General features: G+C 40.8%; 23 protein-coding genes, 1 long non-coding RNA gene, 1 other non-coding gene and 1 pseudogene across 36 annotated transcripts; 16 read left to right on the top strand and 10 right to left on the bottom strand.

Annotated features, from left to right (window-relative positions):
- Nucleotides 1–1542: 1542 nt before the first annotated feature.
- LOC134541331 (synaptogyrin) lies at nt 1543–21195 on the bottom strand. Its single transcript, XM_063384742.1, has 5 exons — nt 21087–21195; nt 15647–15878; nt 12006–12145; nt 10530–10710; nt 1543–10062 (listed from the first exon to the last, which is right to left on the bottom strand). Exons 1-5 carry the CDS (start codon nt 21186–21188, stop codon nt 10025–10027), a joined length of 693 nt encoding a protein of 230 aa, XP_063240812.1. The 5' UTR covers nt 21189–21195; the 3' UTR covers nt 1543–10024.
- Nucleotides 21196–24511: 3316 nt separating this feature from the next.
- Nucleotides 24512–36018, bottom strand: LOC134541149 (nudC domain-containing protein 3). Of its 2 annotated transcripts, XM_063384362.1 has the most exons (8): nt 35775–36018; nt 33996–34124; nt 32956–33033; nt 30003–30107; nt 29137–29224; nt 27586–27765; nt 26461–26649; nt 24512–26065 (listed from the first exon to the last, which is right to left on the bottom strand). In XM_063384362.1, the coding sequence occupies exons 1-8, from the start codon at nt 35873–35875 to the stop codon at nt 25964–25966; spliced, it is 972 nt and encodes a 323-aa protein (XP_063240432.1). In that variant the 5' UTR covers nt 35876–36018; the 3' UTR covers nt 24512–25963. The 2 variants fall into 2 exon arrangements, with proteins under 2 accessions (XP_063240432.1, XP_063240433.1); XM_063384363.1 differs by lacking the exons at nt 33996–34124; nt 35775–36018 and adding an exon at nt 31635–31942 and having other exon boundaries at nt 30003–30205.
- Nucleotides 36019–37398: 1380 nt separating this feature from the next.
- LOC134541281 (phosphoribosyl pyrophosphate synthase-associated protein 2) lies at nt 37399–48136 on the top strand. The gene is made up of 8 exons (XM_063384586.1): nt 37399–37533; nt 37748–37845; nt 38987–39106; nt 39282–39391; nt 40275–40453; nt 41568–41843; nt 43551–43697; nt 45795–48136. The coding sequence occupies exons 2-8, from the start codon at nt 37769–37771 to the stop codon at nt 45951–45953; spliced, it is 1068 nt and encodes a 355-aa protein (XP_063240656.1). The 5' UTR covers nt 37399–37533; nt 37748–37768; the 3' UTR covers nt 45954–48136.
- A 4601-nt stretch (nt 48137–52737) lies between these two features.
- Nucleotides 52738–69926, bottom strand: LOC134541280 (6-phosphogluconate dehydrogenase, decarboxylating). The gene is made up of 9 exons (XM_063384585.1): nt 69750–69926; nt 65782–66002; nt 63714–63958; nt 61639–61815; nt 60149–60233; nt 59266–59501; nt 58079–58212; nt 56745–56967; nt 52738–55576 (listed from the first exon to the last, which is right to left on the bottom strand). The coding sequence occupies exons 1-9, from the start codon at nt 69758–69760 to the stop codon at nt 55457–55459; spliced, it is 1452 nt and encodes a 483-aa protein (XP_063240655.1). The 5' UTR covers nt 69761–69926; the 3' UTR covers nt 52738–55456.
- A 695-nt stretch (nt 69927–70621) lies between these two features.
- On the top strand, nt 70622–76007 carry LOC134541037 (baculoviral IAP repeat-containing protein 5.2-A). The gene is made up of 5 exons (XM_063384174.1): nt 70622–70856; nt 71471–71572; nt 73154–73266; nt 74088–74205; nt 75528–76007. Exons 1-5 carry the CDS (start codon nt 70839–70841, stop codon nt 75603–75605), a joined length of 429 nt encoding a protein of 142 aa, XP_063240244.1. The 5' UTR covers nt 70622–70838; the 3' UTR covers nt 75606–76007.
- A 1172-nt stretch (nt 76008–77179) lies between these two features.
- On the bottom strand, nt 77180–82484 carry LOC134541038 (uncharacterized). 2 transcript variants are annotated; one of them, XM_063384175.1, is made up of 2 exons: nt 82286–82484; nt 77180–78341 (listed from the first exon to the last, which is right to left on the bottom strand). In XM_063384175.1, the coding sequence occupies exons 1-2, from the start codon at nt 82286–82288 to the stop codon at nt 77976–77978; spliced, it is 369 nt and encodes a 122-aa protein (XP_063240245.1). In that variant the 5' UTR covers nt 82289–82484; the 3' UTR covers nt 77180–77975. The 2 variants fall into 2 exon arrangements, with proteins under 2 accessions (XP_063240245.1, XP_063240246.1); XM_063384176.1 differs by having other exon boundaries at nt 82221–82312.
- Nucleotides 82485–95067: 12583 nt separating this feature from the next.
- On the bottom strand, nt 95068–128078 carry LOC134541098 (kinesin-like protein KIF19). Of its 3 annotated transcripts, none has more exons than XM_063384260.1 (18): nt 127703–128078; nt 122860–122928; nt 114905–115012; nt 113648–113851; nt 111411–111560; nt 110246–110452; nt 109436–109693; nt 108344–108543; nt 107609–107745; nt 106887–107041; nt 104868–105081; nt 102980–103080; nt 102243–102307; nt 101426–101518; nt 99519–99668; nt 97815–97886; nt 96945–97005; nt 95068–95207 (listed from the first exon to the last, which is right to left on the bottom strand). In XM_063384260.1, exons 1-18 carry the CDS (start codon nt 127814–127816, stop codon nt 95178–95180), a joined length of 2388 nt encoding a protein of 795 aa, XP_063240330.1. In that variant the 5' UTR covers nt 127817–128078; the 3' UTR covers nt 95068–95177. The 3 variants fall into 3 exon arrangements, with proteins under 3 accessions (XP_063240330.1, XP_063240331.1, XP_063240332.1); XM_063384261.1 differs by lacking the exon at nt 127703–128078 and adding an exon at nt 124896–125170; XM_063384262.1 differs by lacking the exons at nt 97815–97886; nt 127703–128078 and adding an exon at nt 124896–125009.
- A 2837-nt stretch (nt 128079–130915) lies between these two features.
- LOC134541085 (elongator complex protein 6) lies at nt 130916–135488 on the bottom strand. 2 transcript variants are annotated; one of them, XM_063384239.1, is made up of 2 exons: nt 135380–135488; nt 130916–134045 (listed from the first exon to the last, which is right to left on the bottom strand). In XM_063384239.1, exon 2 carries the CDS (start codon nt 133976–133978, stop codon nt 133184–133186), a length of 795 nt encoding a protein of 264 aa, XP_063240309.1. In that variant the 5' UTR covers nt 133979–134045; nt 135380–135488; the 3' UTR covers nt 130916–133183. The 2 variants fall into 2 exon arrangements, with proteins under 2 accessions (XP_063240309.1, XP_063240308.1); XM_063384238.1 differs by having other exon boundaries at nt 130916–133982.
- A 421-nt stretch (nt 135489–135909) lies between these two features.
- Nucleotides 135910–166419, top strand: LOC134541398 (uncharacterized). Its single transcript, XM_063384820.1, has 16 exons — nt 135910–136010; nt 138588–138727; nt 141707–141862; nt 142701–142867; nt 144617–144932; nt 145282–145362; nt 146352–146408; nt 148947–149043; nt 150129–150158; nt 156795–156907; nt 157323–157478; nt 158888–159054; nt 160571–160775; nt 162414–162494; nt 163969–164025; nt 164854–166419. The coding sequence occupies exons 2-16, from the start codon at nt 138632–138634 to the stop codon at nt 164956–164958; spliced, it is 1884 nt and encodes a 627-aa protein (XP_063240890.1). The 5' UTR covers nt 135910–136010; nt 138588–138631; the 3' UTR covers nt 164959–166419.
- An 11054-nt stretch (nt 166420–177473) lies between these two features.
- On the bottom strand, nt 177474–184072 carry LOC134541221 (uncharacterized). 2 transcript variants are annotated; one of them, XM_063384473.1, is made up of 3 exons: nt 183937–184072; nt 181489–181719; nt 177474–179485 (listed from the first exon to the last, which is right to left on the bottom strand). In XM_063384473.1, the coding sequence occupies exons 2-3, from the start codon at nt 181698–181700 to the stop codon at nt 179260–179262; spliced, it is 438 nt and encodes a 145-aa protein (XP_063240543.1). In that variant the 5' UTR covers nt 181701–181719; nt 183937–184072; the 3' UTR covers nt 177474–179259. The 2 variants fall into 2 exon arrangements, with proteins under 2 accessions (XP_063240543.1, XP_063240544.1); XM_063384474.1 differs by having other exon boundaries at nt 183933–184065.
- Nucleotides 184073–194878: 10806 nt separating this feature from the next.
- Nucleotides 194879–200579, top strand: LOC134541150 (ankyrin repeat domain-containing protein 27). Its single transcript, XM_063384364.1, has 2 exons — nt 194879–197894; nt 199083–200579. The coding sequence occupies exon 1, from the start codon at nt 195146–195148 to the stop codon at nt 197879–197881; it is 2736 nt and encodes a 911-aa protein (XP_063240434.1). The 5' UTR covers nt 194879–195145; the 3' UTR covers nt 197882–197894; nt 199083–200579.
- Nucleotides 200580–202191: 1612 nt separating this feature from the next.
- On the bottom strand, nt 202192–255941 carry LOC134541217 (nuclear protein localization protein 4 homolog). Its single transcript, XM_063384464.1, is given in 14 exon segments — nt 202192–205963; nt 208617–208773; nt 211244–211382; nt 211955–211974; nt 211976–212107; nt 235696–235853; nt 237097–237244; nt 239709–239846; nt 241707–241886; nt 243501–243624; nt 246852–246989; nt 249289–249599; nt 255268–255348; nt 255798–255941. Coding segments are annotated over 14 exon segments (1872 nt in total). The 5' UTR covers nt 255819–255941; the 3' UTR covers nt 202192–205838.
- On the top strand, nt 213874–229054 carry LOC134541219 (uncharacterized). The gene is made up of 4 exons (XM_063384470.1): nt 213874–214390; nt 223360–223686; nt 224178–224333; nt 225415–229054. Exons 2-4 carry the CDS (start codon nt 223360–223362, stop codon nt 226612–226614), a joined length of 1683 nt encoding a protein of 560 aa, XP_063240540.1. The 5' UTR covers nt 213874–214390; the 3' UTR covers nt 226615–229054.
- LOC134541218 (uncharacterized) lies at nt 255941–299659 on the top strand. 4 transcript variants are annotated; one of them, XM_063384465.1, is made up of 12 exons: nt 255941–256030; nt 265535–265655; nt 265734–265825; nt 276528–276637; nt 277341–277463; nt 280116–280247; nt 281220–281571; nt 283819–283963; nt 285449–285639; nt 289158–289346; nt 291020–291076; nt 296301–299659. In XM_063384465.1, exons 1-12 carry the CDS (start codon nt 256028–256030, stop codon nt 296532–296534), a joined length of 1749 nt encoding a protein of 582 aa, XP_063240535.1. In that variant the 5' UTR covers nt 255941–256027; the 3' UTR covers nt 296535–299659. The 4 variants fall into 4 exon arrangements, with proteins under 4 accessions (XP_063240535.1, XP_063240538.1, XP_063240537.1 ...); XM_063384466.1 differs by lacking the exon at nt 255941–256030 and adding an exon at nt 262263–262331; XM_063384468.1 differs by lacking the exon at nt 291020–291076.
- Nucleotides 299660–300468: 809 nt separating this feature from the next.
- LOC134541220 (lysosomal acid glucosylceramidase-like) lies at nt 300469–315836 on the top strand. Of its 2 annotated transcripts, none has more exons than XM_063384472.1 (10): nt 300469–300696; nt 302012–302215; nt 303869–304001; nt 304673–304829; nt 305590–305750; nt 307453–307684; nt 308562–308706; nt 309326–309402; nt 311514–311800; nt 314924–315836. In XM_063384472.1, exons 1-10 carry the CDS (start codon nt 300651–300653, stop codon nt 315036–315038), a joined length of 1557 nt encoding a protein of 518 aa, XP_063240542.1. In that variant the 5' UTR covers nt 300469–300650; the 3' UTR covers nt 315039–315836. The 2 variants fall into 2 exon arrangements, with proteins under 2 accessions (XP_063240542.1, XP_063240541.1); XM_063384471.1 differs by having other exon boundaries at nt 300503–300696; nt 303866–304001.
- Nucleotides 315837–324065: 8229 nt separating this feature from the next.
- LOC134541102 (sodium-independent sulfate anion transporter-like) lies at nt 324066–340959 on the top strand. 2 transcript variants are annotated; one of them, XM_063384269.1, is made up of 12 exons: nt 324066–324105; nt 325273–325475; nt 327177–327372; nt 328378–328601; nt 330059–330236; nt 331408–331572; nt 335151–335312; nt 335650–335790; nt 335967–336112; nt 337444–337617; nt 338558–338711; nt 339669–340959. In XM_063384269.1, coding segments are annotated over exons 1-12 (1854 nt in total). In that variant the 5' UTR covers nt 324066–324104; the 3' UTR covers nt 339779–340959. The 2 variants fall into 2 exon arrangements, with proteins under 2 accessions (XP_063240339.1, XP_063240338.1); XM_063384268.1 differs by lacking the exon at nt 324066–324105 and adding an exon at nt 324191–324542.
- Nucleotides 340960–342066: 1107 nt separating this feature from the next.
- LOC134541101 (sodium-independent sulfate anion transporter-like) lies at nt 342067–359344 on the top strand. Its single transcript, XM_063384267.1, has 12 exons — nt 342067–342175; nt 346516–346715; nt 348173–348368; nt 349757–349980; nt 350618–350795; nt 352197–352364; nt 353152–353313; nt 353566–353706; nt 354638–354783; nt 355563–355736; nt 356432–356585; nt 357960–359344. Coding segments are annotated over exons 1-12 (1908 nt in total). The 5' UTR covers nt 342067–342174; the 3' UTR covers nt 358124–359344.
- Nucleotides 359345–364480: 5136 nt separating this feature from the next.
- LOC134541250 (sodium-independent sulfate anion transporter-like) lies at nt 364481–384392 on the top strand. Its single transcript, XM_063384524.1, has 12 exons — nt 364481–364834; nt 366990–367177; nt 367861–368056; nt 368295–368518; nt 374354–374531; nt 375079–375243; nt 376511–376672; nt 377745–377885; nt 378612–378757; nt 379776–379949; nt 382102–382258; nt 383750–384392. Coding segments are annotated over exons 1-12 (1857 nt in total). The 5' UTR covers nt 364481–364833; the 3' UTR covers nt 383875–384392.
- A 4784-nt stretch (nt 384393–389176) lies between these two features.
- Nucleotides 389177–393359, bottom strand: LOC134541249 (probable ATP-dependent RNA helicase DDX23). Its single transcript, XM_063384523.1, has one exon. It carries the CDS (start codon nt 393191–393193, stop codon nt 390812–390814), a length of 2382 nt encoding a protein of 793 aa, XP_063240593.1. The 5' UTR covers nt 393194–393359; the 3' UTR covers nt 389177–390811.
- Nucleotides 393360–393603: 244 nt separating this feature from the next.
- LOC134541248 (regulatory-associated protein of mTOR) lies at nt 393604–450071 on the top strand. The gene is given in 26 exon segments (XM_063384522.1): nt 393604–394040; nt 395407–395509; nt 397968–398053; nt 398055–398210; nt 399528–399674; nt 400464–400642; nt 403250–403309; nt 403807–403907; nt 405427–405560; nt 406086–406274; nt 408984–409178; nt 409861–409935; nt 412178–412435; nt 412943–413086; nt 415318–415423; nt 417083–417253; nt 421659–421804; nt 425147–425262; nt 425852–425957; nt 427327–427481; nt 429065–429235; nt 432314–432540; nt 434429–434596; nt 436105–436258; nt 437448–437564; nt 438165–450071. Coding segments are annotated over 26 exon segments (3828 nt in total). The 5' UTR covers nt 393604–393869; the 3' UTR covers nt 438358–450071.
- On the bottom strand, nt 449814–450564 carry LOC134541251 (EKC/KEOPS complex subunit Tprkb-like). The gene has a single exon (XM_063384525.1). The coding sequence runs from the start codon at nt 450460–450462 to the stop codon at nt 449935–449937; it is 528 nt and encodes a 175-aa protein (XP_063240595.1). The 5' UTR covers nt 450463–450564; the 3' UTR covers nt 449814–449934.
- Nucleotides 450565–469746: 19182 nt separating this feature from the next.
- Nucleotides 469747–493657, top strand: LOC134541396 (clumping factor A-like). Its single transcript, XM_063384819.1, has 7 exons — nt 469747–470092; nt 471153–471713; nt 483985–484237; nt 485265–485445; nt 491440–491598; nt 492595–492729; nt 493424–493657. Exons 1-7 carry the CDS (start codon nt 469747–469749, stop codon nt 493586–493588), a joined length of 1800 nt encoding a protein of 599 aa, XP_063240889.1. The 3' UTR covers nt 493589–493657.
- A 1285-nt stretch (nt 493658–494942) lies between these two features.
- On the top strand, nt 494943–495083 carry LOC134541472 (U4 spliceosomal RNA). Its single transcript, XR_010076639.1, has one exon. It is a non-coding gene; the product is annotated as a U4 spliceosomal RNA (small nuclear RNA).
- A 4376-nt stretch (nt 495084–499459) lies between these two features.
- On the top strand, nt 499460–507086 carry LOC134541183 (uncharacterized). The gene is made up of 3 exons (XR_010076565.1): nt 499460–499839; nt 503683–504045; nt 505737–507086. It is a non-coding gene; the product is annotated as an uncharacterized LOC134541183 (long non-coding RNA).
- On the top strand, nt 504902–505060 carry LOC134541473 (U4 spliceosomal RNA; annotated as a pseudogene).
- Nucleotides 507087–518420: 11334 nt separating the features above from the next.
- Nucleotides 518421–536402, top strand: LOC134541043 (evolutionarily conserved signaling intermediate in Toll pathway, mitochondrial-like). Its single transcript, XM_063384180.1, has 4 exons — nt 518421–519206; nt 520243–520469; nt 524399–524606; nt 527721–536402. The coding sequence occupies exons 1-4, from the start codon at nt 518699–518701 to the stop codon at nt 527978–527980; spliced, it is 1203 nt and encodes a 400-aa protein (XP_063240250.1). The 5' UTR covers nt 518421–518698; the 3' UTR covers nt 527981–536402.
- The last annotated feature ends 23340 nt before the right edge of the window (nt 536403–559742 follow it).

Genomic DNA, 559742 nt, shown 5'->3' with positions numbered 1-559742 from the left:
TCGAGTGGTACCATGAAATGTGTGTTGCAAATCTGCCTATATCGGGGCCTATGATGAAGCAAAAAGCCGATTACATCGCTCCACGATTAGGAATAGACGACTTCAAGCGTAGTTCTGGTTTGTTGCAACGCTTCAAAGACTGCAATGACCTAGTCTCCAAACGTGTGTGTGGTGAGTCTGCAGCAGTTGACAAGAAACATGCAGGAGGTTGGTTGGAATCTGTGAAGCCATTACTTGATCAATACAGCCCTGAGGACATTTATAATAGTGATGAGACTGGAGTTTTTTATAACCTTTTGCCCAACAGAACATTGGCTTACAGAGGAGAGAAATATCACGTGGTGGGGGGAAACAGCAAAGAACGTGTAACGGTACTTTTGTGCTGTAACCAAGATGGAACCAAGAAACTTAGCCCACTTGTGGGTAAATTTCTCAAACCCAGATACTTCAAAAAACTTGCCATGTGACTATGAAGCAAACTCGTCTGCTTGGGAAACAATAAAAATTTTTCAAGCATGGCTAATCAAACTGGATCGAAAGATGGCCTGTGCAAACAAAAAGATTTTGCTTATGCTTGACAGGTGTGCTGCACATTCTGCTGAAGGGACGGAGTTGAAGAACGTAACACTGATGTTCCTACCACCAAACACAACAAGTTTTCTTCAGCCTCTGGATCAGGGCATCATTCAGAGTTTTAAACAAAAGTTGTTAGACATTGACATTTGGTTCAACAGCTTGAACTGCAAAGAAATGTCAACATGAAATGGAATGTGCTGGATGCAGTTCGCAATATCTCCATGGTATGGGATGAGACGAGCACCACAATCATTTCCAATTGCTTCAAGAGAGCTGGATTTGGTGGAAAAGACGGTGATGTAGTTGGAGAAGACGATGAGGCTAGTATTGAAGGATGGGATCATCTTCAAGGACACTTTCAGCTCCAGGAGACGTTCAATGACTTCCTCCGTGTGTACGACAATGTTGCAACATTTGCCTCGCCATCAAATGAAGATTTAACGTGTGCTGGTTCTTCTCAATCTGTCGCAGAAAATAGGTATAGAGAATGAAGAAGAGGAGGAAGAAGAAGAAGAACATGAGTGTGTATTGCCCACAAAACAAGATGCCAGCAATGCATTAACTAGACTTGGAAATGTGTTATCAAACATTGACGCAAACTCTGGCAGCATTTGACAAATTAAGCTCTGTTGTAATAAGTGCTTGTAAGTCAAATATTGTTCAGACAAAAATTGACAGCTTTTTTAAACCCTCCGTATAATTATTGCAGCATTTATCCCATTTGTTTCTGTTGTAAGAGCATTACGTAATTCATGTATGTATATTGTGAAGACTAAAAATCAATAGCATTTTCTAAATCACAGTACATAGTAATTAGGCCTGTACATAATTGCATCATTAACTTGTTTTGGTAATGTAACATATGACCAAATATGTACTAACTTAACAGAGCAATGTAAGTTTGCAGAAACCATCATCAAAAGCCATCACAGACACACACACTCAAAATAAGTTGATAATTTCACATCACGTTAATGAACACTTTATTAGCACTGTACAGAAACAAAATGTTTACATTGTATTCCTAAAATGTCGTTACAAATCTCGAAGACTTGACACGTGCCACTGCCACCTACTGTACAATGTGCGACAACAACGCAGTGTACGGGACCAGGGTACAAAACATCTCAAAAATTCAACATGGGGGGGGGGGGGGGGGGGGGGACTACAACACACAGGCATTAAACAAACGTTAAATTAAGATATTTAAATAAAAAAATTGAGAGGGGAGACTGCAAACACAACTGCAGTGCTGCACCTCCTGTGCAGTGACTACGCACACTTACGTGGGAGAACACATTACGACGACACCACACACACACGTAACGAGGGTACAGGAATGGCACCTACAACTCGTGAGGTATAGTAACACAACGCTTCTAGTCGCGACTACGCACTACTTGCACACTCAAGGTACACGTCGCACTAGGCTTGCATGACACAGCAGCGTCTCTAGAACACGCGCGGAACTAAAAATGTGTCGGGCTAAACAGTTGGACCAAGTTCATGCGCACTGAAGGTGACTCAATGTGGCATCACCTCATATGTGTTTACGTACGCGCGACAAGGCTACTTCACCGACCGGTAAAAACTGGTTTCACGATCTGTAGAGAAACCAGTCTTCGACACATTCCTGCATGCAAGCCTTCATGAAAAAACAATGAAGGTTCACTTTATGCATAAACTTAAATGAAGCTGAATGAAAACAGAGCAAAATGAATATTCATAATAGTTAAAATAAAGTTTAGATAGACCTTGAGAAACTTAGAAAATGCATAAAAAACATTTTAAAAAAAAAAGTGCATCTGGACTAGTATTATACACTCGAGCTTATCTGAACACTTTATAGTTCTCGCTGCGGCCAGAATTGCAACAGCCCATCGCCTCCGCCTGATGTCTGTCCATCCGCCGACGCCACGTCGGTAGCCAAGCGATTTACTGCATGAACATCTGCCGAAGTCAGATGCGGTCTGGAGTAGATCAACATAAGTACATTTTTTTTTTGGCCTCCCAAATGTTCTGAGCCAAATTTTCAGACCAGCACAATGCCTTCACCCACACCCCAGTCAAACATTAAACAATTAATGGCAGCAGTTTCTCACCTACAGAGTTAGATCTTTCCAGCGAGTTTCTTGGGGGCTGCATTCCACGCTCCAGCGCTCCGAGCGAGGCTCAGCCACCAGTGTTGCCACATCACCAAACCAGCAGAATCCATGCACGGGCAATTACTTTACTTTCACGTGTTTTTGTACAGCTGAACTAAGAAAACACATAGGTATCTTGCTTCTGTATTCAGTTGTGCTGCTATTTTTTTTTTTCAAGACTAAATTCCTTCCATCGAAATTCTTGTGCTGTCTGATACTAAGTTTTAATGAGTTTGCCTGTGCTGTCGCCTTGTCCACAATACCTGTTTAGGTTCATCGCTGGGTTCATCTGTTTGACATAGCTGATTTAGGCTTGTTCTCTGTGGGTTTATGTTTACATATTTAATTTCTTAACTTGCATTTTTTAACTTTTTTTCCATGAGAAGCAATGCAAAAACTTCAATGGCGTACGTCCAAGAAATTGAATTCAGCCTACATGTTCTTCCCTTCCAGTGGGACAACTAACAAATGTCCGATTACAACGAAAATATTCGCAATACGATAAAAAAATTTCACATTACAAAGTTATCTATAGTAAATGTGTAGATGCTGTACAAAAAAACACAAACCAAGACTTTTCTTGAAACAGTCTCAGAACCAGAGCACTCCAAATTCAAAATTCATTTAGAAACCAGCACATTGCATTAAACAAAAAATAGTGAAATGGCACTACTGTTACCACTACAACAGACTTAAAAGTATTGCACGAAACAATAATCACCATAACATTACGTACAATCTAACACGAAATGGCACAAAACTTAATTACACACAAAACACTAGTTATGTTTTCCTTCTGCTAAGCCGACTTCACAAGACATCCCCAAAAAAAAACCTCATCCAAAGAGGATTCTACCCAACTTGTACGGTTCACATTCAAATAGTGTAGAAGTTCTTCAGGTCTCTTCTGAAAGCAACGAGATGAAGCCTGTACCCCGTAAAACAAGGCGTGCCCAGGTTACAAGAGTGGTGAGTGCGTGACCTGGTCACCTTGAGGGAGACAGCGCTTCGACACGGCACACGGCACTCGGCGGTACCTGCACGGCGCCTGGCTTTGCCCAGGCCTGCATTAAAGCCCTTCTGGGAGTCTGCATCTGTGGCTTTACACCGTTATACTGCAGTCTCATGTGGCCCTGAGCGGGACTTCCACTCAGCCTACGAGTCGAAGCTCTTTCCGAGTTCTCGATATTCTATCTGACTTCGCCGGCAAGTTTGCTGCTCGCTTCACTTGAAAGCTTCTGGCAAAGCTTTAAAGCATTGAAAGCATAAGATATACTGTACTCAACTACAAAAATAATTTTTTTTTCTTTTTGCATTTTCTATGTTTTGCTTGAAGGAAGTTGGTCATTTTGTAAATAAAAAAAAAAGAGGAAGGTACTATGTTTGCTTTTACGAGTACTCAATATTAATACATATTATGCATTATTTTATAATTTTATTAAATAATGTTATATATAGGGCCCAACTGGTAAACAAATTAAAATCAGTTCAAACATTACAAACGTTATACAATATTAAATGTTTTACTTCAATTCTGTATTTTATAAAATTAAGTGCAATACAGTTCTACCGTGAACAATATTCGCAATTCGATTTAGCTTCACTGATATTTTAAGCATTCTATTTGAAATTCCCTCAGCTTCAAAAAACTAGTATGCCGTATGCCTTACAACAATAACGACAAATTCTTAAAAGAATTTACAGAATAATCTGTAATAAAATTTCTTTAACTTATTCCTGACCAAAATTTCAAATTTTACGGACATTTTTTTAAAAATAACTTACATAGCAATTTTCTGACGATAAAATCTAAAAAAAAATTCATCCTCCACCATTGCTGTAGCTGGCTCCGTCCTATAACTACACGTTATTTCAAACAGACCTTTGCATATGCAATTATATAATGTTTATGACAATGCATTAAAAATATATATATTTAAAATTAAATAAAAAATTCCGTCAGTTTGGGTGATGGTAGATTGAAGCATGACATGCATGACATTTTCCCCTCAAATATCATCACTATGGAATTTACATGCCTTTTTCCAGGATTTCACGTAAATTCCCTGTTTTTCCAGTGTGCGCACACCCTGTAGTGGTACGTTAAGCTAAAATTACGTCCTAAGCGACTGCACAAACGCCAACATGTTCAAGACAACATTTATTACAACAGATTACACAAAACACATGCCGTTTACAAATCTGGAATGCTATCACAAAGAGAAGACTTATTGCTAGTATGTATTATTTATTACGTGACAAGATATTCAAATGTTTTATGGAAAACCAAGAAAAGTAAATCCACTACAGTTGAAATCAGAGAAAAGTCTTTAATCCCTCCTTTGAGGCCATGGCCAAGTAGAATCAGTGATTTTGCCACATTACTGAACGTCCAGACGGCATTGAAGGGACACCAACTATGAAAATGTTAACAGTAACTAGTTATTAGGACCATGCATACACTACTTTAGTGATGCGAAGCGAATAGCTAATCAAATGCTTTTAATATTCGCAAAGTCGAATCAAACAGCAAATAGTGTTCCCGGAGAAGTTGTATCAAATTTATTTTATAAAATACAGGATTGAAGTAAAAAAAACAAATAATCATTTAACGTTTGTAATGTTTGAATTGATTCAAGTGACTAACCAATTGTGCCCTATACATAACATCATTCAATAAATATTATAAAATAGCCAATCAATATTAATATTGAGAATTCATAAAAAGTAAACGTAGTGCTACCTTTTAATTTTATGAGTAACCAACTTTATTCAAGCAAAACATACACAAAAGAAAAAGAAAAAAAACATTATTTTCATGAGCGAATGTTTTAAAGCTTTGCAACAAATGCGAAGCTTCACATCAGATGGGAAGCTTTGCGTTACAACCAAAGTTTTTAAATAATACCGATACAAAATTTCCTGGTTAAGTCAAACGGAATATTATTAATAGGCTTGACTGATTCGTGCAGTCGAAGCTTCGAACCAGCCTACACGCTATCTAACAGGAAACACTGAACTGAAATGAAAACAGACGGTAACTGAGAAGGCAGGCAAAGCAGTGAAGTGACTCTGCAGCCAAGGCCGGCAGCGAGAATCATACAAGTGGCTAGTGGCCCGGATAATGGTCACAGACCACTGGCTGAATTAAAGACTTTTCCCTGTATTCAAGTGATTATCTGGGACAGGTTACAGCGTTGCCTGGGGCAAGAGCCCTCCATGGGAACAGACAAGATTTTGTGGTTTTATTCTCAAGGACAATTTCGTTTTTAAAACAGGATATTATAGTGTTGTTTTAATTTTTAAAAGGATATTATTCCAAAAATATGTAGTTAAAATATATCTTAACAAGTATATATATTTCACCAAAATAGTCTCATTTTGATTGACACCTGATGTACTTATACAGCAAAATTAGTGATGATAATAATAATAATAATAATAATCAGGTCTAGAACAGAATTACTCAGGGAAAAAAATAAATCCAAACATTTGTGTTCTTTGAAACTTATGCCGTCATTATACGCTAAATTTCCAAAAGGTTGGCCTTAACCCATGAAACCCAGGAATTTGTACTATTAATGCAAAAACGTTTTACTAATATAAGACATACAAGATCAAACAAAATAATTTTTTTTCCAATCCATTTAGGTCATACATTTTAGTACAAATTCCAGCCAAATAAATTGCATTCAATTTTTTTTACCATGACAATTATATTTGTTAATTTAAGTTAATTTTTGTCAAATTAATTTTTTTTGTCTCTTTAGTTTATGTTACATATCGTACTGATATGCTTTGCGGTGTTATTTTGGTTTTATCGCAAATCACCACATAATCTTGTCCCCAGGGATAGGCAGTGCCCCAGCCTCCACAGAACTAGTCAACGCCATCCGCTCATCGACTTGATTTGCAAGACATCCGACAGTTGATAGTTGGTCGGAGCAGCTGCCAGCCAATGGCAAAGGCAGCAACGACGCACAAGTATTCCAACTTCAGCCAATAAGGAATTCTACCACGTCATCGTCACACACGAAGATTCAATAACTACATGGACACCATCACACAGTCTGGCTAGTGTAAACTCTTTTGAATCTACGTTGCATTTTGTTTCCATCTGGAATGAATCAAAGTTACTAATAACGTCAGTTGGAAAATATGTTGGAGAGAGAGGAATTAAATTAAATTTTGTGCAGTTGACATGGATGTCCGCCAGAGTTGATTCAAAAATATTCGTCAGCTGGAATGCTTTTGTGAACTACAAAACTATAAAATCACCAAACAAATGAAATTTATAATAAGTTAATTCTCAATTATTCGGGCACAAATTACCCGGTTTCTGGGTTATCCTTGCTTGGATTTAGTTCGGTTAAGAGTTGTTGTATTCTGAGGCTGTCGAAAAAAATCTATGCCCTTGTTCCCGCTCAGTTCTCCGCTTGGCCGTTCTACAATTTTCAAAACCCTGTCACTGTCGGAAAGATGTCTGGTCCGACCCTTCCCTCCGTATCTCCCGCCACTCCACGTGCCTCGCTCGAAACCCTGACTGCCGCGTTGCGTCTCCATCTTGTTTGTTTGACACCGCCACGCTACGTCTACCGCCCGCCCGTCTTCGGATATAGGAAGGAACACAGGAACAATCTAAAAATAAATTAGCAAATATTTGTGTAAGCACGTTTTGTAAGCACACGCATACTTCTCCTGAGCAGTGGCGAGTTAACTTTCCCTTTTCTGCCGTTGTAAATACCCGCCAACCAGCAGCGTACGTGAAGGCAAACTTCTTACGTCTATCACCACAGGTTTTCATGACGCAACTGCTCCGCAATGACATTGTTTTCCCATTGCTATTGAATTCCCACGCTTCCAACTGCCACATTTCACGACGAACGATTCAGCCAAAGCTCCGCAAGATGGGCATGCTTTATGGAAACTCCTGTGGTAGGTCTGTGCAGAGGACACCTCGAAGAACTGGCGTGTCGAAGAGAGACTTGTATTCCTCCTTCCTGCCACAAGTTACTGACCGTAATGTAAGAGCGACTTGTATTCCTCCTTCCTGCCACAAGTTACTGACCGTAATGTGCGCGCTGGTTTCAAGAAGGAATACCTTGCAGCCAGGGAGGGGTGGGGGGCCTGGTGACCAGTCACCAAGACGCTTCTCGCCCAGCGAGGGCTGAGCTCTGGAGGGGATGGCCCCCGTACGGCAACGAAGCAGGACAGAGGCGGAGACGGGAGGACCCCTTGGCGACAGTGCAGTATTGCTAACGTTCCAATGAGCTGAGACACAGTCCACAAGGACTTTCCTTGGGCCCGTAGAGTTTTAGCGAAGACAAATTAACAGTGCGGTCCTCGCCCGGAATCGGATTAACTTTCTTTTCAGGAGATGCCGATTATCCAGGCATCGAAAGGTTGCAATTAACATGGATAATCGAGAGTTTACTGTACTTTCCAAAACATCTATATCTGGTTACATAGAATATTTTTTTTAAAACTGTCTGTACACTACCCTCTCGGCGTCCTGCAGCTACGACACATCACTTCACACTCACGCAAGGTACTTCATGGTCCGCTTGTGCCACTGCCAACTGTTCAAACATAACTTTTCCCAGTAACACACACTCAAATATACTTTGCAAACATTTTTATAATAATATACTATGTCTTGGTTTTTTTTACATTAGATATAAAAAAAAACCTTTAAACCAAGGAGCAGGCATTTTTCGCGAAAACAACATGCCTGCACCAGCGGTTTCGTCATGCTAAACTCTAAATCATTTCATGACAAATACAAGCATCTATTACTTATACTTCAAATTATTACAGAATTAAAAGAAAACTTTAATCCACTACAAGTTTCAGCAAGAAAAACTGCAGTACATAAAAACGATCTTATAGCTGACATGAAACATAGCAAGTTCCGAGATGTTACTGCATAACTGGCAGAATCACTGTGTAATAAAAAATCTAAAACAAAAAAAATATATATGCTTGTACCTCATAATAATAAGTGAAAATACAAAGAAAAAAAAAAAAAAAAAGATGGGATTTACTTTACGCGTAAGTTGATATCGACAATGACCTAGCCTGTAGCAGTATCTACATAGCGAAGGTTAGCTGCTTGCCGACATTTCGTCGAGAAGCCTAACAAGTCCCCACCGAGGACTTGGGAAGGACTCGTCACTACAAATACACTGAACACGAAAACACCCAAGACTGACTTCACATCTCGAAACAGCATCTACTCACCACTAACACCACACCGAAACACTCGCAGATCTGCACACAAATGTTAAGGCAACAGAACCGAAGCAGCCAAAAATGCTTTTTTCACGGGACAACCGATTCAAAAAACATTACGAGATCATTCTGGGCGAATTCTAACGCAGGCACCACACAATGTTCCTGACTGCACAAATGTTTCCAACACCAAATATTTCACGATCTTTACAAGTCTCATTTTTGCCGCTACAATACTTTTTTTATTTATCTGAAACCACTCTTTATGTTAGAGAACATTGCTTTTTTTACTCACATATTCCAAAAATAAAAACTTGCTGACAAGACTAACTACGTCAAAATTTAACAAAGCCACCAACAAGGATAATCCACAAATTTTTATGAAACGTTTAAAATAAAACATATCAAATATGAAAAAAAAAATGTTTGTACATGGATTACAAATACAACAGACAACATCATCTTCCTAGAACCTACAGCAAAGCTTCAATGTGGTGGGGTACTTATTTACATACATACACACACTTGCATTATGTACATATTTAGATACATACGAATATACAATAACTTTGTGTAATTTTTTTTTATAATACAGGTTGCTAGGCGAATCTCCAACTACGATGGTTAAGTACGTGTTTTTAACTAACATAAAAAAAATTTAAAAAAAAAAATTTACTAACACGTTACAAACCACTTCAAAAAATAACAGAAACACAGTTTTACGATTACAGTAAACATTACACGTAACAACCACTACTAGTGTGCAAACATCACTAACAAAGAAATTTTTTTTTCAACTCTTAACAATAAATAATAACAATGAACATAGGAACTGAACGCCGTGTCAGGGCGTTCACGATGCAAAAGACTGAGTGTGGTTGGCGCCAAACAAACAAAGACGTGCGGTCGCGCGGCCTCCCTGCGCAGACGGACAGACACAAGGGGGGGGGAGCAGGCGCGAGACGAGGTGACTCAAGGTGGGGGGTGGGGGGGGTGAGGGGGGGCCGTTCCCGCCGGCCAGACGGTCCTCGCGCCGGACGCACGCACGGGCCTGGTCTCTGGCCGCCGCGCCGTTAGTAGGCGGGGGCCTGGAACTCCGTCCCCACCGGGCCTGCAACACGCCACCGTGCCGGCACCAACGCGCCCCGGGGTGCCCCGACACAGACATGGCCGACTGCCTCCGACCGAAGACTAGCGGGCAGAGCTCCAGGGGATTCAGTCTACTTAAGAATGCTCAAGATTTGTTCACTAAGTCTGCAAACTGCTCAGATTTCCATAATTTAATTCAGAAAGAAAATAATACTTGGAAACGGAAAGAAATTAGGAATCCAGGGAAATTGTGGAGCCAGAATCGAAGAAATGTGGAACTGACCGATTCCTAACCATGTTAATATTTCTCACAAAAAAAAAAAAAACATAAATACTAGTAATGACGAGAAAATGAAAATGTAAAGCCAGAGCCTAAAACCAACAGTGCAGAGTGATAAATTCATTAAATAAAATTGTGATATTGTGTGTTACAGAGTAAAGCTTAAGGAATTAATCAACTAAATGAATGTTTTCGCACGTGAGACTCACCGCGGGTCTGGGCCCCGGAGAACGGGGGCTCCTGGTAGCCGGCGTCGCCGTCCATGCCCACGGGGTACGAGGAGTAGGGGCCGCCCCCCGGGATGGAGCCGGGGTCGGCCTCGTAGCTCGGGGCGAATGCCGACTCGGAGCCCTGGGTGAACCGCCGGTAGGCGAACCAGGCACAGCCAGCCTGCCAGCAGAGAGCGCAGCTCAGTTAGCACGGTCAGCACCGGCCAGCACGGCCCCACAGCAGCAGCTGTGGTCTCCTGGGACGACACCTTTCCAAAAACTACTTTGCCAATCTCCCAGACCATGTCCGTGGCTTAACGTGCACAAGACAGACCTTTGCAAATATTCAAATCTTCTGATGCGAATACGACACACTAACACTTCAAAAAAACCAATGATCGTTCGCTTGCAAATTTTTGACGTAGCATACCTCATGAATCAACATACTCGACTTTCACTGCCGAGGCTAGGTCATCGGTGTGATGTAAATATTCATTTTTGATGTTTCAACTGGACTTCATAATTCAAAAACATTAACAATAATCAAAGTTTTAAACATGCAAAAAGTATTCTAAGTTTTATCACTAATGTCTCGCTAAAAGTGGCGTAAAATCTGAGTGAACGATTCAAAACAAGTAAATGAAATCAAAAGGTTAGGTTAACTGCATTAAAACATTTTTTTTGTTATAAAATTTAAATAATTTAACAACAATTTACGTATTATTATTGTAGATGACTTAAACTTAATCAACCTTTTACTTAAGTATTATTTGTATAATTTTCCAAAAGCTACTAAATTTCAAATTAATTTTGAATTTCACTATGAATTTGTTACAAAATGTTAAAAAACGTTAGTGGGATTCTGTCGTTCTTACTATTCGAAACCAATATTTATATTCAATTTGAACTAAAAAAAATTGATTCGCACAGGCTTGTAGCCAGTCTCATCCTTAAGATTACAGAGTGCATTTAAACGGGCTTTTACTGTCTCTTTCCAATTCACGACATCTGCAATTAGCACTGTCCTTGTTGCCATGTGCAATGTTGACAGATGTAGCCCATTCAAATTTATAAAAACAACACTTCAATTTTCAAGGTTCACCAACATCCAGGTGAATTCCAGCCAGCCCACACTTTCAGTGATCCGGACAATGGTCCGGACCCACCTAGTCCGGATCAGTGGGAATCGTCTGTACTCTATAGCGAGGGCACAGTAGTCTCGATAACAGAGGTTCCGTTTAATCAGGGCCGATCAGAAGCGCCATTCATTGCCGTTGAAACATTCTCTTGAGAAAGCCTAAAAATTAACCTCAAAATTGTCATTAGCTGGTTAAGAGAAACGTGGAGTTGTGGGAAAGAATCTACACCGAAGAACAGCTGGGGAAACATTCGGAAATGAAGCCAATGGGCCAAACTGCAAACCAAGACGGTGTTGCCAGAGTGTTTGCTCCTCCGAGGCCGACGCGACGGACTCACCCAAGTGAAGATGGAGAAGAAGGAGAAGGCGATGGCCGCTTGCAGGTTGTTGACTCCGTAGCCCTCGTCCGGGTCGGCCGACTTGGACCACTGGTTGGTGAGGTAGCAGAACCCCACGAAGTACAGGAAGGCCCAGAAGCCTGCCGACACGACACGCACCGTCAGGGACAGCGTCTCCCGCGACAACACTCCAGCAGCGGAACTGCCGAGCGGAACGGTCACGCTCCCTGGGGCGGACGGGCGGGAGGGGAAGTCTCTACCGCGTGCGACCGCTGCACGGTCTCCGCACGACGGTCTGACCCAGTCGCCTCTCGGACTGCGGGAGTCACGTTTTCACTGGGCCACGCCTAGCATCTAGTGATTCCTGCACGCCATTGTCTCGGGATATCTCTCCGTGCCGCACGAGTCTTCCATTGCACTCGTGGCACCCCTACCACAGATGTGCCTACTGGCTGGCTTCGACGATGCTTTCTATTCTGCGACAGTATGGCCCTTTGTCAGCGATGTTGCTTCCAAGACAACTGATGTTCAAGCCGTCCTGGTGCCATCTCTCATCGCTTGTTACCACACGTAGAAAAATGGACTAACTACCTCATATTTCACAACTATACATCGAGTACAATGTTGAAATACATAAAGAGGCGTTTCGGGCCACAACAAGGTGATTCGCGTTATCTACAGCTCGTCCAGTCCTTGGTTTACAGTAGTGATGTAACGGATGTCTATTCCTCAGGCATTTGCGAATACTTACATCCGTCGCCGATATTCATGAATGCGAATTAAGTTTTCAAATCCTGGGTTGGTATGAACCGTTGTCACGACTGACGCTCGCCCTAGGGTGACGCTGGGTAGCACTGGAGAAGCCACCAAACATTTATAACGTAAGAATGTTTAAGTATTGGCATGAAAGTATGAGAAGAATAACAATATTGTTTGAGATACTATTTTTTTTTAGTTTCTTAAAAGAATTGATTATTTAAAACGCTAAAATTCAGAATAACATACAAGTAAAGACTGATAAAAGTTAATTATTTTATTTTATTTTTTATTTATTTAAATTTGTTACATGCCCACCGACAGTCTTGGGACTTTAGAGGTGGGCACGACACAAAACAAGTAAAAACAATAAATAGAGACAGCACAGGATAAACACAAAACATGAAAACAGAAATGATATAAATACCAAAAGGACAAGATAACATGACACATTACTTAGTGAAATGTTAATTACATAATTATTAATCTATACACAAAATATACAAAAAAAATGGATAATACAAAATATAACATGTGAGTAGAGGACAAGTTAAGAGGATAAATTTTTAAGTTAAGACAATTGATTATTATTGTGATTCCTAACTAATCTGTATATTATGTCATTAAAGTTATGTAGAGTACAATATGTTTGATATAAACGAGAATTAAATTGTGGTATTTTTAATCCAGTGGTTTCCAGGAGATAAGTACAGTTAATTTTAGCGTTAAAACAATTTTCAACAAACAGAGAATCTAAATATACTCTATGTGCACCAAGAGGAGTTAATGCAGGTGAAGGAAGGTTTTTTAAGTTTATTAAATTAATTAATTTTGTTTGTATACTTTCTAGTTTATTTGCATCGGCCGACTTGATGTCATTCCAGATTACTGAACAATATTCTAATTTGGACCTTATTAAGGCAAAATACAGGGAGAGAATTGAGTCTGAATTGGTAGCATAAAAAGTAATAAATTTGATCATAGCAAGGGTTTTGCGGGAAGACATGTATAAATAGTTTACATGATTATGGAAAAATAATTTAGAATCTAAAATAACACCAAGATCCTTAATTGTTGAACATTTCGTGATTACAGAGTTTTCTAAAATTTAATCAAAATTAAGTGGTTGATATTTCCTTGTAAAGGATATAACAAATGTTTTGTGTTTATTTAGTGTAACCAGATTAAATTTACACCAATTATTTACTTGGGAAATGTCATTTTGTAATAAAATACAGTCATTCTGTGTTATTATATTCCTAAATATTTTTAGATCATCGGCAAAAAGTACTCCTGTAGAATGGTTGAGAATTTGAGGCAGGTCGTTTATATATAAATTAAAAAGAAGAGGCGATAATGTGCCTCCTTGAGGGACACCAGAAGAGATACTAAACAGGGAAGAATTGTGGTTATTAATTGTAACATGAAAACTTCTATTAGTTAAGGGGCCCGCCTACCTGGGCACACATACGGTGTGCAGAGCTTCAGGAAAAACAACGCGATTTCAAAACTACTCAAGATATCCGAGTGGGGCCTATTTACGAATAGCATTTAAAAGTTCGCCGAGGACCGAAAAGTACTTTTAATTTCGGATTAAGTTTTTAAACTGTATTTTTAGAAGCGTTAAAATGCCTAAAACGCGTGTTTTCAGAGTAATTTTTAGGCATAAAACAATCAGTACAGATTCTTGAAAGCACTTAAGGGGCTTGCATAACACCTTTATCTTCATTTCTCCGCCATATAATGTTACGGTCACCGTTCAAATTTCACAGTTATCTTGTGACGACGAGACGAATGCGCGCCAGTTCAGAGCCTTGCGCTTAGAGGCTATACCGCGCTGGAAGCACCAGCGAGCGTCGCGCTTATCACCCCGCCTCACTAACACACACACACCCCTGACGAGGCGGGCCCCTTAAGTAATTAGAAAACCAGTTTGTAAAATTTTGAGTTAAACCAAAGTTAAATAATGTTTTAAGAAGTATAGAATGGTTCACAGTGTCAAAGGCCTTGGCTAAATCAAAATAACAGGCATCCACTTGCCCTCTGTTGGTAACCTTTCCTAAAACCATGCTGACTGCTCGATAAACTGTTCTTAAGCTGAAAATTTAAAAATCTAAAAATTATTTTTTCAAATATTTATGTTAGTTTAAATGTAACATAGATTTTAGCATTAACCACTCGCATATGCAGCCTTCGCCTTAAAACTATTTTTAGTACGTACGTCACTCGTAAAAACAATAAACTCAGGTTTTTAGGGTTTTACGAAAAAAACTTAATTTCATTTATTCATGAATGATACACTGAAAATAAATTTTCAACACTACGGCTACATTCGAGCAGTTACTCCAGAACTGTAAGCCGCATGAAAAAGCATCAAAAGAACCCATTTATAACGAAATAAATGTACTTAAATAGAAACTAATTTCAATGATTAAATGCATGAATTGTAAAGAAATAAATTAAAGGAAAGGACTGCTAATGTTTCCTAACTGTACATTTTAATGTGAAAAAACTGAAATAATCTTAAACGATACGAACGGAAATAAAATAAATCCACATATACGGAAATGAGTCCGAAACCTAATACATCAAACAAAATCACTCAATACAATAGAAATAAAACAATTGGTACCCAAATGTAATTAAATAAATAAAATTATCTATTATTACATGGAAAAGTATCAAAAGAACCCATTTATAACAAAATAAGTGTACTTAAATAGAATTGAATTTCATATGCAATTATATAATGTTTATGACAACGCATTAAAAAAATATTTATTTTTTAGAGAAGAAGCTCAGGACTATAAACCAGTGAACATGGTTATGTTATTCGTGTGCGAGAACGTGCGACACCAGAAGCGAAGCGGGTCGACGAGACGCACCAGAGAAGCCCAGGTCGGCCAGCACGTAGTGCTTGCGCGTCTTCACCGACGACATCTGCTCAAACATGAACTCGCCCGCCAGGAAGCCGACGGAGGCGAGGAACGCGATGACGCCGATGCCCACGCCGTAGTTGCAGGCGTTGGCGTCCCTGTTGTACTGGCACACCTGCTTGCCGTCCTCCGTCACCCAGCCCTGCGACGAGATGCAGCCGAACACGATGATGGCGAACAGCTGCAAGCAGGCCCCGCCCCCCGCGTCAGCTCCCCGCCCCCAACTCCGGGCCGGTCTCACCGAGGGCACACACACTTCATAGATGGGTGAAGGGCAAGTGGAGGAGAATGGACAGAGAAGGGAAGGGGGAGTGCAGTACCACAGAGATGATGATAGGAATGAGATGGGAGAGCCTAAAGGACAGAGGACAGAAGGAGAGACTGGTCAAGATGTACCAGGTGCTGAGTGGAGTGGGAGGATGGGGAGAGCTGGGGGGGTCGAGTCATAATGGGAATGCCTAGAAGTAGGACGGAAAATACTAGGAAGGTCTTCAAAGAGAGGAGGAGAACAGAAAGGGGAAAGAACGCGATGGTCGTGAGGACGGTAGGGGAATGGAATAGGCAGGAGGAGGAGTGTGTGGCGGCTGGGAGTGTGGATCAGTTCAGAAGAGAGCGGGGAAAGTAGGGAGAATGCTTGCCACCGGACACTTCTGTACCCAATTGCAGCTATAATAATAATAATATATAATATGTTTTCATAGTGAATATTATTAATTTGGGTTATATTTTGTATAGAGCTAAATGTAATGTTTCATTATTGTCTACCTTATCAATTACAGTTAACAGGTGTATTAATTACATTTTATTGAAATTCAAAGACATAGTTTGGGTAGAAAGACTGTATGGAACATTCAAGAACATTCTAGAAGGTTTTGAAAGAAAGGAAGATGACACATTTGTCGCTAGCAGGTTAATTTTTCATGCCTGAAGTTAGTGTGTCGTCGGAAAAAACACAGATGTGTTACTGGACAGCAATGAACTGGGACTTTCGCTGGGCGCGATCTCGCCAGCCAATCAGGGCGAGTCTTGAGTTGGTGTGTTGTGTCTCCAGACTTTTAGAGAGACACATTCTGAATTGTGATTGGTCAGTTGGCCCACGGGGTTGCCTCCCTTTATTTTGTCTTTGTAAAGGGTGAGGTAGCTGCGTGGTGCAGTCAGTTGTCTGTCGTCAGTGGTTGTCGTCGAATTGTCGCGCAATCGTCGCGACGTGCGGCCGTGTCAGCTAGCTCAAAAACAAAATAAAAGATGTAACTTATAATTTCTTTAAGTGTGTTAGTTGTAATTTGTTACTACTCTGGGTTGTAACCAGGAATGTAACTAGCACTATAAATAACTTTGAAAATGTGTGAAAATACAAAAACAATTTTCGAGTTATTCAAAATATTTTATTTAAAGATACCATAGTTAATAAAAGAGTAGTTTCAGGATTACCACCATGAGAAGGCTATAGCTAATGACATGGCTCAACCTACACTTTTTACTGAACATTTGTTTAAGTTACGTACAAATCACACCTGGGACTCAAGTTAACACTTGCAAAATTATGACTTTGAAGTAAAGGAAAGTATTTATTGCCTGTATTGAATAAAGAAAATCACAATCCATAGAGACTGTTATGCAGAAACATTATTAATGTGTCTGAGTTAACACAAACATGCAAGCGGTGTTACCTCTAAACAGTAATCTGAGAATTCAAGAGCATTAAAGAAATTAAAGAAAAAAACATCAAAACTGTGTTTCTAAATTCCGTTTTTGGTAAATTATAAAGAAAAATGCTTCTTAAAAATCCACTATGTTCCTCCAATTATAACGACCACCTCGGTCACTCAGCAGCCCATAGAAACAAGTGTCCAGTGGCAGCGTTTCAGCTAACTGCCTCAGAAAGGGTAAATATGTAGAGTCGCGGTAGATGCCAAAAAAAATGCTAAAAATCTGAAAATACTTTTATTCTGTGCTCTTTCACTTCCTCTTTTCAAATCAACCGGCGGAGGTAAGAAATTCCGGTAAATATTTACTTGGGCGGTATTTCCGAAAAAAAATGTTAAAAATTCCGAAAATACCTTTATCTTATGCTCTTCAACTTCCTCTTTTCATTAAAATCGGCGGAGATTAGAAATTCCAAATACTTTAGGAGATATCGAATTTTTAAATTTCTTCATATGTAGTTGAGCGGTATTTGCGAAAAAAAATGTTAAAAATCCGAAAATACCTTTATCATATGCTCTTCAAATTCCTCTTTTCATTAAAAGCGGCGGAGATTAGAAATTCCAAATACTTTAGGAGATATCGAATTTTTAAATTTCAGCACAAAACCAGCGCATTCCTGTGGCGTGCGTGCACCATTGTTTCTTGTTTACGTACGAGTATCTATTTTTTTTTATTGGATAATGATGTCACGTGATTGTTCGTGATAGGCCAGAATTCAAATGAACTAATACGTGATTATTTAGTTCAATTATTGTTTAAAACAGTGTTTAATTACCGCCTCCAACTTAGGTGAGTTTTTAACATTTCTAATTTTAAAGTCTTATTTGTTATTTTGATATTGTTGCGCAAGTAATAAGTAACAAAAAAATTTACGTGAGTTGTTACTGTACATCCTTTGTTACGGGTTTGTTAGGTAAGGTCAGTTACATTATAAAGAATTTAAAACTAAAGAATAATTAAAATTAATTCACATTATTTTTAATATCACCTTAGTTTGAAAGTATTTATAATGTAACTGACCTGACCTAATCGACCATTTTAGTTTACTGTTCACCGTCTGTCCGGGTTTGTTTGGTCAGGTCAGTTACATTATAAATATTTTAAAACTAAACAGCCATTAAAATTAATTCACAAAATAATTTTTAATGTCGGCTTAGTTTGAAAGTATTAATAATGTAACTGACCTGACATAATCAACCATTTTATTAATTACGCATTCACGATTCACGTATTCACGAACACACGGCAAAATAACAAAAATGGCGCCGCTCGAATGGTTCCACAGGTCTTGTATTGCAAAATTAAAAAATTCGATATCTCCTAAAGTATTTGGAATTTCTTATCTCCGCCGCTTTTAATGAAAAGAGGAAGTTGAAGAGCATATGATAAAGGTATTTTCGGATTTTTAACATTTATTTTCGCAAATACCGCTCAACTACATATGATGAAATTTAAAAATTCAATATCTTCTAAAGTATTTGGAATTTCTTACCTCCGCCACTTTTAATGAAAAGAGGAAGTTGAAGAGCATAAAATAAAGGTATTTTCGGATTTTTAACATTTTTTTTCAGAAATACCGCCCAAGTAAATATTTACCGAAATTCCAAATACTTTAGGAGATATCGAATTTTTTAATTTTCATCACAATACCTGCGTAGTATGCGGCGATCACCATTGTTTCTTGTCATAGATAATGTTTCTTGTTTACGAGTATCATGTTTCTTATTGGACAATTTTGTCACGTGACTGTTCCGTGATTGGCCAGTATTCAAATGAACCAATATGTGATTATTTATTCTGTGATTGGTCAGTATTCAAATGAACCAATACATGATTATTTATTCATTTATTGTTCAATACGATGTTTAATTAATCGGTCAACTTCTGCCGTGAACGACTACATCATTTCCTTATAGTGACAAAGGAAATGTTCATCATTTGTCCGGGTTTTGTTAGGTCAGGTCAGTTACATTATAAATAATTTAAAACTAAAGAACAATTAAATTAAATTCACATTATTTTTAATGTTCGCTTAGTTTGAAAGTATTTATAATGTAACTGACCTGACCTAATCGACCATTTTATTTATTACGCATTCACTAACACACGTCAAAATAAAAAATGGCGACGTTCGAAGGGTCAAACGGGCGTTGTATTGCTAAATTAAAAAATTTGATATCTCATAAAGTATTTGGAATTTCTTATCTCCGCCGGTTGATTTGAAAAGAGGAAGTGAAAGAGCATAGAATAACAGTATTTTCGGATCGTTAGAATTTTTTTCCGAATGAATACGCAGGTATTGTGATGAAAATTAAATTCGATATCTCCGAAAGTAGTTGGAATTTCTTATCTCCGCCGGCTGATTTGAAAAGAGGAAGTGAAAGAGCACAGAATAAAAGTGTTTTCGGATTTTTAGCATTTATTTGGCATCTACCGCGACTGTACATATTTACCTCAGAAAGCCAAGCAATAGGTTTTTGATTGAAATAATAAAATGTCAGCATTTTATATCGTGATATTGCAGTTTAGTTAAAAAAAAAAAACATAAACCACCAAAAACCTGATTTTCAGATTTTAAATGAGACTATAAAAATAACCCTCAAAAAACCAACCTACTTTATTAATAAATTTTTTAGAGCATTTTATCGAAATACAAATACCTAACAATTATTTTCATGCCTCTAAGTATTATTATCCATATGATCACGAATGGTCAGCGCTGCTATGGGATAACTAATTACACATGAAAAGTGAACGAATTAGAAATCTCTTGCGCAACATGCAGGTGTTTCGATGCCCCGAAAATTAAAGACAAGTGGTCCATCTACGAAAAACGTTACTGAATTACCCTAAGACAAACATGAGGTGGCAGCAAGAAACGGTACTGACGAGCTTGTGGCCTGGCAAAGACACACAAAATCTGTTGCACAGCACAAATTGCTGCAGATTAATCAACAGAGTCTAGATTATCGTTCTCTCCGTGGAAAAGCAGGCAAGCTGCAACACGAGTTCTTGAGACAACTTCGCCTTACACACATGATCATGTCAGCTAGAACAAAATTCTCATTCTCGATTATAACATTGTAACGCTGTCCCAATGGGACATAACTTTATTTCTTCAACTGATATTACTGTCTTAATTGCATTACATGCAGTCTGATAGATGTTTGAACAAAAGTGTAAAGAAAAAAAACTAACCGACCCCTAGCAATAAAGCAAAACAAAACTTTTAAAATTGATGAGCCAACATAACAATTAAAATTCAGGATAACCCAATGTAAAACACAACAATTTGAAATAATAATTTTTTTTACTTGCTAAAAATTTAATTATTCAAAATTCATGGAAGCAGTTAATCAGGGAAACAAAAAAAAATTATAGATACAAGTATACCAATTTGGAAAGGGTGTTACAAATAAAAATATGAAATTGTTGTCGAGTAAAACACATGATCGCATGAGTGTTTCACTACAACTTTCCCAAGTGAAACTATGACCCACATCTAAGAGATGCTAAAAAATCAATATCAAACCTCAAATTGGCAACACCCCCTTCAACCCTCTCGGAGAGACGGGTTTGGAATAATGGCCGCAGAAATGTCAAAACACTTACGTAAGCCCTGAACTGACTCCTGGCGAGAACACCGCGACAAAACGTGCATCGTCTACTAACAAAGCCTTACCAAACATACTGCTCGCAAAATAACTGGCGGTCGTTGAATGAAATTCAATGGATCTATCGGAGCTCCGGCTTTACCAGCTCCGTACGCCCCAGCGACGTCCATTTTTGTTTCTGGTAACTACCCAGGTCAAATTATATACACAACTTCGTTTTTTTTTTTTTACTTTATACAGTTTGATATTGTATCAAATTAAATAAATAATATATTCATTTATAATTATTTAAAATTAAAATTATTTTTATCATATAAAATTAACTTATTAAATTTGATTGTATTCATTTATTGTGATCGTTTCACAACCTAGAGCAGATGCGTGTTTATAAATAGTGATAAAGAATCAAAAAATATTATTCATGCTCTAGAATGACAAACAATTACATTGCCGTTGTTATTTTATTCACCTGAAAAAGGGGAAATAAAATATAAAAGTATGAAAAGATATTTTTTAAGAATTTTTAACTACTGATGGGAATTAATAAATAGTAACTAAGACATGTTATGGAACGTTTTTTAAAAATAAAAACAAACAATCTTTTAGATAAATGTCAGTGTCTTAAATCATTATTTCTAAAAGTGTTTACGGTTACCAATTTAAATTTCTGGTTTACTGGGTATCATGTACCTGTGTGTTGAAACTGGGAGGAAAATCACAAAGGCACAAACTGAGAAGTCCATACAAAAAGTACAAAATTCCCAAACTTTTGAATGATATATATAAAATGACCCTCATAATTTTTCAACTAGACGAATGTATTTTTCCTGTTTGCTTATTGCAAGCTGACGTCGTACCTCCTGCGAAGTAAAGACCTGTCCCTACAACCACCAGTACCACACCCCGCTGGCGGAAGCCACCCCTCATTAAATGAGTGATGAAAGGGTTCATTGAAACCAGTACAATATAAAAGAGAGAGGAAGGAGTTAGTGGGAATCGAGACCATTTAATTAGAAGTGAAAGGGTTCTTTGGAACCAGGACAATATAAATGAGTGAGAAAGGTGTTTTTTGGAAACATGACTAATTTAAAGAGAGGTAAAGGGGTTCTTTGGAACCAGTTCAGTATATAAGTTTGAGGAAGGGGTTAGCGGGAATCAAGACCATTATAAAGAGAAATGAAGGGATTAGCGGGAATCAAGACCATTTTAAATAATGATGAAGGGGGATCGTTGGAACCAGGACAATATAAGTGTGGAAGGGGTTAGCGGGAATCGAGACCATTAAATGAGAGGTGAAGGGGTTCTTTGGAACCAAGACAATATAAAAAAGTGTGAAAGGGTTTTTTTGGAAACATGACTATATTAAAGAGAGGTGTAGGGGTTTTTGGAAACAGGGCCAATTCAAAGAGAAGTGAAGGGGTTCTTTGGAAACAGGACCACTTTAAAGAGAGTAGAAGGGGTTCATTGGAACCAATTTAATATATAAGAGAGAGGAAGGGTTTCATTTAACCAGTACATTTTATAAAATTCATTATCATATTAAAGAGAGTTGAAGGGGCTCACTGGAATCAGGATAATATTAATGAGTGATGAAGGGGAAAGTGGGAAACAGTACCATTTTAAAGTGAGATGAATGCTCCAGCTCTTGGTAAAACAAAACTGTTTGGTTAGGTTGGTTTGCATTTGTAGGTTATATATACAACCAATTACCTGAAAGCTGCCTGTTGCGTAAAAACGTAACGTGATTAACAACTTCATAAGCACAGGAACTGGCAGGCCTCTGCGGTCTGGTTTTTCCCTTATTTTGGACATACGGGTACAAAACACCACTTACATCTTTCGAAAAGCGATACCACTTCTGAAATTCTGTCTCTCTGTACAAATCAAATGGATCTGCCATGTCCCGAATGTACCTTTTCGGTAGCCGCACACGTCTACGCTCTTCCAGTCCATCATAAAATTCAATCATTTCGTCAATATGCCACCTAAATTCATCAATATCTCTCGCCATTTTCACAAACTTGAGGGCGGAGGACCGCTGGCAAGCCGCCAGACCTCATCCAGCGTATGGGTGGAGATCGCTTTTCCGCCTGCAGTCAACCGACGTCCGGAAGAGCTCTATAATCAGGAAAAACATCGATTTCGCTGGAGGAAGGTTGGTTGTCTTTCGAATGTCCTTTATAATTTCAGCCCATACTCTTGGCAGGTAATACATAATTAGAGGTCGACAGTGGGCAGCATGGTCCATTCGACACTTTGAACTTTTTTCATCGCAATGCATGCACGGACGTGTTCGTTGCGTCGTTGAAATGTAGCAGCCTATACGATCAGAGAGATTTGGTTTCAACACAAGAGTCTAGGAATGTGACTCACTGCGCACGAGTGCACGAGAATGTTTATTTTGAGCGACCACATCTGGAATTGGTCCTGTAGGGATGGCCACAGAGTTTAAAAAGATTAATAAGGCTTGTATTCCAAGAAACAAAAATAAGGGTTTAGGTGTGAAAGAACTACACCTGTACCCTAACCATATTCCCAGTGCACTACGGGACACAGCCAGTCCCTTATTTTTAAGGACCGTGTTTTGGTGTCCTGTCTGTTGCCCAAATTACTCATGTGTGCAGAGCTCACTTTTTCGTTGATTCCTTCCAGATGACTAAACCGCATCTGCATCTAGTGCCATTAACTCGTATTAGTCATTTTTGTCATCATAAGGGGATGTACTAAGCCAAGCGTATGCCAAACAAAACTTTATATTAGTAATCTCTCTTGGTATACATTTTCTAAATTTTAAAGGTCAGAAAAACCAATAATTGCACTTTAACGTACTCGAGAAAATTAAAATTACCACATTTTATTTCGTGCGATAATGCTGCTATCTGCGGTATTTTTGGCATAGCAAATGCATCATGGTTGCCAAACTTATTCTCGAATGCATTGAAATGAATTTCTAGCCTCGTGCTAGCCTATTGCAAGTCCCTCGAGTGCCTTCAAGCATCTGTGTCGGATGTTACCTGCCTCAAAATAATTCTGAAGAGACTCATTTCAGCCATTTTCACTCTTCTAAAAATGCAATTTAGAAACGAAACACCGATTTCAACTACTCATGAGCATATTCTTAAATGCTTTTCGTAAACAGATCCCACTTGGGTATTTTGAGTGTTTTTTTTAATTGTGGTTTTTCAATCGAGCTCAGCTCACCGGGTGTAGCCAGGAGCATCAATGCGGACAGGGGGGATGGAGGTGGTACAGGCCCCACGGGCGGGCATCAGCGTAGGGAAAGCATCAGGGAAGTGTTCCAAATGCCCCCACATTTTCTTACATACTTCCTACCCCTAATAAACTCAAAACCAGAGCATCATTATTACTCTGTACATTTTTTTTAATTCTCAGTGTCAGTGGCTGTTCCATTCTCCTACCTGCTCTGAATAAATTCCTCTAACTAAAATTGAATCTGTAGTGTGAAGAAGAAGGAAAAAAAATGACATACAGCTGACGTTTGAAATTAGTTTAATTTTTTTTTAAATATTTTATTACTAGGTACTGTAGGGCATGTAAAAATTTTCAAACTTAAGCATGTACTTAAAAAATATCAGATAAAACAATAGTTCAATTATTACTTAAGATGTCAAAAAACAAAAATTTAAGCTAGAATAGCTTAATGTTGTAGACTAAATAATTACCACTGAAAATTAAAAACAATTACTACATAATAAATTGAGTAAATTTGCTTTTCTACACTTTAAAAATTATGATTTGCTTACACAATTTTTTGATGTGTAACATCTTAGCTCTCAGATACAGCATTTGGTAGAAGTGATTTCGAGAATGGAACGTACATCGCAGGGAACAGAAATGTCTAACAGCAATGCTGCCATTCTGTGGCAGATGGCAAAAGCTTTGTAGTACTGTTTAATGAATTTTAACAAGTTGTTCAGTATATTGATAAAATTCCCTGTCAAAAAATCATGTCCAAAGCTGGATTTGGTAATTTTTTCCAAGTCTTTTTCGCTTTTATCAAAGAAGTTTCATTATAAAATTTCACCTTTCGCTCTGCAAATAGAAGGGTTTGATAGTTGAGTGCAGAAACTACGTGCGATTCGCAACAAGAAAGCGAGTTGAAAAGTTGAAAACACAATATGTGTGTATGTGTGTGTACAGACACACATTTATCACGCTTGGCATTGATTTAAAGAATTCTACGTTAAATTTCGTGTCTGAGTTCTGTATTATATGTTTAGTATTTGGAAAGTGAGAATACGTGAATTTGCTTGTTACGGATGTCAGATGTCACACATCTCTGGCTAGTACTGCACTTCACTTGCCTGCTGTTTGCAGCTGGGCGTACACAGGTGGGGAGCTGGGGAGATGTGTCTTCCCCCCTAGCAATCATAACAAACCCTAAACAATCCAACTCCCACACCAACAAACGGGAAGAAATGGAAAGCAAACCACGGGCCAAATGGTTCTAAAAGACATCCCCGCTCTCTTAACCCTAGTTCCTTCATCATCAAACGGAAAAAAAAAAAAATTCTGTGTCGCTCGTGATTTTCAGGATATTTTCTTGGTCCCTTAGTGAATAATTTTAAATGCTTGGGTGTTTGCGAGACCTACAAGGTACAATTAAAGTTTTCAATCCCACATTCAAAAAGGCATAAAATTATTAACACAATAAAAAAAAACATTTTTACAGTTCATAAAACAAGATTGCCAACATAATTTACTCTGTACTGTACATCAGTATCACGCATCACGCAATGTAGATCTGCTTTTTTTTTAAATATTTACAATATAATGTTTAACAATAAATAAAAACACAAAACAAAAGCAGTGATTTTACTTTGTCCTTTTTTCCTTTACAAAAAAATTTGAAGAAACGTCACTTCAATAAATAAGGTTAAAAGACGCTGCCTCAACATTCGGTCCGGCGGCGTGCAGCGCACGGCTACTTGCCGGGCCCGCATGACAGCACGGACGGGTCGTAGGGCGTGCCCGCGAAGGGAGACCCCTCCTTGTCCCAGGCCTCCTTCAGGATCCTGGCGTGGGCCTGCGCAACACAGACAAGTCCGATCATTCCGGGGCGCCCGCCTCGACAAGCAAGTTGTAGCGGGATGGATCGAGCTTGAGGGGCCCGCCTCGTCAGGGGTGTATGTGTGTCGGCGAGGCGGGACTGGCCGGTGCTTCTAGCGCGGTGTCTCCTCTGGACTGGCGCGCAGTCTTCTCGCCATCACAGAATTACTGTGAAATTTCAGGGGTGACCTTAATATTATATTACGGAGAAATGAAGATAAAGGTGTAAAGCAAGTCCCTTAAGTACTTTCAAGAATCTGTACCGGTTGTTTTACGCCTTAAAATTACTCTGAAAACATGCGTTTTTGCCAGGCGGGTAGCGAGGCGGGCAGCGAGGCGGGCAGCAAGGCGGGTAGCAAGGCGGGAAGGTACCAGCTGGTCCGAGGTGGGCAGCCCCTCCTGCCGGCGCCGCTGGTTCCACACGGCCTCCTGCAGCTTCATCTCCACGTCCTGGCCCAGGTCCTCGACGGGGCGCGACGCGTCGATGGCCGCCATGTCGATGCGGGGCTCCGAGGCCAGCAGCGCGTCCCACCAGCGCTCCTCCAGCTTCTCCAGGTGCACCTGCGCAGGTGGGCCCCGCTGCGATACCGCCCCCTGGCCCTGGCCCCCCTCGCTCCTGCACGAGCACTGGAGGCGGGCCAGGTGTGCTATACCCCCCGTGTCGCCAACGTCTCAGGATCTTGAAATTCCCTCACATTTCCAGGTTATCCCTGACAATTTTGTTGGTTAGTTTCAGTTCCCTTTCTTTAAGATAAACTTCTACTGTTCAAAATTATCTCTGTAAATCTCAGAAATTTTGCCTTCAATCTGATCACTACATAATTACATTTACTTCGTAAGTTCAAAGTAAGGCAGTATAAATGCTCATTTTAATTTTAAAGGCGCTATCATAAAACACGCAAAATAATTCAAAACATTTTTTTTTTATGTGTAACTTCTAATCATGCGGCCCGAGATTCTATAATTGTACTGATTATGCTTCCAAGTTGGAAACAAAAGAACATGACAATCCCAGTGTTTATCCGTTCCTGGAACGCCATCAGTCCATATTAAGGTGTTTCCGAGGATTCTCTCTGTGAAATCTAAGGACTTTCCAGGACTTTCAGGAGACGTTACGGAGGCGCTGTGTTCCCCTGCACCATCAACGCGTGTCCTCGCATCTCGCACGTCCGTGCCCAGGGGTTTCCCCCGGGTGGCCGTGCAGGTGTCACCTGGGCCCAACTTGACGTATTTTTGTTCTAAATCTAAGTTAAGAGGCGCACTCGACACAAATTTCCCCCGACTGATTTTCCATCAAATAATTGACCTTTCATACAACTCTCTGAAAGAATGTCGACCATCCCTACAGCTTACAGTCTGCGCACACGTCCGGAGCCCAGGACCGCCCGGGGACCGTCCGCGGGGGGCCGGCTCTCCGGAATGCGGGAGGGAGTGTGTCTCGCCGGAGGAGGCGGGAGCGAGGACTCGACGGGGGGGAGCGGCGGTCTCGTCTCTCACCTGCACCTGGGCGCCCGGCTCGAGGCTCCAGAGCGTCTGCGCAGGGCGCACCTTCCAGCGCAGTTCCCCGGCCGCCAGAGCGCGCCACTCGCCGCCGTGCAGCGCGCACACCTCGAGGCTGGCGGCCGTCGCCGTCACGCGCACCTGCCGGCCCTTGGTGACGCCGCGCGGCACCGGGACCTGCCCCCACGTTGCCCGCGGTGAAGCGACATCCGCCCCGGGCACACACACGGGGCGGCCACGAGGGAAAAAAAAATAACTTCCCACCAACTTAGGCGGAGGAAAAAAAGTACTAGATTTCGAGGGCATCATACCGAAAGGGCGTACCAACGAAAATTGCAAAAGTTTACAGGGGAGTCATTCATTTAAAGTTTGGCTGTTTTTCCCCCTCCCTTTGTCCACATAACATGGTGTATTATCATTCGATTCATGGTCATGTTTTTTTTTTTTCAGAAGCTCTGAATAAGTGTTTATGAACCTAATCGGGTTATATTACATTTATCTCGATATTGCAAAAAAAGTGTTGATCAAATTTTGAAAGAAAAAAAAAGTACTAAATTATAATTTTTTATTGTTTTTAACAATTCAGGAAGTAATTATGACATTGCAATGTTCTAGCTTAAATATCACACCACACACACACATTACATAGTTTTTTAAAAATAATTACGCTTGATAATGAAACCTATTGGATTTACTGTAATGTTATTATATTAAAGAAAAAATAGTACTAGATCTGAGCGCAAATGTACTAGACTACTAAAAAAACTTATAAAAGTACTAGATCTAGTGGGAAAGTACTAACTGTGGACACCCTGGCTACACACACTTCCCTAACTAGCTCACATTTACATGTTCAATCACCCGTTATTCACGAGTTTAATTTTTTTTTAAATTCATAACTCAATAAAAATTATACGAGGGCTATCATGATGTTGCTGCTTTAATATAGAAGTAAGAACTGGAAAATGATATAACCATGATGGTGTGTGAGACAAAAGTTTTCAGTACTGAAGCAAGGTACAGTAAACTCCCTATTATCCGCGCATGCTACAAAAAAATACAGAACATATGTAAATCTGTATTTCATTACAAGTGAGCAAATCTGAACTCTACTGATGAGTGTATTGTGTGCAGTGTACAGTGAAACGCCACAGGCCTTCTCGGAACTCGCGCAGTGTTTAATGAAGTCTCTAAGTACGTACAGTACTGTATCCTTGTTACGAAGCAAGTACCGAGCACTTTTATGTTTACATTACTGAAACGTATTGTATGTTAATTTAAAATTTTTTTACTGTTAGTTGTAACTTTTACTATACATAAATTTTTTAAATTTTTAAGTTGAAATTTATGTTTTCTTTTTTTGTTTCCCATTTTCGGCTCTTTTGCGGATCATCCGCGATTTCCACTATCCGCGGTGGCCCTGCCACTTAATTTTGCGGATAATCGGGAGTGTACTGCATGTGCGGTTAATTGAGCCGCTCGTACCCGAGGAAACAAAGGTCATCGGCACGCACGTTCAGAGGGCACGAGGCGACACGGCAGTCTTACCACGATGTCCACGTCCGTGATGCTCTGCGCCCAGCTGTACGTGTCCCTCACCGCGCCGTTGTAGCACTTGCTGTCCGCCGCATAGTACCTGCACCGGGGAACACCCCCCCCCGTAAGTCCGCTATGTGCCTGGCGACGGCAGCAGGCGGCAGGAGGCCTGCTGTGGTGTCATCTCTGCCGTCGTCGTCGTGTTACTGCATGTGCTGTGTCGTCCAGGTTTTACTGTCTGTCCGCATTCACCGTCATTGTTCGAACCGTCTAGTCGCTAGCCACCGTATTCGTACGTGCTGCTGTTATTTTTTTTTTTCCACGAGTAAATTCCTTCCACGGAATTCTTGTGCCGTCCGATAGCTGTCGTCACCATATTGTCCAAAAATACTTGTTACGTGCATCGTTGGGTTTAACTGTTCAGCATCAGCTGACTTACGGTTGTGTTCTGTGGGTTTATGTTTTCAATTTTTTTTTTCTTATTTGGAATTTATAAATTTTTGCCATGAAAAAAAAAATAGTACAAAACTGCGACTGTGCCTGTCCAAGAAACTGTATTAAAACTAAAATGATTGATGACGTAGTTGCATAACATAAAATGTTTGGAAATAAATTATTACCTACATAAGACTTAAAAAAAAAACATGAAAATTGTTTTTACTTAATAGTCACTCTAGCGTGAAGTATCGCATTAATATACAGTACAATCAAGCACTTTTGAACACACCTTGTTAATTTTACGCTGTTTTAAGGGTTCTTGAATTATTTAACAGTTTTCAAAAAGTTTTAAAGGAAGCCTGTGGTATAAGTTCCAAAAAAATTTGCGTGAAAATTGTAGTGCAAAAAGACCATGCAGACTTCAGAGCAGGAGACAGAACCTGCGATCATCCTCGCCGGGTGGGGACGGGGCGACGGGGGCAGCGCTGGGCGTCTCCGGGGGACAGCTGGCCGGGGGCGACGCCTTGGGCCCCTCCGCCCGGCTCCTGCGACAGAGCCACACGCAGCGACGGCTGCTCACCCCTCGCGACGGCACGTCGCAGCGGACTCGGGCTCGCTCACATTTCGTTGTTCCGTCAGTTTCCTTTCCGACAGAGGTTGCATCAGTGTCGTCGGTACCATTTTACGTCTGTACATGGTCACTTAAGAAACAACACCGCCTGTGCAACAAAAAGTAAATTTTCCAGGAGAGCTTAACATCTTCAAGCATTGTGCTGGAGCTGAATGAATAGCCGATGTTAGAAAACAAGACCATAGCAGCGCATTACGTTGGGTTTTTGCCAAATTCACTTCGTGAGAAGTTTCCATGGAGAAACAAAAATAAAATTAAAAAAAAAAAAAAATATATATATATATATATACACACACTATTTAGGCGGTGTTGTTTCTTAAGTGACAATATATAGGATGTTTAAGAATAAGAAGGAAAATTTTTTGAAAGTTTGTAAGGATTGCTAGAAATACAGTATTTTCATTGAAGTAAATACAAAGTTAATAAACGCTATCATCCTCTCTTGTGTTATATTAGTAAAATTAATTGTATTTATTTTATACAGATTAGTAAATAATTTTAACAAAATTTATAGTATTTTTTACATATTTGAAAACAAAGTCAATGTTTGTTCATTATGTACCTACTAACAATAATATACTTTAGATATTAATTAATAAACAAAATTTTAAATTTTACACAAAACTTCATGCTAACTTTTCGTTATTACTTGTGTACTGTCCAGCAATTATCTTCATAGTTGTTAGATTTGTAAAAGTAAAAAGAAAGTATTATACTGTAATGAAGTATATTTCATATTTTCTTAATCATCTGCTTGATTTAATTTATTATTTCTTGTTTTATTTGTTATAAATTTTTCTCTATTTTTTTGGTTTTATGTAATCCATATCTATAAATTAAAAAAAAAAATTTGAGATAGTGTGTCTTTATGTATATTGTCTACCACTTTGGCATTACACTATGGGTAGACATGTCACAATTTATAAATAAATAAATAAAATGTATAGCTAAACAAATATTAAGACAAAATAATTCTTGATAAAATAATCAATCACAGTAGTGTGATTTTGACTGAGCTATATAAATAAAATGATTTTCAATAAGCAACCATTAAAAGCAAGTCGATATGTTTGTAAAATGTACCAACATCATAGATGAAAAATAAATAAAGAAAAAATTAGAATTAGTGACACAATGCATTTCAGTAACACCTCCATGACAATTCATGGAAATTGGTGCACTGAAGGATTTGTTACTATTTTATTGAATTGCAATTCATCAGAATTTTTATTAGGTTTACCATGACTTCATTTTCTAATCATTAATTTAGTTATTTAAAACATCATAATTTCACTAAAGTAACGATTTTCTAATTGTGTGTAGTACTATTAATTTTAACTTTATATTTTGTTGATTCGACAGTCATTAGAGAGGCAAATAAGTATTAATTTAAGTGGTAGTACACGGTATCCAAATGTATCTGTAATAAAATTACCCTTACTTTCCTTTGACTTCTCGTGACAATCCAGCCTCCACCATCCCTATAACTGGCCCAGTTCAAACACAAACCAGCATATGTCATTACGTAGTGTGTGTGACTAACGCACTAAAACCATCTGGGTGACGGTAGAATGCAGCATGTCATTTTCCCTTCAAGTTACTGCCACTGGGGAAGTTCCGTGACTTTTCCAGGATCGCCAATAAATTCTCAAACTTTCACTGGCCAGTTCCAACTTCCCTGACTTCCCAGAATGTGGACACCCAGTAACACTCGAGAAAGATGTCGAGCAAGATCCGCAGGAACAGCTCCTGATCAACAGAAACGAACACCGCGGTGAGTGAGATCGAGCTGTAGATGCGGGCGTGGTATTCCAAGACTTCGGGCAGCGACGCCCCGTCTGGACACAACCGCAATTCCACAACGTGTTCAAACCGAATCCCAGTAAAGCAAAAAATCGGCTGCTGTTTTAATAAACGATGCCCTGCACAAGGCTACAAACTGGTTTCAACGCGTTCCAGCAGGAGTTTCGCAACCATCCCTACACTCTCACGGCCAAAAATACTAGAGATCGCAGCCAAAAACAAAACCACCTTTCTAGCATTCTAAAATACTTTCAAAATTGCAAATACTTTCTTGTTATGGCCATTAAAGCGTTCAAAAAAAAATACTGCAGGATAGTTTCGAATGTCATAAAGTTTCATTCGGCACGCCAACACATTTGGTACGTTTACCCGATGATCACAAAAATGACTACATACCAGAGTCAACGGCGCCAGAAACGGGTTTGCCACAGGAATGAAATAAATGAAAAAGACACACCGAGAATAATAGGGCCACAACTCAAAAAAAAAATTTTCTACATTTTTGTATATTTGTAATGTCTATGGCTATATCTATTCGGTATAACAAGGCCATATATGTAGTACAATAAATATTCACCTGAAATGAGATATGTCCTTATTACATTTTAAATTTGTAAAACAGAAATCAGAATAATACAGCCACATGTTGACATGCGGCCTTATTATTCGTACAGCTGAGGGTGGGTTGGAATACACCATGGCCATATTTTGACTTGCGCCATAGAAACAGTGCCGACATTATGCACTTCCTGATTGCTGAGGCTAAGAATAAACTTTCAATTATTCACTCTCCTGTAAAATTTAGAGTTTTTTTGAGATGTGGCCCTATTATTCTCGGTGTGCGAGTGAGCTCTGCGCATGCGCAGGATTTGGGCAACGGAAAACGAGGGACGGGCCGTGTGCCGCCGTGCACCGGGAACACGGCCAGGGTGCAGGTGTGGGCCCAGGAACACACTCACCTCGCCTCGCCGGCTGCCTCGTCGGACGGCACCTCGACCTCGCTCGCGGCCGCCGGCGCCACGCCGTCGCTCTGCAACCTGGGGGAGAAGGCCTGCCATCACGGAGCTGTTTCCAGCGACATCCCACCGCCGGCTACAGTCTGTCTCACGCACATGGCGAGTAATACTCCCCGGCTTGCTAACATTACAAGCCTTACATCCCGATAATTCTAGAAAATTTTCCTTTTTTTTCCCCTATTACCAACGTGGATTTATATACTAATTTAAGTTAGGTTGACATAAGTACATCATGCAATTATATATTTTCTGCAGATTAGTAGACACTGTTCAAATAAGATTTTATTTTTGGTAAAGATTAGGTAGCCAACTCTCAAATGTTAAGCGAGTCAATTAAGCGGTAAGGAAATACAAAAAGTACCTAAGTTTCGTTTGGTTCTGTCGATAATATTTGCGTGTTTCCGTGAAAGTACAACTCGGAACATTATTCTTCAGTTCTGCAGGAAGTTTTCCTGCAAATACTTTTCCAGGAAAATCAACATCTCTAGTTTTGGGATCGAACCCTCAACCCTCGCTACATGAACGTGAAGCCGTAGCAATGAGGAGCTTCCTACTGCCTATTTGCTTCAGCTTTGTAATTTTGTTTCATTTTGTCAAATTTTTAATTTTAAATTTTTACATTTAATTTTTTTATATTAAGTTATGACTACTGCGCAAATTTTTGTTTATTCTCGTTTACATGACATTGGTAGATACCTGTAAAATTAGCGATTTCAAATCCGTAAAGGATAGACTCGTGCAAATTACATCTGCTGATTGGTTACCGACTCGTAACACCTGTTGACTGGGATGATCGTGATTTTGCTAATTCTTCTGTTAAAGATTTTTCATTGGCCCCAGAGTCCTTCAGATGTACTGTGGCCCAATCACTAAAGCAAAACAATGTCGAGAGTATTCGGACTCGATCCTATCGCGTAATGAATCCGCGAATTTTACAGGTCTCTAGCAATTGGGCGTATTTATTTGCGTACTCAGCGCCTCACCTCTCACGAAGTTCTTCCTCGTGTTTGTCGCGCTCCCTGGCGAGCTGCTGCCACTTCTCCAGTGCCTTCAGCGTCACTTCCCTCGCCTCGCCCGCGCCTACGGCCTCGCTGACGCTGAAGAAGTCCGTGCTGCAACAGTCGCACGGCACGTGCCACTACTGCACCTCGATCTAGCACAGGCGGGACGAGAGGCAGACACCGACACGAACCAATGGTCGTTCTTGGGGGGTGCTCCCTATTCATTTTGCCAACACTCCATCCATAGGCGTCGCAACCTTGGAGGGGGGGGGGGACATGTCCCCCCCCCCCCAATAATAAGTCTTCAATTTCGTCCCCTCCAATAATATATTTAGTTTCGTAGTTATATTAAAAATATGATTTCTGCGATATAACCCATATGTTGCGCATGGTGCATTTAGTCCAATCGTGGTAATGTGAGCACTTTTTTAATTCGATCTTCGAGTAAATTCAAAATCAGGTCCGATACCGAAGCGCGCCGATAGCAGAAAGCCGAGACGAGTCGAGCCGATCCGATCCGATCAAGTGCGCGGCCATCCATTGCAACCAACTATAATTAGAATATTTAGGAAAGAAAAATGCCTAAAAACCACCTTTTTTTTTCAGGTGATGGATATTCCTCAGCAACTAAATCAATTTAAGTCCTCCCCAAAAAATATATCCTTGTGACGCCCATGCTCCATCTGCAAAACTGCTTACAGGAGCGCAAGCGTTGCATTTACCTGCTGTCCTCGTTAATTATTTGAAATAAGATAAAATAGCACTCATTTGAAATCAGTGACTGTACTGTAACACCTATCCCTTCATCCTGATGGTATGATCCTGCAATACATGATGCTTGCAGCTTTAATTTAGTACGTCAAAAGATCCTGGACACAACAAAAACAACAAAGTACAAAACAAAGTTAGGCAATTAAAAAAAAATGCATTTTCAGATTTTTATTTGATATCATAATACAATATCACAATTCTTTGTTAAATCACAATTTTGATTATGTCCAGAATTTTTAAAATTACGAAATTAAAACCAAATGATCATGTAATTAACATAGCATGCCATCAGGATCAACGTATAAACATTAATATGTGATATGAAACTTTTTCCTTTAAATCAATTAGGCAGTAGTAAATATATTGAAAAATTAAAAATGGTACTTATCATGAGATAAGTAAAACAAATTTCTTAAACTCACACTAAAAAAAAAAAAAAAAATGTTGGTGTGGAGTCCATGCGTGACAGAAGCGAAACTTCTTGCTTATTACATTATTAGGTATCGGAAACATAATTCTCTTTGGCTGAGGTTTCAGATTAAACAAATATAAGCAAATATGAAAGTGTGCAAACGTGCAAGTATGCCATATCATTTATAACGTTCCCCCACCACTTACCTAACTAATCCCCTCATGCGATAAGAATTTCCTAACGCTCAAAAATTGTACCCCAGCCCTTCAGCAAAGAAATTTCTCTTAAGAGTGGAAAGGTTAGTCCGACTGTATAAGCCTGTATAAGACTAGGATCAACAGGGGTGGGTTTAAAGGAGGTGAACAGAAAGGGGTAGGAAAGCTTTTCTTGATAAGACAGGAGTGAAATGGATTGGATGAAGAGATGGTAAGGGTGAAAGATGCAAAGGATCTGAGGAGAATTTAAAAAAGGGAGGGGGGAAGTGAGTGAAAATAGGGGGACTCCTTGCCACCGGGTAAAAGCCCAATTGCATGCGTAACAATCAATTCTATTAACAATAAAAATATATTTACACCTACCGTCTGCATAAGTATCCGAAAACAGCGTCAAGGAATGTTTCTATACACACAACTTCTTTACAAATGTTATTAAGAATTTCATCAAACTTATCCAACGCCATCAGTGTTCTATTTTGAAATTTACTTATTTGTTGATATTTCGAAGACTTGTTGTTTGTTTACATTACTTCTTTCAACCGGCCTAGAATCTCTATGACGTTCAAAGTTGATGATTTCAAATTACGCAGTGTTCGAAAAGCTGTATTCCGTTATACAATGGTCAAATAAACAAATTTTTTAAAAGAAAACAATTATTGTATTCAAATTCGAAGGCTCCGTTATGATTAAAATTATTATTGGTTAGTTGCTGCTATTCCTTTTTTGATGAAATATATTTTTAAAGTAGTCTGAAAATAATTTGAAATAGATTCCTTTGATCAATATTATTATTACTAAACGGAACACACCCAGTTTGTGGGCGGGTGGGAGAACAGAGTATCAACTAATAAGTATCGATAACTTAGTCTATCGATTGTAACGGAAGAAAAGTATCGTGGTATGAAGATATCAAAAGAAAAGTATCGATACTCTCTCTCTCTCTCTCTCTCTCTCTCTCTCTCTATATATATATATATATATATATATATATATATATATATATATATATATATATATATATACACATATTATTCCATAGATTTAAAAAAAAAAATTAATCTAATCAAGCATTAAATTAACCAAAGTTATAGTTTTATTTCAATTATCTAGAAATCTGTCTTAGCAAATGCTCTGTCATCTTGAAATAATGTTTTTGAATATTGGGTCTAGGAAGCAGGATATCGCAATAAAATGATTACCTTCAGTGGATTCAAATCTATGTTGTATGTGTTATTATTTTTACCTCTTTCTTACATTTCGTACTCTCCCCCGAAAATTCGGTTTCACATCTTTGACACTGTATTGCATTGCCTGCCTTCGAAAATAAACGTTCGGAGGAAACTGATGTCGCTGTCACTGTTAGGTATTCAAGCTTATAGAACTGAGTAAATACCTTAGACCATAGATAGTAAAGGAAATACAGATTTGTCCAAAATATCCGTCGACAGTGGTGAAAATGGTGTTGCCAAATATAAGCTTATTTCATCTTTTTCATCACCAAAGTAGACTGCAAAGAGGAGGCTACTCCAAAGTGTTTTTTTTTTGTACCTGCGGAACATCCTACAAACGCAAGGTCTAATGACCTTGCTACAAACGTATTGAAAGGATTGTTAATCTTCTAACATTAACAATGTAAAAAAAAACTATGCTACCAACATACAAAATTAAAGGGGTATTACAAAATTTCAGCGATAAGAATGCTAACATTATATCAATTTTAATCATAATTTCATCGTTTAAAATAATCGATAGGAAACAAAATGGGTTCCACAAAAGTGTTTATTTATTACCAAAACTTAAGAAATATGAAAGTAAAACTATTATATGAATTAATAATTTTATATTGGTAATTTAATTTAAAACTATAATAGGTGTCTATTAAATTAATAATACAAACTGTGTATCGATATCTGCCAAAAGTACTCTTCAATCTATCGAATACAATTGAATCGATATCAAAATACTTCTCGATAGAAAAGGTATCGATATGTTTTCGATGTCCCTATCAGTATGTTTATTTTCTAATATTGGTTTGCAAGTTCCAGTTTCAACGGATAACAGAACATAAAGAAAACTTGCATTTTGCTTGTTATAGTAAAAGTATAGTGGATTTTGAATAGAGGTATGTAACATGCAGAAAACAATTTTCATCTGATTCAGGATAAAATACATTACTTAAAAATAACAAACTCGCCATTTAAAAACGTTTGGTCTTGCTAAAGTAAACATCATTTCCTATTTGTCTGTAGACTATATTCTTTGGCTACGAATGTTATTTTTGGTGTAAAATATTGGTGTTTTATGCCGTTATTATTTTTTATATTTGATTTGTGTAGGTGCCATTATTTTCTGAAGAAATGGATTTTCCGGGTTCTTCAGATATTATGATAATTGGTGGGAACTCGCATCCAGAACTACTTAACCTCATTACTAGGTAAGTTTTTGAATTTTATTCGAAATCCTGCTTCACTTAGGCACAAGCCTGGTGTCAAAGCAATGGGTCATGTTCACTGCACAATACCCTATTTATTATTTGTTGTAAAGAACGTAGGTGAAATGTAAGACGTCGTGGTATTTGTTCAACGATAGCGAACTTTAATGAAAGAAGGAAAGAAAATATAGTATGTAATATTAGTAACAATATTTTTAATGGAGTTATATTAACCTAACTAACCATCTACAATATTTAAAAGTACGTTTAATGGAACTAATCTAATCTAAACGACCATTCTCACAATGTATCCGATTTGGTAATACTCGGATATTGCAGATTTTGAGAACGCAAAAAAAAATTAAGTCCCAGTCAGGTGTGCAGATTTGCGGGACTACAGTTCTTTGATGTTATAACTCTTCTAGTTCAACATGTGTGGCAGAAAGCGGGATGTTGTATGGCTGACATTTAAACCAAATAAAACAATGTTTAAACACTTTTTTTTGAATCTGGTATTTTGCCAACCTTTTTCCTGTGCATCCCACTTAGGTGCAGACTTGTTTGGAAGATGACACGCACTGTCGACTCTGAAATGATGTGAACGCGAGTGAATGCTCCTGTTCCGTGGAAACCCTTCCCTGTGTTACGTTATCAGGGTCCCCACATTACGCAGTAGTCAGAGAAAATTCAGGGAAGGGGAAATCAGGCAAAGCCAGGGAAGATACTTTGAAACCTGGAGAAGTCACGGAAATTCCTCAGCGATAGTAATTTCAGTAATTTGAGGGGGAAATGTCATGCTCCGGTATGCCATGTGCCATCATCCGGACAGACTGTGAGCACATTTTAATTTTTTTCCATTGAAATAATGTTTAACTGCATACTATTGTAAACAGTATAAAATAGTACAGTCGAGGTTCCGTCTTTACTTGTTGGAGGCTGGGGTGCCTTTATTTCTTTTGGAAAATTACAAAAAAAAAAATGCTAATTATTTTTAAAAACAATAGTCTGGAAATGTTGGAGTTTTGGTCAAGTGAAGTCGGGGAAATGTATGTGGCGTACTGTGCCAAGTACTCCCGGGGACTGCCGTGAGTGTCTGGGGAGGAGGGCGTGGAGTGGGCCCCACGAGGGACGTGTGTGTTGGCAGCCGGCTGGGCGTCAAGACGGGCGGCTGCGCGGTGTACCACAAGACCAACCGGGAGACCATGGTCGAGATCGGGGACTCCGTCAGGGGCAAGGACATCTACATTATCCAGACCGGAACCAAGTAAGCCAACATTTTTATGAATAATGAAGTCTTACATAAAGCGTGATGTAATCAAACGATACAATTGTGTAGGTACATTCTGAAACAGCTTTTAAAAAAATGACCTCTCCTCTGTTCACCAGCGCCTGGGAACTCTGCCTGCGGTAATGTTGGACGTGTGTGGTGGTCGTTGCAGGGACGTCAACAACAACATAATGGAGCTGCTGATAATGGCGTACGCCTGCAAGACGTCCTCGGCCCGGAGCATCGTGGGAGTCATCCCGTACCTGCCCTACAGCAAGCAGTGTGAGCCACTTGCTGCTTCTCGCTCGCCGCGACTTTCCGTTTGAAATTTCACTGGAAAAACCCACGTGTTGTGGGTGTTTTGGCAGTCGAGTTGAAACAAAACTTATGTGTTTCACGGTGTGTCCATATCCTGGAAAGTGGAAACTTGATATCCTGGAAAGCCATGGGAATTCCCCGTTGATAATTCGAGGGGGTATTTCGGAATGGAGGATGTGTTTCGATTGTTATAAAATTATTTATTTGTTAATTTCTAAAATGCCCATCTACAGTTGAATAAAACTTTTTATTGATGGACGCAACGTACATAATAAACACCAAGTACTAACAAAACCGTAGCTGCGTCACTTGAGCCACTTCAGTCCGCTCTTGTTGTGCGCCTCTGAGCGGGGGCGTGACACAAGAGGCAAGACGACACTGGCGCTGCTGGCCAAGACACCCCTCCTCTCTTTTCCCCTCCCAGGCTACCTCCGTGCATAGCAGCATTCTCTGCTTACACACAAATGGCTTAAAAACAACACCTATAAAAGTATATATATTTTTTTTCTAATTTATTGCTTCTTGTTTCGAAAATGGCCAATTAAATCACTCCACCGACGAAAGTGACTCCAGAAAAGCTGTAGTAAATATGGTGTGAATATACAATTTGAAATAATTTTTTTTTTAAATTTTTGTGTGATTTAAATTGCTGTCTTTTGCCCCGTAAAGTATTTTCTGTGAACTCGTAATCAGAATTTTCGGGGTCACATTATGTCGGGGCGGATACGGCGATTGTGGTAATGTGTAGCTCGTCAGTGTGTGTGAACACGTGTCTTATTGCTGGATATTGCTCGTCACACGTCGTGCGTGTCGGGAGGCATGAACGTCGGGACCGCGTGTGCCGCAGGTAAGATGCGCAAGCGCGGCTGCATCGTCAGCAAGCTGCTGGCCAAGATGATGTGCAGGTCCGGCCTGAGCCACGTCATCACCATGGACCTGCACCAGAAGGAGATCCAGGGCTTCTTCGACTGCCCCGTGGACAACCTGCGGGCCTCCCCCTTCCTGCTGCAGTACATCCAGGAGTGTGTGAGTCGAAGCTCCCCTTGCATTGCCGTCCTCCCCTCTTTTATCAGTTCCGCCCGGGGACATGCCAGTGTCTGATCTTCACTAATGGTTGGATAAGAGTAGCCCAGGGCCTGGTCGATAAGCCGGAAGAATTTCCCTGCCTCGCATTCCTAGGCGCTTCTCACTTAGCTTTATAAGTTAATCTTTAGCAGATCGCCGTCAAAAAACACACCCGTGCTGTATTGACAAAAACACATTCATTCTAAAGACACTACATTTTTTGTGCGAGAAACCGGTGAATTTTTGAAACCCATCGGCTGTCTGTGCTCGACCAACTTAGTTCGAGAAAGTCCATTCTTTGCCATGTTGCCTCTGTTACTTTCGTTACTCTGTGATGTATCCATAGCTCATGTTTCATTACCGGCTGTAAAGACATTTCACGTCAATAAACTTATGACATCTGTAAAAAAAAGTAATTGTTTGGTTGAGCAACTGTTTAGTTAGAGAATTATTGTGTTCCTGAGAAGATGCCATTGTAGCTCAAGCTTACTTTGAATTATGTTGTACATGCATGTGTTGTCCCTAGAGACAAGATTTGATGGTTTTATTTCTTATGAGGCCACTCCAGTGTTTCAGGGACACTACGCAACCCGCGTCAACCTCACAAGATTCAATGCTATTATCATTTTGCTTATAACTTATTAACTAATATAGATTTCGAAATGATGCTTGCTTTGATATGTAAGACAACGAATGCTCTTATCAAAGCCCCTTTCTTCAAAAACGTGCATAAATTACGGTTTTATACTAATCTTTACTAATATGCATAAGTGTATTGTCTAGGTTGGAACCATAATTTTTTGTACGTTTTTTTGGAGAAAGGGGATTTGATAAGAGCATAGTTGTCTTGCATATCAAAGCAAGCATCGTTTCAAAATCTATATCAGTTGATAACTGATAAGTCATAAGCAAAATGAAAATAGCATTGAATCTTGTGAGGTTGACGCAGGTTGCGTAGTGCCCCTGAAACACTGGAGCGACCTCTTTTAAGTCCGGTTGGTTTCCCGAACGGAAGAAGTCGTCGTTGCAGTTGTTGTTGCGAGAGGTGTTTGGGGACACGTGGGGGCGTGCCCAGATCCCGGACTACCGCAACGCGGTGATCGTGGCGCGCAATCCGGGCTCGGCCAAGAAGGCGACCTCGTACGCGGAGCGCCTGCGCCTGGGCATCGCGGTCATCCACGGCGAGCAGAAGGAGGCGGAGTCGGACATGGTGGACGGGCGCTACTCCCCGCCCACGCTGCCGCGCTCGCGCACCATGGACGTGAGCGTGGGCGTGCCCGCGCACCCCGCCAAGGAGAAGCCGCCCATCAACGTGGTGGGCGACGTGGGCGGCCGCATCGCCATCATGGTGGTGAGAGTCCCCCCCCCCCCCCCCCCCCCCCCGTGCGTCCGTGACGCTCTGCTGGACGTCAGTCCGGACTTTATAGCAGTCGCATTTCGGATCTGTTGCCTCGTTTCCATTCTCTAATTTGGATGTAGTCGTGCAAGAAAGGAACCAACCCACATGAAACCTATTCTGAGTATTTTGAAGTTTTAGTTAATTATCAAATTGTAATTCTCGTATCGATAACATAATGTGGGTATAATTTTAATGGTCTAGTATAGATACTGATGTAATAATAGCAACGTCGGTACGATCAACCTTGTGCTATTTTAATTTATTTTCAAATAAAATATGTAACAAAATTGTGGGTTGGTTCCTTTTTGCATAACTACGTCCAATTATGCTTCTGTTATGTTTTCGCAGTATTAGTAAGTTGAAAATCTCCTGGAGAAACTTAATTTTTGTGCCAATTTTGGGTTGTAAGAGAATTGATGGAGCAATGAAAAAATAAAAAATTTTGTTGAATAAATGCGTTAAAAATGTATAATTATTTTCATGTTTTTTGGTATGTAGAATTTTTAAAATTTTGTGAGCTTCTAGAGCTGTGCCGCTTGGAATTGGCAGAAGCAGATTTTTGCCGATTTCTAAAATTGAATAATAAATAATGATGATAACCAAATAATATTGGACTTCACATGGCATAAATTACTTTTCCCGTTTTCCCGTGCAAAGCGCCGCACAAAATGCATTACCGTACAATTGTTTGGTACCCATAAATATTCACAGCCGCACGTTTCATGATGGTGTTGGAATTCCCGTTCTTGAATCGTAAACATGTTCGAAGTCTCGCAATGTTGCACTTTCTGAATTTATTTATTTTTTTTAAACTGCATATTTTTGGGAATCAATATATATTTCACAGTTAACCTATAGTTATATATTAAGTAATTCAATTTCTCAGCCGCCATTAGTAAATTCATATTTCAATAAGCAACCAATGGGTCGTCAACAAACGAATAATACATAACAAGCTGAAAATACGAGTGAAAAAAAAAAGTTATGTTCCGTTTATAAACTAAAATACATGTGTGTTTTGCATTGCATTGTTTTTCTTGGAATGAGTTTTTTTTTTTGGTAGTTTAGTAAATTTATATTAAAAAAATATATTTGAGCGGAAATGTGTTTTCTCCTGTATCGGTTCGGAATTGGTGAATCGGCAGCAGTTGTATGGGTGTATCGGCGACAGTTGCATGGGTGTATCGGCGACAGTTGTATGGGTGTATCGGCGACAGTTGTATGGGTGTATCGGCGACACTTGTATGGGTGTATCGGCGACAGTTGTATGGGTGTATCGGCGACACTTGTATGGGTGTATCGGCGACAGTTGTATGGGTGTATCGGCGACAGTTGTATGGGTGTATCGGCGACAGTTGTATGGGTGTATCGGCGACAGTTGTATGGGTGTATCGGCGACAGTTGTATGGGTGTATCGGCGACAGTTGTATGGGTGTATCGGCAGCAGTTGTATGGGTGTATCGGCGACAGTTGTATGGGTGTATCGGCGACAGTTGTATGAGTGTATCGGTGACAGTTGTATGGGTGTATCGGCGACAGTTGTACGGGTGTATCGGCGACAGTTGTACGGGTGTATCGGCAACAGTTGTACGGGTGTATCGGCAACAGTTGTACGGGTGTATCGGCAATAGCTCAGTCGGCGGAGTGGCGTGCTCGCAGGACGACATGGTGGACGACGTGCAGTCGTTCGTGGCGGCCGCCGAGGTGCTGAAGGAGCGGGGGGCCTACAAGATCTACGTGCTGGCCACGCACGGCCTGCTGTCCTCGGACGCCCCGCGCCTCATCGAGGACTCCCCCATCGACGAGGTACGTCCGCCCACTCCCGTCCACACAGCACCAGTACTTGTAACTCAATACACCAATAACGCAACGAAACACAACTACCGGGAAATTAAATCAGCATTTTTAATTTGAAAAAAAAAATTAGACTGGAAATCACGATACATCGAATTCGATGAATCCAATGTATTCGACGCAAAGTTTTTAACTAAAATTGTGTGTAGATTGGAAATATTTGGTTCACTCTATTTTTGGTCTTGCAGCTGTCATTCAGTAGCTCGTTCTTACTGCGACGTTGGAATGTTTCCAGACAGGTACTCGCAGGTGTGTTGTTACTGCTCCGAAGTGCCTCTGTTTGTTTATAAAGATAGCATATTATTGAACAAATATGACACCCAAATGTTTCATGGCTACTTATTTCACCGAAACAGTGTCATCTTGACTGGTAGATGACGCACCCGGAACAATCTGCGAGTACGTGTTTGAAAATGTACCAACATCATAATGTAAAAAAATGAGTTACTAATAACAGTTGTAAGATCAGAAAAGTAGTAAAATAAATTTTTGTAATCTACTTAGTACGTATGTACATTTTTCGTGATTTAAGCTGGTATTAAATGGTAATAGTTGCATTTCAGTGCTTATCATGATGTATTAACTAGAATTTCGGTGGCATGTAGTTTATAAACACGCTTTTCTGTGTTATTTTTGTTTTATCGTAACTCACCAAATAACCTTGTCCCTCGGACATGTCACCTCAACTCACCTCGGGGAAAGCCTGTCACGTTCCCGACAAAGTCAGCCCTGATGTTTGCAAGTGGACACTCGGCGGATGTCCGGAGGCAGGCTGGTGGGGTTCATTTCCTTTCGCCCATTCATTTCTGTCCATTCTTCATTTGCAACTCGTGTCGCCTCGTCGTCTGACCTCAGTACGTTAATTCGTCATTTCTCCGCACTCCCGTGTTGTCAGCCAACGAGCATATAGGTAAGATCATGGTGCGGTCACGATAAAGAAGCGACTCGCGTAGCCAGTTTCTGCAGTTGTGGACGGTGACAGTCGGTGATGCAAAATGCTAACCTCTGAGCTTGGAGTGTGTTGACCACTGTACAACTGAGACGTCACCGCCCTGCCGTAGCTCAGCTTTGATTTTGCACAGTCATTCCGAACATTAATGGGTTCTATTTTATAATTGCACCCAATGATGCTGCGATTGAAGTACTGTACATACACTCAACAGCATGTCCTCATTCTGAAAAGTCAGGGAAGTTGAAAATTTGTCAGGGAAAGTCAGGGTATTTACAGGGGGAAATGTAATGCTCCGGTATGCCATCACCCAGACTAAACACATTAAACACTGTAGAAGGGCGTAGAGGCTGGATTGTCATTTCTGTTAGAAAATTGAAAAATTAATTTGTTTTGCAAGTGTGTCCACCCTGCTGATGTATTTTTGTTTATTTTGAAGTATATCTTAATTTGCTGATTTGATTTTTATCGCTGAAGGCCCGTTAAATGTCCTTAAATTCCACAATCGAACCTATATAACTTCTAACTAAACATGTTATTCAAGTTGCACAGAAATTATAAACACATTGCATTGTGTGTGTGTTTTTTCTTATCATTTTGTTTTGGCCTCTGGCAGAAAAGCTGTACATTTTTTTCTCTCGGGTGTTTCATGATGGTGTTTAGCTTCTCAAATACACTTTGTGCCTGCTTTTCATTTGCCAATCCTGAATAGTAACAAGAGTTTACTTATGGAAAACTTGTCATTTTAAAAAAGTAAATCTTATTATATTCATGTGTACTTGAAGGTAAATGGATCTTTGACGACTACTTAATTTTCACTATTGTAAAAAAAGTTAAAAAAACAATAAGTATTTGAAATTAAATACTGTAGTACAAACATTAAATTATTTTATAATTTTTAGTGTTAACAAGCACTAACTGGTGATGCAGAAATGCACTCCACAGTAGTGGATGGTCTGGCCTCTTGTCTTCCGCGGAGACACTTCGCGTCCCACGCGGTGGACACGAGCTCCGACCTCGAATGCCACGGCACGGAGAGTGTGCCGTGGTGTTCCGGGAGCTTGCACGGCCGTGACTCGTGTGCCGCTGTGTCCCGGCAGGTGGTAGTGACCAACACGATCCCGCACGAGCTCCAGAAGATGCAGTGCCACAAGATCAAGACGGTGGACATCAGCGTCATGCTGTCGGAGGCCATCCGCCGCATCCACAACAAGGAGTCCATGTCCTACCTCTTCAAGAACGTCACGCTCGAGGACTGAGCGCACCGCACGCCGCGCGTGCGTCCGTCCGCGTTCCCGCCGGCGTCCAGCGTCGCGATGGAGACCCCGGAGCTTCGCGGAGTCGTTTGGTGTCGGGCCGAGAATTTCCCCCGTCGGCCGGTGTCTCCGAGCACGGCCACAGAGGACCGCTGCCCGAACGTGAACTCCATGCAGTCCTGCTTTGCGATCAAATGAGTCCGCAGAGTTTCAGGGTGTCGACTTGCAACCTGGCATCAGTTGTCCCTGTTTTGTTGAACTGGACGCAGTGTCTACCAAAATGAGGAAAAGGACTGGGAAAATAGTACTTGTGCATTTCGAATTTTGTGGGCTAGGCTGAGTGTTCCTTGTGTTCTCGATTCTATGTTTGTCCGTTTTGTTTCTGTGCGTTATTTGGCCGTTTTCTTCTATCAAAAGCTCATCTGTGGCTCTGATGGTGCTAGAAAAAAAAAGTGAATGGGGGATATAACTTTTGAAGTCTAACCTGTAACATCTCCAGTTAGGCTTCGAAAACATGTTATCTTCATTAATAGCTTGAATGTTTACTCCAGAGGAAGACAGGTGTGCGATGTTCTGTTTGCTGTACCACCTTCGTCGGGCAGTCAGCGTGTTTCAGGCAGATTGGCGTCCCGTTGTGGTTTCAGCATCTACCTCGTAGTTAGCTATGCAGCCACTTGGTTCTCTTCCAGCAAGACACTGCCCATGAGGGATAGAGTGTGACAGTATCGCGACGGCCCAGCGAAGGTTGTACGGCTGGTCAGACATCACGATTACAAGAGTCTCTTTCAGTGCAAGCTTTTGTAATCATCCATGACTGCATATGTTTATTTTGTATATGTTTTAGTGCACTTTGAACCTGAATGTGGCTTTAACTTTCCTTTATGGAGGTGGTGAGCTTTGTCGTGGTCGGTGCAGCGAAATATAAATTCAGCTTATAACATGTGCACACAGGCAGTATTTTTTTTTTTTTATAAGACTGGTTGGTTTTTACAAAGTGTGGCTGTCAGCGAACCAAAATGTTTCCTTGCCGAGCTTCGTAGATTAGTTGGCCCGTGGGATCATGTCACTTTGATTTGTATATTGTAATTAATTATGGTAGTTCTACGTTTAGGGAAATAACTGTGTATGTGAAATGTATCTTCCGATTGGTTAAGTGACTTTGGCTAGGAAATAGTGATGCTGTACATTAAGGCTTTTGAAAATTTTGTTGTTTTTTTTTTTTAAATATATTTTCAAATTGAATATCAAAATACTCATAAAAACCAATATTTTTTAAATCAAATTTATTCATTGAATTTAATTTTTTAATAGCGCACGCAGTCCAACAAAAATTAATGCAAAATACACAAAAAAAATGAAAGATATATATTAAACCATAAGAAAGTTGTGTAAATGCAAGAAAGAAAAAAACGTAGCAACACTAAGTTGGAAAAGTTTTAGCGGTCAATCTTTTAAATTATTTTTAATCAGTCCAAGCTTAAATCTTCCGTGTAGCAAAAAATAAATCCAAATTTCGTAATATTTGAAATATCAAATTTAATTAAAGTAATTTATTTAGCTTGGCATTTATACAATTGGTAAAAGTTTACTTTTTTTTTTAAATCTTGTAACTGTTATTACTTTTTTTTTTTACATTATGAACTTGGAACATTTTTCAAACACAGAAATATGTGAAATGTATTTTATTTGTGCATCAATGTATCTGTTGTTCAGTAAAATGACATCGGCCAGAAAATAAAACCCTAAATCTTGTCTTTAATAAAACGTATCACAATATGTGTGCAAGTACATGCAAGTCACATTACAGTGGACTTATTACGAGCTCCAGTGTGACGTACAGTTGGAGCAGCTTATGAAAAATTAAAATCACTGTGGTTTGGTTGAGTCAAGGAAATTAAGATTTACCTTTTACTTTGTAGTGTCGAGCCTTGTAACCATGTAGCTAGCTCGTAGGTGTGTAGTGGTAACAAGAGAATAGCCACTTTCGAATGTATCATGCGTGTTTTGTACATGTTCAGTATGTTTAAGGTTCACATAGCATGAGGTTATTTTGTAAATAAGAAAATATTCTTAAATGAAAAAAAAAAGTAATACATGTATCATTTAAATGTTGTGTATTGTAATGTTGGCTTTATAAACATTGTAAATGAGATAAGGAAAAATAAATTCCATTGAATTTTCAGCCAGCAAGCAGCCTTTTGTTCTGCACCACAGGAAATGTTTTAGGTATACATAATTAGAATTTCATGTGATGCCTAGTATCCTATTATTAAGGATGGAAGGAGAAGAGACGAAGGACAGAGGATCCACACCAGTGCTGTATTTCTCAATACTGCCATAAGTTGAAACACGGGACACTGAAGACAATATGCTGCGACCCTTGTTGTAAAAAATAATAGACTTTTATGACCTAAATTATGAATGACGCATACTAGTGATTCCAAATACTGTTTTGCAGGCAAGCTGTTTAGTACTGTTTGAAAATGTTGTCGTGGAATCTCTTGCAAAAATCTGTGGGTAGAGTCAATGTTTGTTCACCAACAATATGGTGTGCATTATTCCAAACAAACCTCCAATGATTTCACAATTTTAATCGGATTGAACTGCAACGACATGACACGATTTTCCTACCATTAGGTAACAACAACAACAAAAAAAACTGACTGCAGAAACACGTCACTTCCGGGTGCCAGGTGGACCACCTGTTAAACCGAAAATTTCTCAACTTTCAGGCAGGCTGGTCAACGTGACAGTTTTGTTCTTCTCTCAGCTGATGATGCACCAGTGACCGCATCATCAACATACACATCAGTCAGCAGAATGTTGGCTGCGACAGGAAAACGATCCCTTTCATCCTCGGCTAACTGTCGCAGAGTGCGAATGGCTAGGTAGGGGGACGATGAAACCCCGTAGGTGACCGTTTTCAACCGATACTCCTCCATTGGATGACTTTCATCAAAACGCTAAACAATGCGCTGCAAATCCTGATGGTGACGACAAACCCCAATCCGACGATACATCTGTTTCACATCCACTGTGAATACTACCTCATGCAACCTAACCTTCAGAAGCACTTCAGCTACATCCTGTTGCAATTTGGGTCCAACAAGCAGTGCATCATTCAGAGAAAGACCAGAAGCATTGAATACAACGCGTAATTTTGTGGTTGAGCTGTCTGCTTTAACCACCCCATGGTGAGGAAGGTGGTAAGACGGCAAGGAAGACAACTGGGATTCCGGTACCTTTTCCATGTGACATGTGCATAGATAATCCTGCATAAATTCATTGTACATGTGCCTCAGGTCTACATCTCCCTTTAACCTCTTTTCCAAGTGAAGAAGTCGATGTACAGCTTGTGGTCTCGTTGATCGAAATTCTAGTTCAGTGTCACGAAAAGGCAACGACACCACATATCTACCATCCTGGCTCCGGCGATGAGTTTCAACAAATAACTCTTCATATTTCACCTCATCCACAGACTTGTATTTTATGGGAGTGAACTCTGCAACTTCCCAAAATCGCCTCACTATGTCCTCCAGTGGGGACAAAGTCAAAAGTGATAAGCAACACGAAGAAAAAGGCACGGAAGGCGAGGTCACTTGTCCCATCAAAATCCACCCTAGTACGGAAACCAATGCCGTAGGGTAGCCATCAATCCTGTTTCCAGTTAAGAGTCTGGGAATCACATGAGCACCTATCAACAAATCAATGGGCCCAGGAGTATCAAACGTAGGGTCAGCCAGTTTTTAGGTGAGCAACAGAGCGACGTACTTCCTTTCACAATTTGACATTCGGTAAGGCGTTAGTGATACGAGGTAGCACAAACGCATCCGGAGCAAACTGGAAGCCAGGGTTGTCCCGTGGAGAAAGGACCAAATGGGTAACTGATTTTGCAACACTGGCTGGAGTATTGGAAAGCCCGTGTATCGGAAGATAGGCCCGACGACGAGCTAAACCAAGTCTCTGGAGGCCATGCTCTGTGATAAAACTCACTTGACTGGCCGTATCTAGTAGTACGCGAGCTACCTGAGGTGTTCCAGAGACATCAAGAATGTGAACCTGGGCCGTAGACAGCAATACCATAGGTGCCATGGCCCAGGTATCAGGTGTAACAGCTGACAGTATGGTGGGGAGCTGCTTTCCATCACCTGGTCTCGGACCGTTCTGATGACTTGTGCTGAGTACTCTTCGGTTCGAAGTGCAACAAGGCATGGTGTCGTGTACCGCACTGCCGACAAGACGATGCCTTGCAATTTGCAAAGCGATAAAAAACAATTCAAACACATGTTCTTCTTAACAGAATGTCTTTCGTTGGGGTTTAGTTTGAGAAAGTCAGGGCAGGCATGCAGCTTGTGAACACCGGAACAGATAGGGCACGATCCCGGGACTGAACTGGTTAGACATTTTGAAGGTGCTTGGCCCCGCGGCTGTCTCCAATTGGAGTCTACAGGCTTGACTTCTTAGACCTGGCATTGTTGGAACTAACTGCCTCGTAGGCCCGACAGTTATTGTCAAGGAATGCTATGAAGTCTTTTGAGAGTCTGCAACTCAGGACCCAAACTCATTTCACCACTGTGTCTGAAGAGACGTATCCAACCGTTTGCAAACAAGAGGTAGAAGAATGAGATCCCATTTGTCCACCGGAAAATCAAGATTGCAAAGCGCAGATAGGTTTTCATAGAGGACTGTTAACAACTGACAAGGAGATGTGAGAATCAACAGATGCCGACGGTGCTTGTAATAGTGCATCAACATGCACACTGACAAGAAGCCGTTTGTTCTCGTACCGATCCACCAGTAATTTCCAAGCAAAGTCGAAATTTCCCTCGGACATCTGCAACGAAGAATCATCATGAGTGGCTCACCGTGGAGGGCAGATTTCAAATATGGCAATTTCGCAACCGGACTCAATTCGTCGTTGCCTTGGACAAGCGTAGCAAACAGAGTAGAAAAATTAGGCCAATCACGTGGATCTCCTTCAAAAGTCGGAAGATTGATCTTCGGCAACATCAAGCGAGACTTCAATTTAGAATGAGTACAAGCTGTTATCGCTTCCTTATGTTCCTCATTTCGGGCATCTAATGTAGCCATTACAAAAAAATATCACTCCTTAAACTCCGTCAAACAAGCAGCATGAGCATCTAGGTCCATTTCAGTACCTGATGAATCGGTTGCTGCCAATTCTACTGTTACGTAGTCTGCATCAAAATGTTCGCGCACCTTAGGAAGATCACGGCTAGTAACGACAAACAAGTTTTTCTTTGTAGGATCTGTGCCAATAGCTTGCGCGAGATTGTAAGCGTGCTTGAGGCGGCCTTCAGCGATACGAAGACGTAGAAGGGCCGATTGTAATTCCGACATGACAAATACGGGGATGAGAACAAAGACAAACCACAACCACAGCGCACTTTGAGGTTATGCAGCAACAAAGAAAACAAAAACGTGTCCACACAAACTACCACGGTAAAACACTCCGGAACGAATATCCGGCCCGGAGGACCAAAAAATGTTTGTTCACCAACAATATGGCGTGCATTATTCCAAACAAACCACCAATGATTTCACAATTTTAATCGGATTGCACTATAACGACATGACACGTTTTTCGAACCATTAGGTAACAACAATAAAACATGACTGTAGAAACACGTCACTTCCGGGCACCAGGTGGACTTCCTGTTAAACCGAAAATTCCTCAATTTTCAGGCAGGCTGGCCAATGTGAAAGTTTTGTTCTTCTCTTCAAGCACTGCACTATTTACAATAAACAGTCAAGTCGCAAAAACCTGTTGAGTTGACGTGGTGATTGAGTACGGTACCAGTTCACGGACATTTACGATTTAAGAGCCAGTACAGTCTAGGTTACACTCCCGTAAATCTCAACTGGCAAATCAACTCAATAAAGTCAAGGTTTGTTTGTAGGAAGTATTTACATATACTTGGTGTTATAATTGTGTGTTTTAAAATGTTTCAGATTGATTTTATTTTAACTTATCTATTGGACTGAAACTTATAGCACGGAAAAATACTTAAATGATAAGCGCTGCCTTCATAATGCTTTAGAGAACCAACGAAAATGTTAAAAATTTCTTTGATGCCATGATTGTTCCAACACCCCATACATACAGGTCATGTGATCCCACTGTTTGCCTGTGTAAACAGCGTGTGTTAGGTTGTAGTTCTAGTGTTGGTTTTGAACTTCCTTTGTTGCTTGCCCCAGCAGCCCCCAGTTTTCAAGCTGGCTGCCTGCCAAGGTGGCAGCCCTGCAACGTCCGGCAATCACAGCGGTACGTGTTGCTCTCATGCACACAGCTAACCATAGGTACCGTTTACAAGTGAATTCCTATTAACTGAGGGGTTTCGTATGGATTTAGTCTTTTACAGTTACAGACAGAACTCTCACATTTTTTTAAATAATTTCAAATTAAAAAAAAATTAGTGGGTTTGTCTGTAAAGTCAGTTTACGGACTATAATTTTATGTGATAACGTCATAATAAAACATTGATGAAAACTTGCATATTTTTCAATCTTTAAATATTATTTACAGTTTTTGCAAATTTAATTTAAATAATTTGTTTGAATAAAATCACGGACAATTACCTAGTTAAAAAGCTTGCCTTAACCTGTTTGATATTATGTATAGATATTTTCTCGCACGGTGGTTGGCCGGTTCTCGGACGCTCGGCTCAGGCGGAACGTGACAATTTTTCGTGCGTGCAGCTGGTGTTCATCAATTTATAAGATATCACGTCAAAAAAAATCATAGTAAAGTTAATCACTATAACTGTACAGTCCTCAGGATTCTTTTAATGCAACATTAGCATACAATCCAAACATACAGTAATGAAATCTGCATAGTTTAACAAAAAACATTTTCCATAAAATTATCAAATATTTAATCCCACTTTTGACTTTTACAGCCATCAGAATGAGCTACGTATGTTCTTATAAAAGAGACACATTGTCAGCATGACCACACCCAAGCCATTCAGTGTATGTAAATAAAATATTTTCGTGCTGCAAAATTAGTAAGCAATGTAAATTTTAGTAAATTTGTTTCCTGATCCTACGCTGTTTCATCCTTGGAAATAATTCCACACACACACACACACACACCCTTATTTAGTACTTATTAAAATACAGAAAATATATGTATATTTTAAGAATCATCACTACTTATATTTTGCAAAGTAATTTTCACTAACACCTTTAACAAACTGCTTTAACAACACACATGTACCAGACACTTTTCAAGGACAAAATGCATATCAACATTTTAACAGCACGTCACCAATAACAAACATGGAAAAAAAACACAGCACTGTACTACTTTTAACGTAAACAAACATTGAAAGCAAGCTGTTGCTAAAGATTATAGCATGTTCCACATATCCCAACACAAAAGGCAATTATGGTTAATGTCCTAGTCTTAAAACAAAAGCATTATTTGTACTACACTCCCATGTTTTAAAATAGGATGGAGGGGGAAATAATTGACGGTTCAACGTAACATCAATGGCAGGATATGTTCTACGTCAATATTTGCACCAGTTTACATGCTACAACTAAAGTACATGAAAAATATGCTAATTTTCATTTCCACTCCAGGGCACACACACACTAGTTACACCACGTGCTCACAAATGTTACAGTTTATTGGCAGTCTCAAAAAACCTTCAAGAGCAAGCGTGCTTTCACTGTTCCAGGACACCAACGTTTGGAATGATTTTTTACTACAGGAACAAGTGTTAGTGTTACCTGTTTCCCGAGAATGCTCTACATAAACGTGTAAAGTGTATATTCAAGCAATAAAGGCAAAACCTTGTTGAGTCAACTTTTGACGATTTTACAATTAATGTACAAAAATATGCTGCCAATTGTGTCATACATATGAGGTTTAGCATTTTCAGAGACTGACATACATAATTTAAAACACAACATTTATAATGACTTTGGTGAAAGAAAATTAACTGCACCACTGACAATCAGTGATACAAATGTGGAAACATATATATCAGAATTTAAATTTTATAACTTATAAAAATTTGGAATCGTCAGTTAAAATTAAAATCTTGTTTTTAAAGAACATAACATAGTGTGAGAAATGAAACCTACTATGGCCACAACTAGGAACCACTCACTATTCTCATTTAAAAGTAACTCTGTGAATTAGTGACATCATACAAAGAACATACATGAAAGACTTTTGGAGACTAAAAGGCTTAGTTAGTTTAGAAAGACCACCTATTGTGTAGCAAATGCGTCAATTTTCTGGAAAATATACCGGTCAGATTCCAAAGTGAATTACTATTCCCACTAATTTGCCCCGTGATAAAGTAAAGAAATAAGTACAAGACATTTCACAAACTCAACTGAGGAAATCTGCTTAAAGACAACTCACTCCCTTTCAGCTGTTAAAATATTTTGCTAAAAATGGAGACTTTAATAAATAAATTGAGGAACCAAATATATATATATATGTTTACTATAAACATAAACCACGCCCCGCGAAATAAGACCGCTGTGACGAACCACGCTCGCTAGAGTTCACCTAGCCAGTCGCCACACGGCCGGACTACTCAAGCCTACGTCACTAGCCAAGCGTGCTACCGGGCGTACCAGCGTCCGAACCTGCCCTAGCGGCTTAAATATCCTATAAAACACCAGCTTCCCCATGATATAACTGTAGCAGGAGCAACCCATACCTGCATTCCCGACACGCGTGCAGAATCGTGAACAATTGCGACAGACAAGGGTAATACTTTTAAATCAGAGCTTGTCCCACATTTCCTTCAATAACACAGGTACTTCCCAAATAAAAAAATTATTATATTTGTCTATTTTTTTTTATAACCAAAACACAAGTTGTGTTCATTTACGAACTGTTTTTATAAGGTTTACTGGACACACTAAAAAAAATACTCCAGTTTTAAAAATGCTAGAAGACCAGAAAATAAAAAAGTTACAAGCTACAAGAAAGTATGTAGTAAAAAATGTAAATTGTAATAGTATTTCGTAAAACCCACAGACATATAGTTAAAAAAATCAAGGCGTGTAAACAAAAAGAATCTACAGTACCCAATTATTATTTTTTTATAGCACAATTGGACGTAGTTAAGCAAAAAGTAACCAACCCACAATTTTGTTATATATTTTTATTTGAAAATTAAATTAAAATAGTACAAGGTTGATCGTACCGTCGTTGCTATTATTACATCAGTACTTATACTAGACCATTAAAATTACACCCACATTATGTTATCGATACGAGAATTACAATTTATAATTAACTTTTAACTTCAAAATGCTCAGAATATGTTTCATGGGGGTTGGTTCCTTTTCGCATAACTGCGTCCAATTGATTTTCTTTTCTTTCCGATGAGCCAGGGTATCTTCACAGATGTCCAAGATGTTTCACGGAACGTGAGCGTGTCGTGAAGCGGCCGGACGACGGGCCTCCCCCCCGAGCGCTGGGTCCCAGGGGACACGGCAGGCGGGGGGAGCCGCTACGCCTGGTACGTGCTGGCGGACACGTTGCCCCCCCGGCCGGTCCAGTTGGTGTGCTGGAACCTGCCCGGGCTGGACACCAGCTCGTACGTGTGGGCCCCGAAGTAGTCCCGCTGGGCCTGCGCAACACGGCGCGACCGCGCGGGTCTCACGGCGCGAGCCACCGCGGCATTCCCGAGCTCTCGCAGTCGGGCAACGCGAGGTCCTCAATTCACAACCCAGGAACACTCGACACACACAAACTACACGAATCAAGTCGTAGCAATCAATGACGAACCTTGTAAATGTTACATAAGTTAAGATTCTTAAAAAAACTATTAAAAAAAAATTATTTTCACAACACTTTATAAAAGTAACAATAAAGTGACCATGACTTATTACGTGAAAGTAAAACCAAGGAAGCACGCTTTCTGCGTGAAAGCATACCAGCCACCAGTTTAACCTTCGAAGCTGAGACGCTGGGCCACACGATTCAATTATCCGTGTGATGCGTAGTCCTGTGCTCAGATGCGACAGTCTCTCTGCGTGAACAGCTGACAAGAGGAAATGTACAAGCACTAGAGCCAGAGAACAAGGTCGCTGGGAGTCCTCTTTTCCTGGGTCACGTCCCCTTGTCGTGACCAATTTGCAAGTCCGGACTAAATTTTCACATAGTGCAATGTTAATTTTTTTTAAAATCCAAAACGAAAAATCAAAAAAACTAGAATACGGATTGCAGTACGTTTTTTTAAACATAATAACGTGCGATCCATACGCGGATAAATACGGTACAAGGTAGAAAGGCTGAAAATAGTTCCTCCTGTAAAATAATTAGTGTTCAGCATCAAATTATATTTTTCTGGTCAGAATAACTACGACCTCAAAATTACTATCAAAAGACAGCAAAATATGGCCTTAAAAAGAATCAACACACAGTAAAATTAAAAAAAAAACACATGCATTAAAACTAAATATAATGGATATCGGCAGGGGCGCAACAACAGGAGTGGGGGGGAGGGTAAATCGCCCCCCCCCCCCTCTGAAACCTTGAAGTGGGGGGCAAACGGGGGCAAAGAAAGTGCTGTGTATTCAATTTTTTAGATAATAAAACTGCTTGAATAGCACCATTTTCCACCTTGAAATACAGTTTTTCCCAGGGGAGGACCACCGGATCCCCCCCCCCCCCCGCCGCTTCAATAGCGAGGGGGATCGATGATTCTTTATAATAAGGTAAATTGCTGCCCCCTTTGGAAATTTAGTTGTTGCGCCCCTGGATATCGGTGCATGAACGGTGAGAGACGGGCCCACCTGGATGAGGTTGGCGGGCAGCGAGTGCGAGCGGTAGCCATCGTAGAAGGCGAGCGCCGTGCTGAAGCAGGGCGTGGGGATTCCGAGCCGCGCTGCCGTGGCCACCACCGTGCGCCACGACTCCTGGCAGCGGTGCACGGCGGCGCGGAAGAAGTCGTCCAGCAGCAGGTTGGACAGCCCCGGGTTGCGCTCAAACGCAGACTTGATGTTGCCCAGGAACGCGCTGCGCAGGCACGCACGCACGCATACCCTCCGGCTCTCTCTTCCCCTTCCCTGCCCGCGCTTCGCCAGGGTGATCTCTCTCGCGGTCAAAACAAGTTACAAGTTCCTCCCAGCGATTTTTTAACAATTTTTTTTTCTCCCTAAGAATTTTCATGAAATGCTACTACGTTAATAAAAATATAGCTAAAAATTCTAGTTACCAGGGTGACCACTCTTTCCGTTAAACCAAGTCCCTTCTTTCTCCCAAGGATATTTAATAATTAAATTTTTTTATAAAAATTTTAATGAAATGTTACTACTACATTAATAAAAATATAGCTCAAAATTTTAGTTACCAGGGTGACCACTCTTTCTGTCAAACAAAGTCCCTTGTTTCTTCCAGAATTTTTAATAATAATAATTAATTTTTTATAAGAATTTTTATGAAATGTTACTACGTTAATAAAAATATAGCTAAAAATTTTTAGTTACATTAAGTGTCAATAAAACGGAAAACGCCATTCAATATCAAATAACCGTTAAAATATTGTATAAATTAATGATGAAATTAAAATAAAAAAGTAATACTACGGAAAAAAAATGAGCTTCATATTCATTTTCATAATTTTACTACAATAATATATAGTATAATAAAACGGGTCATCGACAAATCATGAGTTTTTTCCCCCTAAATAAATGGACATAGTGGTGACGTCTGGTTTAGAAGTTTGTGCATTTGCTGTTTCCAGTGCGAAAACAACTCAACAGAAAATGAGAACACTATAACCAGCTCTTTGGACTTGTAAATATTGTGTGTAATTTAGTGTATAGTGTTTGAAACACTTGAATTTTGAACTTCCCGCGCTGCTTGCTAGCAGCGCCAAGTTTTTCAAGATGTCTGCCTGCCGCGGCGGGTAGCCCTGCAGCTTCCGGCAACGAAGCAACAGTTGTTGTTGAACCACCACGGCGGTGAGTTGTGCTATCGTGCACGCTCGCTGCCAATCGAGTTGTTTGCAAGTGCATCGTCACTAATTGTGTCGTTTTTATCTCTCTAGACAAAACACCAGTGTTGACACGACGTGCGCCCACGCCGCGGGATCGAACATATGAGGCACGGACGACGCGACACGCACCTCCGGATGATGCAGCCGCCGCGCCACATCAGCGCGATTCCCCCGTAGTTGAGCTTCCAGCCGAACTCCTTGGCCGCCTCGCGGAGCAGCATGAAGCCCTGCGCGTACGAGACGATCTTGGAGGCGTACAGAGCCTGGGGGAGACGGAAACACCCGCTCGCTTCTCCAGCACTCGCACCCGAAACCACCTCATTTACCAAATTACCACTACGAACATGTGTCACGTCAAGCCCCTACACACATCTACATCCAGGGGTGTAGCCAGGGGGGTGGGGGGGGGTTAAGGGGTTCAAACCCCCCCCCCCCCCGCTCCAAATCTTTAATTTCTTATTCATCACTCAAACAAATTTCATATTAAAATTAATAAAAATTTTACCATTACAATATTTAAATTTAAGTACCGAAAACTGCTAAAATAGCACTATTTTACACCTTAAAATCCAGATTTTCCCGGGGGGACGACCCCCGGACCCCACGCTTTAATAGGGGGGGTGAGGGGGCCATGCTTCTTAACACCCCCCATACACAAATCCTGGCTACGCCACTGTCTACATCGACCTGACCACTTCTAGACCAAAAAGTAATTAAAAAGTTACTCAATTAGATGTGCACTAGCAGTATATTTAGATGCTGAGTTCAGCAAAATGAAAAAATTAAGAGAATTTTTAAGCCAAGACTTATTTTTTTTTTTTTTTTGGTTAATATTTATCCTTCAATCATGTTGAATCAAATACTCACTCACGACTAGACTTTGCGTATGCAACTTTAAAACATCTACTTTTGGCCGCTGAGGAAAATAATCCCAAACAATACTATCACAAAAAAACACTTCCAATTTACAACTAGTCATAGACCTCCCCCCCCCCCCCCCCCCCCCAACACAAAAAAAAAAAAAACTCAAAACACTAACTCTTATTTTCAATGTCTACTTCCAGCAAACGATTGCGTCAACTTTTCCAAACGTGTCGGAACGTCAACACTCCTTTATAGGCTTCAAACGTGAACCTCCCAACATAAAGTGCTTCTTGACAACTTGGACATTGACTACTACTTAAAAAAATCACGAGAGAGAGAGAGAGAGAGGTGAAGACATGAGCGGGGGGGAAATGAGAAGGGGTCCGTCAGCCTTGCCGCCCCACCAGCAACCGGGCTCACAGGTCAGGACCCAGAGGAGAGCCTCGGCCCACCTGTCTGATGTGCTCCAGGAACTGGTCCTTGTCGCCGTCGTAGACGCTGCTGGCCGGGCCCTTGAGCACCGTCGAGGCGTGCACGCGCTCCTCCTTGAGCGACGACAGGCAGCGCGCGAACACGGACTCCCCTATGAGCGTGACGGGCACCCCGTAGTCCAGCGCCGCGATGGCCGTCCACTTGCCCGTGCCCTTCTGCCCCGCCGAGTCCCGGATCTTCTCCACCAGCGGCTTCCCTGCAGGCGGGCGTGTAGCGCTCTCAGAACATTACATCTGGTACCAACACACACACGTTCACATACACACACACGTTCACATACACACACACATGCACATTCACATACGTGCACATTCACATACATACATTCACATACATACATTCACATACATACATTCACATACACACGTTCACATACACACATTCACATACACACATTCACATACACACACACACACACAGAAACAAGCCGAAACGTCTTAAAATCCATTCTATTTTTATTTACACTCCACTTTTCAAACTGGCATCATGATTTACAAGACGTATTCACGTCAAAAAAAAAAGCCTGTAAACTTGGCTTTAAGAGTTTCCACTACCCATACTCATCTCAGTGAGCTGGCAAAAAAGACGTGAAAAGTATTATTTTCAAGCTTTGTTCCTCATAAATTAAAAATAATATACAGCTAACTAATTATGAATTTATGTTCCGAAAAATGCCACAGTTTCACATAACACACACTGGCACCCAGAAACAAGATATTATATAGAATAAGCACAGTTTAGTTTTAAAGGTCTCGGAACTTGTAATGAATCTAGTCCGAGACGAACGGCCAACATTCCGGCGCGAACGACGCGACGTCTCGGCTGCAACGCAGGTGCACTGACCATCGGCGTCCTTGAACTTGAGTATGTCCTTGGTGATCTCGATGAGGAAGGAGTCCAGCTCGCCCTTGTTCCAGTCCTCAAACACCTGCGGGACGACCAGGGCTGTTACAACTCGACAACGCCCTGCCCCCTCCGTCCGGGTCACGCACGCTACTGTCGACACAGACTGAGCCCTGCTGACTACTCGCACGTTAGTGTTCGTGAAATATCTACCAATCAATCCTACACAACACACCTATTCCAAAAACCTCACTTTTTAAAAGACTTGGGAATCATTTTAGACTCAAAATTATTCTACCATTTCTATGATGTTTCTATAATCTCCAACTCCCGAACCAATGCTTGCCCTCATCATATACATACATTACTTTTCCTGCAACGACTACTGATTCCATCCTAACACTCTACATGTCCTTAATTAGATCGAAACTTGAATATAACCTGAATGATTTGGAACAGTATTAACATAGCTGATAATATACTTATCAATATGATTACTTACAAAAACTTTCCTCAACCCGAATTAAACCTTTTTCGTTGACCGGCGAATATACATAGATTCACTTTTTGTAAAACTATTCTTATAATTCTAAAATTTATTTGGATTTACAAACTAATGGTGTCTAACCTTTCTTCATTATGGTCTTCTTTAGGCAAAGGGAAGAAATTATTTTCATTTCAAAGCGAAATGATGAGTGTACATTTTGTGAACGAATGACAATTAAGAGTGTAACGTCTCATCAAGATTGATGTCATAAGGACTCTGGCCTCAACCACTCAATTCTCAACATTCAGTTTTACTATGTTTGTTGTTTGTTAAAAACAATTTACAGTAACTTATCTTACGAAGTAGTGTACATAACAATAATACTAGAAAAACACACTCAATTGATTTTAATCATAATTGCTTATCTAAAAAAACAGATGAATTTTTAACGTAAACTTACCTTTAAGTGCTAGAGTGTCTTTCAATAAGTTAAGTTATCTCTAGAACTATGGTTTAAATCCAAACCTAGGTATACAACTGACGAACGGAACGATTTGAATTTAAGCTAGTGTAAGCTTATATATGTATATATATGTAATTTTTGTAGTTTTATTGTTAATGTCTATTGCACTGTGTGTTAATGACAGTAGAGGATAGTGACAACGAGTAGAGACCGGAAAAATTCGCGGATTCATTTCGCGATAGGCTAAAATTCAAACACACACGTACCTTTAAGCTGCTCTCGCCATCGGCTCACTGTCCATCCGGACGCCCTCTGGGCCAATGGGAAACACTCAACCAAGGAAGTATCGTATCACAGGCAAACCGGTTGAGACGACTCGCAAATCAGCAGCCAATGAACAGCTGTTATTTTCCCAGAGTATACCGAGGACTGTGTGGTCTATCCTGAAGGTCATCGAAAACGCGAATCTTTCCGGTCCCTGACAATGAGTCGTGAAGCGGCGAGGTGAACCAGGGGCAGACGGCGGGGGGGCAGCGTCACCTGGCTCATGCGGTCGTGGGACAGCGAGAGGGCCGTCCTCATGAGGTGGTAGGCCTCGCAGATCAGCTGCATGTCGCCGTACTCGATGCCGTTGTGCACCATCTTGACGAAGTGGCCCGCGCCGTCCTCCCCGACCCAGTCGCAGCACGGCTCCCCATCCACCTTGGCGCTCACCGCCTGCACAGGCCAGGTCCACGCTCTCACCAGCCCGCCTCGCGCCTGCTGGCGTCTCCCGAGCTGGGCGACTAGCTCGCGACATCGGAGTCACGCATCCCGTGATGATTCCGACCATCATGATATTCTACTGCCTCTCAAGACCATCTGAACTTAAAAAAAAAGAAACGGGTTCGTGAAGTAAATCTAAAAAGATAAGATTTTTTTTTTAAGAACTACACCATTTGACGAAGCAGTTGTTTGCGAGGACAAAAAAGCCAAATTTTACGGATCATTTCGGAATAAATACAACTCAAGTTTTTATAGCGTCCCTTTGAAATCGATTTCCCGAGCATATCCTGCCTTCTATTTTTTTAATCCTTCGGCGAGCTTTTGCAGTCTGCTCGACTATTTTAAAGCACAATACTGAGAAAAATTAAAGATCATAAAAAAAGCAAACGCATAAGAGTACAGCACGATTCCGCGCGAAAACAGACATCTTCGCTTATCTGCGCATACGTCAAGTCAGCGACTTTTAGAAAAAAACAGCCGAAAACCAAACGCCTGGCGACGTCGCCAACGTAGCGAACAGGGCTCTCTGTGGCCAGTGACACCGGAGATGCAGCGGGCTGTGGTTCGCTCGCTTATCGAACATCGCGGACACAGCGCTCGTGTGCGGCCATAGCTTTACCCAACTTCGTAAACACAAAGCACACTAATACCACCAAGTTACGAATTACCAAAGACATTTCAGGTACGGCTGACGGTACAGCAAAAAGATTTTACAACAACAGTGGAAGGAAACAGAAAATCAACCTTACATATGTGAGGATGAGACAGTAGCGATAACCATTGGATGAAAAACAAGATGGCAGCTGAAAACTATGTTATCAAGAACATGGCACTAGCCACAACATAAGAATGGGCTGCTCGCTAATGATATAATCATTAACGAAAAGTGCTGCATTAATGAGTGGGACACTTAATTCCAATATGGCCACCAGAAATTATGTCATCCAAGATGGGCACAAAAAATGGTGTGATCCCAGATGGCCAGTGGAAATATAACCACATTTCCTGCTTGGTAATATTAAACAATTTTGAATTTGTTTTATCAACATAAAATAACTACCCCTTTAAAAAATAAATGTTGCTAGTTAATAAAATAAGTTTTTAATGTCTCACGCTAAACTAAAGTTTTTGATTTTATAATTTTTTTTTCATATGATTCACAATTATTGTCTGAACCACAAGTTTTTACATTTCTCAACATATTTTCAGGTTATCTCTATCAATCTCTTAATATTTTAAGGTAGTCATGCTACTAGGGCATGGGGTACAACAAAGGTAACTCACTGTACATCACAACTAAGTTACTTATTCGGGTTACCATTTTGTTTTTTTCCCCAGCAGCATGACACACCATTGAGACATTACTGCACCGCTCCGCCATGTGCGGTCATAAGGCTTAAACTCTTGTTTATGATTTTTTTTTTTCCACATGCCTTCAGTTTACCAGAGGATATGCTGCTAGAATGAACGAATCATCGTTCGGCGTTCTCTCAACTCAGGGACCATAGACCGGTATTCCGAGAGACAAAAAAATAAGGGTTTAGGTGTCAAATATGCTTGATCCTCAAACATTACTCACGATGGAATGCTATATACGCTACGATGCAATGGCACGGTGTCCCACTGTAATTTAATTTCTTGCTTGGGTAGTTAAGTTATTTTGTATTTTTCCGAAACGAACTAAAGAGTCTACAAATCGCCGAACTGGTATACGCCAGTTTTCAGCATGTAAGACTATGCACCATGACCATTTTCCTCCTCTGATTGTTATACCACTAGAGAACTTCCACGACTTTACTACGGTCCCGAGTGAAACGCTGACACCCGGAACATCTCTCGAGGAACGGCACCTGCAGGATGGGCTTGAGGTGCGGCCAGGCGTCCTTGTTGCCGCCCGGCATGAGCGAGGGCCCGTAGCGAGCCCCCTCCTCCCCTCCGGACACCCCACAGCCCACGAACAGCAGGCCCTTGTCGCGCAGCTCCTTGGTGCGGCGCTGCGTGTCGTGGTACTCCGAGTTGCCCCCGTCGATCACTATGTCCCCCTTCTCCAGCAGGGGCACCAGCTTGGCGATGAAGTCGTCCACCGCCTGGCCCGCTGCGACAGCCGGAGCCCCACCGCGTCAGCACTCCAGTCCCAGCATCACGCACAGACAACTAACCTCTGCAGTCTCTGGTAGGTAGTCTCAGTCTAGTAGGCAACTACCTGAATGTCATAAGTTAACAAGAGAGGACAGGATTATATACCATGGCATGTAAGATAGAATTATATACCATGTCACATAAGATGATGTTAGGATTATATACCATGGCATGTAAGATAGAATTATATACCATGTCACATAAGAGGACGATAGAATTATATACCATGGAATGTAAGATACAATTATAAACCATGTCACATAAGAGGATGATAGGATTATATACCATGGCATGTAAGAGGATACAATTATATACCATACATAAGAGGATGATAGGATTATATACCATGGCATGTAAGCAGGGCCGCAACTAGGGGGGCGCAAGCGGGGCATACGCCCCGGGCGCAAAGCTGTGGGGGCGCCGAAATCGCCGGCTTGCATTGTAATTCCTACTACAACTGGTAGTGGGTTCATTCATGGAAGTTACAGTAGCACTGTTACATGTAGGTATGGAAAATGCTTAAATAACACCATTTTTCCGTGGGAGGGCCCCCCGTTTTATTGGTGTGGTATGTGCAAAATAAGAGGAGGGCGCATGAATCCATTCATGCCCCGGGTGCCAGAGACTCTAGTTGCGGCCCTGCATGTAAGTTAGAATTATATACCATGTCACATAAAAGGATGATAGTATTACATACCATGGCATGTAAGATAGTAGTATATACCATGTCACATAAGAGGATGATAGGATTATACATCATGACATGTAAGAGGATACAATTTATTGTATACCATGGCATGTAAGAGGATAAGAATTATATACCACGCAGAGTTTTCATTGTGTAAAACAGATTGTGGCAGTACACGCCTGCCACACGACATGAGTAACATTGGCAGTCTTTGTGTTTAATTGATTATTCTTGTAATAAGAGGGTTCTAAAATAAAAATAAAAGTAATTACTATTACAAATTAAATTTACGTGACTTACGTCTCGTCGACTGTTAAGTCATTACAGACGAAACTTAGGGGAACTTGTCTTTCCTGCCGGGGAAGATCATCCCAGCTCTAGTTTACCGCGATTTTTCAAGAAAACGCAGAAAAACCTAAATCGTCCATTAATGATGCATAGCCAGATGTCCAAAATGAGCATATATTTCGGTAAGGTCGAAGAAAATGTTTATTTTTCTTTAAACAAAAAAAAAGTAGTTAATATTTGCATCTACAACGTATATGTGCAACCTGCCAAAAATTTCATTATATATATATATATATATTCCTTTTTTTCTATCTTCTGAAAGGAAATTACCATCATCATACTTAATTTAAAATTGCAACTAAATAAAAAAATAAAAAATCCAAACAGAACCGTGCATGACCCGTGGACGGATCCAGAGGTTCACCTCTGAGCGGGGGACGGCACTCTAGGATTTCAGAATAGCCAGAGAAACAAAAATGTCTTAAAATGTACTAAATGTTGTATTTAATCTACTCACACTACACGTTTACATCCAAACCACCAGATTTCATAATTCTACAAGAAAATTCATTAATTATATTAAAAATGTTTTATTGGTTCCCAGAAACAATCTTTCTTTTTCCGGCAATATTAATGTGTAGCAGACAACTGGTTTTCCGGGGTGGGGGTGGGGGGGGGGGTGTGGGGGGTTGCGCACTTGCCCCTGGTGGCCCCCCCCTTGGATCCGCCACCGACAGGGTGTTGACTACGCCCTGAGACACCCGCCTGTGCGAAGCCGGGCTCCCGGGACGAGGGGCACTCACCCTTGACGAGCATCATGACGCGCCGCGGCTTCTTGAGCATGGACACCATCTCCTGCAGGCTGTGGGCCCCCACCACCTTCGTGCCCTTGGCCTCCTTCGCCAGGAACTGGTCCACCTTCTCCGTGGTGCGGTTGTACGCGCACACCACGAAGCCGTGGTCGTCCATGTTGAGGATCAGGTTCTGGCCCATCACGGCCAGGCCGATCAGCGCGATGTCCGCCCTGCGGCGCGAACACGTCTTACCAAGGGCAGGCTCCAGGAACCACAACAACAATTACAAACAACCAATTCATAAAAAATTATTTCTCTATAGGTTGCTTGTCGGGCATCTCATCACAGTAGAAGAGTCCCGCGAATCTGAACCAACTTCTCCGGGCACTTATAAAAGTACTACATCCGGTACTTTTTTTCTTTAATATAATAATATTACCGCAACTCCAATATGTTTCATTATTAAGCGTACTTATTTTTTAAAAAAACTATGGAATGTATGTGTGTGTGTGGTGTGTGATATTTAAGTGCGAAAGTACTACCTGTGGACACCCGTCGGTAGTTTTTAATGAGTAAAACCACTGTTTTTTTTTTACAGACAAAATTAGGCTTTTTTTAAATGACATGGCGCATGGCAGCGTGTCCACAGTTAGTACTTTCCCAACTAGATCTAGTACTGTTAGTGGTCTAGTACATCTACGCTCAGATGTAGTACTATTTTTTTCTTTAATATAATAATATTACAGTAACTCCAATATGTTTTATTATCAAGCGTAATAATTTTTTTAAAAAACTATGGAATGTACGTGTGTGTGGTGTGATATTTAAGTTTGAGCGTTTCAATGTCATAATAACTTCCTGAATTGTTAAAACCGTAACAAATTATAATTTTGTACTTCTTGTTTCTTTAAATCTAGTACTATTTTCTCACCTAAGTTAGTACGAAACATTTTTCCTTGTGGCCACCCTGCTCCCCAAGGACTCGAAGCAGGGGGGCGAGCGCTCCAGGAACCACAACAAAATACAAACGACAAATTCATAAAAAAAAATTTTCTCTATAGGTTGGTTGTCGGGTATCTCATCACAGTAGAGTCCCGCGAATCTGAACCAACTTCTCCGGGCACCCATTAATCCGGACAGGATTAAAAAAAAAAAAAAACTAAAGACAAGTTTTTTTTGTTTTGTTATTTCTACATCTAGTCTACATGTACACATGGTTTGCACCCACTGTGCGAACTGTGAACTGGACGAAGGAGTGATTAATTTGTGTACGGACATTCAGAGCGTATTAATTCGTAACCAACAGCATAAAAAAATTGGTAATAAGCAATTTAATTGGTCGGGCTGTCATCTCTGAACCAGTTTTCCCACTCTTTTAGTCTGAATCACAGTGAAAAACACACGGAGGGACTCGCCAATGCGTAGTTACAAAGTGTTAACAGTCTTGTTGAAATCAGAGACGTGTGAGGGTGGAGCAATGCAATAAGGAGCACGGAAGGAACGCACTCGGCGGACGGAAACAGGACAACTCTGAGGAAACCCACCAGCTCGCTGCAATGTTACTCCACTTGTGAAAAAACTCAGTTTTGACCGCGCCGGAGCACGACTCGTTTATTTGAGTAAAGTATTCAGACCGCCTGCCGCACGAAAAAAAAAACCAGACGCTACAGTACAACAACGAGCTATGAACCATTTGAGCACACTTTGACAAAGTTTGGGAACAACATGGTTTTTTTTTTTTTATCAAATTATGAATTTTATCGAAACAGCCAGGTCATTTCAGATGTACGTATGCAAGGCAGGGAAATCGGGAAAGAAATGGACAACGGACAACAATAACCTTTTTTTTTTAATCTATATAAATAAAAATGTAAATGTTTGTTTGTTCAAAATCTTAAATCTCCGACAGTTCTTCACAGATTTCGTTCAAATTTTGACACAATGTTGCACTGGAAGAGACACATGTTTTTATATACTACCTATGTCACACCTCTGACAAGTAAACCGATAGATAAAAATGATATAGGTATATAAATGAATGTGTGTTCATCTTCTGTTTTTAAATATAAAGATATAGACAGTAATATATAGACATAGAGATATATAGACATAGAGATATATATATGTCTGATCAGCCAGCACTTTTGAGCTTTAACAGTCAAGTCTGCTCATTAACACGATCAGATAAAACAGCTGTGATTTTGATGTACTTCATTCTACACCCGGGACATCAAGAACAAGCAAAAACGTGATAGCCGATTTAGATAATTATAAAGCCATACCAATGAAATAATATAATTTAATCAATTAGCCTACAGAAAGTGAGATTGTCTTTCTAGATAACTCACTATCAGCAACCACAACTAGACTGATTCTTATCAACTTGCAGATGACCACATGATCTATTATTAAATCCTAGAACTGAAAATGACTGAGAAAATATCTTTGAGTTAACAGGATGTCACCAAATATGATATAAATAGATAGAGGGAGATATACAGATACACACACATACACATATATATAGAGGGATGTTTATATATATATAGGGGTGTGTGTGGTGTGTGTGTGTGTGTGTGTGTGATCAGCCGGCACTTAAGCTTAGGAATTAAAAAAAAGTTTTTTAAATAACTTTTCGAAAATTAATAACTCAAAAACCAAAGTTGATAAACATAATTCAACCTTTTTATTTTTAGTCTGCTAAGCTAATACTATCTCATGTAAAAACAAAGTTGTTAAGATCTGAAGACTACATGTTTTGGCCATTGGTTGATTTGGTGTGGAATTACCAGGTAAATCTGTTTACCCTTGGTCACGCTGATAACTTCCCAAAAACTGGTGCTGCTGCCAGCTAGAGAATCTATTAGTTCACCGACAGTAAATTTTAATACTGTTGAAATGTAAAGGCAATTTAATATCAAGTATCGAGGACCACAGCAACGAAATGTTAAAAAAAAAACTGGATGCACAGTTTGTCTGTGACAGCTGCAGGCCTTGGGTGGGCAGGTCGCATCAGCATCGTCCCAGTTATCATTGTAAACTTGAGGATGATTTATTTTATCACGACGTTTCGATTGTTTTCGCCTCAGGGTTCCAACACAGTCTTAGATTTTACCAGGTTTAGATTTCACCTGGTGAGGCTAAATCAGGTAAATCAAGAGGAAAGGAGGATGGGGTGTCTGGGTAACAAACAGCGGAAGAGGATTTATGGGGAAGAAAACCACAGCCGGTAGCTCCTAAGGTTTTTAACCACAGACAGACGGAGTTACTCTTTCTTTGTAAAGTCTGATAGGTACAAGAGGGGGGCAATCTTGAAAGGCGAAATGGGTGCAGGAGTTTAGGAGGAAACTTAAGGAAGTCTTACTGAGAACCGTTGGCCAATTGCGAGAATTTTATAATTAAATTCAAAGCAATTGCACCTTCGGTTGGCACACAGACAGGACTTGTACAATACATTGACCTGCCGGCGATGTGGAGATAACGACAGAGCAGTCACGAAATATTGCCCAACTGCATGTGTTGGCGTCGCCTTTCACTCCGCTCGCTATTAGCCCAGTTTCATCACACGTCTAGAGTTCGGCCTCCTACACACCGCACCTTAGAGTTCCGTAAAACCAGAATTCTTTCCGCACTAAAAGAATTACTACGTCATTCACATTAGCTTGGAATTAAACTCAAAACGCACCTTTGCCACGCACTGTCCCGTCGAATTTAAAAAAAAAAAAAAAAGGCTTGACGCGCTCGAAAAATAACTTCAAAACATCCCATTTTCGATTATAAATTCAAAGGGGAAATATTATAAATAGTACATACGATACGTATAACTCATGTACATGCGTTTAAAGAAGAAACACTGTCTCATCAAAAATTAACATGCTCATCACCTACAGAATGACACAGCACATGTCAAATACGTACTTTACGAATATTGTGCAGCAGTGCTTACAAATTTGAAACAGAAACCAGACGTTACTTACTTTTCGCTCATTTCGAGTTCAGAAGGGTCAGACACACTTCCAGCAGAGCAACAAGTGATCGTCAACGCCAAAACACCTCGCCCTTCTCGCCCTCGCTCGCGTGATCACAGGCTGAGCGCTCGTGATAGAGTCGTGCTTATGATCACGTTTCACGATCACGGACGAAGAACGATTTCTCACCCTCGACCAAAGAGTCAGAAACACGTATCAGCGATACAAACTCCATTCCGAAAGTTGCCAAGTGAAGTTCCTAACGCATGGGCTAAAATATATAGATTAATTTATTTTATTTTTATTTATTTATTTCATATCCTTTGACCCCATTTCTGGGGTATGATACATGTCAAATACATATAGAAAATATATATAAGGTTTTACAAAAACAAAACACAAAATATACAATTTCACAAAACAAAAAAAACACACAAAATATACAATTACATTTTTACTTATAAGTTATTAATTACAGCATATGAAACTACTGAAAATACTGTATGTAAAACAGTGTTACACCTATGCACCTTCAGAGAATAAATAAAATATAAATGCAATATTTTCAACGTCAATCAAACTTCTAACTGTACCATGACACTTGTACACTTGTTATTGAGTGGTTTTTCAAATATCTGGTTATTGTGATTATTTTGTTAATATTCAAAAATTTGCATAGTACACTTTCGTGCATACACTACTCCATGGAATAAACTCCACGGTCAGTATTATTTTATAACACCAATGCTCTTTAAATGTGGTAGTAAAATATTGAAATAAGAGTATTTTCAGATGTACTTCAAACACTATTGTTTAAAATTAGAAGCCAATATATAGAACGTTTTTTGTACACAAAGAAAAATATTTTTCGTTGAGGAAAGGTTGGTATCAAGACGTAAACAATGGCAAAAGGCGGGATCATGGGCGGGAGTTAGAAATACTGGTGAAGGTCAAGATTTGTGGAAGGTTATGAATTGCGATATATTTGTGGGCAAACTATTTCTTTAAATGCGTACTGTGTATAAATTCGTGTTTTTAATATTATATTGAAATTTGTATTGTTACGGTTTGACAGAAAACAAAATCAACTCAATTGAAATGAAGCAGAATAATACGGTACATAACGTCATTTGTTTTTGTTAATGATATATATATTTTTTTTAACTTTTATATCAATTTATTAACGATTTCATCGATATTGAGTCATTTTTCTTAGCGTAGAACATTTTTTTTTAACTCTGAATAAAATTATGTCGCTTTTGAAGACAGCTCAACCAGCAACCCTAACTATTCGAGCCAGTTTCCTCCATTACTGTTTGATTATATAAGGCTAACATAAGAGTTTGACAATATTTTTCTCTTAAAGAGTCTTTTAATAATTGAATGATTGTGAGGCAAAGCAAGTGTGTGTTTTATGCCTTATTGTAAATAGTTGGTAAACTAAAAATAATAATATGCTGCAGGTAGACGAGTGTGTCCTTAGTGCTCAGTCATTCATGAATAAACATTAATAGCATCTTAAAAAAACAGTTCTTGGAATTGTTTTTAATTTTACAGTAAAATGTTATAGGTACCTAGTCTAATTCATGTGCAGTGTCTGTGCAGAGTTAAATTTAGCGCACAGACTGCAACACAATCATACATGTTCAAGTATGCATAACAGCAGCACTGGAAAATGAAAATCAATTATCTCTGTATGTAAGTAATGCAGACAATTTTTTTTCTCCCAGATGGCGTTGAAGTTGATGGACATGACGACAGAGCGCGACAGGGTGGAGTCGTTCTCGGGCGGTAAATGGCCGTTCCGCACCGGCTTGCTGGCGCCACAGAAGGTGAGTCGCAGTTACATCAGGTCTCGAACTTTACAGCCACCGAGGATGGAACGCGGACGGGTGCTGCTCCTAGTGTACCAGAAAAATTATTTAATTTGCGTTAGTTTCGTGTAATCGTGATGTCGACACATCGACGTGTGTGTGTGGTTTTGGGGAGGGGGGGCGGCAATTCAGGGCCTTCAAGAGAAACTAACAATCCCGGGGGCAAATAATTTTGTTGGGACCCCTCCCCATTACACAATGTACAATTTTTCAAACGCCACAGTTAAGAATAGAGTGATAGAAGTGACAATTCTTTGGTAATTCAAACCCAGACTCGTAAGTATATTGTAAGGGGTAAAACTGCAGCGAGAGAGAACGAGAGAAAGAAGACTATTTTTTTAAAGAACATGAATAAACAAAATTAAAGTAGTTAACAATCCTAACTTTTTTTGTAATTATTAATTTGCTTCGAAAGGAATAAATAAATAAGCATGAATTAATAAAATTATTACTCACTTCATAATAACAGGTCAGGCTATCAATTATTGATCAATCAAAATCATGTTTTATTGCAGATGTCGAAACTCTGGAAAGTCAGGGAATTTTCTTGAAATATTGGAAAAAGTCACGGAAAATCCAGAACAGTAGTAATTTGAGTGGAGAATATCATACTTAAGTCTGCCATATAAATTTTTTATTTCTCCAGAATGTGTTTAAGTGCACTATGAAATGGCGTATGCAAGTTTCATGTTTGTACTAGGCCAGCTATGGGATGATGGTGGTGGCTAGGTTTTCTTTAATTCTTTTGGGAGTTTTTTTTAAAAATGATAAATTATTTAAAAAATAATTAGTCAGTGGAAATCTGAAATTTTGGTTAATGGAAAGTCAAGGAAAAATTAGAAATTTTGTTACAGATTTATGTTGGCACCTTTATCTGAAGTATCAAGGCGGCTGACTCCCAGTCCTAACACGAAGTAACTTAAGGGGCCCGCCTAGTCAGGGGTGTATGTGTGTTAGTGAGGCGGGATGATAAGCGCGACGCTCGCTGTTGCTTCCAGCGCGGTATCGTCTCTAAGCATAAGTCTCTGAACTGGCGCGCATTCGTCTCGTCGGCACAGGATAACTGTGAAATTTGAGCGGTGACCGTAACATTATATGGCGGAGAAATGAAGATAACGGTGTTATGCAAGCCTTTTAAGTGCTTTCAAGAATCTGTACTGATTGTTTTATGCCTAAAAATTACTCTGAAAACACGTGTTTTAGGCATTTTAACGCTTCTAAAAATACAGTTTAAAAACTTAATCCGAAATTAAAAGTACTTTTCGGTCCTCAGCGAACTCTTAAATGCTTTTCGTAAATAGGCCCCACTCGGATATCTTGAGTAGTTTTGAAATCGCGTTGTTTTTCCTGAAGCTCTGCACACCGTATGTGTGCCCAGGTAGGCGGGCCTCTTAAGGTTAAGTTATTACGATTATGGATGTGATATTTCTGAATAAAGGTTCCTAACTAGGGGATTGTGGAGTGTTCAGGTACGGTATGTCGTGCACGTGTCGCGCTGTGTGAAGGAAGAGAGAGACGGGGAAACTTGGTTATGTGCAGATGGCGGAAGCTGGCTTCTTCTACTGCGGCTCGGAGCTGAACGGCTGGGACTGTGTGAGGTGCTTCGTGTGCCTGAAGGAGCTCGGGGGCTGGGAGCCGTGCGACGACCCGTGGTGAGAGCGGCCGTGCCTGTCGCCAGTCACGCGGCTCTTCAAACAACTTCATTGGAACTTGACGTGGAATTTAAGAATCTTTCTGTCCACACATTTGATAGCTAGCCAAGTTATTACTCGTAAATTAACATTGAGTAATTAAATTATTTCAATTTCTCGTACTAATTCTCTTATTGTGTACTGTCTACTGTATCATGTAATGCAAACTCACTGTTCCAGTATTTTTGAATTTTATTATTACCTAAATTTTTACTTATTCTTTGTCTGTCCTTATATGTACTAATTTGTCATTATATTAAAATAATAGGTTAGTTTATGTATATATAAATAGAGATATATATATATATATATATATATATATATATATATATATATATATATATATATATATATATAAGGCAATTTATGCAATACAAACAGTATACATTTACAGTTATGGCTGTGTTAAGTTTAAGCTTTAATTTTTTTTTTTTAATTGTGGGATTTGAAAAATTTTCCATACAGTGTTTGTCTACACAAATCTGGAAAAACAAAAAAAAAAATCCCTGCCTTCCTTCCAAGTCTTTCAATGACCAGAATCACAAAATGCCCGGAGAAATTTTTAAAAAATAATTTACAGCCTTCGCAATTTTCTAAAAGAAGAAAATTAAATGACACCCGGTCTCCGTCGTCGCCACAGCCGGCCTGGCATCTCAGACGGAAGCTCGCACGGCCGGGTGGAGGCGGAACGGAGCACCGCCGAGGTCCCAGCGGTGCAGTCGAGGGGGAGGGGCGTGTGGCGTGGGGAGGGCAGAGCCCTGGACGCAGGGAGCGTGTTGCAGGGAGGAGCACAGGGGCCACAGCCCCGGCTGCCTGTTGGCGCGGCTCGCCAGGAAGCAGGCGCTGCTCACCGTGTACGAGACGTACGACGTCATGGCCGCCCACTGCATGGCCATCCAGGTATCGTCCCTGCACGCTGGATCCCACCACCCTGCTCGTCAGCATTCATTTTCTTAGTTTTACTCTTGTGTTTAATTTTTTTTTTTTTTTTTTTAGGAGCGTTAAATATTGACCGGGAAATTTTGTAGATTCACTTGGTATCAGGCTAAAGTTCTTAGACCTACGTATACCTAGAGACTGGAAAAATTCGCGAGTTCAATGACCTCCAGGATAGACTCCACGATCCTCCGCCTACTTGGGCAAACGGCGCCTGTTCATTGGGTGCTGAATTTTGAGGCGTCTCAAGTGGGTAACTTGTGATTGGATACTTCATTGATTGATGGTCTCTGATTGGCCAAAAGTCGTACATGTTAACAGTGGAACAAATAGCAGAAGCAGCACAACGGTATAATTATTTGAATTTTAGCATATCACGAAATGAACCCGCAAATTTTTCCGTTCTCTACATATACCACGTTGACTTTCCTATTGGTTGATTTCCTTGCTGCAGAACGTGGAGGGGAGTGTCCAAGCAAGTGTTGTACAATCATAAAAGCAAGGCAAGGGTATACTATGTGCATCTTTGCAGTCTACCTTGTAACCAAATGAACTTGCAAAATTTTCTGGTCTTAAAATTATTGTTCATTTACTCAGGGAAAACATTAATGATGAGGTCACTGAAAAGTAAAATTTATAGCAGAGACTTCTTTTGACTTCCAATCAGTATCTAATGCTGCATCAGGGAGCAGTACTGAGTAGTACCTACAGTAGGTAACTGCTCCCTGATGATGGCGACTGCAATGTCGACCGAAACGTCGGTGAATTATTCGCCGAGGACGCGGCTACCACCTAGAAGCCAAGCTACTTTAACCCTCTCCTGCCTGGCGGTACTTGAGTGTCCCACAATGTTCGAAGCCCCATAGCAATAGTTGTGTGCATGTTTGAAACCACGTGCTGCCTGTCGGGACCTCTGGGTCCCTGTACAGCTCCGCTCTGCCAGTTGTCGAAGAAGTTTGATTGACAGCCGAGAGGTTGCAGCACTGCACCAGTCTGGAGCGTCCTTTTTTTTGTTCATTGAGCTGGACGTATGATAAATGCCTGTCAGGACTTAAAAGTCCCATCATTAAAAAATATATTAAATATAAATAAAAAAAATTGGAAAAAATTATGGTCTCCTTTTATGCCTACTTAAATATAAAAATGAAATAAAAATTACAAAATTCAATTATTTTTTTTTTACATTTCTAGGCAGGACAGGGTTAAGTTAAAGATTTCGTGACATATTTTGACTTGTGCAGTTGGTGGAGCAAGCGTAACGCCGTGCGTGTTGTGCGTGCCCGCAGAAGGACTTGCTTCACCGGCGCAAGGCGCAGCTGGAAGAGTTGCACAAGCAGGTGGAGAACATGATCCGCGCCGCGTGAGTGGTCCGTGCCGCGTCTCTCCCGGGCCCCCGCTCCCGTGCACGTGCCGCTGCTGCCAGTGAGCTTGGCTGAGACTCTAGCGCACCTTCCGAGTTGGGAGCTGGCGAGGCGTCAGTTGTTCTCAAGTGTTCCGTGCGTCGAAACCACCATCATCATCAAGATTAACGTGTTTATCTCTATTTGTATCAAGTATTTGGCTTAGATAGTTTCAAACGATATTTGTTTCCCTTTTTTGGTCTTCTACAGTAGAATAAACCCTGTTACAACGTTATACTAATAGAAGAGTGAGAGAGAGAAGGAAAAAACCTGTTATTGCTGGAACTAAATGTTCAAGACCAATGTTCTAGTTTATCTTTATTTTATATTTATTTTACAATTAACTCATAAAGAACTTTAACATTATTATTACTGTTGGTCATTTGAGTTCCCCCCCCCCCCCCCCTCCAAACCATTAAGACACTTTGTCATTTTCCACAAACCGTTGTGTAAGAAACGTCATTAAATTAAGTGCTGCTTGAAGATATCTTTAATTGCTTGAATATCAAAGTTTTTTTATTACAATTTTTTGGCTCTTCTGTAGCGAAACAGTAGCTATCTACTTAGTTTTATGGTCAATCACTGTGAAAAAATAAATCGTTTTAAAACTATAAAACTTATTTTATGATGTTAAACATGGGAAATTTGTGTCCTGAAGAAAAAGCTAGAGATTGTAAAACTTGACTACATGGTTCTGCAGTTACGTGTTGAAACTTAGCTATGTATCCATATGGTTGGAAATACAAGGCATGAGTCAAATATCCCCAAACCTTTATACCTTTTTGCAGTCTGGTGTTTAGCGACGGCTGTGATAACAGAGGAAACCACTACAACTGACACATCTGCCTATTACCACAGTTCACAGACCTCCACTTCGATAACGAGGAGCATCTTGCAATAGATGCTAATTTTGTGTTAGGTTAAATTTCAGATGTTAATTTCCAACTTAAATGCTATCTTGTCAATTTTTTTTTTTTCAAATAAACACTACTTTTTCAGATGTATTAGTTTGAAATGTGATGCAATTGTTTTATATATGTATTTTTTTAACCCAAAATAAAAACATGTCATCAGTGAAGTATCTGAGGACATAACAAATACCTAGCGTAAATTACAATTGAATCACAGTCAAAAAGTGATTGTATTTTGTGTGTGTGTGTGTGTGTGCATTTTGTGTCTTCCTTGTGCTACGTAGATGTTAGCTGTCTCCTAAATGATGATAAAATTGTGTTACTGCACACATTCAGTAAGTACTATTAAAAAGGTTTTTAAAAATGTACAATTTTCTTGTATAGTGAAAATGCAATGTTTGGTATGCCAAATAATGTCCCAAAACATTTCCCTGCAAAACGTGTCATGTGAAAAGTTTGGTCATTTGGTTAACAAATTGTTTTGTACCATACATTTTATCTGTGTGACTTCTTACGTACTTAAAGTGGTGTAGGTAGTTTGGCTTCTGTAACAGGTGACAATTACAAGTGGAGGAGGGGGAAGGGGGAAGGGGGAAGGTAGTTGCTGTACCCTGCTGAATAAACCTATTTCATTGCATTGATAACATTTATTGCAAAAAAAAATACATATTTTATTTAGTAAGAGGTATAAAATTATACAATACTTTGGCATAAAATGTGGTACCTTTAAGGGTATAGGTAGTAACCTTCACTGCCTATTACGTTCTCAGTACCTAGTATAACATTGTCATAGACAAACAGATCACATTTGCCCATGTAAATACTGAATTTTTTTCCTGAACTTGAGTCTCCATGTAAGCAATGCTACATACCTACCATATAAACTGGATTCTTTTTGTAACACACAGGTTTATGATGCGTTTCAATGTAAAGGTCGCAACTGAAGTGCATCTTAGAATCGATAAATTCGGCAAATGAAGGTTATCATTGATTATATGATGCGTCCTATTTCCAGAGTACAAAAAGTCACATATTTGTGCTTCTTAAATCCATGAACCATGATTTATGTTTGTTGTGAAGGTATTTTTTTTTTCTTAACTAGCTATCTAGGCAAACCATCTTCTACTTGTGTAAATGCTATGTGAACATACATAAATATTACAAAAGAACTCGAGTGTTCGGTGATGACCAAAACACGTCGCTGGCCGGCAAGAGGGGGCCCGGGTGTATCAGATGTTCGCGGTGGATTCGCTTCCCTTCGTCTGCGGCCTGCGACGTCCGGCGGTGTGGCCGACCGGCCGGCAGTTTGGTTCGAGACGGGCGACGACGTGCGGTCCACGAGACTGAGGAGCCGGTGGAGCCGTTGGTCTCGGGAACACGGGGTCGGCCGGGACGTGTCTGCGGCGGTAAGGGGGCAGGGGCCTCAGTTGTTGCGGTTGGCGGCGAAGGGGGAGCGGGGCGGCGGCGGGGGCAGAGCGTTGACGCTCTGCTGCTGGCTGTTGCGGATGGCCTGGGCGTTGTGGTACCAGAAGGGGCGGCGCTCCTCGGGCCACTCGGACACCCGGGACGCCAGCACGGGGTCCACGTTGGCGCCCGACAGCGCCGGGGGCAGGGGCGGTGGTGACGTGCTGCTCGTCTCGTCGCCGAAGCGGTTGGGCAGGTCGTCGCCCGTGTCCTGGAAGCGCGGCAGCACATTCACCACGCCCACGGGGCGCGGCGCGTACGGAGACCTCATCTGCGCGTGGCTCATGGCTGCCCCCAGCACCAGCAAACACGCGACCACGGCTTTCTGGGGAACCAAGACAACCACACGTTGACACGTCTGCATTGTGATGTTTCTGCAACAGTACTACATATTTATAAAACTTCTGTGCTATACCTACTGTTTGTGTACTGTCTGTGCTGGTGTCACAGTCAGTGGCGGATCCAGGATTTTGGTTTGGGAGGGGCTTGACCCAGCTGAGGCTAGGCTTTATCAAGGCAAACACTAAAACAATAGTGGACCCAGATGCTTTTGGAGGGGGCTTGAGCCCCTTAGCCCCCCCCTCTGGATCCGCTACTGGTCACAGTTATGTAACATTCAGCATTTATAAATTTTAAAATACTTACTCTACGTATTTTTTTTTTCATTTGGGACTTGGAACAGGGGATTTTCCTGTTGATTTCATGTTAATTGTTGTAGAAATGAAATGTACTGCTCCGAGAGTTGAGCAGATACCTGCCACGTGCAGTGGAAAAATAGTAAGTAAGGGTTCTAACAGGCTATGCGTGTTCAAGTTGAACTTTGTGGAACAGACGGGCTCAGGAAGTCAGGGTCACGTAGATTGAGTCGGTTCTTTCGCCTCCTGTCAAGACTATTCAGATTTTACAGAAGTTTGACTTTGCAGTGAGCCTATGCATTTTCTTGGGGTGCTCCTATCAGTAACGGACTCAGCCACAAATTTTTGGAAGGGCAGATGACCAGAGGGTTTTTGGTGGGGTGTGTAATATATGCTACCTAGATCAAGCTTCGTAAGCTGCCTTACTATCCTTAAAAAGGCCTTTATTTGTCTTTAATTGAATAAGGGCCTTTAAAGCTCCTTAATCTGATTTCATAAGAAGGTGCAAACCATGTAGATAAATGGCAGGTCCGACATTTTTAACCTCTTGGAAGACATTTTTAATGTCTTGAAAAGTCAACAAAACAATGGTTTTATCTTATTAGAAAAAAATTACATACAGTACAATAGCACAATAAATGGTTAGATTGTAAATGTTTACAAAAAAATCGAACCAGTTTCAAATGTGTGGGTGTGGTCTGAACTACATTATTTTTTTATCCTTTTATTTTTATTTAGCCCATTCAATAAGATCGCCAACTCCTATTGTCCCTTTATCAATGATCCTGCCTATGCATTTCGTACCTGTTTCGTGTCAACATTTCACCCCTCCTCATCCCACCATACCAGAATAAGAATGATATGTTAAATTTAAATTAATTTGTTTTCTGTTGTTTCTTAAAAACAGAACAACTGCCACGCGTATCACGCTGTCCCGCAGCGGGAAGCCTTTTCACAGACGAGAGAGCCAAACGTCCGCTCGTGCATCTTCGGTTTTTTTTTGTTTTTTTTTTTTTTGTTCATTGTAAATAAATATGGCGGTGTTGATAAAAGGATACTAATGGTCAATTAGGTTAGGTTAGCTACATCATAAATACTTTAAAACATTGTGGACGGTTGATTTGGTTAGGATAGCCACATTAAAGATACTGGGAGAGAAAAAAAGCGAGCGGGAACTTCGGGTTTGGCTCTCTCGTCTGTGAAATGAAGGCAGCCGACAGAGAAGGGAGCTTAGAGCGAGGCCAGTCGGCCTTCGGCACTGCACTGGCCTTAGGCACCCGCCCGCGTCATTGTTACATCACTGGCCACAGTCGCTGCGACTCGGAGACCGGGTTCTGCAACTACGCAAGCAACGAGGGAAAGTTTAGTGATGACGTTTGCAAATGTACGTTCATAACCTACGTAAGGTGCAAAAAAAAAAACGCAAGCATCTTCAAACTTTCAACTTCTCGCGTTTCCGCCTTACGCATTGTAGCCGTTATGTGCATCGATGTCTTTATCAAGGGCGTAGCCAGGGGGGGGGGGGGTTAGGGGTTCAAACCCCCCCCCCCCCCCCTTAGCACCAAATATTTAATTAATTTCCTATTCATCACTCAACAAATTTCATATTAAAATTAATAAAAATTTTACCATTACAATATTTAAATTTAAGAACCGAAAACTGCTAAAATAGCACTATTTTACACCTTAAAATCCAAATTTTCCCGTGGGAGGACTACCCGGACCACGCTTTAATACGGAAGGGGGGGGGGAGGCCATGCTTCTTATCACCCCCCATATACAAATCCTGGCTACGCCACTGGTCTTTATATATATATATATATATAAATCACGTTTTCACTTAAACTTTCGCACAGTTAAATAAAATAACTTTAATTTATAATATTTACATACAATCTCATGATTAAAATGATTATTTTTTTTAAGTAGGCTGGTACATAAATTTGTTTTCTACAAGTTTAAAATTTCACGTTGTAGGGTTCGTGACATTGCGACTTTCGTGGATTACAAACGACCGGGATTCTATTGCGTTGTTTGTAAACCCGCCCCGACCTTGAGCTGAGCTTCATTCGCGACAGCTTGCACAGAAACAAGACAGCAACTGCCACACTGGAAGCTAGCACTCTCGCAGCAAAACGGCACGTACATGGCGCACAGAAAGTTGTCGAACGTGTTGTGTGTCGGTTTTGTCCGCGACCAATCAGCGTACACTACGTCAACGACCGTTTTCACACGTGAAAAGTTAAATTTATTTTATTGTGGCAATGCTTTGTAGTAACAAATAAAATAATAATCACGAACTTCCCACACGTAGCATTCTGGCGTTGAAAGGAACTACTAAACGGAGTGCGTCTGATTTTCGAAAGCACGCCCCGTCTGGCACAAACTGAAATTCCAAGAACTCGCATGCGATCGAGTGGCTTTTGCGTTTAGAAAGCAGGTTATATGTCACAGAAAGTTTGCCAATAGTAAATTCAAACTAAAATTTGCCAATATAATAGGTAAAACAGCTGTGGATAAATTGAAGTCAATGCTCATAGAAACATATTTTGCAAGGTGAAACGTAAGTACTTATTACTGGCAGTTTCATTAAGTCGTTCGTCAAGAAACAGACGCGATCAGACCACCTCCGTCATATCAGTTATGACATGACTAAAGACTGGAAAAATTCGCACTTTCAGTGACCTCTATGATAGACTTCGCAATCCCCTACATAAGCAGGCAAATTACACCTGCTGGTTGGCTATTGACTCGTGAGACATGTCAACTGAGATGCTTGTGATTCGATACTTTTGGTTGAAGGTTTTTCATTGGCTCAATGTCCTTCAGATAAACTGTGAGCCAATCACAGAAGCAATTTAAAGGGTATGGTTGTTTGGATTCTAGTATATCACGAAATGAATTCGCGAATTTTTCCGGTCTCTAGTTATGACTAGACCGGAAAAATTCGTGACATGCTCAAATTCCAATAACTATACCGTTGCGCTGCTTCTGCTATTGGTTCAATGTTAATAAGGACGACTGTGGGCTGATTGGAGGACTCTCGATCAAAGGAGTAGGTACCGAATCACGCGTCACCCAGTTGAGACGCCTCACGAGTAAACAGCCAATGAACGGTTGAAGTTCGTCCGAGAATGCAGAGGATCGTGCAGTCTATCCTGAAGTTCATCTTAACACGCTAATTTTTTTTTTTCCAGTCACAAGCTGTGACTAGAGACCGGAAAAATTCGTGGGTTCATTTCGTGATATGCTAAAATTCAAATAATTATACCGTTGTGCTGCTTCTGCTATTGCTTCACTGTTAATATGCAGGACTCTTGGCCAATTAGAGACAATCAATCAAAGAAGTATCCAATTCACAAGTTACCCACTTGAGACGCCTCAAAATTCAGAGTCCAGTGAACGGGCGCCGTTTGCCCAAGTAGGCAGAGGATCGTGGAGTCTATCCTGAAGGTCATTGAACTGGCGAATTTTTCCAGTCTCTAGTAGTGACCAAGGTCGTGGTAATGACTGAATAAGAATTTTAGATGTTAAAAAAAAAAGAGCCAGGATGGGTTGAAGGTACTCACTGTGGAGGGTAATTAGCGACCAGAAAGAAGAACAGTGTAGCACGTGGCGAAGAGCAGACACTTACCATGTCACTGCTGGAGTGTTGAGACTTGAGCTGGCTGCGCTGTGCGGCTGGATCCAAGGAGCAGTGAGTGCAGTGGAGCGCGACAGGAGCATAAGTACTGCTCGATGCGGGCGACCCCTCCCCTCCTCCCCTCCTCTAAGGACGGGGCCTGCGCGTCACTGGGTTTCCTGCGCCGCCGCTCGACGCGCCGTCGTGCTTCCCGGAAGATTCGACGATTCCTTTTTTGAACTCTCGCTTGTGGCCCGCTGGAAGGTGGGGCGTCGAGGAGAAAGCTGAGGGGATGCCCCGGCAACGCTCCCACCAACCTGATAGTATTTTCCCTCCTGTCTCCGCGTGTTCGGAAACTCGTCGACGTAGATCCTTCCTGTCACTGCTAATTTTTTTTTTTTGAGGTTATATTACAAATGGCCGCCCGCCTGATCGCAGCGGAGTCGTTTTATTGCAATTATCGCGAAATTAAAGTTACATTAATAATTTCTTTCTATTGTTAATTTTTTACTCCAGATATATTCAATACTATATCTGCTATATGTAAAAAAAAATATTTTTCAATTAAAATATTTCCTGTTAAAGTGTGTCATAAATATGTACATACTCACGTTATTTTTCTTGTGTTTCTAACGCTCGGTAATGCACACACCTTTTAAGGATGGCAGCTTACTTGATATTATAAGCACTTTTTTTATAGAGATATTTTGAAAGAATAATTTAAAAAACAATAAAATAAAAACAAATTCATACAACCCCAGTTGCATTATATTTCTCTTTTCTTGCAAAAACAGGAGTAGGAGATGCCAAGTACATTTTTGAGTTATTCGCGAAAATTCAATAGGTGTGAAGCCAGTGAACTGGTTCTATTCTTTCAGCTGTGCAAATAGTCCTATATGTCACCGATCACGTGTACGCAAGGAAAAAAAAATCTTTATTTTCCGTGTTTGTAATCGTAAACTCTGGTTTTATGTAAATTAACATATAAACTAAGTGTGTACCTGGCTTTGACAGTTGTTTATATTTACAACACCCACCAAAGAGCTTAGACACCTACTATAAGTTCATTTTCACTAGACTTATTTAAATAATAGAAAATCCGCGTATTTCAACAGTCGCTTTGTACGTCGCTTTTATTTTCTGGAAAATTAAAGTGAATTTACTACTACGTGAAACATTAAAATTTACCTGCACATTACTATAAGTAATCATTAACAAAACAATGTTTTACAGTGAGTGTAAAACTGTGGAAGTGAACTTGCGAAGGGGGTGTTCAGGATTGGCTGATACTGTGCGATTCCAGCGAGGAGAGACCGTTGCATTGTTGAAAGCGCAAAACGAGAGGCATTTTTCGGAATCCGATCTCTTTCAAAGGGAAAGCGGGTCAATAGGGCCATACGATAATATAAAATAACAAAACGTATAATAAATGGACGAGCGTCATTTATTTTAAAAAAAATGAAAAATAGATTCTGAGGATTTGAAACAATTTTTTTTTTTTAATTACCCCCCCCCCCCCCCCCCCCCCCCGTAGCAAGCTTCCACACAGGACACGCCCACTGGTGGAAGAACGGTCATGTCGCTATCACGCTGAATATTGTTGTTTATTATTAAAAGTTCAAGTTATTCTTTATGCCTTAGTAGTCCACATATGTTGAGATAAACAATTTGTAGACATTCATTGGGTATGTCTTCAGATGGTTTTAGTTTATGCTCTAATTCAATCTCAACATTTATCTGACAACTGTTTTCATCAGAACCTGATTCGGGTTGCTATAAAGTATACTGTTCATGTTTTCTGTACAGCTCAACTTTGTATTGGTACACGGTTAACACGGTGCAGATGGGATCATCTGCGGCATGATTCACATTAAGTCCTTTCTGTAATTTTTCATTCACTTTGCTACAGTTGATACATCTTTTTTCAGCACTTTTTTGCATTCATCACTCTTGTGGCCACCAGTGCTACCACATGTCTTGCAAGCTTGCATGTCCTCGTTACGTGAATGAAATATATAAATGTTTAGCAACCAAAATACATAAATGTTCAGTTTTCTTTTCTCAAGTAAAATCATAACTTAAACTTCTATGTGTAAACGTTGGACTTTCTAAAAGTTCCCTGATATTTTAGATGGAAGAATTTTTTTTTTAAACTCAATAATGAATTAAACTTGCACATAGTGGATACAGTGGACCCCCGTTCACGAGATCCTGGCTACGCCACTGGTCTAGGTGTTGCAACCGTGGAGTGCTGGGAGGCGGGTATGTGTCGACCTTGGCGGGCTGGGGGCGTGCCTTGCTGGGGAAGTCATTGTTGTGGTCAGGAAACCCAGACGCTCTCCCTTCACTCTCCCAGTTCCCCTCGGGCCCACCTGCAATCAGCGGGATGTTGCTCTTCCTTGTCGCTCAAACATTACCGGCGACTAGTGCGCGACCTTTTACAGCTTGATAAATGATACTCGGTAAATATCTGTTCGTGACCAAACCACAAAATTCAAATGATCCATCGGAATAAATTTACAGGCCACTCTAAGAGAGCGAGCCTCAACTCAAAACGGGTGGGATAAGCCCCGACCCCTTCCCCCTGTATTCCTTGATTATGTAAGTATTCCATAGCTAGATTTAAAACAAACCAAAAAAAAAAAAACTTATTCAGACATGAACTCATCTCTAAGTGTACTGTTCTTTTTTACGTAGATAAATTTTTTTCTTCAATCAGTGTAATCAATTGCCTGAGGTACAGTTCTTTAAAACTGGAATGGAAAAAAAAAATTCTATGTAAACTTCTTATTTAAACGTAAGAAACGACTGGAAAAAAAAATAACAGTTCGGTTTATGCCCCACAGTCACATGCTAATTTAGGGATTCTTAGCCTCGAAATTTAGGGTTTTTACGAAGAATTTTCTTAGAAAAGTATCATCATCATCATCATCAACAACAACAACAACAACAACTGTTTCCAGCCTGCGGCCGAGTCAAAGTAAATTGCCTCCATCTTCCTCTGTCGCTCAACAATTCTTCTCTCTCCTGCATTCTCCCCCCCCCCCCCTCCTTAAAACTCCTTGCACCGTGGTCTCTCTTGGGGCCTTCTTCCTGTTTACTCCAACTCCTTCATTTTCCTCGGCAGTCTCTCTTTCCCCATCTTCTGTAATGGCCGTACTTTCCTCGTGACCTCATTCAGGGTCCTGTTCCGCGCTCTCTTGCGCCACCCCACTCCTGGTCACGTGGCCCATGCACGACCCGAGGAAACATTTCCAGCACAAACATTGTAGCATGGGTTTATGTCGGGCCCGCGTCCACTGTCGGCGCACCAATCACAGCCAGCCACAGGATGGCTTCTCTCTCAGACGACCGCCAATCACAAGGAAGAAACCGCGGACTAATAAGCGATCACAATTTTTTTCGCCAAAAAGATTCGTGCCTCCATTGGTCCTGCACGCTGAAATGTGACCGCCGAAGTTAAATCATATCCATATCCGTTGGCCAGCTGTGTCAACACTGAAATGGTGCTCCCAGAGTGACCACGCCGTGATGAATAATAACATTGTTGTAATAAGTACTTGCCTGGTGACAATAATGATCAAGTAGGGAAACTTCCATAGGCAACGACCGTAAACAAAATAAACAACATGAACATGCAGTCCTCGTCAGTTAAACTTGGTTAAAAAGTTAATTCGAAATTATTAAACCCGTGTTCAAAATTTAAAATCGAGCTGTTTTATTTTTATTTGAAGCTGGTAAAGTTAGTAGAGGCGACGATCATTTAGAGCGTGACGTAAAATGCAACGTTTAGGAGTGGGGCATTCGACGGTGGTGTTGAGAAGAATCAGAGGGAATAACAAATAAAGTATAGAGGGTCCGACAACAGTCAAGACTCTACAGATTTTTCGTCGTGATGTTTGTTACAAGTGCGACTTTCCGCCGTGTACTGTATGTATTTAGTGTTATCGTCTAAGCGAACTACTCAAGTGTGAAGTTTCACTTCTAACGCACGCGGCAAACACCGCCACCATTTTTTTTACTTCTATAAAAAAATAACAGGACATTTGCCAGTTTTAATTAAATCATTACTTTGGATATACGACATTGCTGCAAGCAAACAAACGGAATGGCAACGGGTTTTTCATTTTCTCCTTTCAAGGCCAATATTTCCACAGAGAGTTTCGAGCAGGAAGCATTGAACACACACAAACAACCCGGCTAATATCTGGCTCCTTATATTGATGACACTTTAAGTTCCTGGCATAATGGACCTGCAAAGTTAGGAATTTTCATATTTTCTCAATAGATTCATAGTAGACTATGACCAAAATGATGATTTACATCAGTCTTACCCGTTACAATAATCGTTCAAAAAACGTATTTAATAGTTTGTTAAAAAAAAAAAAAAAAAAAAAAAAAAGCTGGCTGGACTGTTGAGGATACAGCAGTGTCGCCAATAAATCGCTTGAAAAATACCTTACTTACACAAAACTTTCTATGTCAAACAAAAAAAAAACACGTGAAAAATGATAGGTACTTAAACGCAAATAACATACTTGAGAATGCTTGGAAATGAGAGAACCAGTAAGATTTATAAATTTTTAGAAGCACAGCTAATCAAAAACGTAAGATAATTGGTTACAAACAAATATTATGCCAACAGCACTAACTGAATAAGGGCCCGGTCACACGGGACACAGAACTGCTTCAGGTAAACATTTATAACATGCGTGCGGTTACACACAGCCTGAACATGTTTCGTTCGAGGTCATTTCTCAGAACGACATCTCTTCTACATAAGCCTCTAGTTGTTGAGTTCTGAGAGTATAATCTGCGAAAACCGCAAGATGAAGAACGTGGCGCAATTGTGGGTAATATTTTACCGACTGCAACGAAAGACGATTATTAGGTAAATATTTTATTGTTCTGTTGGTAATTCTCTAACAGAGATAACTACAATCGCTCAAATAAATAGGGTACACAACGCATTCATTCGATGACAGTTGACAATCGATATGATTGGAACACATTTATTTGTTTTTTTTTTTTACCAACTGCCGTGTAACCGTACACTTTCGCGTTTTGTAAACACGTAGTTTTTGCGTTCCGTAAAATCGCGCCTTAACACTTATTGCTTTCATTAAAGTATGTACAGAAGTGTGATGAAAACTCACCCAATGGTTAGTTAGAAGTGGGGAAAAAAAACTTACAACATAAAACTCATGGTGATAAATATATCCAGAACAATTCATCTATTTCCATCCACAGTAAAAAAAAATTCCCTACATTCAGAGTACGGACCGTACATAAATATTCCGTTCGGTTGGCTATGCTGACCTAAAGAGGATACAGGCCTACCAAGGTTGGTGAAGCGAACTTAAGGAATTATCATGATTTCAAGAAACGAAAATATTAGAAAAAATATTGCACGAAATATATATCTATTAAACAGAGGTGCCCCCCCCCCCCCCAAACACTATGACTCACCCCCCCCCCCCCCCTGAAATTTTTTATGCAATCTTCTCAATGATTTACTCAACTATTTTATAATATTATACTTTTTTAGTATTATATTTTATCACATTTTGCATTAATTAAAACTGATTTTCTAATAATAATTTTGGTCATATCAGGTGATATTTCCATCCTGAACCGACGGATGCCAAACTGCTTTTGTTGAGGAAAGTGCGGGGTTTGCCAATTTGATTTACAATATCCCTTTCAATTATCAAAGCACCAGAAACGTATTTTCACATTAGAAGCTATAATTATGTAAATAATAGATATTTTTTTCTCGTCTTTTAACCACCCCCCCCCCCCCCCCCCCTGAAATTATAATGACGCAGTCTGCGTCGTTACCCCCCCCCCCCCCCCCCCCTTGTTCTCACCCCTGTATTAAACATTTATAACTGGGACATCCTGTTATGGACTTACTGTATTACGTAACCTCATGTTCATCGAAGTACGGGTTAGGCTGGGTTCACAATTAAAAAAAATTAAGCGAGTGCATAGCAAGCCATGCACACGACCTGTGCACACGACTTGTGCGAACTGCGAAATCGTTTCACAATTGAATTCTTACTGTTAATTTCAGCCAATGAAATTTCGCGATCGATGCGACATCTGTTAATAGTGTTAGTAAATAAACATTAACTTTCAAAATAACGATAATACTTTTATTATCTCGACATTTTCTTACCACAATATGGTTAATAAATATAAACATATTTATAGTCCTACCAAAAAAAAACACTGCTCTTCTCTCATTGGCTGTTGTGCCATGCGTACGCGACCGAAATAAAATATATTCATTTCACTCCTATGCGCACGACCAACTTTCTGCTGTTGTGAATCGTTAGGTTAGGAAACATGGCGTTCATATCCTATGCACACGACCTACTGTTACTGTTACTGTTATTTTTTCAATTGTGAACCCAGCCTTAGGTTTCCAATTGTCAAGTTTTCCGGCCGTGTCCGCGATAAGCGGCATTGTTGACATGACTCGCGACTTGTGGGCGAGGGAGGCGCCTCGTGAGTCAGCGACCCCTGACCTCACCCCGCGCTGGGGCAGCCCGTGACTCACAGCTGGCGGGCGTGACTCGCCAGTCTGTCGCCTCGTGGCTTCCCGCGGGCATGACCAGCAGAACTGTCGCGTGCATCCTCACAGAGGCCTGCCACAGTCGCGTCTGCCCCGTGCCCGACCCTGCTGTCTGACCAGTTTCCACATTCAACTGGTCAGCATTATCCGTCACAGGGGGCAGCTCCGTAGATTCAGGGGCGTAGCCAGGAAGGGGGGGGGGGTTAGGGGTTCAACACCCCCCCCCCCCCCCGTTAGCACGAAATCTTTAATTAATTTCTTATTCATCACTCAAACAAATTTCATATTAAAATTAATAAAATTTTTACCATTACAATATTTAAATTTAAGAATCGAAAACTGCTAAAATAGCACTATTTTACACCTTAAAATCCAAATTTTCCCGGAGGAGCAGCCCCGGACCCCCCCCCCCCCGCTTTAATACGGTGGGGGGAGGGGGGGGGCGCTTGCTTCTTAACACCCCCCCATACACAAATCCTGGCTACGCCACTGCGTAGATTGCTTGGCTTTACTCAAGAGATTTATGCACAAAGGACATGACATTTTATGTGTTTTAATCGAATTTCTATGCATTTCCTGAAAGTTTAATAAGAAATTAACATTTCATGCCCACAAAATTTTAAATTTTTGATTTTTACATTTTCGGGTAGGTACTTATTCTTCAAATTAACGGAAAAAACAGATACACAATTGAACAGAAAGCTGAAGTTTTATTAATATTTATTGATATAAGCAATATTCTGTAGTGTACAAACCAGTGGTAATACTGAGTTAAGAACCTTGTGTTCGAGCTAGTTGAAATATTTGTTTATCTTTGAAAATAACTATTGACGATTTGATGCACACACATAATAAATTAGACCGGGTATTTAATTATATTTCTTTGCTTTTACATTTTCATTGGAATGTATTGAATGCATTGATAGATTATACTGATAAATTGTGAACATTCAGATATGCACTAAAATAATATACATACAATATTTGGTTTATACATGAGTACATACATGTGTATACACCATACAGTGTGTGTGCTTAAGACCGCACGGCAGAATTGAAAACTTCATTGGCAATCGCAACAATGTTTATGATGGTTTTTTTTTCAATATATAATTGTTAAAATAATTAGTATTACGTAGCAATAATAACTATTAAATTAATAATGACAATTTGGAATTTCTCCCCCGTGCGAGGACGTCCGGAGAGCGGACGGCGACACGCATACTCGGGAGTGAAGCGAGAACCTGTTGTTTGTCTGCGAGGGAAAAGGTGCTGACACGACGAGACAGCAGGACCACAACTTCCTGTGGCCACCACTTCCTGCACGGCCACCGACCACACCAGCCCGCCGCGGCCGTGAGGCCTTCCATTCCCCTTCCATTCCCTTCCATTCCCTTCCGTTCCATTCCATGTCCTTCTGTCCCCGTCCATCGAAGCACAAAACTACGTCGTAGGCTTGATGTAGGCCTAAACATTTGGACATACGCCATTCCTAAGAACATGTATGTCTGTAGAAGAAAACTACAAAAAAAACACAAAAGACAAAAACACAAATTAAGCAAAAAATTTGCTGTTGTCAACAGGATATAAACACCACATAATATTCCATAACAGGAATATGGTCAACAAACAAAGGAAAAACAAAGAAAAATTGACTAACAGAACGAAAAAGCCCCCCACAAATGATGACAGCACAAAAATATTGAAGCCAAAAAAATTCAGCACAACAGTTGAAACGAGACAAAAAAAAACGACAAAACGAAAACACAAAACAAACACAATAGTTTTCCAAAAAAAAAAACAACCACAAGCGACGTTTCGGGAACTGCTATCTGCTTAGCAATGGCGTATGTCCAAAAGCTTACATCAAGTCATGCACTCCCATTGCACAAATCTTTCAAAGATAATACGTCGTAGGCCTTGTCAGCAACAACCAATAATTCTTGTGGAAAAACAATATCCACCAGATTACTCAGTTAAAACTTTTCCCCGTAATTTTTCCAAGAGCGCTGTTTACAAATTGCTCATTGTCCACGTAAATTTGCAGGTCCTGAGTACACTCATTTTGAAAACGAACGATGCGATATTCCAACCCTTCCGGACCTGCTTTGAATGACAATTTTCTCAACCGACCAGCTTCACAGCTTCTAAATTATTTTACTTCAATAAATAAAAATATGTTCAAACCATAATTGAAAGGATTTTTTTTCTTTACCGTGCATGACTTTAAAAAAAAAACTTTCGCTGAAAGATATCTATCCCCTTGATCACCACTTAAAAAAACACCATATTTATCATTTTAATTTAATAAATAATGCCAAATCCCACCGATGTTTTTATAAGACTATAACTTTCTTACAAAAATATTAAACAACTCTAAGATAAAAAAAATATCTAGGAAAAAACTTTGAAACTCCCTAGCTGCAACCTTAAACGACAACTTATTTTACTTTAATGAACAAAACGAAGTTGAATTGAAATATGCACGGGAGAATTTTTTATCACAGAAATATTGAACAAAACTAAAAACTGAATACAGTCAGTATTGCGAATTATTTTAAACCCGAGACCACATTCTAAAAGACCACAAACAAAGCAACCAAAACCAATTTTTTTAAATAAAAAAAAATATGTTCCAACGAAGTGTTCAGAAGATTATAATTTTATTTTAGAAAAAAATTAAAGCTTATCTGAAAAACAAAATAATTTCAGCGAAACTAATCTCTCAACCTCCCCTGACGATCTCACACGACCGCTTACCGAATAAGTGCAGCTCTTTTTGAACCAGGATGTCTTCAGCTATTTCCAACTCATCATTTCCTTTAACTTTTCAAAAAGGATAATTTTACAGCGATTAATTTAAAGTATATATTTGTTTTTAAAAAAGATGGAACAGCTCAGAAACAATAACTAGCGACAAAAAAGAGGATGATATTATTCATGCTAAAAATATAATTGAAACTTATAATGATACATAATAAGAGCAATGAGAAACATATAATACACCTATTCAATATTCACAAACACAATACAATCCAGAAAGTTGGGGAAAAAATAAATGGATTAAGGTTTAATAGAGAGGAGGATATCTATACCTAATATTAAAATAAAATGGCAACAGTTCAGAAAACATAATCACCCTTGCAATTGTATAAATTCGCACCCCATTGCTCCTTGAATAAACTAAGACCATTTACAAACGATGAGATCAGATGATAATGTATGTAAAGGATATATTTCTCAAACAGTTCAGGAAACATTCATAAATCCATCGGATGGAACCCTAACCCTCACCGCTGCAATACCCATTTGAAAATATTACCATAAATTTAGAGGAATATTGTTTCTAAAAAAATAATACTGCAACAGAGAACAGAATAATTATAGTTGTGAATAACTTGAGTCTATCCCCATTTAAAAAAACCATATAAGACCATTAACAAAATTTTAAAATAACAAATATACATATGTTTTTAAGAAATATACGTAACGAGAGAACATATCTAGAATCAGAATAAACCCACCCATGTGGATTCAACACCCACCTCCCCAGAAAATAATTTCATAAAACAGAACGTACATCTGTCTTTAAAATATTGACACAGTCAAGGCGCTAGGATTTCAGCAACAAAATTCACAGGAGTACCACATACATATATATGACTTGGAAAACAAAAGTTTGAAATATGTTGCGAAACTTCCGTCACCTTAAGAAAACCAATCCCGTAGCAACGATGGTTTCAGCAGGTGGCACTATTGTACAACTATATTTAGAATAGTTACGAAAACAAACGTTTTTTGTAATATCGAAACCAACCCAAACTGCTTTTCTTTTGGCAAACCAGTTAGTAAATCATAATTATTGAAGTTAGAACTATCTTCAACAAACTTGTAGTTGTAACAGTTAAGGAAACACAAACATTCCAGCAAAAAAAGTTTTTTTCCCTGTTCACTTTCAGAGTCCACGTGACCTTCAAACGGCGCCAGGTAAAAAAAGTGAAGCGATGGACAGGGGTCCGTTCTATCGCGGATATGCTGGTTAGTGTCGCATTTCAACAGAAAGTATATTTCACAAAATTTCATGGATATATCTCTTATTCGTCCAGTCTGAAGCCTGGTTCATCATTCATTCGTTTATTAGGGCTGTGTTACAAGACGGACGTGTTTGCCTTATAAAATCTAAGTGTGTTTCGTAATGGCAATAGTCTATGTCTTGGGTGTTTGTGTGCCGAATTTAACTTTCTTTCGCCATTGCTATTTGAGGCACTTTCTGCCAGCGTGCCTTTATAGTCATAGCTTTTTTTTTGTATAGCTTTGGCACTCGTAGTTTTTGACGATCATGATTTTCTGTAATTTGCGAATTTGCTGTCGTCTGCGACACGCCTGTGCTTCGGGAGGTAATGTCAAATCTTATTAATAACTTTAATTTATTTCTCTGTAGCTTGCGCATCTTAAAGTTTGGTACGCGCTTTTTTCAGAATGGCTGCGTGTAGCTCGACAAGTTCGCCTGTCAGTTATTATTATTATTTAATTTTTTGATATTTAGTAAGGCTGCTGCTAGTGTAGGATATCCTAATGTATGTGCTGTCGAACTAGACATCAGACGTAACAGTGAATTCTGTGGAAGGAATTTAGTCATGGAAAAAATAACAGCACAGCAGAACACAGTGCGCTAACAACGATGAGACAGCAGACAGACAACAACAATGTACAACACAACGAACAGAAAAACACAACAACGAAGGTAAACAGGTAGTGTGAACAACACAACGACGACAGCAAAGACGAACACAGCAGGGTTTGCTATGACAAAACAGTTACGAACGAGATCACACGGAGTCAAAGACAAATGGGCTTGAAAATAAAAACGTAATTGAAACGCCGGAATAACAGGCAGAACAGGATAACAGGCAGCACCACAAATGCCTCAGAAGCGAGAGAAGACAGCTTAAGATAACCAGGCACGCGACGAAGACGAGATACGGAACAGCTCTTGACGCGCAGAGATATGTCAACTTCATGAGATCCATTCATTTTCCGCTGAAAATTCATTTTCGACTACAAAAATTCTTGGTTCCGCAAATTCTATTTTCTTCCTAACAAACTATTTGTTTATTTCCACAGAGAAAGAAGTTTTGTGATTCATAAAGCCAAACTATCAAGCTAAGAGGATGTCAAAACATATCATGCATTAATTTTTACGCACTCTTGCTGCAAGGTTAATGAACGCCGGTATAATGTGTATATTGTTACATGCATATATTTTATGCGTATTTTAGTGTAATTTGTAAATTCTTTGCTCAAAAGAAGGCCTTATTTGACATGACAGCCATGATTGGAACGGAAGTATCAGTAAGCTAAATTTATATATATATATATATATATATATATATATATATATATATATATATATATATATATATATATATATATATATATATATATATATATATATATATATGGTAAATTTCAGGTATCTTTTTTATTATTAATCCTCATTTCATACTCTTTAACATGAATGAGAACTCTGCTACTATTTTTTTTGATAGTTTTGGATTTATTTTATTTATATAGCAGAGGCATGGCAGAGTGGTTATTGAGAGCAGAGGTGAGTGGCATTTTGGTAACAGAAGGGGATATTTTATTTACTTAGCAATTAGTTTTCCATGAAATGGTTTATATAGGGAGCTAAGGCTTAGACAGGAAACGAAGGACGCCATATTGGTTTCAAAAATTTTCAAGCCATTACAATTTTCTACATTAATATTTAAATGTTGTCTTCATCAAGGTAAAGATAACACATTAAGACTTTAACATAGTGTTTTTTAGTAGCATGATTGCAGTTCTACGCATCCCCAATAAGAAATTCAACACAAATAGTCAATGGTTTCAAAGGGCAATATATATGTCAAAGCTAGACACTATTTACTTCAGGAATTTCACTCAAATATGTTATGTTTAGGCATCTCGTAAAGGTAGTCATCGACATTTTGGTTGTTATACGCCCTGCTGAGCACACCTTCACATTATTTTGCAAATGCACACTCAGAATTTTGCAGAGAAGGCCAGCTTGAGTATTAATGACACATAACACTGAAACCAAGATGGTGTACTTCGTTTTCAAATTCTTTCCTTTAGAGAGGAACCTGATTCTCAGGCATGATGCAATTTTTTTTTTTTTAATTGTACAGAAATGAAATAAACAAAGACAAGATTTAGAAAAATACATTTATAAGACACGAGTTTAAGACGGCACTAATTTAGACAACAATGGCGACAACACAGCTTCATACGACATATCCGGCCGAGGAATCACGCCTTTCCTCACTGGCGCCATCTGCTTCTGGTTCTTGCCTGCGAACAAGCCGAGCACAGTCATCAAGTTAATAATTCAAAATGTACTTTACCTTTTTTTTTAAATTAATAGTTCTGTACGAACAACAGCTACCACCACATTAGTGGGATATAACACAACTACTATTCATCGTGTAGTAAGAATGACAAAAATCCTACAGATGTAAGTCTCTTGGACAGCGAAGTCATTAAATACGATGAGGGGCTAAGGTCATAAAGAGGAATTAAGGGCCTGGGGGCATTATCAAGTTTCATTCCCATTTCTTCATGTAAAATTAAAAAAAAAAAAAAAAAACACATTTTTAGACAAGACTGCAAGCTTTACCATAAGTGTGACTGTGCATACTGGGTAACTTAATTTAATTTCCTATGAATTATAATCTTAATATACTTGAAATTTTGTCCAACTGTCAGGGTACACTCATGCCTTAAATAATATCTCTAAATATCGCCCTTCCCCCAAATCAGTGTGCTCAGGCCCCAGGTATTTAACACCCTCTGTCCCTTTCATCAAATAGCCGCGTGAGGAGGTGATTAAGCCACAATGTTGTTCAACATGCTAGGTTTGGGGCATCTGCCCCGTTATGGGCTAGAATTGTCACCGATAGGTAAGAGCTCCCAGGTGCCACTGGGAAATGGATACACAACTTCATCTGGACCTGGAGGCTGAAGCTACCTATCCCAGCACTGTTGCCACCAATCACCTCTTAACTCATTCGGCTGACCTGTGGCTGACTCAGAGGAGTCCCCATCTTAAGAGTATCACACAGTGCTTATCCAAGTCCCCCACGTCTCTGGGACTCCTCAGGCAACCCGGGAGAGCCCGTGATTGGCCGAGGTGCATCCAGCTTCCACCAGCTTACCAGGTTAGTACAGTGGCGGATCCAGAGTTTCATCTCGGAGGGGGCACTCCAGGATTTCAGAATAGCCAGAGAAAAAAATGTCTTAAAATTACTAAATTTTGTATTTAATCTACTCACACTACACATAACATCCAACCACCAGATTTTATTATTCTACAAGAAATTCATTAATTATATTAAAATATTTTATTGGTTTCAGAAACAATCATTTTTGTGGGCAATATTAATGTAGCAGACAACTGGTTAGGGAGGGGGGGGGCAATTGCCCCTGGGGCCCCCCCTTGGAACCGCCAATGGGTTAGTAGCAGAGCTGTGTACGAGGGAGTAATGTTGGTGAAGCTCTGGCAGGTTGGATGGGTCGTGGGGGAACGGGAGGTCACTCCGAGGAAACCCAAACTCCTGGCTACGTGCACCACATTAACCATGCCGGGAATCGAACCCTGAACAGTCTCTGGTTCCTACAAACATTATTTTTATCCAGTTCAGCACTATGACATCAACACAGGCAAACCATGGGCTTGGGGTGACACTAGAATAATATTTTTAACATAAATAATGGAATATTAAATCATTTAGCTAAAAAAAATTTTTCACTTATATTAAAAATTTAAAGCAATGAGGGTTTATTTTTAGAAGAAAAAAAAATTGTATAGCTATCAAAAAATGTTTTGCCAAAGGCCCTGTCACACTGTAAAATTCTCGTATCAAACTACATTTGATAGTAAGTTTGGAGGATACCTAAATAAAGTTTTAACTGATAACCTCGAATATGATTTAAAACTTTTACGCTATCAAAGTCCATTTTTGGAAAGAGCTAGCGCGAACGTTATGTCCCGTGTCGTGGCACAGCACATAGGTTATGTTGTGAGCTCACCTTCCGTCCTTCTGCCTTCAGAGACAAGTTGTCGTCGCTAGAGGTCCTCTCCAGCTGCATGCTGTGGCAAAGCAAGGCAACTCCGTCACTCGAGGCAACACATCATCTGCCCCAATTGCAAACAAACAGCAGCGCACTTGGACTCGGCCCCAGCAGGGCCGTAGCCAGGATTTTGTGGAGTAAGCCCTCTGTATTACGAATTTTAAAAGAAAATTGACTGTCGTGCTAAAATCTCAGGGCACAGTAGATTTTTACAACTCCAACATTTACACACAGAAATTTGCACAATCAATATGCTTGAGAAAAGAAAATAAAAATAAAAAATAATGTTGGTTGATTATTGTTTTTAATATTTTCTTTTAAAGTCAATTGTTTTAAAATTTCGTTTCGAAACACACAGCAGTGTTCACATGAAATACATACTTACAGTAAGACGTGTATGAAACAGCATTAGATATTGAATACTTGGAAATACAATTCCGGCCACCCCTGTGTATAAGGTGTGTCGGGCTATAATGTGAGGAAATACATTATTATAAACTACTTAGGTTACCCAACCCCTAAGTTTCTATCATTTATTTATTCTCTTACAATATTGTGGCCTTGTATGCACATGATGTATGCGTCTTTCAAAGGTTCCGAAACACTTCCCTTCAAAAATGGAAGGTGGTAACATAAGAAGTTCGAAAGCTGGGCGATACTTGCGTTGCCTGCTGCGTAGTCTATAAATTGGGATTTGAAAATGTCGTTATTGAACATTCGGGTCTTGCGTTTCTCGTGTGTATTGTAATCCCAGTGTTAACCTCTGAGCCAACAGTGCAGGCACCCGACATACACCCTCGTGAGTTACTGCGGTGCAGTGGTACCAACCTGCTCCTGGGCTCCGGCCGCGGCAGCCTGGTCACGTGGTCTCCCCTCTGGAAGCTCGATACGCTACCACGGCTGCCAACCGGGGAATAGCAGAACACACGGGTAAGGGTTTCTCTACCACATGGTTGTGCACACAGGCTTAAGGTTCGTCCTCACATGCTAGGTCGGTTATATATGGAGACCGGAAAAATTCGCGAGTTCAATGACCTGTAGGATACACTCCATGATCCTCTATGCACGCGGGAAAATTACACCTTCTCATTGGCTACTGACTCGTGACACCTGTTAACTGGGACGCTAGTGATTCGATACTTCTTTTGTTTAAGGTTCTTAATTGGCCAAGTGTCATTCAGGTAAACTGTGGCCCAATCACTGATGCAGTAAAAAGGCAAAAATTTTTGGATTCTAGTCTATCACAAACTGAATCCACGAATTTTTCCGGTCTCTTGTTATATATCTTATGGGTTTTTTAAAATTCAAGAGAAATATCATGACGTAATATTTCCAGAAATAGCTCTTGAATATTAGTAATGGCAATAAAATGAAATAACCTAAACGATGCGTGAGGTGAAGCTCACATGTTGCCTTTTGGGACGGGGGAGGACTCCAAAATTACAGCGAGCTTCACTGGGAGAGACTGCACACCCTCACTTCCTCTTTGGCAACCATCTTGGTCGTCATAGCAGTAACAAACTTTGGGTTTATGAGGTACACATTTTTGGGAAATTACATTATAAATAAAAATTACCTAAGATAATTTATGTGATTTCCCAAAAATGTGTACCTTGTAAACTCAGACTTTGTTACCGCTATGACGACCAAGAAAGCCAGAGTGAGATTGCAGAGTTTGATAAGGACATGTTTGCGACATGGCCTTAGAACCTTCAGAACTGACCAGCTTGACGTAGGTTTAGAACTCATTTTAGTTTTGTACCTTTTATGAATGTTCCACCGGTAACCTGGGTTGAATTTCATCACACCATTTATTTTTTTTGTGTGAATAAAAGGCCTGTTGAGTTGGTCACAGCTACCAGCAAAAAAACAAACCCTAGAGCAAGAGGATCAAATCCAAAGTTTGTTAGCTTAAAATGATAATTTAAATACTTGATGTCTATTTGCTTAGCAAGTAGAGATTTAAGCCATGAAAAAATTAACTACATGATTTTGTGATAAAAAAAATTCCATGTACTATACAAATAAGTAGGAGATGCAGTATTTCTAGAACACCACGCCACAAAATATGCGGCTTCCAAAATAAAGTGACTTCATTTCACTGGTTTGTTTGCCTGGTAATAGCTCAAGCATTAGGTACTTCTTACAATCAATTTAGCTATGTAGCTATGTTAGTAATATATTATGAAAGCTGCTATCTAGCGGGTGGGCCCAGAACTACTACAGTCTCGGCGATCAGAGTGTCTCCCCCACGTGTCTAACCTCTGCGCTCGAGAAGCCTACGATGTACATTCTGTATTGCACAGACCCGAACAAGCCCGAGTATCTACCTTCGGCCAGCTACGGGATATTTTTTTTTTATTACTTTACAAAATTGTGGATGGGTGGTTGTGTTAGGTTGGTATAGCTACATTAAAAATACTGTCAAAATCATTTTAATGGTCGTTTAGGAATTGGCCGAAGGTAGATACTCGGGCTTGTTCGGGTCTGTGCAATACGGAACGTACGTCGTGGGCTTCCCCCGGCGCTCACCTGTCGGGGGCGAGACGCAGCGAGTGCCGCCTGGCGGCCAGAGCGGGGAACTCCACGGCCGCTGGCGTCAGCGCGGGGCCGCGCCCGTGCTGCGCTCTGTCCGCCACCACCGGGGGCAGAGGTGACCAGCTCCGCTCAGAGTCCCCGGGGCTGCAACACGCCAGGGGCTAGGGTGTGTACTACATGTACCAACATACCAGCATGTATCAGCTGTGCAATTATGGAAGGTTAAATTGGAGAAATATGTCAACTCGTATCGTTACATTTGCATTATGAAGTTTCGTTTTAGTTCTTTTAATACATATATCGTGGGCTTAGTGGAAAAAGTCGGTATGTCAAATTTCTGGAAAAAAGACTGTTAGCAAGTTTTGCTTGCCTAGAATAGCGTTATAATGGACTTGCCGAAATAAAGCTAGAAGAAAACGTCCACAATCATTCATTATTTGGACTTCCAAACGTTTTCTTGGCAAAGATATTGCCCTTACAACTTCATCTGTGAAGTTAACTCATTTTCACAAAAAAAAAGTGAACTTACCAACTTTTTCCACTAAGCCAACGATATATAAACATATAGACCAGTGATAACACGATCTAATTTTCTTCCGAACAGCTTAACTCCAGTCGTTAATAAGAGCAGGCTGGAACAGCTGATACAAATACAAACATCCGCCATACTGGTTTATGAAAATCATAAAAAAAAAGGTCTGAGGGGTGGGGGAGGATTGACGTCTGATTGCTAATTAATCAATTTGTATCCTTTCCTAATCTCTGGCTGGCACTTACACCCACCATCTTGGATTTTTTGAAGCTGAACTTCCTTACATCCAGCAGATCAAGACGAGTTGGTTGCTCATTGAAGGTAACGGAAAGTAAATGCTCCGGAGTAGGGCGATCAATGGTTTTGGTTCGCCATGTTTGTCACGATCGAGAACCTCCAAGTGTTAACCTCCAAAGTAGGTTTCTGAAGTTTTAAAGCTTCACTCCTAATATCTATTGCTGGCTTGCACCCAAGAGTTTTTTTTTTAAATCTTCTGCAGCTTGTGCAAAAATGTATTATCTATTTCATAGTATGACTTGAATAAACACAGGACCCAACTTTAAGATTCCAGTTGAAGTAAACATTCGTAGCCCAGTGATGGTACGTGGTGGCAAAGTGAAAATTCGAGAAGAGCACGTCAAAATTTATAAAAAAATTGGTTGTCTGTAAAGTCGGTTTACGGACGATAGTTTAACGTGACAACGTCATAACAAAACATTGCTGAAATGATTGCATACTATTATGAATAAAATTGAATCATTTTTATTGAATTATCACTATTTTGTATGGATACAAAGAAGGAGTTAAATGAAATCTACAATTTAATTGATAAATTTACTTTTATTTGCACTCATTAATTCAAATATGTTTATTACTTTAACGAAGAGATCATTTCAACTATAACTTTTATACATGTTTGCTGTTTAACTTCTTCCAATCTGTGTTATTCCGTTAAGGATAGGACGATGATAGGAAAAGTAGGAAACGAATGGGAGTGTTTCAAGTTTAATGTGCCTCGAAAAAGTCAAATCGATGGTTGTTCCAATTGAGTGGAAGAGAGATAGATGCGGCGCAAGCGTACAAAGAGTGTAACGGGAAACAGCGTAACGGGACAATGTGCACAAAGGGACACTTTTTTGTGCGTGCAGCCGACGTTCATCGATTTATTAGACGTCACGTCAAAAATACCAATTTTCAAAACTCCCGGACCACTTTCCAGGTTAAACCCCCTTATGAGCACCAGATGACTGGACTACCACCACCACTGCAGCAGACGTGCGGTGGGAACACTCGGTGGTGTGTGGTGAGTAGCGGGGTGTGAACCACAGGTGCCACACATGCTGCTGGGTGTGGCTGAGGGGCCCCTCACCTGCTAGGCGTGCTGAGGCTGACGTCACTGTCGGTGCGGTTGAGGCGACCCCCTCCGGTCAGCCGGAGCGACCGCTGGAACATCTGCTCCTCTCTGCAACACTAGCACTGATTAGGGCAGATTTAAATAAAATTACTCCTCAAACGAACCCTGGTTTGACAATTTCTCATAACAAATTACCTACATATCGATAATTACAATTTTCAGCTTATACGTCTGTGAAGTACTGCAGCACTGCTTCTTCACGTTCAACAACATATATTTTCCCCTTTCCCCATCCAAAAATATCATTACACAGTACTCAGGCATCTCAAGCCCTTCCACGACTATCTTGAGCATTTAAAGTCAATTCCATATTAGAAGAAAAATATTCAAAGATTTTATTACAATGTATAGTGACGCGATCCTAACTGAAAATTTGATTGCAGAACTGACCTGAGAATAATTTATCAGGAAAGAATATCCAAAAATCGTAGAATAAATACGCAATACAATTGTCGAAATTTAAAATACATTTTGGGCTGATAATGTTGTTAGAGAGATTAAATTTTTCGTATTTTTGGGGGGAGGGCCTCCACAAAAGTGAACAGCCGGGCGTCTCGATGTCCAGCGCCGTTGCTAGTTGAGATGTTACAACCACGTCACTTCATTTAGCTTGATTTCTGATTTTTTTGCACCATTTTTGTCCAATATTTTTTTGTACTGCAGTGTTTGTAATTGCACATGGTTGGAAAATATTATTGAGGATTTTTAACATAAGTATCTTTTACGTACATCTGTTAAAAAAAAAATGTTTTTACGTTATCTTGATACTCACTGATGGCTTATGGGTGGCAGTTTGTCTTTGTTGCTTTCAGCGGTGTTACTGCTGTACGGGGACAACTGCAACAGTGAACACAAATATATGTTAGCCAACAAGGTCCAGAGTGTCTGCAAATATCAGATCAACCAATTCCAAGACTTTTTTATAATGACTGATAAGATTGTCACATCACAGGGACATTTTACACATAACAAGCAAAATTAAACATGGCAAAATATATATGTACGATTTAAGGCCCACACAAACGATCAGTCCGAACTGTCTGTTTGGACTCATGAGTCGGAACTAAACAGTCGGAACTGCAGTGTGTGGGAACTGCGTCTTGCCAGTCCAAACTACCAGTCCAAACTGCCAGTACAAACAAGCCGATTATGTTAAAAAGATAAAGCCTTTTCACAGATGATTTAAGTAAATAGTCTCAAAATATTTACATTTAATGTTTGACATTAATTTGATGTAAGGCATTTAAAAAAAAACGCAAGTTAATGTAAGACTGGTGGAAATGTTTCATGACTTACAGCACAGTCACAATTTCGTTAGGTACTATTTTGTGATATTTGCGACCTGTAGGCACCCTGATACAAATTATTATCGCATTTATTTTTAATAAGAGCAGGATGGTCATTGAATGACGTTCCTTTCTTTTGGTAGCCGATTTCAGGTTTACACGGCAGCAAGGTAGGGCACACGGATGTAAAAAAGGGAAGTTCAGGGTTGTTGTTCTCGCCTACCTGCGCGGTGGGAGAGAGGCCTGTGTAGGCGGTGGCTTGCAGCTCCGTCTGGTACAGCCTGTACAGCTGCTGGAGGTCCGGCGTCACTGCGACCGAGCCTTCTGCGGCAACAACACATGTCCACTCCACGTCAGCTACCAACACCAGCCGTCGGCTGTGACCTACAGCAAACGGGAAGCCTTCAGTTAACAGACGAGAGAGCCACACCCGAAGTTCCCCGAAGTTCAAGCTCGCTTTTTCCCCCCCCGTTCTATCTCATTGTATAAACCGGTGTGGCATGAAATTTTGCGGTCGATTAGGATAGGTTAGCTACATTATAAATACTTAAAACATTGTGGATGGTTGGTTATATTAGGTGTAAGTATAGCTACATTAAAAATACTGTAAAATCATTTACGGGTTGCTTAGCAAATAACTTTTTAATATGTAGCTATCCAGCGCTAGGAAACCATTTACATGATTTCACAGTATCTTTAATGTAGCTATCCTAACCAAATCAACCGTCCACAATGTTTTAAAGTATTTATAATGTAGCTAACCTAACCTTTTACAATGAACAAAAAAAAAAAAAACCGAAGATGCACGATCGGGCATTTGGCTCTCTCGTCTGTGAAAAGAAGGCTTCCCATCGGCTGTGACCTATAACAAATTCACTAGAGACTGATACCGGACAGCTCTACACTAACAACTCAGGCAAGGGTGTCGAAAATTCCCTAGCGGCAAGTGCTCGAAACAACTGTCTCAGGATTTTTCATTATTTGGCTAAGTCGCGCTTGGCTTGGACTGCATCTATTCATGTTGACAGCTTCTGGCCCACGGTCAGCCGGGGTGTGCTACGAGAACTGTAGCCCAGTGTGTGTCAGGTGTTGTCTGGAGTACATTAATTTTTATATCACTCCATTATTGTTTTAGTTATAGTTTTTTTTTTTGCGAAAAAGTAAGGGGGGAGGGATGCGTCCATTGCCCCTCCCCCAGGACCGCCAAAGTTCGCAACTAGAGCTTTGCTACGGAATGAACTAGCAAACACTGACCTTAACGAAGCAACAGCCACAGCAGGAGGTACAGGTAAAGTTAAGTTTACATGTCTATACATCACATTGGCTTCGCCACAGGGTCAGGGGAATGAATTGGCCATGGCTTGTGGCATTGTAGCACGGGATCATCCCATATCTGCTTGGAAATCAGGTTAGATTTTTAAAGATTTTATTTTGTGATCCAAGTTAACATCTTCCGAAATTCATAAAATGGAAACTGGAACGGTGAAACAAAATTAGGTGGATTTCAAAGTGGTGGCTATCAAAATTCAAAAGTGACGTATTTCAAAAGCGATGAATTTCAAAAGCACTGATTTAAAAAAGCTATTTATTTCAAAAACTACGTATTTCAAAAGCAGAGTACCTATTTCAAAGGTGGAAAATTTTAAAGGTGGAAAATTAAAAAAAGAGTAGCGAATTTCAAAACTCGAAAATTTCAAATGTGGCGACTTTCAAAAGTGGAGAATGTCAAAAATGGTAAATCTCAAAAGTTGCGAAATTGATAAACGGCGAATTAAAAAAAATGGCAAACCTTAAAAGTGGTGAACCTCAAAAATGGCAAACCTCTAAAGATTCACTCCTTCGCCCCGCTGGTCCCCCTGAGATACGCAACGACCTACCATTCACCGTGAATTCTTCGGAACCGTAAGACTTTCAGACTCAAAATTTTGGGAACGTACACGCCTTAAACTACGCAGGCATCCGCTGAGAACAGATATATTACGAAATTCGTCTTCCAAAGACGATTATGAGGGCGATAAAGATCAAAATTCCGGTTTTCTAAGTACCGATATGTTGTACGGACTCGGTACTCGGTAGAGATGTGAGAACGAGGCACTCGGCCCGGCACGCACCCTCCATGAGCCGGCGCTGGCGGGTGATGATCTCCTCGCAGATCTGGCGCTGGCGGTCGAAGCGCAGCAGCGCGCGGTCCCGCCGCCTGAGCTCGTGCTGCCTGCTGAGCCGCTCGCTCTGCAGCGCCAGCTTGTCGGCTTCCAGCTCGTGCACGCGGCACACCAGCCCCAGCAGCTCGCGCTCCTCCTCCGAGCTGGTCTGCCGCGGCAGCTCCTGTCCGGGCACGCGACCGGGACATTCGCACGACCGCCGTCACGTCTCAAACCAGCTCAGCGGCCTCCCGCCCAGAACCCTGGACCGGCTACTATGGCCTATACATTACAAAGTGGTGGCTACCCAAATGTTGCATTTCAAAAAATATGTATTTTCCAGAATGGCGAATTAAAAAAATGGTGTATTTCAAAATGGCGAATTTCAAAATGGCAGATTTCAAAATGGCAGATTTCAAAATGGCGAATTTCAAAATGGCGAATCTAATAACATAGCAACCATCATTATATGTGGTCAAGCACCATTTCCACAATTGTTTTGGGTGGAACAATACGATGAAGGCGACGTGAAAAGAAATTTTTGGCTTCACCTACATCACAACATGTCTTCATCTGACAAATTCCTAAATGTTGGGTTTTATGACTGGAGCGCTTAAGAACTATAAACCTAACCTGTAAACCGACGAGCACATGATTATAACTAATACCCAGTTTATGATTGAATTAGTGGCCATTAATTCCAGCCGATTAAAACGGGCGAGAAAGAATGCATGTTATTTAAGTCGAATTTTTTTTTTATTCGTAGGTGTTGTCTGCATTTTTAAATGGTTATTTCTGTTTATAATCGTTGTGAATTCATAATTTAAGGTAACATTTTTATCCATGGTGGAATTGTTTATGTACCTTATTGAAAAACCGGACATATGGCTGCGATTGAACTTAAAAATTACATTTCAGATCATAACCTAGAATCTATACACAATTCCCAATCGAGGCAATTTAAATTTAATATATAAATACTAGGTCATTTAATGCTAACCCATCCATCCATTCCAAGCCACAAAAATGGATTTACAATAAGAAAATATATTTAAATTAACCATAAACACATCCAATTAATCAATTTCTGAAATTTTAAAACAAATTAAATATTTCAATTAGAGTTTTTTCTTTAATTTTCGTGCAATATTTTTAAGTATTTTATTATTTGTTGACATGATACTTGTAATTTAGGTATTTCCTACTTTTTTTTATACCACATCATAACCTGCTTTCTCAACGTAACATTATTTCGCACCGACAACACATTCGACTGTGTCTGATTGGCACACAACTTGAGTCTTAAGGAAAAAGATAAAATATAACCATCTCTGTTAAGTCTTAAGTCATCATATGGTTCGCACACGACCCGTCAAAACTCTAACTAGACAATCATAAACCATTCCATTAGTATACAAGAATCATATGTTAAGTACACAACTAATTCTTAATTCTTCATTTCCAATTGTAAACCCACCTAAACTCCTTTCATGTAAGGCATCCCATGTCAAGTCTAAACCAAAAACAGCAGTGGCAGAATTCAGATATTTCATTGCCACAACATACTGTTTGTTGAGAAATACTTTTCGCGTTAGAAAAAATATTGATTAGGTACTTAAGTTGTAGCTGACAATGCATACACGAAAACATAACCTAAAATCAATTCCTTCGAATAATTTTGGTTTCTTCTCATAAAAGTATGGTGTGGTTTTTAAGTACAGTTTTGTATGTAGTGATCTAGTTCCTCGTATTAAATTTAACTGGCATGTGCTATTACACCGCAAGAAACACACCTAGACTTCGTTATCGTTGCTCTGACACAACACGGCAGTGATTAATTAAATGTATGCGCTCAGGTATGCATACTGAGCGGTTCCTATATAAGTAAGTAAATAATATTTCTTCCCATAGGTATCACTTTATTGATGCACGAACTGGGTCCACTAGGTTGTTGTGTGCGAGTGGTGGCGTGTCGCGAGAGAGACTCACGTCTTCCAGCTTCACCGCCTGCTGCCGGACCTTCTCCAGCTCCCGCTCCGTCCGCTCCCTCATCGCCATGCAGCGCTCCGTCTCCTTCTCGATGTACGCCAGCTCGTCCCAGGCCTGCTGCTCCGCCTTGTCCTGGGGGTCCTCGCCGGCCGCCGCTGGGGCAAGCACGCGGGCGTCAGCACATGTCCGGCAGCAATGCCACGACATTCACCCATGTTTCCCAATATAATCTACCCCTAGGCTCACCTCCAAGAAATTGTTAACTTCGTCTTTGTAAGTTTGATACACCGTAGAAAACCTCCATACATAAATACATGTAGCTCTGGAGCATGCATCTTTGGAGTTAACCTTTCGATTAATGATTTTCCCAAATCTGTACAATGGATTCATGGTTTTCCTAGAAACTTGTCCTGTGAAATTTCTCTGCTAGATGATTACACGAAAGTTACTGTTATTTGATCACAAATAGTTATCGACAGGCTGTACATTGGGTCTACTGATACCCATAGTTACTATCATTAGTGCACAATATTTAATGATCAATAAATTTAATGATTAATGATTGTTATTTTCTAAATTATATTATGACGCTCGGAGTGAGGGGTAGCCTCACATCGTTCCCTGCGAGATGTTAAAAACTCAATCCAACAGTTAATTTTTTTCACTGAGTCCGTGAAGAGAACGTCATGATGTGCCGGCAGTGCTTCGAGCCACGCGCTCACCTGCGTGGGGCGGCCCCGGAGTCCTCCTGCGGTACAGCTTGTTGTGGCGGGACTCCCACATGGAGATGTTGAGCATCTGGTTCTCCGACTCGGCTGCCAGGTTCAGCAGCTGCGCGTCCAGGTCCATCAGCTTCCTCCTGGAGCGCGCGCCCGTGAACAACGCACACCATCTCCGACAGTGAGGCGATCTCTTTTCCTTTCCCAAACACTTTCAAGTGCGAGGTCTTGCTTTCATTCATTGCCGTGTCCGACAAGAGTTTGGATGTTGAAACAGCATGATCTAGGGGTACTGAAAACTCCAAAAATTTCTAACAGTCATTCATGAAGGAGTTAAATGATAACCCCATGTTACAAACTAATAATGATTATGAGGATTACATAACATTATTGTAACCTCCGAAAACAAGAGGCACGAAGTACATCTGGCAGCTACACACTATCGCCTGCTACATTGTTTCGATTCCAGGCGAAGTGAAATTTGGGTTTCCACATCACAATAAGGATACTGGACACTTTAATTAAGACAGTGGTATTTTTTTGAGGCGTTCCTGTTTCCACCACTCCACCACACCATTGCTCCGATCGTGCAGAGAGGAAGAGGTTTAAATGGTTGGCCGTGCTGAGAGGAAAGCGGTGGTCATGCTGGGAGAGAAGGGTTGTCAGGCTGGAAGGGTATGGAGTGCGGGTGGTGTTGAGCGGAGAGAGATGGGAGAGAGAGGGTGGTCGCCAGCTCACCGCAGCCTCATCTGCTCGCCGAAGGTGGTGACGACGCGCTGCTTGAGCCTCGCCAGGTTCTCGGCGGAGCGGTGCTTGTCGGCGAAGCGCGGGTTGGCGCCCATCCTGGCGCGCAGACGCGAGACCTCCTCGCGCAGGTCGCTGATGATGGCGCGGTATTGCGACACGTGGAAGCTCACGCTCAGCACGTTGCGCTCCACCTGCGGGCACACGCTCACGCTCATTCTCACTCTCGGGGCAACTCCCCAGCAACCCTCCCCTCGTGGGGTCAGCTTCAGGTCAACCAGGAATCTCACCTCAGTCCTGTGGGTGCAAGAGAGGGAGGGTTAGGAAGGTATTTAGTTTTACTTATTGTCGACAGCGAGGTCATCCAGGCCTTGCTGCCAGGAACAATACCGTCACTTGCCGAAGTGATTATGGTAAACCATGGAAAACAGAAGTCTGGTTTGATTGATCCGGCATTCAAAATAAAAAAATAGTGTTCAAGGTTTATTGTTATAACTTGGTTCACAGCAACACAAAATTAAATGCAAACCTAGTGTTTCTATGAATTCTCCATGTATCAAGTCAAGCAGTTTATATACATTTTAACCTATAACTGATTGAAAGAAAACTCTTTAAAGGAGCATTAAAGAGAATAAAACCCAAACATTTTAGTTTTTAGAAAGTGTTGCCACAATTGGCAATACTTCTTATAAAATTAGTTTGGCTTGATATACCATAGTACTTAGTTTTTGGCATTTGATGTCGACAAATGTGGACTAATTTAATATTTACAATAGTTGTAGTCACCCATTGGAAGCAAAAATTAATTATTTGGTACCGATAGTTACAGACTAGAGCCTGTTAATAAAAACCAGACCATAACAATTTATAATCCTCCTTGCTGGTTGAGAAGTCAGAACTTCTTCAGAAGCTGTACACTCCGCATGTGTGACCAGATAGTAAGGCCCCTTAAAGTGTTTTGACTAAATGAACAACAGCAGGGATGTCAAGACGGCCCTGACTTTTGTTGGGTGTATCCTGCCGATGGAGAGCGCGACACCAAAGTAACTAGACAACTATGATGTGTATTCGAGCAAGGAACAGGACCTTCTTGGAGATGTTGCTGGCCCGCTCGGCGTACAGGAGCGTGGTGCGGCTCTCCTCCCGGTGCAGCGTGTACGGGCTCACATGAGCCACCATGACGGTGCGGCAGTTGCCGCTCAGCGCGTCCTTCAGCAGCCGCGTCAACTTCGAGTCGCGGTAGTTGACGAAGCGCGCCCCGCCGTACAGAGCGTTGATGCAGTTGCCGAGCGCCAGCAACGAGCGGTTGATGTGCGCGCCCTCCTGCAGCCGCTTGCCGCTGTTCTGTGGGCATGCGCACGCCCATGGGCACATGAGACCACTGTGGGCCTTGCCCCGAGCCACCATCTACCATGTACACAGAGCTAAACGAAGAATCAGACACGAATCGCAATATATGAGTTGATCCAAGAACCATTCGATGTATACTTTATTATATTTGGCATGTTTGTTACCCAAGGGCGAAGATCCCCTGGGGGTATTTTGGGCCCGGGCCTCCTCTGGAATTAAGAAGCCCCTCGCTGTGGGGGCTCCCGTTCATAAAAATCTGACTGTAAAATGGGGTTGATAAATGTAAATGTCAAAACGGAGTTTTATGGAAAACATGCTGTATATGTTAAAGTGTTCTGCTTTTAGCATTCTTATAGGACAACATATTGGCAGCATACTACATACAGTCACCCTTTTCAAAGATGACTCTTGGGCTTCACCCGAATTTTCGCAGGCCACCCTTGGTAATGCTACAGATTGGTGCCCAGGGTGTTAACATAGACATGAACCATTGTGGGTGAAAGCTCACAGTATAACTGAAGCCCTAGGGCAGGTGGGGAGGTGTACCAGGGTGTGCGAGGCGCGCTCCGAGCCCGCCAGGTCGATCATGAACAGCTTGCCCTGGCGCACTGCCTCCTTGTGGTCGCCGTCCCCACGGGGAGCCGTGTGCCGCACCGTGACGCTCAGCAGCGCGTGGGACCGCGACGAGGTCTGGTTGGCTGCGGTCGGCTCCATCGTCCGGCTGCGGTTGCCCTTCTGCAGCAGCGACATCACCTGCGCCCACGGTACTCGCTGCAACCGACCACCCCGTGCCGTCCCCCCGGGACGCTGCTCCCGCCACAGCCGAGCCATCCGGTCTTCTTGCAGGATAATGCAGTATGCCTTCTATCGAAACAGTTATAAATTTGTTAATATCAACAAAGCCCTTTTCAATGTCTTGAAAAAGGCTGTTGTCACATTGCTGTATCACCAAATTTTACAACTGAATTCCTACGAATCCACTCCTTTGCAGGGCACTCGATAAAAGAATCTTTTTTTTTATTGTGGGGTGTACAAATTGATTAAATTTTCTTTTATAGGACGAAAATTACATTTATATTATTAGTTAAATTCATAGGAAACCTAACCTTACAAGTAATGCGATATTGAAAGATCACATTTAGAGTAATAACCATTTTAATTTTAACAGTCTTAAGATTTATATTGAATTGGGTTGTTTCAAAAGTTGTGCCTTAAATGAAGGTAAAGGTGCGAAAAAGAAAATATTTGTTTAGAAACATTCACTACATGATGGCATTTTTTCTATTATTTATAGATTCGTCCGCCCCTTTTTAATATGGCAATGTGAGATCTCGCAGTGGCTAAAGCACGATCTCGCGATATTTCCGCCATGCAGTTACCATGTTGGTACCTCTCGAATTGTGTCTTTGCATGTTGCAGTCTCTAATGTCTTGTTTGTTGAGGGCACATAGACCTCGTAAATTAATTAGCAGAGACATGCAAAATTTGCATTATTTTCTGACAACTGCTGCCACATTCACTTTCTGTTTCTTCAAGCTATTAAACAAATGTATAGAATCTTAGCTTATATAGTTTGTTTTGCTATCCAATTGCTAACCAGTTAACTTCAGCTTCAGACTCAGAATATACACCCAGCCCATGGAGTAATACCTCCACGGTTGCTTGCTGTAGGTTGTACCGTGCCGTGTGTTCCCGACAGGCGCTGTCTCACCTGGTCGGTGGAGGTGGTGGAGACCTCCGTGAGCTTCGCCACCTGGACGCCGCGGCCCCGGGAGTCCTCGCGCAGCTCCAGGAAGCCCGAGCTGGGGTTCAGCAGGTCTCGGATGCTCTCGTTGTAGATCTCCATGTAGGACATCGTCACCTGCATCAGCCGTCCGAGGACGCTGCCCTTTCGCCATTCACACGCGCCTCCGCGTAAACCGATCTAGGCTCTGTTCCCCCACCCAGGGAAGATATAACAACCGGAATAAATACCATCTTGTTTTTGACAAATTTCATGTTATAACCATTTCCCCCCATTTGATTTCATTTTCAATGGCACTTAATAAATTCCCCGAAGATAATAGAGACTGACTGCTACAAATAGTTACTATAATGCAGTCATTGGCTTTCAGTATATTAAATTCATTTTCGGGAACATAAACAAATATAATAAATTATGAGGGCTGATGAAATCTAGTGGGAGGTGGTATTGCTGCTGTGCCATACAGTAGTTTTTGTCAAAAAGAGGGCTACAGTAACTATTAAGACTGCCATTTTGAAAGAGCAACTGTCGGGAATACGCCTGTTAGTTTTTATGTTCCATCTTCATGTTATATATAATTTTGTATTAATTACTAAAAAAAATGTTATATTCATTTATTTAGTTATTTACTAACTCCTAAATTCAAGTATTATAAGACCCTTACCTCATTTGGGTAATAATTACGATTACGAATGATTTCATAAACATAGACTTCTTATAATTTTTTTTACAAAAAAAGGAGAAATAGTAAAATATATACATAATCTTGGTTTCAATAGTGTTTATGCCATCAATTTTGTTAAATTTTTATTTAAAAAAAATTGTTGTTAAAAAATTAATCAATTTAATGGATTGCTTGAAACTCACAATAATTGACTGTTTAAAATAGTGAAATCATTCATGTTGAAATTTTATTTATTTTAGGAATGGCTAAAATTGTAATAATAATATTATTAAAAGACTATATATTATTTTATTTGAAAAATTTTAACATTTTATCTATTCTTTAAAGAAACATAATTTTCAATCTTAAATAAAAAAAACATTGTTAATGGCATAAAAACTAGAAACAATTATTATAGTACTTTTATGTTCATATCGTTCCTCATGAAGAACAGGGCGGTATTCCAAGACATTGGGTTTAGATAGTGAATAATCACTGCCTTGTTGGGATACAACTGTAACCTAACTCCCAGGACATATTCCAAAACATGTCCATACCAAATCCTAGGAAAGGAACAGGAAAGAAACTGTTTTAATAATCGGTGGCCTTGCACGAGGCTTGAACTGTTTCCAGCGCATTCTACCGGTCGTTTGCCAACCATCGACACACTTATTACTACTTATTATTACGGCAAAATTCCTGGCTATAGCAGCAAAAAGGACGAATTTAATTGTGTTAATTTTATTTTCTGAAGTACATTTTATGTTGGAATCATTTATTGTTCTGAGCATTAAAGTGTACAAAATGTATTCCAGATTAGTTCATTATCATGAATTTTCATTTGGCATTACCCGATTTTTACGGAATTGAATATATAAGACTTAATGGCGCCAGCTGCGGGTCTGCCATCTGGACGTAACCAAAGAAAAAGTGAGCTCTGCGCTTGTGCGGAATTTGGGAAACAGATCGTCAATGAAAGGACACCAGAATCCGTGCCCTAAAAACAAGGGACTGGCCGTGTCCTATTGTGCACTTGGAATACTGTTAGGGTACAGATGTGGCATAATCAACACGCCATGTCTTGGAACGCTGTTGCACACGAACGCATGGAGGTGGCTGGTTCAGGGCCGGTGCAAGGTAAATTGGCGCCCTAGGCGAAAAACCTTGATGCCCCCCCTTCCCCCCTGCGGGACACCCCAAAAAAAATTTCCTTGCCTCAAAATACATCACATAAGCCTAAGATTTTGTCAACAATCAAATGTAAGCAGGTTTGTGTTTTTTTTTTTTTAATGTTTTTACTTATTACAAATCATAAACAGGTCACCGTGGACTTTAAATAATTACTAATATCAATATAAACATTCCAAACTGTTACAAAAATCCATTTTCATCTAGTTTCAATAATCGTTAAACATGTTATATGAGCTGTTATGTGTCGTGCTGCGCAACCCCCCAGCTACTTGGCGCCCTAGGCGGTTGCCTAGTTCGCCTATATGGATGCGCTGGCCCTGGGCTGGTTGCAGAGGCAGAGCCATGTTACCTTGAACTGGTCCGGGTGCTCGCTGCCGCCCAGGGACAGGAACAGGTCGTTGAGCGCACGCACCATCACCCCGGGGCTGGACGGCTCGCCCACCATGGTGTGCGTCTTGCCGGAGCCGGTGGCGCCGTACGCGAACACCGTGGCGTTGTATCCGTCCAGCACGTCGCTCACCAGGGGCCGCGTCGTGGCAGAGTACACCTCCTCCTGCCGAGATGGATAGCCTACAGTTCACAGGGACGAACTCCGCAACCACAACCCAAACAGTTCCGAAGTTTACCGAAGTTTACCGAAGTTAAAAGTTAGTTTAGGTTATGTTCGGTCAATTTAATGAATAATAATTCTTACATTCTCCAAGGAGAATATATTATACAAGGTTATCGTTACTAAAATATAAGGTTCGTTAGGTTAGATCAGAATTATTTAAAATACTCTATGACCGTAAAACTATATAAATCCGTACAATATATTTTTTCCATGAGCGGTTGCAAACTTAGGAGAACTTCGGAACTGTTCGGGTCTGGCTCTTATTTACTGTGTACTGTGGGCTTCTCCTGCTGAGAACATATAGACTGTACTCGTGCCAGGCAATTATCGTGCCATAGAGGTGTGAGCATGTAGACTGTACTGCTGTTCAGATACATCATGCCATGGAGCAGTGAGCACATAAACTGTTCTTCTGCCTGTGATACAAAATGCCATAGCGCAGTGATTATGTAGGCAGTTCCAAAAATGTTCGTGTAAGAGTGAACCAACTGCAGTTTTCACAATTCCATCTTAAGCGAGATAAAGAAAACAAATGATTGAACATTGAACTCAATATATTTTAGGTCGTAACTATTTGTTCCCATTGGTGATTGAAAATTGTTGTTGTTTAAGCAGAGATCACACTTTAATAGATTGTTTGTGATTGTACATGCAGTACTAATATATTTGAAGTATTATTAAAAAATTAATTAAATATGAGCCGTAATATTCAATAAGCCATGCCATTAAATTAAGTACCAAGTACCTATTAATTAAGATAAATATCACAGTTTTAACTATAACAAATTGGTTTCGGCATAAAAACTGTTGAAACGTAGATGGTGTCTTTCCATTTCAATTCCTCCTCCTTAAATGAAGGATTATGCTTTATAAGTAGACCACATTTTTCATGAATAAACTATGTTGAATCATTTTGACCAAAAACCAAATGACTCCAAGATGGCGTCCTTCTCTCCCACCCAGGAGTGCTCGCCCCCGTGGAAGGACTCTCACTTGCGAAGACTCCTCCTTGAAGACGAAGTCGAACACGTACTGGCGATCACCGGGTCTCTTCTGCCGCAACACACCGAGCTTCGCGCTGTCGTCCTCCATCACCAGCATCTGCGTCACAACCGTGCTGCGGTCACCGCTCCGGTGTGGTGCCAACCATGCACCAGATACAGAGTCATACACTGCATGGCTTCGTTGCCAGTCACCTGCTCTGTACAAAGACCTCGCTATTCCCACTACTTGCCCGGGTGAATGTGCCTCAACTTTGCTACTCCCACTACTTGCCCAGGTGACTGTGTCAGGAACTCGCTACGCCCACTACTTGCCCAGGCGACTGTGTCAGGAACTCGCTACTCCCACTACTTGCCCAGGTGACTGTGCCAGAACCTCACAATTCCCACTACTTGTCAGGGCGAATGTACTAGGACCACACTGCTCCCACTGCTTGCCCGGGCGTATGTACCTCGACTTTGCTACTCCCACTTCTTGCCCAGGTGACTGTGTCAGGAACTCGCTACTCCCACTACTTGCCCAGGTGACTGTGCCAGAACCTCACAATTCCCACTACTTGTCAGGGCGAATGTACTAGGACCACACTGCTCCCACTGCTTGCCCGGGCGTATGTACCTCGACTTTGCTACTCCCACTTCTTGCCCAGGTGACTGTGTCAGGAACTCGCTACTCCCACTACTTGCCCAGGTGACTGTGCCAGAACCTCACAATTCCCACTACTTGTCAGGGCGAATGTACTAGGACCACACTGCTCCCACTGCTTGCCCGGGCGTATGTACCTCGACTTTGCTACTCCCACTTCTTGCCCAGGTGACTCTGTCAGGACCTCGCTACTTTCACTACTTGCCCGGGCGAATGTACCAGGACCACACTGCTCCCACTACTTGCCCAGGTGACTGTGTCAGGAACTCGCTACTCCCACTACTTGCCTAGGTGACTGTGCCAGGACCACGCTAGTCTCACTACTCGCCCGGGCGAATGTGCTAGAACCAAGCTACTTCCACTACTTTCCCGTGATGACTGTTCCAGGACCTAGTTATTCCCACTACTTGCCGGGCCGAGTGGCGAACCAGTCCCTGCTCACTGCTGTTTCAAGTTATCGACCATAACCCGCGGTCACGAAGTTCGGACATTAGCATAACGACCTTGAAATATTCCTCGGCTTATCGAGAGCCGGGCACGCTCGCTTGCGGCGAGACATGCGCCAGGTCGCGACCTCGCAGCGACCTCTGAGACCCGCCAAACCACCGCAGTCGTTACTTCAAGGCTGCCGGGCGATAAACTCGGAACAGGAATATGACCGGTAGACTTCCCCGTCACTTAAACGTGGGCCTCCAACAATATAAAGGTTCGGTCACACAGTCGAATATTCTTGCCTCCAATATACTTGACAATACAGTTGAAGGATTAGGCCTAGTATTGTTCGGAGAATGTCTTCCAATTTAAATAAATTTTGGACAGATAACCTCAAATATGTTTTAAATTATGTCACACAATCAAAGTTTTTTTACCCCTGACCAATCTCAAACTTTTATTTTTTCATTTTGAAATTAATTATCGTAACACAGTGCAGGACTAAAATTTTGATTTGTTATTACGTATGTGAATTTTTAAATTTTTTTCATCATGAATAAATTTAAATCTCAATACTGTTCGTTACATAATGAAATAAATTTTCAGATAATTTTTTTAAGTTATAGAAAAATAATTTATTTTTCGTGCATAAAATGTTTTCGCATACCACATTCATATTAACATTTTTTTTTTAGTTATTTAACTTTTATAACTTCTTTTGGCCGGCATACTGCTCTTCGCCATTTTAAAGAATCGCTGTGACGGAAACGGATGCCATTTCCGTTTACGCAAGGCACGATTTTGATTGGACGATCGCATCCAACTTACTTCGAACCCGTCCTACATGCAAAACAGGGGCGAATATAATGTATAAGCATTGTAATCAGTGCTTACAACTTAAGCATATCACACCTGCTGCGTTCTGAAGGGGCTAGTTTCAGTGGTGGCGAGGACATAGAATATTTCCACGTAGTTTAAGAAATGGCGTGTGCAGCTCGATTTTTGTATTTGTAGTAGTTTGTTTCCGTTGTAAATGTTTAAAGTATCAAGTTTGTAATTTTTAGTAATTTAAGTAAGGATGGATTGATTATTTTCCTAATGCACTCTATCCACGCCTCACCGCTGATGCAAAATATTTGATTGACACTCAAGTCACCCAAAAAATATTGCTGCACTAGTGACGTTTTCGGTGACGTCATAACCCTCCAACTTTATTTGCAACAACATATCGAAGAAGGTGTTGGACCGTGTGACAGGGCCTTTTGGGTCCGCTCCACAATGATGTGGAAACGTCATAACTAGAGACCGGAAAAATTCGCGGGTTCAATGACTTTTAGGATAGACTCCAATATCCTCTACACACTCGGGCAAATGCCAACTGTTCATTGGCTGCCGACTTGTGAGTCGTCTCGACTGGGTGGCCTGTGATTAGACACTTCTACGAGTGAGGGTCTCTAATTGGCCCCTCAGTCCTCCAGATCAACAGTGAACCAATGACAGAAGCAGCATTAAGGTATAATTATTTGAATTTTTAGCATAACACGAAACGAACCCGCGAATTTTTCAGGTCTCTAGTCATGACGGAAGCTGTTTCGGACCCCACAACGTATTGCTAGAAACGCGGGAGACCAGACAGCGATGCCAGGTTTGGAGCTGGCTGGCGGCCCCGCACGGCCACTGACGTCACACGCCGTATCACGTGCCGTCCACTGACGTAAGGCGTGGCCGGATTACAAGGGTTGTCGCTACCCCCCTACTCCTTCTTCCCCCTCCGCTCCCCGCGCAACATTCTGCCTCGGGCACTGTTATCTATCGCTGAGCGGCCTTGGGAATTCGCGCGGGCCGCCGCGCGGAGTGGCGTGAATGGACGTCGCCTTTCTGGACTGTTCGGGCGTCGGGTTTGGCCCGGGATGACGCGACTAGTCACTGCCGCTCTCGTCGGTTCTGTTAAGACGAGACCCACCAGTACTTACAAGAAGTGACGTCTGCCTCAGTGCGGAGTGCCGTGTGACGATAAGTACGTATCAGCTTCAATTTGTAAAAAATATATATACGTGCACACGGTAGCCATGCTTATTTCATTGCTACCAATATAATTCAGCATTGTCAAAAAATTTCCAAATATAATCACTCCTTTAATACATCATTCAATAAATTTTGAATTAAGAATGTTTGTAAATATTCTTTTAATTTATGTTATTAAATTTAAAAATTTTTTATTGTTCAAAACTTAATTTTCATTGTTGGCAAATTCTCGACCGCATAGTTCTTTAGTGGCCTATATTCCGCCTTAGCCAAGATAGCCAAAACACGACAATTCAAGAAAATATACATTCGAGAATCAGTAGAAACATTAAATCAAATTAAGCAGAATATGGAACCCACTCTTCAGAAAACCTCAAAACCTACTGGCCAATCAGAAAGGAAGAGGCCACTGATTTGCCAGCACTCCCCGCCAATCACAGTGGCCCAGCTACGGTTGACCAAAACCAACAGGCCAACCAGACGAAAAGAAGGCTGTGTTCGGTTCTCAGCTACAGCCAATTAGGGCGAGGGAACTAAAGGCAGAAGAACTTGTAGTAGGTAACTCAAGCCTGATGATGGCGACTGCAATGTCGACCGAAACATCGGTGATATATTCGCCGTTGGTCGCGGCTGCAACCCAGAAGCCGAGCTACTTCCGCGAGGGCGCTTTCCGTATCAGATAGGGGAGTACTGCGGGCAAACAAACCCGTGTGGAGCCCAGCGCGGCGCTGCGGCTGCGGCGAGAACTACTAGCGGCGACCTCGCGTGACTCGTGGAGTGCCCCCCCCCCCCCCCCCCCTCTTCCACTATCAGCGAACACGAGGGCTCGTACTGTTGACACGAACCTCGCTGGATGTTGCCGCGGAGATTGTAGTTGTGTGTGTGTGTTTGTTTGTACGCATGCACGTGATACGTCGCAGGCAGGCCCCTCCAACTCGAATATGGCAACGAATTCCTTACCGAATAATTCCGAGGATTCGGTCTGACATGCTGTAAACGTTGTAATATAAAAAAATGACCATTATTTTAATAAAAATGTACTACAGAAAGTAAGAAAATTGTGTAATATTAATTAAAACGTGTACAACTTGTTTAACTATTATATTTTAATATAATCTAATAAATAATTTTATCATGATGGTGGCAGCGATGACAAATCAAATTTTATTTACTTAGTGTGTTTAGCAGTTGGCACAATTGGTGTCCGTACTTCGGGTATGTTCGGCAAACAAATGAGCTCGATAAGGTTCGCTCGTAATAACATTGAGTTAAAACTCTTATCCTTTATATACTCTTTGGTCGCAGGCCGGTATTCAAAGACACAGACACAAGTGTTCAGATACATATGGACGCCCAAATCCCGCGCATGCGCAGAGATCGCTTTTTAGTTGACTTCGTCTGGATGGCGGGCCCGTGTCTGGCGCCGTTAACCCGTACGTATTCACTTTCGTGAACATGGAAGTGTTAAAAGGTGGGGGGGGGGGGGGGAGAGAAAGAGAGAGAGAAAGAGATAGAGAGAGATAGAGAGAGAGAAACAAACGTATTGGTGTGCCAAACGAAATTTGATTTGTTGTTTTTTTTTTTTTGCGTCATGCGTAGGTTCTTCACAAACGAGTATTTGAAAACATGTCGTTGAACATTTTGAGCGATTGCGTTATTGAATTTCTTACGTAGTTTATAAACCCGGCCTTAGCGCGTATTGCTGCTGCTTCAGACAGTGGGAGAGTTGTTCGTTTCGCGTTTCGTAGCTAATGCTTACTGTGTTGTACAACACGGCATTTGAAAACGTTCCAAAATACCCTTTTTTGGCAATTAGAATATAGTTTTAACGCCAATTTAGCAAAAAAAAAAAAAAGAATTATGTCTCTTTTTTTATGAGAAAACGCGGGCGAGTTTTTTTTTTTAGGAAACTTTATTTTAGTCGCGAAAATGTTAAATGTGATTCCATGGTCTTCCGATAAATCATCCAACTGGAGAATATTTGTAAAATTTTGTAAATGTATTAACATGTTACATATATACATGTTCTTAATTATTCGAATCTAAAGTTATTTGTTATTTAAGTACGCCAGAGTACAAAGATGGCAAGACTGTTCAGAAACCAAGTATCGATTGTGACGCAGCCTTAGCGAGCTAAGAACTGCGGTGTGAAACGGAACGTGTTGTAGCTGCATAATGAAGCAGCGGTCATGGCAGCTAATGGCTGGTTCGTGTCATAGAGTAAGTAGTGGGTAGAGCCGGCAGCGCGGAGGTCAATGGAAGGTCACTATACTGCACAAAGGCGGGTTTTCCATTGAACAACTTAAGACTATTTAACTTAACCTGCACGCCAATGAGCACACAGTTAATTAATATTGTCAATTTCCAGTTTATGATTCGATCAGTGGTGGTTAATTCCAGCCAATGAAAATAGGAGTGGAATTTTTGTATTTGTAGATATCGACTGCATTTTGAAGTGCATTTCGGTTACGAATCGTTGCAGATTGATTATTTATTCAATGTAGCACATTCATCCATGGTGATATTGGCTATGCACCTACTTGAAGTACCTACCAGATTAATGGCTACAACAACCTAAAAATTGCAACATTTCAGTTTGTCAGCTATAATTCGTACACAAATTTAAAATCATGAATGTTTATCTTTAATATATAAATAATATAACATATAATGCTATTAATATCTCTTCCAAACCAACATAAAATATATGTACAGTTATAAAATATATTTAATTATATTTTCATTTGTATAGACTCCTATTATAGCAAAAATTCAAATGTGTTATCTTACGAATGAAATGTTGAGATTGTACAATATATGGTGTATTTTTACAGCCCAGTGAGTTGTATTGGAATTTTTTTTTTGCGCCGGTAACAATTTTTGGCCACAATATAACAAATAAATAATAAGAATTTAAATTTTTTTTCTCTATGCTGTTGTATTCCCGAACCAAACACGCTACACAGCACAACAGATACAAAGACTAAGTTTTTGTTGGTCAGAGTATCGATTCAGAACGTGTTGGTGTAGTCCCGACTATGATCATTTGTTCTCTCTCGCATCTGGCACTTTTCACATCAGACTCGACCTTCGCCATTTGTCACAGTCCGCAGAGAAAACATAGAGAGAGAGAGAAAGAGAGAGAGATTTCATTCCCTTGTTGGCGATAGTTCCTTATTGGATAGTCTCTTTTGGTCAGAAAAGGAGGGGTGGGGGGAAGATAGTAGGTCACTGTATACGTACCAACCTCAGGCAACAAAGACAGCAAACGAAACCATCAATAACATGTAAGTAAAGAAGCATTTTTAACATACATACTATTGCCAATTTATAATATATTCGTGTTGAATGTTTTCCTTTCGTCAAAATACAATTCATGTCTACGTGCTAAACAGAATATATTTTTACGGCAATGCAGGAAAGTATTTTCGTTGATATTTTTATTTCCTTACGTAGGTTAGTTCTTTACTCAATAGCCTTTCGTTTCTGGAATGTTTTTATCTATAACTCGTGCCCAACTTTTTTTTCCGGCCCATTTTCGATATTCGAAACAAATCCAATTATTATTTTCAAGTTATCTAGCAACAAAGCATATATACGTGCGCAATATTTTGAACATCTGCCACATAAACAAAACCCAAGTGCAACAGTGTGACCACCCTTTAGAACAGTTCTATATAATGTGTCTACAGTAAATGTGATAATTTTGATACACTAAAATTGTGAAACCATAAAACATTTGAAAAAAAATATTTTAATAAATCAGAACACAATTATTTTATCTCGAATACAAAGCAAAAGGAGGTGCTTTATTGCGAGGTTGGCAACAGCACAGGGACTACCTCCAGGTAAGAGAGACTCGTAGCTCCTGTCAAGCCGCAACCCGCACAGCTGAAAGGGAAGAAGCCCCTGGTGACTAAGATACCCGCCACACAGAGCAGTCGTGCGGGTTTTCTATCTCACAGCAGCCAGGCGGCAGAGCGGGAGAACTATCGCCATTGATGTAAAACGGAATGTTCTTGGTTAAACTTGTGCATATTGTCTGCGGTCATTGTTACACCCTGCGAGTCTACTCAGAGCGAGTATTGGTAAATACATTGTTGAAAAATGTATATTGAAACCACACAGAACACTAAATACACGCACTAGGCAAGCTAGGCATAGAGAAAGAACACAGTACCAAAGGATGCTCACAGGAATAGAAGATGTACACAGCACAACACTGCTAAGAAACTTTTATTTAAATTTTCTACAAACGCTGGTTACAAATTATCGAGAAATTTTCGTAAAATTATTAAATCTTCGAAAATTTACGGTACTGGGTTAACGTATTTTCAACATGAATCAACAAATAATAATTATTATTTAAACGAAAACATTCAGAAAAAATGTTGAATACACAGCAAAAAAGTCTTATTATCTTTCCTCCGACGCTTTCGGTCACCCTGTTCACGACGCAACTCTTAACTCGAAGTCCCTATCAGGCGTAGTGTCTACGAAATTTCCCGTTATTAAAATTACGAAGAAAGCTTAGATTATTTCAGGTTAGTTTTTTGTTCGAAAGAAACAGTAAATCTACTGTAATTTCGAACAGTGCAGAGGCATCCCCAGTACTAAATGATTTACACGGCACTAGAGGCAGTACACGGCACTAGAGGCGGTACACAGCACTAGGTGATGCACACAGCACTAGGTGATGCACACGGCACTAGAGGCAGTACACGGCACTAGGTGTTGTACACGGCACTAGAGGCAGTACACAGCACTAGGTGTTGCACACAGCACTAGGTGTTGCACACGGCACTAGAGGCAGTACACAGTATACAGGGTGTCGCAATGTGACCTACCTTGTCGTCCACCACGTGCAGGGCTCGGCGGTTCTCGTTGTTCCTCAGAGGCCGGACACGGACTGCCACCTGCCACAGAACACACCGTCAGTAGTACCACCCTCACACCGTCCACGCACCAGCTCGCGCGAAGCCAAGCTCTCTGCACTGGGGACGCACCACAACGCCGAAATTCCACAACGCCGAACGTGCAATAACGCCGAAAACCATAACGCCGAAATGCCAATTTGACTACAACGCCGACAGCTAGAAAACTGCTGTGTACCACAACGCCAAGTTACCACAACGCCGAAATACATTAACCCCGAAAAATGTCATTTCAGGACTGCCACAAAGGTTAGGTTAGGTAAGGTTAGCACACAAATTCATTCAGTTGTTTTTTCATTTTGCTCCTGTGGCCCACCCTCTCCCCGCAGCAACATTTTTCGGCGTTACTGTATTTCGGCGTTGTGGTACACAGCAGTTTTCTAGCTGTCGGTGTTGCGGTCAATTTGGCATTCGGCGTTGTGGTTTTCGGTGTTATTGCACGTTCGGCGTTGTGGTAACGACCCCTCTGCACTTCCGTGTTCCTGGTGTTCACATAGGCACGACAGACATGAGCAGCTCCCTGACATAACACTACATTACACACCGGCTGAAGTAGCCGGCGTTCCCCGGACTGAACACATCACAACAATGTAAGGAACATCGCTACCGAGTTTCGAGTCTGCAGGACACACACTTGAAAAACGGGACATTTTTGAATTTTTAAAGTCCCCATCGAGTGCACAATCTCGGTGCATCAGCAAAACAGGGACACAAATCTTTCAGCTTCATTTTGTGTGGAAGGCAGGTAACCCCTGGGCAAGACGTGACTGACGCACCAGACGATAGCGCGTTACAAATTCAAAACGCCATCTATTGACGAAGTTCTAAACTAAACTGTTATTAGTGAGCTTCAGTTCCCGGGCTTCACCAAGCGGATGGGTTCCGCCTAGGAGAAGGATAGGATGGGAAGTTTCCAGACCTTACTATATGACCGTGTGGCGGACACGACGCGCTTCGTGAAGTAGAAAAAAAAAAATCATTGAATTTTGTGAATATGGCGATATTAGAGACTTTATTCCCCCTTAGCATTATGTGCTATAGACAGCATCAACATTAATTTCTCAAATGCTCTTACAACCATGATAAACAAAGAAATGGGGTTATGTTTATGTTCGTTGCAGCGAGGCTGAGATGGCTAGTTTTGTGTTGTGGTATTAAGTGCTAATCGCTATACCTTCCTATGTGTTGCTACTGTCTATTGTGACCGTGCTTTATTTGAAAGGCCAGCGCACTCTGCCGTGTTCCGCCATTTTGATTCTGAATTTCGATCCCGGACGCTTCGAAATGCTTCACGGTATGTTCTGTCATCAACATTTAATCTGTGACATTTCTTCTGCTATCTCTGGAAGTGAAGCTGTTCTCATACACCCACACACTTACTGCCCAGCTGATAGAAAACAGTAACAGTAACAGTAAGTCGACCGCCATGTTTTCAAACCTACTGATACGTTACCACTACACCTCATTGTTGCGCATGCAGTTACTGATTTAAATATCATAATTTGTTTTAAAAAAATCTCGTTAGTTTTGATGGTTTGAATAGTTGTATGTTGTATGTTACAATCAAACAAACACACAGGTAGAAATGCGGTTAATATCGCGAATTCGTCTGACGTCAGGCTGAAGTACAAACATCGTGTTCGCTCTACCCACTCTGCTTTCCCATTGGCTGGTTTCTTAGCGAGAACCGTTTTGTCCTTGTTGGTTGGCACTACCTGATTCGCTCACTTCTCTCCTGGCTGGGCTTCGTTGGCTCGCGGTCTCAGAGGGGCGTGTTCAGACAATTGGAGGTCCAATCAGGAACACGGTGCATGAGTGTGGAGGTTTGCATTCTAGCTTGCGGCCAAATTAATCCGCAAATTTTCCGTGCCTCTACACACGGGTTTACGATTTTTGAACTGGTACGAAATGCGCAGTAAAAACTAAAAATACTTGCTTGTGAAACTTACTTTGATGTTGTCAATTTTTGCAATTTTTTTAGTGTCACGTAATGATTTTGTCGTGTTCTTCATGATAAACCAAGCGTAAAAAAGTCCAAAAAAATGGTCGCCAAATACTTGCTTGTAAACATTAAATTTCTTCAAAGATATCGCATACCTGAATGTCACACTCTTGCACCAAAGCAGTTTGCGTATAATTTTAAATTGAAGTAACATTGAGGATAATAAATTAAACCTAATTCTGCTTACAAAGTTAATAAGTCTTCAGTATTTTTTATGTATACAGAATGTCTCAGTTTATTAACTTTGGAGCTCCGTGTTTACATTTCAAAAACAACAATAGTAGAACCTAACTTTTTTTTTTTTGCAAAATCCTTTGTTCAGGAGTTATTTAACATTTTGTATTTTTTCAACTTTTCACTGCCTCACCGTATAATAGCGCTAATAATTAAATATATACTTTGGATGTAACGAAATGACTACACTATTTAAAACAGCGTTAGATATCCCGTCAGACAATCTTATTCTTAGTTTTGATGGCCACTTGGAAGGTTGGCCAACATCAGTTCAAATACGTTCTTCGAATGCTTCAGCAGTTAGGAAGCTTGATTCAACTGATTTCATGAACGTACACCAACAATTTGTTAAGCTGTGTACGATGACTTGGTCCAAGGTAATGACATGTATGAGGTTTTGTGTGTGTTCATATATGTATACATTATGATTTCATTATTGTTTGTGAGCTATCTGAAGTCTATACATAACAATTATTTTTTGTCTGATATTGCTGCAACTATATCACTACGTAGTTCAAATAACAATTGTTATTGATATCTACTGCAACGTTACATGTAATTCAAAACTAGCATTTATGATTCTGACAGCAAACATGTCAAAATTATCTGAAAAATGCTACATGGATATACTAATGCGTAACGTTCGTCGTAAAGATAGAGTTTTTCACTTATTTCAATCATTTATACATCACTGAAAGACGTATAAAAATGATAATTATGAGTCTGAATCATTATTATAGCCTATGAAAATAACACACACGTTCTGGCCAACAGTGTGTTAAAATCAACTAAACGATACCATTCACAAATCTTAATTTCAAATTATGTTTTTTTTTTTTTTTTCATGTTTTAAAATTCGCATCAATTACAATCCGTTTTAGTAACGGTTGATGGTAATCTCTTCACCTAAAGGTCGGTTCGAATATTCCACTCCAACTAGCGCAGGCGAATATAGTTAGCTCAGTTCTGAAAATAGGACTTAAACCTTCGCTTTTCACTTCATTTTTAATTATTTTTTGACGTGACGTCTAATAAATCGATAAACGCCGGCTGCACGCACGGAAAAGGATGACTCATTGACCCGTTGCGCACATTGTCCCGTTACACACATTGTCCCGTTACACACATTGTCCCGTTACGCACATTGTCCCGTTACGCACATTGTCCCGTTACGCTCATTGTACGCGTGCGCCGCATCTATCTCTCTTCCTCTCGGTTGGAACAACCATCGATTTGACTTTTTCGAGGCACATTAAACTTGAAACACTCCCATTCGTTTCCTACTTTTCCTATCATCGTCCTATCCTTAACAGAATAACACAGATTGGAAGAAGTTAAATAGCAAACATGTATAAACGTTATAGTTAAAATAATCTCTTCGTTAAAGTAATAAACATATTTGAATTAATGACTGCAAATAAATGTAAATTTATCAATTAAATTGTAGATTTCATTTCACTCCTTCTTTGTATCCATACAAAATAGTGATAATTCAATAAAAATTATTCAATTTTATTCATAAAAGTGTGCAATCATTTCATAAATGTTTTGTTATGACGTTGTCACTTTAAACTATCGTCCGTAAACCAACTTTACAGACAACCAATTTTTTTTTTTTTTTTTAATTTTGCACCATCGGAGTTTTCTGAAATAATCTTTACTGAGTGAGTTCCAGAACCTGCGGCAGCACCCGTGGCACGCCCCCACCTGTCCCCTTCCTCCTCAACGCACTGCAGTTCTTTTGTCAATTGAACAAAATATTCGTGTGAATTTACAGATATTTGTAAATTTGTACTTTTAAGTGGAAAGTGCTCGCAGCGATACTGGGTTCTAATTCTTACCCAGGCGTTTTATGCCTCGTGTTGTCCGGGTACCTACATTAGTTAGCTAAAGATGTTTGTAAACCGTTCCTTGAATAGTTTTCCACTATTAAGTGCACACATTAATAAGCTTGATAGAACCAAATAAAGTCAAATTTTCGAATTTTCGTTTATCTTTCCCATGGTTTGAAAAAATTATGCTTGATCGAATCATCAATGAAAAAATAAAAATTTGCGACAATTTTCGTGAGAAACGCTCAATATTATCTTGAAAAAGTATTTCATTTATGCAATAATAACCATAGCTATGTGTTCTACAAAATTACAATATCTTTCTTCTTGTATTATAAACTATTTCTTAGCAAACTGGTTTCCAAATTAAATTTTTTTTTAACATTCAGAAAAGTTTTGTTTTCTGTGCAAGATCAAAACAACTGTAATACCACAGAATTTGGCCAGAGCGTGATACGCCTCTTACTCATTCACCCGAGCGGCAGCCAATCGCAGAGTGCTACAAGGGCTAGTCGGCGAGACAACCTAGGGTCTGGAAACACACGTCCGGGAGGCGGCCACTCACCGGGAACTTGGCCAGAGCGTGATACACCTCCTTCCTCGATCGCCCGAGCCGCAGCCAATCGCAGTGTGATACAAGGGCCAGTCGGCGAGTCGATCTAGGGTTTGGAAATTCACATCTACTCACCAGGAATTTCTCCTGAGCGGCGGCGGCGGCGGCGGCCGGGGGAAGCGAGCCGTCCGAGCCGGGCGACCACTGGGGCGGCGTCATGACGCCGACTGGCGGCGCCCCGACACACATCGACCCGACCGCTTCACACCTCCCTCCCCTCTTCTCTCCTCACCACCTCCAGACACTACCTTGTTTCTTGCTTGGCTATTTTTGTGTGAATAATACTGACAATAATGGGTAAACAAATAATTAATTTGTTATTAACGCATTATTAAAGAGCTGTTCAATGCCCTTTAGAATTCAAATGGTTTTTCATTATTTATTATTTAAAAAAAAAAACTCAAAGCTTTGAGTGCCTTATATAATGACGCGATTTCACTGAAATTTTATTGTTTTGAATTTTTAAAACAAACCCAAGGATAATTTACTAGGAAAGAATATAAATATTTCTCAAGAACAACTAGCAAAACCATTGTCGGAATTTAAGGTCAAAATTGACTTAATAAAACATCGATTTGAAAGGTTATTTTTCAAATTATCTGGGGAGGGACTGAGTGCGGGTAATTTCTTGCCAACACTCACTCCCCAATTCTTTTTCGCTGAAATTCAATTATTAAAACATGTTAAAAAAAACACACACACATATAATTCCAAGTGTTATTTTCTGGTATATTTACTTAACATTGAAATCATAGTGCATTAACACTAAAAAAAATTTCTTTTAAATTAGTTTTCTGCGAATTGGGAAAAATCAAATCATCAAAATCAATTCATTTCGCTACTTCTTCCAATCTGTGTTATTCTGTTAAGGATAGGACGATGATAGGAAAAGTAGGAAACGAATGGGAGTGTTTCAAGTTTAATGTGCCTCGAAAAAGTCAAATCGATGGTTGTTCCAATCGAGTGGAAGAGAGATAGATGTGGCGCAAGCGTACAATGAGCGTAACGGGACAATGTGCGTAACGGGACACTTTTTCGTGGGTCCATCGATTTATTAGACGTTGTCACGTCAAAAATGCAAGTTGAGCGATGTGTTCGGACCATCATCCACGCCACGTGAGGATATTAGTGACCCGTGTTCTTCGGACTCAGTTCAGAACAGTGCAGTTGCTGACAGAGGCGCTAACACGACACACAAGGCCGAAAGCTGAGGGCTGCTGACAGCTCTTGCGACGCTGTGTGCTGTGTGGGAATCAATAATGTAGAAAACACCAGTTCCCCTCCCTCATGTGGCGGGCACTTTACACAGAGGTCGTTATTATCCATCGTAGCACATTGCACACCCGTGTTCATTGCGTGCTGCTACATGTACAATTACGTACGTGACTCTTTGTTCCGAGTCGTATACAAACTGGCAATCATGTTGGACACAATGGCGTACAAACGATTCTTTGAAGAAAAAAAAGGAGGGGGGGGGGGGGTGTCTGTACGTCGTATAGAGACCTGCAAAATTCGCGGATTCGTTCACCTCTAGGATAGACTCCACAGTCCTTTAAATACTCGCGGAAATGACACCCGTTCATTGGTTACTGACGCGTGAGACGTCTCAACTAGGCTGTCCGTAATTCGGCACTTTCTTGGTTTAGTGTTTCCCATTGGCTCACGCAGTTCCCCGGATAAAATGTGGGCCAATCGCAGAAGAGGTACGAAGGTATAGTTGTTTTGATTCTAGCCTATCGCGAAATGATCCGCTAATTTTGCATAAAAGAAAACATTGATGAAAAATTGTGTACAAACCACATTAACTTTTCACTTCACTTTATGAACAGTTGACAAAACAGTTCGCGTGTAGGTTGTGTGCTGCCGCTGTCTCTCTTCTACTCGGACGCATGGGCCGATGGAGTGGAAGAGAGATAGATGCGTCACAAGCCGATCGTGCCTCTCTATCGCTTGTTCCGCGCTCTCGCTTGCACGCTCGGCTCAGGCGGAACGTGACAATGAATCATGCTTTTTCGTGCGTGCAGCCGGCGTTCATCGATTTATAAGACGTTATCACGTCAAAAACGTCAGCATTAAAATAATAATAGCAGTCACTCGAGCATAGTTTGAGTTACAAAATATATATAGGTACTACTTTAATTAATACAACGCCTTCATCATCATTTTTTGAAGTTATGGGTACTTCTTTAAGCGCGTTATGAAAAAAAAAAGTGACTATTTACGATGCTCACGCAAAATATAAAATTGACGGGATGAAAAAAAAAAGTTACGTACAAATTAAATTTATATATGTGCTTTTAATCATATACTTTAGTGATTGATGTTGAATATTTGTCCATACAAATTAAAAACATTTATTTAGTGTGAATATTAGTGATGGAAATTGTGGTCATAAACATTTTCAAGAGTATTTATATACTAATAATGATTAAATTCATTAATATATAATTAAATCTAATTAATTAAAATAAACTAACTTTCAGCATATTTATTGATTTTAATTTTAATATAAAATTTCTCTAGATTATTTTACTAAATTTAAAAAAAAATTAATTTTCACAGGCTTTATATTAATATTTTCCAGCCGTATTTATATCACTCCCAGTCCTTTTATTATTTTACTTCTGTTAATTATTTGCATGCAAAATTCAAGTTGTTTATATAATGCCAATTAAGTATAATGTCTATCGCGCGTACGTACACGCAGCCAATAATTTATTTCTTTAATATTTCACCAAACACGTTTAAGTCTCCGGACATCGGGCTGGGTTTGTTGCCACACTGTGTGCTCAGAGTAGTCTAGTACTTAACATTTCAATCAACCATATGTGTATTTATCCTAAAACTATTCCTAAAAAAAGTTATTAGTTCCTTTGGGACATATTCTACTTTTTTTAGGTGTTACACAAATAGCAAATGCAAGAATGTTTTTTTGAATTTATTTTCAGAAATCATATAAAATTGTGATTTGAATTTGTAATGGTTTGGTGATATTGAACTCATTATTTCTAAGTAACAAAATGATGGTCCCTTCATTTTTTTTTGTTACTGAAGTTTAACTTCATCTCCTTAAGGGGCCGACCTTGTCAGGGCTGATAAGTACGACCCTCACTGGTTCTTCCAGCGCGGTGTCGCTCGGGCCGGTGCAAGGTAAATTGGCGCCCCAGGCGGAAAATCTAAATTGCCCCCCCGCCGGACACCCCAAAAAAATTTTTTCCTTGCCTCAAATTACATCACGTAAGCCTAAGATTTGGAGATTTGGTCAACAATCAAATGTAAGCAGGCTTGTTTTTTTTTTTACTTTTTTACTTATTACAAATCATAAACAGGTCACCGTGGACTTTAAATAATGACTTATATCAATATAAACATTCCAAACTGTTACAAAAATCCATTTTCATCTAGTTTCAATAATCGTTAAGCATGTTATATGAGCTGTTATGTGTCCTGCTGCGCCGCCCCCAGCTACTTGGCGCCCTAGGTGGTTGCCTGGTTCGCCTGTGTGGACGCGCCGGCTCTGGGTGTCGCGTCTAAGCGCAAGGCTCTGAACTGAAACACAGTCTTCTCACCATCCATAGGGCACCTGTGATATCCGAGCAGTAACCATAACATTTTGTGGCGGAGAAATGAAGATATAGGCGTAACGCTAGTTCCTTGGGTGCAGTCAATAATCCCTCCCGGATGTTTCATGCCTAAAAACTATTCTGAAAACATGCATTTAAGCCATTTTCACTAACGATAAAGTTCAAAAACAAAAAATGCAACAACGGAACTACTCATCCGCCCACAGTGAATTCTTAAATGCTTTTCGTAAACAGACACCACTTGGATAACTCGATCAGTTTTTAAACAGTGTGTTTTTTTCTGAAGCTGTGTGCGTGTCTGGGCAGGCTGGGCTTCAAGCTCTCGATGTATGTTTCCCCGAAGAAATAACTCCAGGCAAACTCTCGGAGGTTCCTTTCAACAGGCCCTGGCAAGTTCCCTTCCTGGTTCCCCGCCCGCAATGTCACGCTCGTCCGTCTCTACTGGCGACAGAAGACATCAAGAAGAAAATAACAGAAATGAAAGAAGTTCCGCGTAGCCCTGTTACTTGATGTAAGTTTTTGGACATACGCCATTGCTAAGCACTTTTTCTGTAGAAGAAAACTAAAAACTAAAAATAAATAAATAAATAAAAAAAAAACCAAAAGACAAAAAAAAAAAACAATTTAAGCAAAAAATTGCTGTTGTCAATAGGATATAAACACCACAAAATATTCCGTAACAGGAATATGGTCAACAAACAAAGAAAAACAAAGAAAATGTACTAAGAGAACGAAAAAAAAAACCACAAATGATGATGACACAAAAATATTGAACCCAAAAAAATTCAGCACAATGGATGAACCGAGACAAAAAAACTACAAAACGAAAAGACGAAACAAACACAACAGTTTTCCAAAACAGAATAGAACGATAAAAAACCCCCACAAATGCTGACAACACAAAAATATGGAACCCAAAAAATTCAGCACAACAGTTGAAACGAGACAAAAACACGACAAAACGAAAAGACGAAACAAACACAATAGTTTTTTTCCAAATGGCGTATGTCCAAAAACTTACATCAAGTCATGCACTCCCATTGCACAAATCTTTCAAAGATAGTAGCCCTGTTACTCGTGAAATAAACTTCAAAGAAAACAGCTGGTGGTGGCGTCAGCTAATGAAATCAGGGTTTAGACTAGATCGGCTCACATTTGTGGACGGAAGCGTACACAGAATTTCATTTCGATAAGGGGGCACAAGGGGTAGAACCACTTTGCCTGCTGTTTGATTTCGAATTCTTTCCTTTTTTTCCAGAGGCAACGATAGTGGGTGATATCTCCCATCTCGTTCCCCCTGTTTAAGTAGTACAGCTTAGCCCGCTAAACAAACATAATTTTGCAAATCTCTAATAATGAGGTATTACAAAGGATGTGTAAATTGTTAAATAAAAAAAAAACACATGTTTTTAGCACTCTGAAGATAGGACCATATAATCGAATCTTAATATTTTATCAGCAAATTTCTTTGTACAAGTAAGCCATCAGAAATATAATTAAGGATAAGTCACACAAACATAACTACAACACAAGGCTTCAGAGAGCCGTCAAACACTCTCATTGCGTGGCACATGCACTTGGATTGTTATTCCGTGCAACGCGAACATTCAGGAACACCAGCTGTTTCAGTACCAAACAATTTCCTTAGCTTAATTTACAATTTCTTTCCATTATCAATTTATAAAGAGCTGAGTTAATGTGCACTATATTATAAAAAAACAAAATTATTTCAAAACTAAGCAAAAGTTTTTAAAAATAATAAAGATAATTTTATATTTATCACTTGTCTGTACAATTTCATAATTGCAGAAAAATTAACAGCACATTATTTCAGACACTTACACATATTAGAAAATATAATCTTTAAGGGTGTTTGCATTTAATATACCATTAAAGAATGTGTATTTTTGTTATCAAACACAAAACGTTACTGAAACATTGACAAAAGCCGCGAGAGTGCGCGAACGAGCTGCTACGTCACTTCCCCCGGCGCGAACAATCTGACATGCCTGTCTTGCAGCCGGAAGTGGTAGAGGCTCTGCCGGTTCCAGCGCGGCGCGTCCGCGCACCTCTTGTGCCGCACCGCCAGCGTGCCGGAGACCTGCGCGCTCCGCCCCGTCCCCAGGCCCGCCACGGTCGCGCACACGTCCGCGCCGTGCGCCAGCGCCGCCGCCAGCACGCGCTGTTCCTCGTCGTCGTCGTCCGCGTGCGCGCGTGCCGTCAGGCCGCACGGCAGCGCGCGGCAGTACCGCAGGAACGACAGCGCGCCCGCGACGGGCACGCCCAGCGACAGCAGGTCCGAGAGGTCGTCGACGACCAGTAGCGCGGGGCCCTCTGTCCGCGCCAGCCGCTGCACGGAGCTCCTGACGTCGAGGAACAGCGCCCTCGCCAGCCCTTCCTTGTCGCCGGAGAAGACGTCCGTCGAGGCGGACAGACCCGGGGCCCACGCGTCTACCTGGGCTCCCGGGGGCTCGCCCCCCGACGGGGCCAGGCCCCCCTCCACCAGCTTCCCCGCCTCAAGCACCTCGACGCGTCCCTGGGCCCGCAGCTGACGCAGGTTGTAGCCCAGCTTGACGCCCACGTTGTGGTGGTGGCCGAACGAGCTGTGCAGCAGCAGCAGACAGGCGCCCCGTCCCTCCCGGAGCGCCTGCCCCAGCAGGCTGCACACCACGAAGGTGGCGTCGCCGCCGCCGCGCTCCACGACGGCCACCTGCCGGCCCGACGCGCCCGCGCCGTCCAGGCCCAGCGCGCCGATCACCGGGTCCATGCGGCTGCACAGACATCACCGGTCACTGTACCTGCTGTGGTCGGGTAACTTTGCAGAGTAGCGGCTTCTGGGGAATACGTAATATTCTTACAGCGCGGCTTTTCCAGGGTAAATACCGGAACATCTGTAGTTTACAAAAAAAAAGTATTTTCAAAATTTTATTTTTTTCACGGAAAAGCCGCTTAGTAAGACTATAATCAGAAAGAATGGTGAAAGGTTATGAAAGTTAGTTCTGCTACATTTTAGTAAGATGTATCAGCCTACTTATTAATATATTAAAAGCCACAACTTTAAAGAACTAGCAATTTTTAATTTGATTTTCATCCTTTGACCACACAAGTGTCAATTTAAGTTGTAATATTTTTCTGCAAAATTTAAACTGCTCTATAGTAATTATGTAAGAGAGGTGTGCAAAAAAATAAATTTTTTTGTAAGTATTTTTATTCCTGGGTAGGTAATTTTTCTAATTGTTCTCAATGGCAACATTAATTATCCTTTGTAATTCATAGTATTATTGATACAATTTGTGTTTCCAAATGAAAAAAAAAAAAAAATTATGACGGACATACAGTGTGCTGTGAAGCTGGACTTACAAAAGCCCATCAAATCCTTCTATCACCTGTCCGTCCGTCAGCTTCCAAGCGATTTACAACACTCCATTCATCCATCATAATATTTTCCCTTATACATGCTGCCTACTGTTGAGAAAACGTAAATTTTGGAGAAAATTAATTTTTTTTATAAAAATATTAGTTTGAAAATAATGTAAGGTATACAGTTAAAACTCATTAAAATCACTCTGGTTTTTATTTCAACATTTTCAGAGTTACCACACATATTTAATTACATGTCTGTAAATCAGATTTTTTTGATGTGTTCAAACATAATTTAAAAAATGATTATGTAAGCATCTAAAGAATTAAAGCAACATCAAAAAAAAACTTTTAATATAATAAAATTTGACACGTAAAACTGTTGCAGGCATTTAGAGGTTATAATTTTGCCCGTCCGTCCGTCAAAAGTATTAAGTTACAAAGCTTTTGACGAACTGACGGATGGTATTTTTCGGGCAAAATATTAGCTGGGGGTCACTTGATTGTCGTTTGAATGACATCTTAAGTGACTAATGGATGTTACGCTCGCAATTGGGCTTTCACCCGGTGGCAAGGACGGACGGGCTGACAAAGGCTTCGGATTATTGCAATCTCGGCTTCATGTCAGCTAAATTAATCAAACGCATTGTGAATTCGTAATGTAGCAGACCTAACCTAAACAAATAGTTACGCGTTTTTACAGAATTTTTAATTGTAGCTAACCTAATTAACTGTTAACACTAAACTACTTTAACTATTACAATGCCGTTTTACGGCCAATCATTTTATTTACGTGCTAGAAACGTACTCTTTTACGACGCTGTCCGTCTGTCAGGTGGAAATCACAACACACAAGGCGGCCATTGACAAACAGCAGACCGCAGGTTCTTTCCGATACCGTGGTGCACTGCGGACGAGCCTGAGACCCCGATGTGACTACTGCCCTGGGGAGTATGACGTCAACAGAAAAATCTTTTACTGTCGGAAAATTCTGTTAAAAAATTTGAATCGTCTTTGGATTTTTCTTGATACTGTCACAGTTGTCTTCAAGAGAAATCCTCATCAATCATATAGAAAAAAGCTAAAAAAATAAAATAAAGTAATAGAACAAATTTAATGGATATATATTTTTTTAGAGGGAATTTTATTCACAAACAATTTTCAAAAGATTTTCGTGTTTTTTTTATCATGCTGAAATTATTAAATATTCTGTAATTTGTTATAATAATTATTTTCATTGTTATAAACGAATGATAATTTTCAATAAAATTTACTCTGCAGCATTGTACTTTTAAATAGTTTGATACTGCACAACTCTTAATTGATCTACATTTATGTACGTGTATAGTCACCGACCCCGGTGCCGGTAGCGCAGTCGGATGCACACTCGCTAACCAAGGACGATATAGAGGTGTGAGGAGCCCTGGGTTCAGTCCCTGGTAAGGCATCGGTGTAAAATTTGATGCAGATTTGATTGATAATGCTATGATAAAAAGATTCGAATAAGAAAAAATTGACCAACTACCCTTGATGCAAGTTGTAGGCCATAGAATAAAAATTTAAAACTACGCGTATAGCCAAAGTGGCCTATCTTATTTCGTAATCTTAGATATTATTTTAAATAAGAAGGATTGTATAACTGATGAACTGATCTCATGTCTCTATTTGACATGACCAGCGTCGCATTAACAATAGCAACATTTTTCATCTAACGAAGACGGTAAGAAAACATTGTTGGAACATGTTTAAGGTTTTTAAAACTATGGAAAAAAATATTCGTGATCTTAGCACTACATCCTAATCATTATTCTAAAGATCGGCCGACTTCCGTAGCGTAGTCTGATGCACACCGGCTTCTCGGTTCGAGTCCCGGGTAAGGCATGGGTGTTAATTTGCATTAAGAGATTTGATTGCTGCGATATGATAACGATTCGAATACGATCATAGTTCTGGTTGTGGGCGAAAGCCGTTAACCACAAAAAAAAATAAAGATCACTACTTAACACCTACGTATACAATGGGTGAATTTTGTGTTTCAAATTTTAGGTTTAACACTTATTCAGCATTATATATATATATATATATATAATTTAGTCGTAAAAATATTTGACATGTCTAGTTATCTTATTTATATTTTTTTTTGTAAGTATAGGTAATAGTTATACAATTATTTTTAATTTAAGGGTGGTAATAAATCAATAATGTTAAATAAATTTTGTTAATTCTGTTAAATTTGTAATTATTTTTAAATTTGTTGATGTACATATTTTTAACGTTGAGAATTTTTATAGTGTTTAATATCTCGCATATGCATTATAAAAGCCTATGTAGATTTGTTCTGTATCCCAGAGGCTATGTTCATGCGGGATCAGCAGAAAGTAAATTAATAAATATGAAAGGGTCCGGTTAGGCTGCTAGGTCAACGGCCGGTAAAAATTTTGTACTCCGTATTCAAGTCTATCAATTGAACCCAATGGCATTATCCTTATCACTTTAATCCTATTGTACATGGAAAGATCCTGGATACAACAATAATTGTGATATAACAATGAATAATGATCATATCAGATCAAATTAAAAGCAAAAATTAATTAATTTAGTGTATTTTTTATACATTATATGTAAGCCTTTTTTATCAGCTAAAGGCAAACAGAAACTTTTTTTCTTTTGGTTAAGGCCAACAATAAATGTTTTTATCAAAACCTCTATGAGCCCAGTTTCTGCACACTAGCGAAGAAAATTGAGCCTAGATTAAAAAGGGAGGCGCACAAAAATTAAATAGAAATAGTTTTGATCAAATTATTGCCTGGACTTTATTTGGTATAAAAAAAAATAATAATTTTTTCTAATATGGTTGAGCAACCAGACCTTGGTGATTGAACACGGAATGACTCGTGTGTTATTTAGCCTGTGCACCGCAGAGACCCCACTTGGGCAGTTGGGTGATTTTTATTTTTTATTCAAAAGCGAGATTAAAAATGTAATATGTCCTAACTAAAAGCAAATAGGAGTACAAAATCTAGTGATTATTGACTTAACAGTGTTTTAGCTTGTAGGATTGAATTTAAAAAAAGAAAAACACCCATTCCCCCATCACGTTCTCTGACGACAAGTGATGGAAGCACGTACATATCATTTTTAGGTACCTACTTACGTATTAATGCCACCACAGCAGAAGTTTCACTAATGCGCCAATAAAGAGCAATCTTGTTCGACACACACACAGATTTCGGATTACTTGTTGCCTTGTTGTTCGACGCCATTTTTTATTTCTACAAAAATGTGTATTTGGGATTTGCCAAAAACAGAACAAGATGCAATTTTATTTTTTTCAGGAGCGAAATATTTTACAAAAAAAAAATGTACCAATTCCCATGTCATGAAACTTTATTTTGGTAAACGTAAGTTTGGAAATGTAATTTAAGACTGTGTGATCAGGATTAAAAAAAAAAAAAACTTTGAAATCATGTGAACAGTTGATTAGGTCAGGATGGCTACATCATAAATTCGTAATTCCTAGGCAACCATAAGAAATATTTTATAATATTTTTAATGTAGCTATACTAACCCAACCAGTGGCGTAGCCAGGATTTGTGTATAGGGGATGTTAAGAAGCATGCCCCCCCCCCCCCCCCCTCCCCTTCACCGTATTAAAGCGGGTGGTGGGGGGGAGGGGGTCCTCCCTTGTGAAAATTAGGATGTTAAGGTGTAAAATAGTGCTATTTTAGCAGTTTTCGGTACTTAAATTTAAATATTGTAATGGTAAAAAATTTATTAATTTTAATATGAAATTTGTTTGAGTGATGAATAAGAAATTAATTAAAGATTTGGTGCTAAGGAGGGGGTTTGAACCCCTAAACCACCACCCCCCCCCCCCCCCCCTCGGCTAATGCCCCTGAACCCAACCAACTGTCCACGACGTTTGAAAGTTGTTTTAACGGTAGCTAACCTTAAAAAAACCCGCCAAACCTGTAGCGGTGGTGGCGTTAATACGTGAGTGCCCATGTGTGTGACAGTGGCACTGCTGCTCGTTGAGGGAGGAGCACCGAGGGCGGGCGGGATGCAGGGCGAGGCGCGGATGCTGCCGAGATGGTGGATGGGCGGCGTCGCGGCCTCGGGGGCAGCCTGCTTCACGCAGTTCATGGACACCGCGAAGGTCTGCCCCTTCCCGCCCTCCCGCCCGTCTCGTTAGGCTGGGCTCGCGATGCCACGAAGGCCCGGCACGCTCGAGGTTGGTGCGACGTCAACCCGATGGTCCACAACGTATAGATTCTATTTCTAACTGTGTCGTGTCCCGCTGCCCCACAGAAAGCTAACGGAAACGGAAACCTTACGGTACTGAACTTCAAAAAAATATTTGACCATTTGGTAAATGCGCTGAAAAAATGAAATTTAGCGTTAATATTTGTAGGTTGCTTTCACTGTACATATATAAATTGATATCGTGTTATTGTAGATCGGTGAAGATTTAATTCAAGAACGGAAGAGTTCAGATAAGAACTTTGATTACAGTAATAAAGTTCAGGCTCGTGTTAACCTCTATGACGTGGGTTTGAAGGACCGCAGAGCGTGGGCTGAGATAGCATGTTCTTTTTCCTCTTCTATGCTGTTTTTAGCACGTTCTATACTGCATTTTGTGGAAGTGTTTGGCTTGAAACGATTTGCCGACAGCCATATCAGAAATTGTTGAGTCAATGTTATGGTGTTTGTCCGCACGTTATTGACTCTGTCGTGCTGGAACGCTATACGACAGTATAATGTTCGTCGTGGCTTTGCGAGTCCAGCTTTAGGAATGACAATATTTTTACACATAACAATGTATAAGTCTTTAGTGTTACTGATAACCAATAAATTTATTATAGACTAGAATATATAGATTTTTTTGATGAATCGGGTTATTTATAAAACCAAAATATTTTACTTTCTTTCTTACTTACTATAAAACTATAATTTAAGTACAATTAATATTGATTTATGATACTTTAAAGGTTATAAAATAAAATTTCCTGAAACATTGCCATCCCTACGTCTGATGCATTCTCACAGATCTCAGTTCTTAAGTTGAATCTCGGTTAACACAACAAATTAATGAAAATTTACTTAAATTGATAGTGTGTCTCAACTGTGTGTAACTCTTTAATTTTGTCTTGCCTCAGCGGCAAACTGAACCACTACGTTTAGTATACAAATTCTATCAAAACAAAAGTATTATTCCTTCAAAATCAAACAATCTGCAACAGCGATGCAACTGGTGTCAAGTTCAAAATTCAAAGCATTTAAATACTTTTAACTGCTATATTACAGCATAGCAAAGCTAACTCTGGAAACAAATCTGAGTTCATGTAACATTTGCACTGATGAACCAAACAAAATGACTATGTTTGATGCTTAATAAAAAAAAAATTAGTATGCAGAAAACAAAAATTAGAACAGACTCAAAACAAAATGAAACAAAAAAAGAGGCATGGTAACACACAGAAAAAAATTACAAGACAACAATAAAAAGCAGGCAGGCACTGAATACACGCGAACGGAACAGATAGTACAATCCGTAGTCATCAGTAAGCTAACAGCAAATATCAAAAGTCAGTTTCTTTTCAAAATGAACTTGTGGATGTCTCTGTAAATCAAAGTAGTTTGCGGGCTTTAGCTAACCATTGTCTGATGAGCTGTGTTGACCTTGGTGGTTGGATCGCGTAACAGTGGTAGGCAACGCGTGGGTAAACATTAGCACTGCGACCCAACGGAGCTAGTTCGTCTTTGTAACGTGTCGCTACTTGCTCAGAACAAGTCTTTTATGAATTATATTCGGGGGTTAACTTGCAGATAGTACGCATTTGCAAAACATGTTTCAAGACACGAGCTGTTGGCTGACAACTAATGGAAAGACAAAATTTTTTTTAATTTAAGAACATTGTTGCATTTTCAAAATGTCACTTATTGTCCATGTTTTTTTCATTATTAAGTCCCATTTAAAGTATTAAAACATCAAACAAGACTATTTATTATTATCACAGAAATAACTTGGCCTCAACAGTGAATGCTGGAATACAATAATCTCACTAGGTATATGATGACTACTGCTTCCCTGTAATGAAATAATAATATATTAATATTTCCTTGTTAGTGATTTTTGTATAATAAAATTTTTTTACTAAATCAATTTGTTAACATCATTTAGTGTCTGGGCTCTTACGCCATGCTTAAGGTATGTGAAAGGATTGTTAATTAATGTATATGTAAACCCAGGTTTTGAAGATCCTACATCAGGGTCCATGCACCACCTTAATATTTCATTAATTGAATAAGGGCCCTCCCTCAAAAGTCCATAAAAACTACCTAATAAAGATTTATAGTGTGCAAATGATGGATAAACGTGGGTATATTTTAATGTTCTTTTGTTTCCTACTTGCCAGCATACAACACATGCGCAGAACAGCTTGCGATTTTTGGGCCTTGTGATTAGATTTGACGTTTAAAAACGTTTCGAGTTTATTTTTCATAAGTATCATCTCACATTTAAGTAAAAAAATGTCTGTGTTACTGTCTTACTTTTAGCTTATGAAGTAAATGTAATTAGCGATCTAGTTAATTTTTTGTATATAAATTTCAGATACATACTATGCTTGGGTTCTAATATATATGTTCCGGAGATAATTTTGGACAATGTGGTTTTATCTGTAAGAAATAATCTAACCAACTGTGTGTGTGTGTGTGTGTGTGTCTATATATATATATATATATATATATATATATATATATATATATATATATATATATATATATATATATATATATATATATATATATATATATATATATATATATATATATATATATATATATATATATAAGTTTTTTTTTTGCGAGAACTGTTTATTGAACATTGTTTTCTGGAGGTATTTTACGATACTGCAAGTAGTTTTCTGCCTCATGGTAGTGTTAAAGAGGTCGTTAAATGAAAATCCTTCATTTTTGATCTCGCTAAAGCGTAGGAACCGTGCACGTAAGTCATAACGCAGTGACTCTGCCAGTCGACTGTGTGTGTGACCGCGTGGAGCCCTCGCGCGCCCGGAGACACGGCGTGTGGCACGGCCCAGGGTGCAGGGCGTGCGGTGGTCCGTGCTGACGGCAGGTGCACGCGCAGACGCAGCAGGAGGGCGAGCTGTCCGTGCTGAGGCAGGCGGCGAGCGTGGTGCGCCGAGAGGGCTTCGTCGCGCTCAACAACGGCCTGTCCGCGGCCGTGCTGCGCCAGATGGTCTACTCCACGCTTCGCTTCCACTTCTACGAGGTGAGTCGCCCGCCGTCCGTCGCTGACACGGCTTCTTAACATTACTAGTAAAGCTTTAATATTCTAAATTTATATTTCTAACATCATTAAATAGTGTCTTTCGATAGTATTAATACAGTTGTGGGCATTCTGGAAGAAAAATATTTTCAATTCTACACAGCTATTGTTATTTCACAGCAGTAACTGTTTACGGTAGGTTCTCACTAATAAAAATAAGTCACTAATAATAAGAGATCCAAAATTTTTAGTATAGAATGAATTGATGACTAAAACCATTGAAACCAAAATGGCATATTTCAGTTACGCTTCCTTACGAGTAAGAATTGTAATATTTTCAGATGATATTCTTGATGAAATACAACAAGAAAATGCACTTCTAAGAATTCTCATTCCAAATAATCCTTACCGAAATAAAATTCCGAAGTACTTTTCAAAAGTCATTATTTTATTTTAAAATTGTGTCTAAAAAAATTTTGTGCCTTATAGCATAAATATAAACACAGCACACGGAAAGAAGGACATTGCTATTGGCAGATAATGTGCATTGGAAAGAGAGAGTGAATACCCATTTAAGTGCACACTCAGGCAGTGAGTCACAAGATTCTCTCTCTCTCTCTTTCTCTCTCTCTCTCTTTCTCTTTTTCTCTCTCTTTTTTTTTGAGAAAACATGAGTTTGAATCTCAATCCATTCGTGCTGGTTTGGGTTCTCCCCGGGTTTTTGAGATCACCGCAGGCAATGGCTGGGATGTTTCCTGACTGTGCAGTCGTGTGTGCTCGTCCGTAATCGCCTGACTGTGGAGTGCGAGCACACTGGCAGCACTGCCGCCCGGGCCTGCAGGTCTCGAAGCAGCGCCTGAGCCCGGCGGACGGGGTCATCCCCTTCCCCCAGAAGGTGCTGGTGGCCGCGGTGGGCGGGGCAGTGGGCGGCTTCGCCAGCACGCCGGCCGACGTGGTCAACGTGCGCACACAGAACGACCTCAAGCTGCCGCCGGGCCAGAGGAGGAAGTGCGTCCCTCGCCTCCCGGCAGGCCTCGCCGCGGCGTCCACCCTGACAGCAGTGCAAACATTACAGTTCTGCGTTGCTAATCAAATCTATTTGAAACCTTACAAGTAGTACGTAATGGGTTGAATCCAAATATTGAATTAGAATCCGAAAAGAGTACCTCGCACGTACCTCTTAAATCTGAATATTAGGTCTCAAGTGTCAAAAATAAAGTAGGTAATGTACGAGAAATTTCAAATGTGAAATATAATGTTTGAAAAATTCAAACTTTTGGAATGTTTTATTTCACAAGGTAAGCTTCCAGGATCAATACAGATTGTATTTTATTTATATATTGCATGTCAAAAGTTTGCTGTCTCCGGGGAAATGGTAACAGGATAGGTATGTGGAAACCAAGTAAACTTCAGATGTCATCAGTGTTAATTTTTTTTTATTTTTTAATTTTTACTTTATATTCTCTAATATGTATTTTTCTTTGAATCTTTTTCCTCGAATATCGAATTCTAGAATTCTAAGGATTTGATTGGCCCATCCCTATTTTTAAGTTGAGCAACATGTGCTTGTGATGGCCATGGTAATGTTAAGTCTTTAGATTTGCAACGTGCACGTCTGCACCCGCCGGCTCCCCCCTTCCCTCGTTCCCCTTAAATCCCCCTCCCGCCATCCCTTCTGACGTCCGCGTGATGTAGGCGCCTCCTTCCAGGCCTACCGAGTGCGACACTAGCGCCATCTGGATTATTTATATATAGGGCTGTGTTTCATTTGCTCGTTATGTTCTGTTCCGAGAGCGATCGCCGTGAAGGGTGCTTCGGTGTTGTGCCATGTTACGCATGGCTAGGAGATGCTTTCTGGTCGGTGTCTTATATTGCCTTCTGCGTCCATGTTTGCCTTCTTTTACTTTTGGGCTCGTAAAGTAAAGCTTGCAGGACACCGACTCTATTTCGTAATTATCTGGTTTGCACTGCCAATGTGTTTTACCTAATTTGCATTATTTGGCTATCCCTAGTTATTTTTCTTATGTTTCTGCGAGGCCATGTGTTTTGTTAAGGTTAAATTTCTCCTGGCCTCCTTGTTTGCCTTGTGCCCACTTCGAGTTTGTTACTTGCTTCTGACCCATTATCCGTTGGGTTGTATGCCATTTTCCTCCGCCGCACCTCTCACGTCCGGACAGACAGCATTTTCTATGTAATTTCTTGTATGAATTTTGATAACGATAGCACGTAAATTGTGTACCGACTTTTATGTTGATCACGTGTATTTACGTAAATTTTTTCTGTACTTAACATTGCTCCCTCCTTCTTGGCAGTTCACTTGTCATGTGTATTCATATGGTTGCTTGAGTTAGTTGATAATAAAGTTGCGTATTTCTGCCACGATGTCAATGACCTTTTTCTTCAGGGGGTTTTCGGCTTAACTTGTCGCACAACACGTCTGGCTCTCTGCCCGACCCTATTACTAGGGCCAATGCTTTTTTTTTTTTGTTATTTATCTATTTATCTGTTTGTTAACGTAATTGGGGTGAAGTGAAGTGGACCTCCCCCTTCCCCTTCATGATACTTCAGATTTTTTTTATTTTTGAAGTTGGGTTTTGAACTGATGTTAGGTTTGAAAAAGATTTTTTTTTTCTCTGGACGTAGAGCGGTGGGTGACATGTGACGCGATGGTTTAATAAAGGTTTTCCCCTCCCCTCTCTCTTTCTCTCTCTCTAATTCTCTCTCTCTCTGGACGTAGAGTGGACGCGATGGTTGCAGCTACAAGCACGTGCTTGACGGCCTGTGGCGGGTGTACCGCGCGGAGGGGCTGCGCGGGCTGTTCTCCGGCGCGACCACGGCCACCGGGCGGTCCGTGCTCATGACGGTGGGCCAGCTGTCCTGCTACGACCAGATCAAGACGTGTCTGCTGCGCCGCGCCCGCCCCGGGGACCACCTGGCCACGCACTTCCTCGCCAGCACCCTGGCGGTGCGGCCTCCTTCTCCTGGCTCCACTCTCATGACGACAATGCCTAGGGACCTGAAAAATTCGCGGGTTCATTTCGTGACGTGCTACAACTCAAAAAATTATACCTTAGTGTGTATTTTCTTTACTTGTGCATTATTCTTCTGTCTTAAATCCATTAAATAGTAGTACTCTAATTTTTTGTTTTTTGAGCAACGGGTGTAGCTATCTTACAATTTAAAATTACAATTTTTTTTTTTTAAGTACGATTGGTGCTGTATAAAATTGTGTGCAAGTTTCCTTTGAGTTTTTTTTTTATATAGGTTTTTCGTGCATGAACTGTATGAGGAAAATATTTTTAACTTTGTTTAAAATTGTTTTTGCAAAATGAAAAAAATCATGTTACCTTCAGGTCTGTGACTACAATGAGCTTGGCTGGCGTGGTGTTGGTAGGTTGGCAAGGGTGTGTGTCTGTGCACAGGGGGTGATATCCTGCACGCTGACGCAGCCCTTCGACGTCGTCAAGACTCGCACCATGAACGCCAAGCCGGGGGAGTTCAAGGTCAGTCGCAACCCGACCGCTCTGCAGGAACAGACTGTCAGTAGGTGCAGGAAATTTTCGCGAAAAAATCTGAATGCCTATTAGACGGCAACAAGGTATACCCACACCAGCGGTTTCTTCCTTGTGATTGGCGGCTGTCTGCGAGAGAAGTCGCTGCCTTGTTTGCATGACGAGTTTATTCCGCACTGAATCACTGTGATTGGTTGTTGTAACAATCGACATGCACCTCAAAGTAACTCACCTAATTACGAAACACAGACGATGCTACAGTGTTTTAACTTCCAGCTACTCTCAAGATCTTTTCGCGAAATTTTCATGGACCATAATGAATGTTCGCCTGATAGTGTAGGGAAATTCAGTCTTAAGGCCGGGGATCATCAGCCAGGCAAGAACGCAAGAAATGCAAGGCGCAAAATATTTAGGCATGAGACATTTGAAACTACCGTTTTAATTACTATGCAGGTTGCAAACTGCACCACCAGTGTTTGCAACTTTCAAGGATTTGGGCTTGCATTTTTCGACGGTCATGTTTAAAAAGAAGTGTGCGGAAAATTTTAAAAAAATATATACGTAATGTGTAATGTGCATGGAAGCCCGTCGTGCTATAATGCAACGGCTGGTAAAAATAATCTGCTCAGACAGCAATGTCAGTGTATGAGAAGTCGCATATGAGTCATTATACATTTTAAAATCATCAAATTGAATTTTTCGATTTGTAAAGTGTTTTTCATAAACTTACAATCGAAAAGTTTTGGGGTTCTCATTATATTCAGGGGTGCATTATTTTTTGGGTAGATAATGGTATGTCCTAGGATGATGATGTTACGATCCGTAAATGCTGAGAGATCTCGGTTTGAAAGAATGCTGGATCTCTGCTACCGTGGCAGGGTGCGTAGTTTGTGCGTGCCTGCGCGGTATTCTTGTTGGATCCCGTGCGCTCAGTGTGTGGACGCTGTGCTGTGTTGCCCTGAGGCGTGTCGTGTGCGCAGGGCGTGTGGGACGTCGTGCTCTACACCGCCAAGGCCGGGCCGCTGGCGTTCTTCAAGGTAACTGCCACACCAACAAGTCTAATTCTAACACAGAGAAGTTCAAAAAAATTAATTTCAGTTTAATTTTTTTACTATTCGTGTAAGATGTCGATGAGTAGCGACCGGAAAAATTCGCGGGTTCATTGACCTTTAGGATAGACTCCAATATCCTTTATGCTCTCGGGCAAATGCCAACTGTTCATTGGCTGCTGACTTGTGAGTCGTCTCGACTGGGTGGCCTGTGATTCGACACTTCTACGAGTGAGGTGTCTCTAATTGGCCCTCAGTCCTCCAGATGAACAGTGGACCAATGGCAGAAGCAGCACTAAGGTATAATTATTTGAATTTTAGCACGGCACAAAATGAACCCGCAAATTTTTCATGTCTCTATCGGTGAGTAGGATAAATCTGACTTTGTGTGACGATGAATCACATTTACAAGAGAGTGGCACTGTTTGCTTGTTAAGTCTCTTGTGTATTAAATATTTTTTTTTCTCCTTCACAATATTTATTTTTAACTTTATTTAAAATTGTCACAAAATGTGTTAAATACAGGATGTGCGCAGTCTGGAGAACTTGGGATTGTCGGGGAAACAGTCAGGGAAGTTGGGTTTAAACATCATGGTTCCCTGCATATAACGTATAATATTTCACAGATGGTGTATTCAACTGCAGTAATTAATTTCTTTGTTTGTCAGTAGTAAATAAATTGGTTTCAATTGTGAATTTGGCTGCACTGGTGACGTGGGAAAAAATAAAAGTGTCGATGTTGACTTGAGAGATTGTGACTCGGTGCCTAGCAGTTATGGGGTCGTCCATTAATCACGTTGACGTCCCTCGGCTTCTGGTCCCTGATTCCCCGTTTACGTAATAGTCCTGTTGTGCCCGTTCTGCTCTCGTCGGAGAGGTGTGGGTCCAGGCCGACGTGGCCGGGACCGGGAACTGCGGGACCTGGAGGGAGAGTTAGGTGAGGAGGGATAGTGGTAGGCTGTTCCAAGGATAACTCGGCGTTGACGATTTCACGAGCCTCTTTTATTGACGTTTTAGAGCCTGCCGCAGCCTGGCGGAACCGTCGCGGAACAAGCGCCCTTCCCGCGACGACCCGGACTACCGTAAGACCGTACTGTCCGTTAAGACGTCCCGACACGGATTGGGAATTTTCCAACGTAATACTGACCCCGTGTAAGGTTACTCCGCGAAGAAGCGCAATGCGTGCGCGGCCCGTTACGTAACGTTTCGTAAAGACGACGAAAGTTCAGAGACCCGTAATTGCACGTCTGCGTTCTAGAACTCTCAGCTGGTAACGTCCCTCGGAAGACTCGTAAATTCAGTAAGACGGCGAATGACTTGCGGAGGCAGCTCGGCTGCCGCGACAATCCGTGAACTAAAACGTACGACTGGCCACGAGCTCAAGGTACGCGCCTCGCGAGCAGCGTGGAGCGGTGTACACGACTGTCTCGGTTCGAGCCCTCAACACGACTGCCCTTCCCCGCCCGCCAGTGGGCCGGAGCCCGCGGGCTGCGGGGGAGGGGATGAGAAATCGGCCGGCGTGGGAGAGGTCCCGCCCCGCGGCGCGCCAGGCTGCAATTACATACTAGCACGGTGAAACACTTGAAAAAATCACAGAATATTTTCACACTAAACGAAACATTAATCAAAAGCAAATTTACAGGATTAATAAATTACGATCACATTGTTTACATACTTGTTGAGGCCCGTGACCATTTGGGAAAACATACAAACACAGAATTATTATTGCACAAAAGAAGCCACTGGCATGCTAGGGCGCACGCGGGTGCGTCCCTGGCCGATGCACTACACTGATGGTTCACTGGGGAAACAGACTCCCTCAGGCCTACGTCGGTGGCCAGGTACGGCCTCTGCATCTGGGAAGGTACGACGACTGTCGTCAATGTGATGTTTTTTTTTAGCAATTTTTTTAACCCCCCCCCCCCCTCCCCCCTTGTGATTGTGGTGAGGTTTTAGACTTAACCCCCCCCCCCCCCACCGCCCCCCCCCCCCCACCAAAAAAAAAAATCACGTGTATTTTTTTGGTACAAAATATTTTTAAAAAATTCAGAATATTATCTTTAAATATAGGGATAATCTAAATTAATTCAGGAAAATTAAGCACAGTGATAAAAATGTCCAGACACAAATTAAGGTTGCAGGTTTTTTTCTCACTGCCATAAAAATGATAAAGGAAAGGCTTGTATGTGATTTACGCATGTATTCGGCGCCAGAATCACAGTCTTACCGACGACTGGCAAGCCGAGCCGGGTGGTTCATGTTGCGGCGGGCGGGGATATTGTTGCCTGGCTACGGCGAGTCAAGGTCACGCTTCGCTTTTCGGTTTAGTAGAAATCGGGCGAAAAATAAATACACGTGATATCTCTCTACACCCCCCCCCCCCCTTCCCCCTTGCGATATTTCGTGATTTATCCCAACCCCCTCCCCCCCCCCCTTTTCGAGCCTCACGTGACGTGATTAATGGACGATCCCTAATGTGTGTAGTTAAGTTGGCCCCGCTGAGCGCGGCTCGTGGTGTGTCGCCAGGGCTACGTGCTGCGCTGCGCTCGCCAGGTGCCGCACACCGTCCTCACCTTCGTCTTCTTCGAGCGGCTCCGGCTGACCTGGGGCGTGGCCGCCTCGTGACGCCCGTCCCGGTCTCTGGCCTGTGGTCGCCGGTAGTCGGGTCCCGGGGGGTTGCTCAGGGCTGCCCTCGGAGGGCTCAAGAAGCACAAGATTACCTGCTGAATAGCGATAAAACCAAAATAACAACAATACAACACGACACTGAGATAGATTAAAATTTAAAAAAAAAAAAAAAAAAAAAAAATTTTTAACAATACGACACGACACTGAAATCAATTAAAATTTTCAAAAGTTATATATATTTTTAACATGACGACAAGTTACTGTTATCTTTAAAAGATTTGTGCAATGGGAGTGCATGACTTGATGTAAATTTTTGGTAAAACTATTGTATTTGTTTGTCTTTTCGTTTTGTCGTGTTTTTTTGTCTCGCTTCAACTGTTGTGCTGAATTATTTTGGGTTTCAATATTTTTGTGTTGTCATCATTTGTGGGGATTTTTTCATTCTCTTTGTTTGTTGACCATATTCCTGTTTCGGAATATTTTGTGGTGTTCATATCCTTGTTGACAACAGCAATTGTTTGCTTAATTTTGTGTATTTTTTTGTCTTTTTTGTGGGTATTTTTATTTATTTTTATTTATTTATTTTATTTATTAGTTTTTCTTCAACAGAAAAAGTTCTTAGCAATTGCGTATGTCCAAAAACTTACATCAAGACAAGTTACTGGCGTCGCGCAAGTAGAGGGACAACAAGATTACGTGGTAGATTGCGGTAAAACCGAAATAACGCCGCAAAAATTGTCATTGCAACGTGCCACTGAAATCACCTAAAATCATTTATACAGTAGAACCCCTGTCATACACACTTTTCAACAGAGGGCACAAAAATTGTGTATGAAACGGGGAAATTAAATATTTTATTAGCGTATGTTCTGGGAAAATAAACCGTTGTAAATATATTACTTTCGGCGGGACCAAAATTAATCAGCGTACGGCACGGGAAAATGTATGAAACAGGAATGTATCATCAGGTTCTACTGTATATCTTCTCGTATGGTAAATTCATTGAATGCAATTTATTCAGCATTAATTTAGTTACTGAAACGTAGGAACTGAGTGGCCGCGAAGTGCCTGTGTCTGCAGCGACGAGCGCCCGCCACTCCCTGAAGGGTCGTACGGAACAAGGACAGCCACGGGGACCGCGGGGAATGGGGCGCTGAGACCCCGTCGCGATTGCTTCCGTGCGACCTGTCTGGAACCGAGCTTCTTTCGTGTTTATTCTGGAGAAGATTGTTCTGCAGGACACGAGTCCTGAGTTACGAATTTCAACTCTTGTGTTGGTCACAGCCGGCAAAATCTGCACCGAGATGATTCTTTCAGTAAGGTAATTTATATTTCAGAAAAATTACCCAGAAAACCAAAAGTTATTATATGGTCCAAATCTGCAATTAGATTTTTTTTCGTTATTTATTTTTTGAAGTTATACAATTTTAGGTGCATTATGAAAAAATAAATATAAGAATTGATTTTTTACTATGTGTGTGCACTATGCAACAAAATTTTCACAGGATGGAAAAAGGCTACAGACAAATAAAAATTACATATGTGCCTTTAAATCTTATACTTTAGTGATGAATATTTAATACTGGTCTGTATCATTATAAACGTTATTTGTTGCTAATGTTAGTAACAGAAATTTTGTTTATAAACTTTTTCAGGTGTATTTTTTAATGTATTTATATAATTGTATTCCTGTCTGTAAAACTTATTTGCACTTTAAATTATAAATTATTACATTATTATTTAATAAGTATTAAAAATTAATAAATTATAATAAAAATTTAGCATATTTATTGAATTTTTATTACTTAATAATTATGATTACTGTTCTAAATACATAAAATAATTATTTTTATACACTGTCTGTATTAATATTAACTATTTTTTTTTGTAATAAATTTTAAAATAGTTCAGTATCTTATATAAAAAATAATAAGTATAACTTATAACGTACATATGTTCTTTTTTTTTTTTTGTGGGTTTTTGTGTTTTAGTATTTAATGAAAGAAGAAAAACTGTAAAATCACCATCTTTGATATTAATTAACCAGTTTTACCATTCCTGATGTGTTTATTCTAGATTGTAATGCAATGCATGTTTTATATTTTAGGACTAATTTAGTAATTTTTACTCTTGTTTGGCTCCAGAAAAATTGGAATGTAAAAATTTTGGTTTGTAGTAAATTTTCTGTTGCAGCAGTGGTGGCTGGAGTAGTGATGAGTTGGCAGGACTGTTTGTCTAGTGCTCGAATGTGCTAATGCAGTGGCTTACAGATAAAAAATGTTATATGTATTTAGTTACTAAAAAAATGGTAATGGTGGAGCATGCAAACAGATGTTATAGAGATTATGTATGGTGCTGTCCAGATGTATGGTTACCAAAGTACATATTATTTTTAGTTAAATGGTGTTAGGTGTGCTTTAAAAAGTCTAGTCCCGCTTGTTATATACTTTTAAGTTGTTAAAATATATTCTTTATGTAAATTTTGTTATGTTTTACAGACAGACATAGCTTGGAAAATATTTTTCTTAATTTCCTGGCATGTTTTCATATAATTCTGCAAGATGGCATTGTGATACCTCAGGTAGTTTATATCAAATGGTTAAAATAGTTATTAATGTGATATTGTAAAATGTTTAGGTTGGTGTTGGTGAGTGATATTTATAATACTGTAAAATCATTAGGAATTACCATTTTAAAATGTAGCTAACAATCGCAGAAACAAACCAGTGCTACAAAGAAGCATTTTATGTTTGTTAATTTTTATTTCTTGTACATTATTTTATTTTTTTTTGTAACCTAGATTCAGATTTGAGAAAATTGGGATTCGACCCGTCTCTGATTTTACCACAAACGTTTAGGGTGAAGTTGGTATGAAATAAGCGAAGTGCTGTTGTTAAAAGCATGACATAATTTATTTTTCAAACACCTACATACATAACTGTTACAATATTTACGCATTGCTGTCAATGTAATTTTCTACGGATCTGTTAGCACTACGTGCACTGTGTAGATGTGGCAGTGTTGCATGAACATTTTTTTTTAACAAAATGGGGAAGGTGATGAATTGGTGAAGAGGGGGAAAGTGCTAATTTGAAACACAGAAAATTTGGAGAAAATTTTCTTTTTAATTAACGTACAAGAAAAATATGTCTAAAATTTCATACTGCGGTAAAATATTTTTTTTTTAATTTCTTGTATTTAAAATAAACAAACGTGAGTACTTTATTTTCTCAAAGAGAAGTCCATATCGATGGACGATGACCCAAAATTCGTGCCTCAACCTTGTTAGACTCACATCAATTCATCCTTCCTCTCCAAAAATATATTATTTCTTTTGTTTCAATTATATTTACAAAAAAGAATTTTTTAAAAAAACTTAAAAAGTAAACTGATTGTTAGAGAAATATTTACTAAGCTGTATGACAGAGACAAATCATATAAAGTGTAGGCTATGTCTTGGCTGTTTGTAAAATAGGTAAGTATGTACTACACAGAAATGTAAGCAGCTCACGATAGAAGGTGGTGTTCTTGCGGAGTCCATAATGTCCATCTATGTCTAAAATGTTTTACAGCACCTGCTGTTGCTTCGCTGTTATCATCCGTCCGTCCATCAAATCATGTGACCTGCAACCAATCAGATGGCCTGTAAAACCTTACCAAGCTTTAACTTTTGACGGAAAAACACCTATTTCTGGCAACTCTTACTGTCTTATAAGGTTTTTAATTATATTTATTTGGTTAGCTGCTTCCATTAAATGTTATTACCATACGTTTCAACATATTTTTAACAAGCTAAAATATTTTAATTAATACTTCGGTGAGAAAAAATTGATTTAAATTATTTTTCAAGGTCTTAACTTTCATGATCGTAATTATAATATATCTGTGTAAGATAAATTTTCACCAGTATTTAATATTTTTGCTCTGTTGGCAGCATTAAAATGAAAAACTATTTGACGGACGTGCAATTTTTCTAGACAGCCCTGCATTCTCAAACTCGCCCGCGAGTTCATTCCCACAATGCTCTATTCTCATCTCATCACTCCACCAGTGTCAGCTCTGTTGTTGGTGTGCGGAGCTATATCACCTTCCCTAAAGTTCCCTAAAGTTAACAGCAGTTAAGGCAATGTGTTATTTTGGGTGTAGCATGGAGTGATTTCAACATGAGCAAGTTTAGTTGGGAAGCAATGTCTTGTGTCATTGCATCTGTAGTCCCATGTGTTAATGGTATTATAAGGTTTTATTTACATTTTTGAATGAAAATGTTCAATTTTTTTTTTTTTACCCCACTGGAAAAAAAAAAATGTGTCAAAACAACCTTCGCTATCTAATGAAAACCCTGATGTTGATCATATGGTAAGTTAATGCTCATGCAAGTAGGTACTGATGTATATACACACCACAAAGTAGGTATTAAATTTGGTTTTGTGACTCATAAAAATTTATATAATGTTAGTTTGGCAAAATTGGATACATAATTCTGCATAGAATCATTGTCGGATTAAAAAGAATTACATTTTAGATAAGTTAAAAATTAATTTTATCCTAGCAAGGCTCGCACAGTGGAAGCATGGTGAACGTTTTAAATATGAATAATGGGAAAGCTGTAACTAAAGGCCGCAAGTCCTGCTTTCTGTTAAGTAACTACACTTTGGTGGGGCAGTGTCATGACCTAGTGGCGATTGGAGACCCTGACGCAGGTATTGGTAGTTATGTGAGAAGATGAATTCTCTCGTCCATGTTGTGGCCCATGTAGATGTGTCTACCCTATCGGCGTGGTATCGGCCTAGCTTTAAGTAATAATATGAACACGTACGCCCTGAAAAGGAATTGCAAATCTCTCCAATGCCGTCAGCTGTCTTTGACGAGTAGCACTATATAAGTTCACATCAAACAACTTGAAAACTTAACATTAATGAACAGTCAGTCCTAAATGCCCCTGTAGAGTTGTGGATGCTGATATGTATTGCAATTAACATTTAATTTAAACATTTTTGGCCTCTTGAAAGCTTAGAATGTTATGGAATATGTGCAAAAAAAATATATATACATTGTGACGATGCTACATATAAATTTCCCTGTGAAGACTTTCGCATGTAGCAGTGAATTAAAAGTGCATCGAAAAGAAATGCTACTGTCAAACGAAAATACAATTTTTGAAAATAGTTAACAGCTGTACGGATGATATTGCCATGAGAAATTCACTACCCAGCCATATTTGACAAAATTTATTTTTCATAAAATAAATAGTTTTACCGTCCGTGCTTCTACAATCCCCCACAGACCTCTCTGGCACATCGTCCCCTCGTCACAGCGTATGTATCTGCATATATGACCCGAACGCAACACCAGCGCAGCGCGGGGCAGGTGAGTGCAATGTTTCGAACGCCAGCTATCAATGGCATATCGATTGTTTCCCGTGTGGTGATCGATCATTGTTGCTCTGTGTGCGTTTATTATGATGCTCATAAATGCTGTCATAATTTAAACTGCACAATGTTTTCTGTTCTATTAATTTTGTTTAATTAATAATTCTCTCAACAAGCATGCATGGGTTGAAAACTTTACTTGAGAAATACTTTTGAACACAGTTTTTTTTCGCAGGAACCGAGCTAGGCATAGCGTACGGAAGCCACAGCTTTGTTCAGTTCGTCACTATCCTACAAGTGGACCAGGAGTGTGCTGTCCTCGGGGCTAATCAAACTTTGTTCACTGTCGGCGTTACTTCAATAGCGTCATTATCTAAATCCTACTTCAGGCCCCAAGGGTAGTCTGCACAGGAAATCTGAACTCACCATCCATGCTTTCGAATGGGACTCCTATGTTGTACGTAATATTGCATTTTAGTCTGGGCACAGGATGTGACCCAAACCTCAAGTAATTGAGTTTATTCCGCTCGACTAGTGTAGCTTCGCCCGCACCATTTACGCGAAACTTATAACATTATTTTAAATTAAGGCTCGTGGACTTTCATGGCACGCTCTCTTATCGTCCACGTGACACGTTAAGTTTTTTTTATTAAATAAAAATTAAATTTTATCTTACAAAACTGTTTGAAACCAATATGGTTTCCATTTTAAGACTGGCCATTATATTTTTGTTTAAGTAGGTATTTAATTTGTCATTTACTTTTGAGATGCCAGTATTTTTTTACGATTGTAATCCTAAAATATCTTCTTGTGTGGGAACAAAAATCATAAGAATTTTTAGCTTTCCCAACCCCCCCCCCCCCACCCTCCGTGGCCGGACAATCTATTTGTACTGTTGGCCATACGTACAGTACATACTAGCACGGTATATTTTATATCTGAACGTTGGTAGTTGTGGTTTTCTCTAGCAGACGACTCACGGTGACGCGTGTCTCGAGCACAGCTGATGACGGCAGCGGAGTGAAGTTAAGTGTGTAATATCAGCTGCGGTGATCGGTACTCGATGATGTAACGGGTACAAGGCCGCGGGGCCAGAAGTGGAGTCTCAGCGCCTGCCAACGACCACAATTGTCTGCGGCAGAATCACGGGATTGGCGAGTTGCGTGGCTACGTCAACGATCATTGATAATCAGCGGCGCTGCGATTAAGAGTGGATTAAAGCGCCGTTGGCGGAGTATTCCCACCCGTGTAAGCTGGTGTGATCGTGTAAACAAAATTAAGGTATTTAGCATGCACATTATTTAAGTACTTTACTGTTGCGGAATAACATCGGTTGAATGAATGGGGAATGAAATTCGCAAAATGCGTTTAAGTTAAGTCTGGGTCTGCTATTTCAATTCATCCTTCATCTTCAGTTCATAATCTCACCCAAACATCACCTTCTGAAAGACCATTCCACATCCAGCATGCCTAAACTGGGGCAAAGTGAAATTTGTATGATCTCCAGATTTGTTTGGTTGCAACAAAATGCTAAGATTGTCATTTTATAGATTATAGACTAAAGGAAGGAAATTGTGGGTAGGTATTATACATTAAAGACTGGCTAATTTTCAAGTAGGCTGTACTACTGCCTATGAGAAAGGGATTTTGTTGTCGTAGACCATTAGTGGTCCTGTGGAACAAGAGATTAGGAGCTTTTAATAATAAAATTAATGGGGGTGAGGTCACCAGCTGCATAAGAAGAAAAATTTCACAAATAGGGTGATAGGTAATGTGTGTGGTACGTGATTATTTGAAACTTGTGCAAAAGTGTGCATTAATGAAACATGCCATCTAGCACTGCTGTTGCCACTGCATTCCAAATTGTGTGTCAAAATCAATAATCAAATTTTATTTAATTCATGTCGATATGGAAATTTATAAAGAGGGAGGGATGTTGGCTGGCTCGTTCTTGAAGAAAGTCATTAACTAGCTAACTACTTCAACACACGGCCGGAAGTTTCCAAACTGAATACGTCGTGTGAACGGGAAGCTCAATAAACTTTAAATCAACACTGTCGTTAGTGTGTGCACATGTACTAGACTGTGTGACGTCCGCCATCTAGTGATGTTGTATCTGAAATAGGATTCATAAATTTGCCTCAATAAAGTACACACTGCAGGCTCACAATGGTTACAAACATTGTGATGAACAACCTATAACGAGAGTTACAGTTTTGTAACTCTCTACGTTATTTGTTATTCCCCCTCCCCCCCTCTTTGCCACCGAGTGCCCCACTCCTTGTTTATCGTGATGCTCGGATCTGGACTGACCCGAAGCCTCCCTTCAGAAACCAACCAGCCATGTGATGTGTGCGAGTGTGGTGCTGTGTTGCAGAGCGGGCGGGCGAGCGCGGGCCAATGGGCAGCAAGCGACTGTCCCGCTGGTACTTCGGGGGCGTGGCGTCGGCGGGCGCGGCGTGCTGCACCCACCCCCTGGACCTGATCAAGGTGAGGACGCACGCCCGGTAGCTCTGGTGGGACGAGAGCCGGCCCGGTGTCTGGATTTTGCTGCGGAACCACGACACTTATTTCTTATAAATGTGCAAAGAGATCCTATTTTACTTGAAAATGATGTACATTGCTGCCGGTGTCTAGGCACATCCATCAGTCGTAACTTTCATGCATGTGATAAAACATGTTTAAAACTAACGTGGATAAAAGTTTATGCTAAATATTTAAGTATCGGAGGAAAAAAAAATGTTAAATGTGCTTAACCTTCATGATCGTCAGTCAGTATTCCTGTACAAGTGAAAATTTTCACTGCGATTCAAGCCTTCCGGTCTGTAGGCGGCATGACAATGGGAAAGTGGTTGGAGAGGAGCGGGTGGGAGTTGAGCCGTGCTGTGCCGTGCCGTGGGCGCAGGTGCACCTGCAGACGCAGCAGGAGGGCAAGCTGTCGGCGGCGCGGCTGGCGCTGGGCATCGCCAGGCGGCAGGGGCTGCTGGCGCTCTACAACGGCCTGTCTGCGTCGCTGCTGCGCCAGCTCACCTACTCCACCACCCGCTTCGGCATCTACGAGGTCCGTCCCGTCTCGTCCCGCCGTCCATCCCCACTGTCCCCACTGCAGCGCGGGGCGCAGTCACAGAAATAAAACAAAGTAAAACTACATGAAAAAAAGCATCAAAAGAACCCATTCGTCTTGAAAAAAAAAGTACTTTAATAGAATCGAATTTGAATGATTAAATGCTTGAATTGTACCGAGAAAAAAAAATCGAAGGAAAGAACTGAAATGTGTAGAAATGTTTCCTTAACTGTACATGTTAATGTGAAATAAACGAAATAATCAGAAACGATACGAATGGGAAATTAAATGCATCCACGTACACCGAAATGCTCGGAGCTCAGGGCGCATTCTTACCCCCCATCCCGGCTGGCTCGCGTCACAGTCCGTGCGTTATCGACGAAATTAATTAGTTCTTTTGAGAGTACTTGGAAATAAATGAATTGAAAATTGTACCGTTTAAGAGTAAACAAAAAAATTAAAACCATTTTGTGTATTTTTTTCAATAATTACTGGAATTTTAATTTTTTTTTGTGGCTGATCCTGAATTACATTGGCAACAGTGAAGGGCTATGTACCAGCAGTAATTATAATATTTTTATCATTTTTTTAAAAAAATTCTAATATTTGTTGATTTTTCAAAGACCATAAATTAGCATCTGTTGAAAGTATCGTCACAGTTGTAGTCGTATTGAAAGAAAAATAAATAATTAAAAGATAAAACATCTATCACAATTTCTTGTGGAGAAACTATTTACAGCAGTCGGTCGCCACTGACAGCGAGTCGTCACATTAAATATATGTCCCGAAATGACCCTTAAGTGTTGTGAAAAAAAAAGGCTGTCTGCGAAATCATTTGAAACCAACACGGTGTCTTTCGATTACGACTCCTTAGATATGAAAAAAAAAATCAGAATATGATCATATGATGTGCTTGGTGAAACACAACAGGCCCAAGAGATGTAGCGCGTGACAATCCAATATACACTGATGCACTTGTGCTTAATATTGACTTGGGGAAAAGATAAGTAAGGAGGTGATTCACAAGCGTAAAAATGTGTTTAGTTAAGTTTTACAGTGTGTGTCACTCAGGGACGCAACAACTAAATTTCCAAAGGGGGGGGGGGGGGGGCAATATACCTTTTTATAAAGAATCATCAATCGCCCCCCCCCCCCCCCCCCCCCTATTTAAGCAGGGGGTCCAGAATTCCCTCTCCGGGAAAATTTGTATTTCAAGGTGGAAAATGGTGCTATTCAAGCAGTTTTGTCATCTACAAATAGATTACACAGCACTTTCTTTGCCCCCGTTTGCCCCCACTTCAAGGTTTCAGAGGGGGGGCAAAATTCCCTTGCCCCCCCCCTGTTGTTGCGCCCCTGGTCACTATACGTAGACTGTGCAGCATGAGCCGTGCCGTGCGTGTCGACAGGTGGTGAAGCAGGCCGTGTCGCCCACGGGCACGGACATACCGTTCGTGGCGCGGGTGGGCATAGCGAGCGTGGCGGGCGCGGCGGGCGGCTTCGTGGGCACGCCCGGAGACATGATCAACGTGCGCATGCAGAACGACATCAAGCTGCCGCCTGAGGCGCGCCGCAAGTGAGTCCCCGGCCTCCGGCTCGCTCTCGTTGTATCTCGCGAGGGGCAGATTGCTGGTTAAGCTGCATGTCACAGTTATGAAAGTTGCAAACACAGAAAACAAGCCAATGCCAGCCGATGTCGAAAGTTAAAAACGTAGACAGCACGAAGATTCAGTGAAAGGAATTAGTCGGAGAAATATTAGAGCGCAGTCGGACACGGTGGGTTAACGACGAGACGGTCGCACAAGAACGAAACGACCTTGAACAGCACACTGACAACACAGACATGCGCAGGCAAGGCCAGCGATTAAATTAAACAGATATTCGGGACCTGAGATCTCTTCCCGTCCTCAGGCTGTGTTGTAATATCTTTCTGACTAATTCCTTGATTCCTTCCACTGAATTTTTGAGCTGCCTGTGTTTTTTAATTTTTTTTCATAGTCATCTTTCTTGTTCGTTATTGATGTTTCTTGTGACACGCAGCGTAAACAGTAATGGCATACGTCCAATAAGACATGTTAAATCAAGTGGGCCCCACTCTTGGTGTGTGTCGCGACTGTGTCGTCGCTTCACGTGACGGAGCACACAGCGAGGTCTGCGGTCTCTGTAATGGTAGAAATTACGTGCCCAGCATGTGTCTTGATTGGCTGCGCTGTTTGGCGGTTGTACTTGTGTTTCCTCCGCTGTTTGCTCGTGTCTTGAGAAGCTCCAGATGAGCAGTGTATCGTTTTAAATGTAAACCAATCTTTTGTTTTCACGTGGAATTAGTAAATGATTGAGTGTAACAAGGTTTCCACTGGGTTAAAGGAATTAAAATAAGGCATTCTTTATTTTAACTTTGGGTTTTACATGTGAACTAGCTAACATGGGGTAGCAAATACAGCAAATTATTTATTAACACAGTTAAGGCAGACCGCAGGAACCTCGGATGAGCGAGATCGCTGCTGACGCGGACATGCAGTGGTGTCGGTCTCCAGGGTGACGTTACCCCAGCTCTCATTCGGCGTGGACTCTTTCCCGTCACTCCATCATTCGCTCAGCCAGTAGATGTCATATTTGACGTTAATTTTCTTTAGGCTTTCGACATCAGTTTGATCACTTACTGGGTCCTAAAGCAAAGATTACAATAGCTTTCGCCGGTAATAGCGCTTTAGGTCGGCTCAAACGGTGATGAAATGGTGGTTGATCAAGACGGCACTGTATCTATCTTTATTATATAAAACCCTAGATAATAATTTTTTTTTCACTCATAGTTTATTTTAAATTAGTTTGCTAAATCATTTGTTACTGTAAGAAAAAAAAAGAGGGATTTACTTTAAGTGGAGCAGATTTCAGTAACATAGTAAATTTCAAAAAGGTTTTAAAAATTTGTGACGTTTTAGTGACTTTGATGTTTTCCACTTTTGAGCGGCTAAGAACAAGGAGAAAAGAAAGAAAGGTCAACTTGTAAGTGTTCCGAAGCCATAGTTGCAATGGAAACATGTGTTCTGGGGGCACGTACAGACAAGCAGTCCAGGGGCGTGCGTGTGTCGCAGCTACAAGCACGCGCTGGACGGGCTGGCGCGCGTGTGGCGCGAGGAGGGGGTGGCGCGGCTCTTCTCCGGCGCGTCGGCCGCCACCAGCCGCGCCGTGCTCATGACGGTCGGCCAGCTGTCCTTCTACGACCAGGTGAAGGCGTTCCTGCTGGCGCGCGGCTTCTCCGACGGCCTGGGCACGCACTTCCTGTCCAGCCTCACCGCGGTCAGTGTTCAGCCCTGAGTCATTTGCGGGTTTTTGAAAGACACCTTTACAATTGCGCGAGTTTTCCCTGTGTGGGTCCTGTCAGGGTGTCATCATCCCGCACCTTTTTACTAGGCATCTGCATATACTGTTTTTCATTTGAATAAAATATCAAACTATTCACAAATATCAAATATTTAACATCTTATTTGAACTTAACTGAAACTTCTTTTTTCCACACTTCTCAGGAGTGCAAGAAAAATTTATGAAAGTACAGAAAAAGAAAAAAGAGAGTAACTACATTATGGAACCATGATTACACAAAAATAGTTTATTATTAATAATTTTATCTCATAATCACAGATTATTTGTTAAATATGCAAACATTTTACATACAATTTTGCAGAAACAAAAATCAGTATTTGTCAGTATATAATTTTAGCTTCAGACATGTTTAATTTTTATATATAATTTTTTTTTTTGTGAATGAGTCCCACTTTGTTTATCTACTAGTAATTAATAATTTAAAAAAAATATATATTAATTTTGAAATGTTGTATTGAATACTCATATGTTCACGAATATCAAACATCAAATTAATTATTAATATCTAATATATTTAGAATATTCCCAGACCCCTACTGTTTTGAATGCACACGTACGGACACAACTCTGTGAATGTTACTTTTGCTATGTACGGATTCAGTAGTTTACGGTGGAGAAACTATCTTACGTAATCTGTTTTATAATAAGAAATGTCTCTTCACCACAAGTTGTTTTGTGGCACCTGTCACAGCTCGGACAGTTGCCAAAAGTGTATGTACTTTTCCACTCGTCACGTCACGTCGCTAAACGACAGAGCACGCTATTTCCCAAACGCGAGTCAACACTTGTTGGCAGCTGGCACGAGCGATCCTCGCACGGCCAATAGGAGCACGCTCCGTGCCATCAGCAGTCTGTACCTGCCACGTAAAATACCGTAAACCATGAGTGTATTTCAATGCATGGAAATTTCTACACATTACCTACTTTAATAAAATCAACAAAAATATTTCCTCATGGTTTTTAATTTCAATTTAATATAAACTTTTAAAAACATTTTCCATTTCATACTCGTGCTTTGTAAGAAATTATGTTTAGCTGCAGACACACTTGTTAGTGAACTGGTAGGTCTCTGTAGCAAAATACGGTTTAAAAAATAAAAAACGGAACCACACACATGCTCTCGGCGAATTATTAAATGCTTTTCTCGTAAACGGACGCCACTCTGATATCTCGATTGGCGTGACTTCTTCTGAAGCTCTGGACACTGTGTGTGTGTGCACCGGTGGCCCGGACGAGATGCCACGCCGTGATTGGCTCGTCGCTCCCTGCCCGAGGGGTCCCGGTGTGGTGTAGGCGCCAGCAGGGCTGATAGTCTCAGGGCTCAGGACACGGCCAACTGCCTGGTCAGCCGAGCGAGGCGGCGACTGTGCTGGGTTGCTGGCCCCAGCCGCTGGTCTAACACCCTCCCGATCAAACAACAGGGAGCGATCCCTAACAGTTCTGTACATGTTTTAAGAGAGAACTGGAAGTTACTCCCACACTGCCCTGGCAGGGCGCACATGTGGGAGAGGAACGCGAGAACGCCGGCGTGCAGCGTTGTTGTGGTTGTCGCAGGGGGCCGTGGCCACGACGCTCACCCAGCCGCTGGACGTGCTGAAGACGCGCACCATGAACGCCAAGCCCGGAGAGTTCCAGGTGCGTAGCTCCGCCCACTGACCTCCTGCTGTCTCGTGAACACCACGAGGAGCCCTGATCATAGAACCACCTGAAGACTCTCTCCAGGTTTTTAAAGGCGAAACAATGAGGCTCTGCTGTATTTAAGGACGGATTAGGCCTCTCCATCTTTCAGTTCAAAATATTTTGATACAGCTTGCAAATAAAGCTCCCGTGGTAAATTTTTTTTCCGGTCAAAATGGCATAGGACTCAGCTTTGGCTACTTTTTTTTTAAGTCAGCACTTGCGAACTGATGTAATTATCATAATCGTTCTAGTTGCCTTCGTGAAATAAAAAAGTTATTGCCTCGCGTCGCTTACAGACTAGAGTCTGTTGGTAAACATGTGGTCGCCACAAGGCAGAGAAGGCCTGGGATATAGAATTTAATGCCTGACGAGGCTTATTGCTGTGGGGAAGAGCTTTTCCATAATGTATAATTTTTTTTAATCATAAAACAATTATTTTAAAGCTGTGCAGGATTCTCAAATAAGGAAAAAGTTTCAGGATCGCTAAGCTTTTTTTATGAGATAAAGATTTCCTGGGATTTGTGTAGGATTATTTATGTATTTTTACTGTCCACTTCGGTGACAGGTGAATTTAGGGAATATTAATACAGGTATAAATGTTGACTTTTTGGACTGTCACATTGCGAAAGAAACTAACTGATGCTGTAAGGCCTCAAATTCACCAGTAATTTGGCAATGAAAAGATTTGATACTTGATGGGAGAAAAAAAAATTAGTAATTCAAATGTTAACACTTATAAGTAATAGTTTTCATTGGTCCTAATTGCAAACTGTACTATAGAGTCTACCTGTTGTGGTACTTTTGTAGGTATTAAGATTTTATTTATTTATGCAGTACCTACATTCTGTTGAGCTTGTTTATGGTAGACACTATGGAACAAGGCCATTTTCCATGAAACTATTATGGTATTCAGAATTAAATTAGTAGGTAAAGAGCAAGACATTAAAATTTAAATACAAATTTTCAATTGACTAATATTACTCCACGCTCAAACTATGTACCTACTGTCATATGTTCAATATTACATAAAGTTTCTTTATAAACTACAGTTTTGATTCAGGGATCTCAGTTTGTGAAACACAGCTGTGTTTAACTCCTCAGGGAACATTCGTGGTAAAAAAGAGAACTTTTAAATGTGTAAAAATTTTAACATATATATTTTTTGGCATTATAAAAATGGGAACAAAAAAATTATTAAATTGTTGAATGTTAATTCATTCATTATTTTATCTCGGATATTTGTGATCTAGGATTAAATTGGAAAGGCAGATTCGAGAGAACATTTTGTATTAGATCCACAGCTCGCTAATGTTAAGAGTAGCTGTTGTCTGAACTTAAGTAGCAGTTGCAGTGAGTTTCCAAAGTGTTTCCAGTAACCGCTGGTGTTGCGCGACGTGAACGAGGGCTGCTTGGTTGTCGGGTGTTCCAGGGCCTGTGGAGCATCGTGGTGTACACCGCCCGGCTCGGCCCGCTCGGCTTCTTCAAGGTGAGCGGCTCGTTCATTAGCTTCGTATCGCCCGTATCGCCCGTATCGGTGTGGGGGCTCACCCTGCGACCAGTTGTTTCTGTCTCGTGGCTTGGGGCAAAGCTTTATAGTTTAATTTTGAAATCAATTTTTTAAACAGGAGTTTTCGGTTTTATTTTTTTCGCACATGCAGTTTTTATTCATTCTTAAAATATATTTCATTATTCAACAAATATGAAACCAAAATATTTCTTGATACTTATTTCACAACTGACACATGATGCACTTACAAACTAAAATCATTAGCAATAAGCATGTCTGAAACAGAACTATACTCTGAAAAATAAAAATAAATTGGCAAATTTGAGCGTGTTTTAAATAATGTACCCATGTCATTTATGTAAAAGAGTGTTACTAATAAGAGCTGCATGATCAAATCTTTTTTCCAATCAATTTAGTTAATTAAATTTGGTACAAAATTCATGCGGAATAAGTTTAATTGAATGAATTTACCAAAACAAAACATAACATTTTTCCTTCAAATACACGCAACTTGTGAATTCAACAAAATTTATGACTGACACATAGTTTCCGCCCCCGCCGCTAGAATTCACTGCAGGAACAGCTGCGTCGAATAACAAATCATTCAATTCGTAGAGCGGAAGGTCGAAATATACGTTGAAACGGCTCAGATAAAGGGGAAATGATTTGGAAGGAAGAAAAAAAAACTACTTTGGAGGTGAATTTCGACAAGGAATTTTTTTATTAAAACGCTGTACAGATTGTTGAAAATTCAGTGAACTGGTGGAGTGCCTCCCGGGATTGTGACGGACTGCCTCCTGCCGACAGGGCTACGTCCCGGCCTTCGTGCGTCTCGGCCCGCACACCATCCTCACCTTCGTGTTCATGGAGCAGCTGCGCCAGAACTTCGGCGTCGTGGTCGGCGCGGACTAGAGCCGTGCCGCCTCCGTGCTGCCTCCGCGCTCCTCGGAGGCCGTGGCGAGCCGCGCCATCTACCTGGAATATGTGTTTGTGATGTTCAGTCAGGGCAATGCCTCCCAGTTCACGCAGCATGAGGACAGGAATATTTATTCAGATGCAGTAGAACACTGTTATAAATGTTTTTCAGAACATTATAAGCAAGAAATAAATACATTTTCCTAATGGGGTAAATATCTGGACTTAAATAATTATGTTATACGTGATTAGGAAAACATAAGCAGGAACATTATAGCAGGGTTGCACTGTACAGCAATTTTTTTTCCTGCAACGCAGTACGCAGAGGCGACCACCTGAATAATAAACTCTTTAATTCAACTTTTTTAATGATTGTTCTGCCAATTCATTTATATATCGAAAAAAAAAAATTACTGACAATAAAAATGAATCCAGCATTATTAAAATCAGTACAAATGCTGTTCATGTAATGTTATGAACAGGATTCAACAATTTAATGGCGAACATTTTACTTCACAGATACGTCGATGTAATGCCACAGCCAAGGTATGCCCCTGATAGCACAGACTTGCTTTTTGAAAGTAACAGGTTATTTGTGATCTCTGAATCATGCTTAATATTTTTCACCCTTTTCCATTTCACTCTATTTTGCACCTCTTCATCTTGGAATCCTGCGAAATGTGGGAATTCATAGTTCCATTGTTGTTTCGTAAAATGTTTTATATTCTATTCAAATTGGGGAAAAAAAATGATTCGCAGAAGTCTAGCAATAACGACTAGTTTGATGGTGTGTTGTTGGTGTGAGCTCATGTCGATGCTTGCTGTAGGAATAAACTGTGACACTCCATCCTCTGCTAGTTGGTCACAACTGTGGTTAGTAGCCGAGTTGATTACGTTTAAATAATTTATTTAAGTAATTGTTAAAAGGTTGGGATGGATAAAAAAAAAATTATATCCTCTGTTTGTTTGGTTATAATCAAATTTTGTGCAATATAACAGGTACAGTTTTTGAAGTTATACTTCTTTAGGCGCGTTATGAAAAAATGATGAGAGGGAAATTTTAAGATGCGCGCGCATCACTGTAGCACAAAATGAACAGGTTGAAGCTGCCCGCTAAACCGCTCATTAAGTTTCGAAAAAAAGCTACCAACCAAATAGAAATAGAACCTCTATTAGTCGCGCATGTTGGCACGCTCGTCGCCTCTGATCACTGTTTTCATATTTATAATATTTATCCACATGTTTCTAGTTTCTACATTCACAACGCGTGTTTTAGTTTCATACAAGTGTGAATTATATATGTGCTAATAAATTATATTCAGTAGCGATTTAAATTGAATAATTAGATTAATAATATTTACTATTTGTATTGTGCTTATATACTTTTTCAAGTGCTCCAATATAATTGACATTAACTATCCCTATCCGTATGTATTATTTATTGATATGAATTAAAATATTATTATTTAATTTTTACAAAATAAAGAAATAAATTTAATAAAACATTTAATAAAAAATTTGTGATAAAAATTAAAATCAAACATCAAATTAAAATATTATATTTGATATTTATTATTAAATTGAATAAATAATAAATATTTATAAAAATATATAAACAAATTTAATGAAAACTTTTTGATAAAAGTGAAAAGTGAATATTAAATTAAGAAAATAATAAATATTTAAAAAATAAATAAACTTAAATTAAATTTTTGAATTTATTATTAAAGTTATTTATTTTCTTTTAAAATATTAAATAATCAATAATAAATATTTAAAATTAAGAATCTTATAATATTTAGTAAGAATTATGTCATATATATTTATTATTCTCTAAATTTTATTTATTTAATTTTTCAAATTTAAACTGAACTTTATTGACTGTGTTGACAATCTTTTTCCAGCCCTTTTATTATTTTATTGTAATTAATTATTTGCATGCAATTAAAAACTATTTTTTAATGATGCCAAAGAAGTATAACTTCTCACGCGCGTACATAAGTACATGCACCAATTTTTTTTTTTTAAATTAAAAATATTCTCAATAAACATTAAGCGGTATGAAAAATTCATTACTTTTATAGTAGGAGCAGACGTAACTTAAGGTATAAGTTATGGTCACAGACAGATTTAATCGTTTCCGGAGATTGAATCGCTAACGATAAATCCCTCTTGGTTCTCCTAGAACGACTGTAGATGCAGCCATAAGTTACTCTAACAGAGCCTCATTTACATGTCTTATAAAAAAAAACTGTAACGGTATGCGTTGTGTCGTAATTTATATATATTTTTTCAAAACTTGATGTAATGTAAGTAATTACCTGGAATGTATTAACTATAAATTTATGTGCCTCATAGCCGTGGTAATGTCTACTTACGTACAGTCAGCGTTTTGTTCCACACAAGCTTTATTTGGTGTGTGACTGATTGTAATATAGTTTATCTTTACAGTTTTTGTATTTTGTAATGTTTTAATTGAAACGTCATTGAAGTGTAATGATTGAGCGTTCATGCTGTTACGAATATGGCAGTGTCTTGTAGGAGCTGTTATTATCTATTCCTTTACATAGTTCCTAATAGTTCACTACATTATATATCACTTTCAAATATTCTATTATTGACTTTCGTACTACTTTTGAATTTTTATTAATGCAATGAATATTATTACCCTTCAAACTGAGTGTGTTGGTGTTGACATAATGTTTCCATTATAAACATGGTTCGTACCTCTTCACAGCAATAATAATTCAGGAATTTTTATGGAGCCCTTGAAGGATTTTAATGTCTTAAGATGTAAACGGATATCAGTGGATTTATATTTTGCTCATATTTCATCATTATTATGCTATTTATTCAATTGTAAAATTTAATTAATGAAAATTCTGTGCCATTAAAAAAAGAAAACCAGACACAAGTTACTTAAGAGCTAAGCAGCATTGTTACTCACTAACAGAGTGAAAGTGTGAAACATTGCTTTGCTACCAGAGTCCAAAACAAAATAATAAAAACCACACAAACCACTGTGAGTTTTTAAATTTTATGCAATTTCAATACTTTGTGTATTAAGGCATTTAATAGTATCCGTGGTGATATTTAAGGAACCTTAAGCAATAAAAACTAAATAAAGGAGGCGTACGAACCATGCATCATTTAAAATGAAAATAATAATTTAGTGTTGGCACGACCAGGTTGTCAGTGAAAATGCCAGTTGGAACTTTGTTCGATCGGATGATCAGATGGTTAGGACAACTTGAAGTGGACCAATTTCTGTACAGTTGTACTTCCTGAATGTCTTGCCAAGCGGAAGTGACAAAGATCCGCGGAATGTGGGCTCTCCGTAGATGTGTTTAGGGGTTTGTCGTGTTGGACAGCCTGTGGATCCAGCGACAAACATTCACAGCCACGACTGTCGTCAGACAGTTTGATCTCTGGAGGTTTGTTCATGTGTCACAAGCTGCAGCGTGGCTCTTGGACCTCGGAGGGGCAGTAGCGATGCACTGACGAGGCATTACCAGCTCACAGGAATCTGAATAACTGTTGCAGATGAGCGCTGTGATTGCGGTGGTACAATGTCAGTTGCTTGTAGTCTTATTGCAATTAAAAACTGCATAAATATGGGGGAAAGTGGGACGTAGAGGGAGAAGGCGGTATTTGTTGTTGAAACTACAAATTGGCCTGCTAGTTTATTTTTTATATTGGTGTTGCTGGCCAAAACTACTCGAGGGTTGGCCAACTTGCTCTGCGACTCGTAGACTAGACCACGGCGATAGAACGTGTTTGCGTGGAAGCTATGCCCTTGCCTTCGACTCAGTGTTGCCAACATTCACGCCTGCTCCTGTGGTGCAGAACTGCAGCTAGCCTCTAGTTGTGACTGTGAGACATTGTGATTTTAACATCATCTTGCTCGCACAGAACCACAAGAAAATATGCAATATAGTTTCAGTAATGACTGAGAATAGAAATTCTGTTGTATTTAATATTAATATCAAATTTGTGTATTATATAAAAAAGAGAATACCAATGTAGTTAATTATTTATACACATGTACATATAAAGTGTGTGTTTCAGCAACACACATATTACTGATACATGTGGGTGCTAGTATGTTGACTTGAAAAGGACTTTAGTTTTCTATAGTGTACATGTATCACGGTGCTTAGGAAAGTTTTTTTTTTGAGCTTAAAATTGGTAGCTGTGCATTTTTTATGTTTGCATGTTGAAGCTGTGATAGTAAATAGTGAAATGTGTATGTTTAGTGTAAAAACAGTTTTGCTGGTGACTTGCATGTTGGTGTTTGTGATAAATCTGTAGGAATTCCAAAGAAATGTTTCATTTGCGAGTCTCTGACCGAATGTCTCCAGCCGCGCTCGGAGTGTTCGACCGGACGCACCCCCAGGATTCAGCCGTCCAAGGTCAAACAACGATCCGTCAATCACTTGACCTCAAGCCAATCGGAAGGCCCAGGAAATTTCACCCGTCCGTCTGTCCGTCAAAGCTTCCCCGAGGTCTAATGGGCAGACAGATAAATTTGCAACCTCCAAAACATTTGCAAGTATTGTGGGTTACTTTTATTATCTTACAAGGTTTTGAAGTTCATCACATGTTTTTACGTGTGTTAGAACCCATTTAAAACTTTTGTATTTGGTAAGAAAATCGACCGAGACGTACAACTGTAATTAATTACTATGTTCAATCTGAAAATAGATAAATAAGTATCGGAGCAAAAAAAAACTAATTTAAATGTGCTTAACCTAAATGATCGTCAGTCAGTCTTCCTGTACAAGAGAAATTTTCACGACAATTTAAGCCTTCTAGTCTGTTGGGGGTATCAAAATGGAAAAGTACTAGGATGGAAATGCGGAACATAGTGATCGCTCGGCGTGTTGATGGACCAATGGGTGGTGGACGGACGAACGTGACGTATCATTGAGAGTCCAGCTCAACATGAGATACGGTTATCTTCAAATAGAATTTGGTCACAATTGCGTTGTGTGTAGTGTCAGTGATGTGTAGTGTACCACGGAGTCTGTAGTCGCTCGTTTGCGTGGTCGCTACTGCTCTGCCGGGGCGGATAACTGCGACGTTTTTATCTTCAAATTCTTTGTCGAGATAACGAAAACAAACAAGTGCAAACACAGATAGCAAAAATCTCCCACTGATATTATTTGTATTACTTAACAAACTAACTTGTTTAGTTCACTGCCTTTTTCTTCTTCTTCCTTTTATCAAAAATGCAGTACATTTCAAGAACTGCTCTTCTCAGAGTTCAAACCACATAATCATGTGGAACATATCTTAGGACTTAAATAATGAGGGGGGAGATATACTCTAGACTTCCTGGGGACATTTTGACTGTTTCCCACCATTCGCGACATTTTAGCGAATCTGATCAGTCTCGAGATGAGGGCAATATCGTAACTGTGATATCTGAGGCAGTACGGATGATGCATTTTCCAGAGAGATAAAGTTCTTAGAAGCAACATTCCTGCGAGAGTAACTCTAAATGTATGTTGTTGGCAGCCAATTGGAACAGCTTGAGAAATTAAGTTTCACAGTTCACAAAACTGTCGTTTTTATATATTGTGGCTATTTACTCCGTAAAAATCAAAGCAAAAATTTAATTTATTACAAATGGACTTTCTTGAGAATTTGGTTACCAGCAAAAGAGTTTCTATATAAAAAAAAGTTTTTCTAATTTTGTTGGCTATATGCTTTGTTAACAGATTTTTTTAAAATGTTTTATCGCAAAGTTTTGGTATATTGTTTTATTTAATGTTGGTTTTAGTTTTAAAATCGCTGTTATGTTGGTGTAAAATAATTTGTGTTTTCAAATGTTTAGTCAGACCGGGTGTACTGTCTGCAGTTGAATTAATTTATGTATATATTTATATATGTTTAGATATTAAATGTTATGTGCTTGATCATGAACTTAAAATATAAGACAACTTATATTCAGTATCAAAGATCTTTGTTATATATGCGTTTTTTTTTTTTTTTATGTGACTAAAAATTTTACAAACTTTGTTGAGAATGTAACTGTCTGGTGTGAAGTGTTGTTAAAAAAATTCATGTACAATGAAAATAAAACTGATTTCTCAAGTGTAAAGTTGTATTAATTGTGGTATCACTGATTTTCCACCTGAAATGTGTAATTCGGTACTATCAGGTAAGTATGGTTGGAATGGTACAGGATTACTGTGTCTTTTGGTGCTCTGTCATCCACTGCAGTGTGGATGTAATAGCCAGTTGGCGTGATGTTTATCTGCTGTGGAGTATTAGGTATGCGAATATTATTTTCATTTGTGATCTACATTGTAATTGCTGCACATATTTCATGTATCTTATAATGCTGTGTAACAACATCCCGCAGTGGCATTAGTTAACTTCAGAATTTTTGAAATAAGAGTTGTCTCCATTTTAATAATTTTCTCGTCGAATATTTTGTTTCTAGACAATTCTGGTGTAGACCACACATTTTTAATCATTATTTATATTTTCCTGTCTTGATTGCATTTTATTGTTTCCTTGGAAACATCTGCAGCGGTGCAGATGACTTCAGTGTGTGGGGCCAGTCTGAGTTCGTGACGACCGGGAATCAGCCGTCGAGATCTGCAGCGATTCAGCTGGGCCAGGGTCGGCAGACTTGCGAGTCAGAGAAGCCAGTACTAAGTAAACAGATTCTGCAGTTGCTTTAGAGCCACACCATGCATTTTCTCTGTATAAATCTTGCCCCTAGCAACTATTCACAAATACGATTAGGGCAGAGTTTTATTGCAATTCAGCCTCTCTCTCACATACACACAGAGAGCATAATGAAGATGGCAAAAAAGAGAGAGAAGAGAGAAAGAGCGAGGGAACGATTAGGGCAGAATAAACTTTAATTATGACAGACAAGTGGTGATCAGATTTTAATTATTAATTAATAATTGAAGAAAAACTTAGTTTGGGAACTACATTTAGCGGATTGAATTCCACCTGGCACGGTGGAGGATCACATGGATACCTTAAAGCCGTGCGGACAGCTATCTACCAGCACTGAGCTGCACCAGACTGTACCCAGATAGTACCCACTTGTGGCGTACGCTACGGGGCATAATGACCTGTGCGACATAAGAGCACCGACGGTAGGCGTCAATGCATTAACTCCTTTGTTAGCACAACAGAGACAATGCTACTTTTTATCAAATTATTATGAAAAACAAAACTGACAGCAATTTATCTAATCATTTCATCACGTGAAAAATACACAGCATCTATCCAAGAAATGATTGAAATATGATGTAGCATATCAGGGTTTTTTTGGGGGGGGCGGGGGGGGGGGGAGTAGGAAGAGAAGCCAAAATATAAGGATGATATCAGTGTTCTACACGTACTAATATAACTCCATTTGTTTATAAATATATGAGTTGTACCTGTATTGCAGGTTAAATGCGAGAAATATTTATACTATTATAATATCATTCATATTATGATGATTCATTCGTTCGGAACATTTCCCATATATAAATATATTTAATTAACCAGTAATATTTTGATCTAATTTTCTTGCGAATAGCTTTAACTACAGTCATTAATAAAAAAAGAAAGCAGGCTGATAAAATTATTAACAAACGTCCGCCATATTGGAATTTGAAAAAACAGAAGAAGAAAGAAAAGAAGGAATAAAAAGCGGCTTCACGTCCGCCTGGTCTGCACGGCCATTTCAATTGTATTCTACCAGGCGCACATGAGCGAGGAGGAGGTAGCCATTAGTTCAAAAACACTCGACAGATGGCAGCACTTACCAAAAACGACACCATTTATCCAGCGATTATTTTCTCATTCTACCAGGGAAGCATGAGCGAGCGAGAGGTGTATCACTAGTTCAAAAACACTCGACAGATGGCAGCACTTACCAAAAACGACACCATTTATCCAGCGATTATTTTCTCATTCTACCAGGGAAGCATGAGCGAGCGAGAGGTGTATCACTAGTTCAAAAACACTCGACAGATGGCAGCAGCAGCACATACCAGAAACACGACGTCTATTCAGCCATTTCGTTCTCATTCTACCAGGAGAACATGAACGAGGTAGAGGTGTATTATTTTAGTATTTGCTTAACATAGTCGTGCCTGCTGTAAACTACCATCTGGCCAGGAATTATTACATTATCTTTAAATTACTCATGTTATGAATTGAAATACATTATTAAATGACTTTTATTGCCAGTCTTTATATTTATTCTCCCAGAGAGTCATTGTAAAGTATAATATTATTAAAGTGTAAGGTTTTTTAAATTCACCTTTTAATTATCAATCTCCTCTGCTTTCTATTACTTTGAGTAACATTATTTTATCAATTGTAAATGTGAGCAAAAGAACACAGTGTGCTGGAGTGTTTCATTATAATATAGAAATATGTAAATTGTAAAGTATGTGTAAATATAAAAGAAACTATTGAATTGACATTGAATACTATAAGTTAAAGTACCTACGTTACCTACCTGCTTAACACATGAAGGGATGCCAGCCAGTTATTTCATGTTAATTAAAAAGGCAGTAAGTTGCCCAAATAGGTTTTACCCTGGCAATCTTCAATAAGTTTTTTTTTTTTTTTTTTTTTTTTTAATTATGTTCAAAATATGATTGACGTCTCAAGAAGTGACTCGTACATGGAGCCTAGATTCTTACCCGGGCATCAAGGAGGTTCAGCTTCGATTATCACCGGGGCCCCACAAGAGTGTGTTCACATGATGAGCTCAGACTTCTTTTTATTTAGAGGGGGGGGGGGAAGGGGGAGTGGGGTATATAACCACTTTTCCTACAGTTTGTTTTTAAATTCTTTCCATTTGAGTGCAGGCAGCCATGACCCAGTGGGTGATATACTGCAGAGGAGTGCTCATGTTGCAGAATAAGTTAAACATATCTCACTTGTGTTAATCTGGCCTCCTCATAGTTCAGGCTGCTGTGAATAATTATGGCAGATACATTTCACATTTTATTACTACAAGTAAGAGATTTAATTTCCCGTGCAGAGTAAAAAGTTTTTTTATTCATGCACTGTACAATTCAAGAGCAAAGAAAATAAATATGTATAGTTTTAAAAACATTTCATTGAGGTATCATTAGTGTTTGCACAGCAATGAATTTTTTAAACTGGAACATTGTAGCATGAACAAAAACTTTTACTTTAAATTAGTTTCCGGTTCATTCAACTTTCATCACTGTACTATTAAATGAATCTGTGAAATGCATGCTATTTGTATTCTTTTACCGTTTTTAAATAACAGCACATTCATTAAGAAACGACAGATTATAAAGATACACATGCTCGGTATTACACACACCTGCCTGCGACCGATAGCAAGGAACCATTCCAGCATCGTTAATGCTATTGATCGCAGCAGGGAAAATATACAAGAATTAGTTGTGGACTCAACAAACATGTTGACAGATGTCAACACACGACTCCGTCTGTGCTTGGCCTAGCTACATACCTCCAAGACCGCTACGATGCCTCATAACCCACGCGTAAGAACTGTTCTTTGACACAAGAAAACATTCCTGAAAACACCGAGCCTTAATTTTAAATGTTGATGCCGATCTTCCGAAAACCCTTCTCACGACTCGTGTACCGAGACAGCTGAATGTCAGGATGTTTCTCAAACCACTGTAGCTCATCCTTGCCGCTTCTAGCTGTCTCGCTTGACGAGACGAGCGTGGCAAGTACGTCTCACCAATCACAGCCAAGACGTAGGGATGACAGGGGGTTGTTTTGGGGCGCACTGCAGGCGAGTTTCAACATGGATCAGCTCGGAGACGTCTGTCGTAGCAGGCAGTCGCTCACAGAGCCAGACTCTGAGGGACCTGTGATGTGAGCGGCAACTGTGCAAACTCAACTCTCTCTCTCGCACCATTTCCCTCCCTTCTCCCTCGAGACGCATACTTGCCAACTTTCGAAATTTACAATCCAGCAGAAAAATTTATACTGTCAATCTTAGTGTATGTAAAAAAATTGCAATTGGGTTACTCTACGATTGAAACTGACAAATGACTAAACATTGTACACTTTACACTATCTACCGAGTCAAAATATGTTCATGAAAAAAAAATTAAAACAAATAAATGACCTGAAAAAATCTGCTCTGTAAATTTCACAGTTCACGCTAATCTAATATTACTTTACACAATATTGCAGCAACTGAAATCATCTGTTCGTATCCAGGTTTTAATTATGTACAACACTTTTGTACCAGCTATGTTTTTCTTAAGAAAAATGCTTGAGTAATGATTTCTTAGCAAGCTATGTTTGACAGTGAAATGCACGAACACACACACACTTCTAATGACATTATTCACTTTTTCATTTTTCACAAAATAATTCTGAATTTAATGTTTTCTTTTATTTGTCCCTTTTTGTATTACTATTGTTTTTCTTGTGGTTTTGCCATGATTTTTGATGTTTTTTTCCCTGCAGTGTGAAATGTTCATATCACAAGGACAAATTGTACAGAAAGCATACGCATTACCTCTATCACACTCAATAATATACGGAAACTCTTGCACATACACGGTTCTGAATGCTCATGAAGTAAACATGAATATATTTGTACTGACACCACAACACACTCATCTCTAAATAGTTATTCACGAAGCACTAAGCTTTAAGTTTTATACAAGATAAATAAAACAATGAATTATGTAACTGCAACACTGCCATTTTGCACCCTAATTCACTCAAAGACTTAAGACAAATACTGATGTCCAATATTCAGAGCCTAAAAGATAAACAAAAAAATTGAAACTACACGATTGGCTTGTAGCAGCCGATGGAGAAACAAGACGACACAGGTGAATTTTTTTTTTTAACCTCACTATCCATCATTGATACGATACCAAACTCATCCAAAATTTATTTTAATGATTAAAAATGTCTGAAAACCAGTAAAATAACAGATATGGCAGCACAATCGTACAGTAACAATGTTGCAGGTAAATCTCACACGTTGGCAAGCATGGTTCTGGCGCGTCGTGGCAGGGGCAGCTAGCTCCGCAGGTGGACTTATTGCGAGCCCCGAAGACACACACGCACAAGTCCTCGCAGCTTCCTCGTGTAGCCGCCTCACAGTGCGATCGCAGCGTTGGCTCACATAGAGCAGAAGCTTCAGTTCATACTTATTTATACTGTCACGAGCCTGTACAGTGTTTGACTTTGTTAGTTGTTCTAGCAAGGAAGCCTATCATTTATGTTCGTAATGTTTGGATACATTGTGTGCTTCTTGATCTACAGAATTTCCATACTATGTTTATAATAAAATCAGACTATGTTTTAGATTTGTTTGTCGACTTCATCATCGAGGATCAACACCCTCGGATCGTCTCAACAGAAAGATACACAGCCAGTTCTTGTCGAAGACGGAACCACGTCTGATGTTTATCCTACATCTTGGACTCTGAGTCACATCACATTTACTTTAAGTTTTTACAAGGAAAGTCTGTCTGAAAGACTTTAAAAACTCTCTACACAAACACCTGAATCACTGCACCGCCACTTCGCAGACGAAGTCTCACTGAACGGAAAGGACAGAGGGGAGTCAGATGTTGAACAAAGAAATTGAATAACTAAAGTCTGACATGAAAGAGATTTGTTATAACATGGTTCACACCTTCTTGAGCAACCAAAACTCAAGGAGTTTTTAAGCATCCCTTTACTTCACCACCTTCAACAATATCAAAATGTAGAAAACTATTTGTAATACCACAAATTTAGCTCAACCAAATAGCAATGATAAATTGTTAATGCACCATCCATAAATAATTTAGTTGGTTCAACTCTTACAGATAAGCCTTTATTGTCCAGAATTATCTCTGGAACACATCTATCTAACACAAGTAGTGTATCTGAATTACTATATACCCGAACTATTTAACATGATCATAAATTTATATTAACTTCAAAAGTTCACAATAAGATATAAAATACATTTTTAGTTTAAAAGTGAGATACAATTTATGAAAAAATAATTCAACATATTTTATATACATAAAATTTAATCCCGTGGCCTGCAATTTGCCAACTGCACTGGGCATACGCAAGGTGTTGTTCGCTGTCAAGTTGGGGTCAAAAGAACATTAAAATATTCACATTTGTCCATTACTTGCAAGTAATCAGTCTTTATTAAGGACTTTTAAACGCCCTTAATCAATTGGAACAAATTAAGGACTTTTTAAGGATATTAAGGACACGTACAAACCCTGGATGAATAAGCATTAACCTGTCTTTGTACTGGAAAATAAGAGTCCAAGAAAAGATACAAAATCAGTTTTGACAAAATAATTTCACTTGCTCGTGGGTTTTGCAAGTAAGCAACACGACATCATGATACCTTTCTGAGTCCACGAATCTCCTAACAGTTTATCACGCGCATGTCGCTGACGAGCGACGGTTGATCTGTGTAGTTGGCAACACTACTGATTGTGAGCTACTAAACGATCCAAGATGCAGGTGTACAACTATAACCACACAACTTATTTATAAATTAAAAAAAATTATCATTTATTTGTGTATAAAAACAAGTGCAATAATAATAAAAAAATACAATGTGTAGCATGAAACACAAAGTACAAACAAAAGTAAACAAAGTACAAGCTTCCAAAACACACAGATCTGTTCGGTCTCTCCAGCTACACTGAACACGTTAAGTCTTGCCAAGTATGTTCCTTTCAGTAAAAAAGAAAAATGTGTGTTAAATGTTAAAATGTGAAACAACTTCTCCCGAGGTGAAGCCACTCGGGACAAGCGCGAGACAGGCAGGTGAGAGTTGAACACCACGCAGTCGTCGGCAGGAACGGATGTCGGAAGCTGTGTTCCAGGTTGTTCAGTTTGGCTGCCTTCGTCCCACGGCGTCCGCAGCGCAACGCTGTGAGGAGTCCACTCGGCACAACACACGTGTTCAGACTCTTTGAAAGTGTCACGCAAACAGCACAAACTACACACACAACACACCACATTTACCTGACAATAATGCCACTCTCAATATCATGCGAGCCCAAACTTTACAGATTGGAAATTACATAAAATGTAAGTACATAGCACTTGAAAATTATTTAAACTATTAAATTCATTCCGTATCTGCTGGACCCTTTCTGGTGCCACTTTCGCCAGTAAGTGATTTACGGGGCCGCAAGTTAGAAGAGTGAAGTGTCGCGACTTTAGTTCAGAAAGCCGAGAATGCTGTGATGACTTGTGGTCTCTGGGAGGGGGAGAGCGGAGGTTGCTTCCCCGACAGCCGCCGGGAAGAGAAGTTGGAGGAACCTGTAGTTTTACAACCAAGCTGTTCCCAGTGGCGAGACACAAGTTTGCGATAGTAGTTTCCACAGTTTTGGTAAAAATGATAGCAATATGCTATAATTTAGCATATTAACATAAAGCATATTCTTGGCGAATATGCTATATGTTTAATACTTTATAAACAAAACTATTATTAACAAAGGTTAAGTTTCATTTGCGCCATTCACGAAAGAACAAAGCAGCTTTTATTTATTTAGAGAATAGGAATTTTTTTTCAGATCTCATACTAATATAAAGCACATGTTAGTCAGTACCTCTACTAATGTACATTTAAAAAGAATCATATGTGTGTTACGAATTCAAGAACCAAATAGTTATGAGCAATACGTGCGCACGGAAGGAACGGAATTCCTACAAAGCTGAAAGTAATTTGGGCAAATTCTTTTTGACGAACACATGTTCCACAAAAACTTATTTTCTGTGCTACTGCTACAGCGTTAAAGAGCTGAAACAGCTGCCACAAAACCGACTCTGCCGACTCGTAGCGAGACATCACAAACACAAGTCCGGACGAGACCTGCTTGTGTGCCGCAGACTTGGCCACGGGACTGGTGTTTCAGAACGATTTCAACGTTATTATTCAATATATACAATACAGCGCACAAGTTACTGCACCTTACGAATGAAACAAGCAAGTATTGAGCGCGGTGCTGAAGAACAACGAAGGCAGCTGCCAGGACTGCCACCAAAATTCGGGTGGGTCTATCGAAAAATCCCGACATTTCCCTGCCTATTTCCGACCGGAAAAAAAAAACAGACAAAGCGTTGCTTTAAGTACTTAAAAAAAAAAACTCACAGACTATATTTGGTTTCGTGTTCATTCAGAGGGGTTTTCACAAATTCCCACTTCTCTCTCTATGTCATTATAATCTTTCTTATTCAACTGATAGGTTCTGACTCAACACCACGGACCGCGGGAACCCGTACGGACGCCACCGGAACTCGGCCCAGCGGCAGAAAGGCGTGTCACCAGCGCGCGCCGGGCGTGCAGCACTCCAGGAAGGTGGCGTAGCGCTCCTCCAGCCAGTCGAAGGCCGTGTTCCTGGCGTCGTGCAGCGCCTCCAGCAGCGCCGTGTCGTCGCGGCCCGGCCGCGCCAGGCACGCCCGCAGCCGCCGCAGCTGCCACTCGTCCAGGTTCACCGCGTTGTCCGTGTGCGCGGCGAAGGCCAGCACGTCCCTGGCGGCGGCCACCCTGCAACCACGCCGCGCTACACTCGCTCGTGTCGTGTCTACAGCTGTGGCACACCGCGTGTACTCGGTACCGAGTGACGGGTGCGCCATCCGGGGCGACAGAATTGTATCCCCTTGGCCCCTTGGAAAGGGTACCTTTCAGGATTTTCTGTACAGTGACACAGCAGAAAATAAACTGGAAAGGTACCCTTTCCGATTTCTTAAAATTCATATTATTTTCTGCTTTAAAATCGTGAAAGTTATCCCCTCTAACCTAACCTAACTTAACCTAAACTAAACTAACCTAACCTAACCATTCCGAGCACAAAAACATGCCACAAACTGGAATTCCCCCCCCCCCCCCCCCCCCCCCATCTAGTACCGAGTAACGAAACGTTACACACGAACGCATTTTGTGACTCACATTTTTCCCTAGTATAAATAATTATCGTCGACACCTATATTTGTTGCTTTTTTTTTTCATTATAATCGACGCATAATGGATTGCGATGTCATTGTGATATATAACATAAGCTCACGGTTAAAAATTTCAAAATAGTAAATCCATTCGCTAATTTAGTAGATTCCGTCAACAGTTCAATTGTAGTTCTACACTTTACCTATTAAATCAAAATAAAATTTAGAATGCCTTAAAACACAAGTCTGGTTCAAAATACGGAAAAGTGAAAAAAAAAAATGCACCTTACGCAGTTTGGTATGTAACGTGTAAAAATGTTTTCTACAAATTACGAATGTTGCAACGCCGCAACGTCATACTGTACACGTACGCCAATACGACTCGATTCGTTGCTCTAACGTAACATAGCATGTTATGAGGTTATCAGAAGTAACGAGTAACGTAACAATACGATAGTGACGAGTACTAATTGTTATTGTAACGAATAAATACTTTTACGCCTCTAGTTGTGTCAAGGTGGCGGTGCATTGTTCCAATTATTCTTATTACCTGATAACAATGTAATTTTCCTGTAGCATGAGTATGTTACTTCATTTGCACCCTGTCACAGACTGTATGTGACATTTTTTGATTGTCACATACATGCACTGGAAGCAACTATGCAAACTGTGTGGGAAAATTAAGCACTAATTTGCTGACTTTCATTATTATTTTTTATATATAATTGCACGTCTAAGTGATGGATTAGGGTAGGTCAGGGACTTTTATAGCCGTACAAATCATTTAATGTCTCTCGTAAAATGGTGTTTTTGCTCCAACATTGTGGTAGCAAAAAAACCATGAAGTCCGAGGAAATAATGTAGTTTATCGAGTTGAAAATTGGTGGAAACTTACTTGAAATAGCTGTTAATTTACTTCTGACAGCTAATTTCAATAATTTGCGTGAGTTAAGATATTTTCTCGATTTTAGTGTTTTCTGAACACACTGCAGCGGCCAGGTCCCGCTACTTTCGAACAGCGCGCCGGGGCGTCAACGGCCTCTCCCTCCCTCCTCCTCCCTGCCCCGCTGTTGTTGCTCAGCTCTTTGAAGGGCTTGTTAAATTCAGCCCCTCCCCGTTACCTCTTGATATCTTGTCCTGGCAGTTGGAAGCCATGTCCAGGATCCGCTAAGTTAGGGCTTTGTAAAGGCTTTCAGCACAATTGTTTTAGAATGCAGTAGGAATTGTAATTTTTGCAGGACAATCACGTCTCCCCCGTCCTCAAGACAAGGAGAACGACGGCCTACCGAGCATCCATGTCCTTGGGACATGTCAGGGACTTTTAAAACTGTACAAATCATTTAATGTCTCTCGCAAAATTGGTGTTTTTGCTCCAACATTGTGGTAGTAAAAAAACCACGAAGTCCGAGGAAACAATGTAGTTTATCGAGTTAAAAATTGGTGGAAACTTACTGAAATTGCTGTAATTTACTTCTGACAGCTAATTTCAATAATTTGCGTGCATTTCGATATTTTCTCGATATGAGTGTTTTCTGAACGCACAATTGTTTTAGAATGCAGTAGGAATTGTAATTCTCCCCCGTCCAAGAGACGAGAAGGACGGCCTACCGGGCTTCCATGTCCTTGGCCTCGTAGTGCTCTATGATGTCGTCGCACATCTCCCAGAACACCAGGTTGTTCTCCTCCTCAAAGTACTCCCGCAGGAACTGGCGGTACACGCTCCGCCCCACGCTGCTCCTCAGCACGTTGATGAAGCCGTCGAAGAAGCGCCTGCGCGTGCCGGGGGACAGCCTGTCCAGGGCTCCACACACGCCGGCCATGGCCCCCCGTCGCCCGGCACTGCAACCAGGCGCGCCGGCATCACACTCTTCAACTGCACTGCGGAGCAGGGGCGTAGCCAGGGGGGCGTTTTAGGGGTTCAAACCTACCCCCCCACCCCCCTTAGCACCAAATCTTTAATTAAATTTCTTATTCATCACTCAAACAAATTTCATATTAAAAATTAATAAAGTTTTTACCATTACAATATTTAAATTTAAGAACCGAAAACTGCTAAAATAGCACTATTTTACACTTTAAAATCCAAATTTGCCCGGGGGAGGACCCCCGGACCCCCCGTTTTAATACGGGGGGGGGGGGGGGGGGGGCATGCTTCTTAACACCCCCCATACACAAATCCTGGCTACGACACTGCTGCAGAGATTCATGTCTCGTCGGCATCGCAGTCTGTAAGACTGTGCTGGGTAACCATGTGAGAAATGGCGGGAGTTACGAGGCGAGACAGGAAAAATTTGCAGGTTCATTCCACGATATGACAGAATCCAAACAACTGTACCTTTATATTGCTTTCTCTGATTGGTTCACAGTGTATCTGAAGGACTTTGAGCCAATGAAAAACCCTTCAACCAAAAAAAGCAACGAATCGGCAAGCTTCCCAGTTGACAGGTGTCACAAAGTCAGTAGCCAATGAGCAGGTGGCATTCGACCGAGTGTGTAGGGGATTATGGAGTCTATCCTAGACTAGAGGTCATCCAAAGCGCTAATTTTTCCAGTCTCAAGTGATGAGAAGGTATGGCAGCGTCCAGAGAATCGGTAAAGAGAGGCTGGCTAGGAAAGTGCCCAGGAGGAGGGCCCCAGGAGAGACCAAGGAGGCGGTGGGAAGAGCAGACAGTGAGAGGAGTGCAGGACAGAGAGAGAGGAGAATGAACAGAGTGAAGGAGGAGGAATGACGGACGGACAGAGCAAGATGGAGGAACTATACTTGGCTGACCCGGCCGTAGGCTGGAAGCAGTTGTTGTCGATGATGATGATGAAGAAATGATGGGAGAAAAATGGGAGTACCTCATGTAAACACACAAATATGTGCCACGTTTACCTCACGAAAACAATCCAGGTTCCACCCCAGTGGCAATTAAACCAACTGACCAAACAATCCACATGGCTTCTATTCCAAAATGAGTTCATATTGCAGGAAAAAAAACTTTTTTATCTACAAATACTATTTTTGGTAATTTTTTAGTGTAGATAATTTTCTCCCACACAAGAGGGACAGGGGGGAAATAACTGAATTATATATTTTTTTCATGTAAGTACTTGGTTTTCAACCCTAATTAGGCACAATTCGGGGTGAAAACAGTGTTGATACACTTCGTTACATACTTTCATTGAACACATCTGTCATTTAGAAAACAGTCTTGGCTACATTGTACACCTAGGGTTGTCTGGAAAACCACAGGTTTAGGTTGCAGCTAGAATTAAGTGAACAGAAGGGTGGTGAAAACAGGATCAGGGATTTCTCAATGCTGAAAAATCTTTGCTACACTATTAAAGCACAAAACAAATTTACATCACTATATTTACATTACATGTAATATTAACAATAATTTTTACCATCCTTTAACCAGAAAATACAGTTTTTCGCATGTGGCCAGGGCAAAATACGTAAAATTTCTAATTACATAAGTTCTTGTAAATATCTGAATACAGCTAGATATTACAATTAGAAATAAAATAAGGAACTGAATAAATTCGGGCATTAGCCTTCTTTTAAAAGTGGCATCCCTAAAGTTGACAATTACTATATACTGTACTGATGTAAATACACTACACCTATAATTGTTTTGCAAATCATTGAAATGTAGCAAATTTTATCTCCTGTCTGAAAATAACTGCCACAAAGATAAGTAGAACTAAGAATAATTTAGAAAGTATTTTTTTATTCACATAAAACCTTAAACTATAATTTATAAATGGTCGAAAACCGTTTAAAATTTGTTAATGTTGGGTAAATTACAACTATTAATTAACTTTTTTCAATGATTGATTAAAAATAAGTTAGGTTTTGTTAAGTCAATGACATTAAAATATATTGCAAAACGTTTAAACGATTAGTTATATAACGTTAGTGACATACAAAATTCTTGAGTTCTGTTTAAAGGATATAGCTGCTCAAGGAAATTATTTTTAAAAACATATAAATAAGGTATTGCTCCAAATATGTGTACATTATTAATGTCAGCTAAAAAGCCGCAATGTATTTGTTAATTACATACATACTATTTTTCAACTCATATCCCACAAAATATCCTCAGCTCCTCATTGCCATGCAAACTTGCAGCAAATAATATTTTGGAAACTTTTGACATAAATAAAAATAACGACCAAGGCAAAGATATTTGCATAGATAAAAACCCTTGCATTTACTCGTATTTTACTGCTTGTCTCTTTCTTCTGTGTAACTCACAGCTGCAAGATTCTCAAATTGACAATAGAAAGCGCTGCATTTTAAATAAATATATAGTAGTTTTTAAAAGCTAATAATAATAAACTTACAATTATAAATCCTAATATTTAGAATTATATTTTGTCTTCAGTTTTTTCCTTTGGTTACGGGTAACAAAAAAATTAATTAGAGATAACAAGAAAATTTTATTGTAAGAGTAACACGGACTATAAATAAATATAAATAAAGAAAAACCAAACACTAAGTAAAATATATGTAATTAATCATTGTAACTTCCATAAGAAAATTTGATTTGTTCGATACGTATAAACATGCCACACAGACTGTTTAGTGGACGATTGGTTATATTAGGTAAATATAGCTCCATTAAAAATACTGTAAAATCACTTTACGGTTGCTTAGCAAATAACTTTTTAATATGTAACTATTCAGCGCTAGGAAACCGTTTACATGATTTCCAAGTATCTTTAATGTAACTATCCTAACCAAATCAACCGTCCACAAAGTTTTAAAGTATTTATAATGTAGCTAACCTAACCTAATTGACCATTAGTTATGTCCTTACCTGAAAATTACAATTTAATTAATAAATTTACTTTTATTTGCATTCATTATTCAAATATATTTATTACTTTTGAAATTATACGTGCTCGTATTAATTTTTACAAGTGCAAAAAAAATTCGCACATGCCAGAATTCGAACCGTCATCCTTACAATTAAATGATAGCGCCGCTGAGCGCTCAGCCACGAGGCCATATTTGAGAATTATATGTTGCAGATGAGATATATGATCGTGCCGCCGGCCCCGGAACGAGCCTGTTGCCAGTTGCCAGTTGCAGGAAGGTAGCATTTCTGCCGCTAGACTCTTCTTCGCTAAATGCCTAACTGGTGATGAAGAGAGAGGGACAGAAAAGTATTTATATTGCGTTTCGACCTTCTATACTGGTTGCTTTAGTATGTGGAAACTGATCTGTCATGTAATGCATATGGAAGGCTCTGCGATTGTAATCGTTACACTTGTGTTTCTTTATTTATGTTTTGGGCTGGCATTCTTCTAGTGAATACAGCACAATGGAGGAAGCTGATGAATTTCTTGTTCAGCTTATCCAAAATTTTCCCTGTCTGTAAAATAAGTACAACAAAGATTTCAAAAATAATCATGACTTATTCCTGAAATTTTATTTTTTGACGTTGGCGATGGCCGGCGTCCTTGCGGTTTTTTTATAAATGACTGAATTTCTTGCGGTTGTCACGTCCTGCGTTCTTGCGTTTTCTTTAAACCCGGGAGGCATAACCTCATTCTGCTGAAGCTGACGCCGTCCCCGCTACCTTTTACTATTTAGACGTGATTTTTGCTTGGGTTCGAGATCTACGGGAGGGTTCGGCCTTGTGGCTAGAGGTAGGGGTTAACGCAGTAGGGCCCCCCGAGCTGTTATGGCCACTCGGGACGCCTGAAGAATAACACAAAGTTTCTGGAAGATACTTGATTAATTTATTACGGCACAGCCCTATACAGGGTGCTATCCGTTCTGGCCGTAACGGTTTTCCCGACGTGACTAGTCACACGCGCAGCTCACTTCCTCAGTGGCGTTTCACGATTTTAATGCGTGTGAGGGGCGGACTTGTACGCGTGATGCGACAGTCACAAAAATACACTCTAACATGACGAACGATATCTTGACGAACTGTCCAATTCACTATGACCTAACACTTAATAAACTGGGCTAGTGGCACATAGGCCCGTGACTCCGGCGACTCTATGTGATACCTAGATGTGTCCCAGGGACTGAATCGTTACTACATTTGGTGGCACGATGCCATGCAGCGGTGATACCTAAACTCTAACATGACCGAATACACTTTGACGAACAAACATTTCACTACTACATAACACTTAATAAACTGGGCTAGTGGCATGTAGGCCCGTGTCTCCGGCGACTCTACGTGATACCTAGAGGGGTCCCAGGGACTGATTCGTTAGTACGTTCGGTGGCACGTGTCGCCTGCTGGCTGCCCCGTGCGGGCCAAAACTAAGTAGCCGGTAAGCTAAGTTTTTACGTAAAGTCTCGTAAACTTCCCACAGTACTTACGTATTACGTAGAACACTCATCTTGGAGCACTGACTTAATTAAGTTGAATACCTCATGGTAGATTGTGGCCGACCGCGGAACTGTACATAAAAGTTTAAGAAGATATTACACTATTGAAAACTACATGTCGGTGAAAGCAAAGGTTGATGGTTCCGCGTTGCGCGCAGGCTGCCGGCCTGTCGGAGCTCCTGAAGGACACTGCCTGTGTCGCCGCGCGCGACCCCCCTCCCCCGCCAGCCCTTCCGCGGATACGTGTGAATTTCGCGGGAAACTGAACCGGCCAGGTTCGGGACAAATCGCACAGTGAAACATGATTTTGCAAGGAATGATATATTAATTGATGAAAAATAATGTTTAATAAAACCTGTGGAAAAATATACATAAATTAATTTCTTTTAGTGCGGCGGAGGGATATGCCACACCCGGCCGGATCCTTCCGCCGGCGCAGCATTCGTTGCATGGCGTTCGCCTCGTCGCATGAACTACACTTTGCTGCGCGCACGAGCGCGTTCGGTGCACACGCTTTTGCGAGACGTTGATGAGGCATAGCGGTCTATGCGACATAGAGGAGCATTGGCTGTTGGCGTCAAAGCAATTTCATGTGTTCTAATGATGCAAGTAAACTTATAATATGAAACTTCAACACCAAATTAAAAGTGAATTGCCAAGCGTAACAGTTGCCTATTATTTGCGATCATAAAAACGATATAAAACATTATTAAAATAGTTGTGTTCGTCGGCTACTGTAAGCTTGATTTTTTTCCCATAATGTTTGTTAACGATCTTTATTCATAACTTAATTCATTATTTTTATTCAAAGGAATGAATGGACCATTGCTTCAAATCAATGTTGTTCAAGAAGTAATGATATCATATATTATTTATTGGAAGTGAAAATCGATATAGTAAATCAACAAAAGAGTAATCGTGCAGCTATTCTGCAATATTTATACTTTCATTTAACATAGACATGCAACCTTGAATAATGTACATCCCGTAGATGTGCTGAGCATCTTTAAAAGTGAAGAATTTTAGTTAATTGTACAGAAGTCCTACAAAACTCAACAAAATCTAGAAGAATCAAATATTTAGATTGTAACTAATTTGTGCATATTTTAATCCAGTTTACATCGGTTATTTAAGCACTAAGCAAATCTAAAAGGTGTAAAAAATTTTGCACGTCAGACTTTGCTAATAATCAATGGCACATTTTTATATGTACTTCAGTATCATAACAGGTATGTTATAAACTGGTCAAATTATTTAGGGGATAAGACAAATATACTTATAGGATTAGTACCAGATGCTTTCTGGGTTGTATAATGTTCTACTATCCCTCCAGATGTAAACACACATTATCAGGTTCCATATTGAGTCGCGACTCATCGGAGAACAGAATGGATCTCCATTCGGCTGCCCCCATACACGATCTTCCCCCGCTAATTCGTTACTGTCTGTACGGTGCTCTCTTCTTCGTAGAGCACACACCACGGGCCTACGTGCATAGAGGCCACATGCAGGGCCGCCGAGAGGGGGAGGGGGGGGGGGGCAAAAGGGGCAAATGCCCAGGGGCCCGGTAGCCTTAGGGGCCCGGGCGCCCAGCTGGGAAGTGGAAAATAAATGGCTGGAGAAACATTTTTCCCCTGCTATTAAATTATATAATTATCTTGTACTATATATATATATATATATATATATATATATATATATATATATATATATATATATATATATATATATATATATGTGTGTTTTGTGTGTTCCTTAAACTACAGTCGATAACCAATAACCTAACCGAGCAGTACTTGTAACATTCAGTTCACACCAAAATACTTGCGTAGTAGCAGAAATGGGAACGCCAGGTACTAGCACAATAGGTTTGCTTGGTCCCCTACACCCCTCCACTTGGGTTCAATGCCATTTAGACTCGCCCTTCTGAAGTAAAGAATGCGGTGATGGGCCCTGGCTGGAGGGGGTGTCATGGAGATATCTGATGAAATGAAACATCTCAAATCAATTCATGTTTCAAATATTGGTCCAAACCAGTTGAAACCAATCCAGCTTTTAAACACACTACGGAGATTAAAATTGGATCGTTTATTTCCAAACGTGTGTATCGCTGTTCGAGTGTTCTGCACAATTCCCGTGACAGTTGTCGAAGCCGAAAGGTCCTTCAGCAATATGAAGGAAATAAAAAATGTACATCACTCAACTATGTCTCAGGAAAGGATTAGCCTGATCTCGCTCGGTCATTGAACTACGACGATGTAATTAACGATTTTGCTTTGAAAAAGGCACGGAAAACAGATTTGTTGTGATTACTTCTGAACTATTTAATTGTTTGTAAATCAATATTATTGAGTAGCATAATCCTTTTAAATGCATTATATGTTTAAAATTTTAAATAATAATATACTACAGTGTATGAATATTCTGAATGTAGTGATTCGATATGAAGTAATGACTGTTCTGTTGTAAAACATTTTGAAGTATTATTAAATTTAGACATTTTTATATAGTATATGACATTTGAATTGTTGTGTTTTAGAAGGATGTAAAATATATATCATTGTTATTTAAAATGCATGTCATTTATGATTTTGCATCGAACTAAGGGCATTAAATTAATTTGTATAAATTATTAATATGTATTACAAATTTTTCAATGTAACGAATGTGGTTCAATGTGTTTGATGTTTTCGAAGTAATAAAATTTATTATTACTTTAAATTATTATTTATATTCATAAAAAAATATTATACTTATGTATTTTAAACACTCATATAATAATGCAATTTCTGATTACGATTCAAGATTTTTTTTTGTTTTTTAGCAATATATACATCAAAATTAATTATTATTTGTATTTTGATGGGATTAACAATGTAAAAGTGCACTGAGATAATACATGCAAAAGCTCTTTTTTTGTGTAACTAGGAAATCGTTATTTATGTTCAAATGAAGGATGCAATTTTACGATACCATATATATTTATGGTATACATAGTTGGTAGTAGTGGTATGCAAAAAAAATAGGAAGGGGGGCCTACTACCCCAGCTGCCCAAGGGCCAACAAATTCTCTCAGCGGCCCTGGCCACATGCATTTGATATGACGCCCTGCACCATGTTGCTGTTTGCAAGGCACATTTCAGTAACATTGCATTCAACCACTTGTTCCGACGGATTGCTTTTAGATCATACTGCATCTCAAAACACTTCAGATCCCATTATTATTTTATATGTAGGTACCGTAATGCCTCTCTTTAAAAGTCGTCACATTTTGTCTGTTACCATAGCTGTTTCTGTGTACATGCAACCCGGCAGCTACGCTACACTGGTTGCCGTTCTGCAAGGCATTCACCTGCCTCGTGTCAGCATTCCTTCTGAGGTCTACCACTTACTTTACAGATCGATGTGGGACAACATGTCAGTTTCAATTCTTAACATACTTAATTGTGATGAATTCCCCTTCTAAATCCAGTAATATAAGTTACATTACATCCTCTGTGTATATATGTGTGTGTGCATGGTGTATACGTGTGTTTAACATGTTTGGGAGTGAGTATGCAATTATTGTTTTTGTATTTTCCCCCTTTTTTCATAGACATTAGCTCCTGTACCAATTATATTATTAATATTGCTGTTATTTTGCATGGCAGATACCTTTATTATCCTAAAAAAAATACAACAAAATCATTACCAATGTAGAATCCTTAAACTGAAATTCTTTGTGTGCAAGGTGTTGGCGAGTGTTTGACCTACAACGACATCAACAAAGCTGGTTCAGGCACTAAAATTTCTGTCGCTGACCTTGAGACACTGAGAGGAGAATATCTCACTAGGAGTTTGCCGTACCTGGGAAAAGAACCTCTTCAACATGATCAAGCCAGAGCAATTTGGGACAATTTGGTTAAGGTAAATACCGCAACCGTAGATTAAATATATTTTATTTACACATTATTCTTGTGTGAGACTTGTTACGACCGCTAATGATAGGGTGCATCACAGTTATAGATCGTTAAAATAAAACTGTTCGGTACCTGAAGCTCACATTTTAATTTATTTAAAGGAATACGGGAATGTGAGTCTATTGCCAGAAGAAACGATCCAGAATATCGGCTGGGTTTCCGCTGGAATTCCTCCCGAAGACTTCCAATACATGAGTCTGGCCGAAACAGACACACTCATGACGATGGGGGAGTATCATGGACTCAACACTTCTCAAGTAAGTTGACTTCGCCTTAATGCTTATGACTACTTTTCGTATTGCCTACATGTGATTATGGGTAATGAACATTCTGCCTTTAAAACACTGAAATTAATGTAAGAAATTTTAAGCACAGTTGCTCAATTTTGGACAAAATTTATAAATTATCTTAGAATATTAGATAAATCAGTATATTTATGACCTTGAAACTTCCGAAAATATGTTATGTGCACATAGGATGCTGGATTTTATTAAATTTCTTGTAGTATTTTTGTCATTAGAGAGTCATCACAAATGATTAACACATTACAGACGAAACATTTTGAAATATAAATCGCCAAGCCTATATTGTAAGTATCTGTGCCAGCAATTTTTTGGAGTTTTTTTTTTTTTTTTTTTTTTTTTTAATCGGTTTCAAGATGGCCTTGCTGGTATTTGAAGCTGTTTTCCCTGGAGTGCGAGTCTAGTGTGTCGCCACCTCGCTGCAGGAGTTTGGTGAGTCGTGAGTCATGTTCGTGTCTGTGGCCACAGTTGGCTGCCCTGGCGGAGGCTGTGCGCTGCGCGTGGTGGTTCAAGGAACCAGAGGACTACACGCAGTTCGACCTCATCTTCCTCGGGCACATCCTGTGTGCCTTCAACAAGACTGACGTGGAGCGCATCCACGCTGACTCCTACAGGTGAGTGCCCTCTTACTATTCTCTCAGTATCCTTGCTTGAAACAGACGAGTATATATACGAGTGGGGTGAGTATAGCATTTCTCTGGTCAACATCTATGCCCCTACAGACACTCCGTACAGCACCAGTGTTGCAGATGCATTTCCGGAATGTTGCAGAGAGAAAGAGAGATAGTAAGCCAAAGAAGACAATTTCCTAAATAAATATTACTCATTGTTAAAATACACCATCAAGAAAAACTGTGAATGTTACTGTTTCTTCAAAGAATTATGCCATTTGAAACAGGCAAATCTGTGAACGAAATACCAATTTCATAACAGGTAGCACTATCTATGCAGGAAATGCAGGGACTGTCTCAACAGCGCTCTCTACACTGCTGGTTGAACAAGGAGTAACACAATCATTCTGGTAGGTAGCAAATATATTATTCAAGGCACTCACAGCTGACTGTATAAGATACCTACCTATATCTATTTTCTGAAATAAACGCATGCGCACACTGTCTGTCTTATTCTTTCGTTCATCTATCTCTCTTGGATCTAATTTTTTTTTAGAAAGGGGGGACGAATAATTGCACAAAGAGAACGAAAATGAGCCCAGCAATGTATTAAGCATAGTACTATATACTGTATACATTTATTTGGCCAGGTTTCTATTCTTTATCCTTTTGGCATCAGAAACATTTAATTAAAATTCGGCCTTGAAATGTTACTCACATTGCGCCCAATGAAGTTTCACTCCTACAAGCTCTGCAGTACGAAGCCGATAGTTGGACATGGTACCTGAACCAACAGGAAGGCTGCCGAGAAGCTCAGTAGCCTGAAGGACTGCCCCAGAGACGTGCTGCAGGCTCTGGCCTCCCTGGCCTCCAATAGAGCAGGCTTCGGACCACCCTCTGCCTGGACAGCTCGCAAGGTGAGCGAAGAACATCAGCGAAACACAAATACTTTTGGTAAAATTAAACTTAAACTTTAAATTTTTTTGCAAATTTAAATTAATTTATAATAAATTACACTCTCTCACTAATCATATTTAATTTATTTTGCTTTATTTTATATTCAAAATACATACCTTTTATTTTGTTAGCAGTAAAATATTGTAAAAATATTAAGTTTAAAATTGTTACATTTTTGTCGTGAATATCTGTAACCAAGTTTGCCATTAGATATGTAATCACCTTATCGAGTTATAGTATGTTTCAATGTTTGCATTGAAGTCTGGAAAGCTTATACCAATAGTATAGTGTGTATTTTTTTTTTTCATACTAAGACAGTTTTCAAATTTACTCCCAAGGTTTGCGGAAAAAGACGTAAACACAAATAGTTATGACAAACGGTAGGTGGGCCGCAAGGAAATTTCAAATATAATTACATTAATGAGCTCTCCATGTTTAACATCAATAGTTATCCAACAACAGCATAAAATAAATTTCTATTCAAAGCAGCTTGTCAATATTACTAAGTATGTACATGTAGTCCTTTTTGTTATTTCCAATAAATTTGATCCTCAGATAGAATTTATTGGATGTGTCATCGCAGGACTCAGCCCAAAAGACATTGGCTCCATTCCAGAAGAAGCTATGGATGGTCTAACTGAAGAGGCCATCTCCTGCATACCTCCAGACACACTTAAGGTTATTATGCCAGCCACAATAAATTTTTATTGATTTATTAAAACTGCTAATAAGTTATTCACAGCATAAAATACATAAAATAATAACATGTCATATGTACAACATTCCATCCATCGATCCATCCACTTTGGTTTGTTTTCCTCTCACACAGGCCATGTCTGTCAGTCAACTGTCCATGCTTCGAGCACACGTCATCGACCAGCTGAGTCCAGAACAGAGAGACGTACTTAGCTCAGAGCAGCAACATGCACTAAAGAAGAAGTCTCAGGACATAAGAATATTAGGGAATAGCAGAGGATGTAAGTACAACGATAGTGTGTCCTTTATTTTTTGTTGTTGCCAGTTTCTTGTCATTCCACCAAATCAAAAACCAGACAACCCCATGATTCATCATAAAAAATCACAATAAATAGTTATCATGTTGCTTTTCCTCATTTATTACGGACGACTACATCGTGCATCTTGTTGAAAACAAAATTGGCCGCAGATTGCTGTACTAACTGCGGCACTAAGCTTTGGGTACTTGATGAAGTCAACCAACACTCCTGGTCTATTGTAATTTTTATGTCAACTGCAGTCGCTCATGCGAAATAATCAGTGATTTTCTCCTCACTCTTAGTTGCTGGGCAATATGCACATAAAAAAGCTTTGGAAATATATTATTTGAGCCCTGTAGGGTAAATATTTGAGAAAAATATATCAAAATAAAAATATTACTAAATAGTATTCTTAACACTGTCATGCGAAAAAAAAAAAAAGAAGTTTGGTACAGTTGTCATGTCATGGAACAGTGAAAAGACACAGGACTTACAACATTCGTAGTAGGTACCCAAGCTAAAATCATCATTCTACTTTATTGGTTTAAGATTTCCATGGCATTTTACGAGACAAGCCCAGAACTGTGTCCAAATTTGCACAAGAACCTAAATACATTAAATATCGGACAAAGCTTCTGTACATTGCCGAGTAATGTAAAAATCAAAAAGCATTTTAAGGGACTTTTGACTAAATCGTTTTGCATCTTGGTGTAAAGGATATTCCATCAAAGGAATATTATTTTCATTTCCAAGAAAAATGATTAATCTATGTTACTGTTGATACTTAAATTTTTTAGTGAGTGGATTTGCTAAAAAATCAAGCTAGGTTTAAGTTTGTTGAACCATATTTGTTCTATTATATATACATAATTGATGTATATGGTCCGCATGCACATACATATTGTTTTGATGTTTTTAATCCCAGCAAATATCACCTTCCAAATTCTTCTACCATTTGCATGTGTAGTATATGATTTTTTTTCTCGTTGATTTCAGGTTTAACTCGACGGAAAATATGCCTAATAATAGAAACCACAATTACGATATTTATAATGCAGTGGTTTTGGATGTAACACATTACAAAATGTATAAATCATCATTAACTCGCCACAATTCTAGCAGAGGTATGTATGTATCTCTAATTTAACTCTTTATAGCTTAGATACGCATACAACATTTACTTTGTGACGGCGTACCTCTTTTGAAAACCGAGTCCCAGCCCTGACTGCAACGGAGTTCGTGACGTCAGTTACGCTCTGTGCGCCCCGGCCTAAAGTCCTGCTCAGCCACTGCCGATGCCAGCTATTGGCATAGCTACTGAAACAAATCCCCGTAGGTATTTTTCAGTAGTATTTTAGTGGCTTGTTTGCTAAGCCATGGAATTGGTAGCAAGGAAAGTAAAACGCCTCTTCTCGAACTCCCATACCGCGATTTATGGCAAATTGAACATTTTGTTTGCCTGCTCAAACATGGCTGCTAAGCCTCCCCAACCATAGAATTCCACGATTACTGTGAATGTTAAGGATGAAAATTGTTCCTAGACTTGATACAATGCACAATGGACTTGTACATACACTAATCTGGATTACTTAAGAATCAACTTTAAAATAATCATCAATACATAATCAATTATGCTTTTTATACAATCAACCATAAAAAAAATTCTCGAAAGAAAATCAGATTGGAAATCAACAGTTCTAAATTTACGCTTGAAGTACTTATTTTGACGGGTATAATTTTTATACAATTTGCTTATTTTTTTTATGATTGAAAAACATTATATCCAATTCGGAACACTGTCTGTTTCTGGGTGCGACCTCTATGCTGTCACATGCTATCACGTGCAGTTGTTGTCTCGTGACGTCGGTGGGGGTATTTGTTATGCGACTTGCATCAACATCAACAAATGTAGTGTGGGCGTCATAGTGGCGAAGGGAATGCTGTCGTGAGGTATTTTACGTACTTAAACTGTATCAGTTGAAGCAGAAAAACAGGTTTCCCGCGGAGTTGTTTACGCGGCGCGCCCGAGGTTACGTAACGGGCAGGGCCGGCATGCTAGGCTAGTGTTTAGCCGAGTGTAGGCCGACCCGGGACAGCCATGGAGCCCAGCTACGACGAGGACCTGAACGAGAACAGCTTCTTCCAGCTGCTGCAGACGGACCACGCCGAGCTGTTCGAGAAGGCGACCCTGGAGGGCTGGACCATCTGCGTGCCGCGCGCGGGCTCCACCCCGCGCTACACCCTGGCGCACGAGGACTTCTACGGACACGTGCTGGTCCCCAGCGACGAGCTGCCCGAGAGCCACTTCCGCACGCTGAGCGGGCGCGCCGTGCGCGTGAGCAACCGGCTGGTGACCGTGGAGCACGAGGACATCGCCCGGCCCCTCAGCACGCACATCCTGTTCGAGGAGACCTTCTACACCGAGGACCTGGTCAGGTACAAGGTGCTGTGCGTGGAGAGCCCGCTGGTGAGCCACCTGGGGGCGGGCTCCGGGGAGGGCAGCCCCCCGGTCGCCGTGCACACGCTGCGGGAGTGCATCGACCTGCTGTGGACCGAGTGCTCGGGCAAGGACATCCTGGAGAGGATGGACGCGGCGATGGGCGCGTTCCGCTCCGCGGCGGGCCTCGACTCGGAGCCCCTGCAGGCGCAGAAGGACCGCGCGGGCCGGCTGTACGTGCGGTGCCTGCAGCTGGCGCTGGAGGACCCGCGCCTCAAGGAGCAGGCTGGCGCCGACAAGCGCCTGCTGGAGAACGTCAAGCTGGCCGTGGAGACGTACGTGCACCACGGCATCTACAGGCAGCTCTTCGAGGGCATCGCCGCGTGCACGGCGTACGAGGACGCGTCGCTCAACAAGGTGATCCGCAACCTGTCGGACATCCAGCTGCGCGACCTGGACGTGCGGCCGGACCTGTGCGACACGGTGCCGCGCGCCCGGCAGGAGCTGTCCCGTGTCGACGCCTACAGCACGACGCTGGGCAAGATGGGCTGCCTGAGGCGCATGGTGTCCGCCATCTCCAAGCAGAGCGGCCCCAAGCGGACGTCCAGCCTGGGCGGGGGCAACATCATAGCCGCGGACGACCTCCTGCCGATGATAGTCTTCCTGGTGATAAAGACCGCCCTGCCGAACTGGATCGCGCATTTGACGTACATGAAGCACTTCCACTTCTCGGTGTGCGCGAGTTGCCAGGTGGACGAGTACAACTTCCTCATCACCACGCTGGAGGCGGCCATCGAGCACATCAAGTCCGGGGTGCTGTTGGGCAACTCGGCCCCCGAAGCCCAGTTCATTTACGAGTCACAAGAGAACAGGGAGACCCCGCCTTCCGATTCCAATGACGGGGGAAATGAGTCAGACGGTGAAGAAACTTGCATTGGAGATTTTTTCGAAAGTATCAAGCAAGGCAACATAGCTCGTGTGGAAAAGATGCTGAAGCGCAACGGCTACGTGACGAACCAGTCCTCAGAGAAGACCAGCGGCCTGTGTCACCCGCTGTGTTCGTGCGACAGGTGCGAGAGTGTGATGTCGCGCAGCTTGTGCGACACGGCCCCCACCGTCCGCTCGTGCGACGACAAGGGCTTCACGGCGCTGCACGTCGCGTGCCTGTTCGGGCAGCCCATGATCGTGGACCTGCTGGTGAGCGCCGGCGCGGACGCGAACGCGCGCGACTGCAGCGGCTCGGTGCCGCTCCACTACTGCGCGGCGCGCGGCTACCAGAACGCCCTCCTGCTGCTGATACACGCCGGGGCGCGGCTGGGCGAGCGCGACAGCGACGGCAACACGCCCCTGCACCTGGCCTCCAACAACGGCCACGAGGGCTGCGTGAAGGCGCTCCTGTACTTCGCGGAGCACGTGGGCGCGCGGCTCGACACCAACGTCGCCAACAAGAAGGGAGACACGGCGCTGCACTTTGCGGCGCGCTGGGGGTACGAGGGCATCGTGGAGATACTGCTGGAGCACGGGGCCAGCTGCGCGGTCCAGAACAGGCGGCAGCTGACGCCCACGGACTGCGCGCACAGCCTCCACATCTCCAAGCTGCTGCTGAGCCACAGGAAGGCCGACAAGCTGGTCCCCACCCAGGTGGTCGTCAGGAGCGGGCATCTCGACCGGAACGCGGAAGCGGCCGCGGCTTCCAAGCCGGGGCTGGACTTCGTGGACGCAGGCAGGGACGGAGCGACGGACGGCTGGCTCGGCAACTGCGACCGGGAGTCTCTCTCGGCCCACATGCAGTCCACGGAGCAGATCAAGAAGGTGGAGAAGATCCTGAAGGCCATAGCGCAGGGTGACACGCGCCTGGCGTGCTTCTACCTGGGCCTGGAGGGGTGCGGGGAGGACAGGGGGAGCAGCGGCGCTGCGCGGCGCGGCGGGGTGGCGTGCCACCCGCTGTGCCGCTGCGAGACGTGCGGCGCGGATGCGGACCGGGATGAGGAGCAAGGCGTACGCGCGGCGGATGTGAACGTGTGCAACCCGGAGGGCGTGACGCCGCTGCACGCGGCCGCCGCGCACGGCCGCGCGGACCTGGTGCGGCTGCTGCTGGAGCGCGGCGCGCGGGCGGACGCGGTGACGCGCGCGCGCCGGGCCAGCCCGCTGCACCTGGCCTGCCAGCACCAGCAGCTGCGCGCGGCGCGCCTGCTGCTGCAGGCCGGCTGCAGCGTGGACCTGGCGGACGCGCGGGGCAACACCGCGCTGCACTACTGCAGCGACGCGCGGCTGGTGCGGCTGCTGCTGGCCTTCAGGCCGCGCCTCGACGCCGCCAACGCCGAGGGCAGGACGCCGCTGCAGCAGGCGGAGGAGCGGATGTCGCTGGCCGTGGTCGCGCTGCTGAGGGCCCAGTGAGGCGTTCGCAGCGGTGAGACACGCCGTGCACATTTTCAACCCCGGTCCTGTTTATTTACCGTTTCCAGGGCCATTCAGAGAAATAAAGAACCCAGCGGCTAATAATTATTTAATGTATTACTTTTCAAACCTTAGGTTTAAAAAAAAAAATATCCAAAGCCCTTAAATATTAATGTGGCCATAATAAAATTTTATCTGTGCGTATCACATAACTTTTAAGTTTGGATATGAATTCTATTAGCGGAAGAAGAAATGTAACCTAACAGTTGCCCCCTTCCCTTTTTTTTTCCCTTTTTTTGTCGACCGGAGATCTCAAGGGTTCATGTACCTCCTTAATATCATTAAAAAGTTCTTAATTTGTGTTTAATTGAATGAGAACCTTTGAAAGTTCTTAAATTTCACTAAGAATCCTTAACAACTCCTTAATAAAGTAGTGAACAAACGCGGGCATTTTGATGTTCTTGTTTCCGACTTCGCAGCAAACAACGCCTTGCGTATGCGCAGTGCAGTTGGTAAATTGCGGGCCATGTGATCAGAGTTTTATGAACAAAAAACATTTAGAGTTTTTTTTTTCTTGTGTTTTGTATCTCACCTGTAAACTGAAAACGTGTGTGTTACTTTGAATTTGCAAAGTAATTCTGAATGTGATCTGAGAACGTACGAACCATGTAACCGTGCATTGTCATGCCTATTGCATTTTTTTTTTGTAATTTGTTTAAAGTAGGTACATACAAAGCATCTATATCTATCTCTCTGTATATATCCCTCTATAAATCACAGTATATATCTCTCTATATATACACATGTAATTATCTATATCTTTCCATATCACTATCTATGTATCTGTTTCTATATATATCTCTTAACTCCCTAATCTATATCTCTATAGCCCTCACTCTATATCTTTTTCTAAATCTTTACAAAAGACATAAAAGATGAACACACAAATATTCATTCATATATATATATATATATATAAATTTTTATCCATCTATATTTTTATATATCTTTTTACCTGTCACAGGTGTGACACAGGTATATAAAAACACGCACGTATTCCAATGCAACGTTGTGCCCAAAATTTCAAAGCAGTCTGTGAAGAACTGTCAGAGATTTTTGAACTGATTTTTGCGTGTGTGTGTGTGTGTGTGTATGAATAACCTGCCAGTGCCTAGTGTGTTACGAATGGTTTTCTTTGCAGGTCCGTTACGACGGTAAAGAAGGAAATCCCATGGGAACACCGTGTAAACCGTCCGTGCCTGCTGAAGCCGTGTCGACGTTCTGGAATGGATCTCCCAAAACCTCAGCGAATTATGTACTGATCCCTGTGTTGATACTCATATGCACATTTAAACTTCTACAAACAATGAAGCAAAATAAAAAAAAAGTGTTCGTACAAAAGGTACGATGGGCTAAATCAATGGAAAATTTAAGTTTTATTATAATCATACTAAACTGTTTAAATTTTTATTACAAAAATCTTTACAGTGGGAGAGACCATTAATGAATCAAACATAGTTTCAAAAATAAAAAAAAGTACAATTAAAATTAGCCTATCTCCTACCAAGCGGTGTAATCTGAAGGTATGACAATAATCTATTTTGAATAATGTTTACAACGTGTCATTAAATTGTTGCTCATAAAACAACCAATAATTTGATGTAAACAATACTTCAAATGGAAAAATAATTAAGACTAAATGTATTACAGTAAAAAAAGAAATAAATAAGGAATTTAATTTAAAAAAAAAATTGATACAAATTTTTGTTTTACTAATTCCATAATGTGAGTTTGAACAGAAAATAGTTTAGTATTGTTCCTCTATGTATAAGAAACATTTTGGGGTTTTATTTTAATCTAAATAAGTTATCATAAAAGCTTGGGAAAAAAAAAAGTTTTTTAGTTTGACCTCTGATTTGCCCCACCTTGCAATATGTTGTTATGAAATTTTTGGGACAGCTGCAAATGTTTCTAGTATAGGGTTACTAGAGGTATAGAAAACAGGGATGCGTCAGGAAAATCACCAAATGTATCAGTAAATATTTCTTGTGCCAGCAAAATTAAACTGAAAATACCATTTCCACCAATGTTCAGGCACATCAAAAACTGCTCAAACATTTACGTCTGAAATTTTTTTTTTTATCTTGCTTTTCCTGAAACCCTGGTCTTTTTACTGTAGACACAAAGGGGGGAAACTAATTTCCGGATGCTTACATACAAGGGTGAATCCGGAGCAGTTGCATACGGACACTGGTATCCATCTAAAATGGCGTTAATTTTGCCAATGTGACATATTTGCAAGCACATATGTATTTTTTTACCCCAAAAAGGAACTCAAAAGTGAGCCACAGGATAATTTGTGTCTGGAAGGTCAGAGAAACTTGTCGAATCATTTCCGGAAAAAAGCTGTAAACGTCAGGGAATTTTGGAATTTCAAGCTTGTGGCAACCCTGTAATAATTATTTTCTTTAGAGTTGTGAGTTAATGTGTAATTGGGATTTTATGAGGTGATAAACTGTGTGTTCGTGCAAGAAGGTGCATATATGATAATTAATTGATATAATACCAACCTGTGTTGATTCTGCAATCTTGCTATAAACTGTTACATTAAATAGTATTTTTGATTGTTAAATAATGCTCATAGTGTAACTTTGTGTTAAATTTTGTGTTTCACTTTTTTTAATAAACCTGTTATATAACATGCATTCTAATTATTGCGATAACAATTTTTTTAAAAAATATATTAAACCCTAAAGGCATTCTCTGTCACCTTGGATAAAAAAGGTTAGTTTTTGGAGAAAAAAAAAAAGAAAGTATTTTGAGAAAATTTTCTCACAACCTTGTCATCTCGGGTGTTCCATTAAGTACCGTGCTCAAACACGGATGGCAGTCAAGAATTTAAATAAATTTTCTTTTAGAACCTTGATGGGGTTACCTGACTTTTTTTTTTTAGTTAGCATTTATATTATTTACTAGAAGAACCATTTATAAAATACCATTACCCACGTTTCCCTTGCTTCTATGTGAAAGAAACTACCACAAAACAATCTGAAAGCTATAATTCATGCCTTTTTTTAAAAGATATTTTTTTATTGCTGAGAAGTTTTAAAAAATAAATTTAAAACACGATAATTAGTACATTACAATTTTCAATATGTATGACTTAAAATATGAATCATTTTAAGAATTTCTATACTGCCTATTTACTTTGGTCTGACGTGGGCTACAGTTTTTAGAAAATACTTTTAACGTGATTTCCATCGGATGAAATAAGTAGCCTAGCGACGTGCCAAATTTTAACTCGACGCGTTTAACCAATCAAAAGTTGAGCGCCTGCGACAGTCTGATCAACAGTTTCTGTTTGTAGTCGCAGAGCCATAGCATTCCCATCTTCCACTCTAGAAAATACTGCAGTGTTATCATTGGCAGATTTTAGGTAGTATACTTATAATTTAGCGAAAACAACCTGGAAACTGTTGAATCCACTACTCCTTCCTCCTCCGACAATAAATTCGACAAATTTAACATCATTAACTGCCACACATCAGTAATAACTCCCGCGTGAACAGCCTGTTCACATTCTGGAATATCGGGGAGGGAGGGGGGAAAAAAGTCTGGGATGTTGAAAATGGTTTGGGGAAAGTCAGGGAATTGACTGAAAATCCCGGAAAAGTAATGGAAACTCCCCAGCAATATTCAATCTGACGGGAAAAAGTTCTGCTCCAGTCTGCCCACCACCCAGATGGTGTTCCAATGCGTCGTCATACACACTGATAAAATGGCGTACGCAAAGTTATGTTTGAAATAGCGGATAGAATTAGCCCAGCTGCGGGAATGTAGGAGGCCGAGTTTCAAAAATGAATTAATTAGTCAGGGAAATACATTAAATTTTGTCAAGTCAAGAAAGTCGAGGAAATTTTACCACAGATTTGAGTGGACATCCTGGTAAAGTTATCTAACTGTAAAAATACGCAGGTAAACACAGGTCACGAGGAAATTACTAGACACGTGGGTATTTAGCATGTCCATTTGGTCGCAAGCCGGACTGCAAACACAAATGCTTCTACGCAAAATAAAACATCGTAACCTGCCCCTCTAGGTGAGTGAGCGAGACACGCTAGTTGTGCATTGGTAAAATGAGCGAATCGTGCGTGGCTTACTGAAGGAACGAGTTTCTCACAATGAGATCCGCCGACGGAAGAGCCAACGGGATGCAGTTTGCAGAGGACTCGAAACCAAATGAATTTGCGAGATTCCTCTCCAGAAATCACCAGGCAAATGAAAAACAATTACCTGAACTAATTAATTACTTTTTCAAAATGGTTTAATGGCATCGTCTAAGAACAAACGGCGACACAAAACGGAGCTAATTACACAGCTCCCTGCCCCTGGTGCCTGAAACACACACTCAGTCTTACAAGATCACGGGTGCCACCATCACAACATCTACTGTAAGCGAACTGCCAACTACAGAACACAAAACGTACAACCTCCAACCCTCGACATCACGCCCGGACGGCCCGCCACTTCTTCACGGAATGGCGACGGAAACGACACGCTACCCAAGTTGGTGCAGGAAACATTATCAAAGTTACAAGAACAAAAACATTTTTTGCGAGTACACAAGGAGAAATCATGGCCCTCATATTCATTTTCTATACATTATTAACGTACGAAACAAAAAAATAAATAAAATGAAAATCCTAGAAAGAACAATCTTTCAGATTTTTTTTTTTTTTTTAACTTTTTAAAAAAGCTTTCTGAGTAATTTTTAAAGCAAAACTTTGAAATGCTAATGCTCATATTTCAAATAAGTTTTTTTTGTAAGGCGCGAAGGACAGTACTTAAATGAAACGATATTGTCAGAGTGACGACGAACTGAGCACAAAGAGAAGAGTCCCTTTTGTACCGGCAGCCACTGAGCAAATATGGTCTGGCAGTCACAGAGGGATAAGTTCCACACAAAATAATCAAAAGTCAGTGTTAAAAGTGATAAATTTAAAAGACCAGATAGTAGGGATGTGCGAGTACCCAATATTTTCGGGTACGGTTCGAATCCTCAATTACCCTAACCCGGAATCGTTGTAGTACATGGATTCGAACAGTATTACGAATATTCACAAAAGTTATAAATTAATTTAAATATGCTCAAAAATACTAGCAGTGAAAAATAAAATTGGGCTACTATAACGTAAGTATTTATAATATGATGTATCAAAGAAAGATATGTAAATTAAATAATTATTAACACAGTGACATTAAAAGAATTTAGAGATTTCGAGAGCTTAAACTATAATTACGAATTTCATCGTATAGCAAACTATAAACTAAAAACAATTACATACCTACAAGAAAAAAAGTCTTGGCTATTTATTGGAGAAAAAAATGGTTTCATTTGCTGAAGCGTTTATAAAACTGAGATTTCCCTGTGGCGTGCAGTTTATTACGATTGAGTTGGAGAATGGAATATGTTTTGGTTTTCATATTTTAAAGTGTTTATTATTAATTAAGTTTACATAATTATAAACATTTCAATCTCAGTGTAATAAATAATTGCCAGTAGTTACAGTTAGAAAAAAGAGAACACACATCATTTTTAAATTAATCAGTTATTTTTAATTATTCTGTGCTTAATATTCAGAATCAGATTCATATCTCAAATATTTCCAGGGATCGGATTCGAACCGAACTGAAAATCAAAGATTCGCACATCCCTACCAGATAGTTAAAAAAAAAATATTTGGGTAAATTGTTTTTACTTATAATTTAAAATGGAAATGAAATTCTATCTTCCGATAATTTTTTTATCATGAGCAAGCAATACCTTTCGAGGAAAAATGGTTGATGGATAAGCAAGAATATTTGATTGCTACTAGAAAATGTGAAAATGTTTGCATTTAAAATAGCTTGATAAAAAATCCAGAATGTACTATAAGAAATGTGTTCCAAATACAGCACTGGTGGCAACAATGCCATGAAATGCTCTCATAGTGGAAATTATTCGAGCAATAATTTTAATTTAAATATTTGCTGGTGCACAGCAGCAGTTAAGTAGTAGTTACCGCTGCCAAGCGAGCGTTTCACGACGGAGATCACCCATTGGCTAACGGCATAGCCAGCCATCTCTGCGCTGCCGGCGGGAAAAGGAAACGCGGCCGAGAGCGTTCCTGGAAAGATTGCTCCCCGCTAGGTTTCCCACGGTTTCCCTCACCGGCCGATAACGACCGCAGTCTCGCGGCGGCCGTGCTCGGCCGGAGGAAGGATTTACTCGCTGAACACTCTCAGCCATTTTTTTCACGATGTTGCATTGTAGGAAGAAAAAGAAAAAATAACCATGCCGTCAATTGTTTTAACTTTTCGTAGCTGTCACTCACTGTTTGAAGTTTGGTGAGCCCTGTGGCCAAAGGCCTTAATACATTAGGCGTTGGGTGTTACGTTAGACGCGCATTAGCAGCGTACTCACCTCACATTTAGCTCGGCTTTCGACGACCGTTAGGGCGTGCAGCGCACTGGCTCATTCTGGAAATGGACTTGGAAGTGATGGATTGCGTGTGGCTCCTCTACCGTTGCTATGAAATAATACGGCAAAGAGGCAAAGATAGTTTTTTTTTCCCTTCTTCGCCAAATCATTTTCAGAATCACAAAACCCTTCACCCCCTCCCCTTCAGGAACATACATTCCTATCAAGATTTGATAATTGTGAATGATTTGTTATTTGATGGACCTGCGCGAATATCTGTTTTTAAGTTTGCACTGCAATTCTGTTTTCTTCACAATGCATAATGTGGATTTCCGTTGGAAAGCAATATTGTGAAAAATGGCTGACGCACGTTTACAACGTGTAAAATCCCACCTCGAAAGAAGGCCAGTCTTCCACTGGATTTACTGAAGTAACAAGCAACAACAAAGAACACTTTTATTTCTATATGATAAATTTGAAAAAAATAAAAAATAAAAATAAAATCAGGCCATCACATTTTTTTTTTTAAGTATCCATTAAATTACACACAAAAGCAATGCAAATAAACAAGCTTTTGATAAAAAAAAAATTTAAGTGATCTTGTAGACTCAAAACCGTCGCACTTGCAGCAATTACAAAAAAATGAATCAATTTGGAGAGATTTTGTTGCAAGCCAGCCAACACTCAAAATATACATTAGATACAATTCACCAAAAAATATAACACAGTGCATAAATAAAAAAAAAAAAATTTCAGAACCCACTTACCACATCCTTAGCAACTCAAAATGGAGAATGCACTGCTTCACAATGTTATCCAAAATATTCTACATTTTTTCATGACAATTCACTGTGCATGTTTTTAAAATTGTCTGTTGACTATTCTGCACAGGTGAACAGACAGAAACTTTAACACCATTACAAATACATATCCAAGGAGAAAAAAAAAATACAGTGCACAATAATTTAGCAACACTTTTTAATTTGCCAAAAATTTTTCAGCTGGAAAAATAACTACGACAATACTTTGGTGAAACTTATAAGCCACATTACAAGTTTACTTATTAGAATCTACACACAAGCATTAACTCGTTCCTTCACAAAACTTAAGAACTACTATATCCTAAAAAAAAAATTACAATGTTAAAAAGTAAGGGAAGTACAATGTGTTTTCAAAACCACACCAAAAATGTGTGTACACTGTGATCACATCATACCCGAAAATGCCAAAAAAAAAAAAAAAAAAAAAAATTGCATAGCTACATATGTACTGTGGAAACAAAAGTGCTTAAAAAATTACGAACAAGTAGTTTCGGAGCAGTATGAAGCCCGACGTAGTACACATGAATGTTTGAAGGATAAAAGTATTCGATTACCAAAAATTCTTTAATACTTTCACAAGGGAACTAGATTAAAAAAAAAAAAAAGAAGTGCACCACCCGGAGCAGGACTTGGTGAAGAGACGATCATGTGGGCGGCGAGGGTGGACGCCGGGGCATTACCTCGGCAGGCGGCACATCTCGCAGGTGGCCAGCTCCGGGGGGTTCAGGAAGGTGCAGTGCGCGCAGGTCCACACCTCAGCACGCCCCGCTCCCCCGCCCGCGCCCGCCGCGTCCGCCGCGCCTGGGCGACACAGAACAAACCCCGTCCCCCGTCAGCCGAGCGGCCACGGGTCTGTCGAAGACCCTCCACGAGTCCCGTGATTTTTTTTTTCCAACACGAAAACTTTAATCGCAAAAAACATCGTGAACTTTTTTTTTTAGACACAGTCGCAACAGGACTAGAAAACACAACATCATGAACTATTTTTTAGACACAATCGCAACAGGACTAGAAAACACAACATCATGAACTATTTTTTAGACACAGTCGCAACAGGACTAGAAAACACAACATCATGAACAATTTTTTAGACACAATCGCAACAGGACTAGAAAACACAACATCAAAAACTATTTTTTTTCAGACACAGCCGCAACATGACTAAAAAACACAACAACATCAAGAACTATTTTTTTTACACAGTCGCAACAGGACTAGAAAACACAACAACATTATGAACTATTTTTTAGACATAGTCGCAACATGACTAGAAAACACAACATCAAAAACTATTTTTTTCAGACACAGCCGCAACATGACTAGAAAACACAACAACATCACGAACTATTTTTTTTTACACAGTCGCAACAGGACTAGAAAACACAACAACATCATGAACTATGTTTTTAGACACAGTCGCAACAGGACTAGAAAACACAACATCATCAAGAACTATTTTTTTAGACACAATCGCAACAGGACTAGAAAACACACAACATCATGAACTATTTTTTAGACACAGTCGTGACAGGACTAGAAAACACAACATCATGAACTATTTTTTTTAGACACAGTCGCAACAGGACTAGAAAACACAACATCATGAACTATTTTTTTTAGACACATACACAACAGGACTAGAAAACACAACATCATGAACTATTTTTTTAGACACAGTCGCAACAGGACTAGAAAACACAACAACATCATCAACTATTTTTTAGACACAGTCGCAACAGGACTAGAAAACACAACAACAACATGTACTATTTTTTTTTTAGACACAGTCGCAACAGGACTAGAAAACACAACACCACGAACTATTTTTTTAGACACAGTCGTAATAGGACTAGAAAACACAACATCATGAACTATTTTTTAGACAAAATAGAAACAGGACTAGAAAACACAACAACACCAACTATTTTTTAGACACAATCGCAACAGGACTAGAAAACACAACAACACCATAAACTATTTTTTAGACAAAAGTCGCCACAGGACTAGAAAACCGGGAGACCTGGGAAAAGTCAGGGAATTCCAGGGAAATGCCAGCGAAATTAGATATTATCAAAGGTCAAATATGAATTTATGTTTAATATTACATTTAGTTTCAAGAATTTAAAAAAGGATATCTACACAAATCTGTAATAAAATTTCCCTGACTTTTCCGTTTCCAAAATTTAAAATTTTGCAGACTTAAAATATATATATTTTTTTGCAATATTATAAAATAAATAAATAAAACCCAGCCTCCATGGTCCCAAAAGCTGACTCAGATCTCTCTTCACTTCCTTCATTTAGTTTTACATTCCACTCTTTATATTTATCCAAATGAATTGGGGGGACGAGGGAAAAAGAAAAAGAAACCACACATAATAAGAACACTATAATACACTGATTGTTTTACAAAAATTAAATATGATTTATAATTCATTAATTGAGTTTGTATTTTCTTTAGTCTTTCAAAGCACAAATCCAAGGAACTCAATATTAATGATATTTTCAACTCAAAAATACTATCACTGGTTAATTTCCACGAACCATCCAGAATTGCAAATAAATTCCCCGAATTTCACTGACATATTTTTAACTCGTCTGATTTACCCAGTCTTTCCAGATAAGGATACTAGTTTGTGACACTGTTTCTGAAGGTTAACTTCTTCATTGAGGGGGCTGCAATTTCCGAGCGTTACAAAAATTCAGACAGGAGGAGAGCGCGTCAGCGGAGACGCCACTGCAACGCATGCACTAGCAGTCGAATCGGAAGACGGCGGGGAGGGGGGAATAGGTATGCAGCGTAGTGTACTACATGCTAATTGTGACAGCTAGAAGAGGAGACGGCAGGGGAAAGGCAGAAATGACGCAGCAGCGATGCTCCGGAATTCTCGTAACGCTGCTTGTGTTTGTCTACACAGTTATTTTTTAATTTGAGATCATACCCGCATCCTTACTATTCTCCATTATTACCTCTTGTTCAATAAAAAAATACTAATAATTTATCTCCTTCTATACCTAATAAGCACGAAGTCTCTCTTCCGCCACGCAAACATTTCGACGTGACAACGTCTTACAAATCGACTAACGCCGGCTTGCACGTACAAAAAAAAAATCATGACTCATTGTACACGTTCCGCTAAAGCCGAGCGTGCAAGAACCGGCCGACCACCGTGCGAGGAAAATCTTCTATAATATCAAACAGGTTAAGTCGGGCTTTTTTTTAACTGATTGTTCTTGATTATATTTAAACAAATTACTTAAATTAAATTTTCCAAAAACTGTAAATTAAAAAAGTATGCAATTTTTCAACAATGTTTTGTTATGACGTTATCACGTAAAGTTATCGTCCGTAAACCGACTTCACAGACAAAACCCCCTTTTTTATTTTTTACTGATGTTTAAAATGTGTCCGTGCTGGCGAGGTGGAGAGGTCGCGATGGAGCGGGGCACTCACCGGGGCCGCGCTGCAGGGGCGGGGTGAGCGCCGGCACGGGCGCCGTGCTGGCCGAGATGAGCTGCTGCACGGTGCCCCAGTGCTCCGACTGGGACCAGTCCAGGGCCGCCTCCGCGTTCCTGGTGCGCACCGCCTCCAGCACGGGCCCCAAGTAGTCCTGCGGCACGGCGCGTTCATCACCTGCGTGCACTAATGCAAAATGTGTGCCGTGTCCTGAAGGAGGAGCGAGGCCTGAACTGTGGTCCTCAGTGGCTGCCTGTTGAGCACTATTCACTGTTGTTGTCTTCCCACACGAGCCCCTCATTTACCTCTCTATAAATAACTGACTTCTGTAAATACCCTAAACCTTTTAACTTCTCTCTAGTAGGTATGGTGCCAACAGATTGTCATCACGTACAATAAATACTGCCTTGTTTTTCCTTCTTAAATACTCAAACTTAATGTTATGAAAGAACCTATGCAAGGTGGTACGAAAGAAATCTGGCACGGAGCCCCATGTAGTCCTGCGGCACGGCGCACGCACGTCCCCAACAGTCGCACACACAACACCTCGCTATTCTCAGGCCCGTTTCCTTCTCAGAACACACTCCCGTGTCGTCGGGTTTCATTCCTTACCAACTCCGTTCATTAAAAATCACAGCACATTACTGAACAAATATGATACTTAAATGTTCCACGAATATAATTCATCCGAAACTAATATAACGATTTGTAATAAGCATGCCTAATTTTCCGGGACAAATGAAATAAATCTTAAGTATTTCCGCGTTTTGGAAAATGTTCTAAGGTTGTAATGCAAAAAAGTTAGTAATTAATATAAGGTGAATGATTAAAAAAAAGTAACCTTTTTTCCCAGTGTTTTTATTATACTTTGATATTTAGAAGATAATGTATTTTTCATTAGAGTTCAGCTTTGGTGAAAATGCTGATTAGTTTCATGATTTTTAATGCATTTCGGTGCTTTGTGGTGTATTAAATTGAATTTTGGTGTTATTTTGGTTTTATTGCAATTCACCAAATATTCTTGTTCCTAGTGATTTAAATTGTATAGGATAGTTTGTAAAGGATAGATTGTTTGTTTTTAATACTCAGTAGTCCAGTGTGTTAAGAGTTAAATGCTAAGTGCTAGTTGGATCATTAATTTGTTTTAACCAAAAGATTTGGATTGTGATTTTGTTGTGAATGCTTTTACTAATTCAAAACTTAACATGAAATTATAAAGTAGTTAATTTCAAACTAAAATTATTTCATTTTGCAACTGACACTTAAGATCACGATTGACAGTTTATAGAATCATGTAATATATATTTTTTATTTTTACTCATATGGAGTACCTTTGGTTGTGACTTATCACCATACATATACTTGTATACAAATAAAGTCTGGCGTCTTAAGGGTTTATATTTAAAATACTGGTATCAAAGTGAACCAAAAGAGATTTAAACTTAAACCAGACACGTAAAACTGAGTTCATTAGAGATCAAAGATTAATTTTGTTTCCTATCCACTTTACCCATACAATTTAGTACAAACTTAATACTAAATAACTTGCAGTCACGAATTTAATATCGTAAAAAGACTACAATTTTTGTGAATGCCGGTTGATTTCATCACTTCAGTTGTATTTCGACGCTATATGGTGCGGTGACATAGTTTTGGAGTTATAGTAAAGTGCTGTCCGTAGCCCCTGCTGACATGGCCGAGTGCACACAATGTACCTTCATGGGCATCATCTCCATGCACGCCATGTACCTTCATGGGCATGATCTCCATGCACACCATGTACCTTCGTGGGCATGATCTCCATGCACGCCATGTACCTTCATGGGCATGATCTCCATGCACACCATGTACCTTCGTGGGCATGATCTCCATGCACGCCATGTACCTTCATGGGCATCATCTCCATGCACGCCATGTACCTTCATGGGCATGATCTCCATGCACACCATGTACCTTCGTGGGCATGATCTCCATGCACGCCATGTACCTTCATGGGCATGATCTCCATGCACGCCATGTACCTTCATGGGCATCATCTCCATGCACGCCATGTACCTTCATGGGCATGATATCCATGCACACCATGTACCTTCGTGGGCATGATCTCCATGCACGCCATGTACCTTCATGGGCATGATCTCCATGCACGCCATGTACCTTCATGGGCATGATCTCCATACACACGATGTACCTTCATGGGCATGATCTCCATGCACCTTCATGGGCATGATCTCCATGCACACAATGTACCTTCATGGGCATGAACTCCATGCACATCATGTACCTTCATGGGCATGATATCCATGCACACAATGTACCTTCATGGGCATGACCTCCATGCACACGATGTACCTTCATGGGCATGATCTCCATGCACACGATGTACCTTCATGGGCATGATCTCCATTCACACCATGTACCTTCATGGGCATGATCTCCATTCACACCATGTACCTTCATTGGCATGATCTCCATGCACACGATGTACCTTCATGGGCATGATCTCCATTCACACCATGTACCTTCATGGGCATGATCTCCATGCACACAATGTACCTTCATGGGCATGATATTCATGCACACCATGTACCTTCATGGGCATGATCTCCATGCACGCCACGTACCTTCATGGGCATGATCTCCATGCACGCTATGTAGAGCAGCAGGTGGAAGTCAGAGATGGCGTCGAGGAAGCGGTCACTCGGGAACTGCTGCATGTAGCTGCCCAGCGCGCCGAAGTCCTGGATGTGTCCGTCCACCAGCCTGCACACACACACACACAGACACTCACTCTGCCACCGTCAGTGGCGGATCCAAGGGGGGGGGGGGGGGGGCCTCCAGGGGCAAGTGCCCCCCCCCCCCCCCCCCCCGAAAAACCAGTTGTCTGCTACATTAATATTGCCGACTAAAATGATTGTTTCTAAAACCAATAAAATATTTTAATATGATTAATGAATTTCTTGTCGAATCACAAAATCTGGTGGTTGGATGTTACGTGTAGTGTGAGTAGGTTAAATACAAATTAAGGAATTTTAAGACATTTTTTTCTCTGGTTCTTCTGAAATCCTAGAGTGCCCCCCCTCCGAGGTGAACCTCTGGATGCACCCCTGGCCACAGCTCCACCTTCAAGTCTGCGTCACATGATAAATTAACTGGATTAACTGAATGTAGTCACGTAAACTATGCAAGATGTGTGAATAATTTGATATTTTATTTTAAAATTGATTTAAAAAATAAAAAGCCCCCCACCAGGATCGGCGGAAGCCTGATCTGATGGGCATCTGGAAGCCCGCTGTTGTCGCGACGGCTGGCACCGCGGTGGCGCTCACACTCACCGGTTCTCGACGGGGAAGGGGGGTGACGGCGTCGTCTGCGTGGAAGGTGTGCAGCGGCGTGAGCGGCGTCGAGACCGGCACGTCCACCAGCAGGTACTCGACGGGGAGCGGGCGCGCCAGGCGCGGCACCTCGTTGCCGTAGCCGTCCTTCTCCTGGGGACACGGCGGGCGGCAACGCTACAGCACTGCACTTCCCCCTTTCCCAAGGTCTCCCGCAGAGGTGCGATGCATTTGGTCGCAAGCTAGACATGCTGAGGTTACTTGGACACGCAGGGCCGGCGCGTCCATACAGGCGAACTAGGCAACCACCCAGTGCGCCAAGTAGCTGGGGGCGGCGCAGCACGACACATATCAGCTCATATAATATGTTTAACGATTATTGAATTTTTTTTTTTTTTAAAGTTTTGAATGTTTATATTGATATAAGTAATTATTTTAAGTCCATGGTGACATGTTCATGATTTGAAATTAGTAAAAAAGTAAAAAAAGTAAAAAAAAAAAAAAAGTAAAAAAAAAAAGCCTGCTTAGATTTGATTGTTGACCAAATCTTAGGCTTACGTGATGTATTTTGAGGCAAGGAAAATTTTTTTGGGGTGTCCAGCCAGAGGGGGGGGGGGGGGGGCGGGGGGGGGGGGGGGGCATTAAGGTTTTTGCCTAGGGCGCCAATTTACCTTGCACCGGCCCTGTGGACACGCCCCTCTGCGACCGAGAGACAGCGACACCCAGCTAGGAGAGAGGTACGCCAATCAGGGAGGTAATGCCGATTAACAAGAATAAAAAAAAATTCTCTCACAAAAAAATTAGCCAATTGAAAAGCACAAAAGAGTCGAGAACACGCAGAACATTTGATTCAACCCCAACGTCAGATGACTCCGCTAAATTTCTGGGCCAACACAGCAGCAAACAGACGAACCCAAAGATCCAGATTATCTGTTAAATTATAAGCCCCTGGGTCCTTAGTGTCTCTTGATGGCCCTCAGAAAAAAAAATTACAATTTAATTAAATTGTTTATGTAGCCCATGATATGGGTGATTTCCATAGTAATTATTATAACTACTTTATGAAGTACTAAAATTTACATTATTTTGAAAATAATCTATCCATACCATTATTATGTGGGCTACACACTGCAAAACAATTATATTTTAACAATTGTACTTTATATTGTGCTTAAAAGGTTATGTGTTTTTCCCATTAACTTGTATTTTTAAAACACCAACAATATAGCATGTGAGATCATTTACTTGTTTTATATCAAAGTGTTTTCGACTCAATTGGGGATTCACGGTTCAAATTAAACAAAGACAAAATAAGGTTGCAGTTACATTTACTTTTAGAGTACTTAAAAAAAAAAAAATAAAGTATTCTTTACACAGTACTTGGAGAACTACTTCCTTTATCGCGGGATAACAATAGTCTGTCCATCCGCCCGACAATCACGTGACCTGCAGCCAATCAGATGCCACAAAATATTTAACCCGTCCATTAGTCAAAAGTTCAGTAACTTCATTATTCTTTTGACAAACGGACGGATTAAATTATAACCTCTAAATGTCTTCAAGGATTTTGCGTGGCAAATCTTATTATATTTGAAAATTTATTAAGTTTGTTTAATTATTAGAATGATTCCATAATTAGTTTTTAACTTAGTTATGAACACATACTGAAAGCTTTTTTTTTTACTAAAAAAAAAAAAAAAAAAAACATCGTCCGATTTACAGAAGTATAATTACGCACGGTACATGTTTAAATATCTGAACATGTTTGAATAAATATTAGAGTGGAAAAAAAATATATAGAGTTTAAAGAGTTTTAGTGTATAAGTTTACATGATCGTAAAAATAATATAATTAAACAAGAGAAATTTTCTCCCAAAATTTAAGTTTCCGCAACAGTTGGTAGTGTTGTAATGGAATAATGTTACGACGGCCGAGCTGACGTGTGAAGCCGACGTGTGAAAGGGCGGACGTGCTGTGTGGTGATTGCGAGGCGTGTGCCGGGGTGTGCAGTAGTGTGCCGGCCACAGACACGGCCCACGGCCCACGCGAGCGACGCCACTTGGTTCGAACCGGCGCGGGAACGAGAGCAAGATGGCGGCGGCTGCAGGGGACAGATGGCGCTGCAGCGCTAGTCGGGCCTAGTAGCAACAGCGGCCGCCATGCCAGGTGCCAAGTGGTTCACCAGTGCGAACATGATGTGGCACAACGTCGCGAGCTAGATTATTTTAGTGGCCGGCGCGGCGGCAAACCGTTTCGTGATGTAATTTTATTCGCGTCGCTCTTCTCGTTCGTCGGAAAACGCCGTTATTATATTTTTAAGGCACGATACGGACTCGTGCATCGCAACCGTCGAAAAAAAAATCTCCGTTCGCTGGAAACGTTTAACGTGTATTTTTTCCCCCCCGAGACTGTATTCGCCGAGGAAACGATAAGACGGTACGAACACCACATTTGTGGTCATCCCAAACATGCTATGCTGTTCTGTTTGTTGTTGTGAGCTATGTCAACACAGATGTGTCAGTGTCAAGATATTTGCGTGCGTTTGCACACTTCAATATGTGCGATTACAACCTGGCAGATATGTCACCTAGGGCACGCATTGTCTTGCACTACGCGTGCTGTGTTTACCAACCACACTTGTCATTTGCATTTAAAATCACGTTGGATGGACATTCTGTTAACAAACCACTGTCACATATTAGATGTGTGCCGTGGTAGGTATGTATCTAACAATATCCCACGCTTATCTGCAACCGAGAAACTTCATTTCATCTCGCAAGTGGGTAGAAGATAACTGCACAAAGCCCCCACGCCTTAACGAATTTCAAGATTTACGTTACTTAGGGTCGTTCTATCTTCTTAACTCACTTATTTATGAATGCTTATGGTCAGCATAACCCTACCACACGACGTCATATTATGGCTTATGCTTTTCTGCTTAAAATCGAACACAGCTTTTTCACTTGTACAAAATTGGGATAGGTTATTTCTGATAATAATTTTTAATATGAACAAGTGCGAAATGTTGACAGCCAATGAAATTACTAAGTATTTTATAACATTTACCCTGACATTTATACATCACCAAATGCCTAGTGACTGACTTAAAAAGGTTATGTTCATTGCATTGAAGTATTGGCACAAGATATTAAATTAATTTATTCAATAATAAGTTTTTAGAATAAATATTTTCTTCAATTTTTCACATGATACTGCAGGTTTAGTTTGTAAACATAATTAAATTACACTACAAAGCTCACAGATCACATAACATGTTAAGATAGACACTGTCACTGCAGTTAACATTCCCAAAAAAAATCTATTTCTTGTAGGTATTTTTACAGCTTACCAAAGCAATTTAATTTTGACATACTGGGTTTGGAAACCATCTTTGTAACCACCTAGAACTGTTGCGAAGAGTTAATAGTTGGAATAAAGCATGCATTTCCCTCGCCAAGCCGTTATCGAACTAAAGGGGCCTGTCGAGTCGAGTGTATTTGTCAGTGAGGCAGGATGATAAAGTGAAACTCGCAGGTGCTTCTAGCATAGCGTAGCCTTCAAATGCAAGGCTGTGCACTTACCGTTGTGTATAGGACTGCTGTGACCTTAACATTACGGGGCAGAGAAATGAAGATAAAGGTGTAGTCTAATGCAGTCTTGAGTGCAAACAAGAATCTGTACTGGGAGTTTTGTGCCTAAAAATTATTCTAAAAACACAATATATTAGCCATTTTAACCCTTCTAAAAGTAAAATTTAAAACTTTACGGAAACCGAATCACTCATCCGCCCTCAGCACATCCCTAAATGCTCTGATGTCTTAAACAGTTTGGAAATCACGTGGGTTCTTCGAAGCTCTGCACACCGTATATGTGCCTGGGCAGGTGGCACCAGTGTTTGTTTGTAAATGATCTCGAGATAAGGCGATTCAAAATCAATCTGTCTAACAATTTCTGAAACCAAATTCATAATATCAAATTGAAAGTGCTAAATGGTTGATAAAAATTTGATATACAAAAGCTATGTTTAGTAAAAGATTAAAAATGTGGTTGGGGGGGGGGGGGGGGGGTTGTTACACATTGTTAGACCTACGGACGCTTTTGAGTGGCTTAACCAAATACACTAGAGACTAATACTGGACACCTCTATGCTAACAATACAGGCGAGTGTGAAGAGGGAAGTTGAAATTGTATAAAGCACAAAGCAAGCAGTGTATGTATATTTGTTTCATTTCGTAAAAAAAAAAAAATAGTGCGTGGAGTCCCTCCGCGCGGAAGAAGTGAAACTTCACTGTTTACTTCGCTGCATAGCAAGAATACCATGGGCATGTGCTTGGGATCTACCGACTCACTCTCTTTCTCTCTCCAACTTTCTACCTTTTTGTATCTTTCTTTCTCTCTCCCTCTTGCGTTGGAATATTGGACGCTACTCGTTGCTAACGCTCGCGCTGGCCTGTAACAGGTATGCTACGCACATGCGTTCGAGTGCCACGCATTCACTCTCGCTCTGTCTCTTTCTATTCCCCCTCCCCAGGAGCGTTGAACGTTTAACGCAACAGTGCTTTCATGGTAGCGTTAAGCATTTAACGCAACCTTGTTGGAAGTCGCATTAGAAGTTTCACTTCAAAAATTATACCATTCAAAAAGCCAATATTTTTAACAGTGTTTAACATAAATACAAAATAAGGGACAAACCTCAAGACTGCAGTTAAGGGTCAAACTAACACCCGCACCGCTCTCTTATGTTGGGCATTGGCAATTTAATGTTGTTTTTGTTTTAATGACTGTTCCAATATGTAAGCATTGCGTATTGTTTTTTGATGCAAATGCAATATGCTCCACACTCACTGCTATTGGGTACTACAGTCAGGCAATATTCGTGAGTAAGCCAGGGTATCCACGTTCTGGATATGCAAAGAAAATCAGGGGTATTCAGGGAAGTTGTAATATTTGTCAGGGAAAGTCAGGGAATATACTCTTCAAGTCCTGGAAGCCATGGAAATTCCCCAGGGACAATGATTTGAGGATCAAATACCATGTTCCAGTCTGCCATCACACAGACTGCAAATGGCATATGCAAGGTTCTGTTTTATTTTTTTTTGTTATGTAATTCTAGGATTAGATATAGGGATAATTGAGGCTGGAAAATAAGTAAATTATATAAAAATAATAGCCAGGGTAATTTCATTACAGATTTGTGTGGTCACCCAGTTAAACTATGTACAAAAATGAAAGTACTAACTGGTGTTTTACCTCTGGAAACATAAAACTCGCTAAAAAAAACCATTATTTTTTTTGAAGAGAAACCATCTAACACCTCTTGACTGTGCATTAAAATAATTCTCGGTTGAGGACAATAAACATGCACCTGAAACCTTTGTGCCAAGCTAAAAGGTAGAAGCATGCAAACTTCATAATGTTTTTATTCTGAAAAAATTGTTATTTTGGTTATGTACCAGAATGTACTTAGAATCCTTAAAATAATGAATAAAAGGATTTAAAAAAAAAGCAGCTCCTGTTTTGACAGTTTTCTTCTGTGGGCTTACTTTTACTCAATATTCCCTAGTTTTTGTTCGACTCGAATCTCGATTTCTAAAGTCCCTGTCCTGTCTGTTCTTGGCTGTGGCATCTCTCAAAAATTATTACAGTGCTGTAAAACCTAAGAGAAAATAATTGCAATTAAACACGTTATGGGTAACAACTTCGGGAAATTCATGTCGTAAAAGTGAAATTTTGACAATAAAATGGGTAAATCTAGGATGATTCCATTGGGCAGTTATCTCGGCCCCTTGAGACCTGGATGTGATCCCTACAGCTCACCCCCGATTTATTAGCTCAATGACAGCTAAGTGCCAGTAGAAAATTACGTAGAAAAGCACCAAAACTGCAGGTAAAGGCTTACAATTACAAAAAAACAACAGGCTTAAATTACACAATTTCAATAAAAAAAAAGTACTTAAATCACACAATTACAAGAAGCAACAGACAAAGTCCACATTGCAACACCACAGAATACAAATTTGAATTAGAAATAACGGGAAATATTATTAAATGGTACCAAGTAAAAAATATAAATTTTATTAAAAAAATGTCCATTAGTTAAATTTATTAGCATTTATAATCTCATGTGTTAAGCACCTGCTTCCATTCTACTCACTATTGCAAGCATTCATTTACATTTTCAGGATAAACTATCCTAATCCTGGATCGTCAACAAAGAAATTTATAGAAACAATCGTAAGAAACTATTTTGTTCTTCATATGCTTTTCTGTCAAAGTATGGTTGTTCCTTATGTAAAAATGTTGGCGAAAATCTTATACAGGTACAAAAGACATACGCAAACTTTCCACATGGAAACATGAAATCGTGTACGAACTGAACGCCAGGAAATTCATAGACTTTTAAGCTGGAAAGTTTTTATTCTGTTAATTTATTTTCCAGGGAAAGGGTTCTAACAATGAGTATTTTTATCTCATGTGCAACGGATTATTTTAAAAATTTAATTTCATGCAATATATATTTTACTTAAAAAAAAACTCTTAATAGTGTAACAATTTTTCACGTTAAATATTAAAGGGCGATTATTTTCTGCTGTCTGTCTCTGATTTCAAGACTTTTTGAAATGGCTTGCAGTTCTGTAAGGCATGCTCAGTACTTTATAAATAACAATGCAGATAGTCGCCCCTACACGCTATCGTCTATTGGGTCAGGCAAGGTGATCTGGGTTCCGAATTTTTACGCAAGAGAGGAATGTGTGGACAATGTTGTTCTCAACTGGTACTCCTGTTGGGGAATTAACTTTAAAACCTGGAAGTCACGGAAATCCCTCAGTGATAGTAATCTGAAAGGTAAATGCTCCGGTACGCCATCACCAGATGGTGTTTTATTGCGTAGCCACACACACTGTAAAGTGACGTATGCAAGGTTTTGCCTGAACTAACACAGCTGTAAAGATAGCGGAAGCTGGATTGTCTTTATTTATGTAATTAATTTTTCCAGAAAATTTCAAACTAAATAAATTATTGAGAAAATTATTTTTTAGGAAAATGTGTAATTTTAGTCATGGAAAAGTGAGGGAAAGGTAAAAGTTTTGTATCGTGTATCCAAGACCATCCCTTGATCCTAATGGCATGATTTTGTGGTACATGGATGCTTGCTGTTTTAATTTAGTACATCGAGAGAAGTCCAGAATCAAACAAAAATTGTGCTGTAACAATGAATTACGATTGTATCAAATAAAAATCTGGAAATGAATTTAGTTTACTTACTAACATTGTTTGTTTTGTAATATTTTTGATATGTCCAGGATCTTTCGACGTAGGCTACTAAATTAAAACAGCAAGCATCATTTACCGCAGGATCAATCATACAGGATCAAGGGAAAATCTTTGATACGTGATACGAAACAATTAGCGAGGAAAATATTCCTATAGATGTGTGTGGCCACCATTATTCTATTCATGCTTCATTCTCACCTCATCACCCTCTACCATCTTTAATAACCTGGATGTTTAATAGACTTTAAGCATTCTATAGTTTGTTCATTCATGCATTCATTGATTAAACGTTAGGCATTTAATGGGGCAAGCCGCAATACCCATCCGTAGCCCAAACTACCAATTAATAACACATCAGGGTTATTGCACACACAGAAATTTTAAAAGGTGTCTTAAACAACCTGAAGAACTCAAGAAATTGGCAAAATTTTAGTTACCAAACTGGATAATAAATTTTTTTTTTAAATACAAGTGTGATTTTTTACTGTCTGTAAAACCAGTCTGCACTTTAATCACAAATTAGTATCTAGTTGAAAACCCATTCCATAATAATTAATTAAACGTAAGAACAAGAATTAATGAGTCAATCGTGTATTGATATAATGATTTGAGCACGATCAAATGTCAATAGTCTGTTCACCTGGTCTCCTGATCTATACTAAACTAAACATAAAAGCAATAACATAAACAGACACATCAAACATATAATTACTTATTAATAAACACCATAAATTGTAGACAGAACTTAAAACTAAACACGATGAACATGATACAAAAATTTATAAAATCATTAAATGTATATAAACTTAGTACTAGGATTAAAAAAAAAGCAATAAAGTGTGAAAGAATATATTTTTTTAAAAAATACAAGAATTAATTCATTAATTCCTTATAAATAATAGATATTTGTATTAAAAAGGATAAGCTAAATGATAGCCAATTAATTAAGGAAAATTATCCAACTTATTATCATTAGAAATAAGTCTGTACAGAATAAAGTCACACAACTTTGCACATCAACTTACATGTTCATTTTCGGCAGTATGTACTTAACATGCAAGCATGACTTCCATACACATGTCTACTGGAAAAATTTAATGAAAGTTTGAGAAAAGTACTAACCTGAATGCAAATTTTTACTGTGAAGTAGAACTAAATAATAATGTTCCAAAAATGTATTTCCTTTCATTTTTCTCTCCTAAGAATGAAATATACTTGTAGACTGCATATAGTGCAGAAAATTTCTGTAATTCCAGAAATGCTAATTTTTATACTCTCTAGATAAATTAACACTTTACTGGACTAGCAGGGTTCGTATGCCTCCTTAATGACCTTAAAAAGTCCTTAAATTTAATTAAAAATCCTTAAAAACTCATTAATAAAGACTGATAGCTTGTAAGTAATGGATAAATGAGGGTGTTTGAAAGTTTTATTGTTTCCGACTTGACAGCAAACAACGATTTGTGCATGTTGCAGTACAATTGGCAAATTTCGAGACACAAGACTAGATTTTATGTGTAAAAAAGTTCTGAATTCATTTAACGTATTTTGTATCTCACCTTTAAACCAAAAAGGTTTTTTTTTTTGCTGTCTTGATTTGAACTCCTAACGTAATTGTAAGGAGAGATCAAATTAAATGTTAGGACTATAAATATCAGATAGACATTATGCTTGGGATGGATGTGAGTTGGAGATAATTCGGGACAATAGGGTCCACCTGTAAGACTTTTTTCTGTGCAGTGACTATAAAATTTTTTATTTTCTTGAGATATTTTGTGATATTACAAACAGTTTTCTGCCTCTTGATAGTGGCGAAGGTGATAGAAGTAAATGGGTTCTTGAAAACTCCTTAATTTCTGATTGCACAAGGGGGTACGAACCAAGGCTACAGACAAGTAAATGTAAAATTTCAAATCATCCTCCCAAAATAATTTTTTATATCAAGAACGTTCAACATAAATACTATTAATAATTTTTTTCTGACTTTTGATGCCCACATTAAAACAATTGTTATGGTTTATCTACATTTTTAGACATGAGCTTTGGTAACACAAATTATAATGTTACAAAATATCGGTTGCATACTAAGCATACGGAAACAGCAAAAGACCAAATTAACATAACAGTTGACTACTATCACCTGCTATCATTTGGGGACCTCAGTACAATTTGTTTTTGACGCATTGACCCTACATGCAGTTAAATTTTTATGGCTATGGAAAAATACTGTGTGACCATAGCACTGAAATCTAGCTGGTATCTATAGAAATGAAAATAAAAAAATCAATATAAGTTTTTTTTAAAAGTAAAACATATGTATATCTCTCAGCAGTGCTGATATTCGTTCTCTCAGTCAGCAACTGAGGATTTCAAATATGTATAACCAAAACTTTGTAAATAATATACTTATTTTTATGTAGCTATAAGTTTGTGCAAATGTAAAAAAGCAAAAAAAAATAACAATGGGAATTTGTAGAAGGGGAAGAACTATGTTAGTTACTGAAAGAACATGTTTTTGCATCATTAAAATTCCTAATCATTTTAACTTTTAATTAACACACACTATTTGCAAGTTTTCTGAGACACTTTTCATTATAATTAAATTAACATCTATATTCTGAAATGGGATTCACACTAAATTGAAAATATTTGAACAATCAAAATATTATTTCGAGGATCAACTACACATACGTAAAACTACAATGCATGCCAATAAAATTGGGATTTTTACGTATTCTTAGTACACCAAAACCAAATTGCTGGATTATATAACACAACGCACTTACACACACACTCTCACACACACTCTTTCACAAAAAAACCTGCAATCCCATTACAGCCGGTTGTAAATTTCAAATTTGAACCAAAAAATTAATTTGGGGGAAGAAAAAAAAATTGCAGGCTTATACGCAGATTCTTTTACAAGCTTATTTTACATATAATTGTTAACAAATTTTAAAATTACTGAAACTAAACGACCAGTTTCCGAGCATGTTTGGTGGGCAGTAAACTACACTACACCAGTTTGGGAAATCACAAGTGAAGTCCCTGCCATGTGCAATGGCTATGGACCTCCCCCCCCTCCCCCCTAGCCTCTGTAAAGTGCTGGTGTGTGCAGAGACTGTCGAATGTGACCAGCAATTGCGATGATTTGATTCTAAAAAAGCCACATTCAATAAACACAGTTTTCAAAGGACACGACCTACAAGAAACATAATTTTGCGCTGTTGAAACGAATTCTCGTAGCAAGTGAAGATAATTATTTAAGCCGGCATGAAGCAAAAGCTATCCCTACCAACTTTTATTTCAGGAGAGTGGCAGCATGTCCGCCTCACGTCCGAGATGTGGGGGCGATCCAATCACACCGGGACTGGGGAGGGTGGTCTGGCTCATAACGAAGGTTTCCCGACCCTGCTCCAGACAAACGCTTGTGCCGTTCCTTCCCCGCTGCCCGCCCCTTCACGGTGGACTACCCACTTGTCGAGAAAACCACAGTCTGTACTTTAGGAACCAGGCCCACAACACAAGACCTGCCTCTGAATCCATCCACGGTCTTCAAAAGCATACTCAATTCTTTTTTTAAGAGGATAGAAGACAACACAAGTTTTAAACTTGACGATCTGTAGACTAACGACTTGAGGGGGTAGTTCGCTAGATTATTTTGTTTCTAATATTTCATGTTTTTGCACATGATTTTAACTAAGTTAATGATATAACCATTTTTAATTGTTCATAACAGTTTTTTTTTTATGAACTTAAACGGCAAATTTTTATTTCAAGTCCTAGCAGGTACTGAAAGCACGGAATCATGTGCTATACGGTTCTTCTTCCTCTGTCCCTCCACCACTCTTCTCCTCTCTCCAGTACTCCTTTGGGTATCTGCTCTTCCCATCTCATTCCCGGTCTTCCTTGGCGCCTCCTTCCGTCATTTTCCCGGGCAGCCTCTTTGGACAGTGACCGTGCCATCTCAATGATTTCATTCCCGGTCTTCCTTGGCGCCTCCTTCCGTCATTTTCCCGGGCAGCCTCTCTGGACCATGACCGTGCTATCTCAATGATTTCGTTCCCGAACCCGAGGACGGGCACGGACGGGGCCGGCGCGGTGTGGCAGGGACGTGTGCGTGTCCCCAGATGATGGAGCCCGGCATGCTGTCGCCCGAGGTGGAGGAGCTGACGCTGTGCAACTTCTGCAAGCAGAAGTTCAACGACAGCGACATGTGCCCCAAGTACCTCAGCTGCAAGCACTACTTCTGCCTCAAGTGCATCCAGACGGCGCTGATGAAGGGGCGCGAGCTGTACTGCGTGCACTGCTGGAAGCGCACGGAGCTCGGGGAGCAGGGCGCGGACGTGCTGCAGACGCACCAGCCCGTGCTGGCCCTGGCCAAGAGCCTGGGCCAGCTCAAGATGGCCGCGGCGGGCGGCGGGGGAGGCAGCAAGCCCCCGGACAAGGAGCGCAAGGTGGGTCCCGAGGGCCACCTAGCGTGCGTCCTCTTCTTGGGCACAGTTTCTCCTGGCATTGGAGAAGCATCATTCGGCTTGCATTGCGGCCGTAACGGTTGATGTGAGCGTGGGTGAACGCATTTTGGATCGGTAATGTCATTCCCAATTTTAATGAATATGATGGACCCACATGTCACGCTGCCAAGGCTACCATCCTCCAAGGTCAACGTTGGACAGCTAGAGGTGGTTTGCTGTCATGATAATTTAACAATCATTCGCTGTTTATCTTTTGGAGCTTTTCCATTAAACGGTTATCTTGTGTCTTACGATAAAAAAAGGTTCCGTTAAGACACCACGCCGGAAGAGGTTCAAACACATTTTGCTGTAGTGTGCTTACGTAACTTGAGAGGTTGAAGTGTCAGATGAGTGAGGACATGCTTGTAGCGCCACGCTGGGTCCGTGAGACGTACGTATTGACGCGCCCGCGTGGTGTTGGTGTTGGCCGGCAGGTGCTGCAGAGCGAGAACTGCCACACGCACGGCATGCCGCTGGCGCTGTGGTGCCACAGCTGCTGCGTCGCCATATGCCGCGTGTGCGGCGGCCAGGAGCACCCGGGACACCAGATCAAGTCCCAGGCAGACGCCAAGGAGCAGCTCGTCAACGAGGTCAGTGTCAAAGTGTTTGTGTCCGTGCTGACACGAGGGCCATGCTTCGACGTTGATGCCCGTGTAGACACAAGCACTCCAGGTCACGTGTGTTTGTGTCTGTGCTGACACGAGGGCCATGCTTCGACGTTGATGCCCGTGTAGACACGAGCACTCCAGGTCACGTGTGTTTGTGTCTGTGCTGACACAAGGGCTATACTTCGACGTTGTTGCCCGTATAGACACAAACAGTCCAGGTCAAAGTGTAACGTGCGATAACTTTGCGTATCAGCGTGTAAAATATGTTCATGTCAGTGTGGACAGAAAGGCTATACTTAGACGTCAGTGTCCGTGTCGACACGAGGGGATATACTTTTCATCATTGTTGTCCATGTAGGCATGTATGCTACAGGTCAAAGTGTAATGTGCGATAACTTTGCGTATCAGCGTGTAAAATATGTTCATGTCAGTGTGGACAGAAAGGTTATACTTTGACGTCAGTGTCCGTGTCGACACGAGGGGATATTCTTCAACATTGATGTCCGTGTAGACATGAACACCCCAGGTCAAAGTGTAACGTGCGATAACTTTTCGTATCAGTGTGTAACTTTTTTTTTGTCGGTGTGGTCGTGAACACTCGTCGTGTGACTTATGTCCATGTTGGCGTGGACACGAAACGCTCCATTTCTGCTAATAATGCGTGTCTGTGGTAGTGTAGATATTAACGCATCAAAATTGAAACTTCTGGATTAAGTGTGACTGTTATTACAGCCAGGAGTGAAGAGAAGGTAGAAGGGAGGGGTTTCATAGGTCATAATACTCCACCCGTTCTTGCACTTGTAATAAAATAGATAAATTTTACTTACTAACCAGCCAGATTACAAAAAATGTTTTTATGTGCTATATGAAACGCGTAAAATGTACTATCAGTTTCAGAGAGCGATTTACTAAAAATGTTAAGCTATTGAGAACATGTCATCCGCCTTTTCTGGGGGAATTCTTGTGTATGCCATTGATCACAGTGGGACGAAATGCCCCAGGTGAAGTGCTGACGTGTGTGTGTGTGTGTGTGATTGTTGGTGATGGGAGTGTGTGCTCGCAGGTCCAGATGGAGCTGGTCGCCATGGGCAAGATGCTGACGGAGATACAGCGCCTCGCCATGCAGCAGCGAGACTTCCTCTTCAAGGTGGTGGAGGCGTGCGTGACGCTGAAGACGCGCGTGGAGACGGACCTGCAGAACGGCTGGAACCACATCCCCGAGGTGACGGAGGCCCACGAGACGCTGGGCAAGGCGCGCAGCGGGCTGGGCGGCATCGACTCGGCCGGCGACGCGCAGATGCTGTGCGCGTCGCTGTCCGCCGAGAAGCAGAGGCTCCAGGGCAAGTACCAGGAGATGTACCTGCAGTGCCAGCTGGACGACCTGATCGGCAACTCGGGGGTGGTGTTCGACTTCCCGCTGCTGAAGCAGGCGCTGGCGACCATCCACTCGACGGAGCCCGGGATGCCCCAGGGCGCGGTGCAGCGCCCGCCCGTGCGCGTGGCCGCCGCCGCCGCCCAGAACCCCGTCCTCTTCCTCGCCAACTACTGCATGTCGCAGCTCTACTCGCAGCACGTCCTCACCAAGCAGCACCACTTGCAGCAAAACGGCACTGTCGAGTACCACCCGCTGCAGCACCAGCACCACCCCCCTCCCCCGCCGCAGCCCGCGGCCGGCAAGCCCCCGCCCGCCCCGTACGCCCAGGAGGCGCGCGTGCAGTCCCCGCCCCAGGCCGTGGAGTCCCTGGGCGTGCGCGTGCCCGCCCCCGGCTACCCCCTCTACTACTTCAACGTCGACGTGAGCGGCAGCCCGCACGGCCGCATCGTCATCGAGGTGCGGCCCGATGCGGCGCCGCGCATGGCCAAGAACTTCGGCATGCTGTGCGTCGGGGAGTACGGGCTGTGCTACAAGGGCTGCGCGGTGTTCCAGTGCTGGGAGGGCGAGTCGGTCATCACGGGAGACTTCGAGCACAACAACGGGCGCGGCGGCCGCTCCATCTACTCCGAGGGCTACTTCATGCCCGACGACACCAAGTTCCCGGCGGTGCGCGGCGCCGTGGGCATGCGCCGCACGCAGAAGCGCCACGACAACCTGGGCATGGTGGGCTCCCAGTTCCGCATCATCCTGCAGGAGATGCGGGGCTTCACGGGCATCTTCGGCCACGTGGTGGAGGGGCTGGAGCTGGTCGAGAAGATATCCAAGTACGGGGACCAGACGGGCAAGCCCACCAAGAGCATCGTCATCTCCAAGTGCGGCAAGCTGTAAACCCCTTCCCCCGACACGGCTTCCGGTGTCCATGTGTGTAACAAAATAGAAGTTATGGTTCACTTTGTCTTTAATCTGTAGTGTGTGTAAATAACGCGTGTTATAGCCACGCGTCTCGCTTGCACGTAAGTACAACTCTTTAAGGTTTAAACATATTCTTGTATCAAGAGATCGGAATGTTATTGTGTTAGAGAGCTTTGCTAACAACTTTGTATACTGTGCACCACTTCAAAAAAAAAATTTACTATCGGGTTATGTAATTTGTAACTTACGATGTCGCCACAGTTGATCTCAAAAGTACGGAAAGTAAAAATTACAAGGCCTAAGTGTAGACGTAAAATGGCTAACTAACATTATGTCTCGCATTCTTGTACACGTCGTCGGTGTGTTTAGAATTTTGCTATATCTTTCCCTCCAAAGCGAAATGTTTTCTTTTGACGGTTAATAATCGAAGCGTAAATGTATCTCGTATGTTTTTCATCCACGTGACCGGAACAGTAATCGTAAATTGCAACGTTAATTATGCACTTGCAATCTTGGTAGTCACTAATCGATGTGTATCAACGTTAAGCGAGTAGCGTAGTGTTTTGGGCACTCTTTTTGTCGTCCTCGCCTCATATTTGTTCGAAATGGTTGTCGTCGTCGGTAGGTTATTTTAGATGATGAGATGTCTCGTGGATTTATAATTATAAAACGTTTCAGATGTGTAATTGTACTTTCACTATAAATTGTCGTGTATCGCTGGAGTAACTTTTCTAGACGTCGACCTACAGCTAGTAGTTGCTGATCATCTTGTGAGTAAAGAACTTTTATTTGATATTTATATTTGAAGTGCATCCGAGAAGTAATTTTGTGCACCAAGCGTGCGTTGTGTTTCTTCACATTTTCTATTTAGATTTTAGAGGGCATATTGATAAATGATTAGTTTTGTGGTTTTTAGTGGAAGTTCTGTGGTTTTTTTTATCATCATTTTCTTTTTGTGTTGCAAGTCTTGTATTTAATTTGGAGTATTCCTCTGACCAACTAAGTATATCAACACTCGTCTTGTATTTGATGTAAACGTGTTGTGTGTGTTTCACATGGAAAATTGTGGAATGAAGTGTGTGTGTTTGCTAGACAAGGTGTTCTATTAGCAGGTGTTGTGACATGTTTTTGTAGAATGCAGCAGGATGAGGTAACCCCAAAACTTTCACACCTGCAATATTTCTTTTTTACTTTTTTTTTTGTGTGTCATGATTATTGTCATCATATTTGGTTTCCAATTTGTGCTTAGCTTGCTTGCTGAAGAACAGGCAACCTGCAATGCCAGTGTAAATATTTTACTTAAATGATCATGTGTGGAGTTTAAAAAACATGTTCCAATGACATTAGCTATCAGTTTGAAAAAGAAAAAAAACAAGCAGTTATCTGCCCAGTTTTTTTTATTTTCCCCAAGCTTTTAAGTGAGAATCAGTAACCGAGATGTGGTTGGTCCGTGTTCCCGGGTGCGTTTAAAGCTTTCCGTCATGAGCACGCGCGTGCGGAGAACACAAGAAATGGCTGCACACTTGTGATTACTGACTAATTGGCAACGTTGTCAATCTCACACCGTCAGCAGATTGACGTGCGTGAAGCTCTCCGTGAATTTTTTGTTTCTTTTGTTCCCCCTCGAGAAAGCAAGTCGGGTAATCACAACGCTTCGTGAAGCGCTGCGCGTCTTTCCTCGTAACCGATAGCGCGATGCAGTATCTTGGTTCGCTGTTCCCCCGGACTTCAGGTTGCTTCTCTGCAGGAGTTAACGAACTCTGGTCAGTCAAATCCGTCGGAAAACCATCCTTGTTTGTGCCTTATAATCTTAGCTGCAAATGCTTCCCTAGTTTTACGAACTCGGTGTTGCGTATAACTCAATGTGTAGTTCATAGTAAACTTAAAATCTTAATGATTATTTTATGAAGAAAAACAAAAAAAAAAAAAGCCTCGTTGAAAACATCATAAAAAAAATAAAAATAAATTTGAATACTTGACGAAATTAAATAAAAAAAAGTTGAATTTTCTTGCTGCTAGTACTTAAAAAAGTATAGGAAGTCTCTATATAGTCAGTTCATCTGTGTTTCTGTGTGGGCATTAGCGTAGTGTGCTATATATATATACGATGTCGTATTATTTTTACCATGCTAGGGACACATTCCACTGTCGCTATGAATAAACGGAAATAATTTCAAACCTGCGCGAAAGGCAGCGGTGAAGCCCCGACAGTCGCTGGCAGCGTCTTTGCCGATAGCCGTAAAAAAAAAAAAAATTGTTTCTTTGTGTGTAAATTATTTTACGAAGGTTACGAACCACGAATTGGAATACCTTTGCGATGATATTGTTGCACTGAGGAAGTGCCTTAAGAAAAATTTGTGATAAATTGTGTAGCACATTTGATGGAAAAAAAATATAATGCTACTGGGGAAAAATATTTTCGAGTTTTTATTTCATTTTTACCTTCAGTCCCTTACCCCTTGTTCCTTGGATTACATATCCAACCTGAATGATGTTTCTTATTTGCATATGCAATTATAAAAATTAATGACTACTACAGCAGTATAACATGTTATTTTAAAACACACATTTTTTCCTTGTAATATAGAGGTGAATTGTTGACACTGTTTCGCAATACTGATAAAGTTTTAAAACAAAGTTTCTTGATTAACAACGTGCAGAATAACTGGACAATGTCAGCAAATAATGCTGTGTAGGACAACAATGCAATGAGTCGAGAGTAAAACCTTCTCGGAACCACCTTAGTCAAGTGACAATTTTCATTTGTCTCAAATAAATTGTTGGTTTGGTGAAGTCCTTACAGTACTAAGCCGCCAACATTCAAACCCCCACCAAAGAAATTAATTTACAGAGATGCTAGTTTATTTTCAAATAAAATGCTGCTGAAATATTGTATACAAAAATTTGGCTGAACAACAGATAACAACTGCAACTATAATTCATGTTGAAAAAAAAACAAGTGCATTTTAATAAGCTGTGTATTGCCGGCCCGACTGACTATCAACTTCTAATTTTTAGTACAGACGTTTTGGGACCAAGAGAATCGCTTGTTCTAAGCAAGCCATTGCGCTGTGTAGAACCTTTTTGGCCCATCTCCAGATAAACCATCCTTAGGATTAAAAAAATAATCATTACAACTTAATGGTTTAGAACTTGCCTTTTTATTGTTTCAGTACTTGAAATACAAACAACACACAGTCCCAAACAAATGAGGTTCACACGTCAGGCATTCTTAAAATGTGTCTCTCACCTGCCTTCGCTGATTTCAGTTGTCGCTTCTAACTTAGTTAAGTTTTTACCACTTATGTATCCAGGCTGGATTTCAGCTGGTCAATCTAATTTCTAAAACTTTCAACTCCCTTAACATAAGGGAGGAAAATAAACTAAATGTTTTAACTCCTACCGTACTTACTACTACGGTTTAACTTCCTTTGGAATTTTTATCAGGGTGGCCACTCTTTTGCCAAAACCAAATTCCAATGTCATGAAATGTTTCTTTTTTATAATAAATTATAGATAACCATGTTACATCCAAGCTTATAAAATAAAATTAACCATTTAATATTATGTACCAATATTTAAACTTATATCAAATAAAAAGTATTCCTCTAAAACTAGATTATTTCTGTGATAAAAGTTTCTTTCCTGAACATGGTAAGAAGCTTTTGTATGTTTTAAATTATGATAGAACAGCAAAATTTTACGAAAAGACTACAATGGTATAAATAATATGGCAAAGTTAAAATTACAATAACTGCCAGAGATAAAAAAAAAAAAAACAGTTTACACATGACAATAACAATTACTAACAAACAATTAAAATTATTTTTGTTAGTTAGGCGCTGCAAAACAAGTTCCTAGCATTAATTCTTCATAGTAAATCTTTCAATTGCAGTAATCTGCACATGATGAATTAATTTTCAATTGTACTTGTCCATCCTATTTTATACTATTTACTTAAATACCAGCAGTAGAACAAATAAATAAGATTTATAAAGGCTACCATGATAAAAGAAACTATATCTATTCATTAAGATTTTACAATTAAAGTTAGTTAAAAAAAAAAAAAAAAACATGGAGTATAAGACAAGAGCCTTAAAATATGGTAACATGGGTACCCTTGACCAGGGGGGTATGAAGTATTTTGAATATTTTAGAAGAAATACAGAGAGTTGTAGGTACCCATAAAAAAAATCCAGTTCCGACCCTGTTAAAAACTTTTTGTCCTGTTATTAAAATATTTTAGTGCTGAAGCACTTCTACGTAATGCAGACTTTAAAATAATTTTCTTGATAGAAAATAAAAAAACCTGACAGCCCCTTTGCCCCCCGGGGTACGGCTGTCATTTTATGGTAATTATAATTTCAGATCAAAAGAATAACTCGTGATTACAATTTCACCAACAAGGACTAAGCTTGGCTTAAACTTCCATCTTCCCGGACAAAAATACGCCACAGCCGACGATAACGCCGCCTAATCTGATCTGGAAGTAATTCACGGCGATGCAGTCGGCAAAGCCGCGAGCTCGCCAATACGACCGGTTGCTTTAATCTTGGCACGTTTAACAAACAAACAAACAGCTCGATAAGGCGACCAGATAAGACAAGAGCCGGAACACGATGAGGACTGAAGTCGCGGCAACTACTATCCACGCAGGTTCAGACTGATGCCCATAATGATTCACCGAGAGTCGGCGCTGATTACGGCCTCCAAGGCCGGACCGATCTGTGCGCCTTACGGGCGGAGCTTCAGGGGGGAAAATAACGCCATTTGAGAACTGCTCATATCAGACTGGAGTCTGTTTAAAAAAACACATTTATGAACAACCCTAGGAAAAATAACTAGTTCTTTTTTATTTTTATTTTTAAACTGGAGCTTTATAAGAATACTAGCGACCCGCCCTGGCTTCGCAAGGGTGCAATGCTGATAATAAATATACTAATTATAAATATAAATACAGACTAAAAACAAATGATAATCAACAATTATCAACAACATGATCTAGCTCGTAGGGTTCAGCCAAAGTTTGCGATGTAAGCGCTAAAAAATGTGTTTATTTACGACATCACATTAGAAACCTCTAAAATTATCAGCGTTTCTCTACTATATTTATAAACCTTCCTCTTGAATCACTCTCTCTGTTAAAAAAAAAAAGTATCAAAATCCGTTACGTAGTTATCAAAATCCGTTACGTAGTTTCAAAGATCTAAGCATACATAGGGACAGACAGACAGCGGGAAGCGACTGTTTTATACATATTATGTAGTGAAAAATGGTTAAATGTGTATTATTGGAATAATTGTTAGGCTTAAAACACCCAGTGATGATTCTTTAAGGAATTCAAAGGGACTTGCACCACATCTCTATCTTCATTTCTCTCAGATCTCGTACACCCACTTCAAACCAAAAAATCTTCCACAAAACTAATTGTTGACGTGACGTCTAATAAATCGATGAACACCGGCTGCACGCACAAAAAAGTGTCAGGTTACGCACATTGTCCCGTTATGCTGTGTCCCGTTACGCTCATTGTACGCTTGCGCCGCATCTATCTCTCTTCCACTCAATTGGAACAACCATTGATTTGACTGTTTCGAAGCACATTAAACTTGAAACACTCCCATTTGTTTCCTACTTCTCCTATCATCGTCCTATCCTTAACAGAATAACACAGATTGGAAGAAGTTAAATAGCAAACATGTATAAAAGTTATAGTTAAAATGATCTCTTTGTTAAAGTAATAAACATATTTGAATTAATGAGTGCAAATAAAAGTAAATTTATCAATTAAATTATAGATTTCATTTCACTCCTTCTTTGTATCCATACAAAATAGTGATAATTCAATAAAAATGATACAATTTTATTCATAAAAGTATGCAATCATTTCATCAATGTATAATTATGACGTCACGTTAAACTATCGTTCGTAAACCGACTTTACAGACATCCAATTTTTTTTAAAAGATTATGTTTTGCAATTGATAGCATTTTTCCATAGTTAGATTGTCCCTAGAACCCAAAAACCATCTTAAAATCAAAGGTGCTTATAACACATGCATAAAAGGTTTCTGAAAAACTTAAAAATATCTGATACACCGTCAGGGCCCCGCCTCCCCGGGCAAACACGCGGTGCGCAGAGCTCCGGAAGAAACCATGCAATTTGAAAACTGCTCAAGATATCCGAAAAGCATTTACGAAATCTCAGAGGGCGGAATAGTAGTTATATTTCAGCATTTCGTTTTCAAACTTTATTTTTTCCGGACAGAGATAATGGCTGAAATGTGTGTTATCAGAATGATATTTAGAAATGAAACGCCCGGTAAAGATTATGAATAGCACTTTAGGCCTTGCATTACACACTTTTTTTTTTTTTTTTTTCATTTAGCCGCTTTCTATCAGAGCCTTGCGACTAGCGAGTGTTGTGCTTATCATCCCGCCTCACTAACACACACACACGGGCATCTTAATATGAAATACATAGTATCCATTAAAGTTATTATAGTACCTCTAAAGTGCAACAAAAACATGTAGCAACCATTAGCTCAAAAGGTGGAGAAAGAAAAGAGAAGGGAAAAATAAAAAAAAAAGCTGCGGTTAAAACACATTTCTCCCAAGTACCTCAGTACTACATATGCTAACAGTAGCTGTAAACCTCCTGAAAGTGATCTAAAACTACTGCCTGAAACAATTTTGAGATGACCCACCCTTCAGGGCCGGATTCAGGGGAGGGCAACCGTGGCAAAAGCCCCGGGGCCTCCACAAACGGAGGGCCCCTACAATAGAGACTTTGAAAAAAAAAAATCTTTCAAATTCCGACAAGTAAACATTAGTAAGCATCTTTTCCTTTGATATTCTTTTTTCGCTGTTTTACCTTTACCTACAGTACTTTGTACATATGTACATGATTATATTATTGTTAAATATTAACAGAAATATTCATTAACACTAAAATTTAATTTCATATAATTCTTGTCTCTGATTATATTTATGTATGCTTTTATAAATACTAAGAGAAACTACTTCATTTCACAATAAATTATTTATTGGAAAACTCGACTGAAAAAAATTGTACATTTTATTTGTAAAATAATTTGGGGCCAGGGGGCCTCCGCTCCTCTGTTGCCCCGAGGCCTCCAGACCTCTGAATCCGGCCCTGCCACCCTTACTGCAAGGGATGTCCGAACTCCCTCAGTAGAAACAATACTGAGCTCATTTCAAGTTATTTTAATCATTCTTAAATACTTTTTAATTATTCTTAAATACTGTGTTATGGTTTTTCAAGCAATGCTTAGCGCAAGGGGCTGAAGCAGTGCTTAGTTCATGGGAATGGGAATGATACTTTCAAGGAAGTTCCCAGAGCTTACCTTCCTGGGCCGGGCCAATGCTAAGTCAATCTTATTGAGAATATGCTAAAACTCTACCACCTTGTACAGAAAACATTCCAAACATTTCGCCTGCACGGAACATGCAAAAATGTTCAACTGATAATTTTTGGAATAGTAGCGGACATTAACGTAGGTTGCTATGTACACAAGGCTGATATTCCAAGACACAAAAATGAGGGTTCAGGTGTTGACACAATCAATAATTATGATTTTAATTATTAATAACATTCTCTTTTATGAATAATAACCAGATCAACAAAATAACTTTGAAACTTAAAATTTTCTGTTTTAAGAAACTGCATAGTCAGTTTTTTTTTAAATTTCTTTTATTTTACACCTTTCTATTATTGTTCCATGTATATTACTCCCTTTTTTATTTTACTGGTTTTTTGGATCAATTTTCCTTGGACTCTTATGCAGTGTGGCAAAGAAAAAATTCTCTGTATGTTACAATTTGATTAGAAAAATATTCGATATTAGTGAATATTGTGCTATTCAATTAAAAAATTAATTAATTAGATAAAAAAATGTGCCCATGGAGTTCACGCGCGACAGAAACGAAACTTATTGCTTATTAGATATAGAAGATAAATTATGTATTAAAATTTTTCCTTGGTAGTGATAATTCAATAAAAATGATTCAATTTTATTCATAAAAGTATGCAATCATTTCATCAATGTTTTTTTTTATGACGTCACGTTAAACTGTCGTCCATAAACCGACTTTACAGACAAACCATTTTTTTTTTTTAAATTTATTCTTGAAATTTGAACCCAATTATTAACAATATGAGTGATTTCATGGTTGTAAAAATGTCATAGGCTGTGCTGGGTGATAACTAAACGCATAGACATGCACTTTACTACAGCGTGTTGCATCCATAGTCCGCAGTGAGCACTGTATTGTGCATTAAGGCCGGTGATCCCGAGACAAAAAAAAAAAAAAAAAAAAAAAAAAAAAAAAAACAAGAGTTCAGGTGTTGAGCGTGCTAAACCTGTACCATAACTGCATTCCTAGTGAACGACAGTACACGGCCAGTCCTTCAATTTTTTTTTGGCAAAGGATTTTGGTGTACTATCCGTCGCCGTTCTGTCGCCCAAATTCCGTGCATGCGCAGAGCTCACTTTTTTCGTCGATTTCGTCCAGGTGGCAGACCTGCGTCTGGCACCATCAATATATAAATGTTCCAGAGTGTATACAACTGCAATAACAATGTCTTAGAAAAATCAAGAAATAGTCAAATAAAAAAAAATATATTTCATACAATTATTATTGATGGCAAACAAACTAATATGTCTAATTTCCACAAGCCGACTTGCTCTGTACTGCAACGTAAAGCACGAGTCGGACTGTGCAGGTGCTAGGGCAGGGGTCGGCAAGTAATTTTAGGTGGGGTCCGGATACTGTGGGAATATTTCAACGAGGTCCAGAAAATAAAACAAAAACTGATAATACATACCTTATCTACGTATTAATTTATACTTAGCATACAATACATTACAATACTTGGCGGTCCGAGGTTCGACCATTCGCAGTCCGCAAACGGACAGCGGTCTATGTATTAATTTATACTTGGTATACTTGGTATACGATGCACTACAACACAAGCGGACAGCAGCCCGCCTGCTGCCGAGGGACACGAGGGCGCCGGTGCCAGGGACCACTCACCTTGTAGTAGACGTCCGGCACATACTGCTTGTCCGAGGACTCGCGCACGTAGCCCAGCTCCGGCACGTTGGTGGGCACCAGGCAGTCGTCCCGCACCAGGGCCATGCACTGGTTCGACACCTGGTACCCCTCCATGTGCACCTGGTTGCTCTGGTCGCCTGCGGGCCACACAGACGTGTGGGACCATCTCCCTCACTTTCCCTTACTTTCACATGGCCAAAATTACAAATTTACCTGACTTTCCCACGGCCAAAATTACAAATTTACCTGACTTTCCCACGGCCAAAATTACAAATTTCCCTGACTTTCCAATGATCAAATTTACAATTTTACAGGACTTTCCCATGGCCAAAATTACAAATTGACAAAATGACAAAAACAATAATTGGTGTTTAGCATTAAAGTTTTTTTTTTTCTCCTTCAGAATGACTACATCTGAAATAATGGTCTTAGAAAAATCAATAACATTAAAAAAAAATTAAGAGTATTGTTGAAATTGACAATGATATACAAAATAACACAAGGTGACACAGAAAAAACGGGAATACCCGGTTTCAGCAGGACGGCGCGACATTGCACACGGCAAGGCAATCAACTGCAGCCGTGCGAGAATTGTTTGGCTACCGTGTCTCCTCAAGATTCCCGTGACATTCCCTCTGCCCCCCCGAGATCACTGGATTCGTTGGTTTGTAAATTTTCCCCCTTCACGGATCTGCCCCAAGAGTCGGGCCCACACGACTCGGCCGAGGCGCACCGGACGAACTGAAGCAACGAAATGAAGACGAAATCCTCGGCAAGCCCAGCTGAGACGTCGCAGCAATTAACTGGGGAACCTGATCAACAGATTGGAAGAACGCATACATAGAATAGGACGCTTATGGCAGCACGTAATTTTTCAGAAAACAATCATTATTTGGATTGTCGTTCCTTAAAAAGGTTCAATCACCGTTGCTAAAATTTTTTTTTTGTGTTGTTGCATGTGTTTTATTTTTATTTTGGGTGCCTGAAGTTGCAGTTTCCCTGCGTCACCTCATGTCTGCAGTGTCGGCGAGGCAAGCTACAACGAAAGTGGCGACAGAGGGCGACACGCCACAGGATTTTGCGTTTTTATTTTTGTCTGCCTGAAGTTGCAGTTTTCCCTGCGTCGCCCCGCGCCTGCAGTGCCGGCGAGCCGGGCAGCGACAACGAAAGTGGCGACAGAGGGCGACACGCAACAGAATTTTGTGTTTTTATTTTGTCTGCCTAAAGTTCCCTTTTCTCTGTGTCACCTCATGTCTGCAGTGTCGGCGAGCCGGGAAGTGTCGATAGAGGGAGACACGCCACAGGATTTTGCGTTTTTATTTTGTCTGCCTGAAGCAGCAGTTTCCCCTGCGCCGCCGGCGAGAAGGGGAAGCGACTCACCCGTGACGCACACGGTGACGAACTTGGAGCCGAAGAAGCCGACCGGGGAGAAGCGGCAGGGGTTGGGGTGCTGGTTCTGGAAGTGGCCCGCCGTGATGCACTCCTCCGCCGACAGGAAGTGGCTCTCGATGCTGCGCTCGTACTTCACCTGCCCCGGGACCAACGAGGAGTCTCAGCCCCCGGCCCACGCTACCACAACCGTCGCAACACCCTGGCGGTCCTCCAGCATTCCAACGAAGCTTTCATATTCCATATTCACAAATGATTTCATATTCAATTCACATTTTCAAATTTAATAGTTTTTAAAATTATTTGTTACCAATGGATAGGCCAACACCACACGAGCCTCAAATCACAAACAAAAAAAAAAAAATGTAATGGGGAAAAAAAAAAAAGTAACGTATGAGACTAACTTTATTTACATATAAATATTTTTTAAATATTTAACAAATAATCAGTGATCATGATTTAAAATTATCAATAATACTCTATTTTATACGTAAATTAAGATAAATAAACTTCCAGACTAAAAAAAAAGTGTTGGTACCATATTTTTTTTTAAAATTTTCTTTATTTTACACCTTTTAATTATGGTTGTACGTATAGTCCTCTTTTTTTTATTTAACTGTATTTTGGATTAAAAAAAAAATAAAAACTGACTGACTGAAATTTTTTTTTAATCCCAACTATCTGGACAAAAACTGTAATACCCGTCCCTCAAATTAACACCCTGATTCGTTCCAACGATGGCTGTAGTTTTGTCACGTATTGTTGCTATTGTGGAGTAAAAAAAAAATAAATATATATATGTTGGGGTCACAGTTGCGTGTTTAGAACATGTCGAATGCCAGCCGAGCGAGTCCCGTCAGCGACTGGCGCTGTGGCCGGGCAGAGCACCACCGAGCAATAAAAACAAATTATTTTGATTTAAATACTCTCTCATGGCAAAAAGTCTGTGACTAGCACAGTTTTGTTTAATAAATCATCCAATCCTTCTTGGAAAGTGTCACACATTTCATGCCGATTTTCCAAATACAGTCAAACCTCTCTGAAACGACCCCTCACGGTTCCCAGGAATAGGGTCTTAATAGAGGGGGGGTCGTAATAGATGTTTTCCAAAATTTTCAGTTGATTTACCCCCCCCCCCCCCCCCCCCCAACCACAAACCGCTACTCGCTAAGAAACCAACCGTACAATGGCAGGATGCTGACACTCACAATGCTAGACGGCTTTGCTTTAAACCCACTTCAACCTTCATGACAAGTCCGTCTCCCTACAGGCCACCTCTAAAGAAAATATGTCAAAAGACAGTTTATTTTTACTGGTTAGTTTACATGTACGTTTTCTGCTTGCCGTAGTTAACTACACTAGAACCCCAATGTCACGAACCCCGGATTTAACGAAGCAGTGATTTTACGAATACATTCTCGGGAACCGTCAAAAAATTGGACATTTTGACCAAAATGTGAAAATCAGAGAAAAAATTAAAAAAAAAAAAAAAAAAAAAAAAAAACCAAATAAAAGATCATTAAAATCTGTTCATTTTAACACACAGCGTATTTTTGTGCCGGCTTTAATACTTCCAATAATGTTCATGTAAGAATAACAAAAACATAATGGGATATTTCCTTTAAAAATATGGCAGCTGTAGGTTCCGCAACGCGAGTGCGCGCACACGAAGCTTGCCCGGCTGGCTGGCGGCAGCGGCTGCATGACGCATTAGCTCACCCTCCCTCCCCTCGGTAACATTCTTCAAGGCTAGCTCATCCCTCCCAGCTACACAAACCATCTAGTGTCCTCCCTTCGCTCCCCTTTGAAAAACCTTCATTGAGAAAATGCTCATTTCACCCTCCCTTCTCCCGTAAAATTGGGCTATTATGAATGGGGTACTAAAGCGGTGAGGGAGGGGTCAAAATATGTCACTTTTCACACCAAGTTCGAGTTCAGTCATCTCTGGCAAGGAATTTACAAGCTTTCAAACTTAAATATAAATGTATTTTAATAGCAAGGGTCCTATGAAAATGATTATATACCGAATAAAATCAAGCTGCTGTCACCAAACAAAGCATAAAACTGTCCAATGTGTGGTCGCTACGTTATTGCTCGCGCGAGAGGTGAGACGTGGAATGTTAGAAGAAAGATAAATGCGAGGGAGACAGATGGCAGCCAGTGTGTTTCCTGCGTGGGGAATAAGTGGCGTAGCCTTTTTTTTTATGCTGGGTAAAGCGACCTTTTTTTGTCAACCCACAGGAAAAGATAATTGCTTGAGCTGTCAAAATAAACATCGCTGCGGCAGTTAAAACAAGTCGGCACTCGGCAAGAGAAACGCAGTAACACGCTACTCACCACTAGAAACTTATTTTCTGTCAGATTTTCTTCCGATTTTTGGCAATTTTTTCACGGTTCCTCGAAATCGGGTTTTAATAGAGAGGTGGTCGCAATAAATGGGGTCGCTACAAAAAGGTTTTACCGTATTTCAGTTCTTGTAAGAATTAAAAAAAAAAAAAGCATAAACTTAATGTTTTCTATTGTCAGAAAGATTATTTAACCTGTTAACGTAATTCCAGACTCTGTAGTTTACTAAATGAGTGTCGCCGGACGAGTGGTCTCACCGTGCCCTTCTTGACGTCGTCGGCCACCAGGTCGGTGAAGATCCAGCCGACGCGCCTCAGGCCCAGCTGGCGGGCCAGGTCGTCCACCACGGCCGCGTTGTGGTCGGGCAGCAGGTCGATGCCGTTCACCGTGCTCTCCTGCGGGCACGGCACACACGGCACACTGTCCTCATTCCGCACCTTTCTTCTCCTCCTCATACAAGCTTGTTGCATTTGAAGCTTGGTTTTCAATTTGAAATTGGGTTCAGAGGTTTTATTTTATTTTTCAATTGGGTTACAATTAAGATTTTTTTTAAATTAGCAATTGGGTTCTTTTTTTTAGGTTTTTATTTTGCAAATTACATTTAGTGTTTTTGTTTTTGTAATCAGGTTGAATTTTATAAGTTTTTTTTTTTAATTTTCTACATTCGGGCTGCATTTTAGGTTACATTTAAAACTTGTTGTTTTTTTTTTTTTTAAATTTGTTATTAGGTTTTATTTTTTTCGAATTTAAAGAAATGTATTTTATTTTTCAATTGGGTTACAATTAAGATTTTCTAAAATTAGCAATTGGGTTCTTTATAGGTTTTTATTTTGCAATTTTTTAGGTTTTTTTTTTGTAATCTATGTTGTATTTAAATTTTTTTTTTAAATATGCATGTGTTGCTGTTTAGGCTAGTACTTGTAAACAGATGCACAATAAAGGGCCAACTTTTTTGCGGCGGCACAGAACCTTCTAAGCACCAGCCTGCAACTACTAGTTGGGTCCCGAAAACACACAACCCACGACAGTCTGACCAACATTCTGACCCAAAAAATAACTCTTGAATGTGATTCTTTGCTTCACTTCACTCCGGTTCGTTAGTGACAGATAATATCAATTATTTGGCACAGAGTACAGACTCTTCAATTAATCATAACAATCAACCAATCTATATAAAAAAAAAAAATTCTGATTCAGAAACAATAAGAAAAATATCTACTGGAATATAAGTTAAAATGGGCTTTAAGGAAGAAGAAATTTCAAACAAATTTGTATTCAGGCTAACTTATAGTTTAAAGAACCACCTCAGATTAATTTTAAATGACCACAATATTAAGATGAATTTTAACAAAAATAAATTCAATTTTAATACCAACTTCAAAACTAAAATGATTTCAAAGTTGACACAAAATATAAAATGCCATCATATCAATATCTGTTATCAGCATTAACCAAGATATAATCATAGCAAAATAATGCTGACACAAGTACAGCTATTATCGTTAACAAAACACAAACAAAATAAATAAACATTGTATAGTTAGTTAACAGCAACTACTCTGTACAAAATGTATTATTGCTTGTATTGTCCTGAGTCATTCTAGGCGAGGCACCAGACCCTGGCCAAGGTTCTATGTTTGGTGGATAGCCTGGAGCATCTTCCATTTGACGATAATGCAACTGTGGTGCAAGAGCCAATTCCATAATAGTTTTCAAATGCGTAATTTTCATTAAAAAAAATATCAAATTTTTTTTTAGAATATATAGAAATTAATTACCATGAGGTAAGTGCTTTTTTTATTAAAATTTTATTGAAATTGTAATTGATTTTTATAAATTCTAAATTATTTCAATATTTTTTTGATGATTTTAAAATGTCGGAATGCTTTTTCTATTGAAATTGTAATATGCATTTATTATATATTTTTTTTAAAAAAAAGTCCCAATTTTCTAGCTCAATAATCACATATTTTCAAAATGGTAGCCATTAACAAAAATTTCAATGGTGACGTAATAATTCAAAATGTCTTCTGTATCTTTGATTGTGGCAAAAAAAAAGAAAAAAATGGGAGAAAATTTTTGGAATACAAAATGGTGGAATCAAAATGGCCGCCTCGACATCAGGATCCTCGACGGCGGACCGGCACCGTCCACGGAACCCTGTCCCAGGAGTGACTGCGTGATACTACTACGAGCATGAGGGTGAGCAGGGGAGACAGGAAGAGAGAGGGATGGGGACGAGAGTGCGGACGCACCTGCGGGGGCTCGTAGATGGCGGCGACCGTGGCCCGGATGCCGAGCGGCACGTCCGTGTGGATCTCGTAGCGGCCGAACAGCACGCCCAGGCGCTGGTGGCCCGTGGTGCGCCAGTAGTTGATGAAGCGCTCCACCAGGTGGGCGTTCTCGAACATCACGTTGTCCACGTGCCGGTACACCTGCGGGCACGCACACGCACACACACACGCTGTCTATCTGCGGCCGGCCGCTCCCACCACCGCTCCCTGCCGTGGACATGTGTCGTTTTGCCTAAAGGCGTTTTGCCTAATTTTGGGCAAAACGCCATTCGCCAAATAGGAGTTATGCAAAATGCCGTTAGGAAAAACGCCATTAGGCATAACACCGTTAAGCTAATCGCCATTAGGCAATTCGCCATTTGGCAAAACACTTTTTTCTCTTTTAGGCAAAACGCCAATAGGCAATTCGGCGTTAGGCAAAACACCGTTAGGCATATTGCAGTTAGGCAAATCGCCGTTAGGTTAGGTAAAATGCCGTTAGGCAAATCACCATTAAGCAAAACACCGTTAGGCAATTCGACATTAGACAAAACGCAGTTAGGCAAACCGAGGTTTTGTCATCATAGTAATATTTTAGGCAAAATGCCGGTTGCCAAATTGGAGTTAGGCAAAACGTAGTTAGGCAAATCGCCTTTCCGCAAATAGCCATTAGGCAAAACGCATTTAGGCTAAATGACTTCAGGCATATCGCCATAATGAATTCATGTTTAGGCAAACCACCTTTAGGCAAATCGCTTGTTACTCCCTGCCGCACGTAGAGACGAAATTACACGGTGAATTTGCAATGAAACCGAAAAAGCACGTCGAAACAACCACACGTACACTGAAATTCAAGTTGAATAAACCACAAAGCGCTGAACTGCCGTTAAAATCAGGAAACTCATCATCCGTTGATGTTCGCAAGGCTTTCCACGGCCCGTTGTCTGAAGTAGCCTTGGCTTCCGGGTTGTAGCCACGCCTATTGGCGATAAATTCGCAGACGTTTCGGTCGACATTGCAGTTGCCGTCGTCAGGCAGCGGTTACGTGCCGATGATGGCGACTGCAATGTCGACCGAAACGTCGGTGAGTTATATCGCCGAGGACGCGGCTACAACCCAGAAGCCAAGCTACTTTAAAACTCATCACCATTTTGAATCAAATCCTTAACTCTTATGACCAATACATAATCTTTTTTGATATTGAATTCAACGAAAGTAGTTTATTTAGCATGAAGTTTGCACCACAATCTATGCAAAAAATTTTTTGTAAAATGTTTACCTATTTACGAAGCGATTTTAAGCAATACATCGTTAATCCTTATCCAATTAAGTACCTTAAATACATTGTGCATTTAACATAGATCAATATGGTCTTTTACAGTCATGTAAACAAATATTTTCAAAGATATTACAGATTTAAAATGCAGGGACTTAGCAGTTGGGGGCCGGTATGTAAAAGACATTCAGTAGCGTATTTAGTATCGGCATTGCACCCGTGCGAAGCCGGAGCGGGTCGCCAGTTAATAAATAAACAAGGAACTGAACTAATACATTTTTCGTTTTTTTTTTTTAAGGTGGTGCCTCTACACTAGACAATCACCAGACTTTGTACAAGAACAAAAAAAAAATAGTTTTTTAAGGCCGAAATTTTAGCGATCTTTCTCCTAGCAGCGGTAATTACACTTGTAGCTGTTGATTGGTGGGAGAAGCTGCATCTGGGCGGGTAATAAATGGAATGAGATGTGTGATGCGGTGGGGAGTTGCGGTCGCACCCACCTGGCGGTTGAGTGTGATGGCGTTGGGCTGACACTTGGAGCACACGCCCCTGGGCCAGGGCGGGTGGTCCTTGCATCCCGGCTTGATGCGGCAGCTCACGTCCTCCAGGTTTATGAACTTGCCCCTGCAGGCAAGGTCGGCCGCTTCACACCTCAGCCAGCGTGTCCACAGTTGCCACTTCCCCACTAGATACTAGTGGTCTAGTACATCTACGCTCACATCCGGTACTTTTTCTACTTGCATAAGTTGGTAGGAGATGTTTGTGCATGGTGCAGACCCTGCCAGGGTGTCCACAGTTAGCACTTTCCCACTAGATCTAGTACTTTCATAAGTTTTTTTAGTGGTCTAGTACATCTACGCTCAGATCTAGTACTTTTTTTTTCTTTAATATAATAACATTACAGTAACTCCAATATGTTTTATTATCAAGCGTAATTATTTTTAAAAACTATGGAATGTATGTGTGTGTGGTGTGATATTTAAGTTCGAGCATTGAAATGTCATAATAACTTCCTGAATTGTTAAAACCGTAACAAATTATAATTTAGTACTTTTTTTTTTTCGAATCAAGTACCTTTTTTCTCGCCTAAGTTGGTACGAAATATTTTTTTTTTCCCTTGTGGACACCCTGACCTCAGCCCCGTCATCTCCTCGCGCGCGAGTCTTCCCGACGTGCCACATCGAAGCCCTCGGTGCACGGCATTCGGTGCGAGTCATTTCGTGAACGGAACGGAGGTCGCGCGGAACGGGAAGTGTGTGAACACGGCGCTGCCATCTGTGGCGGACGGCGCGTATCGAAGTTCACAAAGCCACAGGGAAACTTTATAATGTTTACAGGCTTTCACGGCCATTGTCTGAAGTAGCTTGGCTCCTGGGTTGTAGCCGTGTCCTTGGCGAATAATTCACCAAATGTTTTGGTCGACACTGCAGTCGCCATCATCAGGGTAACTGCTCATCAGTAGGTAACTGCTCCCTGATGATGGCGACTGCAATGTTGACCGAAACGTCGGCGAATTATTCGCCAAAGACACGGCTACAACCCAAAAGCCAAGGCTATTTCAAAGGGAAAACTTTACAGTATTAACAGTTTAATGAATTTTAACACGATGGGCAGAATTTTAATTAAGAACCCCTTTTATAAAATCACGTTCAAAGCCGGGTATTAGTATTTTTTTTCCCCATGTCTTTTTCGCTTTTATCGGAGCCGTTTCATTGTGCAGTTTAAAATGTCTCTGCCAATGGAATGATTCAATAGTCGAAGAAGTTGCTCAGACAACTATGTGTGATTCGCATCCGGAACTCAAGTTGAAAAACCTAATTTAAGTATATTTATCACGCTGAACATTATTTTATGGAATTCTACGTTAAATTTGCTCGCTACCGAGGTTAGATGTCACACGTCTCTGGGGAGAACTGAAATACTCGCTCACATTTGTTTTTGTACGTTCCACAAGTCAAGCATCGTCATTTGTGTTTCTGCGGCAAATGTTTCCACCAAGCACATGCTACCGTGATACCTCTTTAATAAAAACTCTGGTTACACATTTTAAAAAAAACCTCTCATTTATACAAAGTGTCTTCACAACAAAAATTAAAATAAAGAAGAATTGCAGATAGCGCTAAGCAAATTTGTTCAATACAAAAATACGTTTATTATGTAACACAAAAAAGTTTTTTTGTTCCAAGGGTAAAATAAACAATTACACACAGTACAGGATGGCCAATGGAAATATCCTATAATAACGTAAAGAAACACTTTCAAGTTTCAACTAAAATAATACTAATGCCATAGCTTTTAGTTTCAGAGTAGGTTTGGGTTGAGAGGGGGAAGGGGGAAATTAGAAATTACACATTCTTCCAAAAATTATGCAGTTGTGCGTTTTTTTTTTAAAGTAGTTTCTGAAACGTTGCTTTATTCTTTGTCAAAAACCTGGTGATACGACTCCTCGACCGAGATGGGCCTTCATCGCAATAGTTGTGGCTAGAACGTTAACTGCATTTCTCTCATGGGTGGGTGTCCTTGACCGCTACAACCCGGTCCACATAGTCATGGTTAGGACGATAACTATATTTCTCTCACGGGTGGTTGTCACCCTGGCCGCTACGGGGCTGTGCGGTAAGCGACCATGTGCGCGCTCACCATTGGTTAACTATTTTAATTAATTACTAATTACTTGTGGGTCGGATCAAAAATCGGCAAGGACTTCCTGTCTCAGAAATTTAATCTCTGTCTGATCAAAAAAAAAAAGTGCGGTCTTTCACGGACACCCTATACATTAAGTTATTATTGTATTTGTAACTGTTTATACGTTAACACACTGTTAATGTCGAGGCTGGTTACTTCTCACGCCCTCGTTTACATGTAAAATACTATAAACATAATGCTATTGCAGGATGCTCTACACACTTATAGTATCTACGTAAACACATACTTTGTAAATTTTTCCTTATCAACTGTGGTGTATATCTCCAATGTTATGTTGTTTTTTTTATTTTAATACTTTTAAATAAAAGGATCTGTTGATAATCTTTTTCTCTCTCTCTCTCTCTCTCTCTGGAATTTCAAGAATTTAGGTTAGGGGTTGTCCATTAATCACGTGATGTTTTTTTAGCAAATTTTTAACCCCCCCTCCCTCCTAGTGATTTGTGGTGAGGTTTCAGACTAACCCCCTTCCCCCCCCCCCCCCCCAAAAAAAATAATTCATGTGTATATTTTTGGTACGAAATATTTTTAAAAATTTCATAATATTATCTTTAAATATAGGTATAATCTAATTTAATTCTGGAAACTTAAGCACAGTGATAAAAATGTCCAGACACACATTTAGGTTGCAGGTTTTTTTTCTCACTGGCATAAAAATAATAAAGGAAAGGCTTATATGTGATTTACGCATGTATTCGGCGCCAAAATCACAGTCTTACTGGCGACTGGCAAGCCGAGCCGGGTGGTTCACGTTGCGGCGGGCGGGGGATATTGTCGCCTGGCTACGGCGAGTCAAGGTCACGCTTCGCTTTTCGGTTTAGTAGAAATAGCGCGAAAAAATAAATACACGTGATATCTCTCTACACCCCCCCCCCCTCCCCCCTTGTGATATTTCGTGATTTTTCCTGACAAACACCCCTCCCCCCACCCTTTCGAGCCTCACGTGATTAATGGACCATCCCTTAACAGTGACTCTTTATTTTGTATCCTAACTCAAGGGGACTCTTTGGTACATCGACACCTGTTCGTATTTATCTCCGTTGCAGGCTCTGGAGAACTCTTTGAAGGTGATACGTCGTCCCACGCTTCAAAATGAAGTCGCATGTTTTTTTTATAATATATATATACCGGAAACCCGGCGCACGCACCTGTCCACGCCGGCGGTGAGCTTGCGCAGGTACGAGTGGAACGACATGTGGCGCACCTCCTGCTCCTTCAGGTAGTCCTCGTCGAAGGGCTCCAGCGGCGAGCAGTGCACGCAGCAGGCGTTCTCCCCGTGCCGGCAGCTGCGACACAGCACCGCACGCCCTCGCTCTCTCCCCTCGGCACTGCACGGAGTCCCGCCCGTCCCGCCGGGACTCCACAACCGCCAGTGGCGCATCCAAGAAGGAGGGAGCACCAGGGGCACCAGGGGCAAGTGCCCCCCCCCCCCCCCCCCCCCCCGAAAAACCATTTGTTTGCTACATTAACATTGCCGACAAAAAATGATTGTTTCCGAAACCAATAAATTATTTTAATATACCTAATTAACGAATTTCTTGCAGAATCATCAAATCTGGTGGTTGGGTTTTTGTGTGTAGTGTGAGCAGATTGAATACAAATTTTAGTAATTTTGAAGACATTTTTTTTCTTCTCTGGCTTCTCTGAAATCCTAGATTGAAATCCTACTAACCTCATTTTGATTGTCTCGAACATTGGGACCAACGATTTTGCTGGATTAAGTCAGTTAATCAGGTTGAAGATGTAAAATGCAGTGCGTGGTAAAACAACTGATATTTTATAATGCATGGAATTGTACATCTTTTATGGTTTAATGTTTGCATAGTTTAAAGATGATAGATTATTTAAATTATTTAAATACATACTATATGCATAACCCCACAAATACAATAAAATACTACTAAATACAAAATTTTAATGAAATCACTTAATCACTCATTTAAGAAATTATATTTATGCTGTATAGACTGTTTTTAGGCGAATGAAAAAAAATCTTTAGCATTAGAATAAATTTTTTTCCAGAGACAACATTAATAAAACTTAAGCAATTTTGATGTCAGAAGGTTTTTTTTTTTATGTTATTTTTCTACTAATGCTAAAGCATTATTATTTTATCTCCTAAAAAAAAATTTGGACCAAAAGTTTTTTTTAAACGAGTGATTTAATATTAAATAACTTATAAAATATACGACAGGAATCAAGTACATATATTAAAAGGTACATAAAATCTTATCACTCAATTTTTTTAAAAGACTATGTTACAATAATGCAAAATACTCAGGAAAATAAAGATGTAAAGGAACTTTACATTAACCCAGAGAAAATGGTGTAAAATGCACAAAAAAACTTAAATATTTTTAAACATCCAAACATAAAATTGAAACACTGATCAAATTCCGGTACAAATGAAATAAAAAACAAACAAAATAAATAAATAAATAAATACACACCATTGTAATTAATTCAAAGAAAAAAAAAATTAATCAACAACTAAATTATTTCATCAGACAGTCAATGAATAAATCTGTGGATCAATGAAAGTTCAATCAATCAATCAATAACAAATTACGTGACTCATTAATTACTCACTCAACCAACAGATATTTTCATGTAAAATTTATCCAATGAATAAATTAATTTAAACAGTGCATCAATGAGTATACCCGTGAATCAAAACCCACATTCATTGACCAATAAATAAATCACTGAATCAATGACTGAACTATTGAAAGGATACAGACATGTAGAGGATAAATAATAGTAAAAAAAAAAAGACTAGGATTTAACCGGAAGAGAGGAAAGTAAATAAACAAAAAGAATAAGGGCATGATTGGGAATAAGAGGAAAAAGAAGGAGAAAAATGTGAGAGGCTGAAGAAGCAAAGGAAAAAGAGGAAAAATAAATAACTTACGAGGCTAAGAAACAAGTAGGAACAAGAGATGAAAGAGAGTAGGAATAAGAGGAAACATAAGGAGAGAAAGAAGAGGCACGGGAGTACGGAGGAAGAAGCGAAGAGGAAAGAAAAGCGGGAGTAAGAGCAGGTGAAGAACGTGAAAGAGGAGATGGAATAAAGAGAGAAGGAATAAGAGGAAGAAGGAGGAGAAAGGTGTAAGAGGCTGAAGAGAAGGGAAAACAGGAGAAATAACAACAACATACGAGGCTAAGAAACAAGGACAAGAGACGGAAGAGAGTAGGAATAAGAGGAAAAATAAGCTGAGAAAGAAGAGGTATGGAAATATGGAGGAAGAAGTGAAGAAGGAGGAGAAAGCGAAGGACAGAATGGTGAAAGAGGAGATGGAATAAAAAGATTAGGAATAAGAGAAAGGAGAGGCACGGGAGTACAGAGGAAGAAGTGAAAAGGAAAATGAGTAAGAGGAAAGAAAAGTGGGAGTAAGAGCATGAGGACAAAGCAAAACCCGAGCAGTGAAAGAGGAGATGGAATAAAAAGAGATGGAATGAGAGAGAGGAGAGGTGAGGAGTACGGAGGAAGAAGTGAAAGAGGAGGTGAAAGCGAAGGACCGAGCAGTGAACGAGGAGGTGGAAGAAGAGAGAGGAGAGGCACGGGAGTACGGAGGAAGCACTCACAACTTGTCGTCCCTCCGGCGCTGGATCTTGCCGTCCATCTTCCACAGCAGCAGGTCCACCTCGTCCTCGGGCACGGCCGTCGAGGGCCGGGACCTCACCGGCTCGGGCCCCGTCGCGTCCAGCGAGCTGGGGCCGGCCCGGGGCTCCGCCCACAGCGCCGCCCCGTCCAGTGGCACCATGTACAGCAGGTCGCCGTGCCGCACCCCGCCGCTGCGCAGCGTGCGGCTGCGCGACGACACCAGCTCCCCGCGCTGGCTGCGCTCCCGGTACAGCGCGAAGGCGTAGCTGTTCAGGCCGAACGTCTCGTGCACCTGTCGCAACCGTCGCCCTTGCACCTGCCTCCACACTCTCCAATACACTGCCTTCCACTGCCATCCAAACTCCTATACACTGCCTTCCAAACTCCCATACACTGCCTTCCAAACTCCCATACACTGCCTTCCAAACTCCCATACACTGCCTTCCAAACTCCCATAAACTGCCTTCCAAACTCCTATACACTGCCTTCCAAACTCCTATACACCGCCTTCCAAACTCCTATACACTGCCTTCCAAACTCCCATACACTGCCTTCCAAACTCCCATACACTGCCTTCCAAACTCCTATACACCGCCTTCCAAACTCCTATACACTGCCTTCCAAACTCCTATACACTGCCTTCCAAACTCCTATACACTGCCTTCCAAACTCCTATACACTGCCTTCCAAACTCCTATACACTGCCTTCCAAACTCCCATACACTGCCTTCCAAACTCCCATACACTGCCTTCCAAACTCCCATACACTGCCTTCCAAACTCCTATACACTGCCTTCCAAACTCCTATACACTGCCTTCCAAACTCCTATACACTGCCTTCCAAAATCTTTAGGGGTGCACCAATTCCCGCTATCCAGTACATGACAGGTATCGAGGGGAAAAAAAAGATGTAAATGCTCATGGAAAGAACTTTTAGCTGTGTTGCCGATCCTTTATTCAAATCAAACACCCAGGGGAGTAACTTGAAAAAATTTACCAACTCAAAATTCTATACCGAAAAAAATTGACGCTTGGCCACTTTTACGAACGAAGAGTACAGGCGTGATAGTGTGTGGGGGGGGGGGGGGGGGGGGGGGGGTGTTCCCTGGAGCAAGAAGGGGAGAGAGGTTGAGTGTGTGCACAAGTTAACTACTGTAGCTACGTTCAGCTTCCGTGTCACGCACGCACCCTCTGGCCGGAACAAAGATGGCTGACGAGCTCAAAAACCTGACCGCCGCGGGTTGCCGTCAGCAGACACATGGACAATACGAACGAACGAACGGTGGTGTGAACTGATGATAAGGTAATCAAGCAAGCATTTAAATTAGCTACAGTAACAGCGTGTCCACAAAAATCTGTAATATGATATTTGTCTCACTGAAACCTGGCTGAATGAACACAGTATAAGCTCTTATTATTCCACCGACCAATATTCAATTTTCAGAAATGACAGGAATCCTAAACTCACAAAGAGAAAATAAGATGTGGCAGTGTTTTGATTGCTATTAATAAATTCAAACTCCCATCTGTTCAACCCATTATTAGCTATGATTTTCCGGTAATTGAAACTATCTGGCTACAAATTAAAATTTCCTTGCTATCAATCCCTGATACTTGGTATATTGTCGAACTGATAAAATTTTGCCGTCTCACATTAAAACCATGGCTAATTTTCTACTTAATTTTACTACTAGTCTTGGACAAACCCAATTTAACTTCAAAAAAACCTTCTTGAGATTTGTTTCTCAAATTTTTCTCAGTGAGGACATCGCAAACTACGTCCTTATCACATAAGATCAACATCATCCTGCTTTGATCATCAATATAGAGACTGACTGTATCTAATACTACATTTCCTAACTGCAAGATCTGGCTCTGTCAGGGTCCAGGGGGCACACACCGCTACAGAGCGGTCGATGCCTGCACAGCTCGACACAAACGACGCTCTGTGGGCGGGGACCGGCAGTTCTGGCACCGGTCTCAATGAGACGCTTCTCACCTCTGAATGCACTCTCTACCCTTCTGTTTGCCCCGTCCGAAGATAGCTCGGCTAAGTTTGCGATCAAAGCGGCCTCTCACGGGCCACGCGCAAGGGGACAACGATCGGCCAGGGCCGGTCCTTGACACCAGGGCGGCCTCCTGGCACTCCGCCGTCATCCGCAGGACGTGAGGCGCGGGCCCGAGGAAACACGCCCTTCTGGAGCGCCTCACAGGCTGTCTGCTGTCTGGTAATCGAGTGAGGGGCGAGTGGTCGGAATCACTCCCATCCCACCCGGGCAGTTCTGGTTCGAATCCCGGCGGGGTCAAACCACGGTCTCTCGCCAGGGGCATGCGTGACTGGCATTTCCGTGAGCCGGTCGGTTCTTTCGAGGCGCTCCTGTTATCCCACAGCATTTGCGCCAACTACCTCTTAGGTTTTCGTAATCATAGTTCAGTTGATTTTATCCTTAAGTTAAAGCCAGAGATGCCAACACCATTCGACCAAACAAGAACCTTCAGGAAGACCAGCAAACCTAAAAACAGAATCCTCTTATTTCGCCAGGATTTGTACAATGCTCCCTAGCCCACATCAGAGTCAGCAAGAGCCTGGAAGGTATGAACTAAGTGATGTTCCCCGCACAGCATTCCAAGAAAACCATCACCGATGGAGTCAAGCCCCACATGCCTTCGAATATGACTGCTCTGCTCAAAAACACTTGGCACAAGAGCATTGCGACCAGCAAAGACCGAAACCAAATAAACATGAGTTATTATTTCAGCACACATCCAACAACTTCACTAACCTCACATAACCTTTTCCCTGATTATTTTCAAAAATTTAATATGTCCAGTCTATACCCACACATTTCGAACTTAAAATTTCGCTGACTATACCTGGACTATTTTCCAGAAATTCAAAATTACCCGAACGGTAGGTGTTACTTATTGCGTATCCAGTTGTATTTTAAAACAAAAAGTTAAAACAAAGAAAGGAATTGTTTGTGTTTGTGATTACCAATAGATATTTGATTATGAAAATATGTGTAAAATTTTGAGGAATGCTGTTCGTGGGAGCTATTTCTCTGTGTAACGTCTCCAATTGTATTTTATACGTAAAATAATATAATAATAAAATAAAGTAAGCAGTTAATTAGGTTTGTAATTTAAAAATGGACAAAAAACTAAATATTTCTTATTTGGAGGATGTGTTTAAAGTAGCTATGCAATAAAGAAGTACCATCTAAAATTCCCCCTCTTTACAAGATAATAGAAACTTCCTGATCTCCCAGAATTTTAAATTCCTTGATAATCCCAAGGTTCTGGTATTCTTTGATATTATACTCCTTGTTGTAATTGGACTCAATCTGCAGTGGTGGCGGGACTACCTGGTGCTTCTAGCGCGGTGTCTCCTCTGGACTGGCGCGCAGTCTTCTTGTCGTGCGTATGAGCGGTGACCGTAACATTACATGGCGGAGAAATGAAGATAAATGTGTAATGCCAGTCCCTTAAGTGCTTTCAACACTCTCTACAAGGAGTTTCACGCCTGAAAATTATTATTCTGAAAAAATACTTTTTAAAATATTAATATAGAGTTTAAAAAGGAAATATGGGTAATTATTGGATGTTGCAGTTTTTTTTTAGATCAGAAAGAAAAAAAATCGTAAAACATGGGTCTCACATACTAAATTTATTCTGAAGAAGAGATGGTTTTGTAATTCTTACTACTTTGTGAAAAAAATTAAAATTTTATACTTTACAGTACATTACCGGGATCTTTTTTTTTTTTTTTTTTTTCGATGTTTACCTGCGAAAAGTAGGAATATGTTTTCCATCTACTAGAGACAATCCTGAATTAACCCTGAAAGGAAAGTTTCTCAATTCCTACTGGTTTGTGAAAAAATAACAGTTTACAAATTACATTACAAAACCTATGTATTGTGTATTCGCGCAATCACCCACACTCATTGTTTACCTGTGTTTTTTTTTTTTTAATTTAGTCAATGTAGGTGTTGTTGCAATAATGAAATACATTTAAGTAACAAATGTAAGGAATTTTTAAAGCTTATATTTAATGTTTGGGTAAATATGTAGTTGGGCGGTATTTGCGAAAAAATATGTTAAAAATCTGAAAATACCTTTATTTTATGCTCTTCAACGTCCTCTTTTCATTAAAAGTGGCGGAGGTAAGAAATTCCAAATACTTTAGGAGATATCGAATTTTTAAATTTCATCATATGTAGTTGAGCGGTATTTGCGAAAAAAAATGTTAAAAATCCGAAAATACCTTTATCATATGCTCTTCAACTTCCTCTTTTCATTAAAAGCGGCGGAGATAAGAAATTCCAAATACTTTAGGAGATATCGAATTTTTTAATTTTGCAATACAAGACCTGTGGAACCATTCGAGCGACGCCATTTTTGTTATTTTGCCGTGTGTTCGTGAATACATGAATCGTCAATGCGTAATTAATAAAATGGTTGATTAGGTCAGGTCAGTTACATTATTAATACTTTCAAACTAAGCGGACATTAAAAATGTGAATTAATTTTAATTATTCTTTAGTTTTAAATTATTTATAATGTAACTGACCTTACCTAACAAACCAGTAACAACTCACGTAAATTTTTTTTGTTACTTATTACTTGCGCAACAATATCAAAATAACAAATAAGACTTTAAAATTAGAAACGTTAAAAACTCACCTAAATTGGAGGCGGTAATTAAACACCGTTTTAAACAATAAATGAACTAAATAATCACGTATTGGTTCGTTTGAATTCTGGACTATCACGAACAATCACGCGACATCATTATCCAATAAAAAAAGTAGATACTCGTACCTCGTACGTAAACAAGAAACAATGTTAACCGCCACATCACGGCACTGGTATTGTGATGAAATTTAAAAATTCAATATCTCCTAAAGTATTTGGAATTTCTTACCTCCGCCACTTTTAATGAAAAGAGGACGTTGAAGAGCATAAAATAAAGGTATTTTCGGATTTTTAACATTTTTTTTCGCAAATACCGCCCAACTACATATTTACCAATGTTTGTTGTTCTACTAGTAATTGTATTACAAAATGTTTTGAAACATTGCATTTATAGTACATACTATTTTGAGTCACATTGTCATGAACGAGTTTATTGGGAGCCAAAAATTTTAATCGAATTTTTAACGTAGTTCATTTTCTATGAAGAATACGTGCTGTGCACTGAAGTAGCTGACACACTGCATTTTGCAGTCTTTCCAAGGAACCAATTCTTTGTTTACAGCCGTCGTGTATTCTGTGTTTGATATGGCTGGTGTTTCATGTATCCATGTAGGTTTGATTCTGATGGCATGATTCTGTGGTACACGATGCTTGCCGTTTTAGTTCAGTTTGTCGCAAGATCCTGCAAATAAAAAAAAATTGTGAAATAAAAAAGAATTATGATTGTAGGTTAAAAAAAAACCTTTTTATTCAACTTACAATCATAATTCATTATACAATATTATTATTATTTTTTTTAGTTACAGATCTTCCGATGTACTGAATTAACAGCATGCATCATGTACCTCAGGATCAAGCTAACAGGATCCATGCCATCAGGATCAAGCCTTCAGGATCCAGGAATAAACTTCAATATACGAAATGGAAGAATAAGCATATTTTTAGCTCTCCATAGTTGGCTACAGTTGTGCTAAACAAAGAGATACACGACCGCGGCGGCAGTGTGAAAACACAGGTATTTTAATGTAAGCTTTAAACTGTTAACTTCTGATTCACCTTCAACGTTGTCCTAAAATCTTTTTTCAAACAGACCGGATATCAAAGATCAGTTTTTTCATTTCACAAGATTTTTTTTTTTCCTGAAGCTCTGCACATTGTATGTGTGCCCCAGTAGGTGTGTGTGTGTGTGTGTGTGGGGGGGGGGGGGGGCGCTTAAAACATGCGGCAGGTACCTTGGGGATGTGGTGCTACAAATAAATACTCACTTTTTCAAAAAGTTGGAAAATCGAATCTGAAGGCTCCACATCCACTCTTTTTGTGCCTTCTGGTGACTGCACCCGCACAGTCTGAAATTCAAATAAACAACATTCTATTTCTAACAGCCACTTTCAGTTTGAACCACTTAAAAAAAAAAAAAAAAATTAATATTGTATTCACACAAAAAAATAAAGGTTAAATAAATTCAAAATCAAAAACATTGACCAAACATTCAAATGTTTTTAGAAAGGTATGAAATATTTCATAACAGACATAACCACAATAATAAAAACCGGAATGATTTTCTTAAACATGCAGTTGTAAAGGCAATCGGGTTTCAAGGGCACTACAAAAAATTTGCTACAACAGTAACATTGCTACGTTCACAACTTAGGAAATATAACAGTCTAATTGAAAAACTACAAAACACCGTAGTGACACAGCAACAATTGATTTGAACTTAAGAGAAAGGTGAGTGGTTTTGTTCACATCACACGTTAAATTGCGGAATAAGTGATAAAAAACGTCGCGTTCTTACTATTAATTTAGGCTTTGACATTGTTTTTAATTCACGTCCAAGCTGCCACACACTGGAATCAGCTGATAACCAGCAAACGCAGCCACCGAACCAACACTTCTAACGTTTTCGCAGTTCAACTCTTGCAGAGGAAATGCGGAACTGGCCGAGTTGTTGTCAACAACCTCAGAAAACTTCCGTTGACAAAAGAAGTTACAATTTTTCAGCTGAGCTTATAATTATATTTTGTCATGGTGAGTAAAATAACTTTATTCCGAGCATGCAAATTTAGAAAAGATAAGGAAAAAATATTGCGCGCATGCCTTTCAATGAGTATGCGTCGTCATGATATTGGATACAAAATACGCCAATTTCATTAAATAATAGTTAACCTCAAAAACTCCCACAGGAAAAGTAAATCGACCTACGAATTTCAATGATGTTTCTTTGATAGTATGCTGTAACATTTACCTTTGGAATTTGGAATCAAATGTGATTAATTCAAGGAACTTACCGCCTTTTAAATTTACATTCGCTTATGTAGAATGAAAGATATAGATTCCGTAGCCTATAGGCTACATGTATTATGAATTAAAATTTATTCAAGGACTATTTTATTGTTTGTGTAAAATATGTCTAGATACATTTGAGTTAAGTTATTGGGGCCGCAAAATAAATTAAGTTAAATAGTTTCCTAGTACGGTGTAGGGAGTTGTCAGTAGTCGTTTGGGAGTGACAATAATTGCGGGGGCTGTCACCCCCCCCCCCTCCCACCGAAAATAAAACCCCATAACTAAAAAAAAGTGAGATAAAACAAAATAATCTCTAAGCCGCATCTAAACACCTGACTTTGAAAGTCTGTTAAAATCTTTGCTATTTTCAAAGTTTTAGACTCCGCATTTGTTTGGAGATATTCCATACCATCCTAAATCCTGCGGTGATACGCCCCCATCATCCCGATTCTCAATGCTGGGTGCGTCACTGATATTCCGCTGAGTGAAAAAGTGGGTGGGTGGGTGACATTGTTTTCCAACAATGTATCCATGGACAAGTAATAGCAGCTATGTTTCAATTATGAGTTCCCTGGCAGCAAAACTGACTGATATCGCAGGGAAAATCTAAATTCTCGTAGAAAAAAAACAAAAGCTCATATTTGATCGTGATATAGTGTACCTATAAGAAACCAACATTGAGGCGAAATTATGCTATGTACGGTATATCATCTCTTGGAAAAGGTGGGTTGTGTTTGTTTAAGTGGGGGCTGGTACTAGACAGGACCTACGAAGCTCCTATCTGATACGCTAATACCAACCTCGAAATAATGCACCAAGTGGTATGTTTTAAAGGTATGCTTTATAGGTAATTCATAGAAAATAATTGTTTTCGATTAAATAAAAAAATTAATTTTTTTATCTTTAAATATTTAATTTTTATATACAATTATTTAATTTTAATTCATATACGTTCAGTCTGGAATAGACCATAAGTCGTACAAAGGTTGTGAACTTGTTTTGTCTGATGAACTTGCAGCCTAAGTTTGTATTGTACCGCAACATTTAATGTTTTCGCCCAGATTAAGAAATTATTTATGATTAATTAATTTGTATACTCTATGTCTAATATTTAATTTATTTGAAAACTGTAATTATTTCAAATGTTTATGTGAAAATTGTTCTATGGACTGAATTGAACGTTTAACAATGAACAATTACGGAGACCCCTCTAAGGAGGTAATGACTTTGAAACGGTAAACGGTTAAGTTGACGCCGTTATTATTTAATGTAAATTGTCATTTCAATATTTGTTTATTTAAATTTTATGAGAGATGTTGTGTTCCGCGCTATTGTTGCGCGCGGATTTCCTTAATTTGACAGTAATGAATGTAAAGGTTTTTAGTTTTCGGCCAATCACGGGCCACTATTTGAAATAAGTCACGCATTGTTAACTGACTTAATTTAAGAAGGTTGAAAAAAGAATGTAATGGCCGGCTTAAGCTAGAATTGCTACGTAACGTCGATGTGAAAATATCCAGCGAAATAGCTAGAAAGTAATAGCCATCCTGAAATATGGATGACAATTATGCATTGTTAGGGTGTAAACGTGCATAAGTAAGGCTTTATCTAGAAAGATAAAGAACTTAGGAGTGATATATACGTGAGTAAAGGAATTGTAAGAGTCTGTCACTCCAATTCAGTGTTAATCACCACGTACCTCCCATACAAATCGTCACATCGCGGCTTTAAGTGAAAAATAAACATTGAGAAATTGAATTTAAGTAACATTGTCTACGAGAAACTATATTTTTTTGATATAATTTATTTTATTTTTACACACGATTAACATAACTCAGAGGTCTGATGAACGAGTGACTCTGAGCTCTACCGACATAATTAAACCTATCTAGCCGAGGTAATAACAATTGAGAACCCTAATTCACGAACTGAAACTGTGTAAAAAAATCTCGTCGAACCCAAAATAAAGACTTTTGCTTAGTGATGAAATGTGAGCATCGTCACTCCAGTCAGTTGATAATTTTATGTGTTCTGCGTTGCCAATAAGCAGTTAGGAAATTTGAATATAATAAATAAGGATTCATATTAAGGGTAAACTTGAGACATTTCTTTCAATAAATAAGTAAAAATTTTAATTGTGTTTGTTATATGTTATTTCTAGTTCACCTATTCAAGTGTGTATATGTCTATGTATTTCCAGCCAACCCCTAACTGTGGCATAATAGTATTCCCAACACATGTCAACTGAAGGTTATCTAAGCATAATAAATTTTACACAGAGAAAGTATTGAAAGGTATTCCTACCTATTTAACTATCTAACCCGAAGTGGGGCCATTTGTAGTGTACAGAAGTGTACGCACAGTATTGTTTATCGTCTTTATTGGTGGCGAAGTTAAGGCGGTACGCCTTCTCTTACACTTAACCACTTTTCTGCAATTACATCAAAGATTTGAATATTAAAAACTAAGCATGATATAGACTAAATATTAAGAGAACAAATTAAAATTTTAACTTAATGTTCAAATATTAACTATTACAAAAGATTCAACCATAACTAATTATAAAGTATGTCGGATTCAGCTTCATTCTGTATAAATTTTAACCCTCTGGTCAAGGGGTTAGTGTTGTCTTGCCCCTCCAAACAACCGAGCACCGCGAAAAACATCGGCAACCCGCTGCATGAACATCCTGCCGTGAGAATTTTAGCAGCATTCTCGACTGAAGTTGGCAGACTGTCAGGATATATATATATATATACTTTTCCGTTTTTTTAACTTTGTCTAAAAAAGATTTTATATAGAATTTTTCTGATAGATAATTGTGTAATTCGTTGTGTATATGTTTTTTGTGATTTGTATTGACGAAAAAATCAAACATTTGACTTAACGAAATAAGTATGAAGCAAAATCATCAATTAAGTTCATATGTGCAGAACGTTGTACTTTTGAAAGTCTTACAGCTTCCTGATATTTTGGTGTGAGAGTTCTCTTTTGAAAACTGTCGTAAAGAAATGGCGCGGTCACACTGGACGGAATGCTGGCGCCGGCACTGAGAGCCGGTGCAGTTTAAATAAAGGCGCACAAACACCCGCGGATGTGGGGCAGGGCCGAGGGACGAGGTAAGTGTGCCAGGGAAGTGGGCCACCGGACCACACCTGGCCCACCGGGCTGCAAGTCCCAACGGCCGTATCCCGACGGGAAGACTTATTTTCATAGACGAGAGAGCCAAACGCCCGATCGTGCATCTTCGGTTTTTTTTTTTTTGGTTCATTGTAAATAAATATGGCGGTGTTGATAAAGGGATACTAATGGTCAGTTAGGTTATCTTAGCTACATTATAAATACTTTAAAACATTGTGGACGGTTGATTTTGTTAGGATAGCTACATTAAAGATACGGGAAAAAAAGCATGAACTTCGGGGAACTTCGGGTGTTGGCTCTCTCGTCTGTGAAAATAAGGCTTCCCTATCCCGACACCCTCGCCCACCGCGTCACCTGCGGCCAATCAGATGGCCCGAAAAATTCCATCCGTCCGTCCGACAAAACGTTTCGATTTTTCGATCTCATACCGTGACGAATGGAATTTTAACATTCAAATGTCTGCGATCTTATTGTATTCATGTTTAAAGAATTTTAGCTGCTCCCGTGATAATTTTTTTTCATTGCGTTTAAACACACTTTAAAAGGTTTTCTTTTGAAACAAAAATCGCCCGAGTCACATAAGTGTAATTAATTATTCGTGCATGTTGATTCTGAACAAGTTTAGATAAATAGGTACTAGAAAAAAAACTGAGTTTAATGTTTTTATAACCGCGTAAGTTACATGAAGTAAATTTTCTCCAAAATTTAAGTTTTCTCAACAGTTGGCATCGTTGAAATAAAGGACGAGAGGAGGGTTGTGAATCGTTTGCCGACTTCCGTAGCGTAGTCGCATGCGTACTGGCGGTTGTGGGTTCGAGTCCCGGATGAGGCATGAATGTAAAATTTGTGCTGTCTTTAAATAACGAGAAAAACGAGAAAAACACAGTGAAATTGATTCTGGTTGTTCGCCAAAGCAGTAGACCATTAAATTAATTTTTTAATAAATAATTGTAAACCGTTCGGCGGCTGACGGATGGACGAGTAGTTCCATACAAACTGCCAGTAACGACATATACTTAACCTCAAGCACAGCCAGGTAAAGTTGGCGGCAATCAAGATCAGTAGGTCCACGACTTAACGTATTATCAGGGCCGGCGCGTCCATACAGGCGAACCAAGCAACCGCCTAGGGCGCCAAGTAGCTGGGGGCGGCGCAGAACGACACACAACAGCTCATATAATATGTTTAACGATTATTGAAACTAGTTGAAAATTGATTTTTGTAACAGTTTGGAATGTTTATATTGATATAAGTAATTCTTTAAAGTCCACGGTGACCTGTTTATGTTTTGTAATAAGTAAAAAAGTAAAAAATAAAACACAAGCCTGCTTAGATTTGATTGTTGACAAAATCTTAGGCTTAAGTGATGTATTTTGAGGCAAGGGAAATTTTTTTGGGGTGTCCGGCCGGAGGGGGAGGGGGGGGAGGCATTAAGGGTTTTCGCCTAGGGCGCCAATTTACCTTGCACCGGCTCTGCGTATTATCGAAAGAGTAGGGTTGAAAAATAGCGCTAGCCACTGAAAATGTTTCCTTCATATGAAAATGACATGGTGCAAACGTAAACATGCTTTACATATGCGTCAGTATGATAGTAACGCATGCGCATAAGTCACTAGCCCCGTGGCAATGTTGCATTTGCCATCTGACGGAGGGGTACATACAGTGGATTCTAAACGGGCTTTTAAAAAAATGTTATATTAAAAAAAGTAAACCAACTGTAGCGTACGTATCAGAAGATAACCAACGCTACGACGTGTAAAACGCCCGTAAGTCAACAGAAGGAATGAACTAGTGGGGTTCGACGGCTGGACATTGAAAACGGCGAGAAACTCCAAATCACGTGCTGGCGAGAGGCGCGTGTTGTGACGATTCAGCTACCTCGGCCCTCGCGGAAATAAACGGAAATTGGAACACGGAACACTTTCCCTTCTTTCTCGAAGCTTCGGGAGTCGAAGAACGAACATCTCGGAGGATACTTAAAAAAAAAAAAAAAAAAAAAAAACGTTCTTGCCACCATAATGCCTCTTCACAACAGCCTTAACGTGTAAATGAGGTTTTCACCCGCGCGACAAAGATAAACAATTACATAAAAAATGTTTCTTGTCATCACGCACGTACCAAAATATCACAGCCGTCAGTGCTTACAGGTTTTTATTAAATCGACATATTCGAGAGAAAAATGTCAAGTACACATTTAAATTCAGTTGAAAAATTCACTGCGCGTGAACTCAGTTCAGATATTTCACAGATAAATTTAGTAAACAAAACCTTAATAAAGTAGAGAATAATAATAGAACAAAATTCTGGCACCCTTTTCAGTAACGCCGCGCCAACGCGGTGATGGAAATACATAATCGCTTATTCTGTCGCGTCCGCCATTTATGTCGCGCTGACGTCACGGATTTGTCGTATGCCACTTGTTAGAAAAAAAAAAATATTTCGCGCCCAGCATCTGTCGCGCTATGTTGATTCCAGTATAACCCTCATAAGACGTATGTTGGTTACACACGGCTGAAAACACTCAAAATTTATGAAAATAACATTTTGGGAAAATGTTTGAAGTTGAACACGAGGGAAAAAAAAAAAAAAAAACAGCAGTTTTTAAATGGTGATTCACCGGTTACGCAATGTACGCTGTAACGGAAGAATATCACGAGTCCATAGAGTAGGCGTCACGATGACTGTTGATCGTTGAGTCCCATTCAAAAACGTTCGCGGGGCAAAGATGAAGAGAGATAGAGAGTGAGAACTCCGTGCTGCGCATGCGCCGCGCGCGCAGACCGCAGCGCTGCTGGCGGCGGAGACGCGCAACTAAAAGCAACCGCGTCATTGGCGCCGCGCCTACAGTCCAGCAGTGTGTTGGCGGCATTGTTGGGCTGCGACTGCTTGATTCAACGGCTCGGTGAGTTCACGCGACTGAGACATTGTTGAACACACAGCAGGCATCCAGCTTCAGACGTGGGCCGTGTTTTCTGCCGTTGATCTTATGTTGTGCATACGTGAAATAAATAAATTACAAGGGCGGTGCCTAGAGGGAAAGGCTCTCACTAGAGATGTTAATTTAACGGTCAACTATTGTTGGGAAAAGTTTTCGAGTTCAGGGTTTGTACCGCCTTAATATCCTTGAAAAGTCCTTAATTTGCCTTTACTTAAAAAAGGTCCCTTGAAAATCCTCTGATTTCGCTAAAAATCCCTATAAACTCCTTAACAAAGGCTGATAGCGTGTAAGTAAGTGGGCATTTGAAAGATTGTTTGTTTCCCGGCTTGGCAGCAAACAACGCTCTGCGCATGCGCAGTAAAATCGGCGTGTTTCGTGCCACATGAGTAGAACGTTCACTTTTGAATTACTGTTTCGTATTTTGTATCTAACGTTAAAACTAAACCGGTGTGTTTTGCTGTCTTTGAACTTATTAAGTGAATGTAATGAGTAATCAAATTAAATGTTAAGGCTACAGCAGTAATAAAAATAAGCTAATCCTGGAAAATAGGAGCTTATTTGTAAGATTTGGACTAACCAACGGAATTATTTTTTTGTGGTTGAACTATTTTACATTGTTATTTTCTTGAGGGATTTTATTATCTTACAAAATAATTGAAATGGTGAAGGCGATGAATTAAAGGGCATCCTTAAAAAAACTCCTTAATGTTTGATTGGGTAAGAGGGTAGGTACAAACCATGGAGTTATACTTTCACAGAAGTACAAAAATAATAGCTATCATCCGTTTCAAACAAACACGATGAGATAACAAAATGTGCGAGCCATTGGGTGGTAAAGAAAGACAAAATGTACGTACTACGTCACGCGATTGTTTACATCTGTTGGGAGAGTGACTCGTGTTAAGCTATTCAGCCTGACGTCATGAAGTCAGTGGCGGCACCAGCAACCAGAATGTTATAAACTGAAAATTGGAAATGACTTTTTTTTATAAAAGTACACAAACCATATTAAACGGGAGGTTTGTGTTAAAAGGGACAGTTGGCAATGCAATGAAACTAGGCATTTTCCTGTAGATTTGTAACGTTTTACATTAATGTACGAGTTGTATTAACACATGTTTAATCCTAACAGTCAAATTTGTAACCTTCATAAGTATTAAAAGTGTATTTTTTTGACATACAATCATACGTTTATAGTACTTCTTGTGATTAATATATTACACATGTTGGACTTCAGAGATAAATAAATTACCCCAAGAAAGCCGCAAAACTTACCATTTTGCACCTGAATTTTGAAAATTCCCCGGACCACCCTCTGGTGGGGGCCAGACCCCTGGTTACTTAATTTTCTTAAAGAAGATAACATGGTTTTATCATCTGTTCACCCTTTACCTACACTTTCTGCACTAGTAATGTAGTTCGTCAATGACAGTTAAATGAGAATTGATTTTTATATCAACGCCAATTTGAAGTAAATCACAATAGCTATGAGAAGGAAGAAGCTAGAATGTAAAAAAAAAAAAAAAAAACCCTGATTGTTCTAACTTTAACATCAGTCTTTAGTTTTACAAAATAAGTTCTGTTTTGATATAAGTGAAAAAAAAAACTCATCGTTAAATACTAACATTAGACATTTTTCTCCCTCCCCCTCCCCCCTAACATGTTGCCGTCCTGACATGCGGCTCTACGGATCTCTGAGCTGCCTTTACACAAAAAAAAAATTTGCTCGCCCCCCCCCCCCCCCAACCTCCCCTTAGAGGCTTTTGTGTTAATAATTAATTAATATAATTTAGGTTTTCGTGTTTTATCAGTAGATATTTATTTATTTATCGTCTTTATTGGTGGCGAAGTTAAGGCGGTAGGCCTTTTCTTACACTTAACCACTTTTCTGCAATTAAATCTAATAGTGGAATATTAGAAATTAAGCATTATATAAGCAGATGTTGACTAAATATTAAGAGAACAAATTAAGATATATACTAATGACTGCCATATTTTTTAACATTAACGTGTTTGTTTGCCCCCTAAGTAACCTTTATGTTGAATCTATACTAATATTATAAAGCTGAAGAGTTTGTTTGTTTGTTTGTTTGTTTGTACGCGCTAATCTCAGGAACCACTGGTCCGATTTGAAAAAATTATTTCAGTGTTGGATAGTACATTTATCGAGGAAGACTATAGGCATATTATATTATCAATAACATTAGGGAGCCTTACTAAAAGTCCAATTTAGAATCAAATGCGTTGGAGGGGGTTAGATACAACATGCAGTACACGTACGAAGTGTGTGTTGACAATGCCGCAGGCGCTAGAAGTTTATTTCCTATTGCCTATTAACATTTTTGCCACGCACTAGATGCCTTATCATTCTTAATTTTCCCATACAAGTAAAAAAACACCCGTGTGATTTTAACAACGAAGCAATCAGTACCCTCATAAGAGTTCAATTAGTATTTAAATACTTTTTATCACTTTAAATCGCAAACCTAAACTATTGTTTTTTTTCCTCTCTCTGTGTTTAATTTGTTTTTTATTGCCCTTTTTTTCAAGTGTATATATATATATATATATTTTACAGGCTTGAAACTTCACAGTAATGTTACTTATGTTATGCAGGATGACATTTTCCGAAAATTAGATCACATGGGTGGTTAAAACCAGGCAACAGTGGGTACTTTGTCTGCATGAGAACAGGATTTTGCATTGTTCATGCCTTCTGCGTCTCCATGGCAACGGGCATCGCGCGGCAGTGGCGTACCCACAAGGAGGGGCATGTATAATGAGCGGCGCAAGAGTGATCTGCCTGTAGACTGCCGTAGCGAAGTACGGGTACATCAGTTGTACGTTGCGTGCACGAGTCGGGAAACCATCGGTGCTATTCATTTTTCTCTCCGGTACATTACACAGCATTGTAATAAAATTTCACTGATTTTTTTTTTTTTTAATTTACCATTACTGTAAATGGGAGATTTGGCTTAATTTTTTTTCCATTAGTATAGCCGTGCGAAGCCGGGTTGGGAAGCTAGATTGTGAATAAAAATGTTGAATTTATCTGGTTTTTGTTTTAATCGATTTAAAATTCCCTGAAGGTACAGAGAGAGAGAGAGAGAGAGAGAGAGAGAGAGCGGTGGGGCCCGGTCTCACAAGGGGGCGGCGCGGTGTTGCAGGCGGTCCCCGGAGGCGGCGGACAGCGCCCCATGGACGAGGAAGACGTGGGCGCCCCGGTGCAGCTGTACGTGTACGACCTCACCAAGGGCATGGCCGCCATGATGTCGCAGGCGCTGCTGGGTGAGTGTCTCCCCGGAGTCCCTTCTGGTGCCGGGGCGAGTGTGCGGGACTGTGTGTGTGTTGTCTTGTCCCCCGCAGGCACGCACATCGAGGGCATCTGGCACACCGCGGTGGTCGCCTACGGCCGGGAGTACTTCTTCGGCTCCAGCGGCGTGCAGAGCTGCAACCCGGTGAGCGCTGCCCCGACTGCCCCAGTGGCGTAGCCAGGATTTGTGTATGGGGGGTGTTAAGAAGCATGGCTCCCTCGTATTAAAGCGGGGGGTCCGGGGGTCCACCCCCGGGAAAATTTGGATTTTAAGGTGTAAAATAGTGCTATTTTAGCAGTTTTCTGTACTTAAATTTAAATGTTGCAATGGTAAAAATTGTATTAATTTTAATATGAAATTTGTTTGAGTGATGAATAAAAAATTAATTAAAGATTTGGTGCTAAGGGGGGGGGGGGGGGGTTGAACCCCTAACCCCCCCCCCCCCCTGGTTACGCCCCTGATGATAACTAATGGTCAATCAGGTTCGGTTAGCTACGTTATAAATACTTGAAAACATTGCGGACGGTTGATTTGGTTAGGATAGCTACATTAGAAGATACTATGTGAAATCATGTAAACAAAAAAATAACCGAGCATGAACTTCGGGGAACTTGGGGTGTGTCTCTCTCTTCTGTGAAAAGAAAGGCTTCCCGTCAAAAAACTCATTATTCGTAGGCACGGAACAGGAGGTTAGGGGCCGCGTTCAGCGGGCCTGGGACTTCTCGCGGGACTCTGGCGATGATGGTATCCCTGGCTGCCCGGGGTCGCTTATTGAAGCATCGCCGAGCTAGTCCGTCTCCGACTGCGTGCCGCAGTGGACAGCGGACATTAGGTTCACACCTCAAATTTGCATCAATACTCCCCCAGGCAGGTAATCCCGTTAGGGCATAGTCCTGGTTAGGAGAAAGATGGGTCTTTTACATGCCAGACACTGTTACCAGAGGCTAACATGGGTTCCTTGAACCGGGAAATAGATTCGCCATTTCCAATCGCGGCATGTTGCTGGAGAGCGCCCGGCTAGGTCGAGAGGTTGAGGAGACCCATCCCAACTTCGGCCCCACCGAAACACCCCCAACTCCGCCGTCCACCCCCAGACCTCCAACAGAGCCAGCCCCCTCTGAGGGATCTGAGTAGCAACGACACGGAACCATACCTCTCACATCCCTGGGACCCCTCGGTCAGCCAGTTACTCGTGATCCAGCCGAGGGCTATCCAACCTCTACTAGCTCAGCAGGCTAGTAGCTCAACACTTCCACTCGTCAGCAGGGCGGGGACCCCTCGGAGTGTTCTCCAAGCGTAGGAGGACCACTACCACCACGTTTCCTACTCCAATCCTGATCCTGAGCCATTAGAGGAAATCTCAGCAGGGAACTATCACAGTAAAGGATCAGTCCCGTGGCATCCTTCATCTTCAGGTATAGTGCTTTCCCAAGCAGCCTCATAACGGGAGAGCACCCTCGAATCCGGACATGGATGTCCTTGGGATCTTCAATATCAGCATAGCTCCCGCCCGAAGGTTACAGCTTTGCCAGAGCCCGGGTAGGTATGGTAACACCAAACCAAGGATTGCCTTAATTACCATCTCTTAGACGATCCACCGCCCGAAGATTACAGCTTTGCCAGGGCCCGGGTGCCCGGACAGGGAGCGAACCCCCGCCACGCTACCGCCCTTCGCTATTCCATATGCATCCTGGATTCTTCACGTTGAATCCGATGCTTTGAGACACCACCTAGGGTTTGGGGGTCCAAAACCCCCCGGTGGACTTTCTGCAGGATCAAGTCGTAGTCACCTACTCACAGCTTACTAGTCCACCAGAATTCCCGTTCCGACATACCGAGGAAGTCTGAGGAGTGGGCACCCCCGGCATTTCCCATATTTGTTTTGAACACTGGCGCCACGAGAAGGCTATGGGTTGCCGTAAGCGGGAGAGGCTATATATTCGCATCGCACGCCCTTTTTGGATCTTGCTGAGAGCTTCACTCAGATACTAGAGCCGACTACAGCTCCGACACTTCATAGGTCCGCTCTTCATCCCGCAAGGTTGACGGGAAACCCTGTGGGACGCAAGACCCTTAAGCCAGTGGACAGTGGGTGGTGTTGTGTGGGAGGGGGGGGGGGGTACAATGCGAAGCAGATCGTGGGTTCCCCTGTGGCGTCACCGCCGCCTGCAGCCGCGCGGAAATAACCCCGCGCTGCGGTCTTGTTGCCAGAGCGCCGACTCCTGCCTGCTGCCTGCTGCCTGCTGCCTGCTGCCTGCTGCCTGCTTCCAGGCGGCCGTAATTATAGCCCCGCCCCATTGTTGGCGCGCCGCTGCGGCACCTCTGGGAGCCACTCGACCACTCGACCACTCGACCACTCGACCACTCCGCACCGACCCCCTTGCAGTCCTGCATTGTTGACATACCTTCCTTGTTTTTTTTGGGGGGGGGGGGGGGAACTTGATATTGCTGGTCGTGCTTACGAAAATCGGCGCATAATTTTATTTAATTTCGATTGGTTTTTTTATACTATAAATTTTTTTTTTAACAAAAAAAGAATTGGTTGTCTGTAAAGTCCGTTTACGGACGATAGTTTAACGTGACAACGTCATAACAAAACATTGATGAAATGATTGCTTACTTTATGAATAAAATTGAATCATTTTTTTATTTTAAAAATAAAATGATAAATACTTGTAAATTATACTAGTAATCAGATTTTTAAAATGCAAGAATAATTAACCTTTATTGCAGAAATTGTTGTTGTAATAAGCAATGAAAACCACATTAACTTTTCACTTCAGTTTATAAACAGTCGAGTGGAAGAGAGATAGATGCGGCGCAAAGTACAATGAGCGTAACGGGACACAGCGTAACGGGACAATGTGCTTAACGGGACACTTTTTCGTGCGTGCAGCCGGCTTTCATCGATTTATTAGACGTCACGTCAAAAATAATATTTTATTTTCGTATAATTGGACTTTATAGTTTTATTATGCTTATTATTGTGTGCATTTAATACGGGAAAGCTGTTCAATGAACGGTTTACGAGTAACTTTTAACTATTGGCTGTGCCAGGGCAACACAAGGCATAAATGCCCGGCTAAGGATCCGAACCCAGTATTATTACAAACTTAAAAAAAAAAACAACTGAATATTTTCTTTCATGTACACGCGCAAATTTACGGATCGGACTGTGGAAAAAGGCTAAAACGGGTGTTTTCACGGACATTTTCATGTGTGAAAAATTCTAGTCCCGGTATTGTGGGTGGTATAAAAAATTGCAGGAAGCCTTTATCTTTATTATTCCATCGTCAACTGATAAGGGCGGCCGCTTGAGTCCATAGAGGTGCGTTACAGAGAAGTTGGCGCGCCAGTCCGGTGCGTGGCGCGTAGAGGCGAAGAAATGTGTGATTCTCAAGCCGGTGTCGCCCTTAGCGCCGCCGCGCTGTTAAGAGCTCGTTTGCCCGACGACTCGCGTCTTGCTGAATTTCTGGAAACTTTTAAAACAATATTTTATTTTTGCATGGTAGTTATCGCAGTTGTACGAGAATTGTCGTACACGCGCGATTATTGTCGTACACGCGTGCTAGTTATCATACACACACGATTATTGTCGTACATACTCGATTATTATCCGACGCGCACGGCTATTGTCGTACACGCGTGATAATTATCGTACGCATGCGATTATTTTCGTGCACGTGCAATATTTGTCGTACATACTCAATTATTATCGTACGCGCACGATTATTGTCGTGCACGCGCGATAGTTATCGCGCCAACACTACTATCGCGCGCGTGTCCGATAGTTACCGCGTGTTGTCGCCGTGTGTTACGTGTCTTGTGTCGTGTCCGACTGCGCGGCGCGGAATGCGGAGGCGAAGGCCGGCGGAAATTTGAGTTTCGGGCAGCGCGCCAGCAAGACCATCTTCACTGCACGAGATGGAGCTGGCTCACGAGGGTTTACGTGTACAAAGCACATGATTATGCTTAATGGTTGCTAACTTTTCAGTCGTGAGAGCCAATTATATATTTAAAAAAAAATATTGTAACATTGAGTAACTGAATGTAATAAATTTGTTGGTAGCCACTGGTTTTTGTTGCTTACACATTTATAACCTTAATAAAATAATAAATAACTAAGAACTATCTTAGGACCTTTCTTTTATGATAATCTTCTTTATTTTAATATAGAGACAAGTACTTTTACCTTGGTATCAATTTTTTTATAAGATTTCGTATTAAATGATTAGGTTTTTTTTATATCTACATATGCATTAAAAACATTTCAGTTTTAGATAAACCCGAGTTTAAAGTTTATTTACGGGAGCTTTAGAACTTATTGTATTGAATTCAAAAATGTATTATTACTATGTAACATCTGAACTGTCGGCATACGGCATTCGGCGGGAATGCGATGGAAGTCAAGAAACGGAAATGTGTAACCACGGTGCTGCCACCTGTGGCGGATGGCGTGAACCTAAGTTCGCAAAGCCAAAGGAAACTTTATAATATTAACTGTTTAAAATTTTTTAACAAGATGGGCAGTATTTTAATAAATCTCATCGAAAAACAGATCCAAAGCCGCGGTTTGGCATGTTTTCAAGTCTTGTTCGCTTTTATATAAAGTGTTAATTTTCGTTCTGCAAATGGAATGATTCGGTAGTCCACGTAGCTGATCCGGCAGTGAATTCTAGCGGCGGGTGTGGTAACAACGCGTTATTCGCGTCAAGAAATGTAATTGAAAACACTTTTCATCACGTTCGGTATTATTTTTTAAGTATTCTGCGTGGAATTTCGTATCGTATTATAAGTGTATTTGCAACACGAGAACACGTGAATTCGCTCGTTGCCGAGGTTATATGTCACACGTCTGGCGAGTGCTGAAAGAAACCACTTTTTGACGTGACAACGTCTAATAAATCAATGAACGCCGGCTGCACGTACGAAAAAGTGTCCCGTAACGCACATTGTCCCGTTACGCTGTGTCCCGTTACGCTCATTGTACGCTTGCGCCGCATCTATCTCTCTTCCACTCGATTGGAACAACCATCGATTTGACTTTTTCGAGGCACATTAAACTTGAAACACTCCCATTCGTTTCCTACTTTTCCTATCATCGTCCTATCCTCAGCGGAATAACGCAGATTGGAAGAAGTTAAATAGCAAAAATGTATAAATTTATAGTTGAAATAATCTCTTCGTTAAAGTAATTAACATATTTGAATTAATGAGTGCAAATAAAAGTAAATTTATCAATTAAATTTAAGATTTCATTTCACTCCTCCTTTGTATCCATACAAAATAGTGATAATTCAATAAAAATGATTCAATTTTATTCATAAACGTATGCAACAATTTCTTCAATGTTTTGTTATGACGTTGTCACATTAAACTATCGTCCGTAAACCGACTTTACAGACAACCAATTTTATTGCGCCCGCGAGAATGGAAACCCCTGCACTAGCTCGTGTATGCAACTCGCAGCACAGGAGTGTCGTGGTGTGGCCTGTAGAGTAAGAAAATAAGGGGAGGGGCGAACTTGTTTGATTAGCTGTCGGGCGATTGGCGGGTTATGTCCATGGAGGTATGAAGGTAGACGACCAATGATCGTCCGTCCACCATTCGTCTGTCCGTTCATTTACGAAATCCAATTATTCAAATAATTTTTTTTAAATCCATTACATTATGAAGTCTGGCCTAAAATTTTTGAGCTATATGGCGCATATCCGGCAAAATAGCACACCGAGACATGATGTGGCAACCCTGTGGGCAGGAGTGGGTTCGCGTGGCAACCCTGTGGAGACATACTACAGGGCAACACTGCAGAGCACAGTTAACGTGATGTGGCAACCCTGTGGGCAGGAGTGGGCTCGACATGGCAACCCTGCAGAGCACAGTTAACTTGATGTGGCAACCCTGTGGGCAGGAGTGGGCTTGACGTAGTAACCCTATGGAGACATACTACATGGCAACACTGCAGAGCACAGTTAACGTGATGTGGCAACCCTGTGGGCGGGAGTGGGCTCGACGTGGCAACCCTGTGGAGACATACTACATGGCAACACTAAAGAGCACAGTTAACATGATGTGGCAACACTGTGGGCAGGAGTAGGCTCGACGTAGCAACCCTGTGGAGACATACTACATGGCAACACTGCTGAACACAGTTTACGTGATGTGGCAACCCTGTGGGCAGGAGTCGGCTCGACGTGGCAACACTGCAGAGCACAGTTAACGTGATGTGGCAACCCTGTGGGCGGGAGTGGGCTCGACGTGGCAACCCTGTGGAGACATACTACATGGCAACACTAAAGAGCACAGTTAACGTGATGTGGCAACACTGTGGGCGGGAGTAGGCTCGACGTGGCAACCCTGAGGATGGTGGTAAGGGCGCGCGACATGGCAACCTGGCGGAGGTTATCAGATGCGACAGCGGTGTTGACATGACGCGGCACGGACGACGGCGGCGGAGGGGAGGGCGCGCGACGCGGCAACACCGCAGGAGAGGTAACCCAGCCCCGCTCTAAAAGCGTCGCGGCGGCTCGGCTAAGTTTGGGCGCGCAGTCTGGGCCGGGCGTCGCTCCGAGCGTCTGGGCATCAGCAGGTGAGTTGCTTGACGCGCGGTGTGCGCTAGGGCCGGGTTCCCACCCTGTAGCCGGCGTCGCGTCGCCCTTACGTCTGCCCCGGCTCCTTCCAGCGCACGGTTCCTGCCGTCAGCTGTGCTGTGTTGCCGGATACACGCCATAGAGTCCAGCAGTTGTAGACACGACTTCATAATGCAGTGCCTTTTTTTTTAAAATTGATTTGAATAATTGGATTTCGTAGAGATGAAAAATTCGGTAATGCATTTTCTTGTTGTAGTTCATCAAGCTCAACATCTTTTAATATTTTATTCTTTCTTCTAAGGAGACGTTACTGGAAGACGCCATCTTGGTTTCACCCTTTTTGGTCAACACAGTTTTTTTTTTTTTAATTTTTTTAGTATTAAAACTTTTTGCCTCTATTTTGAGCAAAGCTTGTGGAATGGAATGCCTTGTTATTAATAGACACCGATTGCTACAAATAGTATCTCATGTGGAATAATGATTGGTGTTTAGCATTTTTTTTTATTATTTTGGAATGACTATAACTATAATAATACTGCCAATAAACACTATTTTATGATCATATGTAAATCAATAAATACAAGGGCTGTTTTTTTCAACCTCTGATGGGCTATAAATAAATACAAATTTACACAACGTAATAATGTTTATCACCGGTAGTTCAGCAGGGTGTTGCTTATTTTTGTACATAATCGCTAGAACGACCGCGGCATGTGTCGTATCGTGACACGAGCTTCTAGTTGTCTTCTTCGATGGAGTCAGCCGGCCGGTGAATGGAGAGAGATATAGGGCCAGCGCCTGTACCTATCCCTCCCTCTCTCACGCACGACGCCGCTGTGAGGCGGGTGGACTACTCGCCAGGCGCATTCTGCCCCACTGTTCGCATCTCTCGAGACACGTCTGGACGCGGCAGCCAGCGATTCCAACGGGTTCACCGGGTGTTTTGAGGGGTCCCGGTGTGATGTAGGCGCCAGCAGTTGCTGATAATGTCTCAGGGCTCAGGACACAGCCAACTGTCTGGTCAGCTGAGTGCGGTAGAGGGGCTGAGGCGGCGACTGTGCTGGGTTGGTGGCCCCAGCCGCTGGTCTAACACCTTCCCGATCAAACAACAGGGAGCGATCCCTAGCAGTTCTGTTTTAAATAAGCTATGGAATGTATCTAAAAGCGAACTGGAATGTTACTCCCACCCCTTACCCTATAAGGGCGCACATGTGGGAGGGGGAATTTTTGAGAATGCCGGCCGTAGGTCGGAATAATCTGTCTTTGGGAGACCGGGGTAGGCGCCAGCAGGGCTGGTAAGGTCTGAAGGCTCAGCACACAGCCAACTGTCTGGTCAGCTGAGTGAGGCAGGGGGCTGAGGCGATGATTTCGGTCCAGCTGAGGCTCTTAACACTTTCCTCATCAAAAGGGGGGAGTTAATCCCGTGACAGCTCTGTCGTAATTTTACTCGCTATGGAATTAATAAAAGGATCTGTTAGCCACTCCCATTCTACCTTGAAGGGCGCACATATGGGAGGAAGGGTTCAGTAATAACCGGTAATACTTTTTTTATCAGAAAGTTTTCTTTATAAGTGAATTTTAAAAGAAGATGGATTATTATATTAAAATCCCCGGGGAAAAAATATACTTAGAACACCGACGTTTACAAATGGAGATTTAAGCAAAGAGAATGGTAAACTGAACATTATATATTTGATTAATTGTTTGAATAATTAGTTATAACTAGAGACATGCAAAATTCGCGGATTCATTTCGCGATAGACTAGCATCAAAACAACTATACCTTCGTACCGCTTCTGCGATTGGCCCACATTTTATCCGGGGAACTGTGAGCCAATGGGAAAACACTAAACCAAGAAAGTGCCGAATTACGGACAGCCTAGTTGAGACGTCTCACGCGTCAGTAGCCAATGAACAGGTGTCATTTCCGCGAGTATTTAAAGGACTGTGGAGTCTATCCTAGAGGTCAATGAATCCGCGAATTTTGCAGGTCTCTAGTTATAACACGAACTTATGTTCGTGTTATAATAATGTTATTAAATACACGGAGCACACGTGACTAGTTTGAACGAAAGACATGCTTACGGTAACACGCATACAAGCTGACATTAAGAGAGATCACTTGCAAACACAATTCATGTCGCTTCTGTGTATGGGGCATGTACGCTATTGTAGCCCACTGTCTGTAAACTTATGTAGCTAAGTTTCTACTTCTTGTCGTGGCCTTTTTTATTTTTTATTGTGAGGAACAACCCCCCCCCCCCCCCCCCCATTTTTTTTCCTCTGGCTGCGTCTCTGCTGTAGCACCACCTGCTGGCCAATACACATTTCTACTCGTGATTTCTTATTAGAGAGTAATATATATATATATATATATATATATTTCAAAGATTTATATTGCCACGTATAATGACGTCATTCCACCGTTAATTTCGAAATTAGCAAAACCATCGTCAAAATTCGAATTACAGGTTGGGTTATTAATGTAAATTTGTCTTTAAAAATAATTTTTGCAATTGGGCATTTTGATTTAATTATTATTTTTTTCTTGTGGACATACGCCATTGCAGTTTTGCTATGCTTGTCATGGGATAAAATTCATGAATGCGAAATGAGAAATAAAATTTAAAAATTGGTTGTCTGTAAAGTCGGTTTACGGACGATAGTTTAACGTGACGTCATAACAAAAGATTGATGAAATGATTGCATACTTTTATGAATAAAATTGAATCATTTTTATTGAATTATCACTATTTTGTATGGATACAAAGAAGGAGTGAAATGAACTCTACAATTTAATTGATAAATTTACTTTTATTTGCACTCATTAATTCAAATATGTTTATTACTTTAACGAATATATTATTTTAACTATAACTTTTATACATGTTTGCTATTCAACTTCTTCCAATCTGTGTTATTCTGTTAAGGATAAGACGATGATAGGAAAAGTAGGAAACGAATGGGAGTGTTTCAAGTTTAATGTGCCTCGAAAAATTCAAATCGATGGTTGCTCCAATCGAGTGAAATAGAGATAGATGCGGCGCAAGCGTACAATGTGCGTAACGGGAAACAGCGTAACGGGACGATGTGCGTAACGGGACACTGTTTCGTGCGTGCAGCCGGCGTTCATCGATTTATTAGACGTTGTCACGTCAAAAAAAATTAACCCACAGGAAAGAAGCCTAAACCAGCTGACGTCGAACAGTTAGTTATTTTGGCATCAGCTGATTCAGGCTGGTTCTCTGAGGGGTTTTGAGGGTCTGGTTCCCCGTGACAAGCAGCGCAAAGCTGCAATGGCGTTATGTCCAAGAGGTTGTGTCAAATAAAAATGTTGTGAAATTCCTGGCGGGAGGGCCGCCATGAGGGCCGCCATGAAAGTGAGTAGTCCAGAGTCGTGAAGGAGGGGGCATGCCGGAGTCTGTGGACTGAGTCAGCCGCGATGATAAGAATAGCGGCGGCGCGTGGGGCTGTGTGAAATGTGAGGGGGGGGGGCAAACCTACCATTCACTGAGCCCCGGCCAGGGTCCGGCGCAGGGGGGGGGGGGGGAAGCCTTCTTTTCACAGACGAGAGAGCCAAACGTCCGATCGTGCATCTTCGGTTTTTTGTTTTTTTGGACAACTCATGATAACTACCTAGGTTTTACCTGGGCCCAACTCTATTTATAGTCTAGATTTAAGAGTGAGGGGAGTTAGTCATGGCGCCAATCGCTGCCATGGCTGGCCAATCCCCTTCTAGCACACGATGCATGCGACCCTCTCCCTGCATGGCTAATCCCAGCAAGACTAGGCGTATAAACTTCGGCCTGAGACGCACCTAGGTCCCTTCCTAACCCGGACCCCTCCAAAATTCACTTAGTTTTAGTTAGGTTAGGAAAAAAAATCATGATAACTAATGGTCAATTAGGTTAGGTTGGCTACATTATAAACACTTTAAAACATCGTGGACGGTTGATTTGGTTAAGACAGCTACATTAAAGATACTGTGAAATCATGTAAACTGTTTCCCTAGCGCTGGATCGCTACATATTAAAAAATTTATTTGCCAAGCAACCATGAAATGATTTTACAGTATTTTTTAATGTAGCTATACTTATCCGAATATAAACAACCATCCACGATGTTTTTAAAGTATTTATAATGTAGCTAACCTATCATAATCTAGAGCAAGATTTAATGCCACACCGGTTCATACAGTGAGATAGAACAGGGGAAGAATAAAAGGGGAACTTGGGGCGTGGCTGTCTTGTGCGCAGGGGGGCACGGTGCTGGGGCAGCCCACCAGGATAGTGGAGCTGGGGGACACCTTCATCCCCTACCCGGTGTTCTTGGATTACCTGTTCGGCCTGGGCGAGACCAACTTCAGGTGAGCCCCCCGCCGCTTCTTCTGTCACAACTACCGAACAAACCTGGTGAAGCCATTTCCAGAATTTTTTGCGGACCTTTTAGTCAAATGTTGTAATAATTATTTGCAACTGAGCGATTTTTTTTATTTGTTAACAAAATAAAACATTACCAAAAATATATATTATTCGCAAGAAAAGTCGGTCAGAAAGGTGCAAATTTTTAGAAAGTTAAAAAAAAAAAAAATTCAGATATTTAATTTTTACCTGATTTTAAGTGTTGTGTGTTTCCAAATATTTATATGTTTAATTAGCGACTTTAAACAGAAATAAGGCGTAAAAAAAGAGTTAGTAAAAGGTGCCCGACCACAAATACACGCGGTCGTTTATGGGTTCGAACCCAGCAGTAGGGAGACATCTTTGTTTACACCCTTTGGTTGTATCTTTCTTTACACCCTTTGGTTGCTTTGCTATTTTGTTTGCCCCTTTATTTATTTTTTTTCTGACTGAAAGTGCAACTGCAATAATTGTAACATCCCCAAGTTTCTTCCATATTATACATCCAGTGGCAACAGCAACCGCAAGGTGATAGCGTGTGGGGAAGGCCTCAACTCAGTGCAGACTGTCAGTTGAGGCTGAGCAGCAGGACCGACGGTGTGAGCAGAAGGGCCTCCAGGGAGGACATCCCGGTACAGTGGCTGAGGGCGCGGGGGTGTGTGCTGGCAGGCCGACCTCGTACCACCTGTTCAAGCACAACTGCAACAACTTCTCCGACGAGGTGAGCCAGTTCCTGTGCGGCACGGGCATCCCCAAGTACGTGCTCAGCCTGCCCGAGGAGATCCTGAACACGTGAGTGCTATCCTCTGCCCGACCCTTGACACTGTGGTGTGGGTTGCAGAGTATCAATCTGCTACTTTGTAACTGATACACTCCTGGATAAAGTACTGCAAACGAGTACACTATTCAAGTATCAAGTACTTTAGTATCAGTTCAGAATTCGCCTGGAACAACACCACGGCCAATGTGCGCAGAACCCCGATCGCAGATGACGGTCACTTGGGCGGAGCTTGTGAAAGGGGAGGGAGCAGGAACGACGAATAAGGGATAAAGAAGGGAAAGAATGTAGGGGAGGAAGCGCAGGGGAAGACTTTGAAGGACATAGAGTAAGGAGAGGCGCAGAGCGAAATTGTTACGGGTCGTTTTGTTTATTGTCCCACATCAAAGTACGCTCAGTGCGCAGTGCCTGCTTCTTGCGAAGACTGAAGACTCAGATTATGAAAGGCGTGGGAGTAGCCTGGCTTCTGGGGTTGTAGCCGCGTCCTAACAGAAATGACGACATTAGCTAGACTCTTGTGAGCAAAGTGAAATATATATTAAAATTTGTACGACAGAATGTTACCATCACCATTAAACTTTAAATATTAAGAGTAAAAAGTATGTATATGTATTTCATTACTGGGGACAGATGTATTTTACATTTGGTCACTTATCCATATCACTGTTTACCTCTTATCCTTCTGTAGAGATAATATTTCAAGGTTTATATATACCTATTTTTTTTTATCCTGCTAATTTGTATACTTAGTGTGTTATTCACAAATATTACATGGTAAGGGATAGGAAAAACAAATCCTCAACTCCTCAGTGTTCATAATATTCAATATTTCAGGAAAATGATTCTGAGAAATGGATTAAAGTAGATGTGGTAAATTAAAAAATTCTACACTGACTAGTCTGAAGTTTACTAGGTTTATTTCATTCATGCCTATCCCTACTACCATTTCCAAATATATTGAAAATATACCATATAATTATTAAATAATATTACAACGTGTATTTATTTAGGAAACATAATGAAAGAAACATTGAAAGGGTTAAATGTTCCAACACCATAGTTCATATTTTTCATTTCTTGTACATTATTTTTTTTTGGTACTTGACACATAGATTTGGATTCGAGAAACTTTCGATTTAATAATCACTAATTATGAATAAAAAAAAAATATCCATCTATTTTTATTGAAATAGTATCGTTTTGAATTAATTTCTGATAAGCAAGTGAGAAAAAAAATTTGGAAAACACACATTTCCATGTTTGAAATTGTGCCAACATCAGATATGAGGTGTAAGATCACTCAAGAAATTAAAATTAATGTTTTCATTCCATTTGGTCTAGGAATAAAATTTAATATAAATTTCATTTAACTCATTCATCGATCCTGCGTAGTGTTAAAAACTTGAATTTTACTGTTTACCGACATGCATTTTGTTACTATCATGGTTTTATGGCAATTTTCCATTAAATCTTGCCGTAATCCATCTGTAATGATCTAGATGTTGAGATGATAAACCCTCATTCATTATGTCATCCATTCTCTTTTCATTAGTGTTTTCATTCAAACATTCACTTATAATTCTTTTATTAATCTGTATTCATTCATTCAATTCATCCATTCATTCACTTTCATCCATTAATTAATTAATCTATATTCATTCATTCACTTTCATCCATCCATTCATCCATTAATTCATCTGTTCTTCCATAGCTATTTGTCCATTCACTTTTCTTCATCCATTTATTCATACAGTGATTAATTCGTTAGTCACTCACTATTAATCTGTATTCATTCATACAATTCATCCATTCATTCATTGATCTATAATCATTCATTCTCTTTCATCCATTAATTAATTAATCTATATTCATTCATTCACTTTCATCCATTAATTCATCTGTTCTTACATAGCCATTTGTCCATTCACTTTTCTTCATACATTTATTCATGCAGTAATTCATCTGTTCTTCCGTAGCCATTTGTCCATTCACTTTTCTTCATTCATTTATTCATACAGAAATTCATCTGTTCTTCCATAGCCATTTGTCCATTCACTTTTCTTCATCCATTTATTCATACAGAAATTCATCTGTTCTTCCATAGCCATTTGTCCATTCACTTTTCTTCATCCATTTATTCATACAGTAATTCATCTGTTCTTCCATAGCCATTTGTCCATTCTCTTTTCTTCATCCATTTATTCATACAGAAATTCATCTGTTCTTCCATAGCCATTTGTCAATTCACTTTTATTCATCCATTCATTCATACAGAAATTCATCTGTTCTTCCATAGCCATTTGTCCATTCACTTTTCTTCATCCATTTATTCATACAGAAATTCATCTGTTCTTCCATAGCCATTTGTCCATTCACTTTTCTTCATCCATTCATTCATACAGAAATTCATCTGTTCTTCCATAGCCATTTGTCCATTCTCTTTTCTTCATCCATTTATTCATACAGAAATTCATCTGTTCTTCCATAGCCATTTGTCAATTCACTTTTCTTCATCCATTTATTCATACAGAAATTCATCTGTTCTTCCATAGCCATTTGTCCATTCACTTTTCTTCATCCATTTATTCGTACAGTGATTTATTCGCTAGTCGCTCACTGCGTGCTAGTTGCTAGTTGCACCGCAACCCGCGCGTCTCTCCTCGCAGGCCGCTGGGACAGACGCTGAGGCCGCTGGTGGACTCGCTGAGCCAGGGCGCGCGCGGCATCTCGAGCGGCAACGGCGCGCGCGCGGAGTCCCCGGAGTTCCTGCAGCTCAACTCTGCGATCGAGGAGGCCAGGTGCGTCCCGCTCCGCATCGTCTGACGACACCAATTGGACGTACTTATGCAAAAAAAGGAACCAACCCACATGAATCCTATTCTGAGTATTTTGAAGTTAAAGTTAATTATAAATTTGTAATTCTCCTATTCATAACATAATGTGGGTATGATTTTAATGGTCTAGTATAAATACTGATGTAATAATATCAACGACGGTACGATCAACCTTATACTATTTTAATTTATTTTCAAATAAAATACTATATAACAAAATTGTGGGCTGGTTCCTTTTTGCATAACTACGTCCAATTATTAATTCCTAAGGATGCCATCTGGGGCTAATTTGTTTTGTCGGCAATTTTCACATGAAGTAGTACCTGTGAGAACTTCTGGACGGAGATGCTGTGTTTCGCCCGGAGTGTGAACTAGAGGGCAGCGTGGACTGGAGATCGGGTATAGGTACTGTGTTTCGTCTGGAGTGTGAACTGCAGGCAGCGTGGACTGGAGATAGGGTATAGGTACTGTGTTTTGTCTGGAGTGTGCACTGCAGGCAGCGTGGACTGGAGATCGGGTATAGGTACTGTGTTTCGTCTGGAGTGTGAACTGCAGGCAGCGTGGACTGGAGATAGGGTATAGGTACTGTGTTTTGTCTGGAGTGTGCACTGCAGGCAGCGTGGACTGGAGATCGGGTATAGGTACTGTGTTTTGTCCAGAGTGTGCACTGCAGGCAGCGTAGACTGGCGATCGGGTATAGGTACTGTGTTTCGTCCGGAGTGTGAACTGCAGGCAGCGTGGACTGGAGATCGGGTATAGGTACTGTGTTTTGTCCAGAGTGTGAACTGCAGGCAGCGTGGACTGGAGATCGGGTATAGGTGCTGTGTTTCGCCCGGAGTGTGAACTAGAGGGCGGCGTGGACTGGAGATGGGGTATACCCTAGGTGCTGTGTGTTGTCCGGAGTGTGACCGGGAGCGCGTGTGTGTGTCGCGACAGGCGGACCTCGGTGGCGCTAGAGGAGCGCCGCAGCGTGCTGAGCGAGAAGCTCGCGCGCAAGGAGCGCAAGAAGGAGCGCAAGGAGCGGCGGAGGCGCCACAAGGAGGGCGACACGAGCGGCTCGGGCTCGGAGCTCACCCCGGACGGGGACGGGGAGGGGGAGGGAGCGCGGGGGATGGCGGACGGCGAGCCGAGCCCCGAGGGGGTGGCCGGGGACCCCGAGGCGCCCGGCGCGGGCCGGCGCGCGGCCGACGTCGTGTCGGAGATGGAGGAGGAGGACCGCCGCGAGCAGGAGGAGGAGCGGAAGAAGAAGCAGCGAGAGCCGCCCATCGTCTTCAAGGACGCCGTCGACGTGAGTGCCATGCGCGTCGCAGCTGCTGCCAGTAGACACACACCACAGCAGGGGCGCAACAACAAGGGGGGGGGGGCCGGCAAGGGTATTTGGCCCCCCCTCTGAAACCTTGAAGTGGGGGCAAACGGGGGCAAAGAAAGTGCTGTGTAATCAATTTTTAGATGATAAAACTGCTTAATTAGCACCATTTTCCACCTTGAAATACAAATTTTCTCGGGGGAGGACAACCCGGACTCCCCGCTTCAATAAGGGGGATCGATGATTCTTTATAAAAAGGTATATTGCCCCCCCCCCTCCCCCTGGAAATTTAGTTGTTGCACCCCTGCACCACAGACCAGAAACATATTACACATGCTTCATACGGTAATAAACATCTATTAAAATGTGACTGAAACGAATGTGCGTTTTCGGAAATACATTTTCCCGTCGTATTTCATCCAGGGTAAAATCCTGTCTCCTTCTGTTGCATGGTTACTGCTGCCATCAGCGCTGCGGCCAGATACACACCACGGACCAGAAACATATTACACACACTTTGTATGGTAGTAAATATCTATTGAAATGTAAATGAAACAAATGAGCTTTTTTGGAAATGCATTTTCCCGTTGTATTTCATCCAGGACATAGCACATAATCTCACGAAAGATAGTTTCTCCTGTAAAACAATAATTTCTGTTTTAGCATTGAATTGTATTTTTTTTTGTCAGAATTACTTGAGCTGTGATAGCACTGTCAATACACACTAATTCCTTAAAAATTTAACAAATTGTAAAAATTAAAAAATAAAATCCTGTCTCCTTTTGTTGCATGGTTACTGCTGCCATCAGCACTGTTGCCAGATACACACCACAGACCAGAAATATACTACACACACTTTGTGCAGTAGTAAATATCTATTAAAATGTAATTATAACAAATGAGCGTTTATGTAAATGCATTTTCCTGTCGTGTTTCATCCAGGGCATCATCTGATGATATTCATAATTTATTCCTAAGGACGCCACCCAGGGCTCATTTGTTTTTTGTCGACAGTTTTTAATAACGTTTTACGTTAATTTTTTTTTTTTGTTTTTGAGCATAGCACATAATCTCATGAAATGGCTTGTTATAATTAGTGACCGACTTCTTCAGATAGTTTCTCCTGTAAAACAATAATTTCGGTTTTAGCATTGAATGGTATTTTTTTTGTCAGATTGACTTGAGCTGTAATAACGCTGTCAATACACACTAATTCCTTAAAAATTCAACAAATTGTAAAAATTAAAAAATAAATATAAAAATTTATTATATTTAAAGATGGTATACAAAATAACCTTTTTAATGTCAAGCTCTGGAGTGTCATTCCTGCAACTGTGGACATCACTCATTCTGTACTGCAGTCTCTAAAAATGAGACATATCTGAGCATTTTCCATCTCCTACCCAGTACTTTCTCTTATAGAAGAAGGCATTAAAACAAGAAACTACCGTCCCTAATAATTCTTCAGTTGGAACATATTGCAGTTCTTGCCAGGAATGACAGTTTTATACCTCACGAACAAAAATTAAATAAATATTATTCTTTCAACTGGAACTTATTCATTTTCACCCCTTAGGGATACATGTTTGTTTATTATATATATAGCCAATATGTTAATCCATATATTAGACATTAAAATCCTTAAAATCCACTAAGGGTTTTTTTCCATGATAATGTAACAGGTTAACTAACTGACAAGATTAAAAATATTAGAAATTCTGTTTTGGTTCTCTGTATCACCTCTTATCAATAAATGTGGAACCACACTCGGTGTACGGACGGTGTATGACCAGGGCCGGCGCGTCCATATAGGCGAACCAGGCAACCGCCTAGGGCGCCAAGTAGCCGGGGGCGGCGCGGCACGACACATAACAGCTGATATAATATGTTTAACGATTATTGAAACTAGATGAAAATGGATTTTTGTAACAGTTTGGAATGTTTATATTGACATTATTTAAAGTCCACGGTGACCTGTTTATGTTTTGTAATAAGTAAAAAAGTAAAAAAAAACACAAGCCTGCTTACATTTGATTGTTGACAAAATCTTAGGCTTACGTGATGTATTTTGAGGCAAGGAAATTTTTTTTTGTGGTGTCCGGCCCGGGAGGGGGGTGGGGGAGGCATTAAGGTTTTTCGCCTAGGGCGCCAATTTACCTTGCACCGGCCCTTTGTACGACTGTGCCCGCCGAGGAGGCAGAGGAGACAGCGAGCCGGGCGCGTGCGCAGGTGCGGGTGGAGTTTGACGCGCTGGTCGGCCTGATCGACGGCGTGCTGAGCTCCGAGGAGCAGCGCTCCCTGGAGGAGCTGCACCAGTACATGCTGGAGGACGAGGGCTCCTGGGCGCTGGGCGACGGCTTCCTCAACTTCGTGGGTGAGCGACGACCACCTCGCCCGAGTGGGTTAGCTCCTGTCACCTCTTAACAATCTACCGTCACCCCTTATCCATCTCCCGTCACCCCTTATCCACCTTCTGTCACCCCTTATCCATCTCCAGTCACCCCTTAACCATCTACCGTCACCCTTATCCATCTCCCTTCACTACATATCCATCTCACATCACCCCTTAACCATCTCCTGTCACCCATTATCCACCTTCTGTCACCCCTTAACCTTCTCCCGTCACCCCTTATCCACCTTCTGTCACCCCTTAACCTTCTCCCGTCACCCTTAACCATCTCATGTCACCCCTTAACCATCTCCTGTCACCCCTTATCCACCTTCTGTCACCCCTTATCCACCTTCTGTCACCCCTTAACCTTCTCCCGTCACCCCTTAACCTTCTCCCGTCACCCCTTATCCACCTTCTGTCACCCCTTAACCTTCTCCCATCACCCCTTATCCACCTTCTGTCACCCCTTAACCTTTTCCCGTCACCCTTAACCGTCTCCAGTCACCCCTTAACCTTTTCCCGTCACCCTTATCAATCTCCCTTCACTCCATATCCATCTCACGTCACCCCTTAACCATCTCCTGTCACACCTTATCCACCTTCTGTCACCCCTTAATCTTCTCCCGTCACCCCTTAACCTTCTCCCGTCACCCCTTAACCTTCTCCCGTCACCCCTTAACCTTCTCCCGTCACCCCTTATCCACCTTCTGTCAACCCTTAACCTTCTTCCGTCACCCCTTATCCACCTTCTGTCACCCCTTAACCTTCTCCCGTCACCCCTTATCCACCTTCTGTCACCCCTTAACCTTCTCCCGTCACCCCTTATCCACCTTCTGTCACCCCTTAACCTTCTCCCGTCACCCCTTAATCTTCTCCCGTCACCCCTTATCCACCTTCTGTCACCCCTTAACCTTCTCCCGTCACCCCTTAACCTTCTCCCGTCACCCCTTATCCACCTTCTGTCACCCCTTAACCTTCTCCCGTCACCCCTTATCCACCTTCTGTCACCCCTTAACCTTCTCCCATCACCCTTAACCGTCTCATGTCACCCCTTAACCATCTCCTGTCACCCCTTATCCACCTTCTGTCACCCCTTAACCTTCTCCCGTCACCCCTTATCCACCTTCTGTCACCCCTTAACCTTCTCCCGTCACCCCTTATCCACCTTCTGTCACCCCTTAACCGTCTCCCGTCACCCTTAACCTTCTCCCGTCACCCCTTAAGCATCTCCTGTCACCCCTTATCTGTCTCCAGTCACCCATTAACCATCTCCTGTCACCCCTTATCCATCTCCAGTCACCCCTTAACCATCTCCTGTCACCCGTTATCTGTCTCCAGTCACCTCTTAACCATCTGCTGTCACCCCTTATCCATCTCCTGTCACCCCTTAACAATCTCCCGTCACCCCTTTGAAAGTGTTGCCAGGTGAAAGTAGAGTTACAAACGTGCGTGTGTGTGCCCACGCAGGCCGGCTGCTGCACGACAAGTCCCTGCAGCCGGAGGTGCGCGTGCGCGTGCTGAACGTGCTGGCGCTCGCCGCGCTCAAGGACGACGTGATCCTGCTGCTGCACCAGGACCGGCGCGAGCACGTGCTCATGAACTACGCCCACGACGTGGACCGCGTCACGCCCGAGGAGCAGGAGGCGCTCGCCCTCTTCGTGAGTGTCCGCCCCCGACCCGGCCTCGTCCCCGTCGCTGCTCGCGACGTTTCAATCCTTTAACTATGGCCCCCGAGTTCACTTCCAAGGATAGGAACATTTCCGTGCTACTCGTTTTCTTTTTCATAAAAGCAGGCGCCCTCTTCGTGAGTGTCCATACCCTCCCGTCCCCGTCGCTGCTCGCGACGTTTAAATCTTTCAACTACGGCCCCCGAGTTCACTTCCAAGAAAAGGAAGATTTCCGTGTCACTTGTTTTTATTTTCATAAAAGCAGGCGCCCTCTTCGTGAGTGTCCATACCCTCCCGTCCATGTCACTGCTCGCTACGTTTCAATCTTTCAACTGCGGCCCCAAGTTCATTTGCAAGAAAAGGAACATTTCCGTGTTACTTGTTTTTATTTTTATAAAATCTTGCGCCCTCTTCGCAAGCGCAGCTCCAGAAGGGGGGCGGTGGGGGATATACCCCCTCCCGAGACCAATTCTATTTATTAGTGTGTATTTATGTTTACTTAAATATTTAATTTCATACGTTAAACTTTTATCCCATCAAAAGTTGCACGGAGCCACTAAGGTTCGGTATTTGGAAACCTGTAATTTGTAAATAATATTCCAAGGCGAGTATCTGCCCACTTTCATTTTTTTGCAGCTACGACCTTTCTTTGTGCGTTAGCCCCTCCCGAAAAGTCATTCTGAAGCCGCCATTGCCTCTTTGTGAGTGTTCGCCCCATCCCGGCCCGTAGCTGCGTGCAACGTTTCATTCTTTTAACTACAGCCCTAGTTCATTTCCAAAAAAAAATTATATTTCCGTGTTACTGTTTTAATTTTTATAAAAGCAGTTTTTTTTTTTAATACTTGCTCCACCAAAACGGTGGCAAAATTTACATGCAGATCCTGAAGTTTTTACGATGAAATCATTCGTAATAAGCATGTCAGCATAACGCCGAAATGCAAGTTAATACCGCGGAATTAAGTTTCGTTCAACCGAAACTTGAGTCTCAGATTTTAAAATAAATTAAGCTTTCGATGTTTGGAAATTCAAGGAACATCGTTTCCGCTGGAAATAAAAATTTTACCGAAGTGAATGGATCAGAAATATTTATTTGATTTGTTTTTTATCGTGCATCTCTTACTGGATCACTTTTGAACCACAAACGCTCGCTGATTTATTTTCATTTTTTCGGAATGTATCTGTTTTAAACCTGTTTACTACAATTTATTTTATCGTAAATAAATGCAGCATATAAATTTTACCACCATTCTGGTGGAGTAAGTATTACAAAACAGCTTTTATAAAAATGAAACAATTACACCAAATCCTTCTGTTTTTAAAAATGAAATTGTGGTAGAAATGAAAACCCTAAAATCTGGTCCCTATCTTTGTATTCTTCTTCCTTACTTCTTCTGCCCCTCCGTCCTGTTCTTCCCATCTTGTCCACTCGCTTCCTGCGTCCCTTACCTCCCGCACTCTAACTTGTTCTTCAGCTCAGCTGCTGGGGACAGCTGTAGGCATCTCCGTGAGCTGTGTTCGAGTGACGCCCGCCGGGAACTTCCGGCAGTTTACCCAAGTCCTCTTGCACTGTTTGTTAAGAAGTTGTTCCATGCAGGGGCGCAACAACAGGGGGGTGAAGGGTATTATGCCCCCTCTGAAACCTTGAAGTGGGGGCAAACGGGGGCAAAGAAAGTGCTGTGTAATCAATTTTTAGATAATAAAACTGCTTAAATAGCACCATTTTCCACCTTGAAATACAATTTTTTCCCGGGGGAGGACCCCCGGACCCCCCACTTCAATAGGGCAGATAGATGATTCTTTATAAATAGGTATATTGCCCCCCCCCCCCCCCCCCCCCTTTTGGAAATTTAGTTGTTGCGACTCTGGTTCCATGCCATACACTTGAAAAAAAATAAAATCTGTCTTACTTTTTTTGTGCATTTTGCTTCTTTCCGTGCAACTGTGAAAAATGATCAGACCAACAGTAGTTTTTTTTCATGACGGGATCTGTATCGGTGAGATATATCTCTGTAATTTTGCAGTAGAATGTTAATTTTGTCTTCTGGTTCTGCCTGAAACAATGTTTACATTATTTTTTCTTCATGCGAACTATGCAAATGTAAGTTTGTATAATACAGCGAACGGTCTTCAATCAGGCACATAAGGGATTTTCCAGGGTCATTGCATGGCAATATATATATATTTTTTTAACGAGAACACAATTGAAAATGTGATAGCTAACCCACCAGAAAACGGGAAAACGCTGTACTGAAATGAAAACCGACAGCAAGGATAAACTCCCAAGCGAACAATAAACCCCTAGTGGCTGAGATCAGCAGCCGGAATCCACTATAATTTTTTTTTTTTTTTTAAATGGTTTTTGTCGTTAACGGCTATCGCCCACAACCAGAACTATATCATTCGAACCTTCATCAAAACGTAACAATCAAATCTCGTAATGTAAATTAACACCCATGCCTTACCCGGGACTCGAACCCAGAACCCCTCGCACCGTAAGCCGGTGTGCATCCGACTACGCTACAGAGGTCGGCTCCCCCACTAGAAAAATTCCTAACTTGAGTGCCTCGGTTGGTACCGAATCACAGAACATGCTGAACTATAGAACGCTAACTTATTTAATGTACCGATTCATAGAATGCTGTATTACAGAATGTGCCGAATCTTGGAGTGCCGGATTTAAAACATTTCACTGTACTAACACACACTAGAGTCCCGCTAATCCGAGCTAGATGGGTCGGAACCCTGTTCGAGTACCGAAAGTCCGGATTAAAATGGAATTTGCCCGAAAATGCCCATCATACAAGTTTTGAATGGGTATAAACTATAACAAGAACAACCAATGTTATTTATAACGTGACGTCTAATAAATCAATGAACGCCGGCTGAACGCACGAAATAGTGTCCCGTTTAGCACATTGTCCCGTTACACTGTGTTCCGTTACGCTCATTGTACGCTTGCGCCGCATCTATCTCTCTTCCACTCAATTGGAACAACCATCGATTTGACTTTTTCGAGGCACATTAAACTTGAAACACTCCCATTCGTTTCCTACTTTTCCTATCATCGTCCTATCCTTAACAGAATAACACAGATTGGAAGAAGTTAAATAGCAAACAAGTATAAAAGTTATAGTTAAAATAATCTCTTCGTTAAAGTAATAAACATATTTGAATTAACGAGTGCAAATAAAGGTAGATTTATCAATTAAATTGTAGACTTCATTTCACTCCTTCTTTGTATCCATACAAAATAGTGATAATTCGATAAAAATTATTTAATTTTATTCATAAAAGTATGCAATCATTTCATCAATGTTTTGTTATGACGTTGCCACGTTAAACTATCGTCCGTAAACCGACTCTACAGACAACCAATTTTTTTCTTTGTAAGCGCAACTTTTTCTGCATCCTAATTCCTACAGGTCCTGGATATTTTAAAAATGACGTCAGGATGAACCTGAACGAGCGGAGACCGGAGAGCGAGTGTGTGTGTGTGTGTGTGTGCGCAGATCTGCAATCTGTTCGAGAACCTCAGCAGCTCGGAGTGGCTGCTGTACATCTCGGAGTGGCAGTACTGCAACGCCAGCGTCAGCAACATCCGCGTCACCACCAAGGTGGCGGTGAACGCCTTGCTGTCGGGCGGCGATCGCCTTCGGGACTACGGCACGGCGATCGTGCACAACCTGGCGTGCAAGGAGGTAAAAACCGTGGTCTGTATCTCGCCCATTCCCCCCGCGCCCGCCGCGCCCCGGCCTGCCGTGTGTGTGTGTGCGTGTGTCGTAGCTAGCCGCGCCTAACCGCAGCGTGTATGCGAGACCCCCGCCCCTCCGCATGTGTTTTCATTTCGCAAATAAACTCAAAATTCGAAACTCCGACACCAAATTTTAACTTGGAATTCTTTTTAAAATAATGCCACACATGATAAATATATGAAAAATATTCATTTGAAGGAAAAATTATGTAAAAAAATTTTTCTTGTTTTATAACGTAACTATAATTGTGTTTTAATAAGATAGCATTGTCGGTTTCTCAGGTCTAACCCAGCAAAACAGTTGTATCAAACTTTTTTGCATGTGAATTCCTCGACGCTGAACCTGCGGCATTTCCCCCTTGAATGGAATCATGTTTGCCGGCGTTTTCAGAGGTTATACACTTCTTTAGGTGCGTTTACGCGACGAAATTTGACAGGAATAAAGTCCCATGCGCATGCATGCAGCAATTTAGCACGGGGCCTTTACAGATGTATCCCGACCTTGCGGCCGGCACTTTCCCGGCGTTCCCCTCCCGATGTGCGCCCTTGGAGGGCGGTGCGGGAGTATCTTCCAGTTCAGTTTTAAAATAATTCCAGAGCTTTTTCAAATATACAGAACTGTTAGGGATCGCTCCCTGTTGTTTGATCGGGAAGGTATTAGACCAGCGGCTGGGGCCAGCAACCCAGCATAGTCGCCGCCTCAGTTCCTCTACCGCTACCGTTACAATATAAGTTTCACGATTTTGTTTATCGCATTATATATTTTTTTATTAATATTTATTTATTGATTGATTGATTTATTTGTTTATTTGTGATAGCCAATAGGAACTGTCCAAAATAGGCTGGCCAAGAAAACTCGTACATAATTTTATACAGCACCATATTGTATTTTTTTTTTAGGAATCACAATTTGAGGATGGCTTAATATGTGGCTTTAAATTTTTTTTTAAGTAGTTAAGAAAGAAGGTTAAAACAAAGGTTTATAAATTACGTACAAAAAGAAATAGTACCATAATTTTGGAAGAATAAAATTTCTAAACTTTTTAGCCCCAACTGACAAATTAACCACTGAAGCAATAGCATCAGTCTTATTTAAGTTGAAATTCATTTTGTTTCCTTATATTATTCTGGAATATTTGTAATAACCGTCTTTTATTTCATGCAATTGTTTACCTTTTGGGAGAAAAAAACAACAACTTTGTTTACATAATAACCATACTTATGTATTAAACAAATTACATAGCACTATAGCTCCTATGTAATTTCTAGGGACTGTGAAAACACTTTGTATTAATGAGAGTTTTGTAATAACATAATTTTTATCAATGAGGTTTTACTGTATTCAAATATTTTTGTCTTTCTTTTCCAAAAATGCACATACAAGACCTTTGCGAATGACATATTTTACTTTTTTAATTTTTTATACTTATTTTTGATGTAGAAAACTAGATGTCCAAAGTATTTAATATTATTTCTGTTACTTCAGTTTAGTTAACTGATTTTTATAAATTTTTATGATTGTACCTATATTTATGTTTAGTTTTTATTTTTAATTTGAAGGTTGTGCTTTTTTTTTTCCTTCTATATATCTGTAGGTGTATTTTAATTCCATTTTTTCAGAAAATGACTCAAAACAAAACCCTTAGAGGCCTGCTACCTAAGGGCAGCTTTTCAAAGGTAGCGGCAGATTTATTTATTTATTTATTTATTTTGATTAATTTCTCTCCTTAGAGACTTTCTGTTTTTGCCGCTGTAATTGTTTCCCTTCTCAAGTGATGTTTGAATTTGGAGGTTGGTGTCGGCTTTGAGAGGCTTAACTTTCCGCGGTGCGTGTGCTTGCACGGAGCGTGCCTAACACTCGCGGTCGCTCGACGCTGCACGTGCGTTGTGCTTGCTCTGTCGCAGCGACGTGGCTTGTCGAGGCATGCTCACTAACAATCGTGTCCAGAGATCAGGGAAACGTACGGACGGGGCATAAGGTCCGGTTCTGGACGAGGGCGGGTGAAGCCAAGACGGAAGTGGTACCTCACGTACCGATATGGCGGCCGTGTGCAGGGCCGGATTTAGGGGATGGCAAACGGAGGGGCCCCCACAATAATTTCATATAATTCTTGTCTCCGATTATATTTATGTACGTTTTTTTAAATACTAAGAGAGAATCTACTTGATATCACAATAAATTATTTATTGGAAAACTCGACTGAAAAAAATTGTTCATTTTATTTGGAAAATAATTTGGGGCCAGGGGGCCTCCGGACCTCTAAATCCGGCCCTGGCCGTGTGTTTACTAGTGTATCAGCAGTACCTGTACTGTAGGTTAAATTGGAGAAAAATGACCACTCGTATACTAATTACATTTGTATCACGAAGATTCGTTTCGGACTTTTAACATGTATAAACGTACTGACCGGTAATATTTTTATCTAATGTTCTTCCGAACAGCTTAACTACAGTCGGTAATAAAAAGCAGGCTAGGACAGCCATATTTTATATTTGAAAGTCAGAAAAAAAAATGGTGGGGGAAGGGGGAACGGCTTCACGCGTCCGACAGCTAAATGCTCCATCCGTATCGTCTCCTAATCTCTGGTTGTGGCACCATGTTCCACCGGTCCCGTGATCTGAGGGTTAAGAACGGAACCAGGTGATATAGTGATAAGACCTTGGACTCATGTTTCCATGGGACGCCGGCTAGGCCTGTGCGAACACCGTTTTTTTTTTTTTTTTGCGCGAAATGAATGTTTAAAATATTTGCGGAGTCAAATGTAATTTGTAGTATTTGTTCTCAGCAAGGCTGTTATGTATATATGAGATGAATTTTAATTTATATATTTATTACATAATAATGCAAGTTTATAATGCAAATAAATTATACATACAGGAACATAACCTCACTTATATAAATACCCTTTAAAGAGTTTATAATCACCATTTATATCACAAATATTCACGATAAATAAATGTTTTTAATCATATGGACCGGTATTCAATATTAATCACCAAAGTACTAGAGTTGAAAGCACATACATTATTTTTATTTGTATGTAGCCCCTTTTTTTGATGCCGTGGAGATTTCGTTGCCTGGTGCCACATGCATCGTAAAAATTCACCATCGTAAATTTTTTTTTCCTTGACGCGTCTGAGGAAGCGTGCCTCGGAAACAGAGCTTGGATTTGATTGGCTCGGTGGAAGCTTCGCACAGGCCTAACGTCGTCTCGGTGCGTCTGAAACCACTCGAGGTGAGTGCTGGGTCGTCTCCGCGCTACAGGCCATGTCCAGTATCATCCCGTATCTCCCCCGATATTCCAGTCCGTGGCATTCGCGGAGACAAGGCTTTATGGTTTTATTTTTATGCTTACTTAGTTTTAAAACAGGAAATTTCAGTGTTATTTTTTTTTTATTTTTTTTACGAATTATTTTTGAGTCATGATATCAATTTATCTGACAAAAAAAAATGACACTATTGTTTCCTGATACATATTTAACTAAATTAGTGTGATTCATCCTGATGCATGACGCACCCTTACAAAATAAAAATTTTTGTAAATAAGCATGTCTAGGACAGAGCTGCTTGGAACCATAATCTGCAAGTATTTGCATGGTTGAAAAATGTACCAGCGTCATAATGTAAACATGAGTTACTAATAACAGTTGCAAGATTTTAAAAAGTAACACATTTTTTTTTTCCAGTCTATTTAGTTAATGCATGCTAAATTCATTGGATTTTTTTGTAATTTGAGTGAACTTTTTACTAAAAATGCTGATATATTTTATGATTGTAGTTGCATTTTGGTGCTTTATGGTCTCTTTGACATGCATTGCAGGGTTAAAATGATGTATTGGCAATCTTCTCTGTGATATTTCGGTTTTCATCGCAACTCACCACGTGATCCGGTCCTCGGTTATTTTTGCAACCAAGTCTAATGCTAGCCTCTCTGACGTGGTAGTAAGAACAGTCAGGTTGAAAACTGCGGCAAGAGAGCGGACAAGCAATGGCAGTGTGCCGTGACGAGCCCCGTTCCGGCACGGCTTTTACCGGCTTGCTCTGTCCTCCGTGCGCGGGAGTCGAGGCGGGAGAAACGGTCACGGAGCAGTGTCCGGCCGAAACTTTGAGTGATTTCTAGGGATGTGCGAGTACCCGATATTTTCGGGTACGGTTCGAATCCACAATTACCCGAACCCGGAATCATTGTACGTACATGGGTTCGAACAGTATTATGAATATTCACAAAAGTTATAAATTAATTTAATACTGCTCAAAAATACTAGCAGTGAAAAATAAAATTAGGCTACTATTACGTAAGTATTTATGATATGATGTATCAATGAAAGATATGTAAATTAAATAATTAACACAGTGACATTAAAAGAATTACGAGATTTCGCGAGCTTAAACTATAAATACGAATTTCGTCGTATAGCAAACCATAAACTAAAAACAATTACATACCTACAAGAAAAAAATGTCTTGGCTATTTATTGGAGATTTTTTTTTTTTTTTTTTCTGAAACGTTTATAAAACGGATTTCCCTGTGGCGTGCAGTTTATTGCGATTGAGTTGGAGAATCGAATATGTTTTGGTTTTCATATTTTAAAGTGTTTATTATTAATTAAGTTTACATAATTATAAAAATTTCAATTCCAATATAATAAATAATTGCCAGTAATTACAGTTAGAAAAAAGAGAGCACACATTATTTTTAAATTAATCAGTTATTTTTTTTATTCTGTGCTTAATATTCGGAATCGGATCCATATCTCAAATATTGCCAGGGATTCGAATCGGATTCGAACCGAACTGAAAATCAAGGATTCGCACATCCCTAGTGATTTCATTCCATCTTGAGTTTCATTCCCGACCAAATTGAAAAATTGAAACATTGTCTCTCCTGCGAACTGAAACAGTTACCTGCAGAATGCAAACAAGTCGTTTGCTGACCATGTTTCTTGAACAGCACGGTCTGCTCTGCGGGTTGGTAGTTTGAACTGGAAACGGTACTGCGACTAACAGATTTTTTTCCTATCCCCTCCCCCCCCCCCCCTCCCCAAATAATATACAGGTGTCCCATAACTCAACGTCACGCAGAGAATGGTCGGTAGGCCAGTTAATCACAACTCTGAATTTAAAAAAAATAAAAATTCAAAACTTTTCGTACTTCTCAAGTTATAAGCATTTATTTTAAATGTTTTAAATCCCTACCATGCATCAAATTATTAGATAGTGTGACTAAAAATGATTACTATACGATCATAAATAACCCAACTATTAATAACAATTAAAAATAAAACTGAAAATGCTATATTTTTGCGGGGGAAAAAAATTCTTTTTGCGAATTATGTGGCAACAATTTTTAATCAAGTAACTTTTACTATTCACGCTGTAAAAAATAACTTAGCAATTTATTTTCTTTAACAAGCCATCTTTTCAAATAAGTTTCTAAGTTAACAAAGTAATTATTTTTATGCAGTGACACTAGTCAAATTTTTATCAGATTACTAAATTTTTTTCCTCACGAGTCATCAAAATTAATTTTTCCTTTTAATGTATAGCATGTTTGTTTTTATTTTTAATTTAATACGAGTTAGAAGAATCTTAATGTCATCGAAAATTATTATATGTTTGTTCAAATGTCGCATCTGTATTCTATGCAAGTTTCACATGCAACGTATACAGTCATTAGATTTTGTTTTAATTGTGGAGTTTAAATGCTTATACATTAAATAATATTTGCATGATGAAAATTTAAAAAATACCTTACAAAAAAAAATTTGGTATCTGTGTTGCTTCTAAGTTACCAGATCTCAAACTATTTTGAAAACATATCATGTACGGACACTGCTATCTCACAGGTTCATTGTGTGCGTCCATAACTTTAGTGAAGGCATTGGTGTGTTGGAGGACCGTGTGTGAACAAAGGCACACGGCCATGTTCAAGCGTCAGCTGGTGACAGATGTGTCGGTAGTTCTTACCCCAGTTGGCCTCGGGCTAAGACCAGGGTCGGTCTGTGTGCTTCCAAGTTGTGTCTTCGAGGTTTTGGCCTTATTCACTCATTCATTCATTCATTCATTCATTCGTTCATACATTCATCCACTCCTACTACATCTGTATCGGCTACTCGCTCTTAGCTCTCACGTGATGGGTCATTCATTCATTCAATCATATATTCATCCATCCATCCATTCATCCACTCCTACTACATCCGTATCGGCTACTCGCTCTTAGCTCTCGCGTGAAGGGTCATTCATTCATTCATACATTCAATCATACATTCATCCATCCATTTATTCGCTCCTACTACATCCGTATCGGCTACTCGCTCTTAGCTCTCGCGTGAAGGGTCATTCTTTCATTCAATCATACATTCATTCATCCATCCATCCACTCCTACTACATTCGTATCGGCTACTCGCTCTTAGCTCTCGCGTGAAGGGTCATTCTTTCATTCAATCATACATTCATTCATCCATCCATCCATCCACTCCTACTACATCCGTATCGGCTACTCGCTCTTAGCTCTCGCAAGAAGGGTCATTCAATCATACATTCATTCATCCATCCATTTATTCGCTCCTACTACATCCATATCGGCTACTCGCTCTTAGCTCTCGCGTGAAGGGTCATTCATTCATTCAATCATATATTCATCCATCCATTCATCCACTCCTACTACATCCTAATCGGCTACTCGCTCTTAGCTCTCGCGTGAAGGGTCATTCATTCATACATTCAATCATACATTCATCCATCCATCCATCCATCCATCAATCCATCAATCCATCCATCCATCCATCCATCCATCCATCCATATGCTCCTACTACACCCGTATCGGCCACTCGCACGGAGGGGAGAAGGGGAGTGTCGTCCCGGGGGCTGACGGCGGGGCCCGCGCCCGTGCCCCCAGGTGTTTGACGACGTGGCGGTGGAGCTGACGATGGCCGTGCTGCAGTTCTTCAACGGCAGCCCCTCCGAGGAGCACCTGTTCCGCTGCCTCAAGGCGCTGCTCCGCTTCTGCCTCATCTCGCCCCAGGACGTGCCCCAGCTGGTGCAGATGGTGGGGCCGGCGCCCGCCAAGTTCCGCGGCACCTCGCCCCGCGTGGACGAGCTGGTCGAGGCCGTGTGCGCCAAGCTGCGCTGAGCGGCCCCTTCCCCTGTCCCGAGCCTACTCCAGGCAGCAGCGACGACGTGTACAGTAGCTCCGGTTCTACTTTTTTTTTTTTTTTAATTTATTAATTATTTTACACTTTTTCAAACTTTCATAACTCTTAAAAGATCAACCAAAACTATACTGTCGTTGATGACTTTTAAAGACATCAGAGATGAGATAAAAATAGCCGTTCATTTTCTTTCTAAAATTCGGACTCTCGACGTTCAACTAGGAGTTGTTCCGTACCAACGGGAACCCCCCCCCCGGTCGCCCGCCCTCGCCACGGCGTCACTCGCTCGGGCACGACAGACGCTCGGCAGTGACGCGAGTAGTTACACGGCCACTCGGTCCTCGACTGGGCGAGAACACACGTGGGGAGACCCACGTGCGATATGGAGAGCTTAAACTACTAACATTTCATCTCCAGACCTTTCTCGTGGCTCCCACAGACAGGGATATCTCGGCCGATAGAGAAAGTGTCTTAAAAAACCTGGAAAACACAAGGTTTCAGTCACCAAAATTCTCGCGTGTTTCTTCTTTAACGTCGCAAAACCCAGTCTTTACTTTGATCGCAAGTTCGTGTGTAGTCGAAAAACCGATCTGTCATCGTCATTAATTAAACGTAAGAACAACCAATGAATCACCTGTGTATTGATTTGATATTCTGAAGAATGATCAAATATCGTTCGTCATTCGCCTAGTCACAATCAGTAATGTATTGATTAAATGTGGTAGTTTTGGAAATAGGAAAAATTCAGGGATATTGTCTAGAGAAAAGAGTGTGGGGGACCCTGTTGCTACGAAAAAAAAAAAAAAATATTAATTTTTTTTAAGTGCACGTTTATTTTGAGTGCGACTGCGATAGTAGAGAGCACTTTCTTTTCTGCAGAACTTCAGAGAATGATGCATCCCTATTTCCTTATCCCCCTCCTCCCCCTCTGGCTACACCCCTGCTCAAATTCATCTGAGGTTTTTCCTGATCGCGTTCGTGCCGCTCTTTCCCCCCTCCAAACCCCCTTCGTGTCTCCGCCTGTGTTTCCCTGACCCCGTGGCGAGACTCAACAAATCATTTCGAGTCATCATTAGTGGCAACCCGAAGATACCACAGAACTTTTAATTCATTAGTTCCTTGAAATCACCTAAGCTTGTAAAACGGGGCACTCCTAAATAAACAAACTGTGTGCTTTATAGTTGAATGTATTTAAGTATATTTTAGGCGCTGGCAGTTTTCGGCCGGCCTGAGCGGCAAGACAAGGGCGTCCAGGGCTACGTTCTTTCCCCCCTCTCCGCGCTTCCTGATCTTGAATCATGCTGTAATGTTTCGAGGCGGTAACTCTGTTAGATATCGTTCAAGGTCCTGAGTGTTGTAACCAAACACACTGTTAGTGTTCGAAGTAGCTTGGCTTCCGGGTTGTAGCCGTGTCCTCGGTGGCCAATTCCACGCCACATCCAACATCCGACAATACAAGAAAAGATACGTTCGAGAATCAGCAGAAATGTTAAAACACCCAGCGAACATTTATAGAGAAGATGGCTACAAAATAAAGCAAAATACGGAACCCACTCTTTTAGAAATCCTCAAAACGTAGCTCCACAGCCAACGTCAGCCAGATCGCCCCTGATTGGCAGGACAGCCCAGCCAAACCTGGAGAAAGGAAGGCTCTGATTGGCCCACGGCTGCAGCCAATCAGGAAGCACCTTCTCCTCAGGCGAGAGTATATACAAAGGCAGGATAACGTGTAACAACCCAGAAGCCAAGCTACTTCAGACAATGGCCGTGAAACCCTGCGGACATTCTTACTATTAGTGTTCATTTGATTTGTAGGAAGTTGAGATACACACTTCCTTATGAAGGTGCTATTTCAGAACTCAAGTCTGTATAAACGTAAACTGTTGTGAACAAGTGCTCATGGTGAGTGCTGTCCCAGATGTGATGTCAAAAAGATGCTCACAGTCATATTATTTTGTATATTCGTGCTTACGTTACGGAGTGATTGATCTTGAAAAGTATATAGTTTTCTAGACTGTAAATTATTAATGATTCATGTACTTCCTGGAAAAAAAATATGTATGTGACATGTAATGGAGTTCCTGACATGATGTGTTAATGCTAACACAGTTAGTGTAGGTTTGGCTGGCTAATGTTTTTTTTTTTGTTTTTATCCAGTGCTTTACCGGAGCACATATTTTCCAATGTAGTTATTTACAATCTTTGAGTGAAATTTAACGATTTGAACTTTCGCACAAGCCGTAGAATTTGTCTTCGTTTTGTCGTGCATTATTTTTTTTTAAAACAGCTGCTTAAAAATTGGATTTTTTTTTAAAAAAAACTGGTGTTAGTTCTATACAAAAGTATAAATTGTGTTGTTTCTTTTTTTTATTTATTGAAGTGACTGCTTTAATTTATTTACAAATATTACTTATAATTTTTTGTATGAACATAATATGTGTGATATTTTTACGCTCTTATGTACTCCGATTAATAAAGAATTATGCTTTTTGTTACGTGAGTGTTCGTATTTGAAAGAAAGGTGGAAAAGTTGAGTTGTATCCAAGCCAAAAAAAAAAGACATGATCTTGACCCTTTTCAGTGATCATCTCTAACGGCAGTGAACCACGCGACACTGTGTTCCACCTGCTGTCCTCCTCTCTTGTTCCTGCCTGCTGTTTTCTTGCGCTCCAGCGATTGCACTTGCTTGTCGGTGTCTTGTCAGCTGTCAAGCTGCCTCGTTGCAACACCTTACAATCTAATACTTGCTGCTGAAGGCATCTGAATCATTAGGTGTGTTAAATTTTGTGTCCCTTCACCCTTCACAGTGAAATCCCATTACAAATACCTACCTAATTGAAAGTATTTTTCAATTTTTTAATCACATTTGAAACCTCGTCCATCTGGTCTAACTGGGACCAAATGCAATCCGGACAACCGAAAATCCGGTTAATCCATGAAATATGGGTGACAAGTCGAACAAAATCCTTGAATAAGCATACCTACTTACAGTTAATTGCGATTAAAAGTAAGTTTTGTAACAAAAAAATACATAGTATACATATCCTATATTGTTTACAAGACATTAAAAAAATATATATAAAAATAACTTTTCACGTCATTTCTTAGCAAAGAAGTCATCCACTTTCTTCTGTTTCAAGCATGTGTGGTGTTTGAATGAAGCACAGTCACACAAACGCTTTTGTCATCGATAGTTCAACAGGAGTGGTGTCAGACAGACGCTCTAAGCACGCCATGATGTCTGTCAGCATTTTATCATCTTAATTCTACCATCTATGCAGGAACTGTACATTGAATCAAACTAAAAAAGTTACGTTCCTTACTAACGTAGTTAAAAAAAATTTTTATGTGAACATTAAATAAAATGTCTACAAATCTGATCCGGACTATCCCAGAGATCCAGATCAACAAAGGGCCGGATGAACAAAGTTTGACTCCATATGTATTTTGCAATACCTAGATGATGTTATGGATCTAATAAATTTTCAGTTGAAATTACTTTCATTAACTGGCCATAAACCGAAATCAGTGCCCAGCCGAAAGAGAAGTTAAGATTTTCGACAACTTTCTGACTTCATTTTGACATGACGTGAGGCCAAAATAAATAAATAAATCTTTAGTTAAAAATATATAAGCTCAAAATAATACATATATTTAAAATCGAAATATGGACCAACTACCAATGTACATCCTATGTGTACGATTTTGAAGTTTAGCTTGCCATGTGATCCATTTAGAGAATTCGTTTTCTGTTGTTGCAGTTTTTTCTAAGCTCGTATCTTCACAGAGCAGGAGATTGATGATGCATTGTGATTGTTTTGTAATACATTTTTATTTTAGAACTATCTTATCTTAACTCTTAACCTGTTATCAGGTCAACTGTGTGAGAACAGAGTTCACACTTAAAAACAATATTGTGTGTGATTGTCCCATGATAACCTGGTCAATTTTGAATGACGGGAAGGGGGAAGAACACAATAGGATTGTTGAGTCATACGGCAGCGAAATTTTCGAGTAATAACCGCAGGAGTTTACTCGATCTGCGACATTTCGCCTTATTCTGAAGACACTGGCAGACTGACTAGGATTGTCTCAACATGTTGAACCTGTTACTCGTCTTCAACTTGTTCATCTTTAGTCAAGGTGAGAAAACTAATACTAATACCTCAGCAACACCATAGAGTCGTATTTGTGTGAAGTCTTAGGGCCGCTTGCAGTGTCAGGTAAGTAAAATCTGAGCAAAAAATCTTTACATTGTAATCAAATGGAGAAATACTTACTTTGTCTCAAGTCACGACTGTGCAAGCTGGCCTTAGAGGAATCAGTACATCCGCAACATAGAGTCGCATTTGGGTAATTGGGTATACGTAATCTAGTACTGTCATCCTGCCCCCTTCTGCCGTTGATGAGGTTGATGAGTCTTGACGTAATCGCCAACTAGCAATTTATGCGGGCCTTCATGCTTGTTCGCAAGGAGAACACTGACTCTTATTCAGGCTGTGAGTCACATGGCTGGCAGATGACAGGAAACTACGCAACTTAAATACCTACTCCAGCTGCTGCAGCCACTGGAGACGGTGATTCTTAGGCTGATTAACTAATTGCTGGACTTGAACACACTGAGGACTGGTTAACTAATTACTTAATTAAATATCTGAGGCTCTGGTATGATTATTTTACTAACATGGCACCCTCATACATGGTGCTACTGGTGGCATGGCCATCATTATGGTCAGTACCAACAAAGTAGAGTTATGTTGTATGATTTACAAAACATGCAAAATCTACCAACATTTTTTTTTACAATTTGCTGAATAACTACATTTTTAAAGGTGAAATATTGTAAATATGTTTGTGACATTAAAAATAATATCAATATTTTAAATGATAAATAAAAATACCTTAAACTACATCATATTATTCAGCGTTCTTTATAATAGCACCTCTAGTACAGGGATAAATATTATTTTAAAAAAAAAAATGGGGGGGGGGGGGGGGGTATTGTATTTTCAATTTTTTTCAAAATTTAATTTAAATAATTTGTTTGAATATAATCACGAACAATTGGTTAACGTGTTTTATGTTATAGAAGATTTTCTCGCATGGTGGTTGGCTCGGTTCTTGCACGCTGTGCTCAGGCGGAACATGACAATGAGTCATGCTTTTTCGTGCGTGCAGCCGGGCGTTCATCGATTTGTAAGACGTTATGACGTCAAAACAAAGTTATATAAAGCCGACCTCCGTAGCGTAGTCGGATGCACACCGGCTTACGGTGCGAGGGGTTCTGGGTAAGGCATGGGTGTAAAATATATATTCTCATAATTGATAACGACTGGAAATTGAGATACACGCTGCATATAATGACCCTTTGGCTATGGGCGTAAGCTGTAGGCCACTTAACTATATTAACTATATTAAATATATTAAATTAAAAGTTATAAAGTTCTGGAATGCGCAGGCGACGGAGGGGCGCCGTGCCTCGCCCGGGACTACGGCTGGGGCAGCGTGGTGTGCGTGTGCAACTCCAGCCACTGCGACTCCCTGGGGCTCGGCCCCCTCCGGCAGCTGGCCGGCGGGGCGGTCGTCCAGTACCAGACCTCCAAGGCCGGCCTCAGGCTCCAGCCGCGCCGCGCCGCCTTCTCCTCCAGCCACGGCCGGGACGGTGGGTGCCCCGACGTCCCGCGGCGACAGTCGGTTCAGATCAGCCACAAGTGTTCTTGCAGTCAGTGGGCTACTCCAAGTGCGACTTCGCTCACGGGAGTCTCTGGCTCATGAAGTCTCGGGGGGAGGGGACAGTAGCGGATCCAGAGGGGGGGGGGGGGGCTAAGGGGCTCAAGCCCCCTCCAAAAGCATCTGGGTCCACTATTGTTTTAGTGTTTGCCTTGATAAAGCCTAGCCTCAGCTGGGTCAAGCCCCTCCCAAACAAAAATCCTGGATCCACCACTGTGGGGGGGGGGGGGGGGCATAGAAGAAAATAATTTATTTTATTTATTTATTTATTTATTTATTTTCTTAACACCCAATAGACTCAGTTGATGAGCAGTGGCTCTCTGAACATAGGGCTCGTCGACACGGTTACAATTTTTATGTAATACATGTATATGATTACATACAATATTTCTAATATACTTATGTACAATATTATACAATAGCTAGCATGAAAGTTATATTACAAATTTCTAATAATGGATACTATTATGTCAAACAATTAAAATAAGTATGTATTAATTAGCAGAGTTTGTTGAACACTAGATCAATTAGATCAGTCTGTCTATTTCTAGTCCGCTTCACATTAGTCGCCGTAGTTCACATCTTAGTTAAAATTCACTCACTTGTATTTAAATACTAATACCTCCATCGAGTTGAAGTATAAAATGTATTTTTTTGTCAAACTATGCTTTGTATGTAATTTTTATTTGACACCTGATCTACTGCTATATGTCATCGCTGTAATTGCGTGTATTTTATAAACATGAAAATATGTAGTATGAACAAAACTTCTGGATGTAGTTGAAAATATTTTGTGGATGTAGGCTGTGGCGGGGGGGGGAGGGGGGGGGGAGGAGGAGTGTTTATGTGTCCGCTACGTCTTCCCCGTCAGAGACACCCTTGACTGTGCTTAACTTAATCGGCTTGACACAATTAAGTAAAAATTAAAAAATTCACAACGAATAGAAAGGTAAAAATATATTATTTTAGTTTATTTGCTGCGCAAAAAAACAAATGTGCAAAACTTTAAAAAAATATATTTTTCTGTTACAAATTAAATTCTCGCCAATAATTTGGTATACTTACCATGCCAATTTATTAGCAAAAGCAAACTATTTTTGTCCCTTGAAATCCACTGAGAGCACACTAGAAAAAAAAAATTGTCTATCGTTACAAGATATTCGTCTTGTTGGTATCTACGTAGTGGGGCCACTGTGTAGCGAGTACTGACTTGAAGCACTGCAGGGACTAAGCCAGGGTGTCCACAAGGAAAAAATACTTCGTACCAATTTAGGCGAGAAAAAAAGTACTAGATTTGAAAAAAAAAAGTACTAAATTATAATTTTTAACGGTTTTAACAATTTAGGAAGTTATTATGACATTGTAATTCTCTAAATCAAATATCACACCACACACACATACATTCCATAGTTTTTAAAAATAATCACGCTTGATAATAAAACATATTGGAGTTACTGTAATATTATAATGTTAAAGGAAAAAAGTACTAGATGTGAGCGTAGATGTACTAGACCACTAGTATCTAGTGGGAAAGTGCTAACTGTGGACACCCTGGACTAAGGCCTACTGCTTGTGTCGGCAGCAGCGGCGAACACGACCTTGGAGGTGGACCAGCGAGTGACGTACCAGGAGGTGCTGGGGTTCGGTGGGGCTGTGTCCGACGCAACTGCCATCAACACGTTCTCGCTGAGCGCCGCAGCGGCGGAGAGACTCGTCAGGTAGGGAGCGCGCGCTTCACAGCATCCACGTAACCGACAGTTCACTGCGACCAGACCGTGTCTACGTTGGGGGAAGCCGTCTCTTCACGGACGAGAGAGCCAAACTCCCGATCGTACATCTTCACGTTTTTTTTTTTTTTTTTCCATTGTAAAAGGTTAAGTTAGCAACATTAAAAATACTTTAAAACATCATGGTTAGGATAGCTTCATTAAAGATACTGTGAAATCATGTAAACGGTTTCCTAGCCCTGGATAGCTGCATATTAAAAAAAATTTATTTGCCAAGCAAACCATAAAATGATTTTACAGTATTTTTTTAATGTAGCTATACTTAACCTAATATAACCAACCAACCATCCGCAATGTTTTAAAGTATTTATAAATGTAGCTAAGCTATCCTAATCGACCGCAAAATTCAATGCCGCACCAGTTTATACAATGAGATAGAACGGGGAAAAAAAAAAAGCGAGCATGAACTTCGGGCGTGGCTCTCTCGCCTGTGAAATGAAGGCTTCCCTCAATGTTGCCACTGCAAGGTAAACGCTGCACTACGGCAAAGCCTTGTCGAGGCGCGATCATCCCAATAGAGTTGGAAACAAGTGTGCACAGAAAGCGTGCTTCGAACCACCACGAGAGCTGGCCGCGAGCTGACCTGCTGTGTGTGCTCCCAGGGCCTACTTCTCGCCGGAGGGCAGCAGGTACTCGCTGGTCCGAGTGCCCATCGGGCCCACGGACTTCTCCTCCCGCTACTACGAGTACACCGGGGACCACCAGTATGACACCTCCCTGGAGCACTTCAACCTCACTGAAGAGGACACCGAGTACAAGGTGACGCTCTGGAGAGAGACTAGCTGGTGGGGGCTTGGAGAGTGTGTGTGAGGAAGTGAAGTTCGAGTGAAGGGAGAGTAAACGGGGAGTGGAGGTGGCATGGAGACAAGTGTGGACAATTTTTTTTTTTTTTTTTTTTTTTTTAGTTGATAGTGGCCTGAAGCCTGAAGCCCACGGCCATAGGGTAATGTGTCCTTATTCGAAGCTTTTCTGTATCATAACACCCATGCCTTACCCAGGACTCGAACCTAGGACCCCTCGCACCGTAAGCCAGTGTGCATCCTACTACGCTACTACAGAGGTCGGCAAGTGTGGACAATGAATGGGCCATAGAGATGGTGTGAACAGGGCATAGAGCGACCATGTAAGGGGGTAAGATAAAATGAAAGCAGGGTTACTATCTGTATTTCAGTCACTTTGATACAATGACAACCACAATGCATGCCACCTAAATAGTTACGTACTGTCGAGGGGAGGTGTATACTAACGAATTTATGTTATCGAATTTGTGCCTTACTTTGCTTTGATCTCAAATTGCAAAGTAACTCTAATTTGCCCTTCATATTCTATATTCACAGTTGCTGCAACACTTAAGTAAATTATTTAAATAAGTTTTGTTGGTTTGACAGTTCTGAGTTTGTGTGATTTGTTTGCTATAATTCTATAGAAAATAAAATGCTTCCCAGCCCCCGTTCCCTACTACTCAGGACCTTAGGCCAGGTCCACTTCACTGGGCCACTCGGTTATGTTCGACTCGCAGATACCGTTCATCAAGATGGCGCGGCGCGTCAGCCGGCAGCACGTGAACCTGTTCGCTGCTGCTTGGACGGCACCACAGTGGATGAAGGACATAGACAACTCGACCGGGAAGAGCGTTCTGAAGCCGGAGTACTACCAGGTGTACGCCGACTACTACGTACGGTGAGCACGCGAGGCCCCCGCTACGTCCTGTACACTCGACGCCAGTGGGCGACCTTCGCCAGGGGGAAGCCTTCATTTCACAGACGAGATAACCACGCCCCAAGTTCCCCCAAGTTCGTGCTCGCTTTTCTGATTTTTGATTTCACAGTATCTTTAATGTAGCTATCCTAACCAAATCAACCATCCACAATGTTTTAAAGTATTTATAATGTAGCTAACCTAACCTGATTGACTATTAGTTATCATGAGTTGCAATGAACAAAAAAAAACCCGAAGATGCACGATCGGGCGTTTGGCTCTCTCGTCTGTGAAAAGAAGGCTTACCTTCACCAGGGAATCAGAGCACACAACACAACATGCTAATTTATATGCCTTAACTGACTTGAAAAAATTAACTTCCTTCGTGGAATCAATATGAATCAAAATACACCATGTTAGTTTCAACAGTTACTAGGCAATAACTAATTTCTACCTTTTAAGTTAATATAATGGGCTTCGTTAAAACACGGAATATTATATAGTTTAAAGTCTGACGTTAACTGTGACCAGTTGCTACAGTTAATAGTTCCCTCTTTGAAGTAATTTGTGTTTAAATTTATATTATTTTTTGTGAAATACTACAACTCTAATAATCCTGTCAATATTCATTGTGTTTTGAACTTGAAGATCGCTTACTGAAAACTGGTGGTCAGTATTGAATGTTAGAAAATTGCAATAGTTTTTAACACGTGGAAATCAATACGGCGCTTTTAATTTAAAGTACATATCTTCCTCTTATCTGAAACTTTATGCAAATGAAACGTGGTCGATTTTCTAATGGGCGGCAATCGACTCACCAGTTGTGGCATCCGTTGTCTGCGCTGGACATTGTAACACTTCACCCATTTCCTGCACACGCTCTGCAACACACTTGCCCCGGTGAAGCGCCATGAGGCGTAACAGCCTGTGCGAGCAGAGGGAACACCGATGGGTGTCGTCGATACATATCGATCGTAACTACAATTCAATGGTAGAAAGGTAGAATCAAAAAGTAAAGGCTGTAAATTTTGTGATAGTATTGAAGTGTGAAGAAAAAATTCACATTCCAGTTAAACATTGTATTTCCAATAATTTTTTGTTGTCATTTGTGTAAAGAAATATTACGATTTTAGAGGCCAAGAATTAGGTTAAACTAACATTCTTAGTTTAACATAATTAACTTATACAACCAAATAATCTTTAAACAAACTGGTAGCACCTTATTAAAACAACTTTTTCTCATTGCTAAAATTATTCGAAGAGGTACAACATTGAACCTTTTCAGATTCGTCAAGTGCATCAAATGAATACGCAAGTTGGCAAGTACATAACTGCATAGGTGCTTGAATTCGGACATGGCACAAGTAATAGGTATACATAAAGGCTGTATCCTAAAAATACGCGGCAAAAGTTTTGATACGTATGCAGGAGATGTGGAGAAGGTGTTGAAAAATGCAGGTATTGCGCATGAGACTGCAGCGAGGTACACCCTCGCTAGCGGTTTATGCCTTGCTTCCTTGTAATTTGCACGAGAGACTGTCTTATTTGACCGTGCCGTTCAGGGCCACTGGGTGGGCTGTGATTCGTGTGCCAGTGGTACATGAATGACAGTAAGGAGAAGCTGCAGGTGTCCTGTGAGGGGACGCCACACGTCGCCCCGCCCGGGGTCCCCCCGTGTCCGCAGGTTCCTGCGGGCCTACGCGGCGCGGGGCCTCGACTTCTGGGGCGTGACCCCGCAGAACGAGCCCGACGTGGCCCTGGTGCTGGGGCTGGTCATCACCATGGGCTGGACCGCGGCGAGCATGCGGGAGTACCTGGCGGGGCACCTCTGCCCTTCGCTCCGTTCCGCGGGCTTCGGCGGCCTCAAGGTCATGCTGGTGGACGACAACAGGAGCTACCTGCCGGCCTGGCTGCCGGTACGCGAGAAGCCTAAGATGTCCATCAAGTTCTGTCCCTGCCCGAACACGCCCGAATATTCACCTTCGGCCAACTTCGGGATTTGTTTCATTTTTGCGCAGGAAAAATGAATTCAAATGTTAAAAGTGGTCGGTTAGGTTAGCTACATTAAAACACTTTAAAACACTATGGACGGTTAGTTCGGTTAGTATAGCTACATTAAAATAAACAGAGAAATATAAATATATATAAATAACCCGAGGTAGGCCGAAGGTGAATATTCGGGCATGTTCGGGCAGGGACAGAACTTGATGTACATCTTCGGCTTCCCTCAGGTACGCACACCCGCTTCTTCGCCAGGGCAGACCAGGATATTGCACTAGTTCATCTGATGCCTCAATACGACTACCCGGCTGGGCTTTCGAATGACATGCAGTGCCCCAGGTATCATCATGCTCAATGATTTACTACAGTATTTCGATTACAAATAGCATTCACGAACCATCGCACTTGCCTACACAAGTTCTCATTTTGAAGTCAAGAGTTCGAGGCCTCCGTGTGCTGATCCGGAGGCAAGCAGTTACTCTAGTAATTAGATTTTTTTTTTTTTTCGCTTTGGTCGAGCAACAAATTTATTTGCGGAGTTCAGTGTCGTCAGTCTTGATAACAGTATGCAGTTTGTTTTCAGTACTCAAAAGCATAACTGATATGAACGAAATAAAAACATCGGTACCTCAGTAACGCGAGGTGTAGGGCCAAATGGCCATATGAAAAAAAAATCAGAACATACAGCGGCTAGATTCGTGCCGGGTTACGAAATGTGCCGGACCGCAGAATGCCGGATTGAAGCATTGTCGCTGCACGTAGGTCTGCCAGTGGTCGGCGTGATGTTCGCAGCTGCTGAAGAACGAGACCGTGCGAGACTGCGTGAGCGGCTCGGCCCTGCACTGGTACAGCGACAACACCACGCCGCCGAGCGTCCTCAGCGACGCCCACGCCGCCTTCCCGGACAAGTTCCTGCTCTACAGCGAGGCCTGTCCAGGTGAGAGCCAACTGCCAGACTGCCAGACTGCTGACTGCCAGACTGCCAGACTGCCAACTGCCAGACTGCCAGACTGCCAGACTGCCAGACTGCCGACTGCCAGACTGCCGACTGCCGACTGCCAGACTGCCAGACTGCCGACTGCCAGACTGCCGACTGCCAGACTGCCAGACTGCCAGACTGCCAGACTGCCAGACTGCCAGACTGCCAGACTGCTGAAGGGTCCGAGTGCAGCTTCAATTCTCAGTGAAAACCTTTTTTCGGATACTGATAATGCTACCTTTACAAATACAAACCCCAACCAATATTTCTTAGTGACGACAAAATAATTATATAGTAGTCTGCAGTCCTTATGTTCCCATCATTTAAAATGGAGGAGGTATGGGGAAGGTATGAGTACACTCGCGAGATACAACAATCAATCTTAACAAAAAATTGAATTAACGAAAATTAATAATGAACGATCAAGGGGTTGGGCCCCAGAGAAGATGAACAAGTGAAATATGTCTGATTCACGGTGGGAGAAGGGTGAGAGGGGTTGGCAGTGCAGCACATGCCCAGTGTATCCCCCTGCTCGCGCCACTGAGGATGTCCGACCAGCGCTGTGTTGTGCCGACAGCACGGAGCGGCTCCGGGACACGTGTCCAGCTCGGCAACTGGGAGGACGGAGCGGAGTACCTGTCGGACATCATCCAGGCAAGTGCTCTCGCTGGGACTCCTGCTGCTGTGCTCCGATTCCCTCACGTCGAGAGTACATGGCGTAGTGGAGGCCTCGCGTGGAGCATGGAGATGGTGTGAACAGGGCATAGAGCGAGCATGTAAGGGGGTTACTATCTGTATTTCAGTCACTTTAATACAATGACAACCACAATGCATGCCACCTAAACAGTTACTGTGGAAGGGATGCAAAGTTATTTCGAGAGTACCCAGAGGGCGGGGTGGAGGGGGCATGTAGGACGTCATGGTTGGCCCTGAAACCTGCATGTTTATCTCTCTGGGAAAATCCTCCAACGCTGGCAAACTTGCATTTGACTGAGAAGTCATTTCACCTAAACATCATGTGACCGAAAGTCATATCTCCTAACTTCCAGACATGTTTACTGCTACACTCGACAGGTGATTGCCGGGGTGGCTCCTGAAGAGAGTCCGTGGTCTAGTCCTTCTTCACGTTATCCTGTCTTGAGCTTTGTGGCTTGTGTCTATCGGAGACCCCGCCGTAGTGCGGTGTGGAGGACCATCAGGGTGGATTCAACTGCCCAGTGGCGTAGCAAGAGGGTGGCAGGAGGGGCACCGCCGCGACGGTTTCGCGGTTACTGAACCCTCCCCCCCTCTCTTTTAATGCATGAGGGTGGCACCATTTTCAAGTCTGGCCAGGGGCGCCAGTCACTGTAGTTACGCCACTGCAACTGCCCCACATGATCGAGGAACAGCAGACTTCCACCAGATCTCGCTTCTGTTGGATGCCATCATGCACAGCCTAGGTCCGAGGTCTTCCTGGGCCACACGAAGGAGACCTTGCATGTGCGAGAAGGGTAGGTTGTTGTCGTATCGAAGCTCAGAACTGCAGGATCTCTACAAGTGAGGGACATCGCCGTAACGAGGCGTTAAAAATTCTTTGATGCACTGCCAGTGGTGACTGCATACAGATGTTTTTATATGGAGTGGCACTGATGTTCTTTGAAGATTTCGGCGAGGAGTCCCTTTGAAACGGTTGAGTTTGAAAACTAATCAGGTGCGATTATTAAAATTTTTAATCTATACTGCTGATATGATAGTATCACCTGTTTCAACTTAAATGATAATAGGCCTCTGTTTGGAGAAAATACCTAGGTGGTTCATAGATCCAATCACGTGCATTACGATACTGTTTGGGACCTAGTATTTTATTACCAGAGGCCGAGAACTAAAGTAAAGAACATGATAACCTTAAATTAACTATTTGATGATGGCTTTCGCTTCCATTGCCTGTGGTTTCTTGACTTGTGTGTATTTTTTTTTTTAGCCGTGTGGTCGAAATTCCCCTTAAAGATGGCTGCAACAGAACTTGCCGAAAAGACCTGCACACCATCATTCTCACGTGCGTGACAGTGACCCAGAAGCCAAGGAGTTGGTGACTCTGGCCAGAGCGCTTAAGATGTAGACCAGTAGCGTCCAACAGGCGGGCCAAGGGCCGGATTCTTTCCATGCCATTATTGTGCGACCTTCATAAAAATATTTCAAAAAAGAAATATTATCAGATATACAGTCGTGTATTAACCTTCGGTGTTTGAATGATAGTAGGACAATTTGTCACGCAATGTGTTCAGAAGTGTTTAGAGTTTAAGTTTATTTATTATTTTTTGAAGATTTTTTTTTTTTTTTTAAATTGGGGGTTGTCTGTAAAGTCGGTTTACTGACGATAATTTTACGTGCTAACGTCATGAGAAAACGTTGATGAAAAATTGCATACTTAATTTTCAAATATTATTTGCAGTTTTTTGCAAATTTAATTTAAATAATTTATTTAAACATAATCACGAACAATTAGTTGAAAAACCCGCCTTAACCTGTTTGATATTATAGAAGATTTTCTCGCACTGTGGTTGGCCGGTTCTTGCACGCTCGGCTCAGGCGGAACGTGACACTTTTTCGTGCGTGCAGCCGGCGTTCATCGATTTTAAGACATTATCAGATCAAAAAAATATTATAAAAATTTAACATTAAATCATATGTGCCTGTCACAACAATGATGAGTGATGTCAGGGCTCACTGACCCGGGCCCTGGTTGGCAGAGGAGTTGACAGCAGGTGACCGTGTGCCGGGGACAGGTGGCCAGCCACTGGGTGGCCGGCTGGGTGGACTGGAACATGGCCGTGGACCTGGGCGGCGGGCCCAACTGGCTCGGGCAGACGCGCGACGACGCCTCGGTGGTCGTCAACTCCACGGCGGACGAGTTCTACAAGCAGCCCACCTTCTACGCCGTGGCGCACTTCTCCAGCTTCGTTCCCCCCGGCTCCGTGCGCGTGTCCCTCCGCGCGGGGGCGTGGCCGGCGGCGCTCGAGGGCGTGGCCTTCCTCACGCCCGACCGCGTCACCGTCGTCGTGCTCCACAACAAGTAGGTCCCTCCAGCCTCGTGCCCCCCAGCTCCCAGCAGTGGTGGACCCAGAGGCACTCTTGGATTTCAGAGTAGCCAGAGAAAAATATGTCTTAAAATTTCTAAATTTGTATTTAATCTACTCACACTGCACATAACATCCAACCACCAGATTTTATGATTCTACAAGAAATTCATTAATTATATTAATATATATTATTGGTTTCAGAAACAATATTTTTTGTCGACAATATTAATGTAGCAGACAACTGTTTTTTTTTTTTGGTTGGGGGGGGGGGGGGGGCACTTGCCCCTGGTGCCTCCCCTTGGATCCGCCACTCCCAGCTCCGTGCGTGTATTTTAAGGTTTTTAGAGTTTTTATTAGGTAGTGGATGGTATTGAATTAGTGTAAATCAATTTGCAATTTGGTCTATGGTTACCTTGGTTAGCTCTTTCCATTCTCGGCCCAGTAAGGGTGGGTAGGGGGTGAATTTGCACTAATTGCCTCACAACCCTCCCCCCCTCCCCCCCCCCCCATCTTCAAAACATAAATCCGCATCTGAGAAGACTGCGTTAGACCACAGGCTTGCGCTTAGAGGCGATACTGTGCTAGAAGCACCAGCAAGTGTTGACCTTTACAGCCCGCCTCGCCAACACTAATACATCTTTAAGCTAGGCGGTTGGTTCCCTTCAAAAAAGACAAGAGTATCATGTCCATTAAAATTTTGTTGGTATTTTCAGCTGCTGATAAGATTACATTTTACCTTGTTTCTTGCCCTTTTTTTTTCTCAACAGTATAATTCATTAGATATAAATTGAAAGTTTTCTTAAAAAGTTATCAAATGGGCGAAAACTTTAAACGGTGAAGGTCACCTCTTATTTTATATCCTTATCATCTGTAGGTTTATCTGAGTGCGATTTCCTCACAGCGCTGATGTTGGTTTTGCAAGGAAAACCACTTATATTTAGAACTGTCATTGTCAAGTGACATGCAAACATATAGATAAACCGGTTGTCTTGTTACATGAAGACACAATCAGAGAGCGACAGTTTCAAATGCATGACCGCGTGACCTTGATGAATGAACATGAATGAAGAGTGAAATTCGGTTTCCAGAACTTCGTTACGAAATTGCGGGATGTTTTGCTGTGCCAGTGGCGAACACGAGAATTTATTTCGGGAGGGGATTCGGAAAAATAAAAAATAAAATAAAATGAGGGGTTTTGGACAGTTTCTTTATTGTAATCGACATAAATCACTCACTAACTTTGTGGTTTGTAACAGCTTTCCTTGTGCCGCGCAAAATAGTAGTATGCCTTAAAAGAGATCTCGCATATGGTTTTTTTTTTTTTTTTCGTAATTCATCTTGGTAGACCAAGAATCGATACAGAGAGAGAAAATATGAAGTTGAATATATTGGCTGTATATGAAAGTAATAACCACTATACATGTATCTGGAGGAGATTTTAAACATTTACATGTTTGTGGTCATATAACTTGAGCAACACCACACGCTGTGACGACATGAAAATTGATCTGGAAATAATCTTTTGATTCGCAGCGGAAAAATATTTTTTTTTCCAATCACGTTCGAGTTTTTACAAACCCTAGGTTGACTCGCCGACGCGTGCCTGAACTGCGCTCTCATTGGCCGCGCCATTAGAGGGGCGGAAGGGAGATGGCCGAGTGGTGGGGAAACCACGCTAGAAAGGGGAAAGGGTGTTTGTGTAGAAGCAATCCGGCACGGCGATGATAATATAACTACGTATGTGTGCACGGTACATATGCACGGCACGGTACATATGCACGGCATGTACGCAACGTTTGTAATCTCTGCTAATTTACAGCAACAGGAATGAGTATCGGGAGAAACCTGGACGGCAACTTTCAAATGCTTGATGTAGACGTGCCACAGCATTTAACTGAACTCAGTATTTGAACGCACAGCAGTCCCTCGGCGCAGGCAGCCTTCCTAGCACTGACACGGTTTTATTCCTCGAGTGTACTGTAGTTTGGGTTTGTCACTGACACGTGCTTACTTCTGGCAGTTGATTTGGGATATGTAGGGTTTTTCTTAAGAAAAAAAACTGAGTGATCGTTTTATTACTTGCCAGTGATTTGTAACATACCTATAACCTCGGAACATTTTATGTGATATCATTTTAAAAAATATATATTATAAACACAAAACTCGGATATGCACAAATTGTGTTTTCAACTACATTCCTGGATGCGAATCACATATAGTTTGTTGCCGGTGCACCGACGTAGACAATCGAATCATTCCATTTTCAGAGCGAAATATTAAACTGTATAATGAAACGGCTCCAGTAAAAGCGAAAAAAGACTTGCAAAAACACTACAACCCCCGGCTTTGGACCTGATTTATGCCAAGGAAATTCTAGTAAAATAGTCCCTCATCTGGTTAAAAAAAAATGGGTTGTCTGTAAAGTCGGTTTACGGACGATAGTTTAACGTGACAACGTCATAACAAAACATTGATGAAATGATTGCATACTTTTATGAATCAAATTGAATCATTTTTTTATTGACATATCACTATTTTGTACGGATACAAAGAAGGAGTGAAATGAAATCTACAATTTAATTGATAAATTTACTTTTATTTTCACTCATTAATTCAAATATGTTTATTACTTTAACGAAGAGATTATTTTAACTATAACTTTTATACATGTTTGCTATTTAACTTCTTCCAATCTGTGTTATTCTGTTAAGGATAGGACGATGATAGGAAAAGTAGGAAACGAATGGGAGTGTTTCAAGTTAATGTGCCTCGAAAAAGTCAAATCGCTGGTTGTTCCAATCGAGTGGAAGAGAGATAGATGCTGCCCAAGCGTACAATGAGCGTAACGGGACACAGCGTAACGGAACAATGTGCGTAACGTGAAACTTTTTCGGGCGTGCAGCCGGCGTTCATCGATTTATTAGACGTCACGTCAAAAATTCATTAAACAGTTAATACTATAAAATATACCCCTACAGATGGCAGCAGCATGGTCACACATTTCCGTTCCATTCGCGAAATTACTCCCACCATATACCGTATACTTACACATCAGGAAGTTGTTAAAAATGTTGAGGTTATGTGAACGTGGCGTGCAGCAGACTGTTTGTTTCCAGGGGTGACGCAGACTTGGCAGTCTCCGTCAGCGACTCAGCGCGGGGCAACCTGACCTTGGACATCCCTGCCAGGAGCATGCACACCGTCCTCTACCGACAAGAGCTGCGACACTGACCGCCACCTTGGGCTTCTTTGTTTACTAGTTCATTTTGCTATCTTTACAACGAAAAAATTTTCCCAAGCGAAAGACTGTCACCTTGATGATGGATTCTTCCGTTTTTGGAGCTGCTAAAATCCACAAACACCGGGGGAAGCAGAAAAGGGTTCAAAATGTGATATTTAAGAGATGGTAATATGACCGCATGTAACTTGAGAGATTTTTGTTTTTATGGTTGCTACACATTCCATTTCAAGACACAACAAGTTTTAGTTGTTGAACATGCTACACCTGAACCCTAACCGTATTCCTTGAGCATGATAGGACACGGCCAGTCCATTTTTTTTTAAGGGAACGGATTTTGGTGTCTTGTCCGTTGCAGATCTGTTGCCCGAATTCCGCACATGCGCAGAGCTCACCTTCACGTTTATTCCATCCAGATGGCGGACCAAGTCTTGCACTGTTAACTCGTATATGTGCTATGTATTCGAACCCTACAAAACTTCCGAATAAATTAAAAACCCTAAACTTTATCCGACGTTAAAAACGGAACAATTTTTTTAAAAGAACATACCTAATTTGATATGAAACTCCCATGTAACACAGTGTTAAAGATGGATTCAACCACTACTAGCGCCGCGAGCTTTAATCAGCCGACGGAGAATGACGGTAAGTTGCCAGACCTGTCTATATGACCGAGGTTCGAAGCTTGAATAGATTGTCGCTTGTCCACAGTTGTTACAAACAAAATATGCTATTCAATTTTTTATATACAGCTACAACCTTGTTTTTAATAAAAAATATAATGGATTGTATTTACTTTATTATAATTTTGTCCCAAAAACCTCCACAATCATGTACTATTAAAGAATATTTTTACAACAATTAAAATGCCCAGTACATGTGCTTTCATCATGAAAGAAATGTTGAACACAAAAAATTTTTATTTCTAATGCTCCATCATCAAATATTGTATAGGTTAAAACTCATCAAGAAAAACTCTTCTGGCCTGGTGTAGTAAGAAACACTGAAGACAGACAGAAATATGATTACCAATATATATTTATACTAAGTTTACATTATTAAGGATCAGTTACACACGCTTTTGACTTTCTGCAAATTTTATTTTTGATGTGCAACTTCTTAGCTCTCGGTATACTGCATTTGATGGGAGTGATTCCGTGAATGGAACGGAAGTAGCACGGAACGGAAATTTATAACCACAGTGCTGCCATCTGTGGCGGATGGCGAATGGAAGTTCACAAAGACGAAGGGAAACTTTATTTATTTACTGAATTTGAACAAAATTGACAGTATTTGAATAAAATTCCTTGTCAAAAATCAGACACCAAGCAGGGGTTGAGTATTTTTTTTTTCAAGCCTTTTTCTCTTTTATCGTAGACGTTTTATTATATAGTTTAACTTTTCGCTCTGCAAATGGAATTATTAGATAGTCGACGTAGCTGGTAGCTGCTCCGGCAGCAAATTCTAGCGGCGGGTGCGGAACTACGTCTGATTCGCGTCCAGAAATGTAGTAGTTGAAAACACAATTTTCGTATTTGTATCACGGTCGGCATTAATTTAAAGAATTCAACGTTAAATCAAGTGTGTGTGTTTGCAACATGAGAACACAAAATGTTTCACATCTCTGGCGAGTGCTGAATGACTCGCTCACATTTTTTATATATATATTTTAGCCAAATTTAATATATAAATGTGTAAAAAGGTCGCGTATTTGATCATCAAAATGATTACTTGCGTGGTGACTTACAGTTCGCAAATACGTAATTGTAAATATCAGTTGAGTCACGTTGCTACTAAATGTCAAATGGAAGAGACCTACCATGACGATTTGACTGGAATGGCCTTTATAAAATACGTATGTATAAACGAGAGATTAAATTAGATCAAAAAATTACAGATTTCTCTCTGAGTTCTTTAGTCTCTCGCTGGAAATATTACATTCTTTATTTTCAGGAGCAGGTACATAACAATAAATCCTACTCATTGGGGGTTTATATCAACCCCCTTCCCCGTTCCTTCCTGAATAATTATGGGTGCCATTGTTGGGTTATCCTTCTTAGACGTTCTAACAAGAGAGAACAAACGGAAATATAATAAACGCTAAAGCAAGGCCTTGAAATCGAAGCGGCCTGTCTTAGGTCGGGGATAACGTCACAGATCGCGCGCAATAATAAAAAAGAAAAGAAATAAAGAAACGCGGGGAGACAATGAGAAGGGGTTTTACGGCTTGTTTGGAGCGAGGCAGCCAGATAAGTCGCTGGTGGCAGTTGTTGTTGTTGTTGTCGTCAGCTGACGGCGGTTCTCGGAAGCGCCGCGGCGCTCGCACTTGCGTCGCAGTTGCGTCACTGGCGTTGTTTGCTCGGGCGATTGTTCTGTCCGCGCCGACAGCCGGGGCTCAGCCCGTCAGCCCCTGGGTGACGTCCCTTCTCCCCCTCCACCCCTCCCCGCACAGTCCAGGGGCTGGCGGCCGAGGGAAGCTTCGATAGAAAAAAAAAAAATTATTGATACCTTTTTTTTTTTAACGTGACGTCTAATAAATCGATGAACGCCGGCTGCACGCACGAAAAAGTGTCCCGTTACGCTGTGTCCCGTTACGCTCGTTGTACGCTTGCGCCGCATCTATCTCTCTTCCGCTCGATTGGAACAACCATCGATTTGACTTTTTTCGAGGCACATCAAACTTGAAACACTCCCATTCGTTTCCTACTTAGTTAAAATAATCTCTTCGTTAAAGTAATAAACATATTTGAATTAATGAGTGCAAATAAAAGTAAATTTATCAATAAAATTGTAGATTTCATTTCATTCCTTAGAAGAGAAAAAAAAAAAGTATTGATACCTTTTTTTTTTTTGACGTGACAACGTCTAATAAATCGATGAACGCCGGCTGCACGCACGAAAAAGTGTCCCGTTACGCACATTGTTCCGTTACGATGTGTTCCGTTACGCTCATTGTTCCGTTACGCTGTCGGCGAGTGCAGTAATAATAGGTTACGTTACAATTGACTAAAAAATTATGGTGATTCATATAATTGATTAGGCTATAGTTTATTTATATGAAAACTTGTTCATAATTATATTTTAGCTTTATAGCTAAACGCCAGTTTTTAAAATTAATTACAAGTCATCTACACGTGAACTGTTACGTCGACAGTTTATAAAGTGAAGTGAAAAGTTAATGTGGTTGTCATTGTTTATTACAACAACAATTTCGGCAGTAAAGGTTAATTATTCTTGCATTTTAAAAATCTGTTTACTAGTATAATTTCAAGTATTTATTCTTTTATTACTAAAATAAAATTGATTCAATTTTATTCATAAAAGTATGCAATCATTTCATCAATGTTTTGTTATGACGTCACGTTAAACTATCGTCCGTAAACCGACTTTACAGACAACCAATTTTTTTAAGGTAGCTCTTGTCGTTTCAGAGATAAAACGTAAAAAAATAAATAAAACAGTGACCTTTGACCTCGAATTTAAAAAAAAAACAACGCACAAGCGGGAACGATGGGGACTTTTTGACACGTCGTCCGTAATGACGTGTTCAAGACCTGTGCAAAAAAAAAAAATATCCAGCTAGTTGGGAATCAATGCAAACTCGGCATCGTTTTTTTTTTCCCCCGTCTCTTTTGTCTGGAATAGTAACAATGTACAGTATGCCCATAAAATGTAATGTAATAAAATACTGTCAACTGTAAGCGTTTGTAGAGTGTTGGTTCGATGTCACAATCAGAGAGTAACTCAAACAGTTTTAGATAAGCGCTTGCGTGAGTGCTGCTTCGTTGTTTTGTCGCTTGCAGCGCGAAATAATAGTTATTTCTGCAATTAGTAGAGGGTGAACCTGTAAACTTTATTTGGCAACAGGTTGAAGCCTCTCCCCATTGGAATCTCTTTGCACGAGAGAGGTTGACCGTCCAAGTTCATGAGCTTGGATTGGTCGTGATGGTCGAGACGACAGAGGTATTTTTCGCTGGCCTCCACGTTCACCTGACATAACTAGAGACCGGAAAAATTCGCGGGTTCATTACGTGCTATGAAGAAATTCAAATAATTATACCTTAGTGCTGCTTCTGTCATTGGTTCACTGTTAATCTGGAGGACTGAGGGCCAATTAGAGACCCTCACTCGTAGAAGTGTCGAATCACAGGCCACCCAGTCGTGACGACTCACAAGTCAGCAGCCAATGAACAGTTGGCATTTGCCCGAGTGTGTAGAGGATATTGGAGTCTATCCTGGAGGTCATTGAACCCGCGAATTTTTCCGGTCTATAGACATAACGCCATGTGATTTTTCCTTCGCGGCTTTATAAAATATGGTGTCTACGTTCCACCGCTACCTAATGATTTGCCAGAGTTGTGACACAGAATTGAAGAGGCCGTTACTTCCATTAATCAGGAAGTGTTAACCAAAGTGTGGGAATAATTGAACTTTGGTTTGGAATTGTGCCGTATAACTAAAAGTACACGTACTGAACATTTGTAAGAAAAAAAACTACGTTAGTTTATCTTCAATTTTATACATGATTTTTTGTAAGTACCTAGTCTAAATTTAACTGCCATCGTATACCATTGAAACTGGGACATTATTTTTATGGACATCCTGCATTTTTGATACGCCTGTTTATGATGTCTGGGTGGGTGGGTGAGATTATTAAAAAATATATTATCCTTGAAAGTGCATTTTGATGCTACCTGAGTAACCTTAAATCTTAAATAAAAAGTGCCACTTATGAACTGTAGATAAGCCCAACAATCCCTTTGCTTATGATCGTGCTGTTATGTGTTTAAAAAAGAAAGATTCTCTCTACTTTTTGCATATTTAATGCCCATAATCAGAACCATAAATCAGCCATAATGCTGCTTTTTAGTTGCATGATTATTGTGAGAAAATGAGCTACGCCCCGGGGCCTCCCCCCCCCCCCCCCACCTTGCAGGGTGTGGGTAATCTCTACCGAGCCCCGAATAGTTACAATATTACATTGTTGGCTTACTGAAGGCTTGTAGGTGGAGAATTTAAACCTCTTCAAGGACGTTTTATCATATTTATTAAATAAATATTTTAGGCTAAAATTCTTTTTTTCGCATCAGCCAAGGCTCGATGCGAGGACATGAATCGATCTAAACAATAAGTATATGAAAATATAATATTTTTAATGATTTCTAGAATTTGTTACGTAATTTTAGGTTAATAACTAACGATTTTCATTATGGCGGTAGTGGTCTCTAGCATACAAAACGAAATGGCGGATCCAAGATGGCCGCAATAATGACACGCTGGTTTTCTGCAATATATTCCTTGATATTAGCGGAAAGGGGGGGGGAGAGAGAGAGAGAGAGAGAAATCTGCTGGTAGCCTCCATAGAGGAACGATCCATCGCCATTTTTAATTTGCCCTCACAAGGTTCGAATGGAAGACTCCAAGTTCCATTACAAAAGTGTTTTTTTTACCCAAATTTTATTGAAAATGTAATTTAATGATTTTTTGATACAATTTTAAAATGGTTCAATTTATTTAGGATAATAATCACAAAATTTCATTATGGTGGACATGAAGTCATAATTCAAATGGGTGAAATTTAAATTGATGAAAAGTTCTAGAAAACAAAATTGTGGATGGCAAAATACAAAATGAAGGAAATTTATAGAAACAAATATGAAGTATGTGATGGCATAATTTAAAATAGTGGCCATGAAACTATCCCAATGGTCGAGATCATGACCTCAGAGACTTACCAGAGGCTTTTAGATGGGGAATTAAAACCTCTTTAGGAACTTTTCAAACCCTTGACAATTTTTGATAAAACAGGAAATTCTTTCTCGAAATGTAATTTTTTTTCCTTTAAAATATAAATTTTTTGTTATTAGAATTTTGTGATATTATCTGGTGGGAAATATGTTAACTAAAATTTTGAAATTTAGCGTCATTTTGGCGAATTTTGTGCTAATTTTGAGACAAATTGAGCAAATGTTTGGAAAATATTGAAAGTCAAGGTCATCCAAGATGACCACCGTAACGTCTCAATCCAAGATGGCGGACAGCTCCTCGACTCAGGCCAGCTGTTCTCGAGGAACCCAGCCGCAAGACCGCCATTTTGCGTCTAGCGTTTCTTGCGTGCTTTAATAACCAGGCCTTCGTTGAAGTCTCTCACGAGTCTGTGGTTTGGGCCGCAACCTGCCACATGCAGAGACGCTACCTTCCTTCTCAGACGTTGAAGTCTCCGGCCCATGCCTCGTGGCTAGCGCTGCAGCCTCTTGTATTCACTGCCCCTGGCGCCCAGACCACCGGCCTCGTGGATGGTGGTCTGTGAACTCCAGGATAGACTACACAGTGCTATACTGTTCACAACAAGCGTCTCCCACTCATTGGTAGAGACTGGAAAAATTCGCGAGTTCAATGATTTCCAGGATAGAATACACGATCCTCTGCCTACTTGGGCAAACGGCGCCCGTTCATTGGGTACTGAATTTTGAGGCGTCTCAAAGTGGGTAACTTGTGATTGGATACTTCTTTGATTGGTTGTCTCTAATTGGCCAAGAGTCCTACATATTAACAGTGAACCTATAGCAGAAGCAGCACAACGGTATAATTATTTTAATTTTAGCATATCACGAAACGAACCCGCGAATTTTTCTGGTCTCTACTCATTGGCTACCTTAATATACTCAGAAATGTCGGAGATTCATTTGGTTCTTTAAAAGATTCATTGTGATTTAATACAATTTCTTGGACATAGCGCCATTGCAGTTTTGCACTGTTTGTCATGGGAAAACTTCATAAATACAAAAAAAAAAATACGGGAACAGAAGCCAGTCCCGAAACGTCGCAATTGTTTTGTCATCGGAAATCTAATGTGTTCGTCGTTTTTGTCGTCGTTGTGCAATGGCGTTTATCCAAGAAGTTGTATTAAATCGGATTACTTTGGTATCAGGCTAAAATTCATAGTCCTATGTCCTATGTCTACCCACATGTGTTTTCCTATTGCCTGATATTTTTTTACAGTAGAACCGTCCCTCTTTTGGAATAGGCCAATGTGATTCGGCCACGTCACAGCTGGCTGGTAGTAGACTGGCCCACGTTCGTGGAGCCAGTCTTCAAACTACCACAAATGTGTACATGTTTACAGTCTACCTTGCGACAAAACGAATCTGCGAAACTTCCGCGTGTCTGCCAATCTATGATTTCCCAGTGGCCCAGGTTTAAAGAACCAGACATTTCGCGGATTCGTCTGGCCTCAGGGTAGAATTAAAAGTCAACCAATGGGAAAGCACACCTATGAATGTGAAATCCAACCTGAGGCCAGACGAATCCGCAGTATTTCCGTGACCCCTTTATCCATGACGTGTGACAGACACTGTGAACATAACCTCAATCTTCCGGATCTGGAAGCCGACTGACAAGTCACAACTTGTCCAAACTTGGCACTGACTATCTCAACGGACCAGGTTATTGAAGATTATTTCTACAAATAGCAATGTAGCACCAGCAGTTGCTGCTACAAAAATCCATTCCCTGTATGTTTTTATTATCACACCTCGCACTTCAAGCTAATTGCAGCCTTGAACGAATCATATTGAAAGCTAACACACAGACGAATATTTGTAATGAAAATATCCATACCAAAAAAAAAAAAAGTGCTTCAAACAACAACCCAGTGTTGCTATACCTACCGTTTCCGCAAATCTTAACTGGAACAGTTATAAACTCAGCGGCGGGATATCGGTAGAAAGATTTTTTATTTTTATTTTTCAAGAACAAATATTTGGCTACGTCACTCTGGTTGTCACCAGAAGTGGCATAGGCATAGCCGCGATTTGGACACTTGCTCCTGACACTTTGATACCGGGGCTTAATGGCACGCGTCAACTTTTTTTATCGCACGCATTGTTGTCCGCGCCGTGTCCAGGCAAGAACCAGCTATGTCACTGGTTCCTCTGCAACAAGGTAATTGGAGGTGAAGCTAATCACTAATTAATACTACTAATAAATAATAATACTAATTACTTATAATCACTAATAATCATAATACACCAATAATAAATTATTAATACTAATGAATTAATACTCATTACTAATATATACCTACTAATTAATTGTAGTAGGTAATTCTTAGAGACCAAAAGGTTCGTTTATTCGTAATATTCTCTGTAGGTATATCTTTATACTTTTTTCAACTATTTAACTTTCGGGATGCAGTTAATTTGACACGCCCCTCTAAGGAAAAAAAGAAGATAATAAGCCAAAAATTAGTATTTAGGTATTTGTAAAAAAAACACACAATTCGCGTACAGCCAAATAAAAAGAAAAAAAAATAATTTGATGTGCAACATTTTAGCTCTCGGTATACGACATTTAGTGGGAGTAATTTCTGAAATGGAACGGAAGTCGCATGGAACGGAAATGTGTAACCACGGTGCGACCATCTGTGGCGGATGGCGCAAACCAAAATTCACAAAGCCAAAGGGAAATGGTATAGTAATAACTGTTTAAATAATTTCAACAATATGGGAGGTCTTTTAATAAAATTCCAACGTCGAAAATCAGACACAGTGCCAGTGTTCAATGTTTTATGCAAGTATTTTTCGCTTTTATCGGAGCCATTTCATTATATAGTTTAACCTTTCGCTCTGCAAATGGAATGATTCGGTAGTCGATGTAGCTGCTCCGGCAGTGAATCCTAGCGGCGAGTTCGGAAACTACGTTTGACTCGCATAAAGAAAGTGTACTCGAAAAAAACCACAATTTTCGTATGTTTATATTTGAAAGAATTCTACTTCAAATCTCGTGTCCGAGTTTGTGTATCACAAGTGTATTTTCTACACGAGAACAACGTGACTTTGCTCGTTATTGAGGTAAGGTGTTCACGCATCACTGGCGAGTACTGAGAGACTCGCTTCTGATTGGTCTGGACTCCAAGCTCCCGACTGGCTGTTGGGCGGTTGTCGTCCGGCGAGGCGGGGGGCTTAGCGCAGGGCTGATGGCTGTACATATGAAAAAGTAGCTCCGAGTGTCGCAGCAGACCTCTTTCCTTCCGTTCCGGCTGTCGACACGCCAGCCCAAGTAAGTCCCAGAGTCGGTCCCTCGCTCGCCGGTAGCAACGCGCGGATCATTTTCCATAAAAAAGATATTGCCTCGTTCGCAATTATTTATAGATCCTAAAATTTTAAATATCTTTCATGCCATGTTTGTTTCAGTACAACAAGATATCGCATCGTTCGCAATTATTTATAGATCCTAAAATTTTAACTATATTTGAGGCCATGTTTGTTTCAGTACAACCTAATCTTTAATTTCTTTCAAACTTCTCTCGTGTTCCAAAGAGATAAAATATGTACAAGTTTTTAAGTCTAATCATAAGTTTTCAAACACAAAAGGTTTCATAAAAATCGGTAAAGTAGTTTTTGCGTGATGCTCGAACAAACAAACAAACAAACAAACAGACGGACAAACCTTCGGATACAGTTTTATAATAGTATAGATGTCACCCCCTCTGACAGGTAAAAGCATAGATAAAAATATAGATAGGTAAATAAAATAAATGTGAATTCGTCTTCTGTTTTGTAAAGATATAGTTTGGAAGATATAAACATAGTGATAGAGGTGCATAGAGGAGGTAAAGAGAGATAGATGGTGAGATATACAGAGATAGAGCGAGGGATATAGTTATATATAGCGATGTAGAGATATAGATATTGATATAGAGATAGAGAGTGGTAGAGAGATATAGAGATGCTGTGTATATGTATACACACTTCAAACAAATTACAAAAAAAAAATAATTGAATAAATGCCAGGCATTAGCTACTTATTTATCGAAGGGTTTGGAACAAGGCTGCAAGTAGAAACTAAGTTCACAGTAGTGTAAAATTGGCCAATAGTGGTAAGATGGCGTCCAGTAAAGTAGCAGCCATCAGTTGGTTTACCCACCATCCCTGGAGATTCAGTGGGGTGCTGTCACAACTTAGAAACACACAACTTAGACACACATAATTAAAATCACACAAGGTAGAATCTTCTAAGTTATGTATGTTCTAAGTTATGACTTTCTACGTTACGACGTTTCTAAGTTGTGTGGTTCTGCGTTGCGTGTTTATAAGTTATGTGTTTCTAAGTTATGATCATTCTAACTTATGACAGTTCTAAGTTATGTGGATTTTTTCGAGGTTTCTAAGTTATGATTGTTGTTCTAAGTTGTGTCTGGTTCCCTACTGTTGACACACCCCGCAGTGACGAACGACGCCGGGCAAGATGGCGACGGCGCGGCCGGCGGTCTGAAGAGCGCGCTGCTCCGGCACGTGTCTGTCCTGCGCTGGCTGCCCTCGTACTCGCGGCTGGACGCCTTGGGCGACCTGGTGGCCGGCGTCACCCTGGGACTCACCATGATGCCGCAGAGCATCGCCTACGCCTCGCTCGCCGGTCTCTCCGCCGAGGTAGAGTACTCTTCCATGCTAGACAATATGGCAACCGAAAGACGCCATCTTGGTTTCAACAACAAATCAATTTTAGATTTAATACAATTTCTTGGACACGCGCCATTGCAGTTTTACGCTCTTCGTCATGGGAAAATTTCATGGATGGAAGATATGAAATAAAAATGGGAACTGTAAACCCACAGGAAACAAGTCTAATGTCAAACATATAAACCCAAAGATGAACCTAAACAGATATTATGGACAACACAAAGCCAATTACATCCAAACATCTGACACCACTAGAATTTAGTGGAAGGAATTTAGTCATGAAAAAAAAAATAAAAACACAGACGAAACACGGTGGGCTATCAATGGCGAGACAGTTTCAACAATAACAGATATCAAAACCTGGACAATGCAGCAAATATACGATCACAGTAAAGAAGATCAACTGATATTATGGACACCACAACTCAGACAGCACAGACGAACACGGTAAGATTCCTGTGACATCAGTGGTGACAGTCCCGTCCTGAGGCACTAACAGCTGACATCGGTTGATATTTGAGTTTTCTATGTATATGCATATTCATCTTTATTGTCCATTATCGAGGTTTCTTATGACATACAAGGTAACCCATCAATGGTGTATATCTCAAAAATATTTCAAATCAATATTCCCCATTATGGAAACCATTCAAAAAAGTATAGCATCAGATAGATAGTTTGTTTCAACGACCTTTTGGTCACTGTCATTTTCTATTTGAATAGTTTTAAGACACAGCATATTATCTAACATAATCCTTCACAATGAAATTGAATGTTAACAACAATGATGATTTCTCCTGGGAAATTATTGAGGTATTTCAGATTGCTTTAATGGTTTTAAATAATTACTAAAACAGTAACTATCATAATGTGCGCTACTTTTCTTTACAAATAAAAAATTTGAATGCAAAACAATCAAGTTTTTTTTTTTTGCATTTTTATCGTTGAAAACCTTCCCATTAAGGCTTTGTCTCGCTAAATTTGTTGAAGTTTTAAGGGTTTAACCATAGCTTGTAGTTCAGCCTTCATATTATTTCTTAGGAATCAACAGGGTGGTTGAAGTTAGTCTTCATAGGTTGTTGCAATGTAAAATTTAAATAATTATTTATGTCCCATCAACAATGATGTAGAGATGCCGATGTACGACACAAATTTGGGACACTAAAGAAAGACTCGGCCATGACCCACAGTAGAAAACCATCCTAGTATTTGAAAAAGAGTGATTTTTAGAAATTAGAATTATTATAACATCATGTTAATTATTATAGTTGGAACTCAGCTCCTCTACAAAGCCAGTCCAGATCTGTTCATAGCCTGAGCCAACGAGAGGAACTAAGAACAATGGGCCAAATAATGTTGTCAAGTCCCAGGTTACAATCGCCGTGATTGAAAATGTGACCTGTGCATATTACATAACTTTTAACGTTTCCAATCAAATGTATTAGTACTAACATACTTGTTAGTTCGTCCTACTGTAAATGTAAACTCATGCTTTAAAATAGTTTCAAAATGGGCCATCCAGTGGCCGATCGCCTGGAATTCTCCCCCTGGCTCCTCTCCAACCTCCCTGACCCTCACCCCTCAGTGGCCCCAAATCTCTCGAACATAAAGTGACACTTCGACGAATTAATAGCAGGCTTTACACAAAAACCTCTAAATTTGCATTTGCAGTATGGCCTGTACTCGTCCTTCATGGGCGGCCTGGTGTACATGGTGTTCGGCACCATCAAGGAAGTGTCCATCGGGATCACGTCTCTGATGGCGCTGGTCACCTTCGAGTACACGCACGATCTTCCCATGGAGTTCGTGTTCTTGCTGACCTTCCTGTGCGGATGTGTGCAGCTGCTCATGGGCCTGCTGAACCTGGGTGAGTGCGTTCGCCACCAGGTCCTCCCTTCACGGCGTGATGGCTGAGAGGTCACCTTTTATTTGCGTTTCATTAACTTAAATCATTATTAAAGTTGACAACCATCCAGCAGCATAAAATAATACCCAATGTTTCAGCTTAGTTTTCTTTATATTATGTTGGCTAATATTTTAAAAAAAATTCCATTTCAGTCAAATCAATTAAAAACTTTCTAATTTTATGAAAATCTCTGCACTGCGATTCATTCTAGTAAGTTCGTGTTTCACGTGACTATAAAGTAATATTATTAAGCTGATATTACCTAGAATGACATAAGAGGTGATTAATCTCCCGCATATTGGAATTTTTATTCAACAGACACAGCTCACAACCAGAGATTAGGAAAAGATACAGATCAGATGTGAAGCTGTTCTTTCCACTGTTTTCTTCTTCTTCTGATTTTCTTATACCATTGTGGTGTACATTTATTTATATTTGTATCAGCTGTTCTAGCATGCTTTAATAAAAACAGTTGTTAAGCTTTTCGGAAGTAAATTAGATTAAGATATAACTATTTAATATGTTTATATACATTAAAAGTCCAAAAAATGTATTGTAAGTTTCTCCAAATTCACCTCCAATACAGGTACAGTTGAAACATTTGTAAACAAATGGTCGCCATATTAGTATATGTAGTCCACTGAAATTCACCTCCACTTTTGGCTTCAACCCCCTCATCAATGTTTCAGCTTACAATGGACTTTTGTTATTTGTTTTAATGGCTCGATATATCATCCGACTTAACTATGGATGCTTGTCGAAAAACAAATTACCTATTTATATTGTATGCATGAAATCACAGCAAATAGTTTTGAAAGCAATATGGCGAGAGAAACCATATTTTAAATGTTCCATTAGAGATTCTCTAGTGCAAATAGTTTTGAAAGCAATATGGCGGAGAAACCAAGTATAATGTGTTCCAGTAGAAATTATCTAGTGCAGAGAGTGTGCGTGTGTGGCGATCAGGCATCCTGGTGGACTTCATCTCGGTGCCGGTGACGTCGGGCTTCACGACGGCCACCTCGCTCATCATCATCGCCGCCCAGCTGAAGGGTCTGCTGGGGCTGCAGGGCCTCAAGGCCAGCAACTTCGTGGACAACTTGCTGAAGGTGGGCGCCCGCCTGGGCGAGACGCGCCTCTGGGACGCTGTGCTGGGAGGCGCCTGCATCGCAGTGCTGCTCGCCATCAGGGTAGGCAGCTGGCTGAGGGGAAGTGAACTCATTCGAGCACTTCAGTGTGCTGTTTGTTTGCTCTAGATTATCATTATTCTTCCATATTGTCCCAAGTAACAATGGAAGTGTTCTAGTACGTATCTAAAACCCATCATATATTAAATGATCCTGTCTGTACATTGCTAGATGCGTACTTTATAGCAGAGCTTAAATACTCACCCGTGCATTTATTTTACTTTTTAAGCTGTAATTAAAAAAAATATAAATATATACAAAATATTTTTATTATATTGTAATAATAAAATTTACAACCTTTTAGGTTAAACGATTTTTAAGTGAATGGTATTTCATATTTACAATTTTTAACAACCACATTTGTTATTTTGTGTAGAATTCATTTAAAGTCCTGCATTCATTTGTTGCAATTACTTTAAATACTCCCTTAATTCTCTATATGATAGATGCTACAGTCGTATAATGCAGGGGCGCAACAACAGGGGGGTGGAAGGGTATTTTGCCCCCCCCCCCCCTCAAAAACCTTGAAGTGGGGGCAAACGGGGGCAAAGAAAGTGCTGTGTAATAAATTTTTTGATAATAAAACTGCTTAAATAGCACCATTTTCCACCTTGAAATACAAATTTTCCCGGGGGAGGACCCCCGGACCCCCCACATCAATAGGGGGGATCAACAATTCTCCATAAAAAGGTATATTCCCCCCCCCCCCCTATTGAAATTTAGTTGTTGCGCCCCTGGTATAATGCATGGTCAAAAGTGCCCTGTTGAGGAGTGTGTTAATGTGGATTTACGATTGACATACTTAATAATGTTAAACTTAATCTCTAAGTCGATTAGCACATGGTTAAGTAATATTGCGATTTTCCAGTTAATGATTGATTTAGGGGTTGTTCATTCCAGCCAATAAAAACAGGCGAGTACGCAGCCATGATATATAAGATGAATTTTTGTATTTGTTGGTATCATCTGCATCCTGAGTGCATTTTATTTAGGAATGATTACAGTATTATAATTAGTTAACATAACAATTCTGTCCATTGTGAAATTTGTCAAGTACCTACTTGAATTATCAAACATACAGGTATGATTATTATTGAACCTAAAAATTGCAAAAAAATATCAGCTTGTAACCTAGATATCACACACAAATGAGAATCTCAAAATATTTAACTTTCATATATAATCATATATAATTTCGATTTCATGTATTACTAGCATCATATATTCAATAAGTGGACTATTTTGTTTTATTATGCTTATTAATGCGCGCAGTTAATACTGGAAACCTATTCAGGGAACGGTTTATTAATAACTTTAACTATTGTAGGTACTGGGACAACACAAAGCATAACGCCCGGGTGAGAATACGAATGCAGAGACAATGCCCTGGCTCTTGCTATCCCCAATATAAATAGTTGTTAGTTATATAATATTTCTGAATCAATTCTCTTTGTTCACAGAAAATGAAAGACCTGCACATCGGCCCTAAAGACATCAGTTGTCAAACAAGAACAATGCAGATACTGAATAAGTGCATTTGGTTTTTTACGATTTCACGAAATGCAACTGTGGTGCTGATTTGTTCAGTTATTGCTTTCAAACTGTCGTCCAATGGGATCACCCCGTTCCTGTTGTCAGGTACGTTAGAATGCCTAATGCTCTACTAGTAATGTTTAAACATTGACGGATCTTCTAATGAAACATTTAAGTTCTTAATTTTAACCACATCTGAAATTCCTCAGGTTGTTTAGAATTTTTTCAGAAATTGCAACTTCAAATTTTAAATGGTTTATCCTCATGGTAACTGGCGTTCCTATGTTTTCAAACACATTTTAAAAGGACAGTAAATAAATGGAAATAAATACAATATTAACATAAGAGTAAAATTTCTTAAAAATATCTAAACCTAAACTTGGCAGAAGAATGGCCAGTAGTTTTGTAGTAACTGATTTGTCTGTAAATTTGCGTGCTTCCTTGGGCAGTAGGAGCCTGAACTTTGGGGGATCCTGGGCAAATTACTTTTATGGAGGTCCTTCATCAGAGAATTTTAAATTTCACTCTTTCGAACTACATTATTTACCCAATTTGTAACTTAAAATACGAAACAATTGTTTTTCTCATTTTCTTTTAAGACATTTTCGATATTTTTTTCTGATAAAATATCCTTATTTCAATTCTAAAATTGTTTACGATCTAATTTCCGGTAGAATTAGATCGTAAAAGAAGCAATAAAGTCTTTAGATTTTTTGCCTAGCACAAAATCATGAACTGAAATAAGCATTGCACAGCACATTAAGTTACAAGAAAATTAAAAATTTAATTTTCCTTTTCTCAATAATGCCCATAATTTTTAACAGAACACTACACATACAAAAAATAAAAATAAAAAAAGCACTAAGGCGGGGCTCTGGGATATTGCTCGATCTGCCTTGCCCTGGAGGCGTTCATTCCCCGGAGGGACAATACAATGAATATTGTACGCATATAAGTTGTTGGAGACTCTAATATATGTTTGTTAAAATGTGTAACCCACCACAGAAATACGATGACAAGTTTACACTGTGGATACATGCTGAAATAACTGAGCAATAATTTTGAAAACATTTTTTTTATATAACTACATATTTTTTTTACACTGTTGGACACGTTACAAGATGTTTAGTTGCGGATCTTCATTCCCAGTTCACAGGATGTGATCTTGTTGGAAGTGTCGATGAGTGTTCCGTCGAGCCCGACCAGACAGCGCGCGGTGGGCGCGGTGGGCGTGGTGGACACGGCCGCTGGGACCCGGCTCTGCGCTGTGCCGCAGGCAGGATCCAGTCCGGGCTGCCGCCCCTGGGGCCACCCAGCTTCTCGGCCCGCAGCGGCAACTCCACCTACTCCTTCGTGCAGATGTGCGAGCAGCTGGGCTCGGGCATCGCGGTGGTGCCCCTCGTCAGCGTGCTGGCCAACGTCGCGATCGCCAAGGCCTTCTGTGAGTGGCCCGGGTCCCTGTCTCTCCCGTGACTCCACCCCACCAACCCTTCTTACCAGGGGCGCAACAACAAGGGGGGCAAGGGTATTTTGCCCCCCCTGAAACCTTGAAGTGGGGGCAAACAGGGGCAAAGAAAGTGCTGTGTAATCAATTTTTAGATAATAAAACTGCTTAAATAACACCATTTTCCACCTTGAAATACAAATTTTCCCGTGGGAGGACCCCGGGACTTCCCGCTTCAATAGGGGGGATCGATGATTCTTTATAAAAAGGTATATTGCCTCCCCTTTGGAAATTTAGTTGTTGCGCCCCTGCTTATTACCTCAACTGCTTCTTACCTTTAAGCAACATTGCTTTCATAGGTATCCGAATCAGTGGCGAGGCGTGAGGTTTACATGAGGGGAAGCAATAACTCCGTTCACACCAAAACATGATGATGTGGGGGGGGGGGTCTGGGGGCCCTCCGCCGGGAAAATATGGATTTCAAGGTACAAAATGATGCTATTTAAGTAGTTTTCTTAACTGAACATTGACTATTCCACAGGTAGAAAAATTGACATTTTTTTTAAATACATTATTTTTGAAAAATAATGATTGACTTAAATTATTCTGATAGTAAAATACCTACTCTACATTACTTATATACTAAGTGGGAGTGTAGTATCATCGTACGCCCACAAATCCCCCACGCACTGCCAGCCAACAGCCCGCGGGAGAGATGCGCGCGCCCCGAGAGACGACCGCCGACTGAAACGCGACATCGCCACCTGCCGTGCCGAACTGTACCGGACATTGCCGAAGCAGTCGGCGGAAAAATTCCACCGTCTGCTTCGGCCATGTTCGCTCCAGTTCGGCAAGAAAGCGTTATCTTCGTAGCTTCTACCGCGTATTTTTCCAGCCAATCCCCTCCCTGAATCTTTGTACCATGCCACCCCCCTTCCGAAAGGAAACTACTGCGGCAGCCTTCCTGCTGAAAGCGATCCTACCAGCGCTTCTAAACCTAGCAACGCTTCTAAAACAGCATGTTTTTGTGTCAACGAGTTATTTTTTTATAGCGCACAGCGCACAGTATTGGGTCCCAAGAAGATAGTGTAAAAAATACATACACCTAACTGCACGAGCCAAAGTAAAATACTATTCTGAATAAAATATTTATTTAAAAAATACAATGTCTGGAAACTGCCTGGGCAAGCACTGCTTGCCTTGCTTGCCCTGACGAGACGCCACTGATCCGAATCATCTCCAATGTTACCTCTCTGAAACATTGCTAATGATGCATCACCGAAACCATTCTAAGTTGCATTTCTGTAACATTGTTGTCATTTCCATCATCTTATTTATAAATTGCTAAAATACTATCACAACAGTTAGGTTTATAAACTTGTGAGATAGACTTTATTTATGTTCGACTAGAGTGTTTTTTGTTATTTTTCATATATTCAAATGGAGATAATGATTAAACATCATGCCTAAAAATAATAAAAATGCAGAAGAAGATAAGAGTTATTGTCAAAGGCAGTGTGGGAATAAAACTCCAAAAGAGGCGCCAAAAAGTGCCAGTGAATGGATGCGAGAGTGCAGAGCGTGGAAAAAGGCAATTTTTTTTCCATTTGAATTCATACCCGCATCCTTACTGCCGTCGTCCGGGGTCTCGGGCTCGAATCCCGGTGCGGTTCCTAGCGGGGGTGGCTGCTGTGAATGTAATGTTTCCGGGTGGGCGCCAGACTAGCTCTGGTTCTAGTCGGTAGGTGGGTCGTGGGGTCGATTGCCCTGCGTGGCCCACTAGGACCGTCGGCGATGTTGCGTCGGTTTAAGGAATTCCCTACTCGGCGGTGGTTGGGAATCGTAGGGTTAAGTAATCATACGCTGAAATGAGGCAATAAATGACGTGCGTCATTTATTCAGGCGACTGTGGTTCGGGTGTAACTCCGTTGGTTACACGCCACGTCGTACAACAGGTGACGTCACAAAAATACAAAACTACACAATTACACAACAATGAGATTGAAAGTTACTCAATAAAAACGTGGCACAAGTTTACAAAAGAAATGTTACACGAGGGTGCGTTACACAGGTTTATGAAGGTTACGCGGAGATGCGTTGCACAAGTTTATGAATGTTACGTGGAGGTGCGTTGCACAAGTTTATGAATGTTACGTATTAGCGTGGCACTAGGCATTTCTGAGTCTGGTTACTCACACGAGGGATGAGGGTGATTGGAGGTGGCCAATTCCGTAAGTCTACGTATCGAGGCGGTGCTCGCGTCCACGGTAGTGGAGCGCGGACCGCAGCTAAATTCGTTCAAAATTCCCTTATGGGTGGTGTCAGTGCCGGAGCGACTGATTTTAACTAAAGTTCTGTTCCTCGGGAGACGGCCCGTGCCGGATGCTGAACCTATCCCGCGGACCAAGTGTGGTGCAGGGTTTTTTTTTAATTTATGCGGCCGGATTAGGTCCTGGACCGAAAAATTGGACCGGGTACGCACGGAGAGATTAGTAAAAAGGAGGTTTTAAGAAGTGACTATATTTACCAGAACTGAACTCGGTGTGGACAAAGGATGATGTCTCTCCGTGGGACGTGCGTCCGCCCCGGTCCACGAGTCGCGCTGTACTGGTGTCATGTCATGGCGTCCGGCCGAGTCTCGGTGGCCCTCGCGCCAGGGTTGACCTCATTACATTAGTTTCTATGTGACATGTTAAATAAGAGAATTTAATGACGTTAAATTCTTACATTAATTATTAAAGCTGAACCAAGGTCATTCGTCCCTTCTACAAATTGAAGTTATTGTGTTTAGGAATTATTTCATTTAAATTTTACGTCACACCAGCGACTGTTCGTCTCTTGCCGGATTGCTCTGGTGGGGGTAAAAAACGTAACACGAGGGATGAATAATTATGTCATATGGTTTCATTGACTAATTCAGGCAGAAGGCCGCCAGGGGAACACTCACACACGTATCGACGTATTACACACGTGAGTGCCCGGGCACTCCTACGTCGCACTTTCGTCAACCAACTTCAAATTAATATTCAATACTGTTTAATAATCTATGTTTGTTTTTGTAACGAGGTTGGGGTGTCATGACGGTCTGTTTATTGGGAGGGAGCCGGGTTCTACCTTGGTTGCTGGTGGCTCGCTTGACTCGGGTGGGCCATGGCTAGGGGCGCGTTCCGTTAGCGGGGTTGAATACTGGCGGTTGCAGGTCGGGCTTTAGGGTGGCCTTCGGTCGGACGACGTCATTACTATTCTGAATTATCTCTTGTTTATTAAAAAAACACTAATAATTTATATCTATCAATACCTTAAAAGCAAGAAGTTTCACTTTTCTTACCCGTGGACTCCACATACAAATTTATTCTGTGTTTATTTCTTATTATTTTGGTATAATTCTGCATAAATTATTGCCAGGGGTTTGATGGTTGTGTAAATATTTAAAATGAATGTGCCACACTTTCATCAGTGCATTAGAAGGCACAGAATGCAACCATAGTGGAAACCGACAACGACGAGGCAGACACCTCGCAGAATCAGGTGTGTTGCGGACTGTGGCATGAGAACCGGGACTCGCGTGCTTGCAGCGGCCGGCAAGTCCCTGGACGCCACGCAGGAGATGCTGGCCTTAGGGCTGTGCAACGTGTTCGGCTCGTTCGTGCAGTCGACGCCCACCACGGGCGCCTTCACCCGCAGCGCCGTCAGCCACGCCAGCGGTGTCCGCACGCCCTTGGCCGGACTCTACTCTGGTGAGTCTCCGCAGTGCTCAGTCGCCAGTGTCTTCCAGTGTGGTTTATAATAGTGCAGGGCTTTCAATGGCACAAGATATTCTTACCAGACATAAAGAATAATACTATACTGACACAAGGGCAGTTTACTTAATGATAAACTGGCACAAAATAAACACAGGACCTTTAAAAATAAGGTTTAGATTTAAGTGTGATAATACATTTTCTTAAAAATTCAATTATTAAGAAAAACTTATTAATAAAAAAATGATGTAATGGTAGTACTGGAACACACATCCTTCATGTAATGTTGGTCATGGCCCTGGAAGGAAAGATGCAGAGCTGTGTCTTGTTCCAGCCACGCTGATCCTGCTGGCGCTCAGCTACCTCACACCGTACTTCTACTACATCCCGCGGGCGACTTTGTCTGCAGTCCTCATCTCCGCCGTCGTCTTCATGGTGGAGTACGACGTCATGGTGCGGCTGTGGAGCAAGAGCAGTGAGTACCCGGCAGGACGGGTCGTCCCGTGATGTCCGTTAATAGGCCCGTCTGCAACATTCCGAACCTCAGGGGTGGTCCATGTCCTTGCCCTGATGTGAAATTGCCCCGGGCAGTTCCTGGGAAAAAGCCCCGAACGTCCCCGCATTGTGACCGTGGCACAACGCCTGTTCCAGAGCGGGATCTGTTCGCGCTGCTGCTGACCTTGGGCACATGCCTGCTCTTCGGCGTGGAGGTGGGGCTGCTGGTCGGGGCGCTGTTCAACGCCTCGCAGCTGCTCTACTTCTGGGCGCGACCCGCTGTAGACGTGCGGATCTGCAAGGTGCCCTTAGCACATCCTGCTACAGTCATTCTCGCACTGGAGGAGGCATTTAACACATTAACTATCTTGGCTTTCGAAGGCCATCCACATGGAAATGGTAGGGTGTACCGATGTTTCGCCCTGCTGTTCAGGAGGCATCTTCAGGGTTGAGAATTGTTTCTATTATCTCAGATGTCAGTCAATCAGGGGAGTCCTTTCCTACCATTGGCTTCTGTATCGACTAATCACATTGATCATTGATCATTAGTATATTTTATTCATTGCTTTCGGCTAGTGTTCGTTGATTACTTTTCATTTAAGTCCATGTTTTGTTCACCTTGTCAACATCTTTTTTTGGGTGTTTGAAAACACAATTATGCTTATGTAATGGATCAATATATAAATAGTGTAAATATTACTGCAATAATTTATGAGCTCATACATAGTCTGTACAACCTGTTAGCTCAGAGGTATTCGGCCTTTCGGCCATATATCCTGGGTTCGATTCCAAGGTGAGTCAGGGATTTGTCACTTATGGATAATTTCCTTCCCATGTTTATGTGTTTGTTGGGTTTTCTCTTCGCCTCGACATTGCGGCATGCCATGGTCATCATACAGTTAAAAATGTCTCTGGACATAAGCCATTTCTGATTTCACTGAATGTCATAGAGAAACCTTAAGATCAAAGATATGAATACACAAACATCCATCTGTGCCTGAGGTTAGTAGCAGATATCAGTTCCCAAAATATCCTAGCTGTTTTGTATTAGTATCCCTACTGTGTTCGTCTGCGCTGTCATTGTGTTGTCCAGAGTATCTGTTTAGTCTCGGTGCTGGGAACACCCACGTGTCATTGTGTTGTGCCCATTATCTGTTTAATATCATCTTTGAGTTCATCTATTAGCCGCTGTGTTTCTAAGGTGGTTTCTGTCTGTATTTACTGTCTATTTGCAACTGTCTTGTCATTGTCATGCTGCTGTGTACATCTGAGCTGTGCCAATCGTCCTGACTTATTCCTTCCACTGAATTATCTGTACTGTCTATGCATTTAACTTCTGACAAAAACTGATTTTGGATTGTTTTCTTTGTGTTTGCGTAGGTGTTTATCTGTTAGAACATTCTTAGACCATTTCTCTAAGACTTTCTGTGTAGATTAACAATGACGTTTGTTCAAAAAAGTTTTTAAATCAATCTTCCCTTTTGCAAGAATCATTAAAATAACATATGGTCATCACCGCATGACAATGGCATCCTGGTTGATCACCCAATCATCACCATGACTTGAGGTAGACATATTGGAGCGCCCGGTGGCATCAGTGGGGCAGGTGATAGGAGGAGTGCCTGAGTTTCAGGGACGGCGCGGCGGGGAGTACGTGCTGGTGACTCCCGACATCGGGCTGCTGTACCCGGCCATGGACTACCTCAGGACCGAGCTGGGCAAGGTGGCCTCGCGAGACGCCAAGGGCATACTGCCCGTCGTCGTCAACTGCGCCTACTTCAAGGGCGCCGACTACACGACCGCCCAGGTGACTCATTCCTCCGAGCAGGCGGTCCGGCTGGGCAGAGCTCTCGGTGTTGACGTGTCGCTTACAAACGTTTTCCAGGTTCATTCAAGGTTTGCAATTACGAATAGCGTTGAAATACACACTATTTCTGCCTATAAAAGTTTCGATTTAGGTTTAGTTTTCAACATGTATGTTTTGGATAAAAAAAAATTAAAGTGACTATATAACTACACTGCTTGTTGCTAACCCAACTGAATGCTTACAAGAAAGTGAAAATATTAACCGAAAGGGAGTTTATGAGCAGTGAAACTATATATTTAATATAAATTTTATTTATATTTATATATATTTTGCAAATACATTTTAAATTGAGTACATTTCATCTTGCAAATTACTTGTGTTGCAAATAGGCCTGTAATAAAACATACCTAAGTTAACATGAAGAATTTTTATTATTGTAAATATGTATGCTTTAATATAACACATTGTTGAACATCCCGATTGACACTTATTTCTGTATATGTATGTCCATGTGCGCAAGCGAATGAACAAAGTTTTATATATTCATGCAACATCTTCAAAACTTGCTATGCCACTGTCATACGTGTTTTTCGACATGTCCTGTAATAAAGTATCTTTAACATGCCTTATCTTTCGAGGCTGGATCGTTGACGATATGGGCTCCCAAGAGCCATTGGACTGTGGAACCCATTCCATCATAGATACCATTGTCACGTACCACCATACTCACTCATCTACCAGTAGGTGACCCAAGTGACAGCCCGTACCTGGACTGGTGGCTACCCAAATCGATCACTCGCAACTTGGGACCCCTTAATCACCCAAATTACACATGATCCAGTCTAGCTGTCCAGGCTAGTACCCGAGCTGGTTGGCCGGGGGGTTAGTGATGCTGGACTACCGGGATACCCTGTAGCGTCCTGACCGCCGGCGGTTGCAGGGCATCAAGCTGCTGCTGAAGGACTTCCAGTGCTACCGACAGCCCCTGGTGTTCATGGGCGCGCGCCGCGAGCTGCTGGACTACCTGCAGGGCTGCGGGCTGGCCGGCTTCCAGCACGCCGGCTCGGAGGAGGAGCTGCCCGGGACGCTGCAGGGTGAGCCGCGCCCGCCTCTCTGCAGGTCTCCGTGATCAGGCGCAAAGTTGTGTGCACTGCTCAACTGAGGAAACATGGGCAATTGACTTATATGCGGCGATTAAGACCCGAACATTTCGACATAATATTTATCTACGAATACTTGCCTAACATTCTCAAACAAAAATATAATAAGCAGCATACATATGTAAGGCCCTTGTAAGGTACTGGAAAAAAGTGGATGGGTTGGAGGGGGGGGGGGTAATTATCACCTGGCCCTTAGGCATCAAGCACCAAAGGAGTCCTGGAAGAGTGTCGAGAGTTTTTAAAACATGAGTTCACCCTGATAGGATGAACATAACAATAGAAATCATGTCCAACATTACAAGTAATGTTAGATTCTTAGATAACGATAAAAGTTATGGCTTTAGTAAAGTTCGCAGTCTTGAGATTTTTTTTTTTAAAATTGCAGGGGTTGGAAAGTTTTGTATTAAGTAATGTAAAGGGGAACCCGAAAAAAATAATTTTCACCTGGGATCTTGATTTCCCATGCTGTCCCTGTACATATGCTACAGAATCGAAAAAAAAAATGTTCATAAAGTGTGTGAGTCGTAAACATTTGCCTCCCAACATGGCAGTAGAAGCCAGTCCTGAAGTTAGAGATAGCGAAATGCGCTGCAACACAACATGAGAGGGAAACTCATAGTTCCAATCCCTTAATTTTCGGGATGTGTTTGACTAACATGCGTACAGTAGTGTACATAAATCTGGCAGGAAAAGAGACATGCTCGTTAGGCGATCCGGCTGGGTTTTACAAACTTAGAAAATGTGGCTTGACTTCGGGTACTCCCATTTACCCCAAAATGCACTACAGCAATGGTCCATTCTCATCTCATAAATTTTTCCCCCTCCCACAAATTATCTCCACTGACCCGATGTCGACAAGGCGTCGAGATCTTATACATCATTTAATTGCAGGCTCGCGCCAGGAGACGGGCAAGCTGATGACCTTGGACGGTGACAGCCTGGAGACCAGGGTGCTGCTGGGAGGAGAGACCGCCCCGGGGCCCAACCCCGGCAGATGTTGACCTCGTGACCAAGAGACGGGCAAACAAATTACACTGGATGGTGACAGCCTATAGACCAGGTTGCTGCCGGATACCCAACACCAGCAGATGTTGACCTCGTGACCGCTGCATAGTCTGACGTGACAACTTCCCAGAAGAGTGACTGTCCGGCCGCAGAACAAAAATCTAAAACTGGAGCTCCCTTGCTTATCACTATCGCCTGTGCTTTTCTGCAAAATACTCTTAGCACAAATTAGAAAATGTAACATTTCGCAGAAACAAGGTCATATTTCATCTTTTCTCTATTCTAAGCTGGTTGCTTCTGCATTGATATGACATTAAGATACAGCGATTCTTGAGTTCGCAATCGTCACGCTTTAAAAATGATTCCAGCCAATTATGTAAATTAGCTGTTGCTGAAGTCAGTTGGATTCTGCTTGGCCATAAAAATTTTTTCGCGAACTTTCAACATCCCCATTTTCCGTGAACTGGACCCGCCTTAGTCACTAAAATGCCTTGCACATGTCAGGAACATGGTGGAAAATTATTTGGCAACCAGCACTCTGTAACAAAAGTGCAGGCAGTGACAAAACCAAAGTAGTTCATCTCCATCACGGAGAAGCCAATCAGATGCAAGACTACCTCTGCAGTCCTATGTGCAGCCAATGAATGACTTAACAGGCCCTAGGCTTGCCTCGAAGGATCCATCACGCCTCCAGTCTCTGGGAAGACACTTCGTACAGTGCCGTCAACAAGTCTGCAGTCTTCGCCAAGAATCTCGTGGTTCTTCTTCTTCTTGACTGCTGGCGACCGACGATCTAGGAAGTGATGGATGTACATGCCCGATCCCAATGTGACTGATTTCAACTACGAAGGAATGATAATGCAATTATATATATTTTTCCAAATTCGTAGTATTTTAAATCCTAATTTCCATAATCCACTTACTTATACTGTTAGTTGGTATTCTTCGAATATTTGATGCAGTGTGATGTGAAACTTAAAACTGTGGAAATAATCCATAAATTGTTTTCAAGATTATTTTTTGACATACAGTATTTTGTTTTTATTCTATTAGTTTACAAAAATCAAAATTCCGTTCCATTAAAAGTGGCATACTATTTTACATAACATGCAAAACATATTGTTCAAACATACTTAACGTCTTTATGTTACCTACTTGCAAATACATATTTTTGGAGGAAGTGCATTTTAATAATATACAACTTTTGAACTATCTAAATCCATACTGTATTTCCATTCTTATTTAAAACATTAAGACTGGGGGGCACACAAAGTCTCTGGATCTTTTCATCAAAGACACGGTGCTATTCCCTCTCACCCCTCTCGCGGTAAGTCATGTACCTTATTATCAAAATAGCTTTTAACAAACACAATTCAATGTAGAACAGCAACTAGAATACTATCCGATAAAAGTGTAAACTTAAAATATTAAGGGACCTGACTATGGACTTATTATCACTTGAAGATTTGGTCAGTTTTAGGGGACCGAAAATACTTTTATAACGCCTAAACCATAACATTTGTTTTGGATTTGTTTACAAAACAATTACATTTTTTGTAGTGAGTGTATCTTAGCTTATTTCATTATTATACAACATTTTCAATTTTTATTGGTGTATAACTTTAGTCCATCAGAATGAAACCCTGCATTGACTGTGTTGCGGCATGGAAGCTGTTGCACTCTCAGCGCAGTTATCTCATGGAACACCTAGCAATCGCTCAGTAGCCCCCGAGTGCATGTCAGTGCAATCTCCTTGTTCGGGAGGGGGGGAGGAGGAAGGAGAACACTCTATAGTTTCTTAACTTAAGGCTTTCTCTTTGCGGGCTTCTGGATGTGCCACTGTACACGGTAAAGGGAGTGTCATTAAGCTTTGAGAGGGGGTACCAGGGACCCGATTAGTTTTTTTGTGCACGGGTTTACCCTGATAGTAGAACCAATATACAAATGTCTATTGCAAATGTATTTTTTTGAAACATTAACATTTATGCAATACGCACAGGGTAAAATTACGTCATGATCGTAGTAATGTTTACATTTAAAAAAAAAATTATCGGTTGGGATTGAACAATTTTTACATTATGTAATGGGGAAGGGCCATTCAATTTCTCTCTGGTTGGTGGTAAACAACGGTTTGAAGCCCCGTGCTTGAAGCAAACGTGACACAACTCACGAGTCGTGGCTGCGGGGATTCTCTGCAGGCAAGGTGCACCGCTGACGTCCTTCGACTCGATGACGACGGCTAATTTCCCTCCCCCCATCCACCTCCCGGGTGCGATTGTTCTCTCTGCGGGGAGCGTGTGTGTCGTGGGCTTAGCCGCGGGCTGCAGATAGCAGCGGCCGCCGGGAGTTGTCAGTCGCCTGCCCCGCCGTCAGTCCAGCCACACCGTGCGAGAGTGAGTACGCTGATGCTCCTGGAGCCACAACATGGCGGCCAGCGCTGCGGGCACGCGCGCTTGGAACAGCACCTCTACGTCTAGCGTGCACTTCCTCTCTCACGCTCACTGAGCAGATAAATCCTTGACCGAAAGCATGGTCAACTGAAATTATTTTGGGAGACCTAAGATGCACATAAAGTTCTGCCATTCCCGATTGCACCCGAACAATTCACCTTCGGCCAACTTCGGGATTTGTTTTATTTTTGCGCAGGAAAAATGAATTCAAATATTAAAAGTGGTCGGTTAAGTTAGCTACATTAAAACACTTTAAAACACTATGGACGGTTAGTTAGGTTAGTATAGCTACATTAAAATAGACAGAGAAATATAAATATATATAAATAAACCCGAGGTTGGTCGAAGGTGAAATGTTCGGGTGTTATCGGGAATGGCAGAACTTTATGTGCATCTTAGGCTAACCAATTATTTTCCGCTTGTAGATATGATTTAAATTTTGGTTAAAAAATATAGTTAATATTTATTTTTAATAATATAAATACTGGAAAGTTTGACATATATTATTTATAAATAATAATTCCAAAAAATATTTTGTTTCCCTTCAGCAATATGTATTAATAAACGAATTGTAGAAATTATGGTAGACAATAATCAATAAGCCACAATAAACTGATTTTAAAAATTATATTTCTGACTGAGACATATTTTATAACTTTTGTTCTCCTGTGTGCATGTGCTAAGTGAAGGTTATGAATCCACCTTATGGCCCTGCATTCTCCCCACGTGACTCGTTGAGTCGGTTGTCCATGCGGTTCGAAACCCGCTGTATATGTCAGTCACAACAGACCTAGGTTGCGGCGTCGGCGGTCGTCTCTCGGGGCGTGCACATCTCTCTCGCGGGCTGTTGGCTGGGAGTTCCCTGCGCCCTATTGGGTAACCGAAGGCTGGCAGTGCGTGTGGGATTTGTGTGCGTGCTGGGGGCGGCCTAGCAGCGCCAACTGCTACCGACCGCGTCCCGCGGGTGGCGGATACGAGAGCCCAGCTCGAGAGTTGCAATCTCGCTGGGGTGGCTGCGAATAACCAATAGCAGTCCGCGGACCAATGGCCGGCCTGTGGAGTCGTTATCACGGCTGTCGGGGTGAAAGGTAGCCTGAATGTAGCTCGGCGCGTGGCAGGAAGCAGCTTCGTCGGCGAAGGCACCGCAGGGGAGCTCGATGTGCTGAAAAAATGCGAAGTGTAGACGAACTGCGGGCTGGAAGTTGCGGAGCTGTGAACTGCTGCGCGCGCAACGGAATTGAAATGCATCGGAACTCTGAAGGAAGACATCAGGGACCTTCAGCTGGGGCTGCTGTAGCTGTGGCAGCAGTAGCCTCGAGCGGCGCGACCTTAAACCGTTTCGGGGATTTTGGGTGGCGAGGTTGGTTCCCTCCCCCCACCCTGGCTTGAAAAGTACTGCTGTTGACCTGAAGAAGGAAGATGAAGATGGCGCAACGTCAGGCTGCCTTTCGCTCCGTGCGCCAGCAGTTCGAGCCGGTTTACTGGCTCGTCTGCCCACTTCTGTTTTAACTGTGGCTGCCTGGGCAGCTGTGGCTGGGCCGACGAGTGAAGTCGCCCGCCCCTGGGGGCGCATGCGCCCCTGGTTAATAATAACCCAGGAGTTCCCAACCTTTAAATGCGGGCCGCAAGGCCCAAGCACCCAACTCCAGCATGGTTGATTTTTCAGCCCCTCCAACTCTTCTTACCTGGACCCTTCTTCCTCTTGTCCAGTAGTTACCTGCTTGCTTAATGCATGTTATTTGATCCCCGCATGAACCGGCCCAGGGTTTTCCCTGTGTCTATGCAGGTTTTACCTGGGTCACATTAGCTAGCTTTAAGCTAGGCGACCAATGGGGCGTCAGTCATGGCGCCAATCGCAGCCATGGCTGGCCAGTAAACCCCAATAAGCACACGATGCACGCGCCCTTGTCCTGCATGGTTAAAAACCCGCATGGTAGAGTGTATAGGCTTCGGCCTGAGACACACTTAGGTCCTCCCCTAACCTGGACCCTCCCCTACACACTTAGAATTAACTTAGGCTAGGAAAAAAAATCTAGGTTGCGGCTCTCTAATACAGCACGTCATGTTACAAACATTGTGTTGCATTTCTGAAACAACGCTTGTAATGTCCCTGCAACATTACAGAAATGTATCTCAAACATTTCTAATGTATTGGCTAGAAGTCACTCTGAGGTTAGTGTCCTTAATGCCAGACATAGTAAAATATTACCAATAATTGAAAAAAATTATGTAAATAAAAAATTATTAGCCCTAAACAATAAGTTTGCTATTAATGCAGTGTAGAAAATTTTGAAGAAATCTCAAGAAAAGCTCCAGCTCAGCCCCCGCACAGTTGATTAATTCTGTCCCCTCACCCAACTCAGCTATCAGCACTATACATTTGGCCAAAATGTCCATTGGGAGGAACTGAACCAACCTCTTTATAACCCTGCATGATCTGACGCCCGGGAATGTATATCTGTTCGGACTGTCGAAACACTTAAGTTAGGTAACTAACAAGGGATCTAAGTGGTTTAGCTTACTTCACTTTATTACATTTTTTTTTGTGTTTGAAAATTTTTTACGTGATAACGTCTTATAAATCGATGAACGCCGGCTGCACACACGAAAAATTGTCACGTTCTGCCTGAGCCGAGCGTGCAAGAACCGGCCAACCACCGTGCGAGAAAATCTTCTATAATATCAAACAGGTTAAGGCGGGCTTTTTAACTAATTGCTCGTGATTATATTCAAACAAATTGTTTAAATTAAATTTGCAAAAACTAAATAATATTTGAAAATTAAAAAGTATGCAATATTCATCAATGTTTTCTTATGACGTTATCATGTAAAATTATCGTCCGTAAACCGGCTTTACAGACAACCCCCTTTTTTACAAAGTTATTGGCCAATAATTCGTATAATACAATAATACAATGACATCAGATAAATACAATAATCCAATGACATCAGATAAAATATAAAATAAATGAACAAAACAAACAAATATTTGTACTGATTGTGGGTGGTCAGCAAACTCCACATTCAAAAAAGGAGAAAATATGTAATAAGTACTATATTTACGAAAATATATGCATACACACACATATGCATAAATTCTCCTAACGATATTCATCGACGGACTATAAGTATTGGGTGGCCAAGAAGTGTTACTGGTTCTTTTAAAGCTGTCTGAGTAAATGTTGCAAGAAATTGTTGAGGCAGGTTTTTATACATCTTACTTGATGAATGAGAAGCATTTTTCGTTGGAAAACTGTTTCAATTATTTATATCTATTTTTACACTAGCCTAGCAAAACAACTCAGGATATTATTTGTGTATTTTTCTAGATATTTCTGCAATCTCAGTATATCCATTACTGTAAATTCACCATAAAGACAGCCCCGAAACATTATAGATACAAACACTGCCTAATCAGAATACACCTGAAACTGCTAAAAATAAAGTTTGGAGTTTAACATCAATTGGTTATGCACAGGAGCTTCAGACAATGTAGAATCGACTAACTAGGTTATCGACTCGGTGCTTATAAGTTTAAATCATGTTGGAATGTCGGGATTGCCACCTTATAGAACATTTGAAGCACTGTACCGACATCATAAATCTGTGAGCAACATCCCAAGATCCCAAAATGATTTCCTCAACAAAAGGATATTGCTTTGCTGTGTGTTACATGGTGTTAGTAATCGACAGTAGAGGGCATGCTGCGACATGTTTGGAGTCATTTCCTACTACACCATTGCCATAGTACAATGACAGAAACGCCTTGGCCATGCCTAATTATGGTTAAACACAGTAACTTCCACACTGAAAACACTACGCTCCAGTGGCGGATCCAGGATTTTGGTTTGGGAGGGGCTTGACACAGCTGAGGCTAGGCTTTATCAAGGCAAACACTAAAACAATAGTGGACCCAGATGCTTTTAGAGGGGGCTTGAGCCCCTTAGCCCCCCCTCTGGATCCGCTACTGCTACGCTCCAGCCAATGTTTTGCGTGCGAAACATCTACACTATTGAAAATAGAGCCAAGAAATATGCGACAGCTTTTTTTCACCTTTTCTGGACCGCGAGCCACTCTTGATCTTAAAAGCACTCACTTCGCGCCCAGCCGTCGTTTCCAGTGATTCGAACAAAGTGACTCAAAGAGGTCGCAAGTTTATATTGACTTCCCACAGAGCGAAATATAGGAACGCCTAGTTCCCGGTGTCGCAGTCACACGCTCCCGGCCGAGCAGTAATGTTGGTATCTCAGCAGCACGGGCTGAGCGAGTGGGCGACTGCGCAGTGGGCAAGGCGCTGGAGACATCTACCGGCCGTGCCGGGAAGCTGAGGGCCCTGCTGATCCAGAGGGTGTCCATCCTCGCCTGGCTGCCCCGCTACACCCGCGTCGACGCCCTGGGAGACTGCGTGGCGGGCGTCACCCTGGGACTCACCATGATGCCGCAGAGCATCGCCTACGCCTCGCTCGCCGGCCTGCCCGCCCAGGTACGTCACCCGGGGTTCCGACCGTCCCTTCGCGGGAACACGTAGCCCACCAGTGGGCGACCCACCGGGACCCATTCTTGTTTTCCTCGTCTGTCTAGTTTACTGTAAAAAATGTGTTCAGTAATGTGGATTAAAGGAGAATTCAAAAGTAATATAAAACTTAAAAAAACTAGTACTGGCTCACATAATGATGTTGATTCCCTGGTATCATTAGCATTTGTAAAACTAAAATGTATATAATTTATCAGGAAATATTATTAAGATTTTCTTTAATGAATTAGTTAACCTATCAAGTTTGAATTGACAAATGTGGGTTTAAAGAGACTATTTTTCAAATATTCTGGTTGATGGTATCCGTATTCTCAACCCCCCCTCTAAAATATAAATACGCAAAAAAATTAAATGACCTAGGGCCCCACAAACGCTAAGGCCACAACTGTAGCGAACATCTCACAGAGCTGCAACTATGCCAACCACGTGTAAGTAGAGGCCCTGTAAATTTAGGACCATATACGATCACCAAGATGGACTCAACAGTGCTAATCAGGCTCGAAGAATTGCAAACCTTCCACTTGTGTTGGACATCATCTTCCCTTTGACTCAAGTCACGGGGAACTCACACACCCAAGAGCTGCATTTTTACCATTGGCTAGAGATCTTCTAGAAATGTTTCAATATAAATTACAGTCAAATCGCATATGAAATCTTTAGGTATATCCACTGATGATGAGTCCCCGTTGTTCGATTCCAAGGCAGCGATTCTGTATTGGATGCCGGAGCGCGGTGAATCTGTGGAGCTAGAAATGACTTTACAACACTCAGTTCTTAACTAAATCAGGAAACATTTTTATAGTGCAAAAAATGCCATAACCAAAATGGGAATAGAACCTATCGCTCACCAGCCAGGAACTCTGACCACGAGGCAAAACAGTTGGACAAACCTCGGTATAGGTCAGTATTCAATGTTAACTGAATGCTGACACTAATGATTGGTTATATTTTTTGAATGTGTAAATGCACCGAAAGACACAGTTTTGTGGGTCCCATGAAGTATTTTACCGATATAGACCTCGCCAAATATTGTCTGGTGGTAGAAAAGTAATTTTATAGCCTTGACCAAAATATTAATTTTTGACATCAAAATCTTTCTATCACTAATAAGGTACTTGTGAAAACTTAAACACCTACTATTCAACCATAAATTATATTTTAGATTCTATATCGAGAAAATATCTTGTTGCTGCTACAAAAAAAGTGTCATACCGCCATGCTACCATTTAACTTCGTGTTTATTAACAGCTCGTTTTTATCAATGATGCTTCAGATAAACATTAATTTTGAAATAAAAGCCAAGCATAATTACAACTGTGTTAAGCTTACCGTGCCAGTATTTGAATTATTGGTATCTGCCCATGCCTGCTTACCTATTCTGTGCTTGCAATTGTTTACCTTCACAGTACGGCCTGTACTCGTCCTTCATGGGCGGCCTGGTGTACATGGTGTTCGGCACCATCAAGGAAGTGTCCATCGGCATCACGTCTCTGATGGCGCTGGTCACCTTCGAGTACACGCACGATCTTCCCATAGAGTCTGTGTTTCTGCTCACTTTCCTCTGTGGGTGCGTGCAGCTTCTCATGGGACTGCTCAACCTGGGTATGTCAATAAAATCCCCATTTCTCTAGGTATCCTAGCTTCATATACTTTATCGTAGGTTTTTCAAAAATAAACCGTTTTTTGGCTTTTGATAACCAGCTATTATGAACATGTTGTAGTCACTGATGTTTCACAGTACCAGTTGTTAAAGCGGTCATACAGCACTGATAATTATAAATTTCGGTATTGACCAGGAATGTCCACCATAAAAGCCTATCAACAAATTTATGACAGTTCGTCACTCACATAGATATCTATGTTGCGCATAAAAATTTCGTTATTTGGGGTATTCTTCAAATTATTCATGCAATGGGGAATTTTTATATTCACTTTTTTGGACATACGCCATTGCAATTAATACTTTCTTTTGATTTATTTCATTAAAATTGTAACGATTGATTCATTGAAATTTGTTTCAACATTGTGGAAAATAATTCTGAATTTTTTTGTTTGTGGTAATGGTATGATTGATTTTTGGTCCAATGGCTATCTTCAGTGGCATAGCCAGGATTGGTGAAATGTGGGGGGGGGGGGGGGGTTAAGAAGCATGGTCCCCCCCTAATAAAGTGGGTGGTCCGGGGGTCCACCCCCGGAAAATATTTGGATTTTAAGGTGTAAAATAGTGCTATTTTAGCAGTTGTTGGTACTTAACTTTAAATATTGTAATGGTAAAAATGTTATTAATTTTTTAATAAAAATTGTTTGAGTGATGAAGTAAGAAATTAATTAAAGATATTTTTATCAATCCAAGTGCCTTCTTTACATCCACTAAAAATCATAAATCATGTTCGAAGCTCGACAATACAAAAAAAAAAAAGGAATAAAAAGGGTTGGGTTTCGGCAGAACTGATCTATTCCTGGAAACAATTAACTTTAGCTTGAAGAGTTACATGACACCATGTCATTGTCTCAATTCTATACACACACAGCGATCCTTACGCTTTTGGAAGCCCAGTCAACACCTGCTTATAATTACCGCGCTGGTTAAATACAGTAGGTGTAAAATATTTAAAAGCTTGGGACCCGTCACGGCGTCACAACCTTATAGCTTCTGCTCGTGACAGGGGTAGGGGAAGGGAAGGAGAATCGGTAGGGCTCGCTTACTCTTCCCCTCCAGTGCAGTGGCCGGTAATAGCAGTAAGACACCCAAGCTTTTAGGTAACCTGCTTTCAGAAAAAATAATTGGGGCTAAGGGGGGGGGGGTTAGAACCCCTACCCCCCCCCCCCCCCAGGCTGGCTACGTCCCTGGCCATCTTTGACCCATTTAATTGACAATCAGCAATCTACAGCAGTTGCTAGAAGCGGTAGTACCACCAATGAAGGTGCAAGCAGCTAGAGTATAGCTGCCATCATGCTGCCAGTGGCTGTAGAGGTTTCCGGTGCCGCAGGCATCCTGGTGGACTTCATCTCGATCCCCGTGACGTCTGGCTTCACCACAGCCACCTCGCTCATCATCGCCGCCGCCCAGCTGAAGGGACTCCTGGGGCTGCGGAGCGTCAGCGCGCACGACTTCGTCGGGAGCCTCAAGGGCGTGGTCGTGAACGCCCGGGAGACCCGCATGTGGGACGCCGTGCTGGGGGTCTCCTGCATCGTCGTGCTGCTGCTCATCAGGGTGAGTGGCACCACCATTCGGTGCCATCGAGAGAGAGGGGCAGGAAAATGTAAAATCCCCTAGGTCCGGACATCAAGCAGCGGGGCCCTGGTTAAGTTTCGAGCTTGGGTTTACCCTGAGAAGACAAAATTGACGATTCTTTTCTTAACAGAATTATAGGAAAGCTTACAAGTTATGCTCTAAATGGATCGGTTCTTTAAAAGTGCAATGCCAAACTGACATTTTTGTTGTGGCCATGTCTTTGAGAGTTCATAGTTCATAGAAAGGCATTTAGTAAATGGGAGGTTAAGTTAACTTGGGCTGACTTGTTTTGGGTGTTAATGAATGAACTGGTTTCAACATTTCGTTGACACAAATGAGTTCATGGTGGTTCAGTGGTCACCTCCCATCGAAACTATCCATGTTTGGATCCTGCTAGGCCCAAGAAAATGGGATTTTTTTCCGAGATGAGACATGAGGTAGTAATCGTTGCGAGCTCGTGGAGATTTTCGGAGCACTGACAGTCCTTCCGCCAGTTCATTCCGTTGTTAGTTCATATAATTGTTCCTCCTCGCTCATTTTCTCCGTGTCTCTTGTGGTCGCACATGAGGTGCTTGTAAGTGTGTTTGCAGTGACTGGATGAAATGTTTTTTTGCAGAAAATGAAAGATGCCCACGTGGGGCCCAAAGAGGCCCACAAGCAGAGCCAGTCACAGAGGATCGTCAACAAGCTGTTCTGGTTCTTCTCCATCTCGCGGAATGCACTCGTCGTCCTGGTCTGCTCCATCATCTCGTACAAGTTCTCCAAGAACGGCCCATCGCCTTTCCTCCTCTCAGGTGAAAACTGTTTGTTTTATTTCCGAAACCTTCTTGAATGGTCCCTTCAAATAGAAAAATACTTCCACTTTTTCTGTTAATGAATACCGTAAAATCCGTGGAGTTAGTAAATGTCAGGAGATGACATGCTGTGACATAGTTGAAGTCACTTTTTTTACTCACCGTCGCCATATTGTTACACCCAAAACATTGCAGAAAGTTTTTTTTTAAACATCTGATAATGTTTAGTATGTATGGATTAAAAACAATCACTTTTATAAATAAAAGTAATTTGAAACTGTTTCTCTAATGCAAACACTTAACTTCACCCAATTTTTTTTAGACATCTAGCCAACATGGCACAAAAATTAGCAAAAGAAGTAATGGTTTCACACTTACCATGCAATAATTCAGATGTGGCCACTCCCTGTTGAAACTTTGCTAACCACAGGGAAAGTGAGCTTTTTAAGATGTTTCAGATAGTAAAAATTCAGATGATCCGTAGAAAAATGTAATATCCTAAAGGTATATAATTAAATTTACATATCTGAGTAAAATACGATTCAAAAGAGAAATCAATGAGTACCTACATAAAAAAAATTTCTCGTATTTTTGAACAATGATTGTTATTAATGAAGACATTAATTTAACATTTTATGCAATTAAAAACGTCACTATTCAAGATTACTGGCAACAGCTCCGTCACCTCAGTCGACAGGCACCTTCTCCCGTGGGTGTCAGGACCACTCCCAATCTCAGCTACTGACAACTTCAACTACAACAAAGGTCTACAGGCATGCCTACACATATACTCCATCGGCACCTGATCCCGTTAGGATATAATCCGAGTAGGAGCTAGGGACGGTATTCCAAGATACAAAAATAAGGGTTTAGGTGTTGAATATGCTACACCTGTACACTAACCCTATTCCAAGTGCACGATAGGAAACAGCCAGTCCCTTATTTTTTTTAAGGAATAACAAGGAATAATCTCAACTTAAAAAGTATGTACTTGAGAAAATCAGAAAGACGGTTCTATTTTTGTGCGATGGAGCTGCTATCTCTATCAGTGTTTCCGTAACAATCGCTTCCTTAGTTGCGAAACGTCCACTAGAATGCGTTGAAACCAGTTTTGGCCTCGCGCAGAGGACCCGTTTATCAAAACAGTTGCCGATTTGTTTTCTTCCCAGGATTAGGTTCAAACACATTCTGGAATACGGTCCGCGAGTTAGGTTATAGTTGTATCCCAAAAAGGCAGTGCTTATTCGCTACCTTACCAGAATGTCTTGGAATATAGTCATAAGTGTATATTTTACATTTCGAAATTTGGAAAACCAGAATTGGGCTGCTGCCAGCGGGAAAGGGAAAGCAGCCCGCGTCGACGCGCGTGCGGTGCTGAAAGAGTGCCTTGTTCCCCCCCAGGCACCATCAAGCCAGGATTGCCGCCCTTCCAGCTGCCCTCGTTCTCCGTCCAGAGCGGGAACACGACCGCCATGACGTTCACGCAGATGTGCAACGACCTGGGCTCCGGCCTGGTGGTCGTGCCCATCATCAGCGTGCTCAGCAATGTCGCCATCGCCAAGGCTTTCTGTGAGTCCAGCCGTCGCACGCTGACGCTGACGCATGCACAGCCATTTCAAACATCTTCATTTACGCCTAAACGACCTACAATTGAATACTTTTGGACACATTAAACCCGTACAGTACATAGTTTTTTCTAATACATTACCTTACGAAGCTAGTACATGTTTCTTAAAATATTAAGGCATGACAGGGCATAAATAATATCAGTTTCTAGCCTTTTACAGACTCCAGTCTGGAACCACTGAGAGTAAATGACTCAATACTACACATGAGTGACTTAAGCTCTCATAATTATAATCCCAGGCCAAGAATTTTTCAAAAAAGTCTTGTAGAGCTGCACTGCGATATGTGAATAAGTAATTTAGTATGTTATGGTGGTAAACCTCTTCATGACTTATTAAGGGGGTAAACGACAGCTTTTTTCTTTTGTTTCATTTTGTTAAAATAAAAAAATATATATATTTTTAATGGTGTGTAAGTTTAGTGCATATTTTTTTAAAAGGGCTATTGAATTTGCTTTCTTAAAAGTATGTTTACAAGCGAAAGTGGGGCCCTTCAGTGAGGGGCTACTTAATTCCAGGAAGGCCCGGGTCCCCTGGCACCCTCCATGATCTACGCACATGGTGGTGATAGTAGTAGTAGTAGTAGTAGTAGTAGTAGTAGTAGTAGTAGTAGCAGCAGCAGCAGCAGCAATAGCATTGATAGCAGTAGTAGTATATTTAGTAAAACTTAAAGAGAAATGTTTTAAAATATGTTCTACTTCAGATAGATCATTCTGAATGTTGGTTCACAGCGGCAGGACAGTCGCTGGACGCGACACAGGAGATGCTGACCTTGGGACTGTGCAATGTTTTCGGCTCCTTCGTACAGTCTGTTCCGACGACGGGGGCCTTCTCCCGGAGCGCCGTCAGCAACGCCAGCGGCATCAGGACACCCATGGCCGGACTGTACTCGGGTGAGTGCCCGAGTTCTCTCTTACTTGTTCATAGACATAGCTTCATCTTTGAGTTCAATACTTTGATAATGGCCTCACTTGATTTTTCTTCTTCTTCTTCGTTTTGCCCATTCCAAGAGGTTGTTTGATGGGAGAAATATGAATCAAAGGGTAAAAAAAATTAAATATAATAAAAAATCATATATGAACTAATCACCAAAAACCATAATAACAAAAGGGGATTACAGCGAGGTTATGTTGTCGACCCCCCAGCGCTGCTGATCCTGCTGGCGCTGTGCTACCTGACCCCGTACTTCTACTACATCCCGCGGGCGGCGCTGTCGGCAGTGCTCATCTCCGCCGTGATCTTCATGGTCGAGGTGGACACCATGCGACAGCTGTGGAAGAAGAGCAGTGAGTTGGCCCGTGCCGTTCGACCGCAGACCGCACATTCGGAATACGGCCACTAACAAAAATCAACTCAGTTGAGAAAAGCCAACACCAACAGTATATAAAGAAAACAGAGACATTTCTGAAACATAATGGCTTACATAAAAAAATAATTAGTTCAGAATTTATTGAATGGTGTATTAACAGAATGGCGTATTAACAGAATGGTGTATTAACAGGATGGCGTATAGAATATAATTGCAAACTATTATAGTTTGGAAATTTTTTTGACAGTATTGTGTTACCTTGGCAGCAATGAAAGAAGCATGGCTGCCATGTGCACATGTGCAGGCGTGTGCTGGTGTGTATATTTTATTATTTTGCAATTGAAATTTGGGTTATGATTCCCAACACTCATACTTTGCAGCTATGCAGGTGAACGTATTCATGAATGTATGCGTTGTATGATGGTATGATGCAGGGCCGGCGCGTTCATACAGGCGAACTAGGCCACCGCCTAGGGCGCCAAAAAGCTGGGGGCGGCGCAGCACGACACACAACAGCTGATATAATATGTTTAACGATTACTGAAACTAGATGAAAATGGATTTTTTTAACAGTTTGGAATGTTTATATTGATATAAGATATTATTTTAAGTCCATGGTGACCTGTTTATGATTTGTAATAAGTAAAAAAAAACACAAGCCTACTTACATTTGATTGTTGACAAAATCTTAGGCTTACGTGATGTATTTTGAGGAAGGAAAATTTTTTGTGGGGTGCCCGGTGGTGGGGTGGGGGGTGCGGGTGCATTAATTTTTTTCGCCTAGGGCGCCAATTTACCTTGCACCGGCCCTGGTATGATGGGATGTGACATGTACATGACTCGTGCATGGTGAGGTGTGACGACGACTGCGAGACGTGACCGAGGGACATGCCCCGTGGTTCCCCCAGAGAGAGACCTGGCGGCGCTGGTGCTGACGCTGGCCGCGTGCCTGCTGATCGGCGTGGAGGTGGGGCTGCTCATCGGCGTCGTCTTCAACGCGGCTCAGCTGCTGTACCACTGGGCGCGCCCCCAGATTTCCGTCAAGACCTGCAAGGTGCGTCCCTGCCAGGGACGCTGCCAGGGGGGGGGGAGGGTTTAGGGGTTCTAACCTCCACCCCCCACCTTAGCACCAAATCTTTAATTAATTTCTTATTCATCACTCAAACAAATTTCATAATAAAATTAATAAAATTTTTAATTTTTACCATTACAATATTTAAATTTAAGTACTGAAAACTGCAAAAACAGCACTATTTTACAACTTAAAATCAAAATTTTCCCGAGGGAGGACCCCCCGAACCCACTGCTTAAATACGGGGGGGTGGGGGGGGTGAGGGCATGCTTCTTACCACCCCCACATACACAAATCCTGGCTACGCCACTGGTCCCTGCGCCCCGGGCCCTGGCTCGCCGTGAGCAGAGCGCTGTAGCGCGATCTTCACACCATGCCTTGTTAAACATCACTGTATGGGTCTCCCTTCCACTGGCGATGAACAAATCCATCAAACAGCCTCGTCAGTTTAGTTGTTCCCTGCGTTTGAGACCCTTTTTGATGCGTAACCAACTTAGCTCCCGGCATACGGTATTTGGTAGGAGTAATTTCGTGAATGGAACGGAATTCGTATGGAACGGAAACGTGTAACCACGGTGCTGCCATCTGTGGCGGATGGCGCGAACCAAGGCTCACAATAGCCAAAGGGAAACTTTATAGTATTAACAGGCCAACTCTTGGAAATTCCCAACTCCGCTGGTAAAGATATTGAATTTTCTCCTTGGCTTCCATGCTCCGTGGCAGTCGCCGCTCTACACAGGGTGTCATCTCTGTGGCCGCAGGGCCACTCGGGCGGGGAGTACGTGCTGGTGACGCCCGACATCGGGCTGCTGTACCCGGCCATGGACTACCTCAGGACCGAGCTGGGCAAGGTGGCCTCGCGAGACGCCAAGGGCAAGCTGCCCGTCGTCGTCAACTGCGCCTACTTCAAGGGCGTCGACTACACGACCGCCCAGGTGACTAGCGCTGAGAAAGTACTGCAATGGGCGTACGAGGCAGTGGTTACCACATTTCCTTACAGCAACTGAATGATATTTCAAAGCATTGTTCCCTTCACCTAGTGTCATTCATTAGCAAAATACAGTAAATGCAGGTTGCTTTATTGGTTCTGTGGCATTACTTTGTCCCAAAACCAAAACATGTTTTTTTAGGTTCGCAATGTAATTTGCAATATCGCCAGGCCTCATACAACATTATATTCTAATAAGTATACTAATAAGACTGATGTTAAGAAATTAATATATATATATATCATGCTTCCTAGTGCATTATAGGACATTGCCAGTCCCTTATTTTAAGAATAATAGCAACTTAAAAAGTACTTGAGAAAATTAAAATAACACCACTTAGTTCGTGCTGTGGCGATGCTCTTTCAGGATTTTTCTCCACAACAATTGTATCGATGGTTGCCAAACGTCTGCTAGAAAGTGTTGGAACCATTCCTAGCCTCGCGTACGGCACCGTTTATTGAAACAGTTGCATTTTCTTACCTTTCTGAGAATCGGTTCGGACTTGTTTTGGAATACGGCCCGTGAGTTAGGTTACATTTGCATCACAACAAGGCGTTATTATTCGCTTATTTACCCTAACATTCTGGAATACCGCCCTAAGTGTGCCACACGTGTAATCAATTTTTTACCTGTTGTTTCAGGGCCTGAAGTTAATTCTGATGGACTTCCAGATACATAACCAGGTTCTGGTCTTCATAAATGCTCCGAAGAGCATGATAGGATTCCTGCAAAAGAACGATCTGGGAGATATGAAGCACGCCAGCACCGAAGAGGAGATCATGGAAATTTTGTTCGGTGAGCAACAGCCTCACGCACTTGCGGAGATTCCGTAATCGGACAAGAGAGTATTTACTACCTGGCTTCCCTCCGAAACTATATGATACCAAGGGCGGCTCCAGGGCAGGGCATGTCGTGCAACTGTCCAAGGACACTGCGCCTTCAGGTCCCCATGCCTAGCAGTGCCCCGTGCCTAGCAGCGCCCCGTGCCTATCAGCGCCCCGTGCCTAACAGGACCCCATGCCTAGCAGGGTCCCATACCTAGCAGGGTCCTATACCTAGCAGGGCCCTGTTGCCTAGCTGGACCCCGTACCTAACAGGGCCCGTGCCTAGCAAGGCCCCGCACCTAGCAGGACCCGTGCCTAGCAGGACCCATGCCTAGCTGTTTTATTTTCCTCTTTTGTCTAGTTTTCTGTAAAACATAATGGAAATTAATGGTAAAAGGAATAATTAAATTGCACTTAGTGTGTAATTTTAAGTGCTAGTCAATATTTTCGATTTCAAAAATTGTTTTTTTTTTTTTTTTTTCGTGATTTAGTACAAGAAAAAAAAACTTTCAATCATTTTATTGCCTAGTGCGATTTTAACAGAGTTTCATCGTTAGGATTTTTAACAACTAATCGAGTATAGTTATAAATCAAAGAATATTTAAAAATCTTAAGCCAAATAAACAAAACCTCAATAGGAATTTAAGTTCCAGGTTGGCTTAAAAATGTTGTTTCAAAGAGTTTAATTTTCAAATTTTCCAGGGTAGAGCCCTGGAATGTCTTTCTCCCTGTGGGCTAACCCTACCGCCTACCCAGGCCTCCAGTAAAGACCCTCTCCCAAATGTTACAGCCACTCAAAAGCAAATGGGCCATGGGCCCTGCGAAGTCTACTGAGCAGATGTGGTTTTAGTTCCAAAAGCTGCAGCGACCAAACCCTACGTCGTTACAATAGCACTAGAATTGTACCTCTTGTCTAAATGTTTACTCTCATACTAAGAGTGACCAATCTTGTTTTTTTATTTCTTTAATTTATTTAAAATGTTGAAAATTGCTTGCAGTAAAGGTTAATTCATGCAATTTATGGCCCAAAAGGAAAACACGGAAGTTTTGAAAACTTCGAATTTTTTAAACATTTTTAATCATATTCATAAAACCATCAACATACACATTTTCCAGATCGTTAAAGTCTAGTCTCTTGTTAATATCGTACTTCTGTGCATTCAAAATTTGCAGGACAATTTTTATATGCCCTGCCGTGACAAACATTTTGGTAGATAATTCCAAATAGAACATAGAAAGTTGTTGCACTGGAGAGTGCAAGGGTGAAGCCGATCAGTCTTGTGCTTTGAGGGTAAGTTCAATCTGCCCCAGTGACTAAGGCCGGGAGAGGTTATGTTCACTGCAGGCAGCGAGCTGGACCTGTCTCTGCCGGAGGCCAGGCCCATGCTGGGAGTCAGCACTCTGGAGGTGGAGATGGCCTACCTCGTGGAGAACGGACTGGACCCGACTTCGCCAGAGTCCCGCGTGCAGCTCATGAGGAAGCGCAGCAGCGTCAAGAACGACTTCTGAAGTCCATAGAGTAGATAAACATACAGATGGAGCATGAGTCCGATTCTAGGCGATGGGAGTGAAGCCAAAAGGGGAAAAGCATTTCAGTGTACTGCACGTACCAATATGGCCGCCATTTGTTTACAAATGTAGCTGTACCTGTATTGGTGGTTAAAATAGAGGGAAGGTTCAACTCATATATTTGTATTATGAAGTTTTTTTTTTTACTTTTAATATATATATATATATTAACCAGTAATAGTTTAATCTAATTTTCTTTCAAACAGCTTAACTAGAGTCGGTAATGAAATCAGGCTATAACAGCTAATACAATTATAAACAAATGTCCACCACATTGGCATGGGAAAATCATAAGAAAAAAAATGTGGAAAAAAATGGCTTAACTTTGACAGCTTATGCTCTGTCTGTATCTTTTACTAAACTCTGCTGAATATGGCTGATGTATTAGAGCCCCACATTCATCTCATCACCAGGCTGAGCTGGTGAAATTTCTGTCTGACATCGTGTGGCTGGACCATCGATATCTGGAGACCTTACCGTTTTGCGTTTGATTTTACCGCCTGGCTACCCTAGAGACTGTGCGTTTTTCATCACATGATTGGATCATGTTTTACTCAGAAACTCCCTAGAATACATAAAACCAATGACAGCCATGTATCTCTCAGTTCATTCAATATTCCGTTGTTCAAGTCCATGTGCGTAACACAAGTTTTAACACATATCGAGTGCATGCGAGACTAGAGTCTAGCCTTGAAGAAATATGCAGTTATTGTTGAAATGTGTGTATCGATTCGACAACTGAGCAATTATATTCCTATGCAAACCCTATCCTATTAATTTGTTCTGGAAAAGTTTTTTGGGTATCCAAGATGCCGATCAAATCAAATTTTTACTAGTAGTAAATGACACCTGGCTGACACATAATCTGATTTTTATTGGTTATATTCCTGCTAAACCCTAACCATTTATCTGCCAACTACTCGTATTTCATGTAATAATGTCACTAACTGTTGACCGGTTTTAATTTTTTTTTTATTGGCTGCTAAGAATGGCCTGGTGGTAAAATTTTATGCATCATTTTACAACCTACAATGTTACTGAAAATCATTTGGTGATTTAATTATACATACAACCACAGTTTTCTGTAGTTAATCTGGTGTTTATGTGTTCTGTACATGTCTCATAGAGCTTAAAAGACACAAATAAAAGTTTTTAGTCCTTGCTGTGTTTGATTATTTTGTTCGTTATTTTTTCCTTTCTTTTGTGGGAACTCTTAATCAAATTGTTTTTTCTCACACACATACACACACACACACACACACTCTCTCTCTCTCTCTCTCTCTCTCTCTCTCTCTCTCTCTCTCTCTCTAAGCATATGAGGTGGTAGTATTGATTGTTCAATTCGAGACACTCCCTTCCTGCATAAAAATTTTGATTTTATAGTTGATTTTTGTGAGTTACATAGGTAACCAATAATTAATGCAATAATCATTTTGCATTGCGCACCAAATATGTGCGACCTTGGGTACCACAAAGGACTGGTATGCAATTGTCATTTTTTGGACGACAATTAGTTGAGTTGGTGGATGGATGGTTGTATCCAAGGCGAATAAAAACTGCCATATCCCTCAAAGAACAACATAAATTTGACCACTGCGAGAAAATGTGTTATTGTGTAGCTATCAAGTTCACAGGATACACCCCTTTGATATTTTTATATGAACTTCTCGGTGTAGAGTTCAAGGTCCTAATGCACATATTCAAATACAACTCTGTTGGACAGCTATACTTACTCTAATGTAGTTTTTAAAAATCACTAGATTTTGTATGTTCAGAACACAGAGAGTTTTATTGTGATTGTATCTGTGATTCATAAAGTCTAGAGTGGAATGCCACTTGATAACAAAGAGAGTTGAGTTTACCTTAAACAGACACATTATTTTCCAAGTGTAAACATTAACAATCGGTTTTGTTTAGTTCTGGGTGAATGTAAATCTGGAAATATTGATAACATTCACCTTGTATATAAGTTTTTAAAAAAATTTATGTGTAGATTTTTTTTTGCCATGCATGACAGCTTGTATAAATTTCAATTAAGTGCTAATCTGTATGGTTATTCAACTTATTATTTGATTTTCAATTACAACACATGGCGATGGAAAAAAAGAAGGGGGGGGGGGGGGGTGTTGTCTGTAAAGTCGGTTTACGGACGATAATTGTACGTGATAGCGTCATAAGAAACATTGATGAAAAATTGCATACTTTTTAATTTTCAAATGTTATTTACAGTTTTTGCAAATTTAATTTAAATAATTTGTTTCAATATAATCCCGAACAATTAGTTTAAAAGCCAGCCTTAACATGTTTGATATTATAGCAGATTTTCTCGCACGGTGGTTGGTCGGTTCTTGCACGCTCGGCTCAGGCGGAACTTGACAATTTTTCGTGCGTGCAGCCGGCGTTCATCGATTTATAAGACGTTATCACGTCAAAAAATTCTATAATCGTAGAAAGTTTAAGAGTGCCTAAAATGTGCCAGGCAAATGTCACCACTGTTGAGGTCTCAAGTTGTAACAGGAAGGTGACCACTCTTGCAGCTCTGTCTAGAGACTTCAACTCACCATCCTCCAAGCTAGGGACGTTGGTCATGCTAGAGCTCTGATCCAGCACTGAGGTGTCTGGTCATCTGTAGGCTCAACAAATCGCATCTGGACTGTAGCTTATGACAGAGACCAGTCCAGAGGCGACAATATAAAACAAGAACCGTCTGTTTCCTAACTCACTTCATCGTCTGGCTCCCCCACCACTGTAGTCGGAATCTTAACCTGCCCGCTGGCGGTGGATACTCTGGACCCCAGAACTCTGCTCGCTGCTACTAGTGGCACTAATGGCCAGGCGCAGTCATTGAATGATTCTTTTTTTTGAGAATATTAATTTAGAACATTTTTTATGGACATGTGCCTGCTAGTTTTCAATGTATGTCACAGAGAAACCAAAATGGATGAGAAATATGAATACACATAAAATCAAGCTAAAATCAACTGATGTCACACGTATGAATGCTTATAGTGCACTAAGAAATCCGTGGAGGGAATTCGACAGAAAAATATCTCGGCACAGACGAACGCAGCATGCTTTCAACGAAACAATGTTTTACAAAAACTGATCATCTGGACAACGCAACAACAACACAGCTATACACGTATATTCTGGACAACACAATAACTATGGCACAGACGAACACAGTAAGCTACCCAAGACAAACAGCTGCGACTTTTCGTGAACTGACATCTGTTCCTGTCATCGGGAATCTACAGACTGACAATCTGTTGTCATTGTCGCTGGGGGCGGGTCGGTGGAGCCGAAGTTGGGATGGGTCTCCTCAACCTCTCGACCTAGCCGGGCGCTCTCCAGTAACATGCCGCGATTGGAAATGGCGAATCTATTTCTCGGTTCTCGGAACCCATGTTGGGCACTGGTAACAGTGTCAGACATGTAAAAGACCCATCTTTCTCCTAACCAGGTCTACGGCCTTACGGGATTATTTGCCTGGGGGAGTATTGATGAATTTACGAGGTGTGAACCAAATGTACATGTCAGTAAACTGTGTTCCTCTGGACATATTTTTTTCTGATGGTTGAGGCTTTCCCAGTATCGAACGTCCGGGCGGGCACCATTTCATCCCTACTGGAAACAGAGATCTACCCACGGTTCGGCTACCCGAAGGTACTGTTGACGGACAATGGATGCCAGTTTACAGGGAGGCGCTGGCGTGCCGGATGCCGCCGGTGGGGGATTTCACATCACACCACACCGGATATCTCTTTGATGTATTTGCATTCATGCATTTTAAATAACCTGATTTTGGTATTCCCGTGTGTTTGTGTATTCACCTTTCTCGTCCAGTCCTGTGGTTTATCTATGACATAAAGTGAAAACTGACACTGGAACAAATCCATAAAAAGTTCTGACTAATGGCCAGCCTTGGATGTTGTGTGGATCAGGACACTTCAGCTCTAGGTTGGCCTCTGTGCTTGATGCTGCGATGGCTAGGACATTGTAAGAGCTCTGGACGGTAGGTGGGACAGGTGTGACCGGCCAGTCTGAAGAAGATGATGTCTGTGAGGCCACAGGTTCGTTGTTCTCCGGCACAATGGCTAGTTTCTGAAGTAATTGGGCAGGCACCAGCGTCGAAGGTTCCTCCCAGAAGAAAAAAGAAACAGATTGTCCCTGCCAATCTTTGTCTGTTCGACGATTGTCAACATGTACAAGGTAGGACCCTACTCCGACTTAGCAGATGATAGTGTGTGGGCATCTCTAGCAAGCCCCCAGGAAAGAACTGTAAGGGGTTTTGATCTCACAGGAATACAATCTTTCCAATGACCAACATTGGCGGTGGTGACCATCTGGAGAAAGTGAAACAGTCAGTCAGATAGGCTGCCTGATTGTGATGTGCTTTCCTGTGTACCTCCGTCCGTGCGGTCTTTAGATCAGGTGTAAGTTCTGCTGCTGGAACAACCTCTTCCAGACAGTTCTCCCCTGGTATAGCAAGCTGATGATCCTGAAGAAGAAAGTCCAGACGGAAACCAGTTGCCGCCTTGGCTCGGCACCTAAGATTAAAAAATGGCCTGCTGTAAGAAGTATATTCCTTGAGGTGTGATTATCTTCAACTCGTAGCTGCAGTTTTTCATTTAGTCATTGGCTGTGCCATTCCGTTGTATTGGCATGGTGGTGATACACTGGCATAGTGTGGTGTTTAATTCTCAACTCATTCCAAAAATGTTACCACCTTGTATATGCAAACTGCCAGCCATTCTCGGCCAGCATCACGGTTGTGTGGTCATACCAAGAAATTAATTTGTCCTCCAGCTTAAATCCAATAGTGCTTGGCCGGGTATTTTACATCAGATTGGCATCTGTGTTAATGAAAGCGACAATAAATTGCTTTAATTGTGTCGATCGAGCATATACAGTGCTGCCACTTCAAATGACCATACTGGCTGCTTGAACCACTGTTAACTATGGCTTTACGACACCTGGTCTTGGCTCCCTGGCACAGCAAGCCCTGGCTTACATAGGCCTGCACATTCTGTCTGATGCCTGGCCAGAGGAAGTGTGCTGTTATAGTGAACATTGTTTCTGTTTCTCCAGGGTGACCTGCTATTGGGTCATTACATGCAATCTGAAGGGCATAAAGGTATGCCACTATATACCATAGTCAGGGAATGTTATATACCACCCAAAACATTTATGGCAACAGTGGCACATGCCAATCGGTTCTCTCTGGCATCAGCTGCTAGAGCCTGGGCCTGATGGGTGGAAACATGAAGCTAATCGATCGTCCCTGGAATTAATGGTCTAGTAAAATTCGGCAATCAGTGCAACCACTAGAGCCATTGTTGGGCCCTTGCTAGCAATCTGGTTCTATAAAATCCTCATGCAACTTCTGAGTTCCTGCCCCTGATAATGGATTGTTCATGGAGTCCATACCTTCCTGGAAGTGTGGACTGATTTTGATTATTTATTGCTTAAAATTTGAGATGTTGTGAATATAACTGAAAGTAGAAAAAATTTATACACGTGTCTGTTGGTTTTCCTGAACATTTTAGAGAATTTAAGTACCAGTATTCACAATAAAAGGGAAAAACAATTATTTAAAAAAAGGATACCAGTTACTTCAGGAAAATAACGATGGCGTAATGATATAGTCTCTGATATTAGGCTGGTTATTCATTAAATAATACAAACATAAGTCCAGTAAGATTAAAATTATTAGCGTTTCTCTCAAAGAAGTTTTTTTAAGCTTGCACCATATTGTAAACCATAAGATGCATATGTGGCAATTGTGTTTAAAGTCTTATAGGTTTATTAGGCACTATGTACTGGTTTGCTATCCGGCACTTGGTAAATGTAAATAACGTGACGAGGATTGCAAATAATAATATTTTTTTACAAAACATTCTAAAAGCTGTCGTAGATGACGCTTCATGGAAGTGATTGATTTAGTTATTTGCACACAGATAGTTTTACAGTGCTGCATTCTACAAGCCGAGTTAAGCTTCTCCACCTGCATCCGTCAGCCCACAGCTGATAACAATGCAAATTTTTATAAATATTTTTCCAACCCACGAATATGCCATTCCTGTTTGACAGGCTAAATGGTGCAGACTCTGGCGTTATCAGCGTCGTTTGTTGTCGCGACGTCAAGGTCAATGCGGTGGGAACAGTTTCAAAAAATGTTCGGCGTCAGCTATACATTGTTTCGCTCCTTTCGAAGCTCGGTTGAGTGTGTAATCCGGCACAGAGAGTACACACACGCACACACTTAAACAAACAAAACCTCACGGTCCCCAGCCTTTTAGACCGTGCAGGCAGAGATAACACTCCATCTCCAAACCTTTAATTTTAAGAAGTGGGGCATTCTTATAATTTCTACACTGATAATATTTTTTCACTGGTTTGTTTGCACGTCGTCGCGAAAGGTTTTTTACCACCCAAATTACCCAGCAGACTAGATCCTTTCTTCAGCGTAATGGGTTTGTACTTTGAAACTTGCATTGGGATTAGAGACCACGTGTGGGTCTTTGAAGTGTAGCAGAACACAAGCATATTCATTCCTTCACTTCTTTGTCAAGAGCATTGTTCGCGTCTAGTGTCTACGTTTCTTCAGGTTCCTGAATGTCCAGCTGAGGTTTGCAGCCCGAGACAAAAGTAAGATACTGCAGCATTCATAACTTTCACATCAGTGGTTAAGCTCTTTTTTTTTTACAATATGCGTGGCCTACAGCTGGGTGACAATTGGCCAAAGGGTCATTTACCGTAGTGTATTCATCATTTGTAATCAATTATCATCATGTAAATTTTTACACCCATGCCTTACCTGGGACTCGAACCCAGGACCCCTCGCACCATAAGCCGGCGTGCATCCGACTACGCTACGGAGGTCGACTAGTTAAGCACTTGTTATGGCGTTTATGTTTCCAAACACAGCCAATACAAACAGATCGCTTTTTCAGTGATTTGTGTAGGAGTATGTGTTTAGTCTGCAACGAGCATACAATCATTCTGTCTGGTAGTCCAACAAACTGAAAATTTTAAAATCTCTATGCAATACATATAAAATACATAGAGAGAGTTTACTATAATATTATAAGATGTAATACATGTATGACTTTTCAAGTGCCTTTGTACAACTGTACATCAATAAAATTCAATGTCAAAATTTGTTAGCATTATGTAGATGTACAAATAATTACCAAGAGAATAATGAGTAAGTATTGTGACTTGGTATGAGAAGAAAGAGTTCAGTAAAGAAGCTTATCTACCTTTAGTTTGTGTTCAGAAGACTGAGATAGTCCCGGTGTGGCTTGAAAACATTCAAAATTAGTTTATTTTTATTCAGGACATATCATATAATATGCAACAATTTATAAAAAAAATATAACAGATATGTAATTAATTATTAAAATACTAATGAAATTAAGAAATAATAAAAACAATGTGTACTTGTTAATACTGTAATGGTGTGTCAAATAAATTAATAAAGTATCCTAATAATGATAATGTGGTAAGGGAAATTGTCTCTTAAATTTTTGGGATAGGAATTAAATATGTTTAATTGAATTGTGGCGCCTCTCTGGCTTGTAATTATAATTTGACTGCAGGGAAGTTTACTTTTTTTTTTTTAATTTTTTAAGCCACAAACAAACATGATATTATGAAACACTTTTAAATGTTTAAAAACAAAAAATTATTTATTTAAGTTCAATTTCTTAGTATTAGTTGGAATGACCAAATGTTGGAAACAAACTGCTAGACAAGCTTAAATGGCAGCAGGTGTGGATGCTTCTATGGAAGAAACTATCAAACGACTGGTGTAGGCCTAGCCTGTGCGAATGCTTTTATTATAATAGTTAAAACTTTTCTTTTGTTTAGTATAATCAAGGATTCTTCTCATAATTGAAGCATAATATTGTAAATACTTCAACAGATCTCATTTTCACAGCATTACAAATCAACAATCAAGAAAACTTCAGTCCCTTAAAATAAATTACAATTTTTAACACTAGAAGCACACTTCTTTCTGATTGGGTAAAATTTCTACCTTCTACAAAACCATCCACAGAAATTTGAATGCTACGATTACAAAAGTAATTGTTCCACTGAACCATCCATACATGTTGCAGTGGAAGACCTTCCAAGGAAACTTTTTTTTTTAACTGTTATGTGGCCTACAGCTTTTCGCCAACGGCCAAAGGGTCATTATGTTCCAGTATAAATCTCAATTTCAAGTCGTTATCAAATATCAGAATGTATATTTTACACCCATGCCTTGCCCGGGACTCGAACCCAGGACCCCTCGCACCGTAAGCCGGTGTGCAGCCGACTACGCTATGGAGGTCGGCTTCCAAGGAAATGTCTGTCGTGTGATAGGGAAGCCTAAGATGCACATAGAGTTCTGTCCCTGCCCGATTACACCCGAACAATTCACCTTCGGCCAACCTCGGGTTTATTTATATAAATTTATATTTCTCTGTTTATTTTAATGTTGCTATACTAACCTAACTAACCGTCCATAGTGTTTTAAAGTGTTTTAATGTAGTTAACCTAACCGACCACTTTAAAAATTTGAATTCATTTTTCCTGCGTGATTAATTTTTTTCCCTAGCCTAAATGATTCTAAGTGTGTAAGGGGAGGGCTGCGCAAAAGTAAAATAAAACCTGAAGTTGGCCGAAGGTAAATTGTTCGGGTGTAATCGGGAATGGCAGAACTCTATGTGCATATTAGGTCTACCCGTGTGATAGAGCATAGAGGGAGAGACAGGCTGTAGACAGCATCGGTGTAGTGGGGAGAGCGTGTGTGCAGTGTCTGGCAGAGGCGGGCTGCGAGGCAAAGGCTGGGCCTTGCTGCGCCGCTACGTGCGGATCCTGACCTGGCTGCCGCGCTACACCCGGGCCGATGCCCTGGGCGACCTGGTGGCGGGCGTCACGCTGGGACTCACCATGATCCCGCAGAGCATCGCATGCGCCTCCCTCATGGGCCTCACCGCCGAGGTAGCACCCAAGACACAACACCGTGTCGGTCAGAATATAGGCCTATCATTTTACCGATTTTAGCTATGTAATAATATAGTGTTGACCTTCAAATAATAATTAACAACAACACAGACATGCAATGAGAGCTTATCTTGCAAAGACACTGTGTTTAACACTTTCATAAAAAAAAACTGCGTAAAATAATATTAGTAAAGCTGTTCAGATGTTTCTGAAGGGATTGTAAAAAAAGTCTTAAACACAAAGGAAATCTCTTTAGAGGGATAAATGGCACTGTGTGTTTGGATCAGATGCAATTTTTATTTCATTTGAAAATTTACCAAGCCAGTTTGCTACATTTTATAACTTCAATTTGAACAAAATTAAATTAAACACACTTGTGCATTGGATTGTATTGCACGGTACACACACATTTTGATGAAAACTAAAATAAACATGCCTAAATGAGCATAACTAAAATATATACATGTAATTATTACTGCATCACACATTTGTGAAATAAACAGCTGGTGTTGAAGTTTGGTTCCTGAAATAATTTCATTCATGCGGCCAACTGTATAAAATTCATATTACTCAATTCCTTTTCGAGAAAAGACGCTGCTTTGAGCTGTTAGGATCAGCAACAAAAGTAAAGTATTTTCAGACACAAACTAGTATACTTTTTTGCCTGTATCCTTGTGCAGTACGGCCTGTACTCATCCTTCATGGGCGGCCTGGTGTACATGGTGTTCGGCACCATCAAGGAGGCCTCCATAGGCATCACGCTGATGGTATCACTGGTCACCTTCGAGTACACGCACAGCCTACCCGTCGAGTTCGTGTTCCTGCTGACACTGCTGTCTGGCTGCGTGCAGCTGCTCATGGGACTGCTCAACCTGGGTGAGTGCATGCCGACAACACTCGGACACCTTCTCGCAATCAGTTCCTTCCTTCATGGCGGCTGTGGTCGCAGGCCAGGCAGTCAAGAAGTGGGGAGGGCCTGGGTTCCAGAGGGTCTCAGTTGAGTTTCGAGATTTGAATAGAATTGCTCATCCAGCATGACTGTAGTCACATACGTCCCAGATTGTTTCTCTTCAGAAATTTTTGATGTGTGGTGCACGATGGCCGGTGCTCGCAGGCATCCTGGTGGACTTCATCTCCGTGCCGGTGACGTCGGGCTTCACCTCGGCGGCTGCCATCATCGTGATGACGTCGCAGCTAAAGGGCCTGCTGGGGCTGACTGGCTTTCAGGCGCGCAACTTCGTGGACAACGTGCGGCAGCTGGCGAGGCACTTGCACCGCACCAGCATGTGGGATGCCGTGCTGGGTGGCGCCTGCATCGCCGTACTGCTCGCCATTAGGGTAACACTCTACTCGCCATCAGGGTAAAGCTCTGCTCGCCATCTGGGTAATGCTTAGGTCACCATTAGGGTAATGCTCTGGTTACCATCAGAGTAAAAATTTTGTCACCATCAGGGTAACTCTCTGGTCACCATCAGGATAATGCTCTGCACACCATCCGGGTAACGATCTGCTTGCCATCAGGGTAATGCTCTGGTTGCCATCATGGTAACGTTCTTTTCGCAGTTAATAACACTAATACATCCTGGAATGTTTCAGGAAAATTTAACAACTTACTTTTAACATCGAATCTTTATACAACATTGCAGAAATGTTCTGAAACTATTGGAAAAAGTTGAGAAGTTACAACAATGTTACAGGAACATGTCTGAAACCAGTATCAGATCCGAGAGAGTGGGTACTGAGAGGCTGAATTCTTCCCCTGTCCTTCCAACATCTTCGTAAAGCAACTGGCATTGCCCAAATTTATGTTTTATGGGAAGAAACTGAAATATCGCCTTTTTATAAACCACTAACCCTCACTCATTTCATTAGTGTCTGAAGCTACCTCTGTCCGAAACCACTGTGCTGTATGGTAGTACTATCATGGTGATTTGGACCCATTATTGTTTTCTGTACTCTATTATTAAATCCATGAGACATGCTAATTTGTGCAATATATTAGATTAATTAATTTTTGGGTATTCTCGACATAACATCAAAAATAACTTCAATATTCAAACAATACAGTCATTCAGGGTAACTTTGAACCATAAGGGTAAACTTTGCACCACCCTTCAAATTTCATTCCCTTTGTGTAACACAAAACATACATTTAATATTATTTCTCTTTGGTGGTTGTATACTGAAGCTTGGTTCATGTTCTATGACGTAAAATGTAAGTTGTTTAGACTGGAGTCTAAATATTTTTTCAGTCATTTGTTATCTATGGTATTGTTTTAGTGTGTCTTATTTTCAAGTCTAAGAGAAAGATTAGGTAAGTGTAATTTATTATTGTCTGCATGTTTATTCTCAACATTGTTGATTAATAATTGTGGACTAAGATTCTTTATTTTTTTTTTTTTTAATTTAATTTATTGAAATTAACATTAGACATTCACATAACCTCTTAACCACACATTTAGGGTAACTTTGAACCGGCTTAAAGTTAGACAGTAGTGTTACTGCACTGACAATAAACACAAAAACTGCCAAGTTTTGAGTCAAGTAACTACATAAAAACTAACCTGTTCACTTAATTACATATGTTCACTTAATTATATACAAGGGTGGAATAAAGTGTTTCAGAAAAAATTTCATTCTGTAGACTTTGGGAATTGTTTTGGCAGAAAAAACTTTGTTTAGGGCTAACTTAAATCTTTATAATACTGTACCAGTTTAGGTAAATATGTAGTTGAGCGGTATTTGCGAAAAAAAATGTTAAAAATCCGAAAATACCTTTATTAGATGCTCTTCAACTTCCTCTTTTCATTAAAAGCGGCGGAGATAAGAAATTCTAAATACTTTAGGAGATATAGCCGTTTTTATTTTGCTATACAAGACCTGGGTTATCAATCGACCGTCGGCATTTTTTTTTATTGCAGTGTGTTTATGAATGCCTAATTAATGAAAATGGTCGATTAGGTCAGGTCAGTTACATTATAAATACTTTGAAACTAAGCGTACATTAAAAATAATATGAATTAATTTCAATGGTTCTTTAGTTTTAAAGTATTTATAATGTAACTGACCTGACCTAACAAACCGGGACAAAGGATGAACAGTAACAACTCACGTAAATTTTTTTTGTTACTTATTACTTGCGCAACAATAACAAATAAGACTTTAAAATTAGAAACATTAATAACTCGCCTAAGTTGGAGGCGGTAATTAAACACTGTTTTAAACAATAAATTAACTAAATAATCACGTATTGGTTCATTTGAATTCTGGCCTATCACGAACAATCACGTGACATCATCATCCAATAAAAAAATAGATAATCATAAACAAGAAACAATGGTGAATTCCACATGAATGCACTGGTATAATTGTGATGAAATTTAAAAATTCGATATCTCCTAAAGTATTTGGAATTTCTTATCTCCTCAGCTTTTAATGAAAAGAGGAAGTTAAAGAGCATAGAATAAAAGTATTTTCGGATTTTTAACATTTTTTTTCGCAAATACCGCCCAACTACATATTTACCCCAGTATTATGTAATCATGTAATGATTACATAGTTTTGAAAAACCTACCATTTAATAATTTGAAACATTAATAATTGTTAATTTTGTTTGTTGTAGGCCAAAATGCCAAAAGTGAAACCTGGTGGTTCAGTCAGCCCAGGAGTACGACGATATGGAACCAAGAGTCGCTACACAACAGAGGAACTGGAGAGGATTCTCACTGACTTAAAATGTGGCAAAATCAGTCAGCGAGAAGCATCAAAGTTGTACAACATCCCAAGAAACACATTGAGGAATAAACTTTCAGGACAACACAACAAGAAAGTAGGAAGACCAACAATATTCTCAAAAGAGGAAGAACTGTTTTTCATTCAACACATTCTGTACCTTAGTGATGAAGGCATTCCAATATCTCTTGTTTGATGTTCAGTGTGTTGTAAAATGCTATCTGGATACCCAAAACTGAAAAGTGCAACAATTCAAGGGGAATATGCCGGGTTGGGACTGGAGTCAGTCATTTTTGGAACGACACAAAGATGCTCTGGAACAGAGACTCGGAACAAATATCAGCAGAAGATTGGCACAAGTGAATGAAGAGACATTAAATGAATTCTTCAACAATTTTGAAGGTGAAGTTAGTGAAGTTTCAGCATGCAATATTTACAATTATGATGAAACTGGCTTCCACGATAACCCCAGCAGAAGAAAACTTCTGTTTCGCAGAAGCTGTCGTCACCCAGAAATAAAAATACGCAATACTACGAAGAGTTGCTACACTGTTGTATTTTGTGGAAGTGCTGATGGCAGTTTCATTCCACCTTATGTCATAATGAAAGGTACTCAGAAATGGTCTGAATGTGTGTATGGTGCACCAGAAGGAACACGTCTGAACACATCAAAATCAGGTTGGATCGACAACAAAGTTTTTGATGATTGGTTTGAATGCCATTTCCTTCCTATTTTGAAGACAAAACCTTGAAAAATTATACTTATTGGTTATTGGTGATAACATGTCTGCTCATCTGTCCATTTACACACTCAAACTTGCAGCAGAAAATGATGTCAGGCTATTGTTTTTTCCACCAAATTCCACTCACTTACTGCAGCCACTTGGCGTTGCATACTTCTCTAGTCTGAAAACATACTGGCGTCAAGTTCTATCTAGCTGGAGAGAAACTAAAGGTGGGAAATAAAGTGGTGGCATTACCAAAAGCAGTCTTCTGCCAGCTATTGAAGGCTACACTTGAAAAGGGGCAAGAAACAGGATGTAACAACTTGAGGGAAGGATTCGAGTGTTCAGGACTAAACCCGGTAAAGAGAGACAAAGTTCTACAGAAACTTCCAATGTATGCCCGAACTACTGACGAAGTACGAGAAGATGTTGGAAATGAGTTCAGAAAATACATCGAGTCAGTAAGAACAAATGCCAGTGACAGCTGGCAAGAGTGTTTAATCTTTAGAGGAAGTCGAAGCCTACTATGCAAACAAAGAAACGGAGGAAAAACAGGAAATGACTGACAAAGGAAGAGGTGGACCAAGAACTCGAGGAGGCAGATTAAAGACTGATGTCATCTTCAGTTAGAACACAAGGAGGACGTTTGCAGAGTAGAAATGACTCTTGTGCATTAGAAATTTCAGATGGGAATCCATCTAACGCTCCTGTTACTCCTGCACAGGAGAGCACGGAAGAAGTAATGTTGGACCACAGCGGTGTAGTGGCAGAAGTGGAGAACACCAGTCAACTGGCATATATGCGATTAATGAACCATCAGCTTCTGTTGCCGCAATAGTAATTGAGCATGAGGCAGTATGTGAAAACATTTCTAACACAGAACTTGCAAGTGTCGCGAGTTTACCTTCTAACACATACGGCGTTGAAGACTATGTTGTTGTTCATTATGAGGGGGTACTTTATCCGGGACACATTATTAAAATAGAGAACAATTTGTGCATGGTTAGATGCATGGAGAAATCTTGCACCAATTGGAAATGGCCTAAAATTAACGATGATTTGTGGTATGAAAAAACTGATGTTTTTAAAAAAATTTCCCCACAGTGTATAATACCTGTAAGTAATTGTGTGAGTTTTTCAAGTTACTGATCCCTTGCTTTGTGCTAAAGTGCGTTTTTTAACCAAAAAACTAAACTGATTTTTTTTTTTTTTTTTTATGGTTAGTTATACGTCTGTAGTAGAGCACTTAGTTATAGTCCATTTCAAATGTTTAATTGAATGCTACATTTAGTATTCTATCAAAAAAAATTTTGTTAATTTATTCAGGTAATATTATTTATGTGTTTATTTTATCAATGTGGTCTGTGTTATGTAGAAAAGTTTGAATATTGTTTTTTTTTTTAATCACTTTTCAGTTGTTTTTTTTTGTACAAAAAATTACGCTTTAATACATAAACTTTATTATTTCTCTTTCTCATCATTGCCCATTATAATACATCAACATCTAATTTTAAAAGTGCATTATATTAATTGTTGGAAACTGTTGGCCTAGATTTTTAGTGTATGTTGTTTGTATGTTTCTTCCAGTGGTGCAAAGTTAACCAGACTTCTAACTTCCACAAAATAATGCATTTCTTATGGGTAAATGTTCCCTGGTTCAAAGTTACCCTGATTGTCAGTGTAACTTTGCACCACGATAAAATTGAAATTTTGGTGATATAATTAATAACTATTGCATTCTTAGCAACATGTAACAATTATTTAGGAGTACTACTTCCATTTTATACCTTTTACCATATGAATACCAAAACAACACAAGTTAGACAACTGTGGTTCAAAGTTACCCTCAATGACTGTACTCCATCGACTAACAAACAATTTTTTTCTTCTCTTTTTGTCCTATCCACCATTGTTTGGACGGCTGGAGGAAGCAAAGCCAGATCTTGGACCTGCCGTTCTCCATTATTCACGTTTGCAGTAACAAGTTGTACATAGAGTCACTTGTGTGTCTCTGTTGTCTCGTTGTGTTGTCCACAAAACCTTTTTGGTATCAACGACTGTTCACTGTGTTGCCCAAAGTAGTTGTAGGTCTGTTTTTAATGTTCGTGTTGAAATTGTCTCATCGTTAGCCCGACATGTTCGTCTGTGCTGTTATTTCTCATGACTTAATTTTCTTTTACTAATTATTCTGTACTGTCTGATATTTAAAAGTGATTTGTGTTTTTTCTCTGTGGGTTTATAGATTCAATTTTATGTTTCACTCTTGAAGTTTTTCCATGACAAACAGCGTAAAACTGCAATGTTGTATGTCCAAATAATTGTATTAAAGCAATAAAGGTCACATTTAACGTTAACCATTCTTTAACATTGGATTAATTTTTTTATTAAAAATGCTTATTGTTGGTACAAGGGCACCAAATTACTGGTTTGGTTCCCCAAGTCCGGCTGTGTACTGGCTTATGGTAGGTACTAGTGGAAAATGGCAAGATAGCCGATCTGAGAATTTAAGCATAAGAAGTAGACAAAAGACAATTGATCGTAGCATTCCAGACCAGTGTGAAGAATGGTAACTTACAATTTTTTCGTTTGATAATTAGTAATGATAGTAAATAACCTATGTTAATAATATATTTATAATCTAAATAATAGTCATTTTATTGATCTTGAATTTGATGGGGTTGTTAGGGTTTTTATTTATTTTAATTCTGTTTCGCAGAAAATGAAAGACATACGTTTTGGGCCGAAGCAAGTGGAGAGGCAGACTGCCGTACAGCAACTGGTCAACAAGTTCTTCTGGTTCTTTTCCATATCCCGAAACTTTTTCGTCGTTCTCGTCTGTTCCTTGTTAGCATTTAAATATGGAACCATGAACATTTCGCCATTCACGCTCACAGGTAGTATGACTTTTGTAACAACGAATTAAAGCTAAATTGATATGATTTTTTATTTTAGCGAAACAACTCGTTATAAATAAACAATTTTTAAAAATAAATTTTTAAGAATTTTTGTAGGCTTGTGAAAACCTTAAGGGGCCCTCACACTGGCAAAAATTTCGTTCAATATTTTGCGCAAAATTATTGGGCTCATTTTTGTACAACAATATTGAAAGGTCTGGACCCCTCACACTACGCAAAAAATATTGCGCAATATTTTGTCAGCCCCCCTCACACGGCATTCTCGTGCTACAAAATATTGACGGGCCCGCAAAACTTTTTCTAAAATTTCAGAAATGTTTTGGAACACTCCACAAAATATTGAACACACACCTTTTTTTTGCGCAATATATTTCCTCACACTCTCAATTTTTTTTGTACAAACACGACACCTTCAAAATGAGTTAAACCTTTTTGCCGGTGTGAGGGCCCCTTTACTGTATTTGTAGTGAATGAAATGCATTTTGCGTTGAGCCGTGCCTGGACGTAGCTGTGTGCTTGCGGGCAGGCGCCATCCCGGCAGGGCTGCCGCGCTTCGGGCCGCCGGCCTTCTCCATCGACACGGGCAACACCACGTACTCCTTCGTGCAGATGTGCGAGCGTCTGGGCCTGGGCATCGTGGTTGTGCCGGTCATCAGCGTGCTGGCCAACGTCGCGATCGCCAAGGCCTTCTGTGAGTTCGGGAAGCCATCTGTTCACAGACGAGAGAGCCAAACGCCCGATCGATAAGAGACCTGCGAAATTCGCGGATTCATTCGGTGATAGGCTAGAATTCAAACACATACGGTATATGTAGGGACACCTGTATTTCGCGATTTAATTTCATATCAAGGTATTTCACAAAACACTTTAGCTTTTTCTAAGAGTCATGGCAAATTATGTGGGTGCAGCAGTACGGTGACCACATTCTCCTTGGCCCCGTCAAGGCAGGACGACACCTCTCACCGACCTCAGCCAATAACCACGGGAGACAAAGCTACAGTATTTTGTGAAATACCTTGACATGAAATGTATTCGCGAAATACAGGTGTCTCTACATATACCTGTTAGATTAATTTTGCTAATTGTTCATCTGGACGAATCTCAACCAGTTTATAAACCCTCAACCAACCAAAACAGGATCGAATCACAGACAAACCAGCTGAGACGACCCACAAGTCGGCAGCCGATGAACTTGCGTTATTTGCCCGAGTGTACAGGGGGCATGTGCAGTCTATCCTGAAGGCCATCGAAACCGCGAATTTTGCAGGTCCATACCGATCGTGCATCTTCGGTTTTTTTTTTTGTTCGTTGTAAATTAATATGGCGGTGTTGATGGTCGATTAGGTTAGGTCAGCTACATTATAAATACTTTAAAAACATTGTGGATGGTTGATTTGGTTAGGATAGCTACATTAAAGATACGGGGAAAAAAAGCATGAACTTCGGGTTTTGGCTCTCTCGTCTGTGAAAAAAAAAAAAAAACTTCCTTTCTGTGAGTAGCTTGAGCAAAACGTTCACTGTGTTGTTGCCTCTCTGCCACATCACAATGTTACCTTTCTGCGGTACCACTAATGTATATTCGTTAGTACAGGATGATAATGAAAATTAAAGAAGAAAGCATCATTCACTTATTATCATTAAAATTATTTTTTTGTTTATTACTTATTTCTTATTTTAAGCTTATTAAATTTTTAGTTGTATCGAGTTGTAGTTGATTTTGTCAATATTGAACACATATCTTAAAATTAAAGGTTATTTTTTTTACATTTTAGTCAATATAACAATTAAAGCATGTTTATTAGTTTTTCTGAATTTAAATATTTCTAAAACATTGTGTTTCCTTTGCAATTCTTAAAGTTGACTGTAGTATGAGATATGCGGCCTTTCTGAAATACAATTTTGTTCACTATTTTACAACGTTGGTGGCACGGCCTTGTGGCTGGTGATTTCGATCTCAGCGTCCGGGATGTCCTTGGACGCATCGCACGAGATGCTGACCCTGGGACTCTGCAACGTCCTCGGCTCCTTCGTGCAGTCCGTCCCGACGACGGGGGCCTTCTCCCGGAGCGCCGTCAGCAACGCCAGCGGCGTCCGGACGCCCATGGCCGGGCTGTACTCGGGTGCGTGCGGTGACGGGGAGACTTCCGTCAGTGGGCTTTACTAGGCCAGCGAACAGAGGCCACGCATGGGTGATGGTTTTCTATTGCAAAGGATTTGTGAAGTTATTTAATATGACACCACCAGAGACTGCAATTATTTGGATATGAGTGTCTGGATATTCTTGCTCTTTGAAAGTAATAGGATTTTTTTCTCGGGAAAATTAAAAAATTTTGCTTGCGAAGCTTCTTTTTTTTTTTTTTTTTGTGTAATAACTTAGCTCTCGGTATACGACATGGTGGGAGTAATTTCGCGAATGCAGTGGAAGTCACGGAACGGGAAATGTGTAAAATCGGCGGTGCTGCCATCTGTGGCAGATGGTGCCAACCTTTGTGGACAAAGGCATAGGCTTTTTTTTTTTTTTTTTTTTTGTTTTAACTGTGTAATGAATTTTAACAAGATGGGCAGTACATATTTTGATAAAATTCCTTGTCGAAAAACAGTTTCAAAGCCAGACTCTATTTTTTTTTTTTTTTTTTTTAAGTCTTTTTCGCTTTTATGTTAACTGTTTCACTGTATAGTTTAACCTTACTCTATGCAAATCGATAGATGGATACATGGATCGCCAAAATCCATTAGGAGACGGTGCCTTAAATAGAAGATGATGTTAGTTGCTTCAGTGCATTGCACATAGCAGCACATGGTAACATGGTTCTAATCAGTGGCGTAACGAGGATTTGTGTATGGGGGGTGTTAAGTAGCATGGACCCCCCCGGGAAAATTTGGATTTTAAAGTGTAAAATATTGCTATTTTAGCAGTTTTCGGTACTTAAATTTAAACATTGTAATGGTAAAAATTTTATTAATTTTAATATGAAATTTGTTTGAGGGATGAATAAGAAATTAATTAAAGATTTGTTGCTAAAGGGGGGGGGGTATTTGTACCCCTAATCCCCCCCCCCCCGGCTACGCCCCTGGTTCTAATTATTTACACTTTTCTTATGCATTTCGTGTAGGTAACATAAAAAAAATTGAAATAATATTGCTTGGTTTATTTGACATAAAAGCCATCCAGAGGCGTGTGTGTTGTTGCAGCGCTGCTGATCCTGCTGGCGCTCAGCTACCTCACGCCTCACTTCTACTACATCCCCAAGGCCGCGCTCTCGGCCGTGCTCATATCCGCCGTCATGTTCATGATAGACTTCCCCATCATGGCGCGCCTCTGGAGGAAGAGCAGTGAGTGCTGTGCGCGAACCTACTCTATGTCACAGGGGTTAAAGTCATGGGAAGCCTTCTTTTCACAGACGAGAGAGCCAAACGCCCGATCGTGCATCTTCGGTTTTTTTTTTTTGTTCATTGTAAATAAATATACAACTCATGATAACTAATGGTCAATCAGGTTAGGTTAGCTACATTATAAGTACTTTAAAACATTATGGACGGTTGATTTGGTTAGGATGGCTACATTAAAGATACTGTAAACGGTTTCCCCCCAAATAAATGCACATGTTGTGGTACGGGGGGGGGAAAAAAAAAAATCGAGCATGAACTTCGGGGAACTTCGGGTGTGGCTCTCTCATCTGTGATATGAAGGCTTCCCTTAAAGTCATGACCACGACCCAAATCGTTCCGAAGTTTTCCGAAGTAAAGGGTTATGTTTGGTCAGTGTAATAAATTATAATATATTTTTTTTAAGTAAAATTTGGTTAGGTTATCATTATTTTTAATCCTTGATGACTGTAAAATATGTAAATCCTTGCAATATGATTATTTTTTTCATAGGCGATTGGCAAAATTCAGACAACTTTAAAACTGTTCGCTTGTGGGCCCCACATTAAGACCCCACTCCAAAATATTAGGGCCTAGAAAAATGTATTGGCCTCGGGGCCCCACAATGTCTAGTCATGAGTGGGGTAACAGGACAGAGTCAGGATGAAAGTATGCGTGCGCGTGTTCCGGCAGAACGGGACCTGTTGGCGCTGGTGCTCACGTTGGTGATATGCCTGATGTTCGGAGTGGAGATCGGCCTGCTGATTGGCACGCTCTTCAGTGCCGCGCAGCTCCTCTACTTCTGGGCGCGACCAGCCATCCGTGTCAACGTGTGCAAGGTAGAGTTCATCCTATCTGTGGTCCATGCTTTCGAAAACAACCACCGAAGACTGCCAATAACTGGAGGATTAAAATGCTCGTCAAAATTTGCCAGGTAGCAACACATCGAAGACAGTTCAGTGAAAGATTTTTTTTTAACTGGCATGTTTGTGGATTGTGATCGCAGCCGTGCCGAATGGGCGATTATTTTGCACGATTATCAAATATCATACATAGTATTAATTTTAATACCAACGAAACATTAGTGAAAGGTAGAATGGTATTTAAAACAAGAGGGTTGCCACATCTGTAGGTATGATTACATGGTAAGTGTGAAGCCATTTTTTGACGTGACAATGTCTAATAAATCAATGAACGCAAGCTGCACACACGAAAAAGGGTCCCGTTACGCACATTGTCCCATTGCGCTGTGTCCCGTTACACTCATTGTAAGCTTGCGCCGCATATCTCTCTCTTCCACTCAATTGGAACAACCATCAATTTGACTTTTTCGAGGCACATTAAACTTGAAACACTCCCATTCGTTTCCTACTTTTCCTATCATCGTCCTATCCTTAACAGAATAACACAGATTGGAAGAAGTTAAATAGAAAACATATATAAAAGTTATAGTTAAAATAATCTCTTCGTTAAAGTAATAAACATATTTGAATTAATGACTTCAAATAAAAGTAAATTTATCAATTAAATTGTAGATTTAATTTCACTCCTTCTTTTTGTATCCATACAAAATAGTGATAATTCAATAAAAAATGATTCAATATTATTCATAAAAGTATGCAATCATTTCATCAATGTTTTGTTATGACATCGTCACGTTAAACTATCGTCCGTAAACCGACTCTACAGACAACTGATTTTTTTTTTCCTTCAGTTAATTGTTGCACCATTTTGGTTGGATGACCAAAACATTTTTGTCAAAAGAAGTGTCCGAACCGAAATCTGAAACAGCGTCACCCCGAGGACACGCCCAGCTTGTCTGTGCCGCGAGGCGGAGTGGACCTCGTTGTGTCGCAGGGCAAGCGCGGCGGGGAGTACGTGCTGGTGACGCCCGACATCGGACTGCTGTACCCGGCCATGGACTACCTCAGGACCGAGCTGGGCAAGGTGGCCTCGCGAGACGCCAAGGGCAAGCTACCCGTCGTCATCAACTGCGCCTACTTCAAGGGCTTCGACTACACGGCAGCTGAGGTGAGCGTGGTGCGCTCGCGAGGCCCCGGAGTGTGTACGCACTCTCTCGAAAGTAAAAAAAAAATGAATGAATGATTGAATAACTGAACTTGCCGTCACCCGCGGTCTCGGGATTGAGACCCGGGGCGGTCATAGTGGTTTTCAGTGGCTCTAAAGGAAATCTCCGGCAGGCGCCAGGTTAATTCGAGGATTAACCGAGGTGGTCGTGGGTTTTTGCCCCTGCGTGTTCCACTAGGATCGGCGGCTGTTGATGGTGGGAGGGGGTCCCTGCTTCTAATACGCACTGGCCCTAAACAGTGTAGAGGACTGTTTCCTAATTGTTCAGGAGGCGTTTGCGAAATAAAGAAACAGTATTTAGGTGCTGGTTTCTTAATCTCGCATCTCACATAGTGTTGATGGGGACACAAGTTACACAGTTACTCTTGACAAAAAATACGTTGGCACGACACACACTCGCACTGATAATTAATTACGTGCTACGTTGCGGCACTTGCGAACAAGATCCCTACATGGGTTTGTGGGTCGACGAAGAGTTTGAGTGGGTTAACGGCCACTCCCGTGATGAACTGGAACTAGCTTTGTGCCCGGGCTCACCTGTGTGAGTCGCGGGCCCATGAAGATTATATTAAGGGGCAAAGTCTTTAAGCTTGCAGTCGGCAGGCGTATGCTCGACGAATTACGTTAATTTCTGTTCGCGGGAGTCGGCCCGGACCGTAAGGTGACTGCGTTGCAAACCGTTGTTCCGCGACGAGCAAAAATTAAAGCGGCCGGGATAAGCCCTGCACCGGAAAAGGGCACGGGGGCACGCGGGGAGAGGAAAGAGGTTTTAGTGAATTATGATAGTTACCAGAATGAAGAATCAGGAGTACAAAAGTTGAAGTCTCCCCGCGGGATCACACGTCCGCCCCGGCCCGTGAGTATAACTCTACTGCCGCTTTGTGACGGCTTGGGAGGGAAGATATATTTTGGGTGACTTTGTAAAACTAATGTAAAACTAATTACTGATATCTGCAATTTAATCGACAAATTAACAACCAATAATACAAAGCTTAGATCTTAAATGTGAAAATGTTTTCAAAATATTGTAATGAATTAATTAGTAGTAGATATACACTAATATTTAGTTCACTTTGAACCATGCAGTGTCGTGATCTCTATGGACACTTTATAGACTCTAGATTCCCGGCCAGAAATTTTAGTAATGCATTTGTTTTTTTTAAGCTTCACGTGTATTTATTAAAGATTTAAAAAAAAAATCATAACCGATTTTTTATGTCAGTCGAACTTAATGACTCCATTGGATGTATCTCCCTACCTACACAATTCTAAAAAAAATAATTCAATTCAACAGTTCGAAATCAAAAGTTATCGCTACACACTTCTCCTGGTGGCTCGTGCAAAAACTTAGTTTGCAAGGATTTAAGTATTGCGACCAAACTTCCATTTTAGTTACGATAACGTAACCTATACCTCCCCTCTCCCCTCCCAAAAAAATATTTATTACACTGAAACCTAACCTAACCTTTTACTTTAGTAAACTTCGGAACTGTTCGTGTTCTGGCTGTGAACTGTTGCCTGTCCACATGAAACCTCTCTGCGCAGACATGACTCGCAGCTGAATTAAATTTTTGTACAAAATGTAATGTCTGTAGTTTTTAAACAAATCTGATGTGTATGTATATTTAAAAATAGTTACATTTTTCAACCTCATAGATGCAAGCTCACTGAAAATGATTAGTGACCCGTGCTGATGGGAATTGAAGTGCACATCCAACATGAACATGACAATACAGTATCAAAAGGCCTAAACAGAGTAGCTTGTTCCTCTCAAGCCAGATTCTTGGTCTCGCGTGAAAATGTAAATGGACAAATCCTGTTTTAGGCTTATCTGGCCAGTTAAACTTATAGTACATACGTAGTTACTTGAGCGGGATTAGTTGAAAACTGGCATTTTTGCATTGTAGATATTGCATGGAAAATACAATATTATAAAATCTTTCTCTTTGGTCAGGAATGTCACAACATAGATGTAATCTTATATTATATTATATTATATTATATTATATTATATTATATTATATTATATTATATTATATTATTCATGTACAAGTAGTTAAATAAAAATCTATTTCTATATGTGTATCTGTTTCAGGGGCTGAAAATTATACTGAATGACTTCAAAATATTCCAGCTGCCCTTAGTTTTCGTTAATATCCCCCAAAATTTGTTGGAGTTGATGAAAACCAATGATTTGGGTGATGTTATTCAGCATGTAAACTCAGATAAAGAAATTGTGGAAATACTGTTTGGTAAGTTAAAAATTATTTATTTTATTATAAAATATTTAAAATCCTAAGTAGGTAATGATTCTTTATTTTAAAATTTTTAAAATCAAATGTTGTATTACATTGGTGGATGAAATATTTGAAGTTTTTATATGATTTTTGTGCATTAGTCAACTTTGAAAATCTCTGTCAATTTAACTCACATTAAAACTCGTTACATGATACAATAAATTTACATTGATTTTTAAGAGTTATATGCACGTAAGTCACTTTTTAAATATACCATTATTTTTCATATTATATAATTATAGTTATTTCACTTTTATAATCTCTTTAATCACTAATGGGTGCTTTGCCATTTTAAATATTCCTTGTGATGGAGTGTACGTTATTTCCATTTTCGATAGGCTCGATTTTGTTGGTCGATCGCATCCAATTTCCAAGATATTTTAGAACATTTTAGAATTATTTATGGAATCTCAAGTCATCCAACTTATCATACCAACATGTTAGGAACCAAACACTAAAATAAAACACCCTTTGAGCTTTCGTTCAACGTTATAGTGGAAGGATGGGCTAATGAACTAAGAGGGTAAATTCTTTTAACGGTGTTTTTTTGAGATTATAATTCAGCGTTTTCAGGGTCTGCGTGGTTTTACAATCGATAATAATCTGTATCAATAATATGTAACATCTCGTGATGGGTCAGATCCAAATTTCCTTGAATCCAAATATCAAATTCGAATCCGAGTCTACGTGTCAAGGACAAAATAAAATAATGTACAAAAATGATTAAAATTAATTAAGTGTTAAAACACTCAACTCCCTGATTGTTTCTTTCACTTAATAATGTTCCAAAATAAATAAAAATTCCAATTTTATTTATACTATAATAATTATATATAAAATGTACAATATCTTGGTGAACAGTAATATGATAGACCTAGTATACATCATACTTTTCAATTTTGAATTATTTTTTTTTAATTTAGGTTCTTTATTTCCACCAATAATTTTCTACAAATTTTTTTCTTGAATATCGAATCTTTCATATAGTGAGGATTTGATGGTGTTTGTGGATTAGACTGGCCCATCCATCTGTAGCACCCAATCAAACTGCATGATCTGTAATAGAAGTAGGCACCCAGACGTTGGAACACACCCTAGTCTGGATTCGTGTTGCAGGCAATGCGACCAGGCTGTCCCACTAGATCTAGTACTTTTATATGTTTTTTAGTGGTCAAGTACAGATCTAGTACTTTTTTATTTAATATAATAATATTACGCAGTAACGTCAATATGTTTTATTATTAAGTGTAATTATTTTTTAAAACTATGGAATGTATGTGTGTGTGGTGTGATATTTAAGTTCGAGCATTGAAATGTCATAATAACTTCCTAAATTGTTAAAACCATAACAAATTATAATTTAGTACTTTTATTTTTCAAATATAGTACTTTTTTCCTCGCCTAAGTTGGTACAAAATATTTTTTTCCCTTGTGGCCACCCTGCAGGAGATCCGGCCACGACCGACAGCTGCTCGCAGGAGACGCGAGTGCTGCTGGAGGGACGGGCGGACAACAGCGAGGGACAGCGCGACGAACGGGACAACGCGGCAGTCGCAAGAGACGAGTCGTGACTCCGGTCAGACGTGACCTCGGCGCTGCAGGGTGGTGTGATCAACACTTTATCAGATCATTGAACGTTTCTTTGTGTCACAGTTCATTTTTTTTTTCTTTCTCGAGACAAGACTTCATTTACTGAATTGTTAAACAGTAAAATTCAATTCATTGCTAGGGTGTCAACCCAGATCTGTAATAAAATTTCCCCTGAGTTTTTCATGTGTCTCCTTAACCAAAATTTCATATTTCCCAATTAATAAAAAATAAATAACTTAACCAATTTTGCAATTTTCTGGAAGAAGAAAAGAAAATTCGGCATCCATCTTCCCCATTGTTGGCATACTTCTTTCTCCAGTTTCTTAATTTCAAAAACAGAACCGTGCGTAAAACCAGTTTATAGCGTGAGTGACCGGGCTCCTGGATTTTCAAGTCAATTCCCTGACATTCCCTGAACAATTGCAAATCCTTCCCTGAATTTTCCAGAATGTTGACACCCTGATAAAATGCTCAATAAAATTACAGCGGAAGTTCTGTACCTCTTTTTGTTATTTAGCTTATGTAAATAGAACTACTTTTCCCACTATCATCGTGCAACCTACCCACATTTCTGATAAAATACCAAATGTTTTGAAGACATTTACACACTTAATGTTATGAAAATTATTCACAACATATTTTACCATGCTGATGCACAGAAATTCGCATAAAGTATCAAAGAATCATGTTCCAAAGTTGCTTAAAAAAAAATTGAACATAACCATGGTAAATTAACTGCATTCTTTCAGGAACATAATACAAACACTATTAATTTGAAGTTGGATTAATAGGCCCTAATAAAAAATACTAGCAAAATATGATAGTTTTGCTCATGTTTTCCACTCAACATGGTATTTTTCATATTATCACAATAAAAAAAATAGTTACTGTGAATACAATAGTAATAAAAATTCCACATTAATGATGAAAAACAAAGTATCAGTTTATTCTTAGGAACAGCGGCACCATTATTTTTATAACATCCCAGCACCAAGCTAGCAGTGAGCAAAGAGGTTCTGGGAGGTTGTGCTGACGTGTTACGGCACTAAGACACTACATCGACGCAAACCAGTGTGTTGATTTCAACATACTGTATCTCAATTGAGGACATTGCCGGAAGAAGGGCACATATTAGGAAACAACAATTTTGGGAAATTGAGTTTGAAGATTTTGTTTCATTGTAAGTAATATTGTATCAGTTTGTAGTTATCCTGGTTTAAAGAGATTAGTAAAACTCTTGTCTTCCGAATTACAAATCATGCACATGAAATAGATGTATGATATACTATTCATATAGAAAGGAAAACAAAATGTGTGTGTCATGTGCCCTTCTTCCGAAAACAGAAATAATTTACCACAAAAATTTACATACTTTATGGTATTATAAGCAGAGTTTTATCAGAAACACAAATAATACAAAACAGTGTATTGAAGAATGTTGGCACCTAATTCTATGCACAGATATAATTAATCTTGTTAGAAAAGAAAATAGTTTAAATGTTTGAGTCTTCATTGAAACAGGTATTTTTTTTTTAACCCCTTTACAAAGCATTTACATTCTCATTTATTTTTTCGTACTCAGTAGTCATTAAGAAAGGCACAAAAAAAATTTATTATTTCCCCCGATGCTGAACAACTTCCACAAAAATTCAAGTAGCCTATCCTACTTGTTATGTCTTGCTTATTCGTCCAAAACCTGCTGCGTCCATTTCTGATCTTCACTGAGATGCCTGAGCAGACTTCTTATGTCTTGTATTTTTGCCGTGGAAACTGTTGGATGTGGGATAACTTCCGGTTGAACTGTCATGAGATCTTCCAAGTTGTGCTTGACGAGAAACTGGAATGGTGTGTGCAGTGGACAGTAGTTTTCAGAACACAAGATATTACCATGTTTGTACTTCAACATTACATACTTCATTATCGTAAATGTGTGGGTTGGCGCTGAAGGTTTCTTCCGGAAATAAGGAGAAAGGGCTTTTTCCCAGTCTTTCAGTAACCCACAATCCATTAGAAGGTGTCTGTCTAGCCAATACAATAACTTCAAGCCAAGGTTTTGCAGCCCCAATTGTTTCCTTCTTTATTTTTGATCCAACAAGACCAAAGTTCCGGTCACACTGTGTGAAAGAATGTCCACGAATCGGGAACAGATGAATAATCTCAACTCCAAAAACACAAGAAAACCAAGCACAAAATTTGAGCATTGTTGTATTTCTATTTTGTCCTTCTGCAGCATCAGAGAGTAAAACCACGGTTTTCATGTTTCCATATTTCAGTAGAAGTTTCTGGAGACAGTCGTGCAAGAATGATGCTACAGAATTGTCATTTTTTGCAGCCTGTGTTTCCATGAAACAGTAAAAATATGAAGAGTTATCATTATAGACATGAATATTGAAGGCGTAAAGCGAACAGTAACCTCTTGTAAAACTGGCTATTGACATTCAGTCTGGGTACAGGATAATTTTGTGCGTAATCAAATTCACAAATTAGAAAAGAAGGGTCGTTTCTTGCCTTAGCAATAAAATCATGCTTCAGAGACTGGTGTTTTTTTATATTTCCTCGTGTGAAGTTCGTTTGGCACCTTACAAGGATCGTGACTATCATTCGCTAATTTCTGCTTACTTTCTGAACAAAAATCGCAAATGTCAGTCTTTGGTGTCCTAACGCTGAAGTTGAAGTGTCCTTCCTTTAAATAGTTTGAAATAATGGGGGTAAGATAGTCTTAAAGCCTGCCCAGTTTCTTGCTTGTAGTATTCTTGAAACAACATGTACAAAGTTATCACATTTAGCTCAGGGTTGTCAAAATACTTCAACGAAGTTTTATTAGCGCAGTAATGTCTTTCATCATGTGGAATCGATTTTAAATGCATTTCCATGAGTGTCAGTACATTGTCTTTGAGTTTATGAGTGTGATTAGCGTGAGTACCTCTACGTTCACTGAAGTCAACTCCATGCAAAAGTTTTGTCTGGATTACTCGCATTCTTTTGATGGAAACTTGAAATAAATTCCAAATGAATTTTTGACACACTGCAACCTTCAGTCCAACAATATTTACAGTATACTTCCATGTGTTCAGCCGTGATTTTTTCACACATGTGCTGTAGTTGCTGCTCTGAGACTTGATCATACAATTTGACAGATAGGAGTCTTGTAGCGACTTTTGTTGGCCATTATAAAATGACCGGAAACATACTTGTTGGTATTCTTCAGAAAAACGGAGGTAACATTTATTTGTACAACACTGACTAAACGATGTGAATACCTTAGCACTAACTTTCTCGCCTTTGGTATTAATGTAACATTCACCCTGCTGTTTCTTAACTTTTGCATTCTCCCGTTTCATGTTTGTGTAGTTATTGTACACCTTACGTACCTTTGACAATGACATTTTCTTCCTATCTCACTAAATATTCACCATTATAAAATACAAACTACTCTCTGATACAAACTGCACCACCTGCAAACATCAACAACACTCATAAAAACCATAGATTTTGCATTGAAAAATGTATTGTAAACTTGGAGAAATATTGAGCACAATATCACTCCTGACATCTAGCATTAAACTATTGAAACACTGCTTTATTTTTGTGGTCTAAGAAGGGATCACATACAACCATATTTAATGTTGAAACAAAAAGTGAAGAGAGAATGGTATGAAAACAAAGAGTTAAAGTGATTTCCGAAAAAAAGGCAAATAATTCCTGTGTTACAGCAACACAATAATCACTGTTCTGACATCAAGTGTTCAAAAATATTGTAATGAAACTTGGAGGGTATGTTGATAAAACTATGGTGGTTCATTTTCTGCGATTGCCGACAAAAGGGCATATAGGCCTATGTGCCCTTCTTCCGGCAACGTCCTCAATTAACATAATAAAACCGTTATTTTGGAAAAACAAATTTTGGCCAGTTTCTTCTATATAAAAAAAAAACACACCTTAAGAGACAAATCACAGGGACGTAACTAACAATCAGAACTCAAAAATTTATTTAACTGAATTATGTCCTTTCGGATTATTATTATTAATTTCTTTTTTTTTGCAGCCTGAAGCTACGATTTCTACAAATACCTTGTGAACCAATTTCAGGACTTTTTAATGATTTTGTGTTGCTATTATTTTTTTTAGATCATATTTTTGTGTGTCCAAATCTAAGCACAGTACAAAATAGATCTGCTATTTACAGGAATCAGCCAAAATTTTGCCTTGAAAGCTAAAGAATTACAGACATAGGCCCCTAAGTGGCAGTCTTCAACTATGTATTTATATAAAATGTGCGACAATAAACTGAAGTAAGGCATCAAGGAACCAATTTGCAAGCAAGAGGCCGCTGGAAATTACAGATTTGTGGCGTTCAGCGCCATTGCCGTTTTATTTCCTGGCCTTTGCACGAATTTCTGGAGCATACTTCAGTTTTGTTACGTTTGCGTGACCTGCAGACAGCCTGTACACACCATCTGGCGACCCAGGCAGGAAGATACCTCGGATTGTGGACCCACCCAGAGCCGTAACAGGGTTCACAGGAGGGGGTTGGGCTCAGTTTAACCGTATATCATTATTTTGATGAGTTTTTTTCTTATAATAATTGAAATAAAAAAAAACATTGATTGTCACACACACATCTGGACAAATATCTAGTAGGCTTTTTATAACTCCAATGTTTACTCTCAGAAATTTAATGATTTTGTTTGTAAAAAGAAAACTATATTTTTATATTTGGGTTTTTATTAATTTTTTTTCTTTGTGCTTAAGCCAATTATTTATTTTGTTTAAAAAAAGACATAAATACACATATATTATTAAATACATTAAACACACATGTCCAGTTTGTATGAAAGACAAGCTTATAGATACATGTGCGCAAATGGGCATTAAATACAGACTACTCGTAAACACGATTCCTGTGGCTTCTGTGTAAAAGACACGTCTGGCTGTAAGAGAGAGGAAATGCATTATTGCAGCTCACTTACGGATTACAATCATCCTCTAGAATAATCTCTCTGCAAACTTACGAAGCTAAATTGCTGTAACTTTCTTATTCAGTTTTTGCTTGTGATTGGTTTTCTTTAAAATATCCTGGAGAGAGGGGTCCGGAACCCACGGACCTCCCCCGTGGCGAGACAGGCCTGCCAACGCGCTCCAGAGCAGACTGTTTGCCCTCGCGAGCATGTGGAGCTTGCGTCTGTGTGACACTTCTGTGGGGCAACAAACCACGAAAGATCCAAAAAAAACTCAAAACCAGGGGCAAAGGCAATTATTTCCAATAATTTAAAAAAAAAAGTATTTACAATATGTCTTTATTTTAATAGGCTACACTTGCTCAATACAAAACTTTATATACCGTTTCAGAGTCCGTGGGCAGGAATTTATACAAAAATAACACAGTAAGGTTTTTCAAACAATTGTAATTACTCTTCATTACATGTAGTATTAATAAATAACTTTTATTTCCACCTAGGCTCCATGACAAAAATATTCCCTAAACCCCTTTGAAACAAATTTTTTTAATCAATCACAAAATCAAAAAAACCTAGTTTACGTTCCTTTTCCCCAGATCCTTGTGGACAGTGAAGACTAACCTAACTGTGGAAATTCAAACCAACTGATCCATCCTGTCATCTATTTTATAATTAAAAAAAAAATTGTTAACATATGCCATTGCTGGTTTTAACTGTACGTCACAGAGTGGAGAAACCACAAGAATGAACAAGAAAGACAAACACAGAAACACACTGAAGACCAGCCGATGCCAGCACAGGCAGCACAGAGAGGATTCAGCGGGAGGAATCAGTCTGGAAAAACATCACAGCACAGACGAACAGTGGGCTGACGATGTGACAACTTGTGACAAGGACAGAAAATAAAGACAAGCCACCACCTTGGTGACGTACAGGTGAACCCGGTCTCGCGTCCATGAAGGTCTTTCACAAGCACGAATCATTCAAAGAACATCTACTTCACGACTTCACAGTCCCTTACCAGGAAGACCGCAACCGGCGGCAAGGGCAATTTGCGTTGCTGTGGTTGGTTCACGGTCACAGTACGGACATACCACTGAGCTGCGCACGTGAGTGAGCTACTCCGGAGTGGTCTACCCGGCATCTACTTGCATCTACTGTAGCTGTGTTTGCCCGTCCATCCTTCCTTCTTTAACAAGCACTCGCGCTAAAGGTGGTGATTTCATTATTTCGCTTCATTAATTTTTTTTTTACCATTAATTAAATGTGATTATGATATAAATAAATCTAATTTTTAATAAATGGTTTTTTCATCAATTCAAAACAAGTTTTGAAAACTTTAAAAATTCATTTCTACGAGTGATATTCGTAACGTAAGCTCCATTTGGTCATTAAAATAAAATAATAAAAAAACACGAGAAAAGTTTTTACTGACAGTTTTAGAGATGCAACAATGAACTATGACTACATCATCAAATCAAAAATCTAAGAAACAAATTATTATTATTTTTTTTTACTTCCTAACATTGTGTTGTAATATCTTTGATATGTCCAGGATCTTTAGACGTACTAAATTAAAACAGCAAGCATCGTATACCGCAGGATCGACCAAACAGGATACGTGATACGGGACAATTGCCAAAAAACATATTCATATTTTCAGAAAACCAACTAAGTGGCAATCAAATCCCTATGATGCAAAAAAAAACTTGGCCTAGTCAAGTAACAAATTATGGTCTTTGCTTTACAAATAAAGATATCTACACAGTTTATAAAATTCTGTATCTGAAAAAAAAAAAAAAATGTCCAGGAGAGCTGCATATTATTTCATTTACAAAATTGGACATTTTTGTGTGGATATTTACTTTATTAATGAACTCTCTGTACAGGGCTGAGGACTTAGTAACTAGGGAGAGAGTGCGACACGGCTCGTGCGGGAAAGGCACGCGACACGGCGCGACTACGCGAAGATCTTCTCCTCGCGCCGCTTCTTGGTGACGACGGTGCCCGGCTTGTGCTGGGCGTCCGGGTGGTTGAGCAGCTCCGGCGCGCACGTGGACAGCGGGCTGGACAGGATCAGGTGCTTCAGGTCGTAGAACAGCTCCGAGTCGTCCTTGGTGCAGAAGGACACGGCGATGCCGTTCTTGCCCGCGCGCCCCGTGCGCCCGATGCGGTGCGTGTACTCCTCGATGCTCTTGGCCATGTCGTAGTTGATGACCATGGACACGTCCTTGATGTCGATGCCCCGCCCCGCCACGTTGGTGGCCACCAGGATGTCCTTGGAGCCCGACTTGAGGCTGGCGAGCGCGTACTCGCGCTGCTCCTGGCCCTTGCCGCCGTGCAGCGTGCAGGCGTTGTAGCCCAGCTTCTCCAGCCCCTTGGCCAGCACGTCCGCCCCCTTCTTCTGGTTCACGAAGATGATGACGGGCGGGGTCACGCCGCGCCCCAGGATCTCCATCAGCTTGCGCCGCTTGTCGCCCTCCGACAGGATGTACACGATCTGCTCCACGCGCTCCGTGGGCTTGCCCGCCGACCCGATGTACACCACGGCCGGGCGCCGGAGGTACGTCCGCGCCAGCCGCTCCACCGCGGGGGGCATCGTCGCCGTGAACATCACCGTCTGGCGGTACTTCTTCTTCGAGTTGTAGTTCATCAGGAGCTTGGTCTCGTCCTCCGCGTCCTCCGTGTCCGGCTTCAGGTTTGTCACGGGCATGTAGTCCAGGATCTTCTGGACGTCGGGCTCGAAGCCCATGTCGATCATGCGGTCCGCCTCGTCCAGCACGATGTACGTGCACTGGTTGAGCACCAGGTAGCGGTTCTCCAGCACGTCGATGAGACGCCCCGGTGTCGCGATCACGATCTCGCACCCCATGCGCAGGCGGAAGCCCTGCTCCTCGCGGGACAGCCCGCCCACCACCACCACCGTGCGGATGCCCAGCGGCTGCCCGAACTTGTTGGTCTCCTCCTCTATCTGCTGGGCCAGCTCGCGGGTCGGGGCCAGGATGATGGAGTACGGCCCCTGGTCCGCGTCCTCGATCCGCTCGATCTTCGGCAGGGACTGGATCCACATCAGCAGCGGGATCAGGAACGCCAGGGTCTTGCCCGAGCCGGTTTCTGCCACGCCGATGATGTCCCTGTTCTGCAGCCCGATGGGTATGGCCTGTCGCTGGATGGGCGTGGGCTCCAGGTAACCCACCTTCTCGATTATTTCCAGGATCTCGCTCGGAATGTCGCACTCCTTCCAGTTGCGGATGGGATCCGGGATGCGTCCGCCCTTGATGGTCACGTTGTAGTCCTCCCTGAATATACGCCAATCTCTCTCCGTCATCTCGTCTTTGGATTTTTCCGACCAGTGGCGATCGTCCCATTTTTGTTTCTCCTCTTTCTTCTTCAGCTTCTTGAGTCGCACCTTCTCTTGCTCCTTTTCAGCCTCCGTACGCCTCCTCTCCAAGAGCTCGCCGTAGAACTTTGACTGATCTCTTTTCTGTGCTTTTATATCGATTCCAGCAACGTTCCCGCGCCCGAAGAACTGCACCTGATGCTTCTCTTTGTACAGTGGGTTATAATCAACGGATGTGTCCTCCGAGGCATCCCAATCGAAAACAAACTTACGATCGTTTAACCTCCGGACCCTTCGCTTCTTTTTGATGAGGCCTAGGTAACGTTCTTTAATAGCTTCTACTTCCTTCTCCTTATCTTTGAACATCTGCGGGTCTTCATCCCTGTCTTTACGTGGTTCCCGATCTCTGTCCCTATCTCTGTCTCTATCCCTATCCCTGTCTCTGTCCCTATCTCTATCCCTGTCCCTCTCTCTGTCCCTGTCCCTGTTATCTCTTCTTCTGTCCTTCTCGTGATCCGGATCGTTCTTCCTCTCTTCCAGTTCCTTGGCCGCGAAGTCTGCTCGTTTCTTCCTCTCGTCCTCGTTTCTGCGCCGGATCTCCTCGACTTCCAGCTGTCGCTTCCTCAGCGCCTCCGCGGCGCGCTCCTCCTTGGTCAGGAACTTGGGCTTGCTCCGCGCAGCCTCCTCGGCCTGCTTCTTGGCCAGCAGCTCCTCCAGGGACAGCGGCTCCTTCTTCTGGTCGAGCTCCTCGGGTTCCTCCTTCTCCACCTTCTCGCCCGCGGTCGGCGAGGCGGAGTGCTTCCTGTCCTTGTGCTTGTGTCGGTCCCTGCTGGCGCTGCGCGAGCGCCGCTCCCTCTTCTTGCCGCGGTCCTTGTCGCGCTCCTTGGACGCGCTCCTCGCCCGCCGCTGGTGGTCCTTGCCGTCCCTGCGGTCGCGTCCCCGCGCGTAGTCGCGCTCGCGACTCCTGCTGCGTCGCTGCGACACCTTCTTGTCCACCCCCATTTCCCCAACTTCAACCAACAACAATTACAGTTAAATGCAGACACTCGCCGAGTTCTGGCGTTTCAACACTCACTTCACGCAGTTTTACCACTGCAAAACACACAATCACGAACTTAGCGAACGTCCATTCGTTGTTTACACTACACATTTGAAAACAAAACAACAACTTAATCAGGAGCACCAACATGTGAACTTAAAAATTTTATAAAAACCTAAACATAAAAGAAAAACAAATTTTAAAATATTAGGTCATAACTTATTTCCAATTATTAGTTTTCTAAACCATAGTTTTGAAATGTTCTTACATGTTATTACCTTTTTTTTTATCGAATGCAATAAAATTTTAATAACCGTTTTATTTTTTGTATTGGCATCCGAATTGAAATTAAAAAAAAGTCATAACCAAATAATTATATAATTAATCTTTATTGCGTCTTCAAAACATTCGTATTAAAAATTGTACAAATAATATTTGCTGTATTCCTAAGCGCAGTGTGAATTGAGTGAATAGCTCCGCACAGGTGCATGCCATTGACATACATAAATCACCTGCAAGCTGCGAAGGCTGCAACTGTTTGAAAATGGCAAGTTTAGAAGTTCCTGATCATTGTTTTACGCCGATAACAATCACAGCAAGTGCTGAAACCACTACCGAGTGATTCTGTTCTGCTAGTAGATGTCTGAAATGAATCGGCAACTGGAAATGGAAACGGTCTTGGACCGTACCACCAGGGAAGACGATCATAACATAGATTGGCAACTGCCTTTATCTTTCGTTAAGAAGCGGCATACTGAAGAAATTGTAGGCGTGGACGCAATAACACAAACTTGGAGAATGAAGGAACGGGTAAGCTTAAATTACTTCTTATTATGTTAAGAAAACAATCATAGGAAACTTAACCTCAAAAGTTATCAGTTGGTTTTTTTTATCCAGTGAATCTTTTAAAATTTTGAATGGTGGTTGTGAAGTTTGTAAGCTTTTTTTTAAAAAAATTCTATAGAATTTACAAGATGAATTTGGTATTAACCTTCTGAAGCAATTTTTTTTTTACTTATTTTGGATAATTTATTAATCAAAAATTTAGCAGGCTGTTGGCTTGCCTTGCTATGGGAAGGAGAGCGGTAAAGATTTACGGTTTAAAAAAAAAGTTAAAAATTTATAGTGAGTTAATTGATAAACATTTGCAGCTCCTAAAAACACTTTCGAATTTTGGATTTGAATATTCAAAAAATTTTACTCTACGATAGATCGAGATTATAAGCAGGCACAGTAACAAGTGGGTAGTTGACACATTCGTTTAGTGTTTAATTATTAGAGCTTTCCTATTTTATGAGATAAAAGTACCCACAAATATTTTATATTAAATCATGAAACTTATAGGCAAATTGCATGTTATACATGCATTAAAAAAAAATTCTTGTTGCAGTGTATATATGTGAATCACTGATATTACTATTGGTTACAACATCAAAATACAATTTGATTCTTTAGCTGCTCATCCAAAAATAAATATCTGGCTAAAAAGTTTTTTCCTATGTTCCTTGATTGTCTTGCAAAATTTCATTTTGTATTTTTAGTGTTGTTGCTAACATGTTATAATTGGGACACAAATCAGTTCGAACATTACAAGCTTTAAACAATTTTTTTTTTCGTAATTTGATCCTGTATTTGACATAGGAAGTGTAATGCAGCTTCGCCAAGAAAAATATTCGCAGTTCGATTTGATTTTCACTAATATTTTAAACATTCAATTTGACATTCATTTCACTTCAAGTAACCGGTATTCGCACATGCCTATCAGTGTAGGCCGATGAGGCAGACGGGACGGGGAAAGCAGGGAACGCTCGGGGCAGTCAGCTGAAGTAGGGGCGTGGACAGGGGCGCAGCCAGGGGGTTGGGGGGGTTAGAGGTTCACCCCCCCCTTCCCCCTTAGCACCAAATCATTAATTAATTTCTTATTCATCACTCAAACAAATTTCATATTAAAATTAATAAAAATTTTACCATTACAATATTTAAATTTAAGTACCTACCGAAAACTGCTAAAATAGCACTATTTTACACCTCAAAATCCAAATTTTCCCGGGGGGAGGAGGGAGGCATGCTTCTTAACACCCCCCCCCCCCCCCCCTATACACTAATCCTGGCTACGCCACTGGGTGTGGGAAGTCTGGTTGTTGTGGTGCAGCGACGCAGCGTGTCGTGGTTGCAGATGAAGACGGTGAGCGTGGCGCTGGTGCTGTGCCTGAACGTTGGGGTCGACCCGCCGGACATCGTCAAGACACAGCCGTGCGCGCGGCTCGAGTGCTGGCTAGGTGAGGCGGCACGGAGTCCGTGTCCCGGTGTCCGGGGAAACACCTGTCCGCATCTCGGGGAAACCCCTCGAGCGTGTTAGGGATTTCTGCATGTGCGAATATTGCGAATATGAGTGTCATGAGTGCGTTTTTGGGTTTCATGAGTGAAGTGTCGTGAGTGAAATGAGTTAATTGAGTTTTTGAGAGTGTGAAGATTTCATTGATCAAGATCTTTAGATCTTGTAGTAAGCATACAATCATATTTCAAGGAAGCATGATCTTTAGAGTCCCGGAAGTCCAGTTCGAAGCTTCGACGAAGTGAATCGGTCGAAGATCCTTTTTTTTTTAATGTTCGATTATGATTTCGCCAGGAAATTTTGCTGTTCGTTTTTTATTTTATTCGAAGCTTCGGTTTTGCGATGCAAAAGCTTCGCGTCCGAGGTGAAGTTTCGCATTTGTTGTAAAGTTAAAAATATTTGGAAGCCCAAGTTTTTTGCTCACAATCAAATTTAGTTTGTTTGTGTTGTATATGTTTCGTTTGAATAAAGTTGGTTACCTAAAGAATCAAAAGAAGGCGCTCCATTTGGTTTAATGAATGTATGTTTTATTTTATCATTTTATTGAATGATGTTATATGTAACAGGGTCCAATTTGGTGAATAATTCAAATAGTTCAAACATTACAAATGTTTAATAATTTTTTTTTACTTCAATCTTTTTTTTTTCTTCATAAAATAATTGTAATGCAGCTTTTGCCGAGAACAACATTCACAATTTAGTTCAACTTCATAAATATTTTAAACATTCAATTTTATATTTGCTTTGCATCAAAAAACTATTATTGACAGACACAGGCCTGATTAGGGAACACCCAAGTGTTAAAGAGAAAACCCTGTAATATCAAGAAAAACCCGAATTTTTACAAGGAAAAGCGCAAGTGTGTCGTTGAAAATTGGGATAGGTATTTCAGTGAAACATACCTGTTGGAGGTAATACTGATATGTAACGAATACCAAGGCGTCCCAGGGAAAATCTGTGTTTATCAGGAAAAATCTTATTTCATATTAAAATTAGATATAATAAATAAAGATGTGCTGGAAAAAAAGAACCTTGAATTATTTTAAGGAGGTCGTCTGGTTAGGTGCGTGTGTTCATTGCCGCTTCCAATGCCTCACCCAGACACCAAACTAGTGCGCTGTCTTCGCATCAGTTTCCCGCCTTGTCTGTATTTCAAGCAGTGACCCTGTGATTGTGTGGTCTAATATCTGTACTATACACTTACAACAATTGCATATACATTTTCCATATTATTTAGAGAGAGAGAGATATATCTATGTACAAGAGCTGCTCTTTTAAATATACATGATGTCCCATAGTTCATTGTCAAGCCGAGAACAAGAAGTAGGTCAGTAAATTATGGTTATGAATTTTAAAAAAAAATTCAAAAAAGGCATTATTTCGAAAGTTCATTAATCCCCACCCTGCACCATATTATTAGATACAGTGAAGAAATATTTGCTACACTATCGTAAATAACCCTACTATTGATAACAATTCAAAATTAAATCAAACATTTTATACGTTTAGGGTAAAATAAATTATTTGGGTGGCTTATGCTGCAAAAAATTTTAATCTGGTAAATTTGAATTATCATACAGTAAACAAAAAAAATACTTTGATAACTTACCAAGTTATTTTAAAAAATTTGGATGATTAAAGCGAATAAATTGCTAAGTTAGCAAAGTAATTTTTAAACCCGTCAGAGAATTCCCCCCCCCCCCCCCCCCCCCCCCCCCTCTTACAGTATAACATTTTTTATTTTATTATGAAATGTTATAAATAGCAGGGTTTCTTATGATTGTGTAGCAAAAGTTTCAGTCAACGGCATCTAATAATTTGGTGCATGGGCTTGGATCCGGGGTAGCTGGAACTAAGAAACCTTCTCGCAAAATCGTGACTGTGAAATGGGGTTCACACACGCAAATGTTAAAAATATATATTGTGAGAAAAATTTCTTAATATTTTAATGTTTTTCTGCTTATGGCACGCATGTAGGCCAAAGTGTGGGCAGTGTATAGCATACAAGCACCGTACCCTGAGATGACTTGTGTTGGTTTAACCCCACGCGCAAAACTCAGGTCCCACGGGCCTCTAGAGATCTGCGCCCCTGATTTCGAAAAAAATGCCTGTGGGGCACTTTTTGAATTTTGAAGCATGATTGATTGGCCTGTCCGTGTTTCTCGGCTCGGCATTGAGTCGCGGGACACACTAAATTTTAAAAAAAAAAAAATTTAATCGGGAAAATTTGAATAATCATACTGTAAAAAAAAAAAAACCTTTGATAACTTACCAAGTTATTTTTAAAAAATTTGGCTGATTAAAGCGAATAAATTGCTAAGGTAGCAAAAGTGTGTAGGCGTGTGTTTCCGGACGCGGTCTCGAAGGGGAGTCGAAGGGGGTGTGCGTGCGCGTGTTGGCAGACCCGCTGTCCATGAGCCCGCAGAAGGCCCTGGAGCAGATCGGCGAGGTGCTGCAGAAGCAGTATGAGCGCTGGCAGCCGCGCGCAGCGCTACAAGCTCAACCTGGACCCCACCGTGGAGGACGTGAAGAAGCTGTGCACGTCCCTGCGCCGCAACGCCAAGGACGAGCGCGTGCTGTTCCACTACAACGGCCACGGCGTGCCGCGCCCCACCTCCAACGGCGAGCTCTGGGTCTTCAACAAGGTGCGTCCCCCTGTGCGTCCCCCGGGCGTCTGGTGCGTCCCCCCGCTCGCACTGGGCCGCGCGTCCCCCGGGCGTCCCTCGTTCACCGTGCGTGCCAGGCGCGGATCCGAACAGCCTCAAAGCCGCTGCTCCAGGGTGACCCACGCTCGAGAACGTCAAGGACCTTGCTCGAAATCCTGGAAGGGTCAATGGAAATTCTCCGGCGATAAGATTCGAGAGCAAAAAATTTCATGCCTCCAATCTGCCGTCACCTAGACTGTGAGAGGAATGTTTTTTTTTTTTTTTTCAGATGGTGGTTTAATGTCCTGTAGTTAAGGGGCCCGCCTGGTCAGGGGTGTATGTGTGTTAGTGAGGCGGGATGATAAGCGCGACGCTCGCTGGTATTTCTAGCGCGGTATCGCCTCTAAGCTCAAGGCTCTGGACTGGCTCGCAGTCTTCTCGTCGTCAATTGATAACTGTGAAATTTGAGCCGTGACCGTAACACTACATGGCGGAGAAATGAAGATGAAGGTGTAATGCAAGTCCCTTAAGTGCTTTCAAGAATCTGTACCAGTTGTTTTACACCTAAAAATTACTCTGAAAACATGTGATTTAGCCATTTTAACTCTTCTAGAAATACAGTTTAAAAACATGATCCAAAATTAAAAGTACTTTTCGGGCCTCAGCGAACTCTTAAATGCTTTTCGTAAACATACCCCACTCGGATATCTTGAGTAGTTTTGAAATCGCGTTGTTTTTCCTGAAGCTCTGCACACCGTGTGTGTGACCAGGTAGGCGGGGCCCTTAATGTCTTGTCGAATTTAGTCCCCTTTTTATTTCCTGTAATTGTTTCTCTATGTATTTTAGTTTGTCTTTTTTCTTATTTTTTTTTCACAGCTCACCTCAAAAGTTTTCCAACTGTTGGTGGGCATGTCGCACTGTTGTAAATACGTAAAAATAAATAATTATTAGCAAGTAGTATGCTGTGTTGAGAATTTGCTGTAGAGGTTTTGGAAGTGAAAACTTCATTAGCCGCGTTGATCGAGATTTTTGGTATGGGGCAAAACTTAAGGGGTTCGCGTCACCGACATGCTAGTGATGTAATATACCAAAATAATTTTCTTACGTGCATTTGACATAGGAATGATGTCATATTACACGTTTGAAAACAAAAGTTTTTTTAAGTTTTCGTTTCTGTCGACCGTCCCCACGACTGCCTTTTCGTTTTTTTTTATTCCTGGAAGATCTTGAAGCTGTTTAACAGTCACGTGGGTGGTTGTCCATCGCACGGGGAAGCGCGTACCTGGTGCCCGATGTCTCATGGGTTCTCGTTCGCAGACCTACACCCAGTACATCCCGCTGTCGGTGTACGACCTGCAGACGTGGATGGGCGTGCCCTCCATCTACGTGTACGACTGCTCGAACGCCGGCATCATCGTGGACTCGTTCAAGCAGTTTGCCGAGCAGCACGAGCGAGAGTACGAGGTGAGCGGCCCGGAGCGACGGTCGGTGTTCGCGTCTCGGCGACGCTCAAACCGCGGTGGATCTGTGGATGTTCAGTTCTGTTAATGACAGTTCCTCACAGCCGAAGGAGGCATTGCGACGCTCGAACTTAAATATCACACCACTCACACACACACATGCATTCCATAGTTTTTAATATGTTCAAGTAGATAACATTTCCACACATTTCAGTCCTTTCCTTTGATTTACATCCTTGCAATTCATGCATTTAATCATTGAAATTTGTTTATACTATAGTACACTTATTTCGTTATAAATGGGTTCTTTTAATGCTTTTTCACGTAATTTTTACTTCATTTCATTTGTATAATTACATTTGGGTAAAATTAATTCAATTTGTATTTTATTAAGTTATTTTATTTGTTATATTAGGTTTCCGACTCATTTCGGTATGTGTGGATTTATTTCATTTCCATTAGCACGCTATTCATCAAAGCTAGTAAAGCTGAAATCTCCAAATCAACATATCGGCATTAGCATGCTTAGTAATAAAACATATTGGAGTTACTGTAATATCGTCATATTAAAGGGAAAAAAAGTAGTGGATCTGAGCGTAGACGTACCAGACCACTAGTGTCTGGTGGGAAAGTGCTAACTGTGGACACATTGCCAGGGTCTGCACCACGCACAAACATCTCCTACCAACTTCTGCAGGAAAGTACGTACTAGATCCGAGCGTGGATGTACCAGACCACTAGTATGTATCTGGTGGGGAAGTGCTAACTGGCGCGCGTGTGTGTGTGTGCGCAGCAAATGGCCGCGCAGAACAAGGGCCAGGCGGTGACCTCGTCGTCGCCGCCGCCGTCCTTCAGGAACTGCATCCAGCTGGCGGCGTGCGCGGCCAACCAGATCCTGCCCATGAACCCGGGCCTGCCGGCCGACGTCTTCACCTCCTGCCTCACCACGCCCATCAAGATCGCGCTCCGATGGTCGGTGCTCCCCCTCTGCCCCTCCACGCCTCCTCCTCCTGTTCCCTCCTGTTTCCTCCCCCGCGGGCAGCGCGGGGCCCTCGTGTCGCCGTGACGTCACGATCCAGTTCCTCCCTTCCCCCCCCCCCCTTCCCCCGAATTGCAGCAACTCCCACCAATCAACAACTACAAGTGTAGGAGAAAGATCCCTGTTCCCTCCCCCTCGTGACGGCAGTGGCGAAGATCTCAAGGTCTTCCAAGATGATCGCCGTGCAGGGGCGTAGCCAATTGGGGGGGGGGGGGGAGTGTTTAGGGGTTCGAACCCCCATTCCCCTTCCCCCCGCCATCCCTTAGCACCAAATTATTTAATTAAATTTCCTTATTCATCACTCAAAACAAATATCATGTTAAAAAATTAATAAAAAAATTTTTTACCATTGCGATATTTAAAATTAAGTACCAAAAACTGCTAAAATAGCACTATTTTACACTTTAAAATCCAAATATTTTCCCGGGAGATTAACCCCCGGACCCCCCCCCCCCCCTCCCTTTAATACGGAGGGGGGGGGGGGGGCATACTTCTTAACACCCCCCATACACAAATCCTGGCTACGCCACTGGCGCCGTGATGTCAGAATCCAATTCCTCCTTCCCCCCCCCCCCCCCCCCACCTATCAACAGCTACAAGAATAGGAGAAAGAACGCTAAAATTTTAGCCTGAAAAAAAATATATATATACAAATAATTGTTGTAAAAAAACTGATATTTTTTTTTTTTGTTCTTCTACAAAGTTGGGTAATTGTCTAGTGTAGAGGCGCCACCTTAAAAAAAACGTAAATGGATTAGTTCAGTTCCTCGTTTATTTATAACTGGTGACCCGCCCCCGACTTCGCACGGGTGCGATGCTGACACTAAGTATGCTACAGAATGTCTTTATATACAACGTTCACAGCTTTTTTGTCAATAGACAATACAAACATGTTTTCTTTAGAGGTTACTCTTGAAAGAGCGACATGTAATTGGCCATGTGGAAAAAAACTCTCGACGCTCAAATCTATAAGCATGCAACATTAAACGTGTGCGATTGATGCTGATCATAAAGTGCTGTAGGGCGAAGCGCAACCTTCGACGCGCTATTTATAGGCACGTGCCTCCCGGCCCTTGTATTGACCTTGGTGAAGGTCAAGGTCATCCAAGACGATCCCCGTGACGTCACAATCTAATTCCTGCAGGTCGCTCAAATTACAAAAGTTTCGATCTTTTATCGTGGTACGTTAATTGAATGTAATTTGTTTAACATGAATTTTTATCGAAATGGTTGAACTAAATGGATTGGCAAAATAACTAATATTACATTGTTTGATCTTGTAGCACTTTTTAGCAACACTTTTTTTTTTTTTACATTAACGATGGCACTTTTTTCAAACACAAAAAAATTTGCAGATTTGCTTTTATTTTTTCCTAGTAGTTTGGTTCTAGACATGCTTATTATTATTACCAATGATTTTATTTTATAAGTGCATCATGTTTAGTCAAAATGTGAATATTTTGGTGAAAATTTACTGAGAAATATTATAGATTAATATTTGCTGAATAATATACTATTAATATGAATGACTGCGTATAAAATTAAAACAAAATCACCAGAAATCTTCTGTTTGAAAAATAAAATTGCTTTAAAAATAAAAACATAAAATCTTGTCCTTAGCTGTTAAACAATTTTTATAATCACACTCTGGCATTGTGTCAGCCAGTGCTATGCTACTGCGTTGCAGAGTCAGTGATAAGTGTCAATATATATTTGTATGTGTATGTGTCTGTATACATGGTTACATACAGATTTTTTTATCAATCAATTCAAGAAAACAGAAAAATTTGAATTTTTTTTTTGTGTATTATCTTTGAAAGATTTGTGCAATGGGAGTGCATGACTTGATGTAAGCTTTTGGACATACGCCATTGCTAAGCACATGTATGTCTATGTCTGTAGAAGAAAACTACAAAAAATTTATCATGATAAATACCCTAATTTTTTCAGCCCCTACTCAGTCGCACCTGTGATTTCGTACCATGTGCGTCTCTGCCTGAGGACGGGAGCAGATAGCGGTTCCCGAAACGTCGCTTGTTTCTGTTTTGGAAAACTATTGTGTTTGTTTCGTCTTTTCGTTTTGTCGTGTTTTCGTCTCGTTTCAACTGTTGTGCTGACTTTTTTTGGGTTCAATATTTTTGTGCTGATATCATTTGTGTGGGTTTTTTCATTCTCTTAGTCCATTTTTCTTTGTTTTTCTTTGTTTGTTGACCATATTCCTGTTATGGAATATTATGTGGTGTTTATATCCTGTTGACAACAGCAATTTTTTGCTTAATTTGTGTTTTTTGTCTTTTGGGGGTTTTTTGTAGTTTTCTTCTACAGACATACAGTTGCTTAGCAATGGCGTATGTCCAAAAGCTTACATCAAGTCTTTTTTTTTTTTTTTTTGGACGTAGAGGGGTAAATGCCCCTGCACTATCGCCTTGGATTGCACATTCTGACGTTGATTGCCTGTATCCCCTCCCCCTGCTATCTTGTCCTTGCGTCTGCGCGTCGGTAACGTAACGTAACGTGATCCGTGCCCCTGTTGTTCCCAGGTTCGTCATGCAGAACACCTCCAAGCTCGTGCCGAAGGTGTCCATGGATCTCATCGACAAGTGAGTAGCGACGGTGATCCGGGGCTGTGTGACTGTGGATTCAAAATAATTCTAATGGTGAATCGCGATAAAAAAAACACAGAAAAGGCATTTCCATGCGCCGCAGTAACCCCCGAAATGCAATTGAAATTACGAAACCACCCGGCATTTTCAGTCAAAACTTAAACTCTGGTGACGAATGCCTAATATTTTTAATTATTAAATCTAATGTGAGTAAATTTATTTACCACAACATTTGTACTTCAATTTAATAAAAAAAAATTTTTTTTATTTCTGCCGAAAATTTTAGACGTGCTTGTTATAAATGGTTATTTTGAAAGACTGCATCGTGGATCAGTGAGAACGTGCGTTGTTTGGTTCCTGCCCCGGGCGGGAAGTAACCTGGTTGAGTTCCCGGTCCGACGTGCACGTTGTCTCGTGCCTGCGGTGGCGAGGACGACGGACGGGAGAGAGGGGCGGGTGCCCGGGACCTCCGGACCGTGTGCTTGCACCCGCAGGATCCCCGGGCAGCTGAACGACCGGCGCACCATGCTGGGGGAGCTCAACTGGATCTTCACCGCCATCACGGACACTGTGGCGTGGAACACGCTGCCCCGGGGTGAGTGAGCACGGCCCCTCGTCCCGCAAGTGTTCCCGGGATACACCGTGTCCCTGAGAGAATGTCCCAGTTACGCACAGAGCTCTTTTTTGCTGGCCTTCTAGTTCACCTGACACAACTTCATGTAGTTTTTTTCCTTTGGGGTTTCATAAAAGATCGTGTCTACATTCTCCTGCTACCTAATGATTTGCCAGAGTTCAGACGCAGAATTGAAGAGGCTATTGCTTCCATTACTCTGCACTTTTTAACCAAAGTGTGGGAAGAATTGGGATTTTAGGTTTGGATGTTTGCCGTATAACTAACATTGGACATATTAAACATTTTTAAGTAAAACCAAGATAGTTTACCCTTCAATTTGATGTATGATTTGTTGTATATAGTGTAAATTAAACTGTTGAAATATAACATTTAAACTAGGACATTCTTTTTATGAACATTTTGTATTTCATATTTGTGAATAACTTGATATTATATTATTCTATGAGAGTTGTCTGATTTAAAACACGGTTTAAACCATGGTTCAAACCAAGTGGGTTTTATAAAAACCCAATTTTTTTTAAATAATGTATTTTTAAATACAAGATATTAATTTTTTATAAAAGGTCTAATTCCACTTTAATTACAACAAAAATTTGGTCATTAATGTTTTTTGTGGTTTACAGGAGAAAAAAAAATTATAGGCCATCATGATATAATCATTTAAATTATCTGAATAAGTTGTAAATCATACCCGGCTAAATACTACTCTAAAATTAAAAAAATATTAAAAATTTGATTCCTTTTCGGTCTGAAATCCCTGACTGTACTGTTAATCCCTATTCTGTGGGAAACACCTATTCTATGGATAATCCTCTTCCTCCTGTGCAGAAACACCCTCTCTGTGGTTAAGTCACGGTCGGATGTGCGGATTTGCTGGACTTCAGTTCTTCTGGTTTAACGTGAGCAGCAGAAAGCAGGATGTTGTATGGGTTTCATTTGAACATGCTGACATAATAAAAAAATAACCTGATTTAAACCTAAAAAATCTTATTTGAATAAAAAAAAAGGTGTTTTGGTTTTTTACCAATCCTGTATTCCATTAAACATTTCAAATTGAATTTTTTTTGTTAATTATTCGCTAACCATAGATACACCAAGTGAGGCTCATTCACAAAAAATTTAATTGAAAAAAATACATGTAGTAGTGGGTAAAATCCAAATTTTCTCGAAACGGAATCTCGAATCTGAATCCCTGAGAGTACCTCGGACATTCAGTGACGCAGACATAATGTTTATATTGTATATAATAATTTTAATATGTACAGTTAGGTAAAATTTTCCACGCATTTCAGTTCTTTCCTTTGATTTATTTCGTTACGTTTCAAGCATTTAATCATTGAAATTCGATTCCATTAAAGTACTCTTTATTTCAGTGCACTGTGGACTAGCAGACATCTGCATGCCGTCACACGCTCAGTTAAAGACCGCAGGTGTCGGACTGGAAGCTTGAGCCCTGATTGGGGGCGACGCGCGCGGGCAGACGTGTTCCAGAAGCTGTTCCGACAGGACCTGCTGGTGGCCAGCCTGTTCCGCAACTTCCTGTTGGCCGAGAGGATCATGCGCTCCTGCGGCTGCACGCCCGTGTCGTCGCCCAAGCTGCCCCCCACCTACCAGGTGAGCCCCCGCTCCCCGGTCCCCGTTTCCCGTTTCCCGTTTCCCGTTCCCCGTTCCCCATACCCCGTTCCCCGTACCCTGTTTCCCATACCCCGTTCCTGGTTCCCCGTTCCCCGTACCCTATTTCCCATACCCCGTTCCTGGTTCCCCGTATCCCGTTCCCTGTTCCCCGTTCCTGGTTCCCTGTTCCCCGTACCCCGTTTTCCATACCCCGTTCCTGGTTCCCCATTCCCCGGACCCCGTTTCCCATACCCCGTTCCTGGTTCCCCGTTCCCCGTACCCCGTTCCCCATACCCCGTTCCTGGTTCCCCGTTCCCCGTACCCTGTTTCCCATACCCCGTTCCTGGTTCCCCGTATCCCGTTCCCTGTTCCCCGTTCCTGGTTCCCTGTTCCCCGTACCCCGTTTCCCATACCCCGTTCCTGGTTCCCCGTTCCCCGTACCCCGTTCCCCATACCCCGTTCCTGGTTCCCCGTTCCCCGTGACGAGTGTGTGACTGACGCGGGCCTGGGGGGGGGTTGGGGCAGCACCCCATGTGGCAGGCCTGGGACCTGGCGCTGGACCTGTGCCTGGCGCAGCTGCCGGCCATCCTGCAGTCGGAGGAGCCGTTCGTGCACTCGCCCTTCTTCGAGGAGCAGCTGACGGCCTTCCAGGTGTGGCTGGAGCTGGGGTCGGACCGGCGCAGCCCCCCGGAGCAGCTGCCCATCGTGCTGCAGGTGCCCGCCCCCCTTCCCCCGTCCGCTGTCGCTCTCCCGATGAGGGGGGGAGCAGTATCCAGAAGGGGCGAATGAAATGTTGCCCATTGGAAGGGCAGCCCTTCAGGATTTTTCTGACAGTGGTTAGTTTAGGTTAGGTTAGTTTAGGTTAAGTTAGGTTAGGTCACTTTACAAACTAACCACTGTCAGAAAAATCCTGAAGGGCTGCCCATTCAAGGGGCACAAATTCAGACAAGCTTTCAAAAACATTACTGTTAGAAAAATCCTGATGGGCTGCCCATCCAAGGGGCAAGTTTTCAGGATTATTTAAACTCTTAAAGGAGCGTGTTTTCAGAAATTGGATGGGCTGCCTTTCCAGTCGCTGTACAAACAAACCATTGCCAGAAAAATCCTGAAGGGCTGCCCATCCAACGGGCAACAATTCAGCTCCCCCATCCAGAATATATAAGAATATATAAGATTTATTCAATATACTTATTATTCAAAATGGGAATTAAGAAGACCTAGCAATAACCCCGGAAAATCATTCTAGAATCCAGGAAAGAATTGTATATATGTATAAAGAAATAAATCACAGAAATGAATTCTTCATGTATGTATACCCCCAAGGGGGGATTCTATCTTGAAGAGGAAATAAGTGCTGAATTAAATAGTATTGCCGACGTGAGGTTGGATAACATCTGTCGCTCTCCCGACATTCACCTCTTCGCCAACCACTAAAAACACTGCAACACGTGCACCACTGATTCATCAACTGCAACCACTTCTGGAACTACAACTACCCACCGCACACTGTGTCCGGGCCCGTGCGAAGCTTCGACTACGCACATCAATACATTCCTTGTAAATTACCCTGTGCAAGTCTCAGTTAATTCAACGTTCGTAAGTAATGAGTAGAGACTGGAAAAATTCACGAGTTCAATGACCTTCAGGATAGACCCCACAATCCTCTGCCCTACTTGGGCAAACGGCACCTGTTCATTGGGTACTGAATTATGAGGCGTCTCAAGTGGGTGACTTGTGGTTGGATACTTCTTTGATTGATTGTCTCTGATTTGCCGAGAGTCCTACATATTAACAGTGAACCAATAGCAGAAGGAGCACAACGGTATTATTTGAATTTTAGCATATCAGGAAATGAACCCGCGAATTTTTCCGGTCTCCAGTGATGAGTCGCTACCCTAATGTAATTTTTTTTTAACCTACGATGCCAGTCAGGCCTGTACGAAGCTTTGACCACGCGAATCAATTCGATTTGACTTCACCGGGAAATTTGCTATTCTTTTCATTTGAAGCTTTATTTTTGATGGAAAGCTTCGCGTCTGAAATGTGAACCTTCGCAATTGTTGCAAAGCTTTAAAACGTTGGAAGTCTTAAGATTCGCTAATGAGAATATTTTTTTTTTTTTTTTTTTTATAAGTTTTGTTTGAAAAAAGTTGGCTGCTTGAAAAATCAAAAGGTTTTAATGCAATCTTTTCACAAAATATTGTTTTGAAACATTTTTGACGCCAAAGAGGTACAAAGAGAGCACTTGCGAGTCGAGGTTTGAATTGCCAAAAAAAATTCCATTGCTGTCACGTGTACTGAGTTACATGCTTTTTTTTATTTTTTATGTTAATTATTCTAGGGCAGCTGTGAGTATGGTGGAGGCTGTATTTTCGTTATATCATTCTGAAAATCACAAAATTGGTTTTACTATTTTTGAAAACAAAGTCAGGGAAGTTCGAAATTTTGGTCATGAAAATTGAGGGCAATTTATTTCAAATTTGTGTGGATACACTGCAGTGGGTCTTCTCATTGCGTCCTGTGCAAGGCCCCCACCTGTCTCTGGCGACCTCGGTCCGCGAGACTCGAGCCCAGAGACGAAGAAGCGTCGGCCAGGCCTGTGGGAACACTAGTTTGCTTTTGTGCTAGGCGAATATCTAATTGGACGTTTCAACTATTCACAAAGTCAAAACAAATTGCTAATGTTGTGCTTGGCGAAGCTGTATTGCACTAATTAAAATATAACCATGCCTAATATTAATATTAAGCATTCATAAAAACAAATGGGGTGCTGCCATTTTTTTTAGTAACCAATATTTTTTCAAGCCAAACTTATAAAAAAAAGATTTATATTTTTATTTGCAAATCTTTAGGCTCCCAGTGTTTTAAAGTTTTTGCAACAAATGCAAAAGGGCTGTTGCACCACAACCGAAGCTTCAAATAAAACGAATACGCAAATTTCTTTGCTAAGTCAAATTGAATATTAGAAAGAGCTGAGGGAGTGTCGTGCTTGTATAAGGAGAATAGCCGGGGCGAGAGCGTAGACCCTGGAGGCACCCCTGCGGTGATCTCTCTCGAGGATGAAGTGGGGCTTATGTGCGGGCTTCCAGGAAAGAGCGAAGCGCAGGGTTGAGTCCCAGAAAGGCCAGCTTGAGAATGAGGGGGCTCGGCGGTGGACAGTATCGAATGCACGACTCGGGTCTAGCTCTTCAGTGGAACCTTTCGCAAGGTTGTAGCGTCGGCACGTACGGTTGTGAATGCGGAAGGTGTGGGAGGGGAGGTGCGAGACAGGGGCTTGCTCCCGCACCCCAGAGGGTAGAGAGAGAGTCGATGGGGTGACAGCTCACACCCTCATCCCAGGGGCTTGAGAGAGAGTGGACGGGGTGATAGCAGGGGCTACCGCCCGCACCACAGGGGGTAAGGACGGGGCGACACCCCCGGCAGGTGCTGCTCAGCCAGGTGCACCGGCTCAGGGCCCTGGAGCTGCTCGGGCGCTTCCTGGACCTGGGGCCGTGGGCGGTGAACCTGGCCCTGTCGGTGGGCATCTTCCCCTACGTGCTGAAGCTGCTGCAGAGCTCGGCGCGGGAGCTGCGGCCGCTGCTGGTCTTCATCTGGGCCAAGATCCTGGCCGTCGACAGCGTGAGTGCCCCTCCGCTCCCTGCCCCGGCTCTGTGTCCGAGCCCAACGTGACTTACTGACAACTTTATGATATCGCTTTTAATTGTGAATTTTCAAATAGAAAAAATAAATTTTTTTTATTGAAAATTTGACACAAAATTGGAGGGAAAAAAAAATGTTGATCCAATCACTACCTAACTGCACAGTAACAACCGCTGGGTTAATCGGAAGATTGCAATAATATTTAATCTTAATTGGTCCAGCCGTTTTGGAGTCCATAGGAAAATTACATATTATCATAGATTTATATGTATGTGTGTATGTGTGTATGTATAATCAGATAAACAAAAGAACTTTCAAACTTCAATAAAAAAACACTTTCAGATTTTTTAATTTTTTTTTTTTTTAATTTTTGCGATTTTACGCCTTTTCAGTGTGGTTCCGTGTACATTCCTCGCTTTTTTTTTCTTTCCCGTATTTTGGATGCAATTTTGGAAAAATATTCTCTGCGTGTTAAAACTAATTTCGAAAAATATTTTATGTTCGTGAGTATTTTAATATTTGATATGAAATTATATTATAAATTAAAAAAAAATAAAGTAAATAAAACTGTGTTAGCAGAAGCCTAAGTGTAGCGTGTGCAGACTCTGTTACGGAGAGTTGGTTTGCGCGCTCCACTGTGATGCGGCCGGTGTGTCCACAGACGTGCCAGGCGGACCTGGTGAGGGACAACGGCCACAAGTACTTCCTGTCCATGCTGCAGGACCCTTCCGTCCAGGTGAGCTGCCCCGACGTTCCCCGCCCCCAGTGAAGTGTCCCGCGATCGGGAGGGTCAGGGGTGAGGCAGGGAAGTGAGGGTCGGTCAGGGAATTAGGTCTGTACGAAGACGAACACCAGTTTCCTTAATGCGGAATATCAAATTGAACGTTTCAAATATTCGCCAAGTCGAAACCAATTGCGAACATTGTTCTCGGGGAAGCTCAAATACACTTATTTCATAAAATACAGGTTCGTAAGCAAACAAAAATTCAACGTTGGTGATGTTTGAACTGATTAACTGATTGGGCCCTTTTTTAACATCATCCAATAAAAATTATGAAATAACTGGGCGTAATATTAATATTGAGCATTCATAAAAGCAAAAAAAAAAGTGCCTTCTTTTGATTTTTCTAAGTAACTAACCTCATTGAAGCAAAACATGTACAAAACAAAGAAACTGAAAATTTTTAACAGGTAAATCTTGGGCTTCGCAACAAATGGGAAGCTTCACATCTGAGCTGAAGTGTTGCATTACAACTGAAGCTTAAAAAAAATAAAATAAATAAATAAATAGCTGATTTTCTGGCAAAGCCAATCTAATATTAAAAAGAGCTTCAACTGATTCACTTAGAACTTTGCACTGGCATACTAGAAATGTCATGATGCATTCTGTTATCAGCCAGACTGTATAATCAAATTTCATTTTATTTTATTTTAAATAGCAGTGGTTCCCAATTTTTGTGGGCCGGAGAACCCTATGATCAACTTTCTTTTAGCAGAACCCCAACTCCTTCAAAGAAAGTTATTTGACAATGATTGTGAACATTCAAACCAAATTTATTTTATTTACACCTTATTTACTTATTGTTAAAGACAACTGATACTGAGTACAATAATAATACACCAAACAGTGGTTTTAAGTTTTTGGCAGATGATTTGGTACAATATTCGTTATCGAAGTACGTATATTTCTTTCCCGATGACACTAGAAAGTTAGTGTGTGTATGTAAAATGTGCATTAAGGATCAAATGTTTAAAAAGACGTTAAGTTGGTGGGTATAGCGGTTCACTCGGAATGGTCTTGTATGTTTTTGGTTCCCGCGCACACACGTGCTCAAATTTGGGCAGTGGACTCGGGAAACCCCTGTCACCCTGTCACAGAACCCGTAGAGTTCTGCGGAACACTTCATAGGAACCGCTGATACGTTGCATAGTCATGCACTAGACGATGGTGTACGTATGCAAGGTTCAAGTGGAGGGAGAAGCAGGCAGGCTGTGCTGCCGGTTGATGCTGGGTTTTATTTGTTTGTCAGAAAATTACACTGAATGTCAATTATTAAAAAAAAAAAATTAGTCAGGTAAATATTTAATTTTTGGCCAGGAAAAAAACATTATTACAGATTTGTGTGGACGTCATTGTGATCAGAATTTTTGTAACGCTCGACAGTTGTAGCCCCGTCAGCAAAGAAGTTAGGCTTCAAAAATAAAAACGATTACGCCGAAATCTCCTTGTTTTAAAAACTAAATTGGCCTTGAAAATGGAACCATTCTGGAGTAATCCCGAGACGGGTTGTCCCTGAGGTGTGTGCCATGTGTGCCCTGTGAGGTAACACTCAAAAATTTTAGCACCCTCAGCAAAGAGGTTTCGCTTCAAATATAAAAACGATTACGCCGAAACCTCCTTGTTTTGAAAACAAAACTGGCCTGAAAATGAAACCGTGTTGAAGCAGTGGCGTAGCCAGGATTTGTGTATGTATGTATGGGGGGGGGGGGGGGGGGGGGGTTTTAAGAAGCAAGCCCCCCCCTCCCCCCCTCCCCCACAACGATTTAAAGCGGGTTGGTCCGGGGGGATCCTCCCCCGGGAAAATTTGGTTTTTAAGGTGTTTAAAATATTATGTTATTTTAGCAGTTTTCGGTACTTAAATTTAAATATTGTTTATGGTAAATATTTTATTAATTTTAATATGAAATTTGTTTGAGTGATGAATAAGAAATTAATTAAAGATTTGTTGCTAAGGAGAGGGGATGGGGGGGGTTGGAACCCCTAAAAACCCTCTCCCCTGGCTACGCCCCTGTGTTGGAGTAATCCCGAGGTGTGTGCCCTGTGAGGTAACACTCAAAAATTTTAGCCCCCTTCAGCAAAGAAGGTTTCGCTTCAAAAATAAAAACGATTACGCCGAAATCTCCTTGTTTTAAAAACAAAACTGGCCTTGAAAATCCGGAGAAGGGGCGTGCCGTGCGAGACGTGTGCGCGCGCGCAGGGGGAGCACCGCACGCTGGCGGCCTTCGTGCTGGCGTGCATCGTGCACGGCTACCCCGCCGGCCAGGAGGCGGCGCTGCAAGGCAGCCTGGTGTCCGTGTGCCTGGAGCAGCTGGGCGACCCCGACCCGCTGCTCCGGCGCTGGCTGGCCGTGTGCCTGGGCCGCCTGTGGGCGGACTACGACAAGGCGCGCTGGTGCGGCGTGCGCGACTCCGCGCACGAGAAGCTCTACACGCTGCTGCAGGACCCCGAGCCCGAGGTGCGTGCTGCGTGCTCGTCCCGTCGCTTGTTCCGCGTCCCTCGGTCATCACTGGAGACCCGGGGAAAATTCGCGGGTTCGACGACCTCCGGGATGGACTCCAATATCCTCTACACACTCGGGCAAATGCCAACTGTCTGAGTCGTCTCGACTGGGTGGCCTGTGAATCGACACTTCCACGAGCGAGGGGTCTCTAATTGGCCCTCCAGTCCTCCAGATTAACTGTGGACCGATGTCAGAAGCAGCACTGAGTTATATAATTATTTGAATTTTCAGCATAACAAGAAATGAACCCGCGAATTTTTCTGGTCTCTCTTAGTCATTAGTCCGTGCGGAGATCCCGACCTTTCCTCCCCTCCTGCTGTCCGCGCGGCGACAGGGACGGTCGTTTGCCTCGAATAAAAGAGCTATATTCGCAGAAGCCTGTCGTAAATGTCGAGGATGGTGGGAGTGGACGCCGTCATGGACCGGGTGTGGTGTGATCGGGTGTTGGGGCCCCGGCCGCAGGTGAGGGCGGCCGCGGTGTACGCCCTGGGCACGTTCATCAACTCTGCGTCGGAGCGCAGCGACCACGCCAACAACATCGACCACAGCATCGCCATGACGCTCATCAACACCGTCACTTACGACATGAGCCCGCTGGTCAGGAAGGTGAGCGAGCGTCGTCCCGCTTCTGCCCGCCAGTGGTCGGACCACCGATCCCTGAGCAAAGCCGTAGCCACGCTGTAGCAAGACTAGCCAGGCTGTAGCAAGGTTGTAGCAAGGGTGTAGCCAGGCTGTAGCAAGACTAGCCAGGCTGTAGCAAGGTTGTAGCAAGGGTGTAGCCAGGCTGTAGCCAGGCTGTAGCCACGATGTAGCCAGGCTGTAGCAAGGCTGTAGCCAGGCTGTAGCAAGGTTGTAGCAAGGGTGTAGCCACGCTGTAGCAAGACTAGCCAGGCTGTAGCAAGGTTGTAGCAAGGGTGTAGCCAGGCTGTAGCCAGGCTGTAGCCACGATGTAGCCAGGCTGTAGCCACGATGTAGCCAGGCTGTAGCAAGACTAGCCAGGCTGTAGCAAGGTTGTAGCAAGGGTGTAGCCACGCTGTAGCAAGACTAGCCAGGCTGTAGCAAGGTTGTAGCAAGGGTGTAGCCAGGCTGTAGCCAGGCTGTAGCCAGGCTGTAGCCACGATGTAGCCAGGCTGTAGCAAGGCTGTAGCCAGGCTGTAGCAAGGCTGTAGCACTGCTGTAGCCAGGCTGTAACAAGGCTGAAGCCAGGCTGTAGCAATGCTGTTGCCAGGCTGTAGCACTGCTGTAGCAAGGCTGTAGCACTGCTGTAGCCAGGCTGTAACAAGGCTGTAGCCAGGCTGTAGCAAGGCTGTAGCACTGCTGTAGCCAGGCTGTAACAAGGCTGAAGCCAGGCTGTAGCAATGCTGTTGCCAGGCTGTAGCACTGCTGTAGCCAGGCTGTAACAAGGCTGAAGCCAGGCTGTAGCACTGCTGTAGCCAGGCTGTAGCAAGGCTGTAGCACTGCTGTTGCCAGGCTGTAGCAAGGCTGTAGCACTGCTGTAGCCAGGCTGTAACAAGGCTGAAGCCAGGCTGTAGCAATGCTGTTGCCAGGCTGTAGCACTGCTGTAGCCAGGCTGTAACAAGGCTGAAGCCAGGCTGTAGCAATGCTGTTGTCAGGCTGTAGCAAGGCTGTAGGCAGGCTGTAGCAATGTTGTAGCCAGACTGAAGCCAGGCTGAAGCCAGGCTATAGCCAGGCTGTAGCAAGACTGAAGCCAGGCTGTAGCAAGGCTGTAAACATGTTTCTAACATTTCTGTACCCTGAAAATTTTCCTATCCCTCTATCTTTGATATTTCACTACTAAAGGGTGCACTTATCCAGGGGTGCACAGTAAATCCTCATTAATACAAACCTGAGGGGACAGAAATTTACCCATTTTGTAATAACGAGGTACTTACAGTAGTATGTACTACAAAACCTGCAAAAAAAGACATTCTCTTAAGTAAAAACGTGGTCTTAAAAACAATAATGATCTTATTTATGGATTGATTTCCAATTTTAATAATCTTGATCCTGAATCCTTATATTAGCCATTTGTTTAAGTCAATTTCTATTATATTTCTATTCTTGTCGTTGGATTTTTATATTTTACTTTACTCTCTCTTTATCTTAGATGTTGTACCTCCCGTCATACCTCCCTAGTTTATTGTATCGGTTTGTATTGTATTTGATTTATATTGAATGTGTAGTGTATTTTATATGTTATAGTTATTTGTGTTTGTAACAATTTTGTGCCTTCCACCAAGGTGTTACACCGTTAGTTTGCAGGTAAAAATATTAAATAAATAAATAAATAAATAAATATGTGGTGCGACTTTATTCGAGGGCAACCCTTACGATGAAATTGTTGGATTTTTATGACTCAAATTATATGTCCGACCCATACGCAGAAGTGACTCTTCCGCAGGTAAATACGGTAAAGATATGAGGCGAGTCTTTTGAGTGCTTTCGAGAATAAACTAGGTGTTCCGTGTGGAAAACGTATTCTGAAAAACACTTTCAGCTATTTAAACTCTCCTGAAAACCACAGTTCACGATCTAAAATACGGGAACAGAACCGCTCGTCTGCCCTCGGCAAGTTTTTGTATGCTTGTCGTGAGCGCGTGCGTTCGGGGAGAAATTTTTCAAAATTGCGTGGATTATTTATTTTTATTTTTATTTCGAAGGTTTGCGTGCTAACTTGTGTGCCCGTGTTGGTAGGAGTGGCTACGGGCTTTTTTTTTTTATTAATATTCCCAGGTGTGTTTTCTGATGAGGTAGCGCTGTGTCGTTTGTCTGTGCGGCTGGAAGTGTTTCTCGCGGCCGGGTGCTTGTGAGCGCTTGGGTGCGTGCGTTTTCTGCAGGAGCTGGTGGCAGCCCTGCAGTGGGTGGTGCTGATATTCGAGAACGCGTTCCTGAAGGTGGCGCTCCAGGAGGAGGGCAGCCGCCCCACCGTCGTCACCGTCGGAGGTGGGCCCCATCTCCCCGCCGGTCCCCGCTGGTCCCCGCTGGGACTGCCACGGGGGAAGGAAGTGTTCCGGTGTCTTCGACAATGTCCCGTCACCAGAGGGCCAGAACCAAAACGAGACAGACCTGCACAAAGACAGACCGAGCTATGAGATCAGGGCCGGCGCGTCCGTACAGGCGAACCAGGCGAACGCCCAGGGCACCAAGTAGCTGGGGGCGGCGCAGCACGACACATAAAAGCTGATATGATATGTTTAACGATCATTGAAACTAGATGAAAATGGATTTTTGTAACAGTTGGGAATGTTTATATTGATATAAATATAATTATTTAAAGTCCACGGTGACCTGTTTGTGATTTGTAATAAGTAAAAAAAGTATAAGAAACACAAGCCTGCTTACATTTTAGATTGTTGACAAAATCTTAGGCTTACGTGATGTATTTTGAGGCAAGGAATTTTTTTTTTTTTTTGGGGTGTCCAGCCGGGAGGGGGGGCATTAAGGTTTTTCGCCTAGGACGCCAATTTACCTTGCACCGGCCCTGTATGAGATCACTGCACGGCAGTCACGTTGAAACCGCATGATTTTTTATATTTAAAAATTTGAATATATTCAAAAAAAAATTTTTTTTGCTTCCAGTCATTACATTTGCAAGGTGTGGAAGTCCCGAAAATCACAAAGATGCAAGTTAAACTGAATAACCGGTAACGAAAGTCACGGAAAGACCCACAATTAAACAGAAATGGTGCTGAAAGTCACTGAAACATCAGTTTCCACCTGCGTTTTGTTAACTTTCTGTAGAAGATAAGAAGTACAGTAAAATGTCATTAATACAAAGTATTTTCACAGTCCGTAGAAATTGCATAGGTATTATATTGCTTAGTAAATTTTTTTAGTGCGAAAATATGGTTATTGAGTAGGTAATACAAAGTTGTTTTTGTTCCAAGGGTAAACAGTTACATCTAGTATAGGATGGTTAATACAAATATCCAAGAATTATGTAAAGAAACAATATTAAGTTTCAACTAAAATATTACTGATGTCATTACTTTGGTTCATTGTAAATTGGGGAAAAATCGTAGAAATATTTATTCTTCCATGATGTTGGTATAATGCTCATTTACGGCTAATTACTAAACCTTTGCTTCAATCTTCTTTTAAGTGTGAAACAGTAGAAAATACTTTTTGAGTTACAGGATATACCTCTCTTCACCTTTCTCTATATCTCTCACAATGTGTCTACATATTCCTTTCTAAATCTTTATCTTTGCAAAACAGAAGGCGAACACACAAACATTCATTTATATATATATATATATTTTTACACATCCATATTTTTCTCTATTTTTTTACCTATCACAGGTGCGAAGTGGTATATAAAAAAAAAGTGTATTCAAATGCAACGTTGTGTCAATTTTAAAGCAGTCTGTGAAGAACTTTAGAAGATTTAATATTTTGAATGAAGGAACATTAAAATTTTTATTTATATAGATTACACTTTGATAGGAAGAAAAACTTGTAGGGAAAGTTTACCGCATGGTCCTGTAAAAGCCGTGGAGTTGTAGACACCCTGGTTTGAAGCAGGAGTTCAGTATTGATGCGCCGGTGAAACACTAGTGGAATGTTAGCGCGGTGGTGAAGTGTGTGTGCGTGTGCGCGCAGACGTGACCATGTCGCCGCTGATGGGCCTGCGTCGGAACGCCTCGCGGGACAAGCTGAAGATGCTGTCCCCGGGAGGGCTGTTCGGGGCGGAGGCCCCCGGCCCCGCAGACGGCTTCCACTCGCTGGGGCACATGAAGAGGGTGTCGTCCTCTTCGTCCATCAGCAGCCTGGGTATTGCGGCTTGGCAGTGTGTGTGTCCGCCCTTCTGTCCTCTCTCTCGCTCTCGCTTCGCTTCGCTGCCCGCCTCTGGCCCTGTGCCCGCTTCTAGCGCTGCGTCCGCGGCACACGCCAAGGAACAACCCGTCACGGAAGTCACGGGAAAGGCACCGCAAATTAAACAGTAACAGTGTTTTGGAACGTCAAGTTTCCCACCCGCTTGCGTTCGTGACGCCGCTCTTCAATTTATAATCGCTTTGTCTGAATTCTTTGGTACTTACGTATCAACGCCACCGCAGCTACAGACGGTTTTGGTGTTTTTTAAGTGCCGCCAATCTACACCCAAAATTTTTCAATACCTGTTCTTTGCTGTTGCCGCCGCAAAAATAGTCGTTTACCCGTGTATGTTTGTGTGTTTGTTTTGATGAACTTCATTCAAATAATGCGAATGGTCGATTAGGTAAGGTTAGCTACATTAAAAAAACTATATAATGTTTGTTATGGTTGCTTAGGAATAATTTTGAAAGTGTTTTGATTTTAAATAAAGTGTTTTACTTTATGATTTGCCGCAAAAAATCTTAGGTGTAGATTGGTGACACTTAAATAATCGCCAAATCTGTAGCTGCAGTGGCGTTGATACGTAAATACCGATTTTTTTTGTTGGCGACTGTCGACACTATAATAACGGTTTCAAAACTAAAAGTCGGTAAATTTAATGATTACATCTGCTCATGTTTAATTTTGACTGTGTAAGTATGTATTTGAAACTGTCTAACTAGCCAGTGCAGCCACGATGTGGACACATTCACGAGGAAGTGATGGGTACCCGAGTACTTTTACTGCCAGCACCACCTGTCGACAGTTTGTCGTACTAACGTGCACGTGGCCGTCTCGAGTCGTGATATCCACGAACGTCCAGCAAAACGCAAACAACAAAGACCATTTCAAAAGATTTAACGTAGCGTGCATGTTGTAAATGTTAGCAGTCAAAAGAAAATATTGCTATGAATCTCCAATCATATAAAAAAAATAGTACTTATAATTATCATTAAATACCTGTATTAGCCTTTCGATAATTTTTTATTTAATGTGTATTTGTATCTGTTCATCACTTACGCTAGCAACGTTTTAAACAAATCTCATCCCGAAAAACTGAAGTGGTGTTACGTACAGACAATAAAATACGATTCCCGAAGCTGATGGGACGTAGGGACGCGTCAGTGGACGCGAGTGACGTGTTCCCAGAGATCTCTGTCGCGTGAACACATGCAGAGATGCATCGGCTTCCCTCGTGAGGGTCGGGAGGAAACAGAGCAGCGTGCCGTGTGTTAGTCCCGCCGCTATGGTCTGCTACGCCGCTCTGGTCTTTCACGAAAGACCTCAAAGGCGTAAGACACTGTGTCACATAAACCCACATTTTTCACTAGAGCAGTTTAAAGAATTTTAAATAATGGCTCATATTATACCAAAGTATGTTAAATTTTGACATTTTATAATTCTTAGTATTGTATGCCACTAGAAACAACGTTGAAAGGTGGTCAAGTTTATGGATAAAAGTGCATTTTGCCCAAAAAAGGACACAGTGTCTTGTGCTTCCAAGGTGTATATATTATTTATTTATTTACAGCCCAACACATTTTTTTTTTTTAAATTTATTATTTGTACTTAGAAAACGCAAAGACTGCCATGTCCACCGCTCTGCACTCGTAGTGGATCCCGTAGCTAGGGGATCCATCAGGCTGGTGTTCGGATGCAGCTCAGGACGGATTGAAGCTGGTTCACCTTCCCTTGAATGTTGCTTGCTTTTTTGGGGGAGATTGATTTAGACATACGTCACCGCTAGAGACAAGATTTTTTTGGTTTTAGCTTTAGTCCAATTTTTGTTTTTAAAAACACAGGAGTCCTGGTTATTTTTTTTTTTTTAATTTTATAAAAGCTGTTTTGTAATACTTACCCTAACCAAAAAATAGTGGTAAAATTTATGTGCTGCATTTTTTTTATAATAAAATATAATTTTTAATAAATTGGTCTAAAACAGGTACATTCAGGACAATAAAAATAAATTAGTGAGCATATGCGTTTTGGAAGTGATTCAATATAAGAGATGTACGATAAAACAAATTAAATAATAGTTGTGATCCATGCACTTTGGTACGATTTTGCCCCCAGAAATAACGACGTTCCTTCAGTTTCAAACATTAAAAGACTACTTCTTTTATGATTTGATTTAAGTTATGGTTAAATGCTACTTAAGTAATTCCGTGATATAACTTGACTTGTTTTTCGGTGTTATTTCGGTTTCATAGCAATTCACCTTGTAATCTTGTCCCTAGCCATTGCTGTTGTGCTGTCTGTGTCATAGAGAGAACCTGAAGCTGCTTTTTTTGTGTGTTGATGATTGCATGTTTTTAAAAAGCACTTCTCCTAAACCTTGTCTTATTAATCTTGCCACGATTCTCCTGTCCGGGCAGACTCTTGCCGCATGGAACTCCTCTGTCATTTATTTAACTGACTTCTTGTTGGATGTTTTGCTTTCGATACTCCGATATCTCGACGCCTCGATACCTCGTGGATACTACACATATTTACCTCAAAAAAAAAAAAATGAAATGATTTTTTTTTTTTTTCTCAAAACTGCTGAAACTATAAACTGGTGATCACGTTATAATTGCAAACTTGTGTCTCTACCACCGGACAGTGATGGGAACGGCTTAGTTGAAAAACTGCACGCTCTGCCTCGCATCTGCACCGCTTGCGTGCCCCTGTGGTCCGCTCCTGTTTGCTTTGAGCCTCTCGCTGGGGAAGGGGGGGTCGGCAGGCCTAGCAGGTGAGAGGGATAACTCTTCGGAGTGCCGCGAAGTGAGAGTGCGAGAGAGTTGAGGAGGGGCGGCTCGCTGGGTTCCGTCCATCTCCTCCTCTTCTCTCGCTGCGGCCGCTGGCACGCCCCCTTCCCTTCTCCCAGGCGACCACCGGGCATCGCAGCGTTCTCTGCTTCCTGCCATGAAACTATTTTTTTTTTTAATTGCTGCTTTAAATTGCTCACTATTTTTTTTTTTTCTTCAAATTGCACACTTGTGGCACTTAACATGCATGCAGCACTCGGTGGATTGATTTTGACTTAATGTTTTAATAAATTTGTACACCTAAACCTTAAAAAGAAACCACAAGATTTATTTTTTTCTCACACTTTTAAGTATGCTTATTAACCTGTAGCCTGGAATTCACAATTTTTTTTTTGCCGTTATATATTTGTACCCAAGTGCATGTATCAGAAAAAAATTAATTTAATATTTTTTTTTATGATGCATCTATTATTACTGAATCAATTCCAAGCCATAATTTTATTTTTTTGCGTGTATCTGTTTCAGACAAATTTATTAAAAATTATGTGACTAAAAATGTTGCATAAAATTTTTTTTCCGCTATTTTCGTGGAGTAAGTATTACAAAACAGAAAACAGCTTTCACAAGCATAAAAACAATGACATCAAAATCCTCCGTTTTATTGATTTTATTTATTCATTTATCAATTTGTTACATGCCTACCGACAGCATAAGGCCATGGGTGGTAGGCACGATAAAACATTAAAAAAATACATAGACAAAACAAATACATGAAACAAAATGAATAACATTTGAGGACAAAATAGAAAATACTATGATAGTACATACACAAGACAACACAGCAAGCAACTAACAGATAAACAAGAACAAGTTTCGTAATTATATGACAACAGTAATGATAATCAATTACCTGTTTATATAAAAAAAAATTAAATATGGTAGCATCATTAACCTTAAACATATTAAAATTAAATTAAGATAAGGAAAATATTGTTTTATATTCAAATTATTTTTTTGATAGAGAGGGACGTAGCAACCATGTTTATTAAAATTTGACATAAACTTTAATATATAATTTAATATAAAATTTTCTAATTACGTAGCTTTGATTTGTGATAATTATAAGTTATGCGTTTATGGCTTATGGCAGTTATAATTTATGGTCTAGTAAGCTACGAAATTTCTAAGTTGTGAATTTCCGAGTTATAATAGTTATAAGAAATTAGTTTTTATTTTATGTGGTAAGACATTGGGTGTTTCAAACTCCTAATACAACTTTCAAAATACAATTTAAGAAAATGAGATTTTATCAATACTAGATTTTATATATAAATGAAACTTTTATTTTTATTGTGCTGCGTTAGGGAATGAAAAGCAATTTTTTTTTTTTTTTTTTTCCCAGAAATTTCGTGGTTAAATTATTTATAACCTACCATACCAAATAATGTAGGCTACTTGTAACTTTTAGTGTGGATAAATTTTATATTTTCTAATTATAAAATATCTATCACGAGACTGTGGAATGTTGGCCGTGCCGATCGCTGACCTCGTCCGTGCTCCTGTGTGTCCGCGCGAAGGCCACAGCGCGCTGAGCAGCCTGCCGAGCGTGTCCTACGGCAGCATCTACATGAAGCTGTGGCACGGACTGACCGCGCTGGACGCCGACCCCTTCCCGGAGGTGGTCCAGATGTCTCGCTGCGTCACCAACCACATCCGGGACCAGGTGGGCTCTACCACCCCCCCTCTACATCCCCCCTCCGTCGGACCCCGTCGGTAGCCTACAACCCGCGTGGTTCCGGTCCCCTGCCACGTCCGCGCAACTTCGGATTCCTCTCGAAAATTGAAATTTAAAAAAAAATCGAAGGGTTGGGTCAGGTCGGTCACGACATGCTTGTTTTCGTCGGAAACTTGCGATTCAGCGGCTGAAGTGGCGTCAATACCGAAAACGCGAAACTTCGGAAATCTTCGGAAATTCTTGCAGGGAACCGAAACCATGTGAGTTGTAGTGCTTCCCAGGACCCTGTCAGTCAAAAAACCCAAAAAAAAAAATTTTTAATTGTCTTCAGTTTTTTTTGTTTTTTTTTTGCGCGAGTGCGTGAGATAGTTTGCCACGGCATCATACAAAAAACCACCCAATAGATTTAGTTTGGAAATCAACATCTTTAAAAAAAAAATTACTTAACGTCGTGAAGTAGCATTCGGTGTGTGTTTTTTTCTTTCTTTCTTTCTTTCCATTCTCGATAAGTTAACATTGTTCCAGCAGCACTCTCGCCTTAGTTTTCGCACGCTCCGCCCTGAAACCACCCCGCGCTGACAACGTCTGGGCTCAACTGATAAATGAATCAGTTACAAAGATCAGCGAATTTGATTTAAAATAATAGGAAACAAAAAAAAAAAATATTGTGTGTGTGCAAAGCAGTGAGACATGCCGATTGGGCACAAAAAAACTTTTGTTAGTCGTCAAACCGTGAATTTTACAGACCCGCACTGTTTTCTGTACATCTGAGTTGTCTGTACTAACCAGTAATACAACTTCAGCTGTACAGATTCTGCTGTGCTTGAATGTTTGGGCGTTCGCAGTGTGTGTGTGTGTGTGTGTGTGTGTGTGTACAGAACAGGCGCTGTGAGATTGAGGTTTCACTGTTTGGTTTATTTATTTATGATTCCTGCAGTCAGGAATAATCAGAAATTTGTAAAAACTGTATGCACAAGTCCGAAATTACGTTGATGATAATTACCTCTATTTTTTTCATTTTGCTGGAAATATCTTTACTTCAGTCAGGACCTAAGCTGTCCCTGAATATGAATAATTTGGTGTTTAAAGAAAATATGTGTATGAGATCGAAATTTATGACATGCCTATGTGGTCAGAATCCCCCCCCCCCCCCCCCCCCAGAGCTAAAAAAAAAAAAAAAAAAAAAAAAAAACAGTTAATCAGTTACTTAATTTTTTTTCTTCTTAACTCTGTGATGTAATTTTTTACGACTATGTAAAGGAGATTATTTCCCTCGGAACTTGAACATTTCACCGCGCTGGACTAGTTACTGCCCCTGTGTTGTTAGAGTTGTCTGAAAGTCAGTTTGATAAATAAATTTATCTGTTGGGAGCCGTGAAATATAAACTGTTCACGAAATTACGTTATCAAATGTCCTTGAACATCAGATGGAATTATTTTTAACTTTACCTTAATGAAGCTCTAAGATAACTTTAGATTCTGGGAACTAAGTTTGTGAAACAACCATTTAAAGGGTAGAATTTTTCAACACCATAGTTAATATATTTCAAATTTATTGAACATTAATTTATGTTACTGACTTGACACCTAGATTCGGATTCAAATTTGAGGTACTCTTTAGGATTCAAATTGGAGTTTCGGTTTTGGAATTTGACCTATTATTAGTTTAACTTTATAATGTCTTGCCTACTCTTCATAAAGGTTGCCCAATCTATTTAAATATCTGTTATATCACTACAATACTTACATTGAAAATAGGAATAAAAATTTTTTAAAGATACTCAGTAAAATAGCTACACTTATGAATTTTTTAAGATAATATGCTGTTGGGTTATTGAAACATATGAGTTTACTCATCAATATTATGATTATCTGAATGCCTTTATCAATTATCTACATTCAGCCTCATGCTTAAAGCTGTAGAGATGTCAGTAGGCATTAATTAAAAATAATTATTAGTACTGAATTACTGATGCATGTCATGTGTTTAATGTGGATGTAAACATGATATTTTTTTTGTGCTACTTATCGAGGCCAACGCAGGTAAAGTACAAAGTCTTCCATATTGCAGTTTGTTTTATACTTTCACCCCTCACTGTTCAGAGATGTGTGACTGGTTCGAACAGAGGCTGGCCTAATTGGCAGGTTACTATCATGTATGTAGTTATTCATGTGTCTGCACAAAAATTAAAACTAGGAGTCTGCGAGTATTTGAAAAAGAAACTTGTTTTCCATTAATAATTTGATATTTGATTCAACATTTCAAATCAAATCATTTTTTTTTTAACTACTCATTCATTATCAACAGATAGTCAAGAGGTTATTTATTCACACAAAAAAAATGAATTAAAAAAAACAGTATGTCTGATGCAAAAATGTTAAGCATTTTTAATTATTCTCTAAATATAATCTGTTTTATCAACAAAACAATTTTAAAACTTAAATTTTTTTTCTGTTTTAAGAAATTAGCATTGTGGCAATTTTTTTTTCTTTAATTTTACTCCTATTACTGTTCCATCTACGTATATTTCTTTCTTTTTCATTTTACTGTTTTTTTATAATCAATTTTTCTCGGACTACTGGAAAGTATGAAAAAAAAATTTCAGTGTATGTTAAAAGTATGTATATAAAGGAAAAACAATATTAAAACTGTCTATTCAAACCACTAAATGTCAATTATCATTACATAATCTATTTTCTAAGCAGTTTATTCCAATATGTGCATGTGTGTGTGCGTGTGTAGTTGTGTGTGTGCACGTGTGCGTAGTTGTGTGTGTGCGCGTGTGCATAGTTGTGTGTGTGCATGTGCGTAGTTGTGTGTGTGCGCATGCATAGTTGTGTGTGCGTGCATGCATAGTTGTGTGTGCGCGCATGCATAGTTGTGTGTGTGCGTGCGTAGTGCGTAGTTGTGCGCGTGTGAGTACGTAGTTGTGCACGCGTGCGTGCGCGCGTGCGTTTCCTTCCGCGTCTGTGTGTGCCATTTTACGGGATAGCATATCGTGAAGTACTTTCACCAGTTATTATTAGTAACTAAATTTTACGTGACGACATTGGTACATGACCCTGTGTAAGTATCATTGAATAAGTGGTGCTATCTTTATGTACAAACAAAGAGTTCGTAAAAAATATAAAAATCTCCTGTTTGAAAAAAAAAGAAATCTGCCTGGAAAGTGAGACCAGGTGTTCTTACCCCTGCCGACGACCGGTCGCCGTGGCTGCGGGGGAGTTAGGTAGGCTCGGGGGGGACAGGACGCGGACGGCCCCCCCGGGGGGAGACGCGGAGCGCTGGGTGGACTCGGCTGCGGGACAGAAGCTAGCGCGCGCTGGCAGCTGTGGATGTTTGTGCAGGTGAAGGAGTCCTCCGCGCCCAAGGAGCTGAGCGAGGCGAAGCTGTCCTCGTCCCTGTCCCTGCCGCCGTCGCCGTCCGGCCGGTCGTCGTACCTCGCGTGAGTCCGCCGCCCATCGTCCGGTCTATGAAGCCAAAAATACAAATTTCGTCCTTTAAAAGAATAATGGATTTAGTCTTCCACGTCACCGAACATGAACTAAAACTAGGCCTGTGCGTTTATCTGTTTCTTATTTCCTGATTGGACGGACTCTCCTCCGATCATGGCCGCCCCGCGTCTCGCTTGGCGTGGCCCTTTATGAACGAAGGCCTTATTTAAATAATGGTTGAACTCAGATTTCGCTCATTTTTTGAGATAACAGTTTTTTTAAAATTATTATTATGTAAATATTGATGAACGATGATAATTCTGTGGTTCAGACTTGAAATGGAGAGTGGAGGTGTACTGTTTCTGAAGTAACACACAAATGACTTGTACAGATATGAAAATGTGGAACTTTAAAAAAAAAAAAAAAAAAAACTTTTAAAACTGAAGTTGTACCAATATTGGGACGAGGCTTTCAAATACTCTGCTGGGAAACCATGACAGCGTCTTCGACATAGAAGTTGAGACCAAGGGAAGTAAAAAAAAAATGAAAGGTGGATAGCCGATCGTGGTGGGTGAGGTTCTGTTGTTTGTGTCTCCTCAGGGACGGGTCGCCTCCCACCACCTGCTCGACCTCTGACCTGCACCGGCTGACCTCGCCGCGCTCCGGGCACCTGCCCTTGCGCAGCCGCAAGGTGGTTCCCAACACCGTGAGTGCCTCGAAGCAGACCGACGTCCAGCAGCGTGATCCGTCGTCCTTCATTCGTGATCCGTCGTCCTTCATTCGTGATCCGTCGTCCTTCATTCGTGATCCGTCGTCCTTCATTCGTGATCCGTCATCCTTCATTCTTCATCCTTCATCCTTCATTCATAATCCGTCATCCTTCATTCATCATCTGTCATCCATCATTCATCATCATCCTTCATTCATCATCCGTCATCATCCTTCATTCATCATCCGTCATCATCCTTCATTCATTATCTGTCATCCTTCATCATAAGTCATCCTTCATTCATCATCCATCATCCGTCATCCATCATCATCCATCATCATCCATCATCCATCATCATCCATCATCCTTCATCATCCATGTGATGCAACAATTGTTTGTTATCCTTTGTCTTATTGTTTATTATTGTTGTGATTATTCAATTATTGTATTATATTAGTTATGTGACAATTTTTGTATCTTTGTGTCTTGTTTCGTTCCGTTCTGGTCGCTGCAAGTGTGCAGCTCACTCGCAGGGGCATAGTAACCGGAGGGTACAGGGGGGACGTGTCCCCCTGAACTTTTTGGTTGGAGGGGACTGTTCCCCCCAACTTTCTAGACAGTGATATTTTTATTTTATAATATTATTCTGCCCAACTTTCTATGTAATTTCTTCATTCTCAAATTTTATCTTAATGAAACAATAATAATTTTAACATCGATGTATCCAATGGTTAGATACAAAAACTGCTTAAAAAGCGCTATTTTGCACTTTTAAAATCAAAATTTTCCGGTGGAGGACCCCCGGGCCCTCGTCTTAGTAAGAGGGGAATGGGTTTACATGACATCAAAATCATTATTTTCCCCCCTTCCCCTCCCCCAACTTTATGAATACAGCTATGCCAATGCTCACTCGCCCTGCGCGTGTCGGCCGAGTGCGGGCGTGCCTGCCCACTCTGGCTCCTGCCTGGTTGTGGCACAGCACGGGGGAGGGGGGCGGGGACCATTTTGTCCTTGTCTTTGTGTGTCGTGCCCACCGCCGAAACCCCCCCTCCTCCTGTCCTGGTGTGCATATGACATGAAAAAAATAAAAAAATAAATCATCATCATCATAGTGTTGAAATATGGATCAAAAAAAATTAAATTATGTTTGTTTGTTTTTAATGTATCTGTTTTGTACCAGTTTTTTTACAGATTACTTTATCGTTGAAATGCAGTATTTAAACTTTACCTGTATTTAGGTGAAGTAAATATCATAGAAAAAAGCTTTTATAAAAAATAAAACCACAGAGTCTTGTCTCTGTTACACGTGGTTGTTTTCTTCGGAGAGTGTGTTTCCGGGCGCTGAGGGCATGCGGCGCGTGCGCAGATATCGGAGGAGGCGGACGACGCCGGCGGGCCGAGGCAGCCGCTGGTCAGGACGCAGTTCGTGGAGTGGAGCAGCAAGTACTTCGCGCAGCCCGTCACGAGGTCCCTGGAGGACTCCGACGTGGAGGGCAGCCTGCACTACGAGCGCGAGTGGAGGTGCGTCGTGGCGCAGATCGTTTCCTTCGTGTCGCATCGAGTGATTATTGTTTGTTTGACCAGGCTTCCGATTCAAAGTGGACCGCGAGTCCCAAGTGCCCGACCCCCCCCCCCCCCCCCCCCCGCACGGCAGACTCTTTCCTACTCTGTCCAACGCTTCACATCCAGAACCATCCTCTTGTCTCCTGTGAATTACCACACGTAACGCACGCCATTTTTGCATCCCGCACGAATGCGCCCAGGGTTTTTCCCTGTGTCCGTGTGGGTTTTTTTTACCTGGGCCCAACCTATCTCTAGTTATAGTCTAGATTTAAGAGTGAGGGGAGTTAGTCATGGCGCCAATTGCTGCCATGGCTGGCCAATCCCCTCCTAGCACATGATGCATGCGACCCTCTCCCTGCATGGCTAATCCCAACAAGACTAGGCGTATAGGCTTCGGCCTGAGACGCACCTAGGTCCCTCCCCTAACCCAGACCCCTCCCAAACACACTCAGTTTTAGTCAGGTTAGGAAAAAAAAATTTTTAAAAAATCAATCTTCCGATTCATTTCGCCATGTGTGGATGTATTTCATTTTCATTTGTATCGTTTCAGATTATATAGGTTATTTCACATTAATATGTTCAAGAAGGTAACGTTTCCGCGTGTTTCCAGCCGGTGCAGCTCTGAGGAACAGCTCAGTTCGTTGCTCCCGTTTCACAGTGCGGTGCGAGTGAAAAATACAAAATTAAAATAATCAATGAAACCACTACAGTAGAACCCTGTTTTAACATTTTTAAAAGGGGGAAAAAGGAAAAGAAAATACATTACAAGCAGGAAATATCAATCGAGCACTTGTCAGAGTCAAAACCACTAATAGGTTTACTCGACGCCCGAATCAGCTTAAACCAAGCCGACAATTTTCTTTCAACATCTTGGTGTTTCCAGCTTCTATTTTTTTTTTTTTTTTTCTGTACACACACTGCCATTTCTGAAAATTTTCTATTTGAGAAAAAAAAAATGTTTATAACTGTAAATTCTCACCAGTGATGCCTACATTTTTGTCTCTCTTCTGCTGGCGTGGCAGACGGGATACGACGTCAGTGTCCTGCTGCCGTTTGATTGCTGCGTGGAAACGCGAAGTATTTTAAAGTAATCACGAAGGTCCCTAAAAATAATTTTTTTTCTATTTAAGTCACTATTATAACTCTTGGAGTGAAGCGGCAGTGGTAATATACTGTGTATTTGCATTCTTGAGGGCGTGGGTTCGAATCCCATCTGGTTTTCGGGGTTTCCGGTGGTTTCCTGGAATACTCCAGGAAATTGCAGTGATTGTAACGTACAGTTGTCAACGGTCCGTTCCTTCCCCAAGTTTTGCTCGCTGTAGATGTGTGTTTGTCTGTATACGCCTGCCTGTGTGTTTGTCTGTATACTCCTGCCTGTTTGAAGGGGCAAATGCAGCGATTGTAACTTACAGTTGGCTACGGTCCGTTCCTTCCCCAAGTTTCGCTGGCTGTATACGACCTCGTCACACGCCTTCCTGCTAATTGTGGCTGTGTGAAGGGCAGTGTGACGTCGTAGCGATGATTGATGGCTGTGTGCGCAGGTACCAGCGCAACAGCGTGCTGCGCGCGGAGGCGAGGGAGGAGCAGGCGCGCGTCGCGACGAGCCGTCTCGAGCACCAGGTGTTCAGCACGCGCGTCGCCCAGTCCCCGGCCGTCGTCTGCTTCCACCCGTACGAGACCCACCTCGCCGTCGCCAGCCGGGACTCCTACGGGTCGGTTCCTCCTCCCCTTCTTCTTCATTCCGTCTCTCACTCGCTCCCTCTTCATCCCCGGCCAGTAGGTATCCTCGGGAGATCACGTCCTCCCCGACAATGCTCCGTTCTCACATAACCTCACATCACAAGACAAGCTTATATGGTGAGTAGCGATAAAACCGAAGAACACCGAGAAGCATGTAAATACGCCCTTAACAAACTTCTCAATACACCACATAACACCAAAATTCAAATTAATACACCACAAAACACCAAAAAACAAATTAATACACCACAAAACACCAAAATTCAAATTAATACACCACAAAACACCAAAATTCAAATTAATACACCACAAAACACCAAAATACAAATTAATACACCACCATAACACAAAATTTCATATTAATACACCACAAAGCATCAAAATGCAATTGAAATCGTGAAACTAATCAGCGTTTTCTATCAAAAACTTAACTCTAATGACAAATACCTATTTTTTTTAAATACTTACCTCAATGAAAGTAATTTATTTAACATAATTTTGTACCTTAATTTAATATAAAAAATATTAGAAAAAGTTAATTATTCCAACTGTTATTATTAATCACTCATTTTTACATTACGAGCTTAGAAGATTTTTTTAAGCACAGAAATAAATTAAATATTCATTTTATTTGTTCTGAAAAGTTAAGACAACCTTATTACAAATCGTAAAAATAACACGAAATTCTCCTGATAATAATACCTTAAAATCTTGTCTCTACACATCAGACCTACTGTTTCAAATGACCTCCATGTGAATGAGCCTTGAAATCCTATTTTGTTTGTTCATTCATTCAATCGACCGACACATGGGCAAAGGGACCAATCGACCCACCCCAGGGAGAAATGCTGAGAAATGGGAAAGCGTGAAAAGAGTGAACTTGCCGCTGTATCACTGTGACGAAGATCAAGGTGACAGAATTGTGAACCATTGTATTCACAATTATTGACAAGACCCAGGCTTCAAACAATAATATGCTGTCCTGATTTCCATAGTTTTTCTTAGATCACTAAAGGTAAGTAAGCCATGGCAGATAGAAATTTGTTTCCTTATGCAGGGGGGTTTTTTCCTTAGTATAATCATTACATTGGAGATTTGAAAAGTAGCATGAAATGCAGCAAAAAATAAAATCATAATGTGTTCACAAGATACTGTTTTCTGTAATTTATGATTTTGTACATTCTGCTACGTTTTTGATACTTCAAAAAAAATGTGGAACATACCATTTTATATTTCTTTTTTAATAGAAGGTTTTGACACACAAATTTTGCTGTCGAGTAAATGAGCAAGTGCCTAACTAACATTAGTTCAGTCTATATAAAGTTTTTTTATAGTTTACAGTCAATTATATTTTTATGTAAAGAAAAACTGGGTATATAAAGTATTAATTTCAGTTCATAGATCAGTATCCATCCAGTTAACACAGATGACCTTCGGATACAAGAAGCCCTTGTGTTTATGACGAGACGAGTTTGAACGTGAGTCGACTTCACTTGTATAACTGTGAAAAAAAGGGAGATCTCGAATGTAAGACATCTTACTATATTTAAAATCATTTCAAAATTATTTTGGAATTTACGATTATAAATTTTGGATTTAATAAAAGGTTGTATTTTAAACAACAAAGAATATTATTTAACTTCATAATTTATCTAAAAAAAAAAAAAAAAAAATGTTATTTGAATTTTTGATAAGTTGGCACAGTTCAGTAAAGCACTGTTACGTTTCTCAAGATACATGGATATTAAGATTTATTAGCAAGGAAACTTACTATGTATAAGGGTTAACTTGTAGGTATTTTCTTAAGAGAGTTTTCTGTTGTGAATGGAAGTGAGATTACAGTATCTGTTTACAGTAGAACCCTGTTATAAAGTTTATCAAGGGGTCATAAGGAAAAAAAACATAAGCGGGAAATATCAGTTTAGCACTTTTCATTGTTTGAATGCTTTACTAATGGACTCACCAAGATATGTAAACAAATTAGATGTTAAAACCATTGATGGGTACACTCTATGCTCGAAATTGCTTAACCAAGCCAAAAATTTTTCAACTTATTCCGGCTTTCAGCTTCTATTTTATTTGTGTTTTGAAGACTCACTGCCGCATTTATGTAAAATTGTCTCACGATTCATGATGAAATTAAGAGTAGAAATGCCTGTTTACAATTCCTTTGTCACTTGAAAATGAGTAATTTTGGGATTCCTACCTATGAATGAAATAAATTAAACTCTTAATCAGTAATAGAAAACGCTTTAATTTTTTTTATTTTTCCATCGTGGAAAAGTTGGTAAACTTAAATAATGTAGGACCACACGTGTACACCGTAAAAAAAAAAAACAATAGATAGACAACAGACACGTAAATGCAAACGTTACGTACCTTTAATACACATCAAGTGCACAGCGTTAGCCAGCCAAACCTATTTGAACAATCTACATGTATGGCATAACAGTGATAGTTAACAAAAACACATGTAAAGACCTTTGACAGAATGGGTAATTGTTGGAATAGTTAGGTTTAAATTTTTTTTTTTACATGATAACGTCTTGTAAATCGATGAACGCCGGCAGCACGCACGAAAAAGCATGCCTTAGCCCACTGTGCAAGAACCGGCCAACCACCGTGCGAGGAAAATCTTCCATAATATCAAACAGGTTAAGGCAAATTGTTCGTGATTATATATTTAAAACAAATTATTTAAATTAAATTTGCAAAAAAAAATGTAAATGATATTTGAAAATTTAAAAAGTATGCAAATTTTCGTTGATGTTTTTCTTATGACGTTATCACGTAAAATTATTGTCCCTAACCACTTTACAGACAATCACTTTTTTTTTTCATGTATTGAATCTTAGAAAGAAAACATTATGAGCAAGAAATGCACCATTCGTGAAACACGTTACATGCAGGAAATGAATACATTGTTTGTCCTTGTGGGGGAACATGTCGGGACATTACGACAGGGTTCTACTGTGTTGAAGTACTGGCGGCAGTGTGTGTGAGGTGTGAGACTGGACGGGAGCTGAGGGGGTCCGTGCGTGTGTGCGCAGCATGTGGGACTGGGCGTCGGGCGCGCAGCTCGGCCAGTGGAGCAACCACGGGGCGCGCGGCTCGCGCATCACCTCGGTGCAGTTCGTGAACGGCCACGACGCGGCGCTGCTGCTGGTGGGGTCGGACGACGGGGCGGTGCGGCTGTGGGGCGGCGGCCGGGACCCGGGGCTCGTGGCCGCCTGGCACGCGCTGGCCGACGCCCCGCCCGTCTCCAGGTCCGCCCACGGTGAGCGCCCTCTCCCTCGCCCGCAGTTCCGCTAGTCCACCGCCGGTCGCCTGCAGTCGCGAGTCTCTCACTCACAATCAGAGCACAACAACAATTATAAAATATACACAGTAGTTTTAATGGAGTGTACGTATTAACAATAGACATTATAATTTTACGATAAAACTGAAATAACTCAGAAAAGCATGTCAATGCACCAGATAATGATTAAAAGCAAGTTAATGCTATATATACAGGGATAATACTGTGATGTGAATTGCGATATAACCGAAATAACACAGGAAAAGCATGTCATTTAATCACATAACACCAAAATTCAAGTAATTCCACCACAGTGTTCTGAACTGCAATTAAAATCAGGAAACTAGTGGGCACTTTCAATCAAAACTTAAATCTAATGAAAAACAAATTAAATGATAGTAATTTATTCAGCGTGAGGTATGTACCACTTCCTATGCAAAAATATTGTAAGATTTTTACTTATTTTTTTAATCTTGCAACTCTTTATTAGTTACTCATTTTTTCCATTATGACATTAGTACATTTTTCAAACACAAAGAAAATACCTAACAGATTTATTTTATTTGTTCTGAAAAGTTAAGACATGCTTAATACAAAAAAAAACATTCATCATGTGGTAAAAGTGCGTCTTATATCAGTCAAAATGACACTTTTTTGGAGAAATCAGTATCACGGAACACTTAAGTGTCATATTTTTTTTAAATTTTTCAATTAAAAGAGATATCTTAAAATAAAATTAAAAAAACCAATAGCACAGAAATCTGCTGTTTTAAAAAATGAAATTGGCCTGAAAATATATAAGCATAAAATCTTTTCTCTACTCATGAAACATGTATGGCAGGAACTGTGTGTTTGAACTGCCAGTGACACCAGCACCCCAAAAGTTGAGTTACTCTGTTTCTTATCCCGAAAATTATTAAAAATTCTAAACTGTTTTTTTTTTTTTCTTTTTTACTTCCTGGCATTTTTCGTCTCTCATTTTCTAAGAGGATGTTTAGATACTTAAAGCAGTTTACTATTTTAACAAGTTTTTGGGTTACTGTGACATCGTTGAACGGTTGGTTAGGTTGCTAGGTTGAAAATACTTCAAAACAGTAAGGATAGTTGGTTTGGTTCAGCTACGTGGGTATATTCTAAATTGATACATTTCGTAATGATCTCAAGTATTTATTAAATGTACCTGAACATGACTTGACACATTTTTTAATGTTGGCACACTCACTTCCCAATGCAATGGTTGACATGCTTAGCACATCAACATCACGGCACAGTCGTGTATAAGTAATTAATGAACTGTAATTTCAACAGTTTTATTTATTTATTTTATTTAGTTCTTGCACGCCAGTAGTAGTGGAGTATCGAGCGCATGGGCGTCGCAACCTAGGGGGGTCGGGGGGGGACATGTCCCCCCCCCCCCCCCCCCAATAATAACAGTATTCAGTTTCATCCCCTCCAAAATAATATATTTAGTTTCGTAGTTGTATTATTAATATGATTTCTGTGATACAACCCATATGTCGCGCATGGTGAATATGGTCCAGTCGTGGTAATGTGAGCACTGGTGTTTTTTACAAATTTGTTCTCTGAAAAAAAAAATTTTTTTATAAAAAATAAATTATATATTGCAACCAACTATAAATAGAATATTTAGCAAAAAAAATGCCCAAAAACCATCTTTTTGCACCTTCGAACCCCGAAATTTTCCCGGGGAAGGACCCCCCCCCGGACCCCCCCGCTTTTTTTTCCCAGGGGATGGATATTCCTCAAACAACTAAATCAATTGCAGTCCCCCTTCCCCCCAAGAAAAAATATATCCTTGCGACGCCCGTGGCGAGCGACACGAGGGCTTGTGCGCGGCGTGTTGCAGCCAACCGCGCGGGGCTGGTGACGTGCTGGGAGCAGCGCGCCCAGAAGCTGGCCGTGACGGGCGACGTTCGCGTCATCCGGCTGTGGGACGCCGAGACGGAGCTCAAGTTGGCGGACCTGCCTTCGGACGCCGACTGCTGCGTCCCGAGCCTGCACACGCGCATCTCCGGTACGCCCCCTTCCCTTGCCCGCGCGCGTCGGTGGACGTCGGGAGTGTTCCGGGGGACACCTAACTGGAGAAGTCCTGCGACGTCTCGGCGACAGTGAACGTCCTGCTCAAGTCTGCCATCGCCCAGACTGTTAAGGTTATACGTATACGAGGGCTACTCGTAAAGCGAGCTCCGTTCGGTCATTACAAAAAAAAATAATAATATTTTGAGAGTTGACAGTTTTAGTTTACTACTGGCCCACATAGTAGTCACTTTCAGTTCCAACCGATTTTCGTTACAGCTGTACCAGTTTATTTTTAACCCCTCTGCATAAGCACGAGAATTTTTTTTTTTTCCTTTCAAAATTTTTATGCCCTGAAATAACTGTGCGACGATTATGCCGTGAAACACGGTAAGCGACTAAACCCGTGCGACCCTGTGTATTATATCAATTCAATAAAAGTTATGAAATAACCATGTTCAATACTTAGGTATCCTGAGAAACTGTAATTAAAAGTAACGCAACAGTGGTGGTAAGATAGACAAAAGCTGTGTAAAAAAAATATCTGTGGAGAAAAAAAATTTAACTTCTAAAATTCTGTATGAAATGTTCATTTTTACCTATTATTCCATTAAATATTATTTATACATTATAAATTGAAACTTAAGTATATTCAATTATTCTGAAGAAAAAGTCTCTTATCCAGAAAATTATTAAAAATTCTAAAGTTTTTTTTTGTTTCCTAGCATTTTTCGTCACTCATTTTCTAAGAGGATGTTTTGATACTTAAAGCAGTTTACTATTTTAACAAGTTTTTGGGTTACTGTGACATTGTTGAACGGTTGGTTATGTTGCTAGATTAAAAATACTTCAAAACAGGAAGGATAGTTGGTTAGGTTCAGCTACACAGGTATATTCTAAATTGATACATTGGTAATGTACTCAAGTATTTTTAACGTACCTAAACATGGCTTGACACATTTTTAATGTTGGCTCACTCACTTCTCAATGCAATGGTTAACATGCTTAGCACGTCAACACGTAGCACAGTCGTGTATAAGTGGAGACGGGAAAATTTTGCGAGTTCATTTCGTGATAAGCTAAAAATTCAAATAATTATACCGTTGTGCTGCTTCTCCTATTTGTTCAACTGTTAACATGTAGGACTATTTGGCCAATCAGAGACCAGCAATCAATCAAAGAAAGTCTCCAACCACAAGTTACCCACTTGAGACCCCTCAAAATTCAGCACCCCGTGAACGGGCGCCGTTTTCCCAAGTAGGCGGAGGATCGCGGAGTCTATCCTGGAGGTAATTGAACTGGCGAATTTTTCCAGTCTCTATGTATAAGTAATTAATTAACTGTAATTTGAACAGTTTTGTGTAAATAGTCTTCCTCCAGCACAATACCCATTATGGATGTCGAGAAAGGTAACCAGACCTCCACACGCGTGGCCGAGGGATCGTAACGAGCCTGGCCCGGACCGGCGGGTGGCACGGTGACACGGGGGGCTGCTCCTTGTCGCAGAGTCGTCGCTGATGCTGGCCGGCTGCGAGGACGGCTCGGTGCGCCTGTTCGACGTGCGTCTCCCGCCCCACGAGGCGCGCGTCATGACGTGGCGCGAGCACGGCGCCTGGGTGGTGGCCGTGCACCTGGACGCCGGCACGGCCATCAGCGGCTGGTGAGGCTCGCCGACGTCGCGTCGCGGCAGTCGGCGTGCACTTTTTGACATTCGACTGTTTGTTAAGAGTATGTGCCGCTGTGTGTGTGTGTGTGTGTGTGTGTGTGTGTGTCCGACGATGATGTTACCGCAATTTGATGTGTACGTCGTGCGTTAGCGGACGTCGAAGCACGAACGGGTGCGTTACGCATCTTCAGATGGCAAACCAGCGGCAGGGATGGTCCCCGCCAGCGGTCACTGAACCCTCCCCCCCCCCCCCTTCCCTATCTTTTAACGCATGAGGGTGGTCGGTGGCGTAGCCGAGATTTGTGTGTGTGGGGGGGGGGGGGGGGGTAGAGAAGCATCCCCCTCTCCCCCCTGTATTAAAGCGGGTTGGGGGGGGGGGGGGTCCATGGAGGTCCTCCCCCCGAAAAAAAAAATTGGATTTTAAGGTGTAAAAAAGTGCTACTTTAGCAGTTTTCGGTTCTTAAATTTAAATATTGCAATGGTAAAAAAAAATTTAATTAATTTTAATATGAAATTTTTTTGAGTGATGATTAAGAAATTAATTAAAGATTTGGTGCTAAGGGGAAGGGTGGGTGGGTTTGAACCCCTAAACCCCCCCCCCCCCCCCCCCTCGCTATGCCCCTGAAGGTGGCACCATTTTCAAGTCTGACCGGGGGCGCCAGTCAACTTTAGCTACGCCACTGTGACGAACGACTGGTGTTGGTGTCGGTAGACTTTTGGACATTCGACTGTATGTTAGACTTTGTGTGTTTGTGTGTGTGTGCACGTGACTGTGTGTGTTATGCGTTAGCAGACATTGAAGCATGAATGAATGAATACGTTACGTATCTCCAGATGTTGATGTGGTGTTGTGTGTTATATTGATGCATAGTTTGTATTGTCAGTAAACATTGCTGTGTGATAATGTGCTGTTAAAACACTACTTTGCAACTATTTTTTACATGTAGGCAGACTTTGGAGCATGAATGTGTGTATTACGTATGGCTTTGTGTTGCGTATCAGCAGAAGTTGACTAATCACTTGTATTATTGTCAATACTAGTGGTGTGTGGCTGTGTGTTTTGCGTCTTAGCAGTCATCGAAGCACGAGTGGAAAGGTTTCGTGTCGCGACGCGTTGGCGAGCGGCTGTTTTTTTCCGCGCCTGCAGACGTTTCGACTGATGTTAGCGCGTGCTTGCTTCCAGTGTCGCAGGCGACGTGCGGATGTACGACCTGCGCCGCAACTGCTCTGTCTCGATGTGCCGCACATCCCAGGGCATGACCGCCATGGCTGTGCACGATGCTGCCAACGTGTTCGCCTGGTGAGTGGCTTCGCTTGTCTCCTCCCCCTCTTCAACCTCGCCGGCTCTTGCCGGCTGGACCTGACCCCTCTTCCTCGGGAATTATCGTAAAAGAATTTTTAAATGCTTTTAACGCTACTTAGTGTTGGAAAAACCTCAAAAGGAAAAAAAGGAAATTCTGAATGTTTCGTATGCAAAGTCACAAAGAAACTAAAAATGTCAAACATTATTACTAGAGACCTGAAAAAATTGTGATGGTTCATTTCGTGCTATGCTAAAATTCAAATAATTATGTATACCTTAGTGCTGCTTCTGTCATTGGTCCACTGTTAATCTGGAGGACCGAGGGCCAATTCGAGACACTCACTCATAGAAGTTTCGAATCACAGGCCAACTAGTCGAGACGACTCACAAGTCAGCTAGCCAATGAACAGTTGGCATTCGCCCGAGTGTGTAGAGGATATTGGAGTCCATCCTGGAGGTCATTGAACACGCAAATTTTTTCCGGTCTCTAATTATAACATCTAGTGTATTTGTAATTATAAGTTTCAGTAATGGATGTTGAGGCCGGGTCTCGCAGTGTCCACGGTGTGACGGGGTTGTGGGGTCTCTTGCCCGCAGCAGCGCCGTGAGCCAGCACATCGGGGTGTACTCGGCGGGGGGCGCGCCCCTGGGCACCATCAGGTACCACGAGGGCTTCATGGGGTCCCGCATCGGCGCCGTGAGCTGCCTGGCGTTCCACCCGCACCGCGTCTGCCTGGCCGCGGGCAGCGACAGCTCCCTCAGCGTGTACGCCGCCGACCCCAGGAGATGACACTCCTCGGGCCACTAGCTGCGCGGCCTGCCGGCGTTCGCGCTCGCCTAGCCCCCCGCACTTTCGCTCCGCCCGCGCGGCGCCGTAGGCGCAGGCGTCTCCCGCGTGCTTCCTTCTCCGCGTGAGCGGAGCGCCGGTTCACCGCCGTCGTTTTCGTCTGACTTGATGTCCCGTCGACAGCGATGTCATTAAAAGTTGATCCGTCCGTCCGTCCATCAGCGAGCCGAGCGATTCGCAATTATCCGCACGGCTGCCAAATCCTGTACCACTTTGATGCTGGCAACTAACTGACCAGAAGGCTTAAACAGTGGTGAAAATTTCTCTTGCACAGGTAGACTAGATTGACAGTCATGAATGTCAGACATTTATGAATCATTTATTTTATTCGTAATTAATTACAATTCTATGTCTCGGTCGATTGTTATACTATACAAATTTCAAGATTTGTTTAAATGTTATTTAAAAACATTTCATGGAAGCAGCTAAACAAATAGACGAACTTCAAAAGCTTTCAAAGATGGTAAAAGTAGTCGGCGATAAGTAGGTGTCTTGCTAACATTTTATGAGGTTTGTAAATTTGTCAGTCTATCGAATGTTTGAGCTTGTTAAGATTTTGATTTGGTGGACGAATGGTAATTTTTTTAGGCCTTCTGATGCGCTTGAGACCACGGGATGGACGGACGGATGGGAAACGGACCATCGCCCACAACACAGAACAGAGACATATCGGGGGAGGTATCTGACCCATTCCAGAAGATGGATGTCTAGAGCGGTTTTGCAGAACCGTGGGAGTAAAAAAAAAATCTGATTGGACGGACGGTGATTCGTGCCTAGGTCCTTAGAGGGAAAACCGAGTCCAGTTCCTCACCACCGCACACGTGCGTTCGTGTCGTATCGGCCGGAACAGCTTCTGCAGAAGTGATTGGCACTGGTAGACTACGGCCCTCTGGAAACCTAAATTGGATTGCGGTTATGCACTATTTACAACAGAATAAGCTCTGAATGGTTGCTGAGGATTAAAATTCTTAAATAAATTATTCATAGTTCAGTAAAAGTTGATACATTTTGCCATCTTAATGAGTTTTTTTTTTTGTGGTCCATCAACAGTTGTATTTTTCTTCGTAAAAGGAATAGCCAATTAAAAAAAAAAAAGTTTAATTAAAAGAGAAATGACTGCCAAATCAATACGTGGGGAAAAGAAGGACGATTTCAGTGGGCTGTGTACCACGTATTTGGGCTTGAATCTTGCTCGTAAATTTGAATGAGCCCAGGGGTTTGGGCTTGAATCAGCAACCCTAGCCATACGAGCACGACGTTTTAGCAATCACCGGGGTTTTTCGTGTTTTCTTTTTTCCGCAGCTGCGCTTACGTGAGGAAGGTCCGAAGGCAGGAGAACTCCGGATGATTTGACGGGCTCCCATCCGCTCGGGCGTAACTCGGAACCGTGTCGACAGCCCGGCTCGGTCCGTCGACGACCGCCGTGGTGGCTACACTGCAGGCAAGTGTGACAGAGTTGGCTCGTGAGAAGCCCCTGAGCTGCGAGAATATAAAAAATATGTTGAGGCAATGACTTTCCGAAGCTTCGCGCGTCCAAACGAAACACGAGTCGCGTGAGATTGAAACAATACAATACTGAAGTCTGCTGCGTCCTGTTGAATCAGATGAAGCTAGTATTCTGTTCCTCAGGAATCCATAGCATAGTCAGTATTTCGAGTGTTCGTTGTCTTATCTTGTGAGGGTTCTTGATTGCGTATCTTTTCCACCGCTGTTTCCATTTCTGGTTGTTATTTTCAGCAAATGGTTTATGAATGCATCTCAAACTTCCATCAGGTAACGTATCCGCTGCGTAAGTTATTGGCTGAATGTTCGTAGGAACAAGGGAGAGGTTTGAATGAAGTGAGGTATTTCCTCCGAGTCTCCTGTCCTCTTTGTTAGCGACTTTAAGAAGACCAAGCGTATGTGTGTTTCACATTCGTGGACATGCTCGTAGCATTTTTAGCTCGTGCTCTGCTGTCGTTTCTCCTGGCTCTGCGTGGCCTACACAAGTCGGACGAACTTAAGACGGCCGTCTAGACGCAACTCGGTGCTGGGCGCTGCCATGATCCACCAATTTCCAGGTGAATTTTTTTAACTTCCGTCGTCGCGGAACACTCTTAGTTTGTTACGTACACTTACGCTGTCGGGAAACGCCTGCGCCTGTCGTGTCGTGTTTTTTTTTGCGCTTGCGACACTTTCCACGTTTGAAGCAAGCGTTGAGGTAGTTTGTGTGCGTCTTTGGATTGGAAGCACACCTAAAAGTTTGTTCAACTCGTTTAATATTGTGTATTCCCAGGGACAAGATTCTATGGTGAATTGCAATTGAAATTTTTAAATCATGCAGAAATGTTAGTAAGTAAAACCACGTAACACCTAGATGGAGTATGATGCACCATTTACATCACATTTTCGTCAAAATGCCAGCCAAGCTTAATTTCTAGCTATAAAATCTTGTCTCTGTTCATTGCTCGTGAGTGTTCATGCTTGTGAATGGCAGGACCTTGCGACAGCTTTTGTAACGAGTTTAGCGTGTTTGTTGGCTCTAGCAACCCTTCCAACCTTTTTTTCTTTTTTTTATAAAATTAAAAAAAAAATACTTCTGTGAAAGTTATTTAAAAAAAGGAGCAATCGTAAGGTTTGATTAAAGGGCAGTAATTCACCCCAGAAAACCAGTGTTGATATTCATGCCACATACTCCGAATATTTCTGTTCGAACCTTGATTGCACGAATGTTCGACTTCAACACGCTTCACGTGGTTGGTCAAGGAAAAAAGAAAAAAAAAATTATCCAGTAAAAAATTTGTTACTAAAATCGATCTTAAATATTTGAGTACGTACCGGGCACACATGCGGCCTTCTACTCGCGATGTTGTTTGTACTTCCCCCACTTTGGTTTGGTCGTTAACCTGTCCTGAGCGGTACTGGAAACTTGGTTGTTTCGTGGTTTCGGCCGGCGAAGTTTTTCCCGAGGAACCGGCGTTGTTTTTCGTGTTCGGGACGACATCGGCGCGCTCGTGGCCTCCCGAGCGAAGTCGGGAACTAGATCGCTCTGTTGTTCGAGTGCCCGATCGCCAAGTTGTGCGCCTGGTAGCTTCCTGGTCGCAGAGTCGTGTGATAATGTAAATAACTGTTTATTATTATTATTATTATTGTATGCACTATGTCGCACTGAAGATATCCACTTGTAACTCGAACCAAAGGACGCACTCCTCGCTAGGGGTTCTGAAGTCTTACTACCAGAGATGTGCGAGTACCCGATATTTTCGGGTACGGTTCGAATCCACAGTTATCCGAACCCGGAATCATTGTACGTACATGGATTCGAACAGTGTTACGAATACTCACAAAAGTTATAAATTAATTTAGTACGGCTCAAAAATACCAGCAGTGAAATATGAAATTAGGCCACTATTACGTAAGTATTTATAATATGATGTATCAAAGAAAGATATGTAAATTAAATAATTAACACAGTGACATTAAAAGAATTTCGAGATTTCGAGAGACTAAACTATAATTATGAATTTCGTCGTATATCAAACTATAAACTAAAAACAATTACATACCTACAAGCAAGAAACGTCTTGGCTATTTATTGGAGGAAAAATGGTTTTGTTTGCTGAAACGTTTATAAAACTGAGATTTCCCTGTGGCGTGCAGTTTATTACGATTGAGTTGGAGAATCGAATATGTTTTGGTTTTCATATTTTAAAGTGTTTATTATTAATTATGTTTACATAATTATAAACATTTCAATATCAGTGTAATAAATAATTGCCAGTAAGAGAGCACACATTATTTTTAAATTAATCTGTTATTTTTAGTTATTCTGTGCTTAATATTCGGAATCGGATTCATATCTCAAATATTGCCAGGGATTCGAATTGAACTGAAAATCAAGGATTCGCACATCCCTACTTATTACCCATGCTTCAGTTGTTGGTTGAAATGTTCATTAGGTGTACATATTTTATTTGTAATTTCTGTTTTAAGACTTCGAGAGTTCAAATCCTGACTGGTACTGACATGCAGTTGAATTTGAATCGTTTTTTCTTTGTAATTGAGGAGCTACTTTTTTTTTTTTTTTTTTTGTTGATTCCTACAAAAAAAAATTTGTGGCTGTAAATGTAATATTTATTTGTCGTAACTTTGTTTTCGCAATAACATTGCTACAACTGCTACGAAGCTCGTTTCCTGCTGGTTTGGTTTCACTTCTATGAAGGTATAAACAGTACTGTAGTTTTTTTTAATTATTATTTCATAGATACATGTTTAATACAAATTTTGCTGTAGGCCTTACTGAAATATTTCATCTTTAATGTTAGCCTAAACCAGAATTATAACTTTTGAAACCAAACCATGCACAATGTGCATAGATATTTCTTATTGTTTACTTTTGTAATTAATTCTTTTGTTTTTGCTGAGTGTATTATGTTGCTAGTAATATTTTCAGAGCACTGCCTACATTGTTCCCAAATGTAGTCAATTTTTTAATTTTATTTTGAGTGATTAATAACCTGTCTCTTTGTATTATATTTCCCCAAATCCAAGACTACCTTAAACTCGATGCAACTTGTGTTACCGGCAAATTTTTTTTTTTTTTTTGTAGTGTCTGTGTAGAAGTGTCTTTATTTCCTTCTGTTACATCACCAGATTGTCTGTAAAAAACTGTTACATCCAAACTTAAGCAACCTGAGGACATAATGTAGGTGGTTGGATACAATATCCGTTCATTCCGGTTGTCTTTGCGCGTTTGCGTTGGAGCACAAAGCTCAACAAGCGCAAAGTTCTTGTAGTCCCCACGCAAGAGTCACGTCGGCACAGCCAGAGCGAGGCAGTAAAACATGCCCGCAACTTCTGTGTGTGATCATTGTAGTAGTATTAATTGAACCATAGATAACGTCGTAGAGCATTGATGTTAATTGCCAGCTTGCAACTGCTAATGCTACTGCAGTTAGGAAAAAAGTTTGTTCACGGTAGCCTTAAAAAAAATATATGCAACTATGCACTGATGTGACATGTCTTTAATGACTTTTCTGTTTTGTGAATTAGTCACGTACCTTGTTTAAACTATTTGGCAAGTACTGTAATTTGTAACTGTATCCTAAAAGTAGGCATTTTAGAACAAATTTTAGTAATTCTTTGTGTAATCTTTTTGTGTTAGTTTGGTTATCTGTATCTCTAATAGTTTTTTTTTTTTTGTACGTGGCATATTGCGTCTGGACTGGTACAAATGTGGCGGATTCCTTTCTCAGTATGATGTGGTTTCCTCTTGTATCACTGTTATAATCCACGACGACTTTGGAGGAACGTTGTCCCACGAGAAGTCTCGTCACCTTGACAACCGACATGTGGGGAGATTCGTGTTTCGGTACAAGTTACGAAGTAAAACAAAGGTTTACAGTAAAACCCATTTTTTGATCATTTCCTGCATAAGTAAGTTTAAGAAATATAGCATTTGAACTATAAATACATACAATTTTACCCTTCAAATAAATCGGATTTTCTTAATACTTTGAGAAACTTCTTAAAAATATTTTGCTGTGTATATTTTTTTTTCTCCTCTTTTCAAAAATCAAAATTGCACTTTAATATGCTCATCACTCAGTATCACTAAATTACTTAGCAGAAGAAAAATATCGGGAAAAAAATGAGTTTTTTTTTTAATATAATTTATTCAAAAACTTTAATTTACTATCATTTGTGTAGTTTTTGAACATTTTTTTTTCCCCCGGACAGAGTGCGGGTCACGTGTTGAAAGATTAGGCCCCACAATCTTGGATTTTTTTAATTTTTTGTTCCGATTTAAGTGTGTATGTGATAAGCCTTATCTTCCCCAGCTGTTGCGCGTTGTTGGAGTCTGAAACACGGGGAGGGAACTGTAACGACGGCCAAGCGTGAAAGGGGGGGGGGGGGGTCAGGGGCACGGAAGTGTTGCTGGGAAGGGACGACTGACGCAAGGGGTCACAGAAATTATTATCAGAATTTGTAAGTAGGAACGTACAGACATGTTTCTGTCATCTTTAGACATACATACCTTTTCCCCCCTCCCCCTTTCAGCCAGTTCACGGTGTTAAAATGCAATCCGACGTGCATATGCATTGTGCACCGTCAAGTTCGAAATCACCGAGCGACCACTAGGCGTACGCGCATGCAATAAGTGGGAAAACTTTAAAATACATTGGAGTCCTGCTAATTCTGAACTGATTGGGGCCAATACCTGTTCGGATTACCGTATTTTTTCAGATTGGCTGAATAATTGCTGTATTGCAACAGCATATAGTAAATAGAGAGGGGCCGCTTACAAAAGCATGACTGTGAAATGGGTTTGATGAAAGTAAACTTCAAAAATATGTTTTATGTAGGCCAAAATATGGGAAGTACACAACATGCAAGCACACCTTTCGGAGCTGACTTGTGTCTGTTAAAACCCCGTGTGAAAAATCCTCCGCCCCCCCCCCCCCCCCCCCTTTCCTTTGAATCATGCAGATTTGAGCCCCTGCGAAACACCATTTGTAAAATCATCCGGACTAGCCTTATGTTTTATTTAATGTACCGTAATATTGCTCCAGTTTTTAGATGAAAAACTCAAAATACTTGCAGAGAAAAAAATATGTTAATACTAATTGTACTTAATAAAATGTTAAATTTGAGTCTGTGAATAATTGTCATAGTTATGTGCAAACATGGAGTGAATTTCATGTCAGCTACCACAGAAATGTTCTACCATTTGGTGACAAAAAAAAAATATCACTGTTTGCTTAACCATCCAGAATTCATTCTGAAACCACGTACACCCATTTTTATTTAAGTTAGTGGGGAATATTCTTAACTGTGCTGAAGTTTATAAATTAGAAGATGGCAAACGAAACAGCGATAGTGGCTGACAGCGTTAGTTGAAGCTCACTTTCGCCTCGGTCGTCGGTAGCTGTAGTACCTGCGACGTGTTGCAACGTAAGGGAATAAGCATTGAAATAGCAAGACTCAATCCGCCTTAATTTCGCGTTGGAAAACTGTCCTTGTGTCGCGAGAGTGCTCATTGGGCGGGAAGCGTGTGTCGTCGGGGATTACCTTTGTCGTGAAGCGCAAGACTTGCTTCGTGCTTGCGTCAGGCCGTGGAAACACGTAGTTCTTAGCCTTCGTGCTTCCGGCTAGCATCGTCAGCACAGCTTTCGCGGGCTTCACAGTTTCATCGATCTCGCTTCCTTCTACACGTGTGCTAATTAAAAAAAAAAGTAATAATAATAACAGTGCTTGTATGGATAAGTGCATTTAATTTCTTATTTTCATTCTTTGTACAATGGTAATTAGAATCATGTAGGATTTAGCATTGCTTTTTATTAATTTTTAGTGACAGTTTTTCTCAGAAATGTGCGTAGCAAAGTGCCATATGTAGTCGTTAAATCTTGTAAAAAAATTATTTTTTTTGTGATGAAGTAGTTCCTGTTTTCTGTGTAATATATATTTTGTATAGGTTTTAGAGTTTAGACTTTTTTTAACATGTTAATTTTTTTGCTGTCATTTAAAAGGTAGCTTTCAACATTTTACAGTACAACATTTACCTCATATTCTGGGTTACTATGTTAGTAAATTATACTCATGTCATAAAAATGACATGAATTAAAATGTCTGTTGTGCAGTTTTATTCTTGTAATGTACCTAGTTTTTTTATGTATCATCAATTTTTTTTTTTCAAGAAGACTTACCTTTTAACAATTTTTTTTTGTCATAGGATCTTTAATTACCTTAATTGTAAAGGAAATGTTAAACTACAGAACATCATTGTATCGTGCTCAAAATACTAGCTTGGAGGGAATTTTTTTCCCCCCGTGTTCTAAATTATTTTCTGTTATCCTGGAATGTAAAGATAGAATTAACAGCTGTGTATTTATTTGCAGCTATGGATCTTGTGTAATATCTTTATTTGTACATAATTTTATTGAAATATGTATATTAAAAGAAATCAAAGAATTTTTTTATTAAAATAAAGCACTTTTTTTCTCCCCCCATTCGTTCACTACCCTGTTTGAAGTTTCAATCGAGAAGAGCTGTTAGGCAGATTTATATTTCAGGTGTTCTCTACTCTGGCAATTTCGTCCAGTAGTACTTTAAAATAAATCATTTAAGTTATGTTACATTGTATTGCATCATGATCCCATGATCTCTAACTATCTAAAACGCTTTGAAGGCATTCAGACAACTATCTTCTTTGCGCCGAGGGCTGACTTAACCATTTTAGTCACAATTTGTCAATTCCTAAGATATACCTAGTATTATTTTTTTTTGTTGTAACTTAACTATTTGTCGTTTTTATTTTCTGTGTGATAATCTTATGCCATAATTATAATGTTAATGCATACTAATTTTTTAACAGTTAAAAGTAAATTTAAAATTTATTTATTTCATAGCCTCGTAGCCATAAAGAATGATGTCCTCTAGAGTGTAGGTACACCTTGAGCCACACATTCAAGGTTTGATGAACTTGAGATATATATATTGTCCACTTCAGTGTATGAACGTACAGAAAGGGCTATAAAAGTACACGAAAAAGATGTAATCTAAACTCAATGCCAACATGATCAAACAGATCCGTGCCATGATGGTTATTTTTTGGCCCCACGCGCAGTCCTTTGAAATACATGTGTAACATCTGTGAGGACTCTATTTTGGATAGTTACTGAGGGTTCCGTGACGAATAACTGTTCAAAGTCTCGCCGGCGTCACGTCACTGGAGTCGAACAACGGGCAGGTGACGCGGTGACGGAACTATGGCCGCTAGCTAACCTGTGATGAGAGACTGCGTGGTTTTTACAAGTTAGAAATAAACTTCCCTGACCACCGATTATTGTTTACATGGATGTCCACACAAATCTGTAGAAAAATTTGCCTGACTTTTCTATGACCAGAATTACAAATTTATCCGACTTTTTTATTTGCGATTTTTGCGATTTTTTAAAAGAAATAAGGATAATCCAGCCTCTGCCATTCCTATAACGGCCCAGTTCAAACAGAACTTTGCATCGCCATTTTACAGTATGTGTGACTGCACCACAAAATCATTTGGACGAAAAAAGTTTGTTCAGAGTGTGGGGCACGGTATTTAGCCAGAGGAATTTTCATTTCTCCTCCAGGTTCTGAAGTAGATTCCCTGATCAGTTTCAACATCCTTGACTTTTCCCCTTACTTTCCAGAATGTGGTCATCCTGATTTGAATGCCAATAACTATCAAAAAATCAAAAATTTAAAAATCTTGACTCGTATGTATACCACACTTCACCACTGCAACAGGCGACTATCAATTAAACGCTCTACTACTGATACGCTTGCGAGCAAAAAGAAGTGGGACACTTCGATGCATGTTGGGTAGGGCCGTAAGGATGTGCACTTGAAACCGGTACAGATCAAAATAAGTCTCCGCCGTAACTTCAGGTTCCCGTTAATCCTGTAATTAACAATTTGTAATTAAAAAATAGTTATTAAAAAAAGGTTTTTCCTGACTACCGGAGAAATTCCCTAACTTGGTTAAGCGTCTTGTGATACTCGTATATTGGGGATTCTCTTAGAGTCAACCACAGGTCATGACTAACCACTGAATGACTAAGAGGGAGTGGGTGGCTATGATGCTGGGATGGATTGCCTCAGCCTCCTCAAAACATTTCCGAGTCGCGATGAAATGGCGTGTCCATTTCCCTCGTGTCGGTGGTGACCCAATCCCACATCAGCGAGTAGTTTCCGTGAATGAGAGGGAAGCAGCGTCACTCTGAGGAAACCCGCTCGCTCCCAGCGTCAGAGTTTCGCACTCGTAAGTTCGAGCTGGAACTACACCCCGCCAGGAGTGGAGCGTAGCCAGCCCCAGCCAGGGATGACACCCCGTTGTGACACCTGCTCTCCGCGGGACGCCCCGTCGTGGTGTGTCGTCGGCGACTGTGACCCCAGGACTGCGGGGACGTGCGTCACGGAATCCACGGAAGCGGAAGTGCGAGTCCTGGTCAGGTACGAAACAGATGCACAGTAAAACATTGGAACAGATATAAAAGCAAGTAGGGCATGAAACAGAGGAATTTTTTTAGTCGAGCAGTCTGATTGCGTGCCAACTATTGATTTTAAAAAAAAATTATAATGTGCACGTGGAGTCCAGACCTGGCAGAAGTGAAACTTGTTGCTTATTAGGTATAGATAGAGATAAATTATTAGTATTTTTTTTTATTGAACAAGGGATAATAATTGAGAAAAGTAAGGATGTTGGTTTGATCACAAATGAAAAAAAAATGCCACTTTTTGCACTCTGTACTGTCGCATCAGTAAACTGGCACTTTTTGGCTGTTTATTCCTGCGTTCGTTGCCTTTGATAATACATCTTACCTGCTTCTGACTCATTATTTTTAGGGAGGATGTTAAATCATGATCACCTGAATAAATTGAAAGAACAAAAAAAACACTCCCATCGAACATATGACAAAAGTTAATCTACATGCCCCTCGTCCAAAAAAAAATATTTGCACACACCAGTTTTTAGTGTAATTGGAGCATGACATGTCCCCCCCCTCCCGTCCCAGATTACTGTCATCGGAGGATTTCCGTGAATTTTCCAGGATTTCAATTGAATCCCCTTACTGTTTCCAACTTGCATGGGGAAAACATTAAGAGAATAGTGACAACAGAGTTGCCTTACTTTGGAGGTATGTCATGTTCTAAGTAATAAGCGATGTGAAACGCTTGTAAGGTTGGCTACGTAGAGAAACTTGCTTGTACTCCACTTTAACAGAAGGCTGCATCCAAAATAAAATCTATAAAAATTAGTGATTTCATATTTTATTCTTTTTTTTTAATAACCTGTAAAATGGCATGTTTATAGGTTATGGTTTTCATAATGAACATGCAGTGTAAAATAATTGTGCCAACTGTGGGAAGTTTTTATTTTTATTTTTGGAAAACTGTAATATGAAGCATGTCTTGATTATGTTCTCTGTGCACATTTACATGATCATTATCTAATGGAATGTTGGTGATGTTAGTTCAGTCACAGTAAGATGGTAATAATCATCATGGTTTCTGTGTTTTGAAAATAAGGAAGTTATTATATAGTGTGGTTGAGCTTCAGCTAGATTTCAAACCTTTCAGTCATCTCACTGCATGTCGTTTAGATTGTGAAAGTTGTCGCAAAGGTGAACTCTACAAGGTTAGGTTTTCACGTGTGTTCCTGATTCTTGCAAAATAAGAGGTAAGTTGGGTTGGATCAGCTAAATTAAACACGTTCTATACATAATACATAATTAACTTGTCTGGTATAACCTAGTTAACTATTTACATGATTTCTGCAGCTAACCTAACAACCCTTTGAAATAGTAAATTACTTGATATATCGTGAAGGCTCTTTGCAAAATGATTAGGGAAAATGCCAGGAACTATGAAAGAAATAATTTTCCATTTTTCATTCATTTATTTTCCTTGACAATTACCGGAAGTAAATTATTACAGAGATCAATAATTAATATATAACATTGTGCACCACATTTGTATTTATTGGTTAACATGGGGAGCTCACATAATATCTGAAGTAGAAATTCGTGTTACAACAGAGTTGAGCAATGATGAGGCATTTTTCTCAGAGTCCTTGATACCGTACGTTTTCTTAATCAAACCTTCGTCCGAAAAGTCAGTTATCTCATCCAATGGACACTGTTCGCCTTCTATAACCTGCAAAGTGGAAAGCGTGGCACTTTCATTTTCTTTTCCTATAAATGCCACAAGTATGTTCTTATCATCATCGTGCACTCCAAACTTGAGTAGGGATTGAGAGATGTTCTTAGAACTGGAAAGGTTATACAGTACTTCCGTAAATAGGGTTTTCGTCTTCATCGTCCCAAGCTTGTGGTTAATGACGGCTTTGTTCGCCGCGACAACAATCTGGAAAGGGTGAACTATCATGCAAGGCTTTATGATGCAACATTTCAAACTCCCGTCCATCACACGCTTCCTCAGTTGGGGTACATTTTGAACGTTTTTAAAAAGCACCAACGAAAGGGTCAATCCACTTGATGTGTCTAATGTCTCTCGAAATACGTGCATTTTTCCTACCAAAATTTACCGTATGATGTTTAATCAAACGGCATTGTTTTCAATAAAACAGTCACGACAATGCACAAATTCTGTTTCGAATATACGATCGGCTAACTGGACACAAAATCGTGTTTTAAACTATATACAAATCATACTCGCTTGTTTTAGTAATGCAATCAAAACATCCGGTTGTCTGCTCTAAATATCCATAGACGAAGTAAAATCGGGAGCCACTTTAAAATTGAAGCGGAGATGTATGTTTACTAACCTCATAGTCATTGAGTAAATAACATTTTGGAATGAATAAATGTTTTGGAATTTGTGGGTATGTAACAACATGCAAACAATTATATTTGAGAGAGTAGGTTTGTTTTACTCAAAGTCTATTTTTGATCTGTTAACTTTCGAGGCATCCTTGCCTGTTTAACTTGCCAGAAACACAATGGTGGATGGCTGTTTTACTCGAGAGGGCAAGATGCTCTCAAGTCAATCAGTTCATGCCCTCGATGCTGCTCCTCTCGGCGAAGAATTGCGTGGGCAATTCGTCAGCTTGTTGTTTCCGCGCGATCATCTACTTCTGTGTTGTTTGTAATAGTGTATTGTGATTTTTATAACAATGAAGAACTTATGTATCACATTACAAATGACAATAATGATCTATATTTATATTGCATTATATTTCACAATTATTGTATTTTTCAAAAATGCCTCGTTTAGTGCCAAGATTTATTTACTCCTAACTCTTACAACTCCTAAGGAGTAAAATTAATGTAGCGAAAACTTCCATGTTAAATGTATATTGCAATATGCAGACAGCTGTGGAACGTCTGAAGCTAAGTGTTTGGTACCACGGATAAAATATGAACTAAAAACTTGTGCATGCATGTGCGCAGTAGCGAGCTGTCACACACACAAACATAGAGCATTCAAATTGCCAATTTGCCAACTAATTTTGTGGAAGGTTATAAGTTTAACCGTGTGGATTGTAAATATAAAATAATAACCTGGAACAGGACATGCACCCTTGTCTACCCGGGTGCACACATGCTCCAGGAAAAAAACAAAACCATTCAAGATATCCGATTGGAGTCTGTTCACGAAATAAATTTAAGAATTCGCTGAAGGCCAACATACAGATTTAAGTTTTTTAAACTGTATTTTTAGAATAGTTAAGATGGATAAAAGGTGAGTTTCCAGAGTAAATTTTAGGCATAAAACAATCGGTGTAGATTTTTGAAAGCACCTATGGGACTTGCATTATCGCAGTACACATTTATCTTCGTTTCTCCGCCATTTAATGTTACGGTCACGGCTCACATGCGCGACGAGAAGACTGCGCGCCAGTCCAGAGCGCAGACACACCCCTGACGAAGCGGGCGCCCTAAAGACCAAACACGCTCGAAGCGTGTTGGCTGACGGGCGGCCTTGTTAATGTTCGCAGGTGGGTTTCTGCGAACAACCTCTCCCCGCCCGGGCGGGAGAAAGTTAGTGACCTCAGCCGCGGGACGGAAGAAGCGCGTGGTGTTGGGGTGATGTGTGCCGGCATTCCTCCCAGACGCGCCCATGCCACTTTCTACCCGATCAGTTCTGTCCGGCCATCGGCTCCGCTCGGCCGGTCCCGTCAGTGCTGCGGTCATTAGGCTGGTTCACAGTCGAGAAAAATAACTGTAACAGTAACATCAGGTTGTGCGCATAATACATAACCGCCATGTTTTCCAACGTACTGATTCACAGTCGTGTGCACAGGAGGGATATATATATATATTATATATCTTTTACAGATCCATGGCGTAACAACCAATGAGACTAGAGTAGGAAGCCATCTTGGAAGGACTAGAGATATGTTTATATTTATCACTCATAGTGTCGCAAGGAATCGTTGAGATATTACAATGCTCAGGTGTGATTCCTGTTTAAATAATTAGTTAATGCTATTACTTATAAATCACTAGCAAAAATTGTAAATTTAAAAAAAAAATGGGTCGTGGTTAGAATGGTTAACTCAAAAATTTATATACCCTTATTTATTTATTTTATATGTGGAAAACCTGTATTTATCAGTGGCTTGCAGATGTCACGGGATAATCATTTGGAGGTTAATATAGTTACTAACACCGCGAACAGATGTCGGATTCATCGCGAAATTTCAATGGCTGAAATTAACAGTGAGATTTAATTTGCGAACCTACATTATACAGTCGTGCGCATGGATGCTGTGCGATAGTTTTTTTCTTTTATTTTCTTTTTTTAATTGGGAAACCCAGCCTTACTCGCAACCCTGGTATGTCTGCAACCCTACTGTCACTTTTGGCCATCGCGGAAAGTCACAGGAAATTGTATCATCATTTTTATTAATTAACCAGCTGTACCGGCCCCATCTTGCAGAGGCTCAGTCTGGTCGAATGGGAAAGAAAGAAAAGAGAAAGCACCATTTTTGTTTTTTAATTGCCAAATAAGTTTCACTTCTATCTCACGTACTGAGTTACACGCGCTCATTTTTTTTGACGTATCAATGTCTAATAAATCGATGAACGCCGGCTGCACGCACGAAAAAGTGTCCCGTAACGCACATTGTCCCGTTACGCTGTGGCCCGTTACGCTCATTGTACGCTTGCGCCGCATCTATCTCTCTTCCACTCGATTGGAACAACCTTCCATTAGACTTTTTCGAGGCACATTAAACTTTAAACACTCCCATTCGTTTCCTACTTTTCCTATCATCGTCCTATCCTTAACAGAATAACACAGTTTGGAAGAAGTTAAATAGCAAACATGTATAAAAGTTATAGTTAAAATAATCTCTTCGTTAAAGTAATAAACATATTTGAATTAATGAGTGCAAATAAAAGTAAATTTATCAATTAAATTGTAGATTTCATTTCACTACTTCTTGGTATCTATACAAAATAGTGATAATTCAATAAAAATGATTAAATTTTATTCATAAAAGTGTGCATTCATTTCATAAATGTTTTGTTATGACGTCACGTTAAACTATCGTCCGTAAACCGACTTTACAGACAACCAATTATTTTTATTGATTCTTTAATATTTTTAATATATATAAACACGCGCGTATGTAAATGCAACATTGTATCAAAATTTCAAAGCAATCGATGAAAAACTTTCGGGGATTAGCTATTTTGTACTAACGAAAATTTACAATTTTATTTATATATATTTTAAAATAATTATTATTTTATTATTAATATTAAGGCGTTTGCTTCTATTTGGAACTTAACTTATCTTCATCTATAAATGTTTCTCATAAATAAACCCATTCAAGATTATATTTAATCGGCAACATATCTATACAATTTAGAGATACTTAAATGTTTTACCAATAATTCGTCGTATCATCAATACATTTTGTGTAGGCACTGAACTCAATTTTGCAAACTAAGTAGCTCTGTTTTTTTTTATTATAAACCACTATACAATTTCAATTGAGTTCTTTGTACTATTTTTTTTTTTTTTTACTGTGTACATTTGGGTAACTTATTGGAAGATCGTACATACGTGTGGATTATACCTAGAATAAACATAGTATAAGTTCGGAACAGTTAAAGTACGTAAACTTGTATTCTTTCACGGTCACCGTTTTGAAGGCTATCTTGATTTGCGAGACAGCTACGTCCGGTTTGCAGAGTGCACCGATGTTTCTTTCTGCGCTGCAGCAGGGCATCTTCAGGGTTAAAAGTTATCTTAGGTCAGGACCACCGGCGTCTTCTCGTATGCCACTGAGGTGTCTGTATGTTTGTAAGGCCAGAACCGGACCTGTCGTAACTCTCTGGGTGCTTTCAATCATCAACATTATTTAGTCGTTTTCTATTGTAGAAAAACCTTAAAACATTTTTATTTTATTATATTTTACTTCCTCGGATAAATCATGTAGTAACTTTTTTAAAAGAAGAAATATCAAACAAATTAATGTTTGGTAAAAATAAATAAAATAATTCAAAACTTATTTTTAGCTATTATATTTGAAAAATAAATATTTTATTTTCAGCTTAGCTTATCTTATTTAGCTTAGAGTTTGATAGTTATAATGTGATTAATTGTGTAATTCTATACGCTACACGTTTTGATGGCACTTAAACAACTGTCCGAACTCTTTGCTCAGCCCAAATGTTATTTGTTTTCATTACACTTTTAACCTCATGTGTATTACATTGAATATATATTTAGCACATTGACCAACTAATAGCTACTTTCAGCACATTCAGGATTGATTAAAAACAGAGCGGACCCTACAACCAATGCGAGATGTTGCCCACGTGAGGTAATGGTATGAGTGGAACAGGTTGGCGATAATATAGTACGTGGCTACCTTACGAGCTACCTTGAAAGCAAGCGCGGCTCCAGGAGGGGGGCGGTGGGGGGGGCGACAGCCCCTCCCGAGACCAATTTTATTGATTAGTGTATATTTATGTTTACTTAAATATTTATTTTCATATGTTAGACTTTTATCTCATCAAAAGTTGCACGTAGCTGCTAAGGTTCTGTATTTGAAACCTGTAATTTGTAAATAATATTCCAAGGCCAATATATGACCACTTTAATTTTTTTTTGTAACTACGACCTTTCTTTGTGCGATAGCCCCTCCCGAAAAGTCATCCCGAAGCCGCCATTGCTTGAAAGAAGCTGCGGCCATTTGATTGGGAGCCCGCTTGCACTCTCTGCGACAGAGCGTCGGAAAGCATCCAGAGTACCCGGAGGCGTCCAGTGTCGCGTCACTAGGACTCAGCGCGCGAGAACACGGACACCCGACTGGCCGGTAGCTGGTCCTCTCTGCCCGCCGACACACATGCCGTGCAGGCCCGCGAGCCGGGGTTACTCGTCTGATAGTGCGTCCAAGTCTCCGAGCCGAAAACCTTTTCATTGTTACTCCTCTGATTGCGCCGAAGTCTCCACACTAGAGCGAGTTAGGGTTACTCGTCTGATAGTAAGGTGAATTCTCTAAGCTGAAACATGCCGGGGTTACTAGTGGCTTAGCTGTTTAACGGCGTGCAGAGTTCTAGGTGTTCAAGATTTTTTTTTTTTTTTTTTTTTTTTTAAGTGTGTGATTACAAGCAATATTTAAGGACCTGTCTTTTTTTTAAGACAGCGAAAAAGTCTAAAACGCGTGTTTTCACGAACGTAGATATAGATATTTAGATATGGGAAAATTCTAATCCTAGCATTGTAAAAGGTAAAGGAAAATTCAGAGAGCCTTTGTCTTTAATAAGTCCCATAGAGTTGCGTCTCCGGCTGGAAAACACAGTTCGGGGTCCAGCACGCAGAGGCGAAGAGACGTGTGATGAACGAGCCAGTGTCGACCTTATTGCCGCAGGTTTTTCTTCCTTAATCCTCGGTCACTTCAGGCCGCCAGACACCTCACAGCGGGGCGTTGTTATTTTTTTTTTGTTTATTAGTCCACGTAATCGAGGTGTCGCGCCTGAAGATCGTGGCCGGCGGGATCCAAGATGGCGGGCCGGGGGGGGGGACGTGAGGGGTGACCTTGACCCCTGTCAGGCCACATCCTCCTGCGGGGAGTGGGAGGGGCAGCTCCACTGACCTGGTAAGAGCGGAAAAGCGGCGGCTGGTATTGGGGGCAGAGGCCCGCCTGGCGCTGCGCGAGTGAAACTCAGGGTCAGGGATGTCCACTTGGCCTCGTGTCCACTCCCCCCCCCCCCCCTCCCTCACCCGCCCAGCCGCGGCGGTGTTGCCAGCTCGCGTCCGTCCGTCCGTCACGTGACCGGCAGCCAATCAGGTGGCTCGTCGGTCCAGCTTTGGACTTGATTGTTGACGAGGAATTTCATTTAAAATACTGCCCACATTGTTAAAAAAAATGCATTTAACGGTTAATAGTTTCAAAGAGTCCCTTTGTCTTTGTGAATTTTGGTTCACGCCATTCCTAGAGACCGGAAAAATTCGCGGGTTCATTTCGTGGTATGCTAAAATTCAAATATCCAACCACAAGTTACCCACTTGAGACGCCTCAAAATTCAGCACCCAATGAACAGGCGCCGTTTGTCCAAGTAGGTGGAGGATCACGCAGTCTATCCTGGAGGTCATTGAACTCGCAAATTTTTCCAGTCTCTAGCCATTCCGTTGCATTCACCAAATGCCACATACTGAGATAAAAAAAAATATTCATACGAAGGAATTTTGTATTGAGTTTAAAAAAAAAAGCCAAGGTTACAAAGTGTTGGTGTGGGTATGACTATTAATAGAAATGAGGAGCTACTTGAGATTAAGCAGGTAGCAAATCGGCGAATCCATTTAAAAACAGAATAGTTTAATATCTGTAGCGTAAAGAGTGGAACCGTGAAGTTTGAGAAGCATATTATCCAGGTGTGGTTCGTGTGCATTTCAAAGCTATGCATTTTTAATTCGAAATTGTTTATTATTAATTTTTTTCATATATTTTTGCCCTGGTCGCATGTGGCCTGTAACATTGCAGCTACGATTCGTGTTCGGAATAAAATTAATTACATTTCAATACATCATATGTGCTATTTTTAAGTTAATAAAAAAATGAAGGTTAAAAACAACTAAATATTCTCAAAACCTTTAAAAAAAACAGGTGAAACAAAGATGGAGTCTATGATTTATATGTCTTCCCGTTAGAGTTAGTTACAGCAGATTTTTGTTGTTGTTTTATAGGTTTTATAGGTTGAGCAAGAGTACCTCTGTTAGAGAATTGCCTCCAGCATAAATTTAAAAACAATGAAATATTTACCCGTTGATTTTTTTTTTTTTTGCAGTCGGTTAAGTATTACGGGAACTTGAGCCAGGAGCATTGTCCATCTTGCGTTTTTATCAAAGGATTTTTTCTCTCAACACCCAACAGCCAATCAGAGCCCAATGTATGTATAAGAGATGTAGTTTTGCCAACCCGTTTAGGTTGAATGAGAAATGTCCTCGAACCTAACATGGCCATACTTCGTGTAGCCGCACGCTTTTAAGTTGAACATGTTTACCTGAAGTTGTTCAGACCGCGCCCTAAGTTACAATATAATAGAATTCAAACTGTCCTCTTCCCATTGATGCAGTGGCGGCTTCAGGATGACTTTTCGGGAGGGGCTATCGCACAAAGAAAGGTCGTAGTTGCAAAAAATGAAAGCGGTCAGACATTGGCCTTGGAATATTATTTACAAATTACAGGTTTCAAATACAGAACCTTAGTAGCTCCATGCAACTTTTCATGAGATAAAAGTTTAACATTTGAAATTAAATATTTAAGTAAACATAAATATACACTAATCAATATAATTGGTCTCGGTAGGGGCAATCGCCCCCCACCGCCCCCCTTCTGGAGCCGCGCTTGCATTGATGTAGGTACATTACTGCACGGAGCACTGGGCTGACAGAAGTAAACGAACATTAAAAGCACCAGCGGGCCCTGTCCAGATTCCAGTGAGGAGGTTATGTTGGACCACTCTCCGGTGTACCGTTCCAAGAATGAACTCCTGTATTGTCCCAACACCGGCTTGTTTGAAGAAAGACATCGAGAACAACTGTGACGTCACACACTGTTCGGTTGTTTTTTTCCCAGCATCGCTCGAAAACTACGGAACGTATTCTGATGGAACCTTTTTTATTCGAAAGTCCTTGGCTAACCTAGACACCAGGCTATAGGTATATAGTTGAACAATTCCATCCCTAAGGGTATGCAAAGAAGCTAAATAATTGTTTCAGATCATTAATTATATATTCGAAGCTAGTCAAGTCTAAGGAAAGGTATTTGGTACCATTAATAAACATACCAAAACTAACAACCCTAATTTTACCATTTTGTAGAATTAAACACCCTTTTTTTCATTCTTCAAAATTCATTTAAGAAATTTGAAACGGTGTAAGTTTTTATTTATTAAAATAAATCATATTTTGAAACTAATGAAGTCAGTTTTATTTCATCATAAAAAATCATATATTTAAAGTTATTGTAGCGGGACGTAAGGAATTCAGTATTCGCTAAGTTTTACAACAATGAAAAATCTACCAACTCTTTCTTTACTACATGCTCAAATTCTACCCTCACACGGGCGAAAAGGCTATAAATATGGTTTTAACATTACATTGATATATAATAACGCAATAAAACTTAATTTAAGATATTGGTAATGATTAGTAAACATACATTAAACTTAGTCGTAAAAGAGAAGTATATAAATATAAATTATGGAAAATACTTAATTTGTATGAAGTACATATGGAAAGAAAGATTTGAACTCAGTATAAACGTAAGTTTATTTGAAATATTTTGGCTTACGTACATGTGGTAATAAAATCGGGATCAGTTTGATTTTTTTTTGTTAATGGATATCGCCATGTTTTCTAAATCTCTATTTCTGAATTTTTTACATTAGCATCCCTGTGGGAAAAGAGTTGCGGTGTTAAAACTTTAGTAATTTTATTGTAATAATACTTAGCATAACTACTAATCAACTAATAGAAATTGCAATACAAAATATTATACGTGTATACTAAATTTTACATAAAAAGTGATTCTTTCAAAAATCTTAAAATTATGTAGGTATCTGTATTACGGTGGAATTGTTTAACATTTCAGAGCATAGCTGTAGCTAAGATAAGTGAAAGTAATAAAGTAAACCATGGAAAAATATACTAATTAAAATGAAATAGGCGCTTGGATCACATTGTTACCGGACTACTTAACGAAATGTAATGTAGGTAGACTAATTGTTATTCATGAAGGTAAAATATATTCTCGAATATAGTAAGATGGACGGTACATAATCAGCATACTTAATCTAAATTAAAAATAAAACAAACTTTCGCAACAAACACTTTATGGGGAAAAAAATCAATCATAAACGGTTTTGTTGGGGAATCAGACCTCGATTTTTATTAACACGATTTTTACTAGCTCACTTGTAACTATGTAATCAAATAAAAAACATCGCAGGCTTGCACGGCCATCGTCTTCATTTTCTGAGGCTTCTGGGTGTAAGGCCGTGTCAGGTAAAATTGTCTTGCGACGTTTCGGCAGTCATTGCAGAGCTGCCATCATCAGGTTAGACCAAGTCAGACTTAGTCCTACCTGATGATGGCTGCTGCAATGACTGCCCGAAACGTCGCAAGACAATTAATTACCTGACACGGCCTTACGCCCAGAGGCCAAGGTAATCAAATCTTGTAAGTCGATTTTAACCTAAGTAGGCCTACTTCTTTATCGTCGTGACGATTTGAAACTTCGCGCTTCTGTGCTGGACCTCTGGGTGTTGGGGACTGGACTCCGCCTTCAGTCTCGAAGAAACTGTTGTACGGCAGGAAGCGACCCCCCGCCTCGTCAGGGGCGTATCTGTGTCAGTGAGGCGGGACTGGCTGGTGCTTCTAGCGCGGTGTCTCCTCTGGACTGGCGCGCAGTCTTCTCGTCGTGCGTATGAGCGGCGACCGTAACATTACATGGCAAAGTGAAGATAAAGGTGTAATGCAAGTCCCTTAAGTGCTTTCAAGAATATGTACCGGTTGTTTTACGCCTAAAAAATTACTCAGAAAACATGCGTTTTAGCCATTTTTTAACTCTCTTAAAAAATACAGTTTAGAAACTTCATCCGAAATCAAAAGTAGTTATCGGCCCTCAGCGAACTCTTGAATGCTTTTCGTAAGCAGACCCCCGCTCGGGTGTGTCGAGTAGTTTTGAGATGGCGTTGTTTTTTTTTTTTTTTTTTTTTTCCTGAAGCTCTGCGCACCGCGTGTGTGCCCGGGTGGGCGGGGGGGCTTAAAGCAGTGTCCCGCGACTGCATCCTCCTGCACAGAGGAAAAAAAAGGTTTGTTTGAATCAAACAAATATTTGTTTATATGTGGCAAAACAAATATCTACTTGCTGTAACAAAAAAAAATATTTTGTCAGCTTAACCAAACTTGGCAACTAACAAAATTGATTTGGCACACCTAAACCAAATATACAGTTGAGTTGACAAAAAGAAGTTAAATAGCAAACATGTATAAAAGTGATATTTAAAATAATCTTTTCGTTAAAGTAATGAACATATTTGAATTAATGAGTGCAAATAAAAGTAAATTTATCAATTAAATTGTAGATTTCATTTCACTCCTTTGTAGCCATACAAAATAGTGATGATTCAATAAAAAATAATGATTCAATTTTATTCATAAAAGTATGCAATCATTTCTTCAATGTTTTGTTATGACGTCAAACTATCGTCCGTAAACCGACTTTACAGACAACCAAATTTTTTTTTTTTTTTGCCCGAGGCGACGGCTTCCGTGCTGGCGTTGTGACGCTGTGCTTCCTTGCGCTTACCTGCGGCGAGCGGACAGAGGGTCAACAAGAATCTTTCCTACTGCTAAATATTCGTTCGAATTAACGAAATATGTTCATTTTCGCCGTGCTTTCAGTGGCGTAGCCAGGATTTGTGTATGGGGGGTGTTAAGAAGCATGCCCGCCCCCCCCCCGTATTAAAGCCTGTGGGTCCGGGGGTCCTCCCCCGAGAAAATTTTGATTTTAAGGTGTAAAATAGTGCTATTTTAGCAGTTTTCGGTTCTTAAATTTAAATATTGTAATGGTAAAATTTTTATTAATTTTTAATATGAACTTTGTTTGAGTGATGAATAAGATATTAAATTAAAGATTTGGTGCTAAGGGGAGGGGGGGTATTTGAACCCCTAAACCCCCCCTTCCCCCTGGCTACGCCCCTGATACAAGCAAATATTTTGTTTGAGGCGAACAAACCTTTCTCTCGGTGTGGGCCGACGGCAGCAACGACGTCAGACTGCAGCGGCTGGCGGGCGAGCGGTCTCGTGCTCCACACAGCCTGGTGGTCCCAGCAGCCTGGCGCTCAGGCGCTGCGCCCCTCAGTGGCTGAGACCTCTCCGGGGGTCAGGCCGCAGGACCGCTTCAGCAGCAGGACCAGAACAAGGAACAGGAGGAGCAGAAGAGCGAGGTGAAGGAGAAGAAGGAGTAGTACAGAGAGAAGGAGGATAACGAGGATAAGAACAAGGAGGAAGAGGAAGTAAGTGAACGCGGCCGGCATCGCAGCCGTCACGTGACCCCCACGCAGTGGTCTGAGGTCAGAGGTCAGCGGCCCTTGGCGCCGAAGGAGCGACTGGGAGCTCGGCGTTTCGGCAAGCCTCGCCGCGGCCATCCTCGCGCCCAGAAGCACCAGTCCGCGCCACGGGGCGGTTGCTGCCGGGGGGAGATGTGCCGGTGAGGAGGGCTGGAGGGAGGGAGGGACACGCTATAAAGCCGGCGGCGCAGGCGTCGGCGCGCTTGTATGCTGGAGACGCGCGTGGAAGCAGCAGCGACGCCGCAAGTACCGCTACCCTGTGACCCCTCCCCGCGGAGGACCAATAGCAGCTCTCTCCGCTCCACTCCCGCAGGTAAGCGCAAGGAAGCACAGCGTCGCAACGCCAACACGGAAGCCGTCGCCTTGGGGCAAAAAAATAAATAACTAGGTTGTCTGTAAAGTCGGTTTACGGACGATAGTTCAACGTGACAACGTCATAACAAAACATTGATGAAATGATTGCATACTTTTATGAATAAAATTGAATCATTTTTATATTGAATTATCACTATTTTGTATGGATGCAAAGAAAGAGTGAAATGAAATCTACAATTTAATTGATAAATTTACTTTTATTTGCACTCATTAATTCAAATATGTTCATTACTTTAACGAAGAGATTATTTTAACTATAACTTTTATACATGTTTGCTATTTAACTTTTTCCAATCTGTGTTATTCTGTTGAGGATAGGACGATGATAGGAAAAGTGGGAAACGAAGGGGAGTGTTTCAAGTTTAATGTGCCTCGAAAAAGTCAAATCGATGGTTGTTCCAATCGAGTGGAAGAGAGATAGATGCGGCGCAAGCGTACAATGAGCGTAACGGGACAATGAGTCATCCTTTTTCGTGCATGCAGCCGGCGTTCATCGATTTATTAGACGTCACGTCAAAAAAAACGGCTCAGGAGTCCATTTGAAACCTCACAATTTTTTTGACGCGGCATAAGAAAGTAACGAGTGAAAAAAAAAATTCTTTAAGTTCTTTGCCGAAACATCGGCTCGATAGTATAGATATTTATCAGGTACGGTCGAAAAACTATTAACACCAAATTTCCTGAGGAGTGTTTATGTAAGCCCAAGATTCGTGAGCGGAACATTATTAATTTAGATGCGTCTACACGTCCACGGGTAAGGATTGGGGGGGGGGGGGGAGAAACTCCAGTTGCGAGAGAACGGAACTTCAAACTACTTCCGGTGAACAGGTTTTAAGTGAACATGTTTACAAACGCGGGAGTGAACGGTCGCACGGCAGGTGGCATGAAGCTTGTTCAACTCCAAAACCGATTGTCTACTGTCATCGAATGAATAGGGACCTGAAAAATTCGCGGTTTCGATGACCTTCAGGATAGTCTACACAGTCCTCCGTACAGTCGGGGCAAATAACGCCAGTTCGTTGGCTGCTGACTTGTGAGTCGTCTCGAACTGGTTTGCCTGTAATTTGTTACTTCTTTGGTTGTTGATATTTTTTTATTGTAGTGGGTAATCTGTTACACGAACTTGTGCCAGTAACATTCTCCATCTTGCGTTTTTTCCGCAAAGGACTGTTTCTACTCTCAACACTCAACAGACAGATGTTATCCAACCTTATGTTGGCAATATTTAATTCAGCACTTATTGCCTCTTCAAGATAGAAGCCCCCTTGGGGGTATACTTGAATAATTAACTTCTGTAATTTATTTCTTTATACATATATACTATTCTTTCCTGGATTCTAAAATGATTTTCCGGGGTTATTGCTAGGTCTTCTTAATTCCCATTTTTTGTATAATAAGTATATTTTATATAATAAATATATATAGTTAAATTATATATATTTCAATAAATCTTCTACGGAGTGGAATATAGAGCTCCCCAGGATTAATACATGTTATATATATATATATATATATACACAGATTAAAATTAAATGATTATACAATATAAGATAGGGACAGATGTTATCCAACCTCAACAGACAGTCAGAGGCTTATGTGAACGAGATGTCGTTCGTAACTACTTTGCCAACCTGTTTGGGTCGGCTCGGAACAAGTGGCCTTGAACGAGCCATGTCCAGGCTTGAGTGTAACCGCGCGCAGAGGTTGAACATGTTTACCTGAAGAAGTTCAGAGTCCCACGTAGAGTCTCCGGTAGTTTCGGGCCCCTTCCACTAGATAGCAGCTTTAAAAATATATTACTAGCACAGCTACATTGATTGTGAGAAGTAATGCATCACGTAGAGACCTGTAAAAATCGCGGATTCATTCGGTGATAGGCTAGAATTCAAACACATATATCTCTTAGATAATTTTGCTATCGGCTTAATGTTCATCTGAACGAATCTCAACCAGTTTATAAACCCTCAACCAAAGAAGGCTTCGAATCACAGACAAACCAGCTGAGACGACTCACAAGTCGGCAGCCAATGAACTTGCGTTATTTGCCCGAGTGTACAGGGGTATGTGCAGTCTATCCTGAAGGCCATCGAAACCGCAAATTTTGCAGGTCTCTATGCATCAGATATGCAAACAAACCAGTGAAAATTAACTCACCTGTTTTGGTAGCCACATACTGCACCTATTATTAATTTATAAAGAACATGCTTTTCTTTAATGACAAAACAGTACTTAATGGTTTTTTTGCACAAAAAAAAAATTATTGTCAAGTGGTTAAATTATCATTATAAAGCTAACACTTTGGTTTTAAACCTCTCTTGCTGGTAGTTATGGGCTCACCAAACAGATGGCGCTGCGTGTCATACAAAACATGGATTTAGTTTCCACTGTAAGAGTGGCACTTCAATGTCTCTCTCCTTGTTCTATGCTCTTGATGGTCTGTACCAGTGACCGCTCTGTTTGGGAACCAGGTGTTTATTTATTTATTTTTAAATCAACCCGAAGGTCAGTCACGTATGAATTATTAATAAGAGATCCGGACATTTCTTAGATTCGTCTGGCCTCAGGATAGAAGTAAAAGTCCCTGTTGTAGTCAACCAGTGATTGCTTGCCATTGGCTGATTTCTTAGTGAGAACATTTTTGTCCTTTTTTAAACGGCACAACCTGATTCGCCTACTTCTCTCCTGGTTGGGCTTCTTTGGCTCAAGGTCTCGGAGGGGGCGTGTCCAGACAACCTGCGGTCCAATCAGGAACACGGTTCGAGAGTGTGCGACAGAATGAAAGCCCGAAAAAACTTTTCGCTCAACCAGTTTGTTTAACCACCTTGCATAGAAGTTCGCCGCCTGGAAACTAAAGCCAGTAGGAAATCGTGATTTTGTACATTTTGGTGTAATTGTTGACTCGCGTTTCGTTAAATAAACCAAACTAAAGCCCTTTTCGTCCCCCCCCCCCCAAAAAAAAGAACTGGTAGCCATCATTTTTCGACTCGAGTATGAAGATCGCCTAAACGTTTCTCGGAGATTTTTATTGAGCGCCTGTACTTAGACTACACGCATTGCGCATTCGAAGTCCATGATGCCTATGGCCTAGGCGTCTGTTCCAATCCCAGGCGACAGGCGAACTTCTAAATAAATAAACTGGTGCAGCTTTACGAAATGTGCTTGGAACAGAATGGCGAATGCGTGAAAATGTATCGTAGATATGCAGTAAACTAAAACTTTCAGTAAAACTTTTTTTTTTCTTTCCGGTGATTTTTTTTAATGTCCAAACGGTGCTTACTTTCCGGACACGTACGTGAAATTTCGGTGAGTTCAATTGGTCACACCCTCGCGCCGTGTTCGCGATTGGACGGCAGTTGTCTGGCCACGCCCCCTTCTGCGGCCGTGAGCCAACCACGCCCAGCCAGGAGGGAAGGAGGTCCAGCAGTGCGGTAATCGGCGCTCCCATTGGCCCAGCCCGAGAGCGGAGGAAGCACCAATCACCTACCACAGCCAATGACAAAGCAAATACGTGGTGCAAAACTTTTAACCGACAAGTTCAGTGACTGGCTAGAGACCGGGAAAAATCGCGAGTTCAATGACCTCCAGGATAGACTCCACGATCCTCTGCCTACTTGGACAAACGGCGCCTGTTCATTGGGTGCTGAATTTTGAGGCGTCTCAAGTGGGTAACTTGTGATTGGATACTTCATTGATTGATGGTCTCTGATTGGCCAAGAGTCCTACATGTTAACAAGTGGAACAAAATAGCAGAAGCAGCACAACGGTATAATTATTTGAATTTTAGCATATCACGAAATGAAGCCGCGAATTTTTTCGGTCACTAGTGATTGCTAGAGACCTGTAAAATTCGCGGATTCATTTCACGATATGATAGAGTCCAAATACTTTTGACATTATTTTGCTTCAGTGATTGGGCCACAGTTTATCTTAAGGACTCTGGGCCAATGAAAAATCTTTAACAGAATAATTATCGAATCACGATCATTCCAGTCAACAGGTGTTACGAGTCGGTAACCAATCAGCAGGTGTAATTTGCACGAGTGATCATGGAGTCTATCCTGTAGGGATTTGAAATCGCGAATTTTTCCGTACTCTAGCAGATTGCCGATGAGAATGGGAGCTTCAGTCACAGCGCTGAGTCGCTCTGCAGGTACAGGTGCTTGAAGGCCAGCCTGGCGAGGCTTGGAGCGGCAGGTTGCGCGGTAGGGGGAGGTGGAGAGGGGGTAAGAGTGGAGGGTAAGGGGAAGAGGAAGGAGTGGGGCGAGGTGAACGGCCGCTAACTGTACCATGTCCGCTCCTCCTGGCCAGAGTTGCCCCAGGCGCGCCGGCTCCCGAGATCTCTCCTGGACCTGTCTCGGGCGCAGGCTTGTAAACATTCCGCGGATTAACTTTCGCGTTAGGCTTGAAAATTCAACCATCTATACCTAGACACCGGAAAAATTCGCGGATTCATTTCGTGATATGCTAAAATTCAAATAATTATACCGTTGTGCTGCTTCTGCTAATTGTTCCACTGTTAACATGTAGGATTCTTGGCCAATAGAGACCATCAGTAGAGACCTGCAAAATTCGCGGTTTCAATGGCCTTCAGGATAGACTGCACATACCCCTGTACACTCGGGAAAATAACGCAAGTTCATTGGCTGCCGACTTGTAAGTCGTCTCAGCTGGTTTGTCTGTGATTCGATCCTTCTTCGGTTGAGGGTTTATAACTGGTTGAGATTCGTCCAGATGAACAGTAAGCCAATAGCAAAATTATCTAAGAGGTATATGTGTTTGAATTCTAGCCAATCACCGAACGAATCCGCGAATTTTGCAGGTCTCTAACCATCAGTCAATAAAGTATCCAATCACAAGTTACCCACTTGAGACGCCTACAAAATTCAGCACCCAATGAACTGGCGCCGTTTTTCCAAGCAGGCGGAGGATCGTGGAGTCTATCCTGGAGGTCATTGAACTCGCGAATTTTTCCGGTCTCTATTTATAGGAGCAGGCAATTTTCGCGTAAAAAAATCTGAACGTATATTAGACTGCAACAAGGTATACCCACCAGCAGCGGTTTCTTCCTTGTGATTGGCGGCCGTTACGTGAGAGAAGTCGTTGCCTTGCTAGACCGAGCCACTCAGAACGCGTTTTCTTCCGCGCTGAGTCACTGTGATTGGTGTTCAAACAGTAGGCACGCACCTGAGAGAAACCCACCCAGTCGTGACACAGACGATGCTACAGTGTTTTAACTTCCAGCTGGTCTCGGAATCTTTTCGCGAAATGAGGATGCCTCTAGTCATTTAACAGAGACAAGTTCGCGGTTTAATTCTGAGACAGGCGAAAAAAAAAATTCAAACGCTTGTGCTTTATTCCAGCATCTTTGATTGGCTCACAGTTGACGAGCAGAGTCCTGCGCCACTAAAAGACGTGGCGAATCAGCATAGACCCAAAGGAGAGACTTGCGTATTCGGCAGCCAATGAGCGGGTGACTTCTGCACGAGTGTATTTAGGTGAACTCAAATACCTGCATTCGTGGTTAAAACTGTCTTCCATCAACAGTTGAATAAAAGTACTGAAGTAGTATTTGAGATTTTGAGATCATAAATTTTGTGATTGGTTTGCAACTGCACTTTCCTTTGAACGACAAACCACGCCCCCCCCCCCCCCCCCCCTTACCAATCCAACAGGGTGTCAACCACTGTTACATTAACCACAACGTATTTTTTTTTTGTAATTGGAACAGAAATATTCATGTAAAAACACATATATTTGTACATTTGTACATTTACATGAACACAACGTTATCACTGCATAATAATGTTTGCAGATATACTGTGTTAGGTTTTCTTATCCAGGCACTTACGTTTAGGGATGGAAATATTTTGAACACATCGATATTTCGATATATCGCTTTAGTTATATCGATACCGATAAAATATTGCCTTTGAAAATATTGATTTTTCTATATATCTGTATCTTTTAATAAACAAACGTTTACACATAATACTTAATATAAAATTATTATTTAAGCATATCTAAGCTAATATAAAGGAAATACGAAATACCTCATAGAAGTTTAGCTCTTTCTAGCAAAAAGTGAATACAACCATTTTTAAAATTGTTTTTGTTATTATCTATTATGTACATAGGTAGTATTTTTCTCTGGCTTTATTTTTAATTTAATTTATTTTAAGATTTTGTAAAACATTTTCTGGGTTGTTATTGTTATAGACCAAGCATTGAATATTCGATCATCTTTTCCATGGTTTGAAAAAATTATGCTTCAAAGAAACATTAGTTAAAATATAAAATTATGCGCCAATTTTCGTAAATAAAAAAAATACTTAGTATGATCTCGAAAAACCTATTTCATGTATGCATAAATAACCAACGCTATTTATCATACAAAGTTACAATGTATCTATTGTAGTATAACAAACTATTTCTTGGCAACTGGTTTCCAAAGTACTGTTTTTAAAATAACAGAAATAATTTTTCTGCGTAACAAACTTGGTGTGATACCAGGGTGCCCTTCAGACATCAGAGTTAACCGAGTTTGCCAGTTGAGCGCAGAGGGGGTCAAAAAAGAAAATTTTTCTCCGCAGGCTGAAGACATGGTGGACGTTGCTGTGAGGCGGTGGTTTACTCGGTGTGCTCCCGCTTCCTCTCCACCAATTCCTTCCGCCAATGACCAGGACTCCACAATTCTACGTACACTCGGGCATATGTCACCCTCCCATTGGCTGCTGTCTTGTGAGACGTCCCAACATAGCAGCCTGTGATTCGGTACAGCTTTGATCGAAAGTTTCTCATAGCCCCATGCTTTGATCTAAAGTTTCTCATAACCCCATAAGTCATTCAGATGAGTTGTGAGCTAATATTAGAGGCAACACTTACGTAGAACTATTTTAATTTTAACCTGTCGTGAAATGAATCCGCAAATTTTTCCGGTCTCTAGTCATCCTTACTGGTCACTTTAATAGGCATTTGTTCTCTCTTTCCAATGCATGATCTCTGCCAGTAACACTGCCCTTGTGTCAGTGTGCGCTGTGGTCAGATATGTGCCATATAGCAGGGCGGTATTCCATGACATTCGGGTAAGGTAGCGAATAAACACTACCTGGTTGGGATACAACCATGACCTAACTCGCAGACTGTATTCCAGTATGTGTCAAAATCCAATCCCTGTAAGGTACGGTAACAAAAAAAAAAGCAACCATTTTAATAAACAGTGCCTTGCACGAGGCTTGGAACTGTTTTCAGTGCATTCTAGCGGATGTTTGGCAACCATCGATACATTTGTTATACTACATATCCTACAGATAGCAGCATCATCGCACAAAATAGAACCTTTTTTTTAACATAATATGATTGTACAGTTTCAAAAATATTGTACGGTAGCCAAAAAAAAAACAACGGAAACACGTCGGAAATATATAAAAAACTCCATAAGAAATAGTTTTGAAATCAAACCCGTTTCACAGCCATACTACTTTTGCAAGAGCGCTTTTAACAAAATTTCAAATGAAAGATATTTAACACAATTATAATTAAATCAGGGGTGCAACAACAGGGGGGGCAAGGGTATTTTGCCCCCCTCCCCTCCCCCTTCTGAAACCTTGAAGTGGGGGCAAACGGGGGCAAATAAAGTGATGTGTAATCAATTTTTAGATAATAAAACTGCTTAAATAGCACCATTTTCCACCTTGAAATACAAATTTTCCCGGTGGAGGACCCCCGGGCCCCCAGCTTCAATAGGGGGGATCCATCATTCTTTATAAAAAGGTATATTGCCCCCCCTTTGGAAATTTAGTTGTTGCGCCCCTGAATTAAATAAATATCATTTGGGAGATCCAACTGACGTGTGGTTCGCCCTTGTGTTTGCGGGAACAGCATGAGGTGGACGCCGCTGCTCTTGCTGCTGGGCGCGCTGGCCCTGGGCGCCGCGGGCTCCCCCGTTTCGGCGCCGGCGACGCGCGACGACGGCGCGCCAGCGGCCCCGCAGCCCGACCCGGGGCGCCGGGCGGCGGAGTCCCCGGGCGCGGGGCAGGCGCGCCAGGCCGCCGCCCCCGCCGCCTCGGACGACGACGATGACGATGATGACGACGATGACGTGGACCTGGATCTGGAAGACGACGACGACGATGACGACGAAGACGATGACGATGAAGACACGGCCGATGATGACGACGACGACGACGAGGATTACTTCGAGAGGTTCTTCGACGACATCCTCGGAGGTGAGTGAGGACTGGCCATGCACAGGGACAGCCAGATACTTTTAGGGTGAACTTAAAAAATAAGGGAAACATCTTCGTGTTAGCCTCTCAAAAACATTCAAGGAAATCAGTGTGAACCAAAAGTCGCCATATTGGTTTCAACCAATTTTGTGCCGTAAAACAATTTTCATGGTTTAAATTAAAAATTCGCCATGGTTAAAAAATAAATCACACATTAAGAGATAATTAAAAAAAATAACATTATGCATAACATAGTGTATGTTGGCAGCATTATTACCATTAAAAAATTACTGAAAAATAAATTTACTTCTAAATGCCAATGACATTACAAGGTAAACTATTTTCACCAGCGAATCATTATTAAATATAATTATTGCCTTTAATTACATGGACATCATACTTTGTAAAAATCAATTTTTATTGTTTAATTTAAAAAATAGTCTTTGTGTGATTTTTGAAACTAATATGGCGTCATTTTATTATTTCCTCCTACCGTTAAAAACTAAAATACTTCATGAAAAAAGCGTGGTGCTGGATATAAAGAATACACTCAGTAATGTTTCAGAGAAAAAAGAAAATACAATTCAGAAATTTATTTCACGCATCTGTTACCCTAAAAAATAATATCTTATTCGCTAACTGCATTATCAAAATCATGTGCCTTAAAATTCGAATATTTTTGAAGTCGACTAAATCGCGTATAAATTCATTCTCTTTAGATTCAATTCAGGAAGTTATTCATATTTTGTATTTAAGATTAAAAATTTTAAAATTTGTTCTAATTAAACTATAACTGGCGATATAATAATTTAAAAAAAAAACATTCCTACGTTGACTTGGGTAACATTTGTAAGCAGTCACACATATACTGTTTTATCTGCTGATCTGGACAGTTTTGTTGCCTTGATGTTTATGCTGTTTATGCCGCTGCACAAAAATTATGAGAATCGGCGTACCTATATAATTGCTAGTCTATGGTGGGTTCTCAGCATGAAAACACAATGTGTAGTCAACGTGGTGTGGAGTTGTCGGCTGATGGTCTCTGTGTCTCCGTGTGCAGACGACGACGACGAGGAGGACGACAGCCCGAGCGTAGCGGCAGTCCTGCCTGTGGCGGCGGCGCCGGTGGCAGCGGCCCCCGTGCCCGTGGCGGCGGCGGCGGACCAGGCCCAGGCCCAGGCGGCGACGTCTCCGGCGGCCGTCAGACCAGGTAGCGCCCTGCCCGACGACATCGACCCCGCCGACTACGACCAGTCGCCCGCCTACGACGAGGGCGAGCCGGCGGCGGAGGAGCAGGCGGCCAACACGCCCGTCACCATCGACCTGACCTCCGCCCCCGACCAGGGCCTCAAGGACAAGCCCCAGGCGGCGCCCGCCCCGGCGCCCACCCCCGCCGCTGTCGTGGCAGCGGCGCCCGCAGCCGCCTCCAGCACCGCCGACGACGACGACGACGATGACGACGACGAGGACGACTTCGACGTGGACCTGACCGACGACGACGACGAAGACGAGGATGAGGACGAGGACGAAGATGACGACGACGACGACGACGACGATGAAGACGATCTGGAGGATGTCGTCGGGGACACCGACATAGATGCCAAGAGATCGCAGAGATCACGTGAGTCCCCCCACGCCAGCGACAACCTAGTCAGGTAGCGGGCGCCCGGCCCCAGTGACGCGAGACTGTTAGCCACGCGATCTCCCCCCGGTGCGGACTGCGACCCGTCCCTGGGCTCCAGCGGGGGGACACTCGGTCGTTCCTCTCTCACTTATTTATTGCTCCACCTAATGAGTATTTATTATTAAATTATTGTGATAAATATATTGTATTTTGTGTGAGGACGAACATCATTCTTTGACAAATTCTGTCCTTTCAAGGCTTCTCGCAAAATTTTAAGTAAAAAATTTGAAATACTTGGTACATGTCACGTTGTAACAACTCGGCATCTTGTTTGTAAAATAAAGGCTCAAACATTAATATGTCTGTAAACAATTTTGTAAAACTTTATGATGTGATATTGATATAAATTGTTATTTTTTATTACATTTCAATGCCTTTTTATTTTCAGGTATGAATAAATTCAGTACAAACCTAATTACATTTGGATGAAAATGTTTATCCCTCTTTTTGTTTTAACAGCGTGACATCTACTTGTTTTAACTGAGCTAACAAACTGCCTGTAAACTAATATTTTCTTATACTAATAAAATTACTAAACATTGATGCTTATTCCATGTGCACTAACATCTAACCAATTAATATAACTAATATAAATACCTCTTTATTAATAATAAATCTTTCGTACTAGCAGAGCTATTGAATCTCTTGTGCAAACATTAAACTTTCGGGTTTAGTATATTTGGGTTTCTATTCATTAATGATTTAGCATTGCATCTAAATTTCATTAACCTTATAAATGTAAAACTACTAATTTAAATAACCGCTTTCACATTCTTAGTTGTGTTAACTTAAAGCATGGCATAATTATTCTGTATCTAACTAATGCGAAGATAGTAATTTATTTTTCTTAAACAGACTGATCTCTTCACTAATTTTATGGGAGATAAAACCACTTTCTCTTCGCAAATACAAAAAAAAAATAGTCTTGATATCTAAAGTAACTTCCAAACAGGTCTTCACAACCTTCAAATTAAAAAAAAAAAAAGTATCTGTCATTCATTAGCTACTTTTATCTAAAGTTTTTCTAGCGGATTTTGTTTTTGTTAGGACAGATATGGTTAGAAGATGTATGACAAAACTACCGAAGTAATTGGTAAAGCCCATATTTCTGGTGTTTCGAGTGCTCCTGAAGTTCTGTGGTCGCGTCGTTGCCCTGCGCTGGGCACAGAAGACGTGAAGGGGTATCTGAGCAGTAGGTCATGTCAGAGCGAAGGTGCGAAGAGGAAGTGGGATGGCTAACTCCGACTGCCGACTCTGACCAGCACAGACAGCAGACTGCCGACATTGTCAACGAGTACCCCCTCTGGCACACCACGTGTCCTCACGCTCTCTCTCGCCAGGGCTGGCCTCCTTACAGCCGTGGTTCAACCAGGGCCATCGATGGGTGGAGGATGGCAAGTCCCCGGGGCCCAGCTCCACTAGGGTCCTGTTGAGCTTCGGCATTGTTAACGGGCGTCCACACAAATACGTAGAGACCTGAAAAATTCGCTGGTTCATTTCGTGTTATGCTAAAATTCAAATAATTATACCTTAGTGCTGCCTCTGCCATTGGTCCACTGTTAATCTGGAGGACTGAGGACCAATTAGAGACCCTCACTTATAGAAGTGTCGAATCACAGGCCGCCCAGTCGAGACGACCCACAAGTCAACAGCCAATGAACAGTTGGCATTTGCCCGAGTCTGTAGAGGATATTGGAGTCTATACTGGAGGTCATTGAACCTGCAAATTTTTCCCGTCTCTACAAATACGTGGAAAAAGTTCCCTGTATTTTCCATGACAGTCCATGGGAAAGAAAATTTACAAAAATAAACTACAGATAAATCCAAGTGGCACATTAATTATTCCTTATGTTTGTGGTCTCTCGGGGGGAAAATAAGACGTTTGGGAAGCAAACACAGACTAAGAACAGTTTGCAAGTCAAATTACACTATAAAAAGCAATATTACCAGAGTAAAACCAGCCACTGATAAGTTTCAATGTCAGAACTGTGAGTGTCAGATCCCCTGAGAATGTGGTTGCGTGTACATAGGGGAAACTGGCAGAGCCCTTTCAACACACGTTAAGGAGCACAAGAATAACATTAAAAAGGGATTATTTGGAGATGGGGATAAACAAGGTTTTACTGCATAATGAACATGTCCGAAATACAGCCTATGATCCACCATGGAGAACATTTTGCCAAGCACAACCTAGGATCCGTTGTAAGGAACGTGTGCCAGGCATGGTCTGGTCGTGGTCTTGAACCGATAGACAACGAACGTTGTCGATTGCCGAAAAATTATCTCTGCGAGTCTTGGAAGCCCTGGCGAGAGACGTGAGTTGACGTTTTGTGCCCAACCATCTACCATCCACCTCACTGGCGGTCGCCAGAAGGGTTCGTCCAACATACCCGGGGTCACTGCCAACATCTGCACGAGGGCGTCTTAACTGTGAACAAGCTTCTAGAGGGAACTTCCCACTCTGTCGGTTATTAAGGGAGAATAGGCCTCGCCATCTTGCAATCTCAAATATTTTGACACCGCTTTGCAATGAAGCTTCCATGCTAAAATTTATTTTTGCTCGACATGGTATATGACCTATTTTTGGCCACTTGTTGAAGCCAACACTTGTGAACTGGTGTGGTTATCATAGTAGTTGTAGTCACCCGCGTAAAAAAAAAAAAATTCCGTTAGTTCCTCGCGGCACTCACAGACTAGAGCATGTTAGCAAATGTGTGGTTGCAACCAGGTACAGCAGGTCTGGAAGATATGACATGTTAGAAATTAGGATAAATATTTACAAATTATAATTATAGCATAAAAGATGGGAAAATCCAAGATGGTGGAGCCTAATCCCCCTTAAAGTCAAAGGACACTTTGCAACTTTGTTAATTTTTTTTTGAAAAAGATATTCAGTTCTGCAGATTAGTTAGCTTCCCTCGGTACACTTTCATCCAATATCACTTTTCGGGACTTTTCCTTCAACTTTAATTTCAATTGATTCCATTTACAGACAAAAGCCAATAACAATAACGGAATTTTAAGCAGCATTTATTAACTATTCATCTTCTGATCAATTGTCGGAGTATCAAGTGTTGTTTGTGATGAAACACTAATTACGCGAAATTTCGTAAACTCGCTTGATCGGCACATGAGCGTGGACGTGGCATCACGTCGCCTTGTTCACTGGGACGCCCTCGTGAGACATGGACGCATGCAGTCAAGCAGACAACAGACAGGGCGAACAAGATTGTCTCCAGGTATTGTTGAGTAGCTTGTGTGCGCTTGAAGAGGCCAGTGGAGAAAACCCAGCTGTCTCACAGGTAATATTCGTCAATGTTTAATTTTTTTATGTTGATCTCGTTACATTATCGGTACAAGATCGTTTTGTGAAGCACAAATAAAAAAATTTTCAACACTGCAAAGCTGGTAACAGGGGATTGAGGATTGAAAGGGAAGTGCGTATTGCAAAACCAACCAGTTTTCGGTTCGTAAACGTTGAGAGTATCAAAACTGTCAGGAAGTGAATCGGGTCAGGGCCGGGTCTCTGTGTGACAGAGTCTCCCGAAACAGCCAGTGCTGCCAACCAACTCGCGCGACTGGTCGCGGCCGTTACGAGCGGCGTCCTAACGGGCAGTTTCCGCCGAGCTGAGTTCCGTTCGGGATGTCGCGGCCCCGGGGAGAGCATTGTCGTGTTCCTTGTTCCTGGCAGAGACTAGAGAAAGTTACAGATGGAGCATAAGCTCTGAGCACTGTTGCCAGTTCAGTTTGTTCAGGTAAGAAGATGGCGGCCATTTGTTTATAAATATATAGAAATGTAGTTTACTGCATACTCTTGTTCACAATCATTTTTCTCGAGTCAACAGTCTTTATTTGTTTAATATTCATGCACTTTTCCACCACCATACGTACATCACTTATGAGAAAATGCGATTTTCTTCATGGAACAATATGGCGGCGACCTGCTTCCCCCTTACGTCCCCTGGCTTCAGCAGAGATACCTACAAACTGTGTTTATGCTCCATCTGTAACTTTCTCTAATCTCTGGTTCCTGGCGTCGCGGCCCCGGGGAGAGCATAGCTGTATTTAAAAAAAATGTGAACGAGTCTTTCAGTACTCGTCCGAGATGTGTAACATATAACCTCGGAAACGAGCTAATTCATGAGTTGTCATGTTGCCAATACAATAATAATATAACACGAAACTTGGTCTCGAAATTCAACGTATAATTATTTAAAATAATGCCGAGAGTGATAAATATATGACAAATTTGTTTTCATCTTCATTTCTCGACGCGAATCAAAAGTAGTTTCCCGCACCCACCGCTAGAATTCGCTGCCAGAGCAGATACGTCGGCTACCTAATAATTCGATTGCCAGACCGAAATATTAAAACCATACAATGAAACGATTCCAATTAAAGCAATAAAGACTTTAAAATAAATCTAAAAACCGGCTTTCAACCTGTTTTTCGGCAAGGAATTTTATTAAAATACTGCCAATTATGTTCATGGATTTGCTCAGTTAATACTGGAAAGCTATTAAGGGAACGGTTTACAAATAACACGTTTATCACTACAGGTACTGAGACACAACAAAGCAAAAATTCCCGGGCAATAATCCGAACAAAAATAACTGCCATTTTTTTTTGTAGTGATACAGTTCTTTTCATGTAAATGTAAAAAAAAAATACAAATATCTGTAATTTTACTTTATTATTTCAGTCCCATAACAACAACAAAAAATACAGTGAGCTTAGCCAATAAACGTTTTTTTCGCGATTTCGCTTCTGTAAGGACTATTATTCTGTGCCTATGTCGGGGTGGTTGTTGCAGGTTCACGGGACAAGTGCATTGCAAGAATTTTTTTTTTCAAAAAGATTTTGTTTCCGTGCTGCAAGTACTATAACGTTTTACATTTCTTAAATTTCTGTGGGACTTACATGTTTCCATGTCTGTTGTAGTTTTGAACGACTACAATGTGCTTGTTTCTTCAGATAAACCGTTACTAGTCCGGATAAATTCGGGGATTCATTTCGCGACACCCCAGTGCTGCTTTTGCTGAAGGACTCTGGGCCAATGAGAAACGCTAGACCAGAGCCGAATCGAATCACAGGCTGCTAGGTTGGGGACGTCTCACGAGACAGCAGCCAATGAGAAGGTGACATCTGCCCGAATGTACATGGAAATGCGGAGTCCATCCTGGAGGTCATCGAACCCGCCAGTTGTTTCAATCCCTAGTCATTAGTTTCAAAATTTTCTCCTGGAATGAACGGTACAGTTCTCACGGTTGTGCTTATAGAGTTACAGAAAATATTATGGCAAATACCCAGGTCTACTTCAGTTCCAAATAAGGTTTTTTTGTAAAATTATGAAAAATATTACAGTGTAATCACACACATAAGTGAAGAGGATGGGCGTAGGAGCGATTTTTTTGGGGGGGGGGGGGGGGAGGGTAATACCACTTTGCCCGCGATTTTCTTTCAAATTATTTCCTTTTTTTTTTTTTTTTGGCGGCCATATGACAGATTTTTTTTATGATTGGCCCGTAATCGAATGTGGGGGCCATGCTTGCACGAACGTATCCCTGACTAGTAGAGACCTTAAATAATTCGCGGGTTCATTTCGTGTTATGCTAAAATTAAAATAATTATACCTTAGTGCTGCTTCTGCCATTGGTCCACTGTTAATCTGGAGGACTGAGGGCCAATTAGAGACCCTCACTCATAGAAGTGTCGAATCACAGGCCACCCAGTCGAGACGACTCACAAGTCAGCAGCCAATGAACAGCTGGCATTTGCCCGAGTGTGTAGAGGATATTGGAGTCCATCCTGGAGGTCATTGAACCCGCGAATTTTTCCGGTCTCTACGTGACTAGTACGTATATAGCCAGTTGACTTGAACTGTGAGCCGACGCCACACGGTGCCCGCTACGTGAAGTGGAAGTCGGCCTCACCGCCGCCATGTTGGACGAGGCAGGCGCACGGCGCATGCGCGGGGGAATGCGGCGTGCTAGTTCCGGTGCTGCCCGTACAGGTCGCGCCACTGACCTCGTGGCCCGGATACCCGCCCCGCCCAGCCTACAATGACGCACACCCAGATACGCTCATTCCCAAAGATTAGAGAAAGTTACAGATGCAGGCGCGTAGGAACCCGGGGGGGGGGGGGGGAAGGGGGCGACCCAGGCGACTGCCCGGCCATAACATTTCATGGCCGGGCAAAGTGATGGTTTTGCCCGGCCATTGCATCAGATGAACCAGAGGCATTGTCTTCATTGCAATGCTAAGTGGTTTTGTGGGATTTTCTTGTCTGTGGGTTACTTTATTCTTAAAATAAATTAGTCAAACATGTTTTTAATTATAAATACATCTTTGCCTTTTCTACAGCTCTAGATAACTTGATGATATCTGGGTACTAAATTTGAAGGTGCTTGTAATTTATGTACTCTGTGCAGTGGGAAAATTCAACAAATTGCCCTTAAAAAGGAATTCTACGAGGCGAAAACTGAAACGTGAACACTGTTTTGTGATGCCGAGCTTTAAGTAAATTCGTTATAAAAAAAAGTTAAAATTTCTGCTAGTAGTACATTCTATTTTTATGTACGAACGATGCTTAAATAGCACCATTTTGCTCCTTAGAATAGAATTTTTTTTTCTACCGGGGGAGAGCCCCCGGACACCCCCTTTGTTAAATCCACCACTTATAATGATACTCTCCTTTGCCCCCCCATGAAATATTTGCTTCCTATGCGCCTGTACAGATGGAGCATAAACACAGCTTGTAGTTATCTCTGCTGAAGCCAGGGGACGTAAGGGGGAAGCAGGTCGCCGCCATATTGTTCCATGAAGAAAATCGCATTTTCTCATAAGTGATGTATGTATGGTGGTGGAAACGTGCATGAATATTAAACAAATAAAGACTGTTGACTCGAGAAAAATGATTGTGTACAAGAGTATGTTGTAAACTACATTTCTATATACTATATAAACAAATGGCCGCCATCTTCTTGCGTGAACAAACTGGCCACAGTGCTCAGAGCTTATGCTCCATCTGTAACTATCTCTAATCTCTGTCCCAGATGCGCTCTTTCCTCACTAACGATTACGTCGGTACCAACTTCGGAATCTCATTCTCATTCACAGCTGAATTATAAATAATTATTAATGATGTGACATGTGAACAAACTGTGAATTTACTTTCTAAATATGATTAATTTGACACGTACAACATTTTAGTGTTGAAGAAACCACTTAACTTTTTTTTTTAATAAAGGGGGGAAATCAACTAATGGTTTAGGCCATCAGGTTAAAGTCTTTTAATGTGCTCATTAAAAGATCGTTGTTTTGGCTATGCGTGTCTAATACATATATTAAAAAAATTAAATAGGATGCATAATTATTTAATAATGTGTAGCCCCTAAATGTAAAGTAATCGGTAAACTTTTATGTTTAAATACCAACATTTATGTTAATTTTTGTGTGATCGTGAAATAAAGACATGGCAATACAAATTAGACGGGATTTTATTAAAATGTACAAATGTATTTAAATAGCACTAGATCGTGAACACGAATCATTCTGATATTAACCTAGATCCTGATATAATTGGAGAGAAAACTACATTTCTTTGGTTTTATGCTGTGCGGTTGGTAGTGTGAGAATCATTAGTGACCTAGGTATGTCCCTCCCTAATGGTTGTGAGCAGCGCCTGTCGATAGGCAACCACTCGAACATGGCGGGCGCCGGGTTGCCTGCTCGCAGGGGCTGCTGTCGCCGGGTGCATTGTTGATTTACGTGCCGCCTTGTGCATGTTTACTAATTAGCCAAGAAAAACTAAAAGTACTCACAAATAGAATAAAACAAAAACTAAATGAACGATATCACGAGCAAATACTAAACAGCAAGAAAAAAAAAAGAATTAGCACATAAGATAAAGATGATTTACCTAAAGTATAATTTATTAAATATTTTTTTTTTAATTTATTTTTAAATCCATCTAATGTTATCTATGGTTTTAACGGTTTTAAAATATTTTACGACATAAATTTTTAAATAAAAATCTAACTAAGAAAATATATTTTTTTTTAAATACTTACAAGTTCTCATATAATAATTTATTCACACATTACTGGTACAAATTCAAGCATATGCAGTCGCACATTTCTGACACCACAGCTAACTTGATCATCGGAGCTTAGCACGCACCTGAATCATGTTTTGTTTTTATTTGGTTGTTAACGTGGAAAGGGAATTTTGAAGACTACTGGACTCTGGTAGTTCATTCCAGGCACGTGTAGTAGTCACAGGAAAAATATTTGGAGTGCACAGCACACAGCTGTCTTGTGTTGGGGGTTGAGCGAGGAGCAATTATTCTTGGAACGTGTGCGTATAGCATGGCGTGAACCAAGGTACCGAAACTTGTCAGCAATTTGTGTCGGGGTCTGAGTTATTAGTGTTTTCTCGAGCAGTAAAAGGAAACGGAACTGTAGTATTTCGTCGAGTTCTAGCCCAGAAAACCTGTTTTAACACAGAGAGCTCTGCCCACGGGTCTTCAGAACTTAAAAATAAAACGTTCGCACAAATTTTGGATACGCTGTTATCTTTTTGCCTGTAAATAACTTACTGCCTTCACTGAGATCTAGCGTATTGTTGTTATAACGTCAAGTTTGAAGAGGGGAGGTCTGCAACCCTTTACCTCCCCCCCCCCCCAATCCTCTCTAAGAAACAAGACAGATCCACGACCAATCACGTCGTAGAAGGATGTTTTTAAAAGCCCGGTTTCGAAAGTCTTGGAATTGTTTTGAAAATCCTCTAGCAGTTATATTTCAAGTTCCTCTGGGCCACTGTCTTGGCTGATTCGGCAAGTATCGCAGGTTTGTACTTCAGTCTGTCACGAATTCATTTTTTTTTTCCTCAAACTTCACTTTACTGTAATCTGCAGTAGTAACATATTAAAACTTTCAGTATTTTCAGTTCGACAGAGGTAAGCTGTTTAATTAATATGTTTAAGTGATATTGTTCTTGTAATCCACTTGGTGACGTGGTTTGTTATATTGTGTGTGACGTGGGGGTTTTGTACAGTTACATATTTCCTCACTAACTTTGCTTGACTAACCGTGAGCTACTAACCGCCGCTGTGTTTTTGTTTTCTGAAAGAAAGCTTGTGTGACTGTTTCGAGCGAGGTGGAGGCGACAAACCACAGTTTCCTAACACCTCGAGGCTAACTCATTGTTCCTTTGTTCCTTTCATATTAAAATAATATTGAGAAAGGTTTAATTTAGTAATGGGTCGGATTCCGACTTTCTCGAATCCGAATCTCGAATTTCAATCCCCAAGAGTAACTCGAATATATCCCTCCGATTCGAATCTCGGATTCCAATCTCCAAGAGTACCTCGAATATAGGTACTCCTCGAACCTGAATCTCGAATTCTTATCCGAATCTCGAATTCGAATCCCAAAAAGTACCTGGAATATACCCCTCGAATCCGAATCTAGGTCTCAAGGGTCAAAAATATAATAATCTACAATAAATGGAAAATATTAACTATGGTGTTGAAACATTCTATCCCTTAAATTGTTGTTTCACAAACCAATTTTCCGGAATCAATACATATTGTAATTGTATTTATATAATTACATGTTTGAAGTACAGTACCTTGAGGAATAGTAACAAGATAGGTATTAAAAAATTTTAACTAAGTAAATTTTAGAGGTTATCAATATATACAATACTTGCTTTGAATACAAACAAAATAAACACAGTGTTAGTCAGAATTTTACCGAAATACTTCAGCTGTATGTTCATCACGAAAAACATAAGTTGAAAACAATACTTGATTTATATTTATTATAAATGTTACGACTCGTGGTTTAAAGTGAACCCAAGAATGATATCTGTTTTTAAAGTTGGAGCTGGAAAACAGGTTTTTTTTTTAAATAATAGAGAAAGTCTTTCACTTGGATAACTGAGGGTATGTATAATGTTGCACTGGACAAATTTCTATAAGATTTGTTAGCTTTGTCGCTATTGTAAAATATTCATTTGAAATAATTTGGATAACCAACAAGATAAATATATGAAACATGATGGCATCACCCCCAATTAATTTAATGAGATATTTTTTTATGACAGAGATACACTATGATTAGTTGTTTACATTTGTTTTATTAAACATTACACAGAATATTGATTTTTGAGAATAGAACTTTAATATGTCTCAAAATTTGCGTATTTGCAAACTAATCAACGAAAATATTTTGGAAAAAGAACTACAACAAACACCATACGCAAACTTTAAGCTCAGAATCACTCACATTTACCTATGAATTATTAAGAAATATTACATTTTATTATTGGAGATACCACAGTTATTTTGTTGTAAAATGGTGAAACACCAATTTTTCACCAAATTTTTAGCCCTAGTATGCAAATTCAGCGTGAAGCATATGTTTTATTAATTTTAATTTTCTGTCATAAGATGACTTCAATGAAGTACTTAGACGCTATATATAGCCAAACAACGTAAACTTTATATTTTGAATGTAATTTTATAAAATATGGTGTTTATTGTAATTTTATACTAACTTTAGGGCAGTTGTGCGAACTGAAATGCCTATGTATGATTATTTTCATTTTTTTTTAGGGTTTATCAGCATGAAAATACTCAACATTTGATTCTTTTTAGAATTCTTTATTTAAGAAATGGATTTTTTTCTTCCCACTCATGCATACACCTAACAATAGGTGTGGCTTAAAAACACGTGAAACTTCGGGTGCAAATAGAATGTGCAAAATATAGAGAGGACCGAATGTTTTTGTTTTTCTGTAGAGCCCTTTTCTAGTGTGGAATGAGAAGCACTGGCTCATTATTATGTGGCATAGCATATAGGCGATCGTGTGCACGATACACATCATACATGGATATAATGATTTATCGTGAGAAAATGTTACTGTTTGGTAAGCTTTGATACGGTTTGACCATATTTACAACCAGTCTTTTATTATTGGCTCTTTTCGGCTGAAGAAGTTCGTTCCACATTTAACTCAACCTATGACAAAACATACACTGCAATTACAGAATGCCCTTGATTGGCGTAAAATAATTACATAATGTAATTATATTTGTTTCAAAAGTAAGAATAATAACAGGTTACTGTGGATTGCAGATTTCTTGGCGCAAAACATTTGAGTGATAAATCACGATATCCAACCATACTTTTGGTTAGTTGTGTATATTGCCGCCATGGCATTCCACATAACAGTGATCCGGTGCATATTCTGGTACCAACGCTGCCTAGAAAAATTAAGGTTCCGGGACGAAAAAAAAAATTCTGTTGGGTCCCTTTTCCTATTACTTATTGTTCAGTTTTTCAAACACTGCAAATATATATAAAAAAAACTAAAGGTTGTAAATGCTACCCACCATAACTGTTAATATATCGCGTAACTTGTAAGGAATTCTTCTAGCAATATATTTGTAATTTGTTCGTTAAACTCATGGATTAAAAAAATTGTGAGGGGATCTTATCGTACTCACCAGAGATGTGTAACAATTACCTCAGAAACGAGCAAACAAATTAATGTGTTCTCATATTGCAAATAAAATTACAATATGAAACTCTGAAACAAAATTTAAAGTCGAATTCTTTAAAAAAAAATAAAAATGCCCAGCATGATAAATATACGAGAATTGTGTTCTCAGCTACATTACTTGACGCGAATTACACGTAGTTTCGCAACCGCCGCTAGAATTCGCTGCCGTAGCAGCTACGTCGACTACTGAATCAATCGATTTGCAGAACAGGTTAAACTATAAAGTGGAACGGCTCCGATTAAAGCGAAAAAAGGCTTTAAAAAATATCCCGGCTGTTTCGACTAGGAATTTTATTAAAATACTGCCCATCTTGTTAAAATTCATTAGACAGTTACTACTATAAAGTTTCATATTGTATTTGTGAACTTCGTTTCACGCCATCCGCCACAGATTGCAGCACCGTGGTTACCTACTTCCCTTATATTCACCGAATGCCGTAATACCGAGAGCTAAGATGGTACGCAACAAAACTACAAACTGTAACGAGCTCCTCGCGGGGACGCTACAGGGCAGCGACTCTAGCGGCGAGCAGACGCACTGCCTGCAGGCATGCCGCGGGCCCAATGAGCGACGAGTGCGCAACACGTGACGCCACTCTACCCGGTCGCGCGCCCATGGTGTGTGTTTCCTTGCCAGGCGCCATGACGGCGGGCAAGCCCGGCGCGGTGCCGCCCGTCTACATCTCCAAGTACAATCGCTTCGTGGACAACGTGCTGGGGAGGATCAACCGCGTGCTCAAGAAGAACTACGACCCGGTGAACGTGCGGCTGCACCCGCCCTCCGACTCCAAGAACAACAACAAGAACAGCAACAAGAACAAGAAGAAGGGAAACAAGAAGAAGACCGGTGGCATCAAGTCCCGCGAGGGAGAGACGCCGGCACCAGCGACGTATGTTCCTTCCACTCACTTCATTTACTTCACGGTGAATCTTTTTGTGGGGGTCAAGGCCATGGCCCCCACAAGGGTGGGGCCGGGTGGACCCCTGGGTGCAGGGCCCGGGTCTGGAGGAGGCCCGGGCTCAGCCCTACACAATTTTTTTTTTGAAGAGAAACTTCTTTGCTGAGGGCGGCTACGGTTTTTGAGCGTTAAGATAATTATGATCCAATGAGGGAAATAGTTATGTACGTGGTGGGGGAACCGGTAGAGGAGGACTGTTCGTTAGCGGCGACGCCAACCCAACGCATGCTCTGTGTGGTGATTGTTAGGTAAAATAATTTTTAAAATAATGTTTAGTTTCAACTTACAAAATTGTTACCATAATACCTTTATTTTCAGGTTAAATTATATTCTAAAAAGAGTATGGATAAGAAATAACAATGTAGTTAAAATGTAGCAGGCGACTGTAAAATAGGGGGCCAGTGTCTGATCCTGGGTCCAGCGCCCGTAGTAGAATGTGGGGGCCATGGGTCATGGAGGTTAAGGATCGGCTTAGTTATTCCACTTCCTTGTTGTCGCAATCATTTGAGGCCTTTATCCTGTAAATACATCATGATAACTCATTTTAATTTGTTAGTAAAACTTTGCAGCACATATTTTTTAAAAGGGTTTGTGCCACTTGAATAGCAGATACAACCATATTTTTAAAAGTTATTTTTTTTTTTTTTAAGATGTTTGTAAAGCATTAAAATATCCCTTTTTAGGAATTTTTTCTTCGAAATTTTAGAAATGCCAATTAACTTGGAAGTATTCCATACCTTCCGAAACCCCGAAGTCACCCACCCTACTCAAAATTCGAAGCAGCGTACGCCACTGGATAAATTTGTCATGAGCAGGACAGCTTATCCTCTGTGTCCTGGGTGTTCTGTGGTGCAACCTCATTCCAAATAGTTGGCAGGTTCTCAGGGTCTGGCTGGCCGTGCCGTGGTGGGAGTGTGCATGGTGTGCGAGATGTGCGAGGTGTACATGTTCGTGGCAGGAATGGCAGTGCAGTAGCTGCCATGCAGAGGAACGCCACAGAGGCACTGGCGGCGGCGGTGGCAGCAGTGTCGGAGCAGCTGGCTGGTGCCCAGAGGCCCTCACAGCGTCTGGTGCCTGTGCATACTGTGCAGAAGAGAGGTCGTGCCAACAAAAACAACGACAACAACAAGAACAAGAAGGTGATTACTGAAAAACATTTTTTTGTTCCCAATTTGTTGCCAGGGTATATTTTAAAAAAAAATACTGCCTCTACTACTACCTACATTTTATCCTGTGAAGTCATTAGTGAGACACTCACTCTCTCTTTATATATATATATATATATAAATGTTAAATGTGCTTGATGTACATAAATTATTACTATTTCGGTCGGTATGGTTACGTTAGAGATGGGTCGAAGAGTATCTAGTAGATTATTGTCACTAGACTTGCGCACAATAGTTCGCGACCGCGAGCGCTCCTTTTAGTTCGCAGCTCCTTGGCGAACTAGGTCGCTCTTTTAGTTCGTCCGCTCCCATCTCGAATTCAAAGAAGACAGGTCACAGATAGTTCGTTCGCTTTGCTACCGCTACTGCAGGCGATCTTCTTTGTATGTTATAATAGTTATTTTTTATAATGATCAGTGTTGTGAACGCCCAGATTATTATCTTTTTTTGGGTTATTATACACCAAATGAGTAAATAAAACAATAATTTACATAATTGGGTAAAATGGCGTATATAACAGTTCTGTTTTTATTCTTCACTTAACATACACTATAATCGAAACATTTTAATTTATAAAAGGATTTATTTTATAGCTAGTTTAAGAAATATTATTTATGAAATGCGTTTATTTTAGTGAATAAAATACCGTTTTATAAATATACAAATTATATTTTTTTAAGAAATAATCAACAAAAATGTGTTATTATGTACAGGCTACAAAATTACGTAAATTATTAAGAATAGAGACCCATTACTCTTCTAATTTGTTACCTTACAATTAGATATAGAAAAACTAATAAAAACTCTTAAGTAAGATTGTATGCTAATATTGCTTAAGAATGTGTATGTTCATTAGGACCTATATATAATTCACTAAATTTAGCAAGTTCAACAACACTTAACATACACTATAATCGAAAAATTTTAATTTCTAAAAGAATTTATTTATTAGCTAGTTTAAGAAATATTATTTATGAAATGTGTTTATTTAGTAAATAAAGTACCGTTTTATGCCTATAAAAATACACATTTTAATTTTTTTTTAAGTTTTAGAAATGATCAACAAAAAATTGTTTGTCTGTAAAGTCGGTTTACGGACGAAAGTTTAACGTGACGTCAACACAACATTGATGAAATGATAGCATACTTTTATGAATAAAATTTAATCATTGTTATTGAATTATCACTATTTTGTATTTATACAAAGAAGGAGTGAAATGAAATCTACAATTTAATTGATAAATTTACTTTTATTTGCACTCATTAATTCAAATATGTTTATTACTTTAACGAAGATATTATTTTAACTATAACTTTTAAACATGTTTGCTATTTTACTTCTTCCAATCTGTGTTATTCTGGTAAGGATAGGACGATGATAGGAAAAGTAGGAAACGAATGGGAGTGTTTCAAGTTTAATGTGCCTCGAAAAAGTCCAATCGATGGTTGTTCCAATCGAGTGGAAGAGAGATAGATGCGGCGCAAGCGTTCAATGAGCGTGACGGGACACAGCGTAACGTGACAATGTGCGTAACGGGACACTTTTTCGTGCGTGCAGCCGGCGTTCATCGATTTATTAGACGTCACGTCAAAAATAAGTTTATTTAACAATGGTTTTATATAAGACAAAATTTTAATATTAAAGTTGTCATCAGCTGTCAAAATTATTTTATGAATATTGAAATCATTTTGTAAACACTGATATAACTACCTAATGTAATTATGTCTGACTTGTTCTCAGTATACACCACGGTTTCCCCACCGCGAAGTTACCGTGCTCGGACACGAGTATAAAGCTATCATCTGAAAATGTTTCATTGCAGTAAACATTTGCAGCGATCAAGAGTCAACATTTTTGTAAAGTCAGTATCCATTAGACGTCTGAAAATTCAGCTATCTGACCCGAGCAGATAACGATAGCCAGCCAAAAAGACCAGTGACAAAGCCGTAATTAATACCCGAAAGGGAGAACGAGTGACGACATTTGATAAGAGCCAGATCATGTGCACAGAACTAAAAGAAGGAGATCGGTAAAAGAACGAGCTAATGAACTGAGGAGCGAGGGATCTGGGAACTAGTTCGCGTAGTTCGTCTGTGGGAGCGCCCTTCCGAACTAGTTCGATCGCGAACTACACAAGTCTAATTGTCACTGATATGCGCCTGTAATTGGAACTGCGACGAGTACACTATAGAGGTGGGTTGTTACAGTATTTTTCGGTATGTGTTCCAACCTGATACTGATAAGTGCACGAAAAAGACTTCATTTGTGTGGAATTTTTTCACGGAAAATAATGAGTTGCTAATTCTAAATTGTGTAAACAAAAACTGAGTTATAAATCATCATCGACTAATCTGAAGAAACATTTGAAACGTAAACACAGATATAGTATGCTCACTAATGTACCTATCTGTTTTTTTTATTTTTGATAAAATTGTGAATTTTTAATGTATAAAAACACTAGTTACTAATTGTTTTCGAAAAAAGAAAGTCCATATGTTGATTACATCTGTTATTAGTGTCAACTGAGAATTTATTTGCATTTTCATAGCTGTTAGGTGCACAAATATGAATATTATATCTTGTATTAATGTACTTTTTAATATTAAAATTTCATTAGTTTTATTATTGAACGAGACGGTGCACGCACTGCGCACTGAGCGTACTTTGAAGTAGGACAATAAACAAAACGACTTGTAACAATTTCGCTCTGCGCCTCTCCTTCAACACCTTCCCCTGCGCTTCCTCCCCTACATTCTTTACCTTCTTTATCCCTTATTCGTCGTTCCTGCTCTTACCCCTTTCACAAGCTCCGCCCAACTTATCATCATCTGCGATCCTGTACTGAGCACATTGGCCGTGGTGTTGTTCCAGGCGAATTCTGACCTGATACTAAAGTACTTGATACTTTTCAAGTGTACTCGTTTGCAGTTCCTGATACAGGCATGGATCAGTTCCAAAGTATCAGGTCGATACTTTGCGACCCACCTCTAGTACACTATAGAGATGGGTTGTTACAGCAATTTTCGATATCTGTCCCAACCTGATACTAATACAGTAATATACTATTTACAAGTATCTGATACTTCTGTTTGCCGTTCATTATACAGGCGGGTATCAGTTACAAAGTATCTGGTTGATACTTTGCGACCCACCTCTAGTACACTATTCAAGTATCAAGTACTTTAGTATCAGTGTAGAATTCGCCTGGAACAACACCACGGCCAATGTGCGCAGAACCCCGAACGCAGATGGCGGTCACTTGGGTGGAGCTTGTAAAAAAGGGGAGGGAGCGGCACGACGAATAAGGGATAAAGAAGGGAAAGCATGTAGGGGAGGAAGCGCAGGGGAAGGCGTTGAAGGAGAGGCACAGAGCGAAATTGTTACAAGTCGTTTTTTTATTGTCCTACTTCAAAGTACGCTCAGTGCGCAGTGCGTGATTCTTGCGAAGACTGAAGACTCTAGTTAGTACGCTAATAGCGATACAAGACCAAGGACACTGGTTCTAGATCCATCATCCTTAGGTGATAGATATGTGGATCCACGATCTAGGGAGCAAAGCTAAAACACCGTCTCGTTCAATAATAAAACTATTGAAATTTTAATATTAAAAAGTACATTAATAAAATATATAATATTTATATTTGTGCACTTAACAACTATGAAAATGCAAATAAATTCTCAGTTGAAGCTAATAACAGATGTAATCAACATATGGACTTTCTTTTTTTGAAAACAATTATAGTCACTAGTGTTTTCATACATTAAAAAATTACGATTTTATCAAAAATTAAAAATAAATAAACAGATAGGTACATTAGTGAGCATACTATATCAATAGACATTTGAGTTACATCAGGCAGATAGCAGTGCCAATATCGATAAAAAAAAAACTTTGCAAGTTCAGTCACTATTGAACAAATAGTATTGCATTATAACACAATTTTTGTTTACACAAATTACACTTAGCAAACTCATTATTTTCCGTAAAAAAATTCCACAAAAATGAAGTATTTTTCCTGCACTTATCCATTCCTTATTTCACTATAAAGATACTAACTATAGAGCATGACAGCCCGCAACAATGTACATGGTGGTAATTAATACACGGCCAGGACGAACTGCAGTGAATGTTGAACTGATTGATACTGGCTGTATCAGGCGGGCATGAGCGTAACAGAGGTGGAGAATTACCGGGCGTGATAAATAATGTATCAGAGACACCGATACCTTTTTACGCTGGTGATGACGGCACGGAGGATGTGTAACCTATAACGAGAATGCTGATACCTTGTTGCTTCCTGGGACCGCTACTGCTCTATCTGATACAGAAGTATCAGATACTTGTAACAAGTACATTACTGTATCAGTCTTAGGTTGGAACATATACCGAAAATTGCTGTAACAACCCACCTCTAGGTTAGGTAAGAATGTTGTCGGGAGTGGCCTCACCCTGTGTAAATATTATATTGAATTGTGTTTTTCTATTAATCAAGGTACTCGTCCAGTGTTTCCTTTCATGTAATTTGCTGACTCAAATAAAGTTGAGTGATTTTTTTGGCGGGGTGGACCCCCTGGGGGGTGTCTCCCATTTAAAAAATATAAACTATTAAGTTTGGTGCAGAAGTTGAGAAATATATGAGTATCAAAATACAGTTAACTATACACACACTATAGTTGCAACAGATACTCTACAGTATTTGGTGGCAATATCAGATTGTCATTGTTTTGTATTTAAAAGAAATTCGTTTCCTACTTTTCCTATCATCAGCCTATACTTAACAAAATTCCACAGATTGGAATAAGTTAAATAGCAAACATGTATAAAAGTTATAGTTAAAATAATATATTCATTAAAGTAATAAACATATTTGAATTAATGAGTGCAAATAAAAGTAAATTTATCAATTAAATTGTAGATTTCATTTCACTCCTTTGTATCCATACAAAATAGTGATAATTCAATAAAAATGATTCAATTAATTTTCATAAAAGTATGCAATCATTTCATCAATGTTTTGTTATGACGTCACGTTAAACTACCGTCCGTAAACCAACTTTACAGACAACCAATTTTTTAAAATAAGTATTAGAATTGTCTGCGTTTCCAAATCATTCAACGTAGCGTTTATACAACATATGCGAATCACACAGCCTAATGCAACTGCATCTAATTTCTTAATTGCTACCCATTGACATGGCTTAGGTGCCTTATGGTTGAAACCTGCAGAAATTCAAGATATAAAGGGTGATAGTTACGGCTGGTCAAATGCTACAACATGCTGGGTTCACTCCGGACTACAAGGCATGCTTCTATCTTGACTAACAGTAGCTGAAACATCACACATGGAACAGCTTGCATTTGATCGGATGTTTTAAGTTCGATGTCCCTCGACTCTGTGATGGTGGTGACTTGTTCGTGGTTCACACTGCAGAAGCAGCATCATCAAATAATTTTGTTGAGACCCTCCCTATTATTTAAAGTACAACTTTTTTAAGCATATAATTTAAAGAAAAAATGAAATAATAAACTCATAAACATTATTTGACTATAGCTGTAAATATGGTCTGCTTATAATGCATAAATTGTAAAGTTTCCTATGAATTCTATTCATAACACGCTTGTTAATTTTCGTCTTGCATAAATGTCTCGCTATCAAACCGTTTATAAGCATTTTCTTACCTTCGCTGTTCTTCTGTCACAGCGAGAGTCACCGCAATGTGCCGGGCTTCGTCGTCTCGGCCTCCCCAAAAGTCCCTTTTGTGCGTGGCTGCCGTATTTGAGACCTCGGGTCCATAGCTGTGTTGACAATCATCCTTCCCATCCCAACCTCGCAACGAAGCGATGTCCCGCTGTTCTGTGCTGTTCTGTTCTGTGCTGTGTTCAAGCTTGTGTCGCAGTGAGGCCCGCTCACCCGTGTGCTGTGTGCATGTACAAATACTATACACTCCTCTCCTTCTGCTTGCAGAGGACGTCCAACAGGACGCGGCCAGGCGCCAAGGCCACCCTGTACGGCTTGTCCTCGCTCAAGAGGGATGGTGACGTCACCGTCAACATGATGAGCTCACACAACACCATCAAGACCAAGTTCACCATCGGCCCGCTCATGCTCAAGGTGGAGAAGGAGGTGAGGGCATCGTATTGCATCGTTGAACCAAGAGAGGAGGCTCAGATCACTCCATCCTGATTTTAATTTTCTGCAGTTTCCTGGAATAAGTCCTGGCATGTGCTGAAGTGGTTCTTTACCTACAAGCCATAGCTAAACACGCTACCCCTTCGCAGAATATTTGACTGTCAGGCTAGACTCCACAGTCTTAGGCACTCTCCGGAAAATTTAAGCTGTTAATTGGCAGTATTCAAAAACGTTCGGGAAATTTAGCGAAAAGTACTGCGTTGTTGGGGAAAAAACTGTAACCTAATTCATGGGCCATATTCCAGAATATGTCTAAACCGAATCCAGCAAGGAAACAAATCGGCAAAAGTTTTAATAAACTGTGCCCTATGTGAGGCTTGAAACTGGTTTCGACACATTATGGGGACGTTTTGCAACCAGAGATACAATTGTTATGGCAAAAATACTAGAGATAGCAGCACTATTGCACAAAAAATAGAACTTCCTTTCTAACATTTCAAGTATTTTTAAGTGGCGATTATTTCTTGTTATGACTATTAAAGTGTACAAAATGTATTGCAAGATAGTTAAGCTGTCTTAAAGTTTTATTTTACTCACTAAAACACTTGTTACATCCCCCTCGAATATCACAAAAATTACTTTATACGAGTTAATGGTGACAGATGCTGGTCTACCATTTGGACGAAATCAACGAAAAGGTGAGCTCTGTGCATACGCCGAATTTGGGCAATAGATTGGCAATGGTTAGGACACTAAACTCTACTTCCTAATAAGCGAATGGTCATGTTATATCTTGCCCCATGAATACAGTTAGGGTACAGGTGTAGAATATTCAACACCTAAACACTTAATTTTGTGTTTTGGAATACCGACCTTAATTTTCCTCCTTGACTTGAACCATATGGAATGCACACACAGATGTGAATGAGTTAAAAAGTGCACTCGTTCATGGTGTAGACTGCATAGTGTGACGTGCTCGTGGTGTCGTAGTTCGGCCGTGGCGCCAAGAAGGACATCCGCAGCGCCACAGCCACCACCACGGAGATGTCTGGGAGAATGAACCTAAGGGTGGTGCACGGTGGGGCGGCCACGCTACACTCCATCCGTGTCATGCAGCCCAGACAGGTACCACGCCCTTACAGCACATCAGTTTCGTTTCAGACGCATTTTTATGAAGCCTTCAGGAACATAATTCCAGTACAGTAACATTAAGTAACATTATTGAAATGAATCTGAAACTTTGCTGCAATGCTGCACTCCATTTGCATCATACAGATACCAGTCTCTGATGGTATAAAAAGCTTCTTACAAGCCTTCATAGACAAGCCAAGAAGCCTAGTCTCGACACTGTCAACTGCTTCAATCTTAGTTCAAGATTGAATTGGTTGTGTAGACTGTAAACTCTTGCCTTTGAAACCCAGTTCAACAATAAGTCATAGAATGGGCAAAGATATATACCAATTATGGCCCAAAACTACTCATCAGGGAAAGAGATTTAAAGGAAGGACATATAACCTCCCCCAAAATTCTACAATGAATCACTTTTTGGTTTCTGTAATCGCACTTCCCATTATTATTTTTTTGTGTGGGTTACATTGTTGGGTCTACATGTAAAGTAACAAAATTTAAAATGTCTAAAAAAATATCAGAGGCTATTTAAATTTGTTTGGGAGATAATGCTACAAAATATTCATTCGCGAAATGAGATCCTCACAAAAATTGCTACCTACTCATTTCACATTGTTAATTGCCCAAGCGGGCCGCGGATGGCCCGTGCAGTACAGTGACAGTACAGTAACAATGGCGAGTGTTCGCGCAGGTGCGGGTGGAGAGCATGGATGACCACGACAAGACGCGGGAGTACATCTGGCGTCGCTCCAGCAACATCGCGCGGGTCGTGTCCCAGAAGCTGACCAACGCGACGCGGTCCATGCTGCAGCCGCCACCGGTCACTACCAACTTCATGTCCGCGATATTCTCGTGACCCGTCACCGTCCTCCTAAGTCTGTTTATTTATTCGTTATTTATTGTGTGCTATATTTATTTAATACAAACTGAGCATTTCTTTGTAATTTTTATATTTTCTAATAAAACCTATTTTTAAGTAAAATGTTAGTGTGATTTTTTTCTAATCTGTGTCATCCAGCAAACATATACATGGGTACATTAGATGCAGTGGATGGGTTGGTAATATGTTGAGCACCAGTCAAAGAATTATAGGGAAGGGAACAGACTCCAGTCGAAAATGAAGAGAGAGGGCGGCATACGAAAAATGGGCTTGGGAGTGGATTCAGGCCACATGATTAAAACTAGGCAGGTCAGAACAGGAACTGTCTATTAACAAATAGTATTGGATTGGCATGCCCTAATTATACGAAGTGTTTCAAACCAAAAGTCATATATAATGAAAATTTGACACTCCTAAGCTGTTACACTGGATGGGCCCATCCCGAATAATATAATTTGATTATAGTTTTCAATTATTTGGTCACGGGATATATATCTAAAACTTAAAAACATCTTCTTTGTTTCAATATTTGTTAGACAATAACCAATTTATGTTGTCCAATACCAAAATTTTGCTCCGTAAAGCTTATAATATAATTTAATGGACTCCCTGAAATATATAGTGCACCAAAATACAACATATAGTTTATCCTATGAAGTCATTAATGTTAAGTATTTTATAAATTTTATTTTTAATAATTACAAACACTTGTAGACATATATTTTCTACTTTAACGAAGAAAATATCAATATCAAACTTAAAAAAATAGTAATGGCATGATTTATAAAACCAATACAACATTTTTCTATTGATAAGTAAATTTAAAAAAATAATGGCAAGAATGAAGTATTAAAAAATTTTACTTTCTGTTCGCAATAGTTATGTTTTTGTAAATGGTATAAAATATTTAAGGTTTTACTTTATAAATAGTTTTTTTTTAAATAAAGAATTGTGTTGACATAGATACGCCTAAAGACCTCAGATACCATAGAACACTGCATCTGAACATATACTCGTATTTTACTGCTTGCCTTTCCATTCTCCGTATCTCACTCTATGACACAGCTGCAAGGTTCTAAACTGTACAAAAGATAGCGCTACTTGCAAAATAAATATATTGTGGTATTAAACATCTAATAATAAAAACCTACCTCATATAAAACGTAATATTTTGATTTTTTTAGAGTGTATAATTGTTTTAAAATGATTTAATACAAAATACATATTAATTTGTGAAAATTATTTTACAAATAGAATATTTTGTTGAAAACTATCACGAATGAACTATCAGTGACGTGTTATATATACTTTACATAAGCAAATTAAGGTTAGCTTTGCGCAGTGGCAATATCGTAACCAATGAAGTTTATCTGAGGTGCGATTATTGCTAGTTGAAAACTTATACCAATACCCCGCCCTCTGGATGTGAAATATCATCCAGATCGGCAATTTTTGACTGTTCCTTCGGGAACTAATACATATATCAGATAAATCTACTATATTATAAATGCTGATTTTTACGTTAGAGACTTTGATTGTAATCGATTCAATTAAATGGTGAATAGTGCCAGAATTACTTCGGTTTTAAGCTATTTAATAAATTTAAATAATTTATATTCAATTGACGCGTACCGTCAACATTAGCGGATTGGTTGTGGTGGCATGTCGCTATGATCTCTCACACCCCCACTCATCAAGCTAATTAATAATTTTCGTATTTTCTCCTAATCCTTAACACAGTTTTCCAAAATTACTGAAGTAATATTTTGCCGCAGTACTTATATAATAGGACGTTTTATTAACCAAAAAATATAATGTACTAAATGTAGGTACTAAAAATATAATTTGGCCCTCCCCTGACCGTCATAAATGATCAGCCCTTGACCGACAATCCGAAGTGATCAATCACTTGATTGTTTCCGCGTTGTAATTTCGTAATTTCGAAATGAAAATTCCTCGAAAATAAACACGGTAAATTATGATAAATGAGGTCTTTTAGTGTTAAAATTGAGAGAATCACTCGAACACACGTAAGAAATAATTTCAACGAGATTAATTCCTTTTAAAAATTGGGTAAGCTTCTCTACCCGAGCTGAATAATACATTAAAAATTCTTATTAATAATGAATTAGTGATTCAATGAATTATTTCAACAAACATATTCATGTATATTAGTTTAATTCGTCCCATTGGTTGTGGCAAATATTAAATAATTATCTAATTGTTTAGGTACAACTTCTGTTCTTTTTAACTAAACACAGGCATGTATAGAAACAATCAGTATCGCCAACAGACAATTGTAATTTTTGTAATAGGCTCACGAGGCAAAGTGTAGGAGCGAGGGTGAGCTGTTCGACAAATGGATGTTACTTGTAGGGATGGCAACGATATATCGATATATCGGAAAAATCGATATTTCATGTTCAAACTATCGATAGTTTAGCATCGAAATTTTGATGCCGATATTATCTTGATATCGATATTTTGTTCCGATAATATCGAATTTTAAATAAAGTTTTAATTTGTAAGTTAAAAAGATATTAAAATTATCTGTAAATAAATTTAGCAGAAAAAAAATAGTTGACTGAAAGCTTCGGAAAGATAAATAATTCTTTAAAATGAGAGAAAAAATGACAATATTGGAGTTCACAGTAGGGAATTTTATTTCATAGTTTAGTAAGTTTAAACATGAAGGCGCTTGGGAAGGAACTAGGGAGGAAATCGCGGGAAGCAAGGGATGCTTACATGGAACAGCTGATGGGGGAAGGGGGGACGGTAAATGGGACGGAGCTCTACAGATACATAAGAAGAGTGAAGGGTGAGGAGGGAATAGGGGTTCTCAGAGGAGGAGGGGGGGAGGAATATACAGAGGACAGGGAAAAGGCAGACTTACTGCAGGAGCAATATCTGGCAGTATTTACAAAGGGGGAGGCATGGGAGGGTAAAGAGGACGACAGTTTAATGGGCAGGAAGGCCTTTGAGCTGCGACTGACAGATGTAATTAAGGTGATCAGGAGGTTGAAAGGGAGAAAGGCAGCTGGGCCAGATGGTATAGGGAATAGTCATTTGAAGTTGGGTGATAGGGAGATTGGGAAGTACCTGTTGGAGGTTTTCAAGCAGTCTCTGGAGGAGGGGAAACTACCAATGGAATGGAAGGAGGCAGTGGTAGTTCCCATCTACAAGGGGGGAAATGATAAGGCGGAGCCAGGAAGTTACAGGCCGGTCAGTTTGACGTCCTGTGTAGGAAAAGTGATGGAGAGGTTGGTAGGAAGGTACGTAAAGGGGGAAATGGAAGATCTGGGGTGGGTGGATAACAGGCAGCATGGATTCAGGATGGGGTTTTCATGCGAGACCCAGATGGCTGGGCTGTTGGAAGACCTGGTGGAAGCGGTGGACGGGGGGAAGCAGATAGATGCAATCTTTATAGATTTTGAAAAGGCGTTTGATAAGGTCCCCCATAGGAGGTTAATGGAAAAGGTTGAGTTGCTGGTGAGGGATGGAAGGGTGGTAAACTGGGTGGGTGATTTCCTGAGGAATAGAAGACAAAGAGTGAGAGTGGGTGAGGAAAGCTCCGAGGAGGGGGAAGTGACGTCGGGGGTGCCACAGGGGAGTGTGCTGGGGCCTCTGTTGTTCACAATTATGATAAACGATCTGGGGGAGGGCATGAAAGCCAGATGGAGGCTATTTGCAGATGACTGTGTAGTGTATGAGGTTGTGGGGGAAGGGGGATGTTTAGCAGAGGACTTGATAAGGTTGGAGCAATGGACGGAGAAAAATGGAATGTCCTTGAATGTTGGTAAGACAAAAGTTGTCAGATTTACAAAGAGGAGGAAAGTCACACGAAATGTATATTACTGGAAGGGGCAGGAGATAAGAGAGGCAGCAGGATATAAGTACCTGGGGGTGACACTGAAAAATGACCTAGGATGGGCGGAGCACATAGAGGGGGTGGTCAGGAGGGGAAGGCAGGCGCTGGGGTTGCTTGGTAGGACCCTGCAGGGAGCTGGGAGGAGGACAAAGGAGAAGGCATACTCCACATTGGTCAGGCCAATGTTGGAGTATGCGGCGGCGGTCTGGGACCCCTACCTGGTGACTGAGGTGAAGGAGCTGGAAGGGGTACAGCGCAGAGCGGCTAGGTGGGTGATGGGAATGTGGAGAAGGAGGGAGGGGCAGGATGGGAAACTGCATAGCCCAACGGAAATGATTAAGGAGTTGGGGTGGGAAACGTTACAGAGGAGAAGAAGAGTGGAAAGGTTGGTCAGGATGTTCAAGGTGCTGAAGGGGGAAGGGGGATGGGGGCAATTGGGAAGCAAAGTACATAGAGGGGAGTACAGAGGACGAAGAGACCACAGATGTAAGCTCCAGAGGGTGTGGAGGCGGACAGAGAGAGGGCGGAACACCTTCCTGGTGAGGACGGGGAGGGAGTGGAATGGGCTGGGGGAGGAAATGGTGGAGGTCAGGGATGGGAGGGAGCTGAGGAGAAAGCTGATGGAGGGGGGGGGGGAGAGGGGAGTGAGTGGGAGTTCTTGCCACCGGGTGAAAGCCCAATTGCAGGACATATTAGTATGAAATTATATTTTTGGAATTGCAGCCCATCGTTGCATTAAACCCTGTGTCATTGCTTTATAACTTCGTAGCTCTGAAAAGTCCAATGTAAGCACTATTATAAAATTGTACAAAAATAATTTTTTGATTTTTTCCTCCCTTGGTAACAATCAAGTACCTAACATCTGCATGACCAGGAACATTTTAATATAATTTTTTATTATCCAGGAAATGTTTCATTTCTAGAAGTGACAAGGTGACTGTTGGCAATAAGGACATTTGTTGACGTGAACAGTAGATATGTGGACGTATGCATAGACTGATTAATGTCTAGTTTAGTAAATGATTTTATATTCGTAAGCAGATTTTCAGTGTTGTATTGTGACAGTTTTATTTTTGTATTCACTGTTGTTTGATGTGACGGTATGGGTCCTAAGAGTGATGTGTGGAGGCACTTCACAAAACTTACTAAAACAGATGCGAAGTGTAGCGTTTGTAAAAAAATTGGTAAAAACTTCTGGTAATAAATACAATTTAAAATCTTATCTGAAACTTCATAAACTAAAAGATGAATTAGGAGATAGGCCTACTTGCTCTTACCAGCAAAATTAAATAGAATCTAAGAATTTTCCAATTATTATAGTTCATTATTCTCTATTCTACGAATTTTTCGCTAAACATCCTCATAAATGTGTATAAATAACAATCCATGAAAATTACTTTTAAAAAAAAAAGAGTTGGAGAGAAAAAATAATGTATAAAGTATAATTTAATGATAATGAATAAAATTTAGATTAATTTTCTTTTACTATAAATAGCTGAAATTGTAATATGTGATTCTTTCTTTTAAAGAACTCAATACAACATATACTTAAATATTAAATAATGATTTTAGAACAAGTAAAGCACAGATACAAGTTTGTCTAGTATACCAGACCGATATATTGAAAAATATCGATTGTATCGATATTTTCAAGACGATATTTTATTGGTATCGATAAAATTCAAGTGATATATCTAAAACTCGATATATCGATATGTGAAAATTTTTTGCCATCCCTACCATGATCCCTACTTCTTGTCATTGCGTTACCGTTTTTTTTTAATTGTTTCTTTACTTCCCGTTGGGTCGAGCATATCGCTAGTGCCACAGATTGTAGTCATGCTGGAGACTAATGATAATTATTGGAATTTTTATTTATATGTTAACAGAAAGAAATTGCTTCCTGTTTTTGCAAATATTAATAAATATAATTTTAAAATTAAAAAAAAAGGTTTTTTTTAAAGGACAAGTAAGTTCAAAGTTATGTTTTTGATACGCTTATTTATTTTATTTATTTATTTATTTTTTTGGCACCCAATAGACTTAAGTTGATTGATGAGCAGTGGTTCTCTGAATATAGGGCTTGTCAACATGGTTACAAAATTTATGATTACATACATCAGTTACATCAGTTTGTGTTTGTGTGCGGTTTATGTTTTGAATTGGTTATGGCTAGTTTATTTAGATAGTTTGGTTGTTAATAAATTTAAATTGAACTCGTTCTGTGATTTTCATTATTGGGAGAAGGCAGAAATGTCTGCCCGATGTGAAAATGTGCAGCAAGTGGTTGTACATCGCAGCCTCATGACCGGCGATTTTACCTATTTCCACGCGGGAGGACAGATGCTGAAAGAGCTAGGTAAGATCTAATAACTAGTGATGGTTTTGTTTATTCTTATAGTTAGACTTTCCCAATTATAATTATATACTATTAAAATATGTAGTACGTATTTGTGGCTGAAACCACATATAAATAATCAACTCTGAATTGGGTTGGGACTTTAAACCTGAAAATGAATTAGAAATAAATGGTAAAGTAATTAAAAATAGTGATCTGATTGCAGCTCCATGTTTTGCATAAAGTGATAAGTGTTTTGCTGTAAGTAATTATCTACAATTAACTTAAACTTGTGTATCTACTATACAGTTGCATTATGTAACCTGTTATATATTTTTTATTCAAAATTAACATGTTTTATGTGTATACATCCATTTTAGATATGTAATTTACATGTTAAACTTGATTATTATATACTAGGGTTGGGTGGGTGAATGTGATACAGTGTAAAACTTGGGGTGAAAGTGATACATTAAAAAAAATTGACTTTTTGCTATACAAAAATTTTGAAGAAAATACATTTGCTTGCCTCTTCTTTATACGTCCCCATTCCATAATGAATGTTATAAACCTTTAGCTACATCTTATAGGAAATGAAAAAGTCTCAAGCAAGAAATAATTTGATCAAAAAATTTTCATGTCTAGGTCCAGCAACTTTTGTTATATCTTTGTGTGCATATAAGATAGCTTCAAAATTATAGTTTTAAATGGTGCAGGAAAGTATTCTCTATGTTCTAATGCTTAGAAAGATAGTCTGACATTTATATCTTAGTTACTATTGCTGCCTAGATTTTTGGGGTGAATATGATACAGAACATGGGGTTAATGTGACACACAGCATAGGGTGAATGTGATACCATAATTTTAGGTAGTTTTATAAAAAAAAGTGCTTAATATTTCTATTTTCCACTGCTGAATTTGAAATGTACATTGTCATTAAAACTTTTTTTTTTTACCTTAAAGCTATTTCTGTAGGTTGGTAAACCTGAACATAAACAAATTGGTATACTCCAATTTGTACAACTTATTGTTCTATGTAGGTCCCTATGTTTATGTTTTAGAGTAATATGAATAATTTAACATCACATGTAGAACTTTATATTTATAAGCATTCCATATTTTAGTAAACTGCTTTTATTCCTTTGCTATTGTTGTATTTATTATAAATAGAGAGAAAATTCTTATTACGACCACAGTATTTCTTCAATTTGTTGTTGACTGAGAAGATCGTTAAATGATTGGACAGTACGTGGATAAATGATCAAAATTGTATATAGAATTTGTTTGACTAGTCACTAGTCGCATTAATGTACTGTGACAAAATGTATGCTTCTTTAATATAGAGGGAAACTATTCACTCTGTAACATGACTTCATATTTTATGTCAGAACTCGAGGACCACTAAACTGATTGTCATGAAATGTTTTGTGGGTGATACACATGTATTTGACCTGTCTCACACGCACCCCACCACACTGATAGCGTTGCTAGGAAGTAGGATATAATGATGTATCTCATTCACCCCACCTGGGTATCATATTCCCCCCAATCGCAGGGTGAATATGATACACTAAATTTATTTTTTATCAATCTAACTAATTAATTTTATCTTTAAAAGATTTGTGCAATGGGAGCGCATGACTTGATGTAAGTTTTTGGACATACGCCATTGCTAAGAGCTTTTTCTGTTGAAGAAAAACTAATAAATAAAATAAATAAAAATACACAAGAAAGACAAAAAACACACAAAATTAAGCAAACAATTGCTGTTGTCAACAAGAATATAAACACCACAAAATATTCCGAAACAGAAATATGGTCAACAAACAAAAAAAATCAAAGAAAAAAGTACTAAGTGAACAAAAAAAAACACACAAATGATGACAACACAAAAATATTGAAACCAAAATAATTCAGCACAACAGTTGAAACCAGACAAAAACACTACAAAACGAAAAGACAAAAAAATACAATAGTTTTACCAAAACAGAAACAAGCTTCTATGTTTGTTGACCATATTTCTGTTTCGGAATATTTTGTGGTGTTTATATTCTTGTTGACAACAGCAATTGTTTGCTTAATTTTGTGTGTTTTTTGTCTTTCTTGTGTATTTTTATTTATTTTATTTATTATTTTTTCTTCAACAGAAAAAGTTCTTAGCAATGGCGTATGTCCAAAAACTTACATCAAGTCTAACTAATTAATCTAAATTTTTATTGTGTTAGGGTTAGGTTTCTAAAGCCCTAAGAAATGTGTGTAATTTTTCTCAGTGTTGTGGTGCTCTTAGTTAAAATAATATTCAGAAAGTTTGGTTTTTTGTATCATATCCACCCCACCTGACCCTACATCCCAGATTGTTGACACAACGTGGAATCAACAGAACAAAAATAAATAAATAAATAAAATGTATTTAAGTTTAGTTTTTTTTATTTTTAATTACATCATAAATAGTGAAATATTACAAGTAAAGCATGACACAAACAGATCAGTGGCGTCTCGTCAGGGCAAGCAAGGCAAGCAGTGCTTGCCCAGGCAGTTTCCAGACATTGTATTTTTTAAATCAATATTTTATTGAGAATAGTATTTTACTTTGGCTCGTGCAGTTAGGTGTATGTATTTTTTACACTATCTTCTTGGGACCCAATACTGTGCACTGTGCGCTATAAGAAAAGAACTCGTTGACACAAAAACATGCTGTTTTAGAAGCGTTGCTAGGTTTAGAAGCGCTGGTAGGATCGCTTTCAGCAGGAAGGCTGCCGCAGTAGTTTCCTTTCGGAAGGGGGGTGGCATGGTACAAAGATTCAGGGAGGGGATTGGCTGGAAAAATACGCGGTAGAAGCTACGAAGGTAACGCTTTCTTGCCGAACTGGAGCGAACATGGCAGAAGCAGAAGGTGGAATTTTTCCGCCGACTGCTTCGGCTATGTCCGGTACAGTTCGGCACGGCAGGTGGCGATGTTGCGTTTCAGTCGGCGGTCGTCTCTCGGGGCGCGCGCATCTCTCCCGCGGGCTGTTGGCTGGCAGTGCGTGGGGGATTTGTGGGCGTACGATGATACTACACTCCCACTTAGTATATAAGTAATGTAGAGTAGGTATTTTACTATCAGAATAATGTAAGTCAATCATTATTTTTCAAAAATAATGTATTAAAAAAAAATGTCAATTTTTCTACCTGTGGAATAGTCAATGTTCAGTTACGAAAACTACTTAAATAGCATCATTTTGTACCTTGAAATCCATATTTTCCCGGCGGAGGGCCCCCAGACCCCCCCCCCCCCCCACCTCATCATGTTTTGGTGTGAACGGAGTAATTGCTTCCCCTCATGTAAACCTCACGCCTCGCCACTGAAACAGATGATTACTAAGTATTAAGATAGAGATTACACTATCGTTGGTTTTCTTTGGGTTGTATCCATACAAGTATAACATTAAATTTAATCATCATTTTTATTGCAATGTTGACTCAAATCCTTGACATAGGAAGGAGAAATATAAATACCATACGGGATTAAAATAGGGGACAGGCGACAGTCACGAAAATGTAAACAAGCCAACATCATGACTTATCATCATGACCACCAATTTCATATAAGCAACTGAAAGAAAAACTGTTTTTCGACAAAATGTAAATAATTAAAATTTAGTGCAGTAATATATAATAACATTTCTAGAACAATTTTAGAAATTAAACATTCTTGTAAACATAAACAGCAAAGCAAATTGTCACCTGCTCCCTATTCTTAAGTTAACCTGTTTATATTTCGTGTTTCGTTATTTCATAATCCTGATGTCAGTGTAGCGTAGTAATTCGACCACTAGATTAAACCTTGCTCTAATGTATGAATTTTATTTTTTTCTGTTTTAGGTATCAGATATGGGCTGATTTTTCGGGATGCACCACCCTAAATGCCTGTTTTTGTGACCTCCATTTTGACGAGCATCAGTTTCATGATTCTGACAGGCTGCTCCTGGCTCCAGGAGCAATACCAACAGTCAAGGCTGTTAATGGGGGTGTGTTGCCATTAAGGGAAGAATCTGGTGATCAAACATCTACAGGCAAGACTGAGACCTCTCCGACGGTTTGTCAATTACACTGTGAAAATATTTGTGGTGCAATTTTGGATTCAGTGATCTATGTCTCATCGGTGTTGGTGAACTAGAAGAAACAGAGAGTTTAAAAAGTTGTACAAGGAAAGAGCAGACAAGAGAAAAATGAAGATACTAAAACGTGAGTAGTTAAATTAATACATTTGTGACAGTCAGTAGCAAGGGGGGCCTGCTTTCAAATTAAAACTTCCCAAGTCTAACCAAATTATAGTAAGGCTTGTATTTTGTGTTAGTAAGTAAGTAAGTTGCTCGTTGTTAAGAAGTAAACAGTAATTTGTTGTATACATGTTGTAGACTGAGGTTATATTTGAGAAATGAGTTCCCGTTAAGTGTTTGAATAACCCAAACTTGTTCTGTTATATTTGTGGTAGTTATGTAACTGCTAAGCAAAGACTAGACATAAGTAGTTTTGTGAGGAATATCTATTATGCTTACTGAGGCATAAAGCTCGGTGATCCAAGACAAAAACTGGGCATCGCACAAGGTATGTCGAGGGACTGAGACTGTGGAAAAATGGTGCAAAAAAAAACTCCATGCCCTTTGCAATCCCAATGGTTTGGAGGGATCAGCTTCAAATTCATATTAACGACTGGTATTTCTGTATATTGTTAACGTTCAAAATCATAACGTAAAAACTATTTTAAAAAAACGTAAAATATCCTAACATTCTTTCGGCCACACGACCAGTTAAACATTGTGAATCTTTTCAAAATCGTTCCAAAAATTATTAAAAAGTCGCATGGTGTAATCGGTGGAGAAAATGTGTGCAGATCTGTTTGAGTCCGCCAGTGACATAGTGCAGATGTGTTGAGTAGGCAATGCCTTTTGGGGCATACTTCACGTTGCGTTCCGTCTGCCTTTTTTCTCATGTTGTTGTTGGCAGACTTTGCCACGGGTTGGTAACTTAAAAACTATCACGAACGGACTATCAGTTACGTGTTATATAGGCCTATACTTTACATAAGTATATTGGAGTTAGCTTTGCGCAGTGGCAATATCGTAACCGATGAAGTTTATCGGAGGTGCGATTATTGCTAGTTGAAAACTTATACCAATACCCCGCCCTCTGTATGTGAAATACCATCCTTACAGACAACCCCCTTTTTTTATTCTCCCTCCTGCCGAGCACACATGGTCAGCCACAACAGTCCAATGTCAGATTTTTCCCACCCAAAATAAAAAAAGGGGGGGGGGGGGGGTTGTCTGCAAATTCTGTTCACGGACGATAATTTTACGTGATAACGCCATAAGAAAACATTGATGAAAAATTGCATACCTTAACCTGTTTGATATCATAGAAGATTTTCTGGTACGGCGGTTGGCCGTTGCTGCACGCGCGGCTCAGGCGGAAGGAACGTGACAATGAGTCGTGCTTTTTTCGTGCGTGCAGCCGGCGTTCATTCGAATTTATAAGACGATATCACGGCAAAAAAAAAAACTTTGCACGTGGGTCGCAGCGCATGTTGTTAAACAAAAAAAAATATATGCGTGAAACGTGCGACTCGCACGCGGGTAGATACGGTTAGTTAGCCGTCGATAGTCCAGGGAAACCGCTAACCCATGACCGTGTCGGTGGCCTGTGTCCGAGTGTTCGCGTAGTGTCTGTCGGTACACGGCAGACTTTCTTCGTCGTGTTTATTTCGTGCCACCGAGGATGACGGAGCAACCGCGAGACGCCTCTCCTCTGTCTTGTTGAACCATGTGGCTATAGAAAATAACATGATCAGCCGCTAGTTTTGGAAAGAAGAGAGGTTTGCTGTGAGTTCTGAGGGAAAACAGCCGCTCGTCACGCGCGCTGTCCGCTCGGCGCAGGAGTGCACCAACATCTTCTCCAGCGGCGGGGGCCGGGCGCTGGCGACGCTGGCGGGCGTCCCGTTCCTGGGGAGCCTGCCCGTGGACTCCAGGCTGGGGCGGTGCGGCGAGACGGGGCGCAGCTGCCTGGCGGAGTTCCCCGAGTCCCCGGCCGCGGGGCTGTTCCGCGCCCTCGTGGCGCGCCTGGCCGCGCCGTGCTAGCCCCCTCCCCGGCTCCGCGGTCACGTCACTCCGCGTCCGTGCTTCATGTCCGGGTTCCGCCGACTCTCGATCCATGCTTTTGAATGGTATGTTTCATATCTGACGATGACAGGCAAGATTTTACGGTTTCGTGTATAAAGTAACGCAGTAGAAGCCGCTAATCTGGACTAGATGAGACTGGATCTTGCCTGCATCTCTGGAAGTTCGGACCAAATGGAATTCGTTTTGAAATGCATGTTGTACCATTTTTTTTATGATAGGTAAAGCGTGTCCGAGATTCCTGTCATAAGTGTAATTCTAGCATGAGAGCACATTGATTTGCTTGTTACCGAGGTTATATGTCACACGTCTGTCGAGTACCGAAAGAGACTCTGACTTTTTTTTATATAGTATATATAAACGGTTTATCTTTGTATCTGTATATTAAGCATATTAAACTGCAAAAACTGTAAAAAAAAAAAAAAAAAATTAACATAAACACTACTTTTTTTCTTCTACAGCTTAATTTCTGTTTCAATACTGCTGGTGTTTAACCTATGAACTGTTGTAGCCTGATTAGTGGGACTAGCTGTATCTGAATTTTCAATTATTACAGTGTTATAGTTTTATTCTTGTAAATGCCTCTTTTTTTTTTTTTTTTTTTTTTTTTTGTGGTGAATTGCGAGAAAAATGGAATAACACTACAATGTGAGTCAAAGGCAACTTAACGCACGGCGTACGGACTGTTCACGCAGGTTTGTGAACAAAGAAAATCAAAGTATGTAAATTTTTTTTAAAAAAAAAAGAATTAATTTTATATTAAATTTTGTATACTTATTATCATTTAACTATTACATGAGCCAATACAACTATAATAGCAATGTAGTTAAAAGTTTTTATCAAGCAGCTTGTGTTTGATGCAAGAACAGATGTTTTCACTTAAAAAAATTCAACATGATCAAATATAAATTGTGGTTAAACCACAAAATTGTGGCCAAGTTGCAGAAAACTGGGGGCTCTACTGTACCTGTTCAGCCGCACTACAAAAATATTTTTTTATTGAACCACTCTGATGTCTAAATGTATATATATATATTTTTTTAAATAACAAAGTTTGTAAACTAATTTATTTTTCTGTTAAAATTATATCAAATATATGATGAAAAATAATTTCCCGATAGTTTCGTTAATATGTCATATTTTTTACAAAGTGCAAAAATTACTTTACCATTCAAGTTTGACCTGTAACCTCACTCTATATATATATATATATATATATATATATATATATATATATATATATATACACACACACACACATACACAGTTACACATTTTCCTTATTTACTGTATTTACACATTGCAGTATGGCCCTTATACCCTCCGGGTGCCGCTGTGTACAGCTGTGGTGATGACAATTAGTGTGTGCTTACTGTCTCTAGACCCCGGGCTCATGCGTGGTGGGCTGTTTCTGAAGAAACCAAGCAATTTATTAACTCATTATTTCGCTGTTTTTTTCCGTTTATGAAAAGCATTTAAGAATATGGCAGAGCGAGGATGAACATTCGTTTTCATATTTGCTTTTAAAACTTTTTTTTTTTACGTAAGAAGAGTGAAAATGGCGTAAACTCGTGTTTTCAGAATGTTTTCATGCTTGAAACGCCCGGTACATATTCTTGAAAGCACTTGAGGGACTTGCATTACACATTTGTCTTCATTTCTCGGCCATGTAATGTTACGATCACCGCTCATGCGCACGACGAGAAGACTGCGTGCCAGTCCAGAGGAGACACCGCGCTAGAAGCACCAGCGAGCGTCTCACCCCCCCCCCCCCCCCCCCCCTTATCAGCAAGCACCTTAATTGAGACGGTTTTGAGAATGACACAAATTATAAATTACCAGTTGCCACAAACTGTTTACGAGAAAATAAATCAGCACACACACTGTTCACAATAAGACTATTCAAAAAATTCTTCAAACCCATGAACCAATTAAAAAATAATATCTTGCAGCACGTGACTAGTGTGACATGTATCAATAACTATATCAGTAAATTTGCAGCTGAAAGGAGTTTTAAAGACTAAATGTTTCATATTATATTTTGAAGGAAATTATGGATGCCTAACATGATTCTGAACCTGATTATGGTTTAAAAGTATGTAAATGTTTTTCAGTTTCAAATTCGAGTATATACTGTTCAAAACGCTTAGTCCAGATTATGCTGTTAATTGTAAATACTAAAATGATTTACACATCAAGTTGACTCTACCTTAATAAAAAAAACTGCAGAATATAATGCATGCATGAATATAAAAATATTCAGCTATCAATCTGTAAAGTATCTCTCACCTTATCTTGGACGAACTGTACTACCCTTAAAATCGACACTGAATCAATCTAGCATGTCTTCTCCCTGCACCTGAAACAGTCCTAGAGAATTTCAATTGGGATGTTAGTTACTCATTGGAGAACTTAAGGAGTATTAGGCCCTGCGATCTTACATTTTATTTTTTTTTGCTGTAATTCTAAATTTGGAATTTTTTATGCCTGTTTTTGGCATACCAAGGTATAAATCATATCTCCCAGATTTTTTATACCCTCTTACAACCACATAATTTACTAACAGGGTCTAGCCAGTAAGCGCAGAGTGGAAGTAATGTATTATCTGCTGCGAGCGACTAGAACTATCATAAAAATCACATCAGTTCACGAACGTTGACGTCAAAAATTAGCCAAAGCTAAGTCCTATGCAATGTCAAACCAATATTTTTAGCACGGAACCTCTAATGTGATATGTTTAGAATTGTAAGATGGTGAGGCCTAATTCCCCTCAAGAACCAACATGATTCATTACTGAATGACGTTATACATAGGACACGATCGGTTGATCAGTTCAAACGTTAAATGATATTTTTTTTACTTCAATCCAGTAGGTATAAGAGTTTCACCAAGAACAATAATTGCAATCTGATTTCACCTCGCAAATATTTAAAACATTTAACGTGATACTCGCTATCGGAAACTAGTGTTTGCGCAGGCCTGCAGCTGACGTGGAACCAAAGCGAGACGAGTACGTGGGAGAAGACCAGGAGCTAGACTGCGGTTCCGTGAGAGCTTCGTCTCCGATCAGGAGCCGGGCCACATTATTCTCTCCCCCCGCTGAAAAAGCTTGTCTTCACACTAGGTGCCGTGTAATCGTACACTTTCGTGTTCCTCAATTGGTTTTCTAAGCGTGTGTACTTTATCCACGATCCTATACTGAGGTTTGATCTCTGAAGTGACCCCGGCCTAAGTTACGTATATTTCTAAATTTCTGAACGCATCCTTTCCTAGTTTTTCTCAGTTGGCAGCTTTGTTTGTTTGGCTTCGTCTATTTTGACATTAAGAAACAATAAATTATGTTTTCCACTAATGTGAGTGTAATATTTATTGCCTGACTTAAAATGAGGCCTCAAAAGAGTAATGTGTTGCAATACTTCACAAGAAGAAACGATAAAACTGTAAGTTGCAAAAATTCCTTTAAAATCGCAGCTAAATTAAATTTTCATCATCAATAGAATTAGTCACTCAGTTACAAAACAAACTATTGGCTGAGTGTAGAAAAAGATTTGGTCTCATTAAATTTAATACGCTTATGGTGTTAGCTACAATTTTAGACCCACGCTTCAAAAATCATTTCTCAGATGCAAATGTATATGTGAGGGCAATACAAAAATTAAGAAACATCGTTAAAGAAGATTCATAGCAGGCAACTTCAACTAATGAATCTGAAGAAAAAACTTCGACTGAAGATTTTACTTTAGGTTGCACCATAAACAACTAGCAGTGAGCCAAAAGTAGCGATGTGCCAACTCAAAAACCGATGAGGTATTAACATATTTGGCTAATCCTGTTTGCTTATTAAAAGCCAACCCACTAGAATAATGGGAAGAATTAAAACAGACAGGCGCGAATGTTTCAGCACATTGTTAGTACCTCTGTACCTTGCAAGAGATTGTTTTCCAAAGTTGGTGCAACAATCATTGCATTGAGAAACCGTTATAAAGGCAATATTTACACTTTATAGAAAGTAAATATTTAATTTCCTTTAATATTTATTTAATTTAATTATATTTTATTCCTTATGTTTATTTGTACTCTATGATTAACCCAGACTGTAAATTTCTTTCGTTATTGTTTGTCTATGTATTACTCTATGTTATTTTTATTTTAAATATTGTCAAAGTTAGCATAGCAGTATATTTTTTGAACTAACTATTAATTTAAAGATGAACACGTCAGAAATGTTCAGTAATTTGACTATCTTTTGTTTTAACAACAAACTAAAAAATCGTTTACTAGTGACGAAAAAATATTCTTTTAGAACAAATTGATACTTGAGGAAGACTACAGCTAAAACGCAACGATTCTGAAATTGTTTTTAATTGAATATTTTATAGAATATTGGAAATGGTCATTAATGCAAATATTAGCTGAGTTTAGTAGAAAATAATAATTTTAATCTACAAAGATTCTACTCAGACATCAAAATTTTAAATAATTCTTCAATAAGAGAATTCGTCGTAAATCCGTATTCAAGAGATCGCCAAATGACTTTGATATGCTTTGAAAACTGCGAAGATTGAATACTGTTTGTAAATACGAAGAAAGAAGAATCCTGTTGAAAATGGAAAGTCGCAGTTCGAGCCCGGGAAGGATGACCGTCGCCCAGTTGCAGCCCATAGTCTGAAGGATGGAGTCGTGACAGCGCATATTCCTGCCGCACGCTAGAGGACGGAGGACCCAACTATCGCAGTCCTTGACGAGTCGAACCAAGGAGTCTCTGAGAACCTACACGTCTCGTGGGTATCCTGCAGCAAGGTTTGGTCCCTTACCCCATCACCCGAAGACTCGCTGAATATAAGTCCCCAAACGAATTACAATTTAAGAAAAACGAACATTTAGACTCTGTAATATTGTATCGAATATTCCCTATAAAGAAAACCTAATAACTTGTTCATCTTTAGATGTTAAAGTCAAATTCCAGAATTGCGATCCCGATCAAGATAGTATAATTTAGTTTGGATGGAATTTGGTATTGGAATAATGTATTACTATTTTTGTTGACTAGTACTGCAAGAAACGTACCCAGTAGTCCAAGCTCTACCATACTGAAGTTAGTTAGAAATAAATAACTTCCAATAATTAACATTTGATATTTAAAATAATCCACTCAAGTGAAAAGAATTGTTAGATGTTTGAAGTTGACAGTCATATCAAATTCCATCTGTAGTTTATAATAAGTTAGCTTTAAGTTAAATTTTCTATTAAGTGTTATTTTTGTGTATGTCAAAGTGTATTGTCACCGTCGTCGCAAGCACTGCACATAAATATATACAGTACATTTGGATTTGATTACATTTTATTCCAAGCTCTAGTCATGATATTAGTATTTAACATACTTTTGAAACACCTTACCTTAACTTTCACACACAAGCTTCTTAATACAATTCTTAAAACTGAGAGAGTTAGGCTAGAGTAGCAGAAATTATTAAATAAATTAAATAATTTCAATTTTGACACTAGCTGACTCCATTGTTTTGTCGTCTAACTGGAAAACACCTCGAAAAATTCTTATTCTTGGGGAGTATGTCTAAAGCAGTAAACGTAATATCAAAACTTATGTTATGATTTTGTTTCAGTAAGTATCGATGATTGTCATACGATATCGAATAGTTCCCGAATTATTTATTCTCATGCAAATATGAATAATTTGTTCTGATTCTGCTACTTTGTAACTGATACACACATGTATCAAGTACTGCAAACGAGACTTTAGTATTAGTTTAGAATTCGCCTGGAACAACACCACGGCCAATGTGCGCAGAACCCGATCGCAGATGACGGTCACTTGGGCGGAGCTTGTGAAAGGGGAGGGAGCGGCACGACGAATAAGGGATAAAGAAGGGAAAGAATGTAGGGGTGGAAACGCAGGGGAAGGGTTTGAAGGAGAGGTGTAGAGCGAAATTGTTACGAGTCGTTTTGTTTATTGTCCCATATCAAACTCCTTGTTCTGTGGTGCGTGCTTCTTGCGAAGACTGAAGACTCTAGCTAGTACGCTGATAGCGATACAAGACCAAGGACATTGGTTCTAGATCCATCATCCTTAGGTGATAGATATGTGGATCTACGATCTAGGGAGCGAAGCTAAAACACCATCTCGTTCAATAATGAAACTAATGAAATTTTAATATTAAAAAGTACATTAATAAAAGATATAATATTTATATTTGTGCACCTAACAGCTATGAAAATGCAAAGAAATTCTCAGTTGACCATAATAACTGATGTAATCAACATATGGACTTTGTTATTTCGAAAACAATTAGTAACTAGTGTTTTCATACATTAAAAGATTATGATTTTATCAAAAATTAAAAATAAAAAAACATATAGGTACATTAGTGAGCATACTGACTATCATTAGAAATTTGAGTTACATCAGGCATAGCAGTGCCAATATCAATACAAAAAAAACACTTTGCAAGTTCAGTAACTTTTTAACAAATTACTATTGTATTATTTTCTTAACTTACACATTTGATGAAAATGTGTAAATTTTGATAACATTTTTTTTTTCTGTCTATAATTTTTTGACTTGTAAGGAAGTGTCGGTAATAATAGGAAATATGGTCTCCACTATCAGGCGGACATTAGTGTAACAGAGGTAGAGAATTACCAGGCGTGATAAATAATGTATCAGATTCTCCTTACAGTCGCACGGTCTGCGCACGCCGAGCTTTTTTTTTTTTTACTGTTGGAGAGAAGTATGAACACGGAGGGGAGGATGAAGAGAGATAGAAATACTCCTTTATCGTCGAAAAGGGGGGGAGGGGGGGTTGTGTCAGATTAAGAAAGGCGTGGAAAGGGAACACCGTTACTTTTTTTTTTTACTACGAAGAATGTAGAATGAGTAAACTGATACCTTTTTGCGAAGAACATGGAAAGAGTAAACTGATACCATTTTACACTCGTAACGATAATGTACTTTGTTGATTCCAGGATCCAGGTACTGCTACTGTTGTATTTGATGCAGAGGTATCAGCTGTAACTAATGAGAGAGGGTTTTATATGATGCTCGACATAGTATCGAGCAAATCAAAATATTTCAACAATACCTAATTCAAAAGTCCAGAAACTTGTCTAATTTGTTTAAAGGTTTATTTATTTATATTTATTTAAAATCCGTGTTATTCTTACAATAAAATTTTCTTTTTATCTCTAACTAATTCCTTTGTTCCCCGTAACCAAAGGAAAAAACTAAATACATAACTTAAATTCAAATATTAGGTTTTATAATAGTTAGTTTCTTATTATTAGCTGGTAAATACTGCTATATATTTATTTTGTAACTAGCGCTTTCTATTGTCAATTTCAGAATCTTGCAGCTGTAAATTACACAGAAGAAAGACACAAGCAGTAAAATACGAGTAAATGTCAGAGATAAGTAAATAGACCAGAGGGAACATAACCGATACTTCTTGAAGCTGGCATTCACTAAGCAATAAGGCGACTATGCAGCTGAGAAATTATTTACATAAACAGCTGTTTAAAACAACAATCAAACACACACACGTGTTGTTATACTTCTAAAACCATTAAATTCATTAAAATAATTATTTTGGACGGTTAATTAGGTTAGTATAGCTACATTAAAAAAAATTGGGAGATCGTGTGAATGGTTTGTTAGGTCAGAATAGTTACATATTAAATTAGAAATTCCTAAACAACCATTAAAATAATATGACAGTATTTTTTTGTGGCTTTACTAACCTAACATAATAAACCATCCACAATTTTGTAAAGTAGGTATTTATAATGTAGCTTACCTAACCTAATCGAACATTAGTTATCATGAGCTGATCTAAACAAACATACGCGGACACACTGCAAACATAAATTTCGGTGTCCGCACCAATGTACAGGTATGTTAATAATTATTCATAAACAGAGATATCTCCTAAACGAGTTGGAATTTCTTATCTCCACAAAATGTGTTAAATATTGAAAAATTAATTACCTGAATCTAATTTGACACACTATTTTTACACACAACTGTAATTACCCAGTGGTCTGGGATAGAGAGCATCAGAGCTCTACCGACTTAAATTATTTTTGATCTAGCCGAGGTAAACACTTATGTAAATCCTAAATATATACTGAATCAGTATATGAGATTTTTTTCGAACCCGAACAAAAAGAGACACTTGCCGTCACCCGACCTCTGATTAAGGCCTGGGAGGTATATGACGGGCGCTACGGGCGTCGTGGTGCTGCTGATGTCCGGGGGGCGTCAGGTTGGCGCGATACTAGGCCGTTGATGGTGGGTCGTGGGTACTTTGCCCCCGCGTGCCCCGCCAGGTACGCGGCTTGAAACCTATCTTGAGTTGCGGCGCTCGGCCGTGTGGAGGACGGAAGGGTGCAGAATGACGGTAGAAGCCACAGTTTATATTAAATGGTGTTTAATTCACGTACTTTCCGGTGGTACGCGTGGGTACCTTGTACGCCCTACACGTACACTACACAGTACAAGGTCGCTACACAAACTGCGCTAATGTGCTGTGCTGCATCTACGCCGTATTACATTTACACTTTAAAACAAAACGCAAAACGACAACAACTCTTGGATTTAACCGCAGCTGTCTCGCGGGAACGTGATTAATGTTTGCTGGAAACAGCCAGTGCCGAGAGTTAATGAGTCTGGGAGGGCTCGACGAGCGTGAACCTAAATTAACTGTAACATTTACGTGACGTTGGAGGCGGCAGGCGTATGCGCGGCGAATTAACTAAAAGACACTGTGGGTGGAGTCGGCCAGTACCATAAGTGGCGTGATCGCGACGCGGTGCGGAATCACTAAAAAGACGGTCGGGATAGGCCCGGTTCCGCGGAATACACACCGTGTCGACGTGAGCAGCAGCGAATTAGAAGGTTATGTGATTACATTACTTACAGAAGGAGCGATCGGTGAGCACAAAGGTGAAGGCTGCTCACGGACGAACACGTCTTGACCCGGCGCGGAGTGGTTCGAGACTGCCTCGGAGTGGGGTGGGGGGGACTTTTACTTCCCTTGTGAGACGGCGCCAAAAACTTATATTATATTAATTGGTTGAATTATAACAAAAAACACATTCCAGGAGCTTAAATAAAATCTAGCACCTGGTAACTGGGTGCTTAAGGCTTAACAGCTGTTTTGTATTATTTAATGATTTGAAATGTCGCACCAAAAAGGCGACTGTCAATATAGTGACAACTTGTCTCCGTGTAAATTGTTTAGATTGGATTTCTCCTAACTTGACTTGATCAGGTTCACGGGCAACGGAACACGCCCCTAGCCATGGCCCAGCCGAGTCAGGCGAGCGCCGCTGAAAAAGGTAGAATCAACGCCCATGACTTAATCGATCAGACAACCCGAGTCCCATACATGGTAAATGCAGCACACATTAATGATCACATCACTTTTAATTAACAACCCCGTGCAATGGAAGTGCGACGTCATGTGTGGTTTTTTAATAATACAGTTGTGAGTGCTCCCCTTGCGGCCTTCAGCCTGATTTCAATAACGTAGTATGTGACTTAATTAAAACCGCCCCAAATTATCATTTATCATTCGCCACTGGATCAGTCATCAAGCGACGAACAGTCTCCAGTGTGACTCTAATTATTCAAACTTATTTCATATAAACTCTTGTTACATCTAATTTCTAAAACATATATATATATATAAAGTTAATTATTAATTTTTATTGTGTGAATTTAGAGCCACTTACATCTTGTTATTAATATAATATTTTACGAATAATGGAACTTTAGAAACCTTGGCGCGAGAGGATGCTCACCCCTCCCTTCGCGCCAGGGCCAGACGCCAGTACCGAGCGACTCGCGGACCGGGACGGACGTGCGTCGCACGGGGAACCATCAACCATAGTCGACACTTAATTCATTCTGGTAAATATAGTCATGCACCAAAACATTTTTTAATCAACTCCTAGTGTGCGCCCGGTCTTTTTACGGTGTAGGGCCTATCCCAGCCGCGTAAACATAACATTCCCCGCACAACGCATTACGCGGGGCAGTGCAATAGACGGCATGGTCTGACCTCTGCGATAACAGACTTTCAGTTAACTGCCTAAGTGCACAGGCACTAGCCACATCTAATTGAAGACTTTAACTAATTTAATAGCGAGCCGCAGTCCACACAGGTGAGCCCGCGCATCGCCGTTCGCAACTTATGGGATTGGCCGACTCCAATCAAACTCTCCCCCTCAACCTCGACTGGCATGAGGACTTAATTTTAGTGATGGCGCGTCAGAGTTTCCAGTGTAATCATAGTGTACTTTGTGTAGGGGAATAGTGTAACTGCAAGTGTAATTGCCAACATTAATTAAACATCCACTCCGCACACTCTGTGCGCGACGTGTATACGACAGTGCAAATCAGACTCGTGTACGTTATTTGTGAAACCTCCCCAATCCAGTTAGGGATCAGCGTGCTATTCTGTGTAGAGCCAGTAGTGCATCAGTAATTAGGGATCCCTAACATCACACCACCACCGCCGTTCCTAGTGGGCCACGCAGGGGCTTTTCGTACCCACCAACCCATCTCGTGGTTAACCACCGAGTTAGCCTGGCGCCCTCCCGGACACGTTTCACGTAATAAAAAAAGCCATCCCGCTAGGAACTCTGCCGGATCTCGAACACGAGAACCCGGGCGATGGCAGTGTTAATCAACCTAATTTACCTCCCTGTTTTTACATGCAAATAGCCACTGGAGTAGTCAACAAGTGACAGGCAGTCTCCAGCTTGAATTTTTATTTTCAAATATAATTAATCTAAATTTTATTATGTATTATTATTATAGGCCTTCTGCCAACTAATTCAGACAGATGTCATTAAGATACGAGGGTTCTAGAAATAATAATGACTAATTATAATTATAAAATTGGAATAACAGCACATTAGAAAGTTCGGTGCGTCATGACGCTTCCTCCCCTCCCAAGCCGGCACAAAGCGGCAGTAGAGTTTTACTCACGGCCGGTGCAGATGTGTGATCCCACGGGGAGACTTCAACCTTTGTACTCCTGATTCTTCATACTGGTAACTATCATAATTAATTAAAACCTCTTTTCCTCTCCCCGCGTGCCCCCATGCCCTTTTCCGGTGCAGGGATTAACCCGGCCGCTTTAGTTTTTGCTCATCGCGGAACAACGGTTCGCGACGCAGTCACCTTACGGTCCGGGCCGACTCCTGCGAATAGACATTAACGTAATTTGTCGAGCATACGACTGCCGACGGCAAGCTTAAAGACTTTGCCCCTTAATATTATTTTCGTGGGCCTGCGACTCTCACAGGTGAGCCCAGGCACGAAGCTATTTCCAGTTCATCACGGGAGTGGCCATTAATCCACCCAAACTCTTCGTCGACCCACAAACCAATGAAGGGATCTTGTTTGCAAGTGCCGCAACGTAATATGTAATTAATTATCAGTGCGAGTGTATGTAGTGCCAACGTATTTTTTGTCAAGTGTATCTGTGTAACTTGTTTCCCCATCCACACTATGTGAGATGCGAGATTAAAAAACCCGCACCTAAAAACCGTTTCTTTATTTCACAAACGCCTCATGAACGATTAGGAAACAGTCCTCTATACTGTTTAGGGCCAGTGCATATTAGAAGCAGGGACTCCCTCCCACCATCAACAGCCGCCAATCCTAGTGGAACACGCAGGGGCAAAAACCCTCGACCACCTCTGTTAATCCTCGAATTAACCTGGCGCCTGCTGGAGATTTCCTTTAGAGCCACTGAAAACCACTGGGACTGCCCCGGGTCTCGATCCCAAGACAGAGGGTGACGGCAGATTTAGATGTATTTGCACAAGCTTCGAGTTTGTGATTTAGATGTTCAGAAATAAATTGCCTTTAATTATGACTATCTTTATTTTATTTCTCTTCATTGAAGTTTTTTCAGAAAAAATAACTGTTTTCTCTTGTTTAAGACCGACCTCCATAGCATAGTCAAATGCACACCCGCTTACGGTGCGAGGGGTACTGAGTTTGAGTCTCGCGTAAGGCATGGGTGTTAATCTTCGTACAGATATTTGATTGATGATATGATAATAAAATGATTTGACTATGGAAAGGCATCTAATGCTGGTTGTGGGCGGAAGCCGATAACCATTCAACCAATTAAAAAATTAAAAAAATCCTGTATATAGTGTGAAGGCAATACACAAGGAAAATAAGTTAGTGAATCCTGGTTTATTGGTACTCCATTCTGAAAAATTCGATTTTATTTCAACTCTTTGTTAAAGTTAAGAAATGATGATTGTTTTTAGGTCATGCATTAGGTCGGTTTCCTTTATGAACCAAATTTTCGAATTAAAAATTTATTGCTTTAAAAAAAACGACTGGGTACAAGCTGTTTTTTTTTATTTAAGTTTTTTTGAAAGTGGGAAACAGCGAATTTGTAATCTACACTTACGCTTTCAACGTAATACTAGTTCAAAAAATGCAAAGTTCTCAAGTTTCTAGTCTTGTTTACTTGTACTATATATTAATGTACTGTATGAATATGTCTATTAGTAAACACGTTAAAAAAATGTATTTTGACTCGTGTGTATTTCAATAATATATAAAAAATACTTTTTATTTGTGTATATAATTAATATTAAAATGTTAAAATAACGAGTCGATGTTACCTACCGTCGCAATAACAAATTTGTAGGTTAGGTAATCCTCCGCTCACGTTATGTACAGAAAATTATGTCAGCCTGCTTCAAAATGCGTGCAGTTAATTGGTTTGACGCAAGTTTCTTTTGCATCACACCTTGCCGATGTTTGTGGACCGCTTCTAACGATTAGAGGGAAAGGGAGGCGTTCGGCATGCGCGTACAACAAATACCTGAGTGTTTCGGCATGTCGCTGTGCAAAAGACGACATAAAGTCAGAACAGGCACTCGTAGTGAGAGACATGTTTCAAGACGTGAAAGATAAAGACAAAGCCACCTACATGACCATGATCAAAATATTTGTGGCGCGGGATGTCCATAGAAGAGGACATGTCGAATTTATTTATTCGGCAATGAAGCACATGGAAGAATTTAATGTCCACAAGGATTTGGAGGCTTACAAATCTTTGATTGACATCCTGCCTAAGGGAAAGTTTATCCCAACAAACATTTTTCAGGCCGAATTCATGCACTATCCAAAACAGCAGCAGTGTATAATTGATGTTTTAGAAATGATGGAAGACAATGGTAAGTAATGTTCTATCGTAACTACGTCAAGAAAATTATGGATAATGATAACAAAATCGCACTTGAAAGTCAGCCTTTGTGTTTTCATTATAGCCCATTTGAAATTATGATCCTTTACCTGCTATAAATTTGAGGACTGTACAAACTACAAGCGATAGCTTAAAACTCAACAGTTGGAAGTTTGTAGGCAATTGGTAACATTCTTATGTCATCGTTTTTTTGTGATAAAATAATAATTTAAAAAAATTATGTAAGTCCCTACTGTGCATCCAAACCCAAGCATCAACTCTTAATGGGGATTTAGTTTAGCAGTAATGGAGGCACAAAGTGCCAACATGTTAAGTGCGCAGTATTTAACCTGACGTACAAACAGGAATTATTACATGTGATACATGCAATGACAATTCATATATACATCAGGGACTCATGTAATTTTTTTTTTTTTTTAACAATTTTTAAGTTCTATTGCGTCACAATATTCAAATGCAAAATATACACGTTCTTATATATGGAAAACCACAGGAACCGCAACACAGTCAGAGCACAACATGGCGAAGGCTGCTTCACTGCATAGGCTATCTAAATGGTAATTTTTCAGAAAAATGTAGGAACTTAGAAACTGTGTAAAGGATAAATAGAGAAACGCCATTAGCATTCAAAAAAAGTATTTCCGGAATGTTGTTATCAATTTACGGAAAAGCAGCGACATACCTAAGAATTTATTGAACATAAATATAATAACGTTGGATAAGTGCAGAAAAATTAGTGGATTCAAATACAGTACTGTTAAGTACAGTTAAATTTATTGTAGTATTGACTTCTTCTTAAAGGAACTTGTAACTGGATGTAAAATTTTTGGAAATGTGCATCAGATAAACAACCAAGTTTTTAATTCTTTACTAGCGGTGTGCAGCGAATAAATAAATGATAAAAGATGTAAAAGGAATTTGGGGTTGTTTCGAGTAGTTGATTGTCGTGACTGTCGGTCAGCTGCAGTCGAAGGTGAGCTGTAAGGTCGCGGGCGGTGATGCCGCAGGGGTGATGCCGGACCGCGAGATGGAGCGGATGCTGGTGAACATCTTCGGGCTGAAGGGCCACCCGCTGCGCAAGTACTGGCGCATGATGTACTGGATGCCCAAGTTCCGGAACCTGTCCCCCTGGCCGCTGCCCAACCCCGTGCCCGGGGACGCGCTGGAGCTGGCGCGTCTCGGCATCCAGCGCATCAGCAGCGTCGACCTGCAGACCGAGCTGAAGACGTACCAGGTGCGTGCGGGGCTCCCGGCACCAGGGCGACCACGTTCTGGAAGTAGTCGTAGTCTTGGGATATACTTGCAGTTCTGGAAGTTGGGGTAGTCTGGGGATCTACTTGTGGTTCTGGAAGTCTGGTTAGTCTGGATATATACTTGTAAGTCTGGAAGTTGGGGTAGTCTGGGGATCTACTTGCAGTTTTAGAAGTCTGGTTAGTCTGGGAATCTACTTGCAGTTCTGGAAGTTAGGGTAGTCTGGAGATCTACTTGTAGTTCTGGAAGTCAAGGGTAGTCTGGGAATCTACTTGCAGTTCTGGAAGTTAGGGTAGTCTGGAGATCTACTTGTAGTTCTGGAAGTCGGGGGTAGTCTGGGAATCTACTTGCAGTTCTGGAAGTTAGGGTAGTCTGGAGATCTACTTGCAGTTCTGGAAGTCAGGGGTAGTCGGCGAATCTACTTGCAGTTCTGGAAGTCAAGGGTAGTCTGGGAATCTACTTGTAGTTCTGGAAGTCGGGGTAGTCTGGGGATCTACTGGAAGTCTGGGGTAGTTTGGGAATCTACTTGCAGTTCTGGAAGTCTGGGGTAGTCTGGAGATCTACTTGTAGTTCTGGAAGTCAAGGGTAGTCTGGGAATCTACTTGTAGTTCTGGAAGTCAGGGGTAGTTTGGGAATCTACTTGCAGTTCTGGAAGTCGGGGGTAGTTTGGGAATCTACTTGCAGTTCTGGAAGTCTGGGGTAGTCTGGGAATCTACTTGCAGTTCTGGAAGTCAGGGGTAGTCGGCGAATCTACTTGCAGTTCTGGAAGTCGGGGGTAGTCTGGGGATCTACTTGCAGTTCTGGAAGTCGGGAGTAGTTTGGGAATCTACTTGCAGTTCTGGAAGTCGGGGGTAGTTTGGGAATCTACTTGCAGTTCTGGAAGTCTGGGGTAGTCTGAGAATCTACTTGCAGTTCTGTAAGTCGGGGGTAGTCTGGGAATCTACTTGCAGTTCTGTAAGTCGGGGGTAGTCAGCGAATCTACTTGTAGTTCTGGAAGTCAGGGGTAGTCGGCAAATCTACTTGTAGTCCTGGAAGTTGGGGGTAATCTGGGAATCTACTTGCAGTTGTGGAAGTTGGGGGTAGTCGGCGATTCTGCTTGCCGTGAAAGTATAATTCGGAAATGTTTTCAGTTTTTCAGAAATTTCCAAAAACCCTCACATCTTTAGTCCTAAATATTAAATAATTGTACAAAAAGTAATGAAAGATGTATACAGTACAGAATTTTTGATATGGGTTTTTGTTACAGTCAACTAAATGTGCTGATCTTGTTTGAAATTACTTAATTTCCTATAGCCTTTTCTTTGTCAGCCATGTTATATTTTTTTAATTATACAAGATCATGAAGAAGCATTTCAAAAATTGGCACTATGTAGGTAAAGTTGTGTGGGTAATGCGAAAAAGGAAAAAAAAATTTCAGAGAAAATATATGGGGTTATAATTTTCCCAGAAAATTGTACAAACTGAAAATATACCGCTGGCAGTTTTCCCGGTCACATCTCTGTTTTGAGGTTATAACGACCATGGGACCTCACCTTTGGAGCATGATCTAGAGCTGTATCCGAGTACGTGTGGATGCGTCCACAGCACATCCATTCCTACATCCTTCACCACATGCAGCCTCAATGTAAAGGACACATTTCTAAAAGATGGATAGTATCCTAATACCTTTACTGCCAGCACCACCTGTTGGCAGTTGGTCGAACTAATGTGCACGCAGCCGTCTCGAGTCGTGACATCCACGAATATCCAGAAAAACCTTAATAACAGAGACCAATTTAAAAAAAACATTATTGAATGTAGGTAGTGTGATTGTTATAAATGTCAGCGATCAAAATTAAAAATTTTGTTATGAATCTCAAAATACTAAAAAAATACTTATAATGATAATTAACCTACCCTGTAGGTTCGATTTCGCTTTTCGGTATTTTTTTATTGAGGTTTTAATTCTTCTCTATTTGACTTATTTCTTAAACTTATAACATTTTAAACAAATCTTATGCTAATAATCTGAAGTAGTAATTTATACAAAAAAAATGGTGAGGGGGGGGGGGGGGGGGAAGTGTAACTCAGTACATGTGGAATTTCTTTGGCAATTCAAATCTAGACTCTTAAATATATAGTAAGGAGTAAAATGGTAGAGAGAGGGAAATAATACAATTTTATAAATAAACATGAATTATCAAAATTATTACTCACTTTAAAATAACTGCTGAAGATGTCTATAATTATTGATCAATCAATAATGATTAATTAACAATAAATATTACTCACTGCTGAATTCTTACACCATAAAGAAAAACTGTGCGTGTTACTGTTTCTTCAAACAATTCTGCCATTTCGAACACACCAAATCTCTGAACTAAATATGATATTCATAACAGGCAGCGCTCTCTATTCAGGATATGCAGGGATTGTCTCAACAGCGCTCTCTACGCTGCTGTTAAAACAAGGAGGAACATGAATGAGCTGGTAGCAAATATAAAATTCAAGGCACTCAAAGCTGACTTGTATAGGATACCTATATCTATTTTCTGAAACACACTCTAGTCATCTTATTCCTTAGTGCATCTATCTCCCTCTGTTATGTCTTTTTTTATTTATTTTTTTTTTTTTTGGCGGTGGATGAATCATTGCATAAAGAGGAGATCAAAAACTATCCCAGCAACATATATAGCATAGTGCTCTCTTCATATCTCTTTTGGCCAGGTAGCGAATCTGTGTCCTTATTCACGTCGGAAAAATTCCACAAAACAATGTTAGGTTGAAATTTGGCCTTGAAATGTTTCTCTCATTGCACTGAAATACGTTTCACTTAAACAAAATGAGACACGACTCGGAAGATAATCGACGTAGGGACGCGTCAGTGGACGCGAGTGTTGCGTGTCTAGAAACCTTGATTGTAGTGGATGCGGACAGGGCCGGATTCAGAGGTCTGGAGGTCTCGGGGCAGCAGAGTGGCGGAGGCTTCCCTGGCCCCCAAATTATCTTCCAAATTAAATGAACAATTTTATTTCAGTCGAGTTTTCCAATAAACAATTTATTGTGAAATCAAGTAGATTCTCTCAATATTTAAAAAAAAACGTACATAAATATCATCGGAGACAAGAATTATATTTGAAATTAAATTTCGGTGATAATGAATATTTCTGTTGATATTTAACAATAATATAATCGTGTATGTACAAAGTACTATAGGTAAAGGTAAAACAGCGAGAAAAGAATATCAAAGGATTTGTTGGGGACCCCCTCCGTTTGGGGAGGCCCCGGTTGCCCTCCACTAAATCCGGCCCTGGATGCGGACTGTTATGACTCGCTCTGAGCACTCTGGCAAGCGGCTTCGAGGCTCGCCCCGAGTCAAACACGGGGTGTCAGCAATTGCAACACCGCCAGCGAAACAGCGACGCGGGTCGCCGAAGGCCGGCCGCCGCTGCGAGAGAAAAGGGGACAAAACGGGACATCGACACGGACGCGGGCGGAAGGATAAAAACAGACAGCCACCGTCGAGAAGGGGCTTCTTCTGGTCACCGGCGACCGGAAGGCCGGAGTCGCGACATCGGAGCCACGGAGCGCCGTGGTCCTCGGCCGCCGCATTCCGTCGTCGAGAACCTGCCGCGAGCGCGTGCCCCATCACAGCGTGGGTAATGAACCTGCCGAGGTGTGGTAGCAAGGCTCCCCGATCATTGTCGGAATTAGGTGACAGCTAACACTGTAACGGTACTTGACAGTAAATCAAGTCTCCATACTGAATTGTCTTTCATTCGTAGTCTTGAGCCCCCTATCACCCTGTCTTGGAACAGTCAAGAATTGAGATCATCTGAAGGTTGAATCATAACAGAACACGTCCCCTGTGAGGGTTCGGAAGCGGCGGGAAGCCTCGGAGCGCGGCGACCGGTTGTGTGTCCGTGCTCGCAGACGGCCGACCTGGAGGACTCGCTGGAGGACACGTGGGTGGTGAGCGCGCAGAGCCCGCGCCAGAGGCAGCTGCTGGGGGCCCAGCCGCCCGGCACGCCCGTCTACGTCGAGGGGGCATTCCGCCTGTGGCTGCGCAACCTGTCCATCGGCTACTTCGTGCTGAGGGCGGACCCCGGGCCGACGCCTCGGCCCAGGCGCGACCCCGACGGTTCGTACCCCCCCTACCCAGTGGCATGCCTAGGGGGGGAGAGACGAGCGGGACCGGACACCCCCCCCCCCCGCAGGGCTAAAAAATATTTTAATTTTAAATTCATAAAATGAAAAAAAATAAATATTTAGACTTCACAAAACTGACTTTTATGAAGTTACTGCCATTATTTTTAAGATAGCCTAAATCAGCAATATTGAACACGTATTTTTCAGAATTTTCCTGGGGGAGGACTCCCCGGACCCCCCGCCTAGCTGGGGGGTATTCCATACCCTCCCCCCCCCCGGCCCCCCGGAAAGGCCCTAGCCTTCTGCCTGACCCACCCCCCCCCCCCCCCCCAGAGCAAAATCCTGGGCACGCCACTGCCCCCACCCCCCTTGAGTTGCCAACGGAACTTTCGCTGAAGCCGCGTTCACGAATTAAAAAAAACGTGAGCCAGTGCACGGCACGCCGAGCGCACAACTTCCCCGCACGACCTGTGCGAAGCCGGTCCGCAATCAAATCTCACTGTTGATTTCGGCCAGAGAAATTTCGTCGATGCGCCCGACATCCGTTTGTAGTGTTGGTAAATAAACACATAGAACCACCACGTTACTATCGCACGACATCTGGCCGGCGAATTGCGAAAAAATGTTTTCAACATGTAAATCAATTTGGGTTATGCAAAAAAAATTCAGTTCACCATTCTGCCCGCAAAATATTAAGGTATTTTATTTGCATTAATTGCTTGCTATTTTTTTCACAAGTAACAGCATTAAGCAGGAACTACGCCTGAACATTGTAATAACTCGGCCAGTTCCATGCCGCTATATGATAAATATGAACGGTTCTCTTATCCCGCAAAATTGAATTTTCTCTACTCTCGCTCGCTGTTGCGCCATGTGTCCGAAATATAAATAAAATATATTTATTTACCTACACGACAATCCCATTGAGCTGTTGTGAATCAGTAGGTTCGAAAACATGGCGGCCCGCCGGCTCTTCGGAGTCCGTGTGGGGAAGTGTCATGCCAGGTGGTACACGCTGTAAGCGAGGTTCCGTTTGAAAAAAAAAAGAAAGTGGCCAGACAACTAGGCCGGCCGCTGTGGGGATTCCAAAATAAGTAAATCTTCATAAATGTTGGTCAGGGAAAATTTTATAACAGGTTTTGCGTGGACACCCTGTCAAGTTTTATGAAAATGTTTCTTAATGGTTTCAATTTTGTATTAATTTTTTTTACGTCTACAGTAACGTACTGTAAAACTAAACTAACCCCTGCACTATTTTATTTCTTGAATTTAATTTCCCAGCAAAAAAAAAATTTTTTTTCCCCATAGCAATGTTGATCTAAGACGGTTGGGGTATGGACTATGGAGGTAGTATTCTATACTATTTTGGTTCTAATGTTTTGTGTTTTTGCAAATGATTTAAAGTAAATTTATAATATAAACACATTTTATTGTTTGTAAAGTGTTTTGTATACTAAACAAAAACTTACTTAATGGTTTTTATGAACTTAAAGGCAAATTTTTATGTCAGTCCTAACATGAACCAAAAGTATGAAATCATGCTGTCCTTGTCTCTATGTGCTCTGTTGCCAGATGTACACCTCTCAGCGATAACATTATTATAGACTCAACGTTGCAATGCAATTAATATATATATTTTTTAATGTATTTTAAAAAAATTTTTAAATTAAAACTTAGAATGATAATTTTAGAAATTAATTTTCCTGTTCTATTTCATCAATAGCATCATCTAATAATATTAATTATTTATTTATTTCTGAGGAGTAGTTATTGTAATACGTTTTCTAGTTTTCAGCCTCTCACGTTCACGATTTTTTCGGATGGATTCAAGTTATTGCCGGATTGCGTTTCTGCGCTTGCTCAGAGTTTATAGTTACCTCATGTTTTCATTTTGGTTCAGTGTTTCCTGTTTTTGAGCTGTTTGATTTTTTTTTTTTTTTTTACGTTAAAACTATACTGACGTTCAATAATCTGGCAAAATTGCTATTCCGGCAGCTGTGGTCTCCATCGCGCTGGACCTAGTACTAAACTGTGTCATTCGACTCATCTTGACTGCATGAAATATGGTTTACTCGCCGCTTGAAACTTTAGTTGAATAAGGTGTTTTCGTTCGCCATGAATTCGGATACGATTTTATGGTTTTATTTTTTACATTGTATTTATTTTTAAAAAATTGTATTATTTAACGAGTATGAAACTAAAATATTTCTTAGTGTGTACTGATTTCACCAAAATAATCTCATTTTGAGTGAAGCATGAGTTACTTATACAATTAAATCATAAGTAATAAGCATGTCTAGAAAAAAATTCTCAGGAAAAAAAAATACATATCAAGTTTTTGTGCAATTCAAAAATATTATATTATTATTTACAGTCCTTTTAGTTAAAAAATTTTGGTTCAAAAATCATGCCAAAAAATTGCATACATTCAAAGTATTTTATAACTATGAAATATCAAATTGTTGTATTTTGAGTTTAGGTTTGTGAAATTGCTCGTTGATTTCAAGTGTGTTCACGTGCTTTGGTGTTATTTCCGTTTCATCACAATCCACCACGTGATCTTGTCCCTGGCTGTAATTACTTATAATTCGGTGCTGCCATCCGTAGAGGTCAATTCCAATGAATCGGCGTGCCTCGTACCGTTCCGTACCGTGCCGTTCGTCGTGCACGTAGTGTGTTATTTCTGCGTGTTCTTGCTCGTTGCTGACTGCCACACTTTGCCAGGTAGGAATTCACTAGTCCCTAGCTGTAATTACTTCTAATTCGGTGCTGACGTCCGTAGAGATCAATTCCAGCGAATCGCCGTGCCTCATACCGTACCACACCGTGCCTTGTGCCGTGCACGTAGTGTGTTATTTCTGCGTGTTCTTGCTCGTTGCTGACTGCCACACTTTGCCAGGTAGGAATTCACTAGTCCCTAGCTGTAATTACTTCTAATTCGGTGCTGACGTCCGTAGAGATCAATCCCAGCGAATCGGCGTGCCTCGTACCGTGCCGTGCGTCGTGCACGCAGTGTGTTATTTCTGCGTGTTTTTTTGCTCTTCGTGTACCCACGGGGAGAAGGGGCGTGGACGACGGCAAAGGCAGTCTCGCCGGCGTGTTGCAGACGTGGCGTCGCTGAGGGTGCCGTTCTTCGGCGCGCCGGCGGGGGAGGAGGGCGGGGAGCGCTCCGTGCACGAGCAAGAGGAAGGCACGGTGCTGGCCGTGTGCGCGACGGGCACCTCCGGCCGGGACTCGCTGCTGTCCTGGGTGCGGCTGCTGGAGCGGGACGGCAACCCGACGCTCGGGCGCCTGCCGGTGGTCTTCAGGCTGCGGGCTCCCTCGCTGGGCGTCGCCCCCCACGACGAGCCCGGGCCCGGGCCCTGACCGGGGGACTCCGCCCCCGCGCGCTCCCGGCCCCTCGCTTCGGTCCCTCGTCTGCTGCAGGCCGGCGCGAGCTCTAGTTTCCGATAGCGAGTGTCGACTTCAAATGTTCGAAATGTTTGCGAGGTGGAATCAGATCACGATTATTGTTCTTGGTAAAACTGTTCTCCCGGATTGAAACAAAAAGAAAAAATCATCATTTAACGTTTGAACTGATTAACCAATATTGTGTCCTCTGTGTAACGTCATTCAGTAACAAATTATAAAATAACCATGCTTAGTATTAATATTTCAAATTTCATAAAAGCAATCAAAATTGCCAGCTTCTTTTTTTTTTTTTTTTTTTTTTTAATTATATAAAAGTAACCGACTTTAGTCCACCAAAACATATACAATAATGTAATAATGTAAATTTTTTTTTTTTCTTCCCATGATTGAATCTTGGGCTCTCGATGTTTTTCAAGCCTTACAACAAATGCGAAGCTTTGCAGCACAACCGAAGCTTCAAATGAAACAAAATAGCGAATATCCTTGCAAAGCGAAATGGAGTATTAAGCGAGAGCTTCAATTGATTCGCTTAGTCGATGCTTCGCACCGGCCTAGTAAGTTGTGCTGCTTCACATCTCGCCGGTAGCTCGTCGGCAATGGCTCGCCAGACGTCCACAGGTACCGAAAGTCGCGATAAAGTAACTAAATGTATATTAATAAAAGAGCGAGTTTGCTGTAGTTTACTTAGCACTGAGACAGTGAGGACAGAACCGTGAAATTTGACGCATTGATTCGACATGGTCTGTTTACACCTCTTTTGTTGTAGTATTTTGTTATACATAGTTTCTTTATTTAATTTTTTAATTTTTGTTTTTCTTGTTATCTTCTGGCATCAGATGTAGCATTGTTGATGCTTTATTAACATTCGGATATTAATCCAGTCCTTCTGTAATCTTTTCCATCATATTGACATGTTATTGGTTAAATAAACATGTACAGTGGAACCCTGTTATAATGTTTTTCAAGGGAGCACAAGAAAAAAACATTATAAGCAGGAAAACGTTATAAGCAGGAAATCTCAATTTAGCAGTTAACAATGTTCGAGCTTTGTACCAATGGACTCACCAAGCTATTTAAAAAACTTTAATGTTAAAACCAAAGATAGTATACTTGATACATGAATTTTCTGAAACAAGCCAACAATTTTTCAACTTCGTCTTGTTCCCTGGTTAAATTTTGTTTGTCTTTAAAGATACACTGCCACATTTTTTGTAAAATTATCTCACGATTCATGATGACAACATTAAGAGTGAGAACGTCTACTCCTTTGCAGCCTGAAAATGTTTAATTTTGGGATTCCTACATATTATGAATGAAAAAAAAAAATTATTTGTAAGCAATAGAAAAGTTATGCCCTCGCTCAATGGTTGGCAATTTAAATATCGTAGGACTATGTACGTGCATCTGAATACCCACCTGGACTGGCAAGGAAGAGAAGAGTTGACTATCTTTGGTTTATGTGTTTTCCCTCTTGTAGTATTTATAATGATTTATTAGATTTTAAAAAAAAGGCACGGTGGCATACCAATGAGGAGGGGCGTGTGTGTTGAATGACCGGTGCGAGTGAGTTCTTCCCGATTGAATGCCTTAGCCAAGAATCTAGTCAACTCGACAGATTAGGAAAGTATGCAGACGGAGCATTAGCCGTCGGAAGTGAAGCCGCTTTTCCCCTCTCTTTTTGATGTGACAACGTCTAATAAATCGATGAATGCTGGCTGCACGCACGAAAAGTTGTCCCACTACGGACGTGTCCTGTTTACACATGCGTGGCATCTCTCTGGTATGTTGCGGACGGTACAGAGAACTCGGCCGGCACGTGGTTGCGTACTGCTCAGGTTTCACCCCGCCATGCTGCAGGGATAGGCGGGTCGCGCCGGTTGGATCACGCCTGCGCATGTCGCCACACACGGCTTGGGGCAGACGACAACACGGCGGGGTTCGAGGTTATTGTTGTGCACCGCGCCACGGGAGTATATTCGCAAGGAAATGGTGTTCTTACAAGTACGTATTATTTTAATTACTAGTGTAAATCAGTATATTTAAACAGTGTTGTATCAGTATTGTTTTAGCTGTGTAACTAAATATTTATTGCTAGTATGATACTTTTCACGCTTTAGTTTGACATTGGTAATTATTTGTCATGAGTTATTATTTGATCAACTAAATCACACACCGTATTATAGTTATGAGCCCACAAGCGTGTAAATATTTCGAGTCCAACAGAGAATATACTAGTTAAAGACATTCAAACAAATATCGTGCGTGGAATATTATTAATTTATAACATCTGAAACATTTGATTCCAATATGGCTTCGTGGCTGTGCGGTTAGTATCGCTGACTACCAATGGATAGGTTGACCGATCAAATCCCGGCAGCTGAAATTTTTTTTTTGTACTTGTAAAAATAAATACAGCGCGCACAACACTTCAAAAGTAATAAGTATATTTGAATTAATGAATGCAAATAAAAGTAAATTTATTAATTAAATTGTAGATTTCATTTCACTCCTTCTTTGTATCCCTACAAAATAGTGATAATTCAATAAGAATGATTAAATTTTATTCATAAAAGTATTCAGAGGTAGATTTTATCATGCAAAAGATTGAAAAATTAAAAAAAAAAAAAAAAAAGTTCCTCAAAGAATATAATATTTTTAATGCCTAAATGGTTTGGTTGCAAAAACCTATTACGGCTGTCTCAGGCCGAATATGATATTTCCTTTTTTTCTGGATCAATTTTTTTCATCAATGTTTTGTTATGACGTCACGTTAAACTATCATCCGTAAACCGACTTTACAGACAACCAATTTTTTTATTTTCACTTAATTATAATGGCAGAAATTTGTTTACATTTGTATTAGCTGTTCTATCCTGTTTTTGCATTTAAATGAAACACAGAGTTCACCAAACTGAAAATTGTGGATCGTAGACATACCACACTTTAATATTCAAACGGGCAAATAGCGGTTGTTTTATCATACTGCTGTCGATAGCACTGAACACGAGCGCGTGGTCAAAGTGCTGATGTACTTACGAGAGAAAAAGGAGTGTGAAGAAAATAGTTTTTTAACACTTGCATACATGTTTGGAAGGGTGAAGAAAGGATGTGTAGTGGAAACAGTACAGATCAAAATAATTCACTGCTATAACTTTAATTTTTCATTGTCATTAAAATAGTTATTTGAATTTCCCTGGGCTACCTAGGAAATCCCCTGATTTGTCCATGTTTTATCTGTCGCTAGTCATCCTACAACCGTAGAGATATTTCAAATTTTGTTTAATATGCTTAATATACAGATACAAAGATAAACTGTTTTTATAAAAAAAAGTCAGAGTCTCTTTCAGTACTCGACAGAAATGTGTGGCACATAACCTCGGTTACGAGCAAATTCATGTGCTCTCATGTTGCAAATACACTTATAATACGCATCTCGGACACAAAATTTTACGTAAAATTCTTTAAAATAACGAAGAGTGTGATATACGCAACATGTTTTATCAGCTAAATTTCTAGATGCAAATCACAAGTAGTTTTCACACTCGCTACTAGAATTCGCTGCCAGTGCAGCTATGTCGAATAACAAATCATTCCAATTGCAGAGCGAAATTTTTAACTACATCATGAAAACTTTCTGATAAAAGAACAAAACACTTGAAAAAAAAAATACTATAATCCGTCTTTAGACCCAATTTTTGACAATAAATTTTATTAAAATACTACCAATCTTGTTAAAATTCATTAAAAAGGTGGTACTATATAACTTTTCGTTTTTGCTTTGTGAATTTAGGTTCGCGCAATAAACCACAGGTGGCAGCACCGTGGATCCTCATCGGCTTTAATCGACTTCCGTCGCGTTCAGGAAATTACTTCCACCAAATGCTGTATGCAGTAGGCCAAAATGTTACACCAACAAAGAAAACATTTATCAAAAGGTTCCGACTGGTTCGTCGGGTGTATGCAGGCAATCAAGGAATCGTTGCATTATATTCCCGGAGTGGTTTCAGAGATGCCGTGTCGTCCACACTATTCTGTTTGTGATGTGTGAAAATCAATCATGTTGGTTCGTGAAGGTAATTAGGTCTCACCCAGTGGCGGATCCAGGATTTTGGTTTGGGAGGGGCTTGACCCAGCTGAGGCTAGGCTTTATCAAGGCAAACACTAAAACAATAGTGGACCCAGATGCTTTTGGAGGGGGCTTGAGCCCCTTAGCCCCCCCTCTGGATCCGCTACTGGCCTCACCATCTTACAATTAATTCAAAATATATATCACAATAAAGTTTCAGTGCTAAAATTGTTGGTTTGACATGGCGTAGGACTTCGCTTTGGCTAATTTTTGAAGTCAACTGATGTGATTATTGCGATAGCTCTAGTCGCCCGCATCAAATAATACGTTATTTCCGCGTGGCACTTTCAGACTAGACCCTGGTAGTAATATGTGGTTGTAAGAAGATATATATAAAGGCTGGGAGATATGATTTAGTTTTGACATGCCTAAAGTTTACTGAAATAATTATTAATACATGTTATAATAGTCACATGATGAAAACTAGGCAGGATAGGACAGGATTTAACTGCCTATTAGCAAATAGCATTGGATTAGCATGCCCTAATTATACAAGCTGTTTAAAGCCACCAGGGCCCTATTGCATAAATGAACTAATAATATTAGTAAAAAAGTACAAACTACAAGAGGACAAACTAAAAGTGTTAATATTCTGTGTCGCATAATCTTACTAATAATATTATAGAAAAATAGTACAAAATACAAGCAGACAAATTACAAGTACTAATAATTTGAGTTGCATAATGTTGGTAGATGCACTAATAATATTAGTACTTGTAATATTATAAAAATAGCAAACCTACAAGTCAGCTGATCCACTTTTGTAAAGTGGTCAACTTTTGAGGTTATGTGAAGTTAACTTATTTATCATTGACAAAGAGGTAGGAAGTTGGTGTTTATTGTGTGGTTGGTCATTGTAAAAATGGCACCTCAAAGGGCAGGAAAATGTGAGGAGCAAAGAAAATTAAAATTGTGAGTATTACAAAAATGAAGACAAATAAACAAACTCTTTTTGGTCAATTTTCGTCAATGCTTACAAAAGAATCAAGGGTTAAGGCATGGCAAGAAATTGGGGCGTGTGCACGAGACATGCGACATTGTTCATAGAAATCTGCTTCATGTTGAAAGTCAAAATTTATTCTTGGTCTATAGGCCTACACTTTTTTTTCTTTTAGGTTGAACATTGTTCATTATTTCCTCATCATCGTCTGGAATACAGCACATTTAATAACATTTTAGCCCAATTATTGAGGAAAGTGTTACTAATACTTTTAAAATACAGCCTCCCTCTATCCAGTAGAAAAAAATACAAGTTTATTCTAATATTCCTTTTTATCAGTGTTATTATGAAACACTAATATTATTTGCTAATAATATCAGCAAATCTTGTAATATTAAACTTGTATGTTTTGACTTTTATATTTATTATGCAACATAATTATACAATTTACAAATTACAAGTACTAATAACATTAGTAATTTTCCTTGTAATATTAGAATTGTTGGTTCTGACTTGTAGAATTATTATGCTACCAAATTATACAACTTACAAGTTACATTACTAATACTATTAGCTTGTACTTTATTATGCAATAGGACCCAGAAGTCATTCGCCTTTAAAGAACATATGTTGCTACAAAATACTTAGGGCCGGTATTATGACCTCCGGCTAAATCTTCAGGTTAGCTAGCCTTCAGGTTAGGCTAGCCTCCGGTTAACGAACGAGGGATGTATTATGACCCATACTTAGCCTGCGGTTGGCTAACCGGAACCTGACGAAGCGTGTGGTGTAATAATGGGTGTGTTGGTAATGAAATAAACCGGAATTTAGTAACTTTTGTTGCGAGACAGTTTTTTTTTTCTGGTAGAATGTTAGTCAGCTGTTTGTTTGTATTGTGAATCGTAATGTTTACAACTGCAGTAAAGAAATATGCCGCGAACTTTATCTTGCAACAGATATAATTAAATTAACCAAAAACTACTTCGACGTCAAACCTGCTTTGTATTAAACCATAAATTACAATTTACGATTCAAAACCGCGTGTTTTCAACTTTACTCTTGTATTGAAACTCATGATTTTGTTAGGTTAAGCCAAAACTAACGAAGTAATTCTTTACAAACAAATTAATAGGGATGACATGTTTGCTAGAGAACACTTATTTCTGTCATAAATTTATTTCATAATCAAATAATATAGACCCTGTTTCGGGAAAATACTTGTCGATTTTCATTTCACTGGTGTAGGTTTCATTTTTATAATAATAGTTTCGTATCACGTATCCAAATTATTCCGATCCTGATGGAATTAGTTTGTGGTATAGGATGCTTGCTGTTTTAATTTAGTAGGTCGAGAGATCCTAAGACATATTCACTGGGGATATAATTATGATTGTAAAATGTATACGAAAGAAATACATTTTTAAAAGACCTGACATAATTTGTATGTATTGTGATATGTTAGGTATTTTGAGTTATGTACAGGATTTTTCAACATTCTAAATTAAAACAGCAAGTTTAATGTAAAACAAGACCAACATATAAAGGGTCATGCCGATAGGATCAAGGGATAAACTTGGATACGGGAAACAGAATAATTCCAGTACTGTTTTCGTTTTGCAATTGCGTGGCAGGTAGATAATAAGTACCTAAAGGTTTGTAAGATAGGGAAGGGATAATTGGGTAACATTTATTTTCACATTCAATTGTATTCATTGAATTAGAACCACGTCTGAAGTCGTATGAAGTGCATTTCATTCCCGGCATATGTCCACTGTATTACGAATAAAAATTCACAGATACAACTTCCACGAAAACACACATTTTATAGGTAATAATAATAACCCTCATTTTGCAATTTTAAAATTCACTTATTTACACATATTCTTAAGCAGGAACATTTAAGTTTATATACATTGCATACGTTTATGTACTTCGTGATCAATTAAAGTCAAATAATAATACACGACTCGACGAGAATAGAAAAGCTTTCAGAATTATGTATTAAGTGTACCGTGAAATGGGGTGATTAAAAACGGTTTTAACCTTCAAACTGTAGTGTAGGCATGAATTTATGCAATAATAATTCTAGACAGTCTCTAGATTGAACTCCGTGGATCAGTTTTTCACATAAATTTTTTTTTTGGCTTCAGGGTTAATAAAGGTGGCGTGTTTCAATTCACCCCTGGGTAGGGGTGAATAGAAACACCTATTTGTTTTGCCTGTTTGGTGCAAGTCGCACCTTAACAAGGGTGATGAAAAACACTCAATAATTGTTAAACATTTCTGAGAATATTCTTAACTATATTTATAAAATAACAACTGACATTTACATGTTTATGACACTTTTAGGTACATGAAAATAAATGAAAAAATTTTCTCTCAAAAATAACTTAAAAGTTACATTACTGAAATGTCATGGATGAATACCAACACAGAACCAGTTATAAAAAGTACCTTTGACGTCGACGGGGGCTACGCCCACCCTGAGCCCAATGTGTATCACGCCGTCGCCACCACTCTCCCATCGACACCCTCTATTTCAAACCTCCCACCCCGTGTGTAGTTGTGTGTGTGTGCGTGTGACACTGCCGACAAGAGGCGAGAGTAGAGTCTGTGCCACCTTTTATTTTCTCATTCAATTTTAATGTTTACGTAATTGCTACATGTCTTTTCTTTAAATAATATTCCCTAAGGATTATTTTGGCAGAGCTAGTTGGTAAGGACAGCGCAGCGTCCCACGCGGCAGGCAATGGAACTACCCGCAACCAGTTTGAACCATAATCCTAATTAAAATAATTAATACTCAACATAAATAATTAAGGGAACATTGGTATAATTTTATTATAGAATTTTTAGTGTATTTGTTTTAGTTAAATATGTGGTAATAAATAACAGGAGAGACTAACGGTAAATCCAGCGCTTTCCGGCCGCCATGCTGCCCTGGTCTCTTCAGTCGCTTCCGTTCGTCACCCGGGGTAGGATGCTTGGTGAGCACCGCGCAACTTCATATTTTTTCAATCAACTGATCTCTTAACATCCGCCGGACTTTTCATAATTCTTAAAACCTTTTTGTATCTGCAAGGTCTACTCCGGGTGGCCGACTCATTTTAATAAATATTTAAGTTCATTTCGAACATTTAAGTATGAACAGCATCCTAAACTCACGAGGCCAGGCCACGAGGTGACCTGGTCAGCCTGTAAATCGATTCTTTCCCGCCATTGGCAATATTAATAGTTTTAATGAGTGAATGTAGATGTAGCGCAATTGGAGACGTGTTGTAACGTTGCTGGAATAAAAGGAGTACGTCAAACTTGTGATTTTTAGTCAAGTGACCACGTGTCCCTGCTCCTGAACCACGAGGCGTGTGGGTCGCCTTAAGAGACCACTGGTGCGAGATCGTTTGCTAACGGAACCGGGCCTAGCCTTACACAGGTCACATCACGCCCTGAAGGGAGTCTCCGCCAGGTCCACGTGCCCTTATCACGTGGTGGCGCCCACTCCGACATTTCATTTATTCATTCCCTTAAATCCCTAGTACGACACCTTTATGAGCAATTAGTCTACGTTTTGCTTATATTTCAGTTTATCCCTATTAGCATTTTTGGATAGACTTTGCCGTCACCCGCGGTCTCGTGATCGAGACCCGGGGCGGTCCTAGTGGTTTTCAGTGGCTCTTAAGGAAAACTCCGGCAGGCGCCAGGTTAATTCGAGGATTAACCGAGGTGGTTGTGGGTTTTTGCCCCTGCGTGTTCCACTAGGATCGGCGGCTGTTGATGGTGGGAGGGGGTCCCTGCTTCTAATACGCACTGGCCCTAAACATTGTAGAGGACTGTTTCCTAATTGTTCAGGAGGCGTCTACGAAATAAATAAAACGGTATTTAGGTGCTGGTTTTTAATTCCGCATCTCACAAAGTGTGGGTGGGCACAAGTTACACAATTACACTTGACAAAATAAGCTGACACTACACACACTCGCACGGAATAATTATTTACGTGTTACATTGCAGCACTTGCAAATAAGATCCCTACATGGGTTTGAGGGTCGTCAAAGAGTTTGAGTGGGTTAACGGCCACTCCCGTGATGAACTGGAACTAGCTTCGTGCCCGGGCTCACCTGTGTGAGTCGCGTGCCCATGAAGGTAATATTAAGAGACAAGTCTTTAAGTTGGTAGTCGGCAGGCGTATGCTCGACGAATTATATTAAGTTCTGTTCGCGGGAGTCGGCCCGGACCGTAAAGTGACTGCGTCGCGAACCGTTGTTGCGCGACGAAAAAAAATTTACGCGGCCGGGTTAAGCCCTGCACTGGAAAAGGGCACGGGGTACGCGGGGAGAGGAAAAAAAGTTTTTAAGAAATTATGATATTTACCAGTATAAAGAATCAGGAGCACAAAAGTTGAAGTCTCCCCGCGGGATCACATGTCCGCCCCGGCCCGTGAGTAAAACTCTACTGCCGCTTTTTGCCGGCTTGGGATGAGGGGTAACCGTCATTACGCGCCGAACATTCTAATGTGCCGTTATTCCAAATTTATAATTATAATTAGACATTATTATTTCTAGAACCCTCGTAACTTAATGACATCTGTCCTAATTAGTTGGCGGAAGGCCTATAATAATAATAATACATAATAAAATTGAGATTAATAATATTTTAAAATAGAAAGTCAAGCTGGAGACTGTCTGTCACTTGTTGACTACCGTACTCCAGTGGCTGTTTGCAGGTGAAAACAGGGAGGTGAATTAGGTTGATTTATGATGTGGTTAATTATTGGCGGAAGGCCGCATGGGATGTTCCGAACGTTTATTAATTGCGGTAAATTAATTGGGGAAAACCGCTGCACCCCTACGACCCACTTTCAATCTAATGGGTTGTTTTGTTAATTAAAAAAAACTTAATTACTCACAGTAATTAACGAAGCATAAGACCTGTTTGGCGGAGTTGTCATATGGGCGTAATATGTGAAAACACTCACCGACATCGACGGCTCGCTTGACTCGCGTAACCTGGGCTAGGGTTGCGTTCCGTTTGCGGGGTTTAATACTGGCGGGTGTAGGCCGGGCTTTATGGCCTTCTGACGGACGACGACAACTTTTATGGCGAATCTCAAATTTGAGAAGACCACGTCTGTACAATAATGGAGGATTTGCTTTCCCAATTACTTGGATGAACAGAAAACTACACTCATCTGGTATGTCAGGAAACCTGTAGACATAACCTTCTCGCTCTTTTGTTACCTTTGCTCATACAAAAGTTTCTTCAAGTTTACTTTGTAACGCTCCTCGTGCCTCAAAATAAAATTATTTTATTTTAATAAAAAGTCCTTGGAAACTGCTGGGCAAAATACAAAGAAAATTAAAGTTAATTACCAGAGGGGGCACGAGGTGGTGTACAAGACAAAATTTACACTCCCTGCACAGTAGTAACTTGGGGAGTTCGTGGATCGATAAAATGAAGAAGGTATTTGATAAATAAATACACTACATCGGTAGCTTGGTCTATAGGTTTTCCTGGTTTATTATTAAGAGATTTTGTTATCGCATTATTTCAACATGACAATAAAGATCTTAGTAAGTAACAAAGTTATGGGGGCGCCCCGGGATTATTTAAAACCATACATATTACACCTTAACAAATAAATTATTACATAAACAAAAAATTAAAAAAATAGCACCAAAATTTGATTCTCCCAACGATTACATATACATGAGTTTCATTGATTTTACATGTCCCTGAAGATTACTTTCTTAAAGTCCTGCTTGCTGGTATCTTATTAGTGAATTTAGTTGATTCGATTCAAGTGGAATGTATATGTATGTATGTATGTATGTATGTATATATATATATATATATATATATATATATATATATATATATATATATATATATATATATATATATATATATAGAGAGAGAGAGAGAGAGAGAGAGAGAGCTTATATCACCCGGGTCTTCCCAGGGTGACGTCGGACCGAGAGGAAAACTCTTCTAAAGGGGGAAATCAGCTGCAGGTCCCGAAGATCATGCGGGGAGCAATTTCTCTCCCCAGAAACTTTGACCCTGTCTGAAACACATGTCAAATTCAAAACGGATTAGACCTGCGTCCAGACAGTCATACACAGTTGGCATGAAAAGCCAACAACGGGAATTTGGGGAGAAGAAGAAAAGATTACTCACCAAACAGGGTGTGGAAACAGAGCTCGCGAGGTGTCTCGCGCCGACATCAGCATGGCGCGTACCGAGAATTCGCGGATGCGCGAAGGAAACCAGATTTAAAGAATTAAATATAAATTAAAAAATTTAACTACGCATGACTTTTTCTAAAAACTACCTCTGCCTGGCTACTGTACAAATGGGATCACATCCCTTAACCACTTGACTACATCTTTTATGCAACCGAAAATCGCCTTTCCCGCGAAAAGCCTCTTAGCGCAGAGGACGCCTAGAAGACGTGGTCAGTAGTCGAGGTCAGAGGACTGAGTCCGGCGATGGCGGACAAGGATCCTAATTAAATCGGGCGCTAAGGTCCCTAGGGACAAGGAGGGGGAGGTTCGGCTCAGGTCCGAAAACATGCGGAGGTGCCCGAGGCGGGCGTGAATACAACACGACATGCGCGCTCTCTACCGGCGGCAAAAGGAAGCTACAAAGAATCGACTTCTACAGGCCGCGAGAAGGAAGCATAGGGCTTAAGGGCGCCGCGGCGCTGCTCTCTAGCGGTGTAAAGGGGAACTAACTGAGGCGGTGAGCTGTCTTGCCACCAGGTTTCATGAGGGTGACCAGGCCCGCGGTTACTTTTTCCTCCGCTAGATGTCGGGGACGTCTCTGTCGGACCAGGGAGAAGGTCCTTGAATTAGGCCATCGTCCCGTCAGGTCACTGCTCCTAGCTTGATTTCTCAGAACTAAAGTGTGGTGGAGAGTGAGGAAGGGGGGGACAGAAAATGCCACTACCTTGAGAACGTCGGTCCACTGGAGACTGCTTCGTGACAAGACTTGCTATTCTCAGCAGCCCTCTAAGAAGAAGCAGCTCGCAGGCCAGAAGCTGCTCTATGCGATTTTGGTCATGCAGGGAATTAAAATTACAAACTCGGGACGTGACCGCAGGCGAGGGAAATTTCAACCGGGCTGACCATGTCCACATTAGACAGCAAAATATCAGATGGGCCCCCTGAGAAAGGGGCTTCGGTACACTGGCACAAAGTTTAAATACGTGGCGTACACCGGCCTAACAAAAAGTAAATCACCCCCTTAACAACTAAATAAATTAAAAAAATAAGAAAACCCAAAAAATTTTAAAATTATATAAAAATTAAAAAAAGGTGACGAAATGCCTAATTTCTGGTACAACTTCTAAGAACACAGAGAACTTTACCAAGATAAACTTTCACTGGGTTACCACCTGGTACTGATATGGTATCTGCACCTAAGTTCAGCTTATTTTTACAATCTTTTTGTTGTTTGTTTCAAAACTTACAGCTAACCAGTTGACGCCGTCCCCGCTACCTCTGACTATTTAGACGTGATTTTGTTAGGTTCGTGTTCTCAGGGAGGGTTCGGCCTTGTGGCTAGAGGTAGGGGTCAACGCAGTAGGGCCCCCCAAGCTGTTGAGGCCACTCGGGACGCCTGAATAATAACACAAAACTTCTTCAGATAGTTGGTGAATTTAATACAGCACAGCCCAATACATGGTGCTGCCCGTTCTGGCCGTAACGGTTTGCCCGACGCGACTAGTCACACGCGCAGCTCACTTCCTCAGTGGCGGCTGACGATTCTTATGCGCGTGAGGGGCAGACTCGTATACGTGACGCGAAAGTTACAAAAGACACTCTGACATGTCACACGATATTTTGAAGCACAATACACTACACTAATACCTAGCTCTGGATAAACTGGGCTAGCAACACGTAGGCCCGTGTCTCCGGCGACTCTACGTGGTGTCTAGGTGTGTCCCAGGGACTGAATCGTTATTAAGTTTGGTGGCGCACTGCCGTACGACGGTGATACATAAGCCCTGACATGACGAATTACACTTAGGCGAACAACTATTCCACTAACATATTACACTTGATAAACTGGGCTAGCAGCACGTAGGCCCGTGTCTCCGGCGACTCTACGTGGTGTCTAGGTGTGTCCCAGGGACTGAATCGTTATTAAGTTTGATGGCACGTGTCGCCTGCTGGCTGCCCCGTGCGGGCCGAAACTAAGTAGCCTGTAGGCTAGGTTGGGCGTGAAGCGCCGACGTAAAACCAAATACTCTCCCCACAGTACTTACGTATGACGTAGAACACTCATCTCGGAGCACTGATTGAATTAAGTTAAGTACCTCATGGTAAATTTAGGCCGACCGCGGAACTGTACAAAAGGTTGAAAAGAAATTACACTATGGAAAACTACATGTCGGTGAATGCAAAGGTTGAAGGTTCCGCGTTGCGCGCAGGCTGCCGGCCTGGTTGAGCTCTCGAAGGACACTCCAGATGTCGCCGCGCGCGACCCCCCTCCCCCGCCAGCCCTCCCGCGGAAACGTGTGAATTTCGCGGGAAACTGAACCGGCCAGGTTCGGGACAAATCGCACAGTGAAACATGATTTAGCAAGGACTGAATTATTATTTAATGAAAATTAATGTTTAATAAAAACCTGTGGAAAACATAATTATAATAATCTGTTGTAGTGCGGCGGAAGGATATGCCACACCCGGCCGGATCCTTCCGCCGGCGCAGCACTCGTTGCACGGCGATCGCCTCGACGCACGCACTACACTTAGCTGCGCGCACGGGCGCGTTCGGTGCACACGCTTCTAGGAGACGTTGATGAGGCATAGCGGTCTATGCGACATAGAGGAGCATTGGCGGTCGGCGTCAAATGCCCCCCCTTCTCTGAGACCGCTATGTGCATCAACGCCTCACTACACACACACACACACTTAAAGATACGCCGGCACACTGACCTGGTACACCCGGGGCGGCTGTCCATTGGGCGGCGTCGGGTACCTGTGGGTCAGCGTCATCGGCGGCCGAGGTGGGCGGCGGCGGCGTCGCGGCGCCTTCAGCGGCAGGCGGCGGCGCTCCCATGGCGGCGCGCGTGGCAGGCGGCGGCGTCGCGGCGCCTTCTGCGGCAGGCGGCGGTGCTCCCATGGCGGCGCACGTGGCAGGCGGCGGCGGCGCGGCGCCTTCAGCGGCGCGCATGACGTGCGGAGGCGGCGCAGCCCCTTCAGCTTCGCGCTTGACGTGCGGAGGCGGCGCGGCGCCTTCAGCGGCACGCATGACATGCGCAGGTGACGCACCCACAGTGGCGCGCGTGGCGGCGGCGCGCCCCCTGTGACGTCCGCGGCGGGCGGAAGTGACACGCCCCCTGTGACGTGCGCGGCGATCGGATGTGACACGCCCCCTGTGACGTGCACGGCGGGCGGATGTGACACGCCCCCTGTGACGTGCGCGGCGGGCGGAAGTGACACGCCCACTTTGACGTGCGCGGCGGGCGGAGGTGACACGCCCACTTTGACGTACGCGGTGGGCGGAAGTGACACGCCCTCTGTGCATTGTGGCATGTCGTCGGCAACCTGGTTGTCTCCCGGACTGGGTCGCGATGTGGCGGCTTTGAGACGTGCGGCCGTGCCAGTCACTCTCCCAGTGGCTGGAGGCGGCGTCGTCGGTGGTGCCGGAGTTGGCGTGGTGGATCCGCAGTGACGCTGCGTGTGATCGGCGACCTGGCTGCCTGCCAGGCTGCATCTCCCTGTGGCTGTGTCGGTGTGCACGGCCGCGCCAGTCGCTTTCTCAGCGGCTGGGGGCGGCGTCGGTGGTGCCGGAGGTGGCGTGGTTGAGTCGGCCTGACGTGTCCACCCGGTCTCTGCGTGCCAATTGTACCACAGTGGCTGGACGGGCGTGGCCTCCTCCATCTGCGGTGATGTCGTCACCACCCCATATGGCGGGGGCGGCATCGGTGGCGGAGGGGGCGGCGTGTCTGCGTCGGCCTGACGTGTCCACCCAGTCTCCGCGTGCCAATTGTACCACAGTGGCTGGACGGGTGTGACGTCTTCCATCTGCGGTGATGTTGTCTCCACCCCATATGGCGGGGGCGGCGTCGGAGGCGGCGTCCTGTTGAGGACGGACGTCTGGGTTGTCAGTGACGCGGGCGGCGTCATGGCTGTTACCGCGGAGTGGTGGTTGGCCGCGTGTGGCAGCGGCGATGCGGGCTGCGTTATGTGCTGTCGTAGCGGTGTCCGGATTACGTCTGGCCCCTCGGTGTCCGCTGCGGTTTTGTCCTTCCATTCGTCCTGTTCTTCATAATCCCAGTTGTCCCCTGGGCATGGGTAGCCCTCGCTTGCCCATGCCTCGTAGGCCTCCTGGAAGTCGTTCATTTCTAGTGACCCATGGTGACTTGTGACATAGCTCCACTATGCATGCTCGCCGCATCGTCACGACTCATGTTCGTGCTCATGTTCGGCGCGTAGCAGCTGCGCAGCTGCGCCACCTGATCCGTGTGTGAGGCGCGCGGACTTCCGCTCCCACAGCCGTTATCTCGCCTGGCGCGTAACTTGATGCGCGTCTGGCGTGTAACTTGACGCGCGCCTATCGCCAGGTGCCCGCTCCTTTGGCTGTCTGCGCGTCGCGTCCGTTTCCGCGCGATTCCTGACTTCCTACGCGAGCCCTTACTGGTACACTAATTTGAAGCACAAAATTTGAAAAATTTGAGAAAAAATTTGAAAAATTTGAAACAAAATTTGGAAATTAATTTTTAGAAAATGAAAGCCACACTAGTCGGGCGCCAATTTGACGCCGTCCCCGCTACCTCTGATTATTTAAACGTAATTTTTGTCCGGTTCGTGTTCTCAGGGAAGGTTCGGCCTTGTGGCTAGAGGTAGGGGTCAACGCAGTAGGGCCCCCCGAGCTGTTATGGCCACTCGGGACGCCTGAATAATAACACAAAGCTTCTGAAGATAATTGGTGAATTTAATACAGCACAGCCCAATACATGGTGCTGCCCGTTCTGGCCGTAACTGTTTGCCCGACGCGACTAGTCACACGCGCAGCTCACTTCCTCAGTGGCGGCTCACGATTGTTATGCGCGTGAGGGGCGGACTTGTTCACGTGATGCGATAGTTACAAAAAATACACTCTGATATGGTACATGATTTCTGACGCACAATACACTACACTATGACCTAACTCTAATTAAACTGGGCCAGCAACACGTAGGCCCGTGTCTCCGGCGACTCTACGTGGTGTCTAGGTGTGTCCCAGGGACTGAATCGTTATTAAGTTTGGTGGCGCACTGCCGTACGACGGTGATACATAAGCCCTGACATGACGAATTACACTTAGGCGAACAACTATTCCACTAACATATTACACTTGATAAACTGGGCTAGCAGCACATAGGCCCGTGTCTCCGGCGACTCTACGTGGTGTCTAGGTGTGTCCCAGGGACTGAATCGTTATTAAGTTTGATGGCACGTGTCGCCTGCTGGCTGCCCCGTGCGGGCCGAAACTAAGTAGCCTGTAGGCTAGGTTGGGCGTGAAGCGCCGACGTAAAACCATATACTCTCCCCACAGTACTTACGTATGACGTAGAACACTCATCTCGGAGCACTGATTGAATTAAGTTAAGTACCTCATGGTAAATTTAGGCCGACCGCGGAACTGTACAAAAGGTTGAAAAGAAATTACACTATGGAAAACTACATGTCGGTGAATGCAAAGGTTGAAGGTTCCGCGTTGCGCGCAGGCTGCCGGCCTGGTTGAGCTCTCGAAGGACACTCCAGATGTCGCCGCGCGCGACCCCCCTCCCCCGCCAGCCCTCCCGCGGAAACGTGTGAATTTCGCGGGAAACTGAACCGGCCAGGTTCGGGACAAATCGCACAGTGAAACATGATTTAGCAAGGACTGAATTATTATTTAATGAAAATTAATGTTTAATAAAAACCTGTGGAAAACATAATTATAATAATCTGTTGTAGTGCGGCGGAAGGATATGCCACACCCGGCCGGATCCTTCCGCCGGCGCAGCACTCGTTGCACGGCGATCGCCTCGACGCACGCACTACACTTAGCTGCGCGCACGGGCGCGTTCGGTGCACACGCTTCTAGGAGACGTTGATGAGGCATAGCGGTCTATGCGACATAGAGGAGCATTGGCGGTCGGCGTCACAGTCACCAATTTTAATTTCATCTGCTTGTACTGGATTAAAAGGTCTGTCAGATGTTTAACTATCAAGGTTAGTGTCCTTTTCCATGACCACATTTGGTACTGGTGTGTCATTATCTTCCGCACTGATCTCATCGTTTTCCATACCTACATTTTCTTCTGTAGCTTGTCCTTCGGAGTTAACTTCTTCATCAGGCAACATCATTTTGAATATCACCTCCAAAATCATCTTCCGAAAACTTCTACCAAGAGGCACATTTAGTTTCTTCTTACGAGGTTGACTAGCTGGCTGGTCATATCGAAGGCTTTTTAAGAAGTCTTTAAAAGTGCCATCTAAATCACTTGCAGTATCATTCGGATCTTCAGAGGGATCTGGCAGTCTTTGCAAGACTTTTTCTGGCCCCAAAGGGCAGATTCCAGCTTTTTTAAAACCAGGCTAGATGTTTGTTACAGCATTTGGTGCTACTGCATCCATTAGCTTCCTCAGAAGGCGAGGAAATGTATCTTTTGGGATGCTTGCGTGCCTAAATACACATTTACACCAATTTTGAAGCTCAACATCACCACCTGCCCAATGCAATCTTATGGGTTTTTTTTTCTGAAAATGGAATCTACCAAAATGGCGGCCGGACAGTTCTAGATGATTACAACCCCCTCCCCCCCTCTAAATGGCAACAAATTTCATAAGGCATCATACCATCCACCAATTGGACGACCTTGTGCAACCCATGTAATATATAACAACAAACATTACCTCTTAATCAGCTGTTTTCCACTGTTGTTTACATACAACCAACTTTGCAATACAATTCTTATACTTTATAATTACTTATAAAACAACACAAATTATTTCATATTTTTGATACAATTATTTATGTAAATTATGAAGTGTTTTAACTTTTTCCCCAGTTTTGTTTCTCTTCACCACATTGTTTCTAATCATCCCATTCTACAGTACATTCCCGCATGTGTGTCCAAAGTTGTGAGTACCAATCATAAGCTTTAAAATATCAAATAAGCCCTTAAAATCATAAATTATTTAGTACCAAGTACTAATAAAGGGCACAATTCAATTTGATATCCACAAGACTTATGCCCTTTATACCTGGCTCTAGCGAATTAGAACTGGAGTATGTTGTACATTTATTTTTTCTTGTTTCGGAATATTATAAAATAGTTTTTGTAACCAAAAATAGTTAAATATTAAGTTATGAACTAATCTACAAAAATAAATAAACACGAAGACAACTTTCTTTGATAGATGGCTTGTTGCAAAAAAACCCATGACATCCTAATTATTAAATCAGAAAAATAAAGAAAAAAAATTACACTTAAGTTTTTTCATAATATGGGCCTATTCTGATCATAATTTCATTGAAGTTTAAATTGTTGATAAAAAATATAGATAGCAACCTAAAAATGTAATTTTGGTTTCAATTAATTTTTATGCTATAAAAATGTTCTGTTGTTCAATTTCAATTCTTTGCTCCGTAAAGCCTGTAACCAACGACCTAGAGATTAGGTCGTTGCCTGTAACATAATTCAATGAACTGCCTGAAATAAATACTGCTTCAATTACTACATACATTTTATCCTGTGAAATCATTAGTGAGACACACTCTCTCTCTCTCTCTCTCCACATATATATTTTATTTATAGGAATACCATGATTTTCGATATCAATTATTCATTTTTTTACACATATGTCTATCTAAGTGAATTAAAAAATGGAACGGATTAAGTTTAAAAAATTATAATTAAATGTTTGCAATAGTTATGTTAAAAGGTCAATTTTTGTGTGTTTTAACTTATTATTAGTTTTTTTTCTGTATATTACTCTTTGATACAGCAGTAAGATTCTAAAGTAGAAAATAGATAGCGCTATGCACTAAACAAATATATTGCAATATTAATAATTTATTAATAAGAAACTGACTATTTATGAAAATAATATTTTGAACTAAATAATTGTATAGAAGTTCTTTTTTACTGGTTATGGGAAAAAGATATTTCATTAGAGCAACATAAGAAAACTTTGTTGTAAGTGTAACATATATAATAACAGATATAATGGAATAAAATAATCAAATCTTAAATATACAATATTAGTCGGAAATCGCAGAAGCGAGTATCAAGTACTTTTGAGATGTGCTTGTCTCTGTACAAGCATATCAAAATGTTTCACAGTGTCAAACGTAATAAGTAAACATAGCAGTATGAATCCAAATCTCATTAGAGGTATAAAGTTAACGAAAAAACTTTCTCGTATTTAATAGTTAGTTCTGGTACCGCTTAAAATGTTATGTTAAGTTGCAGCAACGAATCTAGTCTAATTTCGTACGCAATAGAATGACGTCGCGTAAATAATAATAAATTAAATATAAACAATTAACAAAATTTAAAAATTAACAGTTTTTGTTAACCAACATTAGAGAGGCTTTATTATATTATCTCTTTTAAGATAAAAACAAAAAAAACGTGAAAATACGCTATAATAAAAAACACATATTTCTCATTTGTAAAAAATACTTTGTTATTACGTTGTTTCTGTTCTCAAACTTTGTCTACACACACAATACCTTTAATAGACTGTAAAAAACTTGGACGATGAATTTTCAAATTATCCTTATATAATATACCCCACCTTAAAACATACGAAAAATGCGAGTAACGAAATGCAGCCGTGTGTAACGTTTCGTACTCCATACTAGATGGCGCACCCGTTACTCAGTACCGAATACATATGGTTTGCTACAGCTCTAAATTAGTTAAATTTTAGATAATTAAGTAACACATCACAGTTGGTGGGGAAGCCATGAAAACCAATAGTATAAACATTCAGTTACATACTCTAGCTGCAATATCAGTTGATCATTTTTTTTTAATCGCATATTTATGAAAGCTTTACGGTCATTGTTTCTTCCTGGAGTCCATGACACGAATAAAATACTAAATGATAATATAGCATACATGACAATAATACACGGCAAATATACATAGTGGCATGAAGAAAAGTAGTCAAAAAAAAACCAAAAACTAAACGAATGTATTTACAAAGTGATTAAAACCACTAACATTGAAGTCAGAAGACGTTCATACTAAACGAGGAGGAAGAAAACGCAGACAGGCCATACAAAGTAGGCATCACCGATGAAGCGGGGCCCGAGGCACACGCGCCGGGGTCACGAAGTCGACGAAGCATTCGGAACAGGAACAGGGACAATGACAGGGGCCCCGGGTCGCCGCGCCGGTTCGCACCCGGAAGGACACTGCACGTCAACGGATGGCGATGTCTCCATACATTTGGAGTCAGTGGAAGGGATGCAGGAGGTCGGGAAGCACACATAGTTAAGGGGGTGGTGGGCGCAATGGTCAAGGAGGCGGCAATGGACGAGACAGCAGGATACAGGGAGCAATGGAGAGAGGAGTAGAACAGGTCACCCCAGGACGAGATCAGTTGTGTGAAGGGCGGAAGAGACGTGGTGGTAAGTAGTTCAGGGATCGGGGCCCAACAGGTTTTCCCCAGCAGCATCTGGAGGGCAGTGTTGAAGAAAACATGAAGAGAACATGATGCCACTCCCGCTGCTTGATTATGTTTTGAATAAATATTAAATTGAAAATGATCTCAGGGGACAAAAGGGGCGTTCGACCTCGTTGCTGCAGGCAGGAGCACATCGTGATTTCAAACCGCCTGGGATGTTAAGGCCACCCAGGACGCCTTGAAATAAAAGAGGAACCGTCTGAAAAGATACTGCACTTTATTAAGACTGATACACTTGCTTGTCCAACGCCTGGGCGAGTCTGTTGTCAGACCGTTGCTTCACGATTGGTTCAACATATTGACGTTGCGCACGAACAGGATAGGCTGCAAACTCGTGTATAATGTTCTATCCTGTGATCGTTACTAACAACACAAAGGCTGTGGCAAATTATTGTAGAGCTAATAAATTGCAACTGTTTATATGGTAAATGAAGTTAAACATACAATGACAGCAATATATAATCAAACGTTCTTAAAGGTTTTTGCAATCCAACCCACTACAATGCGAAAGTTTCGAATTGCGCATAATCCTGGCTAGATGAAAAACATACGAGAGTCACAGTAGCTTCTTAAAGGTTGACAAAGTTATTACATGGTTAGATTGCAAATACATATGTACACAGTCAAAATTTGCTAAATCCAAGACATGAATATTAAAGAGTTAGTACACCATGATGCTTAAGGCTTGCCAGAAACCCTAATCAAATCACGATTAACTGGCGTCAAAACCTGGAAAAATGCTTAAGGCTCGGGTCCGCTGTCCGAGTGTTTAGAATGTGAATTGTACGTAATATGCCGAAATATGCCTGTTGGGATTTAAACAGAGGTGCCGCCCCCCCCCCCCCCAAACACTATGACTCACCCACCCCCCCACCAAACTAATGATGGCCCCCTCCCCCAAACTAATGATGGCCCCCCCCCCCCCGAATTTTTTTATGCCATTTTCTAAATGATTTACTCAATTAATTTTAATATTATACTTTTTTAGTATTATATTTTATCACATTTTGCATTAATTAAAACTGATTTTCTAATAATAATTTTGGTCATATCAGGTAATATTTCCATCCTGAACCGACCGATGACAAACTGCCTTTGTTGACGAAAGTGCGGGGTTGCCAATTTGATTTACAAGATCCCTTTCGATTATCAAAGCACCAGAATCGTATTTTCACATTAGAAGCTATAATTATGTAAATAATATATACATTTTTCTCGTCTTTTAACCACCCCCCCCCCCCCCTGAAATTTTAATGACGCAGTCTGCGCCGTTGCCCCCCCCCCCCCCCCTTTGTGGGCACCCCTGATTTAAATGATTATGAAAAGAGCCGCAAGAAAGAACATACGGCTAAGTGGGGTTGGGTGCAGAGCTAATTGAAAAGATTAGGTAAACTTACGACTATGGCGATGAACTGGACGTGGCGCGAAAACTGTAGGCTCTGCGTTCACAGAGCGACCGACCCCTGTGAGGTCCCGACGGCAACTCGTTAGAGCGCCGCGCGACCTCGCGCCAAGATGCGTGTAGCACAGGAAAAAAGCTCCGACCCGTTTTGGACTTGAATGTTAAATTTGATATTACATAATTATTTTACAATTGCACATAATTCTCATATTATTTGAGTATCTTTTAATTGTTATAATTTTGGTTTTGAAAAGAGTAGTTACTTATTTAATTACACACTGCATTGCCACACCCGGCCGGGCGCTGTAGTCGACTTGCTGTTCATCGCGGCGCACTTTAACTCACACAGCAGACATCACGCGCGGGCGTGTACGTTGCACTTGCAAATCGAGTAAGTGTTGTTGGGACTTAAAGGCCTGTGCGACCCAGAAGGAGCACTGGCGGCTGGCGTCAAACGGAAGGTCGTCTGGGAAGCATGCACCCAGATGGGAGAGAAAATAGAGAAGAATGGAAAGAACATAAAACTGAAACAGGTTGATGTGGGCGGGAACAGGGAGAGGACACATTGGTCGGAGGATGGGGGCCAGAGCATGGAGAGCATATTGGGCCGTGGCAATGGATTTGGTAAGGTGAGCTCCCCACCACAAGCCGGAATCCAAGTGGAAACCAAGATATGTCACCACCGGAGACCAAGAAAACGGCTTGCCCCTTCATACGGTCCGTGAGGAGGGAGACAGAGGCCTAGGGAAAACGGCGGGTAAACAGCGCCGCCTGCGATTTACCGACATTCGCCCGGATCCCTCATAAGTGATAATAGGAGGCGATGGACGCCACTGTCGTCACCAGGCGGGCAGGGATGTCTGCAATATGACGTGATGATGTGGTGATGGTTGTATCATCGGCATACAGGGTGAGAGAGCAATGGGGAGGAGTAGGGATATCGGAAGTGAAGATGGAAAATAACAAGGGCAAGTGTATCACACCCTGCAGGATGCCAGCAGGAATGTCGCGGGACTGCGATAAAACATGACTAACACTGTCACGAACTAAGCGATGTGACAGGAAGTTAAAGAGAACGTGAATGAGAGCAGGAGGGAAGCCCTGATACGCCACCTTGACGAGGAGCGCGTGATGTTTGACCTTATCAAAGGCTTTCGACAGATCATTCAGGATGAGTCCAGTGCACTGAAATGATGTGAAACTGGCGGTGATCTGGTCTGCAACGCGTGCCACGGCATGTTGCGCCGACAGCCTACGCCAAAACCCAAACTGAAATGGAGGAAGGGGGCCGAGAGGTGTGAGTTGATGTTCCAGCCGGTGGAGGATGGCTCTCTTTGCCACTTTGCAGAGAACAGATAAGAAACTGATGGGCCGGTAGCCCGAAGGAAAGTGAACATTAGTACGCGGTTTTGGAATTGGAACGACGATTGCAGCCCGCCACGTTTAGTGAGATACAATGTCACCTTCCTGGAAATGTAGAAGATGAGCTTCTGGTGGATAGCGTCAGGTCCGAGGGCAGAATTGACTTTGATGTGAGTGACGTAATAAATTTCCCATGAGGTGGTCAAACAGATTTTGCCGGGCCCTGGCAGAGGAGGTGGGGTATAGTGAGTTGGATTGATTGACACAACCCCTGCAGGATATGAAGACTGAATGACGAGTGAAAAGAGTAGGCCCACCTTCTGGGTAGGGGACTCGCAAAGGCCCTGCGGACCCCTCCCCTGGCCATGGGGTGGGATGATGGATGAGGTGCCACGAAGGTTCCGCGTGTACCAAAAAATGTAACCCGACTGAAAGGAGTGGGAAGACACTCCGCCGCGAGCCAGTCCCTAGTGAGCACCCGGGGCGGTATTCCAAGACGTTTGAGTAAGGTAGCTAATATGCACTGCCTTGTTGGGCAACTGCTGTACCCTACCTCTCGGGTCATATTTCAAAACGTGTCCTAACTTAACCCCTGTAAGGTATCAGATCGGCAGCCGTTTTAATAAACGAGGACTTGTGCGAGGCTATAAACCAAGGCCGTGCTATAAACAGTTGTACTTCGGGGAATCCATCGTAATTTTAGCTTATTTTTTGAACTATGGAATAATAATGTGATATTAAATCTTTAATTTTGTTTGTACAAGAATAAATGATGAATTTTTGGCCGTATTTATGTTTGCTGTTTTTTAAGATATTAGGGGAGGAAAGTGTAATCGTAAAAGTTTCGTTAAAGTTCATTAAAAAGGAATATATATATGTGTGTGTGTATATATATATATGTATATATATATGTATATATATGTGTATGTATGTATATATATATATATATATATATATATATATATATACAGTTATGGATCAAATCGGCAACAGATAGGACACCAAAAATCAGTGCCCTAAAAATAAGGGACTGGTCGTGTCCTATTGTGCACTTGGAATATGGTTAGGGTACAGGTATTGCATATTCAACACCTAAACCCTTCTTTTTGTGTCTTGGAATACAGCCCCCCGTTCCTGTGCCCGGAGGTGTACGCAGATGGACCATTAAGCGAAGGTCCCAGACGACCGCCAATGCCGCTGCACAGCATTGCAGACTGAAATGAAGTGCCGGATGTAGGGGGGAATGTAGTGCCACGGGTAACAGTGGTGCGGAGGGGAGTGGTGGCGCGATCTTTCGCGAGAAACGCATCCGTAAACGTCTGCACTCACTCGTCAAGCTGCTGGGGTGAAGCGATGTGAAATTGCAGTCCAGGTGAGATCGTTAGTCCCACCAATCTTCACGGTGGAAATGGAACCATGGAGGGTGGACTTGAAGGGAGCAGGAATGGGTACACACTGACGCCGTCCCCACTGCCTGATTACTGTATTAATGATTTGAGCTGTGGAAATTTAGAATTTGAACTCGAGGGCGGGGTTCTTTGCCTCGTGGCTGCAGGCAGGGACGCGTCGACAAAGGACTCCCCGGGCTGTTTATGCCACCCAGGATACCGTATCTATTAAGGGGAAAACAATTTAATATTAACTGATTTTATTCACGTGTCACATGATAAAATACATCACATGGTACATGGCTCCGTCATGTAACTGGCCGTATCATCGTCTACCTTTTTTGATCTCCGCACACGCAGCCCTCGAATGGTGGCACTGATTCACGGCTTGCGGAATGTCCCGGAATTACCCCACCGGGGGTTGCAGGCTATCCTGAGACTAGCGGTAGGAAATATGATGGCCCGTGACGCGTCGGGAGGCTGCGACTAAGGGTGCGCCGGACGGGGAAGCAAGTCAATGTCTATGACTAAATAATTAAAATACCTTTAAATTAACCTAGATGAATAATGGAGTTACAAAAGTACACGTTGTGGCTACCTCCACACTTAGCATGCCCTTAGCATAGGTAGATTACACATGTGGCTGATAGCTAAAACTAATACTAGAATTAATTGCAGTGGGATAAAATCTGACATAGAATTGTTCTGCAGAGCGAAGGGAATTTGTTACAGAGATACAGTTCAGGTTAGATTGTCATAGTTACAAGAGTTATGTCCTCGCTGTGGTGTAGCGGACACGAATGCTGGGTATGGGCGCGGTGGTACTGGGGCGCGGATAACTCACACACGACCTCGGCACATACCAGAAACTGAATCGTTAGTAAATGTCACTGAATGCATTTAGCTATCAAGCAGCCCCGCATGGGCAAAGTCCAGACTTCTGACAGAGGTATTACAGCGTGAAGCGCAGGCACATCGGTGTTATACCATTAACAAAAGTACTTACATAATATAATAGACAATGCTTTTGCCTGAGCCACATTCAATTAGTTAAGGACCACACGAAACATCGTACGATCGGTATAGGGCTGGCCATGGAGCGGATGAAAACGGATTGAGAGAAGATTAACTATTAAATATTACATGCTTGTTTTGGCGCGAAGGTGAAGTCTGCACGTGCGCGGGGCTGCCGGTCCTGATGAGTGCTTGACTGGGACTGACTCCGCTCCCTGGCAAGCGGGCCAAGGAGGGCTCGTCTTTCCACGGAAAGTTACGGAGCGCGAGAAGATGGTGACGGCCAGCATTGTAACACAAAAGCACCTAAATCAACATGAATTAATTATTTAGCGATTTTAAGTACATAGAATGTTTTATTCATCCCTGAATTACAATTGCAAGTGCACTACGTTCCGATGGCGCATCGCCACACCCGACCGGGCGCGTCGCAAAACACAGCCGGCTGTGACTAGTGTCACGCCGTTCGGTGCACTGCCCTAACTCACTACTCCTGGCACGCGCAGGTGTGTTTGTTACACTTGACCTAATCAGGTGTTGAGGACACATAACAGCCTGTACTCTCAGAGGAAGCACCGACGGGCGGCGTCAACACGAAGACGATGATTGAAGTGTGGTCCGACTTGAGCTTGGCACGAGCCCCGATATGGCCACCTGGCGACCAGAGATGAGAAGGTCGAGGGCTCTCGGCTATTGCCGGATGTGACAAATAATTTCAATTAATGTTTATGCAATAGCAAATTTCTATTCAATTTCCAAATGTTGCTCCTTAAATCCTGATGCCTTCTGCCTTCTGCCGAGGTGATGTTGAGGGTGTGGAGTTGCTTTTGGGCGCCAACTAGCAATAATAACTACGTGCTAGTGCGTAGCCGAGACTCTTGACTCAGGGTGTGACGTCGCCACGTGGCCAGCAGGCAGTAAGGGTCGTTCCGTCAGAGTTACCCCCGGCTGTTTTAGCGACCAGGGACGCTATGCTACGGGCGTTGTAACAAATACGCGGAGACTCAACTTAAAGTGATTTATTGTCAGGCACGCTATACATGCGCTGCGTCGTGCATGACCCGCTTACTGGGAGCTGCGCTCTACAGGACACGTTTCTGATGGGCTTGTGCCGCGCTACCCTAATGTTCCGTGCACACTTCGCACTCCACTAACCTGAAACAATATTTAAGTAACACTGGGGGGTTCCGGTGATGAGCACGAATTAAGTAAGGGGTGAACTCGAATCGACTAGCCGGACTGTCCGTGAGGCTCGGAACTGACGGGTTGAAAACTCACGCAATTCCGGTAGAGATGGCAAAGGCGGAGGTCGAGAGGCTCCATGGGCGACTCGCGACTAGTCTCCTTGGAGGGCGGTGATTAACTGGCGATGGCTGTGATGTCCGCACGACTCCCCAGCCTCGATCCCGCGAAAACATGTCGTGTGCAAAAGTAATCCCGGGCTATGCACGCCGCCTGATCGCGCTAAAGTCCAGAATTAAAATAATATTTACACATAGCCATTACACAATTAATATTGTTTTTTAGAGAGCTGAAAGTTAATTTCAAAGTCCAGATAATCAGGTCACCTAACAGTACCCCCGTGGTCGACTTCCGCGCGGGCGACAGTCGATTAGGCGGGGCAGCTTATGTTCAAGGCGTTGCACCACCCTGCACCCAGGTGCGTTCACGTCGCACACGCTCGGGGCGATGCGGCGATGCGCCATAGCGGTCTGTGCGGATTCGAGGAGCACTAATGGTTGGCGTCAATCCTATTATATAATTTAATGAACTGCCTAAAATAAATACTTCCTCAACTACTACATATAGGTTATCCTATGATATCATTAGTGTGAAGTAATAGTTTGCATATTTTTTTATTAACTACGAATGTTATATTACTACCATTATATCCTTTAAGTGTTTATACTTTAACAAAGGCAAATTTTCAATATTAAACGTTAAAAAAGTAGTAATGGCACGTACTTTTAGGTGGTACGCGTGGGTACTTTGTACGCCCTACACGTACACTACGCGGTGCAAAGTCGCTACCCAAACTGCGCTAATGTGCTGTGTGGCATCTATGCCATATTACATTTACACAATTTAAAACAAAACACAACACTGCAACAACCCTTGGATTTTACCGCGGCATTCTCTCGGGAACGTGATTAATGTTTGCTGGAAACGGCCAGCGCCGAGAGTTAACGAGTCTGGGATTGCTCGATGAGCGTGACCCTAAATTAACTGTAACATTTACGTGACGTTGGAGCCGGCAGGCGTATGCGCGGCGAATTAACTAAAAAAACACTATGGCTGGAGTTGTCCAGTACCGTAAGTGGCGTGATTCGCGACGCGGTGCGGAATCACTAAAAAGACGGTCGGGATACGCCCGGTTCCGCGGAATACACTCCGAGTCGACGTGAGTAGCAGCGAACTAGAAGGTTACGTGATTACATTACTTACAGAAGAAGCGATCGGTGAGCACAAAGGTAAAGGCTGCTCACGGACGAACACGTCTTGACCCGGCTCGGAGTGGTTCGAGACTGCCGAATATGGCCGCTCGCAAGGTTTTTTTTTTTTTTTTGGGGGGGGGGGGGGGGAACTTTCACTTCCCTTGTGAGACTGCGCCAAAAACTTATATTATATTATTTGGTTGAATTATAACAAAAAACACATTCCAGGAGCTTAAATAAAATCTAGCACCTGGTAATTGGGTGCTTAAGGCTTAACAGCTGTTTTGTATTATTTAATGATTTGAAATGTCGCACCAAGATGGCGACTGTCAATATAGTGACAAATTGTCTCCATGTAAATTGTTTAGGTTGGATTTCTCCTAACCTGACTTGATCAGGTTCACGGGCTCTGTAATTAAGACCAGTGGCCGCGGCGACTGGTAATGAGGTTTGTTGCCCACTCTGTGCGTGCGGTGCTCGCACGGATTACCTACGACACACTTGCTTAATGCTTATGAATAATTACTATTGTTCAAGTGTTTCATTCATTGATAATTTTATGAAATCGAGTCTCTGGGGTCTCGTGTCCTGAAGTTTATTCGAGTTTATTGAGGTCACGCCCGGGGCGCTCGTTTGACTCATTCCAGCTGGGCTAGGGGTGTGCTCCAAAAACGGGATCCGGTACTGGCGGTGCGGAGCAAGGGCTTAGAGGCCATGGTCGGTATGTCAACACACACAACTTAGATCTGCGATAACACCAAAGTTTTAAGCACATTATAAACAACCACAGATATAAGAAGTAACCTTATAGAGTTCATGGCTGCGAATGTGTAACCAAATCATTTTTGATGTGGAATGTACTGACGCCGTCCCCGTTGCCTGATCTGATTCTACGTGAATTTTAACTGTTTGATTAATTTTTGGATCTCAAGGGTGGGGTTCCTGGCCTCGTGGCTGCAGGCAGGGACATGACGACAAAGGGCCCCCCGGGCTGTTATGGCCTCCCAGGACGCCTGATTAATGAAACACACACGTACTTGTAGCCGTTTTATTGCGTAGCACAATCTACACGTCACACGATCACGTAACTGGCCGCTTCATCGTCGACCTAAGCTCCGCGCACGATGAACCTGTTCTGGCTTATGCGAATGTCCGCGGACGTAACGCGAAGTGCGAGAGTGATAGGTCCCGCCAATTACTTATGAAAACACATTACACTATAAGGGTGGTAGGTCCCGCGAATTTACTTATGAAAACACATTACACTAAATCACTGTGATAAGTCCCGCACAGGAGGATATGCACAGGCGGCTAGTCCGCGTGGTGGCGAGGGCCACGTTAAGCTGGGTACGGACACGGTGGAATCTTGAACGATATCACACACGTGGCCGTGGCATGTCCCAGTTGATGACTCGTCCGAATGTTTGTAGTCGCGTTTGGCGCAGTGCCGCCCTGCGTGGGCAATGAACTATGTCCCGAGGTGGGACGTTATAGCGTGAGGCGCAGGTGCCACTAGGGGCCACCTAATTAATTACGTAGGAAATAAAAAGTCCATGGATGGACTACACACTTTATTAATAGACCGCGCGAGATCGCTAACGGCCGATTTGGGCCGACCGGGGAGCTGATATAAAAACGATTGGGCTATAATTACCTATTGCAGTTACAGAATGTTGGCGCGAAAGTTGAAGGCTCCCCGTGCGTGGGCTGCCGGCCCGGGCGAGTGCTGGATGGCGACTGACTAACCTCCCTGGCCGCCTTGGCCAGGGAGGGGGGAAATTCCGCGGGAAAACTACGGAGCGCGGGAAGATGACTTCGGCCAGTTTTGTGAATGATAACCCTTTATAAAATGATAGTTAAATTAACAATAATTATTAATGGTCTTAGACTTATTAGTTTCTGTTTCTCTTATCAAATGCATGAATAAACAATACCCTTGCGCAGTGCCACACCCGGCCGGGCGCTTTGCACACGTAGGAGGCCGTGACTGAAGTCACGCCGTTCGGGGCACTGCACTACGTTGCGCGCGCGGGCGCGTTCGAGGCGCGGCACTGATCAGATGTTGAGGACACATAACGGCCTGTGCTCTCAGAGGGAGCACTGACGGCGGTGTCAGTACCAATATGGTATACAGGTACTTTGGAAAGCACCCATAGAAGTATAATATTGGTTTCAGATGTTTTATTTTCACTCTCTATGATAGATATCTTTGCTTTATTATGAAAGTTAATTGCAAACTTTTTCTCTATAAGTATTTCAATTTGTCTTATTATTTAATTTTATTACTTTCTGGTAGTAAAATTTTATTAATGCCTTGTTTGGTAATGACCAATGAAAAATTACTTTACTACAATTCTGTATTGTCTCTTCGATATAATACTTAATAGATCGCATTTCATTGTCAGCTAGATGTAGAATAAATTTTCCTTTTTAAATTTTTTTATGATTTCGAGCGATATATCGCCGAGCAAGGATACAGAATATTGAACTGTTTGAAATTGGGAAAGTCAGTTTTTGTTCTACTTTCGTCCTAGCTAGACTCATTATAGCGAAGCTCCAGAAGATAGAGAAAGTTAAATGGAAAGATCGTCGTAAAACTTCAAAATTAAGGTAAAGGAGTTTCGATAGAGATTTAATATATTTTATATGATTTAATTTTTGTCGGCACTACGATGTTTGAGAAGAGGTAGTGACCGTCCTTGACGAATTATACTTCAATATCGACGTGATACAGGCAATAGTATTTGGCCTCATACTTGAGAGTTTATTCAAATCCGACGAAGTAAAAGAAGAATAACAGTACCACGATGCGGAAGGAAGGATGCACGCTACTTAAGGAGACATTGTGGATTAGGAGACCCGAGTTCAGCACCCACATCACCCCAATGCTGAAGGAAGGATGCCGGTCTTCTACAGGAGACAACACGAACCCCGGACCCGGAGTGCCGCATCCACCACGACGACGCGGGTCGATCAACATCCGTTACGAAAAGGAGAGAACCAGAGCCGTGACTAGGGAAATACCGCGGTGATTGCCGTACCAGTAAGACAGAAGGAAACCACCGATAAGTAATGTACTCTCGATCAGTTCCAAATCGATACATGGATCACTGAGGTTTGTCTTCCAACCCCAAATTATTCGAAGTTGCCCAACAAGGATTCTGTGCTAATAATTGAGTAAAACTTACGACACTAAGTACCTTATTTCACTATCAATCTAATCAACAGGAAATTTTGCATAAGTAAATGATGATGTCTTAAGTGTTATGTCGTAGAAAGTCACCACAGTTTGTTTCATTGAGATATTTTCTTATTTAACTGATATTCAGTAAAAGACAATGTTAATGAGCCCATCGAGTCATGACAATAATAA

This window comes from Bacillus rossius, chromosome 18 (assembly GCF_032445375.1).
Source record: "Bacillus rossius redtenbacheri isolate Brsri chromosome 18, Brsri_v3, whole genome shotgun sequence".
Taxonomy (NCBI): Eukaryota; Metazoa; Arthropoda; class Insecta; order Phasmatodea; family Bacillidae; genus Bacillus; species Bacillus rossius.
This window is presented reverse-complemented; position numbering and strand designations above follow the sequence as displayed.

Bases quoted from the DNA above. Each gene is read 5' to 3' on its own strand.
- LOC134541251 (XM_063384525.1), bottom strand. From the start codon at position 450,462: ATGCACGTATTTCGAGAGACATTAGACACATCAAGTGGATTGACCCTT.
- LOC134541218 (XM_063384465.1), top strand. The intron at 277,464-280,115 runs GTGAGTGCTATC...CTCTCCTCGCAG, and splicing joins CCCGAGGAGATCCTGAACAC to GCCGCTGGGACAGACGCTGA. The intron at 291,077-296,300 runs GTAGCGGCAGAT...CCGTGCCCCCAG, and splicing joins CTAAGGGCAGCTTTTCAAAG to GTGTTTGACGACGTGGCGGT.
- LOC134541220 (XM_063384471.1), top strand. From the start codon at position 300,651: ATGTTGAACCTGTTACTCGTCTTCAACTTGTTCATCTTTAGTCAAG. The intron at 304,002-304,672 runs GTAGGGAGCGCG...GTGTGCTCCCAG, and splicing joins GCGGCGGAGAGACTCGTCAG to GGCCTACTTCTCGCCGGAGG. The intron at 304,830-305,589 runs GTGACGCTCTGG...TTCGACTCGCAG, and splicing joins AAGAGGACACCGAGTACAAG to ATACCGTTCATCAAGATGGC.
- LOC134541043 (XM_063384180.1), top strand. From the start codon at position 518,699: ATGTACAGAAAATTATGTCAGCCTGCTTCAAAATGCGTGCAGTTAATT. The intron at 520,470-524,398 runs GTGCGTGCGGGG...CCGTGCTCGCAG, and splicing joins CCGAGCTGAAGACGTACCAG to ACGGCCGACCTGGAGGACTC. The intron at 524,607-527,720 runs GTTCGTACCCCC...GGCGTGTTGCAG, and splicing joins GCCCAGGCGCGACCCCGACG to ACGTGGCGTCGCTGAGGGTG.
- LOC134541102 (XM_063384268.1), top strand. The intron at 327,373-328,377 runs GTGAGTGCGTTC...TGTGGCGATCAG, and splicing joins CATGGGCCTGCTGAACCTGG to GCATCCTGGTGGACTTCATC. The intron at 328,602-330,058 runs GTAGGCAGCTGG...CTTTGTTCACAG, and splicing joins CAGTGCTGCTCGCCATCAGG to AAAATGAAAGACCTGCACAT.
- LOC134541331 (XM_063384742.1), bottom strand. From the start codon at position 21,188: ATGGACGTCGCTGGGGCGTACGGAGCTGGTAAAGCCGGAGCTCCGATA. The intron at 15,879-21,086 runs GTAAGGCTTTGT...GCCTGCTTGCAG, and splicing joins TTTTGCGAGCAGTATGTTTG to CTGTTCGCCATCATCGTGTT. The intron at 10,063-10,529 runs GTGAGTCTCACG...GGCGTGTTGCAG, and splicing joins CTCCGGGGCCCAGACCCGCG to GCCCGGTGGGGACGGAGTTC.
- LOC134541396 (XM_063384819.1), top strand. From the start codon at position 469,747: ATGAGGTGGACGCCGCTGCTCTTGCTGCTGGGCGCGCTGGCCCTGGGC. The intron at 484,238-485,264 runs GTATGTTCCTTC...TGTTCGTGGCAG, and splicing joins GAGACGCCGGCACCAGCGAC to GAATGGCAGTGCAGTAGCTG. The intron at 485,446-491,439 runs GTGATTACTGAA...TTCTGCTTGCAG, and splicing joins ACAACAACAAGAACAAGAAG to AGGACGTCCAACAGGACGCG.
- LOC134541037 (XM_063384174.1), top strand. The intron at 73,267-74,087 runs GTGAGAGCGGCC...AGCGTGTTGCAG, and splicing joins GAGCCGTGCGACGACCCGTG to GGAGGAGCACAGGGGCCACA. The intron at 74,206-75,527 runs GTATCGTCCCTG...GCGTGCCCGCAG, and splicing joins CCCACTGCATGGCCATCCAG to AAGGACTTGCTTCACCGGCG.
- LOC134541280 (XM_063384585.1), bottom strand. The intron at 63,959-65,781 runs GTGAGTGCCCCT...CGGCTGTCGCAG, and splicing joins CGTCATGATGCTCGTCAAGG to CGGGCCAGGCGGTGGACGAC. The intron at 61,816-63,713 runs GTGCCGTTCCTC...TGGCCTGTGCAG, and splicing joins ACCTCAAGCCCATCCTGCAG to GCGGTGAGCGCCAAGGTGGA.
- LOC134541221 (XM_063384473.1), bottom strand. From the start codon at position 181,700: ATGGCCGGCGTGTGTGGAGCCCTGGACAGGCTGTCCCCCGGCACGCGC. The intron at 179,486-181,488 runs GTAGGCCGTCCT...GCGTGGTTGCAG, and splicing joins GCCAAGGACATGGAAGCCCG to GGTGGCCGCCGCCAGGGACG.
- LOC134541149 (XM_063384362.1), bottom strand. From the start codon at position 35,875: ATGGCGTTGGATAAGTTTGATGAAATTCTTAATAACATTTGTAAAGAA. The intron at 26,650-27,585 runs GTGAGAGACGAG...CCACCTGCGCAG, and splicing joins AGCCGGGCGCCCAGGTGCAG to GTGCACCTGGAGAAGCTGGA. The intron at 26,066-26,460 runs GTACCTTCCCGC...TGTGTTGCGCAG, and splicing joins TGCCCACCTCGGACCAGCTG to GCCCACGCCAGGATCCTGAA.
- LOC134541098 (XM_063384261.1), bottom strand. From the start codon at position 125,102: ATGTTACTTCAATTTAAAATTATACGCAAACTGCTTTGGTGCAAGAGT. The intron at 122,929-124,895 runs GTAAGTTTCACA...GTTCTGTGGCAG, and splicing joins CAAAAATTGACAACATCAAA to GTGGCAGTCCGTGTCCGGCC. The intron at 103,081-104,867 runs GTGCGTGCCGGG...TTGTTGCCGCAG, and splicing joins CCAGCGCCGGCTCATGGAGG to AAGGCTCGGTCGCAGTGACG.
- LOC134541219 (XM_063384470.1), top strand. From the start codon at position 223,360: ATGATGGAGCCCGGCATGCTGTCGCCCGAGGTGGAGGAGCTGACGCTG. The intron at 223,687-224,177 runs GTGGGTCCCGAG...GTTGGCCGGCAG, and splicing joins CCCCGGACAAGGAGCGCAAG to GTGCTGCAGAGCGAGAACTG. The intron at 224,334-225,414 runs GTCAGTGTCAAA...GTGTGCTCGCAG, and splicing joins AGGAGCAGCTCGTCAACGAG to GTCCAGATGGAGCTGGTCGC.
- LOC134541101 (XM_063384267.1), top strand. The intron at 348,369-349,756 runs GTATGTCAATAA...CCGGTGCCGCAG, and splicing joins CATGGGACTGCTCAACCTGG to GCATCCTGGTGGACTTCATC. The intron at 356,586-357,959 runs GTGAGCAACAGC...TGTTCACTGCAG, and splicing joins GATCATGGAAATTTTGTTCG to GCAGCGAGCTGGACCTGTCT.
- LOC134541150 (XM_063384364.1), top strand. From the start codon at position 195,146: ATGGAGCCCAGCTACGACGAGGACCTGAACGAGAACAGCTTCTTCCAG.
- LOC134541398 (XM_063384820.1), top strand. From the start codon at position 138,632: ATGCAGGGCGAGGCGCGGATGCTGCCGAGATGGTGGATGGGCGGCGTC. The intron at 142,868-144,616 runs GTGCGTCCCTCG...CGATGGTTGCAG, and splicing joins CCGCCGGGCCAGAGGAGGAA to CTACAAGCACGTGCTTGACG. The intron at 159,055-160,570 runs GTGAGTCCCCGG...CGTGTGTCGCAG, and splicing joins CCGCCTGAGGCGCGCCGCAA to CTACAAGCACGCGCTGGACG.
- LOC134541249 (XM_063384523.1), bottom strand. From the start codon at position 393,193: ATGGGGGTGGACAAGAAGGTGTCGCAGCGACGCAGCAGGAGTCGCGAG.
- LOC134541281 (XM_063384586.1), top strand. From the start codon at position 37,769: ATGGATTTTCCGGGTTCTTCAGATATTATGATAATTGGTGGGAACTCG. The intron at 39,107-39,281 runs GTAAGCCAACAT...TGGTCGTTGCAG, and splicing joins ATTATCCAGACCGGAACCAA to GGACGTCAACAACAACATAA. The intron at 40,454-41,567 runs GTGAGTCGAAGC...GGGCGTGCCCAG, and splicing joins TGCAGTACATCCAGGAGTGT to ATCCCGGACTACCGCAACGC.
- LOC134541250 (XM_063384524.1), top strand. The intron at 377,886-378,611 runs GTGAGTGCTGTG...GTGTTCCGGCAG, and splicing joins GCGCCTCTGGAGGAAGAGCA to AACGGGACCTGTTGGCGCTG. The intron at 379,950-382,101 runs GTGAGCGTGGTG...TATCTGTTTCAG, and splicing joins TCGACTACACGGCAGCTGAG to GGGCTGAAAATTATACTGAA.
- LOC134541085 (XM_063384239.1), bottom strand. From the start codon at position 133,978: ATGGACCCGGTGATCGGCGCGCTGGGCCTGGACGGCGCGGGCGCGTCG.